The 545,138-nt window shown below is 40.4% G+C and overlaps 1 protein-coding gene across 4 annotated transcripts; it reads right to left on the bottom strand.

The window, feature by feature from the left end:
• Positions 1-67,472: 67,472 nt before the first annotated feature.
• Positions 67,473-528,655, bottom strand: cntln (centlein, centrosomal protein). Of its 4 annotated transcripts, XM_072589059.1 has the most exons (28): positions 528,547-528,655; positions 522,416-522,547; positions 522,114-522,206; positions 508,674-508,762; positions 458,177-458,261; positions 446,262-446,396; positions 445,265-445,435; positions 430,813-430,950; positions 414,942-415,100; positions 412,732-412,926; positions 393,886-394,056; positions 359,211-359,336; positions 341,124-341,245; positions 339,738-339,863; positions 316,387-316,487; positions 295,525-295,616; positions 260,462-261,003; positions 259,647-259,734; positions 246,578-246,671; positions 225,701-225,924; positions 170,374-170,577; positions 167,532-167,629; positions 143,765-143,891; positions 132,638-132,775; positions 130,264-130,449; positions 109,299-109,487; positions 104,221-104,298; positions 67,473-68,033 (listed from the first exon to the last, which is right to left on the bottom strand). In XM_072589059.1, exons 3-28 carry the CDS (start codon positions 522,192-522,194, stop codon positions 67,932-67,934), a joined length of 3,861 nt encoding a protein of 1,286 aa, XP_072445160.1. In that variant the 5' UTR covers positions 522,195-522,206; positions 522,416-522,547; positions 528,547-528,655; the 3' UTR covers positions 67,473-67,931. The 4 variants fall into 4 exon arrangements, with proteins under 4 accessions (XP_072445160.1, XP_072445161.1, XP_072445159.1 ...); XM_072589060.1 differs by lacking the exon at positions 522,416-522,547 and having other exon boundaries at positions 528,547-528,650; XM_072589058.1 differs by lacking the exons at positions 522,416-522,547; positions 528,547-528,655 and adding an exon at positions 514,317-514,462.
• Positions 528,656-545,138: the final 16,483 nt, after the last annotated feature.

The following is a 545,138-nucleotide window of genomic DNA, read 5'->3' as shown; positions in this document are numbered from 1 at the left end:
GTAAAATTCTAACAACAGCACTGACCGAACTGGCCCAATCCTGAAGGAGATAGAAGCCAGATTGGATTTAGCCAAAGTGAGAGAAACAACAAGAGGAAAACATCTACCTGTCCACACCTTCACACCTTCACCCCTCCACTTCACTTCATAGAAAATGAAAAGAACCCCAGGTAACACAACACAAGCATTGTTGTTATACATTAAACATTTACTTGCTATTTATATTGAAAATGGATCTGCCCATGATGCTATTGATCAGAGTGACACCACATGGTCATTGCAGTGACAAAGTCCCACCTTCACATTGAGGATGTGGCTGTACAGGACATTGGTTAGGCCACTTTTGGAATATTGCATGCAATTCTGGTCTCCATCCTATCAGAAAGATGTTGTGAAACTTGAAAGGGTTCAGAAAAGATCTACACGGATGTTGCCAGGGCTGGAGGATTTGAGCTATAGGGAGAGATTGGATAGGCTGGGGCTGTTTTCTCTGGAGCATCGGAGGCTGAGGGCTGACCTTATGGAGGTTTATAAAATCATGAGGGACATGGATAGAATACATAGACAAAGTCTTTCCCTGGGATTGGGGAGACTAGAACTAGAGGGCATAGCTTTAGGATGAGAGGGGAAATATATAAAACGGACCTATGGGGCAACTTTTTCATGCAGAGGATGGTATGTCTATGGAATGAGCTGCCAGAGGAAGTGGTGGAGGCTAGTACACTTGCAACATTTAAAAGGTATTTGCTTGGATATATGAATAGGAAGGGTTCGGAGGAATATGGGCCATGTGCTGGCAGGTGGGACTAGATTGGGTTGGGATATCTGGTCAACATGGACGAGTTGGACCAAAGGCTCTGTTTCTGTGCTGTACATCTCTATGACTGTATATCCCCCATTCTGTTGTGCATCTCCACCACCATGTTAAATGGAATAGATTCAGAACAGATCAACAGCACAAAACAGGGCACTGTGAACCATTGTCAACAGCAGAATTGCATCCAACCACAATCTGTACGTTCATGGCCTGGCATATCTCACTACCATTACCATCAAACCAGTGGGTCAACTTTGGTCAATGAAAAGTGTAAGAGATTTTACCAGTAGCAATGCCAGTTATATCTAAGAAAGAATTTTCAACTTGTCCAAGCTGTAATACAGGACTAGATAAATGCTAAACAGCAGAGGGAACATTCAGAGACAGATTCAAGCACCCAATATTGAAGCGATCAGATCAAAGCTCTGTACTTCTGTCACATACAGGAATGAACATGCCGAGTTATTTTCAAAGAAGAGAGGTTTGGTTCAAAATATTAACTTTGTTTCCTTCTTCACAGGTGCTGTTGGAATTGTTCAGTTTTTCCAGCAATTTGTTTATTTTTATTTCGAATTTATAACACACGCAGTACATTCCTTTTATTATAGGCATTGCCCAATTAAGTGACGAAAAAATGAAGAAGCTCCACAAAAAAACTCCATCAGTGTTAGACAGTCGAGCTTGTGAGCGTGAAAAACAAGGTTGAATTGTTCGCAACCACCTCCAGCCAGAAGTGCAAATGGAAGATGCATCTTGACCTATTCCTGAGGTTCCTATCTTGTGATATCAAAAAAAAGGGCAGGGTGCATTAAATACAGGAAAGTCAATGACATTGACAAAATTTCAGGAGTAGTACCACAGACTTGTGATGTAGAAATAGCTTTGTCCTTAACCAAGTCATTCCAGTGCTGGACAGCTAGAACACTGGCATCTATTTGGCATTATGAACAATTGCCCAGAATGTTCTGTCCACAAAAAAAAAAGCAGAGTAAATCTAACACAACCAAATACTGAACTATCAGTTTACACTCAACCATTAGCAAAGTTGAGAAAGATGTTAATGAGGTTGGATTGTGTGAAAACTGATGCTGTGATTAGATTAGATTACTTACAGTGTGGAAGCAGGCCCTTCGGCCCAACAAGTCCACACCGACCCACCGAAGCACAACCCACCCATACCCCTACATTTACCCCTTACCTAACACTACGGACAATTTAGCATAGCCAGTTCACCTAACCTGCATATCTTTGGACTGTGGGAGGAAACCGGAGCACCCGGAGGAAACCCACGCAGACAGGGGGAGAATGTGCAAACTCCACACAGTCAGTCACCTGGGGCGGGAATTGAACCTGGGTCTCTGGCGCTATGAGGCAGCAGTGCTAACCACTGTGCCACCATGTCACCCACCACTGTGCTTTCTGATGATGTTGCTAAGGGGAAGCATGCAGATAAAAATGGACAGAGCAAGGATAGATCCTTGGAGAACACTAGAAGGAATTGTGCAGAAGTAGGAAGACAAGCTGTGACTGTTGTTTCCAATAACTTGGTAATAGAAACTCAATTTGGCCCTCACAAGGGCAGCAGTCCTAAAGCCCTAGAATTCGGCTTTATTTTCTATCTTGGATCAACGCTGTAATGAGGACTGGCCCCAAAATGTCCTGGTGGAAACCAAGCTGAGCATCAGTAATTGGGTAACAAGTTATTGGTGGGTAAATGGTGTTGGATATTACTATCCTCACTTTCCATCCCACCAGTCTCTGCATTCAAATGATCATCCTCCACCATTTCTGCCACCTCCAGCAGGAAACCAGCACTAAACATATCTCCCCTTTCTCTTTACTGTCAGCAGCCCCCAGAGCTATTCCTTCTGTGACACCCAGGTCTCTTCTTCCATCCTCACAATTCCACAACAATCCAAACACACACTCAATGCCCCGTCACAGCATCTTCCCATACAAAAACATAAGGTGTAATATTTACCCATTTCCCTTCTTTTATCCTCATTGTCCATGGTCCCAAACACATGTTCCAAGTAAAACAACATTTTACTTGTACTTCTTTCAGTCTAATTTACCATATTCACTGCTCACAATGCTGTCTCTTTTATATTGGCAGGAGCAAACACAGACTGGCTAAAGTACTGTCTTCTTTTCCACCTATCCACTCCACCCTCTCCTCCCAGACCTATCACCTTCATCCCCTCCCCTACTCACCCATTGTACTCTATGCTACTTTCTCCCCACCCCCACCCTCCTCTAGCTTATCTCTCCACGCTTCAGGCTCACTGCCTTTATTCCTGATGAAGGGCTTTTGCCCAAGATGTCGATTTCGAAGCTACTTGGATGCTGCCTGAACTGCTGTGCTCTTCCAGCACCACTAATCCAGAATCTGATTTCCAGCATCTGCAGTCATTGCTTTTACCTCGTTGATTTTAACCCTACTGCGAATCCTCTTGCAAGGATGCCTGCCTTAAAGTTTCCTCCTCTCTCTACAAGAATCTCAGGGAGTCCCTCTCCCACTGCAACTCCCAGGTCATTTCCTCTGCCCTGAAGCTCTTCAACCATGTCGTGAAACAAACTCGCTACCACAGCCACATTTGACCTGCCTGTCTTCTTTTCCACCTATCCACTCCACCCTCTCCTCCTTGACCTATCACCTTCATCCCCTCCCCCATTCACCCATTTTACTTTATGCTACTTTCTCCCCACCCCCACCCTCCTCTAGCTTATCTCTCCACGCTTCAGGCTCACTGCCTTTATTCCTGATGAAGGGCTTTTGCCCGAAACGTCGATTTTGAAGCTACTTGGATGCTGCCTGTGAGAAACAAAGCCCACTCACTTCAATAATTTCAGTCCGAGACAAGCTCTGAATCAGTAGTGTCATTTATTTTACACTTGCAAGTGGGTGTGATGTCCAGTGTCTATAAGGCAGAGGATATACACACCAAATTCAATTCATGCATAACATTTATATGATTTGATTTCTATTGTTTTACACTGCTCCTCCCCTGTTTACATCCTCCACTTCCCTAAGACCGGCCCCCATTACCCCTGTTTATCTCTTGCCTTATCCGGCCTTGTCTGTGACAAAATGCTTATTTCTGGCCTCACAAGGCAGTTTGACCTCATCCTGCTGTAGGTCATTGTTGGGCATATTCTTTCTTCATCATTATCTACCCCCTTCATCTGTGCCTTTCCCGAGGCCGTTCTGATCCCTATGACCCTTTTAATTGGGGTTTGTTCCTCTGTCTCTGTGAAAGTGGGAAACAGATGTTTATACCTACTGTTTGTACAGGCGTATCTAGCTTAACTTCATCCCCTCACAACATCTTATCTATTTGCCCGTAATGTCTGCCATTGTTTTGAAGTCACATTTCATTCTGACATACAGTTTTAGCTAATACAAAAACAATTATATATTTTCTTCACATCGTTTCCATTCTTGTTGACTCAGCTCGTGGCTAAAACAATTACACACTGGTGTGAGTTCATTTTACTTTGTAAAATGGAATTGCAGAATTGCAGAAGTAACATTAATTTACCTATATCCCACACTGCCTGAACTGCTGTGCTCTTCCAGCACCACTAATCCAGTGGCTAAAGTAGACAGCCTTGCAGAATAAATCAGCTTTGCCTGGAGGAATGAACCTGACCTTCCAGTTGCTTGCCAGTTTAATAAACCACTTTGCTGCCCTGTTCACGTTTGCATCCTGGACCTGCTACAATGTTCAAACGAAGCTCAGTGTAAGCTCACCTCATTTTCCATTCAGGCAAGTTTAGGATTTTCATATGTTCAGAGTTTGACATCTGTCCTCCATTTTTCTTACATTCCCTCAAAAACCATAATTTCCAGATGTGTCTTGTAGGCTTTGTACTCAGCAGAGTAGACCCACCTTCTCACTTTCACACCTTCACAAACTAATTCTACATCTCTATCTCTCCTTTACCACCATTTGCACTGCTGTTGTGTTTTGCTCTGAGCACCCTCACAGTCTGTTTGACTCACAACAGCATGAAAACCACCATTTCCCATTTCAACTCCTTTCACTTCTGAAGAAAAGTCCATAATGGACTTGAAACATTAACTCTGTTTCTCTCACTAGAGATATTGTCAGTTTGGCTGAGTTTCTCTGGCATTTTCTATTTTCATTGGAACAGACAGAGAGCATAGACTTTCTGAATGCAGGGCTTTAAAAATAAGAATTGGATTTAGCTTTTAATTCTTAATCACTGATCAATATCCACGTACTTCAAGCCAGCTGCAGAGAAGGATTGATTGAAACATTCTAAAGGTTCTCTGCTACTGTTTCAAACTAAAATGTTTTGATCTATTTTAAAGCTTCTAACTTCTTGGTTTTAAATATTCAACTTCAAAAACCTTTAAGCTACCATCACACTTTCAGATAGAAGTGAATGCGATTAAATTAAATTATTGTGGAGCATTTCACTACAAGTCAGTTTGCCAAGTCAATCTGTGGAAGGTGTTTAAAACTATTAATAAATTCAGCAGACAATCATTAAACGATACCAAATTTTGTTTTATTAACATCTGCACATCCAAATATTTCTATAAACTTTCCTTAAACATATTCAACTTTAATAAGAGGATGGGTCACGAATATTTTAATCCAACTGAAAAGGAAAAGTCTACTACCTGTCACCGAACTTTGATTTCCATCCAGATAACAGCAGAATATCAATTTGGTTTCCCCAAAGTTGTTGAACTCACAGCTCTGTGTACTGGCCTATTCAGGAACCACCATGAAACAGTTTCCAATTTCCACAAAGACAGAGAGAAGGATCTGAGAACAATTATTGTGAATGGGTTGTCAAGTTAGCAGAAAGACAAATGTGATCAAAAAAAAAGCTTCAAAGTAATTGTGAGCTGTAATGGTTCGGATCCTAATTGTTAAATCTGTTTAATCATTTTCAGAGGGAAAAGAGAATCCCACATGCTCCACGCAACAAGAGGTGATGATGCAGATCAAGACATTTCCAACCCTGATTGAAACTTAACAGTGAAGCAGATCAGATCAAGACACCGTGGAAGTCAATAATAGCAAAGAATATCTCAAACTTACTCCATTTTTTTCTCAAATATGTTGAGAATCTTATAATAATTTGTGCCTAAATTGATCTGTGAAAATTAAAGGCACTCCTGAAAAGCACAAACTGCTTCAAACAATTCCAGGCTTCTCTAAGGAAAGATATACTGGAATTGTAGGTTGTCCAGAGAAAGTTCACTGGCTTGATCCCAGATATGGAGGGAGTTTCTTATGAAGAAAGGTTGAGTAGGTTGGGCCTGTACTCACTAGAGCTTTGAAGAAGCACAGGAGATCTTCTTGAAACAGGGTAGATGAGTAAAGGTTTTTCAGCTTGTGAGAAAACCTGGGACCAGAGGGCATAATCTCAGAGGAGTCATCCAATCAGGGCAAAGGTGAGAAGAATCTTATTCCACAGTGGGTAGGAATCTGTAGGACTCTTTACTGCTGAGGGCCATGTATTAAGTGTATTCAAAGCCAAGATGAATGGATTTCTCACAATAAAGGGAAATGAGGTTTATAGTGATAAGGCAGAAAAGCAGAGTTGAGGATTATCAGCTTACCCATGATCTCATTCAATGGCAGAACAGACTCGATGGGCCAAATAGCCTAATTCTGCTCCTATGTCTGATGGTCTGTGTTACCATTTGAGTCTGGATCTTATCTCACTTTTAGAAGTGTTATGATGCTTCATTAATACCTTTCTTCCATCATAAAGTCAGAAGTGGAATATTCACTGATGATTGCACAATGTTCAGCACCATTCGTGACTCCTCAGATACTGAAGCAGCCCATTTTCAAATGCAACAAGATCTGGACAATATCCAGGCTTGGGCTGACAAGTGGCAAGTAATATTCATGCCACAAAAATGCCAGGGAATGGCCATCTCCAATAAGAGACAATCTAATCACCACCTCTTAACATTCAATGATGTACCATCAGTGAATTCCCCCATGAACAACATCTTGAGGGTTACTATTGACCGGAAACTCAACTGGACTCAATACATTAGCACAGTGATGACAAAAGCAGGTAAGAGGTTCGGAACACTGTGGGGAACAACACAGCTCTTCACTCCCCAAAGCCTGTCCACTATCTACAAGGCACAAGTCAGGAGTGTGATGGAATACTCCCCATTTGTCTGTATGGATGCAGCTCCAACAATAGTGAAGAAGCTTGATACCATCTAGGACAAAGTATGCCACTTAATTGGCACAACATCCGTAAGCATTCATCCCCTCCACCACCAACGCTGAGTAACAGCAGTGTGTACTATCTACAAGATGTACTGTAGAAATTCACCAAAGATCCTTAGACAGCACCTTCAAATCCACAACCACTTCCATCTAGAAGGTGAGGGCAGCAGATGGGATCACTACAATTTGCAAGTTCCCCTCCAAGCCACTCACCATCCTTACATGAAAATATATCATTGTTCCTTCACTGTCACTGGATCAACATCCTGGAATTCCCTCCTTAAGGGTATTGTGGGTCAGCTTACAAAATGTGGATTACAGTGGTTCAAAAGGGCAACTCATGACTACCTTCTCAAGGGCCACTAGGGACAGGCAATAAAATGCTTGCCAGCCAGCATTGTCCACATCCCATGAGTGAATAAAGAAAAAAAATTCAGTTAGTCTTGGTCTTGTCTGCAGAAATTTAATTTTATTGCAAAGTAAGTTAGTCAATTAATGAAATAAAATTGTCTTCACAGATATGACATTTACTTTACCTTAACCTACATAAAAATAAACACTCAAATTATCAAGATTTGGTTGAAAATCTTACAGTTCTTTTGACACTAGATCATATATTTTGTTGATTATACATAACATGTTTAATAGAAAATATCAGTGACAGATGAGTTAGTTTAAGCAGGTTTTGGAGAATGGAGACAATACATTTAATTTGCACATATTTCACTGTGCACACATTTAGAGAGCAAAACATTGTGCAAACTTCTAAGCTTGTTTATTTCAACAGAGTTTGCCTGTTGATTTGGTTGATTTGGCACTGATAATGTGACTAATTGGGGAATGTGCCGTGTTTCCAATAATCACTGTATTAATAGGAACATTGCAATAATGTCCTGACATCTGAACCAGGAGACCTAAGACCAAGCCCCACCTGCTCCAGAGGGTTGTAATCATATCTCTGAATGGCTTATTTCAAAATATCAAGGAGTACCAGAACAACAACTGCTGGATTGCAGCAAACAGCCCATGACATTGGCACCAATAGTGCTATTTTACTTGTAATTCCAGAGATTATATGTCACACCAATAAAACAACTTATATGTTGAAAGTCCCCGGGCACTTCACATGAATGATATCAGGTCAAATTTGAGATTGATCTTCATCTGAAGCTATTAAGACATAAAAAATTTATCTTGGCAAAAAGTATCGATTTTAAGAATGAAAGTGGGATAGAAACATATGGGTTCAGAGGAAAAAAAATCCAGATCTTAGGACCCAAGCAATCATTAACGGCAAAGTGACTAAAATCAGGAATAAGCAAGCAGGCAGAGCTGGAGGAAGGCAGACACCCTGGTGTGAGGCTAAAGGATGCTATAGAGATAGAGAGTAGTGAGATCATGGGGCATCTGAAAGCAAATGTGAGAATTTTAAATTGAGATGTTGATAGATTGTGAGCCAGTTATGTCAGCGAGCATGCAGGTGATAGGAGACGAACTCAGTCAGAAGAATACAAAGGAATATTTGTAAACCTTGAAGTCTGGAAGAATTGTATTGGAGTGAATTAGGAGATTGCCTGATGACATCTATGTATCTACTTCATCTTTTTATTTGCATGGAGATAAAGTAACTTTTAATATTTTCAGAGTGACAGCTTTAAAGAGCACTTTAGTTACATTTCATACTGCCCTGGAAATTCTAAAATACCAGTGGGATGGTAACTTTGTATGTTTAACAGGAATGTGGGCTACATAATTCCCAGTCTTCCAAGATGGGGCGACATGTACCTACAATAATGTTAGATGTGATAGGACTGCATCTTTTCAGTTGCTTTATTTAGGACTGTGGACTTAAAAAAGAGTTACTGCTTCAAACCAAGGAAACTGCAAAACAGGTGGCTGCAGTTTTAATAAGCATGTTTACTGGAAGGAATGGCCTAGTGGCATTATCGCTGGACTGTTAATCAGAGACCCAGATCATGTTCTGCTGACCCTTGTTTGAATCTCATCATGTCAGATGGTGGAAATTGAATTCAATAAATATTTGGAATTAAAAGTCCTTGACCATGAATCCATTGTTGATTGTCGGGAAAACCCCAACTAGTTCACGAATGTCCTTTAGGGAAGGAAAACTGTCATTCTTATCTGGTCTGGCCTACATGCGATTCCAGATCCACAGGAATGTGGTTGATTCACAACTGCCCGATGGGCAATAAGTGCTGGCCTGGCCAGAGAACCGTCATCCTGTGAATTAATGAGTTAAAAAAAAACATTGTATATTTTTGCTCTCACTCTAACAGGAAAAGGCAACATTGTATACTACTCACAGAGTGGAGCTGATGGGTTCCAAACTAAGGCTTAGTTGCTTGGCAACGGTGTTCTGATTTGCTCCTGATGAGGTGACCATGTCTTGTATGGGACCAGTGCAGCAGAGTCATTGAGACTGTAATGAGAAAGCAACAAAAATCCTGATTTCTGTTTGGAGGTACCAGAAAATCTACAGTAATAGTTAGCTGGTTTCTATTCACTTCCTTAGATTCCCAACTGAAGGAGGAATAAAATGCCTTCAAAGACTGTGAAAGGATGCCTTCTCAACCAGTGAGCAAATGTAAGTATGCAAATAAACTTGTGGCAATATCAAAATTAAAGAGAAGTGAAAAAAGCCAACTAGTCGAATCCTGATGTCCCAGCCAGTGCTATTGAACTGGTTCCCCTGAAGTTTTTTCTGTTTTCCAACTAATATCTGTATATTGTCTGAATGGGGAAGGGCTAGAATTTAGAAAGAATTAGCGTTCAAATTACAGCAATTTGTAATTCATTTCTCCCATTCAGATCCATACATAGTCCATTTCCAAATGCAATAAGATCTGCACCATATTCAGGTTTGGGCTGGTAACATTCATGTCACGCAAGTGTCAAGCAATACCATCTCAAACAGGAGAGAATCTAACACTGAAATTCAGTATTACTGCATTAGTAAGTCAACAATTATAAACAATCTGGGGGCTACCATTCACCACAAACTGAAATGGACTGGCCATATAAGTAATGTGACTACAAGAGCAGGTCAGAGGCTAGGAATCCTTAGCAAATAAGCATGTCAAAAGCCTGCCCCAAAGCCTGGACACCATCTACAAGCTACAAATTAGAAGGGTATTGGAATACTCCATACTTGCTTGGATGAGTACAGTTCTGACAACTCTTAAGACATTTGACACCATCCATAACAAAGCAGTCTGCCTGATCGGCACCAATTTACAAACATTCAATCCCTCCGCCATTAACACTCAGTAGCAGAACAGCAAGATGCATTGGAGAAATTCACCAAAGATCCTTAGACAGCATTTTTCAAATCCATGACCCTACCATCCAAAAGGACAAGGACAGCAGATAAATATGAACATCACCACCTGCAAGTTCACCTCCAAACCACACAGCACCCTGACTTGGAAATATATGGTTGTTCATTCAGTGTTATTGGGTCAAAATCTTGGAACTTCCTCCCTAATGGCATTGTGGGTCGACTTATTGTAAATGAACTACAGTAGTTAAAGAAGGCAGTTCATCATTTTCTCACAGTCAACGAAGATTGGCAATAAATGCTGACTCAGGCCATTACCCACATCTCATCAATGAATTTAAAAACAGTCAATTTCTTGTTAATTATAGAAGCCCGGTGACTGCATACTTTTAGCCTGAGTTTGTTAGTCAAGTAAATTGGAGACTTTGGATAGTTTGACTAAACGTTTCATGACAATTCTGGGATTGGTGGGGCACAACACTCCTTGTGGGTCATGACAGTTGGACCAGAAAATACGATGTCATTTTCACCTTTTTTTAAATTCACTCGAGGAACATGGGATATGGGTGTCATGGCCTGGCCAACATTTCTTGCCTGTCCCTAGTCACTGTTGAAAAGGTGGTGGTGAGCTGCCTTCTTGAACCACTGCATCCACATTCTGTAGGTTGACCCACAATGCCCTTAGAGAGGGAATTGTAGGTTGTTGATCCAGCAACAGTGAAGGAAAGATGATATATTTTCAAGTCAGGATGGTGAGTGGCTTGAAGGGGAACTTGCAAGTGGTGGTATTCCCATGTATCTGCTGCCCTTGACCTTCTAGATGGAAATGGTCATGGGTTTGGAAGGTACTGTCTAAGGATCTTTGGTGAATTTCTCTTGTGAGTCTTGTAGAAAGTACACACTGATTCTTCTCAGCATTATTGGTGTAGAGAATGGATGCTTGCAGATGTGGTGCCAATCAAGTGGACTGCTTTGTCATGATTGGTGTCAAGCTTTTTCAATGTTGTTGGAGCTGCACTCATACAGGCAAGTGGGGAGTATTCCAACATACTTCTGATTTGTGCCTTGTAGATGTTGGACAGGCTTTGGGGAGTTAGGAGTGAGCCTTTTGCCACAATACTCCTATTCTCTGACCTGCTACTGTAGTCTCTCTGTTCATGTGATGATTCCAATTGAGTTTCTACTCGATAGTAGCCCTCAGGATGCTGATAGTCAGGAAATTCAATGATGGTAATACCATTAAGCATTGGGGGTGGTGATTGGACTATCTCTTATTCAAGGTGGTCATTGCCTGGCATTTGACTGGTGCAAATGTTACTTGCCACTTATCAGCCTAAGGCTGGATATTATCTTGTTGCATTTGAACATGGACTGCTTCAGCACCTGAGGAGTCAAAAATGGTGCTGAACATTGTGCATCCATCGACAAACATTCCCACTCCTGACCTTATGTTGGAGGGAAGGTCATTGATGAAGCAGCTGAAGATCCCCACCTCCTGGAAAATAGAGCAATAACAAACTCAGTACATCACAGTTTAGCCTGTCAAATCTAAGCCACTTCTCTGCAGAAGTAATTCACCTTGCCTTTTCCCTGATGCACTGCTGTTTCTTCAGAGAATGATTTAGTTGCCTTGATGATTAAATCTGCCTCCACCACACTCTTAGACATTGCATTCCAGATCCTAATGACTTGCTCTACAGAGAAAAAATAAGTTCTTTGTCATGTTGCTTGCTGTGGGTTATCTTGGCAATCCCATTAAATCAATGCCCCATTGTTCACAAATGGGAACAGTTTCCCCTTATTTATTTGTTCAGACCTCATACTGAATTGGTATCATGAGTTCTAACTTAAGATAGAGTAAGCATGTCAAGAGAACGATTGGTGGGTCAGACTCTCCCTTAAGTGTCTGTCACTCAGGGGAAAAAGGAAGCTCACTTGAGGTCATCAGCCTTGCACTATGAGGGTCAGAAGCTTTACTACCATTTGCCATTTGCCAATGTTCCAATCATTAATGCTCAACGTGATAAATAGTGTTGCCAAAATTGGCCAATCTTCAAGGTGTCATGGCATTGTTCATTCAACATGTCTATCATCATAAAGTCCTGCCTTCATACAGCCAATCCGAAAACAAGTAAATTCTTTGATATGTGATTAAATGATTCATGCCTCATTGCCTGATAATTAATGACCAGACATGTCCAAAACAAATTAGAAGGATAACGAGTTTTTGTTGCTCCTTGTATTTCTTCGCCATGGTTTTGTGGGTAACAGTGGCCTGAAGATTCATTTCTAATTCTGGGGGATGACAGGTCAATCCTGGAGATTTCTAACCCTAACTATCAAGATTCCTATACTAAATATAGTCTTTAATAAGGTTCAACAATTCTGAACACACATTTGTACATTCTATCCGTTCTCTGTTAAAATGTTCTGAATTTTCTTTACCAGCAATACTGAATCACACAAGAGAAAGGAAGACTTGCATGTATGCATTTATGTGACCAATGGTCATTACAGAGCACTTTTTGGAAAATGAAATACTTTTTAAAATGTTGTAACATGGGAAATATGGCAGCAAATTTGTGCTCAACAATCCCCCACAAACAATAATTTGATAATAAGTTGCAACAATAAGCACCACAGAATCTTTTACATTCACCAAGCTGGTAGTAAGGCCTCAGTCAAAAATACTATCTGAAAGACAGTACTTCCAACAATACAGCACTCCTTTAGTATCACAATGGAGTATAAACCTTGACATTTGTGTTCAAGTCTTGTAGTGAGATATGAACCGAGTGCTTTCAAGGGAGCTATGATTGCCACAATAATACAACTACTGACCCGCATCTAAAAAATGGAATTTATTTCATTTTTGAGATTGATAACCTGAGCAGAAATGTTTTCTAGCAATGCACCAAGATTAGTGAACAAAGCAAAACAACAGCTGTTTGTTCCCTCTCAGATCAGGAAGCTCCATCTGTAACCATGGCAATGCTAGCCTTCTATCTGCCACTAAGCTCTGTGCAGCATCAATCCTGCAGGCCAAACATGCCGCCAGCAGAGCCAAAATAAAAGTCAAGCCAAATCCGATAAAACCAACTGTCCATCTGCTTTTATTAATCTATCCCTGACAAAACTGTAATGCTCCCAACAAAATATGGTCAAATATATCGTTGGGCTTATGGTGTTCTGATTGTTTGCCAGCAAACAATCTCCTTCATCCTCACCTCATTAAATCATAATGTGAATAGGGTACAGAGCCATGAATGAGAGACATCATTGTTAAGAAAGGATTGTGTGCAAGCACACCAGTTGCCATGGTCCGTTAAGCCCCATCACAGGTCAATGGAATATACGGTAACATATTTCATTTCACTGACCTCCCCTTGCTGTGGAGGGAATCAGACTTCATGGGGAGAAGACCATCCCTTCTTGGCTTTTGTTCACCTTGAAACATTTGGCTGTCAGTGACTGAGTCAGAATACCAGAAGCAATTTCTTCAATGTTGCAGGAAGCTGAGGACAGAAAGAGGAGTAATGTGTTCAATCAAATTTCACCAATGAAAAGCAAATCGTTCTACATTTTAACAAAATTCAAAGTTCATTTGCAAAACAGGGGCATATTTTCATGACCAGCGGTCTTGAAACTATTAAACATGAATGTTTACCTCAACATCCAAGTGCATGGAAAAGGCAAGAACAGAGAGAGATGCACCTCCCGAATGCTCCACAAATCAAATGCAATCTATCACAAATTACAATGGAAGAATTTACGTCCTTGTGAAAATACTCCCAAACTGTTATAACAAATCTAAGATCAATGATTTTTTTTCTAGTATCACAATTCATCATGGAACCATGGGACCGTCGTCTCCAGACAGCATTCCCTCCCCACTACTGCTTTCTGCATTATCTATTCACACTGAATCTTGTGACTAATCAACAGTTAAAAGCTGATGTGAACCATGTCAAGACAGCAAAGCTAACTCGATTGTTACACATCAGCCTATTTACTTAATTATTCAGCAGTCTGTGTTCAGGTTGTGACATGTGCAGGTAGTATTATTTGTAATAAGAGAGAAAGAATTCAATGCACTCTCTATTTGAAAGCTAAAAGAATGTGGGGGAACTAGAGGACAAAGACTTTCACTGCATTTTCTAAAAGAGGCAGGAGGAAGGTTGAACTGTGATAGATAAATATGGAGGCTATGGGATCTCACACAACTTTGTAGATGTGTCTTGGAGGGGTTCAGCTTTCAATTCTGAGGAAAAGATGTACTTTCCACGTCGAATGGATAGGAAAATGTCAGTTGCTTAGTTTGGTGACAGGTTTCCTTAATTATCAAATATCTCGCTACCTATAACAAAAAAATCACATCTGAAGATAAACAAAACCAGAAGAAAGATTAAAAGGAGGAGGTGTAATTAGGTTTCATTTTTATTGGCCATCCAACATTAAAAAACAATTACGTATTGAGGGACAAAATGGATGCTATTGAATTTAGACTCTCAAAAGGTGTGAAATTGCAGTCAGACCTCTGTCACATTTGGCACCACGTCATGTTCAGAGCTCTGTCACCCTCTGCATTATGTTATGCTTGACATTCTTTCATACTTGTCATCATATCACACTTGGCACTGTCACACTCTGGTCTGATACACTCAACACCATGTCATTCTCAATGCACTGTCACACTTGGTACTTGGTTATACTTGTGCTCTGTCACACATCCACCATGTCACACTCAGCACTGGGTCACACTCTGTGTTTTGTAATAGTCGATGGTCTGTCACACTCAGCACTGTGTCACTCTTGGCACTGTGTCACACTCAATATTTTGACACACTGAAGGGAGAAGTAACTTCGATGACCTCAGCTTGGAAAAGGGCAGCACCTTTACAGCAGTTTTTGCCCAGTTTCAGGACCATTGCTGAACTGACAGATTTCAATTCTTCATGCTGCATACACTCCCTCAAATTGCTGATTGGAATGAATTTTCTATAAAAACATGTTGAGAATACCAAGTCTGTATCAGTATATATCTTGGAAAGTAAAATGCACAACATACAGGTAAAGATTTTGATGCTGAATTGGTCTCAACTGTAGCTACCTTTGTCTGTCTCTGTGCTAAAAAAAAAAGCTTAACAAATTATGAAACTGCAGCCTTGATTCAGCTATGTCCTGTGAGGAGTATTACCAGCTGGTGCTGTGACAGAAACATTTTTATGCTAAGATTCACATCCATGATAAACTGGGCCCAAGTGCCCAAGCACATCCCACTCACAAACAGAAGGTGCAACATCAATCTAAGTCAGATTTAAACATAACTGTAAAGCTAAACATATTGTTCTAAACTGTTAGACAGCAAAGAAGCATAGAACTGTTACAGTGTCAACATCTGACACCTTCTAGGTTGGCACATCTCTGCTTATTCCTTGTAAGAACAAGTCATTTAGTCTCACACCCCCACTCAGCTTCTCCCATTTTCCTTTAGATAATTATCTCACTTCCTTTAGAAAGGAGCCATGATTGAATCTGCCCTCAGCACGTTCCCTGACAGTAAACTCCAGATACTGACCACTCATTTGATTTTCTTCTTCACAAGCTTCTAAACCTCCCAATGTAGAGTTCAAGACCTAGTGATGTCAGTTGTGGATTGTGAGCTCCAAGACAGCAGTGGTCACTGTGGGAGCTCTGCTCCACCTCCCACTCATCTCATAGGGTCATCTCTCTCTTCCCTCTGCACTCATTCACTTTCTCACCTCCACCTTCAGCTGTCACAATTCTTGCAAGCATTTTTGACAATGTTCAAACCTTGAAATGGTGTCACAGTGGGAAAAAGTTTGGGAACACTATCTGAAGAGTTATGAGGGCTAATCTTGATGTTTGTTACATTCTGGAAATAAATGTTGAATGACCAGGTGAGTTACAGTGGACCTTTATCCGTGTTTTGCAAGGCCCCTGGAGTTCAAGTTGGGGATTGTGACATTGCTTCAATTAAAGTGGGTTCAATATTATGAACCATTGCAATTATCAATGAAGAGGTACCTCTAATGAGAAGCAGAATCTTTAGTTTATCCACGTCTGGGTTAAGTGTCTCAAACCTCAGTGGGCCAATCCTGCTCAGTATGATTTGGTTTCCTGTTATCAGGAGTTGCATATTAACTCTCGTCCTTGGAGGAAGAATATGTGACAATTTTCAATGGTCTGTCAGGCACTGAACAGTCTCTGAACTTGCCAAAGTGGAGCCTTGAGCTAAAACGCTGGTTTAACACAGAGTTGGGGAGAAGTTATGTAGTAAAGGATTTGAAGCTCAAATTAGAACAGCCACTCAGAGATTCTGTAAGGGGCTGACTGTAAACAAAAGAGCCCACTAGTGCTCACTGACAAGACTGCGTAGAAATTTGCTGGAGACCATTTGTTTTAACTGTCTCTGCCGACAGCTGATTGGATGGAAACTTATTGCTGAAGACTGAGAGCCGTTTAAAGGTAGTCACCTTTTTCTGTTCACTTCTTCCTGGAGGTTTGAGGCAGAATTTTGAAACTCTACAGAAGAATTTTCCATGTGACTTTGTCAAGAATTTGTCTGTTGTGTTAGTATTGCCTCACGGTTTGTATTGTCAGTATGCTTTTGGAAACATGCTCATGTCATCATCATGTATCCCAGCATGTGACCTGGGGTATAAAGATCTCATCTGCTCTGAAAATGTGTTGCTGGAAAAGTGCAGCAGGTCAGGCAGCATCCAAGGAGCAGGAGAATCGACATTTCGGGCTTGAGCCCTTCTTCAGGCTCATGCCCGAAACGTCGATTCTCCTGCTCCTTGGATGCTGCCTGACCTGCTGCGCTTTTCCAGCAACACATTTTCAGCTCTGATCTCTGGCATCTGCAGTCCTTACTTTCTCCTATAAAGATCTCATCATCTATCTTACCTGAAGCATGACACTCTATTGGAAGGATGTTCCTTTGTTGTACCTGGCTTAATGTTAGTCCAACATTTATGTGTCTGAGGAATATACTGTTTATACATAATAGTTGTAATAAGCATCTATTGGATTCTTCAATACCACAATATCTGCTCAGTTTACTATTTTATGAGAGGTAACGTAAGCTTTGCATCTGTGGGTAACACACACTGCTAGCAGCAAACTCACATCAGCAACTCTCTACTAACATTTACTTTGGAAATTCTCTGAGAATTTCACTGAGAAGTGTGAGTGCTGTGATGTTCCAACTTAAATGAGTCACTGGGAGAAAGGGATTGCTGAGGTTTCAGAGCTGATGAGTCTCTGATGGGGATACTAACCTCAAGATCCCACCCACTGTTCTTAATTGGATGGCGGGGGGGGGCACTGACTGATGGTCAATTAATGATGGAGTCACATGCAGGCTTTTTAGCCTGAAAGTGGAATACAGATCACATTGGAAAATTCATTTCTTTATTCTGTACCTGATTTGAAACTGAATTCATCTACTCAAAGGTACATTTACAATAGTAAGTTGACAATCCTTCAATTCCATTTGTATAGGAGATACTCTAATGAAAGATCACAGTCCTGAACGGTTAATTCTGTTTCTTCTTCATTTGGTATCCTCAAACCTGCTGAGTATAGAGTCATAGAGATGTACAGCATGGATAGAGAACCTTCAGTCCAACCCATCCGTGCCGACCAGATATCCCAACCCGATCCAGTCTCATCTGCCACCAACTGGCCCATATCCCTCCAAACCCTTCCTATTCATTATGGTTCTTATTTATTTCATGATATATCTTGTTGGTCAATTCAACATATTTGCTCAGGGCCTAGGGTTTTGTTTCGTTTCAGTTTTCTACTCTTTGTTAGTCAAGACATGTTGGTTAAAATGGCAAAACCAACTCTGAGAAACGGCCTACCAGAGGAAATTGTGAGCTTTTCCACCCAGTTTTATGGATTTTCCACTTTCCTATCACTGAGAAACATGCCTCCCCTTTAAGAAGATGCTGCCATTTTAGATTTCCTGCCCTTCCACACAGCAAGTAGATAATAAAGAGACCAATACACTCTGGGATTCAACTACTCAACACAAATGAGGCCACCTGCCAATGCATAACTGCCTATCACTTGCCCAATTTGTGCCATAAGGAAAACTCCGCTGTTTGTATTTTCAGCCTGTTTCTACAGACCATTTAAACACCTTCCATGTTAATTTATTCTACAAGTCTATTATCATGTGAAAAAGTCCAGTATCACCTCTCTTTCATTCTGAGTTTCTGCATATCAAGCTGTGACCTTGTTACTTGAAACACATTTTCTGAAAAGATAATAATTGATTCTTAATGCACTATGTGATTAATTTTCTGCAGAGTGGCTCTTGCCTATTCTCACATTTCTCATTAAGCAACAAGGAAAATGTCTGTAACCACAGGTTTCCTGGTTTCCAAGCACTAACCCCCATTGTGGTACTCTCAAATCAAATATGCATTAGCTACCGAAACCATACATTTAAAAATAATATCAATCTATCGTAATCTCATTTGTCCGCTGGAAACCAGGCAGCAGTTAAACTGCCATCTCAACTCAAATATCTAGCATGTTCCCTTGAAGTGGTATCATTTCACAATATGGAAGATGGTATCACTGTCCAAAACACCCTCTACCTGCAGACAATGGACAGACAATTAAAGCAGGTGGGAAATTCATGGCATCTATACAAATTCAGATTCTATAGTTTTTGTTAATGGATTTTCACCAAAGGGACAATAGAGAATTGATCTGACACATGGATCACCCTATGTCCCTGACTAAATTGGGAACTCCAATGTATGTCAACAATCAAAATCAGACTGAAGAGATAGTGGGAGGACAGGAAACATGGCCAGTTCAACATAATTTTCTCCCTGAAGGGAGTAATGAGTCCGACTAGACTGAATGTCTCTGTGTTGAATCTTGCATGGCCTTCCATATCTTTCCTAAGCCAACTAATTCCCTTCTCTGTGAAAGTTAATGTTATTTTATAAGCTTCAATCTATTGATCATTCATCAGTATGTTCTCATCAGGTGAACAATGTCTCACAGAAATAAAAAATCCCTTCACCACACTTTTGACAACACTCTCTTACATAGTCTGTGCTAATACAAAGCTTGGCCTAGCCTGCAATAACAAATCTCTTTAAAGAGTCCCACCAAAACTGGAATCAATTTTTCCAATGGTAGGTGAACTCCATGAGTCAGATTTCCAGACTTAGAAATAGTTTTGCTTTGTGGGAGATGGAATAACCTACCTTAATGGAAATTTCCTGCTTTTAGCAAAAATGATTGAAGAAATAATAACTACAATGAACATTATGCTGTCCTTTAGCCACAACAATTTACTGTTAAATTAACCACAGATTTCAATATGAAATTTTCAAGGAATAATGTGGAAGTTTTGTCCACAAGTTTGACTTGTACAAGATTGATTACATGGAAGTTCAATTGTATGGAAACCATATCCAATGTAAGCCTTAACCTACCGATATAATTGTGTTAAACCAAACTCAAAGTTAAGTCAGTAGAAGGACAAAGTATTTCTCAGCTGTACAGAACACACAGACTCTTGAAAATTAATAATATTTCCACTGCATGTCAAAGATCAAACTGGACACAATGATAAAGTTTACAGTCTTCACGAACTTGCAAAGTATAAAACAAGATTGTTGAAGCTTCAGTAAATAAACAGATCAAAAATCATTATGGAATTGTCATGGACTAAACAAATAACCTGGTCAAAGGGAATCAGGGAAAATTCTTCATGTGTTGGAGTCATTGCTGATACAAAGAAGGATGGTTATGGTTGTAGAAGGTCAATCATCTCAGCTCCAGGACACTTCTGCAGGCAATCCTTTGGGTAGTGTCTTAGGTTCAAACATCTTCAGCTGCTTCATTAATGACCTTTCCTCCATTCCAAGATCAGAGTGGGATATTTGCTGATGATTAGGTTTGTGATTCCTCAGAGAGTGAAGCAGACCAAATGAAATGCAGCTAACCTGGACAAGTCACATGTAATGTTTACACCACACACATGCCAGGCAATGATAACCTCCAAGAAAAGAGAATCTAATCATCATCTCGTGGCATTTAATGCCAGTAACATCACTGAAGCCCTCATTATCAATATCCTGTAGGTTACCAGTGATCAGAAACTGATCCGGGCTAGTCATATGAATGGAAGAAAGTGAGGACTGCAGATGCTGGAGATCAGAGTTGAGAGTGCAGTGTTAGAAAAGTGCAGCAGGTTAGGCAGCATCCAAGGAGCAGGAGAATCAACGATTCGGACATAAGTCCTTCATCAGGAATGAATGCAGAGGCTACAAGAGCAGGTCAGAGATTAGGAACCCTGCAGCAAGTAACTAATCCCGATTCCCCAAAACCTGCCCACCATCTACAAGACATTGGTCAGGAGTGTGATAGAATACTCTCCAATTGCCAGGATGAGTGCGGATCCAACAACATTAAGTAGCTTGACATCATTTAGGACAAAACAACCAACTAATGGGCATCACATCCACAAACATTCAAACCTTCCATCATCACTGAACTGTAGTAACAGCATGGACCATTTACAGGATGCAATGCAAAAATTCACCGCGTCTCCTTAGATGGCACCATGCAACCCCATAACCAACACCATCCAGAAGGAGATAGGCATCAGTTGGGAAAACCACCACATACAAGTTCCTCTCTAAGCTACTCATAATTCTTACTGTTCTTTCAATGTCATTGGGTCAAAATCCTAGAACATCCTAAAAGCATGAAGCTATAAATGCCCCAGGTGGCGTGGTGGCTCAGTAGTTAGCACTGCTGCCTTACAGTACCAAGGACTTGGGTGACTGTCTTTGTGGAGTTTGCAAATTCTTTCTGCGTCTGTGTGGGTTTTCTTTGGGTGCTCTGGATTCCTCCCACAATCCAAAGATGTGCAGGTTAGATGAATTGGCCATATTAAATTGCTGATAGTGTGTAGGTTAGGTGAATTAGTCAGGGATAAATGCAAAGTAATAGTGTAGGGGAATGGGTCTGGGTGGGTTACTCTTTGGAGTAAACTAAAATAATAAAATAACTAAAATAACTAAAATAACTTCAGTTGAAGGAGCTAACCGCCACCTTCCCAATGGCAACTAGAAATGGGCAATAAATGTCGGCCCAGCAAGGGACACCCACATCCCATAAATGAAAACAAACTCAGAAAATGCTGGAATTAGTTTGTAAATCAGGCATTCATTGTGGAGTGAGAAACAGAGTTAATGCTTTATGGGACTTTGGATTTTGTTGTTCAGGCCTTCGAACCTACATCAGGTCGATGACATTTCACTGGGAAAGCAACTTCAGCCACAATATGGGGCATTAAAGTCAGTTAAACCAGTAAGGAGTCAGTGCACAGGGCCTGAGGGAATAAGGGGCAATGGAAAGGAGGAAAGAGGCAGGAGGACTGACAGAGAAAGGCAAATTATTGGAATCCAATTAGCCAAGACTTGAAGGTTAGAAACTTTTTTTAAAGCAAAGACGCATAACGTTTGTCTAGCTCTACCTACACCATCTACCAGTGCCAATACAAATGTTCCGACCAACAAAATTTGGACCCAGCCAGGACAACCAGTGCCTACAACAAATCTGAAGCCTCCAGCAACAGACCTCCCTCCGGATCCTTCGCTCCACGCTTGCAGCCATGTGCCGCTACCTACATTCCCTGCAACTAGACCTACCCCAGCTCAGGACAACACTCTCACAGACCTGCAAAGGACCTCTACTGTTCTTCATCCACTGAAGAATCCATACACTAAACAAACAGTTCTTCCTAGCCATATCGGAAATTAAAGACAGTAGGTACCAAAAACTTTCATGTACGTACCCCCACACTCTGGGTTCCTCAACTGTTCCAGAATCTTCCATCAGCCTCCGAATTCAGTCTGGCACCATTAACCCCGCGGCAGCAACCGCCGCCGCGGACCATGACATCACTTCCGCCCCCACTGACCTCGCAGCCTCCGCGAACGCCGCCCAGACAACCGCCTCCACGATCGCCAGGAAGACCATCGCCGACAGATTCGCGGCCTCCACCGCTATTGAGAATAACACTGTTTCTGTCATCGCGACAGCCACTTCCGCCCCCAGTGACATCACTAATCTGCACGACCACAGCGCCGTATGTGTCTCCGCCCCCACGCCGATCTCCATCCCCACCCCCACCCCCAACCCCGCCCCCACGCCGATCTCCGTCCCCGTGTCCACGCCCAACCCTGCCCCCGCTCCCAGCTCCAGCCCCACACCAGGTTCCAGGTCCTAGCTCCCAGCCCTGCCGTGTTTTCACCATCCCTCCAGAACTACCCCTCTCTGAGGATGAAAGATCAGTCCTCAGCAAAGGCCTCGCCTTCATTCCCCTACGCTCCCGGATTAACGAGTTCAACACGCGGTGTGACATCGAACAATTATTCCGCCGCCTTCGCCTCCGCGCCTACTTCTTCAACCAAGATTCCCACCCACCCTCTGATGATCCTTTCTCCCACCTCCAACACACCCCATCCACTTGGACACCCAGTGCTGGCCTCTTACCCTCCCTCGATCTCTTCATAGCCAACTGCCGCCGCGACATTAACCGCCTCAACTTCTCCACCCCTCTCACCCACTCCAACCTCTCACCCTCGGAAAGTGCAGCCCTCACTCCCTCTGTTCCAACCCCAACCTCACTATCAAACCAGCAGACAAGGGAGGCGCGGTAGTAGTTTGGCGCACCGACCTTTACACCGCTGAGGCTAAACGCCAGCTCGCAGACACCTCCTCCTACTGCCCCCTTGACCATGACCCCACCACCAAACCATCATCTCCCAGACCATCCAGAACCTCATCACCTCAGGGGATCTCCCATCCACTGCCTCCAACCTCATAGTCCCACAACCCCGCACCGCCCGTTTCTACACTCCTGCCCAAAATCCACAAACCTGAACGCCCCGGCCGATCCATTGTCTCAGCCTGCTCCTGCCCCACCAAACTCATCTCTGCATACCTCGACACGGTCCTGTCCCCCTTAGTCCAAGAACTCCCCACGTACGTTCGGGACACCACCCTTCCCCTCCACCTCCTCCATGATTTTCGCTTCCCCGGTCTCCAACGCCTTATTTTCACCATGGACATCCAGTCCCTGTACACCTCCATCCCCCATCACAAAGGACTCAAAGCCCTCCGCTTCTTCCTTTCCTGCCGTACCAACCAGTACCCTTCCACTGACACCCTCCTTCGACTGACTGAACTGGTCCTCACCCTCAACAACTTCTCTTTCCAATCCTCCCACTTCCTCCAAACCAAAGGAGTAGCCATGGGCACCCGCATGGGCCCCAGCTATGCCTGCCTCTTCATAGGATATGTGGAACAGTCCATCTTCCGCAGCTACACTGGCACCACCCCCCCACCTTTTCCTCCGCTACATCGATGACTGTATCGGCGCTGCCTCGTGCTCCCACGAGGAGGTTAAACAGTTCATTCGCTTTACCAATACCTTCTACCCCGACCTCAAGTTCACCTGGACCGTCTCATACTCCTCCCTCCCCTTCCTAGACCTTTCCATTTCTATCTCGGGTGACCGAATCGACACGAACATTTACTATAAACCGACCGACTCCCACAGCTACCTAGACTACAACTCCTCCCACCCTGTCCCCTGTAAAAACACCATCCCATATTCCCAATTCCTTCGTCTCTGCCGTATCTGCTCCCAGGAGGACCAGTTCCAAAACCGTACCACCCAGATGGCCTCCTTCTTCAACGACCGCAATTTCCCCCCAGATGTAGTCAATGATGCCCTCCACCGCATCTCTTCCACTTCCCGTTCCTCCACCTTGAGCCCCGCCCCTCCAACTGCCACTAGGACAGAATCCCACTGGTCCTCACCTACCACCCCACCAACCTCCATGTACAGTGTACCATCCGCCGTCATTTCCGCCACCTCCAAACGGACCCCACCACCAGGGATATATTTCCCTCCCCTCCCCTTTCAGCGTTCCAAAAAGACCACTCCCTCCGTGACTCCCTCGTAAGGTCCACACCCCCCCACCAACCCAACCTCCACTCCCGGCACCTTCCCCTGCAACCGCAAGAAATGCAAAACTTGCGCCCAAACCTCCCCCCTTACTTCTCTCCAAGGCCCCAAGGGACACTTCCATATCCGCCACAAATTCACCTGCACCTCCACACACATCATCTATTGCATCCGCTGCACACGATGTGGCCTCCTCTATATTGGGGAGACAGGCCGCTTACTTGCGGAACGTTTCAGAGAACACCTCTGGGACACCCGGACCAACCAACCCAACCACCTCGTAGCCCAACACTTCAACTCCCCCTCCCACTCCACCAAGGACATGCAGGCCCTTGGACTCCTCCATTGCCAGACCATGGCAACACGATGGTTGGAGGAAGAGCGCCTCATCTTCCGCCTGGGAACCCTCCAACCACAAGGGATGAACTCAGATTTCTCCAGTTTCCTCATTTCCCCTCCCCCCACCTTGTCTCAGTCAAATCCCTTGAACTCAGCACCGCCTTCCTAACCTGCAATCTTCTTCCTGACCTCTCCGCCCCCACCCCACTCCGGCCTAGCACCCTCACCTTGACCTCCCTCCACCTATCGCATTTCCAACACCCCTCCCCCAAGTCCCTCCTCCATACCTTTTATCTTAGCCTGCTGGACACACTTTCCTCATTCCTGAAGAAGGGCTTATGCCCGAAACGTTGATTCTCCTGTTCCTTGGATGCTGCCGGACCTGCTGCGCTTTTCCAGCAACACATTTTCAGCAATACAAAGGAATGCCTAATTAATGACCACCACTGAAATAAATTAAACGCCCAATTAAAATACCATTAACAGTTGGGATGTTTTACACCCTTGGAGCTTGTGAAAACAGGATGAGTCATCTAAAACTGCACTTGTCTACTTGTTAACAGTTAGTACTTAAGCTAGAGCGACAATCTGCAGAGTTTCATGGACTGTGAGATGTCATATGGTGCAGGTGATAGAATGGAATAGAAAACACATTCAAGAATTGAGTTTAAAGAGTGGAGAAGTAGCCTTTTTTTTTAACCTTTCACACAAGTATGTGTTGAATGGTTGTTGCGGATGTTTGCTAAGTTAGCATGTAAACCTTTCAACTGTTATCACTTCACATAAATCATATTTACCATGTCTGGTAATCTTACATTTAAAGATTTTCCTAAAATAATCTTCACAATCTTTCAATTTGCTTCAGAGCAGTTGGACATTGAGCAATTTGACAGAAAACATATGCAAAACTGAAACAAAAAGCATAAAAATGTGTACTTTAATTTATTTTAGACTTAATCACTAAAGCTAGCTCTTTAACAAATATAATGTAAGGTTAAAAATAATGAAGCAGCAAGGCCAGTATTTTACTTTCACATTTATCTATCAGCAACAATTGAGCTTTTACTGTCCCCTGGTGGGGGATGTGGAAAGGACAATTCTCAGCCTTTGTTGAATGCAGCCAAGTTGGCCCTCCTCACAAAGCATACTCCACATCAATACTTGTACTGAGCAGATGATGACACAATTCAACTCACAGGGATTTCATTATGTAATAACATCCAAACAATTTCTAGGACTACTTGTAAAAGCAAATTATTAGAAAGTAATGGTGGTGATGAAATTCACAAAGAAAGGCTTATAATTCACCGTGAATTTAGACACCTTGTAAACCATAAAACCATCAAACTTAGGAGCAGAAGTGGGCTATTTGGACTATCAAGTCCCCTCCGCTATTCAATGAGAGCATGGCTGATTTCATAATCCACAACTTGCCCGCCCTATCTCCATAACCATTCATTCCCTTGATGATTAGAAATCCATCTATCTCACCATGAAGATACTTAATAAGTCAGCCTCTGCAGCCGGTTGTGTTACAGATTTCCACAGATTACTACCCTTGGAGAGGCAAAATTCCTCCTTCTGTCTCTATCTTACTCTGCGATTATGCTACCTGATCCTAGGCTTTCTTATAAAGGCAAACACCCTTTCTGAACCTACCCTGTCAAGTCCCCAAAGGATCTTATATACTTCAAAAAGGTCTCCTCCCATTCTTCTAAACTCCAATGAGTCCAAGCCCAACCGAGCAAACATCTTTCCACAAGAAAATCCCTCCATCCCTCAATCCAGTGAATCTCCTCTGAACTGCAACCAATGCCAGTGTATCATTCTGAGATAAAAGAAGCAAAACTATGTGGTCTGACTTGTGCCTTATATAGTTTCAGCAAGATGTCCCATATTTATCCTTCTTCTCATTTGAAATAGAGGCCATTTCCCTTCCCTCTTACTCACTGAAATTGTGATTTTTGTGATTCATGTACTTGGATTCCCAAGTCCCTCTGTGCTACAGATTTTTGCAGTCTTTCCCCATTTAAATGGTATTCTGCACATCTATTCTTCCTGTCAAATCACGTAAGCTTAATTTTTCCCATATTGTATTCCAACTATCAAGTTTTTGCCCACTCACTTAATCTGTCTATACCTCTCAGTAAACATCTTGTGAATTCCTCACTACTTGCCTTTCCGCTTATTTTATGTTACCTTCAAACTTAACCAAGTCATTAATACATATTATAATTGATTGTATCACAAGCACTGGTTACTACGGTAGTCTGCTAGTTACTGGGTGTTACCCTGGAAATGCAAACTTTATTCTAACTTACAGTCTTCTATTCGTTAGTCCACTGCCTGCAGTCTGTAGATGTGTTAGACAGTTATACCATCCTGCTTATCCATGCTGATATGCTATCCCCAATGCCATGGTCTCCTATCTTGTTTAGTAGCATTATGTGCGATACCTCATCAAATGGAAGTCCTAATATACTATATCTACTGGTTCACCTGTATTGATCTTGTATGTCACTTCTTGAAAGAACTGTAATAAATTTGTCAGGCATGATTTCCTCTTCATTAAGTTATGTTATCTCTGCTTGATTATACTATACTACTATATGCTTTGCTATCACATTCTTTATCATAGACTCTAACGTTTTCCCAAACACAGACATTAAGCTAAACAGCCGATAGTTACTTGTTTCTTTTCATTGAGTCATAGAGTCATACAGCATAGAAACAGACCCTTCAGTCCAACCAGTCCATGTTGACCATTATCCCAAACTAAACTAATTCCATCTGCCTGTGCTTGGCCTATATCCCTCTAAATATTTCCTATTCATCAACTTATCCAAATGTTTTTTAAATGTTGTAACTGAACCCACCACCTCCTCTGGCAGTTCATTCCACAGACAAACCACTCTCTGTCAAAAAAGGTTACACCTCAGATCCTTTTTAAATCTTTCTCCTCTCACTGTAAAAATATGGCCCCTAGTTTTGAATTCCTCCCACTCTAGGAAAAAGACTATTATCATTCATCTTATCTATGGCCCTCATGATTTTATAAAGTCCAGCCTTTCCAGTATATTTTCTTTCTTAAATACTCCATTCCTGGCAATATTCTAGTACATCTTTTCTGAACCCTCTCTAGTTTAATAATATCCTTCCTATAACAGAGCAACCAGATCTGCACACAGTGTTTCAGAAGAGATCTTTCCAATGTGCTGTACAACTTCAATATTATGCCCTATTTCTATGCTCAAAGATCTGAGCAAAGAAAGCAAATATGCTAAACACCTTCTTAACCATCCTGTCTATCTGCGATGCAAATTTTAAAAGAATTATGCACCCTGGATCGTGAACACCCTGAATCTCTCTGTTCTACAACATTATCCAGGGCCCTACCATTAAATGTATAAGTCCTGTCCTTGTTTGTATTATCATAATGCAAAAACTCAGATTTATCTAAATTAAACTCCATCTGCCACTCTTCATCCCATTGACACAATTGATCAAGAAATCTGTAATCTTAATTTTGATGTCACCTGCAAATTTACTAAATATGCCCCCTATATTCTCATCCAAATCATTTATATAAATGGCATCTCTTTCCCTTTTTGAATGTGGATGTTACGTTGTCTGTTTACCAAGATTCTGGAATCTAAAAGAACCACAACCAATTTTTTTTTTAAAGTACACAAAGCGTCATTAGATTACAGAGTCAATTTGACTTTGTATGTTTGGTTTTGATTATGTGAGCTATCACCCCATTGTAATCCCTAAAATTGCAGTCACTAAGATGGCATTAGCCTGTTTGAAATACTGTGATCTAAATCATTATTCATCTTTCTATTACTCGCAAAGTCTCAACACAAGCATGTTATTTCAAAAATACATGGAGCTAAATTTTCTGAGGAATCGCAGTCCATGTGTGAGCTAGTACCTAGGTACAATCTTGGATACAACAGAGGAATAAAAGTAGTTTCATTACTTCACAGAGTTGAAAAATAAGTTAAAAAAGGACCATCATTGACAATTACAGTAAGGTAGGAAATTTCAAATATACATTACATTATAGCAGCTTATCACAGGGTCTCTGCACATGGTCTGACCACCTGTGCTATACCCCGGTGACATGTTTAGAATCACCTGAAGCTATTTCTGCTTCACAGAGATGACTAAATAATGATCAATTACATGTTCAAGATTGCTGGTGGCTGGGATTTGTAATCAACATTGTTTGCACTACATACAGTTACAGATATCTACAATCTGGCCTCACATCATGAACAAGTGCATTCTTACACAAAAATGAACACTTACTCTGATCAATCCAAGTGTGGTCACAGCTATTTGCCATTTCACGTTGCACATGTGTGACTCAGATAAGGATGGAAGGCAACACAGTTTGTACTTTGCATTGAGTTAAAGGATCAGTTTGTTCATCAAAGAGACTTCCCACAAATAATCATGTTCCCATCCTCCTAGCAAACCCTGTCAACCATATCAGTTATAAACTGTCTTTTATTCCCACCCAACCTTTTCATTTAGGTCTACATCTCTCAATGTTATCTCCTGAGCCATAGCCCCACATTTAGCAATACTAATCACAGTGATTGTTCTATTAGAGCTCCCTCACTTTGTGCCAATGTAGGTGCTCACTGCATCCCTGCCTTGCTTTGTTTCCCCACCATAGCCCATCAGGGTAATGGTGACTATCAATGACCCTCCTCCATGGTATTCCATTTCCTCCAATGCACAGTCATCTTCCACCCCTACATGTTGAGTTGCCTGCCATTGTAATTATTGCTCTCTCTCTCTCTGCATCCCAGCATGCTGCCTCCAGTTCGCAGAATTGATTTCTCACCATAGCAGGGGTCCTAATAACCTGCCTTGACCTTCAGTGAAGTGATCCACAAGATTCAATATGGCCCAGGCCTCTGATCAACTTGGGCGAACAGCCCATACTGATGAATCCCCAGACTCTTGATGTACCTCTGTGCATGTTCCTGACTAACTAACCACTAATAACCAGTCTGCTGGCATTGGATTTTCACAACTGACTGTGCTCACTTCCCATACTATAATAATATTGAATCCTTGATGCTGACCAACAAAGCGGTTGATTGAACATGTCCAAGCCCCTGAACAGAGATCCGATGCTGGCCTTGACTTGGTGGGACTTTCTGCCTGACAACATTCCATGTTGAGTTGACCAAAGACAAGTTTTCTTTGACTTTAAGACATGGCCATTTGTGTGTGAAGCCCATTGAGTGTGTATGCTGTGTAAGTGGCTGGCATATGCTCTTGGTGTGTTTTGACGTAAAATGGTGTCCAATAGTAACATTTCCACCCTCTTGAATGCTAACTGCTGGCAAACAGCACAAGCATTGTGTCTTCACTAGATGGCAATGTACCATGAGCCTGCAAGCTCTGAATGAGGTGGCAGTGAGCAAAAAGACCGGGCAGGGATGGTGAGCATCTACATCAGCACAAAGTGAGGGAGCTCTCATAGAGCAAGCAAAGAGCCTTGAGATGCACCCTGCTTTGATGCATGAGATGGGTGCCTGTCCCTGCAAGCAAAGCAACCTGTCAGTAGTATTGCAAATTAATGTGATGCATTTTGCAAGATCCAATTCAAAAGCAAACTAAACAGTAAATGGACAAGCCCTTGGGAAAACTGATGTACAGAGAGATTTGAGTGTTCAGGTCCATTGTACCTTGAAAGTTGCAATGTAGGTAGATAGACTGCTCAAGAAGGCATATGGCATGCTTTCCTTCATCGGACGGGGTATGAAGTACAAGAGTTGGCAGGTCATGTTACAGTTGTGTAGGACTTTAGTTCGGCCACATTTGGAATACTACATACATTTCTGGTCACCACATTACCAAAAGGATGTGGATGCTTTGGAGAGGGTGTAGAGGAGATTCACCAGGATGTTGCCTGGTATGGCGGGGGCTAGCTATGAAGAGAGGGTCAGTAGATTAGGATTATTTTCATTACAAAGATGGAGGTTGAGGGGGAACCGGATTGAGGTCTACAAAATCATGAGAGGTTTAGACAGAGTGGATAGCAAGAATTGGGGACTCAATTACTCAGGGTCATGAGTTCAAGGTGAGAGTGGAAAGGTTTAAGGGAGATATGCATGGAAATTTCTATACGCAGAGGGTGGTCAGTGCCTGGAACAGGTTGCCGGTGGAGGTGGTAGAGGCGGGCATGATATCATTTAAGATGTATCTAGACAGACACACGAATGGGCAGGGAGCAGAGGGATAGGTCCTTAGAAAATAGGCAACAGGCTTACATATAGGAGTTGGATCGGTGCGGGCTTGGAGGGCTGAAGGGCCTGTTCCTTTGCTGTAATGTTCTTTGTTCTTTGTTATTGAGACCCAAAATGTAGCATTGAAGTGGTGAACTGCAAAACAAGTTTAATTGGAGATATGCCATGGTGCGTGTTTGACACCAACATGCAGGGACAGGGGTTGCAGGCAGTTACTGTCTGTGGAAAGTGCCCAGAGATGTTGGGGAATTCTAACCAAAATGGAAGTCTGGAGGCACAAGCGGCAACTGGAAGCACCAGGTACACACTCAATCTTTCAGGTTGAGAATTGTTGCCACTAGGTTTTCTTCACCTGATAGGAAAATAGAAAATTGCACATAAATGGGACAAAAAGAAGGTAATAATGATATGTTAATATATGCAAATAGGACACCCACTGCTCACTTGTGAGATTATTGTCTCACTGATCAAACCTATGTCAAAAACCTGAATTATTTTTCTTGATATTGAGAATCTAATTTTCCAACCTTGACATTTTTCCAAAATGACTGTCCATTGTCCATATTATCCACAGTCTGGAGTGATTCCATCCAATATGGCTATAATTGGCTTCATAATAGGTTTAAATTATTAATCTGGTCCCAGATCAAAGAAAGGTTTGAGATGAAAGGGAAAAAAGGGCATTTCCTAAAGTATGCATATACTTTTTAGATCAAAGAACAAGTTTCAGAATGGAAGTGAATTTATTTAAATTCTACCTGAGAAATCATAGGTATGCAAATTTTGCCTAAGGATTAGATTGTTGGGAAGCAGTTGTGATTTTATGTTTATCAATATATACCCTCACAAACATAGGGAGAGAGAAATGAGGCCATGTGGCCATAATGAGGTCATCAGGGGACAGAGTTTTCCTGGTGTAGAGTTACTAAACAGGAATTGTGCATGTTTAGAATATGGAATGAATATGAATTTGTGCATGTAATATTCAAATTCATAAGGATTTTAAAAAATTAAAATCTGCTTGGTAAACTTAGTAGAACAGATTGGCAGTTGAAACCTTGGAGACAGTGAGAGAGAGGGAGGGAGAGAGAAAGAGAGAAAGAGAGATATAATCTTTAGGTTTAAAGTAGAACAATTTATCAAAAAAGAGTGTTATATTAGTAGCCTTGTTTAATTTAACTCTCACACAATTAAAGTTTTAACTCTTGCCTTTTTATTAGTAACTGACTGTTCAAATTTATTTTTAGACATTAATTATAAAAGATAATAGTCTTCCGCAGGGTTATAATAAGATTTGTTTGCTGACTATTAGCACTGCTCATGTGCATCTTTTGTATAAAAACCGAAAGAACTGCAAATGCTGGAAATCAGAAACAGAAGTGGCTGGAAAAGCTCAGCAGGTTGAGCAGCGTCTGTGGAGGAAATTCAGAGTTAACTTTTCAGGTCCAGTGACCCTTCCTCAGAACATCTTTTGTATTTCTGGTTGAAATGTTAGATTACATTTGGAAATAATCCCTTCAACTGCTGAGATAGTTTCTGGAATGGATCTGTATTTTGTGCAATACCATTAGATATATATATAATTACCTTCACAGCTCAGTAAAAGCCCAGGTATGCCAAAATGCATTGTGCATTTCCTACTCCAACTGCTTCACCTTAACTGTCTCCTTGCCTGGTTCCTGTCAGGTCAGTATTGACCTGGCTATAGCAGGGGGATTAACACTGAGGCCAGGGTCCCTGAAACCAGTGGGATTCACTAATCCCCAGGAGAAACCCTGTTGAAACCCTAACATAACAACACAAGTGGCTTGAAAATGCCTCTTTACTCTCTTTCATTGGGGCTTTCACCAGTTCCCCCAAAGTTATCATACTAGAGAGTTGATGCATTGGAGAATTACACGAATGAAATTATCCAGGAATTCTTAGCAATGATCTAAAAGAAAGTTAGCTGTACCACAAAAATGATGCCACAAAGGAAATTTAAGACACATTAGGGATACATTATACCTGTCATCTTGTGGATTCCAGCACATTGTGATTGTAAAAATCTTAGTGCAATTTGGCATTAAGTCTGATCCTTGCTCCAAATGACCAAAACCTAATGGTTTAAGCAAAGATTGAAAAAGCAGATTATTCTAAAGAGTTGCCATTCTATAACTTGATAAACAGCCAGTGTATTAAGTATCAGTTAAAGATCTTAGACTAAATCATTCTGGCAGCAACAGCATTTCAATTCTTGTTCCATACCTAAGTGGGTCACATTCCCCTGGCTCTGTCTCATACCAATAATTCTTTGGTAAGCACTAAGAACATCACAATTCATGGGCAATTGGCCTGAATGTCAAATTCTTGACAGGGTTCCAACAATCTATTCTCACTTTTGTCAAATGTTCCAGATATTTTGGTTGTTTCATTTCTTTTTGAAAGAAGTACATCAGCAGAATCTTATTGGGGTCTGAATGATATAGGCTATGGTGAGAAATGTGGCAGAATTGTGCAAGTCCAGCGAGGTCTACCTTGACATAAATAACAATTCACTGCAGCTTTTATCTGAGTTCCGGCCATCAAGGTGAGATTCTCATTTGGCACTGACAGGTTGTCTATTAAGGGCCATTATTGCTTGTCAACAACCTTAGGAACTAAATATCTCAGCTCATTAAGATGCAGCTTTCCATCCTACCACCTGCTGCCAGCAAGCTAGACATGGAGAATTCTCAACATGGATGTCAGAGTAGGTACCGGGCAACTTCAATTCTTCACCAGCCGTGAAGAGTCTCCATGTTGATCACCAGACAATGGTACCTTATTGCATGATTCAGAAGCACCAGCCACATCCACTTCCCATTTACCAATATTGCCATTGATAATTGCTGAACCCTCCAGCTCTTCATGGTGCCTTTCTGATCCACGTGCAGGGCATTAGGAAGCTCAGACCTGCACTGCACTGAAAGACTGCAACAAGATACTTGCATGCAGGGACAAGCACTTACACATGGATTGGCTCAGTTTGAATCTCAGGGTTACTCTTCGCGCTCACTCGTTGCATGCATATCTGGATACCCTCAGCATCCCTGCCTTTCCTTGCCTTTCCTATTAGGGCAATCACATACCCAAACATCTTGCTTTGTTGGTCAGTAGTTCTCAGTCAAAAGGAACTTATATTTGGATGTACAATAGTGTATTGCATCAATCTTACACCTGCACTATGGGCCAGCAGCTTATTCAGCAAAGACACTGTAGGTGCAGCAAGGAGACAGGCTTGTCTCTAAGCCTCAGGAGAATTTAGAATTCAGAATGAGCTTTATTGTCACAGATACACACGTGAGTACAGAGAAAAGCTTACAAGTCACCACTTATGATGCTATCTTAGGAACAAAGATACCTAGATACAGACACTGACATACAAATTCTTTGGTATAAAATAGAAAAATTAAGAAATAAAAAGTCCAACTGAGGAACAAAATAGAAAAAAAATAAAGAAACAAAAAGTACACAATTTTCAGTCCACCCACCCCAGTCCATACCAGACCTTGCCTCAACCCAACGCCAGGGATTCACCTCCAGGCCATGACGGGGAATCATCTCCATCCGGCTCCGGGGCCTTGCCTCCAGTCCACAATGGGGCCTTGCCACCATTCTACAATAGGGCCTCGTCTCCAGACCACAATGGGGGACTCATCTCCAGTCCCCAACGGGGCCTCGCCTCCAGTCCACAATAGGGACCCACTTCCAATCCACAATGGGACCTTGTTTCCAGTCTTCATGGGGGACTCACCTCCAGTCCACAACAGAGGATGTGCCTCCAGTTCACAATAGGGACTCACCTCCAGTCCACAACAGAGGATGTGCCTCCAGTTCACAATAGGGACTCACTTCCAATCCACAATGGGGGACGTGCCTCCTGTCCAGAATGGGGACTCACCTTCATTCCACACTAGGGTCTCGCCCCCAGTCCGCAATGGGGGAAGACTCGCCCCCAGTCCGCAATGGGGGAAGACTCGCCCCCAGTCCGCAATGGGGGAAGACTCGCCCCCAGTCCGCAATGGGGGAAGACTCGCCCCCAGTCCGCAATGGGGGAAGACTCGCCCCCAGTCCGCAATGGGGGAAGACTCGCCCCCAGTCCGCAATGGGGGAAGACTCGCCCCCAGTCCGCAATGGGGGAAGACTCGCCCCCAGTCCGCAATGGGGGAAGACTCGCCCCCAGTCCGCAATGGGGGAAGACTCGCCCCCAGTCCGCAATGGGGGAAGACTCGCCCCCAGTCCGCAATGGGGGAAGACTCGCCCCCAGTCCGCAATGGGGGAAGACTCGCCCCCAGTCCGCAATGGGGGAAGACTCGCCCCCAGTCCGCAATGGGGGAAGACTCGCCCCCAGTCCGCAATGGGGGAAGACTCGCCCCCAGTCCGCAATGGGGGAAGACTCGCCCCCAGTCCGCAATGGGGGAAGACTCGCCCCCAGTCCGCAATGGGGGAAGACTCGCCCCCAGTCCGCAATGGGGGAAGACTCGCCCCCAGTCCGCAATGGGGGAAGACTCGCCCCCAGTCCGCAATGGGGGAAGACTCGCCCCCAGTCCGCAATGGGGGTCTCGCCTCCAGTCCACAATTCATCAGGAATTACTTTTATTGCCATAGATAATGGTGTGCCAATCGCAAGAATATTTCAGGTAATACGTAAGATTTGGTGTTTCCACCATCAAGTCCTGAAGGGCTCTTGCCTAAAACATTGATTCTCCTGCTCCTCGGATGCTGCCTGACCTGCTGTGCTTTTCCAGTGCCACACTCTCGACATCGTTCAAACATGACCCACTACACAGTTCAGATCACCTGCCCTTCATAACATAATATTTCCAAGGATCCAATAGATCTGGAAAGCTTATTGAAAGCTGACTTTCAAAATAGAAGCATAATAAAAGAACTTGTCATAACATTTTAATTAACTGCAGTCATAATATCAAATCTTAAAATAGAGTGTGTGTAGTTCTTCAAAGTAATGGTTGCTAAATTGTTGATGCCAGTCAGAATTAGAATCTGATATATAAAAGGAGTCAACATTAGCTTTGTAAAGTATCAAAACTCACTTCCAGACCTTACCATTTCCTTCTCCCTAATATCATAGCTTTCTCAGCAACATTGTGAATGTTGCGGGTAGTTCTATGCTGAAAAGCTAGGTTTGCTGACATCCTGATTAAAATGAAGGAATGTAATAATGTAGCAACATAATCGTGACTCAGCCTTGACTGCAAGTGACCTAAAAACTTGCATGTGGAATCTCTTGCCTTGCTTCAGGATTAACGAAGAACAGAGCAAAGTATTTGGCTCAGGATATGGGTGATTTTAATCTTTATCCTTGTCGTTTGGCTTGCCCATTTATAATGTACCAGTTCCAGGCAACTATTACTGGATACCTGTGCAGATCCACTCAAGAATTTCTATTGAACAGAAGCCAAACTAATCAGCCTTAATGAGGAAATGATGAAAGCTGGCTTCAGCCTACACCACCTCTGCCATTTTATCACCAGATTATTATCTCCTCCTATAAATAGGGTGTGCATGAATGAATGGCACGTTGCCGATTTCCTCTCTTTTCAACATCAACCCCCGATGTTATTTTGCTCAAGATTAATTTCCTCTTTGATGAGGAGCTCTTATGAAAGTGTCATAACTTTAGCCTCCCGTACACACTGTGCAGCTTTGTGCAGACAAAGGTTTTATTACCAAAACAATGTCAGGATTGCCATTGAAAGTACTGGCACTTTGTTGGGATCCTCTGGGAATTTAACCAATTAAAAATTGCACACATCTTGTGCATGAAACAAAACCTCTTACAAATCTAAGGGTACTTTGCAGTGCAAGACCGTAACACTGAAATGAGACTAAGTTACAATTTAATTACAGTAAGCTCTCGTAGAGAAAGAAAAACATGAAGAAATTGTAAAATCATGGGAAGCACCATCAGACATTTTAATTCTTTAAAGGTATGAAATATAAATGCAAATTATTGCTGATAAAAGGAAATGTGAAATGAAAGGAGATTTGGGGTATAAATGACATAAGGAATACCAAAAAAACTCAACAACCAGATTGTGAAGGAAGAGAATGGATGGAGAGTCATGGAGGAATAGTGGGGGGGGGGGGGGGGAACGGAAAATGCAGACACATTAATTTCTCAGAAATGCAAGTGTAGCAAAACTAAGCTCTCAAAAGCTTGATCACACATTATGTTTTCTGAAAGCATGAAAGACATAATGATAATTTTTTATTAAGCACAGATTTGACTGCAGTGAAAGGGACAGAGTGCAGTTTTGCACAGCCCATTGTATTCAGGACATTGAAACCAATGAAACAATAAAAGGGTGCAATGTAAATACAGCAGTGCAATATCAGGGATGGGAAGTTGTATGACAAAGGGATACTTCTGACATAGGTATTGACCCCAGGGCAGCACAGAAGGCTAAGAGAGATTTAGTTGAGGTTAATCAGGTGAAATTTTTCTCATTGAAGACATTGTACCAAGGGGACGTCATCATTTAAATAACTCATTAATTAATGAGAGATTCAGTACAATTCCTTAATTGAATTTGTGTGATAACTGGGAGGGTAAGCTTAGGCCTGCCTGTGGAAAATGGGTTGATCTTGCTAGTCATTGATCGGCCACAAATACTTGAAAGTAAATCAAAGATGCCAAAGGGAAAACTTTGACCAGTTTCCCAGGAAAGGAGATCTTGCACCCTTCAGGATAAATTGCTGTCTGCCAAAGTCCTATTGCATCAGGGAAAAAATTACATTGGTCAATTTGCAGTAGTTAAATATGAAGTCTCACAAATGGATTGTTATTGTGGGAAAGGGTACCTAAGCTGTTTGTATCTGTTGGAGCTATCACTCATTCTATGTTTCTGTGTCCTGTATGAAAATTCTACACATAACAACTGTGGACTACCACATACCAGCCACTAGGAGTTGAAAGCTCCCAGGTGCCATTACTCTAATTGGGTGGTGGAATCTTAAATGTGCTGCCAAGGAGGAGAGTGGAATCAGTTTCAACACCAATTTTCAAAAGATATATTTGATAAATACTGGAATATTTCTGAGGAAAGAAGGGAGAGGATTGAAATCAATTAGAAATCATTTCAAGAGTGGGCACGGAAACAATGGAGTGAATGTCTTCCTTCTACACTTTACCATGGTCCAGTTCCAATTATCTTGCATTCCAGAATAAATCTCCTCAAAAGAGGAGAGGAGAAGGAGCACTCCCTCGATGAATTGGTCACCTCGCTCTTCTCCTGTCAGGATGCCAGAGAACATCCTGATGATCCAAATCTGAATCACTGAGAGGTTGCCTCTCCTGTCTGAAAAATCTAGAGCACAGGGATAAAGTCTTAGGACCAGGACACTATCATCTGGGCCGGAGATGAGAAAGCATTTCTTCACATAAAGTGTAGTAAATATTTTAAAATTTTGTATCCTAGAGACTGATAGATGCCATATCATTTAAGGTGGGGAATAGACTGATTGTTGGACACGGGGAGTAGGTTGGAGAATGGACTTGAAGCCAATGATCAGCCATGTTTGTATTGAATGAAGGAGAAAGCTTGATGTGTCATGTGGTCTACTCATGTGGTATACATTAGAAGCAGCAATGGGCCATTTGCCCCCTTTAGCCTGCTCTGTCATTCAATAAGATCCTGGTTGATCTGATTACTTGATGTTCCTGCCAAACCATGATAACCTTTCGCCCCCTTGTTCATCAAGAATCTATGTACCTCCACCTTAATGACTTCTGTTTCCATGGGCTTTTGAGGAAGAGAATTCTACAGGTTCACTATCCTCTGTTTGAAAAACATTCTCTCCAATTCGGCCTTAAATGGGTGAACTCTTATTTTTAAATAACGACTTCTGTGTTGAGATTTTCCCAGAAGAAGCAGCATAATTTTCACCACATCAAGATCACTCTGGATCATATAAGTATTCAATAAAGTTGCATCTTACTCTTCTAAATGCCAGCGAATAGAAGCCTAACTTGCACAGCTTTCCTCAGAAGATACCATTCCTATTCCAGATATCAGAATCAAAATGTGTGGTGCTGGAAAAGCACAGCCGGTCAGGCAGCATTTGAGGAGCAGGAGAGTTGACGTTTCAAGCAAACGCTCTTCATCAGGAATCTGATGGGGGTCCAAGGGAGCTGAGAGATAAATAGGAGGGGGTTTGGGGCTGGGGGAAAGGTCACTGGGAATGCAATAAAGATGGGGGTGATGGTGATAGGTCAGAGAGGAAGGTGGAGCAGATAGGTGGGAAGGAAGATGGACAGGTAAGAGTTCAAGAGGGCTGTGCTGAGTCAGAGGGTTGGATCTGGGATAGGGTGGGGGGAGATGAGATGAGGAAACTGGTGAAATCGACATTGGTCTCGTGTGGTTGGAGGGTCCCAAGGTGGAAGATGAGGCGTTTTTCCTCCAGCCATTGGGTGGTTAAAATTTGGCAGTGAGGGCTGCCCAGGACTTGCATGTCCTTGGTGGAGTGGGAGGCGGAGTTGAACTGTTTTGCCACAGGGCAATGGGGTTGTTTAGTGCTTGTGTCCCAGAGCTGTTCTCTGAAATGTTCCACAAGCTGGCAGCCTGTCTACACAATTTAGAGGAGACCACATCAAAAGCAACAGACTCAATAGATGACATGTGCGAAAGTGCAGGGGAATCTCTGTCTCTAGCATTTGCAGTCCTCACTTTCTCCCTGTTGATTAGCTTCAGTATCTGAAATCCTCACTTTCTCCTCATGCCAGATACAAATCCTTTAAACTTCTCTGAACTGTCTCCAAATCATTTACACCCTTCCTTAACTAAGACCACCAATACAACTCACAACACTTTCAGATATCTTTCTACTAGAGCCCCGCAGAACTGAAACATAACCTCCCTCCATTTCTATTCAATTGCCTTCACAATAAACAACAATATTTTATTAGCTTTCATAATTACTTGTTATACACGCATCAAATATTTTGTTCCTCACACCTAGATCCCTCTGCATTTCAGAGCTCTGCAAGCATTTAGATCTCAACACTGGAATAATAGATTAGTTTCTAATTCTTCCTGTAAAAAACAATTCCACATTTTTGCAAATTACACAGTATTTGCCAGATCTTTCCCCACTCACTTCACCATTCCTGTAACTTTATTATGACCTCAATACAACTTAATTTTTTGATATTTGTGTCATCAGAAAGTTTACCAATCATTCTTTGATCCATTTATCCCAGTCATTTACATAAATTATCAAAAGCATGTCCCCATACTGTTTTCTGTGGCACACGACTCATTCCCATTTGCCAAACAGAAAATTACACGTTTAATCCCATTTTATCAGTTTGCCAATCTACAATCCATTCCAATATCTTGTTCCTTACATCATGAGATTTTATTTTCTGCTATGGTCTTTGATTTGGTACCTTGCCTCCAGGAAAGGTAAATATAATATATCTACCTGTTCCTCTGTGTCTATAGCACATGATACTTCCTCAAAGAACTCAAATAAATTGTTTAAACATGATTTCCCTTTCACACAACCATGACTCTCCTTAATTACCTTTTTTAAAGTGTCCTACTGTAACACCTTTAATAATAATTTCTAACAACTTCTTATGACAGGTACAAAGCTAAGTGGCTTGTAACATCCTGCTTTCTGTCTCTGTCCCTTTTGAATACAGGAGTTACCGCATTTCCTATTCTAGTGGAACATTTCCTCTGTAGAGGTCAGGCAGGTGGACCTCATAGAATATGAGTTCCCTGATTGGGGCTGTTAATCTGGTTTAATCAGGGAGCCCTGGCTGACAGATATAAACAGTAGTGTCAGACCTCCTGTTCACTCTTCGGGAGCTAGATCAGTGTTAAGAACACTCCACATATATACATATATAACGGGGAACTCGTTTGTGAGATATTAGCCTCTGGAGTTATTTCAGTGGTAACAAAAGAAAATCATGCTCCTGAAGAATTTTGCTCACAAGAGTCATCTTTGGGTTGAGGTAAGCATTTCTGACACCATATTGTTATTGGGAAGTTTGACTCACTCGATTCTGTTGTCAAGGACTGGGCACATGGAAAGAATGCCGTATTTTTTTCCAGGCAAATGACTTTGAGGAGATGAAAAGCAAAGAGTAATTCTCCTGACAGCTTGTGGACCCATAGGTTTTTCGGCTATTAGGAGCATAACATTCCCGAGGCACCAGATAGTAAAACCTGACAAAAGTTGACGAATTTAGCTAGGGAAAATTATGACATCAAGCCTCTCTTAATTTTACAACACTATCAGTTTTATTCAGCAATTCGAGGATTAGGGGATCCGTAGCAGGATTTTTGACTAGGTTAAGATGACCAGCAGAGGCATGTGACTTTGGTTTAACCCTTAATGAGAATGCCGAGAGACCATTTAGCATGTGGGATTAATGATGTACCATGCAAAAGCACCTAAAAGATGAAGCCCAACTGGACTTCAAACAAACACCAGAACTGGCTTTATCTTTGGAAAATGTGGAATGTCAAACATATGATTTGTAGGGTATTCTGATGGAAGTGGGCACCTTCACCAATCCACCGGAGTTTGAGGAGCACCACTCATCTGAATGCAATTGCATCGTCTCACTCAGGACTTATACTGAACAGAGGGACTCTAGGTCAGCCCACAGCAAGACCCCAAAACAAAACAAAGCCTCATTCAAATGGTTAAAATGTTCTTCAGGATATGGGCCAGCAAGTCATTGTAGTTGCTGCCAATATGAAGATGCAAGACAGCAAGAGAATCCCACTCGACCTAAATTGAGTAAGAGAGCTCAGAGGCTAGTATCCAAGAGAGTGCGTGCCCTGGAAGATTCACCTACAGCTGGTTTGGAACAGTTGAATTGCTTAGCAACACCTAAATCAGAACCAATCAAAATAACTGTCTTGTTAAACAGGGGATTTAGAATCTCCTCAGTTCAGGGACTGACTCTGAGATGGCTGACCACAGCCGGTGTACTGAACAGAACAAAAATCTTGTTAAATGGTCACCCAGCTCTAATGGAAGTCAATACTGGCACAGTTGTTTCACTGTTTGCAGAACCAGTCTTTAACACAATTTCCTGGACTCCAACCCTTAAGTTTGAGACGATTCATCAAACTCCTGCAGTGATTGAACAGTTTTCAAACAACTGACTTATTGCTCTTGTGTTAATATTGATGTCAGGGCAATGATGTTTCTTTTGTACAAGTAGAACCTTCTGTTCAGACATACTCAGAACAATGTACAAAAAATTTGAACTGTGCTAAAACTTTAACTCTGTTTCTCTCTCCACAAATTCTCCCAGACCTCCTGAATTTCTCCAGTTCTTGTGGTAGAGTTCGGGTTATTTCAGATTTCCAGCTTTTGCAATTTTTAAAAATTGCCTTTCATTATCAATTCCTTCATCTTATTGCTATTCATTGGAGTTTATAACGCACAATCTAGCTGCGTATATTTTTGTTGCTATGTGCTAAAATTAGTTAACTGCTCGTGAAACACATTACGACGCTTAAGGTTGTGAAAGGGCTAAAGAAAAAGGTACTCAGCACGCCTGCCTTCATTGCTCAGACCATTGGCTATAGGAGTTGGGATGTCACATTGAGATTGTACGTTGGTGAGGCCACTTTTGGAGTACTGTGTATAATTCTAGTCTTCCTGCTATAGGAAGATATTATTAAATTGGGGAGGGTGCAGAAACATTTTCCCAGGAGGTTGTCAGGGCTGGAAGGTTTGACTTATAAGGAGAGGCTGAATAGGCTGGGACTTATTCACTGGAGTGTAGGAAGTTGAAGGGCTTTTGCCTGAAACGTCGATTTCGAAATTATTTGGATGCTGCCTGAACTGCTGTGCTCTTCCAGCACCACTAATCCAGAATCTGGTTTCCAGCATCTGCAGTCATTGTTTTTACCTGTAGGAAGTTGATGTCTGTTTCATGACAACCACAAGATTGAAGGTCCAAAACCTAGCCATCCCTGAGGATTTACACTCCAAGATATGAAGTGAACAGCTCCTGCACTATGTGCACAGTATGGGACCTTTGAAGGTGATAGCTACTTTTGACAACTAAGGTTCTGTTTATACACAAGAAACATCATTGCCCTGACATCAATGTTTACACAAGAATAATAGATCAATTGTTTGAAAACTGTTTATCACTGCAGGAGTTTGATGAATCATCTCAAACTTGAAGATGATTAAATAATAAAGTGCTTAAAAAATACCAGCTTCCTAAGTGTGCATTCACTCAGAGGAAGGAAGGGAATAGGAACTTTATCAGGCAACAGTTAACAGATTACAGCACCACCTGCTGGACCACTCATTGTGTTGCACATTGAAAGAAATCTCGTACAAAAAAAAACACCACTGCTAAACCTGTTTTACTTGCTTCATTCCTGTGCATCCATGCAATTTTAAAAAGGCTACTGTGCACTTGAAAGAAGACTGGCAATCCAAAGCTGTCATTACCCAATTGGTTGGTGTTCCGCAACCCAAAGAAATAGCATCTGCGTCAGGGAAAATTTCCACAGGTCAAATTGTAGCAGTTAAATAATATAATAGGTCTAGCAAATGATTGTTGTTGTGGGAAAGAGTACCTGAGCTGTATGCATCTTTGGAATTGTTACTCATTGCAGGATCTCTGTTAACTGCATGAAAATTCTACATATGCCAACTCTGGACTGCTACATACCAGCTACTATGATTTGAAAGCTCCCAGCTCCCTTTCCTATGGGTGGTGGAATTTTACACGTGCTGCCGAGAAGGGCAGTGGAATCAGTGTCAACTTTCAAAAGATAAATTGGATAAACAGTGGAAGGATTCCATGGAAAGAAGGGAGAGGATTGGAACAAATCAAATATCCTTTTGAAAGAGTGAGCGCAGGTACACTTGACTAACTGTCTTCCTTCTGCACTCTACCCTGCTTCAATTCCCCCAAATATCTTGCATTCCAGAATAAATTCTTTCAAAAGGAGGAGGAGGAAGAAGAGTTCTCTCTCTTTACAGTGAATTGGGCGAGACCTTAGCCTCCAAGTGAGAGATGCTTTTGTTCCTCAGTCTCCTCCTCCTCCTCCGATCAGGACACCAAAGAACATCCAGTGTGAAACATGGAGAGGTTGCTTCTCCTGGTTGGAGAATCTAAGGCACAGAGATAAACATACAAAATCTGCATCAACCATATTGTGATGTCTCAAATTCTGCAAGGAGTAGTCCTCAGTCAAGTCAATAGAAGCTGCCTTCAGCCAAGGAGCCCTCGCACAGCAAGTCAAGGGCACTCTCCAATATCAAAACCCAGGGAATTGGGAATGGTCATTTGGCCAAATAGGGCAGTTAGTGTCAAGGGATCTGTATCACTACAGTCCAGAGTCTGGGCCATGTCAGCCCTGTGGGCCCAATGCAACCAGTCCAGAGAATCATAGCAAGTAATTTGTGGAGGTGTACAGTGATCAGTCAGGGGACTATTCTTTCATTAGTTGGGGCTATCTGTTCAAGTCAGTCGTGAGTAGGCTATGGTCAGTTCTAAGTTCAGTTGAATAAAAGTCAGGGGGCAGAGGTTAGCAGGGGCCACTGTTGCAGGAGGGAAGCTGGGCAATGCAATTGTGGGGATTGGAGGCAACATACAGATTGGAGGCAACGTAGAGATTGGAGGCAACATAATTGTTGTAGGGAGAGCAATTTGATATACATAAGGGGAGATGACAATAGAGCATGGAAGGGAAAAGGATAATGCAGAGTGGGAAACATCCTCATTTAGCAACACTCCAACTCGATGGCAGTGGTGAGGGGAGGGGGGCAGTGGGGAGACGTTGGTGCTGAGGATGGAGTGATTACAATATAGCATGTAATGTAATCCCGATATGAGCCAGACAATGTATGTTTGGAGGTCTAATAAGGGTAGGACGTACACAATGAATGATAAGGACCTTAGGCAGTACTCAGGAACAAGTCTCTTAATGTACAAGTCCATAGATGCCTGAAGGTGTCAGCACAAGTAGACAGGGTGATGGAGAAGTTATGCAAGATACTTGCTTTCATTAGCCAGGAGCAAGGAAATATTATTACAACTTTATAGAACAGTAGTTATGCCATAGATGGAATACTGTGTACAGTTCTGGTCGCCACACTATCAGAAGGATGTGTTTGCACTGGTGAGGGTGCAGAGGACATTCATTAGGATGATGCCCAGGATGAAAAGTCTCAGTTATTGGGAGAGACTGGATAGGCTGGGTTTGTTTTCCCTGGAGCAGACGAGGCTGAGGGGGGACCTGATTGAGGGATCGAAAATTATGAGAAGTAGGCATGAACATCTCTTCCCCATGGCAGATGTGTCTAAAACCAAAGGGCGTCGGAGGGGTGCAAATGGTTTAGAGGAGATATGAAAAAATGTTCTTCACAGAGTGTGGTAGAAATCTGCTGCCTGAGAGAATGGTGCATGCAGATATTCTTACAAGAAGCACCTGGGTCCATACTTAAAAAAACCTGGGGCATAGTCGGCTGTGGACTAAGGGCAAGTAAATGGGACAAGTGTAGTTGGATGTTTGTTGGTTAGCATAGGCATAGTGGGCTGAAATGCATGATTCAATACGAAATGACTGTGATTCTATGTTGACTCAATATGTCTGGAGCTGGCATGGGGTGAGGTGGGGAGAAGGAAGAGTTAGATAGACGTGTTGGTTGGGGATGTGAGGAAGTTCAAAGACAATTGGGTCAATGAAGAGGACTACCAGAAAAGGAACTTGGAGATTCAGGGGTTCACCAAACAGTAAGATGCTGAGCCTGAAACTCACTGAATGAAGCACAATTGCTATTTCCTTCCAGTATGATGTAAATAGCAGTGCACAACAGATGAAAATTGTTGGCACCTCATCTGGAGTGGGCAGGATACCTGTTTCACTCAGTGACAGAAGGGGAATTACCCTTGAGTGATGAGAGGCCCTTCAAAGCGTACTGGCAGGAAGCAGAGACCCACTCTGTACACGTGAAAGACACTAGCGAGCACTACATGCTGTAAGTGAATCTTAGGCATTAACCTCTTGTGATGGCTCCAAATGCTGGACTCAAATGCATGACCACATAATGCAGCATCAGAAATCAATTTCATTAATGGCTGTGTTGCACAAGCAATGTATTGCCACCCATAAAGATTTACCTTTTTATTCACCTTCCTCACACATCTGTTACATAGCATTGTATCTTTTGGAAATTCAGATACATCACATTAGCAGCATTTCCATCTTCAATACTTTCAGTTATCTTTTCAAAAACCTCCAGCAAGCTAGTTACATATGATTTTACCATAAAAAGAAAAACCATGCTGGCTCATCCAAATTAAGCTTTATCTTTAATTGTGACTAATAACCTTATCATAGATAATTATTTTGACAGGTTTCCCCATCGCCAAAGTTTAACTGACTGGTCTGTAAAGGCTGGGCTTATATTGATGACCTTTTTTGAACAGGGAATGATGCTTGTGATTCTCTAAATCCACGGTTGAGACCAAGGAAGATAGAAAGATTATTTTCCGTGACTGTAATTTCCATTTTCACTTCCACAGATGGAACATGCAACAGTGCAACTTTGCCTTCATACTATGTCAACTTGTGCTTAAGTCTCTAAATTGGAGTTTCAACCTTCTGAGTCAGAATATAGGGTGTTACCACTGAGTCACAGATGTCACAATAAGCTTCTGTCTCCTTCGCACTATCTGGGAGTCTATGGTACCCTAACAGCACGCTGCTACTTTTGCTATTCTGTGCTTGACTCATACGGTCTCATTTGACGATTCCTTTAGTGTATCTATCCTCCTTGCAGTTGTGATCGATAATTAACTAATAATGTTACATTCCCAACTGTTCTTTATTCTTCCCTCCTGCTTGGCAACTCTGTATCCAGGGATGTTGAACTGTGACATTTGCTACTCTTCAAGCCAGGTTTTTGTCGTTGCAATGATATTGTGCTGTCACTTGTCTATGTTTGCCCTTTATTCATCAGCTTTATTCACTATTCTTACTTGCATTTATACTTTTAGACATTGCTTAACTTGCTGCGCTATACACTTGCTCATCGTTGCCCTTTCTAGTTTTCAGTCATTTGTTAGTTTTCTCATTCCCTGCTCTGAATTTGTCCAATTGAAACTGCTCTCAGATTCCCATTCCCCCTTAACAAAAGGAGCAATAACCCAGTGATTAATGGAGAAAATGCCATGTTTGCATGTGGAAAATGCAAGTATAGAACCTGTGATAAATGATGTTACAGTGGATGTAGCAGCATCAAAACATTTACATTGTCCCTCTTTTATGAATGACTTTAAGGCAAAACAAAGTTAACTGAACTAATGTTCTGTGGGTATTGATTGTAGTGGGAGACAATGTTTCATACAAACCATCTCCAAGGGTGAATACTTGTTACCTGAATCTTTAATTGGTGCCCAGACTCTGGTATTAGAGATAATGTGTAGTTAGTCTGTTGCCTTGGAGCTGATATAAAATGCTGAAATAAAAGAACATAGATTGATATGAAAGACAGCTTTATTAATTAATAACTTTAATTAAAATAGATTAGATTCCCTACAGTGTGGAAATAGGCTCTTCGGACCATCTAGTCCACACCAACCCTCCGAAGAGTAACCCACCCAGACCCATTCCCCCTAACTAATGCACCCAACTCTACGAGCAATTTAGCATGACCAATTCACCTAACCTGCACATCTTTGTGGCTGTGGGAGGAAACAGGAGCACCCGGAGGAAACCTACGCAGACATGGGGAGGATGTGCAAACTCCACACAGACACAGTCGCCCAAGGCTGGAACCAAACCCAGGTCCCTGGTGCTGTGAGGCAGCAGTGCTAACCACTGAGCCACTGTACCGCCCCCTAGATATAGGAAGAAAGATTTCTTTCAAGTTCAGGAACATTTGAAGGATGAAGAACTAACCAAAACCTTGTTAACTGCTAAAACAACATGTTGCTGATAATCAATTAGAGGGGAGTGTTCTTGTTTTCCAGGACTTGTAAGGACACTGAAGCCTATGTAAGGTGATAGCTTGTTACATAAAAACAACAAGCAGGAGTCGATCATTCAGCCTCTCATAATTACTCCAACATTCAACGAGATCTTGGCTGATCTGACATTAACCCCAAATCTGCACTCCCATCCACCTTCATAACCTTTCATGCCTTTCTTAACTAGCTATCTACCACTGCCTTAAAAATATTCAAAGACTCTGCTTCCACCATTTTTTCATGAAGAGAGAGTTTCAAAGTCTCACAATCCTTGAAGGAAATAATTTAACCTAATCTCTATTTTATATAGAGAGCTTCCAACAGTACGTTGTCCCTTTATTACTGATCCTCTGAAATTGCAGCAAGGCCTTAACAATGTTCTTCTGACAAAACTCGACTCCATCAGCAATGACATTCTGACTTTCTACTTTCGTGCTGACTCTCTGACAGTATCACTCTCTTCGACTGATGCTGAGTCAGTGCTGCACTCTTGCGTTACTAAGTTTCTGACAGTGTAGTGCTCCCTCAGTTCTGACCAGCATCTCCTCCTCCACCACTGAAAATGCAACTTTCCTTCAGTTAATGATCCTTGGACAGTGCAGCAATACCTCAGTTTGGACCCTGATCTTTTGACAGTGCAGCACCCTGTCAGTATTGACCCTTTGACAGTGTGATGCTACTTCTACTCTACTGAGATTTTCAGGCTATATTAAGTGTTTGAGTACTGGAGTGGTGCTTGAATATGATTTTCTGAGTAACAGGTGAAGTGCTCGTCATTGATCCAGAGCTAACACAATCATTTAAAATCACATACAAGCAATTTGTGTAATCATTTTATATTTAGATTACAGTTGGTTTTGATATTACATGAAAGCTCTATTCTCATGCAATTTTATGTTATAAGAAAGTCAAGTTATAGCCACACCACCTAACAAATGGGGCCAGAACTGCATTATAGCCAACACAGGGAAGGAATGTTTGCATTCTACAAATAACGGTCTAAATTCTTCAATCGCATTAAAGCCAATTCGCGTTAAAGAAACACGCATTGTAGCAGAACCAACTGTATATTTAAAAAAGCTGTTTTGACTTCAAGCCCCTATCAAAATATGAGTCATTGCATTTTATAAGTTAAGAGTATGATATGTTGTTATTAACTTAATTTTTGTTTGTTACATTTTCTGAGTTAACCCTCCAGAGAATTGTCACTTATTCTACATAGTTTGATAAATCCATGAGCATTGAACCTACTGATCTGACATTAACCTCAAACCTGCACTCCCATCCACCCTGATAGATTGTTAAGAAAATGGAGAAAATTTATCTACCATTGCCTTAAAAATATCCATGGACTCTTGGTTCGGATCCTGGTAAACATGCTGGAGCTGGATTGACCATCTGGCTTGTGGACCAGTCAAGGTTTTGATAGGTCTGCCATGTTCTGACTCACACCAAAAGTCATTCATTCATCATCCATTTGTATGCTGATCTACTTTGGCTCCCAAGTTTACCAACTGCTCAATTTTAAAATTCTCATCCTGGTTTTCAAATTCCTCCATGGCCTCACCCCTCTCATCTCTGTAACCTCCAGGAGTTGTGTTCCTTGACTTCTGGCCTGTTGCAAATCTCCTGTTATAATAGCTTTACTATTGGTAACACTTTCTTCAGTTACCTGGCCCCTGAAACTCTCTGCCTTTGCACCTTTGTCTCTGATCCCCTACTTGACACTCCTTAAAAGCAACTTCTTTGAATAATCTTTCAGTTTAGCCTCATACTTCCTATATGCCTTTGATAATATCCTGTGTTCCATCTTCAGTTGTTTTACCTGAATTATACTGAACAAATGCATCTTACTGAAACAGCTAGTAAATTGCTTTTCTGTCATTTTTAGTCAAAGCTCAGAAATATATCATTTGGGAATGGATAATGTTCAAATTGAATCACATTTTGGTATAGTGAGACCTGACTTTCTGTTCCACTATACCACCAATTAATTGATCTGACGGACTCCAATTCCGCTTCTGGGTTTGTATTCATTGTGTTAGCATCATAAACTAATATCCATACTGCAGCAATAGCTTCATGGTTAGCTTAAGGCAAACCAGGTATGTCCTGATAAGATGGTAGCTTGAATTATGAAAACCTTATGAATCAAAATAACTTAAAAATGGGTCTTGAAGATTTCAAAGAATAGAGGTCTGACTATTTAACTTATCAGTTTTTGAGAAGAAAGAAGCGTGTGAATGGCTACTTTGCATTTGGTCATTGCAGGAGGGCAGTATCTGCTTATTTCGGTCAATTGCCGCTTGTCCATTTCATATTTTATCAAAATGTTCAGTCTATTCTTTTTCCCTTTTTTTGCTTTTGTGATTCTCATTCCAAATCTTTGATAAAGGTGTGTAGAATAGTACAGCATTATGGACATTTGATCACTTCAATCTTGCTTACTTACTTACTCTGAGGAAAGTGGGAGTCTGAAAGGAGACAGGGATACTGGGTAAGCTCAGTACTTTGCAGAAGAGCTTCCTATTTGTAATGGAAGTGCAGAGAGAGCATGAAGAATTTGTTAAGAAATCTTAATACAAGATACCCACTCTGGCTGAGAGACGAAGAAGTGAATTAATTAATGGAACCACAGTGCAAGCTCTCTTAATAAAACAATTTTAGCACAGAGCATTTGAGAAGTGTTTCCTTCCTATATATATATATATCCATTCATTTAGATTTTGGACTCCAGTTGATGACTGGGTTCATCAACGATTCAAAAGGGAACTTTCATAAATATAGGTTCTGATGTTAATGTGCATTTGTTGGTGTTTGAAGGATTTGGAATACTATTTTAACATTCCAAATGGTGAGAGGCTATTCATTTTGCATGATTCTGAATGTGCTAGAGCAGACAGTGATCCGTGGACAAAGTATCATTCACCATATGTTATGCAAAATCAATGATAATAGAAGCATCTTGTTGATCTTTGAGAATGAACTCGGAACAGCAACACCTCATTTCAGGGCAGTTATCACCACAAGGTATCATGGTGTCACCCATGACCTGGATACACGAGACCTGGTCATCACAAGAAGGTAGGATCTGCTCATGCTTCTCCTTATCACAACTACCACACAATAGATTGTGACAATAACCTCTTACCAGCATCAGAGTAAGGAATGTTCCCAAATGTTTCATAATTCTAAATGTTAGGGTCTACCATTTCTCAACATCCCCTGCATAAGCAATGATGCTATCGATTAGCAATCCACACTGTTAAACCTTTGGTGGGTAACAATCATTCTATTAGGAAGAACTGATACTAATTTTAATGAAGCTTGGAAGTCACTAAGCTTAGTCATCTATAAAGCAGTAGACCATCAATTGCTAAAGGTGGAACTCATAAGGACTGGTTTGAGACTAATTTATTGAAAATGACATCTGTTGTTGCTGCAAAGAATCAAAATGTACATGTTGCACAGGTATACCCAACAGCTACAACACTGTATGACCTTAAACCATCAAAGATAACCATGCAAAATACAGAGATACTGAGCAAACGAACATAGTTAAACTAATGATAATAAATCCAAATGCCTATGATGATGGAAATTGGCAAGGATCCAAGATGGCACTTGATCCTACCATGACTCAAGTTACATACAAATATGTGATTCAGGAGCCAGAGTAGGTCATTCACCTCCTTGAGTTTGATTTACTACTCAAAAGAATTATGCCTGATCTAATAGTAACCTCAAAGCCACGTTCCTGACTTTTACTTCCTTACTCAACAAGAATCAATCTACCTTTGCCATAAAAATATTCAGAGACTCTGTTTCTACCAACTTATCAGGGAGATAGTTCCATAGACTCATGACCCTCAGAGAAAAGAACTTCACCTATTCTCGGTTTTAAATAGCCAACCCCAATTTTCAATGGTGACCCCTAGTTTTCAATTCTCCCATACTCTTTATATCTACCCTGTCAAGATCCTTCTGGATTGGATATGTTTCAATCCAGCCACCTCCTACTCTTCTGAACTCCAGCAGACGGAAGCCTAGTCTGACCAACCTTTCCTCGGAAGACTACTCGCCAATTCCAGCTATTGGTCTAGTAAACCTTTTTTAGACAGCCTTCAACGCATTAAGTAAGGTGGTGGTGGTCCTCAAAAGGCAGAACTACCAAGCACTAACCAAAATGAGCAGGCTACAGAGGATCAGGCACATTTGCAGGATAAAAAACTAAGGGCCTTCTGTATGGTGAGATAGCCAGAGCCTGATGGCCAATGGAGTGCCAGGAGCTGTGCTTCAAGGGTGCTGGTAAATATGGCATGAAGATCATAAACATTCAATACTGCTGCTGGGAATCTGACTATTTAATGACCGATTTGTCAATGTCTCCTGCAGGCAGACATGCACACCACTAGAACCTGTAGCTTCAGCAGTTTGGGGCCAATGGTGAAAACAACAATTCACAATGTCACATCGCAACCACATGTGTGGCACTTGTGGAATAAACTGCTTCTCAAGGATTGGCTTTCACAGTAGAGGTGCACTCAACAAAGATTCTCAACTAAATGCTGCGTGACCATCAGCTCTTGAGAGAAGATGACAACAGTGATGTTCCAGGGACAAGGACACAAATATTTCTCAAAGTGTTTATCCTCTGTCATTATATTATTTGTCTCAGACGAGGTGGTGGTGAGTCATTGGACTCTTAATCGAGCAAACCCAGGCTAATGTTCTGGAGACAAAGATTTGACTCCTACAATGTCAGATGATAAAATGCAAATTCAATTAAAAGATGGTGTAATGCCAACCATCTAATCACTGTATCCAATGTTGTAGAGGAACGGATCTACTTGGATCACTAAATCCTTCAGGGAAGATAATCTGCCATCCATATTTGCCTGCATGTGATTGCATAACCACAATAATGTGGTTGACTTTTAATTGCCCTCTGGGCAATTAGAAATGGCCAATAAATGCTGGTCTAGTTAGTGAGGCCCACATGCCAGGAATGAATAAAAAGTATACAAAGAAATGCAGGTTTTAGTGGCATTTCAGTATCAGGAGAAAAAGAGAGGCAACAGGAAAGTGAGATTGAGTAAAATGGTGTGTAAATTCATACAGGCAGGAACAGAATGAATGGTTTTCTTCTGTGTTAACACTTCCATCTTTTCATTTCCAATTGCTGTGCTTCATTGATGCCCCTTTCCGCACTGCGAATCTTTGAATAGAATTAGAACGGTTTAATTAATAGCACTGAATCAAATTAATGATACTGAACCAGAAAAATCACTCATCTTATGCCTCAGGCTTCAGAAACCAAAGTGGACAAATTGCAAAAAATAAATTACACTGCAGAGTGCTGAATAATTATGATTCTGCTTCTCTGCAGCACAATCTTCTGGCAAAGTTTAAAATTCAAACATAGCAACAGAGAGAGTCATAGTCAGAGATATACAGCACAGAAACAGACCCTTCGGTCCAAGTCGTCCATGCTGACCAGATGTCCTAAATATACCTAGTCTCATTTGCCAGCATTTGGCCCATATCCCTCAACCGCTCATGTTCATATACCCATCCAGATGCCCTATAAACATTGCAATTGTACCAGCCTCCACCAATTCCTCTGGCAGATCATTCTATATATGTACCATCTGCTGTGAAAACATTACCCCTTAGGCACCTATTAAATCTTTCCCCCTCACTATAAATCTCTGCCCTCTAGTTTTGGATTCCCCCAGCCCAGGGAAAAGCCCTTGACTATTTACCTTATTCATGCCCCTTATGATTTTAAAAGCCTCTATAAGGTCACCCCTCAGCCTCCGATGCTCCAGGGAAAACAGCCCCAGCCTATTCAGCCTCTCCCTATAGCTCAAATCCTTCAACTCTGGCAAAATCCTTTTAAATCTTTTCTGAACCCTTTCAAGTTTCACAAAATCCTTCTTATAGCAGCAAGACCAGAATTGCACACAGTATTCCATAGATGGCCTAACCAATGTCCTGTACAGCTGCAACATGACCTCTGGACTCCTGTACTCAATACTCTGACCAATAAAGGAAAGCATACCAAACACCTTCTTTCACTATCCTATCTACCTGTAATTCCACTTTCAAGGAACTATGAGCCTGGACTCCAAGATCTCTTTGTTTAGCAACATTACCCAGGACCTTACCACTAAGTGTATAAGTCTGCCTCTGATTTGCTTTTACAAAATGCAGCACTTCACATTTACCTAAATTAAACTCCATCTGCCACTCCTTATCCCATTGATCCATCTGATCACAATCCCATTGTACTCTGAGGTAACCTTCTTCGCTGTCTACTACATCTTCAACTTTAGTGTCATCTCCAAACCTATTAACTATGCCTATTAAGCTCACATCCAAACTATTTATATAAGTGACAAAAGGCAGTAGACCTGCACCGATCGTTGTGGTACAGTTGCTGGTCACAGGCCTCCAGTCTGAAAAGCAACCCTCCACCACCACCCTCTGCATTTTACCTTTGAGGCAGTTCTGTGTCCAAATAGCTAGTTCTCTCTGTATTTCATGCAATCTAACTTTGCTAACCAGTCTATCATAAGGAACCTTGTTAAACACCTTACTGAAGTCCATATAGCTCACATCCACTGCTCTACCCTCATCAATCCTTTTTGAAACCTCTTCAAAAAAAACACAAATTAGTGAGACACAATTTCCCATGCATAAAGTTATGTTGATCATCCCTATTCAGTCCTTGCCTTTAGAAATATGTGGTCTGACTTACCCGGTTGTTGCATGATTGCCAACTTTTGTACTCAGTCCCGACCAATGAAGACAGGCACATCAAATGCTGTTTCCTTTTTCAGACAGCCATCAATTTACACTCCTCAGTATATCATTGCTCCTTCAGGTCCAGCTATTGTACTGTAGTTATTGGAACCAGGTAGACCTTATTAGCCAAGAGATGACTGATTGAGATCGTTAACCTGAGCCAATCTGGAAAGTCTTGGCTGACCAATATAATTCAGAGGGAAAAAGAATTTGGAGATTACTATTTCTTCAGTTGGGGACTGACTCTATGTTGGTGGTGGGTGTTATGGTCAGTATGTTACTGTTAGTTTCTGCTTTTTTTGGGGGAAGGGGGAAAACCTGATTCCTGAACTATTTAGTCAGTCTGTTAACTGGCATTCCTTTTTGTGAGGACTGATTGTCAAACTCCTGATGCACATAATGTGTTTCAGGTGTAACTCAGTTCTCATTAGGGGATTGTTGTTTCACTGGCTGGTTACAGCCTGTCTGTTGCTCTTTATACTTTTTTTTATCCTTTTTCTCAAAAAAAGTTAATTTTGTGGTAGGGCTTAGCCCTTGGGCTCTAGTTTTCTTTGTTTTTTGTATGTGTCTTCACTTCTTTTTATTGGTGTTTTTGGACTGAGCCCTTGTGGAACACATACATCTTACCAGAAGAGCTGTTCCTGTGGGGAGGCCTAGCCCTGGGACTGGGCCTCTGAAGATTGAACACTTGCTGTATCCTGGAGTTTGGGTGAAGACCTTTTCCTTTTGGGAGTGGATCAAACCCCTGAGCTTTAACTGCACCTGTACAATGTACTGTGTTCCTGTGAGTGGGCCTGGTTTTCCAAGCTGGGCCAGGACTCCATGGAGACTGAACACCTGTGTGCTGTGGGGTGTGCATTTGCTGCCTTCAGGAGTGGACTCTGCAGTTTGGAGTGGACTCCATTTTGGACAATGCACCTTAAAAACTGGAATGGACTCCATTCCTGGGAATGTACTCTATATTTTTGAAGACTCTATTTGGAATGTGCGACAGAAAGAACTTTTTGTTAATTAACTGTATTGTGGTGTCTGTTGGGTCTATCACTTGCACTGGATTATGTCCCTGGGTCTGGCAGGCCTTGCTGTGAGCTGGGAGGCTCATGGGTCATCCTGAAAGCTGTCTCCGAGAGCTGGAGGGTGGGTAGGCCACCCTGATGCCAGTTGCCCTGAGAGCCAGGTGGTGGGTAGGCTGTTCTGAGCACTGATCTCCCAAGAGAAGAGGTAATCGGGACGGGCTGCCCTAGAGGTGGTCGAAAGGTGTCAGAGCAGCCGAGAGCCAGAAGGCGTGTAGGGGTGGGCTGAGTTCTGGAAGGCTTGTGGGCTACCCTGTGCACTCTGTCTTCCCAAGGAAGATGATGAGCTGCCCTAGAGGTGGTTGAAAGGTGTGCCAGGATAGCCACTGGCCGGTTGGTGCATCGGGGTGGGTGAGAGCCCAATGGTACGTAGAGGCAGACAGAGCCAGAAGGTGGGTAGCTGTCCTCAGTGCTGTCACCCTGGGCAGGAACCAGGGTGGGCTGTCCCAGAGGGTGGTCAAAAGCTGTCTGGGTAGACCGAGAACTGGAAGGGGCATGGGGTGGACCAAGAGCCAGAAGCTTTGTAGGGATGGGTTACCTTAGAGTGGTTGGAAGGTGGGAGGGATAGGGGCTTGCTGGGTCTGTATTGTATGCACTGTTTTATGTAACTGGATTGTCCTTTTATGTACAAATGTCATTGTCACTGTCTTTTTATATGTGAAACTGGGATTTGAGATTTGTCCTCATCTCCCTGTAAACTGCATGAATGGTAGGGTTTGGGGCCTGGATTTGCTGCTCCTCTCCCTTGTAAAATTGCTGTTGTATACAGCTGTAAATGTAACAGTTAACAAAAAACAGTTTTGTAATTTGTTTAATAAAATGTAGTTCAGAGATTAGCCTTCTCTGTTGAAGACTGACTCAGAGTTGGCTAGTGACAGCCAATGTACTGTGGAGAAAGAAGCTCTACTGTTTTGGACTGTGGTGTCAACTTGGTCCTTTCCTGGCTGTGTAAGCCTCTATATATTTCTGCTGCCTGGGCCCCTGGTTCTGGGTGTGGTGCTGCTGCCGCCTGGGCACATTACTGCTATCGCTTGGGCCTTCCACCTCTGCTGTTGCTATCACTTAGACTCCCACCTGAATCTGCTGCCTGGGCCCTAAAGAACTGGGCTTGTTGTTGGCTGGACCCACCCACAGAAAATATCGTGGAGTATCTTGCAATACAACATAGCCAGTCCCAAAGCGGCAGGGCCTAGCTGTACTTGTGCCAGGGTAACCATGGCTTTAGGCTGGCTTGCTTGAGCCTTAGCTGCAACCCCATCTCCCTTTAGACCCTTGGGAAGGACTCTAGGGGTTAAGGATTACCCTATCTGGACATGCCCAGTGATGCCTGCAGCAAGGCAATGGATAATGTCGTCAGCCTGCTAGCCATCACTGTTGTGATCAAAATATATGGGAAGGCCATATTCTTTCTGCAGTTGGAGCAGGTGGTGCACCTGGTCGTGGAGAAAGGGCTCACTGTAGGCAGGACATATTTATCTGTCGAACTGCTGGTGGCCATGGCCCAGAGGGTCATACTTTCCAGCATTCTGCCTTTTGTCAGTGAGCTCCTCCTACCCCATCTCCAATCACTGGGGGAAATCTGGTCAGGTGTCAACCTCCTCTGGCTCAGATTAAAGGACTCTGCCCTGAACCACATCTACTCCTTTCACCATTGGGTCTTCGTTTGCTTGGCCTGCGAGGTGATGACCCAGGCTTTACTGTGCTCTACAAGGACTTGCCAAATGGCATGTGGTGCTACCTCTGCCAAGAGGTGGGACATATGAGGAATAACTACCCTAGCCTAGTGGCAGCAGGTACCACTGCTACACCCACACACCCCCATCTGCCGCCCCCCCCTCCCCCAAACAAACCCAGGAGCTCTGCGAATGGGACCTGAGCCAAAGTCACCATCACTTGGCCGCTGGCAGGGAGTGGGTATCTGGCCAGAAAGTGGGCCTGGGGGGGAAAACAAACACCGAGAGGCTGCCCCTTTGAATGCGTTTGCCCCCTCCACCCACCCAACACGGTTACCCCATCATCCCTGTGGAACCAGAACCTCAGAATCCCCACTCTATTGTGATAATGCCCCCATGACCATGCCAGCATTCTGGTGCAGGATTCCTGAACCTGTGCCAGAGATATCACCACACCCTGACTTACCGACCCTTGGGTGCTCCAAGCCTGATCCTTGTCCTGTGACACCAGACCACGGGGACTCTGAACCCGACCCATGCCCCACATTACTGGACTCCAGCTCCGACGCAACAACCCTCAGATGCTCCGCTGCTGGCCTCTGTCCCATGGTGGCCGTGACTGGGGATTCTGGGCCAGGAGCTGGGCCCCTGCCCCACCCACTATATGGGAATTATGAAGCATAGTTCTAGATTCTCCAATTAGAAGTAACATCTTTTCCACCTACACCTGGTCAAGGCCCTTCAGGATCTTATCTGCTTCAATTAAGCCAACTATGACTTTTTGAAACTCTACAGGATTTAGGCCTAGCTTGCCTAACCTTTCCTTGTAAAGCTATCCACTCATTCCAAGTATTAGTTGAGTAAACCTACACTATCATAATTAATGTTAATATGGTGACTGGTACTGTACATAGCACTCTGTATCTGGCCTTACCAATATCTTGCATAAGTATAACCTCAACACTTTTGCATTCAGTTCCTCTCACAAGAAAACATGACAGTCTATTAGCCTTCCTGATTACTTGCTATACCTCGATATTAACCTTCTGTGACTTATGCAGTAGGACACCCGAATTTCTCTCCATTCCCAAGCTCTTCAACCTAAATATTTACATAGTATGTTTACTAATTCTTTCTGCCAAAATGGATCATTTCACACTTTGCCATATTATACTCCATTTGCCAAATGCCCTCACAACTCATTTTCCTACCTATCTTTTATGTCATTAGCAAATTGATTCTTAACTGCCCTCTGGACAATTAGAGATGGGCAATAAGTGCCAAAAAAACGACCAAACAGGAGTACCGGTGCCATGGGACCTTAGGGTTCATTTTGTACAATTCTCTGAAGGTGGCCAGGCAAATTGAAACAATGCTAACTTATTACTAAGTTGATTCATTTATTTTGATAACTCTCTGTTGACCTCCTTAATTCTAGAAAGGAAAATTGTGGTTTTGGAAATTATGACCATTAAGAGCTGAGGTTTTGCACACAAGCATCCACCTCTGGAGAACAAGTGGCCCAAATGGATTTGGAGTGTTAGGAGGTGGGGACACAGTAACCGGTAAACCTATCGGTCTAGCGCAGTATGGTTTTGGGCCACAGCTTGACAGTGCACTTACTTTGGAACAGGCAGAGAGGGACATTGTCATCAGTCACCTTAGAAACTGAGCGCGATGCAGACTCTGGCTTGTCTTCCCAGGGTACTTAGCTTGGAGCAGTAGCTGCCAGGATGCTGGAATGGCTATAATAACAGGTGGACTGCAGGAAAGCGCAGGAATCTGCTGGCCCATGGTTTTAATTCGCAATGCCATTTACTAACTTCTAAATTTTATGAGCAATGGAAACTCGGGCAGGTTGAAATGGAGAGAAACAGAGCACGTCAACAACGACAGAGTGGTAAATACTTGGAAGTTTATCTGACCTATCCCACATAATTGATATCTCGACCACCGCAATATGCATTCTTCACCCCATTCAAAACTATTTGATTGTTTATCAAAGGTGATCAATCCGTTTAAAACTCAGGCCAGTCTGGTGAATCAAAATCTGCAAGTTCCTCTCCAGTTTCCCCAGGCAACTAAAAACTAGTTCAAGAAATCTCCTTGGCCCCCTGAAATCCTGAATTACTGGCTCTTCTGTGCAAGATAATGTCTGGCCCAGCTAGGAACAGGTTCACAGCTTTAAAGAAGTGAGTTCATCTGTGTCCACATGGTACCAGAGAGCCACTGCTCTTCAGAAAAAAACCCAATTCCTGACATGTAATTAACCTGGTCAGGTCTCAAACGATAAGAAGCTGTGTTCTGATGAAAGGTCATTGAAGTGGAACATGGAGCAGGATCTTTTCTTGTGGGATTTGGGACCCACTGTAAGTCTCAAAAGGGAGTCAGTAGCCTGCAGCATGTGAGTAACAGTGATTTTTCCCTGAACTGATCAATTAAATTAATAAAGGGCAGATTCGCTGTCCAATGAAGTTTTGTGACAAGGTATTCAACAAAGTACCTCGCAAAAGGTACTGTCACAAGAGCCTACAGTGTTTTAGATAGCATACTGGCATGGATAGAGAATTAGCTAATGGACAGGAAACAGTGAATGGGGTTAAGGGGTTCTTTTTCAGGTTCGCGAACTATGATCAGTAGGGTTCCAAAGTACTGGGATTGCAACAGTTTACAATATATCGTAATTTCTTGGAGGAAGGAAGTGAATGCTTTATAGTCAAATTTGAGTTGACACAAAAAAGCTAGATGGAAAGGCAAGCAGTGAGAGGGATATAAACATATTACAGAGAGATGTTGATGGATTAAGTAAGTGGACAAAAATTGACAAATGGACTATAATGTGGGAAAACGTGTGTATTATTTAAATGGAGAAAAACAACAAAAAAATGCAACGCAAAGGTATTTAGAGGTACTTGTACAGGAAAGACATGCAACAGGTAATCAGGAAAGCTAATGGAAAATTGGCCTTATTTCTAGAGAGTTGGACTGAGAGAGTAGGTGGTCTTACTGTAACTATACAAGGTGTTGATGAAACCACATCTGGAGTTCTTGTCCTGTATATAAGGAAAAATAGCATTTCACAAAAAACAGTTCAGAGAAGGATCACTACAATGATAGGAGGCTTGGAGGTATTGTCTTATGAGCAAAAGTGAACCAAGTTGGCACTCTACTCCACTGGAACAAGAATGAGATGTGATCTCATTGAAACATTTAAGATTCTTAAGGGGATTGACAGAGTAAATGCTGATATCTCCCCTCATGGGAGTGTCTCTGACCAGACAGCATAGTCTCAGAATTCAGGGGCACCAACTTAAGACTGAGATGAAGATGCATTTCTTCTTTCAGAGGATTTTGAGTCTTTGGAACTCATTGCCACAGCCTGCTGTTAGGGCAGAATCCAAATGTATATTTAAGGCTGAGATAAGGTCAGCAGACAAATCAAGAGGAATTATGGGTGAAATTGAATGTAGGATCAGCCATGATCCTATTCAATGGCAGAGCAGGCTCAAGGGGCTGAATAGCCTATTCGTATATCATATGGTGATAGGGTTCTTAAAGCTGGTAGGTTAATTTAATCAAAAAGTTGAGGTGACTGCAGTCAAGTTCTCCATTGTTTGTACATATGTGTATATGTTTTGGAGGAGGAGGTGGGGAAATGGGATTTGGAAATACCTTCACCACTTTTTTATGTCTCCCTAAAGCACTAGCCACATAATTTCGGGCTGAGCCTAGGAGATCCCTTCCAGGCAGATACCCTTTTCTGTGCCACCTCTAGGGACCAGCAGGCCAAGACAAAATTCCTAATGCTAATTGTCTTCCAACATGGGCTTTCTGTTAGTTATCTGCCTTTTATCAGTGGGCAGCTCATCATAAACCTATCCTGCATCCCACCTCTGAAAATAGCTCAGGGATAGGATGGAACCAGAGGTCTGACCTGCCAGCCCATGCCATAAAATTCCTTGCCTACCTCCCTGCATCTTCAGCTCTAATGGGTGCTAAAAAATCAGCTCATTAACTTGGTTTCCCTCTCTACAGATGGTGTCAGATCTGCTATTTCTACCACTTTTTGCATTATTTTAATATTCTGAATCTTTGGTCTTCTCCAAATTATTTTATTGGAACAAACCATTAACAGCAATGGAATCAACTCCTTATTTTATAAACCTAAATCAAACCAAAATATTTGCTCCTCCTGTGAATAATCCCAATAGCTGTAGCCTATCTTGATAACTACAACGCTTAGCCTATAGAAGTTGTCAAATGTCTTGTAGTGATTTGGTCCCCATTGAATTGGAGGTATTTGTCTGGATGATGTACTCCTATAGAGAATCTGTACAATCTTAACTTGGATATTCTCATTCTGATGGGAAAACAAGCAGTGCTATCAGCAACACTGTACAACCTGTGGTGATATTGGCACTCGGAATTGTCCCCTCAAAACACAAGTTCAAGAATTTTATTCATAGCAAACATGAGATAGTGGTGTCATTTTCTTGGTGACCATTAAGTCAGATGAGCTGTTTTTCTGGCTGAATGGAACCTACGCAGCAAACTGTTCAAATTTATCTTTACAAGAAATGTTCAGTTGATCGTCAAACAGAAGTTATGCCCTCAGAAAGAAAACCATAAAGGAAACAAAACTGTGATCCTTTTTTCCAATAAACTGGTAAAATTTCTGCCGATCTGCCATATGAAAATTGTTGAAAATATGTGGACCATGGACAGGCAACACAATCCATGAATCATTATTAGCACTTGGATTTGGAATTACCTTTATCACTTCTGTCTAAACCATGGATAGTACGTTGCCTTAGCAGTTAACACCGCTGCCTTACAGCACCAGGGAACTGGGCTTGATTTAGTTGCCCAGATTCATCCTCAGGCAACTGTCCATGGGGAGCTTGCACATTCTCCCCGTGGCTGCGTGGGTTTTCTCCGGGTGCAGCAGTGTCCTCCCACAGTCTAAAGACATGCAGGTTAGGAGGTTTGGCCATGCTAAATTGCCCATAGTGTTCAGAGATGTGCAGGCCAGGTGGATTAGCTATGGGAAATGCAATGTTGAGGGGATAGGCGAGGGGAAGAATGCTCTTCAGAGGGTCAGTGTGACTTGATGGAGTGAAAGGCCTGATTCTATGCTGTAGGGATTCGATAAGGATCTGTTTCTTTTAAACTCAAATGCAAAGGAAGAGAGGCAAGTCAATAAACTGCACCTGGAATTGCATGGCAAATGCTTCGAATGTGAAATTATTAAATAGCCACATCACACCAAAATGAGTGATTAGCCAATCAAATGACCTGTCCCCAAAAATTCATGTGTTACCCTCAAGAAAGGTGCACGAGCTACCTGCTTAATATTTGCAGAAAAGGTTGGGAGATGTTACAGGAAAATCATGCATCAAGAATTTATGTGCTCTTAGATTAGATTACTTACAGTGTGGAAACAGGCCCTTCGGCCCAACAAGTCCACACCGCCCCGCCGAAGCGCAACCCACCCATACCCCTACATCTACCCCTTACCTAACACTACAGGCAATTTAGCATGGCCAATTCACCTGATCTGCACATCTTTGGACTGTGGGAGGAAACCGGAGCACCCGGACGAAACCCGCACAGACACTAGGAGAACGTGCAAACTCCACACAGTCAGTCGCCTGAGGTGGGAATTGAACCCGGGTCTCTGGCGCTGTGAGGCAGCAGTGCTAACCACTGTGCCACGCTTGTTCAGCATTTATTGTCCTCTCCTCCCTGCTCTATGTCAAGTTCTATGAAAAGATTGTTCCTGCATTGTATTTATTAATTCAAGCAGAGTGTCAACAAAATTTATCCTTTTTTTTTCCATTTCCAGATCTTCTTTCATCATTTTGTATTTCCAGCATTTTAGGTTTTGATTTAGTGTTTTCACCACTCTCATTTTTCATTTTTATTGCCCACCAAAAGGTACATCTTTTCAGCCTTAAACATCCCAAATGGAATTTCCATTCCAGTTCCATTCCCAGAACACAACATTCTACCAGTGCAGAAGTCGGAATGCTATTCGTGGAAAATTCCATTGGTCTGTTTCTTTAAGAAAAAAAATTGAATCTGGAACTATGTGGACATCAGGTAATAATGGGATTGGACAATGTTGCTATTGCCTTTCACAGCCAAATAGCTGTCCAACAGATAACAGGTGAATAATGACCAGTAAAGTAAGCTATTACAGGGTAATTGACCCACAAATCAGTGACTGCCTTCATAATAGAAAATTGAAAGCTTAAACAGAGGCCAATTCAAGAAAAAGTTAAAAGCATTTTTGAAAACAGTTTCCAACATTTTGAGACTCTTTCTACTACCTAGGTATATAGGAATTCTGACAGAAATATCTACTTAATATAAGTAAGAGATGAAAAAAATGTCCAAGGAAACCTTATCAACATTTAGATAATGAGCTTTAGCAATTCTTCATCATCTGCTGAAAATTATTCCCATTTCACTGATAGACATCACAGTTTACAAGTCACTCAAGACTTCATTATTTCGAAGCAGTCCAATTGTCTAGGAAGTGTCTAATATCTACGGTATAATCTCCGTCATCAAACACATCAGGGATTAAATACACCCAACAAAACCAATGATCGTCTCTCATAAATTGTGCAATTATTAATTCAAATAAACAATTTGACCTAATCTGTTATTCTATATATACACATATATAGTCTGTGATGTAATTAGAATTCCAGGTAATAAATACATCAAAGGTTCCCAAACATCATTTAACATGATTAAATAATGAAGATAACCATGTGCTACTGACATTAAACTGAGAAAACCATAATATATATGCAAAGATTTACAGAATATATGCAAATATTAATCAATTTCACCTTGATTAAAAGAAAAGGGTTGACTTCTCTCAATTCCTTTCATTAATTTAAAATGCTCTATATAATTCAGCAAACTCAAGAAATCTTAGCATAAAGGAAAATAGCTTTCATTTTAAGCTATTCTCTGTGAAGTTGCAGCGCACACTTCATTACATTAGCATAATTGTCGAATGTGATATTTTCATGAATTTGTCATGAAGGTTGCATGGACATATCCTTAATTCCTGTACAGGGCATAGAATTAAATTTACTTTCAACATGGCCTCAAAGATTTGCCTCCATCAGGTGCTTGTTTGAGATCTTTTTAACCTGTTCACAGTACTTCAGTATATAGGGAACAGGTTAATTAAACCTCTGGGATCCAGAGAAAGACTTGAATGCATCTTGTCACATAAAGAGTGGTGTGTCAGCATCTTGCTAAAACCTGGAAGGCATATTGACAAGACAGTACTTTAGTGACAAAAAGTAATACTTAGTATGGATTACTGACTCCATTGCTGTTTGTCATTCATACCATCTGAAAACCAGGCAAGTTTTTAAAAAATGGTTATACACTTGCAGCCACTAGCATACTTAAAACTTTAATGTTTAGATTGGAAAGGAAGACTGAGGAATTTGTGCAGTTGCATATTTATAATAGAATGTTGATCTGGGGAAAAGATGGAAACCATGTTAATTAATGTTAATTAACCACTTGGGGGAACCTTGCTCAATCCTGGGTAAATTAGTCCCTGTGCTGTGAGGGCTTGAGATCTCAGCTAATCCTTTATTACATTAAAGGAAGGAAAAAAAATGACATTATTAACATAAAACTGTTGTAAAGCAAAACTTGTCATTTCTGTATGGTACAGGAATGTTAAAGGTGGCTTCATAAATGTGAATCTGATTAAATATAAAAATACTTCCAAAATGTGTTAAATAATTTCAAATTTTGTGAAATAATTTTATGGGACATATTTATGTACTTTTCTAAAGACTATACTAGAGGTCAGTGCTAATGAAAAGCTAACTATCTGAGAGAGAATGCCTAAACTCAAAATTTTAGTTTTGAATTCCGTGAAGAGGTCCTGAATTCTGACCTTTCAAAAGCCCAATAATTACCAGGGCATATAGATTCATATAGGTTTAACTACTCTATTTCTCATTTAAGGAAAAGGGAAAGAGATGAGAATTGTTACTGAGAGGAACCCTATTGCACTTTTGTTAGGAGTTACAGATGAAGTAGTTCCCAATAATCTTGAAAAGACAGTAGTTAAAAATAATTTGTTTTTCTTCTACTTAGGTAAATGAGAAAGATCTGAAAACAAGTTGGAAGCAACTACGTAAACTTAATCCCAAAATATAAAAAAAGGTTGACTGCATGCTTGACAGATGTGCTAAAACTGAGAAAATATTTTGAATCAATTGCTCACCTTTGCATAAGGAGGGTAGCATCAACCTAGAAAGACTGGCCTGAAAATAATTATGCAGTGCAGTAGTTACTAAACAGCAGGCAGATAGTGGTGGGATGTGAATAAAACAATATTTCCTGAACAAAGCAGACCCTATTAGAGCTGTGTCCACCTCTTCTAATTCTGTCCAGTCCAGTTACTGCTCTAGGCACAGCATCAAGGATTCTGGCCAACTTCATTAACAACACCTTCTGCACCTGAAATAAAGACACAAAATTCTGGAACTACTCACCAAGTCTGAAAGCATCGGTGCAGGAAGAGACAGAATTTGTGGACTGAGTCTTCCCAGCTGATGAAAGATGTGGATAATGATGAGTCAGTTAGAAATTAAAATGTCCTACTTTTTACCCAAGGTTTTAATGACGAGGTGAGAACCTCACTCGTGATCAGTAAAATATGTATTTGCATGTATTAACATCTCATTATTCCCTGTAGTTGCTATATTTTTATGCAGTTTGCTATTCTCCAATGCAGGGGGGAGCAACTAAACAATGACAGTTCCTGACATGAATGTCAGGGTGGATATCCAGTGACTGGCAGCTTGCCACTTGGTCCTTTGTGCCTCCGTCTTGGACAGTAGTCCTGAAAATGTCTGGCTGCAGCGAGTTTTTCACGTTCACCAACTGTGATCTCATTGAGCTGGTTGAACAGCCAATGATGTTGCAGAATTCTCACAGGCAACAAATCAGAAAGTAGCAAGGTGGCTTCAGTGTTCATATTTATAATCCTATGAAAAGCATGATATACTAGGGCATACACATGAGGCAAAGTTAGAAGTTGAAACATAAAACTGATAAATTTTTTGCCTTTCAAAAAAAAATGGATTGTTCACAATGGAATAAAGAAATTTGATATTCCACAAATATAACAATCCACTTTTCATGATCAGTGAGGTTATTCTGAAGTAGTTACAAGTTTTGGAGCCATTAAACCAACTCAGCCACACCACATTCAACAAGACATGACTTTTTCAATGGTTCTAACAGCAAGAATAATAGAGTAAAAGATTGAGGTCAACATCAAATCAGTGAGGTCTAATTGATTTTTATCTATTAGAACAGTTATGATGCTCCCTTGGAAGAGATTATGTTACTTAACATAACAACGTTAGTTAAATATCTACCTCATCACTGCTTATTAGAGAGTGATGAGGTACATGCTTCATTTTTGCTGTTTTAATGGCACATTGCAGGGAAATATCCATGTATATAGCTGCGTATGGAAGTATTGTATTCCTATCATTAACTAACACAAAGAGAACAATAAGGAAAACAATTTCATAACTAGTCAAATTAGCAACCGAAGCCAAAAATAAGTTTCAGAATTATAACATAATTTAGCTTAATAATTTAGCTTTTGCATGAAAAATGGAACAGAAAAGGCAGAACAAATTTTATTTAAAACTTTATTAAAAATTGCAAAGCATAGTAAATCTGTTTTGTAGAGAAAAATGAGTAACAGAAAATTGTAAACTTTATTCAGTACTATTATGTACATTTTATGTAATTAAATTATGGTAAAATATTTATTAACCACACCTTAATTTGATTTAAAAGTAAAGCCACACTCATAAATATTTAAGTAAAAACACATTTATTGAACAAATTAATTTTTTTGGGTCTTTACTAAATTCCAAGCAGCATGAATTAAACAACACATTTGGAAGATTGATCAAAAGAATTACTAAATGTTTTGCATATTGGATAATTGCTGAAGAAAAGCAATATTCAAGTTCTGTATGACTAAATGATTATTGTATATTTACTACCTGCGAAAAATCTGATAAATTATTTCAGTTATGATTTGGGGATGTAAATGATCGTGTTTTATTATGAAGTTTATTATGTGATGTGCTTTTTTATTAGAAGCAACACAAGGTCTAATGAAAAATGTTTCAATTTCTTTTCCGTTTATTTTGTAGAATCAAGTGTTAAAATAATGTAGAACATTACAAAGCCTCTGTGTGTTCTAATTACACGATGGGATTTGGTTTTGTTTGTAACATATCAGCCACAGATGGAATTACATAAGGCTTTCAGCTTACTTCTTTTGAGAGCAAGGCATATTCTTCTGCTAGTTTTTCTTTCTCTGCTATCTTTTCCAACATTGCTTCTATTAAACTTGAAACACAAGGAAGCTGGAAAAATAAAGAGAATGCATTGAAGCAACACATTTTGCAAATTCACTTAATTCAATTTCTACTTAATGCAATCAAATGCAACAGTCTGTCTCAGGATAATAATTAGACAACAAGTGAAGTGCAAAACGACAACACTTTAAGTTAGACCTTAAGTTATAGGAGCAGGAGATGGGTATTCTGCCAATTGAGTCTGTGCCGCTATTCAATTAGACCATTTGCTGATCTGACGATCCTCAACTCCACATTCCAGTCTTTTCACCACAATTATTGATTCGCTTACTGTTTCAGCCTTGAATATACTGCCCAGTCTTAACAGCTCTCAGTGATAACGAATTCCATAGATGCACTACCTTTTGAGAGAAAAAACATTCTTCCACATTACTGTCATACATTGGCTATCCCCTAGTCTGAAATTATGCCTCTGGTCCACAAGTCTCCCACAAGGGAAAACAGCCTTTCCACACTAGTCCTATCAAGCTCAAGAAGAACTTTACACATTTCAATGCATTTTAGAACTTTACCACCATCAACATTGCTAAGATTCTGATGCAAGACGAGGAATTGTATTTTCTGTCCTAAATTAGCTTACATTATAATTACGTAAATCTGTACAACCATATTATTTTTTACAAAGTTCCTGAAGGATTTTAGTTCCCAGGTGTTTTCAGTAAGTCAGTTATTAAAGATACTTGCTGGCCACTAAGGCATACTTCATTTCCATGGCTGGCTCTCAATACATTTTAAATGCTGCAACAATATCTCTTTGCAAGTTATCTAAATGCTTTATCTAATTACTTTTTAAAAAGTAGTCTCAATTGCATGAGCATTCCAATACTTCCAAGAATTCTAAAATTTAATCAAATGAAATAATGGAGCCACAGAAATCATCCCACATTAATTTTACCAGCACGTAAAAACTATGTGAGAACAAATCGGAATTTTGTTCCTCATAAAGTTTTACATAATGGAAGCACCATTATTCATATTCACTTACGCTATTCAACATTTTCTTAGACTTGACTATGATTCAATACAAGTCTCGAAATTGATATATTTCACAACAAAGAAACATAGAAAGCAAAAGTTATGATCAATCACTAAAACTCATCATTACAGAATGTTATAAAGTAAAAGCTATGCTTCCTACATCAGTGGCTCATCCCATTGGATTAATAATTGTCTTGGTATTTCAAACTTCTTTGCCTGGGAAAATATCTCAAAGCTTCCCCTTTAACATGATCTGGCATTCTTCATTGAGGATGCATTCTATTCTGGGGAATACCAAGATCAATTTTGCAAACTAAAGTTTTGAACTTCCAGGTCACCTGAAAAATGTTGATCCTGAAATTGAGACAGACCACTTTTCATTTATTTTTGTCTTTACTCTTTCATGGGATGTGGTGGCACTGATAAGGCTAGGCATTTGTTGCCCATTCCTAAATGTCAACCATATTGCTAATGGTCTGGAGTCAGATATAAGCCAGACAAAGTATGTGCATTCAAATGCATAAATTATGAGCAAGAGCGGGCCACTTGACTACTCTAGCCTGCTTCAACATTCAATGAAGTCATGGATGATTTGATTACTTCACAATCCCCCTGCTGCTTAATTTTTTTCACCTTCTCTTGCTCATCAAACATTGATTTGCCCCAAATTAAAAACGTTCAAATAAACGGCTTCCACCTCCTGTTGAGTTCTGAAGACTCTGAACTTCTATAAGAAAGAAAAATCTTCTCATTTCTATCTTAAATGGGTGGCTCCTATTTTGAAATAGTGGGCCCTGTTCTAAATTCCTCCTCAAGGGGAAATATCCTTCCCATATCAAAGCTGTCAAGACTTGTGTTTCAGTCACCTCTCAATCTTCTAAACTCTAGCAGATATAGACCTAGCCTGCTCAACCTTTGTTCATAAGAAAACCAATTGTTCCATGCAAGTTGTTTTTTGGGTCCATGCATGATGTGCTAGCGTAGCTCATAACATTGACTTCTGGCTCTGAAAGTCACTGACATATATGGAGCTCAGAAACCTGCACAGGAAGGTAGAGAATTAGTGAGAATGCTACCAACCAAAAATAGCAAAGAACTGAGAATGCTGGAAATCCGAAACAAAAACAGAAATTACTGAAGAAAATTAGCAGCTCTAGCAGCATTCATGGAGAAAAAGCAGAGTTAATGTTTTTTTCTCCAGTGACCCTTCTTCAGGACTCAAGTGGCCCAAAATAGGTGCAGGTATATGCCATTTGGTCCTTCAGGCCTGCACTGCCATTCAATATGATCATTTAATTCAGTACCACGTTCAAGTTTCTCCCCTTTGAACTCCTCTGGCCCTGAAACTATATCTAACTCCTTCTTGAAAACATGCAATGTTTTGGCCCCAACTGATTTCTGTGGCAGAGAACTTCACAGGCTTATCACTCTCTGGGTGAAGCTACCGCTCCTCATCTCATCTCGAAACGACCTGTATCCTCAGACTGTTCTGGAGTTGCAGGTCATCAGGGACATCCTTCCTTTATTCGCACTGTCTATGGAATCCTCCCTCATTCTTCTAAATTCCAGTGAAAAATACTAACCCATCTGGTCTCCCAAAATACATCAGGCCTTCCATACCAGGAATTGGTCTTGTAAACCTTTGTTGTGCTTCCTTCATAGCCAGATCATCCTTCTTCATATAAGGAGTCCAAACAGCATACAATATTCCTGGTGTAGTCTCACCAAGGCCCTGTACCATTGCAGCAAGACATCCCTACTTCTGTATTTGAATCCTTTCACTATGAAGGCCAACATACCATTTGTCTTCTTCAACGACTGTTGCACCTACAAGTTTACTTTCAGCAACTGGCATATAAGGACACCATAGTCTCATTGCACTTCTCCCTTTCTCAACATACTGCCACTCGGTTAATAGTCTGCCTTGTTGATTTTTCTACCAAAGTGGATAACCTCATATTTATGCACACTGAGCTGCCAGAGGAAGTGGTTCGAGGCTGGTACAATTACAACATTTAAAAGGTATCTGAATGAGTATATGAATAGGATGGGTTTAGAGGAATATGGGCCAAATGTTGGTAAATGCTAATCTGGTTGGAATAGATGAGTTGGACTGAAGGGTCTGTTTCTGAGCCATATATCTCTATGGCTCTATACTTCTTCTACCATGTATACTTATTTAACCGTTCACGCTGAAACATCTCTGTTACCCCCCCATAGTTCACCATCCCACCCAGCTTTGTGTCACCTGCAATCTTGGAGACATTACATTTAGTTCTCTCAGCCAAATCTTTAATACGTATTTAAATGGTTGGGGGTCCAAGCACTGATCCTTATGATATCCCACTAGTCACTCAGAAAAAAGACCTGTTTGTTCCTACCCTTTGTTTCCTGTCTGTTAACATGTTCTCCATCCGTGTCAGTATACAACCACCAATCCCATATGTTTTAAATTTACATGCTAGTATCTTAACAAAAGCCTTCTGAAAGTCCAAATAAATGACATCCACTAGCTCCTCCTCATGTCCACCATGCCTCTTACCCATGCAGCGCCATTCCCATGGCTCCTACACCAAATATCATCCCCTGAAGTATTCTGTCTTTCTTGCTTAGTGAAGCCTTGTGCCTGGCATTGGCATTCTTGATGCCATTTCACCACTCCCCAGGTCAGGGAAGATCAGATTTAACCTGGTGCAGACTCTTCTTTCCATTAACAACATTGCTGGAGCTATCCCTGTAGTTGCTTGAGGGGTGGTACAATAATCAAATAGGAACCAGATTAGTTTGATATCTACCGAAGCTGTAGGCTGTTTCTTTAAGCCTGCCTTCAAAGTTTGGACTGCTCTTTCTACCAGGCCATTGGATAATGGATGGCATGGAGCTGTCCCTTCCATGCCAAATACCATTCTACTTTAAGAAATACTCAAACTCCCTGGTAAACGATGGCCTGTTAGCTGTGATCAACGCTTCAGGGAACGTATATCCTACAAAAGACAAATGCAGTTTTTCTATCATTGTCCCCATGTTTGTCAAATGAACACTATGCACATCTGTCCACTTTGAGTGGACATCCACAATGACTAAGAACATTGAACCCATGAAGGGCCAGCATTGTTGATGTGTAATCCAAGCCATTTACCTGACCATTCCCAAGACTGTGTGTGAGCTGCTGGCTGTCCTTGTTTGCACTCTGGGAACTGCTCAACGAATGCAGCTATGTCCGTAATCAATCCTGGTCGCCTGACACAAGTCCTCACTAACATCTTCATTTTGGAAACACCTGGATGACCCTGCTGGAATTCAGCCAATATCTGGACAATCACTCTTGCTCCACATATTAATATTCCATCCTCTACTTTGATCTGATCTCCCTGGGTCCAAGAAGGTTTCCATACTGGTTGTGACAGCCCTTTGGTTTCCCCCATCACCACCAGCTGTTTCAGTTTTGCCAGGAACGGATCTTTCTGCATCCAAAGTCTGATATTGTCAGCTTTGACTGGAAGTGTGTCCAGAAAAGTTAAAACTATTATGGATGCTTCCAGTGGCTGTACCACTGGTGCTGTATCTCCCAAAGGCGGTTCAATGAATTGGCACTTGTATTTGGCCTCCTGGAAAATGTTCCAACTTGTATTTATACACACTTACGATTACAGCCCATTGCAGAATTCAGCCTGAACTGCGTTATCCTCTTTAAGTAGGGGGGTGTGGTCTGTTATTATTACAAATTTATATCTGTAAAAGTATTGCTGGAACTTCCTGACTCCAAATATGACCTCCAAATCTTCCTTCTCTATCTGGGTATATTTACGCTCTGAATTAGCAAAGTCCTGGATGCATACACTATTGGGCATTCCTCTTCATTGGACCTCTGAGCTAATACTACCCTGATGCCATTTGCGAAGGCATTGCATGACAGTACCAGATCTAAATGGGGATTTCAGTTTGCCAGCAGATGAGAGCTGGTTCTTCACTTCTCTGAAAGCAATTGCTTGATTTTGTGACTATTTCCAAAGCTGACCCTTCTTACGGGTTGATGCAAAGGTGCCAGGTTGGAGGCCAGGTTACGCATCAAATTTCCATAATAATTCCCCTGCCCAAGTAAAGACCTAAGCTCCGGTACAGATGTGGAAGTTGGAGTACCTTTGATCGCTCTCACTTCATCTTCCAATGTGTGAAACCTGGTCTTGTCGATTCTCTAGCCCATGTAAGTCACTTGGGATGCCTAGAACACATTTTTCCCATCTAAGACATATGGCCGCTTGGGAGAAATGTCTGAGGACTATGTCCAAGTTCTCCAAGTGCTCCTTATTTGTCTTTCCCAATATAAGCATTTCATCTAGATAAATAGCGACCTGGGATAGACATTGTAAAATGTTCTCCATTGTCCACTAAAAAATTGCGCAGCCTGATGATACCCTAAATTGCAGACTTATATATTGGTACAAACCCTTTTGAGTATTAACCGTAACATACATCTGGGGAGCTCTTCTCTAACTGCAATTGCAAGTTTGCATTGCTCATGTCTATGAAGGACAGGCCCCCTGCCAACTTTGTGCATAAATCACAAGAGATTGGGTATTTATCCAGCTGCGAGAAGCAATTTACTATTTGTTTTTAAATCTCCATTGAGGTGAACCAACCTGTCAATCTTCATAACCAGTGCTGCCAATTCCACAAACTCTTCTAGTCTGTTGATTCCTTCACTTTCCAGCCTTCTGATATCTGCCTCTACCTTTGTCCGTAAGGCAAATGGCACTGGGTGAGCCATACAGACGGAATTGCTTCCTGGTCAACATGCAAGGTGGCCTTGATTCCTTTGATAGTCCCTAGAACTTGCTGAAAATCTTCTGGATATTTAATTAGAACTGCACTCGGGCAGTCTTTTCTCATTGAAAAATGTTGAGTCAGTCTAGGTGAATCTATCCATGCCAATATGTTGCCTCTTACACCATGAATTCTTATTTCTGCAATAACCTTTATTGCACCTTATCTAATGCATTCTGGAAATCTAATTATAGTACATCCACCACTTAATCTTTATTCACAGCACATGTTACTTCCTTAAAGAGCTCCAATAAATTGGATAAAAATGATTTGCCTTTCAAAAACTAGGTTGCCTCTGTCTGATTATATTGATGTTTGATAATCTGATGTTAGAATCTTGTTAGTAGGGAACATGTTTTCTCTGACAGATGGTAAGCTGTATCCTACTCTTTTTGAATAAAGGAATTACAATTGTAATTTTCCAATCAAATGGAACCTTGAACCTGATCTAGTGTATTTTGGAATTTTTAAACAAAATCCTCCCTCACTAACCAATTCTTTTAAAACCCTATCATCAACTTGGCTAGCACCCAGGGATGTGTCAGCCCACGTGTCCAACAACTTATCCAGTACAAACCTCCTTGGTGAATGTAATTTTTCTTTAATCATACATGATAATACTTATTCAAAGGAATATGGGTGTTACAACTGCTCATCCCTAATTGCCCTGGAGAAGGTGTGGTGTGCTGCCTTCTTGAATCACTGCAGTCCTTGTGAATGTAGGAACAGGAAGTGAGCTTCAGGATTTTGACCCAGCTACAACAAAGAGGCAGTGAAATAGCTTCAAGTCAAGATGGTGTGTGGCTTGCAGTGGAACTTGCATATGCTAGTATTCCATGTATTTGCTGTCCTCATCTTTCTAGGTGGTAGAAATTGCAATTTTGAAAGATGTTACTGAAGGAACATTGGTGAGTTGTTGCAGGGCAACTTATCTTGGTCTCAACACCACTTTTCTGCCCACTCTCCTTAATCCTTCAATCCATATTTTTTTAAAAAGTCTATCTCCTTCTTAAACTAATCAATGTCCCAGCATTCCCTGCAACCTGGGGTGGTAAATCCACAGAGTCACAACTCTTTGACAGAAGTAGTTTCTCCTCATGTCTATTTTAAATCTGCTACTCCTCATCCTAAAACTATGACCACTCATTTTAAATTGCCCCATGTGAGGAAACATTTTTTTTCCACATTTACTTTGTTAATCTCCATTATGATCTTATATATTTTAATTAGATCTCCTTTCTTTATTCCAAACTCTAGAGTGTATAAGCCTAAACTGCTTAGCCTCTCTTCATTTGACAAAGCCCTCATCTCTGGAATCAATCCAGTGAACCTCCTTAGAATTTGCTCCAAGTATATTCCTCCTCAAGTAAGTAAGGGGATTTACTACAATCAAGTAGAGTGTATTTCATCATTGTCCTGATGCATGCCTTCTAGTTGGTGAGTTGGCTTTGGGGAGTCTCTGTATATTCACCAAGTGTAAAAAAAAGCCTGATGCTCTCCGAAACATTTTGAAACAAAGCTTCAAAAACTTAAAAACTTATCTGTCTGGAAGGAAGTTTATTCTACTTTCCTGAACTATTATTTTATTGCAAGTACCACATAACAAAGCCTGGTGAATGAAAGAGAAAAATAATCAGAAACTGGGATAACACATATCCAGCAAAGCAAATTTATTCCCTACTGTTACTGTCTCATTGAACACTCAAATGGGAAAAATACTGAAATGCCAAACTTTATCACTTAACAGTCTGAACTGAAGATTTATGAATTTATAGATGAGCATTCGCCTCATGATCTGCAGTACAGGAAGGATGTCATTAAACGGGAAAGGGTGTGAAAAAGATTTACAAGGATGTTACCAAGACTGGAAGGTTTGTGTTATAAGGAGAGGCTGGATAGGCTGGGATTTTTGTTCTTGCAAGACTGTGAGGTGACCTTATACAGGTTTATAATATCATTAGGGGGATAGATAAGGTGAATAGCCAATGTCTTTTTCCCAGGGTAGGGGAGACCAAAACGGCATAGGTTTAAGGTGAGAGGGAAAAGATTTAAAAGGGACTTGAGCGGCAACCTTTTCACACAGAGAGTAGCACGTATATGGAACAAGCTGCCAGAGGAAGTGTAGAGGTAGGTACAATTACAACATTTAAAAAAAAACATTTGGACAGGTACATGGAGAGGATAGGTTTAAAGACATATGGGCCAAATGCTGGCAAATGGGATCTGTTCAGTTTAGGAAAACTAGTTGGGATGGAAGAGTTGGGCCGAAGCATCAGTTTCTGTGCTGCATGACTCTACATGAACCAATGATGAGCTCACCTCCAAATGGATTTGCTGTTTTCTATAATTACGTGGAATGTGGATCAAGATTCCAGTATAGTGGCAAATAACTGGAAAGCATTAGCTTCCATCTCCAACTGATATAGTAAAAGTATGGATAAGCAGATGAAAAACACAAAACTAGAGCAAAAAGAATGTGTTTTATTTTTGACAAGTTAGCATAATAGGGTCAAGAGGAAACCATCAGCTCCTCAAAGCACAACCAGATGATGTCGCAGGAAATCTTGTCGTCCAACAAAATAATCCTGTTCCCAGAACTCTCAGACGACTGGAGGGTTGAACACTATTACTCCATTATCCTTTGTGTGAAAACATGTATCCTGATTTCATTGCCAAATGGGCTAGCTCCACTTATAAGATTATAATTGCTCTGAATTATTTGACCAAGGGTAATAGTGTCTCTGTATCTACCATACTATAACTTTTCTTAATTTTAAAAGCTCAATTAAAACACCCCTTCACCGTTCTAAACCTTTTGTTTTCTATAACTCTATCATACAAAAACAAAATTCAACTCTCGTAAACCAATAACATTTTTCCTTAAACTTGAAAATAAAATCAAAAGTCAAATGTAACATTTACAGAAATTCATTCAGATTAAACTAGAAACTAAAATATGAAGTCAAAATTCTATTTGTTAAATCACCTCCAGAGGGCAACAGTCTTAAGTAAATAACACCAGAAAGCAGCAGTTCCACATTATAGATGACAATATTACTAATTCCATATGACGTTCTGTCTTGAGGTTACACCCCATTCCTAATACCTTTCAGAACAGTCACTCTTGCTAACAACTTATAGATGGAGAAATGAATTTCATTAAGTCCCGTATTCAACATTAACATGACCACAATTGCTATATACCTGCTCACTCTCCCCATATCAATCCACAAATAACACTCATCACTTCCTAGCAGAAGGCACCAGTGCAGTAACGAATTATAACATAACCTTGACATGGTCTGTGTGACAGAGTCCAAAAAATAACAATAAAAAGTGAATGAAAGTAAGTCCACTATTGGGCTTACTGTACTTGTCTTATTGAACTATTCCTGGTTTAATCATCTTCTTAATGGCATGATTTGCAATAACACTTCATCTTTCAAGTGCTATTCATCCTTACTTGCCAAATCAATAAAGTGTGTTACTGCTGTCTCCAGGGCACATCCACATTACAGTAATTTGCTCTTTGTTCCTGAAAATAATGTGTTAACAAGACTTTTCTTCCACACAAGTTGTGCTATTTATATTTATATTCTTGACGCTGTTTGCAATTATCATTGACTGGTTAAGTAGAACAACAGCTGTGAGAAGGCTATCATATTATTCTGTTTTCTTTTAATTGATCATGAAAATTATGCAATGCTTGAAATCAAAATGCCTTGACAATAATATCTTTGATTTGCTTTTAATTCAAAAACGGTTGCCCTTGTAAAGATAGCAGTGCGTGCGTGTGTGTTATATAAACAAAAGGGGTGGCTGCACTGGGATTGAGATAGCTGACCGTAGAATGTAAAAGTGCAGCAAATTTAGAAGGAGATCTGTTGCATTATTGCAGCATCATTTGAGAAGATTTAATTGCTGTGTAGTTTGGGGGAGGGGAGATAGGGATGATGTATGGTGGGCGGTTGGTAGAGGTGCAGTCACACCCACCAAGAGGTGGGTGTATAGGTGGTGGGGAGGAGAAAAAGGTATTTTCTTCTTAGTACATCACATTGCAATATGTTTTATCTCATTTTTGATTGCTGTTGGTATCAGTTTTTGGTGATGCAGTACCTTTCATTACATTGTTCTCCAAACAAATAGACTTTGTTAAAATATTGTTAAGTCCTTGTTAAAATATTGTATAAGGAGAGAATGCTGGCCTTTGAAAATCACTGTGTAGAAGGGCGAAAGAGACAGGAATCCTTGTCACATTCAAAATATTCTTGGATATGCGCTCAAAGTGTTGTAACCTGCAGAGCTATGGATCAAGAGGTAAAAAGTAGACAAGGCTAAAGAACTGTCTTCAGTTGTCACAGATAACATTTGGCCTCCTTCTATGCTGAAAATATCTACAATTCTTCACTGGGACTAAAGGAAAGATATTTTTATCCCGAGTTCCTTCCTGAACTGGCATGGAACAAATGGCAGCATTTCAATGTCTACTAAGTATATTTATAATGTATTGATTCTGAAAAGTTTAAATTTTACTAATATTTTCTTTCACAAAGACAGAGTGATTTGGTCAACTGCACATATTGCTTTGTAGCGTTGCTATGCTGTGTGGCTTTGTGCAAGGGAATATTACACTGATGTTCCAATGCATCATAGATGCTACTTTCACTGGAATGTTTAAGAATATTTACTCACTCTCCTGTTCTTTGCCATTCTGAATATTTACTGTGTGCTTGCACTGCCCACAATAGTTAAAGAAGCTCTTTTTCTCATTTTATCTCTCTTTAGAATGTAATGCTCGAAGCTGAATTGCTCACATATCATTTCCTTAAACAGATAATGTTAATCATATTGAAAGAAGTATCACAAATAATACCAAGCAGCCATGTCAGAAGGAGCACAAGTAAAACACTCATCATGCCTTCTTTGTTGGTGACAATATTCTATTTCTAAACTCTTGGAAAGAAAAGGGAACTCGGAAATAGCTTTTTATTAAAGAATATCCTGAAAAATCAACAGAAGCTGCTTTGTAAGGCCATTTTGGCATTTTCTCATGCAAGCTTTGTAAATAGTGAAGACACATTTAGGTCACTGTTGGAAGCTGTATTTATCTAGTGACATCATTTAACCTTTTAAAAAGGACAAAACAAGATGAAAACATGATTCCATTATATCAGCAGATCTGTACCCCAGTAAATATCAGCTTCCATTTTCAGGACTGCATTTTTAAGGAGGTATTTTCTTTAGACTTGGAGGAAAGCAAACTGAAAAATAACAGAAATTGCTGGAGAAATTCACCAGTCTGGCAGCATCTGTGGAGAGAAAGCAGTACTTGCCATGTAAATTGTTACAGGTATGATGTGCTGTAGCATAGTGTCACATAGCAGCATATCCATTCCTTGACTTTTCACCATCACAAGCTGCCAGCTTTGATCTCTGCTCTAAAACAAAATGCATGTTGCAGACACTGGCTGCCTGTAACAAAATACTAAAGAACTCATGCTCGAGAAAAACAAAATGACCCACAAGTGTTTGGCAGCGTCCACTTGAGCAATAAAGTGAATGTTTATGCTGCACCAGGGAGGGAAAGGTTCTGCCTGTTCTTTTAACTGGGATAGAAAATTTTCTAGAATTTACAGAAAAGTAATCAATAAAGTACCTTTAAAAAAGAAAATCATGTCATGTGGGTAATTACAGAGAAGTCAACACTTATTGCATACTCCTAAATGACTCCAAAGCAAGCGGTAGTAAGCTGCCAACTTTAACTACTGACGTCCATGTGGTGTAGGTACATTCATAGTTGTTGACAGGTAGTGAGTTCCAGGATTTTGATCCTGTGGCTGAAAAGAAATGCAATATTCCTTTAAGTCAGGTTATCAGGAGGGAACTTAGGAAAAAAGGGGAGTAAGACATTTGGCTAATAAAACATGCTCCACCCTTCAATCAGATCTAGCTAAACTTATACGTCAACAACATTATCTATCAATCTCTATTTAATATACTCAATGCCAAGACCTACATAACCCTCTAAGATACTGAATACCAAAGATTAACCTAGAATTAAAAGAATTCTGACAGTATGCAAACAGGTCATTCAGCCCAATAAGTCCACACCAACCCTCTGAAGAGTAACTCACACAGACCCATTTCCCTACCCTATTACTCTACATTTACCCCTAAATAAGGCATCTCAACTGTACATTTTTAAACACTATGGGCACCTGGAGGAAACGCACATAGACATGGGGAGAATGTATAAATTCCAGTCACCCGAGACTGGAATCAATCCTGGGTAGTTGGCACTGTGAGGCCGCAGTGCTAACCACTGAGCCATTGTGCCACCCTGTGATGAGTAAGAACCTCTCCCTTAGTGGAGCCACAGAAAACATCCTTCTTGCATCTATCCTGTTGAGCCCTATAAGAACTCAGTATGCCTTAACTCATGCTTCTAAACTCCAAAGAATTTGGTTAAGTTTTCTCGAAAAAAATCCAACAATCCCAGTGATTAAATGGTGAACCTTTGTTGTACTTACTCTACAGCAAGTACATTTTTCTTCAGGGAATACTGAACACAATAGTCCAGATGCAGTCTCACCATTCGATACAATAAAAGCAAGACCTCTGCACTCATGCAGTCAAATTCTCTTCTACATTCACTGGGACACAGTCCAGTTGTTTTAGAAGATATTTGACCCTCAAGCCTTTATCATCCTAATTCACCTTCGAGTGTTTGTAATATCTTCCATGCCAACTCAATACCAGCTTATTCCTCTTATACATTGCTATCTTGTACCTTCTTTGCTAACTTATTCCATGTGGCCACTCATGCCCCCTCAGCCAATTGATTGTTAGCTTATGTCCCCATTACTCCCACCGTGTCAGCTCACCCAGTGTACACCATGGATAGACCTGAGTAACCATGTGAAGACAATAAAAAATAAATTTCTAAAAATCTAATATTGCTCCCACTATTCAGAGCTGATAGAAATAACACTACCACTTGCAAGTTACTTCCTAACAGCCTGATTTGAAGCCATTATGCATTCCTTCACTGTTGCTGGATCAAAATCTGGAACTCATGACTTAAGAGTCATTGAGATGAACAGCACAGAAACAGACCCTTTGGTCCAACTCATCCATGCCTACCAGATATTCCATAGCAATTTAGTCTCATCTACCAGCACCTCGCCCATGTCCCTCCAAACCCCTCCTATTCACATACCCGTCCAGATGCCTTTTAAATGTTGCAATTGTACCAGCCTCCACCACTTTCTCTGGCAGCTCATTCCATACACGTACCACCCACTGAGTGAAAATGTTGCCCCTTGGGTCTCTTTTATATCTTTCCCCTCTCACCCTAAATCTATGCCCTCTAGTTCTGGACTCCCCAAGCCCAGAGAAAAGACTTTGTCTATTTACCCTATCCATGCCCCTCAAAATTTTATAAACCTCTAGAAGGCCATCCCTCAGCCTCTGAGACTCCAGGGAAAACAGCCCTAGCCTATCCAACTTCTCCCTTTAGCTTAAATCCTCCAACCCTGGCAACATCCTTGTAAATATTTTCTGAACCCTTTCAAGTTTCACAACATCTTTCCGATAGGAAGGAGACCAGAATTGCACGCAATATTCCAACAGTAGCCTAACTAATGTTCTGTACAGCCGCAACATGACCTCCCAACTCCTGTACTCAATACTCTGACCAATAAAGAAAAGCATACCAAACGCCCTCTTCACTACCCTATCTACCTGCGACTCCACTTTCAAGGAGTTATGAACCTGCACTCCAAGGTCTCTTTGTTCAGCAACACTCCCGAGGACCTTACCATGTATAAGTCCTGCTAAGATTTGCTTTCCCAAAATGCAGCACCTCACATTTATCTAAATTAAACTCCATCTGCCACTTCCCAGTCCATTGGCCCATCTGATTGTAATCTGAGGTAACCTTCTTCACTGTTCACTACACCTGCAATTTTGGTATCATCAGCAAACTTACTAATTATACCTCTTATGCTCACATGGGCTTCAGTGGTTCGAGATCGTGGCTTAGAGTCACTCTTCAGAGTCATTTAGGGGTCTGTGATAAATATTGACTTTCCCCATCACTGCCCACATGCAACAAATACTTTTTTTTTCAAAAAGGTACTTTATTTTCTGCAAGATCTAAAAAAAAATTCTTTCCCAGTCCAGACAACAGGCAGAATATTTTCCTCATTGGTACAATATGAGCAACGGCACAAAAGGAAGGAAAATACAATGAAAGTGGAAAAAAATCATGACAGTATTAAAACTTTTACATTTCAAGTGGTTAATGTCTTAAAATAAACAAACATATGTTTGCTAATCATTTAATAATCTACTTAAACTAGCGATCTAATTGAGAATTCAAAGCATCCTGCTGAGATTATTATGGATTTTGAAACTCAGCCATCCAATCACCATGAATAGCCCTTAGGAAAATGTCAGCAAAGAACTATTGAAACTGCTCTTACAGATACTATATCTATTGGGTAATCAATCAAAACAATTCTGAAAATGTTTAAAAAATCACTTCCAGCTGCAGCGAGTTTTTCCTTTTACAATGTAAAGAGAAGGGGATTTATGAAAACTTCAGATCACAAAGGTTAAACAGACCTTATCAGCCCTTCAACACCATTTGTATCAGCTCCACAAATTTGTCACTTCCACACTGCAGGTTAAGGCCCTAGCAACAGCCAAGATGGGGTTTGTTTGAAACCAACACTAAATTGGAATAATCCTGCTGAGTTTAGGTTTACCCTCTTCTGTCAATCAATCCCTGCCCCCTTCCCCCGTCAATAAATGGAATTTGTTTCAAACATCAGTAGGACTTCTTGGACTTGCTCACCATGGTTAAAGGTTTTTGCAGTCTGCACATTTCCATGAAAATTCAGCTGCCAGGCTCTGACCTGCTAGCCCACCTAAATTTCTGGTCAATGGTAAGTCTAGGGTATTGATGGCAGAGAATTCAGTGATGAGGGTAATGCCATTGAGTATCAAGGAGAGAGGATTCGACTCTAACTTATCGTAACTGATCCATGCCTAGTGCTTGTGTGGCGCAAATGTTCCCACTTAGTCACCCAAACCTGAATGTTGTTCAGGCCTTGCACAAGGTGATTTGTTTGGCTAAATGCCTATGTCTGATAAGTTCTATATAAAGACAGTAACTAATATTTTTAAGTTCTGAATACCGCTGTACTGAAACATTTAGAAATTTGATTAGTACAGCTTTATCTATAATTCTAGTGAAATATTTAATCGCTCGAATACACGTTGAACAAAGTATAAATTAACACAATCTTCAATATGTAGTTTAACAAAAAGTTAAAATACATTTAAAGCTTCTGTTATAGCTAACAAGTTCTAATTATTTGTGCATTGCACCATAATGGCTGAAAGGATTCCCAGGGTTTACTTAATATGTTTTTAAAATAGTGCCAGTTTTTAAAAAAACAACGTAATTAATCATAATTGGGATATGCGCATGACACATAGAAAAATCTGTCCCTTTCTAAAACCTTGCAATATCTCAAGGGATTTTCACATGCTTTTCAAAAAAATGTATCAGTTTTCAAAATTCATTCCAAAATCTCTCGTGAAATTTCCTTAATCAATAAATTCTGTTTAATTTTAAAAAGCAAGAAAATGGTTTTCAAGATTTTCTATTCTGAACAAAATGTTCCTGTAAAAATGTCTGCAAGAATTTAGTGCTTTAATATTTCTGACTAATTAATCTATAAATCCCAGTTAAGTATTGGGACTACATTTGTAGAAAAACCTAATAAAGCCAGGTATATAATACTTATGCTGACCTCAATCTTTTAAAAATACAGTATTTAAAAATACAGGATTATCACTGATTTTCAAAAATAAAAATGCATGAACTTTTGTTCAACTGTTTCTGATGGAATTTCTCACCTATTGATTCTAAGCTCATACAAGTCATTTTACTCACCAAATAAAGCCATTTGTTGCTGACTGACCTCCATTTACTGAAGTTTACACTTTGCAAAAAAAAGCATAACCGAATGTCTCTTACATTAAATAACTGAATACATTTACTATTTCTGCAGTAAAAGTAATGTGTAAACAAAAATTAACTCTCATATTTTACTCTAACCATCATATAGCATTAAATATCTTTAAATACAACACAATTAGAATAATATTCAAGTAATGAAAGTAAAAGATTGAAAGGATCTTGCTGATTCAGTGAATATTGTGAAAAGTTTTACAATCTTTTGAAATGCATTCGTTGGAAGAGATCACAGGTTTCAGCATTCCAGGTACAATGTGATCAGGTTTTCTTCATTTTCAATATCCAGGATATTACTAAATCCCCTGAATAAGGCATCACGTGGTAGAGATATTTGTGTTAAAGAAATACTGGTGCATGATATTTTGTCTGTACTGATATTTGTCTTTAAGATGTATGGATCAAATTCTTGCAAAATTTCCTGATTATGAGCTTGCAAAATAAATCCTGAAAAAATACCTAGCCATGATATCAAGTGGTACAGCATTACCGCGAGGGAACCAGTAAAATTTATTTTTAATCATTGTTAATATCTGTCAACAAACAATAACAAGAGGGGCAAACAGTACAAATCCACAGATTGTTTTTTCATTTCAAATGGTTTTGACTGTCATTTAGTAAGTCAAGGTTTATGAAATTACCACAAAAATAATGAAACTGCTAGAAATACACAGTAAATCTGTCAGCATTTGAAAAAAAAGCAAAGATTGAGTAACATTTCAGGGAATACACCTCTGACAAAAGGCTAGGTTAAAATTTTGTTGGCTACATCTGATAGCAATAAGTATGAAATGTTTTAGGAAAAGTAAAATTCACCAAAAGATCTCACTTAAAAGCAGATCAATGTTGAACTTTAAAATATCAATAAGTTTTTTTTATTGGATACAATTATTTCTGTGGGAGCCAGCACATGGTAAATGCTGTAATATTCAGGGACAAACAATTTCAAGGAGTTGCCTCATTTAGTTCTGCCTGGCAAGAGGGGTGGTTTTCAATAAATCACTGAAAATATTTCAGGGGCTTTTGAAAAACAGTTGTCAGGTCATAGCCAGTTGGAGTTAGAAGGCAGACAGAGAAGAAGCAGACTCTGCATAGAAAAGAAGTATTTGACTGTATTGTTGAGAAGGCAACTGAACAACACTGGTTTTGTGTAGTTGAGCTCAGTGAGAAATCAAGAAGCTTGTGTAGTCAGAACTCTGGTAGAAGTTCTAAGAATTAGTCGGCAACTATATGTTAGACATTGAGCTCAAAAGAAGCACGCACATGATTAATATTTCAGAACAGTTAAATTTGGAGGTGAAAGCCCATAAGCAGTAAGCAGTAATTGTTTGTGCAACTGAGCCAGAGCAGAGCTCAGGAAAAGCTTGATGAAGATTACAGTTTGTGTGAAAAAGTTTTCAGAATCCAGAGTAATGTGGACCTAGGAAAGAAAGGTGAAATACACAAACTGAGCACTTCATTGAAGCAGTCGATGGAGTAGCCAATGAGGGGGTTTCAATGCAGGTTGTCAAAAGTGAATATTGGGAATCCCTTGCACAGTTATTGTCACATTTGGTGACTTACAAAGTCACTAACATCTTCAGGGAAAGGGGGAGTGCATTGCAGAGAAATCTGTGTGATCTGTCTTAATCGCATTTGCAGTTTCATGCATTCAATTAGGTGTTCAACCATATTTTGTTTGTTTCTATATTTGTCTCTTATTAATTTTGCAATGTTATAATATAATTTTATCTACCTTGGCACATTTTCATCAATAATCTTTGCAGGTTTGCCTGAATAAGTTCTGTTTGCAATAAATTTGTTATGCTTGACTAAATAAACCTAAAGATTCATTGCTCTACGATCTCAGATATAATCTGAAACCGAGACAATTGGTCATGCCATTAACCTGGTTAAAGTTAAAATTTGTTATGAGCCATGGAGAAGTAGGAATAGAAATGAATTCACACACTGGATCATCCAAGATGGAGGATGGCAAGAATTTCAGGCTGTAACAGCTGCCCCTTTTTTGAGGTATTTTATGTGCTGGAGGTGATTTCCCCAAATTCCAGAGAGAGAAAGAGACAGAAAGAAACTGACACCAGAGTGTATCTGCACAGTTACTCCTTTTGCTGTTTGAATTCACGTATCGCTTGACATCGGAGTGTGTCTGGGAAAATTAACAAACAGTGAAATTCACAACTGATCTTGGAGGAACTGTTTGGGTGAAGTTCACAGCACAGAATCAGATAAGTTAATTGTTTTAAGTGGCCTACAGAAAGTCTGCAGTAGTGAGTAGAGCGGGTTCTTTCTTGATTATATGTTTTTTAAGATATGTCTCTTGATTAAACTTAAAATATAAGCCATAACTATTAATTTAACCTGGGACAGTGTTTTGTAGAGGAATAAGACAGTGTCATTTTCTGGGTCTGTAGATTGTGACGGAGCTAAAAATGGTCTTTAGTAGACTGATATGAGCTTCTTGTCAGATGTGGGAGTTTAAAGAGAGTTTAAGGGTTACTGCGGATAATATCTGCAATAAATGCTGCAAATCTTATCAGATCAAATGGATCGGTTGGAGATCCAGTTAGAAGCAATGAGGAATTTGCAACAGCAACAGTATGTGATGGATGGCAGTTATAGGAAGGGGGGAAAGTCTCAGATACAATCACATAGATGGGTTAACTCCATTAAAGGTAAGAGAGGTAGGCACTTAGTGCAGGAGACTTCTGTGGCTATACCCATTTCAAATAAGTGTGCTGTTTTGGAAAAACAGGGGACGTAGCATGAACAGCCAAGCTTCTGGTATTGAGACTGGCTTTAATGCAATGAGGGGTATGTCAGGTTCCAAGAGATCAATTGTGTTAGGGGATTCTCTAGTCCGAGGTACAGACAGATGGTTCTATGGCCAGCAGTGAAAAATCAGAATGGTGTGTTGCTTCCCTGGTGCCAGGATCAATGATGTCTCAGAGAGGGTGCAGAATGCTCTCAAGCGGGATAGGGGCCAGCAAGAGGTCATTGTCCACATGAGAACCAACGACACAGGAAGGGAAAAGGTTGAGATTCTGAAGGGTGATTACAAAGAGTTAGGCAGGATTTAAAAAGGAGGTCCTTGAGAGTAGCAATATCTGGAATACTCTTGGTGCTACGAGCTAGTGAGGGCAGGAATAGGAGGACACAGCAGATGAATGCATGGCTGAGGAGCTGGTATATGGGAGAAGGATTCACATTTTTGGATCATTGGAATCTCTTTTAGGGTAGCAGTGACCTGTACAAGAAGGACAGATTGCACCTAAATCGGAAGGGCATTAATATACCAGCAGGGAAATTTGCTAAAGCCGATGGAGAGGATTTACTTAGATTTAGATTTACTTAGATTACCTACAGTGTGGAAACAGGCCCTTCAGCCCAACAAGTCCACACTGACCCGCCGAAGCGCAACCCACCCAGACCCATTCCCCTACATTTTTAACCCTTCTCCTAACACTACGGGCAATTTAGCATGGCCAATTCACCTAAGCTGCACATTTTTGGTCTGTGGGAGGAAACCGGAGCACCCGGAGGAAACCCAAGCAGGCACGGGGAGAATGTGCAAACTCCACACAGTCAGTCGCCTGAGGCAGGAATTGAACCTGGGTCTATGGCGCTGTGAGGCAGCAGTGCTAACCACTGTGCCACCGTGCCGCCCACATTAAAATTAGTAAGGTAGGGGGCTGGGATCGAGGGAGATAGTGAGGAAATAGATCAATCTGAGACAGGGACAGTTGAGAACAGAAGCGAGTCAAACAGTCAGGGCAGGCAGGGACAAGGTAGGACTAATAAATTAAACTGTATTTATTTCAATGCAAGGGGCCTAACAGGGAAGGCAGATGAACTCAGGGCATGGTTAGGAACATGGGACTGGGATAGCAATTACAGAAACATGGCTCAGTGATGGGCAGGGCTGGCAGCTTAATGTTCCAGGATACAAATGCTACAGGAAGGATAGAAAGGGAGGCAAGAGAGGAAGGGCAGTGGCGTTTTTGAAAAGGGATAACATTACAGCTGTGCTGAGGGAGGATATTCCTGGAAATACATCCAGAGAAGTTATTTGGGTGGAAATGAGAAATAAGAAAGGGATGATCACATTATTGGGATTGTATTCTAGACCGCCTAATAGTCAGAGGGAATTTGAGAAACAAACTTGTAAGGAGATCTCAAGTATCTGTAAGAAGAATAGTGGTTATGGTAGGGGATTTTAACTTTCTAAACATGGACTAGGCCTGCCGTAGTGTTAAGGGTTTAGATGGAGAGGAATTGTTAAGTGTGTACAAGAAAATTTTCTGATTCAATATGTGGATGTACTTACTAGAGAAGGTGCAAAACATGACCTACTCTTGGGAAATAAGGCAGGGCAGGTGGCTGAGGTGTCAGTGCCGGAGCACTTTGGGGCCAGTGACCATAATTCTATTGGATTTCAAATAGCAATGGAAAAGAATAGTGATAGACCAGAATTTAGATGGTATTAGGCAAGGACTTTCAAAAGCTGATTGGGGGCAAATGTTCAAAGGTAAAGGGATGCCTGGAAAATGGGAAGCCTTCAGGAATAAGATAACGAGAATCCAGAGGAAGTATATTCCTGTCAGGGTGAAAGGAAAGGCTGGTAGGTATAGGGAATGCTGGATGACTAAAGAAATTGAGGGTTTGGTTAAGAAAAAGAAGGAAGTATATGTAAGGTATAGACAGGATAGATCGAGTGAATCCTTAGAAGAGTATAAAGGCAGCAGTAGTATACTTAAGAGGGAAATCAGGAGGGAAAAAAGGGGCCATGAAATAGCTTTAGCAAATCAAATTAAGGAGAATCCAAAGGGTGTTTAACAAATACACTAAGGATAAAAGCTAACTAGGGACAGAATAGGGCCCATCAAAGATCAGCAAGGCGGCCTTTATGTGGAGCCGCAGAAAATGGGGGAGATACTAAATGAGTATTTTGCATCAGTATTTACCGTGGAAAAGGATACGGTAGATATAGAATGTAGGGAAATAGATGGTGACACCTTGTAAAATGTCCATATTACAGGAGGGAGTGCTGGATGTCTTGAAACGCAGAAAAGTGGATAAATCCCCAGGACCTGATCTAGAACTAGAACTCTGTGGGAAGCTAGAAAAGTGATTGCTGGGCCTCTTACTGAGATATTTGTATCATCAATAGTTACAGGTGAGATGCTGGAAGACTGGAGGTTGGCTAACGTGTGGTGCCACTGTTTAAGAAGGATGGTAAGGACAAGCCAGTGAGCCTGACCTCAGTGGTGGGCAAGTTGTTGGACGGAATCCTGACGGACAGGATGTACATGTATTTGGAAAGGCAAGGACTGATTAGGGATATTCAACATGGCTTTGTGCATGGGAAATCATGTCTCACAAACTTGATTGTGTTTTTTGAAGAAGTAACAAAGAGAATTAATGAGGGCAGAGCAGTAGATGTGATCTATATGGATTTCAGTAAGGTGTTCAACAAGGTTCCCCATGGGAGACTGATTAGCAAGGTTAGATCTCATGGAATACAAGGAGAACTAGCCATTTGGATACAGAACTGGCTCAAAGGTAGAAGACAGAGGGTGGTGGTGGAGGGTTGTTTTTCAGAATGGAGGCCTGTGACCAGTGGAGTGTCACAAGGATCGGTGCTGGGCCCTCTAGATTTTGTCATTTACATAAATGATTTGAATGTGAGCATAAGAGGTACAGTTAGTAAGTTTGCAGATGGCACCAAAATTGGAGGTGTAGTGGACAGCGAAGAAGGTTACCTCAGATTATAACAGGATCTTGACCACATGGGCCAATGGGCTGAGAAGTGGCAGATGGAGTTTAATTCAGATACATGCGAGGTGCTGTATTTTGGGAAAGTAAATCTTAGCAGGACTTCTACACTTAATGGTAAAGTCCTAGGGAGTGTTGCTGAACAAAGATACCTTGGAGTGCAGGTTCATAGATCCTTGAAAGTGGAGTCGCAGGTAGATAGGATAGTGAAGAAGGCATTTGGTATGCTTTCTTTTATTGGTCAGAGTATTGAGTAGAGGAGTTGGGAGGTCATGTTTAGGACATTGTTTAGGCCACTGTTAGAATATTGCGTGCAATTCTGGTGTTCCTCTTATCAGAAGGATGTTGTGAAACTTGAAAGGGTTCAGAAAAGATTTATAAGGATGTTGCCATGGTTGGAGGATTTGAGCTACAGGGAGAGGCTGAACAGGCTAGGGCTGTTTTCCCTGAAGCATCGGAGGTTGAGGGGTGACCTTATAGAGGTTTACAAAATCATGAGGGAATGGATAGGGTAAATAGATAAAGTCTTTTCCCTGGGGTCGAGGGAGTCCAGAACTAGAGGGCATAGGTTTAGAGTGAGAGGGGAAAGATATAAAAGAGACCTAAGGGGCAATTTTTTCATGCAGAGGGTGGTACGTGTATGGAATGAGCTGCCAAAGGAAGTGGTAGAGGCTGGTACAATTGCAACATTTAAGAGGCATTTGGATGTGTATATGAATAGGAAGAAACCCTATGGGATATGGGCCGGGTGCTGGCAGGTTAGACTAGATTAGGTTGGGATATCTGGTCGGCATGAACGGGTTGGACCGAAGGGTCTATTTCCATGCTGTCCATCTCTATGACCTCTACAGCCACTGTGGTAACATTCTTTTCCTCCTCAAGTTGTCTCAAAAATATTTCACAATCGATTCAGTTCTTTTGATGTGCAGCCACCATTGTATTGTGGGAACATGGTAGCCAATGTGCACAGAGCATGCTTCCACAAGCAACGCAATGATTCTGACTAGATCATCTGACTCAGTGATGTAGATTGAGGGATGAATATTGGTCATGCATGATCCCAATAAACCCTGTAAGCTGCTGTCATGGGATATGAAATTATATGCTTTCTCTCAATAATGGTTCTGTCACACACAACATTTAGCTCTGATGCCAGTTTCCCCAGAAGTGATTTCATGTAGCATGGTGACTCAGTGGTTAGCACTGCTGCCTCACAGCGCCAGGGACCCAGGTTCGATTCCTACCTCTGGATCACTGTGCATGTGGAGTTTGCACGTTCTCCCCGTGTCTGCGTGGGTTTCCTCCGGGTGCTCTGGTTTCCTCCCACAGTCCAAAGATGTGCAAATCAGGTGAATTGGCCAGGCTAGATTGTCCATGGTATTGGGTGCATTGGTCTGTGGGAAATGGGACCGGGAGGGTTGCTCTTCGGAGGGTCGGTGTGGACTTGTTGGGCCAAAGGGCCTATTTTCACACTTTAGAGAATCTAATCTAATCTAAAAACTCTGGACAGTTTTATTTTCTTCACCATAATCAACCATACACCTATTTTTCAAAATTCTTTTAAATATTTGATTTCTTCAAACAACAATTCCATATCCCCAGGTCCTGCTGCTGCATTCTCTGCATTCCTTCTGTGAGCTAATACTTCAAAGCCATTGTAGCACAAAATGGCTTTATGTCTATTGATCGCTTGTTTGTGATCAATTTCCAGAGGGTGAAATCACTGGTTCCGTATCTTCAGAAAGATAACAGCAATGTGAAGTAAATAGTTCTAATCTCTCCTCTGCATAAACCATTGAGATAGTATTTATTATTTAACAAAACAAGACAGATTTACAGCGAAAACACACTGGGAAATTCATTCTTCATTATTTTAGAACAGGGAACATCCTTCCCTGTGTATAAACAGTACACCTATGAATTGACCATTAGCACCTTAACATGGTTAACCATTGAGACCTCTAGTCAACCAAAAAAAAAGATTTTTAGCCAATAGCCGAGAGGTTTCAATTGATATCAGTTTTGTGTTAGATGTCGTCACAGTTGATGCGATATTTTCACCAGCGATAACAATGCTTAGTGACTACTATTTGTAATACATGGGCCTGAATTTTTCAACAGGAATAATAAAGATTATTAATACTCACCACCAATAAATTTGGCTCTAGCCACAGAGTTTGCACATGTGTAGTTAAACATGGAATAATAGGATCGTTTTGCAAACAAGGTGGCCATTCAGTCCATCAGGTCTGCACAAATTCTTTCAAACAGCAATCCATTTAGTCCCACTCCCTTGCTCTTTCGCCTGCAGTTTATTCTCTTTCAATTATTTATCCAATTTCCTTTTGGAGGCTGCTATTGAATCTGTATCACCATGCTACCAGGAGGTGCAATCCAAATCAAAACCACTTATCGCATTAAAATGTTGTCCTACGTACATCTTCTGGTTCATTTGTCAATTAGGTCAAATCTGTGTCCTGTTATCAATCCTTCAGTCACTGGACACAGCTTCTCTTTATTTATTTGAAAAAAAAAGCTGTCATGAATTTAAACACCACTATAAAATCTCCCCTTAACTTTCATTGGTCAAAGGGGAACTAGCCGAGCTTCTCCAGTTTATCTACCTAACCGCAATCCCTCATTGCTGGAATCATCCTAATAAACCACTCTTGTATCCTCTCCAAGTTATTCGCACAGAGAGTTTGAAATAGCACACTGCTATCTTGAATACACACAAGCTATCCAACCAAGAATTTTTAAATTCACCACTCCAATGCAATTTTCTTGAAAATGAGTACAGTTTTAACTTAAACGTTACTGCAGAAATGAACAGCTAACTTTACCACGGTTTTAAAATTATAAGAAAGATGCTACTACAGTTCTCAAAAGTCTAATTCCTATCTGTAATAAGGCATGGGTGGACATCTTTTTCACACTGAATTCAAAATTTTCCCCAAGTGCAATAGAGTATAAACATTTAAGATCACAACTGGTGCTGTGCTACCTTCCAACTTGCCAGTAAAGAAAGATAGATCAGTGATTAGAAAATAAGGAGGATGACTTTTTAAATGTTATTGTGTTGTCATAGTGGAATAAGGTATAAAATGATGGTTCAATATAATCCAAAGGGACATGATGCAGTACATTATGTCCAACAGCAGGATCGGCGGTTCCCAATCTTCATAAAGACTGCTCCATTAAATTTCCTCCAGTCAATAATTAGGATTCCACAAATAAACCTAGGCAATTAAATCAATACTGTTGGGCAATTACCTCAGAGATTCTGGACTCAGTGGCACAGAAAGACACTATATCTTAGACTGCATAATCAAACATACTAATGCAATTTCTATCAAGATCTTGATTTACTTAAAATAATTGGAGAGGTAAAAGGAGATTGTTTCACCTCAGAAGCGAATGCTGCTTCATGCTCAACAATGGATTGCTTTTTAGCTTTTGTCTTATGAATTCATCACACTGCCGTTGCAGTTCCAAATTTTTGAAAATAAATGTATCCTCATATGAAGATTCTTTAATTTAAAGCAGCCTTTATCAGTGTCTGTTAAAGGGCCATAGCAATCAAACTTTAATCATTATTACAGCACATGTACTGTAAGATGAAAGACCAATCTATTTAGCATCACTTTACGAATCTCAACAAGTTGCCCAAAGCCACTTAAAGATTTCAGTTGAAATTGCATAAAATAATTTTTAAATTGGTCCATGAATAAATATGCACTGATTTTTATAATACTGCAAAACCCATTTTTATTAATATCTGCTATTAGAACATCTAACCTATCACATTTTTCTTCAAGTCAATCTGTTACCTTGTCCAGATAATACAAGTTTATTAATTAATCAAGTTTTGGCAGGTTTCTATTGACAGATATAGATTTTGCCTGTGCTGCTAGAACTAACCCAACTAAGAGTTTCTGAAGTCAAACAAATTTGCATTTATTATAAATACAACAGGTTTTACTACACTTCTGAAATAATATTCCTCTTAAATATACATGAAAATACAATTTTGTATTACTATAGTTTAAATCCCACAGCTCAAATATAGAGCTATGGGTCTGTCGTCATTTCATACACTGGAACGAAAAATCTTTTTAAAAAGCTGTTAAAACATAAAAGCAAGCAACCAAGAACTTTGGATTTTATTTTATCTATTAACATAAGAATTGAGCTAATTTGGACAATGACCTAAAGCCATGTTGTTTCTCTGAATTATTGAATTTATATCATTTGCACCATCCTAATCAAATGAATCTGCTCAGACTGACCTTGTTGCCTTTGCTCACTGGATTTGAGGATCTCTTGTTTGGCTGTTGCTAACAAACTATTGTTTGTATGCTGTCTGATATAACTTGATTGTCATGTTAGTGCCAAGTATTGTAAACTAACGCCGTCATCTCATATTAAACACATCAACATTGATTTTAATAGTGACGAAGTTAGTCTCACAACTGCCAATGGCAATTTTCACTATCTAGCCTCATCAGCACACAAATTGTCCGCTGCCACCCAAGAAAAGAACAGAAGATGCTCATTCTTCGGAAACTGGCTCAGTTTTTCTTGTAGGGCCCAGAGAGGTATGTACAATTTTTCTGAGTCCACACTGTAAAATAAAAAGAAACTCTCCTCCCATGTTGATATTTGTCCATAATATCCACAATATTCATTTCATTTCAAAAGTCTGATGATAGTCATAGGGATGTTCATAGCTGAAGCAATATAAGATGTCTGAAAGTGGTTTTACATAAAATGGCTAAGAAAGACTTTTAGCTGAAATAGCAGCTTCCATAGTCTGCTGTTTAAAGTTAAATTTCAAGCTAAAGTAATTAGCCACCTTCATATAAGTACATCCAAGGTAACTAGATTAAGATAACACACAAAGGATCTTGCCAAATGTATACAATGGATCCTGTAGAACACAAGTAGATGTAATTGCTTGTGTAGAGGCAGTTAGATAAAGTACAGCCTTGTGGAACACTGATAGAAACCTCCATACTAAGCTGGTCCAAAGGCTGGTATTCATCATGGGATTGAAGGGAAGGGTCTGATCATGCGTTCACATGGTGTTAAGACTCCCAGGTAATCGGATGAGTAGTTAAATGATGTGGAGGAGCCGGTGTTGGACTGGGGTGGAAGTTAAAAATCACACAACATCAGGTAATAGTGCAAAAGGTTTATTTGGAAGCACCAGCTTTTGGCAAAGGAGCAGTGCTCTGAAAGCTAGTGCTTCCAAATAAATCTGTTGGACTATAATCTGGTGTTGTGTGATTTCTAACTGAGTAGTTAAATGACAGCCAGCTGAAATGGGCTAAGTAACTGTATTTAAACTGCTTGTTTTCTTTTGTTCGGCGGAAAGGTCCCTGGACTGCCCTGAGGCTCTCTCCCCACTGGTATAAAACAATAAACTCTTTTACGTTTGAAGTGGACTGCTCCTATTTCTTACGTGGGATAATTAAGAAAATTGAGCATAGATTTGTTAAGAGCAATCATGCCCAAATAACTTGCAGGAACCTTTTGATTAGGTACCATAGGAGCTTCATGACGGTTAAGCTGTTGATGTCTCATACACAGACTCCTAGAAGGTATTTGACAAACACCCAACAAGCATGTAAGCAAGTTACAGCTCATAGAACAGAAAGCACACAGCAACATAGATATGAAATTGGTTGAGTGAAAGGAAACAGAATAGTTGTCAATACAAGTTTTTCTGGTTGTTGAAAAGTTTCTGCTGGAATTTCTCAGGGGTTAATTTGCTTTTTCTGATAAATATTAATGATCTAGGTCTTGGTGTACAGAGCACAATTTTAAAATTTGCAGCTGATAAAAAAAAACTTGAAAGCATTGTAAACTATGGGGAAGATAGTGTAGAACTTCAAAAGAACACAGGTTGGTGTTATAAACTAATGTGGAATCTGAAAGTTAAAAGCAGATAAATGTTTTTTGGTAGGAAAAATGTTAAACAATACAAAATAAAGGTTACGATTGTAAAGGGATAGAGGAGCAGAGATACTTGGAGATAAATGGGCTTAAAGCATTGAAAGTGGCAGGACAGGTCGAGAGTTTAGCCTACAGGTGACTCCAGACCGAGAAGAATATGGTTGACTTTTAACTGCATTCTGGGCAATTAGGATAGGCAATAAATGCTGGCCTACCCAGAGATCCTCACATACCATGAATGAATGACAACCTGTTTGGGGCACCATACTTTGTGAAAGGTGCAGGGTACAGAAAAGATTCATAAGAATGGTATCAGGGGTGAGAAGATTCTGTTATGTAGATGGGTCAGTGAAGGTGGAGAAGAGAAGGTTGAGAGAAGATTGATAAAGATTCTCAAAATCATGAGGGGCCAGTACAGACTAGATAGAGAGAAACTGTTCCTATTCGTGGAATAATCACAACACAATATTAACACAATTGGCAAAAGAAAGAATTGTGACACGAGAAGTAACTTTTTCATGGAGTGAGTGATTAGCACCTGGAATTTGGGTGAGGTGGAGGCATGTTCAACCAAATTATCCAAAAACAAGCTGGATTATTACCAAGGAAGAATGTGCACAAATACAGGGAAGAGGCAGGAAAGTGACACCAGATAAATTACTTCCACAGAAAATAGGTGCAGACATGAAAAGCCTCCTTCCGTATTTAACCATTCTGTGGTTCTGAAATTTAGGTGTTGCTAAATTGGGACCTGATGAGCAGAGGAATGATGGGTTATTGGGACGTGGTGCTGGTTAAGACATAAGCGTCAGAGTTCGGATGACATTAAGTTTATGAAAGATTAAATGTAAAAGACCAAACAGATGTATACTGAAGTAGTCAAGTTGAGATAACAGAGTTGAAAAATGTGGTGCTGGAAAAACACAGCAGGCCAGGCAGCATCCGAGGAGCAGGACAATCGACATTTCGGGCATAAGCCCTTCTTCAGGAATGAAGCTGGTGTACCAAGCGGGCTGAGATAAAAGGTAGGGGGGAGGGAATTTGGGGGAGGGACACTGGGAATATGATAGGTGGAAGGATGTGAGGGTGAGGGTGATAGGCTGGAGAGGGGGTGGGGGCGGAGAGGTCAGGCAGAAGATTGCAGGTCAAGAGGGTGGTGCTGAATCAGAGGGTTGGGACTGAGATAAGGTGGGGGGAGGAGAAATGAGGAAGCTGGAGAAATCTACATTCATCCCGCGTGGCTGGAGGGTTTCTAAGCGGAAGATGAAGCGTTCTTCCTCCAGGCGTCGTGTGGCCAGGGTCTGGCGATGGAGGAGGCCAAGGACCTGCATGTCATTGGTGGAGTGGGAGGGGGAGCTAAAGTATTCAGCCACAGGGCGGTTGGGTTGGTTGGTGCGGGTGTCCCAGAGGTGTTCCCTGAAATGTTCCGCAAGTAGACGGCCTGTCTCCCCAGTGTAGAGGAGACTGTATTGGGTGCAGCGGATACAGTAAATGATGTGTGTGGAGGTGCAGGTGAATTTGCGACGGATATAGAAGGATCCATTGGGGCCTTGGAGGGAGATGAGGGGGGAGGTGTGGGCGCAAGTTTTGCACTTCTTGCGGTTGCTGGGGAAGGTGCCGGGAGTGGAGGTTGGGTTGGTGGGGGGTGTGGACCTGACGAGGGAGTCGCGGATTGAGTGGTCTCTTCTGAATGCTGATAGGGGTGGAGAGGGAAATATATCCTTGGTGGTGGGGTCTGTCTGGAGGTGGTGGAAATGACGGAGGATGATACGATGTATCCGGAGGTTGGTGGGGTGGAAGGTGAGGACCAGTGGCGTTCTGTCCTGGTGGTGATTGGAGGGGCGGGGTTCAAGGGTGGCGGTGCGGGAAGTGGAGGAGATGCGTTGGAGAGCATAGCTAGGGCCCAAGCGGGTGCCCATGGCTACTCCTTTGGTTTGGAGGAAGTGGGAGGATTGGAAGGATATATTTCTCTCTCCACCCCTATCAGAATTCAGGAGAGACCACACCCTCCGCGACTCCCTCATCAGGTCCACACACCCCACCAACCCAACCTCCACTCCCGGCACCTTCCCCTGCAACCACAAGAAGTGCAAAACTTGCGTCCACACCTCCCCCCTCACCTCCCTCCAAGGCCCCAATGGATCTTTCTATATCCGTCGCAAATTCACCTGCACCTCACACACATCATTTACTGTATCCGCTGTACCCGGATACCCTCCAACCACAATGGAGTTTCCTCATTTCCCCTCCCCCCACCTTATCTCAGTCCCAACCCCCGGATTCAGCACCGCCCTCTTGACCTGCAATCTTCTTCCTGACCTCTCTGCCCCCACCCCCTCTCCGGCCTATCACCCTTACCCCCACCTCATTCCACCTATCGTATTCCCAGCGCTCCTCCCCCAAATTCCCTCCCCCCTACCTTTTATCTCAGCCCGCTTGGCACACCAGCCTCATTCCTGAAGAAGAGCTTATGCCCGAAACGTCAATTGTCCTGCTCCTCGGATGCTGCCTGGCCTGCTGTGTTTTTCCAGCGCCACATTTTTCAACTCTGGTCTCCAGCATCTGCAGTCCTCACTTTCTCCAAGTTGAGATAACAGGCATGGACGAGGGTCTCAGCAACCACTGAGCTGAGGCAATTGTGGAGTTGGGTGATGTTACAAAGATGGAAATAGATTTCTGAACGATGGCTCAACTCTGTATTTTGAAGGTCATCACAGAATCAAACGCGATACCAAGATGGCAAACAGGCTGCTTTAGCGTCAGCCAGTTGTCAGGGAGTGGGATGGAATTGGCAGTGAAAGAACAAAGTTATGGGTACTGAAGATAATGGCTTTGATCTTTCTGATGTTTAGTTGCATAAAATTTCTGCTACACCACCTGTCGGACAGTAGAGTGATAAAGAGAGGTGGTGGAGAATTAGATCGAAGTGATGATTTGGAGATGCCGGTGTTGGAATGGGGTGTACAAAGTTAAGAATCACACAACACCAGGTTATAATGCAACAAGTTTAATTGGAAGCATCAGCTTTTGGAGCGGCGCTCCTTCATCAGGTGGTTGACAGTATGTCTGCTGCTGGGAAGGGAGTATATAAGTGTGAACTGAGAGGGATTGTATTTTTTTTTAGATTAGATTACTTACAGTGTGGAAACAGGCCCTTCAGCCCAACAAGTCCACACCGCCCCGCCGAAGCGCAACCCACCCCTACCCCTGCATCTACCTCTACCCCTTGAGAGAGACTTGAGAGAGACAAGAGGTAACAGTGTAGAGAATGATTTCACATTTCACATGACTATGACTGAATTGTTAAGAATATAACCAGCATTTAACACGGAATTTCAGGTAAAATTTGCATGGATTTGGGAGTTAACATCACATTCAAGAACAAGGGGTATGGAGCAGTTGTTCCTTATATTTATGTAGTAAACAACATGCTATTTAAAATATAATACAAAGTAACAAAAGTAGGCTATAAAACTTGAACAATATGTTTCTAAAGCTTTATGGAAATGCAGGTAGAAATTGAGGACTGCAGATGCTGGAGATCAAAGTTGAGAGTGTGGTCCTGGAAAAACACAGCAGGTCAAGCAGCATCCGAGGAGCAGGAGAGTCGACATTTTGGGCATAAGCCCTTCATCAGAAAACTGCACCATCACATTCCATAGATTATTAGAATTTGGAGCTTTGGCACTATGAGTGGAATATGCACCCCCCACAGTTGGCAAGAGAGGTGGTGAGAGGGGAAATAATTGTGTGAACTGGCCCTGATGAGATACCCACCCCTTTTGCCACGTTATCAAGTTCTGGTGAAAAGGTTCATCGGAAACGTTCTTGACAAACAACCAGTCAAAACAAAATTAGTCAATTAACAATCACCCAAGAGTCTCAAGTCACTAAGTCCCCCAATTGCTTGCATTCTAGCTGGCGAGAAAGGTAGCTAGCTTTCTGACTAGGAAACAAGGGAGGACCTGCGCCTACATTATTGGAAGGGGCCTCCACCTGCCTCAATCTGGAGACAACTGGAAGCATAGATGGGGAGCAAAGGATGAACTTTGAAAACTACCCCGTGCCCTTTTCTCTAATATTCCAGAACCCTTTTCCTTTCCTCATCGCTGGATCACCTGAGCGTGGGCCTTGGCCATCAGTCGTAAGGTCAATGGCTACAGATTTTTTGATTTGCCAACAATTTCTGGTGACTCGAGGTACCAATGTTAAGACTAGTGATTGGCCGAGAAACCCATTTGTACTCACCTGTCAGCTCTTGACAATGTGACTGGCACACAATTGGGTGAATTATCACAGCAAAAGAGGAAAATTAATCCCCTCAAATCAATGTTACAGTTAAATCCACTAATACAGCCTGAAATGAATACTGCATTAGAATAAAATATAAAGACACTGACAGAAACTAATATATACTGCGTCCTCTACTGGAGTTCACATTCAAAGATTAGATGTTATAAAAATGTGGAGTGTATGCACACATATTTCCCAATGCTACCAGTACAATGTGACTTCAATGGCTTTTTGGCATTGCAAAGATGAAATCAAATTATAAAACATTAAGGCAGCAGTATGGTGAAATTCATAAGCAAGAATTCACCTCCTTGATAATGCCCCTCCTAAACCCCAGAAAGCCAACACTTGATAAAATAAGTCATGCACAGTTTTACCTCAATTCAGCTTCAGACCTTACTCACATCAAGAGACTAATACCATGGACAAATTGGAATAACCAAATGTCAATTGATTGTCCTTAATCACTTGTGACAGACACAGTATTCCCGAAGACAGTATGTTAATAAAGAAAAAAAAACTTGGAAACTGATAAGAGAAAAGAAACACAGAGGTCACACCAGGAATCTCTGTGGATTTGCCTGTGATTCAAGACAGTCTCAGTCTTGTCATCAAGTGTGCAGCTTTCCACTCAGCACGGAAATATCAATAGGAATATGTTTGCGAGGTCTCTAGTGGACATTTTTTCATTCTTTCTGCATCGACAGGATTCCAAATCAATATTCAGTTCCCACTAACAAGCTGTGCACAGTCTCTGTAGAAAATATTGCGCAGAATACAGGAAGACATGGTAATAAACAGCTGTCCAGCTGTGAGGAAAACATGAATTGACTGCAAGCGAATCCCTTGGAAAAGGTCACAAAGCTATGAACCACTCTTCAGGTATTCTAATTTATTGCTGAATATAAACAACTAATAATACTGTGTTGCTTGAGCTACCTTGTTCCTAAACATATTTTATATTGGCACATATTTATGTTATTATTGGAGAGATAGTAATTTTATCTATACAACTATTAAGCTGAAAACAGCCTTATTCTTTCCTTTTTAACATTTATACTCAAGAATGCGCCATTGGAAAGAATGATCCTTATACGTGCCAGATAACTGCAGTGTTATTCTACAACACATATTGCACATCGCATTTATATCTTGATAACCCTGAGAAGTTCACAAGGGAAACAGAAAGAGGCTTTGCATGGAATGGGTGATATTACACAAAACGAGTCGTGCAGTTAGAGGTAGGTTTTTAAAGAAACATTCTAAAGAATCTGAGTGACGGCATAGTGGATTTTTAAGGTAATCTAACAGGATGCTGAGTATCAGCAGAATATGAAGACTGATGCAGATTCAGAGCAGTGGAGTGTGTAACTGAATAGTTACAGCTGTAAAAGTGGACCATGATATTGGGAGGAATATTAGAGCAAATTGTAGGAACATAAGAACAGAGGCATGTCATTCAGTCCTTTGAGCCTGTTCCACCAGTCAGTGATATCACGGCTGATTTGTGGTCTGACTCCATATTTACCAATGGCCTTTATCCCTCAATATCTTTGCTTAATAAAAATGTATCCTTCTCAGATTTAAAACTAACAACTGATGAAATATCCACTTCCATTTATGGAAATGAGTTCCAAACACTGCCGACTCATTAATGCTTCCTAACATCTCTCCTGAGCAGTGTGGCCCTAATTTTTAGAATATATCTCTAGCTCGAGAATCCTCAGCCAGTGAAAATAGTTTATCTTTATCTAATCTATCTTTTCCTGTTCATATCTCTAAACTGTAATGGATGAAGAAGGGATTTATGTCATAGAAATCTCAACCCAAAGCTTTCTGATTAACTGAAATTGAGAACAGAAGGAAATGGGGAGATGATGTGTATCGAGAGGTTGGGTTTGTTACAATTTTCCCTTTTATCTTGAACACAACCAAAAAACTCACACCACAGGAATACTTCACATTATCCCTGATGTAGTTATTTGATATACGCCACCAAGGCCACAGTGATTCCCAGCTGCTGGGGATTTACTTCTGTTCATTTCTCTCTCAGGTTAGACATGTCTTATTTAAAACTATCACTCATAGTGAAGGTTTCTTCTGAAGATCCTCCCTCTACTGCCGATTAGGAGATTCTCCAGGCTCATTTAAATTTGGTCAATTTAATTCAGCATGAGCTCCCACCCACATTCTGCGAGGGGAACCATGAAAACTTTTAATCTCGAGCTGCTCACTCTCTCTCTCCTGCATCCTGGCCAGTGTGGGAATTGAACCCTCGTTATTGATGTCACACTGTATCTTAAGTCAATCACTCAGCCAACTGAGCTAACCTGCATCCCACCTGTGCCTATAAATAATGAATGAAATAGTTATTAAAATTGCACATGTCCTACTGGCCGCCTTCAGGAAATCACTGGAACTCAAGATTTATACATTTTCTACAGGAAAGATATGAACAGATCAGAGACGGCGCAGAAGACGCTTACAAGAACAATTTGAGGAATAAGAAACTTCAGTTATGAGTACACATTGGAGAGGTTGAGACTGTTTTCTTTGAACAGAAGAAGGCTAAGAGGTGATCTGATTGCAGTTTTCAAAATAATGAACAGGTTAGATAGAGTAGACAGGGAGAAGCTGCTCCCACTCATAAAAACGATCAATGAGCGAGCACATATTTAAAGTGTCTTGCAAATGACGCAAATGAAAGATGAGAAAACATTTGCCACACATTGGGAGGTTTGAGTTCATGATGCACTACCTGGAAATGTGGAGGAGGCAGGTTAAATTGAGACATTCAAGAGGGCATTGGATGATTATTTAAACAGAAACACATTGTGCAAGAGGGGAAAAGGTAAGAGAATGGTATTAAGCCATGATGGTCATTTGGACAGCCAGTGCAGAAATGATGGTCAAATAATCTCTTTCTGCGCCATAACAATGCTATAATATTTCAGCATCTTCAGTACGTTCATCAGTGATTTGTTGATCATACATTTCTTCAAATCTTATGAACTTCCCCTAGAAATTATATTCTAATAGTAGACACGTTGTTTAGGATTGTTCCAGGAATATGTCCATGGGACATAATGAATTCATTGAAAATATTTGCTAATCCTTGATCACTCAAGTGCTACCAAAATACAATTGTTTGTCTGATCTCTCAAACATATTTACATTCAGAGTCTGATCACAAGCTGTTAATCACTCCTCCCCACTCCTCCACTTAGTTTCGGCAAGGGAAGAATGAGAAAGAGAGAGAGAGAGAGAGACAGAGAAAGAGAGAGAGAGATGCAAGAAGCAAAGGGATGTTCTGTTTTAATTGGTACCACAGCTGTTGTAATATTTCACATATACTTGTCTCTATCCAGTGCTATATGTGTATTTCCACAGTATTTTCATCTTAGATATGCATCTTCCCAATACCCAAAGAAAATATACAAATTGACCTCTGTAGTAGTGCACTAACATTGCTGTTCTGACGCAATTCTGCAAATATACTTCAGGATTTCATGTGATGTGGAATGGCATGAAGACAACAGCACAAATATAAGGTTTCACAACAAAATTCAGAACTTGCACTTCTGGTTGCCTTACTTTCCCCAACCTCAAGGAAGGATGTGCACAGATCGATGCATGTGGCTGGCCTTAGTGAGTTGTACTGCTCTGTAACACATGACTACCTTTGCCTCTGCATATGGTTCTATTTCTGTTACTACTGGGGATAGATCTGCTTCTACAGCTTTCTATGTGGACCAGCTCACTTGATGCAATAGAACTTTGGAACTACCAGCCTTGTATTGTTTGATTCATCCTGCTATCAAATATCTGCACTATTGCATCTTTATTCCCAAGCAGATTTGGTATTCACAGAGTAAGATGTGACAATGAAGTCAATGTTTAACTTCGTAAAATTTGGTTTAAGATAAATAAATAATTCAGATCTTCTTCACTTCCAAATTAGTTATGCCAGTGAAATGATCCACACATTAAAATAGTAAGTTTAAGTGAATGTGTTGTGAAGTTATGGCACCTAGACACAATAAAAATCGTTGCAGATTGGTAAATTTGTAAACTGGACTGTGAAACAACACTGAAGTAATTTCTGAATAAAGTTAAAGTATAAGAGTAATTTTTAAATTACATTTTGACTCAATAGTTCTGTATGTTGTATATTTAAATTTATGGAAATACTATTTTTAAAGTGATGTTTTTCATATCAGGTGAGATTTACATGTTTCTTGCTATTTTTAGACTACAGTAAGCATGAAAGAATTGTTTACACATAAGTTGCTTCAATACCTGGCCTTCCAGAGTCCTCTGTATTTCAGCCAGCCAACTCTGATCTTTCTGCAAAGCTTTTTTATTTTCTTCTGCTTCCTATAGGTAAATAAAAGGTGGCATAATGTTAAGATGTTCCTTGTATTTTATTAAAATTAGTCTTATTTGTTCAATTGTCATTACATAGCAACATTACAGAAACAGGTTATTTGACCCTGCAGCTCTGTACAACATGGGTTGGATGGCATTCCAACTAATTCATCTCAGTCTTTCAGCCTTTTCTTCCACTTACTCATCTATTTCCCTTTTAAAAGCATTTGAGCTATTTGCCTCAATCATTTCCTGTGGGAGTGATCTCCACATTTTAAGCAATCTCAATAAAGAACTTCCTCCTCAACTCTCTACAATGTTAATAGTAACTATCTGGTATTTATTCTGCACTGTAGCCTCATGCAGGAGATCGGTTAAATTTGCTGCTAGGAAAGAGGTTGGGTGGTATTAGTATATTATAGAAAGTGGAGGGGTGTCAAACATCAAGGTAGGGGCTTAGGATGTTCAAAGGTGGAGCAGAAAGTTAAAGGGGGTGGTGGTTTATTACATAGCATGTTGAAACAGCAAGAAATGATCCTGAGGTAAAAACAATAACTGCAGATGCTAGAAACCAAATACTGGATTAGTGGTGCTGGAAGAGCACAGCAATTCAGGCAGCATCCAACGTTGGATGCTGCCTGAACTGCTGTGCTCTTCCAGCACCACTAATCCAAGAAATGATCCTGATCTACTGAACAAAAGCAGAGCTGGAAAGGCACTTTGCACTGTCCTTCTCATCTCTTTTTTGTTTCTGGTTTCCTGAGGCCTGGTAAACTTGTCTGATGAAAGTAAGAATATGGCAATTGTTAGAATGGAGATATGCATATTTATAACAATATTTTAAAAATCAAATTGCTTCTAGAGCAGATTGGTGCCTGTTCCTTGTCCCATTTCCATTCTACTGGAAGATGGCAGGTTGGGTTCCTGTTTCAGATTTTTTGCACTTGAACATCTAACATGATGACAAACTCCTTACTTTTGGAAGTTAAGATTCAGCTCCTGATTTCCCTGTTGAAAGCATTCCTAATTTTTAAAATATCTATCAGATCACCTCTAAATCTTCCCTTTTCGAAAGCAAAAAGCCCCAGTGTGCTCAATCTTCCATAATGCAGTAGCTGTAATACCTCAATTTTGACATAATTTTGTCAAGCATTTTATGTAGAAACTGATGGAAGATGAATTATTCACTTCAAAACCTGAAATTATCTTACAATAAAAAACTAACAATAGGAAATGAAAATTTGCTCACATTAAAATTACTGCTGCAAGATCAAATTATTACTTCGCACATTATTGGAGTTATTTCAGAAGTGTAAAACAGGTTTATTGCGCTGTTTACAGGAGACTCATTAAAAAAGAGTTTTCTCCTTTTCTGGTCTTAGATCTCACTGTGGTACAGATGGTCAAGACTGCTTATGCATTCATAATGATCCATCTGCTCTTCGAGCAGCAGAGGGAACCCAGTGCTCTACAAGGTACACATGAAGAACACTACTTACCACAGCACAAGCATAATCAGCATTTCAATCAGACAATCAGATAAACACTCTCATGAAGGAAATCCCCATAGGTTAAGAAGGAACAAGGTGAGACATAGATTTAGATTTTTATTTAGAATTAGAGTATTATTGTCACATTTCAGCAAAAGAACCCACCACTGCTAACACTCTGAAAGGGGTCCATTCCCAAGAGCCTTAGTGATGAAAGATTAGGGATGCTTGGTTGTGATGAGGAGCCAACAGAAAACCAAGCAGAGACACGGAAGATTTACAGCCACAGTTTGTGGGTGAATATGTAAGAGTGGAAAGTGGAAGCAGTTATCCAAATACAAAACAGTCATCCAACACAGCTGAGGACTACAGTATCCCACAGCAGATTATACAGTAAGAATTCTAACAGTGTCGGCAATCATCTTTCTCATAAGTTAATGGTTTGCACCATGGTGGGCAACTGTGTTAAGCATTATATGATGTGCTTCAGGGGTTACAATCTAGTATGCAGTTTCCACCACCTTTGCTGCAAAGGCAGACAATGGGCTAAGAAGATATATAACTTGCTAACCTCTGATTTGTGTGTCCTCTTCATGCCAAATAGGGTTTCTGTTTCTGTTTGCCTCTTGCAACACGCTTCTGAATAGTCAGCCTTCAGAAGTCACATGTGCCTCAGTTGTCAGTTTTAGTATCAACCACCTTTCTGTCTCACGATCTGCAGATACCCTTGTAGTACAGATATGGATAAGAAAGTTGTGACCACGTGGTCAGTTTTCTGCCCAGAAGGTCTGTGGGTATCAAGCCACCATCCACCTGATACATGTGGCCAAACAAGTGCAGAGGTTGTTGATTGTATGCTGATGGAATTAGCTCATTCCAGGTCCTCTGAGTTGCTGACCCTGTCTGCCAAAGGTTGCTAAGATGGGAAATGTTCAGCTTTTCTCTGCTGCCTAGCAAATGTTGCCCAGGTGATTTGAGGGTTGCTAGCTCAGTTGATATTCATTATTCATCCCTAACTGACCTTGAGAAAGTTGTGGTGAGCTGCATCCTTGAATCACTGCTGTCCATAGTGCACTAAGTACACCTTAGAGTGAAGTAATGGTGAAACAGATCAAAGTAAGGATGATGTGTGGTTTCGAGGGGCACATGTGATGCTCCAATGCATCTGATGCCCTTGTCCTTCTATGTGGCAGAAATCTTAGATTTGATGTATGCTGTTGAAGGTTGTGCTGAGTTACTTCTGTGCATCTTATAGATGATACACACTTCTGTCACAACTCAGTGATGGAGGAAGTGAATGTTGAAACTGATGGATGGTATGTCAATCAAGTGGAGGGTTATGGGCGGGGAGAGGGTCAGAACAGTCAGGTAGTGATAGGTGAATACAGGTGGTGGATACGACCTGGTTGGTTAATGGAAGGAATGAATATAATTGGTAGCTAGAAGGAAGGGTTGGTAAGAGGAATGGAAGGGAGGAGGTGGAGCTGTAGAGGGAGATAGGGGTTGGGTGGGAAGGTTATTTGAAATTGGAGAACACAATGTTGAGTCATATGGGCTGCAGGCTGCCCAGGCGGAAGATAAGCTATTATTCCTCCAACCTGCAGTCTGATTCACTGTGGCAAAGGAGGAGACCGAAGATGGACATGTTGGAGAGGGAAAGGGAAGGGGAATTGAAATAGGCAGTGACTGGGAGATCAGGCTAGCCCTTACAGGCCTGGCTGAGAGGTTCAGTGAAATGTTTCCTTAGACCACATCAGGAGCACTGGATGCAGTAAACTAGGTTGGAGGAGGGGCAGGTGAACCTCTGTCTCAGGTAGAAGGACTGTGAACAGAGGTGAAGGAGGTGGTATGCCAGCAGGTTTTGCATTTTTACTGTTGCAGGGGAAGGTACCGTGGGTGTTAATGGGGAGAGTGGCTCAACTCCAGGCTGAATTGGAGCAGATCACCAACAATTGAGGGGAGCTGTGACTTTGACAATAACCGGGATGGATGGTCTCCACTTTTTCTGAGCACAAATCTTGCATCAACAGATGACATAGTTCAGTGATGATGGCCCAGGATATCCTTAATCAGCACCTGCACTGTCTATCAGACTTACAAAGAAATTACAGAGAAGCTATAGATGTAGGATCTCATCATTCTACTGTCTACTTAGTGGATCTTTACCTGTTGCTTCCTCCTCTGCAGGCTGTGCAGCACCATTGGAGGTTGATGTCTTCTTTACGCAATTGTAATTGCTGTCTCCTTCTACACAGTCTTCACAATTAAAACAAGATCACAAGGGCATTTCATATGCTTTATCTGCTGGAATATGCATTGCAGCAATATTACAGCATATGAAGATGGTACAGAAATGTTGGTTCTTTTTGTTTGTACTTTTAGTTGTTTACACACCAACACCCCCCCGCCCCCCCAACCCCCCCACAACTTCCCACAGTAATATCTTCAGTATCCCTAGGTAACTAGAATGCTGAAATGCACAGAGAGCACTTGCATTCTTACAAAGAATAATTCTTGCATAGCAATAACTAGAAATTGATGACTCTTTATCTACCTTCATGTTCAGACAACCTTTGGGAGACAATGGTATAAATGCTTTAATGAAAAAACTATGGCAGCTTTATTTTTATTATTCGTTGAAGGGACATGGGTGTTGCTGGCTAAGCCACCAGTTATTGCCCGTGCCTAATTGTCCAGACAGCATTTACCAATCAACTATGACGTGTCTACAAAAAGTATTTGAGCAAATTATTCCATTTAAGGAAAGCTAGATGATGAAGAATCATCATCTAGCTACGTCATCGAATGAGATTAAGAAAATACAGTGAGAGAAGGCTGGAGTCACATGTATACTAGACCAGGTAAGAGCAGTAGATTTTCTTTCTTAAAGGACATAGGTGAACTGGATAGACTTTTCTGATAATTGACAATGGTTTCGCAGTCTAGGTTTTTATTGAATTCGAATTCCACCATTTGTCATAGCGGGATTTGGACGCAGGTCTGCAGAATATTACTTGGATCTCTGGAATATCTGTCTAACAATAATACCAAGATTTCTGGCAATGCCGCCAGAATAAGACTTTAAACTGGACCATACAACAACTGAGGAACAAATCAAATGTGATGCAAAGAATTAATCATGTGAAGGCCGTAGTAGCAGCCACCTTAATTCAATCTGCTAACTTGTAGTTAGTCAAGTTTTCTGAGAGCTCACATGGGACATTTGTAGATATACGTGTATGTGTTGAAACTGAATAGTTGCAACTAAATAATGCAAGATTGGCAAATAGAAAATAATGTAAGCTGTAACTTCACAAAATGAAAGAACAATGCTCTCATATTCAAAATCATATATACTCATTAACTTGATGTAACTCAGTACTGAGCTTTTTATCCATATGGCTATTCTCAATCTTATGAACATTCATGTGTCTTAAAGGAAATCACAATTTCCATCCACTTGATATTCACTTGTAATAACACTTTTATTTAGAATAGGTGTGCAAAAATATTTCTTACCACTTCATCCTCAAGATTCAAAATATCTTGCAAATCACTTTGTGAAATATTCAGGATGGATGCTGCCATGGACTGGGCTTTGTTAATAGACTCTTTTGAAAGACCTTCATGGCTGATATGTTTCACCTTTGCTCTTTTCAATTGGATTCTTCTGTCTTGAATTTCTTTGCACATCTCACTGGCTAAAGTCTGTCATTAAAAATAATCAAGAAGTTATTTATACAGGAATGTACAAATCTGAGTGTTGAACTGGAAGTTCAACAACAATTTGCATTTAACCAAATATCCCAGAGACAGAAGGAAAGAAGTCGAGGTTAAGTGAAAGGAGATACTCTTAGAATAAAAAGGTGTTTTCAAATAGATAGGTCTTAAGGAAGACTTAAAAGGATTGAGAGAGAGATATGGTACGGTGAGAATAGTTGGAATGTGGAATTTGTGTCCACAGGGAGTATTTGAAGCAAATAAATCCATTTAAGGAAAACTAGACGAGGAAGAAAGGAATAAGCTATGTCAAAGAACGAGATTAAGAAAATACAGTGGGAGAAGGCTCCAGAGGAGCATAGTGACCAGCATTGAGCAATTAAACTGAACTGCTTGCCTCTGTCCTGCACATTCAGTATAATTGTAAGTAAAGCCCTACATTCCAAATTTAATGCTTAATCTTTTAGTTGCTTGTTTGCATCAGTAGGCAAAAAAGATACTTAACAAATACATTTTTGTTTTGGTCTCAGACTTTGCCTCTTAACAAATTCACCAGAAAAATAGAAATGCTTCTACATTTTTATTATATGGCTGCTCGATATTCTGGAATATTACCACATGAAGTGCCAATACCAAGTTACTTCTTTGCGAGAGCTTTGGAGATAACAGGATTAGAACACAGAAACATAATTCTGTCCTTTCTTTTAGTATCGTATTCTGTCCTTGTCATTATGTTGCTGCTATAAATTCCTGCGTTCACATACATCATGAAAATTGTCCATATAAATTTGTCACATTTTAATTACACATTCCAAGTAAGGAGGAGAGGGGAAAAAGAAAGGCAATGATAATGAAAAGGAATGGTACGCATTACAGCCAAAGGCTTGGACTGGACTAAACTGGGACAGACACACAGATAGGCATGTCAAGACATAACATTTAGGTGGTGGCTCACCACCAAATTCCATGTCAAGAATTATTTCATAGACAATGGTAGAATGATGATCCATTGTCATTCTTGCTCTGAATATAAATTGATTGAATGTAGGAAATTGACCCAACTACAATAGATATTTGTATAGGAATTAATGTGTTCCAAGGTGCTGCAAAGGAATGTTGCTAGTCATTATTTAATATTGAGCACATAAGGAGAGATATGATAGGCCACCAAAAGCTTGGTCAAAAGTGTATATTTGTACAAGTGGAAAGCAAGGTAGAGAAGTGGATGATTTTAGGCAGGAAATTCCATATCTTCAATTGTTACAAAGAAACAAAGAAAATTTGCAGCCAAGGAAGAGGCCCTTCAGCCTTTCAAGCTTGAGCTGATTCAAATCCACTGTCTAAACCTATCGCTCAATTCCTAAGCCTATCCAAATCCACTGTCTAAATCTATCACCCAATTCCTGTATCCCTCTGCTCCCACCTACTCATGCATCTGTCCCAATGCACCTTAAATGAATCTACCATGCCTGCCACTACCACCTCTGCTGGCAATGCGTTGCAGGCACCTACCACCCTCTGTGTAAAGTACTTATGTGTATATTCTCCTTAAACTTTTCACCTCTCACCTTTAACGTGTGACCTCTCGTTCTTGAATCCCTTACCATGGGGAAAAGCTTATCTCTATCTTCCCTGTCTATACCATGATTTTGTAGACCTCAATCAGGTCCCCCCATAATCTTTTTTCTAATGAAAGCAATCCTAACCTTCTCAGCCTCTCTTCATAGTTAGCACCTTCCATACCAGGCAACATCCTTGTAAACCTTCTCTGCACCCTCTCCAAAGCGTCCACATCCTTTTGGTAATGTGGCGACCAGAACTGTACACAGTACTCTAAATGCGGCTGAACCAATGTCTTGTACAATTTTAAAATGACCTGCCAGCTCTTATACTCAATACCCCGTCCAATGAAGGCAAGCATACCATATGCCTTCTTGACCACTCTATCCACCTGTGCAGCCACCTTCAGGGTACAATGGACCTGAACTCCCAGACTTCTCTGCTCATCAACTTTTCCCAAGGCTTTTCTGTTTACAGTATCGTTTGCTCCAGAATTAGACTTCCCAAAATGCATTACCTTATATTTGTTGAAGACAACAAGGATCGATTGATTAAAATCAAAGAAGCTGGAAAGACCAGAATTGGTGAAATGCAGGTAGCTCAGAGCTATAAGGTTGGAAGACATTAGAGAAATAGGAAGGGGTGAAAATAAGCATTTGGCTTTGGCTGGTCAGGGCTGCATTGGAACAACTGAAGCCAAAAGATTAAAAAATCATGGAGGGCTTTAGTGGAGATGAAACAAGATGGAGTGGATGCACAGTGGCCCAGTGGTTTGCACTGCTACCTCACAGCGCTAGGGACCCAGGTTCAATTCCTGCCTCGGGCAACTGTCAGCGTGGAGTTTGCACATTCTCCCCGTGTCTGTGTGGATTTCCTCCGGGTGCTCCGGTTTCCTCCCACAGTCCAGAGATGTGCAGGTTAGGTGAATTGGCCATACTAAATTGCCCGTAGTATTAGGTGCATTAGTCAGGGGTAAATGTAGAGGAATGGGTTTGGGTGGGTTGCTCTTCGGAAGGTCAGTGTGGACTTGTTGGGCCAAAGGACCAGTTTCCACATTGTAGGGAATCTAGTCTAATCACTCAATAAGATAGATTGATGTTTCTTGAGAACAATCGGCCAATCCTTTCATCTGAAGCACACATTTCAATTTTCCATTACTCAAGGGGCTGATAGCAATTTTCAGTCAGATAAGGTTTGGCATATAATAAACGTCAATTTTAAAACAAAAATCCACAGTAAAGCTGTACGTTGACAATTTAAATAATAAAAATAACAATCACAAAGTACCAAGTAGCAGAGCCATTCAAAAAATATGATGTTGTCTTTTTATTTAAGAAACAGAGTAAAAAGGAGACAGATTAGACCTAAAGTCCTCATCACAGGGAAAGGGGTGGGATGAGAGCTGAGCTAAAGAGTTGGGTTTAGGTAACAATAACACGTGTGTTCATCTATTGGCACACACTATGAGCTGGCCTCAACAGAACTCATATGACATTAGATGAATATGGGGATGACTGTGAAGGCAGCAGGACTGCTTTTTCATCTGTTGAGGCTCGAGCTGTTCAAGTGGGTGGATGTGTTCTGTTTCTGTAACTCTGGTCTTGCTCCACAGTTCACTCGCCTATATTAACCCCTGTCCTCCTCTAGGGGGTCATCATCTGCAGGGGAGGATGATGACAGCACAACCAAGCCAAAGGTAAAGAGAATGACAGTATGGTGGCAAAAGGTGGGGACGAAGGGGAGAGAGAAAGAGAGAGAGAGAGAGAGAGAGAGAGAGAGAGAGGGAGAGCACGCAGCCATGGACTGATGAGAACTGCAACTTTCAAAATTCATCAAACTATGAAAACAAAAGAGAAGTTCACAGCTCCTCCAGTTATACAGTTTCTCTCCCACACTTGATGCAGGTAGACTCACTGGTGACTCAATGGCCTATGATTAGAGGAGCAGCTCCTTGCTAATCTGTCGCTTCTACCTACTGGTCTGCACAACACTTTGGTAGTCATGCAGGGCTGGATTCCGAGCCCCCACGGCACATGCTGGACAAGCCAGCTGTAGATAGTATAAACTGACAAGCATACAGCTAAGATTGGAAACGCAGGTACATAAGGTATCACAGATGTGAAATTGTATCCTATGCTTATGCCCATATGCAGTGTGCTACTGTCTTCCTCTGAATTCACTTCCTTTACTTATAGCACATATGTGATGATTCAAGATAATCTCTTGTTCAATTTGAATAAATTATTCAGTAATTTGAATTAAACACATGCATTAAAATAGTATAGCTATCCTTTTATGTACGATTCCAATTATCCTTCAATTTGAATTTTTATGTATTTCAATTACATCCTCAGTTTTTTTAAAACAAAGGTTCGTCAATTTATTCTGTTCACTGCGCCCACGCTCTGCTGGTATAGTATTGTCACTGTGGATCAGTGGTGCTCCCCAGTGTTTCATTACTTATTCAACTTGCATTTACGACTAGGCAAATTGGGAACAATGATCGAACTTTAAAGTCGAAATGGCTGACAAAGAAAGTCCATGTCCCATTAGAATGCTGGTTTGGCAGGAACCTTCTTAAACAAAAATTTAGATCGCAAACTGTGGGATACTTATGTACAAGATGCATAATTGAAACTTTACTGCCCACATCAACCTCCAAAATAATTTGTTAAATTGCAAGAAGCATAGAAGAAAATTTGCATATCATTTTCAATTTTCAAAAATGCCATATCAGTTCACACAGAGATCAAAAAAGTATGGCGCTGGAAAAGTACAACATGAAAACCAGCCCTTTGGTCCAATGCATCCAAGCCAAACAGATATCCTAAATTAATCTAGTCCTATTTGCCAACATTTGGCCTATTTCCCTGTAAACCCTTCCTATTCATATACCCATCAAATGCCTTTTAAATATTGTAATTGTACCAGACTCACCACTTCCTCTGGCAGCTCATTTCACAAGTGCACCACCCTCTGCACGAAAAAGTTGCCCCTCTGGTCCCTTTTAAATCTTTCCCCTCTCACCTTAAATCTTTGCCCTCTAGTTTTGGAATCCCCTACTCTGGGGAAAAGCCTTTGACTAGTCACCCTATCCATGCCCCTCATGATTGTATAAACCTCTGTAAGATCTTCCCTCAGCTTCCAATGCTCCATGGAAAATAGCCCCAACCTATAAAGCCTCTTCCTATAACTCAAGCCCTCTAACCCAGCCAACAGTCATTTGAATCTTTCTGAACTCTTTCAAGTTTCACAACATCTTTCCAATAGGAGGGAGAACAGAATTGAACGCAGTATTTCAAAAATTGCTTAACCCATTGTCCTGAACAGCTGCAACATGATTTCCCAACTCTTACACTCAATGCACTGACCAATGAAGGCAAGCATGTTAAACACCTTCACCACCGTCTACCTGTGATTCAATTTTCAAGGAACTATGAAACTGCACATCAAGGCCTCTTTGTTTGGCAACACTCCTGGTACCTTACATTAAGTGTATAAATTCTGCCTTGGTTTACCTTACCAAAATGCAACACCTCATTTATCTAGTTTATGTAATTTAAACTTCATCTGCCACTCCTTGGCCCATTTGCCCACCTGATCAAGGTTTACATGTACAAGCGAATAAAACAGTGTCAAGCCAGTAAAGAAAAGGATTGAAGAGTTGGATTAAAAAAAATGTTATTGAAGGAGTGAGTTTGGGGAGGGAAGCTTTACTGTTAATGATGAGTTGAAGGGAGCGCAAAGAATAATCTAAAGTTAAATTCCAATTGTGATCACAGATCAAGTTCATTCATGGTTTGTTAGTTTTCAAATACTAAGGCTTATAATTACTGCACACCATAACATACATAAAAGGCACATATGTGGCATAACAGCTGGAAAAGGTGTGTCAGGACTGCTAGCAATATGTTAAAGACTGTTCTCATTAGGTGGAGTAGACATATTTTTAGACATGTGTGAACTAAGCAGAACTATAACAGTTTCAACAGCCTACAGCACATTAGCCTTGTTTCTTTGTCTTACTTTATTGATTGAAGTAATAATTTTTCTAAGAGATACTGCAATAAATATAATTAAAACTTGACCACATTGTATTCCTACATTAGTCTGTGGAGAGTTCACAGGGAGATGATATTCCCGAAGCAAATGGCTTCCTTATTCTTGTGTTGTTCACTCGGCTTAATGACAGTTGCCCCAAAGCAACTTAAACCTGGCACTTGACAGTAACTTCCACTCTTGACAACCTTGTCTAATAATTCTAATAAAATTTTGACCATAGGGCATGTTTTAAACTACTGAAGTTTAATACAGTGCTTAGGATGACAGTAGCATCAAAATGCTGGTCTGTCTTCCCAAATGAATGTGTGGTAAAGCCAACAATTAATCTTAATAATCATTTGTTATTAATGATTTAATTGTGAGCTCATACTGTTACTATGATAAAACAGTTGCATTGCAGTGCTAGGACTTTTTATATAAACAGTCTTAAGCACATTCAAAAACGCTCACTAACTGTCAAATCTTCTACAGAAGGGCCCTAAGCATCCTTTTCATCAGTTTCGTACTCCGAACATGCAACTCCAATTGCAAGCCTGTATTTGTGACAATGAATAATTTTTTTTGAGATGTGAAAACTTAAAAGATCTGCAGAGATTTGGCAGTGCTGGTGCAGGATATACCATTCATTAGTCTATCTTGATGCCACACTTATATGTCATTGGAAGGCTGTCATTAATGGTTCCAAAATGTGTATTTTTTTTATCAACAGGCATCCTTTCAATTCTGATTACGTTAATACATGTCTCATTATCAACTTCTATTTTTAAGTAATTTTAAAAATATTCAAGACCACAGAAAGTCAAGATTATTACTGTTTGATATTATGGGTGATTGGGGACAGGAATGGATGAGGAAAATATGGCATTTGTGGTGGTGACCAAGATTTCAGTCATCTCAACATCTGGAAGGAAGTGAAACTCACTTAAGATTGGATATCAAGCTACATGAATGCCAGAATTCCAGATGTCAGAAACTTTGACTGAAAGAGTAACTGGGTATCCAAAGTGTTTGTGCAGATGCTAATCCAATGTCTGAAGGTAATGCAAGGGGTAACATGGATGCGAAGAAGAGATTACCAAGGATAGATCCTTCAGGATTCCAGAGATAACCCAGGTGGGGAGAAAGAGAAACGATAGCTGGAGATAGGCTGGTACAACTAGATAAATGACAGTGGAATCATACAGGAGCAGACCCTTTGACATTTACGGGGAGAAGGTGGAATGATGTGGTCACTGTGAAACATTACAGTTAGGTTAAAGAGATTGAGCAAATTAATGCACCAAAGTCAGAATAACAGGATGTCATTTGCAACTTTGGTTAGGGCTATTTAAATCTATTTAGATGAAATCTATTTGGAGAAATCAAATACAGAATTACAGAGAAGATGGGCACTAATTCAAGTCCAGGCAAGTTAGTGAGAAATTAGGAATGAATGATTCTCTTCATCGCTGATTCACAGGAGGAGCAACAGCAGCAAGATGCAACCACCTACAAGATGTACAGGAGAAACTCACCAAGGCTCCTTATACAGCACTTTCCAAACCCACAACCGCTATCATCTAAAAAGACAACACCAAAAAATACTTGAGAACATCACCACCTTCAAGTTCCCCTCCACTTGCCATCCTGATTTGGAAATATGTTGATGCTCCTTCAGTATTGCTGGGTCAAACTCCTGGAATTCCCTCCCTAAGGCATTGCACCTACACCACAAACGCAGCGATTCAAGAGGGCAGCTCATTGCCACTTTCTCAAGCGCAACAAGGGATGGGAAATAAATGCTGGCCGAGCCAATAACACCTACATCCCATGAGTGAATAAAAAAGCCACATGTAAGAATGCACGGAAACAATACTAAGTATATTTATCCAGGCCCATTATGAGTTTGTTGAAATGCTTTCTGAGTTATTATTGTGCTGAGAGTAGCACAGTGACATTTAAAGCTCCAGTTTTCATTTAGAATTATTCCTTCATTCCCATCCTTGGATACACTAGATTAACTTGTTTGTTGAAGTCACTTATTAGCAAGACCATTATGTGCCTAGGTGTCATTGGAGAGGGAGCACACAGTGCCCAGAAGTATTTTCAAGGCCTTCCTTGGCCAAGAGATGCCGCAGGAGTGACAGTTTATTTAAATTTGAATATTTGATTTATGTCATAATGCTCCTTAAGGTGGTTTAATTTCTTATAATTGGTTTAATTTGTTCTAACTTGCTTAATGATAGCCAATAGTTTTACTCCAACTCATGGTTACTAAAGCCAACTTGATCAATTCACATTGCCTGTTCTAACATAGAACATCCTATAACAATTAGAGAAGGAAGGCAACACACAGATCATTACCAGAGAGGATACAAGGGTGGTTTAAGACTCAGATGGAGCTGAGGCAACTAAAAGTTCACATCTTTTCTATCTTTCAGTAATTCTTAGTGAATATATAATGGCTAAAGACATGTGTCTTTAGAATGTGATCAACATTGTCAAAGCTGCTTCAAGTCTCTCCTTTGACTGAAAGTCTTGTGTGAGAGCTGTACTCTATATGTAGCTACTATTACCATTCCTTTCTGAATCAGCTACAACTTCAAGAAGCATGAATTTCAGAAATTGCCATGAGTAGGACTTTGCAGTATGTATGCTCAGTCTCTCCATCCCTCACAGTCACTAGCTCAATGGAATCTATACTGGGGCAGTTCCATTAGACAGAATCAGAGAAAGGCAGATTACCTTTACTCTGCAGATGAAGCTCTCCTTATGCCTGAGGACAGATTCTGATGTCACAAAGGAAATAACAGGGATACAAGACAGACTGCAAAGAAGATCATATTTAATTCTTGAACTCGATGTAATAGCTTTTTCTCACTAAAGTGCCTCATTTAAGTATTTCAGTTCAATTATATTTGACATAAAAATACAAATAGTAATTTGAAACTTTCCACTTCAACTCTAGCAAGAATCTGGCAGAATTCACACTAAAAAGGCAGAGAATTGGTTGCAGAAGATAGCTATTGTTTCGAGGATCAAATTACACCAATTGTGAGGAGAACTTCAACACTGTTAGTGCCTCCATTCTAAGAAGGTCAACACAAAGGACATGATTGGAAGTGATGTGGCACCTAGCATTTGTGACTTTGTCTCCCTTGTACAAAGCATGCATTGCCACTGAAATTGTCAAGGAGTTCTCATCCTTACTACCTTAATGGTACTATCAAATAAAGGAAAAAGCTGACTGGTCTGCAAAATATAATTAAGAATTGGAAAGGGAGGATGGAAATATGAAGCAAAAAGCTAAATCAAATTATCCATCAGAACTTTAATAACTTTTCAGACTTCTGAGAGGCTTCCCTGTTCTGAAAAGAAATCTTCCTATCGCCAACCCGCTTTACTGAAAAGCTGGTATAACCTCATTCCTGAATATGACCTTTCTCAATGTCAAGATTCATTCTGGTTCTCAGCTAAGTTCTATTACAGACACAAAATTCAATATTGGATCTACCTCCTTCCCTGTGTCTTAGAAGAAATTATCCTCTGTGCGACTTGTCAGAACAACATATTTAAATTTTAAAGGAGTGTTAATACAAGGCATTCTGAAAGTGACAACTCTGATTTTTAAAAATATGCTAGCATTACTGCAAAGAGGAAGAAATATATATTAACACATACAATTACATACATTAGGTCCTTTGTGGATATCTGAACATCTATTGTTGAAAGGACTGCTTTCCTAATCATGCTTAAGAGCACAGCCTCGGATTACTTTCTAACTCTTTATTCTGCTCGCAAATAATTTCCAAAGTCATGATATATGAGAATAATGATCAAATTTTAGTAAAGTGTTCGTAGAATCCATTTTTTATTATCTTTAATGCATGAGATTACCTTCCTGCTCGTATAGACAGATTCTGCTTTTCCAAGCACAGAATGTGTCAGATGATACTGGCTGATTAGTTGTTTTGCACATCCAAGTCCTGAATCACTGAATTACCCATTTTCCCTTTAATGCTACAGGCATTCTTCATTGCAAATCACAAGTTGCCTGAGGTGCCTTTCCTCAGGCAATAATCTGAGCTGTTGTGCACAGTCTGTATGAGATTCTCTGGGCAGGTCCAGGAGGAGCATCCATGAAGTGTTACAAGGCCATTGAGCAGAGTCAGATGTCAGGCACCAACTGGAGCTGCAAATAAATGTTTGAGCCCAGCAATCCTTTCAAAGCTCCATTTCTTCATGTTGCAGAGCTGGAACGGATTTGCCTTCGATTAGTCCAATGTTATTACCTTCCCACAAAGGAATCACGCTTCCATTGAGGTGTTCAATCTGGCAACTCCCTTAATGGCTCAGTTATTGAAAAGAAGAAAGCTTGCAGGCGAGAGTAATAAAGCACAGTTTTGAGGTCTGGTGAGATATGGAATGATCTCTACAACAGAAGGGGCAGTTTTGAATTTTTTGGATTGTGGGAAAGGGCAGTCAATGCTGTTTAGTCATACGCATAAATGATAAGTAAGCAGAATTCAGTGAGGGAGACAATGTTTGTTGAAAATTAGAGAAAATGTAGCAATTTACCAACCCTGAATACAAATTCATAAATTAATGGGTTTTGGAATAAGGGTTATGGAAAAGCATTATAAGTCAGGGGGGTGTACAGATTTTATTTAAATTACATGTTAAAATGAAGCCTTTTTATGCTTTAGTAATTTGCTTTATACATACCCTTTGGATGCTCATCTTAAATGTGCTAATAACTTTTTTTTATACAACATTTAATGTAATAAAATACCCCAAGGTGCTTCAGAGGAAGTATTATAAGACAAAATTTAAAACTGAGCCACATATGGAGATACTAGAAGAGGTGAACAGTTGATTTTCAGGACCTGTTAATGGAAGAGAGAGAGGTAAAGAGTTGTGGAGGTTTAAGGAGGAAATTTCAAAGCTTATGGCCCAGACAGACAAAGGCATAACCATTAAGGGTGTGCAATTAAAATCTCAGATTTTCAGATTTGACTTGGAGGAGCATAAGTATCTCAGAAGGTGATAGGGCTGATGGGGATTACAGTGATACAGGCCATAGATTGTAAAGATGGATGAACATTTTGAAATCAAAATGTTGCTTAACTGGGAACCAGAGTAAATCAGAAAGCACAGAGGTGATGGGTGAATGGGACCTGAATATAAGTTAGAACATGACCTCAACTTTACAGAGGATAGAAAGTAAGACGATGGTCACAAATGCATTGGAATGGTCAAGCCGAGAGAAAATAAATGCATGGTGATAAGCTCACAGTAGTAGACAAGCAAACACCATTAGTGCAATTAGACTGTGATTGCGCAATGTGACATTACATGGAAAATAATGTGGACACAGTCATTTATAATGAGGAGAAGGTGGACACAAAAGCGACTGGAATCATGTTAAATGTAGCTCAGATGTTGTGGCAATTGTTACCCACAACCAATACGAGCGTAATCATTTCAAAGACTAATGAAATTTTTCTTAGTAACTTAGAGAGATGGAAATGTGATTAATTATGCATAGGAGTATGAAAAGGAGTATCTTAAATCAAAGAGATCATGGTAATATTGAGTTATACAATAGCTAAGAATAAGTAATATATTGAAACTTTAAATAAAATCAAATCAGAAGGGAATAAACTAGACTGATCAGTAGTAATATTTATTATTAGAGTTCATAATTTATAATCAGTTTTACTAACTATGGAATTTGAAAGTACTAGATTTGGATCTGAAATGAATTATGAAGGAACAGGAATAATTCATGATTGAAATTCACTCAATCTCCTAAAACAGCACCATCTAAACCCACAACCATTACCATTTGGAAGCACAAGGGCAGGAGATACATGATTCCTGCTTTATGTTTATTTGCTGCCTTTAATAATTGAAGCAAAAGAGTCGAGTGTGCTAAAGAAAATTTGTTTTGAGCCAGGACTAAAATATTTTGGGACAGAGGTTTGTGGCCTGCCTGCTCCATCTGACAGCTTTATTTCCTCAAATGTTTCATTTGGCCATGCACCCAAAATGCATTTCCTGTTCAATGCGCTTCGTGGTCCATGTGCTCAGATAACTATCTGGAGTGCTTTCCACCCGAAATTCCCAACCAACTATTTCTTGGATGTTCAGTAAATTTGCTCAGCCTGGGTAATGTAGCCTAAGCAACTTGGAAAAGGAAATACTGACGTGGAGGAGGATATAGTAAAGTGCAACAAGTGATAAAGAAAACCAACATATTTTTATTCTTTCACAGGATGTGGGCGTTCGTGCCTAGGCAAGTATTTGTCGCTCATTCTTACTTCCCCTTTACAAGGTGTGGGTAATCTGCCTTCTTGAATACTGCAGGTCATATGGTGCAGTGGTGGAGTGTATCATTATTTAACTTAGGACAAAGAAAATTTACAGCCCAGGAACAGGCCCTTCAGCCCTCCAAGCCTGAGCTGATCCAAATCTATTGTCTAAACCTGTCGGTCAATTCCTAAGCACTTGTATCCCTCTGCTCCCCACCGATTCATGCATCTGTCCAGACGCACCTTAAATGAATCTACCGTGCCTGCCTCTACCATCTCTGCTGGCAACGGATTCCAGATGTCCACCACCCTCTTTGTGAAGTACTTGCCGCGTGTATCCCCCTTAAACTTTTCACCTCTCACCTTGAAAGTGTGACCTCTCGTTATTGGATCCTTCACCCTGGTAAAAAGCTTGTCTCTATCCACCCTGTCTATATCCTTCATGATTTTGTAAACCTCAATCAGGTCCCCCCAAATCTCCTTTTTTTGAAAACAAACCTAACCTACTCAATCTCTCCTCATAGCTAGCACCTTCCATACCAGGCAACATCCTCGTAAACCTTCTCTGCACTCTCTCCAAAGCATCCACATTCTTTTGGTAATATGGCGACCAGAACTGTACACAATACTCTAAATGCGGCTGAACCAATGTCTTGTACAATTTTAACATGACTTGCCAGCTCTTATACTCAATACCCTGTCCAATGAAGGCAAGCATACTACATGCCTTCTTGACCATTCTATCCACCTGTGCAGCAACCTTCAGGGTACAATGGACCTGCACTCCTAGATCTCTCTGCCCATCAACCTTTCCCAAGGCTCTTCTGTTCATTGTATAACTCGCTCCAGAATTAGTCTTGCCTAAATGCATCACGTCACATTTGTCTGGATTGAAATCCATCTGCCACTTTTCCGCACAACTCTCCAGTCTATCTATATCCTCCTGTATTCTCTGACAGTCCCTTATGCTTTCTGCTACTCCACCAATCTTCGTGTCATCTGCAAACTTGCTGATCATACCAACATGCCCTCTTCTAGATCATTTATGTATATTACAAACAAGTGGCCCCAGCACTGACCCCTGTGGAACACCACTGGTCACCTTTCTCCATTTCGAGAAACTCCCTTCAACTACTACTCTCGGTTTCCTGTTGCTCAACCAGTTCTTTATCCACCTAGCTAGAACACCCTGCACACCATGTGACCTCACCTTCTCCATTAGTCTTTTATGGGGAACCTTATCAAATGCCTTACTAAAGCCCATATATTTGACATCAATAACCCTTCCTTCATCTATCAACTTGGAGGAGAAAGTGAGGACTGCAGATGCTGGAGATCAGAACTGAAAATGTGTTACTGGAAAAGCGCAGCAAGTCAAGCAGCATCCAAGGAACAGGAGAATCGACGTTTCGGGCAATTCCTGAAGAAGGGCTGATGCCCGAAACGTCGATTCTCCTGTTCCTTGGATGCTGCCTGACCTGCTGCACTTTTCCAGCAACACATTTTCAGCTTTCATCTATCAACTTGGTCACTTCCTCAAAGAATTCTATTAAGTTGGTAAGGCACAATCTCCCCTGCACAAAACCATGTTGCCAATCCCCGATAAGCTCACTCCTTTCCAAATATAAATAGATCCTATCTCTCAGTACCCTCTCCAGCAACTTTCCCACCACCGACATCAGGCTCACTGGTCTGTAGTTACCCAGAATATCCCTACTCCCCTTCTTGTACAGGGGGACAACATGAGCAACCTTCCAGTCCTCCGGCACCTCACCTGTATTTAAGGATGCCACAATGATATCTATCAGGGCCCCAGCTATTTCCTTTCTCAATTCCCTCAGCAACCTGGGATAGATCCCATCTGGTCCTGGGGATTTGTCCACCTTAATAACCTCTAGCCTACCCAACACATCTTTCCTACTTATGCCAACATGATGCGGACTAATCAAACTTCTATCTCTAATTTCAACATTCATCATGTTCCTCTCCTCAGTGAACACTGATGCAAAGTAATCATTCAGAATCTCACCCATTCTCTCAGGTTCGACACACAGCCTTCCTTCATTATCCTTTAGTGGACCAATCCTTTCTCTAGTTACCCACTTACTTCTTATATAAGAATAAAATGCTTTGGGATTTTCCTTAATTCTGCTTGCTAAAGCTATCTCATGACTCCTTTTAGCCCGCTTGATTCTCCGTTTAAGACTTGTCTTACTTTCCCGATATTACTCCAGGGCCCGTTCTGTTCTTACCTTATGTAAACCTTATGCCTAAACCTTATGTATGCTTCCCTTTTCTTCTTGACTAGTCGTACAATTTCTCCTGTCATCTACGGTTCACGAGTCTTGCCCTTCCTATCCTTTGCCTTCAATAGGACATGCCTATCCTGCACTATCTTTAACCTATCTTTGAAAGCCTCCCACATATCAAATGTGAACTTCCCTTCAAATAGCTGTGTTCCAATCCACATTTCTGAACTCCTGCCTAATTTTGATATAATTGGCCTTGGCCTAGTTTGGTACTCTTCCCTTAGGACCACTCTCATCTTTAACTACGAGTATTATAAAACTTATAGAATTGTGGGCACTGTTCCCAAAGAAATCCCCCACTGCAACTTCTCCCACCTTTCCTGGCTTGTTCCCCAGTACCAGGTCCAATATGGCCCCTTCCTTTGTCGGACTTTGACATACTGTTCTAGAAAACTCTTCTGGAAGCTTCTTACAAATTCTACCCCATCCAGACCTCTGACGCTAAGTGCATCCTAGTCAGTGTTGGAAAAATTAAAATCTCCCATCACCACTACCCTATTGCCTCTACATCTTTCCATAATCTGTTTACCTATTTGTTCTTCTACCTCACGCTCACTATTGGGAGGCCTGTAATACAGCCCCAACAATGTAACTGCACCCTTCTTATTTCTCAGCTCCACCCATAATGCCTCAACACCCAAGATCTCCAAAGTGTCCTCCTTTAGCATCATTCCTGACCAGCAATGCAACTCCACCCCCTCTTTTACTTCCCTCCCTTTGTGTCTGAAGCGTCTATATCCTGGAACATTTAGTTGCCTATCATCATGCCCTTCCTTCAACCAAGTCTCTGTGATTGCAATAACGTCATACTCCCAGGCACTAATTCAAGCCCTAAGTTCGTCTGCCTTACACACTATACCCCTTGCATTAAAGTAGATGAATTTGGTCGAAGGGGTGCTGCTCAAGCAGACAACTTGGTCCTGACTTGTATCTTGCAGATTGTGGACAGGCTTTGGGAGCCAGCAGGTGAGTTACTCACCTCAGAATTCCCAGTCTCTTATTTGCTCTTGAATCCATGGTATTTGTAGGATGGCCCAGTTCAGCTTCCATCTGAGTTAACCCCTTGAATGCTGACAGTGATAGATTCAGCAATGGCATTGTTGTGGGCTGCATGCCCTTGTCACTTATCAGCACAAGTTTGAAAATCCTCTGTTCTTCAACTTATGTCTTTCTCATCAAAACAATTTTCAGAAACACATTCTTTTTCTTCCGATGTCACTGGTTTCAACACGAGGCACAGATGACTCTTTAAAATCATTATTGTTGAGATGCCACCAGTAATGAAATATTATTGAGTTGAGGAGACAAAGGTGGATATTAGTGTGGCCAGGTGACCCATGACCTTCAGGATTGTTACAGAAATATTTACATTTTTTTCACGGATATGGATAAAAACTTGCAACATGGAAGCCAAATTAAAACATAGCCGGATTCTGCAATCTGCAAACCTGGAACAAACAATATTCATGTAGACAATCAATTTCCATGAAAACCAGACTAGTCTGGAACTGCCTGGCCAATTGCTAACAGCTACAATGTTTCAGAACAAACCATTATTGACACCTCCAGTGAATCTGCTTTGTAAGAACACTACACAGGCTTGTTGGCACCTAGTTCAGCATGATAAGGACAGCACTTGACAGCTGAAGGTTCAAAACCATGTTCTGCGACCTCCAAATATGGGAAGTAGGCACCTCATTCGATCTTCCTGCCCCTGCCTGATGTTAATATTGGACACATTACACAGAATCTTTGAGAAGGGCACAAAGAGAGGGATAAAACGGTCAATCTGGAGCCCCAGCTCACTCTACTTTTGCATCTTCTTCAATGGCAACTTCAGAGAGACCACCTCGGTAAGATGACCCAAAGGCTACAACCAGCTCTAGACAAGAGACTAAGCTCAAATCAATGACAGCCTACCCCAAAGACTGAGGAAGTCTGTCCTTGTGTTATTGAATGTGAATTACTGGTTCTTTCAGCCAACAGTTCAAGCACAGGTATTAGGGATCTGTGAATAGGGTGGAGCGAATACTTGAAAGCTTATCATCACATCAGTTGTATAACATTTTGACCTTTTACTATAAATTCTGTGTCTTATGATTCTGCCCCATAGCTACCTGACAAAGGAGCAGCACTCCAAAAACATGTATTTCCAAATAAATCTATCGGACAATAACTTGGCGTTGTGTGATTTTCGACTATGTCAAAAGTAGATAACTACTGTATATTTGAAACTGTTTACTTTGAGACTTAAGACTTTTTACTGGAGAGGTCTGTGAAGCAGTTGGTAGACTTTGATAGAGTTTAATTAAAGTACAATAGTAGTCTGATAAATATAGTTTTTCTTGTTAAATTATTCAATAAAGTTGTGTTGGACCATCTCTGACTCTTGTCCCCTTTGTCTATCTCACTGTGGAATGCGCCTGAATTAAAAAGTGCTCCTGCAGACTGTTCAAGGTTAGTCAGGGTATATTTATCCACCTTTCACTTTAGAACATTAGGTTGCTGTTTCATCATGATCTCACTGAACAGCAGGACTAAATGGCCTATTCCTTTTAGCTTCTGGATTTTTATAAATGACTTTGATGAGGAAATGGAAGGTGGGTTAGTACATTTGCCAATGACATGAAGGTTGGTGGAGTTGTGGACAGTGTGGAGGGCTGTTGGAGGTTGCAACAGGACATTGACAGGATGCAGAGCTGAGCTAAGAAGTGGCAGATGGAGTTCAACCTAGAAAAGTGTGAAGTGATTCATTTTGGAAGGTCAAATTTGAATGCAGTTTACAGGGTTAAAGGCAGGATTCTAGGCAGTGTGGATGAACAGAGGGATCTTGGAGTCCAAGTCAATAGATTCCTCAAAGTTGCAACCCAAATTGAGAGCGTTGATAAGAAGGCATGTGGTGTGTTGGCTTTCATGAGCAGGGGGATTGAGTTTAAGGGCCACGGGTTTGTACTGCAGCTCTGGAAAGCCCTGGTTAGACCACACTTGGAATATTGTGTTCAGTTCTGGCCAACTCAATAATAGGAAGCATGTGGAAACTTTAGAGAGGATGCAAGGAGATTTACCAGGATGCTGCCTGGACTGAAGGGCATGTCGTATGAAGAAAGGTTGAGGGAGCTTGGGCTTTTTGCATTGGAGCGAAGAAGGATGAGAGATGACTTGATAGAGGTGTACAAGATGATGAGAGGCATAAAGTGGATAGCCAAAGACTTTTCTCCCCAGCGGAAATGGCTCTCATGAGGGTGCATAATTTTAAGGTGATTACAGGAAGGTTTAGGGGAGATGCCAGAGGTGGGTTCTTTACACAGAGTGTGGTGGGTGTGTTGAATGCACTGCCAGTAGCGGTAGTAGAGTCAGATACATTCGGGCCATTTAAGCGACTCTTGGATAGGCACATGGATATTAGTAAAATGAAGGGTATGTAGGTTAGTTTGATCTGAGAATGGGATAAAAGGTTGGCAGAATGTCAAGGGCCAAAGGGCCTGTTTTGTGCCATACTGTTTTATGTTCTAAAAATGTCACACTTTTAGAACATAAATTGAATAGGTTCTCTTGAGTTAAGGGATTAAAAGGGTAGTGAGCTTTTTACATTGGTGATTGAACCATTGGCAGAGGCCATTTGTAGGGATCCCAATAGATCAGCTCCAAAAGTGGGGTCAAAATTACATTAGATTTTGTTGTATGCGGACGATGAACTTTTTTTGTCAAATCCAGCAGTTTCGGTGCCTTCCCTGATGTAATGCATCAGTGCGTTTAGCGCCTTTTCGGAGTACAAGATTAATCTCGCTAAATCAGAGGCTATACCTATGGGTGGTTTTCCAAAGGTGCTAGGTCTTGAGGGTGAATGTTGATTCCCATTAAACTGCTCACAAGGGGGGTGGGGTTTGTGTATTTGGGCATATTCATTATTCTAGTTCTGGATCAATTGTTCAAAGCTAATTTTATTCAATTATTTGACAAAATCAAACAAGACCATCAAAGATGGGAGGCGCTTCTGGTCTTGTGGGTTGGGTCAGATAGTGCTTATTAAGATAAATATTCTCCCCTGTTTATTACACCCCATACGGATACTCCCCCAATTTTCGATAAGCAAAAATTCAGGAGACTGAACAACTGGTTCAGCTCTTTTATTTGGCGTAGTATGCGTCCCCTCATTAAATTAGCTAAATTGCAATTGCCTCACAGATTGGGGGGAGTGGATCTCCTGGACATTAAAAGCTACCAACAAAGCTTGCTTTTATGCTACGTGAGTGCTTGGACTTGAGGGGACCCTCTTTCAATATGGTTAGATATCGAAACTTCCCAGGCAGGGTGTCTCCTTGCTAGCTTGCTGTTTTTGGACAAAATGAGGACAGTCAGGGAATATTGCCATAACCCAATTGTTAAAGCTTGAAGGGCAATTCAGCAGACGGAAGGAGTTAAATGGAGTTGTGATACACATTAGCTATGTTTTAATGAAAAGGCAAAACAGGTTTGAGGCGTTGATTTGCTTCCTACTGCTCCTATATCCTATGCAGGCCAGGGCCACAATGTGGCTTGATGAAGGGTCCCATGTAAACCATGAGCCTTTTGTACAGCACAGATTAGAATATATTGAAAGAGTTGCTCCTCCAATCAGAGGTTGGTTCTCATCTCCATATTTTCTTTTTGTTTGATCATCATTGCTCATTTAAATTATAAATTTATTGCTTTGTATTTTTGTTTTGAGTTCCATGCTTCCTGTAGTGGCAACATATATTTATAAAAAAATGTTCACTTGTCTTGAAAAGACAGAGAGTGGACAATCCTGTTCTAGCATCATTCTGATAGGTCCTACAACGACTGATGTGGAAATGGACATTTCATAAAGGCACAGCAGAGAACAACAAACAGGTAATAATTTCATTCACATTGTTCAGGGGAACACAAAATTTGCTTTATTTATTATTTAACTAGTTGAATGACAGAACATAAACATGCCTCAAGTTTATACTCTCATAATGCAAATTGTCTAACAAATTATGAAATTATGGTTTTAAATTGTGTGAAACATGAATTAAACTTTATTTCTTGATATTTCCCAACTAGACTGTCATTTGAAAATTCCTCACAAGACAACTAAAAAATAGATTGTACTATTGAAATAGTCAATAATTCTCAAGTAGAAAACAATTCTTTTCTTCATATTCATTTGCAGTCTGACCCAGTTTTATGAATTCGCTTCTTTACCAACAAAATAAGATATAACTGTAGCTCTGGGCAAAACAGTCCCAGGTTTACCTATTAACAAAGCAGACTGCCCCCAAACAGCAAGATCTAAGCCATCCAGTTCATTAACAGCCACCCAAGCCTATTATTCTGTTTACTACTTAATAGATATTCACTGCCACAATTCTGCCTGGTGTGTGCGGAGATTCAATTTGACCAAATCCCAGGTGCCAAGTAATCCTGATGGAGATTAACTGAATTTACCTCAAATTTCTCCTGAAAAGCAACATAGTGAGCTGATCTCTTGATGTTTTTCATCTCATTTTGGTAATAAGAAAGGTAGAAGTATAGAAACTAGTAATTCATTCTTTCTCATTTCTTCTAACCAACGCATACCTACCTCTGGCACAGCTGCATTCAGAAATCTTTAATCACTGGTAATACTGCTTGTTAAAAAGAGCGCATTAAGATTGAACCTGTAGTATTCAAGTTACGGGGACTGAAAGCTTGCAGCGCTGTTAAGAAATCCCAGTCATGATCAATATTTGAGAAGATTAAACACTCCTGAGTATTAAGTCTATCCATCACAGATTTAATGCATTCATATAGATCACTTGCATCCATTTATCTGAAATAAACTCAGTCGTTTTCTCTCTATGTTTTACAAATGCATCAAATTTCTGTTTATTTTCATGTGATAACTGAATTAATGAAAACAAGCTTCTAGAATTATCTCAAGTATGCCTTCAAACAAAAAAAATGAAGATGAATCTATAAACTGCTACAGTCTTTTAGTAATGAATTTGCATGTCATTGAGCTCTTTATACATCGTTGAATGTGGGGAATAATTGACTTGATTAGAAGTGTTTATGGACGGTTACATTATTTTAAGTCAACAAACCATCAACACTATGGCTCTCAACCATCACAAAGTGAAAGAACAGCTTCAATTACAAGCCTTTTTGCTAATATAATGTGTTCTTATAAAAGTATTTACTTTAACTCAAATTGTGAAATTTTGATTTCATACTTGATGTATTTTATATGAGCAACTCTGTTGAGATACTTGAATTCAGTTGTAAGAATATTAATATTAGAACGAAACATAACATTAATTGTGGTAATTCCAAAGAAACTGGAAATTGGTTTATACCTACATCTATTAAAATGAACATGCACTATGGCTTCAATCATGGAGGCAGCAAGTTACATTAATACAGAAACAAAATACTGAGGATGCTGGAAATCTAAAATTAAAACAGAAAATGCAGGAAATACTCAGTTGGTCTGGCAGCATTTGTGAAGAGAGAAACTTAATTTTGTAAGTCTGTGATATTCCATCAGAACATTACCTTTATGAATGTAATAAATTTATCCACTCTTTCATTAGCAACAGTGAGTTTCTTCTGAATGCCTGCTAGAGCCTGTTCACTTTGCATGGCCAGTCCATGCATCTGTTGTGATGCTGCTAACTCCAGTTCCGTCATTGCTGATTCAGCCTCAATCATTTTCTTTTTAAGATCATTCAGTTTCTGATTCTAGAATTCATGGAAAGAAAACAGACATGCATGTAAGATAAATATTTAAGTAACACACATGCAACAATATTGATGAATCATAAGTAGAAAGATTAAAAGTGTAATAAGACAATAAAGGTGATCCTCTTTTTGCTTTTCTGCCCGATTAATTAACTTCCAATTAAATGAAAATATAGCTTTTGATTGTGTAGTTTTCAAGAGTATGATTTGAAGAGAAAGATCAAAAACATAGCAGGGAACCACAATGTATTTGCAATAACAATCCTTTAATGCTTCTCCAGCGGTTATTGAATTATTTAATCATTACGAACATCAATAAGTTTGATACTCATGCTGTGGAGTGAGCAATTGTTAGAAAAAAGGTCTGAATGGCAGGAATTATGCTGACAATCTGTAATAATGCAAGTGATACATGCATAGATATAAAACAAATCAAGAACAATTTGTATGGAGAACAACAGACCCCTAAATGCATTAAAGATTGGAAATATAACAGAGCATCAAACTCAGGATCCATGCAGCCTTTAGCATTTGAGGCAACTGTATAGTCACACTTGACCATAACTGTGCATAATACAGAGGCTGTTTGAAAAATATCCAAAACAAATGGGCTGACAGAAAAATGTTAGCAAATTTGTGAAAATTAAGGTGAAAAAAAGGGAAGATTTGTTAAACTACATTATGCATGTCGAAAAGATTATATTATAATCAGAAAGAATCAAATTTGGGAAGAAACTCCCATATGTCAGACTTCAATAAGGCAGGATTTTCTTTTTGATGATAAAGCACATGGCTTTGATTTTATTACACCTTATACCAGAGAAAATTAGCATTCTATACTACAAACTTAATGATTTTAATGGTTATAGGCAACAGGGTGGCAGTCACAAAATGTTGTGGAATCCCACTCCTTTACAAATCTCTTTGCATAACAAGGAAGCCATTTGGCCATTGTGCCTGTGTTGGTTCTTCAAAAGAGCTATCCAATTAATTCCATTCTTCTGATCTTTCCGAATAACTGCAAATATTACAGTATTTCCTTTTGGAATTTCTTTTGTATGTTTGAATTGCTCGTTTTAGAGAAAGTGAGAATCTAAAATGTTTTTCGGGTTGTGAAAATTAAGATACGTGGAAGAACTTGTGATGAGCACTCTATTAATGGTATGTTTTATTGTTTCAACACATTTACAAACACCCAATTGGCACATTGTGATAATGTGGTCTGCAAAAGAATAAATCTGTCACATACTCAAAATCTATTATGAGCTCCAATGGAGTACCAGACTTATCCATTTCCTTTCCTCCCATTTCCAAAAGGTAGCAGCACAAATTTACATATTTTGAACGGGAAGTTAGTTAAGTGAATAAAGATAACAGGAATTGTCATTAAGGATAAATAAGGAGGTTATAGTGGTAGCATGTTAGGAGTCAGTTGAAAGATCCACTCAGGTTCCTGTGCCAAGCCCCACAAATTCATTCTAAAAGCCTATGCAGACAGACTAATTTCATTTAATTCATTCCAAATTGTGTCCTTTGGTTTTCCTATCCCACATCTGGTAGGTTCACTTCAGCCCATCTGGAGACAGATATTCCTTACCATGCTCAGTCTAACAGTCTCTTGTCAAATGCCAAGCCCCAGGTTGGGGAGAAATGGCAACTCCCTGCAAGATTTAAAGGATCGTTGAGGTCCATAAGCCCTGACAAAGCTATTAGAAAGGGCTGGGGTGAACTGTGGCTCAGTCTAGTTGGGACAATTTCCCAGTGAGTTCTACCAGAGATGTTGCAGACTTATGAGTAGATATGAGATTTTGTGGTTTCAGGTTGGCAAGTAGCCTGAAGAGATGCAAGGCAAGTTTTGTTTCAATTTAGAAAAACTTTCAATCAGACTTTGCCTTAGCATAAAGACAACAGCAATTTTTGTTTGAGTATTGAACGGTTAAAATCGAAGCTTTTTCAATTACATGATAATCAGAATGGATTCATTCAATTATGTATTTACAAATCAGACAAGGTTTTGCAGCAGAGGATTGCCCTGCATTAAGTTTATTTCAGGCTCCAAATTCATCACCGAAAGATAACTATAATCTGCCTCTGTCATAATATTATGTAGGTGATCGCTCTCAAATTTCAAATTCAACATCTTGGTACTACATCTTGATTAACTCGGCAGGAGTACAACCATCCTTACCTTTCTGTCCAATTCTCCAGTGGTTTTATGGTGCATTTCCTCATAGGCTGATTTTTCTTTTGTCACAACATTAAGTCTTTGCTTTAGTGACTCTGTAAGTGCCTTTCTGGTAGAACCTTCTTCAGTTAGTATCCTTACCTTTATAAAAATCAAACATATAACTTCTCATTTACTAAAGCATCAGAATACTTGCATTTCAATTGTTACAGAAATGACTGAGCATAAAAATATAAATGCTACATTGACAGAGCATTGGCAAAACAGGGTCACAAAAGATATTGCTTTATGGCACAATGCCTGTTACAGGAGAATGTGGCAAGAGTTGATTCATAATGGTATAACAAAGCCAAAGCCAGACATAGACACAAATGGCCAAAAATAAGAACCGAAAGCAAATGAATAAAGAAAATCATCCTTAAGGTCAGTTTGTTATTTGCTTCCAGATACAGCTATATATCAGGTTTTGCAGTCAGCTGAGAGCCTAAAACCTGCATTAACTGAAGATGTCATCTCTGGCCAAGATGAACAAAATTATTATAGTATGCTGTTATATGACATTCAGCATTGGATATGATACATGCATTTATACTAGATTTCTCACACATTTGAAATTAGGCGAGCATAATTCTAAATAATCTGAAGATTTTTCATTGGGAATGGTGCATATGTGTGTATGGATAGTCACACAAGCAGCTATACTGCAGTTATCTTTTGAGTGCCACCTAACTGAAGTTAATGTGCTTTATCTGTTGCATGTGTAGAATGCTTTGGCTTGATCACTGCGATGCCTGCCTTGGTTTTAGGCTCAGGAGACACGAACTGAGTAATATTCGGAAACAAAATGTATCTGACTAACATCGGTGAAACGTTAGACTTGTATGGAGCAGGGTTAAAAGGTAGCACTGAGTGAAACAGAATTCTGATACTACTTTGCTTAGAAATCTAGGATGTGCAGAGATCACAGTAAGATAGAATATCTATTATGCCGACATATAGTCCTCTGATTCTGAATCTAAATGGGGTAAGAGCAATATAGTCTTTCAGAGCAGTAGCTTAAGGCTCAAAATGAGAGTCTATATCTTGTGAGTTTGCATGTATTAGTAATGAATATCAATATTGAACCTGAGGTTCTTAGTGGCTTCCCTAATCCCAGTACAGATATATACATCCTTGAGGTACAACACAGCTATTTAGCTTCCGAGCTGTAATGATTGAATGATATGTAGGACGGCGACTATGTTAAAATTCCGTTTCGAACTGAAAGTATTTATACATTTGTGGTCGAGAGTCAATCTAAAACATCCTTTTCTTCATACTATACATAAACATTTTTCTAAACCCTAGTTGTGATGGTAAGCCTTCATTGTCTCCCCTTTCCATTTGTAGGTTGATGCTTTCTGTCCATAGGGCATATATCATAGTATGTACTCACATACAAAATAGAAACAGAACATGATCAGTTGAACCTTGAAGCCTATTCCACCGTTTACTAAACTCATGGTTGATCCTCTACCTCAGAATCTTCCTGTACTACCCTCACTTCCCTTGATATCTTTCATATCCAAATATCCATCAATCTCTGACTTCAATACCCTCAACAACTGAGCATCCACATCTTGCTTCACAGCTTCAGTCTTAAATGCCTAATTAATTACTCTGAGATTGACACACCAGTTGAGGAAAAACCTTTCAGTATCTATCCAGTCAAGTCCTTAAAAATTTTAAGTTTCAATAACATGACTTTTCACTCTTCTAAATTCCAGGATTACAGGAGCAGGAGTACAGATCATTCAGCCTATTGAGCCTGCTTCACTCTTTCATTTAATTAATCGTGACCATTCATCTACTCCTGTGCCTTTTTTTCTGCACTCATTCCATATTCCTTTACATTGTTAGTATTTATAAATTTGTTAACCTTGACTTTAAGCATACTCAATGACTAAGCTTCCACAGTGGTAGAGGATTGCAAAGATTCACAACACTCTGAACAAAATAAAATTCTCACCATGGTCTTAGTTGGTTTCTTGCTTATTTTGGAATTATGTCCTCTGGTTTCAAATTCACCAACTAGGGGAAACATCTTACTATCATCTAACCTATCTGTCTTGTTAAGCATTCTGTAGGTTTCAATGAGGTCACTTCTCATTCTTCAAAACTCTTGAGAATACATGGCCAGATTCCCCAATCTCTCTTCGTAGGACATGCCTACCAACTCAGGAACAAATCTTGTGAACATGTGCTGCAGCCCCTCATTGGGAATATTATTGTTCCTCAGGTACATTTGTGGGTGTGAATGATCTCAAGGCAAGCCTTCAGACTGCTTGGAGCAGTTGTGTGCGTTTGTTCCCTCTGTGCAGTAAAAATACCTGGAACCTGAAGAAAGCCAGTTTTTCTACAGTCAGTTACTGTAAGTTGTTGACCATAATCAGTAGCTACTTTGTAGTTGGTCTAATAATTATCTTGTGCCTCCTGTGAGGAAGTGAAAAGACCTGGAGAAAGAAGGTTGAAGAACAGGAAATCCTGGAAAAGAATACCTCAATGGACACTGTGAACTGATGCTATTGAACTATATTTGCCAATATTCCTTTCCTGTACCTATAAACCAATGTCTTTTGTCTGTCTATATATGTCTGTATATTTGTGCAGAAATTTTAAAAGGAACTTAGATTTTTAATTAATAGAGTGATATGTTGATTGTTCAAAGCTGCCTGCTTATGATGAGAGTTTACTTATATGTAAAAAATAGTAGGTCTTGTTAAGTTCAGGAACCTGTCAGTGTTTCTGTTAACCTGATTCCATCAGGCAGGTAGATCAGGGACTTGACATACTTTGATTAAATCGTTAACTTTTGTGGTGACCGACAAAGGTCGTGTTACGTGAGCATCGGCATACTTTTCCAAGTGCATTGGAATAATGAGGAACCCAGATCCCTTTGTACATGTACACTTGCTAATCTCTTAGCATTTAAGAAATAATCTGTACATCTGTTGCTTCCATCAAAGTAAAAAAGTAGAAAACCCTTACATTTTTCCAAATAATATTCAACCTGCCATGTTCTTGTCCATTTATCAAGTCTATCCAAATGCACTCGTCATCTCCCTCACAGCAAACATTTACTGCCCATCTCTAATTGCCCAGAAGGCAATTATGAGTCAACTGCATTGCTATGGGCCTGGAGTCACATCCAGGCGAGAGCAAGTATGCATAGCAGCTTTCTTCCTTAAAGGTCATCAGTGAAACAGATGAGTTTTTTTCTGACAGTTGACAATGGTTCCATGGTCATCATTAGTTAATTCCAGATTTTAAAAAAAATTTGAATTCCACCACCTTTGATGACAGGATTAAAATCTGAGTCCCCCAAACGTAAACTGTGTCTCTGGATTAATTGTCTACCGATAATACCATGAGGTTATCTCCTCCCCTTTAACTTCCATATTCCATTCTCCCTTTATCAGGTTCTTGGACTTCATTTGTATTCTAAAGTCCTTACAATCCTTAGGTCTGCTACTATTTTGGCAACTTCATCAGTCTTTTTCTCTTTATTTCATATAACCCTCGACTTTTTATGTTAGCTACATAACCCATAACAATAACATTTGGTGCAGGTGGACCCACAATGCTGTTTGGGAGGGACTTCAAAGATTTTGATCCAGTGGAATTAAAAGAAAAGTGATTTATTTCCAAGTCAGGATGGTGAGGGCATGGAGAGGAATCTGCAGGTGGTAGCCTTCCCATGCATCTGTTGTCCTTGTGTTGGATAGTGATGGGTTTGGAAAGTGCATTGGTGAATGTTTGCAGTGATTCTTTACATTCTTAACTCTATTGGTAGTAGAGGGAATGAAGGTTTGTGGATGTGGTGTAAATTGTCTGAGATGGTGTTATTGAAGCTGTACTCAACCAGACAAGTTGAGAATATTCCTGACTTGTGCCTTTAAATGGTGGACAGGCTTTGAGGAGGCAGGAGGTGAGTCACATACACTGCAGGTTTCTTAGACTTGATCTGCTCTTCACAGAATCATTGAAGTCTTATTGTGCAGAAGCAGGCCATTCAGCTTATCGTCCCTGTACCAGCTCTTCAAGTGAGCATCAATACTGGGTGCCAATTTCCTGCTTTTCTTCCCATTGTTTTGTAGATTTTTTTTATTTAAATAACTGTCCACACCTGTTTGAATGGCTCAATTAAATCCAACTCTTCCACACTTCTAAGCAGTGCATTCCACAATCAAACTACTCACTGAGTGAAAAAGGATTTTCCTCATATCACCTTCACTTCTTTTACGAATCACTTTAAATCGATACTCTCTTATTCTTGTTCCTTTTGTAAGTGGGGGGCAGCTTTTCCTTATTTTGAAAATTTCTATCTGATCTCATCTTAGCTTTCTCATCTCCGAGGAGAACAGTCATAATTTGTATAATCCATCTTTATAATTGCAGTTTCTTATCTCTGGAATTGATCTTGAAAATCGCTTCTTTACCAAAAAAAAATTTTTCTAATGCATTCACAACTAGAACTGTCCACAATATTTCAGCTGAGGTCTAACAAGTGTCTTGTATAAGTTCAATATTACCTTATCACATTTGTACTGTATGCCCCTATTAATAAAGGCAAAGATAGTGTATACTTTACTTACTACTCTCTCTGCCTATCCTCCCACTTCCAACGATGTATGCACATATATTCCTAGGTACCTCTGTCCTGCACTCCCTTAAGAATTGAACCCCCTTTTTTAAATTTTACTTCAATGTTGTCCTAACCAAAATGTATCATCTCACATTTCTCTTCATTGAAATTCATGTCAACTATCTGCGTACTCCACCAACTTATCTTTATTCTATTGGAGTTCTATGCTGTCTTTGTCACAGTTTGCAATTCTTCCTGGGTTTTGTATTATCTGCAAGATTTGAAATTGTCACCTGCACATCAAGATCTAGATCATTAATCCACATCAGGAAAAGCAAGGTTCCCACTGTCTAATCTGGGGAACTCAACTACAAATCTTCCTCCAGCCTGAAAATATCCATTGACCATTACTCTCTTGTTACCTACCACTCAGTGAATTTTGAATCCAAGCTGCTGCTGACTCTTTTACTCTGCGACCTCTAGCCTTGCCCACAATCTGTTGTGCGGCATTATATCATTTGCATTCTGAAAATCCATGTACACCACATCAACAGCATTACCCTCATCGACCTTTTTGATACCTCTTCAGCAAACCAAACACAATTTCCACTTTAGAAATCCAGGCTGACTCTTCCTAATCAACCCACTTGTTTTCCACATCTCAACTAATACCATCTGTAATAATTGTCTCTGGAAGCTTACCCATCAATGAGGTTTAACGGACTGGTCTGTAATAGCCACAATATATCTACATACAAAAGGTTGGGCTTAGGACACTAGCATGAGGAAGTCCTCTTGTGATGTCTGGAGCTCAGATAGCTGACTTCTAATGACAACCATCTTCCTTTGTGAAAAGTATAACTCCAACTAACGGTGAATCTCTCCTGCTCCTCTGCCAATTTTAATTGACTCTGATTTTACTGAGGGTCTTTGATGCCACAGTCAGTCAAATCCTGCTTTGATGTCAAGGCAAACACTCCATTCATCTCTGGAGTTTAGCTCTTAACAAGGTTAGGAGCAGTGACTCTGGTGGAACCAAAACTGATAGCCAGTAAGAAGGTTATTCTAAGCAATGCTCCTTGATTACTGTCAATGACTCCTTCTATCACTTCACTGGCAATTGAGAATAGTCTGATAAACTGGTAATTGGCTGGGTTCGATTTGCATTGCTTCATGCATACTGGACATATCTGGGCAATTTTCCACATAGCTCGATACATGCCAACATTGTTCCTGCACTGGAACAGCTTGACGCAGGGTAAGGCTAGACTGTAGTACTTATTGTAGACAGAATTTTGTCAGGGCCTGCACACTTCACAGAATCCTTCAGCTGTTTCTTGATATCACGTGAAGTGAATCGAATTGGCTGAGGTTTGGCACCTGTAAAGCTGTGAACCTCTGGAGGAATAGAACTTCTGGCTAAGATTGTTGCAAATGCACTCTTTTGCACTGATTTTCTGGGATCACTCATCATTAAGCATGGGAATATTTGTGGAGCCTCCTCCTCCAGTGGCTTGTTTAGTTGTCTGCCAACATTTAGGACTGGATGACTCAGGGCCACAGATGTTAAATCTGATCAGGGTTGGCTGTGAAATTATTGAGCTCCATCTATCTCTCTGCTAATGCTGTATGATGTACAAATGATTCTGTGTTATTGTTTCACCAGACTAACGCCTCAATTTCAAGTATGCTTAATGCTGTTCCTGTCATACACTCCTGCACCTTTCTTTGAACCCGAATTGGTTTGACAACAATGATAGTGTGGGGGATACGCTGGAGGTTACGGGTTGTATTGGAATAGAATTTTGCTGCTCCTGATGGCACACAGCACATTGTTGATGTCCAGTTTTGATTTGCTAGATCTGTTCAACATCCATCCTATTTAGCACAATGATAATGCCACACAATATGATGGAGGGTATCCTCAACGTGAAGACAGAACTTCATCTCCTCACAGAGTGTGTGGTGGTCACTCCTATTGACACTATCATGGATAGATAGATACACATCATCACAGGCAAATGGGTGAGGATGGGGTCAAGTTTGTTTTTACCTCACCACTTGCAGCAAACTCGCAGCTATGTGCTTTAGGACGTGACCAACTTGCTAAGTAATAGTATTGCTGTGCCTTGCATGGTGACAGAAATCAAAGACCTTACCCCAACCCAGAGTACATTGTGCACTCTTGCCACTCTCAGTGATTCCTCCAAGTGGTGTTCAACATGGAGGAGTACTGGTTCATTACTGAGGGAAGGGAATTGAGTGGTAATCCCAGATTCTTCATCTGATTTCATGAGACTTCATGTGTCTCAGACTCAATGTTAAAGACTCAAAGGACAACTCGCTCCTGACTGTATACCATTGTGCTGTGTCTGTTCTGCCAATAGGTCATGACATAATGAGTTATGTGATAGTCTTGAAGACCGACACAATTCCTCGAGTATGACTATGTCAAGTTGTTGCTTGATTCATTTGTGAAATTACCATGGTGGAATGTGGAACCAGATTCTCATAATATTACCTCAGTCTCTAGACTACACACGTAGCAACAATACCACTACACTGTTGTTTCCCCAGTCAATTTCCCAACCAACTCTCCTCTCATTGGGTATAAATGTTGTTTTCCCCTTAGAAATGTTTTGACAAAGTGTGTTTTTTTCAAGCAATACTTTTTCATATTACCAAATTATTCTTTGTTTAAAATGTCTATGATATCAGAACCAATATTTTCAACATGAACTATTACTCAATTATTTATTGTGAATGCTTCACACAAATACAGGATATGTATCTTTTTCTTCCTAGTATCACCTCATCACTAATACCCCATTGACTTTGTTAAGAATTCTGTCTCCTCCCGGCCTACTCTGCTGACAACAGCCTCAGCATTTCTCATATTACTTTTGGATTTATTACTTCCTGAATACTCTCATGCATTTATTTATTTGTTTAGTGACAGGCAGGAACCATTCTTCCCCTCCCAAAAATATTCCATCACCGCAACATTTCTTTTCACTACCCACAGGTTTCCTGTATTTTGGTGCTATTCAGCTTGTTCATCCACCCTGTAGACTTTGTCCTCACTCGCACAAGCAATGAGAACACTGTAACTGTTTGAAAAGGGCAAATGTTAAAGCTCCTCCAGAAATGGCATCTGGAGTCTCCTTATTTAGCAGACTTTCAGTTACACCTTCCATCATATGACCAATAATCAGATTTGCACTACTACCTCAACAGTATGACTACCTTCTGACTCAAAGGGTTCAGGTAACCTATCGTCTTCTTGATTCCTCACAAGATCCGCACTCAGGATTCAGGTCAACAACTCTGACCCACATTTCCTCAAGATGCACAGAGTCATAGAATCATAGAGATGTACAGCACTGAAACAGACCCTTCGGTCCATCTCGCCCATGCCTAACCTAATCTAATTCTATTTGCCAGCATTTGGCCTATATTCATCTGAACACTTCCTATTCCTTTACCCAACCAGGTGCTTTTTAAATGTTGCAATTGTACCAGCCCCCACCACTTCCTCTGACAACTCATTCCATACACATACCACCCTCTGTGTTAAAAAGTTGCCCCTTTCGGTCCCTTTTATATCTTTCCCCTGTCACCCTAAACCTATGCCCTTTATTCTGGACTCCCCCACCCCAGGGAAAAGACCTTGTCTATTTCCCCTATCCATGCCCCTCAAGATTTCATAAACCTGTATGAGGTAACCCCTCAGCCTTCAACACTCCAGGGAAAACAGCCCTAGCTTATTCAGCCTCTCCCTATAGCTCAAATCCTCCAACTCTGGCAACATCCTTGTAAATCTTTTCCGAACTCTTTCAAGTTTTACAACATCCTTCCAATAGGAAGGATACCCAGAATTGCATGCAATATTCCAAAAATAGCCTAACCAACATCCTGTACAGCCGCAACATGACCTCCTAACCCCTATACTCAATGCTCTGACCAATAAAGGAAAGCATACCAAATGCCTTCTTCACTATCCTATCTACCTGCGACTCTACTTTCAAGAAGGTATAAACCTGCACTCCAAGGTCTCTTTGTTCAGCAACACTCCCTAGGACCTTACCATTAAGTGTATAAGTTCTGCTAAGATTTGCTTCCCAAAATGCAGCACCTCGCATTTATTTAAATTAAACCCCATCTGCCACTGAATTGCTGAAGATGTTTGTCTGGGATTGTAATACTTCCCACAATTCCCTTATGTTACAACTGCAGCACACTACCTGATTTGGGATCTCTATCAAATATTGTGTGGTTAATTAATTATAAACTAAACAGAATTTCATAGCTCTGAAATGGTTTGTTCTTACAAATTATTGTAGAATGTAAACTGTAATCTATGCCCATTATATTTTCTCCCCTTGGCCTTATACTTCCTGCCAGTAGGAACTACCCCAACCAGAAGAATAGCTTTGGGAAAATTGCTTCCAATCTTTCTCATCTCTGATTATGTGATTGTCCTATATTTTAGAACATAGAAAAGTACAGCACAGAACAGGCGCTTCGTCCCACGATGTTGTGCCGAGGACTATTCCTAATCTAAAACAAAATAACTTAACCTATGCACCCCTCAATTCACTGCTGTCCATGTGCATGTCCAGCAGTTGCTTAAACGTCCCTAATAACTCTGCTTTCACCACCACCCCTCATGCCAATCAATCCTGTCCTGGGGAAAAGTCTCTGGCTATTGACTCTATCCATGCCTCTCATTAACTTGTATAACTTGATCAGGTCACCTCTCTTCCTCCTTCTCTCCAGAGAGAAAAGTCCGAGCTTAGTCAACCTCTCCTCGGAAGACAAGCCCTCCAGTCCAGGCAGCATCTTGGTAAACCTTCTTTGCACCCTCTCCAAAAGCTTCCATATCTTTCCTATAATAGGCGACCAGAATTGGACACAATATTCCAAGTGTGGTCTCACCAGGGTCGTGTAGAGCTGCAGCAAACCTCACGCTCTTAAACTCGATCCCACTGTTAATGAAAGAAAAAACACCATATGCTTTCCTAACAACCCTGTCCACTTGGGTTGCAACTTTGAGGGATCTATGCACTGGAATACCAAGTCCCTCTGTTCCTCCACACTGCTAAGAATCCTGTCTTCAATCCTATATTCAGCATTCAATTTCAACCTTTCAAAAATACATCATTTTGCATTTGTCCAGGTTGAACTCCATCTGCTATTTCTCAGCGCAGCTCTGCATCCCGTCTCTGTCATGCTGCAGCCTGCAATAGCCCTCGATACCATCAATGGCACCTCAAACCTTTGTGTCATCGGCAAATTTATTAACCCACCCCTCAACCTCCTCATCCAATTCATTTATGAAAACTACAAAGAGTAGAGGTCCAAGAACAGAGCCCTGCAGGACACCACTCACCACTGACCTCCAGGCAGAATACCTTCCATCTACACCCACTCTCTGCCTTCTGTCAGCCAACCAATTCGGAATCCAGACAGACAAATCTCCCTGACTTTATGAACGAGCTTGCCATGGGGAACCTCATCAAATGCCTTGCTGAAGTCCATATACACCATATCCACTGTATGGCCTTCGTCAACCTGTCTCGTCACCTCCTCAAAGAACTCAATAAGATTTGTGAGTCACAACCTGCCCCTCACAAAGCCATGCTATGTTTTTCCAAATAGTCATAAATCCTAGCATGCTTTGAGAAGATTTGTAGCTCAGGATGAGGTTGTGAATATAGGTTTGCTAGCTGAGCTGGAAGCTTCGTCTAGAGGCTCACTGAAGATGTTACCTAGTATGATGACGAAACGTCTGAAAATGAACCTTCCAGCTCAGTGAGCAAATCTATATCCAGAAGTCATATATCCTATCCCTCAGAATTCTTTCCAAAACCTTGCTGACCACAGACGTAAGATTGACTGGTCTGTAATTACCAGGGATTTCCCTATTCTCTTTCTTGAAAACAGCCACAACATTTGCCTCCTTCCAATCCTCTGGAACAACCCCCCTTGGAGAGTGAGGAAGCAAACATCTTTGCCAGCGGCTTAGCAACCTTCTTTCTCGCTTCCTTCAATATCCTATCTACCTGTGACTCCACTTTCTAGGAGCTATGAACCTGCACTCCAAGGTCTCTTTGTTCAGCAACACTCCCTAGGACATTACAATTAAGTGTATAAGTCCTGCTAAGATTTGCTTTCCCAAAAGGCAGCACCTGGCATTTATCTGAATTAAACTCCATCTGCCACTTCTCAGCCCATTGGCCCATCTGATCAAGATCCTGTTATAATCTGAGGTAGCCTTCTTCGCTGTCCACTACACCTCCAAATTTGATATCATCTGCAAACCTACTAACTGTACCTCTTATGCTCATATCCGGAACTAAATCACATCATTCATTATGGCAAATGATTGCAGAAAAGATTTTGTTTAAACTTACAAGGCAAGTTTTAAAATATGGTCTTGCATCTTTGAGCAAATCAAAAAAATGCCCAATTTTTTAATCAAGAAACTAAATAACAACAATTACCTTCTTTTCCATATCTTCCAACAATCCTTTATACATTTTATCATTGTCCTGATTTGTTTTCAGTTTTAACTTAAGATCTTCCACTAGCTGTCGTTTCATGCTGATATCTCTTTCCATACGTCCAATCCTGCAGAGAAATACAACAAAGTTAAAATCCAACATACTAAAGACAAGTTCAGGTAATACTTACTAATATTTTTGCAAAATTGATACAAACACAATTAATATTTATATAACAATTGGAGTGCATATGTAATTGATGTGGAAAAAAAATGCAAGTAATCAAACAATCTTTTGTCTATTACGCCTAAAACGGTAGAAATAGCAGGTCAAATAGCATCCGTTGAGAAAGATGAATAATCATCAACCTGAAATATTAACTCTTTCTCTCCTCACATGTTTTCTGACTTGCTTAGTATTTCCATCAATTTTTGTTTTCATTTAAGATTTCCAGCATCCACAGAACTTTGCTTCTGCATGTTTGAATATAATATTTTTCATTTTATAAATGTACCTATCTTCCACATAATAGCAGAACAGAATTAGCAGTGTAAATCACATATAATACTTAACTCTTCAATGTTTTTTCAACCATGATTTTCCCCAATTCTTCCCCACACATAATATCTTAAAGTGGCAATGTTCAACTTTTCAATTAGAGCAGTTATAGACGAGGCATTTGAAGAAAGTAACACAGAAACAAATTTTAAAGGTGTTAAGCAGAACAGCTATTCAGTGATAATAGTGTCTTTAGCTTAGGAAAATATCACAAAATACTTCATAGGAATTTTACCAAACAAAATTTGAGACTGATCTACATGAGAAAATATTAGGCTAGGTGAACAAAAGATGAGTCAAAGATATAGATTTTAAGAACTGAGTGGCAGAGATGTTTAGAAAGGAGGTTCTAGAGCTTAAGACTGTGTCAGATGAAGCTACCATTGTGATGCAGAAATTGAAAAGGAAGATGCAAAACATCCTGGAAATCCAAGTGCAGAGATCTCAAAACATTAAGCGGCTAGATGACTTTGGTGAGAAGAGAACAGTAAAGGCCAATGGAGAAATTTGAAAACAATAATCTGAATTTGCAGCATTGCTGGATAGGGAGCCAATGTCGATCAATAAGCCTACATTGTAGGTAATGGGCGAACTTTTTTGGAAAAAGTTAGATCAAGTAGCAGAGTTTGGATGAAATTAAGCTTATGGATAATATAAGATGGGAGGCCAGGAAAATTTTGTTACAACCAAGATATCTGATGTCTACGAAGTCCATTACAAATAGCAATGCAATTATTGTACTTTATATTTTCGCAATATATTCATAAGTACATGTATTGAAAAGGTTCTATGTAATAAATCAACTTTTATCATAAGATAGTTTATTCTAAACAGCTAATAATAAACTATGTTAGATATAACAACAAACATTTATTAACTTGAATTCGAAGGCAGAATTTGTTTGCATGCAATTAATATATGGCTTGAAAGGATGTTTTTCTCATGGGAGAGTCTAGGTCTAGGCAGCACTATCACATAACAAAGGGGCATGAATTTAAGATTGAGATGAGTAGGAATTTCTTCTCTCAGAGACCTGTGCATCTTAAAGAATATAGGAAAATGAACGCAACGATTGTCGGATCAGCCATGATCTTATATGGCAGAGCGGGCTTGAGGGACCAAATGGCCAACTCCTGTTCCTATTACTTATTATTTTGAACTGAAGTGTGACACCTCCAAAAATCCCTTTTTTGTGTGGCAACAATCTGAAATAAGCTTTGAAAAACTGTTTCCTTGCTGTCAAACAAAGATAAAAGATTTTGCAATGAAAATGAGTCACATGAAATGAACATATGAAATGTACATAGTTGATTCAAGCAGCATTTTATGGGTGAAGTTCTTTTTAAATTGATGTTATCCCTTAAGGAAAGGAAATATATTTCATTAAATTTTACATTTTTAATGTGTTCAGATATACAGTCCAATAAATCCCTTTGCCACAAGGCCTGTTAGTCAAAGAACTAGCCATAAATAGGATAAAGAGCAATCCAGTCAATGTAGAATTAGTATTATACAAATTAGGCACAAGGTAAGATATGAAGATAAAACAAAGTCCGACATTCTTGGAAGCTGCAGTAACTGTTCTGCTATATTATTGGGGATGGTGGGTGCCCATGGCTCATACATCAGTGCAGTCCAATTAAATTTCTCAAATGAATTCTTCAAAACCAAGTAAAGCATTTGAAAACTGTGTTCTGTGCATACTTCCATCAACTTATAAATTGATCATTGGCCATTCCCTTCTACAACCTGAGTGAAAAAGTAAACACTGCTCCAATAAACATGCAATTGTGACTACTGCTTGAAAGATATTTTCAAGAAACAAGCTCTGCAATCTCAAAGCAGCTTCAAGGGTCAAGAATCCACAATATAAATTAATCATTAATTTAGCATTAACTCTCAATATTAATCAGACAGACTTTAGACTGCCTTCAGGCTTTCCTCACAATGCCCACATGGGAGGTAGGTGCACTGTGCTCACAATGAAATGTGGGGTGCTTTCGAACACCCAGCTAGGTTATGCTTGATGCTGGCATTTGGTTCCAGAAATGGAACGCTGTCCTATTTTCCAGTTCAAGATTCCCTCACAATGACCATAGTGATAACACAAAGAAATGATTGAAAACCATAATAAGCTTCAGACAAATTATTTTAATATTATACCCACTTGGTAAGTTCAATGTTCTGATTATCCATTGAGATTTGAGTTGTAGAATGTAACAAGTAATTACACATTTCTAATGTATATAATATATTAATAAACATCTAAATTTGAGGAACTTAACTGAAAACAAGAGATAGCCTACCATTCAGAATGGAAATTTGAGGGAGAAGATTAAATTATTAAAATGGTGAAGAAAACCTGCAGTCAGCTTCTAAAAATTAAATATATTTCTACCAGATAAACTGCAATTCTTCATAATGAATCATGATTCATTTGAATAAAGAGTGAATTGAATGATTAATTTAATTCTTACCAATGTGAGAGAAAACCAATGACATATAATTCAACAATGACATAATGTCAAGGCATAACTCACTGGGAACTCAAAGGACATAGAATGTTGTTGTATTGGTGCAAACTATTGAACTATAAATAATGTGCCTACATATCCATCCATTTGGAGGATGGCCTGCTTAGTTATACAAGTTTTCAACCTCGTACCCTCTCCACTAACACCTGGAAGACTCTATACTTCCAGCTCTGTAATATCTGCCTCAGCTCCTTGTTGGAGAAATCTTCATTCACAACTTCTTGTTACCACACTCAACCATTCCCAATATCTGTTGGTCATCTTCTACCCATTCATAAACTTGAGCTCATCCAAAGCTCCTCTGCCCAAACTTGAAAGAGATAAAGTCCTAGTCACTCATCACTCCGATACTCAATTGCCCACAATAACTGAGAGATAAGCAACACCCTGATTTTAAAGTTCTTATCCTTTTTTTTCCTGCTATGGATTCTCCTTTCCCTGCTTCTGTAACTCTTTCAACCTTACAATCATTTAAATTATTTGAGCATTGTGCAAGAATGCTCAAATAATTTAGATTGACAACCTAATGTATTGATAGACAGCTAGGGTTTTTCTGAATATATAAAATGGAAGAGAGAAGCCAAAGTGAACATAAGCCCCTTAGAGAATGATGCTGGGAAAATAATAATGGGGAACGAGGAAATGGAAGAGAAGCTGATTGAATACTTTGCATTAGACTTCTAGGTAGAAGACACTAACAACATTCTAAAACAAACAGAGAGGAAATAAATACAATCACAATCGCTGTCACTAGAAAAAAAGTGCTAGAGAAATGAATGGGCAAAATACCATTCAAACCCCTGGACCTAATGGGTTGTAACCTCGATATTAACAAAAGTAACTCCAGAGCTAAACTGTCTCATACCTTGATGCTTCAGCCACTCTTGCAGAACCATAACATTTTTAGACAGACATTTTACAACCTTCATTCAATATCCCAGACATTGTATCATCTTTAATTATAAAATAGACATGTGATTTCAATTCTTACCACTCTCAAAATTAACTGAAAACTTAATAATCATCATGAAACAGCCAATGCAAATGACTCTGAAATGCAAAGATTTAAGTAAGTCAGGCCTGGAAAATCAGTGTTACTTTATGCGCCTGGCTATGCCAGAGGGAGAAAATTCACTCTATCATCATTGAACTAACGTTCAACTAGAGTCTGTTTCACAAAGTCAGATCAATTCAGGCAATTGTAGTTATTACCAGTCAGAACTAATTAAACGTAGGTGAAATTGAAGATTTTAGGATACAGCTGACAACAAAATGTGGTCCCGAGGGAAGAAAATGCTGACAAGCTATGAAACAGAGTTACGGGAGAGTAGAATGTCCATTTAAGAACTAACATGATATTCAACATGCCCCAGTGTGGGTCCCATGGCTTTGTCATATGGGTCATATGACTAAAAGGCTAGACCTTTACAACAGAAAAAATAGAAAACCAATGAGAAAATAACAGGATTGGGGTGTCTGAAATTTTGTGTTCTTGCCATTCACAGGCATAAAGGTTCAAAAATTCAGAATGTAATCCTTAGATTATTGTATTTGTTTTAAAGGGTATTGATTTCCTGGGAAAATATTGCTGTGGAGAGGAAAGAATCAAAGACTGCTCACAAAGATGTCACTGGAGAAGGAAGTAAATGGGCTGCAGAAAATTGTGAGAGTGTTCTCTGGAAAGGGAAAAGATCCAGGGTTAAAACTGGCTATAAGCTTATTTGGTCCAAATAAGAATATGTTTCATTGCTAGCTTGCAGGTTAGCTTACTTTATTCTTTTTTGAAAAGTGAGATAATTTCTGCAATTGATGAGAACACAACATAAAGTAGGATTATGTTGATTACTGAAGCCTTTCTGGCATACTGCTGCAAGCATTTGATAATAATTACATACAAGAATATAGCATTGTACTCATGACGGGTTTTTGAAAGAGTGAACCAATTAGCCCCATTTCACTGCTCTTTCCCCACTGCCTGTAAATTTTCTCTACTTCAAGTATTTATCCAATTTATTTTTGACTACTTTTGAATTTGGTTCCTATCAGTCAGACAGAACAGACCAGATCACAATGTGAGCTGTTATTTGAATAGAATATGTACTTTTCATTCCCTTGTACTTGTGAGGAGTTACTTAAAACACATGGATCTTTCATTTCACAGTATGTTTTCAAGATTAAAAGCAACAGCAACAGCTTTGGGACCACACAAACATTTCAGCCAGGTGAAATTAAATCTGTCAGAACCTTGTATTTGAGGTTTTTCTGAGAGTGTACAATGCAGTGCATAATCATTCAACTACATTATAGAACATAAAACAGGTCAGCACAGTACAGGCCATTCAGCCGGATGTTGTGTCAAGCATTTATCTTAATCTAAGATCAATCTAACCTATACATCCCTCAACTTACTGCTGTTCATATGCTTATCCAGCAGCCGATTAAATGTCCCTAATGCCTTTGACTCTATTACCACTGCTGGCAGTGCATTCCACGCATCCACCACGCTCTGCTGACATCTTCCTTACACCGTCCTCCAATCACCTTAAAATTATGACCCCTCGTGACAGCCATTTCTACCCTGGGGAAAAGACTCTGGGTATCTACTTTATCTATACCTCACTTTATCCTGTATACCTCTATCAAGTCACCTCTCTTCCTTCTTCTCTCCAGTGTGAAAAGCCCTAGCTCACTCAACCTCTCTTCATAAGATAAGCCCTCCATTCCAGGCAGCATCCTGGTAAATCTCCTCTGCACCCTCTCTAAAGCATCTACATCCTTCCTATTAATGAGGTGACCAAACCTAGACACAATATTCCAAGTGTGGTCAAACCAAGGCTTTTTAGAGCTGAAGCATAAACTTGCGGCTCTTTAACTCAATTCTCCATTAATGAAAGCTAAAACACCATACGCCTTCTTTTCACCTTGGGTCGCAACTTTGAAGGATCTACGTACGTGGACCCAAGATCCTGCTGTTCCTCCACACTGCCAAGAATCCTGTCTTTAAGCCTATATTCAGGATTCAAATTCGACCTTCCAAAATGAATCACTTGGCACTTATCCAGGGTGAAATCCATATTATGTGATAAATTGTATACTACTAATCTTCCAAAAGGTAATTTTTGACTGAATGCATGGCATCAGTATGCTTTGTTATAAATTGATGTGTAGTGGATGGATTTTAATTTGTTGGGGCTATATTAAATAATTTATTTTAATTAATTAACAGTATTTGAAAGCTAAAAGCTTAAATTAAAAAGGAGAAATAGGAAAACAGTATTTATACTACCAATCTCCATTAAAAATCATAAACATCGGAAAAGAAGTTTATAAATCAGAAAGCACCTGCAACATTAACCTCACTTTCCCAGTACATTGGGCTGAATTACTTCTGCCACCAGTTTCTGTTTTATATGTGTCACATTTCCAGCCTGCATGCTTTTTCCTTTTGCTTCTAAAATCTGAACATAAAATCAATGCTGTCGTGCAAACTCATACATTGCTGTTATTGGAGATCTGTAAAATAATTTGAGCTTCAAACACTTCAGCAACCAAGAGGCCTCAATGGCATACTTAATTTAAGGGAGATGCTCAAGGCTCAGAACTTGACGTCACAGTGTAAATCAAAAATGTTAATCTAACTGATCATTCACTCCTGTTAACCGAATGCTGTTCCTGTAAATAAGATTTGATACTAATTCATAAAGAATATTAATGGCTGGCCTAATATGACATACAATTATTCCATGTAACATCTAACTTCTGAAAAGTATTTGGAAGCTTTTGACATACTTTAAGTATATTACATCTTTGCTATGGCTAAAGTTGATCATAGTTTATTAGTTGCTTAATTACTGTTTGGCAGTGGAGTTCAGCCAACTGAAAAAGGCCACTGAATTCCTACATCACAGTACATGTTTCTTGAACAATTTAATGTTTTTCTTAATGAATATATTGCATATGTTTTCACAAGATGTAGACAATGCAGACAATGTAAAGAGGATACCTGTGAAATACTGAATTATATACATTAAATAAAAGAGAAAATATTAAACTTTAGCAACTTTGAAAGTAGGTAATTGCCAAGTCCAAAGGACATGTATTCCAAATTGCACTCTTTAACCACAATTTTCCAATCCTCTCCGGCTACAGATACGGTGTCAGAGAGCAGGAATACTTCAATGTTGTAGCATTGTTTAATAAGGAATGAAGGGATACACCTGGTAGAAACAGGCTAGTCATGCCAATGTCATTAACACGGATGTATGAAAATAACCTGAGGGGCAGTACAAACTAAGTCGCAGGTTATTTCAGGACAGAAATAGGGAATGTCATGGCTGACTAATTTGATTGATGTTTTGAACAGGTAACTAGGAGATTTGATGAAGATGCTTGATGTTGTCGACAAGGAGTTTAGGAAGCCTGTTGATTACGTTCTGTCATACTTGATAAGAAAAATATCAACAGTTGATAAAGTCCATGGGCAATTTGGATCTTAAACTGGATTAGAGGCAGGAAGTTATAGGAAAGAGGAATTTTGTTGTATTCATTCATGGATGTACAGAACATTGGCTGGGCCAGCATTAATTGCCCATACTAGCTAGCCTTGAGAAGGTGGTAATGAGCTGCCTTTGAACCACTGCTGCCCATTTGGTCTAGTTATACCCAAATTGCCATTGAAGAGGAATTACTGGATTTTGACTTAGGCTGTTGCTGCACCTGGATGTTCCAGCATCTGAGGAGCTGTGAATGATAATGAACATTGTGCAACCACTAGAGAACATCCCCACTTATGACATTACAATGTTGAAGAAGCAGCTAAAGATGGTTGGAGCTAGGATAATACCCTGAGCAAGTATGTCCTAGAGCTGAGATAACTTACGTCCTACAATCACAACCATCTTTTGTTGTACTTGGTATACCTCTAAAAAATGGAGAGTTTTTTCCCCGATTCATATTAATTCTAGTTTTGCTGAGGCTCCTTGATGCCATACTCAGTTGAATGAGACTTCGATGTCAAGGACAGTTAGTCTCATTTTACTCTGAAATTCATGTTGAACTAGAGCTGAAATGAAGTATGGAGTAAGATACCCTGGCAGACCCCAACTAAGCATCAATGATGCTAAATTTCAGGCACAGCAGGAAATAAGGAAGATAAGTGGAATTTTGGCATTTATTGCTAAAGGAATAGAGTATAAAAATACAACTGTACGGAGCATTAATGAGACTGCACCTGGAAAACTGCACACATTTTCGGTCCCCTTGAGGAGGTAAGTTGTTGTATTGGAGACAGTTCAGAAAAGGTTCATTAGATTAATTCCAGAGATGAGGGGTTTGTCTTAAGCTGAGAGAGCGGCTTAGGCCAGAGTTTAGAAGAATGAGAGGACCTCTGAATGAGATATAAAATGATAAAGGGGATTGACAGAGTACTTGGAGAAAGGATGTTTCCTCATGTGGGGCAATCTAGAATAAGCAGTCATAGCTATAGAATAAGAGATAGCAGACATAAAACAGAGATTAGAAGCAATTACTTCTCTTGAATTCCACCAATCTGTGGAATTCACTACCTCAAAATTCAGTGGAAACTGGGACATTGAGTGAATTTAAAAACAGAGATATATAGATTTTAATTAATAATGGTTTGAAGGGTATTGGAGAGTGGGGAGGAAGTTCAGTTGAGGCCAAGATGAGATCGGCCATGATCATATCAAATGGCACAATAGGCTCAAGAGGCTGAATTGCCTAGCCCTGCTCCTTGTTTTTACATTCTTATGAGCAGTTTATTGCTAAGCAAACGTTGCTTAATTGATGATCAAGAGTAGATTTATCGTGCAGTAACTGGCCATGTTGAACTTGTTCTGCATTTTGTGTACCCGACACAACTGGGCAATTTTCCACATTGTTGGTACATGTCAGTTTTGTACTGAAACACCTTGGCTACATGTGCAACAGGTCTTCAGTACTATTGTTGGAATGTTTCCAGAACCCATAGACTTTGAAGCATCCAGTGCCTCCAGCTATTTCTTGAAAGTACATGGAGTGAATCGAATTGGTTGAAGACTAGTATCTATCATGCTGAGGATCACTGTAAGACGTTGAGATCGATTATCTACTCGGCACTCTGACTGAAGATTATTGCAAATGTTTTAGCCTTATCTCTTACACCATTGGGCTTGGATTCCCATCATTGAGTATAGGGGTATTTGTGGAATCTCCTTCTCTCATGAATTGTTTAATTATCCACAGCCATTTACAACTGAATGTGGAAGGACTGCAAAACTTTGATCTGATCCATGAGCTGTAAAACAGCTTAACCACATCCATCATTTGCTGCTTATGCTATCTGGCATGCAAGTAGTCCTTCCTGTTTTGTAACTTCACTAGGTTGGTACCTCATTTATAGGTATACCTGGGCTGCTCCTGACAATCCCTCCTGCACTTTAATGAATCAGGGTTGATCTTCTTTCTCATCGGTAATAATAGAGTAGGGGATATGCTGGGCAGTCTTAAGTTGCCAGATCTGTTTGAAGTCTGTCCTATTGATGGCTCCACACAACACGATGGAGGCTATTTTCAGTGTGACTTTGTCTCCACAAGGATGGTGCAGAGGTCCCTCTTACTGATACTGTCATGGAGAAATGCATTTGTGGCAAATTGGTGGGGATGAAATCAAGACTACTTTTCCTCTTGTTGGTTTTGTCACTACGTGCCAAAGGCCTTGTCCATAAGCAGTGTCATTTAGGATTTGAACAGCTTGGTCAAACTCCTCTTTGTAATGGGCTTTGAAATCACCCACTCAGAATGCATCCTGTGTCTTGCCATAGAAGACAGGAGCAGGAACAGAATCATGTCATTCAGCACCAGGGTCCACAACTCAACTATATCAGAACCGGCCTTCTTTTTCAATGCTACTTTTCCAGGTTACCCCCATAAATCTTTCATATCTTTAGTACCTAGATATTTATGAATCTCTGTTTTGAACACAAATGACTGAGATTCCACAGCCCTCTGAGGTAGAGATTTCAAAGATTCACCATCTTCTAAGTGAAGAGGTGCCTCCTCATCTACAGTCCTAAATGGTCTTTCACTTATTCTAAGACTGGATCCCCTGGCTCCAGATCCCTTAGCCAGTGCACGCATCCTTCCTTCACATACCCTTTGAGCTCTTTCAGAATTTATTCACATTTCATTGAGAGCATCTCCCACTCTTGCAAATCTCTTGAGAATGCAGGTCGAGTCTCATCAATCCCTCATCAGAGTACAAACATGGTATCACAAGAACCTTAGCTGCACTCCTGCTGTGCTTAATGTATCTTTGTTTATGTAAGAAATCCAAAACTGCACAATATTCCAACTGCGGTCTCAACAAATTGCTGCAAGAAATTGTACACAATTCGTCTAGCAATAAAGTCCAACATACCATTTACATTTCTAATGACTTGATGCACCTGCATGTTTGCTTTCAATGGTTTGTGAACAAGGACGTCTAGGTTCCTTTGGAAATCAATTGTTCAAAATTTCTCACCATTCAACAAATACACTAGGTGGAATTTTCATGGCCCCTGAATGACATAGGCAACAGCAAAGCTAACAGGCAACTAAAGCGAGAAAGGAAAAATGGGAAACAAAATCCAAAATTGCTGGAGATTCTCAGTAGGTCTGGTAGCATCTGTGGAGAGAAAGCAGAGTGGATGTTTCAATCCAGTGGCCCTCCTTCTGTAAATTTCTCATTTTGTTTCTGATTTCCAGCATCTGCAGTTCTTTGTTTTTTTTGTTCAAGGAAAAATTGGATTTTTGTCATTTGGTTAAAAAAAAGTCCCATTGTTCACTTAAGGTTTCAACAACTCGATGAAAATCTTGCTAGTGAACAGTGCGACACCCATTTGCATGTATTACATCTGATTATGATCTAATCTTGTTTCCTTTACATGCAGGCTGCTATTATCCTAAATAATTGAGAGAAACCAAAAGGCATCAATTCACATTGTCAAAGTCAGAGTGATTACCTGGTGACTGCACCTCCCTGATATCTTCTCCAAGCTTTTAACTGGGCCAGCATTTCCCAACGTATTAGGGTACTGTGAGCAACGACCACCTGTATCTTTTATCCACAGATGGCATCAGTACCAAACCATCAAAGCATATCTGGCAGAGATCAACGCTTGAATATTGCATTTTGTAGCTCATTAGCACATTATAGAATCATATAGGACAGAAGAGGTCTTTTGGCCCATCAAGTCTGTACCTTATGTGGCAATGTAGCAGCCAGACTGCTTTGTGTGCAAGGAAAGACACCCATCTCATGCATTGGAACAGTGTGTGTCTTTGGCTTCTTAGCTTGCTTTTCATAGCACTCAAACCCTTTGTTCGTGGTTCACTCATTGTTTTGCTGCTGGTGTTGGAACACCAATGGCCAAAGCAATCAAGTGCAGATCTTCATGCATTTCCAGAAGCCCATAAGAGCTCTGCTGGATGCGCTCCCTCTGGCAACTGCCAAGCTTTCCAGGCAGACAGCCAGACACATGCATGGTGGAGCCAGCACAATACAGATAGCGTTGGTGGGCTCCTCTGACCTGCGATTATGTTTCCTGAGTGTCTCTGCCAAACATACTTGCTGATACTGTACACTTTATTGATGTTCTTAATGACAAACACCCTGAAGTTTTCTCCTGCCTAGAGCTGAACAAATGCCAGATCTTCAGCACTCTTTGGAGTGCCAGCGATCTGAGCATTATTTCCTCTTCAAACTGCAGTGATGTGCCAGTGGTGTGTACCCACCAGTATATGCTTCTGCATCTGATCTAGCGAACAAACCTATCATGGTGTCAGTGTAAAAGTTAGTGAAAGATGCTGGAGAAAACTTTGCCTGTGCTTCCCCTGAGGGATTGTTGCCATTTTCCTCAAAGGAGATGATGTTGACTGGAGGGACTGGACCCAATATGATGGGGGCTGTTAGGGTGCTGCTCATTTCTGCAGAAGACAAGATAGCAAATGAGCTGTGTAACAGGGTGAAAGTTTGAGCATGTTAAGAATACGTTCATTGTGAAAATAGGAAAACAGTACAGGTCTTCACCACGGGAGGTTTTGAGTGGTCATGGTCCTCTCCTGCCAATGAAGGAGGTAAGCAGATAAACGTGGGCCACTTTCCTGCCTGCCCTATTATGGCCATTTTTGCCTTCAACGATAAGTTAAGGGATTGAGTGAGATGAAAGTGGCTGGCATAACTGTTAGCACTGGTAACACTGGAGAAAAGCTGTCCCAAGGGAGAGATTAGGAATTGGTGGCCATTCCTCCCAACTGTGGACACTGCACTGACCCAGATGACAACTTTGACCAGGCTGACAGTATGTGATGTCTGATTCTACTGCAGTCTAGAAGAAAGTGGACAGTCCACCTGTCCATTATCCTATCGAACAGGAGTTCCATTTTCCCTTTCAGTAAATTGGGGTGCCAATTTTCCTTCTTCAGCCATCTCCTGTTGAATTCTTCACCTACTCAACCTGTGATAGGCAATTCCTGGCTTGCAGTATTTGAACTGTACACAGTTGGATCCTAAATATGGTGACAATGGTAGGAATACTGGAAGATCTTGGCACTGGCCAGCACTTCTGCTGCTGTTGAATGCAAGATAGTACGAAAGTATTGCCATGGAGGCTTGTAGCAGTTTTAATAAGGTGAGCACCATAAGAGTACATAGGAAAAGCTGCTGTTGGTCACAGAAAAGTCTTCCATGAAAATTCCCCAAATTGACGCTTAATTTTGGGAAGATTCAGCTCTCTCCTTTTTTTCCTACCAAAATTAATAACTTGATAATTTTCCCCATTACATTTCACCTGCCATGATTTTGCCCATTTCCATTTATGCCTAAATTCCTCACAGTCTCTTTGCATCTTTCTCATAACTCTCAGCTCACCTAGCTTTGTCATGATTGATTTTCTTGTGACTGGAAGGTGGGTTTCTCAGGATTGAGTTTTAGTTTTAATTAAGTTTTTAACTGAGTTTTAGCCACTTAGTTTTTATGGTATTTATCAATGAGTTAGACTCAAATTTATAGAATTAAGAAACTGGCAGAAGATATGAAAAATTGGTTACGTGGTTGATAGTAAGGGAAATAATTTATGCATTTCTGGAACATATCAATTGAATGGTCAGGTAAGCAGAAAAGTATCCAATGGAATTCAATCTCAGAAGTGGAAGGTTATACATTTGGGAAGGTTAAAAACTACAAAGGAATACACATTAAACGGTAAAATACTTAAGTGTATCAATAACAGAGACCTTGAAGTTGATGTTTACACGTCCCTGAAGGCAACAGAACAGGTGAATGAGGTGGTAAAAAGACGCTTGGGATGTTTTCCTGTATTAAGTGAGATCTAGGCTATAAAATCAAGGAGCTATACTAGAACTGAATGAAACACTTGTTAAGTCATACTGCAAGACTGTGTTCAGTTTGGATCACTGCATTACAGAAAGGATGTTACTATACCAAAGCAGGTGAAGAGAAGATTTTCAAGGACTGAAAAATTATAGCCATGAGCAAAGGGTGGCTCAGATGAGATTTAATTCAGATATCTGAATTATGAGGGGCCTAGCTAGAGTGGATAAGAAGGACTTAGAGCAGCAGAGTTGTTGCCACCATCCTTGCCAATACTGATCTCTCAATCAACATCACTAAAGCAGTTTATCTGATCATTATCACTCTGTTGTTTATATGAATTTGTCATGAGCAGGCTGACTGCCACATGGATTACAACAGTGATTACACCTCAAAAGAAGCCTCATTCACTGTAAAATACTTGGAGATGTCTCCTGATCCAATACAGTGCTATCATGAAACCATTCACCCTGAGAATAGTGGGGGTCTGAAACAGTACCTAACAGGTGATAGAGGCAGGAAACTGCATCACCCTCAAAATATCTTTGGAAGGTTATGTTGTAACCTAGAAGGTTAGTGCAAACAGCTGGAAATAGAATGATGTTGGATAGCTTAATCAACTGGCACATGCTTGATGGACTAATTATCTCCTCCTTTGGTGTAAATTTTGAGATATTTCTCATCCCTAAGTAAGTTGTGCCAGTACGGCTACAATACGAGGATGTGTCATTGTGGAAAACTGTCCATGTTGGTCCTGTTCACAAAAAACAGCAATAACTAATCCAGCCAAGTACTAATCTACCAGTCCATTTTTAATAACCATTCAAGTATTAGAAGGTAGGGACAATGGTATCAAATGGCACGTATTCAACAACAACTAGCTCACGGACACTCAGTTGGGTTCTGCCAGAGCCACCTCATTCTAGAGCTATTGCAGCCTGGTTTCACACGCAGAAAAAGATCTGAATCCGGAGGTGAGGAGCGTGGTTATTCCTGAAGGATCCTCCAGGAGAGTAGTCACGACATGGCAGAATTTCAAGTTCAGTTTGAATGAGAACAAATCAATTCTCAAACCAGTGTTCTCAATTTAAATAAGGGGAATTACAGAAGTATGAAGAAAGGTGGTCAAAATTGTGCTGAGAAAATAGACTAAGGGAAAGGTCAGTGAATGAGCAGTGACAGATATGAAGCATATATTCCATAATTTTCAGCAAAAGTTTATTCAAGTAAAGAAAAGGACTCAATGAAAAGGATGAATCACCCATGTTTAACAGAAATGATTAAGGAGAGTACCCAATCAAAAACTAAGGCATTCAAAGCAGCAAGAACTAGTAGTAGATAGGAGGATTAGGATTTTTAAGGAACGAGCAACAAATGACTAAAAGCTAATAAAGAGAGAGGTAATTAATTATGAAAATAAATTGGCAAGAAATATAAAAACAAGAGCTTCTATGGATATATATATATAAAAAGAAACTGCTAAAGTGAGTATGGGATCCTTGGAGTATGCAACTGCAGAACTGATATAGGGAAACAGGGAAATACGATAAACCAATATTTTGCATCAACCTTCAAGTTGGAGGACACTATAAATATCCCAAAGATACTAGATAAGTAAGGTGCTAATGGACAAACAATTTTTTTACCAGTCTCTAACATAAGGCATAAAGTGACTGACAAACTAATGGCGTTGACGGCAGACTAAGATCTGATGGCCTGCATCCAAGGGTGCCCAAGATGGCTGCAGATACGGATGGAGGTATTGGTTGAAATACGCCAAAACTCATTGGATTCCTAAAGGTTTCAGCAGATTGGTAAACTGTTAATGTGATGCCCCTGTTCAAGAAGGGAGGGAGATAGAAAGCAGGAAAATATTCGCTAGTTAGATTAGATTAGATTAGATTAGATTAGATTAGATTACTTACAGTGTGGAAACTTAACATCTGTCATTGAGAAAATAGAGTCCATTAATTAAGGAAGAATTAGCAAGGTATTTAGACAAGTTTAAAGCAATCAAACATTGTCAACATGGTTTTGTGAAAGGGAAATCAAGTCTGATAAATTTGCTAGAGTTCTTTAAGGTAGTCAGGTAGATGGCTTACCACCAGGAAAGGTAGTAGAGGGAGGCAGCAGGTAGTCCAGGGGTCTCCTGTGGATAATCCCATCTCAAACAATTATGTTGTTTGAAATTGTAGGGGGTGATGGACTCTCAAACGTAGCAAACGTAGCACAAACAGCCAAGTTTCTGGTACTGAGACTGGCTCTGATATAACAAGGGGTACATCAGGTTCCAAGTGAACAATTGTGGTAGGGGACTCTTTAGTCAGAGGCACAGACAGACATTTCTGCGGCCAATAGTGAGAAATCAGAATGGTGCGTTGCCTCTCTGGTGCCAGGATCAAAGATATCTCAGAGAGAGTGCAGAATATTCTCAAAGGGAAGTGGGATCAGCAGGAGGTCATTGTACACATTGAAACTAATGACATAGGAAGGAAAAAGGATGTGATTCTGAACGGAGAATCTAGTAAGTGAGGAAGGAATTTATAAATGAGGTCCTGAAGGATAGTAATATCTGGATTACTCTTGATGCTACAAACTACTGAGGGTAGGAATAGGAGGATAGAGTACATAAATACATATTTGAGATACTGGTGCAGGGTAAAAGGGTTCACTGGAATTTCTTCTGGGGTAGAAGTGACCTGTATAAGAAGGACTGATTGCACTAGAATTGGAAAGAGACTAATATACTGGCAGGGAGCTTTGTTAGAGTTGCTGGGGAGGATTTAAAGTAGTAAGGTGGCAGGGTTGGGGGGCAATGGGGAAAGAGATCAGTCTGAGATTGGTACAGTTGGGAAAAGGAGCCAGTCAAACAGTCGGGGCAGGCAGGAACAAAACAGAGAATGTGGTAGGACTGATAAATTAAACTGCATTTATTGCAATGCGAGAGGCCTAACAGGGAAGGCAGATGAACTCAAGAGCATGGTTAGAAACATGGGACTGGGATATCATAGCGCTTATAGAGAGGTGGCTCAGGGATGGACAGGACAGGCAGCTTAATGTTCCAGAAAACAAATGCTGTTGGAAGGATAGAAAGGTGGGTGGCGGTGGGGGGGGGGGGGGGGGAAGGAAGGAGAGGAGGGGGAGAGTCATTTTTGGTAAGAGATAACATTACGGCTGCACTTAGGGAAGATGTTCCTGGGAATATGTCAGGGAAGTTATTTGGGTGGAACTGAGAAATAAGAAAGGGATGATCACCTCATTGGGGTTGCACAATAGAGCCCCCAATAAGCAGTGGGAAATTGAGAAACAAATTTGTAAGGAGATCTCAGTTATCTCCAAGAATAATAGGGTGGTAACAGTAGGGGATATTAACTTTCCAAACATAGACTGTGACTGCCACAGTGTTAACGGTTTAGGTGAACAGAAATTTGTTAAGTGTGCATAAGAAAATTTTCTTATTCACTACGTGGATGTATATACTAGAGAATGTCCTACTCTTGGGAAGTAAGGTGGGGCAAGTGACTGAAGTATCATTGGGGGAGCACTTTGGGGTCAGCAACCATAATTCTATTCGTTTTAAAATAGCGATGGAAAATGATAGACAGGATCGAAAAGTTAAAGTTCTAAATTGAAGGAAGGCCAATCTTGATGGTATTAGTTAAGAACTTTAAAAAGTTGATGGGGAGGGTAAATGTTTGCAGGTAAAGGGACGTTAAAGGGAAAATGGGAAACATTCAAAAGTGAGATAATGAGAGTCCAGAGGCAGTATGTTCCTGTTAGGGTGAAAGGCAAGGCTGGTAGATATAGGGAATTCTGGATGACGAGAGAAACTAAGGTTTTAGTTAAGAAAAAAGAAGAAAACATATGTCAAGTACAGACAGCAGAGATCAAATGAATCATTAAAAGAGTGAAAAGGCAGTCGGAGTATATTTAAGAGGGAAATCAGGCGGGCAAAAAGGGGACATGAAATAGCTTTGGCAAGTAGGATTATGGAGAATCCAAAGGGACTTTACAAATATATTAAGGAAAAAAGGGTAACTAGGAAAAGAATAGTCCCATTAAAGATTAGCAAGGCAGCCTATGTGGAACCACAGAAGTTGGGTGAGATACTAAACGAGTATTTTGCATCAGTGTTTACTGTGGAGAAGGATATGGAAGCGATAGAATGTGGGGAAATATATGGAGACATTTTGAAAAATGTCCATATTACAGAGGAAGTGGTGCTGGATGTCTTGAAATGCATAAAAGTGGATAAATCTACAGGTGTACCATAGAACTCTGTAAGAAACTAGAGAAGTGATTGCTGGGCCCCTTGCTGAGATACTTATATCATCGATAGTCACAGGTGAGGTGCCGAAAGACTGGAGGTTGGCTAACATCGTGCCCCTATTTAAGAAAGGTGGTAGAAAAAGCCAGGGAACTATAGACCGGTGAGCCTGACATCGGTGGTGGGCAAGTTGTTGGAGGGAATCCTGAGGGACAGGATTTATACTTTTTTGGAAAGGAAGAAACTGATTAGGATAGTCAACATAGCTTTGTTGGATGCTGTCTGAACTGCTGTGCTCTTCCAGCACCACTAATCCAGTATTTGCTTTTCAGCATCTGCAGTCATTGTTTTTGCCCCTTTGTGCATGGGAAGTCAGGTCCCACTAACTTGATTGAGTTTTTTAAAGAAGTAACAAAGAGGATGATGATTGCAGAACAGTGGATGTGATCTAATTGACCTTCAGTAAAGCATTTACCAAGGTTCCTCATGGTAGACCTGGTCAGCAAGGTTAGATCACATGGAACACAGGGAGAACTCGCCTTTTGGATACAGAACTGGCTTGAAGGCAGAGGACAGATAGTGGTTGTGGAAGGTTGCTTTTCAGACTGGAGGCCTGTGACCAGTGGTGTTCCACAAGAATCCGTGCTGGGTCCACTGCTTTTTGTCATTTCTATAAATGATTTGAATGTGAACATAGGAGGTATATTTAATAAGTCTGCAGATGACACCAAAATTGGAGGTATAGTGGACAGCCAAAAAGGCTAGCTCAGAGTACAATGGGATTTTGATCAGATGGTCCAATGGGCTGAGGAGTGGCAGATAGAGTTTAATTTAGATAAAAGTGAGGTTTTGGATTTTGTAAAGGCAAATCAGAGCAGGACTTATACACTTAATGACAAGGTCCTGGAGGGTGTTACTGAACAAAGAGACCTTGGAGTGCAGGTTCATAGCTCCTTGAAAGTGGAGTCTCAGGTAAATAGGATAGTGAAGAAGGTGTTTGGTATGCTTTCCGTTATTGGTTCGAGCATTGAGTATAGGAGTTGGGAGGTCATATTGCGGTTGTATAGGACATTGGTGAGACCACTTTTGGAATATTGTGTGGAATTCTGCTCTCCCTCCCAAAGGAAGTCTTATGAAGTTGAAGGCGTGTACTGTACCTTTAAGAGACAGCAAATGCTGTTCTGAAATGAAAGCTTACAAGCACCTGTGATGACTAGCTAGCAGTCTCAGAGTGCACTGGAAAATTGAAAATATGTAACATTTAGCTGTGAATTAGATACCTGAGTTGGTTGCTGTTTTAACAACAATTCAAATTTAACCAGTTTAAATTATGCCCGAGGTTACTAAAACCCAATCGAGTTTGAATTTATTGTTTTTACCAACATCGAACCAATGAGACGAATCGATGTTGGGGGTATAAAAGAAACAGGCTTTTTGAAACTCAGCCATCGAGAGAATAACTGCGATCGAGAAAGACTGCCATTCAAAAAAAACACTCTCTATCAAAGGTACATGTTTCATATGAAACATCTTCGCAGTAAAAAAGGAAGAGGATGACCCAAGGAGATCTTCAGCTGAAAGAAGAAAAATACTGGAGACGACAGCCACTGTATGGTTTTGAAATTAAGTTGATGAAATTTTAATAACTTTTTTTTATTGGAACTGTGTATTGTTATAGAGTTGGAGGCAGATAACAAGCAGTTAAGAGAAAGGGGGCTTAGGGTTGTAAAGAGTTGTTGTTTAATGTTCACTTTTAGAGTTAAAGAATAAATTGATATTACTTTCTTCAAATAGTGGAATATGGGAGTTCTCTGTCACTCATATTTTAACTGGTTACCAGGTGAGGTGAGCTTTTCTGGGTGTTTGATTTAATTAACAGAAGGGTTCACCGCTGTGTCATAACAGAAGAATGTTATGAAACTTGAAAGGGTTCAGAAAAGACTTACAAGGATGTTGTAAAAATCAATGAGATAAAAACCATGACTGCAGATGCTGGAAACCAGATTCTGGATTAGTGGTGCTGGAAGAGCACAGCAGTTCAGGCAGCATCCAAGGAGCAGTAAAATCGACGTTTCGGGCAAAAGCCCTTCATCAGGAATAAAGGCAGTGAGCCTGAAGCGTGGAGAGATAAGCTAGAGGAGGATGGGAGTGGGGACAAAGTAGCATAGAGTACAATGGGTGAGTGGGGGAGGGGATGAAGGTGATAGGTCAGGGAGGAGAGGGTGAAGTGGATGGGTGGAAAAGAAGATAGGCAGGTACGACAAGTCCGGACAAGTCATGGGAACAGTGCTGAGCTGGAAGTTTAGAACTAGGGTGAGGTGGGGGAAGGGGAAATGAGGAAACTGTTGAAGTTCACATTGATGCCCTGGGGTTGAAGTGTTCCGAGGCGGAAGATGAGGCGTTCTTCCTCCAGGCGTCTGGTGGTGAGGGAGCGGCGGTGAAGGAGGCCCAGGACTTCCATGTCCTCGGCAGAGTGGGAGGGGGAGTTGAAATGTTGGGCCACGGGGCGGTGTGGTTGATTGGTACGGGTGTCCTGGAGATGTTCCCTAAAGCGCTCTACTAGGAGGCGCCCAGTCTCCCCAATGTAGAGGAGACCGCATCGGGAGCAACTGATACAATAAATGATATTAGTGGATGTGCAAGTAAAACTTTGATGGATGTGGAAGGCTCCTTCAGGGCCTTGAATAGAGGTGAGGGAGGAGGTGTGGGCACAGGTTTTACAGTTCCTGCGGTGGCAGGGGAAAGTGCCAGGATGGGAGGGTGGGTTGTAGGGGGGGCGTGGACCTGACCAAGTAGTCAATGCATCTCGTCTACATCCCGCACCTCCACCCTCAGACCCCACCCCTCCAAACTTAACAAGGACAGAACACCCCTGGTGCTCACCTTCCACCCTACCAACCTTCACATAAACCAAATCATCTGCCGACATTTCCGCCACCTCCAAAAAGACACCACCACCAGGGATATATTTCCCTCCCCACCCCTTTCCACCTTCCGCAAAGACCGTTCCCTCCGTGACTACCTGGTCAGGTCCACGTCCCCCTACAACCCACACTCCCATCTTGGCACTTTCCCCTGCCACCGCAGGAACTGTAAAACCTGCGCCCACACCACCTCCCTCACCTCTATCCAAGGCTCTAAAGGAGCCTTCCACATCCATCAAAGTTTTACTTGCACATCCACTATCATTTATTGTATCCGTTGCTCCCGATGCAGTCTCCTCTACATTGGGGAGACTGGGCGCCTCCTAGCAGAGCACTTTAGGGAATATCTCTGGGACACCCGCACCAATAAACCACTCCGCCCCGTGGCCCAACATTTCAACTCCCCCTCCCACTCTGCCGAGGACATGGAAGTCCTGGGCCTCCTTCACCGCCGCTCCCTCACCACCAGACACCTGGAGGAAGAATGCCTCACCTTCCGCCTCGGAACACTTCAACCCCAGGGCATCAATGTGGACTTCAACAGTTTCCTCATTTCCCCTTCCCCCAACTCACCCTAGTTCTAAACTTCCAGCTCAGCACTGTTCCCATGACTTGTCCGGACTTGTCGTACCTGCCTATCTCCTTTTCCACCTATCCACTCCACCCTCTCCTCCCTGACCTATCACCTTCATCCCCTCCCCCACTCACCCATTGTACTCTATGCTACTTTCTCCCCACCCCCACCCTCCTCTAGCTTATCTCTCCACACTTCAGGCTCACTGCCTTTATTCCTGATGAAGGGCTTTTGCCCGAAGCGTCGATTTCAAAGCTTACAAGGATGTTGTCAGGGTTGGAGGGTTTGAGCTACAGGTGCAGGCTGAATAGGCTGGGGCTGTTTTCCCTGGAGCATTGGAAGCTGCGGGGTAACTTGATAAAATCATTAAGGGCTTGGATAGGGTAAATAGACAAGATCTTTTCCCTTGGTTGGGAGAGTCCAGAACCAGAGGACTGGTGTGTATGGACTGAGCTGCCAGAGGAAGTGGTGGAGGCTGGGACAATTACAACATTTAAAAGGCATCTGGATGGGCATATGAATAGGAAGGATGCAGAGAGATATGGGCCAAGCCCTGGTAAATGGGACTAAATTAATTTAGGATGCCTGGTCAGCATGGATGATTTGGACAGAAGGGTCTGTTTCCATACTGTATATCCCCACGACTCTATATAATAAGCAGTGTTCATAAAGGAGAAACAATAGATGCTGTATTCGGATTTTCACAAGGCATTCAATTTGGTGCCACATAAAAAGGTTATTGCATGTGATTGGAGCTGACAGACTTGGGGGATGGTGGTTCATATAGTAGCATGAATTGAGGACTGGTTAACACATAAATGAGAGAGAGTTGGTAAAAATGAGTGCTTTCAGTTTGAAAGACACCACTAGTGGAGATACAAAATGATTGTTCCTGGGGCTTCAATTATTTATTATCTATGTAATGATTTGGAGGAGGGGCAGAGTGTAATGTATCCAAATTGACTGATGAGACATAAATAGGTGGGAGGAAATGCTGTGATGAGGACATCAGGAATTTTCAAGGGGATACAGACAGATTGAGTGAGCAAGCAAAAACGTGCCAGATAGAGTTGAATGCAGGAAATTGAGGTCATGAACTTTGATAGGAAGAATCAAATGCTTGATTATTATTTAAATAGAGAGAGACTCCAAACACGTTCAGCACAAAAGGATCAGCATGTTCTTGTGCATGAAATACAAAATGTTAGCATGTAGGTGCAACAATTAATTAAGGAAGCAAATACAATGTTAGCCTTTATTGCTAACGGATTAGAAGTGAAAAACAGGGAAAACATGTTGGAATTGTACAGGGTGTTCGTGAGGCATCACCTGGATTACTGTACAATTTTGGTCACCATATTTATAAAAGGATTTACTGGCACTGAAAACTGGACAACAGAGATTCACTAGTATGCTTCCTGGGATGAAATGGTTGTCTTTATCAAGAATGGCTAATCAGATTAGGTTTTTATTCATCAGAGTTTAAAATAGTGAAGACTGGCTTTATTGAAACATGCAAGATTCTGAGGGGACTTGACAATGTAAATGTTGAGAAGATGTTATCAATAGTGGAGCAATCTCAAACAATGGGACATAGTTATAGAATTTAAAACGAAGATGCAAAAGGATTTCTTCTTACAGCTGTTAGTGAATATCTGAAATCCTATGCATTAGAGACTTGTGGAGGCTTGGTCACTAAGTATTTAACGAAGAAGCAAATAATTTTTTGGAATATCATGGACTTGAGGGCTATTCTGAACTGGCACAAAAGAGGAGTTGAGGCTTGTGGCAGATCAGCCATGGTCTTGTTGAATGGCAGTGTACGCTTGAAGAGCCAAAATGCCTACCCTTGCTCCTATTTCTTCTGTTCTTAAACATTCTGTCCCTCCATCACTGACACACTATGGTTGCAGTGTGTACCATCAAACGATGTCTGCAGCAACTCAAACGGCAGAACATACATGGGAAAACCATCATGCCCGATCTTCTAACCAAATCACACACGATCTGAATTTGCATATCTGTTGGTCTTCATTCATCATCATTGTATTTAAATCATTGAACTCCTTATCTAACAGCACTGTGCCTTCACAAGAGCAGTCCCTCACAACAAGGGTCAATTGGGGATCAACAATAAATGCTGACCTTGCCAGCAACAGAAGCATTTATTTAATTTGAAGTGGCACCGAAAGTTTAACTTTTCTATTCATTACCGAGAATCGCATGTACTTAGCTGATCATGAAAGTAAATTGGTGCTGCTCATGAAATCGTTATGTTTTTTTAAAATTCACAAAAATTAATTATGTGTATCTAAGATGAAAAATAGACTAATTGTTGTTCTGCAATTAATATATTTGAAATAAAACATAACATATACGTGATTTCTAAATTTTAGTGCTAAATTGGACACTTTTATTGTAAATTAATGTAAATTAGAATACATACCGAAGATAACTATTTTATCTAAATGGAGGCGTTTCTTTGAAGAAAGGCAACCACTAGGCTGCGCCACACACAAACTGCAGAACCATTCCTACCTTTCCTGCAGTTGTTGAATCTGTTCATCCTTTTCTTGATGGTCAGCTTTTAGAGTTTTGTTCGTAGCTAAATGCTTTGAAATCTCATTTGTTGCATTCTGCATAAGAAAGATAAATAATTAGTTTGGATTAAAAAAAATGCTGGTTTAAAAAAGATCCAATTTTTAATATTTCAAATTATTCCAATGGTTATATTTTTAGATCTGAAAGTATGCCTTTTAATTTTTGACTAACATTTGTAGTTAATTCAGGTCAATTATTATCTGCTCTCTAGATGGAAATTCCTATTACATTTCAAGATCTGTAGTTTTTACTCAAATGTAGTCATGTTACATTTTGGTTTATGTTCCATGTTACCTTTTACTTTTATACTCATGTTTAGCTAGAAAAGATGACTATATAAGTTATTTACTTATTTTTCATTTGTTTAAAGTACATGGGAAGTTTTTCATTTAAGTGTGAGCTGTTTAAAACTATGGAAATGTGAGAAAATATAGAAAGAAACAATTGTTTCTAATGGTTAAAAGGGATCTGGAAAAAGAAAATATGTATAAGAGACTTAGGCACATAGTAGAAAAATCATTTTTAGACAAATGGATGAGGAATCATTACAGTTAGTGAATGAAGCACGTCAACATTTAAAAATACATTCAATAAGTGGCTGAAGACAAGGAGAAAGAGGGTTACAAGAACACAGCAGTCACATGGTTTAGGATACTGCTCATATACAGAGGTTTTGCAGAACAGTCTATTCACACAGAGGTTTTGCGGAACAGCCTATTTCTATGCTCAATTTCTACAAAGGTATTATTTACCATTCATAAAACTTGGAGGAAAATTGATGGCAATTGTAACATTTTCTGGAGGATAGTTGTACTTTAGAATCAGGCAATGCATTAAAGAGATGGACACAGGGAGCGAGTGACAGAGCTCATGAGAAAGAGATAGAGAGGGCCTCCATGTATATTTCGAGGGTTGTGACTTCCACTCAATTTCTGCAAAGCAATTTCCAAAATACTTTTTCTTTGGGAGAGATGTGTCATGAGAATAGACTGTGCTAATACAGAAATGTAATAACCAGGCTGAGTTGCTTAAAGTAGACAGAAGATATATAAGTGTATAAATAAGCAAATCATTGCTTGGTGGTTTTTAAAAACATTAATTCATGGGGTAATGGCATCACTGGCTTAGCCAGCATTTAATGCCCACACCCATTTGCCCAGAGATCACTTAAGAGTCAACCACGTTGCTGTGAGCCTGGAGTCACATGTCGGCCAGACTGGGTATGGATAGTAGATTTCCTTTCCTAAAGAATATTAATGAACCAAGTGGGTTTTTATTACAACTGACAGAGGTTGCATGGTTACTATTAGATTAGATTTTTTTTGTATTCACTTTCTAACTGGGGCATCATTTATTGCCGGTCCCTAGTTGCCCTCAAGAAGGCGGTGAACTGCTGCAATCCATTTGTGGCCGGTAGACTCATAATGCTGTTAGGTAGTGAATTCCAGATATTGACACAGCGACATCAAAAGAATGACAATATATTTCCAAGTAAGGATGGGGAGTGGCTTGAACCAGAACTTGCAGGTGGTAGCATTCCCATGTATCTGGTGACTGTCTTTCAGATGAACGTGGTTGTATGTTTGGAAGGTCTAAGGATCTTTGGTGAATTTCTACAGTCCATCTTGTATATGGCGTATACTACTGCTACTGAGCATTGGTAGTGGAGTTACTGAATGTTTGTGGATGTGATGCTAATCAAATAGCCTGCTTTGTGAGTGCTGTTCGAACTGTACTCATCAAGGCAAGTGGGGAGTATTCCATCACACTCCTGACTTATGACTTATGGATGTTGTACAGGCTTTGGGGAGTCAGGAAGTGAGTTGTTTACTGCAATATTCAAGTTCAGTCAATAGTAATCTCCAAGATTTTAATTGTGGTGAATAGAGTGATGGTAATATCACTGAATGTCAAGGGACACTTGTTAGATTGTGACTTATTGGAGATGGTCATTGCCTGGCCTCAACCGGGACCTTGGGTTCACATCATACTACAGGTGACCCCACTGCACTATTCACACACTCTCTCACAACACACGTACACACTCATGCAGACCCCCTCTCATACACATGCTCTCTTTCAAACACACACCCTGCACACTCACTCTCACAGGATTATACTCCATCACACTCATGCACACACACTACGAAGCACACACACACGCACTCTCACTCTCTCTCTCATGTACGCACATTCACATAGATGTCGATGGGGTGAATTTGCATTCTATTTTGCAAAAAGCACACAATCTGTAGACAGTCAGTACAGACAGTCAATTCATGAAACATTTTATAAATTTCTACTTTTGAAATAGAACCAGTCTCACTCAAGATTGGAATACAGACAGACTTTAACCTCACAACTTTAATGCATTGTCTGAGCTGAGATGTCACCTTTTTTTTAATAAAACCTTAAGTTATCTCAAGAATGTGACTTAAAAGAAGTTCTAAGATTTAAATATTAATGAACCAAAACCTGCAACCCATTTGAAGAGATAAAAGACCTAACAGCAATCTAGGTTTGTTCAATATATTATTTCAGTTGTGTGACACTGTAATCTTTTGCTATAAATTCTATGTCTTATGATCCTGCTCCACAGCTACCTGACGAAGAAGTCGCACTCTGTAAGCTAGTACTTCCAAATAAACCTGTTGGACCATAACCTGGTGTTGTGTGGTTTTTAAATTTCAATAAACATTTTGATTAAAATGACAAAATCAGAAAACATGCTGAAAATTGACAATGACAAAGATATATAGAGAACGACTTGACTTCTAACCTTCAATTTACTCTGCAGCTGTTTCAGTTCTGCTTCTATTGGTTTGCGAGTTGTAGCTGGAGTATTCAAAGCCTGACTGGAAGATAACGATGAATTCTCATCTGCTGACCTTGTGACAAGAGCTTGTTGTTCTACCATTTGATTCAATTTCTTGTCCAGTGCATCCTTCTGGTGCTGCAGCTCCGTGAGGTCAAATGTTAACTTCTGTTTGTTGGTGGAAAATATTTGTGATTAAAAAGGAATCTAATTTGCAATACAATTATACAAAGAGTACAAATTATATTTAGCCAGGCAGTGTCAACACTTAAGTAACAGAGTACATTGTAGTGCTATAGGCGGAGGATAGTCTTCCACAGGCAGTACTTTGCAAGTTGAATTACTAATCTCAATTAGACCATCCATTTGAGTAAGAACAAAGTAAAGACATAACTCTCCATACATAAAAACAGAAGATTGAAGAGAAGTGAATGTAAATGGTATCCTGCACTGCCTTCAGTGATTATGGGATTGCAGCTCTAATTAGAAATGGAATGACACAAGGAAACCTATAAGGCAAGAACAGGTTTGGAAAAGTAGATTATTTTTGAAATTGCAGTGTTTATTGTCTTAATGCTCTGACGAAAACAGATTTAAACTTTTCATTGTATTCATTGCTAAAATATTTTTACTCCTGATTAGCTTAAGTAAATAGCAACAATATTAAGCTAGTTTATCAAAGTGATTTGCTGGACTAATATACAGTATACTTTTTTAATTCATTTGAGGGACAGGTTAATAACTTGCTGCCATGGAGTTGGGCACTGAGACTCATGCTGATGTTGAGCTGGGTACTGGTGTCATTTGTAATGTGGAGCTAAGCACTAAGATGTGAATGCACCCAGGAATGACAGAAGTTATTGTTCTTCCTTGCTAACCCTATTGTGAGGGACATTGTGCTTATGAATTCAGAAACTCTCATATTCTACACTTTTAACTCCTTCCAAGTTAGCCTTAACCAAGTTACCAATCTCACCTTATCTGTTTCCCCAAATTAAAACCCCACTTTTCTGAAACAAAGCAATTGCAATAGAATGCACTGTGACCGAAGGGATTTTCAGGAAATTCATAGACGTTAGAAGTTGCATTTCTCATGATTATAATGTGAGAAGCAGCTTCCAAATTGTAACTTAAAACAAAGAAAACAAATGGAATGTAGGCCTTTATATGTAGAGGACTGGAGTACAAGGATGCAGAAATTATACTGCAGGTATAAAAAACCACGATTAGATCCCAATTGGAGTGCTGTGAGCAGATCTGGGCACCATACCTTCGGAAGGAGATATTGATTTTGGAGGGAGTACAACATAAGTTCACAAGAAGGGGACATCAATTTAAGGTGAAGGGTGGAAGGTATAGGGGGAATGTCAGGGACAGGTTCTTTATCCAGAGAGTGGTGGGGACATTGAATGCGTTGCCTGTGGGAGTGGCAGAGTCAGAATCATTGGTGACCTTTAAGCGGCAATTGGATAGGTACATGGATAGTTGCTTAAGCTAGGTCAAATGTTCGGCACAACATAGTGGGCCAAAGGGCCTGTTCTGTGCTGTATTGTTCTATATTCTATGTTCTAATGATACTTGGAATTGAGGGGTTAAGTTATGAGGAGAGATTATATAAATTAAGCCTGATTTTTCTAGAATTTAGAAGGTAGAGGGGTGGCCTAATCAAAGTCTTCAAGATATTAACAGGAAAGGACAGGGTATATAAAGATAAACTATTTCCTGTAATTGGGATTCTAGAACTAGGGAGGCATAGTCAGAGAACTAGGACCAGCCCATTCAGGAGAGAAGCTCGGCAGTACATCTATACACAAAGGTTGATAGAACTTTGGAACTCTCTTCCACAAATGGATGATAGATTGGTTATTAATGTTAAAGCTGAGAAAGATATAATTTTGTTAAGCAAAGATATTAAGGGTTATGAAACAAAGGCAGTTATATGGAATTAGACAACAGATCAGCCATGATATCACTGAATGATGAAACAGGATTAAGTGCTGAATGGCCTATATCTGTTCCTATTTCCGATGAAATTTCTTTGAAGCTTCTCTCGATTGTGTGCTGTACAGCATGTGGCAACTACAGTGCTAATGCCACTTAATCTGGGTTTCCTCTGAAGTCGCAAGGGGTTGTCATGAGGAAGCTCTGAAAAACATCTTGGAAATGAAACTTCATCCTGTTATGAATATGAAAATTATGCACAACCTTGCTCACTGGAATTGAAGAAATACTAGTAACAAACATCTTGCAGAGATATCTGCAGGCTACTGTTGTTACTCTCCATTTATTTCAATAAATTTATAAGCATACCACTGAAAATGGCAAAAGGATATTATATTCAATATGTACTATATATATATATTAACATATTTATAATAAAGGACATTGTGTATAGGCTCCACAGTATTTCATAATAGTAAGATTTTCCAGGAGAACATTTCTCATGTAATAACTTTTGTCAGTGAATATTGGTGAATTAAGGATACCAAACCACTCACTATGAATAATTTTATTCTCCTTACTTATAAAGCAATATAATTTAGTTGAAACAGTGCAGAGAAGGTTCAATTGACTGAATCCTGGTTATCCCATGAAAAAAATAAGCAGTTTGGATCTACACCCATTTGAGTTTATTAGAATAACAGATGACCATATTAACACATCTGAGATCCTGAGGGGACTTCACAGAGTGGATGCTGACAAGACAATTTCCCTCATGTGGGGGATTCTAGAAATTAGACATCTCCTATTTAAGACTGAGGTGATGTTTTTCTTTTCACTCAGAGGAACATTGATCTATGGAATTCTCTTTTCTAGAGAGAAGTGGAAGTGGAATCTTTGAACAAATTCAAGACTGAATTAGATGGATTTAAATCAACAAGGGACTCAAAGGTTATTGGGAATTCCCATAAAAGTGGAGCTGAGACCACAATTATATTGTAATGAGTTTATTAAATGGTGGAGCAGGCTCAAGACAATGAAGGGCGTACTCTCACTCCAACCGCATTCAGGGGAGGTGATGGCTGTCAATCAGCAGCTGGAAATTGGTGAATTTTACCTCTACTATCCCAGCAGCAGTATGTGCCATTGTAGTACTTTCTTCCTGCCTTGATTAATATCAAATATTGTGGCCCCTGGGATGCTCCTGGACCATCTGGTTCAGCCACTAAGTGGATAAAAATGTTGAGCTGACCTGAGTGTAGAGGATTGGCTTAGACTTCGTAAATTCTGTGGTTTATACAAAAAAAATGCATTTGTGTTTAAGAGGACAGACTTATGCTTACTTTTTAAAAATGTAATATTTATAATAAGATGACAAGAATGTGGCAAATAGCTCATGTTTACTTTTGGATCTAATTTTGAGTAAACCAAATGTTGCTTTTAATTGAAATTTGTTGGTGTGTTTGGCTTCAATGTGTGAAGTAACACTCTCCAATGATCTCAGCTTTGACAGAGGGCATATGGTCTCATCCAACATCAAACATCAATAATATTTATGACAAGCAGGCATTTTAGTATGATTAAACAATTGGAATTTTATGCAATGCTATATGAAGAGCAACAACACTGACTGTAAGGCATGATTCCAAAGGAGTTGAAAACCACAAATTTAAATCTTGAGCACTTCACAACTACTAAGTAAACTCATATATTAGATTACAGCCCTGAAAAGTCTCTGGTATTTGTTATTACTCATAATGGACAGTGTTTTGATTTATAAATGGCAGTTTGGTTTTGCTTTTGTCCAGTTTTTGGCATTAGGTGTACATCTAATACATAATGACAGTCATCCAAGAGGAATTAACCATTGCAGTTCTCACAATTCAACATGAAAACAATTTGTAGTTAGACAATTTATAACCCTATTTTTCTAACAATTCCTGCTAATTACTTTTTTAATGAGCTTATCAGCCAAAAGACAATTTGAATAAATACATATTAAAATTTAAGACAAAATTTAAAATCATTAGTTCATAAATCATTGATTACTGGGAAATATATTGTTGCTAAAGTTACAGGGACAAGGGCCAGGGTACATGATGCAAGTCACAGAAACATAAAAAAAAGGTGCAGGAGTAGGCCATTTGGCCCTTTAAACCTGCAACATCATTTAATATGATCAGGGCTGATCATGCAATTTAATTATCCCATTCCTACTTTCTCTACATACCTCTGCAAGGGCTGCGTCCAGCTCCCTTTTAAAAGTATTTAATATACTGCCCTGATAGTTTCTGTGATCCAGAATTCCAAAGGTTCACAACTCTCCGAGTGAAGAAATTCTTCCTCATCTGAGTCCTGAATGGCTTACCGAAAATGAGCAAACTGAGAAGAAATGGACCACGACCTCGGACATTTCATGTTTTGAAAGCAAAATAATTCTCAACCAGATGTTCATTGACATTATATATCTACATCTCATTTCTTTCCAGAATGACAGCCAGTGACTACTGGAGTTCCACAAGGGTTAATGTTGGGACAACTATTCATTCTACACATTAACAATCTGGATGAAGGAACTGAGGGCATTGTTGCCAAGTTGCAGATGTCACAAAGGTAAGTTGAGGGACAGGGAGTATTGTGGAAGTGGGGAGGCTGCAGAAAATCTTGATAGAGGTTAGGGTGAGGTTAGTGTGAGGTTATGCACATTAGTAGCAAGAATAGAGGTGTAGATGATTTTCTAAAAGGGGAAAGGTCTCAGAAATCTGAAGCGCAAACAAAATTAGGAGTTCTAGTTCAGGATTCTCTTAGGGTTAACATACAGATTCAGTTGGCACTTAGGAAGACAAATGCAACGTTGGCATTCATTTTAAAAGGGATAGAATATAAGAGCAGAGTTGTACTGCCTGAGACTTACATTAGTCTTTGGTCAGACTGCACTTGGGATATTGTGAGCACCTTTGGTCCCTCTAACTAACGAAGAATGTGCTGGCCTTGGAGGAGGTCCAGAGGAGATTTACAAGAATGATCCCAGGGATGAATGTCTTGCCATAGCAGTTGAGATCTCTGGATTTGTACTGGATGGAGTTCAGAAAGGTCAGCAACAGGGGGAATCTCATTAAAGCTTTGCGAATTCTGAGAGGCCAGGATAGAGTTGACATGGAGAAGATGTTTCCACTAGTAGTAGAGACTGGAACTCAAGGACACAGCCTCAGAGTAAATGGACAACCTTTCAGAATTTAGATGAGGATGAATTTCTTCAGCTAGAGGGTGGTAAAGCTGTGGAATTCATTGCTGTAGAGGGCTGTGGAGGCTAAGTCATTGAATGAATTTAAGACAGAGATGGATAGGGTTTGATTGGGAAGGGATTAAGGATTACAGGGAGAAGGCAGGAGAATGGGTTAAAAAACATATCAACCATGATCAAATGGTGCTACAGACATGATCGGCCAAATGGCCTAATTCTGCTCCTATATCTTATGGTCTTATCAATAAAACATGAAAGTACAACATTTTGCAAATATACAGAAATAAAGTTAATATACATACAACTGAAGGAGGGCAGTTATGAAATTACAAAGTCTTGTCACTGCAAAATATCATAAACTTGTATGATGTTATTTGACAATTTCTGTGCACCGTTAGGTAAAATAGCAGTCATACGAACTATCACTCATCTTTGAGAGGCAGTCATTCATACATTGTTAGTTATCAACAGAATTCTGAAATCACAAAGCAAACAAAAGCAGTTACATATAAACGTGTGGCTCCAACAGTAATGTGGCATTCATCAGAATGAGCTTAACCTACATTCCCCAAACTGATAAAATCTTAATTTACAAAAAATAAACAGAAAGTTCCCAAATGTTGTCTTTTTGTAAAGTAAATGAATATTTGCAAAGCTTTTTTTACGATAGTTCAAATGGCATATACAGCCATGTTATGAATATTGACTGTATGCGCGTGTGTGTATGGTGACAGAAAATTTGTAAATGGATAAGTAACTTCCTGCAGTTTTTGAAAAGGTAACAGAAAGATTAATGAGAAAAAAGCTGTTGTTGTGGTATATAAAGACTTCCAAAATGACACAAACAGACAAGTGAGTAAAGTGAAAGCATCATTGAAAGAGACAGTGGTGATGTGAATTCAAACTTGGCTGAGTGATATAAAACAGAGAGGAACAGTTATAGGTATTTTTCAGATTAAGGAAGGTTTGATTTGATGTTCTGCAAGTATCCTTGTTTCTCCTAATATATTTGAGATCTTGATGTGCAGGGATCAGTTTCAAAGTTTGCAGATAACACAAAACTTTGTTAAATCATGAGGAGGACAGTACAGAACCATAGTTTCTTTCAGAGTCTCTTGACAGTTATCCCAATCATCATCCACATTCTCTCTCCATGTGCATCTCTGACAGTTATTTCATTGCTTCTGGTGAAACTTTGGCGATGGATCTCTGATAGTCGATCTCTGATAGTTGAATAGCAAACCCCTGTTCTTGCTGTACATACATCGATCTGCCCAGCACTTCAGCTTCCAAAAGCCAGGTGGCCAGAGACAAGTTAATACTCTTAATAGGCTTTGCCCTGCTACTAATTGCCCATACGTTCTGTTTTTGTGTCTATCAAGGAATGCCCTAAACACTGGAAACATGCCTGCTTCCATCACTTCCACTGGCATTGCATTCCAGGCAGCCACTACCCTCTGTGTGAAAATGTTTCCCCTCATTTCTCTCCTAAACTTTCCCCTCTCACCTTGAACTTGTGCCCTCTTGTAGTCAATTTTTCCATCCTGGAGAAAAGCCTCCAACTATTAACCCTGTCTATGCCTTTCATAATTTTACAGACCACTATCAGGTTGCCCCTCAACTTTCCTCTGTCTATTGAAAACAATTTGAGTTTATCCAACCTCTTTTCATACATAAAATCCTCCAGACCAGGCACATCCTGGTCAACCTTCTCTGCACCATCTCCAAAGAATCCATGTCCTTGCGGTAAGTGTGGCAACCAGAACTGCATGCAATATTCCCAATGCAGCCTAACTAAAGTGTTCTACAGCTGTAATATAATTTACCAAGTTGTATTTTCGATGCCCCGGCCAATGAAGGAAAGTGTGCTGTATGCCTTCATCACTTTATCTAACTGTGTTTCCACTTTCAGGAATGTGTGGACCTGGACACCCAGATCTCTCTAAATGTCAATGCTCATAAGGGCTCTGCTATTTATTGTATAATTCACACCTGAACTTGATCTCTCAAAAAGCATTTGTCGGGACTGAACTCTATCTACTATTTTCTCTGCCCAAAGCTGCAATCTATTTATATCTTGATCCTAAGACAGTCCTCCAATCTCCAATTTTGGTCTCATCTCCAAACTTACTAATCAGACCACTTACATTTTCCTCCAGGTTATTTATGTATATTACAAGCAACAAAGGTCCTAGCACTGATCCCTGTAGAACACCACTAGCTACTGATCTCCTTTCTGAAAAGCACCCTTCCACCGTGACTTTCTGTCTTCTCTCACCAAGCCAGTTCTGTGTCCAATTCGCCAGCACACCCAGATCCCATGAGACTCCATCTTTTGTACTAGGTGACTATTAAGTACCTTATCAAATGCCTTACTAATGACCATCTACAGCCCTTCCCTCATCAATCATTCTTGTCACTTCCTTAAAAAGCTCAATCAAATTGGTGAGATATGACCTTCCCTGCACAAACCCATGCTGCCTATCACTAACATGCCCATTCACTTCCAAATGTGAATAAATCCTGTCTCTCTTATCTTTTCCGACAAATTCCCCACTACTGATGTCAGGCTAACCAGCCTGTAATTACCTGGATTATCTCTGTTTCCCTTCTTATACAAAGGAATATCACTGCTGTTAAGACCACAACCACTTCCTTCCTTGCATCCCATTGTATTCTAGGATAGATCCCATCTGGCCCTGGTGACTTGTCTGCCTTAATATATTTCAGGACACTTCCTCCTGCGTTATGTTGACCTGCCTAAGCTTAATAACATACCTTTCTTTAATCTCAGCATCCCTCATGTGGTGAATACTGATGTACAGTACTCAGTAAGGATCTCACCCATTCCCTCTGGCTCCACACATAACCTCCCTCCTTTATCCTTGAATGAGCCTACACTTTCCCTAGCTACTTTCCTACTCCTAATGTATAAAATGCACTGGGATTCTCTTTAACTTTGCTGGCCAAGGGCATTTCATGGCCCCTTTAAGCACTTCTAACTCTGTTTGAGCTCCTTCCTACTTGCTCTGTATTCTTGAAGGACTTTGTCTGTTGTTAGTTGCCTCCAGTTTTCTTCCTTTTTCTCTTGACTAAGCTGACAATTACCCCTGTCATCTAAGATTCCCGAATCTTGCCATTCCTGTCCTTCATTTTCACAGGAACAGGCCTGTCTGTACTGTGGATTTACCCTCAAACAACTGCTGCCAATCCACATTCTCCAATTCTTGCCTAATTCGGTTATAGCTAGCCTTCGCAAATTTAACATTTTCATCCAACACCCACTCTTGTCCATAAGTATTCAAAAACTTATGGAACAATGGTCACTATTCTGAAAATGCTCCCCCACTGAAACTCTGATCACCTGGCCGAGTCTATCTCCCAGTAACAGGTCAAGTATGGCCCACTTCTTTGTTGGAGTATCCATATTATGTTTCAAAAAACCCTTCTAACACACCTAACAAATTGCTCTCCATCCAAACCTTCAGCACCAAGGGAGTCGCAGTCATGTGGGGGAAGTTAAAATCACCCATCACAACAACCCTGTAATCCTATTCACATCTTTCAAGAATCTGACTACATATTCCTCCTCTATCTCCTGCTAGCAGCTGGGTGGTGTGCAGTACAATCCAGCATTTTGATTGCACCTTTCCTATTCTATCCCTATAATACCTCACTGAAAGATCCTTCCAGAGTATCCTCCCTCAACACAGCTGTGATATGCTCCCTAATCAATTATGCAATTCCCCCACCTCTTTTGCTTCCTTCTCTGTCTCAGCTAAAATATTAATTTCCCAGAACATTAAGCTGCCAATCCTACACCTCTTTCAACTACGCCTATGTGATAAAACATTTGATTTCTCCAAACATCCAGTGTTACATATTTTATGGGCTTGTGTATGAAGAAAGGACAAGTGGCCAAGTTGTGATTAACTATTTGCAGAAAAGCAGCATTCAATTTTGTAAGCGATGGTTTGAAAATAAGAACTGGCTCATGAAGTTCATTGCTTCTCCCTTGAGCAGTGTATTTTGATAAAAAATAGAGTTAATTGCAGCAACCATCAATAACAAAATAATCAAAGTTGATTTATATTCTGTCCTGCAAAGCACAAAGATGGTCCCCAGCATAAAGTGCACATTAAATAAACAATATTGCCATCTAGTACATAGTTTACAATCTGGATCTCTACACAATATTGCATCCTATTAATTGGTCTTTGTAAGTGAACTGCTAAACAGTTTTTAAAAAAATCATTATACAAGCTCTTTCCTCAGTCTAAAATAGCCAATCTATAACATCTAATTATATAGTTATAATATTCAGCAGCACTGCCATATCATTAAGCAATTCTGAACCAGAATAGAAAGCCTAACAGTTTCCAGTTACTTCATTAATTAATTGTATCCTTTAATTAATTTGTATTCAACACTGCATTCAAGCCTATGACACTAGTTACATTATTTGCACCACTTTAGAGATCAATATCTAAAACTCCAACTATCAATTCATAGGCAATGTACTGTCAATAATGCCCTTAGTTAATTTAATTTTGGAAAATAATTTGTGCCTTTTGCTCCATGTCATCAATTTTGTTTCGTTAATTCTGAACTGTTCATAATTACGAAGAAAGGTATGGATGATAGACAAAGAAGTGGAGTCAAGGCTACAATCAGATCAGCCACGTCCTGACTGAATGTCAGAGAAAGCTGAATGGGCCAAATGAAATACACTAGCTCCTTTGTAAAGTGTAGCTTCGACTCAGAATTTCGGTTCATGCCATCATTTCTCTTGTGGGCTTCAGAACACAACAATGAAGCTTAAATGGGGGTCAGAAACCCACACTGCTTGGAGATCAGTCACTCACAAGTGATTTTCCCCCAATTGACCAATGAATGGCCAGTCAGCAGGTTCACTATCCAATTAAGGATAGCCATTTAAGGATGAGTGGCCGTGCACTTTAGAACCAACCGCAGGATGTAAGTAAGGGAGTAGTCAGGTTCCCTAAGTTGGAGGTAACCTTTCTCCAACGGTTTTAAAGTAAAATTAAAAGAGACTTTTGCAGCTATGACCAGAATAGCAGAGGAATCCCTCCATAGGTGCCCAAAGCAGACTTGTTTGGAGCATAGCTGCTGACCATAAACTTTCACTCACTCTTCATGTGTCTCAAGCAGCAGGGATGGGATAAATCAGAGAGGTGGCATGCCAATGTAAAATTGCATGCCTTCATCCATTGAGGGGTGAAATTCAGATACAAGTCTTCAAATTCTGAAGTTAGCACTGTGATTTTTCAAACTTGCGTGTTTGATTACAGTAGAATAAAATATAAGTTAACCAGTAGTTAAACATTTCAAGTGTTGTCTCTTTGGTCTCTTAGTTGTGTGCACAGGTTTCCTTCTTTCACAATGATCAAAGGGATTAAAGCCAACTGGAGTGCCCAATAATTTCAGAACCACTCAAAGTAATAACAAACAAAAGGCTATGTCTACTTATATTGAATGTATTATATCATTTGGTACATTTCAGGTTAATATAAAACTTTCAAAGGAACATTCCAGTGGGGAAAAGTCTAGATTTTTAGATTGCCATCAACTAACCAAAAGAAACATCATTTCATTATATTGTCATGAGATGGGATACAAAATTCCGACTGTGACAGCATGAGGACTTCTTTCGTAGAAAATAAATTATTTTCACTGAGGTGAAATCTAACCATCTGACTGAACCAAGTTTGAATACCAATTTAAGTCACTTTAATGTTTTAGGCTGTGGTCGTAGGCGTACATTCCAACATACACTAATTAGCACCAATACACTAATACAAAACTAATACGAATACACCAATAGAAAAATATACTAATTTTGAATCTAATCCTTTAGACTATAGGCAATGCTCAGCCTGCCATCCAATAATGCAATTTTTCAGCCACATTGAAATATCGAAAATAATGGTCAGCTTGAGTGTTTAAATCAATTAAACATTAGGAGTATATTTAATCTATTAACCTAAGCTATCACAACACTAAAAATAAAATTCCAACAAAAAGCTAACTTCTTTCATGCTTTTTGTCTAATTATCTTGGTCCTAGATTTAAAGTGGAATTTAAATACTTTTGCTTACTTTTATATATATATATTTACGATATATTTACAATAGTTCAGAGCTAATTATTAAATTTAAATTATGTTAGCCATTACAAGGTAGGAAAAACAATGTGAATTTCAGTTCCTGAGGAACAGTTCTCTTTATGGAAAGTGAATCTAAAGCATAAGTGCAAGTAAAAATAGAACTTAAGAACTTTCATTCATTTTCAAGTTAATGTTTATACAAAAATATCATTTCACAATTTAGTTACTTGCTAAATACAAATTTTTGATGAATATAATTAGATTTAATAAGGAACCAATTATGGTAAACTTCATAGCTTTGCAAATGTGAATTATGTGAATGTAAACTGCATGAGGTACTAACAGAGTAAACAACACTGGTTCAGCATTGTTTGTGTCTTATTTACCAATTAACCATAATTACATTCCCAATGGATCAACAAATTACAAGACTAAGACCTACCCTTCAAAAGAACAAAAATGTCAAAATTCTTACAGGATCTCAAGACAACATCCTATTAATGTGTACAAAAGGATCATTATTTATGTTATATGTAGCAGAACATCTTGTTCAAACAACTTTGTCTGACATGGCAAACACAAACTTAGTCTCTGGAGTCATAAATCTGGTTTTATTTGCTTAAACACGTGCTACAGATAAACTTCTGAAAAAAAACAACATTGGAATGTACAGTTAATATGTCACTCCAATAAAGTACATGCCTGGAGTACACTCAAATTTCTATCTTGAATAAGTCCCTTATATCACAAAACAAATTCAACAAAACCTCACAGTAACCATAATTGTTAAAATATTGATTATTTGTACAGCTAGGTACATCTACTGTTATACCTTTTGTTCTATACGATTCTTCTATGAAGTTTATCTGATATTTTACTATGGCAATCTATGTGTGTTGTTGTTTTCTGAATTAGTATTCACTTAACCTATGAATTTAACCACTGGTACAATTGAGTTCTGTTTTAATTACACCATGTATTCCCAAATAGATGGTGCAGCCACAGCATCCCCTCTAAGTCCAATGCTCACTAATGTTTTTGTTGGTTTCGATGAGAAACACAATGGTAATGCAATGAGTCCTAATGCCTATTCCATGCATATTTTCAATCTGTAGCCACATGCAAGAATTTTCTTAAAAAACTGAAACCCTACATCCCACTCTGAATTTAGTTTTGAGTATATCCTTTCCTTGATATACTAGTTGAGAAATTGCCTCATGGGTTCTCCATGACGACCTATCACAAGTCAACTTTCATTTCTGTATATATTCTGGGGTTCCTATAGTTTCACATGCTACAGATACAGAAATCTTGTAAATAGAGACCCAGCTATTTGTTCAGCTTGTCAAATCAGTACAGAAACAAAGCTATCCTGCTGGACACTGGTTATCCTGATCAAATCATTGTTTGCTACATAAGATGCACACTTATCAACAGCTGCCAGATTCAGATCTGAAAAGTACCCAGTCTAATAAAGTAGTTCTCTAAAAAGGCAAAGTACCTAAAACATTTGAACAATAGGCCAATGGTGCCTGTTACCATATTGACTCAAGTGTTATATTCCACCGTGAATGAAATTGCCAAATGACATCTTCTTTATTTCCTCGGATATTGTGCAGATTACTGAGGGAGCCTCCACGTTGAGACACTTCACATTCTGCTTGCTGCTGGAGCAATGCTCATCTCTTCCAGTGAGGTTGCTGAGACTCCAGCACTCTAATTGGGTCTGCAGCATCAGGACTCCATCTGAAACCATTAGTAAGACAGCAAAACTGAGGATGGACAATTAGGAGTTTTGCTGAACCAGTGTTGCTGCTGGCAAATGCAGGCTTGGCATTGTCTCTGGTCACTACATTAGGATCCCAAACCCTGTGGAAAAATCCTGCTACCATGTAGTGAGATGAGCTCTACTCTCTTGTTTATGAACATTAACAGGCTTAATTAAATATAATTATAGAAGACCTTTTAAGAGATGACTTCTTCAAGAACGCTAGAGACTCAGGATCCAGATTCCATGTCACTATACCATAGCTCCTTATGTACATGTTTAGTAGCTACTCTTAAAGTAAATGTATAATTGATCCTTTACACCACACCAAGCAGGCCAGACAGTTGTTTGTACATTGTTTATTTGCAGCATTGCCAAAACCTTTTGTGAAAGCTAAGTGCTGAATAGTTGACTGCATGACTGAAATTACCCTGGTGAAAATAGTAACGTTTAAACATTTTCTTGAAATGTTCTATCGTGCAGTAACTCACCAGACTGGTTTCACACTTGGCAGTTACAACCTCCCACCTCATCTTCCCACTCACATGCACTCTCCCCCTTCCTCAGATTCACTTGTCTGGTCTTCTACCAGTGGTAGAGAGGTTAAACATCACAACATATTCCATTTATTTGATCATAAATAGGTAACACAGAAAAAGAGTCAGAGCATAATTGCTGAAAAAGTGATTCCCAATTATTGCAACAAGTAGTTCTGACATGTCAAAAGGTAACTTACTCACACGGAATGCAATGTAGGAATGCTAGCCCATAGAAACAATAGGGCACAATTTCTGACAACAACATAGCAGAGTTTTATTCCAAACAAGTATTTTGGTTCAAAGTTAATTCAGTAAATTTAGAATAAAGGACTAATAAACTACGGGGGCATGGTGAGGCTATTGAAAGGCAGGGCTGAAGTCATGGTTGTGGCTTTTGGATTGTGAAATGATCCCAATGTAATCAGGATAGATTCATCACCAACAAGCTGAAACAGGATTACAACTCTGCTGGATCTTGGTGTAATTGACCACCTAAACAAACCACTTAAGATGCAATGCTAGCAAAGAAGTGTTCACAAAAGGGCATTTTCTCCTCCAAATTATAAGGGAAACTAGTTGCATTTTCATTTGAATAAAGTGAAGAGAATACTGAATCAATAAATAAGTTGAAATAATATCAACTGCACTGTGTTTTATAGCTCCTATTGCATTTCTGAACGTTTGTGATGCAAACACAGATAATTTTGGTTAAACTGAGTATAAGTGGTATATTATTTTCACTAACTATAAATTATACAAAAAGAACCTGAAATGCAAGATATTGAGACGAAATAGCAGAGATATTAATGCAACTCCTCCATTCCATGGTCAAGCCCTTTAACTAATGAATTTTTTCAACAAAAAAGAAACGAGCACACTGGAAGAATAAATATTTGCCATCAAAAGATCTTTTCCTGCATTCACCTCCTCACATTATGTAGTTGCTAAAGGCCAAGATCTTTCAGTCCCCAAATACAATTTTTTGCCAGTTTTGTACTGCCGAGGTAAAACTTGTTTGCTGAGCCCTTTTGTTTCTATCCTCTAGTCCTATACTACTCCTATAATTGTCCTTCTGTGAGATGGAATGATGTTATTATACACAGCATAATTTGAACAGTATTTTGTCTTTCGTGAGAGTACAAACGAAATTCGTATAAATAGGTTTGGAAGCAATATACTAAGTATCCTTAAGAGGAAGTGCGCAATATATGTAAATAGTTGGGGCATAACACAAACATGTCCACAATAATGTATTGCGATGAACATAAACTAAATCTTTGTGAAGTTAATAATGCAAGTCTGAATGTGCAAAAATAGATTAAACCTCAGTATGACAGTATACTACTCTGTATTGATATTAAACATTGCTCTGATTGATGATACACTGACTGCCACTTTAAAATCAGAAGAAAAAGGCATTCCTGCTGCCAAATCACTTAGATGGACAGTGATAAGATTTAAGGATCAGATGGTCATATCTAATTCCACAAGGATTCTCCATTCCAATGCTGTTTTTTTGCTCAGTTTACCTCCACAACACAATCCAAGTGACATTTCACAAATTCCTGGATAAATGTTGCTACACTTGGCCCAGCAAAGAGACAAGCTGTGTCACACACAAATCAATATGTGCACTGTGTTGTTTCATCAACCTAAAACTCAGGCAGCAACGACAGCTCTAGAGAATCCTGCATGTATAAGCTGGATAATACTGAAGCGTTTGTCGACTGCAAACAGCTATTAAAATGTAGTATCAGGCAAGACCTGAGCTTAACTGCAACTGAATGTAAAGAACAAAATTCATAATGCTACCATTAGTTACCTTTATAAGGTGAAAAGCTGTTTCACGCATCTGAGCTTTGACTTCACATTAAAACAATGTTGGTTACAATATATTGCATATGATGGGATTTGAAGCAACTGTCAATTATTAAAGTGGTAAATAAGAGGAAAAGGAACAGAACATTTTCTTTGAGCTTCTCGCACTGCACCTTATTTCAGCTGGAATTATATTTATGAACGTTCGTGTGATTTCTACTGATGTTATGATGGAGTCCAGAACTAGAAGGCATAGGTTTAGGGTGAGAGAGGAAAGATATAAAAGAGATCTAAGGGGCAACTTTTTCACACAGACGGTGGTACAGATATGGAATGAGCTACCAGAGGAAGTGGTGGAGGTTAGTACGATTGCAACATTTAAAAGGCATGTGGATGATGGAAGGGTTTGGAGAGATATGGGCCAGGTGCTGGCAGGTGGGACTAGATTGGGTTGGGATATCTGGTCGGCATGGATGAGTTGGACCAAAAAGATCTGTTTCCATGCTGTACATCTCTACGACTCTCTATGACTCTAATATGCCTGAGTAACACGCCACCTTATAAGGAGTCATTTAATAAGCATAGGAGAGAGGGCTTTAACTGAAACATGAAGAGAGCTAAGATGTGATAAATTATCGGAAGTCAAGGTAATACAGAAAGGTAGCAAGTGAAAAATCTTCATCTGAATGTAACAGGAAGGGATAATCTTCCAGATAATGCTACAGATTGCAAAATTAACTTTATTTACTCTTTAAGAGATATGGACACCACCAGCAAGGCCAGCATTTGTTGCCCATCCCTAATTGTTCTTTGAATTGAGTGAAAGTGACCAGTTCAGAGGCAAAGAATTAGCCACATTGCTGTGGGCTTGGAGTCACATGTAAATCAGAGCAGGTAAGGATGGCAGATTTCCTTCCATAAAGGCTAATCCTGAACCAGATGTTTTTTGTGACAAATAATGGAGATTTCATAGCCACCGTTCCTGAGATTAGTTTTCACTTTCTGTAATTATTAATTGAATTTAAAGTTCATCAGCTGCCATGTCGCCAGATCTTTCACCTGGGTATCTGGATTACAAATGCAATGGCATTAGCACGACATCAGTATCTCCTCCGAAACAAAAACACACCCTATATGAATGCTTAGATTCGCAACAAGGATGGTGAATTGAGAACACAAATGGAAGTGAACAGGTATGATCCAATTGTCATTATGGAGATGTGGCTACTGTGTGACCAAGGCTGGAAATTGAATAGCCAAAAGTATTCAACATATAGGAAGGACAGCTAAATGGCAAAAGAGGTGGAATAAAGATTTAGATCAGTACATTACAAAGTCTTAGACTGGATGTTCAAGATGAGTATCATTTTGGATGGAGCTAGGATACATCAAGGGGCAGCAAACATCGATATGAGTTGTTGATCAAGCAGTTATGGTAATATAGGACATAGTATAAATCAAGATATAACAGATTCACGCAACATGGAGGATACAATAATCATGGGGTCATCAATATATGGACTGATGAAATGTAATTATCACAAACACTGCGGAAAATAAATTTTTAGAATGCATTCAAGATGGTTTTTTTTCGACCAGTATGTTCAGAAACTTATCACAGAATGGGTTATTTTGAACCTAATATTGTGCAATAATCTTGTTCTGAGACATCTAAAAAAAGACTGACCTTAATATAACATAATTTCGTATTAAGTTTAAAAATGAAATAAGGGCCATAAATCTATACAAAGAAAACTACACAGGTATGAGATGCAAATTTGTGGGGTAGATTAGGAAGCTTCATTAAAATGTATGATGGTAAACAGGCAATAACTGTAGTTATAGAATACATAGTTAACAACACATTTACATTCCTTGAGCTATTAATCCTATCAGGAAAAGCCATCCAAACAAAGTTGAGAAGAAAAGGTAAAAATTGTACTTCAGCAAAGGAAGAGGTTTGTAAAGGTGCCAAAAAAAAAGCAGCAAGCCTGAGCATTTTTAGAATTCAGCAAAGGAGGACCAAGAAACCGGTGAAGATATTGAAGATAACTCATAAAACTAATCTAGTGAGAAACATAAAATGAAATGTAAAAGCTTACATATGTATGTAAAAATGAAAAGATGAAAAATGTGGACTCAATACAAGAAACAAGAAACCTCATAAGAAAGAATAAGGAAGTGGCAAAGAAACTAAACAAATACACACCAAGTCTATCAACATGGAGAAACATAAACAAAATTCAGGAATACCAGAGAACCCAGGGATTAGTGAGAAAATGGAACTGAAAAAAGGGATTTTAGTAATCAAAAGGAATTAATGAGAATGTAACTTGATAGAACTCCGGAACTGATGATCCATATGTCAGACCATCAAAAGACATGCTTGTAGTGGATATGTTGTAGGCAGGTTCCAAAATACCAATTCTGAAGCTATTCCTAAAGATTAGAAGGTAGCAAATGTAACTCCATTGGGTAACAAAGGAGGGAGAGAGACAGGGAAGGACACACCTATTAGGAGTTGGCAGATTCAGCCAGGATGTATGAAAGAAAAATCCAGTTCGACAAATCTGTTTGGGTTTTTGAGGATGAAAATAAAAGAATATCTCATGGGGGGGGGGGGGGGAGGTGCGGATGAAACAGTGGATATAATGTAATTGGATTTTCAGATCACTTTCACGTAGGAGATTTGTCAGCAAAATTACAGATTTGAGATTTAGGGTAATGTACTATTTGATTGAGAATTGGTGAACAGACAGAATACAAACAACAGGAATAAATGAGTCATTCTCAGGTTGGCAATCTGTAACTGATGGGTCATTACAAGGAACAACTTTTCAGTCTAAACTATTCACATTCTCAATCAATAATTTAGATGTGAGGATCCACTGTATTATTTCCAAGTTTACTGTTGACACAACTGGATGGGAGTGAGAGTTAGGAGGAGGTTGCAAAAACACTTAAAGGAGATTTACATAGGCTGACTAAGTGGACAAGGACATGCCAGATGGAATATAAGATGGAAGAATGTGAAGTTATCCACTTTGTCAGAAAAAAACCAGAAAGGCAGAACATTTCTGAAATGGTAAGAAAATTGATATCCAAAGGAACCTGAATGTTATCATGCAGTTACAGCAAGCAATTACGAAGGAAAATGGTATGTTGGCATTCATTTCAAGGGGTTTTCAGTACATAAGTAAAGATGACTTGGCTGCAGTTCTACAAATGAGGCAATGCCTGAAGTATTGTTACAGTTTTGGTTTCCATATCTGAGGACAGTTATACATTCCATAAAGGGAGTTCAAATAGAAATTAATGTCTGGATGCAGGATTGTTTTATGAGGAGACATTAAAGAAACTGGATGCATATTCTGCAGAGTTTCAAACAATAAGAGATGATCTAATAGAAACATTTAAAATTACTAGAAAGGGTGGGTGTAGATTGGATACCTGCAGACTTGCTATATTTTATACGGCACGTGGAATATTGTATAGATTTGGTCAACTTACAGAAGCAAGGATGCACTTGGCATAGAGGGAGTACAAAGAAGGTACACCACCCCAATCTCTGAAATGATAAAATTACCATTTACAAAAATATATATATAAAAGAATAAAAGTGACCTAATTCAAGCGTACAAGAACCTTATTAACTTTGAATATGTGCAGGAAAGCTGTTTCCCTGGCTCAGGGAACAATATGTGAGTATAAGAGTTCGGGTATTTATGACTAAGATGAGACATGGTTTCTTCACTCAGAAGGTGGGGATTGTTTGAAATTCTTGACCCAGGTGGCTGTGAAGAGTCAGTCATCGGGTATATTCAAAACAGAGGCCAATAGATTTTGATATATTAAAGATATCAAGAAATAAGGGAATAGACTGGGAAAATGTTGTTGAGGTAAATCAGTTATGCTTTGCTTGAATGATGGAGTAGGCTCAAGGGGCCAAATGGCCTACTCTTGTTCCTATTTCCTACATTCCTGTCAACGCACATTAAAGTTATCCTTTAAAATGCCTACTTCACAAAGCTTTGTAATAGGCACTCACCAACATCAATGAGGAATCTGAGGATCCTTTGCATGCTAATTATATCACTAGAAACTTACAATTAACAAAAGAAACAAGCAAGAAGAAAATAGGTATAAGGGTGTCATATACAATAACACATTATTATTCTCAAAATTTTTATAAAACATTTTGGGTTTTATCCTCAGTTCATGTCATGTGAATTCATCAATTGTGTTACTGTTTGAGAACATAGCAGCATGCTAACCTCTCCACACACACTGAATGGTCTCCTTCTGTAGTGCTCTGAATCTGACTCCATAAGTGTGCTTTTTTGGTCTTGTATGCAAGATGCTATTGTGAACAAAAGACTCCAGGCAAACTCCAAAACCAAAAATCTCAAAGGCCTTTGCAGAGTTAAAGGAGAAGATAAAAGGGTGTTTAATATGGTGCATTTTAACAACAATCTTGAAACTGGAGGGAGGTAGGGAGGCAGAATATCAGACATTTGATAGCTGATGGCACATGCATCCATTGTGAGAAAAAAGAAGGGTGCATTTGGAATTACATAAGATTCAATAAATGAATGCACAATAGTTAAATGATTAAGCTGAGAAATGATTGATGCAACTCACATGTCTCAGCTTAATATACACATATACAGTCAGTTCTGCTAGAACACTGTAGTTCCATTCTTGTGCAATCCCGTCTTAAAAGAAAATCATGTAATAGCAGCATCACTTAAAAGACTGAGGGCAGAATCACGTTCTAACCAATACATGCTTAAAAACCTTGCACTTTAGAAACAATGCCTCCAATTCACCAAACATGTTAAAGCGAATTAATGTTAAAGAAACATGCGTAATAGCAGAATGATCAGTATGTATAAATTAAACAAGTGTAGAAAATCTTTATGCTTTTCACTGTGCGTTGATGGGCAAGAATGCACAGCTTTACAGACAGTCACTAATCCTTTTTCACTGATGCCTGGAAAATTGAGTTTTATTCACAAATAGAGGTCCTCTTTGAATAACAATAACCATAAAAGGTTTCAGCTACTTTTTCAGTGTAAATGTATCGGGATAAGTGTACAGATGTATAAATGCCACTGAAAAGTAAAACAATGAAAGTATATCTCTTTCCTCTCACTTAGTTCAACAGCTCTGCTTTTAATATAACTAACATAAAGAGAATCTCACAAATCAATAAACCCAGTACGCTTACCTAGTTTAGTATAGATTTCTTAAAATTGCTCCATTTTCTAAAATAATATTCACATGCATGTTGTTGTGCACATATCTGTGAACAAGCTTCTAAGTTTAGTAAATGGATCTGATGAGAAGGAGTAGCTCAGGAGGTCTTAGAGAATATGAAGGTAAAAGAACTGATCTAATGTATCCCAGAACATTGAGGGAAGTAATGGAGGAAATTGTGACACCCCTTGCAGAAATGTTTGCGTCATCTATAACTCTGGATAAGGTGCTTGATGACTGAATCATAAAATCCCAACAGTGTGAAAACAGGCCATTTGGCCCAACAAGTCCACACCAACCCTCTGAAGAGTAATCCACTCAGACCCATTGCCCTAACCTATTACTTACATTTATCCCTAACTAATGTACCTAACCTACACACCCCTGAATACTATGGGCAATTTAGCATGGCCAAATCACCTAACCTGCACATCTTTGGATTATGGGAGGAAACCGGAACACCCGGAGGAAATCCACACAGACACAGGGAGAATGTGCAAACTGCACACAGTCAGTCACCCAAGGCTGGAATCCACCTCCTGGTGCTGTGAGTCAGCAGTGCTAACCACTAAGCTACCATGTCGCTCAAAAGGAGGGTGGCTAATGTTGTACCTTGGTATATGAAAGGTTATAAGGAGAAACCAGGGAACTATAGACATGTGAGTATGACTTCCTTTGTGGGTACATTGTTGGAGGTGATTATATAAGATAGGGTTTATGGGCCTTCAGAGAGGCAAAAATTGATGAGGGATAGTCAGCATGGTTTTGTACAAGGAAAATCGTGTCTCACAAACTTGATTGAGTTTTTTGAGGAAGTTACCAAAAAGATTGATGAGGTCAGAGCAGCAGACATTGTTTACTTGGACTTCAGTAAAGCCTTTGACAAGGTTCCACATGTCAGGCTAATCAGTAAAGTTAGATCACATGGGATTGAGGCGAGCTTGCCGATTGGATACATAATTGGCTTAATGGTGAAGGGTTGCTTTTCAGGTTGGAGCCCTGTCACCAGCAGTGTCCCACAGGGATCAGTTCTGGGTCCTCGTTTATTTGTCATTTATATGGATGATTTGGATGAGAATATAGAAAGGCATAGAGTCATAGAGATGTACAGCATGGAAACAGACCCTTCGGTCCAACTCATCCATGCTGACCAGATACCCTAAATTAATCCAGTGCCATTTGCCAGCGTTTGGCCCATATCCATTTAAACCCTTCCTATTCACAAATCCATTCAGATGCCTTTTAAACGTTGTAATTGTACCAGCCTCCACCACTTCCTCTTACAACTTATTCCATACATGCACCACCCTCTGCGTGAAAAGTTGCCCGTTAGGTCCCTTTTAAATCTTTTGTCTCTCACCTTAAACCTATGCCCTCTAGTTTTGGACTCCTCCACCCCAGGAAAAATACCTTGTCTACTTTCCCCTATCCATGCCCTCTTGATTTTATAAACCTCTCTAAGGTCACCCCTCAGCACCGACACTCCAGGGAAAATAGGCCTAGCCTATTCAGCCTCTCCCTATAGCTCAAATCTTGACAACATCCTTGTCAATCTTTGGTGAACCTTTTCAAGTATAACAACTTTCTTCCTATAGCAGGGTGACCAGAATTGCACACAGTATTCCAAAAGTGGCTTAACTAATGTCCTGTACAGCCACAACATGACCTCCCGACCTTTATACTCTATGCTCTGACCAACAAAGGAAAGCATACCAAATGCCTTCTTCACTATTCTATCTATCTAACTGCAACCCCACTTTCAAGGAACCTGCACTCCAAGGTCTCTTTATTCAGCAACACTACCCAGAACATTACCATTAAGTTGTTAAGGGTTGATTTGCCTTTCCAAAATTCAGAACCTTACATTTATCAGAGTTAAACTCCATCTGCCACTCCTCGGCCCATTGGCCCATCTGATCAAGATCCCATTGTACTCAGAGGTAACCTTCTTCGCTGACCACTACACTTGCAATTTTGGAGTCATCTGAAAAGTGACTAACCGTACCACCTACGTTCACATCAAAATCAATTATATAAATGTCAAAAAGCAGTAGACTGAGCACTGACCCTTGTGGCACACCACTGGTCACAAGCCTCCAGTCTGAAAAGTGACCCTCCACCACCACCCTCTGTCCTCTACCTTTGAGCCAGTTCTGTATTCAAATGGCTAGTTCTCCCTATGTTCCATGTGATCTTACCTTGCTAACCAGTCTCCCACGAGGAACCTTGGTGAATGCCTGACTGATGTCCATATAGATCATGTCCACCACTCTGCCCTCATGAATCCCCTTTGTTACTTCTTCAAAAAAAATAAAGTTAGTGAGACACGATTTCCCATGCACAAAGTCACGTTGACTATCCCTAATCAGTCCTTCCTGCTCCTCGGATGCTGCCTGACCTGCTGTGCTCTTCCAATACCACTCTAACCTTGACACTAATTAGTCCTGTCTTTCCAAATACATGCAAATCCTGTCCCTCAGGATTCCCTCCAACAACTTCCCCACCACTGATGTCAGGCTCACCCATCTATAATTCCCTGGTTTTCCTTACCACCTTTCTTAAATAGTGGCAGCACATTAGCCAACCTCCAGTTTTCAGGCACCTTACCTATGGCTATAAATGACATAAATATTTCACCAAGGGGCCCAGAAATCACTTCCCTGGTTTCCCACTGAGTTTAAGGGTACACCTGATTAGGTCCCAGTGATTTAACCACCTTTATGCTTTTTAAGACATCCAGCACATCCTCCTCTGTAATATGAACATTTCTCTTCTGGGATAGAAGGACAGATTGCACCTGAATTGGAAGGGGGCTAATGTGCTGGAAGGGAGATTTGCTCTAGCTGCTCAGGAGGATTTAAGCTAGGAAGGTGGAGGGTTCAGACCCAGGGTAGTGAGGAAAGAGATCAGGAATTCCTGATGAAGAGCTTTTGCCTGAAACATCGATTTTCCTGCTCCTCGTATGCTGCCTGACCTGCTGTGCTTTTCCAGCACCACTCTAATCTTGACTCTAACCTCCAGCGTTTGCAGTCCTCACTTTCTCTGAGGAAAGAGATCAGTCTGAGACTAGTATAGTTGGGAAAGAAACAAGTCAAACAGTCAGGGCAGGTGGGAACAAAGCAGAGACTCATCAACTATATTTCTTTCAATGCATGAGGCCCAACAGGTAAGGCAGATGAACTCAGAGCATGGTTGGGAACATGGGGCTGGGATGTCATTGCAATTACAGAGACATGGCCCTGGGATGGGCAGGACTGGCAGGTTCGAGGGTATAGATGCCATAGGAAAGATAGAAAGAAGACCAAAAGAGGAGGCGGCATTTTTGATTAGGGCTAACATTATAGCTGTACTTAGGGAGGATATCCTTGGAATAAGTGCAGGGAAGTTCTTTGGGTGGAGCTCAGAAATGAGAAAGGGATGATCATGTTATTGGGATTGTATTATGGAGCCCCCAGATGTCAGCAGGAATGTGAGAAACAAATTTTGAAGGAGTTCTCAGTTATCTATGAGAAAAAATAGGATGGTTATGATCGAAGAATTTAACTTTTAACTTTCCAAACATAGACGAGGACTGCCATAGTGTTAAGGCTTGGAATTTGTTCAATGTGTACAGGAAACTTTTGAATGGTTAGTAAGTTTGCAGATGTCACCAAAATTGGTAGCATAGGAGACAGTGATGAAGATTATCTGAGACTACAAAGGGATATTGATCAAATGGGTCAATGAGCTGAAAAATGCCAGTTGGAGCTCAATCTGGATAAATGCAAGGGATTGCATTTTAGACTATAAGACATAGGATCAGAAATTAGGCCAGTCTGCTCTGCCATTTAGTCATGGCTGAAATGGTTTTTCAATCCCATTTTCCCACTTTCTTCCCATAAATTTTGATCGCCTTGGAAATCAAGAACTTACCTATCTATTTTAAATATACTCAATGACCTGGCCTCCACAGCCTTCTGTGGCAATGAATTCCACATATTCATCACTCTCTGGATAAAGAAGTTTTGCCTTATCTTTGTTCTAAAGATTCTTCCTTTTACTCTAAGGCTCTGCCCTCGGGACTTCGTCTCTCCTGCCAATGGAAACATCTTCCCAACGTCCACTCTGTCCAGGCCATTCAGTATATTGTAAGTTTCAATCAGACCCCCTCATCCTTCTGAACTCCATCGAGTATAATATTTGAGTCCTCAAAGTTCCTTGTATGTTCAGCCTTTCATTCCTGAGATCATTCTCATGAACCTCCTCTGGACCCATGCCAGGGCTAATAAATCCTTCCTGAGGTATAGGGCCCAAAATTGCTCACAATACTATAAATGTGGTCTGACCAGAGCTTTACCAAGCTTTAGAAGTATATCCCTGCTTTTATATTCTAGACCTCTCGAGATGAAGGACACCATTGTATTTGCCTTCCTAACTACCGACTCAAGCTGCAAGTGTACCTTAAGAGAAACCTGGACGAGGACTCCCAAGTTCCTTTGCACTTCAGATTTCTGAATGTCCCCCCATTTAGAAAATAGTCTACGCCTCTATTCTTCCTACCAAAATGCATAACCTCACACCTTCCCACACTGTATTTCATCTGCCACTTCATTGCCCACTCTCCTAACATATCCAAGTCCTTCTGCAGTCTCCTCACCTCCTCAATACTACCTGCCCCTCCACCTATCTTTGTACCATCTGCAAACCTAGCCAGAATGCTCTCAGTTCCACCAACCAAATTATTAAAGCATAAAGTGAAAAGTTGTGGTTCCAACACTGACTTTGTGGAACACCACTAGTCACTGGCTTCCATAATGAGAAGAACCCTTTTATCTTCACTCTCTGCCTTCTACCAGACAGCCAATCATCTATCCCTACATGCACCTTGTCTTGAATACCATGGACCCTTATCTTACTTAGTAGGCTCCTGTGCAGCACCTTATCAAAGACTTTCTGGACGTTCAGGTAGATAACATCCATTGGCTCTCCATAGTCTAACCTGCTTTTACCTCCTCAAAGAATTCTAACAGATTTATTAGGCATGACCTAATGAAATGATGCTGACTATTGGTACAACAAACAAGGATAGGGACTGTACAACTAAGGGTAGGGACTTGGGTAGTGTTATAGAACAAAGGGACTTAGGGGTTCAAGTACATAATTCTTCAAAATTTGTGTCACATATGTAGAAGAACCTCAATTATCCGAACGAAATGGGCAGGCACTATTTCGTTCGGATAATCAATTTTATCTTAAACAGGGGAAGCCATACTGATCTAACACTGTGCTCTACCAGAGAATTTGTTTAAATCTATAATTTTAATGAGTCTGCCATTTAAACAAACTAATCTTTGTAATCTGCAAATTACAAGTTAAAATGAGAAGAACTAAACCCTTACCATGAAATCCCAGCATTAAACAAGGTCCCAGACAGCTTCTACGATTGCAAGACCATTTACAATATCAGTTTTTGGGAACAGTCTCACGATAGAAAGACAGAAGTCCCACCTTGCGCATGCATTTAACTTCTTGGCCCTTTTAAAAAACGAATGGCCTGGTAAAGTGCTGGGAATACAGAGGTACTGTAAAACACTTACTTTTGCAAAGGGTTGTGTAAAAAATATCCAGTCCCTGATGCTTGAGCTGCTTGTGTTTCTTTGTTTGTGCCAGCATTTTCACATCTTCTTCAGTACAGTAAATCAAATACCTCATTGATGTAATGTTTTCGCAGGACCTTGAAATCTTCTTCGGATAATCGAGGTTCCTCTGTAAACAGGTGGTTAAAAAGGTGTTTGGCATGCTTTCCTTCATTGCTCAGTCCTTTGAGTAGAGGAGTTAGGAAGTCATGTTGAGGTTGTAGAGGACATTGGTGAGGCCTCTTCTGGAATACTGTGTCCAGTTCTGGTTGCTCCATTATAGGAAGGATATTAATAAGCTGAACAGGGTTCAAAAGGGATTTGCTGGAATGTTGCCAGGTTTGGAAGGTTTGAATTATAAAGAAAGACTGTATAGGCTGGAACTATGTTAATAATGAAGGGCATAGATAGTGTTAATGGTAGTTGTCTTTTCTAAAGGATGGGAGATTTCAAGACTGGGGGCACACTTTTAATGTGAGAGGAGAGAGATTTAAAAAAGACATGGGCAATTTTTTTACAGAAAGGATGGTTCGTGTGTAGAATGAACTTCCTGAGGAAGTGGTGGATGTGGATACAATCACAATGTTTAAAAAATATTTAGATGGAAGTATGACGAGGAAAGGTTTGGAGGGATATGAGCCAGGAGCAGTCAGGTGGGACTCGTTTCGTTTAGGATTATGTTTGGCATGGACTGGTTGGACTAAAGGGTTTGTTTCCATGCTGTGTGACTCAATGAACAATGTAAATAAGAAGACAAACTTCAAAGTTTCTAGGGTGATGATGAAACGTAGTCATAAGTAATGAAGCCCTTATGATAATTTCAAAATAAGAAAACATCATTCAATCCTTAATAAGACAAAAACAGAGACTACTGCTGAAATCAGCAGGTCTGGCAGAATCTATGGGAAGACAGCAGAATTAACACTTCAAGGCCAATAATTTCATCAGAACTCTAAGACGGTAGGGAAAAGTGGAATTAATGTAAGCTGATGAAGAGCTCTGGCCTGAAACGTCGATTCTCCTGCTCCTCGGATGCTGCCTACCTGCTATGCTTTTCCAGCACCATACTCACGACACTGAAATATGTCTGTACATGTGTATGTGTGTGAGAGAGATAGAGAGAGGCAGTGCTCAAGTGAGCAGATTGGTAGAGACAGAACATGATATGAAAGGGGTAGGTAAGCAAGTAGAGAATGAATAGCAAGCCATGACGTAGAAGAACTGAATAAGAGATAATTTTAGTTAAGAGTGAGAAAATGGGTTAGCTGAGCTGAATGCAACCCATATAATGTGATAATGGGCCATGTGGTACGTGAGAATAGGTGACTGTGCTTAAAGCAACCATGTCATTACAGGACTGGGTGTTGGTTGGGTAAACAACATGGAGGAACAGAATCAGGCTCTCAAGTTATTGAACTCAAATGTCATGTCCTAGAAGCTGCAGGTCCCCAGACTGAAAGTGAGACATTGTTCTTTGAGTTAGCACTGAGATTCGATGGAACACTGCAGCAGGCGTACAACAAAAATGTTGGGCAGAAAACATGGTGGTGTGTTGAAGTGATAGGCCACTAGAAGCCCAGAGTAATTTTTGCAGATAGAGAGTCCATGTTCTGCAAAACGGTCACCCAGTCTGCATTTTGTCTCCCAATATACAAGAGACCACATTGTGAACAACAAAAAGAGGAGACTAAATTGAATGAATCAGATGTAAATCGCAGCTTCATCTGGAAAATATGTCTGGGGCTTTGGATGGTGAAGGAGGAGAAGATAAATGGGAAGGTATTAAACCTTCTTTGATTGCATGGGAAAGTGCTGTGGGAGTGTGAGATGTTGGGAATAAAGGAGGAGTGGACCAGCGTGTCCTGGATGAAACAGTCCTTGAGGAATGCTGACAAGGGAGGAGAGGGGAATATGTGTCTGGTCGTGGTACCCCATTGGAGGTGATGAAAATGGCATCTTATAATCCTTTGGATGTGAGGCTAAGTATGTGGTAAGTGAGGACCAAATTTTTAATGAGTTTCCTCCCATAGCTAATTAGATTATTCCACTCTGTGTGCTGCAAAATTGAATTAATCAGAAAAGCTTTCAAGTTTACTCTCCAATCTTTACCCAAATGGCTGATCTTTCAATTATGTGAAGGCTGTGATTGTTAAGGCTCCTATCATTACCAATATACCGGAGTTCCTGGTTGCTGCCAAGGAACTAATTAGGATTCCTAGTCAAAATGCAAAGGCGATCTCAATTCTTCGTCCATTTCATTGCCTAGGAGCTGTCTGAAGTTCTGATCACTGTTCAATGACAAAGTTTAGAAAGTAAATGTAGCTGGACATTTGCTGAGGTCAGCATTAGGTTTGACTATGATTCACAACTGCCTTTTCCTCTATTCCCTAAAAGAGGGTGGGCTGTCTGTTGAAAGTTAGGACTATCCTTGATGGATGGACACATGGTGAAAAATTACTCATGTCCTGGAACTGTTTGTGTTACATTCTCAAGGTGATGGGGGTAGAAATAGAACAAACTTTACTTTGACAGTAAAATGCGTAGAAGTCTTTGAGTTATCAAGGAACTCACTCTTGGCATTACAGGGGATGAAAGCTCATCTCAGATTAAAAATTGGAATATTGGTTCATGAGAACTATCAACATGAATCATGAAACTCATTGGATTCAGAGTCTTCATTGGACAAATGACACAGCTATTTGTCTCACCACCATCAAATGTTAAAAAAGTTCTGCACTCCGACACTATCAGGTTCAAAGGGGTGATATAAATCAGGTAGTTAATGGAAGGAGAGCTAGCACAGATATGATAGTCAAATGGTCTCCTTCTGTGCTGTAACCATTCTGCAACTGAACATGGCCCACTTTGGGGAAGTTATGGCCTAGTGGCATTCTTGTAAGGCTATTAATCCAGAGACCTGGATAATATTCTGGGAAGGAGAAAGTGAGGACTGCAGATGCTGGAGATCAGAGCTGAAAATGTTTTGCTGGAAAAGCGCAGCAGGTCAGGCAGCATCCAAGGAGCAGGAGAATCGACGTTTCAGGCATGTGCCCTTCTTCAGGAATGAGGAAAGTGTGTCCAGCAGGCTAAGATAAAAGGTAGGGAGGAGGGACTTGGGGGAGGGGCGTTGGAAATGCGATAGGTGGAAGGAGGTCAAGGTGAGCGTGATAGGCCGGAGTGGGGGTGGGGGCGGAGAGGTCAGGAAGAAGATTGCAGGTTAGGAAGGCGGTGCTGAGTTCGAAGGATTTGACTGAGACAAGGTGGGGGGAGGGGAAATGAGGAAACTGGAGAAATCTGAGTTCATCCCTTGTGGTTGGAAGGTTCCTAGGCGGAAGATGAGGCATTCTTCCTCCAACTGTCGTGTTGCTATGGTGTGGCAATGGAGGAGTCCAAGGACCTGCATGTCCTTGGTGGAGTGGGAGGGGGAGTTGAAGTGTTGAGCTACAGGGTGGTTGGGTTGGTTGGTCCGGGTGTCCCAGAGGTGTTCTCTGAAACGTTCTGCAAGTAGGCGGCCTGTCTCCCCAATATAGAGGAGGCCACATCGAGTGCAGCGGATGCAATAAATGATGTGTGTGGAGGTGCAGGTGAATTTGTGGTGGATATGGAAGGATCCCTTGGGGCCTTGGAGGGAAATAAGGGGGGGGGAGGTGTGGGCACAAGTTTTGCATTTCTTGTGGTTGCAGGGGAAGGTGCCGGGAGTGGAGGTTGGGTTGGTGGGGGGTGTGGAGGGAGTCACGGAGGGAGTGGTCTTTTAGGAACGCTGATAGGGGAGGGGAGGGAAATGAAATATATCCCTGGTGGTGGGGTCTGTTTGGAGGTGGCGGAAATGACGGCGGATGATACGCTGTATATGGAGGTTGGTGAGGTGGTAGGTGAGGACCAGTGGGGTTCTGTCCTGGTGGCGGTTGGAGGGGCGGGGCTCAAGGGCAGTGGAGGAGATGCGGTGGAGGGAATCGTCGATCATGTCTGGGGGGAAATTGCGATCTTTGAAGAAGGAGGCCATCTGGGTTGTACGGTATTGGAACTGGTCCTCCTGGGAGCAGATGCGGCAGAGACGAAGGAATTGGGAATATGAGATGGCGTTTTTACAGGGGACAGGGTGGGAGGAGGTGTAGTCTAGGTAGCTGTGGGAGTCGGTCGGTTTATAATAAATGTCCATGTTGATTCGGTTGCCCGAGAAAGAGATGGAAAGGTCTAGTAAGGGGAGGGAGGAGTCTGAGACGGTCCAGGTGAATTTGAGGTCGGCGTGGAAGGTGTTGGTAAAGTGGATGAACTGTTCAACCTCCTCATGGGAGCACGAGGCAGCACCGATACAGTCATCGATGTAGCAGAGGAAAAGGTGGGGGGGTGGTGCCAGTGTAGCTGCGGAAGATGGACTGTTCCACATATCCTACGAAGAGGCAGGCATAGCTGGGGCCCATGCGGGTGCCCATGGCTACTCCTTTGGTTTGGAGGAAGTGGGAGGATTGGAAAGAGAAGTTGTTCAGGGTGAGCACCAGTTCAGTCAGTCGAAGGAGGGTGTCAGTGGAAGGGTACTGTTTGGTACGGCAGGAAAGGAAGAAGTGAAGGGTTTTGAGTCCTTCGTGATGGGGGATGGAGGTGTACAGGGACTGGATGTCCATGGTGAAGATAAGGCGTTGGGGACCGGGGAAGTGAAAATCATGGAGGAGGTGGAGGGGAAGGATGGTGTCCCGAACGTAGGTGGGGAGTTCTTGGACTAAGGGGGACAGGACCGTGTCGAGGTATGCAGGGATGAGTTCGGTGGGGCAGGAGCAGGCTGAGACAATGGGTTGGCCGGGGCGTTCAGGTTTCTGGATTTTGGGCAGGAAGTAGAAACGGGCGGTGCGAGGTTGTGGGACAATGAGGTTGGAGGCAGTGGATGGGAGATCCCCTGAGGTGATGAGGTTCTGGATGGTCTGGGAGATGATGGTTTGGTGGTGGGAGGTGGGGTCATGGTCAAGGAGGCAGTAGGAGGAGGTGTCCGCAAGCTGGCGTTTAGCCTCAGCGGTGTAAAGGTCGGTGCGCCAAACTACTACCGCGCCTCCCTTGTCTGCCGGTTTGATAGTGAGGTTGGGGTTGGAACGGAGGGAGTGGAGGGCTGCACGTTCTGAGGGTGAGAGGTTGGAGTGGGTGAGAGGGGTGGAGAAGTTGAGGCGGTTAATGTCGCGGCGGCAGTTGGCTATGAAGAGATCGAGGGAGGGTAAGAGGCCAGCACGGGGTGTCCAGGTGGATGGGGTGTGTTGGAGGTGGGAGAAGGGGTCATCAGAGGGTGAGCGAGAATCCTGGTTAAAGAAGTAGGCGCAGAGGCGAAGGCGGCGGAATAATTGTTCGATGTCACACCGCGTGTTGAACTTGTTAATCCGGGAGCGTAGGGGAATGAAGGCGAGGCCTTTGCTGAGGACTGATCTTTCATCCTCAGAGAGGGGTAGTTCTGGAGGGATGGTGAAAACATGGCAGGGCTGGGAGCTAGGACCTGGAACCTGGTGTGGGGCTGGAGCTGGGAGTGGGGGCAGGGTTGGGCGTGGGCACGGGGACGGAGATCGGCGTGGGGGCGGGGTTGGGGGTGGGGGTGGGGATGGAGATGGGCGTGGGGGCGGGGTTAGGCGTGGTGACGGAGATTGGCGTGGGGGCGGAGATGCATGCGGCGGGGTGGTTGTACAGGTTAGTGATGTCACTGGGGTGGAAGTGGCTGTGGCGACGACAGAAACGGTGTTATTCCCGATAGCCGTGGACCCCGCGGAGGCCGCGAATCTGTCGGCGATAGTCTTCCTGGCGATCGTGGAGGCAGTTGTCTGGGTGGCAATCGCGGAGGCTGCAAGGTCAGTGGGGAGGAAAGTGACATCATGGTTCGCGGAGGCGGTTGCTGCTGCGGGCGCTGTAGCGGCCGCGTGGTTAAAGGCGCGGAGGCCGATGGAAGATTCTGGAACAGTTGAGGAACCCAGAGTGTGGGGGTAAGTACATGAAAGTTTTTGGAATTACTGTCTTTAATTTCCGATATGGCTAGGAAGAACTGTTTGTTTAGTGTATGGATTCTTCTCTGGATGAAGAACAGCAAAGGTCCTTTACAGGTCTGTGAGAGTGTTGTTCTGAGCTGGGGTAGGTCTAGTTGCAGGGAATGTAGGTAGCGGCACATGGCTGCAAGCGTGGAGCGAATGATCCAGAGGGAGGTCTGTTGCTGGAGGCTTCGGATTTGTTGTAGGTACTGGTTGTCATGGCTGGGTCCAAATTTAGTTGGTCGGAACGTAGTCCGGAGTCCATGCGGGATCAGTCGGTTCCGTAGGCAGGTGCTGAGGAAGGAGATTTGGCTATGGTAGGGAGTCTGTTTGAGAACGTGGCTGAAGAGCTTCTGTGCAGAGGAGATGACCTGGGGTGTGCAGTGAGAGAGGGACTCACTGAAATCCTTGGACTCCTCCATTGCCAAACCATAGCAACACGACAGTTGGAGGAAAAACGCCTCATCTTCCGCCTAGGAACCACAAGGGATGAACTCAGATTTCTCCAGTTTCCTAATTTCCCCTCCCCCCACCTTGTCTCAGTCAAACCCCTCGAACTCAGCACCGCCTTCCTAACCTGCAATCTTCTTCCTGAACTCTCCGCCCCCACCCCCACTCCAGCCTATCACGCTCACCTTGACCTCCTTCCACCTATCGCATTTCCAACGCCCCATCCCCAAGTCCCACCTCCCTACCTTTTATCTTAGCCTGCTGGACACACTTTCCTCATTCCTGAAGAAGGGCTCATGCCCGAAACGTCGATTCTCCTGCTTCTTGGATGCTGCCTGACCTGCTGCGCTTTTCCAGCAACACATTTTCAGCTCTAATATTCTGGGAACCCAAGGTTAAATCCCACCCATGGCAGATGGTGGAATTTGAATTCAATAAAAGTCTGGAATTAACAGTCCTGTGATGACCATGAAACCATTGTCAAAACCTGTCTGGTTTTTCTAATGCCCTTTAGGAAAGATAACTGTTGTCTTTTCCTAGTTTGGCCTACATGTGATTCCTGATACACAGCAATGTGGTGACTCTTAACTACCCTCTGGGCAATTAGAGATAAGCAAGAAATGCAAGTAATGCCCATTAAATTTCAATCCTTGTTCAGGTTCCCAACAATAGTTGCCAAAACCTCGGCAATTCAGTTCATTCTCTGTTCTTATGTGGGGGCAGACATTTCTGACAGGCTAGCATTTGTTGCCAACTTTAATTGCCTTTTTTCTAAGTCATTTACTCTCTAGGTCATTTCAGAGGGCAGTTAACAGTCAACCATATCGCATCATTCAGTGTACATGAGCAAAGTGAAGATTATCAGTTTTGATAATATTCAGTTGTAATCTGTATTCCACATCCAACTCTCCTTTGATCTAAGTTATTCTACTGTAACTGTGATAATGGCATGTACACAAAATCTGTGCTGCTGCATCTGACTCAAAACTAGCGAGACAAATCTAACCCATACTACCTTGTCATGCTAACCTAATGACAACATTAAACCTCAAAATATCATCAAAAATCCTGTGAAGTGATAACTACTAGACAACAATCCTTATACCCTGGCTTACTTATACTCAGTAAAAAGGTAAAAGCACCACAGTCTCCCTAGACCAATGGGTTACACTCTCATGAGAGAGAGATGGGTGGGTGGGTGGGGGGCAGATAGTGCAGGAACCCATCTTGTTGGAATTACTCGGCATCACAAATCAGCCATCCAGCTAATTGAGTCAAACCAACCCGCCACATTCAGTACAAAGTCCAACTGAAATATCTGACTCCTGATCTCACCATAGTCTTGATCCATATATTAAGAGAAAATCTGGATGTCCATGGAGGGCTAGGATGTTTCTGCTAACATTAAAGCAGCATTCCATCAACTATGGCATCAAGAAGCTCAGGTAAAATAAAGCTAAATCAGAAAAGCATACCATGTTGAAAAGAAAATGGCTGCAATTGTCAGAAGCCAATCATTGGAGATTGAGAACCTCACTCCAAGAGTTAATCAGGTTAATGTCCATCCAACCATCTTCAGCTGGTTAATCAATGATCTTACTTTAGCTACAAAATCAAGACTGGGGTTTTTTCTGCTGATTTAATAGGTTTCAGTTCCAATTCACAAGCCTTCAGTGAATGAGGTAGCCCATTCTTAGACACAGAAGTTACATGTATCTTTCACTTTATCCTAATCACTGAACATCTCTAACAAAGGAAGATTGAACTAAAAGTCTTGACTTACTCAGCACTGTTGAGTTTCTAGTCATCACATCATCCAAGCTCACCACTGACCAGAAGCTGTACCAACACTGAGACTACAACAGAGAAGAAATTAAGATTTTCTTCTATGGATGTCCTCATAGTCATAGAGTCATAAAGACATACAGCATGGAAACAGACCCTTTGGTCTAACCCGTCCATGCCGAGCAGATATCCCAACCCAATCTAGTCCCACCTGCCAGCACCTGGCCCATATCACTCCGAACCCTTCCTATTCATATACCTATCCAAATGCCTCTTAAATGTTGCAATTGTACCAGCCTCCTCCACCACTTCCTCTGGCAGCTCATTCCATACACGTACCACCCTCTGCATGAAAAAGTTGCCCCTTAGGTCTCTTTTATATCTTTCCCCTCTCACCCTAAACCGATGCCCTCTAGTTCTGGACTCCACCACCCCAGGGAAAAGACTTTGCCTATTTACCCTATCCATGCCCCTCATAATTTTGTAAACCTCTATAAGGTCACCCCTCAGCCTCCCAGGGAAAACAGCCCCACCCTGTTCAGCCTCTCCCTGTAGCTCAGATCCTCCAACCCTGGCAACATCCTTGTAAATCTTTTCTGAACCCTTTCAAGTTTCACAACATCTTTCCAATAGGAAGGAGACCAGAATTGCACGCAATATTCCAACAGTGGCCTAATCAAAGTCCTGTATAGCCACAACATGACCTCCCAACTCCTGTATTCAACACTCTGACCAATAAAGGAAAGCATACCAAATGCCTTCTTCACTATCCTATCTACCTGCGTCTCCACTTTCAAGGCGCTATGAACCTGCACTCCAAGGTCTCTTTGTTCAGCAACCCTCCCTAGGAACTTACCATTAAGTGTATAAGTCCTGCTAAGATTTGCTTTCCCAAAATGTAGCACCTCGCATTTATCTGTATTAAACTCCATCTGCCACTTCTCAGCCCATTGGCCCATCTGGTCAAGATCCTGTTGTAATCTGAGGTAACCCACTTCGCTGTCCACGACACCTACAATTTGGGTGTCATCTGCAAACTTACTAACTGTATCTCTTATGCTTGCATCCAAATCATTTCTGTAAATGACAAAAGTAGAGGATCCAGCACTGATCCTTGTGGTACTCCACTGGTCACAGGCCTCCAGTCTGAAATGTCTTGACCCTCCAAACTTCTTCCAAGGTTCAAATGACAAATTTAATGGAATATTCATCACTCATTAGACTGAATGTGGCTTCAAAAACATTTAAGAAGTTTAACACCATCCAGGGCAAAGAAGTTCTTTTGATTGGTGCCCTGTCACTAATATTCACGCCCTCCACAAACATGCATCACAAGTTTATGATAAAGATGACAGTAAATCACATTTATGTTACATTGTATTTAAATTCTGAAAAAAGCATCCTGCAGTACAATTGTAGATTTTGCTCTTCCAAACTTGGGTTGTGTGAGACATAATTAAGGAGCTATTTTACACCCTTATCAACCACAGGTAATGACAAATCTATCAGTGTTGGGGGCAACTTGTGGCGATAGAGTACATGGTTTAAATATGTCCAGAAATACTGTGTTAACACTTTCTGAAGCAAATTTTATGAATGATTGATTGATCATAACGACAGGTTAGAATATTTGTCTAACCCTTCAGACACAGCTTGGTAAAAATCTGAAAAAAGGAAGACACAATAATGAAATGATGAAATTATTCCTCAAAACTGATTTACTGGTAGACTCGAGAGTTATCACTTATTTTGGGGGGATTTTTACGGCAGAAAATTATTGGAAATAAAACAAAACTGCAAATTCCCTTGCTGTTGAACAAAGAACTACCTGTAATTTAAAATTAATAAATACACATGCAATACTCCTCATTGAAGGCAATTATTCTTGCTCTGCATCATTTAAAATTTTATCAATGATTCGGATTTTCCCTGGAAAATAGTGCAGCCAAACTCCATTGTATTTCTTTGAATTATTGCTATTCTGAGAGCTTTGAAACAACTGAACATGGGTGGATAGCAGAGCAAAGGCTGCATGGCCCTGATTTTAAACTAGCTCATGGAGGCTCAAAACAATAGTTACTACAGCTGAGAGCAAACAGTAACCTTAAAAGAATGGATTTCAAAACCATCAAAATCCCTCTTTCACTGTATTCCCCTCTGAGCTGAGCCATAAAATTGAAAGAATTTTAAATCCATTTAGTCACACAAGGTGACAGCCAGACTCCAAGAATTAGTCACCATATTTATTTGTGGGCCCATAAAAGACTCAACAGCACTCTGGTTTATCTTTTGAAATGTAATTTCATGTTACTTTAACTTTTGATGATCTTTAGCTGTGAACAGATGCAGCCCAACAAGAATGCTGTTTCTCTGGAATATCTTCAGAAAGAGCAGGTTATAGATTTTTCATGAAGTGCACAGGAACAAAGCCATAGCTCCACATTAGAGGTATTTAAGCAGCTTTGAGGTATGACAAGTTACATTTGTTGCATTTCCAGTTAAAAACCCTCAAGCTAAAGTGTACCATAAATCCAAGGAGAACACCCAGAATTCAGAACAGAAGTAACTGCAGGCTTTCAACTACATGTTGAGTAGAGAATGTCATAGGCTTTTTTGTGCTGTGCAGCTATAATCATCTTCCAGCCTATCAGTCCATTACAGCAGACAAGATGTGATTTCTTTAATATTATTAAATTTGATGCTGTATCCTGATCAGTGTCTGAGTGTGATTCTGAACGTCTATTTGATAATTAATCTGTGTCAAGATAAGGTAGTCCCAAGATAGAGTAAGTAGTTGTGATATGATCTGCACAGTTAAGACTCAAAGGATTGCCGCATTTACACTATCTCCAGAACTGCTGGTAAAGGGGAGTCGGCGCCTTTGTTGTCAGACTTACAGAGAGGCCAATTACAACCCAAGCTGATCCCAATGGGAATTTACTACCAAACTGCAAAGGCCAGCTAATATTACCATGCTATTTTTCTTCATAAACAGATGCTAAGAACTAGAAAAACAAATCTCTTACAGTCTACTTAATTTGAATATTTTCCAGGAGTCTTCCTTCAGGACCTGTCACTCAAGTTTTTAAAATGGCTATGGAAGAAGTACAATTATTTTGTTTAAAGCTACCTTGGCTCTGTGTTCTAAAAAATAAACAGCTTGCTACTAAAACACCACAAAACCCTGAAAAAGATATTCCTCACACACTCCTGGAATGCATTTGGATAAGTATGCTATGGGAGTGCTTACAGCTCTCACCTTTGGTCTTTGTCCCTAAATAGACAGGAGGAGTGAAGGTCACCACTACAAATATATAAAATGTGCTCAACAGTAACAATCCTCACTGGGCAAATTCATACATGAAAAATGAGCCATACAGGGAATTTTCTTTCGAAAGGTAATGTTCTACCTGTATACTGAAAATATTGCCATGGGCCACCATGTGAAACCTATGTATGGTATTAATGTGCACAAAGAAAAGCGATGGTTAAATCTCACAAATCACTGTCATCATTGGATCATGAGTAAAAGCTTCCAGCACACAGTTCTTTTTAAATGTTACATGGGCTTGCTATATTAATGAAGTGTGATTCAAACTGGTTGTTTAGTCTGGCTACTGGATGAAGGACAACACTGGCTCAGATGATGTATTCTGGGATTTCACTAGGAGCTGGCACCAGAAGTATTTCTCACCTACTTTCACACAAATAGCTCATTACTCAGGGGTCAGTTTGTATTAAGTGTATTCCAGATTTAAGGAAAATGAACCCTTCACCCGAAATTTCATCTTGTTCCTCCTCTTACTCAAAATTCTGATCTAATGAAATTCATCTGTTTCAGAATCATTCTAACTCTTTTCAATTTTAAGTTCAATTCCATCAGTTGCAACACATCAGTGTTGCATAAAAGAAAGTCTTGGTATTTATGTGGCACACAATTACATCTCAGATTTATGATCAGGTGAATGAACGACTATGAAATACAGAGGTTTTTTAATGTAGACAAACCATAAAAATCTCTATTCTTATTGAGAGTTCAACACTAATTCTTGTTTATTTTCTCTGGTAAAATTAAACTAAAGCAAAACAATCACATACTCAAAGCTTGAAAATCAGCAACGACAGTGGTAAGAGTACTAACAAGAAAAATAATTGGTTACCAGGGTGTCCAGGCAGATGTCATTAAATCATATTCTCCAATTATTTATCAGCCACACTTGGTAACTTCTTATCCTTCAAATGTTTTAACTTTGTTCCACCCCTCTTGGCTCTCCACTGAAATCGTCACTGACTCTACAACAATCCCTTTCTCTCACCCCTCCCCAACCCAAGCCATGTATCAAGTTTCTATCAATACAGTCTACTTCTTTTCCTCCCTCACAAGCAAGTCATCAGCCACAGTGAACACAACCTTCATCTCCATTACCCATCCTATTCTGTTCTGAATGTACTGTTCCACTGTTCCTTGTCATCCATGCAAACTTGCCTAGCAATATATACAGCCATCTCTCCAACCTTGCCTGGTATCTCCACCCCTAAGCATCCACCGCAGCCAAGACTGCCTAATCACATCACAAAATCAAAAATTGTTGAAAAAAACTAAGCAAGTCTGACAACATCTGTGGAGAGAAAGCAGAGTTCATGTTTTGAGTCCAGTGATCCTTTTTCAGAGCTTCAGGTGTTCCAGCAATTTCTGATTTTGTTTCTGATTTCTAGCATCCACAGAACATTACAGCACAGTACAGGCCCTTTGACCCTTGATGTTGCGCCGACCTGTGAAACCAATCTGAAGCCAATCTAACCTACACTATTCCATTATCATTCATATGTTTATCCAATGACCATTTAAATTCCCTTAAAGTTGGAGAGTCTACTACTGTTGCAGGCAGGGCATTCCATGCCCTTACTACTCTCTGAGTAAAGAAACTACCAATGAAATCTGTCCTATATCTATCACCCCTCAATTTAAGCTACGCTCCCTTGTGCTAGCCATCACCATCCAAGGAAAAAGGCTCTCACTGTCCACCCTATCTAATCCTCTGATCATCTTGTATCTCTCAATTAAGTCACCTCTCAACCATCTTCTAACGAAAACAGCTTCATGTCTCTCAGCCTTTCCTCAGAAGACCTTTCCCTCCATACTAGACAACATCCTGGTAAATCTCCTCTGCACCCTTTCCAGTGCTTCCAAATCCTTCCAATAATGCGGTGATCAGAAGTGTATGCAATACCCTAAGTGCAGCTGCCCCAGAGTTTTGTACAGCTGTTGCTGCAGCATGATCTCATGGTTCCAAAACTCGATCCCTCTACCCATAAAAGTGAACACACTATATGCCTTCTTAACAACGCTGTCAACCTGGGTAGCAACTTTCAGGGATCTATGCACATGGACACCGAGATCTTTCTGCTCATCCACACTACCAAGAATCTTACCAATAGCGCAGTACGCTGGATTCCTTACTCCTTCCAAAGTGAATCACCTCACACTTTTCTACATTAAATTCCATTTGCCACCTCTCAGGCCAGCTCTGCAGCTTATCTATGTTCCTCTGTAACCTGCAACATCCTTTCGCACTGTCCATAGCTCCACTGACCTTCGTGTCATCCGCAAATTTACAAACCTACACCCTCATCCAGGTCATTTATAAAAATGACAAACAGCAGTGGCCCCAAAACAGATCCTTCCGGTACACCACTAATAACCGAACTCCAAGACAAACAGTTCCCATGACCACTGCCCACGTTTTCTTATAAGCGGTCAATTTCTGACCAAACTGCTAAATCACCCTCAATCATTTCTCCACATTTCAATTTTGCCAATCCCCTGCAGTTTCTTTCCCCATCCTATACATCCTAAATATGCCTCCATATTTTCTGCAATAGCGTCCCGAGAGGAAACTTATCAAATGCTTTACTGAAATCCATATACACCACATCAACTGCTTGAACCTCATCCACCTGTTTAGTCACCTTCTCAAATAACTCAATAAGGTTTGTGAAGTACAACCTACCCTTCATAAAACTGTGTTGACTATCCCTAATCAACTTATTCCTTTTGAGATTATAAATCCTATCTCTTATAAGCTTTTCCAATACTTTACCCACAACCGAAGTAAGGCTCACAGGTCTATAATTACCAGGATTGTCTCTAATCCCAGTCTTAAACAAGGGAACAACATTTGCTATCCTCCACCCTTCTGGCACTATTCCTGTAGATAATAATGACATAAAGATCAAAGCCAAAGGCTCTCCAATCTCCTCCCTAGCTTCCCAGAGAATCCTAGGATAAATTCCATCCGGCCCAGGGGACTAATCTATTTTCGTACTTTCCAGAATTGCTAACACCTCCTTCTTATGAACCTCAATCCCATCTAGTCTAATAGCCTGTATCTCAGTATTCTCCTCATCTATATTTTCTTTGTCCTGCGTGAATACTAACGAAAAATATTCATTTAGCGCCCCTCCTATCTCCTCTGATTTCATGCACAACTTTCCACGACTGTCCTTGACTGGCCCTGATCTTACCCTAATTATTCTTTTATTCCTGGCATACTTACAGAAAGCTTTAGAGTTTTCCTTGATCCTACCTGCCAAAGACTTCTCATGTCCCTCCTTGCTCTTCTTGGCTCTCTCTTTAGGTCCTTCCTGGCTAACTTGTAACTCTCAAATGCCCTAACTGAACCTTCATGTCTCATTTTTACATAAGCCTCCTTCTTCCTCTTGACAAGAGATTCAACTTCTTTAGTAAACCATGGTTCCCTGGCTTGACGACTTCCTCCCTGCCTGACAGGTGCATACTTATCAAGGACACACATTAGCTGTTCCTTGAACAAGCTCCACATTTCAATTTTGCCAATCCCCTGCAGTTTCTTTCCCCATCCTATGCACCCTAAATCTTGCCTAATCGCATCATAATTTCCTTTCCCCCAACTATAACTCTTGCCCTGCGGTATATACCTATCTCTTTCCATTGCTAAAGTAAACGTAACCGAATTGTGGTCACTGTCACTAAAGTGCTCATCTACCTCCAAATCTAAAACCTGGCTTGGTTCATTACCTAGTACTGAATCTAATGTGGCCTCGTCTCTTGTTGGCCTGTCTACATACTGTCAGGAAACCCTCCTGCACACTTTGGACAAAAAACTGACCTATCTAAAGTACCCTTGATGACCTGGTATTCAATTATACAAATTTCAGATTATCCAGACAAGATCGCAAGGTCCAGATGCTTGACTAAACTGTGTTATCCGGCATTTGATTATCTGAACATTTGATTATCCAAACAAAATACTCCCTGCCTGTGTCGTTCGGATAATCGAGGTTCCTTCTCTACTCGAACTATAGCGTTTCCAGTCAATATTTGGAAAGTTAAAGTCCCCCATAACAAATACCCTGTTACTTTTGCTGCTATCCAGAATAATCTTTGTAATCATTTTCTATAATTCTCTGGAACATTTTGGAGGGCTATAGAAAACTCTCAACAGGGTGACCTCTCTTTTCCTTTTTCTAACCTGAACCCATACAACTGATTTAAGGAGTCCTCATGAAAAATCCTTTCTGCCACCACAATGCTATCATAGAGTAATAGAGATGTACAGCACGGAAACAGACACTTTGGTCCAACCTGTCCATGCCGACTAGATATCCCAACCCAATCTAGTCCCACCTGCCAGCACCCGGCCCATATCCCTCCAAGCCCTTCCTATTCATATACCCATCGAAATGTCTCTTAAATGTTGCAATTGTACCAGCCTCCACCACCTCCTCTGGCAGCTCATTACATACACGTACCAGCCTCTGCATGAAAAAGTTGCTCCTCAAGTCTCTTTGAAATCTTTCCCCTCTCACCCTAAACCCATGCCCTCTAGCTCTGGACTCCACCACCCCAGGGAAAAGACTTTGTCTATTTACCCTATCCATTCCCCTCATAATTTTGTAAACCTCTATAAAGTCAACCCTCAGCCTCCGTGGCAACATCCTTGTAAATCTTTTCTGAACCCTTTCAAGTTTCACAACATCCTTCAGATAGGAAGACGACCAGAATTGCAAGCAATATTCCAAAAGTGGCCTAACCAATGTCCTGTACAGATGCAACATGTCCTTTCAACTCCTATACTCAATGCCATGACCAATAAAAGAAAGCATACCAAATGCCTTCTTCACTATCCTATCTACCTGCGACTCCACTTTCAAGGAGCTATGAACCTGCACTCCAAGGTCTCTTTGTTCAGCAACACTCCCTAGGACCTTACCAGGGCTTTTGCCTGAAATGTCGATTTTACTGTTCCTCGGATGCTGCCTGAACTGCTGTGCTCTTCCAGCACCACTAATCCAGAACCATACCATTAAATGTTTAAGTCCTGCTAAGATTTGCTTTCCCAAAATGCAGCACCTCGCATTTATCTGAATTAAACTCCATCTGCCACTTCTCAGCCCATTGGCCCATTTGGTCAAGATCTTGTTATAATATGAGGTAACCTTCTTCGCTGTCCACTACATCTCCAATTTTGGTGTCACCTGCAAACTTACTAGCTATTCCTCTTATGCTCACATCCAAATCATTTATATAAATGATCAAAAGTTGAAGACCCAGCACCAATCCTTGTGGCACTCCACTAGTCACAGGCCTCCAATCTGAAAGCAACCTTCCACCACCACCCTCTGTCTTCTACCTTTGAGCCAGTTCTGTAACCTGGACTAATAATGCCACATTTTCCCCCTCTTTTACCACCTTCCCTGTTCTTAATGAAACATCTAAACCCCAGAACCTGCAACAACCATTTCTGTCCCTGTTCTACCCATGTCTCCGAAATGGCCATAACATTGAAGTCCCAGGTTCCAACCCATGCTGCAAGTTCGCCCACCTTATTCCGGATGTTCCTGACACACTTTGAACCACCTTCCTGCCTGCTGTTACGCTCTTGTGACCTTGAAACCTTATTTAAGATCTCACTATTCTCAACCTCCTGTGCACTGGAGCTACAATTTAGGTTCCCATCCCCCCGCTGAATGAGTTTAAACCTCCTCGAAGAGCATTAGCAAATCTATCCCCCAGGATATTGGTACTCCTTGGGTTCAGGTGTAGACCATCCCATTTGTAGAGGTCCCACCTCCCCCAGATTTAGCTCCAATTATCCAGGTATCTGAATCCCTCCCTCCTGCACCATTCCTGTAGTTATGTGTTCAACTGAGTTTTCATCCCCAATCTTTTTTTTTTGTTTAATCTAATTATGTCCTTATTTCTCTCATAAGATACAAGACCCCAATTCTTTTCAACCACTTTTTCTTCTACACTAACACTGATCACAAAACATTCCAAGTCGGATTTCTGCATCTGCTATAGGACAAAAATGGTGTCAAAGAAAACCACAAGTGCATATCTACCAAAAGCTCACAGATTTGACAATTTAACTCTTTTTATCTTCACATATTCTGCAGGATCTACTTGGTATTTCTAGCATTCTCTAGTTTTCATCAAGCATCCTTTGTGAAAATGACCCTGTTTCTGATGATCTACAAAGATAGGGGAAAAATTCGTGAAAGGTCAAGGTTCACTGTCAGAGGAAAACCAAAGGTGAGGTTTGGCTTGATGTACAAGGGATAGAAGTATGGTCGCTTAGAGGACTAGACACAGCAGAACATTCAGACTCGCTCTTATCCTTAGCAAACAGTAGTGCATGAAAACAAGGTACTGAAAATCTGAAATAAAAGCAGAAAGTGCCAGAGTAACTCTAGATCTGGCATTATCTGTGGAGAGAGAACAGAGTTAATGTTTTGAGTCCAGTAGGACTCTTCCTGGGAACTGACAAGAGCTGTGAAATGGTGGTTTTTTTGCTTGTGATAGAGGAAGTGGAGGAAGAAGAGAAAGTGGAAGAGATTGTGAGGCTGCCCAGAGCAAAAGACAAAGGTAGTGATAATAGTGGTAAAGGAGTGATAGATATGTAAAATAGGTGTAAATGTTAAGTGTGAAAAGCAGAAAATGGGTCTGTTATGCTGAGAGCAAAGCCAACAAGATACAGCCTGGAAAAGATGGGGCATGTAAGAAAAATGAGAAGAGAGGTCATACTCTGAAGTTGTAAAACTCAGTATTGATCCAAGATGCTGCAAAATGCCCAAACCGAAAATGAGGTGTTCTGCCTCCAGCTTGTGTTGAGTTTTGTTGGGACACTATGGCAAGCCAAGAACAAAATGTTAGCTCTGTTGAACTACAAGCAACTGGAAGGTTCAGAATATACATCCAGCTAAAGTGGAGGTGTTCCACGAAGTAGTCATTCAGCCTGTTTGATTTCACCAAATATAAAAGAGATCATGTTGTGAATACTAAATACAGCAGATTAGACAGATCGACAAGTAGAACATTGCCTCACATGGAAGATGTGTTTGGAGCCTTGGACAGTGAGGGGGGAAGTAGGAATGGACAAGTGTTTGATAAGGCGACTGGACTTTTTTTTTTCTCTCTTTTAGTTTTCAGTAGGCTTGTTGAGAATTTAGAATAGTGATGATGGAGGTTAGGGCAGGTGAATGCTTCTTCCGCAGAATGTGGGAGGTAAGGCTCACCACGAGTGTGTCTGCTGACTGGATCTGTGGGAAGTGCACCCAACTTCAACTCCTCAGAAACCACGTTGGGGATCTGGAGATGGAGCTGGACGAACTTCGGATCATTCAGGAGGTGGAGGGGGTTATTGGGAGGAGTCCTAGGGAGGTGGTTACACCTCAGGTACAAGAAAAAGCTCGATGGATTTACTGTCAGGTGATGGAAAGGGAACCAGCAGGCAGTGCAGAGATCTCTTGTGGCCATCAACAACAACTGTTTTGGATACTTTGATAAGGGAGGGGGTGTGGACTTACCAAGGGTAAGCAACGAGGCACAGGTCTCTGGCACAGAGTCTATTTCTGTTGCCCAGAAGGGAAGGGGATAGAGGAGCAGAATATTAGTCATTGGGGACTCCATAGTTAGGGGGACAGAGGGGATTCTGTGGGAACGAGGGAGACTCATGGTTGGTGTGTTGCATCCCAGGTGCCAGAGTTTGTGATGTCTCTGATTGTGTTTTTGGGATCCTTGCGGGGGAGGGGGAGCAGACCCACGTCATGGTCCACAAAGGCACCAATGACATAGTTGAAAGAGAGATGGGGATTTAAGTCAGAAATTCAGGGAGCTATGCTGTAAGCTTAGAGCTAGGAAAAACAGAATTGTTATCTCTGGTTTGTTGTCTGTGCCACGTGTTAGCGAGGCTAGGAATAGGGAGAGAGAGGAGTTGAACACGTGGCTACAGGGATGGTGCAGGAGGGAGGGTTTTGGATTTCTGGATAAGTGAGGCTCTTTCTGGGGTAGGTGGGACCTCTACAAACACAATGGTCATCATCGGAACCACAGGGGTACCAATATCCTGGGGGGGGGGGGGGGGGGGGGGGAGTTTGCTAATGCTCTTTGGGTGGGTTTAAACTAATTCAGCAGGGAGATGGGAACCTAAATTGTACTTCGAGTATAGAGGAGGTTGAGAGTAGGGAGGTCTGAAATAATGTTTCAGGGTCTCAAGAGGGCACCAGCAAGCAAAACGTTGGTTTGAAGTGTGTCTATTTCAACGCCAAGAGCATATGGAATAAGGTGGGTGAACTTGCAGCTATGGGTCAGTACCTGGGATTTTGATGTTGTGGCCACATCAGAAACATGGGTAGACCAGGGTCAGGAATGGTTGTTGCATGTTCCGGGATTTAGGTGTTTCACTAAGAACAGAGAAGATGGTAAAAGACGTGGAAGTATGGCATTGTTAGTCAAGGACAGTACTGGCTGAGATTAGAAGCAGGAAAGGAGAGGTCACCCTGTTGGAGTTTTCTATCGGCCTCCAAATAATTCCAGAGATTTAGAAGAAAGGATAGCAAAGATGATTCTGGATAGAAGTGAGAGTGACAGGGTTTTGACTGGGAATACAATAGTTCAAGTATTTTAGATGGGTCAGTTTTTGTCCATTGTGTGCAGGAGGGTTTTCTTACACAGCATGTAGACAAGCCAACAAGGAGCGAGGCCACATTAGATTTGGTACTGGATAATGAACCTGATCAGGTGTTAGATTTGGAGGTAGGTGAGCACTTTGGTGATAGTGACCACAATTCAGTTATGTTTACTTTAGCGATGGAAAGGGATAGGTATACACCGGAGGGTAAGAGTTACAGCTGGGGGAAAGGCAATTACTATGCGATTAGACAAGATTTAGGATGCATAGGATGGGGAAGGAAACTACAGGGGATTGACACAATTGAAATGTGGAGCTAATTCAAGGAACAGCTACTATGTATTTTTGATAAGTATGTACCTGTAGACAGGGAGGAAGCTGTCAAGCGCAGGAGCCGTGGTTTACTAATGAAGTTGAATCAAGAGGAAGAAGGCGGCTTATGTTAGGATGAGATGTAAAGGCTCAGTTAGGGCAATTGAGAGTTACAATCGCCAGGAAACACCTAAAGAGAGAGCTAAGGTGAGTGAAGAAGGGACATGAGAAGTTGTTGGTGGATAGGATCAGGGAAAACCCTAAAGTTTTCTATCAGTATATAAGGGATAAAAGAATGACTGGAGTAAGATTAGAGCCAATCAAGCACAGTAGTGGGTAGTTCTGCATGGAGTCAGAGGAAATAAGGGAAGGGCTAAATGAATATTTTTTGTCAGTATTCACAATGGAAAAGAAAATGTTGTCGAGGAGAATACTGAGAAACAGGCTACAAGACAAGGTGGGATGATGTTCACAAGGAGGAGGTGTTAGAAATTCTGGAAATTGTGAAAACAGATAAATCCCCTGGTCCGGATGGGATTTATCCTAGGATTCTCTGGGAAGCTAGGGAGGAGATTGCCAAGACTTTGGCTTTGATCTTTATGTCGTCATTGTCTACAAGAATAATACCAGAAGACTGGAGGATAGCAAATATTGTTCCCTTGTTCATGAAGGGGAGTAGAGAAAACCCTGGTGATTATACACCAGTGAGTCTTACTTCAGTTGTGAATAAAGTGTTGGAAAAGGTAATAAGAGATAGGATTTATAATCATCTCGATGGGAATAAGTTGATTAGGGATCGTCAGCATGGTTTTGTGAAGGGTAAGTCATGCCTCACAAACCTTATTGAATTATTTGAGAAGGTGACCAAACAGATGGGTGAGGGTAAAGTCATCGATGTGGTGTATATGGATTTCAGTGAGGTATTTGATAAGATTCCCCATGGTCGGCTACTGCACAAAATACGGATGTATGGGATTGTGGGCGATTTAGCGGTTTGAATCAGAAATCAGTTAGCTGAAAGAAGACAGAGGGTGGTGATTGATGGGAAATGTTTGTCCTGGAGTTCAGTTAGTAGTGGTGTACCACAAGGACTGTTTTGGGGCAACTGATGTTTGTCATTTTTTAAACAACCTGGATGAGGTCGTAGAAGGATGGATTAGTAAATTTGCGGACGACATTAAGATCAATACAGTTGAGGGATGTTGTAGGTTACAGAGGAACACAGATAAGCTGCAGAGCTGGGCTGAGATGTGGCAAATGGAGTTAATGCAGAAAAGTGTGAGGTGATTCACTTTGGAAGGAGTAAGAGGAATTCAGAGTACTAGGCGAATGATAAAATTCTTGGTTGTGTAGATGAGCAGAGAGATCTCAGTGTCCATGTACCTCAATCCCTCAAAGTTGCCAGCCAGGTTGATAGAGCTGTTAAGAAGGCATACAGTGTGTTACATTTTATTCGTAGAGGGATAGAGTTTCGGAACCATAAGGTCATGCTGCAGCTGTACAAAACTCTGGTGCAGCTGCACTTGGAGTATTGCGTGCAGTTCTGGTCACTGCATTACAGGAAGGATGTGGAAGCTTTGGAAAGGGTTCAGAGGAGATTTACTAGGATATTGCCTTATATGGTGGGAAACGCTGCAGGTTTGAGGTTGTTTTCATTAGAGAGAAGAAGGCTGAGAGGTGACTTAATTAAGACATACAAGAGTATCAGAGAGTTAGATAGGGTGAACAGTGAGAGCCTTTTTCCTTGGATGATGATGGCGAGCACAAGGGGGCATAGCTTCATATTGAGGGGTGATCGATATAGGACAGATGTCAGAGGTAGTTTCATTACTCAGAGAGTAGTAGGGGCATGGAGCGCGCTGTCTGTAACAGGTGTAGACTTGCCAACTTTATGGGCATTTAAATGGTCATTGGATAGGCATATGGACAATAATGGAATAGGCAACATCGAGGTCCCAAGGGTCTGTACTGCGCTGTAATGTCCTAAGTTACAACTTCTACGATCACATGAGAAGTGAGGAAATGTTTGGAGTGGTGGAAGAGTGGACAAGGGCGTTGTGAATGGCATGGTCCCTGTGGAAGACTGACCTTCCTCTGAATCATATAATTATTTCAATGCATTTTCTCACGCCTACTTTCTGGAAAGACTCTATTTAATTTTCCCAGTTTCTTCATTTCCATCACATCTGCTTTGATGTTTCAATCACCTATAAATACTGATATCTCTTAATTTATCTTCAAGTAAGAAGCACCCACAACCCCACCACATCGCCAACATTGTGGTTGACAAGGCCCTTGACTGCGACAATCCCATTCCCCACAATTCTGCTCTGCCCTCTTCCCCTTCATCCAAAAACTGTTTCTGGGTTCTCCTTGTCCCAGCACACATGGATCTCTTTCCCCACTTTCACCCTCTTGCTTGATGCCACAAATACATTTCTCTTTTTTGAAGAGACTGTTTACATAGAACATAGAATAGAACATAGAAGAATACAGCGCAGTACAGGCCCTTCGGCCCTCGATGTTGCGCCGATCAAAGCCCACTTAACCTACACTAACCCACTATCCTCCATATACCTATCCAATGCCCGCTTAAATACCCATGAAGAGGGAGAGTCCACTACTGCTACTGGTAGGGCATTCCATGAACTTACGACTCGCTGAGTGAAGAACCTACCCCTAACATCAGTCCTATATCTACCCCCCCCTTAATTTAAAGCTATGCCCCCTTGTAATAGCTGACTCCATATGTGGAAAAAGGTTCTCACTGTCAACCCTATCTAACCCCCTAATCATCTTGTACACCTCTATCAAGTCACCCCTAAACCTTCTTTTCTCCAATGAAAACAACCCCAAGTCCTCAGCCTTTCCTCATAGGATCTTCCTACCATACCAGGCAACATCCTGGTAAACTTCCTCTGCACCCGTTCCAGTGCCTCCACATCCTTCCTATAGTATGGCGACCAAAACTGCACACAATATTCCAGATGCGGCCGCACCAGAGTCTTATACAACTGCAGCATGACCTCAGGACTCCGGAACTCAATTCCTCTACCAATAAAAGCCAGTACGCCATATGCCTTCTTCACTGCACTATTTACCTGGGTGGCAACTTTCAGAGATCTGTGTACATTGTCACCAAGATCCCTCTGCTCTTCCACACTACCAAGTATCCGACCATTAGCCCAGTACCCCATCTTTTTATTACTCTTACCAAAGTGAATCACCTCACACTTAGCTACATTGAACTCCATTTGCCACCTTTCTGCCCAGCTCTGCAGCTTCTCTATATCCCGCTGTAACCTGCCATATCCTTCCTCACTGTCTACAACTCCTCCGACTTTCGTATCATCCGCAAACTTGCTCACCCAACCTTCTAACCCTTCCTCCAGGTCATTTATAAAAATGACAAACAGCAATGGTCCCAAAACAGATCCTTGCGGAACACCGCTAGTGACGGCACTCCAAGATGAACCTTTGCCATCAACTACTACCCTCTGTCTTCTTCCAGAGAGCCAATTCCTAATCCAAACCTCCAACTCACCCTCAATGCCATATCTCTGTATTTTCTGCAGTAGCCTACCATGGGGGACCTTATCAAACGCCTTACTAAAATCCATATATACCACATCTACCGCTTTCCCCTCATCTACCTCCTTAGTCACCTTCTCAAAGAATTCAATAAGGTTTGTGAGGCACGACCTGCCCTTCACAAAACCATGCTGACTATCCTTGATCACATTATTCTTATCCAGATGTGCATAAATCCTATCCCTTACAATTCTCTCTAAGACTTTGCCCACAACAGAAGTGAGACTCACTGGCCTATAGTTACTAGGATTATCCCTACTCCCCTTCTTGAACAAGGGAACCACGTTTGCTAGCCTCCAGTCCTCTGGCACTACTCCTGTAGACAAAGAGGACACAAAAATCAAGGCCAATGGCTCTGCAATCTCCTCCCTTGCTTCCCAGAGAATCCTAGGATAAATGCCATCAGGCCCAGGGGACTTATCTATTTTCACCCTTGCCAGAATTTCCAAAACCTCTTCTCTACATATCTCAAAGCCATCCATTCTACTTATTCGTGCCTCAGTATTCATATCGACAACAATGTCCTGTTCCTGAGTGAATACTGACGAAAAGTATTCATTCAGTGCCTCCCCAATCTCTTCAGCCTCCACACGCAACTTCCCATTACTATCCTTGATTGGACCTATTCCTTCCCTAGTCATTCTTTTATTCCTGACATACCTATAGAAAGCCTTAGGGTTTTCCCTAATCCTACCAACTAAGGACCTTTCATGTCCCCTCCTTGCTGCTCTTAGCTCTCTCTTCAGGTCCTTCCGGGCTACCTTATAACTCTCAATCGCCCCTATTGAACCTTCACGCCTCATCTTTACAAAGGCCGCCCTCTTCCATTTAACAAGGGATTCCAACTCCTTATTAAACCACGGCTCCCTCACACGACCCTTTCCTCCCTGCCTGATAGGTACGTACTTATCAAGGACACTCAATAGTTGCTCCTTGAACAAGTTCCACATATCAATTACGCTCTTGTCTTGGAATCTACTTTTCCAATCCACACATCCTAAGTCATGCCTCAACGCATCATAATTTCCCTGCCCCCAGCTATAACTCTTGCCCTGTAGTACACACTTATCCCTCTCCATCACTAGAGTAAAAATCACCGAATTGTGGTCACTGTCCCCAAAGTGCTCACCTACCTCTAGTTCTAATACCTGGCCTGGTTCGTTACCCAGAACCAAATCCAGTATGGCCTCACCTCTTGTTGGCTTATCTACATATTGTGTCAGGAAACTCTTCTGCACACATTGCACAAACACTGACCCATCTAACGAACTTGAGCTATAGCTTTCCCAATCAATATCAGGAAAGTTAAAGTCTCCCATAACAATCACCCTATTACTGTCACTCTTCTCCTGAATCATCTTCGCAATCCTTTCTTCCACGATTCTAGGACTATTAGGAGGCCTGTAAAAGACTCCTAACAGGGTGACCTCACCTCTCCTATTCCTAACCTCAACCCAAACTACCTCAGATGGCAAATCTTCGTCCATCTTCCTTTCCACCGCTGTAATACTATCTTTGACAAGCAAAGCCACACCCCCCCCTCTTTTACCCCCACCTCTGACCCTACTAAAACATTTAAACCCTGGAACCTGCAACAGCCAATCCTGTCCCTGATCTAGCCATGTCTCCGTAATAGCCACAACATCGAAGTCCCAGGTACCAACCCACGCTGCAAGTTCACCTACCTTATTTCGTATACTTCTGGCATTAAAGTATACACACTTCAAGCCACTCTTCTGTTTACAGGCACCCTCCTTTAAGATTGATGCCATATTCCGAACCTCCCTACACTCCAGGTCCTGCACCCTAAAGCTACAGTCTGGGTTCCCATGCCCCTGCAGAGTTAGTTTAAACCCCCCCCCCCCCCAAGAGCACTAGCAAACCTCCCCCCAAGGGGGTTTCTTCCATGATACCCTGAGCTACTCCTCTATCTTGCTTAACACCCCACAGAATGTATCCAATCATGTGCATGAGATGCAACAACTGCAGCCCTTTAACCTCCTTTCTCCTCCCATCAAAACCTCCAAACTTTCTTGCACTTCATTCAATTTATTTGCTGTTTATTTCAATTTAGTCACTGTGCTCATGACTCATGGAGCAGTGTCCTCTAAACTATGGATATCAAATGTGAAATGGGAGATTGCAGATCAGTTAATCCAAAAGCATGACCGTATCATTTGTCATTTTATATCTCCATCCCACTCCCTCTCTGAAGTTTCAGTCCTTGATCCATCATACAAATCACATTGTTCCAATGATTAGGATTTTAACTTTCCAAACATAAACTGGGGCTTCCATAGTGTTAAGGGGTTAGATGGAGAGGAATTTGTTAAGTGTGTACAAGAAAGGTTTCTAATTCAGTCTGTGGATGTACCTACTAGAGAAGGTGCAAAACTTGACCTATTCTTGGGAAATAAGGTAGGGCAGATGACTGAGGTGTCAATGGGGGAGCACTCTGGGGCCAGCGACATCTATTAGAAATAAAATAGTGTCAGTAAAGAATAGACAAGATCTAAAAGTTGAAGTTCTAAATTGAAGGAAGGCCAATTTTGACAGTATTAGGCAAAAACTTTCAAAAGCTGATTGGGTGCAGATGTTCACAGTTAAAGGGGCAGCTGGAAAATGGGAAGCCTTCAAAAATGAGATAACAAGAGTCCAGAGATAATATATTTCTGTTAGGGTGAAAGGAAAAGCTGGTAGGTATAGGGAATGGATGACAAAAGACATTGAGGGTTTGGTTAAGAAAAAGAAGGAAGCGTACATTAGGTATAGACAGGATAGATAGAGTGAATCCTTAGAAGAGTATAAAAGCAGTAGGAATACATGTAAGAGAGAAATCAGGAGGGCAACGTTTGGTCATGAGATAGCTTTGGCAAATAGAGTTAAGGAGAATGCTTAGAAATACATTAAGGCCAAAAGGGTAACTAGGGAGAGAATAGGCCCCTCAAAGATCAGCAAGGCAGCCTTTGTGTGGAGCCGCAGAAAATGGGGGAGATACTAAATGAGTATTTTGCATCAGTATTTACTGTGGAAAAGGACATCGGAGGTATAGAATGTAGGGAAGTAGATGTTGACACTTTGAAAAAATATTACTGTGCTTTCATTGTTGCTGAGTCAAGATCCTGGAATTCCCTCCCGAAGGGTATTGTGGGTCTACCTACACCACATGGGCATCAGCGATTCAAGAAGGTAGCTCACCACCATCTTCTCAACGCTGACATCCCAAAAGCGAATGAATTTTTAAAAATCCAGGACAAAGTAACCCATGTGATTGTCACCACATTTACCAACATTCACCTCCACCATTGATGCTCAATAGCAGCAGAATGTACCATCCAAAAGATGCCTGCAGAAATTCACAAGGCTCCTCCAACAGCACCTTGAAAACCCACAACAACTACAATCTAGAAGGACAAAATCAGCAGATGTATGGGAACATCACCTGCAAGCTCCTCACCAAGCCACTTACTGTCCTGCCTTGGAAATATATTGCTGTTCCTTCAGTTCACATGGTCAAAATCCTAACAGCAATGCAGGTCTACCTATACAAAATGAACTACAGCTGTTCAAGAATGCAGCTCACCATCACTTTCTTAAGGGCATCAAGGGATGAGTATTACATGCTGGCGCAGTCAGCGAAGACCACATTTTATCAATATTTAAAAGAAAGAAACCTCTGCCTTAAAACAATCTCAAAATTTGAAAACAGGATAAAGTCATTGTAGGATAAATGAGCTTGCTCCACAGCCAATGCCTTAATCCATCATTGTACAGTGACATCATATGTAATAATTGCAATTGGATCTGTAACTCAAGATTTGGTTCAAGGCCATTTATGAGACGAGTCCAACATTGATGATGAACAACCGACCATCTTTGTCACCATGTATTCACCAAAATGACAGGAAAATCTATCATAATTTGAAGTCGTAGAAAGTTTTGGGTACAGTAGCTTCACATTCAAGGTGCAACATTTCTATGGAAAATGAAAAACTATTTGTCAGCATTTTGAATGCTTACCTCTACGGATCTCACTAGAATAGATCCTGCTCTGCTAACAAAACAGGAAAAGGTCTCCAATTTACTCAACTGAATATATTGGGAATTATGGCTTTGTTATGGACTGGAACTGAGTCCGAGACCATCCATTCCGAGAGCACCCAACACTCAGTGGAGATGCTTTGGGAGACACAATGCAGAAAGAAACCAAAAGATGTCTGTCTGGATTCTGCATGTTATATTCAAAGAACGTCATTATTTTCAATGAGGAATAGTCTGCGTATTAAACATTTTCCCTTTGACATATTCTCTCCTTTACAAGTTAGTGTGACAATTACATTTGTTTGCTCACTTTAACTGTGTTTGGTTTTTCTAGGGAAGACAAATCTAGGGCAAAACTATTTAGGGGACTGTTTTATTTTAGATTATTGAGTCTGTCAAGTCCCAATTGAAAGTAATGTTCCTCTTATCAAACTCTGAATTAATTTATGAAATTAAATCAAACAAAAACATTATTAGTGACTTCAGTCATTTATCCACAAAATTTACTGTATACCAAAGAATATGAACATCTTGGAACTAGATGGTGTTGCTCGCAGCAATGTCTTACAGCCATAACATTGAGATTCATAATTTTCCAGTGATTGAACAGGATCTAATTTTAGTGAAGGCTGTATCAGTTTTTCAATTTACATTACATATTATACAATATATTGCATGATTAACTGTTAATATTGATTTGGATAAGCACAGTCAATCAGTATACAGTACCATGATCTATTAGTGTTATAGCATTGAGCTTGGTGGACCTGATAGCTTGTAACACTGTAATACACAGCTCCAATCTGCTATTATCATACAGCTGTAACCACTCAATCTATACCTAACTTTAAACATACCTGAATTGTCTGTTTGTTGACTTGAAGCTTCTGGTTCACCGAAGTCAACTGGGCTGTTAATTTTTGATTGTTCTGCTTCAGTTCATTGACAGCATTTAAGGCTGCTTTTTTTCCATTCTGAGTAACAGCAATTTGTTGCTGCAGTGATATTAGACGCTGCTGTAAGGCAATGATCGAAATACTTTGCTTTGGTAGGGCAAGCATTCTAGTCTTCTGTTTCCTCACTATAGTTTAAAACAAAGAAAATGGATGTTGTTAATATGAAACACTATTCCCCTATTAGTGATTTTTCAGAAGATTTGAAGTTCAGGTTGATGATAAGTATGTTAAGTTAGCTCGCTGAGCTTAAAGGTTTGTTTTCAGACATGCATCACCATACGAGATAACATCATCAGTGAGAGTCTTTAGTGAAGCGCTGGTGGAATGTCCTGTCTCTCTATTTATAGGTCTTGATTTCTCAAGATAGGTGAGGTAATTTCTGATTTTTTTTTCAAGGTAAGGTAGATAGGGTCTAAATTAATGTGCTTAATTGATGGCGTTCTGGTTAGAATGCCATGCCTCTAAGAATTCTCATGCGTGTCTTTGTTTCACCTGTCCCAGGATGTGTGTGTTGTCCCAGTCAAAGTGGTATCCTTCTTTGTCTGTATGTATAGAAACTAGATAGTGGGTCATGTCTTTTGGTGGCCAGTTAGTGTTCATGTATCCTGGTAGCAAGTTTCCTGCGAGTTTGTCTGATGTAGTTTTTTTTTACAGTTCTTGCATGGTGTCTTGCAAATGATGCTTGTTTTGCTGGTGGTATCAAATGGATCCTTTAGGTTCATTAGTCGCTGTTTAAGTGTGTTGGTAGGTTTGTGGGCTACCATGATGCCAAGGGGTCTGAGTAGTCTGGAAATCATTTCTGATATGTCTTTGATGTAAGGTAATGTGGCTAAAGTTTTAGGTTGCATTGTGTCTGCTTGTTTGGGTTTGTTTCTGAGGAATTAGCAGATTGTGTTTATTGGGTACCCGTTTTCTTGAAAAAGTTGTATAGATATTTTTCGTCTGCTTTTTGTAATTCTTGGGTGCTGCAGTATGATGTAGCTCATTGAAATAATGTCTTGATGCAGATCCGTTCATGACTGTTAGGATGATTGCTTCTGAAGTTAAGTATTTCGGCCATGTGTGTTGTTTTTCCGTAGGTGCTGGTTTAAAGCTCTGTGTTAGTGTACGTTCAACTGCCACATCTAAGAATGGGAGTCTGTTGTCATTCTCCTCCTCTTTTGTGAATTTTATGCCTGTCAGGATATTGTTGATGGTGTTGCATACTCCTTTAATTTGTTCCGTTTTGTGATGACAAAGATGTCATCTACGTAGCAGACTCAAGTTTCAGGTGGATACTTGACGGCAGCTTGTTCAAGTCTCTGCATTACTGCTTCCACTATTAGCCCTGATATTGGTGATCCCATAGGTGTTCCATTAACTTGTTTGTCGGTTTTGTCATTGAATGTGAAACCAGTGTCTACAGAAGAACAACACACACGGACCAAATACTTAACTTCAGAAACAATCATCTCAACACCCACAAACGGAGCTGCCACCGGGATACATGAACACCGATCGGCCACCAAAAGACATGAACCATTATCACTAGTTTCTGTACATACAGACAAAGAAGGATACCACTTTGACTGGGACAACACACACATCCTCGGACAAGTGAAACAAAGACATGCACGAGAATTCTTAGAGTCATGGCATTCTAACCAGAACCCCATCAATAAACACATTCATTTAGACCCTATCTACCTTCCCTTGAAAAAAAGAACCGGAAATTACATCACCCACCTTAAGAAGCCAAGATCTATAAATAGAGAGACAGGACATACCACCAGCACTTCCAGAGACTCTCACTGATGATGTTACCTCATATAGTGATGAAACATCTGAAAACAAATCTTCAAGTTCAGCAAGCTAACTTACATACTTACTATCCCCCTGTTTTTGCAAGGAGTGACACTTAACCAAAATTTCTTGACAGAATTCCAATTACTATACAATATAACTGTACAAAATGTAATTAGTCAACAGCAGAACCAAAAGCAAAGTCTTCCATCAACTTTATAAACACAAATAATTGAAAATGAAATAATTATCTGCAATTAATACATTTCAATAAGACATCTTGTTTATTCCAAGAAAGGAATATTTAATAGTCTGAACAGAAAAAAAAGCATTATTAATACAAACTTCAATTATGACCAACATGAAACCTACAGGCTAACATTAATACTCAAAATTTCAAATCAATACCATCCTTTGTTCAAGATACAATGGCAAGTTATTTTTCTCCAACAGGGACTCAACATTCTCCACACCTGAAAAAAATCCAACATGCGTTACTGAGAGGAATAAAGAGTACAATGCAAAAGAATGAAAGTAAAGAAACACATAACTAATTCTCCAGTCAATTACTTTGAAAGCTGCAATTAAATTATTTGATTATTTAAATATTAAATCACCCATTACTTAAACATTAATTAATCTCCCCATGAAAAAAAAACGTTCTTTGGACTTGAATTTGGATAGCACTTTTAATGTCGGAAAAAGTCCACAAGTAGTTCACAGCAGCGGAACTAATGGCCAAAGGTGAAAAGATTATAAGGGATAGTGTAAATCCAAGTCAAACAGATTAGTCTTAAGGATACAGAGGGGTAGAAGGGCTTGATGTGACTGAGGTTCCAGACTGGGATCTTCACAATTAAGAGTACAGTTCTACTGGATGCATGAACGGTGAACAGGAGTTGATAGTATTGACATCAAAGGAATAAAGACATTTAAAGGGTTGAATTTAGAGTGCTCTGTAAAGTTACAGATAGGGAGAGGTGATAATTTGCATGAATTTAAACATGAATTTTAAAAATGAAATGTTGAGGAATTGGGAACAAATGCAAAGCTTTGAGGATAGGTATGATAGACAAGCATTCCTTTCTATAAACAGGATATAGGGAGATTGTTTCAAATAAGCTGAACTTTGCAGAGAATAGAGAAACAGCGAGCAGATCTTAAAGTAAAAGAAAGCAATATTACCAAAGTGAAAATAAACTGACTTGTGAGGGAGAATAAAGTGTGGCAAGCTCAGATCAATATCAAACAGGGGATCACAGATGTAAGCAGGCTGGATTATTCTGTGGCACTGGCTAGAGAGGGAGTTGAAATTGGTGGCAATGGTAGAGTTTTGAATAAACACAAAATGGCCTGATTCTTTTCAGTATAAAACTGGAAATGTTTATGATGTATCTAAGTCAGGAGAATAAATCATATAGCACACAATGGAGCTGAAGAGTAATGATAGGAAGGTAGAGCTGGGTGCTGAAGTCAAACTCATGACGTTACATGATGTTGCAGAGGGGCAGAAAGTGGAGACAGCCCAAGGATGTATTTCAATGAGTTTATGAAGAGAAAACCCTCACAATCAATCTGCAACTAAGAGTGAAATCAAAAAATAGATTAGTTGCACTGAGCTGAATAGCAGACAAAATGCTTTGAAGATGATTATGCAGTGGCTGCACTGCTAGTTTGACAGCATCAGAAGTACAGAATTCATACACATGGGTTCCACTTTCCTTTGGCACTTTCACTTTTGACAAGGGAAATGGGAACAAAATAATTCCACTAGTTTCAGTGTCAGTAACTGGAAGTTACGAATGTATTATCACTGAAAGGAAGAAGAGGGATTAGAGTTTCAGTTCAAAAAGGTATCCTTATCATATTTACTCATGCACGATCCTGTTCTTTATCTGGGCATTTGTAGCTGCCCTCTAAACTTGCACTCTCTGTAAAAGTGAGCTCATCCAGGACTCTGCTGCCTGCATCCTAACTCACACTAAGTCATATATGTTCATCATTCATGTGCTCTCTGACCCCTACTGGCTTCCAGGCCATCAACGGCTCAATTTTAAAATTCTTCAAATCATTATGCACCCTCCACGGCCTTGTCTTTTCTTACTTATGTAACTTCTCCATCACTATGACACTTTGAGTTAACTGCACTACATTAATTCTGGTCTCTTGAACATCCTTGATCTTTAACACTACATCAGCAGTGGCCATGCCTTCAGCTCAAAGCTCTGAAACCCCTTCCCCAAACCTCAATACCTCTCATTTCTTCTTTAACATTCATTTTGAAACCTATCCCTACAACCAACCTTTTCATTATCTATCTAATATCAGCTATGTAGCATAATGTGAAATTACACACACACTCTCTCTCATACACAAGCTCTCTCTCATACGCTCACACATACAAACCCTCACACGCACCCTCTCACAAACTTATACCCCTTTACACTCACACACATAGACATACACACACTCTCTCACAAACACTCATACCCCTAAACACACACGCACACGCACATATATAAGTTTGTGGGTGAATTTTCACTTGCAGAATTACACTTTACTTTGCTCAAAAAACTACATGAATCATTGTAAGATTCTCTAAGTCCATTTTTTAGAAATAGAATCAGTCTGAACATTGGGGCACAGACAGCCTTACACAGGGCACCTCACATCTTCAATGCATTATCTGGGCCGAATTGACACATACTGTTAAACACTTGAGAATGTAACTTTAAAAACAAGTTCTAGGATTTACATATGAAAGAACAGAAACCAATGTGGTCATTCTAAAAGATGAGAGACTTAACAAACAATCCAGGTCTTTTTCAATATATAATTTCAGTTGCATCACATTATAAACTTTTGCTATAAATTCTGTGTCTTACGATCTTGTGCTCCACAACCACCTGATGAAGGAGCAGTGCTCTGAAAGCTCGTGCTTCCAGATCAACTTGTGGGATTATAACCTGGTGTTGTGTGACTTTTTAACTTTGAATAACTATGCAATCCTAATTTCTGTAACTCTCACTTTTTCCCTTACAGAAACACCTTTTTACAGATATTAGATAAAGAATTCCTCCTACCAAACTATAACAAACATGATTGCAAGAACTACCAATACTGTGAATATAGCTAACTTTAGTATTGCACAGATATCAGCTTGAACATCCCTGATCAAAGAAATTCTCTTGACATTATTAACTAATCTGACTTACATATGTGGGGTACATTGCCCCTTTTGTGTCAGTCAGATTACACAGCCATGTTGCTCATGTGATGACCTTTAAGGTAATGAAGTATCATAACCTTGTGTTGGGAATTCAAATATAAACATTTGTGGAAAACTGGAATATATGAAATTGTTTGGTCACTTTTTGGATTGAAAAGAATTTTTAACCATGTGTTTTCTTGGAAGTGAAGTCAACAGTTTAAGTCAAAGGTGGCTTACCTACTTCATACAGAAATCAAATTATTTTGGGGGAGAAAACAAACAAAGCTTTTAAGGAGATTAAAAAATTATGTTTGTGGCCATTAATTGCCAGAAAACCTGGTTTTCTAAAAACTTTGGGTGCCCTCTGCTGTTGGTTACCCAGCAACCTTTTCAGGATTTAGTTTTCTGTTTTCATAAATCTAATCAGTCATAAGAAAGAAAACGCCTCGAACTGTAAGTCTTCCTGTCTCTCAAAATATTCTAAGAACTTGAAAAAGGTTTCCAGACACCAATATTTCTTACTACTTTTAAAATCATAAAATGTGAACTCTTGCCACTTTGCCTCTTAATTTCAATCTGAACTGAAGATCAGTTTACAACTGTCAGCACTTCAATTTCATCAGCAAGAAACCCAGTGGGCATCCAAAGCCAAAAATTCCATCCTTTGTAGATTTTTGGAAGAGAGGTGGTTTCTTCTTAACTTTTGGAAAAAAAACTACTCTCTGCAGAGACTGTTGTTTTTTGTGTTGTGTGAATTTGGCTGTATTTGAGGTTAAGGCACTATAGTTCTAATTCTAGATCATAAGTTAGGTATTAACCAGTGTTGCCAATTTGTTTTAAGAATAAATTTTATGTTAAATAAACAGATAAATTTGAGTTCGTTAAAGAAGCCTGATGAAAGTCTCTTTTATTTTGGATGCTCATAAGTTGGTCATTTTGGTGATCGAATCAACACATTTATATTAAAAGGCATAGAGCTTGATTAACAGTGCATTGCTCTTATAAAAATTGTAACATTAGGGATGCTAGGAGGTGCTTTTACTGTATAGATTCCCACGTTCTCCCTGACAATCTCTCAGAATCCTGGTCAGGCATGACATTTTATCAAAAGAAAACAGAAATTTCTGGAGAAACCTAGCAGGGCTGGTAGCATCTGTAGAGAGAAACCGCGTTAACATTTGAAGTCCAGAGACTCTTCTTCAGAATCAAAGAAAAGATTCATTTTTATACATTATTATGCTATAGTCTGATCTGTGCTTTAATACAAATATTCTCCATCACTGGAAAGGAATGTTTTGCTCACATAAATATTCATGATTCAAATGCTATCAATGCTTTTGATGTCCTAATGTTTAATATGATCACTATTCCATCTTAGGGAAATATTTAAGGCACATTTACCCTAAGTTTGTAATGTGCACTCGATTATGTGATATTGCATGTGTTTTCATATATTTTTAACAGTTTGGAGGTTGGATTGAAGACCAGACTGAAGACTATGAAGAGATGACACCAAATATGAAAAACTAGCACGTAATTTTCATATGCTCATTAACTAATTTCCTGCCACTTCACATTTCATAATAAATTAAATGACCAACGAACCCATTGTGGGATGAACACAGACACAACTCTGCAGTGTTGAACTAACTAGAATCAATCATTACTCCTTCAGGCTGTATGTTTTTACATCTCACTTCAGAATTACAAACAGCAAGAAAGATACAGAGCAAGAAAGAGAGAGAGTGCAAACAAGAAAGCAAATGGGACAGAGAAAGAGAGACAGAATGACTTTCAATGTCTCCCATCCTCTGCTGTGTGTTAACGATTAGCATGGTCAGAAGCAACGTTGCCAGTAAGAATGAGAAATCCTCCTAACTGGGTATAGAACCAATGATCATCTTTGAAGCTAGGTGCCCTTCTGAGTGCATTGTTGCATTTAAAGGGTGAACGGTCATTGATTGGGCTCAACAATCCTGTATAATCTGAAAATTAATGCAATATGTGCAAATGGAAAATTTTCTGTTTGTTTTATCCAAAATTCCTTTTAATGGGTCCAGCATGCTAGAATAATTTGTAATTAATTCTTTGTAAACAAAATGTGACCTTGCATCAGTGCCATAATAGAAACTAAAATAAATAGGTAAAATTTCCAACTTGTTCCATTCTTGATGGTGCTCAATAATCAGGAGTGATAGTTTTAGTCAATTTCCATGTTAATTTTACACAACCCAATACAGCTCCAGGACAATGTCATTTAACTCCAATTGGATAAACTCCATAATCTCAAAAGATAAAGAACTCAGATTTCTTAACCCTTTATGTCCACACTTTTCTTTGTACTTATGGTATGGTTTGAAGGCAATATTCATTGAGGTCTTTCTGGAAGATGTTTCCTTGCTTATATTGACATCTGCTCTATGTACCTTGGTAGGAAAGGAGCATACATTGTTGATGTGTATTGATTTTGAACTTATGATTGCTTTGCAAATTATTACCAAAAGTGTTGCCCATCTTACATTATGAGAAGATAATCCTATTTATCCATAATTAAATTAATTTGAGAACAGAACAATAATCTATCAATCCTTCATTCAATCCCATTCTCCTTTCCACAATAATCTATTCAGTTACTTCTTAAAGCTTTCATTTTGGTTCTGTTTTTACTACAAAGAATTTAAAATTTAATTTAAATCTATAAATTTTCCTAATAATTCAACCTTTCTAACATTAACTTTGACACAGGCTTATATTTTGCTTCTGCATAATGCTAAAAGATAGAGATCAGATCTCAGAGAATATTTTTAGAGTACATCACTGAATGTTCTATTCCATAGAGATGGAAAACTAATATTACTGTTATTTGTATTCCATTAGAGGCTATTTCTGAAACACCATTGAACAGCGAAATCCTATTCTTGATGTTGATATGGTAAGCTAATCGCATCCACCTTTGAAAGGCAGGTTATTTAGAATGGGTAATGAGAGTGAATTGCTGGCAAACCACAAGATCATAGAAACCCATTTCTATAACTAACAATTAACAATGTAATACATTTGGAAACCCTGCATTCAAAAATGCTGTTCAATTGACCATTAAAGTAATTATTATGCTCATTTAGTGTTGCAAAAAGTAAGTACTTACGTAACTGTTGTGAATCCCAATTAGTGAAAATTTCATAGTTCGTTGCAGGTACAAGTCAACACATTTGTGAATGCAATATTTAAAATTCTCCCATCCTCTTTCAGAATCATTCCCTCTGCATTTGGGATTTACATTGGCTCTCTTTTATGCATCATTTCCAAAATAACTAAATATTTCCTCCCAAAATTGAAAATGCTATTCTAAATATGATCTGAGCAACATAAAGCTAAGGCATAACTCATATTAACTTGGATTCCATCAACCTTAGTGTTTATATTCTAGCATACTACTTATTTTCATAAAACTGAACTGCTATCTGAGTCCATAAGGAGTCGACCACTGATTTTCTTGAGCCAAGGTACAAATGTCTGGATTAATTTGGGGAGTGCTTCGAATATCACTAAACAACATAACTCTGCACAGTAGCTACAATTTTGGCAGCCAAGAGAAGACAGGCAGCAGCAATGAGCAATAGAAGAGAATATTTACCAAACTGTCAGACGACATATTTTCCCAAAGAATCGGACAATCAACAATGGTATTCATGCAAGTTGTAATATATAATGCGTTCAGTGAGTGCATGAAACCACTATAAAGGACCTGTTACAGTAAATCAAGGTATATAAAAGTCGACCTTTGAAATCTCAGAAAATCCATCCAAAAAAAAAGTGAACTTGTAGGTCATGTAAAAAATGTGAAACTGCCAGGGCTTATTTTGCTTAGTTGGTCACCATTTTAAAGTGTATAAAAAAAGTCGATTCAAATTAAATCCAGGCAATATATTTTAATGAATGAGTTAATTCCACAAAGCTACATTTAAACACTGTGATAAGAATGTTATTTATTTGTGGGAACCTCTTGACCTTATTGGTTACATGGGATCAGAATATGTCTCATACTAATAAACTACATTCTTTGCATAGGCCATCAGGATTATACACATTATCAATCAATTCTCATCTATCCAACTGTTATCATAACCATGCACAAAAGCTCCTAACAGATTTTCAACCTGTTTATGCTTGAAAATTATCACAGCCTTTAATTTTGTTGCATTGACTATGCGAGCTAGAAGCACATAAAATTTACAATCTTGCGTCCAGCAATTTTCATCAGAACTGTTTTTGAATCTGTTCAGCATATAATTGTTTGTGGTGAATTGCCAATGAGACAATGGATATTGATGATTTTGGTACTGTTTGATGAATTACTAGAAACTGGTAAATTTTGGTATATTGAGGTTGTTTGGTAGCCTCTGAGTCATCTTGGTCTTCTGTTCTAACACTGGATAATTTTGATCTATAAAGTAAGTGCACCAATTAGCTATTGTATTAAGATTTTACAGGACTTATGAAGGGTTTACTTGGTTTGATTTGGTACATACATTATATTTCTGTGGCAAGGAAACTAATTTGGCAATTTTATAAAATCCATTTTGATAAATGCTGGTACCAGTGGCTGGTCCCTGTACACATGGTGCATCTGGTCTTGGCATCGCTTCAAAGAGGATTCCTTCTTCTTGCATTCTCAAATCATTTCTCACTAACTCTGAATTCCTTCGCTGCAGCATAATTATTTCAACGTTAGCAAATGTCATAATGCTTACCTTGAATCCAGTTTTATGCTTCACACCAAAAGATCCATTTTGATTTGTCATTTGCCACCAAAAGTTTTGATGTGTGTGGACATTATCATGGCAACACAGTCCATACCACTTGCTTAAATCAATGCACAGACATATGAGATGAGAAATTGAGGCCGAATACAAGTATAATATTTCTGAGCAAAATCAATCGTGAGGGGGAAGCTATATGCAAAATAGAAGCCTAAGTATGAATTGTGAAACTAAGAAAATGGGCTGATTTTTTTTTACTCTGGGTCAACTTTTACACCACGAACTACTGGTATCTGTACTCAATATGTTGAGTGATTTGTTCATCGCTGTCCTATCACACAGCTCATATTAGCACTCAAACACATTTATTCCCACCTAGTTTAATCTGTGTTATTGAAAAATACCTCTTAGGGCAGGTTGAGTATCAGTGTCAATAAAATGTGGGCTTACTAAGTTTGTGCCTACCACGTGTTCCCTGTGACAGAACAGAATACGGCAAACGCTCATACTTGAATAATGACTATTTGGAGGAAGTACAGGGGTCTGTGAAACCAATGACCTGGAGATAAAAATAAAACAAACAAATCTGAAAAATCTATTTCCTGAAACCTTAATGATTAAAAACACACACAGGGACATTCAATAATAGGAATGAAAGTTTGACAAAATGCAGGCATAATATTCAAATTATTGCTTATTAATTTAAATATCTGTAGTATTGACCCTTCTTTTCTAGCTTAAATTGAAATCATCTTTTGGGTTTATCTACCTTTGCCTCCTTCTATTCTAGTTAACATATTCCTTTCAAAAATGCTGTTCATTTCTCTGCACAATTTCCAAAGTTGGTCATACACTGTAAAAACCAGATATGTATAAATATGAACTGACAGGCGCGTTACAGAATCCTGTGTAACCCTTGGCAGCATTACCATTCAAAAAGTAAATAACAACATTCCTTTTATTTTATCAACTGCATTTCTGCATTTTCCAGAGACTAATAATCTATTACTCAAAAGTATCTTTCTAATTCTGTCTACACCTACTGCATATTAAAGTGCACTTCTTTATATTAATGTCTGCAAAACATCATATTTTTCAAGGTAGAATTTCACCTGTTATATATTGGCTCAACTGCACTGACTGTATATACTGTTTACATTTGAAGTGTGTTATGTTGTGCTTGTACATCTTGTATACTCAACCAAATCCTTCAGCTTTGTTTATACACACATTGGTGATAAATTCTAATTGACTAATTGGACACATCATCTTCTCAAAACAATATTTGATTAATATAAAAATGCATCATTACATGATTCAACCCAAACTAGTGTTTCTGTTGTTTATAAATATGTAGACCATACATCATAGAAAGGTTAGATACCTGGGAGGTTTGTCTCCCAGCAGCCCCCCACTCCCCAAATGTAAATGCTCCACATACTGCTGGAGGAGTCAAGAGTTTTTTTTTAATGGGTAAAAACACAAAATCTTCTTTGATGTCTTGTGGCAGTGTATCAGAGGTATCTCCGTGTGACCCAGCTTGGGTCAATGCAGTATAGATGTATGAGCTCTATCTTGGTGCATCATTTTATTTTTGCCTTAAGCCATTTACTGAGACATCAATTATTTATACTGAGTACAAGGCCAGAAGGATTGGCCAGATGGGAGTTTGGTGTATGGAGAATGCTGCTTAAAGAAAGGTAGGCAGTATTTTTATTCTGCAGATCGATCTTCTGCACACCACTGAGATAATCACACAGTACTCATCAGGAGGAGGAAAGAGTTTGTTTGGGAAAAAGACTCTAGGAGCCAAAGCAGATGAAGTGCTTTTTATTGCTACTGTTAAAATAGTAAGTACAGAAGGTGTGGAAAGAACTTACTTTGAGAATGCGATCAAAATAAACCCAATTCATGGATCACTAGCAAAAGGCAATGGGAAGGCCCTTCACTGATTGATTCTTTGGTGTGTTTGCCAATAAGATGGTAGCAATATGTAATACAATTAGCAAGTCACCTGACCAACATAATTTTACCTAACCAACAAACTGCCTTCAAATCTATAATTCTAACCAAACTAATCTCCAAACTCTGAGTAAGAGGTCTCTGCTCCTCCCTCAGCACCTCCTCCTTGACAATCCTCGACACAGACAACCAGCAAGGATGTGTACTCAGCATCCTATTATACTCCCTGTACACTCATGACTGTGGACATATTTCATCTGAATTCCATCTACAATATCACTGACAACATCACCATTGTAGGCTGGATATCAAACAATGATGAGACAAAACACAAGAAAGAAATACAGTGCTTGGTGATGTGGTGGAAAGATAACAATCTTTCTCTCAATGTCAGAAAAACTACAGAGCTAATCATCAACTTCAGGAAGCAAGGAGGAGGTCACACCCCTATCTACATCAATGGAGCTGAGGTGGAGATGGTCAAAAAGGTCAAGTTCCTAAGAGAGATGATCATCAACAATCTGTCCTGGACCCAAGTTGATACGACAGTCAAAACGGCACAACAATTCCTCTTCTTCCTCAGGAGGCGAAGACAATTTGGCATGTCCATAAGGACTCTCATCAACTTTTATAGATGCAATGTAGAAAGCATTCCATCTGGATGCATTGCGGCTTTGTATGGCAACTGCTCTTCCCTAGACCATAAGAAACTACAGAAAGTTGTGAACATAATCCAGACAATCGTGCAAGCCAACCTTCCATCCCCTGACTCCCTCTACACTTCTCAAAGCCTCAAAAAGGCAGCCATCACGATCAAAGACCCCTCCTATCCTGAATATAATCTCTTCTAATCTCTGTCAGGTAGAAGATACAAAAGCTTAAATAAATGCACCAACAGGTTCATGAACAGATTCGTCCCCACTGTTATCAGACTTCTGAATGGACTTCTCAAATTTTAAATCTATTGTTGACCTTGCTTTTTGTGCACCTTCTTTGCAGCCATAACTTTGTATTCCTCACTCTGTTAAATCACTCCATTACCTTAATTTTTTACAATCTGCCTATACTGCACACAAAGCAAAATGTTTCACTGTACTTAGGTACAGGTGACAATAATAAATCAAAACATGTCCAAACAACAACTGCTGAGGTTAGTGGAAGGATATGATAATTTTCACACAAAAAAATTAGATCCTTGGTGGAGGCCAGTGAACACATTCTTCTTATTTTGATTAATGAAAGGAAAGGGATTAAAAAATTAGGACCATTGTTTTGTGGTAAGTAAATGCAGGAAATTGATTTGTATCCAAAAGATTGCATTATCAGGTTGCCAAAATTAGCAAGATAGATTTAACAGAGTCTCAATACCACAATAAAAAGTGTATTGTTCTCTAAAAAAACAATTAGATCAGCAGTCCTAAGTGGTTTGAAATCAGGATAATAATTTTAACCTGCCTTGGTACTTCATTTTGCTTGTGCCTTCAGTCATTTTCTGAAAGGGACATATCCATTATTTATTGGGATTGAAACTTCAAAGTCAGCCATTCTTTTTAAAAATGTTGATTGCATACTTTGTTTTCCTGCATTTCTAATTTAATTCTTTTCATTTTACTGAACCTGATTTAGAACCCGAGATGGTCTGATGGGATTTATTTTCCACACTGAGTTTAAACCTCCATAACGGATTCTAACTTGAAAGTAGTTGATTTTAAGAGGCATCCCAAAGGAAAAAAAGGAAGAGGCTCTGACAGCACACTCTAGAGCTCTAACCTGAGACAGCTAATGGAACAACTACCAAAGATGGGTGAGACAAGTGGGGAAACTAGACAACACAGTGAGAAGAAGGCATTGTTGTAGGGGCTCCACAGCTCCAACTGGCTCCAGAGATAAGGGAATTGAGAGCACTGAGTGATCTTAACAGAGGATTGGGACATTGGAGAACCTGGAGTCAGCGTAGGTCAATGAAAACATTGCTGACAGGTTATTGGGACTTAGAGCAGGTTAGTGTGTTGGTAAAATAATTTTAAGCCAGCTAAAGTTTATGGAGAGTGGAAGCTAGAGAGAAGCCAGGAGAATCTTGGAACAGAGTGGCTTAAATTTACAAAGTAGATTTTTATAAAAAGAGAAAAATATTATACTGAAAATTTCAGAGATATTACCACTGAAGCTGGCAATATACCCTCACTAAGAAAAAGAACAACCTGCATAGTGTAGAGTACTTAATCATATTTTAAAAAAACTTCAGTAGAGATTGTCATTATATGCTAGACAGTAATGGCAGCATTAGAAGCCCATCATTAACACATCACAAAAAAATGAATTGTATCCACATCGTGCTTTTCATGACCACAGCACTTTAGAATCAATGAAATACTTTTGAAGATGTTGGACAATTGCAAAGGTTGAGATTCCTGTGCTCATATCCTCTGGTCTATTTATCCGCCTCACTCATAGTCACACTCTCCTGTCCCCAAACACTGACCAAATCAGACAAGACAAGCTCAAGAGGTGTGTATTTCTTATGGTACAGAGAAGTCGGGTAACTGTCTGCCTCCCTGATGCATGGCAGTGTCTGTAGTTCAGCCTCCAACTTACAAACTCTGAGCTGAAGCTGATCAAACTTTTCAAAAACTTGCTTTAATGTATTGGCTCTGGACCAAATCTGCATTTGTAAACTCCCATATGACATAGCACCTGTCCTGACATTCTTAATGCTTGAAGAACTAATATCATTATTTTCTTCAATTATGTATTTCACTAATTTTTACATATTTTCTTAACCTTATTACCAGTTGTTACACCATGTTGAACTTTAGGAATTCAACAGCATTAGCAGATACTAAGTCTTTCTCTCCTGTAGCAGAATAAGATTTGATTCCTGAGGTGCACTAAGTTCAGGAAAAGTAAAAGCAACAGAATATTTCTTTTCCTTCCTCTGCTAACTTCATGAATCACTTAACTCTAGCATTCTACTGTTAGTCACACTCAAGTGCTAACTTGTACTAAACCGGTTACTGTAATTTTAGGTTTTTTTTGCTTTTCTTCTATCCAAAAGTGCGATTATGGACACCAAAGTTTCTCCATTTATCAAATCATCCATGGTATTTTTCATCTATTAACTACCATCACTAAATCATACATATTCTAATTGATTAATGTGCATGCAAGCCTGTTAAGGACAAAGCAATAACACCAAATGTTAGGGATAGAGGGAAAAGACTAAATTAAAATGGTGTTGGAGGGGGAATTGGCTACTTTAATGGTCCTAAGACAAAAGGACAAGCTGACTAACAATGACGATCCAGTTTCAGCTGCTTCTTAATTAAGCTGCTCTTTTGCTTGAAGTCTTGATAAAACCCAGCTTCAGATTGGCAACTACAGACAATCAACTGTAGATTTCAGTTTAATGTCAATTACAAACTAGATTAGCTTTGTGCAAAAGAGAAGAAAACAGACTTCCTGGCCTAATTATTGTAAGAACTCAGCCCTCAGATAAACTGAGTTTGCTAGTTAATATTATAACTTTTAGAACAAAAGGGCAAGCTGATTTTGTTTTATTTAACCTATTTCTCTAATCAACCGATTCAGAGGTGTTATTACAGACCCCTGGAGCAGTAAGGACACCCTCACTGCACTACAAAACAGCCCTGAAGAAACCACTGGGATTTGAACCTTAGATTGCATGTTTACTAGGTAGGTGCTTTAATCAATTAAGCCATGGCGCCACGAAGGACTGGCCAATTCACAAAATGAGGAAACAGTTTCAGCTGCTTTCTAAACAAACTTACATTAGAATCCAATGCCAGGTACTCACCATCTCCAATAATAGACCATCTCCAATAATAATCTCCAACAACCCTTAACATTCAGTGGTGAACTGAATCCCTACTATCAACATCCTTGGGGTTACAATTGTCCAGAAACTCAACAGGACTCACCACATAAACACAGTGGCTAAAAGAGAGTTCAAAAGCAAAGATATTGCAGTGAATAGCTCGCCTCCTGACTCCCCAAAATTGCCTGTCCAACATCTACAAGGCACAAATCAGGAGTGTGACAGAATACTCCACACTTGCCTGGATGGGTGCAACCCGAACAACATTTATGAAGCTTGACATCATCCAGGACAAAGCAGCCCATTTGATTAGCACACATCCACAAACATCCACTCCCGGAACCCCAACGCTTATTAGTAGCAGTGTGTACTATCAACAAGATGCACTGCAGAAGTTCTCCAAAGATCCTTAGACAGCACCTTCCAAACACACAACCACTTCCCTTTAGAAGAACAAGGACAGCAGATACATGGGAACGTCATCACCGACAAATTCCTCTTCAAGCCACTCACATCTGACTTGGAAATATATCACTGTCTCTTCATTGTCGCAGGGTTAAAAATCCTGGAATTCCCTCCTTAATATCATTGTGGACTGCAACAGTTCAAGAAGGCAGCTCATGACCACCTTCTCAAAGTCATCTAGGGATGGTAACATATGCTGTGCAGCCAGCAACACCCATGTCCCATGAATGAATAAAAACAGACTGACCTTAAGCTGTTACATTCAAGGCCTTGATAAGACACTGCTGAGGCTGACACCTATAGAAATTGAACTGCAGATTTCAATTTAATGTCAACTAACAGTTAAAAGTTAAATTAGATTCGTCCAAAATAATAAATAGTACTAACTTACTCAACAATTTCAAGCACACAATCCTAAAGTACTAGGTAGTAAGTGAGCATGGCTGAAAAACTGCTGTGGGAAAAGTAGGTTCTGGTTTATGGAGCACAGGCACCAGCACTAGGGTAAGGGGAATCTGTAATGATGGGAAGTCGACACCTATATTGTGCTGGGTGTTGCACATACATAGGGGATGAGATAATATTTTAAACTGAATACTGGAGGCAAGGGATCAAATTTGTAAACCTTTTGTTGAATAAAAGTCAAGTAAAGGCCAAGAGAGCGGTGTTGACATGGGAAATTCTAAACAGACCATGAGAGAAAGGGACAGAAAGAACAAAGGTCAACTGTAAGATAGAATGAAACATTACAAGTTAGAGAGCAGAATGATGGAACCAAAGGTTCTGTATCTGACGTCAGCTTTGATGAAGAGTCACCTAGACTCAAAATGTGAGCTTGTTGTCTCTCCATTGATGCTGCCTGATCTGCTGTGATCTCCAGCATTTGTTATTTTCAGTACAGATTCCAGCAGCTGCAGTAATTCACTCTGAGGCTCTGTATCTATGTGCATTGAGTATTCAGAACAAAATAGATAAATTGACACATGATAGCAGAATAACACTGATTTGGACATGAATCTTGAATCATCAGGAACATTTAGGAAGGACAGGGACTTAAGGAAAGGTGGAGGACTGGCTCTGTTAGCTAATAATGACAAGAGAAGGATGACTTAATTTCAGGAAACGAAGATGTGGAAACAGTTTGGGTAGAAATGAGAAATACAGGCAAAAATTCACTTGTGGGAGTGGTGAACAGCACCCCAACAGTAACACACGGTAGGGTGGAGCACAACTGAAAAGATAGTGAGAGCTTGTCAGAGAGGCACAGCAATAAACATGCAAAATTTATATTTACATATCAATTGGAAAAGATAGATGGGCAAAGGTCGTCTAGATGAGGAGTTCATAATACTTTCCCGGGAGAGTTTCTGAGAAATGCATGTTCTGCAGCCAACCAGAGTACAAGCTATACTAGACTTGGTATCATGCAACAAGACAGGATTAATTATCACTTCATAGTAAAGGCAGACTTAGGTTGCAGCAACCTTAAAATGATTGAGTATTACATTTAGTATGAGGTACAAAGATATAGGCTTAAGGTTATTTTTTTTTAATTAAATAATGTGAATTATAAGTGCATGGAAGCAAAGCTAATTGAAGTGAATTGACAAATTAGGTAAAAGAATAGGTCAACAGAAATACAGTAGCAGACATTACAGGGATATTTCAGCATACTCAGAATAGATATTCAAATATTTAAAATATTTCCAGGGGAAGGGCCCATTATCCTTAGTTAACTAGAAATGTGGATAGTATTAAAGCATAAAAAAAATTGTACAAAGATAGATAACTGATCAGAAGATTGAACAGAGGGTAAGAAACATCAAATAATTCCAGAAATATAAAAACATAAGATTATTTTCTATACATGTTGAAAGAAGAGAATGAATTAACAAATTGTGCACGGTCCCATAGAAAGTGAGAATGGAGAAAAATTACTGGAAAACAAGAAAAGATAAAGTCTATTAAACTGGTACTATGCATCAGTATTCACTATAAAACACTTAAATAACATCCAAGAAGCAGCAATAAATCAGGAATTGTAAGAGAACTCAGGAAAATCACAATCAGCACAGAATTAACATGGAGTAAATTGTTGGAGTTGTAGACTGACAAGAGTCTAAATCCTAATGGACTTCATTCTAAAGTCCTGGTTTATTAGACAGTTGATGCATTGATTTTAATTTTTTTAAACCTCCCTTGATTCGAGAAAGGTTGCATTACATTGGAAGATAACAAATGTAGCTCCTATATTTAAAAAGGCAGGGAGACAGAAAGCAAGAAACAACAGGCAAGCCATCTTAACACTTGTTACAGGGAAAATGTTAGAAGCTATTATTTAAAAAGTTGGAGCAGGGCATTTGGATAAATTCAAAGAAGGGAAAATCATGCGTGACCACCTAACTGGAATTCTCTGAGGACTAACATGTACTTTGCATAAAGGTGATGATGGGTTGATTGCACTTAGATTTCTAGAAGGTATTTGATAAGGTGCCACGTCAAAGGTTATTGCAGAATATAAAAGCTCATGGTATAAGGGAAACGTTAGCATGGATGGAAGATTGGCTGGCTAAGGATGTAGAGAGTAGGCATAAATGATTCTTTTTAAGGTTGGCAAGATGTAACAAATGCTGGGACATCAACTGTTTACAATTTATATGACTGACAGATGAAGTGATGGGAGATATGGTTGTCAAATTTGCTGATGACACAAAGCTAAGTAGGGATATAAGTTGTAAAGAGATACATAGAGGTTACAAAAGATATTGATAGGTTAATTGAGAGAGAAACGATGTGACAAATGGAGTAAAATGTCAGAAAATGGAAAATGTCCATATTGGCAGTAAGAATAAAAAAAATTCATATTATCCAAATGCTGAGAGCTTGCAATGTATCAAAATTCGCTGATCATACAAAAATAGATGGGAGGGCTTATTGTGACGAGGACATAAGGAATTCGCAGAGAGAATATCAATAGTTTGAGTAAGTGGAGAAAAATTTGACAAATGGAGCTTAATGATGGAAATGTGAGGTCATCTTTTTTCTTGGAATGTGGGTGTCACTGGCTGGTCCCACATTAATTAGCCATCCTAATTGTTCACAGGGCAGTTAAGAGACAATTATGTTGTGCGGGTCTAGAGTCATATCCAGGGTGACCAGTTAAGATGACAGGTTTTTCTCTAAAGGATAGTAGAAACTGGATGGGTTTTAACAATAGATCACACAGTAGTCTTTTGGCTATCTTATAATTCCAGATTTTTATTAATTCAAATTTCACCTGTTGCTATGCCGGGATTCAAACCTGGGATCGCAGATTATTAGCCTAGTGTTCTAGATTACTAGCCCAGTGACATTAACACTGCATTCCCCAAACACAATTTGACAGGAAAAATCAAAAGGCAGTTTATAATTTAAAGCAAGTGTGACTCCAATAAAGGAAAGCACAACTGATCTGGGTGTTATTGTGCATGAAACACAAAATGCAACTGTGCAAATCCAGAAAGTGATTAAAAAGGCAAGTGAAATTTTGGCCTTTATTATTGGAGGTTGGAATTTAAAAGTAGGAAAATCTTGTTACAACTGTACAGGGTGTTGGGACTGATGAGATCACACTTGGAATACTGTGTACAATTTTGATCTCTATATTGAAGAAAGCACATACTGGCATTGGAAGCAATTGAAAGAAATTTGGTAGGCTGATTTCTGGGATGAAAGAGTTTGCATCAAGAACAGTTAAACACGTCATGCCATTAATCATTAGCGTTTAGGAGAATGAAGGGTGAGCTCAATGAAATATACAATATTCTGAGGGGGCTTGGCAGGTGCATCCTGTAATGGGGGAATCTCAACATAGTTACAGAATAAGGGGTCCCTCATTTAAAACCAAGATGCCAAGGAAGTACATCTCATAGAGTCATAGGGATGTACAGCATGGAAACAGACCCTTGGGTCCAACCCGTCCATGCCGACCAGATATCCCAATACAATCGAGTCCCACCTGCCAGCACCTGGCCCATATCCCTCCAAACCCTTCCTATTCATATACCCATCCAAATGCCTTTTAAAAGTTGCAATTGTACCAGCCTCCACCACTTCCTTCGGCAGCTCATTCCACACGTACCACCCTCTGTGTGAAAACATTGCCCCGTAGGTCTCTTTTATATCTTTCCCACCTCACCCTAAACCTATGCCCTCTAGTTTTGGACTCCCTGACTCCAGGAAAAAGCCCCTCATGATTTTGCAAACCTCTCTAAGGTCACACCTCAACCTCCAACGCTCCATGGAAAACAGCCCTAGCCTGTTCAGCCTCTCCCTGTAGCTCAAATCCTCCAACACTGGCAACATCCTTGTAAATCTTTTCTGAACCCTTTCAAGTTTCTCAACATCTTTCCAATAGGAAGGAGACCAGAATTGCACGCAATATTCTAACAGTGGCCTAACCAATGTCCTGTATAGCTGCAACATGACCTCCTGACAGTGCTGTGCTTTCTCAGTACAGTGATTGAGAGTCTGCCTTTATTACTGTGTTCAAGTCTTGAATGGACTTGAAATTAGAACCTTGATCAATAACTGAGGAGCGAGAGTAGTACCAACTGACAGCCATACTTTTATGTAATTATTTCCAGTTAACATTGCCTGGCATTCTTTGGAGAAACATATTTTACAAACACATGCATTTTGATAAAAATGTAATCAATTTTTTAAGTTTTTGGATATTTCTAATTTGCAACAACCACCAAATCACAATAGTATAAATCAAATACCTTTTGAATGAAATTGTGGTACAGCAATTTTTGTTTCAGTTTTCATTGTTCTTAGCCATTGATTTCTTTGCTTTTTCTTTTCTTGAGAACATGCCTAAATAAATACAAGCAACAAGGAACATAAGAACTCTGAACAATATGCAAATGAAATAGACAAAGTGAGCTCCATAATTGCGGTTTTTGAGAAGATTTGTAGCTCAGATTGAGGTTCAGGTTGTAAGTTGGCTCGCTGAGCTGGAAGGAATGTTTTCAGATATTTCATCACCATATGAGGTAACATCATCAGTGAGTCTCCAGGGAAATGCTGGCGTAATGTCCTGCTTTCTATTTATGTGTCTGGTCTCTTAAGGTGGGTGATATCATTTCCGGTTCCTTTTCTCAGAGGATGGTAGATGGGGTCCAAATTGATGTGTTTATTGATGGAGTTCCGTTTACAATGCCAGGCAATGAATGAATGGGACAACATATCCATCCTAGGACAAGCTAAACAGAGACAAGCATGGGAATTCCTAGAGACTTGACATTCTAAGTGGAACTCGATCAATAAACACATTGATTTGGACCTCATCTACCATCCTCTGAGAAAAAGAATTGGAAATGATATCACCCACCTTAAGTGACCAAGACACGTAAATAGCAAGCAGGACATAACACCAGCCCTTCACCGGAGGCTCACGGAAGATATTACCTAGTATGATGATGAAACATCTGAAAACAAACTTACAATTTGAAATCCATAATTTTTAACTAAATTCCTATGTAAGTGGAAACTTATTTGGCAGTTGTTTTTGTTTTAAAGGCAGGCTTGAAAGTCTTTGATTTTGATATTGGGGACTTCACAAGCACTTACCTGGAATTTTGCGATTAAATTAATCTCGGTCAGGAGGCTGAAGCGTTATCAAACCAACAATACATTAATTAAATTCCTGTGCCATCACATGTGAAAAGTTGAGATCAAGTATAAATTTTAGGTGAAGCAGGGGTAGTGGGTGAGTAATAACTAGGTAAGGATATGTGTACAGGATACACCACAGTCATCTACAATACGGAAAAAGGCATTTTGGTTCATCTAGTCTGCACCAGTCAAAGTCAGCCACTGAACTATTCTAATCCCATTTTCAGACACTAGACACATCGCCTTATATGCCTTAGTATCACAAATATACATGTAAAAACTTCTTAAATATTATGAGTGTTGTTGCCTCTGACAGTTACTGAGTACCAGATTCTCACTTTCCTCTGAGAGGAAACATTTTCCACACATCCCCTCTAAACCTCCTGCCCCTTACCTAAATCAATGCCACCTGGTTATTGATCCCTCCACAGAGGGAATAACTGCCTTTCCGTCTACCTTATCTATACCCCTCATTATTTTATACATCTCAATCATGACCCCCTAAGCCTCCTCAGCTCCAAGAAAAACAATCCATGTCTGTCCAATCTCTCTTTATAACTGAAGCTCTCTAGACCAGGCAACATCCTGGTGAATCTCCTCTGTATCCTGCCCACTGCAATCACATTTGTTCCATAATGTGGATTTCAGAACTGCACACAAACTCTGTGCCTCAGCTAATAAAGGCAAGTATCCAATATGCCTTCTTGACCCCTTTATCTAGCTGTCCTTCTACCTTAAGGGACTGGTAGACACCACGCTAATGTCCCTCTCATCCTCCGAGGGTCCTACAATTTGAAATCCATAATTTTTAACTAAATTCCTATGTAAGTGGAAACTTATTTGGCAGTTGTTTTTCATCATGTATTCCCTTACATTGTCTGTCCTGTCAAGTGCATTATCTTCATTGAATTCCAGTTCCCACTGAGCAGCTCATCAGACCAGCTAGCCTCTATTCTTCTGTAATCTAAGGCTATTGTCCTCACCATTTACCACCCCACCAATCTTTGTAACATTCACTTACTGATCAGCCTTCTTATATTCTATTATAAATCATTTATATTATATGACAGCAAATGCCCAAAACTGATCCCTGTCGAAGCCCACTGGACACAGGTTTCTAGTCACACAAACATCTCTCCACCATCACCCTCTGGCTCCTGCCATTCAGCTGATTTGGTGCCTAATTATTCATATTTCCTTGAATCCTAAGGACTCTAATCATTGCTCTCAGTCTCTCGTGGAACCTCATCAAAAATCTTACTGAAATCCAAGTAGACTATGTCAAATGCATTACCCTTATCCACACACTTGGTAACCTCTTTGAAAAATTCAATCAAATTGATCGACATGATTTCCCCTTAACAAAACCATGCTGACTGTTCTTGATTAATCCCTGTCTCTCCAAATGCAGATTAATTCTGTACCTCCAAATTACTTTGAATGGTTCCCCCACCACCAAGGTTCAAATAACTGGCCTATAGTTTCCTGGTTTATCCCTTGCACACTTCTTAAATAACAGTATCACATTGGCTGTCTTCAAGTCCTCTGACATTCTCTAATGGCCAGAGAGAAATTAAAAATTATTGTCAGTGCCCCTGCTATTTTCTCCCTTGCCTCATTTAACAGCCTGCGATACAGTTTACGTAGCCGTGAAGCATGATCTACTTTTAAGCCTGCCAAACCACTAAGAATCTCCTGTCTGTGCTAATTTCTTCAAGTAAATCACAATCCTTCTCTTTCAGTTCTGTCCTCACATTGTCTCTCTTACTGGTGATCACCAACAAAAAAAAGCAATAAAAAGCCCTCCTGGATGCACTTTAAGAATTCTACTTCCTCTAAATCTCTCACACTTTGATGACCTAGTTGGAGAAGTAGAAGTCTCTGACTATCACTACTCAATAACATTTGCACATCTCTGAAATTTGCTTGCATATCTACTCTTTTATTTCTCTCAAACTGTTAAAGGGCCTTAACTCCTAGCAATGTGATTGTTCCTCTTAGCTTTTTAAATTCGACCCATGCTTCATTTGGGAAGTCTTCTAAGATGTCATTCCTCCTTAGTGCTGTAATTGATTCCCTGATCAATACTATGACATCCCTTCCTTGTCTATCTCCATCCTTGTCTCACCTGAAGCCTCTATGTCCTGGAATATTGAGCTGCCAGTCCTGTTCCTCTCACAGCCATGTTTCACTGACAGCAATGAGATCATATCCCAATGCTTTTAACTTCTGCTGTCAACTCATCTGTCTTGTTCATTAGACTCCTTGCATTAAAATAAATGCCATTCAATGATGTCAAACTCCCTTGTACCTCCCTTGTGGCATATAATCTCAATGCTTTCATGACTCACTTTTGTGTCTTCTAATTTTGTTTGTACATTTCCACAGATGAACATTCTCCCTGGATCAACCTCCACCCCACCAATTTAGTTTAAACACTCCCCAACAGCACTGGTAAACCACTCTGCAAAGATGCTGGTTCTATTCAGATTGAAGTGCAACTGTCCACCTTGTACAGATCCTCTACCTTCAAATATGATACAAATGTTCCAGAAATCTTAAGTCCTCCCTCCTGCATCATTTTTCCACCGCGTATTCATCTGGATAACCTCCTATTTCTATACTTGCTTGCACATAGCACCATAAGTATTCCAGACATTACGACCTTTTGGGTCATGTTCATTAATTTACTTCCTAGCTCTCTAAATTCTGCTTGCAGGACCTCATCCCTTTATCTACCTATGTCATCAATACCAAAATGAACCATGGTTTCTGTCTGTCTGTTTGCCCTCCCCCAACAAAATGCCCTGCAGCTGTTCAGTGACATCCTGACCCTGGCACCCGGAAGGCAACATCCCATCTTGGAGTCTCTTTTGTGGTAGCAGAAATACCAGCTTTCCCCTTACAACTGAATCCGCTATCTCTCTAGCCCTGCTTTTCTTCTTCCTCCTCTGTGTTCTTCAGAAATTGTAGGAATTTCTGAATACAATCCATGGAATAAAGGCCAACATGCCATTTTCTTTCATAAATACTTGTTGTTCTGTGTGTTAACTTGCCTTGTCACTGTGTGTACGTACCCAATATCATCTGAACATCAACATTTATAAGTTTTCATGCCTTGTTAAAAAAAAAATTGCTAACCAAAATGAATGAACTCACACTTCCAACATTATACTCCATTTTTTGCTGCCGGGGAGTTGGCTCCTACTACTTTCCTTCTCATAGTCATCTCCCTAGCAGTATCCCAATGTCATATCTGTTAGAAAGGAGGATGGCCACTGGGGACTCCTGCACCACCTGCCTTCCTCTACTCTGCCTCGTGGTCACCAATGCCCTTTCTGCTTCTTCAGTCTTCACCTGCGGTATGACCATCTCACTGAACATGTTCTCCATGATATGCTCAGCATCACAGATGCTCCACAGTGAATTCACCCGCAGTGTCCAGCTCCAAAATGCTGTTCGCCAGTAGCTGCAGTGGGATGCATTTCCTGCACATGTAGCCAAGGACACCTAAACCTTCCTCTATTTGCCACATAGCACAGGAGCAGCATTTCAAAACATGAAGCTGCTATGATTTGCTATGACTGCTAATGCCTCTTCTTCATTCTCTTTATTTTAAAATAATTATGCTTACATAAGAAAACTATTATTGACCTTATTCTAATTGTGTGCTTCCTTTACCCTAATCTGCTTACTAATATTGTTTTATTATATTAGCCTTGAATTTCACTTACTCATGTTGCTTTGCAGGTAATCCCTTCTGCCAAAAATAAAACACTTTTTAAAATTCCTGAGGTTTGCTTAGGTCAGTTGGTTGGACAGATGATTTCCAATGCAGAGTAAACCAAAATTGTGGGTTCAACTTGCAAAGGTTGAGGTTACCATGTAGGATTCTCCTTCTCAACTTCTCCCCTCACCTGAGGCATCGTGACTCTCTGGTTAAGCTATCATCAGTCGGCTTTCTCTAATGAGAGAACAGCTCTATGCCCGGGAGGTCTATGGTGACTTTACGTTTATACTTTTTAAAATCCCAAACCAATCAACACACTATTTTCCTGTGATTTGTTTAATGCTGTTGGCAACTCCACTCTCTCTGCTGGGCTTCAATCCTGACTTCAATTTACCTTGTTGCTGACTCCCCTCCCTCTGCTGGTCCCTGATCCTGGGCCTCAATATATCCCATTTTTAATTATGGGAAGCCGCTCGGCAACAGGGATATATCAATAGGTTGAGTGAGTGGCAAAAAGCAAAAAATGGAGTATAATGTTGGAAGTGTGAGTTCATTCATTTTGGTTAAGCAATTTTTTTTTAACAAGGCATGAAAACTCATAAATGTTGATGTTCAGATGATATTGGGTACGTACACACAGTGACAAGGCAAGTTAACAGACAGAACAACAAGCATTTATGAAAGAAAATGGCATGTTGGCCTTTATTCCATGGATTGTATTCAGAAATTCCTACAATTTCTGAAGAACACAGAGGTATTAGTACAATTGCACAACATATGGTGAGACACATCTGAATTACTCTGAATAGCTTTGGTCTCTGTAATGAAGGAAAAACATAATTATTTTGACAAGACAACAATGGTTCACTAGGTTGGTTCCTAGGAATGAAAGTGTTGTCTGATGATGACAGGCTAAAATATTGGGTCTATACTCAAAGATGTTAATAAGAATGATAGATGATCTGTTTGCAATATTCATGATCTTGAAGGGGCTTGGTAGAATAGGCATAGAAGTTGCTTCCCTGGCTGCAGAATGTAGAACATGTTTTAGGATAAGGGATTGATTGCTTTGGCTTGCAGTGAGAAAGTTTTTGAATTCTGGAATTCTCTCCATGAGGGAATTGTGCATGCTTCATTGTTGATACTGAATTATTTTCATACTGAAAATAAAAGTGGGGGAAGTTATGCTTCAATTATACATGGTATTCACACTTCCAACATTATATCCATTTTTTTGTTTTTTGTCACTCACCCTACGTATCTATATATCCCTGCAGTCTACAGGCTTCCCACAGAATTTTAATTAAAAATGGGAATTGCATCTGAGTCTTCAGCTTTATCTGAGCAGAGAGAGGGAGTCAACAACAGGATAAAATGAGGTTCAGGATCAGGACTCCAAAACTTTAACTTTAACTGAGCAGAGATATTGGAGCATCAACAGGATATATTGATGCTCAGGATAGGGCCTCAGCAGAGGGAGTGGGGCTGGCAACAGGATAAATTGAAACCAAAGAGTGGGGCCACATTTGGAGTATTAGATTACTTACAGTGTGGAAACAGACCCTCCGGTTCAACAAGTCCACATTGACCCACCGAAGCGCAACCCACCCAAACCCATTCCCCCACACTCTGCCCCTTCACCTGACACTATGGGCAATTTAGCATGGCCAATCCACCTAACCTGCACATTTTTGGACTGTGGGAGGAAACCCACGTAGATATGGGGAGAATGTGCAAACTCCACATAGTCAGTCACCAGAGGCGGGAATTCAACCCGGGTCTCTGGCGCTGTGAGGCAACAATGCTAACCACTGTGCCACCCAGTATGATGGACAAGTAATGGTCACTTTATTTAAGGAAAGATGCACCATTGGAGGCAGTTCAGGAAAGGTTTACCAGACTTATACATAGTCAGGGAGGGCTGTTTTATGCAGACAAGCTAGAGCAGTATCTGCTCAAGTTCAGAAAAAGTAGGAGATTACTTGATTACAGTTCTTGAGAGGTTTTGCAAGAATAGATGAAGAGAGAATATTTCCTCTTATTGGGAAATCCATAAATAGGGGTCATGGTTTTAAAATCATAGAACAGACATTTAAAACCGAGATGAGATAAAATTTTTATTCTCAGTTCATGAGGTTTTTGGACCGTCTTCATAGTGGAAACAGAGTCGTTACATATATTTAAGACACATGATAGATTCGTATGAATCAAAAGGTGAAACATTAGGGAGGGTGGGAATGCAGATTTCAGGTTATAATCAGATCAACCACAATCTGACTGAAGAGCATGCTTGAGGAGCTGAATGGCCTATTCCTGCTCTGAATTCCTATGTTTGTTTAAGACTGACATGTTTGGTGTTTCAGTGAATCCAGGGATATAAGGAAACAACAGGAAAGTGTTTTTGAAGCCAAAGATTACCACAAGAATATTGAATGGTGGCAAAGGCTTGTTCTTCACTTACTTCAACTGTTAATGCTCTTATGAAACAAACTAGGGATAGGAATGTAGTTTTTAAATGCCCAGATGCACACTTCTGAAAATAGTTACTTTCAATAAATGTATTGGTTACATTTACAAGCAATTCAAGCACACACCAGCTTTTGATATCATTGTCTCTTGGCTATTTAGAAGTAGTTACCTTTGATAATAATGTACAGCTCTTGAGCACTCAGCTTGAATAATAGCAGCAGAGAAAGTAACATGGTTTTGCTTTTATTTTAGAATTGTGATTAAGGCTGTAAGGTCAAGAATGGGTTAGAATTCCCTGATGTTTCAAAGGAGCTTAAAACAGCAGTAATGTCAGTGATCAGAGAGATGTACAGCATGGAAACAGACCCTTTGGTCTCACCCACCCATGCCGACCAGATATCCCAACCCAATCCAGCCCCAACTGCCAGAAACTGGCAGCACCTGGCCCATATCCCTCCAAACCCTTCCTGTTCATATACTCATCCAGATGCCTTTTAAATGTTGCAATTGTATTACCCTACACCACCTCCTCTGGCACCTCATTCCATGCATGTACCACCCTCTGCGTGAAAACGTTGCCCCTTAGGTCTCTTTTATATCTTTCCCCTCTCACCCTAAACCTATACCCTCTAGTTCTGGACACCCCCACCTCAAGGAAAAGACTTTGTCTGTTTACCTATCCATGCCACTCATGATTTTATAAACGTTTTATAAACAGCCTCCAATGCTCCAGGAAAAACAGCTCTAGCATTTTCAGCCTCTCCCTAAAGTTCAAATCCTCCAACCCTGGCAACATCTTTGTAAATCTTTTCTGAACCCTTTCAAGTTTCACAACATCTTTCCAATAGGAAGAAGACCAGAATTGCATGCAATATTCCAAAAGTGGCTTAACCAATGTCCTGTACAGCCACAACATGACCTCCCAACTCCTGTACTCAATACTCTGACCAATAAAGGAAAGCATACCAAATGCCTTCTTTGCTATTCTATCTAACTGTGACTCTACTTTTAAGGAGCTATGAACCTGCACTCCAAGTCTCTTTGTTCAGCAACACTCCCGAGGACATTACCATGAAGTGTAAGTCCTGCTAAGATTTGCTTTCCCAAAACGCAACAATTCGCATTTACCTAAATTAAACTCCATCTGTCACTCCTCAACCCATTGGCCCATCTGATCAAGATTCTGTTGTAATCTGAGGAAACCTTCTTTGATGTCCACTACACCTCCAATTTTGGTGTCATCTGCAAACTTATTAACTGTACGTCTTATGCTCACATCCAAATAATTTATGTAAATGACAAAAAGTAATGGATCCAGCACCGATCCTTGTGGCTCTCCACTGGTCACAGGCCTCCAGTCTGAAAAACAACTCCCCACCACCACCCTCTGTCTTCTACTTTTGAGCCAGTTCTGTATCCAAATGGCTAGTTCTCCCTGTATTCCGTAAATCTAACCTTGCTCACGAGTCTCCCATGGGGAACCTTGTCAAACGCCTTACTGAAGTCCATATCGATCATGTCTACCGTTCTGCCCTCATCAATCCTCTTTGTTACTTCTTCAAACAACTCAATCAAGTTTGTGAGACATGATTTCCCATCCACAAAGCTATGATGACTATCCCTAATCAGTCTTTGCCTTTCCAAATACATGTACATCCTGTCCCTCAGGATTCCCTCCAACAACTTGCCCACCACCAACGTCAGGCTCACTGGTCTATACTTTCCTGGCTTGTTCTTACTACCTTTCTTAAATAGTGGCACCACATTAGCCAACCTCAAGTTTTCCGACACCTCATTGTGACTATCGATGATACAAATATCTCAGCAAAACCCAGCAATCACTTCCCTAGCTTCCCACAGGGTTCTTGGGTACATCTGATCAGGTCTTGGGGATTTATCTACATTTATGCATTTCAAGGCATCCAGCATTTCCTCCTCTATAATATGTACATTTTTTAAGATGTCACCATCTGTTTCCCTACATTATAGAGCTGCACACATCTAGGCAAGTGGGAAGTATTCCTTCATGCTCCTGACTTATGTTTTGTGGAATATGGACAGGCATTGGGATGGCAGAGGTAAGTTACTCACTGCAGTATTCTTAGCCCCTGACCTGCTGTTGTAGCCACAATATTTAAATGGACAGCCCAGTTCAGTTTCTGGTCAATGGCAACACTGGATTCAGTGACGGGAATGTCATTGAATAACCAGGGCTAATGGTTAGATTCATTTTTTGGAGAAGATCATTGCCTGGCACGTGTGCAGCATGAATATTACTTGTCACTTGTCAGCCAAACCTAGATATTGTCCAAGTATTGCTACATTTGAAAGTGGACAGCTTTAGTATCTGAGGAGGCATGAATGATGCTGAATACTGGACAATCATCAACATTCATCCCCATTTCTGACATTATAATGGAGGGAAGGTCATTGATGAAGCAGCTGAAGATGCCTGGGCTAGATCATTCTGAGGAATAACTACAGTGATGTCCTCGAGCTGAGATGTCTAACCTGCAAAAACCACAAGCATCTTCCTTTGTGCCAGATATGGCTCCAATTGAGGGAGAGTTTTCTACCACCACCCCTCTCCTGATTCCTATCCACACTGGAATTGACTTTCCAAACGTCTATACCACAGTGGAGTCCCCTAATAATACCTGTGACTTTTGTCACTGTATTTGTTACATAATCTGTTGGCACATGTAGAAGATGTGACATTAATATATCAAGCACCATACAGCTATATGGCAACATGTCCATCCTCTTGACTGTTCACTGCTGACAACCATGACAAACCACTTGGCTTTATGTCTATGCTTAAAGACAAGACAAGAAAAAGTACCATAAATTCTGAACAGCATGGGAAAGCACAAAAAGGCAAGGTATGGCAAGTCAAAGCAGAAATGCTATGAACATCTAAACAGGTGCAAAATGAGTAAGCGCTAAGAAAGCAAGTCAACAGCCCTGAAATGTGCCCTACTTCAATACATGAGATGGCGTTTGACCCTGTTTGCAAAATGGTCTTGCTACACCATGACAATGAAAGGTATTGGTGAGCATTTCAATGAATAACTGTGAGTTGGAGAGCTGCCGTGATGCTGTGGTGAGGCTGGTGCTGGTCCTCCATGGACAGTGGATGCAGTTGGTCTCTGCCCATGGAGTATGCCCTGCTAAGTTGGCACTGCTGACCAAGGTAGAGGTCCAGAGAAGCAAGTGGCGAGTTCCAGCCACCAGGTACCCCCTCTGACTCTCATGTCAGGAACTGTTGCTATCCAGCTTTTTTCTGCCATATAGCAGAATAGCAAACTGCATATAAATGATGCAAAAATGGTGAAGATGAGATGGAAATGTATGCTAATAGGCCTCCCACCACTCACTGGTTAGGTTATCTTCTTAGTATTCATACAGAAAATCAAAATTATTTTCTTGACGTTAAGAATCTAGGTTTTCCCATCTCGCTATATTTTCCCAACTGACTCACTAATGCCCATGGTATTCAGGAGCTGAGAAAATTCACCTTGTGATTTCAAAGCTAGCACTTTATTGTACTATTTGTATGATAAATCTGGGAACAGAGTTTGAAGGAACAGCATCAGACCTGGCAACTCTGCAAGAGCAAGACAATGTGAAAGATTGAATTTCAACCCCCTGAAACTATTATTTGTGAATAAGTCAACCCCAACCCTGTTACCCTTCCTTTTGGCTAAATAGTTCATCTTAGAAACTCAACTTCTACATGAATATGGATGATCATTATTAAAAATCTTGAAAAGACTGTGCTTTCTCAGGCAACAAGTCATTTTGCTTGATTTAAACACACTTTTAACCATCCTCTTGCATTGTGGCAAATCTGTCAAAAGCTTATTTTAGCTTTCTGTCCAAGTCTAAGTGAATGTCAACCCTTATTTCTCTGCATTCAGCACCAAGTATGGAGTGTTTATGACATACAAGCTGTTGAGCAACAGGGGTTAGAAACTTTCCAAAACATTCTAATGGATGTGATACCTTTACAGATAAAATACAAAGTTCACTTCTTTATCTTTAAGGAGACAACACCAGCACTGAGCTCATTATTTTGGCATCATCCAACTTTAAGTTCATCTGTTAAATTATAAGAATACATTTTATTATAACAAATGATTTTTACATTCAAACAACTAATTTTATAATTATTTTCTGTGGCAAGATGTAAAAAATTCACAAAATATGGCATGGCCTCTCTCGATCGTTGGATGCATGTGTCCCGGATGGAACAACTCCCCCTGTGTGACTTTGATTACTATGACTCGGTTACTCCAAAGTACGAAAGATGTTTTTAAGTAAAAGTAGTTATTACTCAAGTACAATACACCTTGAGCCATGGAAAATAATGCCTGGTTTAAATGATATGTATATGTTTGACTCATTGAGTTCAAGTCTGTGTCCTTTTAATTCTGCTCGGCATGTACAATGTGGTTCAATGACACACCGTGTTGGATACAAACATATATTTTACGTAAGCTGCCTCACAGGTATACATATAATGCAGACAAATGTACTTCACATTTACTCAAACATCTTTCATCATTAAGAACCAAAGCAGTAAAGTACTTGTAACAGCTAAAAATCACTAGGATGCTTTGTTTCTCATCTTAACACTTTACAACCAAATATATAACTAAGTTAAACTTCACTCTGCAAATAAAAATATCGGTTACAAATGTTTCCAATTTAATTTATCTAGTGCCATTTGTATCCCTTAAAAATGTTTTCTCAACCAGGTCTCTGTCTTATTTATTCCTTCTCAATGGTTAGCCGAAGCCTTATTATGCTATGATCACTGTTGCCTAGACTCTTGCAATTCTTCTTAAGTCTGTTCTGGTTCATTATTCAAGATCCAAAAGAAGTTTCTCTAATATAGGACTTTTCACATACTCTGAAAGAAAGGAGTCCTGATTACCTGATTACACCGTAAGACCTACATTCCTTCTATCCCTCTTACTACATCTTCTTGCCAGGTTATTTCAGGGCAAATAAAATTCCTCTTGTTTTTCTTTGTTCTTTTTTACAAATATCTTCCTCCACCTCCATTTTGTTATTATGTCACTTTACCTTATTAGGATCTTGCATTAAAACATTCATTAGGAAAAGACTTATTCTAGAACAAATTTTTTTGAAAAGTTCTCATAGCCAGAAGATAAAGAATTAAGGAAGAATTAAGAAAACAGCCATTAAAAAGTGCAAAGAAGTTAAGACTGTTGTGCTACAGGTAGTAAATCTCCTATCTTATCCTCAACATTCGTTGCAAATACTGTATGACGAGCAAATAATTTCATAACTAAAAATTAATAACCCAAGTTATTTGATTATTAGACTCTTGGAAGCAGCAAATAACATATATCACATTGTTCTGAGCATTCAGCAGTTATTTGTGCCAAAACTAATCATACTATTCATTGCCAAGTGCAAAACTACTGTTTCATTCGAATAATTACCATACCATTATAATGGTAGTCGTCCATCATTTATTGCAAACAAATTACAGAAATTCCACCATAAAAAGTATATTTGCTATATTGTAATGTTAAATGAACTATCTGGTGAGAAAGTTTCAGAATATTAAACATTATATATGTTAATGGATAATAAACAAATGCTTCAACTTGCATTAATAGACATATGTTTGCAGATTATTTAAAATGATTTTAAGTTTTAAATAAACTCCATATATCATTAATATTCTGATTTCCAAACAGACACCTCTGAGCTACAAAAATGGCAATCTATAACATTTTAAGGTATTGTTAATATATTTACATAATGCTCACACATAATTTCCTGTTAATTTCTCAAAAGTGTACATTGCAAATTCTACCACTGTATGTATACTTACTACAAATTGGTGAGTTTGTCTCTTTAGGGGCTTTAGTCCAATTTTAACATGAATCACTGACTAAATTCAGCTTTTTGTCTCCATTGAAATATTTCCTGCTTACCGGATTTCTTGCTGCTGGTGGAGTCCTTTCCTGAGTCGTCTTTGCTATCATTTCTCCCAGACTCTCAGCAGCAGTCTCCTCGGTGTCACTTGCATAAAAATATAGTGGAAAAATATTTTTTATTGAAGGAACGAAGCTTTAGAGCAATAAGGAATTTCATTCTTAATGCAAAAAAAATCTGTAAATACCCCCTGAATGAAAATTAATAACAAAACACCTCATTTTCAGCCATCATTCAATTAACATTAGTTCAATGACTGTGCATAAAACATACACGAAATAATTAGTGTGGATAGCTCTTAATTTAAAGGATGTTAAACAGCTTGTAAGCATCTGGTAGCAAGCTGAAATAGGTCATTCAAAATTTATCTAACTAAATTAAGAGGAAAAAAATTGGTTTCTCCTCCTGGATCGACATGTCACAAGATAACTAAACTGACTTAGCAGGGTTGCCTGGGAATCCTTAGCTGTCAGTGGTGAATATGCAAAGGGCCAGCAAATTAAATCAACCTGCCAAACTGTCAATTTCAAGCCTCATGACTGCATGAAAATGGCATCACTGAAAGAAATCATGCATTGCCTTATTCTGGATTTCCTGGCATTAATTCAAAACTTCATACAGTTGGAGCTAATTTCACATGCAAATTTCAGTCAATAAGCTTGAAGCAAGACATCCCATGACTATTCAAAAATCTGACAGGATTATTTTTTCCTTGAATATGAAATCGACAGTATATGAAATCCAATCTCCATTTGCTTACAGTTTTCATATCCACACTGTCCCATCTGCAGAGTCAGGTTAATGAGAACTATACCTGGCTCCAGTTACATCTTCCCATCCATCCTTATTGAAGTGCTCAAAGACTCTGCTCATCTCCTTGATGGATCGGTTGAGAAAACGCTGGTACTGTTTGAGGGAAATGTTTTTCCTTCTTTTAGTTCTGGGGTTATAGCCCACTGTTTTGCACGCACAGCTGCCACTGCCTGCTCTCTCTGCAGTTCTGGTTTCGGTGGGAACAGTCCTAGACTCAAGTGCTTGCTGTAGCTCCTGTATTTTCCATAATAAATCCTTATTTTCATTTTTTAGTTTTGTTCTGTCCGCTACTTGCCTCTTAAGAGAGGAAGTTTCTGTTTTCAATTCTTCTATCATTGTAGCCAGCTCATTTTTCTCTCGCATAATTTGTTGATTTGCCTTCATCAGTTCTCTTATTTCAATAACTTGGTTGTCAGATTCAGTCTGAAGTTTGCTGTAGGCGGTTTGCAATAAAACTTTGGCCTGAATCAATTCTTCGTTCGTTTCTGTCAGGTCTTTGGCATCCCTCTGAATGGTTTTCAGCTTCTTTTCCAAATGGTTAATCTGAAACAGGAAACAAATCACTTTTAGATTAGTTTGAAATATAAGGATGCTTATTCTCCATCATTTTAAGTAGAACCTCACTGAATTGTAAGACCCACAAAGTGCAAGGCCCTATTTCCTGTGCTGTATTAGCCGATTTCATTAATGGAGGCTATAAAGGGGTACAGAAATTGATTGTAGTGTCTTTCGACCAGCAAAATGAGAAAAAAAAATCTTGCGGCAATTCACAGAACTCCCTCACTCTGGTTTCTAGCATCTATTGGGAAAGTTATGCACTGATTGACTGTGTTTAAAAGGCCATTGGTGACATGCTTAAAACAGAATACATCACAAATTTGGAGATACCTATAAAATATCTTGCATGACAACCTGAATCAAACCTAAAGGCCAGAAAGGATTAGGGCAGTGGTAAAGCCATCTTTCTTGCTGCTGAAGGCTGCATTAATGTGCAACAGAATGCTTGGTGAAGCCCATTCTTCGAACACACTGCTCCGCTGAGATTGAGGTAAGTAATTCTTGATCTACAGATGCTGTGATCAGGATAAGGTCTTTTGCATACAAACTTCCTCACTCATTATGTTATACAGATACTTTAAAACTTACAAAATACAAGAAAAAGACAATTCATTCCCTTGAGCCTACTCCACCACTAATCATAATAGATGATTTGTTTATATTTGAGTTCTATATTTCCATCTACCCCATAGCCTTTGATTACCCTACCTAACAAGAATCTCTCCCACCTCTGTTTAAAAAATATTCAATGATCTCACCTGCACTGCCTTCTGACTCAGAGACTTCTAAAATCACACGGTCTTCTGTGAGAAAAAAGTTCTTATTGCTGTCCTGAAGAAGCAATGCTCAATTAAAAACAGTGCCCTGCTCATCAGAGAAGACATCCTTTCTTGTCCAGCTTTTCAAGATCGTTCAGTACCAGGGTGGCACAGTGGTTGGCATAGTTGCTTCTCAGCACCAGGAACCCAGGTTCAAATCCAGCCTTGGCCAAGTCTTTGTGCAGAGTCTGCACATTCTTGTCGTGTCTGGGTGGATTTCCTCTGGAATCTCCTTATGTCATCTTCACAATATATTTTACCACAAACTTTGGTGTCATCCACAAATTTAGCTGCCATGCCTTTGCTCGTATCATCAAAGTAATTGAGGTAAATTTCCAAAAAGTTGAAACCCCAGCATAGACCCTGGAGGGTCTGGCTGCCAATCAGACAAAAACCATTTATTCATACTCTCTGATTTCTGCTAACCAGCCAGCCACACACTAATCTTTGATATGGCATGTTACCAAATGTCTTCTGGAAATCCAAGAATAGTATGCCTACAGGTTCCATTTATTCCATAGTATGTATTACTTCTTCAAAAGAGTTCAACAAATTGGTTAAATATGACTTCCCTTCGACAAAGATGGCTTTTACTGATTACCTTGAGTTTTTCTAAGTGTGCAGCTATAATCTTTAAAATGATCAATTCTAACACATTCCCCATGATAAACATCAAACTAACTGGCATACACTTGCCTGTTTTCTGCCTTTCTACTTCTTGAACACAGGGGCTATATATTGACCACTTTCACACTTAATGGAACCTCTCCAGAATTTGGAAATTTTGAAAAATTCATACTTATGCATTTACTACTTCAGTAGCTATCTCTTTACAGACCTGAGGATGAAGTTAAACTGGATCCAGAGTTGACAGCCCTCAGTTCCATAAGGTTGCAATCAATGGATCAGATCGAAGCTCTGTGGTTCTGCCACATCTCGTCCTGCATGGTGGTGGACAACTAAACAATTCATTGAAGAAGGTGACTCCACAAACATCATGATCGTTAGTCATGGAGATGCCCAGCACATCAATGCAAAAGGTAAAACTGAAACATCTGCAACTGCATGGCTGACCAAGGGCTGAGTGGATGATCCATCTCGGCCTCCTCCAAACATTCCCAGCATCACAGGTATTGGTTGTCAAGCAATTCGATTCTCTCCATGCAGTATTGAGAAATGGCTGGACTCACTGGTTATTGAAAAGGCGATGAGCCCTGACAACATTCGAGCAATAGTGTTGGAATAATAGAGTTACAGAGTCCTACAGCATGGAGACAGAACCTTTAGCCCAAACTGGTCTATGCTGACCAAAATGTCCATCCATATTAATGCCATTTCCCTGCACTTGGCCCAGATCCTTCTAAACATTTTCTATCCATGTACAGTATTTGTCAAAATGCCTTTTAAATATTGTTAATCTATTGTTAATCTCAACCAGCTCATTCTATATGTGTACAATCCTCTGTGTAAAAAAGTTGTTCCTCAGGTTCCATATTATTCTTTCCCTGTAACCTTAAACTGATGCACTCTTGCCCTTAATTCCCCAACTCTGGGAAAAAGATTGAGTGCATTCACCCTATCCATGCCTCTCATGACCTTATGCACTTCTTTAAGACCCCTTTCAGTCTCCTACACTCTAAAGAAAAAAGTCCTACCTTGTCCAATTTCTCCCGACAACTCAAACTGTTGAGTCCTGGCAACACCCGTGTAAATTTCTTCTGCACTCTTTCCAGTTTAATAGCATCCTTCCTGTAGCAAGGTGACCAAAACTGAACACAATATTCCAATTGCAGCCTCACCGACATCCTGTACAACGGCAACATAACTTCGAAACCTCTATACACAATGACCTGACCAGTGTGTTAAAAGCCTTCTTCACTACCCTGTCTCCCAGTGACTCCACTTTCAAAGAACTGTGCATCTGAACTCCCAGGTCCCTCTTACACTACACTTTTTTAGGCCCTACCATTCACCATGAAACTTCTACCTTGAATTGACTTTCCAAAATGCTAGACGTCACACTTTTCTATATTAAATTCCATTTGTCATTTCTCAGCCCACTTCCCCAGCTAATCAAGTTCCTGTTGCAATTTCTGATAACCTTCCTTACTGTCCACGATATCGCCTATTTTAGTGTCATCTGCAAACTTGCTAATCATGCCTTGTACATTCTCATCTAATTCAGTGATATAGATAACAAACAGCAATGGGCCCAGCAATGACTCCTGAGGCACTCCACTAGTTACAGGCCTCCAGTCTAACAAGCATCTTTCCACTATTACCCTCTTTTTCCTACCATCAAGCCAACTGTGTATCCAATTTGCCAGCTTCCTCTGGATTCCACGTGATCTAACCTTCCAGAGAGGCCTACCATGTTGAACCTTACCAGAGGCCTTACTAAAATCCACACAGACTATGTCTACTACTCTTCCCTCATGAACCTTCTTGGTCACTTGATCCAAGAACTGTAAAATACTTGTGAGGCATGACTTCCCACGCACAAAGCCATGTTGACTACTCATAATTAAACCCTGTCTTCCCAAATGTATGTATACCTTATCTCTCAGAATCTTCTGAAGTAACTTACCCACCACAGATATTAGGCTTAATGGTCTGTAGTTCCAGGTTTTCTTTGCAGCCCTCCTTGAATAAAGGCACAATGTTTGCTATCTTCCAGTCTTCTGGGACCTCACCCATGGCTATTAAAGATGCAAAAGTATTAGCTAGAGACTCTGCAATTTCTGCTCTTGCCTCTTGCAGTGTTCTCGGATACATCTGGTCAGGACCAGGAGATTTATCAACCTTCATAAATTCTAATACATCCAAAACCTCCTCTACTGTGATATGCATTGTCCCCAAGATATGACCACTAACTTCCCAAATCTTCATATCTTTCTCCACAGTAAACACAGAGAAAAAATATTCATTGAGAACCTTGCCCATCTCCTGCGGTTCTACACACATATATCCACTTTGGTTCTTCAGGGGTCCTATTCTCTCTGCAGTTCTTCATTTTTCTTTAATATACTTAAAGAACCTCTTTGGATTCACCCTAATCTTTTCAGCTAAGGCTATCTCGTTATCTCTTTTCGCCTTCCTGATTTTCTTCTTCAGTAAATTCCTCTATCCCCTATATACCTTCCAGGGTATCCTTTGATCCCAGCTGATTGTACCTGAGACATACCTTCTTTTTTCCTGTAAACCTTGCCTTTCTTGTTGTCCAGAACCTGAATGTTTCTAGCCAAGCTGTTCCAGTATAGGTATAACACTGCCATCTAAATGGCAATGTTGGAAATTGCCCAGGTATGTCCTGTACACACAAAACAGGATAAATAAATCCACCAATTAATGCCTATCAGTCTAGTCTCGATCAGCAGGAAAGTGATAGGAGTTGTCATTTACAGAGCTAAAAGCAGTATTTGCTTAACAGTAATCTGTTCTTTGACACGATATTTGGGTTCCACCAGTGCCACTCAGCTCCTGACCCCATCATAGCCTCAGTTTACACATGAGCAAAATAACTCAATTCCAGAGGTGAGGCAAGAGTGACTGCCTTGACATCAAAATTGCATTTGACTGAGTGCGGCATCAAGGAACCCTTGCAAAGCTGGAGTAATGCAAATTGGGGGGAAGCTCTCCACATACCTAGCACATAGGAAGTTGACTGCGGTTGTTGGAGGTCAAGACATCACTGCAGTAGTTCCTCAGGATTGTATCCAAGGGTTAACTATCTTCAGCTCTTTCATCAATGACTTTTCTTCTATCATAAGATCGGCAGTAGGGATTTAGGTTAAGATTGCACAGTGTTCAACCCAATTCACAAATCCACTGAGATACTGAAGCAGTTCATGCCCAAATGCAACATGGCTTGAGTAATAGCCAGCTTTGGCCTGACAAGAGGCAAATAACATTTACGCCACACAAATGCCAAGCAAGGCCAAACTGTACTGGATTAGCCATACAAGTACTGCAGCGACAAGAGCAAGTCAGACGCTAGGAAAGCTGAAGCAAGTAACTTAAACCCTGATTCCCCAAAGCCTATCCACAATCTATAAGGCATAAGTCAGGAATGTTATGGAATTCTAATGAATGAATGAATGAATTCTGCCTGGATGAGTGCAGTCCAACACACTCAAGAAATTCAATGTCATCCAGGTCAAAGCAGCCTGCTTGATTGGCACCACATTCACTTCCTCCATCACTGACACTCAATGGGACACCAGTATGAACCATCTGCAGAAATTCACCAAGAATCCTTAGACAGCACATTCAAAACCCACAACCACTACCAACTGAAAGGACAAGGGCAGGTAATATGTAAGAACACCATCAACTTCAAGCCAGCATAAGTTGGAAATATATCGCCATTCTTTCAGTGTCACTAGATCAAAATCTTAGAACACCATCCCCAACAATATTGTCGGTTTACATATAGCAAATAAATTGGAAGAATCCACTTTTCATCTCAGGAGCAACTAGTAATAGGCAATAAATGTTGGCTAAGTCAGCTATGCTCACATCCCACAAATAACATTAAACCACTCCCATGTCCTAGTGAACCAGCACTTAAATTACTTAACTCTTTCCTTTCTAAATGCCTGTAGAAACTCTTCCTCATTGTTTTATATGCCAAGCTAGCTTCCTCTCACACTGTACTATCCGCCTGCTGGTTAATAAGACCATAAGACATAGGAGTGGAAGTAAGGCCATTCGGCCCATCGAGTCCACTCCGCCATTCAATCATGGCTGATGGGCATTTCAACTCCACTGACCCACATTCTCCCCGTAGCCCTTAATTCCTTGTGACATCAAGAATTTATCAATCTCTGCCCTGAAGACATTTAGCGTCCCGGCCTCCACTGCACTCTGCGGCAATGAATTCCACAGGCCCACCACTCTTTGGCTGAAAAAATATCTCCGCATTTCTGTTCTGAATTTACCCCCTCTAATTCTAAGGCTGTGTCCACGGGTCCTAGTCTCCTCGCCTAACAGAAACAATTTCCTAGCATCCACCTTTTCCAAGCCATGTATTATCTTGTAAGTTTCTATTAGATCGCCCCTTAATCTTCTAAACTCCAATGAATACAATCCCAGGATCCTCAGCCGTTCCTCGTATGTTAGGCCTACCATTCCAGGGATCATCTGTGTGAGTCTCCGCTGGACACGCTCCAGCGCCAGTATGTCCTTCCTGAGGTGTGGGGACCAAAACTGGACACAGTACTCCAAATGGGGCCTAACCAGAGCTTTATAAAGTCTCAGTAGCACAACGGTGCTTTTATATTCCAACCCTCTTGAGATAAATGACAACATTGCATTCGCTTTCTTAATCACGACTCAACCTGCATGTTTACCTTTAGAGAATCCTCGACTAGCACTCCCAGATCCCTTTGTACTTTGGCTTTATGAATTTTCTCACTGTTTAGAAAGTAGTCCATGTTTGTATTCTTTTTTCCAAAGTGCAAGACCTCACATTTGCTCACATTGAATTCCATCAGCTATTTCCTGGACCACTCTCCCAAACTGTCTAGATCCTTCTGCAGCCTACCCACTTCCTCAGTACTACCTGCCTGTTCACCTAACTTCGTATCATCGGCAAACTTCGCTAGAATGGCCCCAGTCCCTTCATCCAGATCATTAATATACAACGTGAACAGCTGCGGCCACAACACTGAATCCTGCGGGACACCGCTTGTCACCGGCTGCCATTCCGAAAAAGAACCTTTTATCCCAACTCTCTGCCTTCTGTCAGACAGCCAATCCTCAATCCATACCAGTAGCTCACCTTAAACACCATGGGCCCTCACCTTGCACAGCAGCCTCCCATGTGGCACCTTATCAAAGGCCTTTTGGAAGTCTAGATAGACCACATCCACTGGGTTTCCCTGGTCTAACCTACTTGTCACCTCTTCAAAGAATTCCAACAGGTTTGTCAGGCATGACCTCCCCTTACTAAATCCATGTTGACTTGTTCTAATCCAACCCTGCTCTTCCAAGAATTTAGAAACCTCATCCTTAATGATGGATTCTAGAATTTTACCAACAACCGAGGTTAGGCTAATTGGCCTATAATTTTCCATCTTTTGTCTTGATCCTTTCTTGAACAAGGGGGTTACAACAGTGATCTTCCAATCATCTGGGACTTTCCCTGACTCCAGTGACTTTTGAAAGGTCTCAACCAACGCCTCCGCTATTTCTTCAGCCACCTCCCTCAGAACTCTAGGATGTAGCCCATCGGGGCCAGGAGATTTATCAATTTTAAGACCTTTTACCTTTTCTAGCACTTTCTCTTTTGTAATGGCAACCATACTCAACTCAGCCCCCTGACTCCCTTTAATTGTTGGGATATCACTCATGTCTTCCACTGTGAAGATTGATGCAAAGTACTTAATAGGTTCTCCAGCTATTTCCTCATCTCCCATTACTAGGTTTCCAGCATCGGTTTGAAGTGGCTCAATGTCTACTTTTGCCTGTCGTTTGTTTCTTATGTATTGAAAGAAACTTTTACTATCATTTCTAATATTACTGGCTAGCCTACCTTCATATTTGATCCTCTCCTTCCTTATTTCTCTCTTTGTTATCCTCTGTTTGTTTTTGTAGCCTTTCCAATCTTCTGATTTCCCAGTGCTCTTGGCCACTTTATAGGATCTCTTTTTCTTTAATAGATTTCCTGACTTCCTTTGTCAGCCATGGCTGTCTAATCCCTCCCCGGATAATCTTTCTTTTCTTGGGGATGAACCTCTTTACAGTGTCCTCAATTATACCCACAAACTCCTGCCATTTTTGCTCTACTGTCTTCCCCGCTATGCTCTGCTTCCAGTCTATTTTCGTCAGTTCCTCTCTCATGCCCTCATAATTACCTTTATTTAACTGTAACACCATTACATCCGATTTTGCCTTCTCTCTTTCAAACTCCAGACTGAACTCTACCATATTATGATCGCTGCTTCTTAAGCGTTCCCTTACTTTAAGATTTTTTATAAAGTCTGGTTCATTACATAGCACTAGGTCCAGAATAGCCTGCTCCCTTGTGGGCTCCACGACAAGCTGTTCCAAAAGGCCATCCTGTAAGCATTCCATGAATTCCCTTTCTTTGGATCCACTGGCAACATTATTTACCCAGTCCACCTGCATATTGAAGTCTCCCATGATCACCATGACCTTGCCTTTCTGACAATGCCTTCTCTATTTCCCGGTACATGTTGCGCCCCTGGTCCTGACCACTGTTAGGAGGTCTGTACATAACTCCCATTATGGTATTTTTTTGCCTTTGTGGTTCCTCAATTCCACCCACACAGACTCCACATCATCTGATGCTATATCATTCAGTGCCATAGATTTAATTTTGTTCTTAACTAACAAGGCAACCCCGCCCCCTCTGCCCACCTCCGTCTTTTCGATAAGTTGAAAATCCTTGGATGTTTAACTGCCAGTCCTGACCCCCCCTGCAACCACATCTCTGTGATGCCTACCACATCATAATCATTTACGATGATCTGTGCCATTAGTTCATCTGCTTTGTTACGAATGCTACGAGCATTCAGGTAAAGTGCCTTAATGCTAATTTTATCATTAGAGATATTGGAAATCATAAGATGTCCTAAGTTATCCTTCCTTTTTGCTGCATTCCCAGTCTGCCTCAAGTTTAAATCCACCTGCACACATGCTATCTGCTACTTATCTTTACACTTAACTCCATACTCCCTGTCGCTTTCACTTTCCCTTCCCCCCAACTCAGAAGTCTTTTAATCATTCTCTGCTTTTACTACATTTGGAACAATCATCTGACCTGTCACTCATTTTTGTTTGTTCCTTAAGTTTGATACTTTCTTTAATTGACCACAGATGATGCTTCCTCCCTTTTGAATTTTCCCACCTTGTTCTGATTTTGATGCAGCTGCTCCTTCACCTGTTTGTCTATCCTGACTAAAAACGTAATGACGCCGTACCCATAAACTGAAAATCAGGGAGTAAGGCAAACAAGTTAAAATGTGAAATGCAATCATCATAAAAGCACATAGATTCTTTTAATCCAAATGATTGCAGTTGAGACCCTCTCTAAATTCTGCTCCAGACAGTTTTTAAAGCCAATCCTGCAAGGGATTATTGGGTAGATTGGATACTGCTCAGCAACTGCATTTTGCTTAGTTAACATCAAGGTTTCAATTCCATCATGGGTCTCTGATTTTAATATATTCATTGCTCTATAAAAACAGGTATCCAGAACTGGGAGATGCTTAATTAACACTAAAAGAGATGGACAAATTGAAGGTAACTGTTGAGGATATACCACAGCCACGCAATGCTGAAATAACTAAAAGCTGGTGCTAATGGAGCCCTGCATGCTCAATAAGAGATGTGTAGATTGTAGAAGGGGAGGACAGCCATGTACAACAAACCTTCAAATGACACATCAATGATGTGTTTAATTAGTCTTCAATGGGACTGTCTATTTTTATGAAAATGTTAACATTTTTTCATTAACTATAACACTTCTCAATTTAATAAGGAGATTGCAATGTAAAAATAAGAATTCCCTCTCCAACAAATTTAATATAAAATGGACTAAAAGAGCTGTGCACTCTTAGATGGTTTTATATCACAAATAATTTTTATCAGCTTCAAATGAAATAAATTCATATCATTTCTTATTGTGGAACAACTTAACAGTTAATCAGAAAAACTTTTATTCCTAAATTGAATGTCCTAAAAGACAATACTGTAAAATTTTGCAAGTATATAATGGGTTCAGGAATTTTTCACTATAGGGCTCATGCAGAATTACATTTAAGTACTTAAAAATGAAGACTATATTCTGACTGATCTCTCATCTTAAACGACTTGTACAAGAGAGGCTACAGTCTCTAATGCTACTCACTGCTGCTGTCAACTTTTAACAGCCTATTACACTAAAGAATACAAAGAAAAAGATGCTAATACATTTCAAGCTTCAGTCTATTCAAAATTTCCATGTGTCAGGAAGCTCAGCAATATAATACATTCAACATTAACACCTGAGCACTGTCAGTTTTGCACAACTGTACATTTTATCATATTATTGTCTTTTTGAATACAAGTTAGAAATACATACAAAATGCCTTCAAGGTCTGACCCAAGGCAATATTTTTCTGTGTTTTTCAGTTTTTCCTGACCTCTGGAAATAAAACATGTACACTTTCTAAAAATTACAGTGCTTCTTCAATATTGCAAATGATGAAATAAAATAATTCCTTTGACATTCCTGGACATGTAGTGCACAAATTATTTCAATTACATTTTCCTCCTAAACATAAATGAATATGAGCATTTCCTGTGCTGTACATTATTATATTTAACATTATATTCGTCATTGTGAGATAATGCAGTGACAGCTTTCATTACCTGACCATATGGCACTCGTTACAATAGCACACAACTGTATTATCTCCTCTAAATTACTCCCTACAAGTTAATGCACAATTTACAAAATACAATCAACAGCTTCCAGCTACAGAGATATCAGCGGCATATTTAGTCTATTTTGGAATTTGTGCTGTTAATTCAGGAAGAAAAAAGAGCAAATTAAATATAACCTTTCTCAGACATGAAAACATGCTCTGCATAAAGAAACACTTTGGATGACCCCTGTACTCACATAGCTAGCCACAAGGGATGTATAATACATATGAAACTGAACTTAAAACTGTTCTGCGTATGTAACATGTACACCCAATTTCAAAATTATATAAATAGTTTGCTGGCAGAAAACCACACTATATGTGGATCTTAACTTTTCAATTCAAGACAGTAAATATATTAGTGTGAAATTAGAAATCATCTTGTGTCACAGGTTCCTGGCTCCATGATTCAGAATATGCAAGAGGATCTCAAAATCTACGAAACTTAATAAAAATGTACTTTTAAAATACTAAATGTGAATTGAACACAATAAAGGTGGAACATATTTTCAACTTGCTGGCCCAATGCAAACTAACTCAGCTAATCAGACAGAAACAACTAAATTTTCAATTCCATCAAACTCATGCATGTCTCAAAAATAAAATGCCTGATACAAACAATTTGTGAAAACTGAATTATTCAAATTAGTTTTTGCAAGTGATTCTATTTGATAAATCTAACATTTTATATTTCTTACTTCAACATGATTGAATGCTTTTCACAGATCATATTTCCCTAACTTACTACAAACTAATAAGCACACACTATAAAGCAACACCACTCAATATGTTCAATTAGCTACATTTAAGTCACCACTCTTAACTATTACTGACAAACACAGGCCAAGCTTTCAAATGAAAACCAGCGATTTCAGTGCAGTTCCAGATTTCTGATGTAAGCTCAGCAGGAAATCAGCATACCCACCAGAGAAGCAACATAAACTGCTGAAAATGGCCAATGTCACTTCATTGTGAACAACACCAATTTACTCATCTGAAACTGGAGCACTATTTCAGCCCAAACATTTAATTATTTGCAAATTGTTTTCATAGTCCCTACCATGGAATCAATAAAAACAATTGTTTCAGCTTCTCAAAAACGAGGTTCACTTCCCAAATCACCAAAATATATGCTAAATCTCTTCAGATGTACAATAACTTTCTGGTCCAATTGCAACTTAATTTAAAAATTCTCATTCATGTTTTCTTATTCTTCCAACATTTCACTAGGCCCTATCTCTCTTAGCACCTTAGCCATAAAACTCTCCAGGATCACAAATTCTGGTCTCTTGAACATCCCAAATTTTAATCACTCTACCATGAGTGGGCCAAGCCTTTAATTGTCTCTGCCTCAAGTTCTAGAGTTTTCCCTGTAAACTCCTTCAGATTTCTTGTTTAAGTTGCTCCTCAAAATGCACTGTTTTAACAACATTTTATCAACATCCATAACATCTCATCATGTGGCTGGGTATCAAAGACTGTTTGATCATATTCCTGTGAAGACTTACTGTCTTACTGGTGCTTTATAAATACAGTATTGGTTACTGTAAGTCATTGTAGAAATATTTAAGAAACTCTGCAAATTTCCACTTGCCCATTTACACTGGCTGTCAGGAGGCAAGCAGTTGAATTTGTTTATAAATAGTAACCTTTTTTGCAGTGTCAGGCCAAAATGATGAAATTTATGCACCAGGTCTGCAAATGGACTGTTGCACTCCAACATGTAGTCTGCTTCAAGTTATTGCAAAGAGGTTCAGATCTCCCAATGATAGGTCAACTCCAGCTCCATTTATTTCTAACAGCTACATTAGAACTTAAAACCTCAACACTTCCTTTAGAAGTTTACTTTATATATTTAAGCAAACAAATTGCAAATATAACTTATTAATGACAATTGTAAACCATTCCATATAGGGTTTAAAAAAAAGTGACAGATATATACAGTGGAAAACCCAAAGAGCAGAGAGATTGGATCTTCAAAATTAATATGCTATGGAGAAACAATTAAAATATAAGAGAATATTGGAGTGTAGAATTATAAGAAAGGTTATAAGGAGTCATTTACAAAGTAAAGCTTGCTATTTCAGAATTCTACAAGGGTTGCTGAGTTCAGCACATTCTCAATATCTACTTTCAGCAAACAGGGCTCAGGCCTGAGAAAACACCTTTGGGGCATCACATACAAACTGGACAGTGCACATCAAAAACAGTATACTGCACCAGATAAGGTCCAAATGAGGGCAAACACAATTGGCCCCAAGTGTAAATTGGATGAACTATGAGATACAGTAATATTGTACTCTATGATCTAAACAGCAGGACACCTCAGTGTTAAATTTCCAAAGTACTGAATGGTACAGAATCCAGAAAATTAATTAAAAGAAACCCAGCTAGGTAATGACAAGCATACATAAATTTAGACTCAAATTTAAAGTAAATTTTCAAAGAACTACTGTTTACTTGGAGATTTTAGAATAATCGATCATTAATATACTGGAGTGAAATACAACATCAAAGAGAATATATCAGAGTTGTTAGCTGTGGCTCAGTGGGTAGCATTCTTTTTTTAAAGTCAGAAGGTCATGGGGCAGACATAAAATCCAGGCTGAAGCAGCAGTGCAGTCCAAAGAAAGCTTCATGTTGTCAAAGGGCAACACTGAGGGACTGCTACATTGTTCAGAGGGTTTGCAATGAGACAGCATTCCATTGTCAAAGGTGCAGTAGTGAGGGAGCACCATACTGTCAGAAAAGCAATGCAAAGAGCTGCAATGTTGAAAAGGAAGTCCTAGGGGGTATGGCTCTGTTGGAGGGGCATTTCTGAAGGAGTGCTGTCCTGCTGAAGGGGTGGAACTAAGGGTGTGCTACACTGTCAGGGGGCAGTATAAGGGAGAGCTTCAGTCAGAGATCAGTACTGAAGTCCTGCAATATCAGAAATGCTGAGGTAGCACTGCATTGTTGGACGGTAGTTACTTTTTAAAAAACTGATTCATGGCATGAAGGCATCATTGTCTAGGCCAGCATTTATTACCCTATCCAGAGGGCAGTTAAGAATCAACAACTTTGCTGTGGGTCTGCAGTCACAGTAGGTAAGGGTGGCAGCTTCCTTCCCTAAGGTACATGATTGAACTAGATGGGTTTACCCGACAGCTATTTCATGGTCATCCCTAAACTCTGAACTCCAGATACTTACTGAATTCAAATTCCACCATCTGCCATGGCAGGATTCAAACCTGAGTCCCCAGACATTACCTGGTTCTCTGGATTAACAGTGCAGCCAAGGTACCACTAGGCTTTTGCCTCCCCATTGCTGATTGAGTGTTGCTTTGTCAGAGATGCAGTAGTGAAGGAGTCAAAGGTAATGGCAATGTTGGAGCTACTACCTATTGGTTGAGGCATTGCATTGATGCTGGCTCAATTGTTAGCGGTCAGATGGCATTATTTCAATTTAGAGTAGTGAGTTTTCCTTGTGTTCTTTTTTCTTTAGTCAATTTCATTAAAGCAGATTATTTGGAAACTATCAGATTGGTGTTGTTTTGGAGCTTGTTGGATACAAACTGGCTGCCTTGCTTCCTCGTGACTACTAACAGTGACTGCATTTCAAAAGTACTTAATTGGCTATAAAGTGGTTTGGGTGGCCGAGGTCATGAAAGAAGCTATAGAAATCCAAACCTTTATTTTTATGATGGGTATTCAAGAGTAAAAGCATTGGTGGGTTAACTGATCTCTTGTGGATCACAGGATCTCATTTTCCAATGCTATGCACATAATAGGGCAATCCTAATCCTGTCAGAGCACATAGTTATACTATGAGGCCACAGAAAAGCAGATCGGTGTTCATCTCTTGCCTTTCAGATGAGGCTTGTTCATCATCCTCTATTTCCTCTCCTTTATGGTGAGTTCAACGTCATCTTCTAAATTTCTACAACTCGGAAGTGGGAATGATTTTCACATCTTGTATCAAAGATACATTCAGTAAAACTCCAGAGAATTCTAATTTACATGTTACTTAGGTTTGTCTTAGCCACCTCAACATTAGCCATGGTCATTATGATCCAATGGGTACATTTTAGAGAAATTACTTACTTGGTCAGGTTATAACTTTGGTAATATTTTCACTATGATTAATGTGACTCCTACTCAGGTATATTCTGCCTTTGATACTTAATAAAATAAAAAGCTGAATAAGTTTTTTAAAAACCGATAAATGCTGTACGTATTGCACTGAAATAATCATTCTAAGAATGAAACATTTTGAACATTTTTATTCAGTGTAACCTTATTCATATTCAAGAAAAGAAATGCAATCATAATAAAGCTCCAATGTATCATTACTGCCTAAAAGCGTTTCTCTACTGAAGGATGATACAGTGATTTGAAGCTTATTTGAATATGTGCTACTCATCTGTAGCAGAAAACACATACAGTAAAAGTTTATTTTGGGTGACACTGAAGAACATATATAAACATATTTTATATATCACAGCTTGGCTCGAGGATGCTGTAATGGATTTTCATTTGTACACCAAATTTTTTTACACCTTGAATCTGTCATTTTGTTGCCATTTTCCTATAATACACTGGAAAATTTATTACAAATCCACATACAACCCAAAGAAAAAAAATCATAACATGTCCTTGTGTTATAAGGAATGTTGTGTCTATGAGAAATCACAGTCAGCAACACAAACAAAACCATCACTAGTCTGTGGTTCTGGGTTCAAATACCAGTTAGTAAGGGTGACTTCTCCAAGTAATGTGCTTCGGATAATGACAAATTTGCCACATGCAAGATTTTATTAGATGGCTATTGCCTTTTGATTCAACATGAAATTGACATATGGCTTCTGACTGGTTCTGCTTGATGGTAAGCCTATTGCTATCTGCTTGATAGTGAGCTAGTTGCTATCAGATCAAGGTCAAGTCCGATTGTGAATTAATTGACAGCTTTCATACAAGGACACAAAGAAAAAAATAGCTGATTTGCTGGATGCAGACTTATTATCCCAGAGAGGAAGCTGCTCTTATTATCCTACAGTAGTTGTTCATTACTAGCTGTCAGGCAAATGTTGGTGGGACCCCATTCTGTGGTCAGAAAGGTGAGACTTGTTGAGTTTTCAGAACACTGGCATAGCACGGCTGGTGGAAGGAGTCACTGGAATGAGATGAAGCTCATTCTGCTGTAAATTGCAATTTATTAGTTTGGGATTTGCAGTAGACTGCAGGAAACAACAGACACTGGACATTATGATTCAGTGAAACAGGCCAACTGGAAGATGGGAATATCTTTGAACTTGTTTCTGTAATGGCTACCTTGTGTAAGGTGCAGCATAATATACAAATGTTCTGCAGAGTTTTCACTTGTTTTAGGAAAATAAGGGCCAATAATTTTTCTGTAGTTCAATGTATCATTTGTTCACTAAGTAGTGATTTGTAAATATCAATTTTATTTTAATTCAATAGAGTAAAAGTATTAACATGTCAAATCTTATTGCATGATCCATTGAATTTGTCAGTGGGAATTTAAATCCCTTTTTGGAAGTAATCAGTGTTTGTGGGGATTGCAAAGTGATTCCTAGGACTTCCATGGATTAAAATAGTTTCAAAAACATTACTGATCTAAAATGATCACAATAATCACCTGGCCACAGGATAATAAAGGCATAAAAACCAACTTGAGATAAACAAAGACAGTGAGAACCCTTGTTCCCCATTTTAATTTACACATCGCAAATTTGCACATATTGGACACAGAATCTTGCCTACTATTAGAAAACCTAAAGAAACACAATGGCTGCAGACAGAATACACGAAAGAGCTTGTATTTCAAGAAATTGTTTTTAATAGAGCAGAGAGATGGATTGATGACTGCCTAACCAGAGAAAGTTCTACCTCGCTGCCTTTCAAGAAGGAAAAGTGACCACTGACAGAACTGATTAAAAAGAAACATCAAAACATAGAGCTCAATGCACAACAAAAATACTCACTACTGTTGAAGATGCAAGAAATGAAGCCTCATTTCTTTAAAACTTTAGTTAGTTAACACGGTTTTTAGACACTGAGATATATTCACATGAAGTAGCAGATTTTCTTTAACAACACAGATATTTATTGCACAAAAAAAATATTGTTTTTTAAAAAGCAAGCTTTTACAACTCAAATGATCTTACAACACACAGTAAACAAAGTTTCAACCTGTTTTCTTACACAATCAATTGCAGAGATTCAAATCCAGGGAAATGGCACCCTTCTCTCAACTCTTTCGGATTTAATTTAACTGGATTTTGATAGGTTTCTTACTGTGAACTGTGAATGCAGTTTCATGAGTCATTTCCAATCTGTTGATGTGAACTTGTTTCAAATCTGAAAGAGTAATCTTTTGCAGTTCTAATTACCTGCAGATTTCTAAACAAATTTTCCTGACTTGGTAGTTTCACAAACTAAGCTCTTAGGATGAAGTAACTTGTTCCATGAACTATTTCTAGGAAAGAAACTAAACAGTTCAGCTCAACACTCATATCTTTTGAATTGAAGTTTTTAAAATAAATTTTGATCCTAAATTATCTGAAATTAAAACACTTGAAGGTCACCTGTTCTCTGACAAAATATTAGATTTAATCACTGCTCCAGAAGGACTTCCTGACATTTTTTTTAAAAGAAAGAATCAAACCTCACCTGCATTTATTCTGAAATCCAAATCCCATAAATGTCTTATATATATAAATAATTCTTTGTGGGACTTTATATATATATATATATATATATATATATAAAATACCCCTTCTATCACACAGCTTTATAGTTCTATTAGTGACACTAGAATTTTATTTCTAGACTTTGACTTTACGTGGAATTCAAATTTTCCAACTACCAAAATGGGTTTTAAAGTATGCACTTATTGAATAACTTCATTTAGGTCTCTGGATTACGAGATCAGTAACACAACCACTACACTACTATATTGCATGGACTGAGAATTTAATTGATGTCTGAAGAGTGGAAAAATGAAAGAAAATTTGCAAAGTATTGAGGAATCAATCCAAAAGGATATTAAGCAGGATTCTGAAGTTCAACACTTTTTGGTTCAGTTTGGGATGAAAAGATTGATTGGATTCATAGCTAGCTAGCAGTCTGGAGCCACTAAGTACAGATCAACATTATTTCACTTAATGCAAAGTTGGATTGAGGGGTGAATAGCCTTTATAGGGTCTTGTTCCTATTTATTCTGAGTACCATGAACCCAAAGGAAATTTCAACTGATCCACCACTTGCCATACCATTGGCTAACCGGTCTATCACCAGTGCTAATGGTAGAAAGAATAAGTTAAACTTAGCCAGCATGAGAAAGTTAAGCAAGAAATGAGAGATGACTTGAGTATGAAGTTTTTTGTACCAGGAAGAAGGTAGATGTAAAAAGAAATTCAAAAGTGCAGTGTTTGCATTCAGATTAGAACCAGAAGACTGGGGATAAGTTCAAAGCCCTCAGAACGTATTTCCAATTTGAATTGCACAGCTGTGTAATGAGACAATGTTCAGAGTTATCTGACACTGGCAACTTCTGAAAAGGTCATGAGCAAAACATGATTTACCTCTAATTTAACTATATATTACACATCATCAAGAAATGCCTGAGATTTTTCGAAAAAAAATCTATATGGTCCCCTGTGCGTTTTATCTGTGCAAGACACTAGGTGAAAAAATACAAAACAATGCTTTTCCTGCTCAAGGCAGAATTTATAGACACAAAAAAATGTTGAGAGATTATGCAAGCATTGTAATTGACAAGCCAAATGTGTATATAACCAAAGAAATGAGGTGGTGGGGGAGGCGGGGGGGGGGGGGGGGGGGGGGGGGGGGGGGGGGGGGGGGGTTCATGATCCCTTTTCCTGGTCAGGTAGTCAGCGTTCACTGACATCTGATCATTTTCCTTTTGGCTTCAATGAAAGTCATTCTGAACAGTCAAGAAGCCAACAAAGGTCAAACATCAATAAGTTCTGGCTTCTGGTATTGCTTATTGCAGAAAAAAAAATAGTGTTTTAATCAGCTGATATCAAAAATTCTATGATTTGTACCATTGTTGAGTAATAAATTTATACTGGAATAGAATTTATCTTTTAAGAGGTAGGGATTAATTAACCCCTGGCCGACATCCAAAGTTGACATAAACCAGACATACCCAAGGCTGAATGAAGCCTGAAGATTTGGGAGAGAATAGACAAGTTTAAAATGGCCATCTATTTCTCAATCCACAAAAGACGATAATGGTATTCAGTTTTTTTTGTGGTATATTAGCCAAAATTAATCATGTTGCAAAGAGTGAAGTCGCTCTGGATGATAATTTACCTGTGGTTCTTCATAGAGAAACACTGTTTTCTGATTATTGATCATTTCCAAAACAATAATCTATAATTACTTTCAATATTGACAAGTTTATGGGCATCAAAGGCAAAGCCAGGACTTAAACATTCCGAACTGCCCTTAAGAAGATAGTGAGCTGCCTTCTTGACAACTTGGTGGATTACTCGGCATGTTGGATGAACGTTAATGACACTGGTGTGGATCTCGAATCACACATAGTTCAGAATAGATAAAGATTGTCTAAAGAAAAATGGTGAACCATTTGGCATTTTTCTTGTGTACTGGGATTATTCTTGATAGGGTGATAAAGATATGGAGATGATCAAAGACACAAGGACCTGAAAAAACTAATATTGAAGCTGACTTGACTGCTGCTTTAGGAACAGCAATATGATATCAGTGCTCCACACTCAACTTAAATTTTGATCTTATTTTGTGAGGCACACAGAAGAGTGTTCAATCAAAGTTGTGGCAGAGATGCACCTTTTTAGGCAATGAGTCATCCAGCATCTAATTTACCTAAAAAGCTGCTTGTCAGAATCTGGACACTGACTGGATAAGTTTGCTGAGAGTGCTTGAATTTATAAAGAAACCAACTCTAATCAACAGAAATTGGCAGACACATTTCAAGAGAAAAGCAATGATTTATTCCAAAGTGGAAGTTGAATGCTGATGACTCCAGAATACAGACATACAAATTAGGAGTACAAGCAGGAGGCTGGAAGAACACAGCAAGCCAGGCATTGTCAGGAGGTGGAGAAGTCAACGTTTCGGGTGTAACCGTTCTTCAGGACTGGTGGTGTGTTTAAGGGTAGCTACAGATAAAGATCGTCGGGGTCACGGTGGTGAGATAGGGATAGATTAACACAGCTAAAGGGTACGACTTGGTTGGGCGATGGGAGGAATGAATCTGGTTGGAGACTAGAAGGAAGGACTGGTCAGGGGAATGGAAGGAAGGGGAAGGAGCTGGAAGGGAATCAGGTGATGGGAAGGGAAGTTATTTGAAATTGGCGAACTCAATGTTGAGTCTTTCAGGCTTAGACTGCCCAAGCGGAAGATGAGGTGTTGTTCCTCTAATTTACAGTGTGATTCATTATGGCAACGGAGGAGGCCAAGGATGGTCATGTCAGAAAGGGATGGGAAGAGGAATTAAAATGGGTGGCGACTGGGAAGGCAGGTCATCCTCTGTGGGCCCACTGAGATGCTCAGCTAAACATTCCCTTAGTTTATGTTTGGTCTCCCTGATGTAGAGAAGACCACATTAGGAGCACTGGATACAGTAAACTAGGTTGGAGAAGATGCAGGTGAACGTCTGTCTCACCTGGAAGGACTGTTTGGGGCCCTGGATGGAGCTGAAGAGGGTGGTGTGACGGCAGGTTTTGCTTCTTTTCCAGTTGCAGGGGAGGGTATCTGAGGTTTCGGGGAGTTTGATGGGAAGAGTGGCACGAAACAAGGATTGGCGCAGGGAACAGTCCTTGCGGAAGGCAGAGAGGAGTGGGATGGGGAAGGTGTTCTTGGTGGTGGGTCCAGTTGGAGTTGGCGAAAGTGTTTAAGGATAATGGGTTGGATGTGGAGACTGGTAGCGTGGTTGGTGAGAACAACAGGGACCCTGTCTTTATCGCGTTTGGAAAGAGGTAAGATTATAGCAGTGGAGCGGGGAATGGAGGCAGTGCAGTGGAGGGTTGTCTGGATGGCAGAGGGGGTAAAGCACGTTGTTCGAAATAGGTGATGCTTGGGAGTGGAATGGCTCCACGTCCAAGCAGGTCCGGCAGAGGTGGAGGAATTTGGAGAATAGGATCGAGGCCTTGCAGGATGCTGGTTTGGAAGAGGTGTAGTCCAGATAGTTGTGAGAGTCTGTGGGTTTATAGTAAACATCCTTCTGGAGATTATCACCAGAGATGGAAATCGAGGGATCAAGAAAGAGGAGGGAGGTTTCCGAGATGGACCAACAGAATTTGAAAGTGGGGTGCAAGTTGTGGGTGAAGTTAATTAACTGTTCCAGTCCAGCCTGGGTGCAGGATGCTGCACCAATGCAGTCATCGATATAATGGCGGAAGAGTTGGGGCACAGTACCTGTGTAGGTACTGAAGAGGGACTGTTCAACATAGCCGACAAAGAGGCAGGTGCAGCTGGGGCCCATCTAAGTGCCCATGGCCATCGCCTGGATTTGAAAGAAATGGGAATGTTATTAAGGATGAAGACTAGTTCAGCAAAGCAGAGGAGGGTATTGGTAGAGGGGTACTGGATGGGTCTGTTAGAGAGGAAGAAGCTGTGTGCCTGAAGACCAGCATTGTGGGTTAGAGAACAAGGGGTCAATGGGAAGATGAAGCGCTGGGAGCCAGGGAACTGGAAGTTACTGAAGTAATGGAGGGCATGGTTTGTGTCACAGATATAACTGGGAAGTGCCTGAACCAAGGGGAAGAAGATGGAGCCGAGAAAGGACGAGATGGGTTCGGCAGTCAGCAATGAAGAGGTCTCGGGCATTGCTGACTGCCATCGTGACATCGGCCACCTCAATTTCTCCACTCCCCCCCGCTCACCCACTCCAACTTCACCCCCTCCAAACAAGCAGCACTCCACTCTCTCCACACCAACATCTGGTTCACCATCAAACCCGCTGACAAAGGTAGGGTGGTGGTCGTCTGGAGAACAGACCTCTACGTCACAGAGGCCAAATGCCAACTCTCCGACAACACGCCCTACCTCCCCCTTGGCCATGACCCCACCATGACCATCAGGCCAAAATCATTCGGACTGGCTGTGCCCTCACTGCTTTCAGTGATCTCCCTTCCACTAGCTCCAAATTCATAGCTCCCCAGCCCCGCATTGCCTCGTTCTACCTGCTCCCCAAGATCCATCCTTGTCCCTTTGGTTCAGGCACCTCCCACCTACATCCGCACACCAATGGTTCCCTTTGCCAAACCTTGGTTCACACCACTGTCCCCTTCAAACCCCCCCCCCCCCCCACTCTCCGAATCCCCAGGTACCTTCCCCTGCAACTGGAAAATTTGTAAAACCTTCTGGCACACCTCCATTCAGGGCCCCAAACAGTCTTTTCAGGTGAGACAGAGGTTCACCTGCATCCCCTCCAACCAGGTTTACTGTATCTGGTGCTCCCAATGTGGTCTTCTCTATATCGGGGAGACCAAACATAAACTAAGGGAACGTTTAGCTGAGCACCTCAGTCCAGACCGCAGGGACCAACCTGACCTCCTAGTCACCACCCAGTTTAATTCCTCTTCCCACTTCCTTTCCGACATGACCATACTTGGCCTGCTCCACTGCCACAATGAATCAAACTGCAAATTGGAGGAACAACACCTCACCTTCCGTTTGGGCAGCCTACAGCCTGGAAGACTCAACATTGAGTTCGCCAATTTCAAGTATCCCCCATTCCCATCTTATGATTCCATTCCCAGGCCCTCCCCTGACCCTTCCATTCCTCTGACTGACCCTTCCTTCTAACTACTAACTGGATCCATTCTTCCCATTGATCAACCAGGTCACACCCTGTGTTCAGCTATCCCCACCTCACCACCCTGTCCTCCCACTGTCTTTACGTGCAGCTCCCCTCACATACACCACCAGTCCTGAAGAAGGGTTACAGCCGAAATGTTGACTTCTCCACCTTCTGATGCTGCCTGACTTGCTGTGTTCTTCTAGTCTCTTATCTAGCATCTGGAGTTTATTTGTCTCTATATAAATTAGGAGTAGCAGTAAACCCTAAAATGTCTCTGATCTGCTCTTCCATTCAGTAAGGTCATGGCAGATATGATTGCAACTTCAAGAACACATCTCACCTTTCCCTGACAACCTTTTAACTACTCACTTAATAAGAATCCTTCTATATCTGCCTTAAACATATTCAAAGACTGATTCCACGATTTTTTCAGAAAAAAATTCCAAAGATTCATGACACTCTTGAAAAAAAAGTTTAATCTCTGCTTTAGCTGGATGACCTTAGAATTTTAAAGTATAATCCCTAGTTCTAAATTATCCTAGTGGAGGAAAGATCTCGTTCCCCTGAGATGACCTCTTACGATTTTGTATTCTTCAAGTTGCCTCTTACTTCTAAATTCCAACAGATAACAAGTCTAGCTTACATAACCTCTCAGATAAGACAACCTACACATTCCAGGTATTAGTCTGCTTAACTTTCTCTGAACTGTTTCCAACACATTATAATATAAACTGTGTGAATTATGTATATGTTTAGACTTATTTTAAGTTTGAGTTAGTTAAATATAGGTTTTCTAGGTGCCTAAAGTTAATTAACTTACTAGTATTTCTGTAGCCATGCTGATTTATTTTAAAACAGCTTGTGAGAGCTACTTTGGCAACATTTTTGGGTTTTTGTTTACCCAGGATATTTACGATTTAGCAAGGTCAACCTTTCTGCTTTAGGGTCTGACAGAAATTACTAGACTTAGGGACTTGTTTTAAGCTACGGGAAACACCCATAGCTGAGAGTAGAGGCCTTTTTTAAGCTTTACTTTGTTTTGAGCAGTTCTGTGAAGTCCTTGTATGAAGATGATCGTACAACACAGTGATCCTAAGAAGAAGAGAATATTGTAAAATTAGATTACCCTCGATTATAAAATCAGTGATAGTCCCAAAGCAGAAGTTTTAGATTAGAAATATGAAGATTTAAGCTCAGGTGTATGATAGCTCAAGAAAGAAGTTACATCTATGAGTTAAAGTCACAATTACCTTAAGCCTACTGAGGTGTGAGGAAAATATTTTTTTTTCTGTAAGTATTAGATTAGATTACTCACAGCTTGGAAACAGGCCCTTCGGCCCAACAAGTCCATACCGACCCTCCGAAGAGCACCCAACCCAGACCCATTCCCCTACATTTACCCCTTCACCGAAATCTACAGGCAATTTAGCACAGCCAATTCACCTAATCTGCACATTTTTGGACTGTGGGAGGAAACCGGAGCACCCGGAGTAAACCCACGTAGACACGGGGAGAATGTGCAAACTCCACACAGTTGTACCAGGGCTCCTTCTGCCCAATTTACAAGCTTTGTTTTTGTTTGGAATTTGTAAAGTAGTCTTTGAGGATTCATGGGAGAATACTTTTACATGTATTTCAAATTTTTGAATTTGCGCTATAAGTAAACATTATGGATTATTCCATTATATTTTCTTTCTTTGATGAACAAACTGTTGTTTTATCTTTAAAACAAAATCTGCAACACTGCATGTTTATGTTTCAGCAAGAGAACACCTTGTCAAAACTAAAAATAATCCATGATTTATCAAGTTAGATTTCTGTCTGGAAAGTGACTTGTCCAGTAATAACATCAGATGGGATCATGACAGCATGTACATCTTTCTTTCAATAAGGTGACCAACACTACACACTGCAGTCTCACTAGTGCCCTGTATAAATGAAGCATAACTTCCCTAGTATTCAACTCCCTTGTGTTAAACAATAACATTCTATTAACATTCCACAGTATTTGCTTTACCTACCTACAGACCTACTGTGTTTTAACCCAAGGGCAGTTAGGTCCCTCTGCATCTTAAAGCTTTGCAAATTCCCATAATTATGAAACATGCTTCTTTGTTATTCTTCCTGCCAAAATGGACAATTTCATATTCTCCCACATTTTACTCCATTTGCCAAATATTGCCCACTCAACATTTTTTTAATCTTTCTGAATCCCCTTCGCAACTTACTTTCCTACTTATTTTGTGTCATCTACAAGTTTGGCAGCTATATCTACTATCCATTCAATCTCTTCAGCATGTTCTGCCATTCAATGAGATCATGTCTGATCTGTGGCCTAATTCCATACATCTACCTTTACCCCCTTTATGTTCCTAATACCTTTCCTTAATTAAAATTTATCCATATCACAGATGTAAAATCAATCTGACCCAAAATCCACTGCCATTTGTGGAAGAGTGTTCTAAATATCTATCACCCTTTGTAAGAAGAAGTGCTTTCTAACATCTCTCCTGAATGTTCTGGTCAAATTCTAAGAAAATGCCCCCAAGTTCTAGAACCCCCAACCAGTGTAAATAGTTTATTTAAGTAATCTACTCAGGTCGTTTACATCAAATGTGAACAGTTGAGATCTGAGCACTGATCTGTGTGGCACACCACTCATTAATTTTTTCAACCTGAAAAATACTTATTTACATTCCCTGCTTCCTGTTATCCAGCCAAACTTCTATCCATGCCAATATATTCCCCCCCCCACACCATGAGCTCTTATTTTCTACAATAACCTTTGATACAGCACCTTAGCAAAAGCCTTTGGACATCTCAGTGTTGTACATCCACAAGTTCTCAAAAAATCTATTGGCGAGGTTGATGACACCACCTTCCTCCAATGTCTGGACTACACTGGCTTGGCTTCATTCTTATCAGACTAATCAGAACCAGAGAACGCCTGCAATGGCTGTTTTTCCAGTTCCTGCTCTGAAATTCTGGTGTCCTCCAAGGACCTTTCTTTAAAATGCTCCTATTTCTCATCTACATGTTTCCGCTTGGTGACATAATCTGAAAATATAGGGTGGAATCTTGCATTTTGTTTTCGACTAGGTGTGGAGGTGAGTCTAAAAATGGAAGCACTTCATTTGAAGAAGGTTGGATTTTCCACACAATCACTTTCTTTCATATTACATATGCACACAGGTAAAACACCAAATCCTATGGACAGGAAGTTTTGCCTTCACCCACCTGCTGTGGGCTTCCAAGTTTCAAATTCCAGCTGCTATATTTAAAAGACAATCAGAAAGCATTCCACTTTCTGCAATCCAGGAGCCTCCCTCAACCTCTGTTCATCACTTCCACCCACCACTGAAGATGTCAAGCTACATAAGTAGTACCACATTTCAGATACCTCTTCTTAGATAATTTTCTGAAGACTGTTCAGGAAGAAGCAAAAGTTCCTTTTCCTAAAGATAGCAACGACAGGCCATCCTAACTAATGAAGGAAGCCTGGACAGAAGTGTCTGCAAAGGCGAATGTTGAAAGATGGCTCAAAAGAACCTGGCACCAGCGCTGCAAGAGGATGAAAGATTTGCTGCTCTTTGCCAGGTACACTATCTACTCAATGCTTCATGCTTCTATGAGTGTGAATTAGCATTGCATGGTTGTCACTACAGAAGACTGTCAGGCACAAGATAAGGTGCCAGGCATTTCTGTCAATATCTCATGGGCAATCAATATCTGTCACTTTATTGCAGCAATCAATGTAGCACTAGGTGCATCATAGCGGTAGTGTCTTCTCACACGTCTAATAAGGTTCACATTTAAAACATAAGAGGAGCTTACAACACTCAGCAACTCAGGCATCATCAGCTCAATGACTTTTCTTCAACCTCATCCAATAGCTTTTCACTAAAGGCTTGCAAGGGCAAAAATATAAATTTGGCTTTGGGATGAACACCTTACAGATATCTCAGGGACCAATATCATCATATAATGCTTTACTGTTTTCCATTGAGCGTAGATCTCTGACGCCTCTGAATCATGTGCATTCAGAACCCTTTAGCTCCTAACATTCCTCATACCACGTTCTTGTCACTCCATGCACATGGTCATTCACAGATTTGCAGACTGACACCTCTATCTGGATCAATCGTGCTCACATACCCATGAATGATAGTCTCCTGTGGGAAAAAAAACATGCAAAAAAAAGCACAAGCATGCCTTGGGATGGAATGGGGAGGTGTGCTATCTGACATAAAACTTTTGCCCCCCCTTGAGGGACAAGGCAGGACAACAAAGGGAATGTACTTGCGTTGGAGGGGAGATTAGATTTCTACAGCCATTGAATGAGAAAACTTCCAATCTATTGCTTGCTGTTCCACATCATGTACCAGAGTCCCAAATAAACATTTGGTAAGGTTTATGGTTCTCAGTACTAACAAATCTTCATGTTTTTCTATGCAATCTCCAAGCTCCTTTCCAGATCAGAATATAAAAAGGAGACCAAGCCTCCAGGCCTACCTCTACCAGCTCCACTGAGTACATCACTGAGGAGGAATTGTCAAGGCCTTAGTCCCTTGTTCTTTCCCTCCACCAGCACAGAGACCATCACAGTGGGTTACATTGTTTAGCACAGCACTGACATGAACCCACAGCTAGAGGAGAAAGAAACGGCTGAGATCTGTTATGTGAGAGAACTGTTGCAGAAAATGGCCACTGCCCGCAGCATAGATGATAAGGCTCTGCATGGGGCCACTAATAAGCTGACAGAGATGAATAGGCAAACAGGGGATTGTCTGGTAGAGGTGGCAGAGATTGTGTGCAAAGTGCAGCTAAAGGCAGAGGATTCTGTTCAAGTTCTGGCTGAGGACATAGCTCCTGAATGCAAATCCACGGAAAGGATGGCGTACACTGTTGAGAGGCAGGTCTTGCCGAACAATCTGTATCTGTCAAATTTGTACAGGGACCTGCACTCTCTTGTTTGAATCATGGAATAATTCATTTATACTAGCTAGGTGATAGAATTAGAATTATGTTTTATTGTCGCGTGTACTCAAGTACAGAGATACAGGAATACAGTGAAGAGTGTATAAAATTGCCACTCACCGGTACCATTTTCGGTGCAAAACCCGAATTCAGGTAGACAGGATAGTGAAGAAGGAGTTTGATATGCTTGCCTTTATTGGTCAGTGCACTGAATTTAAGAGTTAAGAGGTCATGTTGGAGCTGTACGGGACATTGGTTAAGCCACTTTTGGAATACTGCATTCAATTTTGGTCTCCCTGCTGTAGAAAGGATGTTGTGAAACTTGAAAGAGTTCAGAAAGGATTTACAAGGATGTTGCCAGGTTTGGAGGGTTTGAGCTATAGGGAGAAGTTGAATAGGCTGGGGCTGTTTTCTCTGGAGCGTCAGAAGTGGGCGGTGATGTTATAGAGGTTTACAAAATCATGAGGGGCATGGATAGGGTGAACAGACAAGATCTTTTCCCTGGGGTGCAGAATCCAAAACTAAATGGCATAGGTTTAAGGTGAAAGGGGAAAGATTTAAAAGGGACGTAAGGGGCAACATTTTCACGGAGAGAGTGGTACATGTATGGAATGAGCTGCCAGAAATGGCGGAGGCTAGTACAATTCCAACATTTAAAAGGCATCTGGATGGGTATATGAATAGGAAGGGTTTGGAGGGATATGGGCCAAATACTAGCAAATGGGATGAGATTAATTTAGGATATCTGGTCGGTATGGACCAGTTGGACAAAAGGGTCTGCTTCCAGCTGTACAGCTCTATGATTATATCTAGATACAAATAAAATCTAAGATACAAAAACCAAAAGTCAAGAAATAGCAGAAAAGCGAAAACAAATAGAGCCATTAAGGAAAGGGGAAACATCCAGATCAAAAAGTCTTTTCTACATGAGGTAACCTTATATCTGTAAATTAAGTGGTCCTCCCTCTCCAAAGCCTTGAGTCTCAGTGCCCCCGCAGGCCCTTCGAAGTTGCTCCCACTACTACTACAGGCCCTCATAAGTCACTCCTGCCAACGGGGCCAAAGAACTTTACTTTTGCGCCTGGGATGAGGAAGGTGCCTTTAGCTCCATTCTGAGCACAATCGCTGGCACCTCTACCAGGCATTCCCCTGCTTGCCTATTCACCTCTGTCAGCTCATTCTGACTATTTATGCTTTTCTTGTAGACTACCTTGAGGGGCCATGATCATTATTCATGCTCAAATGCACAGCATATGGAGCAGTGAAAAGAGCACTGAGGCTGTCAATCTCTGCAGCCCTCTGGGAGGTACAAAACCTCTGCAGAGTGGAAACCTAAGCTACACGTTTGGATTCCAGGAGTCAATCAGCATAGTTTAGCCCCTGTAGTATATGAATGTCCTTGCAAGTTGAGGTGAGTGTCATTTAGGTGCAGCCCCAATCAGATAATCAAAACTCCGCCCTGATGCACTGACCAGGAAACTAAAGGAGAGGTTATTTGTGTAAAGATAACAAATTAACTTACAATTCAAGATAAAGTATCTTAACATTTTTAAGCTATAAAGGAAACATGCCTTTGAGGGCAGAGTGTCCACATATGTTAATGCAAAGTCATTCGCCCTCAAATCCAGCCATTGTCTGGTTTTCTCAGGCCTGCCTGTCTTGTCTGAGTATTGCACTGTCTTCTTCAAAATCATCATCACCATCAGCACTGAGTCGCTCAGCACCAAATTCTCTTTCTTCCTTGACTGAAGAGACTGGTGGCATATTCGACTTTCTCTAAGATCCTCGTTCTGTCATTAAGTTAGTTTGAGGCCAGCAATCACTTTTCTAGAGACAAAAAAAAACAAAACCCAGGAAGACTGGACCCGACACATTAACTCTGCTTTCTTTCCACAGGTGCTGCCAAACATGCTGAATTTTTCCAGCAATTTCTGCTTTCATTGCTATTTTTCTAGAGATCCTGTACAATGAGTACTAGAAGGTTCCTCCTGGGCAGTCCTGGTAATTGAAGCGCATCTTTTGAAGGCAAATTGCTTCTTCAATGATAGCTGCTGAAAATGTGTTGCTGGAAAAGCGCAGCAGGTCAGGCAGTATCCAAGGAGCAGGAGAATCAACGTTTTGAGCATGAGCCCTTCTTCAGGAATGAGGGGAGGGAGGAAGAGAGCTTCTTCAAGGAAGGTATCCTTGCAAGAGGATTCGCAGTAGGTTAAAATCTTCGAGGAGAAAGTGAGGACTGCAGATGCTGGAGATCAGAGCTGAAAATGTGTTGCTGGAAAAGCGCAGCAGGTCAGGCAGCATCCAAGGAGCAGGAGAATCGACGTTTCGGGCATGAGCCCTTCTTCAGGAACGAGGGTATTTCCGGAAGAAGGGCTCATGCCCGAAACGTCGATTCTCCTGCTCCTTGGATGCTGCCTGACCTGCTGCACTTTTCCAGCAACACATTTTCAGCTCTGATCTCCAGCATCTACAGTCCTCTTCAATGATAGCTCCAGTTGATACGGAGCTCTGGCACTGTTCAGCAGCATCTGGGAATGGTACACCAGGGTCATTGGCCAAGCTTTCCGGGGCTAGTCCTGGTCACTCACAAGACAGCCCTGGAGATCATGCATATCAGTGTACAGTTGAGGAACCTGGAAGTTGTTCAGAATATAAGCATTGAGGCAGCTCACTAATTGGTGACAGCACATCTGCAAGAATTGCTGTCTGTGGTTACAAACAGATTGGACCACGATGGAGTGAAATCCCTCCTGTTTAGGAATTTGCATGGATAATGCCATCGTGCTCTGATTGCTGTACATGTGCAGTCAATAGCCCTTTGTATATGTGGGAACCCAGCAATAGCTATCCAAAACCTAGGCACCTTTGCTCTTTGAGTCAATGAATTGGACAAACTGTGTTGCTTTCCTGTAAAGAGCATCAGTAAACTCCCAAACATAATTCTCAGCTACCAATTGGAAGATGCCACACATGTCCCCAGTTCAGGTTTGTCAGGACCTAGTGACTGGAAAGTTCAATGCTGTTGTGATCTTCAGCACGACAGGCACACTGATGCCTCTCAAGTCGTCTGATTGCAGATTTGTTGACAGGAGCTGGCAGATGTAGGCAATGGCATCCATAGTCATTGCTTTTCCTTCACTCACCATTTAGCTCAATCTGACTTCTGGTGGTTTTCTTTATTCCCTGCAAAAAAAAGATCTGCACTCTTGGAATATACAGCATACATGGCTTTCCTGACTAAATCCTTGACTTTCAGGTACATGGGCCTATAAATGTTAGTGTATGACTGCAAGTGGAACAACACATCCTCACCACCACAACTGCTGCTGAACCTTAGGTGCCCTTTTCAGACTTAATCATTAAATGAATTGTTTTTTCATTCATTCTCAGGATTCTAACAATCAACAATGGATTCACGGTCATCGGGGAACTCTTAATTCCAGATTTTTATTGAATTCGCATTACACCATCTGCCACAGCAGGATTCAAATCCAGGATCCAGAAACATTAGGTGGTCACTGGATTAACAGTTCAGCGATAATACCACTGGGCCTTTGCCTCCCTTAAATCACATAACATCGTTGGAAAGTTGGTGCTGGGAGATAATAGAGCTTATTTGCCTTTATTCTTCAGGGAGTGCTTCCGTTCAGTGCCAAGGTTTCAAATGAACGCTCATGCAATAATATTTTTCAGTTTCTGTTTCAATTCCTTCAGCTGGGTGTGTTTGTACTGTGCAGGAACAGATGCCAGGCCCTCCCATTTTACTATGCATTCTCTGCATTTGAAAGCTGATTGAGGAGTGAGGTGGTCATTGTTAATATGCATTTGATTCATTCACTCACTACCCCTTTCTCTACACCACACTTTCCCTCCTACCACCACTACAGATGGCCTTCTCTCCAGTATGCTTTCTCTGTCCTTCTTCAATGTCCTCCTGAGACTACCAGCCCTTTCAGTACCTCTTCCTGATCCCACTCCCATCCAGATCCCCATTTCCAGCATTGTCCTTAAATTGCACCTTATTCAATTCAACTGCTCATTCTCTCCTCCAGCACATCTAATTACCCCAATATGTTCCCCACCCACAGTATGCAGCTTCCATAATTTCTTGTCACCCTTATCTCTATCAGTGATTTTCCCCTCTGCAAATCACTTTCCTTCCTTTATTTCCTCTGAGTCTTCCAGTGTTCTTGACAATCATGCCCTTTAAGTTTTAGTCCCTACCATTCTCTTCTATCCAACCAACCTTATCAGAACCTTTCAAGTTGACCTCTGAGTACAGCCCTACTTTGGGTTAAACTCCACTTCCTGCCCAGGTCAGGGTTGCTCTCATCAGTCAGAGTGACTGCCTCATTTGGGCAGGTTGATTAACCCAGTGAGGTTTCACCCTTTAATTCTACGCAAGCAACACTGTATATGACTGAGACTGTTCAATACCTGGTAGATCTGGTCAGGCTTCTCTTAAACTGTAAGCATTTGAGTGACTGGTTTATAGAAGAGCCGAGATATTAAAGAAGCTTTTACTCATCAGACCTTCAACAAAGAATCTACCCCTGCCAGGTATTGCAACACATATGTATATAGTCAGTTTTGTGGATTAACCTATTTTTGCCTATCAAGATTGTGCCCTGAACATAATCCGAACAGGCTGGAGTGTTAATGAGTATTTATGACCCACTAAAGCCGATTCAACTGAAAGGTTCTGAGAACTTAATACCAAACTTTAACGCCACCAGGAAACTTAATTTTAGCCTCCCACCAAATAGCGGTTCACCATCTGTACTTCCAAAAACTCCAGGCAGTTGTAGACAATTCCACCTGTGTCAGTTTTACATTTACCCAATGACAAGCATTGCTGTCTCACCACCCCTCATTCCTGATGAAGGACTTTTGCCTGAAACATCGATTTTCTGCTCCTTGGATGCTGTCTGACCTGCTTTTCCAACACCACACCCTCGAATGTAATCTCCAGCATCTGCAGTATTCACTTTCACCTTAAATAAATACAACCCCTACCCACCTACCCCAGCACTAACCCTGGAAACTGTTTGAGGCAAATCTGATAGTTTTCAACATTGATTTCAAATTTAACCCCAAGAAGATCTTCCAACTGCATATTTGCGCCCAGAAAATCTAATTCAACCTTTATAACATCACCCAAATCTTCCCGTACTTCAGCTCATCTGCTGTCAAAACCCTCTTCCATAAGTCAAGGCTTCACCATGTAATGTACAACTGACTGATCTCCCACTTTTACCCTCTGTAAACCTGACGACATTTAAAGCACTACTGCTGCATGTTAACTTGCGTCATATCCCATTCACCCATCATTTCTGTTCTTGAGAACCTTTACAGGCTGAAATCATAATCTAATCAAGCAGAGTCAGCATGTCTTCATGAAAGCGAAGTCATGTCTGACTAATTTGTTAGAGATTTTCAAGGAAGGCTCAACCAGCGAAGTTAGAGGGGAACCAGTGGATTTGCTGTATTTGTAGTTCCAGAAGGCACTCGACAAGGTACATCATAAAAGGTTAAGTCATAAGATAAGAGCCCTGGTGTTGGAGGTACCATATTGGCATGGAAACAGAATTGGCTAACAGGCAGGAAACAGCATTTCGGAATAAAAGATACTTTTTCAGGTTTGCAACCTATAATCAGTGATCCACAGGGAACAGTGCTGGGACCACAACTGTTTACAATATGCATTAATGACCTGGAGGGAGGAAGCAAACACATTATTGCCAAACTTGCAGACAACACAAAAATAGATGGAAAGGCAAATTGCTTGAGGAAGAAAGTTTACAGAGAGATATTGAGAGGTTAGGTAAATGGGCAAAAATATTGGCAAATGAAGTATAATGTTGGAAGATATGAAGTTGCTCATTTTGGAAGAGAGAACAAAAAGAACAGAGTATTATTTAAGTGGATATAAACTGCAGAAACTTAGGGAAAGGCATGAAACACAGAAAGCCAGCACACAGGTGCAGCAGGTAATCAGGAAAGTAAATGGAATCATAAAACAGAAATTGCTGGAAAAGCACAGCAGGTTTGGCAGCATCTATGGACAGAAATTAGAGTTAACATTTCAGGCCCAGTAATCCTTCCTCAGACCTGGATCTGAAGCGTTAACGTTGATTTCTCTCCATTGATGCTGCTAGACCTGCTGAGCTTTTCCAGCAATTTTGGTTTTTGCTTCTGATTTCCAACATCTGCAGTTCTTTCAAATTTTTATTTAAGATAAATGCAATGTTGGCCTTTATTTCAAGGGAGTTAGAACATAAGTACAGGGAAGTCTTGCTGCAGCTGTCCAAGGTATTGGTGAGACCACATCTGAAGTAATGCAAAGAGTTTGGTCCTCTTATTTAAGGAAAGATATCATTTCATTGGAGGCAGTTCAGACAAGATTCACTAGGATGTTCCCTGGTATGGAGGGATTGTTTTATGAGTGATAGCTAAACAGGTTGGGTCTCTACTCACTGGAGTTTAGGTGATCTCATTGAAATATGTAGGATTCTTAAGGTGCTTGACAGTGTAAATGCTAAGAGGATGTTTCCCTTCATGAGAAAGTCTAGGATCATAGGGCATAGTCTCAGGATAAAGGGTGCCAATTTAAGATTGAAGAGAGAAGAATTTTTTTTCTAAAAGGGTTCAGAGTCTTTGGACTTCTTTGCCAAAGAGAGCTATGGAGACAGAGAGCTTGTGTACATTAAAGGCTGATACAGGCAGCTTCTTGATCAGTTGGGAATTGGAACAGGCTGACAGCTGCAGGCTGTTCTTATTTCTTACAGTTTTTTGTCTTAAGCAACACCCCCAATTTTAAAATTCTTACCCTTGATTTCAAAACCCTCCAGTCTTACCTTTCTCTATCTCACAGCCTCTGATCTCTGTACACTAACGTCTAATTCTAGTCTCTTGAGCATCCCAGTTTGTACCTGCTCCATTTTTGGTAGCTATCCCTTTAGTTTCACAGGTTCAAAGTTCTGCAGATTTTTTTGGGAACTTTTCTACCTCATTTTCTGCTGCAAAGACATTCTTTAAGATCTCTCTCTTTAATCGACATTCTGGCTATCCACCCTAATACCTCATGTGACTGATTGCATATTTTTTAGTGGGCCTGCAATGAGACCTAGGACACTTTAGTAAGGTAGAAATATTATGTTAACCCCCTGGGTACAATACGATTACAAAAATGAAGAGGTAGCTTTCTAAACAAAGCATAAACCTCAGAAATATTTTCAACATGGTTATAAATTTAGTAAAAGCATACAGAAATTTCAGTGGTTCATAGCTGTATTTGCATTCACAAAACCGAAATCTGTGTATTGTAAGATGCATTGGTAAAAGGTGAAGTGTAATATATTCACCACCTGTGGTGCTGTGCTCTGGAATATTATCTTCAATAAGCTAGCTTTAACATTTGTGCAACAATATTATCTCCAAGGAATGTTATAATTGTTTCCTGCACCTTTTTTAATGACTGCTCCAACTTCCCTTTGGTCCTGGTTTTGGGTGTGCTGCATTTCACTCCTTCATCTCCATCAAGTCTGATAAGGAGCTCTATGAATGGAATGAATAATAACATTTCATTAAGCCCCTATGACACAGAACAGTCATTTTCATGGAAAAACAATGATTTTTTTTTCCTTAAATTATTAGCGTCATTTTCTCATTGGCTCTTTCCAGGTACTTTTATAAACCAAAAGAGGCAATGAGTAAGAAAAACACAAGTTAAAATTCTACTTTGCCCACAAGGAAGGGAAATATATACAGGATAAAATGCTCATAAGTTTATGAAATGTTTCAGTAAAATGCACCAATACACAGAAATCAATGTAGAGAGGCACAGGTTTTGCTACAAGTGTCAAAAAGTTTTTCAGGTCACAAAAGTAGTTCTATGTTGCACAATAGCTGTATCTGAACTAGCATACTGTAACCATTTTCATGATAAGAACATCACAAAATGAAAAAAAAACATAATGAATCAGGAAAAAGAAAGAACTAGAGGCAATATGAGGAAGAACTTTATTTTAAGCAATGCATGATTAAGATTTGGAATACATTCCCTGATTGTATGGAAAAGGAAAATTGGATAAATATTTTAAAGAGAAAATAATTGCTGGGCTACAAAGAGTGGAAATAATAACCGTTCTTCAAAAAACCCAGTGCAGGCTCAATGGGCTGAAAGGACTTCTTCTGTGCTGTAATATTCTATGATTCTACAAATTTCTTTTAATAATTGAAATAATTTTGTCATTCACTACTACAGGACGTTACATAATTGTTTAATTTCCTTCTGTCACTTTGCATTTCGTGACTGCATTCCGTATTGTGGATTGAATTAGTTATTGGCCAGAGAGCAGACAACAGTCAGAGGCTATCCTGCCTGCTTTGGTAGGCACTCTCAAGGACATTATGGGCAGGGAATAGGTCAGGACCATAGTCTCTGAAAAGGCTAGAGGAAAATATTCTGTGAGTTTTTGGCCAGGCCACCGATTTCTATTGAATTATCACCTCATCTTCTCTTTCACACTGAAATCTGACCTGTGGCTTCTCATTCTCAATAAAATCTCACCCCGATTTCTTCATAGCAACAAAAGTTGTTCTAATACTGAAAGTTATCAGGATTACCCTTATTTGGTGCAGGTAAAAATTAACTAAAAAAAATGGCGAGCATTTTCTTTATTAGACTTGCTCAGGTTCTAAAATTCACTCCACACTTTGATTCTAACAACCAAAATACCACATTTCTAACATCAAAAGAACAAATGAATAACACTTCAAAGGTTCCTACAACTTTGAATTTTTGCTCCAAAACATCCTGTCAATTATATATGCATACAGAAACATGAAAAAATTTAATTACATTAATACTTCCAAACTATTCACTTTAATTTGTTTCAAAGGCCACCATACCTGAAATGAAGACAGCCCAAGGTTAGCAGGCCAGCATCAATGATAAAAGGATTCAAATTATGTTCACAGAGAAACCTCAAGTACAAGCAAGGTAATTTCTGTAGGTTAATTAAAGGAATTATAGCAATTTGGAACTCAACCCACTCAATTTTATTTTAAATTTATTCACAGGTTGTGGGTATCACTGGCAAGATCAGCATTCATAGTTCATTTCTAATTGCCATTGAGAAGATTCTGGATTAGTGGTGCTGGAAGAGCACAGCAGTTCAGGCAGCATCCGAGGAACAGTAAAATCGACATTTCGGGCAAAAGCCCTTCATCAGCCCTTCATTTGAGAAGATGGTGATGAGCCAACTTCTTGAATTATTGCAGTCCAAGTGTCAAGGCTCACATTTAGGGAGACCAGGAAGGACATCAGTCCAACTCCTGTTCCCACAAAACATCATTTGCAAATCTCTTTCTTCACATACTCTGTATGACCGAATGTCATCCCGATAATACTCATTCAAAAATGAGGCTCCTTCCCATCAATTTCTCACTGAGATGTAGGCAACTGATTTCAAGGCTCCAGCAAACAGTACAGACACTATGATATGTGGGATCAGACTGGTCAATACTAAACTTCAAGTTGAATCATTATACTATCAGTTTTTGAGATGAGAAAAGACCTATTTGTGTACATTTGAAGTCTAGGATGAGCAAAGACGGCCTTGTTACAAAATGCTACTATGAAGTCCAAAGTATAGTATATTTTGTTGTTGAAGTTTTATCTGTAATGCTGATGTGACAAGAAGTTCCTGTGCTTCTACACCAACATTATACATGTACAATTAAAATAATACAAAGACTGTAAAAGTTTGGCAACATAACTCATTGTAATAAATCTCAGATACTGTACAATTAACCCAAAAGAACTGTTTGCTCAAGTAAGATGTTTTAATTTTTGTACTGTTCCAATTTTGCCTCATCTGTCTGCTATGATTTACATTAGACATGTATACCAGGAAGGTTTCAGACCTCTTGGTATTTTACACATCAACTGCTCGTGTGCCATTTCTATTCAGTTTATTTCAGCTCACAAAGACTATATCAGTACACTCACCAATCAAAATAAAAACTGGAATACTTCATTTCTGCTGAATGTAATTGGCATCTGTAAATGTGATCTCCAATGCCCTCTGCCAGATTGTGCGACAAGAACATGCTCATGTTGTGACAGACTGATATGGGACCTGTTTAGCTGGAAACATTTGTCGGTCCTACATCCTGTACTCCTGTTGAATCCTGAGTCTCATTTAATGCAAGGAAAAACTGGACTTTGCCTGAACTGTTCCCCAAACACGCAATACCTTAAAAGGAGGGCAGGTGAGCCAGATTTCCCTCAATTTTATTCTTCATTATCATTGCTCCTCTGTTTCTGTGCTGGTTTTGGAGAAAGGAACTTACTCAGCATAATATAAAGTCACCCACCCTCCCAGTTTTCTGTGCTTATATCTCCCAAGAAACGGTCATCTTGTGTTGTTTAGACAGGAGTAATAGGGATGGCTATCTCTATGCATTTACTGGTTTTAGAAGAGAATAATAACAGGATGAATGCCAGACATGTACAGTTAGACCCTAGGAGATCAATTAGGACCTATCCTTACATTGCCAGCCATGTTTACAGGGTCAGACAATCATATATGTGTGTTAGAAGAAACCTGCATGCACAGACTGTTGTTCCCCAAAGAGATCATGACTCAACCTTGTACAGTTCTGCAGTCAGGTCTGTAAGTGTCTTCCACGATGGGGACAGTTCGAGCAGTGATGATGACTGTCAATGTGCCTGCCATTTTAAAATCTGTTGCAAATCATTTTCTGCAGTTTTACGTTGTCTGGGAAATAAGATAATGTCAAAATAAGTCAGTCCAAGAAATGGAGAGGGACATTGCAAATGGTTCTGCTCTCCCCCTTTTTCAAAGCATTTTACTTTCCTCAAACAGTCACTTTGACCTCTCTGGTATTGCAACTACACTATCATTGCCAATCTATTTTCTTCTCCAAAGACCTCAAATGTGCTGCTTCTCCTAAATCAGTGCTCATTCATATTGAAATTCTGTATTTGTATCTCTCTGATCAGGTTTCTGTTCCTGTTCAATACACTAAAATTCACAACTATTATTCTCTGTTCCTGCAACCCAAAGGCATTAAATCACTAACTATACTGTAGCTTTTGATATCGCTAATCAGAGCATTCTCTTCCAATGTCTCTCCTCCATTGCTCACTTTCTGATACCTCTCTCTCAGCTTTCAATTTTAGAAATCCAACTGGGGCTTAGCTGTTTCTGATTTAGCCCACCTATCTCCCATCTTCCGCAAACCTCCTCCCATCACAGTATTTATCTTATTCTGTCTTCACCATTTCGTGACCAGCTGCCTTCTTCAACAACTATATCCCTCACCCCAATATTCTTGATTGGTTCACGGATGTTCTGGGATTCCCTTCCTTAATTCACATGGCCACTTCGCTCTTTGACCAAGCTTCAGATCACCCTATTCTAATACTTCCTTCTCCTACTTAGCATCCTATTTTTGATTCTTCCTCTGAGAAACACTGTAGACTGCTGTTCTTTGTTACAGGTATGACGTAAATACAAGTGATTATTGTTATTTAGAAGTTGCTTCTTCATTTTTGAGGAGAATAATGAAATTGAGTGAAGCAACTGGGGCTTGCTGCAATTGTTTCTCTGTATTCACTTGCTGTCTGTAAATTGCACAGCTTATCAATTCACATTGGAACCTTGTCTGACTGAAATATTTCTCAATCCACCTACTGAACAATTAGAAAAGCATAAATGAGGCATATGTGAAAGACACAAGATTCAGGTCAGATCACATGGGAGTCCTAATGAAAGTTCTGTGGAGGTTAAAAGAGAAGTTAGAAAGGCTAAAAGAAAATATTAAAATAAAGATATATAAAAATAATAACAAGGGCTTTATACACATATAAAAAAATAAATTATTCAATATTGTTAAACATATCTGTAGAAAAGGAATTGGCTTTGGAAAAAGAACAAATAGAACTCAAAGTTAAGAAATTCTTAGGTTGTTTTGACATGCATACTGTGAAGGAAGTCAAAGAAGAAATAGCAAAGACTCTAGCCATAGCTTTTTGTTCTTCCTACATTCACAAACTAAACCAGAAGACCAGAAGGTAGCTAATTGTACAACTATTCAGAGGAACAGACTAATTTATTATTAACTAGTTAATGGAGTATCATTTGGCAAAATCTTTCAACACAAAAAATTTGTGCTTAAATTAGTGAAAAGTTAGTGATGAATCTGATTAACAAGAGCCATCAGTATCAAGTTTTAATAACAGGTCATGTTTGACAACAGTGATACATGATGGGATTTTCCTATATTTTGTGCAGCATGAGCAATGGTGAGAAATTTGGGAAAGTACAATGAGAATGAAAAAAATCACATTTCAAATGTTGAGAAAAAGATTTCCAATTTTCACCTAGAGTTTAAACAGCAAATTCTGAATCTCACTAATAAACAGTGACGACCTTATCCGCATTTGAATCTCATTCACAACTAACCTCATGTAACTTTTTTATAGTTTCGATTCTCCTCTCCATCCCCAAGAAACAAGATGGCGCCAATTCCTGACATGGAAGTCACAGCGATTAGCTGGTAGCACAGCTCATTGCTTCCTTTCCTGGGCCTTCATCCTACTCCACAGTAACCACCATTTCTCTGCACAGATACAGTGTTTTTGCATACTTTGTCTACGCAAGTGAGAATCACAAAACCATTAGCCTTGTCACACCATTGTGGCCAACTCTGACTTTTCAGGATATATTACTTTGGAGGTCAGGGAGACTTAGGACTTGCCTGCTTCTACCAGGTCACTTTGCACGAATAGACACACAAATGCATCTTATGCATCTACACAAGAAGCATGATAGAGGACAGCTTACTTCATTAGCATTTTCTCTCACTTTGCACTGACTTTAAGGCTGTCAGCCTCTGTTATTTGCATTGCGATTTAGCACAGAGGGAGAAGTAGGGAATTCAACACTGTTCAGAGCATTGAACAGTCAAAGAGGTTGTTGTGTCATTGGGCTATGTCAATGTCACATCCACAAAATATGCCAGCAGCTTATGTAACAAACATAATGCATTGAGCTTTCACTAAATGCCCTGGCTGAAAGTCACCAGTCTTCAATGGAGCGAAGGATAGAAATAATTAGTCAGGACAACACTCAGTCAAAGAGTTAATCTGATCTCAGTCCAGGATTTGATAATGATCAGTCAATTCTCATATGAATAGAGTCCGAGATAATTGTTGTTAGGATCTGGACCACGGGAAATCCTATAGGTCTGGCACAACGAGGATCATAAGTATATCAGTGGAAATGCTGCTGAGATATTCATCTGGAGGATGGACCATGCTTATTCGGGGCTGCCCTCCCAACACATTGAGGGGGTGGACAGTCATTCCTGGGGGTTTAGCTATTAATGGTCTTAATAGCTATCAATATTATTTAATAGAAAGCAACTCCCTAGTGGTATTATCACTGGACTTAATCCAGAGAGCTAGGGAATGTTCTGGAAACCCAGGTTACATTCTCGCCATAGCAGATGGTGGAATTTGAATTTAATAAAAACCTGAAAATAAGATTTTTATTGAATTGTATTAGCAGCAATTGTATTAATCATCTCTCCACGGATACTGTAATGTCATCTGAGAGCAAATTTGATTAGAAATTGAAAGGTTATTCTTTTGGCAACCATGATAATGACAGATTATGAGCTCACGTCATCAAGTACGCTACATATTTTGTATTAGTTGGCCCCCTGTCATGCCAGATACTCAAGGCTATGCAGACACTGCTTGAAAATCTCACTTGACTTTGCCATTTCTGAATCAGTTTTCACACCTGACACTTCAGAGCTGCCTCATGCACAAATCTGTGCAATGTTAAGCTCCTTATTCTGGCATGAAGTCATCAGGTCACAATGTGTGAGGCTATAACTTGAGGCTTCATTGTGATTTTGTTTTTATTCGTCTGGGTATGGGCACTGCTGGCTAAGCCCGCATTTATTGCCCACCTCTCATCAGATTAGAGTCATCCACATTTCTGTGAATCTGGTGTCAAATGTCGGCCAGATCAGGTAGGGATGGCAGATTTCCCTCCCCCAAAGGACATTTATTAGTGAACTAGACAGGATTTACAAATAATTGGTATTGGTTACATGGTTTCCAGTAGACTAGCTTTTCTCATTCCAGATTTGTATTTGTTGAATTCAAATTTCACCATCTGCCATGGTGGAATTTAAACCCATATCCCCGGGACATTAGCCTGCGGTTCTAGATTACTAGTCTTGTGATATTACCACTACTATGAGAAATCAGGGCTAATTTGAGTGGTCTAATGCCTATTTCTCACATTTCTCCACAGGTTATCTGACAGTCTTATGCAATGGAATCAGCACACTGTAGTCCTGCATAAATCAAATGGCAGCATTGACAAAGATATGTATTAAAACATCATCACCTAGCTCAGCTCCATAAAGGAGGTGCAGGAGAATAATCAAACCTCGCAACTGTACAGGTCATTGTTACTATCCCCAGCTGTCAAGCATCAGTGCAGACAGAGACTAAAGATCATCGAAATGTGTCATCTGGTGAAATGCACTCAGAAGGAATGAATGACCACATGCACAGCAAGACCACAGCTGCCTCGAATTTTTATCAGGTTAATAAAACCAGTCTGGCTCCAGGATGAGACAGAAACAGACTTGAAATATGGCCTCACACTTAAAATGCATTGTCTCACCTAAGGTGTCACCTTTATTCTGACAAAACCTGAAGTTATCATGGGGCAGGGATTTATATATTAATCAATCAAAACCTGCACTTCCATTCTAACTGATTAAAGACTTAATAGCCATCTAGCTTTGTTCAATACATTTGCGTAACTTGTAAGACCCTTTGATCTTTTACTGTAAATTCTGTGTTCAATGTATTCTGTCTCATTAGCTGCCTGAGGAAGGAGTGGGGGTTTCGAAAGTTTGCAGTTTCAAATAAATCTTTGGACTATAAACCGGTGTTGTAGGATTCTTGACATTGTCCACCCCAGTCCAACCCCGGCACCTCTACATCTTGAATTTTTAGGCCAGTGGCAACTAGGTACCTGTGCATTATCTCCCAATCCTTGATCACAAATGCATCCAGCAAGTCAGGACTAAGGATGACATGGTGGCTCAAAGGTTAGCACTGCTGCCAGGGAACCAGATTTGATTCCAGCTTCGGGTGATTGTTGTGTGAAGTTTGCACATTCTCCCCGTGTCTGCATGGGTTTCCCCCAGGTGCTCCGGTTTCCTCCCACAATCCAAAGATGTGCAGGTTAGGTGAATTGGCTGGGCTAAATTGTCCATCGTATTCAGGAATGTGTAGGTTAGGTGCATTAGTCAGGGGTAAATGTAGCATAATAAGGGAGGGGAATGGGTCTGGGTCAGTTACTCTTCGGAGGGTTGGTGTGGACTGGCTGGGCCGAATGGCCTGTTTCCACACTGTATGGATTCTATTCTATAAGTTGTCATTTATTCCCAGTTATGGTAGATTATAATCTTTCCTCACAACAAGATGATTAAATAGTTGGATTCGCCAACACCACCGGCTTTTCCCAGGTGCAGAGGGGAAGAGATTGCACCTACATTATTTTGGAAGTGCTTGAGCCTAACCTGTGGATTTAATCAACCAAACAGGATTGCATTCCATCAACATTCAACTCATCTGTGAATCTAGATGCCAGATTCTGAAAGTGTACACCAGGTATCTGGGAGCTAGAATGATATCTGCATATTGGCGAATGCACCTTACAATGTCTTCAGGATCAGAATGGCTGATCGGAGACAAAGACTATGCCTTCCATGCATGACAGACAACCCCTTTATAAAACCCTCAGACCTATGCAGAACGGAGATAAAGTGCAATTTATACTTCAACCGGGGTCATAAATGAGATTTCAGCGCCTGGACCACACGAGTACCATTTTATAGTATAGCCTAGAAGAAGTGTCCTGCATCAATGTAATATGCTGGGCTCTTCACAATTGGAGCTGAGAAAGGAGGGGTGCCATGGATACAGACAAAAATGGGGGAATGAGGAATTCCCTCTGAGGATGAGGACATTGCACTGGAGAAACATCCAAGAGACCATGACAGTACTATGCACTTTCAAGTGTCAAATCCACTTCTAAGAAGAAAGAGCTGGGTTTGTGCTTCCTTTCATTGTGTTACTTTCTGTTGGTCACATGGCAAGTAGCCTCTGATCAGTCCGCAGTACATATGGACTTGTTATTTGTGCACTTCTTGAACTTCTCTACTGATGAATAAATATTTTCTACCCCATATGTTTGTATGTATTGTACCTTCTGCTGATCCTATCTTAAAATATCTACTATTCTTAACAGTTCCTCCTTACCATTCAGGAGCATGCAGCAGTCAGTGAGATAGGGCAATCACATGGCATAACACTGAGATGAGCTAGATTATAAGACTTCAGTCAGTATAAGGAATTTGAATGTAATGCATACCATCCATCTTGATAGGCAGGCAGGGTGGGGCCATCATCAGTTAATCTTCAATGTTTCAGAATTCATGTAGATTGGTAAATTGCCCTGAAATATTTGCTAATCTTTCAGGATGGTATTTAACCTATGTGAGAGACAGTGCTTTATGCACTTTCTCTCAACAGGGTACTGAGCTATGAGGGAAAGTACAGATGTAAATTCCCAATTATTTACCACCCAGCTTTGAACAGCAGTGTGCCTCCTTGTAAAGCTGAAAGATGGAATGCACCATGCTTGCAGAGATGTGGTGCATCATCACTGATGCAAACCTCACACTCATAAGATTATGTGAGGTGGAAAATGTGTATTGGCCAGGTCCTAGTACAATCCTTGCACAATAATTTTGGCCTTTGTGTTGTTCACATTAATGTGTAATGCCTTGGTTGCAGTCATCAACATGACAGTTCAAAGATCCCTGTCATCTGAGGCTATCTGCAAGCAAGGAGTTAGTTGATTGTGAGAGATGAGCTTTGCTTGTCCAGTACAACTTCCTTCATCCCTGGGATGTCTGAACAGGCTGCTCATATGTCAAACAGGTGTCTCTCAGATCTGACAGCTACAAAGAGATCTGACAGTGGACATTTCAAGAGTGTCGATGAACAAAAATTTATAAAAATGCAGGATTATTTACAATGAAGTGTCACCTGTGATACCTATGTGTCTACAATAAGTTTTTATTTTATTTTTTCTTCCACTATATCTAAGCTGCAACATTTGCAGCTGAGGTGGAGGGTGCCTGCACTGTAGTCGACCAGGAAGTCCTGGTGGGTCATCATTAGGGGTATTTGGATTGAGAAGGCCCAGGCCTGCTCAGAGTTTGCTGCCCAGAAGCTGGCTCGCCATCCTTTGCTTGGACAGTTGCAGGCTTCAGCATCACTGTCAAGCAGGAGCTGGATGGGCCAGACATCTCGTTGTTCTGAAAAGAAATTTCTGGGTTGCTACATGTCTCGTCCTCCATCAGATACCTATTAACACCAACCAGTCTTCCTGAGGGGGAGAGGGCACCTGCAGTGAGGTCAAGAGATCTTTGTCTTACTTTTGAGGCTGAGCACCAATGACTATGGAGCACATTCTATGTGCATATATGGTCGTAAGTAACTGTAAGGGACTTGCATCTCTACAGTGGTAATTCACCTGTCCTTGCGAGTAGCTGGGCACTGACATGCTGAAACCATGGGGAAACTGATAACAACAGTGGATTCTCCATCCTTTGCTCCTGTTTCTGACCAAGTCTGACAAACCTGCTTGCTGTTGGTAGGCATCTCTGTGAATTTTGACATTCAATTAAGGCCCAGACCCAGAATCACTGTATGTCTGGAATTGATCAGGTGCCTGATCTCCAGCAATCCTTTGAGCGTCAGCAAACTGGTGTTTCTTCCTCAACCAGCTGCAGTGACATGCCAATAATTAGTTCATCAGGCTTTGATCTCGAGTCTAATCCAAAGCAAGAAACCACTGAGGTGTTGTTCTCTGAGCTGTTGGAGAGTGTAGGTCTTGCCAGTGTAATCTCTAAAGATTAAGTGACTTCATACTTAGAGGGGAATGTACAGCTGAATATGGGCAGTACTGACATCTTTCTGGTCAAACTAGTACTTGCATAAAAGAAAAGAGGAAAGTAGTTGAGAAGGGGTAAAAGTATTTTTGGGACCAGAATGAGTTACCACAGCAAAGCACAGTAAGACTTACTTGGTGTTTGCTCATGGAGGTCTGGGCATCGCCACAAGCCTTATCCTCATTGCTGGCCAAATGCAGCACTTCCATGTTAACAGTCTAAACCTGGATATTGTCCAGATCTTACTGAAGCAGTTAGTGTCCAAATGCAGCAGGACCTGGATAATATCCAGGATTAGGCTGACAAGTGATAAGGAACATTTGCGCAATACAAGGACCAGACAATGACATCTTCAACAAGATTGAATCTAATCATATTCCCTTGACAGTCAATGGCATTACCATCACTGAATCCTCCACTATCAACATCCTGAAAGCTCGTGTTGACCAAAAACTGAACTGGACTTGTTATATAAGTACAGTGACTACAAGAACAGGTCAGAGGCCAGAAATCCTACAGAAAGTAACTCACCTACTGATTCCTCTAAGCCTATCCGAAAGGCACATTTCAGGAGTCTAAAAGAATATTCCCCACTTCCCTGGATGAGCGCAGCTCCAACACTCAAGAAGTTTGACACCATCCAGGACAAAGCATCCCACTTTATTGGCACATCCACAAACTTTCAATTATTCCACTTCAGATGTTAGTAGTAACACTGTCTATTATCTACAAGTTGCACTTCAGAAATTCACCAAGGATTCTTAGACATCACTTTCCAACCTCACAATCACTTCCATCTAGAAAGATGGAAGGCTGCAGAAACTTGGGAGATCTTCTGTGTTGCTCGAACAAAATCCTGAAACTCCTGCCGTAGGAGCATTACTTACAGCAAATGGACATCAACAGTTCAAGAAGGCAGCTCATCATCACCATCTCAAGGACAACTAGGAATTGAGATTACGGTGACTTGAATCTACCTGTTCTAACATGTTAATACACCTCTGAAGCAGCTGAAACTTGAACAAAGACCACCTGGTTCAGAGGTAGGATGACTATCAATGCAACATAAGACCCTGTGAGATTGGAAGTATATGGTGACTCAGCCAGAGACATCCCATGAATTAGCATTTTAAAATGGCCACTCAATGGCTTTCACCCATCTCATCCTCCCAAACTATTAACCCCTCATGCACTCTGTGCTTCCTACACATCCAATCTCCTGCTTCTGCATCACTATTGAAGCTTCTTGGTCCATTTCCACAATATTCAAACTCTTTCTTTATCTTGATGCAGGAAAAATCACTCACAATCAGTCTGAAAGAGCTAAAAGTGCAATGAATTGGCAGATATTTGGCTCCTTACCTCTTATAAGAAGAACACACTGCAAGGGAAAACGACACACTCCTGCACTGTCAAAACCTCCATGAGCTAACATCAAGCAAACTTTGCTGTGTTATGCTGTTCTGCTATCACACGAATACTGCAAGCAGCATTGAGAGTTCTTGAGCTTTGATGAGAGGTATGTGCAGTGATTGAGTCAGGTTGAGGAGTGGTGGTCCTCTGAATGTGATAAAGCAGAGAGAAGATGGTTGCACTTACCCATGTGGAGTTAAAAAGGCCAATAATCTTTTTCTTTCTGCTTGGTGTTTCTTTAAACTCGGGACATGGCACTGACCCTGATCACACCTCGACCAGGTTGGTTGCATCTGGTGGCATGGCTTCCACAAGGTGATAGTGGTATGAAAGAAACAGCATTGCCCTTCCCTCAACCAACAAGTCCTCTAGGTTCTCCAGGTCACTGTCAGATTGAAGGATTCCTGGCTAGCAACATCTGAAGTATTATGGAGCTGGATTCTAAATATGGTACCCAAGATATGAACAACACAAATGGCAATGGAGCATTTCTCCATTCTTCCACACAATTATAATGAGCAGGGCACTGATGAGGCTCTTGCACAATGAATGAACTGAACAGCAGACACTTGTATGGGAAAAGTCAACATGGACTATGGTGCTCATCCTTTTAACAGAATGTTGGAAATATTGAGCATGTCCAATAACAACTATGTAGAGACAAACAATTAACAACTTAGATCTGTAAGTCTTCACAATCTGACAAAAGGTCATCTGAAAACATTTGTTTCCTTTCTCCAGACGTTGCCTGAGCATTTCCTGAATTTTCTGCTTTTATTTCAAATTTTCAATATTTGCAATTGCAATATTTTGCTTTAGAGATAATATTTCATTCAGTACAGAAAATTTCTCAAAATATAAAGCCCGATGTACTCACTTTGTATAATCCAGATAGTATAGTCTCCTTGTTTTGAATGAATTTGTCGTTTATACATACAACTAGTCATGTCTCTGCAATGGTCTGACAAAACTATTGTAACTTTACCTTTTACCCATTCCTAGTCTAGGATGGTATATTTGTCATATTCATTGCACTGGCAGCACTTGTTCTTTCCATTCCCTACAGAATTGGTTAAATCTCAATTCAATCCTCAAGACTGGATAGGTACGTGCATGGGAAAGGATACTAGGCTGAAGAAGAACTAGCATAAGCTATGGAGGAATTTGTAATGAGAATAGTGATTTTAATTTCCACATTAAATCTTTTAACCTTGTTGTTTATTTATTTGGTACATCTCTGATCTTCAAGTTGTAATGCCAGGCCCCAGACCAGGACATTTCAGGCGGACCTGAGAAAGATTAACACTGTCAGTGGTGATGTTTGGATGAAACACCATACCAAGGCTAAAAAAGCCTTTCATCGTGATTTGAGTTTACACTAAAGGTCACATAATTCTAATTAAGGAAAGTGAGAGGGTTTTTTCAGGTTCCAGCTCATAATTAGTCTTGAGGTTCATTGCTCAAAGAGCGCTCATGGATATCTAGTGAGGACAGCCTCAGATCTGATATAGTACCATACCTCTATTCCCTTATTACATAAATGTGTGAAAAATGGCTAGTGAAACAACCTACTGAAGGGCAAACAGCAACACCAATGCAATCTTAATCCAACAAAAGTTAATGTTCCAAAGAAGAGGAGAGGAAGAATAAATTGCTGAGAACAAAACATTGGCTTTTTGACAAAAATGAACAACTTAAAAACTAAGTTGCAAGAATATGTAGGTTAAAAAGCAGCATAAAGCCAAGGAGAACTTGTGAAACTTGAAAGGGTTCAGAAAAGATTTACAAGGATATTGCCAGGGTTGGAGGATTTGAGCTATAGGGAGAGGTTGAATAGGCTGGGGCTGTTTTCCCGAGAGTGTTAGAGGCTGAGGGGTGACCTTATAGAAGTTTATAAAATCATGAGGGGCATGGATAGGATAAATAGACAAAGTCTCTTCCCTGGGGTGTGGGAGTCCAGAACTAGAGGGCATAGGTTTAGGATGAGAGGGGAAAGATATAAAAGAGATCTAAAGGGCAACTTTTTCATGCAGAGGGTAGTATGTATATGGAATAAGCTGCCAGAGGAAATGGTGGACATTAGTATGATTGCAACATTTAAAAGGCATCTGGATGGGTATATAAATAGGAAGGGTTTGGAGGGATATGGGCCGGGTGCTGGCAGGTGGAACTAGATTGGGTTGGGATATCTGGTCGGCATGAACGAGTTGGGCTGAAGGGTCTGTGTCCATGCTGTACATCTCTAAGACTCGATAACAACGTTTACAAAACAACTGCAATTTCGGTGATAAATGATCCTGCTTAACACTAATGCTAATTTTAAGAATTGTTACTCTGGACTTAGGTACAAACCGATGATTCATTCATTCAGGAAGTCCCCCTTCACTTTAATTTGGAGTCAGTTAAAGCCCTGACCCAAGATTTACAATGTACCTTTCATACTAATGCACTAATGTTAAAGTTGTAGCATTAAAGTGGCTTGATGTTGCTGGATAGATTCAGCAACATTGACTTCAGTTGCCATTTTTGACAATTTATAATTGGATTCTTTGACAATAAAATCTTGTCTTTACAAACATATCAGGAAAGCAATATCACATCAAGAACATGAGATCTCAGCTCCAATATAGATCAAAATGGTTTGTTAACAAGACACTGTAAAAGTTCACTGTATTAGTGAACTTGTGCAGAGAGAATTCACAATTCTAGTTTGGAACAATTAGTAAACAATAGCAAGAAACTTTATCAAAACACCTATAATTGACTTGCCAATAATAAGAATGCTTCTCAGTTTGACATTGCATTGTTTCAATGCCCATTTTTTCTCCATAATTTGTAATAGCTCAATGCAACTCACTGGAGTAATAATTGTAAATGGATTTTTATGTAGAAGTATTCAGTGACACAATAATTTAATAAGTAGAGACAACTTTCATTCTCTGGTTATAGGTACTCACTAAGATAAAACTAACAACAGTTTCCCTCTGAAGATCCCATTGATGCTGACAACTGGTTAACTTGGCAAATGAGCTATTCATTACTGTCCTAAAGCATTAAGTTCACAACAGCTGCACAAGCACAATACCTGCTGCAAATTAGGCTACTGAAAACTTTCAATTTTGTCTAAAAATAAAACAAAAGCAAATCAGGAATCTGCAATTTAAGAGGTTCTCTATGGAGTAGCTGTGACAGTAGATCACCCTGTCATCCCAAAGATCAAAGCAGCTATCTGTCAACCAAACAGCATCTTAGTCCTTATATTTGTGACCTCAACTTGTTATACCAAGCTATAGCTCACATTCACTCACTGGCTTCAAACCTGGAACATTCTAAAACATCTTCAAAGATATAATAGCAATAGCAAGTAAAAGACTACTTTTAAATTCCTCAGCAGTTAGAAGATTGAGAAACAATTTTGATAGGTAGGGGATGAAATCAGTTTCTCGACAAAAACACTGAACCATTCTCCATTTCATTCTCCTTAAAGTTATAACCGACCAAAGTGATGAAAAGTAGGACTCTGGGAAGCACCCAGGATCAGAGGAACCTTGGTCTGTATGTCTATCAGTTCCTTAAGGTAGCAGGACAGGTAGATAAAGTGGTTAAGATGACACATGGGATTCCAGCCTTTCTTAACTTATGTATAGAGTTTAAGACCATAAAGTATATAGACCATTCAGCCCATTGAACTTCTCTGCCATTTGATCAAGACTAATTTGTTTCTCAGCCCCATTCTCCTGCCTTCTCCCTCTAACTCTTGATCCCCTACTAATCAAGAACCTATCTAGCCTGTCTTAGATGCACGCAATGACTTGACCTCCACGGCCTTTTGCGGCAGAGTCCCAAAACTTAACCCCCCTCTGGCTGAAGAAATTCCTCCTCATCTTAGTTCCAAGGAATTGTTCCTTCACTCTGTGCCTGCGGATCCTCGAGTCTCCTACTCGGAGAAACATCTTCGCCACATCCACACTATCCAGGCGTTTCATTATTCTGTGAATTTCAATCAAATCACCCCACAGCGAATACAGATGCAGAGTTTTCAACCGCTTCTTAAATGACAAGCCCTTGATCTCTGGGGTCATTCTTGTGAATCTCATCTTTCCTTAGATTCAGGGCCTAAACTGCTCACAACATTCTGAATACAGTCTGACCAGATTCTATAGAGCCTCAGCAGTACATTTCTGTTTTTGTATTGTAGCCCTCTTGAAATAAATGCAAACATTGCATTTCCTTTCCTAACTATGAAATAAACCTGCCTGTTAACCCGAAGAGAATCCTGAACATAGGACTCACAAATCCCCTCTGTGTCTCAGATTTCCAAAACCGTTCCTTATTTAGAAAATAGTCCACACCTCTACTCTTCCTGACAAAGTACATAACCTCACAGTTTCCCATATTGTATTCCATCTGCCACTTCTTTGCCCAATCTCCTAACCTATTCAAGCCCTTCCGCAGCCTCACTGCCTTCTCAATACTACCTGTCCCTCCACCTATATCTGTGTCATCTTCAAACTTAGAATAATGGCCTCAGTTCCTTTGTCCAGATCGTCAACAAACAATGTGAAATAACAAAAATGATCCCTGTGGAACTCCACTCGTGCCATCCTGGAAAATACTCCTTCATCCACACTCTCTGCCTTCTACCAATCAGCCAATGTTCTATCTATGTCAGTTCTCTGTCCCTCACATCATGGGCTCTTATCTTATTTTGCAGCCTTCTGTGCAGCACCTTGTCATAGGCCTTCTGGAAATTCTAATATATCACATCCACTGGTTCTGCCTTGTCTAACTTACTTGCTACTTCCTCAAATAATTCTAACTGATTTATCATGCATGACCTCCCTTTGAAAAAGCCATGCCAATACAACTCTGTTTGGCCATTGTTGTCCAGTCTCCTGTTAAAACAATTTAGACAACTCCGACCAAAATGTTATGAATGAACTTGCCCAGCTGTCTCATAATCCCGAAGCAGTCAAATCAATATGAACACAAGCCAGTACTAACATAGAACATAGAACAAAACAGCACAGTACATGCCCTTTGGTCCTTGATGTTGTGCCAACCTTTTATCCCAAAATGAGATCAAACTAACCCACATGCCCTTCATTTTACTAACATCCAATAGCCGCTGAAATACCTCCAATGTATCTGACTCTATTACCACCTCTGGCAGCGCATCCCATGCACCTACCACTCTCTGTGTAAAGAACCAATCTCGGATTTCTCCCCTAAACCTTCCTCCAATTACCTTAAAATTATGCCCCCTTGTGACAGCCATTTCTGCCCAGGGAAAAGTCTCTGACTATTTGCTCTATCTATGCCTCTCATCATCTTGTACACCTCTATCAAGTTGCCTCTCACCCTTCTTCGCTCAATGAGAAAAGCCTTAGCTCCCTCAACGTTTCTTCATAGGACATGCCCTCCAATCCAGGCAGCATCCCTGGTAAATCTCCTCTGCACCCTCTCGAAAGCTTCCACATCCATCCCATAATGAGGTGACCAGAACTGAAACAAGATGCCAAGTGTGATCTAACCAGGGCTCTATAGAGCTGCAGCACAACCTCGCAGCTCTGAAACTCAATTCTGCTAATGAAAGCCAACTCATCATAAACCTTCTTAACAACCCCATTAACTTGTGTGGCAACTTTGAAGGATCCATTTTCATGGACCCCGAGATCCTTCTGTTCCTCCACACTGCCAAGGATCCTGCTTTTAACTCTGTACTCTGCATTCAAATCAGACCTTCCAAAATCAATCACTTCACGCTTTTCCAGGTCAAAGTCCATCTGCCGCTTATCAGCCCAATTCTTCCATTCTGTCAATGTCCCTTTGCAACCTACAACAGCCCTCCACACTGTCCACCGCTCCACCAACCTTTTGTGTCATCGAATACAAAACACCAGTATAAAACACTCCCAACTTTATTAGGAACAAAGTTACAATAATCTTTAATACTAAACTAATCTTTAATACTATCTGGTCCCTTAAGATTACAATACTTCCCAAGTCTCTTGTAGACTGACACTGTTGCTCTCTCTCTCTGGCTCTGCAAAGGTGCTTTCTTCATCTTTTTCTGGATGGTCAGCTGGCCTTGGCAGAAGGCCTCAGACAATTCCAAGAGTAGTTTCAAGAGAGAAGTGTGCAAGTGAATCCTGCTTTTATACCTTGTAGATGGTTTTCCGGTGCCTTTCTGTCTGGGCTCTCCTTTGTTTAGTGGGTAATTTGTTATCCGTCCAGAAAAACTGTTGCCATTTATACTAATGTCATTAGCAACTGGCTGCTGTGTTTGCACTATGTCTGATGTATATGTTTTGTGATTTCAGTGTTTTACTTAGCCAGTGTATTCAGCATTCCTTTCTGTGTGGCCAAGTTAGCAACCTTTCTGTGTTTTAGCAGCCAGGAGACTGTACTTCCAAGCACTCTACAATCTCATCCTTAATAATGGACTCTAAGATCTTAGCAATGACCAAGGTCAGGCTAACTGGCCTATAGTTTCCTATCTGTTGCCTCCTGTTGCACCAAGGTGGTGCTGGACCCACGTAAAACAGTTAGACCACATTTACACCATTATGTGCAGTTGTGGAATCCACATTATAGGAGGGATATAATTGCATTGGTGAGAGTGCAAAGAAGATTGTCTGTACTGGAGAGTTTTAGTTATGAAGAGATATTGGATATACTGTGGTTGTTTTCTTGGAGTCAGAGACAAAGGGGGACATGATAGAGATGTATAAAATTGTGACGGGCACCAACAGTGTAGATGAGTAGGAACCTTCCCCCTGGTGGAGGCATCAATAATCAGGGGCTATAGATTTAAGGTAACAGGAGGTTCAGAGGGGAATGTAACAATTATTTTTTTCACCCAGAGGATGATGGGAATCTGGAACTCATTGCCTGGGTTAAAATACTGAAACTCTCATAACATTTAAGAAGAATGTAGATGCATACTTGCGATGCCACGACATAGAAGGATGTAGGCCAAGTGCCAGAAAATGGGATTAGAGTAGTTAGATGGGTTTCTTTTGACCAGTGCAGACTTAATAGTCCAAAGGTTAATGTGTGACCTCTGTGACTTTATGACTCAATAAAAGTTGTGATTCGAAGAAGCCCATCATCTTAGCTCTCAGGGCATCACTGCAGCAGACCGACAGCACAGTATGCAAGGCAGGATTACCTTCAAACTTCTTCAATAACCTTCCATCTATCACAAGGTCAGATATGCTGATGATCACGCAACATTCAGTTGCATTCCCAAATCCTCTGATACTAGCACAGTCATGCCCACATGCAGCAAGTAAAAGCAAAATACTGCAGATATTGGGAATCTGAAATTAAAGCAGAAAGAGCTGGAGAGATTCACCAGCTTTGGCGCCATCTGTGAAGAGAGATACAGTTAGTTAGCATTTTCATCCAATGTAATTATTCTTCGGACCTGATGCAAGACCTGGACAGCAATCAGGTTTAAGCTGATAGGTGGTAAGTAGTATTTCTACCACAAAAGTACCAGGACATGACCAACTCCAACAAGAGAAATCTAACTACCACTTCTTGATATTAAACATCACCAGCAAAAAAAAACCTGGACCAGTATAGGAACTGTGTTAGATACTGCAAATTTGTTTCCCTGAGTTGGGAAACCAGAAAAAGAAGGAACAGCCTCAGGAAAAATGGTAGGTCATTTAGGTTTGAAATGAGGAGAAATCTCTTCACTCAAACTGTTGCAAAATTTGGGAATCATCACTCTCTAAGGTTTGTAGATGTTCCATCACTGTGCATACTTAAGACTGAGGCACAGAAAAATTCTGCAGCGTTCTAAACAAGACTCAGATCAGACTTGAAATGTTCATTCTGCTTCTCCCTCCACAGATGCTATTAAATCTGCTGAGTTTCTCCAACAATTTCTGCATATATTTCAGACAAACTTGTGGTACCGTAGGGAATCAAAGGACATGGGGAGCAGGTGGAAAAATGGAGTTAAAGCTAACAGTCAGCCATGATCATACTGAAAGGCAGGACAAGCTTAATGTGCCAAGTGGTCTTTGCCGGCTCCTACTTCTTATGTGACTATAAAAGCAAGTCAGAAACTGAGTATTCTGCTGCAAGTGACTCAACACCACCTTCCAAAACTTCTCTCCTGTATGCAAGGTATAGGTCAGAAGGAGTACAATACACTTACCTGGATGGATATCGCTCCAAAGTGCTCAAGAAGATCAACATAATCGAAATTAAAACAGCCAGCAAGGTGGCCACACAAACCACCACCATAATTGCTTACTCCCTTCATAAAGCCAGTGCATCCACTGCACTGTATATCACTTACAAGATGCATTACAAAGACTTACCAAAGCCCAGTCAAATATAGTTTGTCTATTTCACTTAGAAAACCCATGCCAAAGCCTGGAGATGCATGGGAATGCCACTATTTCCAAGGTCCTCTGAAAATCACACATCAATCTGACTTGGAAAATGTCACTGTTTATCATCACTGGGTTAAAATACTGAAACTCGCTCCGTAACATCACAATGGGAGTATCGTCAACACATGGACTGCAGTAGTTCAAGAAGGCAGCCGACCACCACCTTCTAGCCTAAGCAACAAATACCGACTCAGCCAGCAACATCAATAAATGTTTAAAATGCAATTAGTTGACTAAACAGCAGTGTTACACAAGTCAGCCACCCTATTAGATCCCATTATTTCAAATACCTACTACAAAGGTTTAGACACCAAGAGGTTGTAAACAATATATGATGATGCAATGGTGTAATTTAAATACATGAATATCAAATAATTCAAATTCTTGAACTCTATTCTGATCCCCACCTTCTCGCTCTCGCTGCAGGCATATGGATAGTTCTTGAATGGTAACTTTGTCCGTAGCAGACTGCACCCTCAACTGGTCCAGCTCTTCACCAAGGTTCATACTGCAAGATGACAAAGAGATCTGTTTCTTAGCAGTCGTAAAAACAGCTCCCAAATACTAAAGCATAAAACTAAGGTCTACCTGTGACTTGAAACAAAATCAAACGAATAAGAACATGCACAATAGGAAAATAACTGAATAGCTGATCATTGATTGTGAATACAAAGAGCTAAAACTGAAAAGTTTCTCAATATTAAAAAGAACAGCTGATTTACAAAGAAATAACATTTGACCATTTTCATACCAATCACATCTAGAAATGTTTCATAAATGGAAACCGTTATGCTTGCAAGTATAATTCCCATTATTTAGCAGAATTATGGGGTAATGTATTTGAGGACAAACAATACAAGGAAATACATAATAATGGAAAGATTCTGAGAAGTGTACAGGAAATGAAACATACTGGAATGCTTTCCAAAGATCACTAAAGATAACTAGACAGGTACAGAGGCAAGTCAAATTAGGCACACGGATATTCTTTATTGGCTGTAGCATAACAGTATAAAAGCAGGGAGGTTATGCTCGAACCATATGAAACCCATTAGACCACAGATGGAATACTATGTACAGTTAAGACTACTATGATACAAAAAGGATGTGATTACATAGGATAGGGTTTACAAGTGATTTATGAGAATTCTTTTGGAAATTAAGAATGTTAGCTATGAGCAAAGCTTGATTAGACAGGGGGTGTATTCTATGAAGGGCTCCTGCCCGAAATGTCGATATTCCTGCTCCTCGGATGCTGCCAGTCCTGCTGTGCTTTTCCAGCACCACTCTAATCTTGATTCTGATCTCCAGCATCCGCAGTCCTCACTTTTTCCTAGTGTATTCTGTGAAACTGAGGGGGTTAAAGGAAGATGTAAAATTCAGGTGTATAAAAATATGAGGTCCTAGAGTGAGGTTAGACAGGTCAATAATCAGAGGATTTAAAGTAATTGGTAAATGATTAAAGGGAACATTGAAGAGGTTTTTTTCACTGTCTGAAAGGTTTGTGGAGGTAGAAACCCTCATCACACATATAAATTATTTGGATATGCACCTGACATGTGGTAACCAACAGGGCATTTTACTAACCTAAATAGTAGCATTAAACTGGATAACATTTCTCTGCCAATAAGGTTCAATAGCTGGCCTCCACCTGAATCATAAACATTTCTATTCCAAACATCTTATCAGAATGGCATTTGCATACTCAAAAATTAAAAATATCACTTTGAGGCCAATCTGACATATTTCCTCCATTAAACATAGCTGAGAAGACATGAAATTGAAACTTTTAAAATGTTAACTGCTCCATCTGCATCTTCAAGCAAGTCAAATGTCCAACCAATCAGTGCACTCTTATTATTCTGTATAATTCCATATGTGTTCTTTCCTTCCTAAGCTTGGTTTTCTTGCATTTCAATTCTGATGAGTGGAAGTCAAAATGTCTCTTTCTAACAATGTTCTAAGTTCTGCACTACCAAAATCTTATTTCGTTAAACTTACTTAGTCACCATATTTTTCACTGGCAGGGTATTTTTCAAAGGGAGCATGAACAAAACTTTATGCATGCACAATTAGAATGTTTTGGCAGTGTCAGCTGACACAGCCTATTGTCAGTCATCAGCAATCACTTATTAACAGGTCCACTCAGGAAATTCTATGTCAGTGATCATGGGTTCTGTGGGTCCTTGCACCCAATCTGAGAGCTGCATCTCTCACTATTGGTGTTGCTAGGCATTTCCATAAGTGTGATCTGTCTTTGGACTTGAAATCACTGGCATTCCTTTCTGAGGCTCCTTTTTGGTTCCTTCTATCTCCAAGAGATATTCTCAAAAATTGTGTCCCTCCACACAGGAGGTTTCTCCATGCTAGTTTATTCTGAGTGAGGGCCTGCCTTGCATTAAATGTCAATGTTGAACTTTTTGAGCTAAGTCTTTAGGGAATCTTTAAAATGCTTTCTTATCCCTTCTCTTGTTTGAGTGTCTTCCATGGTCTGGACACAGAAAATTTGTGTTGGCACAGATCTCAGGTATCCTAGACATGTACCCAGCCCAGCAAACTTGGTTTTGAATTATCATGGCCCTGATGTTGATGCCACTGGTGCCTTCAATGATGCTAATGTCAGTATTCCTGTCCTCCCAGCTGATGCTGAGAATCCATCTCAAACATCATTAATAGTATTTTTTGAGGGCTTTGAGGTGGTGTCTATACATAGTCCAAGTTTCTGAGACATATCAAACAGCTGGAAGGATGACTGCGTTATACATAAGGTTCTCAGCGTCACCATGAATGTGGTTGTCATTGAAGACTCTCATCCTTCAGCGCAAAAAGATGACATTCATGGATAGCATGTTGGACCTCCACTTCAATATCAGCCTTAGCTGAGATGTGGCTCCCAGGTAAGGTAAATATTCCACATTTGGGAGAATTTTTCCATTGATTTCAATGGAAGGAAAGACTGGAATTTTGACTGGGAATGGGGTGGTAAAGGACTTGAGTGCTTTGAAGTTGAGGCTTAGACCAATTCTTTCGGATGCTTCTGTGAAGGCTTTAAGTGAGGCTTGAAAATTTTCTTCCAAAAGAATACAGACAGCATTGTCATCTGCATACCAAAGTTGCATGAGAGATGTCAGTGTCGTTTTCTTCTTGGATTTCAAATGGTTGCGGCAAGATACAAGCAAGGTACTGTTCATACCCTTCCAATCTGTCCTTATAAAACTCAAACCAAAAGTGATTCCGTAATTGGACAATGTTTGCTAAATAATCCCGACTGTGTGAACAAATATGCTGAAAACCAATTTAAGATTCACTAAATCGACGAGAAGATACATATATTAAGACACAATACCCTATCATTGCAGACAGCCTATTTTTGTATTATCTACTAAATACTAGACAATTTATGATATCGACATTTGCATTCTGAGGTACGTATTGACAAACTGACCTTGTGTATTTCAGTGGATAGAAAATCACAGGTGATCACATGCCCAAATTCCAATATGTGTGGGAGACTCTGGGCTTCCAACACACACTTGTATCTTGACCCCTAATAAGACTGCATGGGCAGAAATTAAACTGCTAAATTGATAAAGAATTTATATAAATGATTTGGATGTGAATATAGGAGGTATGGTTAGGAAGTTTGCAGATGACACCAAAATAGATGGAGTAGTGTTCAGTGAAAAAGGTTATCTCAGTGAACAAAGGGACCTTGATCAGATAAACCAATGGGTTGAGGAATGACAGATGGAGATTAACTTAGATAAATATGAGTTGTTGCATTTTGTGAAGGCAGGACTTATACACTTAATGATAGGGCCCTGAGGAGTGTTGCTGAACAAAGACACCTAGTGGAGCAGGTGCATTGTTCCTCAAAGGCAGAGTCGCAGGTAGACAGGGTGGTGAAGAATACATTAGGCATGCTCGCCATTATTGGTTAGTGCATTGAGTATAGGAGTTGTGAGGTCATACTGTGGGTGTACAGGACACTTTTAGAATACTGCTTTTAATTCTGGCTCCCTCCTATAGGATAAATGTTGTTAAACTCAAAAGGGTTGCCAGGATTAGATGGTTTGACCTAAAGGGAGAGGCTGAATAGGCGGGGACTTTTTTCCTGGTGTAGCCGAGGCTGAGGGGTGACATTATAGAGGTTTATAAAATCATGAGGGGCATGGATAATGTGAATAGTCCAGATCTTTTTTTCTGAGGATAGGGGAGTCCAAAACCAGAGGGCACAGGTTTAAAGTGAGAGAGAAAAGATTTAAAAGGGACCTGAGGGGCAACCCTTTCACGCAGAGGGTGATGCATTTATGGAACTAGCTGCCAGAGCAGGTGGTGGAGGCAGGTACAATTACATTTAAAAGGCATCTGAATGAGTATATGAATAGGAATGGGTTAGAGGAATATGGGCCAAATGCTGGCATATAGGACTAGATCAGTTTACAGTATCTGGTCAGCGCAGATGAGTTGGACCAAAGGGTCTGTTTCCATGCTGTAAATCTCTGCGATTCTATGACACTATAATCACCAATAAATTCATGTCATTGCTAATTTTGAACAATGGTTGTTATGTTTCTTCACCATGTTGTCCAAGACATCATAGCCAGGAGGACTGAGAAACCTGGTGCTAGAATAAAATTATTCTCAAGCAGTGAGTGAAATGGAAGCTGGCTCTGTTTTAAATCTCAACAATTGTTCAGATAACCTCAGTTCAAGGAACCTTAAGTTCTTATCCAAATTGTGCTGGAATAGCATAGTATACAAAATAAAAATATATATGGCATGGCTGATATTTTTGGTACATGCTCCCATTCTGATAATTTTTAAAATGATGGTAATCAATGCGGAAAATATTTTACAAGGTTTTAAAGATCTTTTAGACTCTATGCTTGCAAATAGACTTCATATTCTCAATATCATAGTTATTTCCCATACACAGGCCACATTATTCAGATGCTGCTCAATTTCATGACCACAAGTGACAGACCAAACGTTGTGTGTGAAACCATACGAATTCCTGCACATTTATTGACCAGTGAAGATAAGCTTGCCGTAGACAGAAGTATTTTCAAATATCCTTTCATGCCTTAATGGGCTCCATTCTACATTAAACCTTACCTTTGAAATGAAGCAGGCAAATGAGCTCCCCTTGCTTGATGTCCTAGTTGAGAAATCGGCTGGAATTACATCTATTACAAGTCAATCCTCACTGGTCAATGTACACATTAGGTTTCCTCTGGGTCTACAAGCTCAACATTTGGCCTGAGCAGAAACCTTGTAAATAAAGCACAAGCCATTTTTTCACTGCTTGATACTGAAATAGGGCACATCAAAGCTTTCCTGCAGGAGAATAGCTCCTCTGATCAGATAATCTCCCACTGTATTTCATACAAAGTTACGAACAGACTTAAGGCCATCACATTTGGTCCTGAAAAGTGCCTGGTCTCCCTCACATTAATGTGTAGAGGAAAGTATCCCAAACATTTGAACAACAGATGAAACTGTTTCACATTGCTACTATACTCCAGCAATACAGATTATATTCACCACTAACAAGATGCTGCTGTCAAGCCAAAAGGCCATTCTACCTCTCACACAGACATGTAATATGTGATATGAATTTCACTGCTGATTGATGTGAGGAATTTAGGCTGTCCATCCCATGTTTGATACAGTATATTCCTTCAGCAGTTGTAATAAGTAAGATACAGATAAAACCTGATCAGTCTATCCTTATAAAACTCAAAATCCATGTGATTCTTTGATTGGATAAAACTTATTAAATAATCCAGAACGTATGAAGAATTATACTGACAATCAAGTTAAAATTAATGAAATAAACTCAAAGCTACATATATTAGGACACAGTACCTTGTTCTTTGTAGACAAACAGCAAACTGAACAAAACAGGTGACAGACATTCTCTGGTTCATTTCTCAGGATAAAAGCTAGACCAGTTGAGTCAACCTGTCTTGCTTAACTATCAATGAAAGCTTGGCCACAAAACGTCAATCATCATCCAACTGGTGCATTCTCTACGGCAACATCTCTACAATCAAAGTCCATGTGGTATCCAATCAGAATTCTTTTTTATACTGTATTAAAAAGGTTGCTTTCCCTTTGTATTAATAGCATGTTAAAGTCGACACAATAAGTATAAATCGAAAAGCTTTTGTCTTTTTTCAACAATTCATAAGGAAGTTTTTCTTTTGAATATTATTCACATTCATGACTCTCACCAGAATGTATCACATTGAGCATATATCGTTAAGGAGACAGACATGTTGCCTCATACTGCTCAGGTCAAATGCAAGAACTCAAATTTCAAATGATCACCACAATTGTATCATAGGAGAAAGAAATATTGATTGGTTCACTCATCTATTCTGATTATCAAGGTATGGCCGTGGAGAAACCAATAAGGAACTATAAGCTTGGATATCCTCGGACATCCCATTGTTTTCACCCAAGCAATGGTCAATCAGATTCGACTTGTCAACCCTAATCCATCTGCATCCCTTCTGTCCTGTAAACTGTACAGTTTACTTGACATTTGGCATTCTCTCATCTGTCTTGATGAGTGCAAGACAATAAACTTTGCCAACATGTCTTTCTTTTCGGCAAGATAAAGCATGTATCTGCGCACCCTACTGTCTAGTTGGAGGATACGAGCATCCAAAACCACACAATACTATACTTAGGCAGCAGTAATAACCCTACAAAACCATGCTTTTATTTCAATCTTGGTTACTTGATCAAATGTAAACAGAGATTGCAATAAATTTCAGTTCCAATATAAAATGTATTGTAAGTAGAATATTAGTATACTTAAATAATTGGCATTCTATACTTTTTAATCAATGAACAATGCACATGTTACCAGAAATATACAAATTATTGAAATATCATGGTGAAAGGTGGTTCTGACCTTTACTAAAGGTCTGCAAAAAAAAAGTACTGTGGATTCCCTTTTAAGTTGTAACTTCAGTAAAGTACAATACACTTGTACATGGAACCATCACCAAGTAATGTTACACATTTTACAAAAGTCATGCTCATAGAAGTTAGCTGTTTCACTAGACATGTTTTTCTTTAAAAAATTCTTACTTTGGACAAGGAAAATAGACAATCTCAAGAGATGCAAGCTTACCCTGGTCCCCTATGAACTGCGCATAATACTATTATAATCATGGAGCAGAAAACAGATGAGCTGATAAGATCACCAGACAGCACTTATTTCACACATACTTCAACAAAAATGTTTGGAGGGCTGGTGGGAATTCACAGTTGTAGCTCCTTGACTCAAAATCTCGGTAAGCGAAGTGTTCCAGATGCAAGGTGATCAAATTTCATTGGTGCAAGTAATGTGCTTTATTTTTAATTTTACTTACAGGCTGAATCATTTTGTCACAAATTCACACAAAGGAATGTGCAAAAAAACCCCATTTCTGTTGCTTTTCCTAAATGCTTTGAACATTTATCAGTTCTTGTGGATTAATATGTTTCCTTTTCAATGCAAACGTCTGGACAGCAGTAAAACAGGACATTTTGGCAAACATTCATTGATGTCATCAGTGGTGTGCTGCAAAAACATTTGCTCAGCCATTAAATAAGAGATGAACTTTTGTTTGAAGTATATATAGAAAAAACAATTCTATAATACTAAAATTCACAAGATTGTGCATAGGTTTTCCAATAGCATTGTGTTTTATTTTGCAACATAAAGAGTGATGAAAGAACAACTGTTAAAGTTTGTCAGCTGAAAAGAGTCAACAATGAACTCAAAACTTTAGCTCGGTTTTTCTCTGTACAGATACTGTCAGATCTGCTGCAATTCTCCATTATTTGATTTGTAAGCAATTTTTCAGCCTTGCTCAAAATTCCTAGGTAACTTTGCAATGAATGGAAGATCATTCATTATCGAAATACAGTGGATTCCTACTTCACAGGATTTCGTTCTGGGATGAAGGCACACATCAGGGCTCCTTTTGAAATATTTTAAGGACTATTTATTAATTTTTCAGGGCCATGGTTTTCACTATCACTAATTTCATTAATTGATGCAATCGCATAGTAATAATGCCTTTGCATTGTGTCGACATATGGGGATTTTGATACACTCAGAAGCAGAAGTTGAACAACTCACAAATATCTTCGACAATTATCACTGCTCCATTAAACCTAAGGCTACAACACACAAGAAAAGTATTAATTTCCTAATCATCATAGCATTTAAATTGGCACAAGAAAAATGACATAAGATAGCAACATGTGTTTTTATTTGAAAACTGACCCACACTTTAATTCAAAAAAAGCCATCACCTTAAACATTTTCTCCACTACCTGGCGAGATCGCAGCGAAATGGTTGCATTTTTGTTTCTAACACAGTCACTGCATCTCAAGTAATTTACAGAAATGTAAGACACTTGGTGAGAAGAGATAACACATAAATGCAAATCATGATGAAATGAAACTGTTCAATACTAAATTAAAATAGTGATTATAATAGCATCGACATCTTTCATTCATTTAACAGTTTAATGGGGGGGGGCTGAGAGATAAATTGGAAGGGGTGTGGCTGGGGTGGGAAGGTAGCTGGGAATGTGAAAGGCAGATGAAGGTGGGGGAGAAGATGATAGGTCGGAGAGGAGGGTGGAGCAGATAGATGGGAAAGACGATGGACAGGTCAAGAGGGCAGTGCCGAATTGGAGGCTTGGGACAGCGTTAAGGTGGGGGAGGGAAAATTAGGAAATTGGTGAAATTCACATTAATCTCGTGTGGTTGCAGGGTCCCAAGGTGGAATATGAGGCCTTCTTCCTCCAGGCGTCGGGTAGTTAGGGTTTGGCAATGGAGGAGGCCCAGGACCTGCATGTCCTTGGAGGAGTGGGAGGGGTAGTAATCATGTTCAGCCATGAGGGGTGGGGTTGGTTGGTGCAGGTGTCCCAGAGATGTCCTGAAATGACCTGGAAGTTGGCGTTGTGTCTCCTCGATGTACAGGAGACCACATCGGATGCAACAGATACAGTAGGTGACCTTTGGGGAGGTACAAGTAAATCCCAGTTGGATGTGAAAGGATCCTTTGGGGCCTTGCTCAGAGGTGAGGGGAGAGGTGTAGGCACAGTTTTGCACTTTCTGCAGTGGCAGAGGAAGGTGCGGGGAGTGGGGAGAGGATTGGTATAAGACGTGGATCTGACAAGGGAGTCGCAGAGGGTCGTTTCAGAACAATGATGGGGGGGGAGGAGATGGCGTCTCTTTGTAGGTGGCAGAAGTGGCAGAGGGTGATGTGATGTATATGAAGGTGGAGTGGAAGGTGAGGACCAGGGAGATCTGTCCTTGTTGTGTTGAGGGGGTGGGGTTCAAGGGCAGAGATGCAGGAAGTGGAGGAGACATGCTGGAGGGCATCATCAACCATGCTGAAGGGGGAAATTGCTGTCTTTGAAGAAGGAAGCCATCTGGGATTTTCTATAGTGATATTGGTCATCCTGGGAACAGAGACAGCGAAGGTGGAGGAATTGGGAATGAGGGATGGCATTTTTACAGGAGCAAGGGTGTCGTCCTGGTCAGAGGAGGCAGAGCATCAACTCGGGTGCTGTTTGGAATCAGCTGATTGGGACATGTTTAAACAGTCCGCAGGTAACTTGGACGAGAAGGCCACCACCATCACAGACTTTATCAGCAAGTCTGTGGAGGACTGCATACCGAGGAAGTCAATCTGTGTGTTCCCCAACAGGAAACCCTGGATGAATCAGGACATACAGAGCCTGCTAAAAACCAGGTGTGAGGCCTTCAGGTCAGGAAACCCACTCAAATATAAGGAATCCAAGTATGACCTTTGCAGAGCCATTAAGACAGCCAAGGACCAATACCAATCCAAACCAGAGACCCAGACCGACACCCAGCCACTATGGCAAGGACTGAATATCACAGGTTCTAAAATGAGACAGTGCAAGATAGCAGAGAATGACACATCCCTCCCAGATCGTCTCAATACCTTCTATGCTCGCTTTGAGCAGAATTTCGGCGGAGAGGTAACACCTATTCCAACAATTATTAACGAACCTATCCCAACAGTCACTGCATCAGAGGTCAGATCAGTTTTCCTTCGTGTAAATGCAAGGAAAGCGATGGTACCAGACGGAGTACCAGGTCATGCACTCAGAGTGTGCGCAGATCAACTGGCAGAGGTCAGCTCAGACATGTTCAACCTCTCCCTGCAGCAGGCCGCTGTCCCTGCCTCTTTCAGGAGGGCCAACATTATCCCTGTGCCAAAGAAGGCTCATGCAGCATGTCTCAATGACTACCACCCAGTGGCCCTAACTTTGGTGGTCATGAAGTGCTTTGAATGATATTAATCAACTCCAGCCTCCCCACTACTCTTGACCGGCTCCAATTTGCTTATCGAACCAATAAATCCATGTCAGATACCATATCACTTGCCTTTCACTCCTCCCTAGATCATCTTGATACCAAGAACAGCCACGTAAAAATCCTAATTATCGACTACAGTTCAGCCTTCAACACTATTATCCCCTTGAGACTGATTACTAAACTTAGTGATCTCGGACTAAGCCCCACTCTCTGCAGCTGGATCCTCAATTTCCTGACCCACAGGCCACAATCAGTGAAGACTGGGGACAATATTTCATTGTCACTAACACTCAACACTGGAGTCTCCCAGGGGTGTGTACTCAGCCCTCTACTGTACTCGCTGTATATTCATGACTGCATCACCAAATACCAGACTAATGCCACTTACAGGTTCGCTGATGGCACCACCATAGTCAGTCGAATCTCAGATGGCAATGAAACAGACTGTAGATGGGAGGTGGAAGACCTGTGAAAATGATGCACTGAGAACAACCTCACTCTCAATGCCAGCAAAACCAAGGAACTCATTATTGACGATCGCCCCCCCACCCCCGCACATCAACAGCACAGAGGTGGAACAAATGGAGAGTGTCAAGCTCCTGGGAGTGGTCATCAACAACAAGCTATCTTGGACTCTTCATGTGGACAACGTCTCTTCTTCCTCAGGCAGCTGAGAAAATTTGACATGACGGCGAATACTCTTGCCAACTTTAATAGGTGCGCCATCGGGAGCATTCTGTCTGGATGTATCACTATCTGGTATGGCAAATGTACCATTCAAGATCGGAGACAGTTACAGAGAGTGTGAACTCGGCCCAGACAATCACAAAGGCCAATATCCCATCTATAGAATCCATCTACCAGGTCTGCTGTCAAGGAAAGGCGGCCAGCATTCTCAAAGATCCATCCCACTCTGGCAATGCTTTTCTTACAACCTCTAACATCGGGGAGGAGGTACAGAAGCCTGAACACATGCACTAGGCCGTTTCAAAACAGTTTCTACCTACTGTTGTTAGAATATTGAATGGACTCACAAACTCTTAGCACTTACCTGTTCCTATGTTTTTGTTTTGCTGCTGTTTAACTATTATTTACTTATCTATGCTATTTAGCGATGTGATCTGCAAGACAAAGCTTTTCACTGTACCTCGATACTTGTGACAATAAATTTAATTCAATTCAATTCCTCGAATGCTGCCATACCTTCCAAGCTCACGTCCATCTTTCCTAAAAGTCAATATTGAATTCCTCCAATCAGATTCCCACCTCTGCTGTAGTATTGAAACAACTCTTACCAAAGTAACAAACAACATACTTTGTGATGGTAGGAAAGGTAAACTTTCCCTCCTCCATTTCTCAAGCTGTCTGCAGATTCTGATGTGATTGACCATATCATCCTTCTCCAATCTCTCTCCACTGTCACACAGCTATGAAAGACGACTCTCAGCAAGTTCCATTCTTACCAATGTAACCATAACCAAATAATCTCTAACGGTGACTTCATTTCCTGATTTATACCCCCCAAGGATCTACCCTTGGCTCACTCCTTTGTTTCATCTAGATCTTGACTCTTGACAACACATGAGAAAACACATCACGTACACGAATGACATCCAGATCTGCATTATCAGCAATGCTCTTGTCTCTTCCAGTGTTGCATGGAAATCCAAACTCCAGACAATGATCATCTCCATCAAGACAGAATCTTCATAAATTCATAAGATATCAGAGCAGAATTAGGCCATTCATCCCATTGAGTCTGTTCTGCCATTCAATCAAGGCTGATATGCTCCTCACCCCATTTTCCTGCTCTCTCTCCATATTCCTTCAATCCATTAGCAATTAAAAATCTCTCTAACTCGTTCTTAAATTTAGCCACTGTCCCAGCATCGACTGCACTTTATGGTAGCGAATCTAACCATCTCCCCTGGATGTACAATACTATTTCTATCACTGAACCCTCACTATTAATATTATGGGAGTTATTATGGGCCAGAAACTAAACCAGACCAATGATATAAGTGCTGCATTTACAAGAGCAGGTCAGAGGGTAGGAATTTTGCAATAGGTAATTTGCTTCATGTCTCATACAGCCTATCCACCATATACTAGGCACAATTTACATATGATAGAATGAGTGCACCTCCAACAACACTCGAGAAGCTCAACACCATCTGAGACAAAGCAACCTGCTTGATGGTAGCCCATCCACCACCTTCAACATTCACTCTCTTCACTAACAGAGCTATATGGGAGCAATGTACAACATTTACAAGATGTGGTACACTAACTCACCTAGGATCCTTAGGCAGCACTTTCCAAAACAATAAACTCTGCCACATTTTTAAAATCATTTTTGGAATGTGGGTGTCGCTGACTGGCCAACATTTATTGCTCAGCCCTAGTTGCCATTGAGAAGGTGGTGGTGAGCTGTCTTCTTGAACCTGCTGTGGGTTGGCTCACAGTGCCATTAAGAAGGGAATTCCATACCAAGTCACATATCACCTGACTTGGAACTATACCACTGGTCCCTTCACTGACATGGGATATAAGTGCTGGAACTCCCTTCCTAACAGCACTGTTCATTTACCTCCAAGCAGAACACAGCAGCAGTTCAAGAAGGCAGCTCTTCACCAGCTTCTCCAAGGCAATTAGGGACTAACAATAAATGCTAGCTTAGTCAGTGATACCCAACATCCCATGAACAAATAAAAAATGATCACACGACTCATGCAACCTCTATCACTAATGAACGGAAACCTTGCTCAATTAAATACTGTGAAGACTGAAACGATTCCCTTCTTCCTCACTATAGCAACATTCTGTGATTAAGCCCTGGAGTCATATTCAATCCCAAGTTGAGTCTCCACCACATATCCATGTCATCACTCAAGTCAACTCTGTCCAACTTCATAACTATTGATAGCCAAGCTCTTAAATTTCACTCCTACACTTTGCTGCCTATCTGTGTCACTTTCTTGCTTTAAACAAATATTTTGGTCAACCTTTTAGTCATATGACTGAACACCTCTGTATTTGACCCAATGCTATATTTTCCTGTGAAGTGTCTTGGGACATTTTATTAAATTTAAGATGTTCTATGAATACAAGTTGCTATTATTGTTTTATCATTACACACAAATTATGTCAAAGTGATACACAGAGCAGACAAACAAAACTCAGTTTTAGGAATTGCCTCTTCAGCCCATTTAGCCTTGATCCACCATTTAATTTGATTATGGCTGATTTGCCATTCAAAACTATTTAACCCACATCCCTTGGCACCCTTACCCAAAAGAAAAACTGCAAATCTCAGTCGTGAAGACTACAAGCATTCACAATCAGTCCCAAGTTTCAATTACATCTTTTTTTTGAGTAAATTTTCCTCATTTTACTCTTATATGGCTTAACTCAAATGTTCGGATTCTGCCCTCCTGTTCTTGTTCCACCAAAGGAAACAGCTTCTCTGCATCTAATGTAATTAATCCATATTCACTTTTCTAAAATCAAAAGAAATTAGCCTAGGTTTATGCAACCTGTCGTCATATTTTAATCCTTCTTGTCCAGTGATCACAGCTTTGAATCTCTGCTGTACAACTTCTTATGTTAATATACCATGCTGAGGTACAGTGCCCAAAATGGAATGATATACAGAGACTAACTCTGTATAGTTGAAACACAGCTTAAAATGAAGTAGAGTATACTTAAGAGGGAAAAACAGGGACATGAGATAGCTTTGGCAAATAGAATTAAGGAGAATCCAAACGGTTTTTACAAATATATTAAGGACAAAAAGGTAACTAGGGAGAGAATAGGGCCCCTCCAAGATCAGCAAGGCGGCCTTTGTGTGGAGCCACAGAAAATGGGGGAAATACTAAGTGAATATTTTGCATCAGTATTTACTGTGGAAAAGGATATGGAAGATATAGACTGTAGGGAAAGAGATGGTGACATCTTGCAAAATGTCCAGATTGCAGAGATGGAAGTGCTGGATGTCTTGAAATGGTTAAAGGTGGATAAATCCCCAGGACCTGATCAGGTGTACCTTAGAACTCTGTGGGAAGCTAGAGAGGTGATTGCTGGGCCTCTTGCTGAGATATGTGTATTATTGATAGTCACAGGTGAGGTGCCAGAAGACTGGAGGTTGGCAAACGTAGTGCCACTGTTTAAGAAGGGCGGTAAAGACAAGCCAGGGAAGTATAGACCGGTGAGCCGGACCTCAGTGGTGGGCAAGGTATTGGAGGGAATCCCGAGGGACAGGATGTACATGTATTTGGAAAGGCAAGAACTGATTTGGGATAGTCAACATGGCTTTGTGCGTGGGAAATCATGTCTCACAAACTTGATTGAGTGTTTTGAAGAAGTAACAAAGAAGATTGATGAGGGCAGAGCAGTAGATGTGATCTATATGGACTTCAGTAAGGCGTTCGACAAGGTTCCCCAGGGAAGATTGATTAGCAAGGTTAGCTCTCATGGAATACAGGGGGAACTAGCCATTAGGATACAGAACCAGCTCAAAGGTAGAAGACAGAGGGTGGTGGTGGAGGGTTGTTTTTCAGAATGGAGGCCTGTGACCAGTGGAGTGCCACAAGGATCGGTGCTGGGCCCTCTACTTTTTGTTATTTACATAAATGATTTGGATGCGAGCATAAGAGATACAGTTAGTAAGTTTGCAGATGACACCAGAATTGGAGGTGTAGTGGACAGCGAAGAAGGTTACCTCAGATTACAACAGTATCTGGACCAGATGGGCCAATGGGCTGAGAAGTGGCAGATGGAGTTTAATTCAGATAAATGCAAGTTGCTGCATTTTGGGAAAGCAAATCTTAGCAGGACTTATACACTTAATGGTAAAGTCCTAGGGATTGTTGCTGAACAAAGAGACCTTGGAGTACAGGTTCATAGCTCCTTGAAAATGGAGTCGCAAGTAGATGGGATAGTGAAGAAGGCGTTTAGTATGCTTTCCTTTATTGGTCAGAGTATTGAGTACAGGAGTTGGGAGGTCATGTTGCGGCTGTACAGGACATTGGTTAGGCCACTGTTGGAATATTGCATGCAATTCTGGTCTCCTTCCTATCGGAAAGATGTTGTGAAACTTGAAAGGGTTCAGAAAAGATTTACAAGGATGTTGCCAGGGCTGGAGGATCTGAGCTACAGGGAGAGGCTGAACAGGCTGGGGCTGTTTTCCCTGGAGCCTCAAAGGCTGAGGGGTGACCTTATAGAGGTTTACAAAATTATGAGGGGCATGGATAGGATAAAGAGACAAAGTCTTTTCCCTGGGGTCGGAGAGTCCAGAGCTGGAGGGCATAGGTTTAGGGTGAGAGGGGAAAGATATAAAAGAGACCTAAGGAGCAACTTTTTCACACAGAGGGTGGTACGTGTATGGAATGAGCTGCCAGAGGATGTGGTGGAGGCTGGTACAATTGCAACATTTAAGAGGCATTAGGATGGGTATATGAATAGGAAGGGTTTGGAGGAATATGGGCCAGGTGCTGGCAGATTGGACGATGTTGGGTTGGGATATCTGGTCAGCATAGACAGGTTGGACCGTAGGGTCTGTTTCCATGCTGTACATCTCTATGACACTATGATTCTAACAAAATGCTGTGGATTCTGAAAATCTGAAATAAAATTTACTATAAATGCTCAGGAGGTCAGGCAGCTGCTGTGACAGAGGAATTGAAACCAGGGATCCTCACAAGGCCAGGATGAGGGGAATGCAGGCATATACAATGTGTTGTGGCTGGGGATTGCTGAGCTTTTGGAAGCATTTGAAAACAAAGGTAAGAATTTTATAATTGAGACCTATTTAACTGGGAACCAATGTATGATCATTCAGACGTGAAAGCTACAAATAGTGCTTTTATTTAAAGCACAGGATGAGGTAAAGGATGAAAAGAAACCGCAGATGAAAACAATATTGATACAGCTGAAGAGAGAGAAGTCAAGCAGGTGTATGTGAGGTTGCATAGCATTGAACATGGATCTTATGATGCAGGGGAACAAAGGAATGCAGAAAAGCCGAGGAGGTATGTATTTATTAGCAAATGCAAAACACAAAGGATGGAATTTCAGTCATCATTCACGTGGAGGAACTTGGAACAGGAGGCAACTATCGAGGAAGGAGATGTGACTATTCTAATTAATACTTCATCAAACAACATTACCAAAACAGCAAGTGAACCCAGTGGAAGAAACAAAGTGAAAGTTTACTGGACAGAACATCAGAATTTGTTCAAGGTGATATAATTCAAAGAGAATTGACAGAGCAATAAATGCTTACACAGAAATACAATGCCATGGACATTGCAAATCGGAAATAAAAATATGTCGGAAATACGCAACAGGTCTGGCAACATTTGTCACGGGGAGAGTTGAAGCTCCAGGTCCAGTTCTCATAAAAGGTCATGGACCTGAAACATTTACTCTGATTTTCTCTCCAAAAGTCAACTAAATCTGCTAAGTATTTCTAGTATTTTTTTGTTTTAATCCCAGACTTCCAGTATCTGCAGTATTTTGATTTTGATTCTTTCCAGATTACTTCAGTAGAAATGTGCATTGTATTCCTCCTTCTGCTTTCAGCAGTCTAACTCTGATTCACTATGAATAATGTAACAGGGAACCTTCAGCACTTTTTTTTCTGCAATTACACCAAGTAAATAATTGTAGAAATTTACATGTTATCTATCTTTATAGTTCAAAACTGCTCAACATAGCCAAGGTATCTTCATAAATTACATATTCGTTTCAGATAGCCTCTTGCAATGATCTGCTTCTTTTTTGCTCTCCAAAGGCAAAGGACACTCATTAGTCTCAACACCCACAAGCAATCTAGATAAAAAGAAATTAACTAAGCAATCCCTTTAATTAGATTAAATTTCATTAAACTCGAAATGTAATACCGTTAGGTTACAACAAAATTCAACCAGGACATGACTGCAAAGCTCTAAAACTGAGTTTGGCTGACAATTTTAAATGAAGCCCTAAGTTAGTTTTAGGTATCTTCTTCTTTCTGCTTATCGTTCAAGAGCTTTACATCCCACAGTCTTTCTTTGTTTTTTTTTCATTTTTTGGCTTTGCTGATCTAAAAATCTTGGATCTCAAAAAAAGACAGAATTCATCACAATTGCTCCAAGAGTCTAGATACTATCATGATAAAAATGGAAAATGCTGGAAATATTCACCAGATCAGACAGTAAGAATGGAGATGGAGAATGAAACAGAGTTAATATTCAGGTCAAGGATTTGTCAGAAAAACTGGAACAAAAAAGTGTGTAACAGATTTTAAAAACAGTGAGAGGTAGGTAGGAAGGGAATAAAAGAACAATGGGAAGGCAGTTGACATTCAATGACATTGACAGTGCAAAGCAAAATGCTTGGTAATGCAACAAGAAAAATTTGTCTGTTGAGAAAGTTTAAGTGAGAATAACAGAATCATCTATCATTATCACTCAAACTGTGGGGGCAGAGGTTATGATCTGAAATTGTAAAACTCAAATGATGAGATTGGAATGCGAGTGATGCCTGATCAAAACAGCAGGTGATGTGACTCAAGGTTAGTGTGAACAACGTTGGACCAATCTAAGAGGCTGACGTAAGAGTGAGAGTGGGTAGAGAAGTCATGTGAGAATAATGTTATATTGAAATTAAGTTATTGATGTTTGATGCTTATTCTGCAACACAGATGTTGAGACTTCACAGCTCAGTGCTTCCACAATGACAAATTCCCATTCCTTCCATTACTTCAGGTGGTTAAACGGATAAATTTTCCAGTATGAATTCCTTAAACAAGAAAATGCCCACAAATACCAGTCAATCCATAAATATTAGCTTTATAAAAAAGGTAATATAGAGATTATAATCTTTTTGTTCTGAAAATTGCCTTTTCACATTTAAACTTCAGGACGGTGGATGACTTGCTTCCATTCTGATACAAAACCTCTGAAATGGCTTAAAAATCCAATTAGCAATTTGCAGACATGGTGCTTGAAGGATGGGGTAGATGAGATGGTTGGAGGTCTGTGCACTCCCTACACTGTCTCAACTTCACCTCTGTACACCCTTGATGAAGTTTCTCAATGTGTTTGGCACCATCCCAAATGAATCTTCTCTATTTTGGTTGGTCACAAAATAAAGTCTTCCATGAATTGACAGGATATTTGATCTACAGGTTTTCTTTGAGAACATTCCTAAGGCATTTCTGCTATCTGCCAGGAAGCCATCTGCTACAACAGATTTCCAAAAAATCAGTTACTTTGGAAGTCTGGTGACAGATATATGAATGAAATGTCACACCCAGTCACAGAAATGGAGGCAAAGTTGGGAGACAGGAGGAAGAGAGTAGAAATAATGCAAAATGTGACGAATGGTGGCCTGCAGAGATCTGTACTTGGCCTTTAATTTTTATTATATTTTAAAATGGTTTTGGTGATGAAAGAGTGTAATATGGCCAGGTTTGCTGACAGTATCCAATCAAGAGGCAGATTAAATAATACAAATTGGAGTAGAAGGTTGAGAAGTTACATTGATAAATCAATGGATAAAACTGTGACAGATGGGGATCTGTCTTGTTTAACTGAAAGAGGAAAAAGGCATTACAATAGCCTGTGTCTAAAAAGGTAACAAAATACTCTCCATTTGCCTTTGGTATCATGCGATGAGCTATTCCGATAGTTAGGTTATAGTACACAGAAACTAAGAACATAAGTGGGTCAATTGTTCAGTTGAGCCTGCTCCGTAATTCAACATGAAAATGGTTGATTCTCTAACTCAATACTATATTCCAGCTTCCTCTCCATACGCCTTAGTGCCTTTATTACAGAAAAATGTATCAACCTCTTTCTTGAACATACTTGGTCACTTGCCTCCACAGTGGTCTATGATAAAAAAAATTCCATAGCTTGACCACCCTCTGAGTGAAGAAATGTTACTTATCTCTCAGCATTCTGAAACTGTGACCCCTAACTCTTGACTCCCCAGCCAGGTGAAACATTCTCACTGCATTTAGTCTATTGAGCTTTGTTAGAATTTTATATGTTTCAATCATGGCCTCGCTCATTCTTCTCGTGAATACGGGCCCAATCAAATCAAGCTCTCCTCATTCAACAGACCTGTCAAGCCAAAACAATGTAAAATTAAGCTTATCATCTGGTTACCATCACATTGCTGTTTGTGCAAGCGTGATGTGTGCAAATTGGCTGTCACAATGCTTGCACCAAGTTTAGCATTAATCACAATTCCTCAGATACAAAAACAGTCCATGCAGCCAGGCATGGACTGATAAATGGCAAAAATGAGGACTGCAGATGCTGGAGATCAGAGTCAAGAGTGTGGTGCTGGAAAAGCACAGCAAATCTTCCTGATGAAGGGCTTCTGCCCGAAACGTCGATTCTCTTGCTCCTTGGATGCTGCCAGACCTGCTGCGCTTTTCCGGCACTACACTCTCGTCATGGACTGATAAGTGGCAAGTTACATTCTCGCCACACAAATACCAGGCAATGATTATCCCCAACAAGACAGAACCTAACCAATCTTTCCTTGCAACTCAATAGTTGAATAACCACACTGTCACATCCATTGACAAAACCCTGCACTTGATCTGCCATGGAAACACTGTGCCTCCAGGAGGAATTCTGCCTGACAAGAATACACTCTACTTGTCTGAATGAGTGCAGCTCCAGCAACAGTCAAGATAAGCAACACCATCCAGGAAACGTATTCCACTTGACTGGCACCTCTTGCAGTACATTCACCATTCTGTCCCTCCATCACTGTTGAACAGTGGCAGTAATTACATCACCTACAAGACTGACTGTAGAAATTCGCAGAGCCTCCTTCAACAGCACCTTCCAAACCCACAACCTGTTTCACTTAGAAGGACAAGGACAGCAAATACCTGCATACACCACTAAGATCCCCTCCAAGTCACAGGTTATTCTGGCTCAGATTATATTGCTGTTCATTCATTATTTTAGGGTAAAATTTGTGGAATTTTCCTCCAAGTATAATTAGGGATAGACAACAAATGCTGGTCGAGACAGCAATACCCACAACTCACAAATTATTATTTTTAAGCCGTGACTACACTTCCAAAGTAGCGCATTGGCCAAAAAGTCCTTTGGGATATCCTGAGATTATGAAGGTCACTCTTTGTTCTGATATCTGAATATGCAAGAAATCCTGGAGCTTTGTAAGGAGAAAGAATTTTTCATCTTGAAAGTTTAGCAAACCACAGCACAGTGATTATGGTGCTTAAGTAATAATCCAGAGACCAGGCTTAATAACGCAGGGATAAGTTCACAATCCACCACAACAGATTATTAATTAAATTCAATTGATTAAATAAGTCTGGAACATAAAGCTAGCCTCAGCAATGGTGACTTGGAAACTATTGGATTGTCATAAGACCCTTTATCAATTACTCAAGATTCAAAGCAATGGAATTAACTCTCAACAACTTCTGAGTGAAATTGTCAAGTATGCAATTTATTAATATCAAATTATCGCAATAAAATCTAAAGTGTGATTATCCATAATGCAGTAGGGTCACTGCATAGATGACAGAGTGGGCTTTCATCAGAGCATGAGTGCCATATCCTGCACACCATGCAGGGTGGAGGGGAGCTGCACCAGGAGGTGGCTATCACTGCCCACACCCAATTGTCTTGATTGTTTAAGGGTAAACTTCTAACTCTGTACACCCTTCTGTTCCCCTTTGTCAACCCTAGGCTTCACGAGTCCTGGATCACATCCAGCTGGAACATTGGGCTGTGCCATCTTGGAATCTGCCTATGCCTCTTTCTTCACTTCAAATTGCAAAGTCATCTTCTTCACATGTGCACACTGTTGGCGTAACCTATAGGTGGCATTGAACGCATTTGCCACCTAACATCTAATCCTAACAGTACTGTGGGTCTAAATGTCTATTCAAACTATCTATTTTGAGCATCAACTTGTCACCACCTTCTCCAGGTTAGTTGGGGATAGTCCTATAATTCAACAAAAATAAAATATTTGGAAAAAGAAACTATTTACACTGCATCTGTCTTGAGCATTAGATATCCTGAAACATTTTTGAAGGAATGAAGTACTTAATACACGTAGTCACTGAACACACACCAGCTTACAAATCCTAGTTGCCAGAGAAATATGCCGATATGTCTTAAACTTAGAAAAACGTTGCTTTTTGTTTGGCTGCAAATGGTTAAAATGCTACTTCTCGATGAAATAAAGAGGAAGTGTGCAGACATGGTGACATGAGCAGCACATGCACAGACACATCCTGAAGGCCATTGTTACCAGTTGACATCACCAGTCCATTTTGCACACGTACTGACTATTTAACAGTCACTTTGGTGTCCAGGGTAATTATTCTTTTTTTTGATTAATTGTTTCATTTGTATTGCAATGATAGGTAGTGGCAGTACTGAAGTATAGGACAGCTTTGAGAAGTATTGGTTAGCAGACCTAGTAGAGTAAAAACCATTGTGTACAGAAGAGGAAAGATGAGATGAAACGCAAAAAAAACTGTAGCCTTGATCAAATAAGATCAGCTGTTTTCTTGTTATTATTGAACCAAACAGTTAGAATAAACTACTTGAACTACAAAAACTGTTAGAGATGCAGTGGATCCATCTGTTTTGCTAAGGTAAAATTCAACTATAATCTCATATCCATGAGATATCCATTAGGCTGCCCCTTGTGTATAAAAATGCAAAAGCTTAACATAGCTTAACATACATTGTGGAAGCTGACACTGTACCGATAATGTGATTCTGTTACTGCCTTCTAAAGTATATTTTATTTGTTGACTGACATTGTCACTTATGTGTTCTCTGTGGAATTTTCATACGGGGTAATACATAATGCTGAATAAAAAGATTATCGTAATGCTTTCAGCAGTAATGTGAGTGGTGTAAAGTAACTGACATTATGCTTTTGTGAATATTTGATATATGGCATATTAACGTCAGACTGCTACCATAGGAAATGATTATCATTTTTTAAAAATTTTATCATACAAGCACATCATCTTCTATGCTTGTTTTGGGAGTTCAAAGAGAAAATGTTCCACTACCTTGGTTACAACTTCCAATGTACTATGTTATTAAAAATTTACTTCTAGTCTGTTTAGAAGTAGCAAATTGCATTTTTTATTTACAAGTATTACGAAAATACAACTAACTTGTCAGAAGTGATTACAGCTGCTGCTCAGTGCATAAAAAGGCTTTATTTCTGAAAAGTTAAAAGGCAACGTTTAAGACAAAAATAAGGCAATGAACAAGTATCCTCCCAGTTATCTTAGAAATGCATGAGTTAATAGGTGTAATATTACAACAAATATACCATCAAATTGTACTTCACTAGTGGAGATTTACCCTATCTTGCATCAAATTTGAGATTGTGGATCAGATGACTTTCAGGCCAGAAATTAAAGAATGTAAAAAAAACTGCCAGACAACAATGTTCCTTTAACCTACAGAAAGCTGCAAATGCTTTTCAGACCAGTTACAAATAATATCTAAGTTCATAGTTCCTTTAGAATTATTAAAGTCATGGATTATATTTCTTGCATACTACTTATTGATTGTTGCCTTTATTAATTTAGGTTATTTTGTCTTAACAAAATACATTACATGGAAAAAATGTACCTGTACTGGAATTTCTTTTCAGGGACCAAAAACCACAATATCAAAGTAATATTCTGTGTATTTAGTTCAGAAAACACACGTTTTCTTTAATGCTTTATTTAGTACTCACTACTACTTGAAAGCTCTATGAAGGGATCAATGCGAACCCCTGAGGACAGCCTATGCACAGCAAGAAAGAAAGTGACTCCCCTGTGCTCTCTCCAGGTCAGTACCAAGGACCGTGTTAGTAGATATGCACCAGACCCTTAGCAGCTAGCTCTGCTGCTACCAGTAATTAGCTTGGACAGCTCTGGCTCCAAGAGAGGCAGCAAGGCTACATCATAATGAGCTCAGCTGGGATTAGCAGGACAGAGCAGGGAACAGAGAGAGATGAGGCCTTCTATATCACGTATGTAGTGAGGAGATCAAACGAACACGGCTGGCTAGGTTATCCCCTCACCACCTTATTCAACAAATGAAGCACGGCAGTGTGCAAAATACAGGCTAATGAAGAGTGACACCTCCAACAGATGAGAGCCACATTAATTAACACAATCCCCCTATCACATTATACAGATACTGTTACCACTACTAAACTTGTCACTACAGCTGATAGGAAGAGACTGGCTTATTTGATAAAAGAAGTTTGCCTGTTTTATCCTTGCAAGGAATTCCTCTGTGTGGCATTTAAGCACCAGAAGATCAGACGGAAGTGATATGGCTCTGCATGTGTAAATTTGCAAAAAAAGAAGAAACTCACTTTTCAGTCAATAGCTTTCTGTGTTCCCGTTTGAAGTATGCTAGTTCATTCCATACACCATCACAGTCTTCTTGCCTCAACTGCCAGGGCTCAGCACGCTGTATTTTGCTTTTGCCGCTTTTATTTCTGGAACATGATATAAACCACAAATATGGGGTTATTGAGAGGTTCTTTCCTTTTCCCAACATTAAGATTTCAGGGTTAGAAAAATATTTCTAATCTCTATAGTTCCTAAGAATTACACCAGAATTCAGTATATAAATATAAATAGCCCTACAAATATTATACAAACAATTCTGAAACCAAACAACCATTTTAACATTTTACAAATTTCTTAACTAAAATCTAATGCCAAGATCCTATTCAAATGTTTGACAGGAACATTTAAAATACAACTTTGTCATTGCATATCTGAAAGTAAAATAAATTCCTTGCATTGTTTATCCAAAATGTGGAAAAGGAAAATTCTATTTGACATATTTTAATATATAAATATTGTATTTTATATGAGAATAAATAGTTTCATAATTGGGGATGTTTTCTTTCATGCAGCCAAACATGGCTGGGTCCCATATATTATAAGTTAAATGCAGGATAGTTTTACCCCAGTAAATGTTAAAATTAAACCAAATCTCAGAGATATGTGCCACCTATCTGCACCAGCTATCCTATTGTCCAATTATTGTTGAATTATGTGCATATTATGCACTGTAGACTTGTTTCCACTGGGAACTTAGAATCCTTAACAGTAATCAAACAAAAAGGAGACTTTTGAGCCATCTGTTTGTGCTAGATCCTATCTCTGGTCCCTGAAGGGTTCAAACCAGTATATCACCTATTTTCGAACACATGACTGGTTTAGCTTCATCCAGTACCAAGTAGAGTTTAGAAAAAAGTATTGGCTCCGTAATTACATAATTTAAATGATTTGAAGAATATTTACATTTTTATTTTATTACACACAAAGAAGAATGTTTTACTGGCATTTTTAACATTTCCGCTTCCTACTTTGTTGACAGGTACACTGAAACAGCTAATTTGTAAGTAAGCCTTGTTGATGAACGTTGAGAGTAATATGGCAAAATAAAGACAGCATAATGAAAACATAAGTAAAAAGGGGTACATGACAATCAGCATCTCAAATAAATCTTTTTGCATGTTTTGCATAGCCTGTATGTAGCCTGTGTTCATTCATTATATTTCCAGCATTTTCATTTTTTTATTCTAAATTTTCTGCATTTGCATTTTTCTTTTATGTTCAATAATCTAAATTGAATCAAAGGTTTCTCTTTCAGGCAAGATTCATTGCCAGAGCAAAATAAATCAAAGATCAGAATACAAACATCAAGTCATTTTCAATTGAACCAAAAGTTTGCATGTTCCTACTTGATTTGTTCCCCTTCCAGGTTCTTTAGTTGGCCCTTAAGCATTCTATAGCTGCTCTGTAAAGCTCGTAGACGCTCCAGTCGCTGGTCATGAGCTCTTTTCAATTCCTCATTCTCTTTGTCCTAAGCAGGAAATTAAAGGCAACAGCACAATTATTTAAATCAGTGAAACAGTGTTCTCATTGACCTAATACATTATAAACTGGACCAAGTCTGTCTAGTTTCATTATGATAAGTAAACAACAAGTTTTAATTCGAAATTAATGACACCTATGTGAACAACTGCAAGTTGATTTGTTATCATTAATTTTCCCAAGCACAATTAAACACAATTAAAGACAACCTAATAATCAATGGCACTGTATGATTTCAAAATAAATTATTCTGCAGGTGGTCTCAATGAGAGACAAAACAGTCTGTTGATTTAGTAAAATAGAACAAGTTATCAAATTCATAAAGATCTATATTAATAGTATTGATATCTGTTGTCTGTCTTACTAATCATAGATTGAAAGATGAATACTGTAAATTTGTTATTGTCTTGTAATGCCCTAGTTTTCACTTAATCTGGCAAGGCAAGAGTTTAGTGCTATCAGATTGGCAACAATGCACATTCTTTATATCAGAATTTGAAGATGGATAAATGACAGTCACTTACAGCTCTGAACACAATTCATAAATTTATGAACACTAAAAGCAAAGAAATATCTCTTCATTGTCAGTTATTTTTTTAAAGTATTGCAATGGCCATATTAAATGCTGAAGTAATGAAAGATTAAAAAAAGGATAATAAAGGGAACACAGAAATACCATATATGAAACTTGAAAACAGTGCCACTAATTGACATATACATATGTACTTTTAAATAGGTTGACAGAAAGTGAATTCAGTATGAGACATCAAGATAAAGCTAGATTCTTGAAAAAAGTTTATGTTATGTAATGGCAGTTTTTAATTTCAGCAGTTGTTGGAGCAATGCAATCATGATGTCATGCAAAAAAATTATTTAAGCACGAGGTTCTGGCCAAGGTTCCCCATAAATATTTGTTGTGCATAGTTCATTCATTTAAGTATTCAGCCCTTTTCAATTTTTTTGCATGACTACACATGGTAACTTAAATGAGTCAACTTGCTCTCGACCTGAGCAACAAACTCTGGGTTGCTACCAAGATGGACTATTAGAGGTAACGTTTCAATTGAGCATTGGCAAGGGGTATGGTTGCATCCACTAAAAGATAATGCTAAATTAAGCATCGTATCACACAATGTATAATAAAGTCAAGTTCATGCTAGATCAGAAGACTGGACACCTTTTTTAAGAACCGGCAAAGAATGACTAAGAAAATAATAGAGGGCGAAAGCAGAGCCAGAGAGAAAACCAGCCAGTATTATTAAAAAAAAGTTTCTACAAGTTTTAAATCAGGGAACAGTTGCAAAAGCGAATGCTGATTCTTCTTGAGAGAGAGTTTGAGTAAATTGATAATAGAAACCTGTGCAATGATGGAGGCTTCTTCACGTGTAGAAGATTATTTTAAAATCCCCAAAGAAAGCAAACAGCTGAAAGGGAGGGAGAAATTTAGCAAAAGGAGCTGGGGAAATGATTAGACCTGAAGTTTGACAATGCCCAGATTCAGATGGGAAGAGTTCTTGGGTCTTAAATGAAGTAACTGCAGAGATTGTAGAGACATTGATTATAATCTTCCAAAATTCATTAGATTCTGGAAGTATTGCAGCAGATTATAATAGCTAATATAGCACTGTCATTCAAGAAAGGAGAAAGACAAAAAGTAGTTAATTATCGGACAGCATTACAGTTATAGCGATCACAATTCAGTGACCTTTACTACAATCATGGAGAGGGACAGAAGCAGAGAATATGGGAAAGTACTCAACTGGGGAACAAGGAATTACAATGCAATTAGGCAGGAACTGTGGAGCATGAATTAGGAGCAGATATTCTCAGGGAAATGCAAGACAGAAATGTGGAGGTTGTCTAGGGTACACTTACTGCAAGTTTGTCCCACTGAGGCAAGGAAGGGATGGTAGGGTGAAGGAACCTTGGATGATAACAGATGTGGAACATCTAGTCAAGAGGAAGAAGGAAGCTTACTTAAGGTTGAGGAAGCAAGGATCAGACAGTGCTCCAGAGGGATACATGGTAGCCAGAAAGGAAATGAAGAATGGATTTAGGAGAGTTGGAAGGGGGCATGAAAATGGCTCGGCAGGTAGGATTAAGGAAAACTGATGTTTTGGGCAAGAGCCCTTCCTGATGAAGGCTCTTGCCTGAGTCATCGATCTCCTGCTCCTCGGATGCTGCCTGACCTGCTGTGCTTTTCCAGCACCACACTCTCGACTCTGATCTCCAGCATCTGCAGTCCTCAGTTTCTCTTGGGATTAAGGAAAACCCTAAGGCATTCTACATTTATGTGAGGAACAAGAGGATGGTCAGAGGGAGGTTAGGGCTGATCAGGGATAGTGGAGGGAACTTGTATCTGGAGTCGGAGGAGATAGGGGTCCTTAATGAATACTTTGCTTCAGTATTCACGAGAGGGACCTTGTTGTTTGTGAGGACAACGTGAAACAGGCTGATATGCTTGAACAGGTTGATTTAAGATGGAGGATGTGCTGTAAAGTATTCAGCCTGGAGCTCAGTGACCAGTGGTGTTTCACAGGGATCTGTTATGGGATCTCTGCTCTTCATGATTTTTATAAGTGACTTGGATGAGGAAGTGGAAGGGGTAGTCCAGTAAGTTTACCGATGACATGAAGGTTGGTGGAGTTGGAGATCATGTGGAAGGTTGTTGTAGGTTGCAACAGGACATTAACAAGATACAGAGTTGGGATGAGAAGTGGCAGATGGAGTTCAACCTGGACAAGTGTGAAGTGATTCATTTTGGAAGGTCAAATTTGAATGCAGACTACAGAGTTAAACGCAGGATTCTTGGCAGTGTGGAGGAACAGAGGGATCTTGGGGTCCACGTCCATTGATCCCTCAAAGTTGCCACCCGAGTTGATAGGGTTGTTAAGAAGGTGTATGGTGTGTTGGCTTTCATTAGCAGTGGGATTGACTTTAAGAGCCATGAGGTTAAAATGCAGCTCTAGAAAGCCCAGGTTAGCCCACATTTGGAATATTGTGTTCAGTTCTGATCACCTCATTATAGGAAGGATGTGGAAGCTTTAGAGAGGGCGCAGAAGAGATTTACCAGGATGCTGCCTGGATTGGTGGGCATGTCTTATGAAGAAAAGTTGAAGGAACTAGAGCTTTTCTCATAGAAGCAAAGCAGGATGATAAGTGACTTAATAAAGGTGTACAAAATGATGAGAGGCAAAGATACAGTGGATTTCCAGAGACTTTTTCCCAGAGCAGAAATGGCTATCACGAGGGGACATAATTTTAAGGCATTTGGAGGAAGGCTTAGGGGAGATGTCAGAGGTAGGTTCTTTACACAGAGAGTGGTGGGTGCGTGGAATGCACTGCCAGCAGTGGTAATCGAGTCAGATACATTCAGGCCATTTAAGCGACTCTTAGGCACATGGATGATCGTAAAATGAAGGGTCTGTCAGTTAGTTTGATCTTCGAGTGGGATAAAAGGTTGGTACAACATTGAGAGCATTAAAAATTTTAAATTTAAATTAAATTAAAATTAAAATTAATTTAATTAAATAGACCAGTTATCCTGGCTTCTTCCCTTAGAAAATTATAAGAATCCATTCTTAAGGAGGCTATACCAAATACTTAGAAAATCACAACATGATCAGCAAGAGCCAATATGATTTCAGGAAAAGAAAATTGCATTGAAGTATATGATTAGTAAAAATCAAAGTAACAAATAAAGTGGACAAAGAGGAACCTGCAGATTTGGTTACCTTGATTTACACAAGGCATCTGATAAAATGCCACATCAAAGGCTACTACTGAAAATAAAACCCGATGGTGTAAGAAGTAACATATTAGCATGGATAAAAGATTGGTTAGTTAACTGGAAGCAGACGAGGGTTCAATTGATTATTTTTGGTTTGGAAAACTGTACTTAGTGGATTGCCACATGGATTAGTACGGGGGAAATTGCAATCTACACCAATCACTTGGAAATGGGGACTGGAAATATGGGAGATACATTTGCCATTGAATCAATGATTAGAAATTAAATCATCAAGAGGAGTGAGTGAGTCTGCAAAGGAGCAGTAAATGGAGAATGAGAAGATGTAGACATCCCCATTTTGGCAAGGATGATTGGAAAACAGGTTACTACTTTTAAATGGAGGGGGATTCTGTAACTCAGAGGTACAAAGGGATCTGGATTTCTTAGTATATGAATCACAAAAGGTTGTTATGCAGGTTCAGGAAGTGATTGTGAAGTTAATAATTTGTTTTATTACAAAGGGAATTTAGGAGTAGAAAAAGTTTACTGCAGATCTTAGGGTCTTGCTGAGGTCACATCTCAATATTGTGTACAATTTTGGTCTACTTTCCAGAAAAAGGACATAATTGCTTTTGAGCAGTTCAGAGAAGGTCCACAACTTATCCTTGGAAGTCTTTTCTTATGAAGAAAGCTTCAAACATTAGGCTTCTAGCTATTGTCGTTTACAAAAATGAGAGCTGATATGACTGAAACGTATGGGATCCTGAGGGAAACTGACAGGGTAGATTGTGAGAGAATGTTTCCTCTGGTGGAGGAAACAAAGAATTAAGGGACAGAGTTTAAGAATAAAAGTTCTCTCTTTTAAAATGGAGATGTTTTGCTCTCAGACTGTTGTTAGTCTATTAAATTCCATTCCCCAGTGAACAGCAAAAACTACATCATTGGATTTATTTAAGGCTGAGTTACAAAGACATTTGATAGACAAGACTGTCAAGGGTTTTGGAGGTGGGTGGAGACAAGAAAGTGACATTAATACTGCAATCATGTAAGCCATGATCTTATTGAATGGCAGAGTAGGCATGAAGAACTGAATGGCCTAGATCTGCTCCAACATCAATATTCTTATGTTCCTATCAGGACCCAAATTAGCACAGCCAAACTTACAAGCTATTAATGATTGATAGAAAATATAAGATTTTTACTTAAATAAAACCATTTAAGCATTGAAAAATGCATTTCAAAATTATGTTGGTTTCTTCCAAGCTCACTGATGTTCTTTGCCAGAGGACTTTGATCAATCCTGAACAGAATTACAGTAAAAACTGCTCAATCTGTACATTGTGCTTAACAAGTGGACGAATGGACGGGATGCAGATTTTAACAATGTTATAGACTTTTGCCCAATTGGCAGATTAGGTTTTGAAACTTTTAAGATTTACTTCTGTGAATTCATTCTGATCCAAAAATTGATGCGAGGATCACTATACATGATGAGAGCACAATGTGTGTGTCCAATTCAGGCAGTATGTTCAAGTCACACTGCATTGAACACTGTGATCAAGAAGTGTAGAGGAACAAATATGCAATTTATCTCAAGGAAACCAAAAAACCTTCCAAATTCTCAGAGTGTAGTGGAACAAAGTAGTTGTGGCAATCAATCCAAGGTCTTCAGCCCAAGGGACTTGGGTGTGATGCAACGAGATGTTCAGTGAGTTCACACACCAAGCAAAGTGAGTGAATTCAACTGTATACGACATATCTTATCAACTGCACAGTCTTAGTTCCTGCACAATGCATCACACCCCTATTACTCACTCTACTTTAATCCTTATAAATCAGAACTCGTATTGCACATTCATGGCTTTACCTCACCATTATGTATTTACAAGCCTCCAACCCACATCCCGCAGCTTGCACACACAAAATTGGCTACTCAGCAGAGACAACTGTATCAAGCATACCCTAAAATAACTATTGCTATATGTTCCTCTTTCAGGAAGAACTGGATGTCAAACAACTGCAAGCAGCAGCAGCTAACTAGAGAGTTGAGCATGGCTGCACATCCTCAAATCCAGATGGAGGTGGTGAACACAAAAAAGTGGAGTGACCCTGATTGGTGCTGTGAGCAGGAGTGAAGTTAAAGCATTGAAGATGATGATATTTTCACACTATGTCCTCCTTCTCAAATGTGGGCTCGCCCTCATTCCAAAATCGCTTCTGATTTACAAGTAGCAGATGTTGTTGCCATCTCTCTCTTGTTTTCTTTATGCACAGGAATGCAAGACACAATTGGAATCAATGGAGAACATTTATAAACTAATAACAGGAGTAGACCACTCAGCAACTCAAGCCTGCTCCACCATTCCATTAGATCATGGCTAATCTGCTCCACTTTCCCACCTATTGTAATAGCCATTTATCTCCTTACTAATGAAGGAGCTATTTAGATTAGATAGATTAGATTACCTACAGTACGGAAACAGGCCCTTCGGTCTAACAAGTCCATACCGACCCTCCAAAGAGTAACCAACCCAGACCCATTCCCCATATTTACCCCTGACTAATGTACCTAACACTATGGGCAATTTAGCATGGCCAGTTCACCTGACCTGCACATCTTTGGATTGTGGGAGGAAACCGGAGCACCCAGAGGAAACCCACCTAGACACGGGGAGAATGTGCAAACTCCACACAGACAGTCACCCGAAGCGGGAATTGAACCTGGGTCCCTGGTGCTGTGAGGCAGCAGCGCTAACCACTGAGCCACTGTGCCACCCGTCTGCATTAAATTTATTTATGGACACTTTTCCTCAGAAGGTGCTGGAAACAGAGTTCTAAAGACTTATGGCCCTTTATCAGAAAAAAATTCTTCTCACCTATGTCTCAATGGTCTCAGAAGAATCAGACAGCAAACACTTCACAGACTGGAGTCATACCTAGCAAAAAACATAGTTGCATTTGTTGGTCCTGAATCCCAGAAAATCACCACTGGAGTCCCTCAGGGACAGTGTCCTAGGCCCCATCATCTTCAGCTGGCCTTTCCTCCATCATAAAGTCACAAGTAGGAGTGTTCACTGATGACTGCACAATGTCCAGCACCATTCACATCCTCTCAGACACTGAAGTAATTGGTGTCCACATGCAGCAAGAAACAATGTTCATGCTGTGAGAAGTAAATTCCTGCCACACAAGAGCCTGACATTGACCATCTCAAGCAAGAAAAAATCTAACCATTGCCCCATGACTTTTAGTGGCATTACCATCATTGAATCTCCCACTATCAACATTCCGTGTTTTCCATTGGACAGAAATTGAACTTGAAAGGCCTCGTAAATATAGTAGCTACAAAGCAAGTCTGAGTTTAGAAAATTTGTTGCGACTAACTCACATCCTGCCTCCTTAAAGTGCAATGTGTAATACACAAGTCAGGAATGTGACAGAACATATTCTAATTGCTCAAATAAGTGCAGCTTCAACAACAGTCAAAATGCTCACCACCATCCAGGACAAAGCAGCCATTTAATTAGCATCCCATCCACCACTGACACATAGTGGCAGCAGTTTATGCAATTTGCAAGATTCCCTGCAGTAACTCATCAACTGTCCAACAGTATTCTCCATACTTGCAACCACGATCAATTAGAAAAATCAGCAGATACTCATTAGCACCACCATACAAGGTTTCCTCCAAGCCACACACAGCATCCTGACTTTGAATAATATTTCCATTCCTTTTCTACCACTGGATCAAAGTCTTGGAGTTGTGGATGTCCGTACACCACATGGACTGTAGCAATTCAGATGGTAATTCATCACCAGCTTTTCAAGGGGAATCAACAACAAAAACTGGCTTAACAGGTGATGTCACATTCCAAAATAATTTTAAAATAAAATTCTTTCTAGATAATCCCAACTTTGTTCTCCATTGTTAGATATCCAAAAACAGCAACAGAGGTGGTGAAGGAAAGCAGTTAGAAAAAATCCCACCGGATACTGATATTGAATATAATTTAGAAGATTGAAGCAGAATCTACACTGAGTGAGACAGAAGAAATGGGTGACCTGCAGACAGGGCAGGAATCATGATAACACAGGAAACATTTAATCAGAGAGCAAGGTTACATACAGTTTTGCTACTGAGGACTTCAGTAAGGATTTCAAATGCATAGCGTACAGAAGGAGGATGGTGAGTTGACATCCTGAAACGTCTGGCCTGTCTTGGAAGTGTAGTTATAATATTAAGGGTGGTTGGTTAGCTCGGTTGGCTGGACAGCCGGTTTATGTTGCAGAGTTTCGCCAAAAGTATAGGTTCATTTCCTGCACCAGCTGAGGTTACTATGAAGGATTCTCCTTCTCTACCTTTCCCCTCACCTGAGGCATAGTAACGTTCAGGTTAAAACACCAACAGTCAGCTCCCACTAATGAAAGAGTAGTCCTCTCGTCTGGTAAGGCCATGGCAATATTTAGTACTAGTTTACTATATATTTTGGAAAGAAAGCTAATCTTCTTTAAAATGGACATAAGGAGTCTTACAAAGTAGCTATTAGAAACCAAAAGGTTCATTGTGGACTGAGCAGCAGCCAAAAGTAGACAATCAGTCTGTGTTCTCTTAAGAGGCAACCACAAATGCTCATCAAATAATTCAAAGATTTTAGGATGGTCCAAAGAACCCTCAAAAGGTGTGAAGATTATAGTGCTTCTGTAATGTCAACCAGGCATCAGGAAGGACATCATAAAGGAATTCCAACATATCTGCTGTGAAATACAAACTCATCAAAATTAATATGAGCATTCATTTTGTTTGACTGCGATAAAACTGTCTGAAAACAGCAATTTTTGGAGAACTATCCAGTCATAGAGACGTACAGCACGAAAGCTGACCCTTCGGTTCAAGTTATCCATGCCAACCAGATATCCCAACCTAATCTCGACTCACTTGTCAGCACCTGGCCCATATCCCTCCAAACCCTTACTATTCATACATCCATCCCGATGCCTTTTAAATGTTGCAATTGTACTAGCCTCCACCACCTCCTCTGGAAACTCATTCCGTGCACATACCACCCGCTGCATGAAAAGGTCGCCCCTTAGGTCTCTCTTATCTTTCCCCTCTCACCCTAAGCCTATGCGCTCTAGTTCTGGACTCACCCACCTGACTTTGTCTACTTATCCTATCAATGCCCCTCATGATTTTATAAACCTCTATAAGGTCACCCCTCAGCCTCCAACGCTCCAGGGAAAACAGTCCCAGAGTATTCAACATCTCCCTATTGCTCAAACCCTCCCGACCCTGGCAACATCCTTGTAAATCTTTTCTGAACGCTTTCAAGTTTCACAACATCCTTCTAATAGGAAGGGCACCAGAATTGCACGCAATATTCCAAAAGGGGCCAAACCAACGTCCTGTACAGCCACCACATGACCTCCCAACTCCTATACTCAATGCTCTGACCAATAAAAGAAAGCATACCAAACGCCTTCTTCACTATCCTATCTACCTGCGACTCTATATCCAAGAAGCTATGAACCTGCACTCCAAGGTTTCTTTGTTCAGCAACACTCTTTAGGACCTTACCATTAAGTGCATAAATCCTGCTAAGATTTGCTTTCCCAAAATGCAGCACCTCGCATTTATCTAAATCAAACTCCATCTACCGTTCCTCAGCCCTCTGGCCCATCTGATCAAGATCCTGTTGTAATCTTCACTGTCCACTACACCTCCAATTTTGGTGTCATCTGCAAACTTACTAATTATACCTGCTATGTTCACATCCAAATAATTTACATAAATGAGGGAAAGTAGTGGACCCAGCACCGATCCTTGTGGTACTCCACTGGTCACAGGCCTCCAGTCTGAAAAACACAGGCCTCCACCACCACCCTCTGTCTTCTATCTTCGAGCCAGTTCTGTATCCAAATGGCTCGTTCTCCCTGTATTCCAAGAGATCTAACCTTGCTAATCAGTCTCCCATGGGGAACCTTGTCAAATGCCTTACTCTGCCCTCATCAATCCTCTTTGTTACTTCTTCAAAAAACTCAATCAAGTTGAATTAAATTGAATTGAATTTATTGCCATGTGTAACAAGTTACAGAGAAAAGCATTTGTCTTACAAGCAATACAGGCAGCTTACAGAGTTAAGGAGCATAGATAAGTAAATAACAGATAAACAGTGGCAAAAATTTAAAAACAAGGTATCGGTGAATGTTAAGAGTTTGTGAATCCATTCAGCATTCTAACAACAGTAGAGTAGAAACTGTTTCAAAACCAGCTGGTGTGTGTGTTCAGGCTCGTGCATCTTCTCACCGACAGTAGGGGTTGTAGAAAAACATTGCCAGGGTGGGATGGATCTTTGAGAATGCTGGCGGCCTTTCCTTGACAGTGGGCCTGATAGATGGATTCTGTAGATGAGAGACTGGCCTTTGTGATTGCCTGGGCTGAGTTCACCACTCTCTGTAACCGTCTCCGATCTTGAATGGTACAGTTGCCATACCAGGTAGTGATACATCCAGACAGAATGCTCCCGATGGCATACCTATAAAAGTTGGCAAGGGTATTCATGTCAAATATCTTCAGCTGCCTGAGGAAGAAAAGACGTTGTTGGGCCTTTGTAACCAGTGCATCCACATGAAGAGTCCAAGAAAGCTTGTTGTGGATGAACATTCCCAGGAGCTTGACACTCTCCACTCATTCCACCTCTATGCTGTCAATGTGTGTGGGGGGGTGGGCATGAGTAACATTCTGCCAAAAGTCAATAATGAGTTCCTTGGTTTTGCCGGCAATGAGTTCTTCTCATTGCACCATTTTTCCAGGTCTGTCTGTAGTCTGTTTCGTCACCACCTGAGATTTGACCAACTGTGATGGTGTAATCAACGAACTTGTAAATGGCATTAGTCTGGTACTTGGCAATGCAGTCAGGGGCATACAGTGAGAACAGTAGGGGCTGAGTACGCACCCCTGGGGGGGCTCCAGTGTTGAGTGTTAGTGAGGATGAACCATTGTCCCCAATCTTCACTGATTGTGGCCTGTGAGACATGATTTCCCAAGCACAAAGCCATGTTGACTATCCTGAATCAGTTCTTGCCTTTCCAAACACATGTACATCCTGTCCCTCAGGATTCCCTCCAACAGCTTGCCCACTGCCGACGTCAGGCTCACTGGTCTATAGTTCCCTGGCTTGTCCTTACCACCTTTCTTAAATAGTGGCACCATGTTAGCCAATCTCCAGTCTTCTGGCACCTCACCTGTGACTATCGATGATACAAATATCTCAGCAAAGGGGCCAGCAATCACTTCCCTAGCTTCCCACAGAGTTCTAGGGTACATCTTTGGATTTATCCACTTTTATGCGTTTCAAGACATCCAGCACTTCCTCCTCTGTAATATGGACATTCTTCAAGATGTCACCATCTATTTCCCTACATTCTATATCTTCCATGTCCTTCTCCACAGTAAACACTGATGCAAAGTACTCGTCTAGTATCTGCCCCATCTCCTGCGACTCCACACAAAGGCCGCCTTTCTGATCCCTGAGGGGCCCTATTCTCTCCCCAGTTACCCTTCTGTCCTTAATATATTTGTAAATTCCCTTTGGATTCTCCTTAACTCTATTTGCCAAAGCTATCTCATGTCCTCATTTTGCCCTCCTGATTTCCCTCTTAAGTATACTCCTGCTACCTTTATACTCTTCTAAGAATTCACTCTATCTATCCTGTCTATACCTGACATATGCTTCCTTCTTTATCTTAACCAAACTCTCAATTTCTCTCGTCATCCAGCATTCTCTGCACCTACCAGCCTTTCCTTTCACCCTAACATGAATATACTGTCTCTGCACTCTCGTTATCTCATTTCTGAAGGCTTCCCATTTTCCAGCTGTCCCTTTACCTGCGAACATCTGCCCCCAATCATCCTTTGAAATTTTTGCCTAATACCGTCAAAATTAGCCTTCCTCCAATTTAGAACTTCACCTTTTAGATCTGGTCAATCCTTTTCCATCATTATTTTAAAACGAATAGAACTTTGGTCGCTGGCCCCATACTGCTCCCCCACTGACACCTCAGTCACCTGCCCTGCCTTATTTCCCAAGAGTAGGTCATGTCTTGCACCTTCTCTAGTAGGTTCATCCACATACTGAATCAGAACATTTTCTTGTACCCACTTAACAAATTCTTCTCCATCTAAACCCTTAACACTATGGCAGTTTGGAAAGTTAAAATCCCTGACCATAACCACCCTATTATTCTTACAGATGACTGCGATCTCCTAACAAATTTGTTTCTGAATTTCCTGCTGACTAGGGGGTCTATAATACAACCCCAATAAGGTGATCATCTCTTTCTTATGTCTCAGTTCCACCCAAATAACTTTCCTGGATTTATTTCCAGGAATATCCTCCCTCAGTACAGCTTTCCCTTCTCTCTTGCCTCCCTTTCGGTCCATCCTGTAGCATTTGTTTCCTGGAACATTTAGCTGCCAGTCACGTCAATGGCTGAGCCACCTTTCTGTAATTGCTATGACATCACAGTCTCACGTTCCTAACCATGCATTCACTGTTGGGCCTCTTGCGTTGAAATAAAAGCAGTTTAATTTATCAATCCTACCTTGTTCTCTGCTTTGTCCCTGACTGCCCTCACTGCTTGACTTGCTCCTTTTCTCAACTGTAGCAGTCTCAGATTGATCACTTTCCTCACTATCTCCCTGGGTCCCACCATCCACCTTCCGAGTTTAAATTATCCCGAGCAGCGCTAGCAAATCTCCATGCCAGTATATTAGTCCCCTTCCAATTCAGGTGCAATCCATTCTCCTTGTACAGGTCACTCTTTGCCCAGAAGAGATTCCAATGATCAAAAAATGTGAATCTTTCTCCTATGCACCAGCTCCACAGCCAGCATTCATCTGCTCTATCGTTCTATTTCTATCCTCACTAGTTTGCAGCACCTGGAATAAGCCAGATGTTACTACTATTGAGGACCTCCTTTTTAAATTCCTGTCTAACTCTCTATATTCTTCCTTCAGAATTTCATCCTTTTCCCTACCCATGTCATTGGTTCCAATGTGGACAATGACCTCTTGCTGGGCCCTCTCCCCTTTGAGAACACTCTGCACCCTCTCTGACACATCCTTGGTCCTGGCACCAGGGTGGCAACACACCATTCTGATTTTTTTGCTGCACGCCTCAGAAACGTGTCTGTCCCTCAGACTACAGAGATCCCTAACACAATCGATCTCTTGGAATCCGATGTACTCTTCACTGCATTAGAGCCAGTGTCAGTACCAGAAACTTGGCTGTTTGTGCTACATTCCCCTGAGAATCCATCACTTCCTACATTTTCCAAAACAGCATACTTGTTTGAAATGAGGATTGCCACAGAAGACTCCTGCACTACCTGCCTACCTCTCTTACCTTTTCTGGAATTAACCCACCTACGTGACTGTATCTGCAATTTTTCTGCCTTCCTATAACTGCCATCCATCACACCCCTTTGCTGTTGTAAATTCCTCATTGCCTCTCACTTTTGCTTCAACTGATCCATTCGATCTGATAGGATTCGCAACCAATGGCTTTTATTGCAAATATATTCCACTGTAACACAAACTCTCCCTAAACTCCCATATCCCACAAGAGGAGCATATCACTCTACTGAGGGCCATTTTGCTTCTTCCAATCAACAGACCCAGAAAATAGCACCGTTTTATTCCTCTACAAAACACTGCTCCAGGCTAGCTTAATATTTATAGTTTATATTTTTAAATTTAATCAAGAGACATATCTCAAATAAACATATAATCAAGAAAGAACCCACTCTACTCACTATTGTAGATTTACAGCAAGGCTATATTTAAAACTATTCACGTATCTGTTTCTGTGCTGTAACCTCTGCCAAACTGGTTCCCCCAAGATCAGTTGTGAACTTCACTGTTTGTTTATTTTCCTGGATGCACTCCAATGTCCAGCAATACATGAATTCAACAGCAAAGGCAGTAACTGCACAGGTTCACTGCTGTGTCAGTTAACAGTGTGGGTTTCTTTATCTCTCCTGCACTGACCTGACCATGTGCTGCCTTTGTTTGTTCCTCTCTCTTTTAAAAGTGCCATTGTTTTGGCTTTTTTCCCCTCCAAACTTCCAAAACAATGCAACAGCATATGAAACAGTAATTGCTGCTCCTGGAATTTGAGGAAATAATCTCCAACACCTAAAATACCTCAAAAAAGGAATAGCCTGTTACAGCCAGAAATTTCTCCCGTCCTCCATCTGGATTACCCAGAATACATGTAGAGAGACACCTTGAAACAGCAACTGCTTCTCAACAGAAAGACAAGACTGTTGTCTTAAAGAAAGTTACCAAGAACCACAACCTGCAGTGTCATAGCAGTGATACAAAGCACTTTTCATTCATTCCCAGAACCTGTTTTGCTCAGTCCACCTTTGGGAGCAACCTACAATTGTCTGAATACAGAGGCAATGCTAAATCTGACTTAAAGTTTGTTGTCCTCCTCTTCTGATAAAAAAACGGAAATTTTTAGTTTCTGGTGGCCATTTTGTAAAACATGTTCGGTCTATTTTAAAACAGATTAGCTTTCTTCACAAAAGAAAATTAAGCAAGCCAGGCGGAGTAAATACAGATCTCATTTTTATCTTCTGTATTTTAGCTCATAACTATATCACCTTTTTCTACCATTGCCATTAGCAAAAACTGAGTCATAAACTAACCTTTTATTTCCATTAAAACATACAGTTGTGTTGGTTATTTTTAAATTGAAACACAGATATAAATTCTTAGTTCAGACTACTCTGAAGCCATGCCTCTTATGTGGTTGTGACAGGTGCACTGCCAGTCATGCCAGACAGCCTGCTGTCAATATCAAGGAGCATGGAGAAGGGTAGTGCCATTTTGGCACTGGGCTTTGTACAGAGATTCCCTGCATGAAAGTGATGGTGGATTCCATGAGAGCACTTGCAGACCTGGACCAGGATGCAGGATCTGATAGATGCTGTCTCTGCTTCCACTGCAGCACCAGCAAAAGCATTTGGGAACTCACGTTGAGATGATGCAAGCTCAAACTGCTGCCAGTATAACTGCAGATACCAAAGGGGCTTGCAGACTGTAACAACACTCTAGTTATCTGTGCTCCAACACATCAGTTGGTTTGCCAGGGTGAGGGGAGGGCTCAATTGGGTCTGCTCGGGAGAGGAGGAATGGTCAAGGGTCAGGAATGATGGAGGAGGGAGACAGAAGTCTGTTTGGGTCTGTGTCCAATAGCAGGGGCCTGCGTCCAATAGCAGGGGCCTGCGTCCAATAGCAGGGGCCTGCAGGGGTTTGGTGGCTGGATGGGTCACGTTGTGGTATGGTGAGAACTGATATTGGATTCTGCAGGGTGATGAGGAGTTGGGTCTGGGTGGAGCTAGAGAGTGCCAGATCAGGGTTTGTTCGCAGGGAGGGGGATGGTGGTGGAGAATAGCAGGAGTGTAAGTGGTCTGGGGGAGAAGTAGTTGCTATGTGTGAGATAAGCGTGGAGCCTGCTTAATAATCATTCAAGAGTTATACTATGTATTCTATAGACTAACATTTCCTTAGCACTATTTTATTTCATCAGACTTCTCCAAAGTCTCTGATTAAGAGAGAGATTTTTACAGGGATCCTAGTGTAAAGGCTGCCCAGCAGAAACCTTAGCTTCCTGAACAATTCCTTCAGAACATGCTAAATGGGGGTTCTGGAGGGCTCCTATGTGCAACTCCCATCCATATTTCAATAGCAACCGTCTGGCCAACAAAAATTCTGCCCAAGATGTATCACTGTAGACTTCAGCAAGTTAAACAACCAGAATAGCAGTGAAGAGGAACTTGGGGTTGTGCTCATTAGCACTAAGTCGATTACATCGAGATAGATGATGTGTTGGTTGGGAATTGAGCATTATGACGTCAGGTGGTGTTAAAGCCACAATTGAATTGGCCCTGATCTTATTGAAAGATGCAGAACGTTCAAGGGGTTGAATGTCTTATCCCTGCTCAAATTTCTTATGATTCTAGATGGTGAGGACTATGCCCTTTCAATAGCAAGACTGTGCAGCACACAGCAATCCATAATAAATAGTACACACCCTATGAAGAAATATAAGGATCTTCCACAGCAGTCAGATTGCAAAAGCATTGTAATCACTACATTACACACAACAGCAAGGCATACTGTTTATACATACTACCTACAAATGAAAGTTTCACAACGAAATATTGAATCATTTAGTCAGCGATTAGCCCTTGTTGCTCAGGAACCAACTCTCAGTTGTCATGATGGCTCAAATGTGCATCAACTGTTGCAGATTGAAGGCATCATGACAATTGCCAGGATACGAGGCAGTGACTTACATAACACCTAATGTATGACTGCACATTACCTGCACTTTCAGTGAGTGGAATCCTCTCCAGTGTAGTACATTTTAGGGTACCATACAGCATAACTCTCAGCATACAGTAAATGGCCTGTCAATAAATTGGTCAACTCAAACTCTTCCAAATTCACATGTGCATTTGTATTCAGCTGTCATGAAATATCGAGCCTTTGTGGCCTCTATTATGGAACAAGTCAATGATGGCAAGTCAAGAGATCTGGCAATGTTTCCAGGTCTAGTCTGGAAGCAGCCAGACAAATAAAAGTTCTTTGTCATAGTTATCTTCACAACCACTGGTAATGCCATATTTGTCCTGTTCTGACACTGCAGTTGTGGCTACATCAGGCAACAGATTGCAGGGAGACCTTGGTTGATAAACCAAAGCCATTTGGGATTCCACTCCTCAATTAGGTTCAAATGAAAGCAATATGTACAGAACATTGTTGGCAGATATAGCTTCCTGCTAAGATCCTTATTTCATCTCCTCTTCCAGCAATATATCCTACTCTGTGTTACCTCTGCTTATTCTCTCCTTCGTGTTAGAGAACAAGAGAAATACAAATTACCATTTATATCTGAGAGCAAATAATTTGTGCTATATCACTAAAAACAGGACAAAGTCCTTCAACAAATGCTACACCATTACTTGTAGACTTCAGCAAGTTAAACAACCAGAATGGCAACAGAAAGCAGAAGAAATCAATCAGTAGCTAAACAGAAAACAGTTGATGATCCCTTTGAATACTGCTGTTGGGGACCTTCTCTCTGAATATCAATGTACATTCAACTGTGAATTTGTTAGCATCAGCTCAAGTGTTCAGATCAAAGATGACAGCATCGACATCAACTGCCTGTTCTGCATAATTCCAACAGACGGTCCCAGCTCTCACTTCCACCAAAAGATCATTTGGCAGAGTCAGCATGTGAAGCACAGCACAACCTGCTTTGCCTGTCTGAAAGTAAAATGGCACCAACAGTGCTGAAAACATAAGTCCAAAATATTCAAAACTTTGCCAAATGTCGTCACAAAGGCACATTGTCCAATGAATTGATTTCCAAATCAGACTTACAATCAACTAATGTTAGTGCAACACAACAAAAATAATGACAGGTGTGAGAAGAACACTATTTGGTGGGATAAGAACTGAAGTATATACCTTTCTTAACCATTCTCCATTGACATGGAATGCATTCCACAGGAGAATGTAGGTACTCGGTCAGGAAACAGAATCAGCGAATGGGGATCTTGCAAATTACAAATAGGGGATCAGGAAATTTGTGTTAAGGAGGTCCAATCATCCTGCTGCTTCCTAGCCCAACAAGAAAAATAAATAATACTTCAAAACCCAGCCTCTTCCAGCATCAGGTTTCTCTCCCTTTCAAACGTATACTCTCCAGGTGAGTAAGTCCCTCACAGCTTGCAAACAGAAATTGCAGACAAATCTCACTGATAATATTAGTACCCAATATATACAAGGTTACCAAGCTTCAGGACAGTGTCAGTGGCCCCTGCTCAGCTTTGGAGGCTAAAACCAGCAACTGTCAGCTCCTTTGTCCTCCCATCCATCTGGTCAGATAAAATAATTTGGACTGTTTTTAAGCAGTGGTTTAGTCCAGGTTTATTTTATAGGGTTCAGTTGAACATGATGAAAATAGAAAACACAACACCATATGATTGTTTAAAAGGAAGCCTGATATTGAGGAATTCTGATTTCATGCAATGCTCCAACGAACAGGAACTAATTAACGGGATAGCTACTTCGAGCTTAACTGACTCAGTGTGGCATGTATTAAAATAGTCAATAATCAAGTGTTTACTATATACTGTACAATACCTTCATTTTTAAAAGTTTCTCAAGGCTCTCAATCTTTTGTTCTGTTTTGTTTAATTTTATCCATTCCTCTGTTTCTCCAGTACAGCTCCTTGGAGATAGAGATCTGGAACGTTTCACAGACAGATCCTACAGTAAAGAGCAAATGACATGGTTACTGCCAGACCAGTGGAATCATATAGAATTAATGAATGGCACAGCACAGACAGCGGCCATTCAACACTGTGCACCTGTGCCACCTCTTGAACAGCTGTCAAATGAATCCCATTCTCCTGTCCTTTCTGTACAACCCTGCAAATTATTCCCTTCAGCTATATATCCAATTCTCTTTGGAAAGATACAATTACACCTGCTTTCACCACCTTGTTGAACAGTCAGTTTTGATCCTAACAACTGCTGTGGGCTTCTGGTGATTTATCAATTCATCTTAAATCTTATGTTATTGTCCATTCTGTGCCTGGAAGTTGCTCCTTGTTTCTTTGGTCAAATCTGCATAATTTTGAACATTCCTCTTAAATTTCCTCTTAACTTTTTCCTCACTAAGAAATATAAACCAGCTTCTTCAAACAATGGAAACCCCTTGATCCTTTCTGCCTCACAAACTTCCTCAGTACCCTCTCCAAGGCCTTGACATAAAGTATTTAATGTCCAGGACTGAACACTCCAACCGAGGACTAACCAGCATTTTATAAAGATTTAACATAGCTTCCTTACTTTTGACTCTACTCCTTCTGATAAAACTAAGGATCTGAGAAGCGGTTTTCAAACAGCCTGCTCAACTTGCCTGCTACTTTCAAAGATTTGTGTATATACACTCCCATGGTCTCTGTTCCTGCGCCCTCTTTAAATAGACATATTTAAATAGGCATAACATTTTAGCTCCAGTACAAGCACTGTAGAATACTAATAATGATTATAAAATTTCTATATAGAATACCAAAGGAATAACAAACTGAATTATAACCATGTTACCACTAAAGACTTCTCTGCAACTCACTAATGAGTATATTCATTTACATTTACATTGTTTCTTCCAGAATAATGATCTCCCATCAGGGAAGGCTCATGGGTTATAGACACAGAAATGCAGAAAGGCTCATTACAAATAGGAGATACAGGCTGTTCTAATTGGTCTATGAGGGTCCAAATTTGGATATGATAGGATAATAGTGAACAAGTGGGAAACTGGATTCCCTCCGTCCTTTGAAATGTTTTCACCTGAAAGGTTTGGCGGGGGAGGGGGGCATCTGGTGCCCTAGAGAATAGGACTAAATAAATCTGAATACAACAACATAACAAAATTGATGCAATGATGTCCACAAAACTACAGACCAGTGTATTTCCTACCAGGACTGCAAAATATCAGAAATCTCACATCGACATGTCATATTTAAAATGTTTCCTTCTTCCTGGCGGAAATAATAATCTAGAAACTTCAGTTCACAAAGATGCTATACGACTTTAGATACTTAATCTGGTCATAAATAGGTGGCTGTATATTTTGTTTTAGTTTTCCCAATAAAACAACAGGCTGATCAGCTGCAGGTATGTCTACAGCAACAGTATTTTAGTCACAAGTACACATTTCACCATAAAATACCTTTCACACAACACAGATCATTGGACTGCATGTGCACATATTTACTGAAAAAAATGTCTTTAACCATTCAATGTGAAACATGACACTGTTTACATTTGCTGAAGAATTCCTTTTTGCTATTTTTGCTCCAGTGTACTCTTCTCTGATTTCCATCAACATAACCTTCTGTTCTCTTCTCCTTCATGTGTTAATGTAGTGTCTGTACTACTCACCTCAACCATTTCCTGTGGAATTAAGTTAACATCCTCAAAAAAGTTCAAGATAGCACCGACACCGTGCAACTCCTTGCAAGCTCCCTCCAATAGATCAATCAATCACCGCTGTTTGGGTGAAGAAATGTCTTTTAAATTCCCAATCGGATTGTTTTATATTATGGCCTCCAGTTTTCCATTTGTCCACAAGTGAAAACACTCTGTGTCAACCATATCAATTTTCTTCAAAAGTTAAAGAACTTCCAATAGATCATTCCTCAATCTTCTCTTTTCTAGAAATATTCATTTTATTCAACTATCAACCTATTCATTCTTTCCTGATTATTCTTGCAGTTTGGGTGTCAGCCTTTTAAATGTTTATTTTTCTTCAAGTGTATTCATTGAGCCTTTAGCTTTTGCAACACACATACACACACTCAGTCACTCACACTGTGTGTGCCTCCCATTCCACATCTGTGATCTTCCGTTCTCCTTTCAGAATGTGCTTGGATGCTGCTCACATGTTGTTATAGTGGCTCTTTTACAGCTGCTCATTAGTGGGTGGGCTTTCAGTCTCCTGCAGATCTGGAGTGGTTTTTCTGATTGATCAAGCTGAACATAATCACAACTCACCCGGTCGTTTGTGCACGCTGGTGATGTTGATGTTCAGTGTTATACATATTTTTTTTAAAAAATCCGAGCAACCAAAGAAGCAACACCATCATAGAGATTTTAAAAAAAACTTATGCTAGTTGTTTTTCAGTTTACCTTTTTAGAAGCAGGAGTATTGTTTAGATACACTTTGCGTAAATGTGCATTAAGATGACCGATAAGGAATTTCATCACAGTGTTTTACTTATAAGAAATAAAAATGCAATTAACAACAACTGGATTTGCAATTAGCCACATGTATTGGACAGTGCTGCTTTACTTCACAATTAAAGTATTAACAGCTAAATGTCTTTCATATTGACAGAAAATTGCCCTCACTAATCTTGTACAGGAGTGATGTTGTGCACTGGATAATTCAAGCTTACTCTGTATTTCATTAAATACACAGTTATGACAGAGTTCAATCATTTTAAGATTACTACCAGATTCTACATTTCATACAAGACCTTTTGTACAATGCATATATAGTGAATATTATGCATGTGTGTTCAAACAGCACACAAGTAAAAGACACCAAGCAAATCCCTCATTATTCCTTTGAGAACTGCATTGTCTGAACCAAATAAACCACAAAAGTGAGCAATAAGATCCAATATGATCGACAGAGATCTTGATTGTAAATTGTTGTGGGGAGCTTGAAAAATCATTCAAGAGACATAATAGTCAGAAAATAGAAACCTTGTTTCTTTCACATAACAAGTCACAATTATTTTTCATGAGTAAACATGGTACGAATATTTTTAATATTCAGTTATGGTTATGTCTCCACTAAGTAACCAAACTATACACCAAACAGTAGATTCACCTAGGCATGTGTCAACAACAGATATCCAAGAGAAAAAGAGTCTCAGCGTTTGAACCCATTTCTGGTCGGATTCCTTTGCCTCGCAATTCTCCGACTGGCTGCATTGTTGGTTTGGAACTACGCTGGAAAATTTCTGCCTCAAGAGGAATACAGAATTTCTTCTAAAATACATGTTTAATGTCCAAAGATGTGCAGGTTAGGTGGATTTGCCATGCTAAATTGCCCATAGTGTTCAATGATGTGCAGGGCTAGGTCAATTAGCCATAGGAAATGCAGAGTTACAGAAATCAGGTAGGACATTGGGTCCAGGTGGGATGCTTTTCAGAAGGTCAGTGTGGACACGATGGGTCAAATGGCTTGCTTCCACACCACAGGGATTCCATGATTCTATGAATATCAGTGCTGAGCTCAATTTCATGAAAATGCTGCTATTTGTCTTGTAAAGCCTATTTTGAGCCAGTTTACAGTAAACTCCTTATGCAATGGTGCTCTTAAAAGGGGAACATCCTTTCAAAGTTTCTTCCTCCTATTACTAATACAATGCTTTGATTTTTGTTTGACCAACTGTTAAAAATTATTTTTCAACCAGTTTTCAGAGCTGCATTTGCAGCTTGCTGACAGTCTCTACATCTTAGTTTGCCGGCACCAATGGCAGAGGACAATTGATCCCATAGGCTTCAATCCCTTCTATCCTAAAACCAAAAAGCAATACAAAATTGACATAGCACGTTTTAGTTAGATTACGACCACTTTTTAACTTTCCTGATGTTGGCACATAACAAGGCTATAGTGTGAAATCAGCTCAAACTCCACAGTCTGTGTTGAGAGCCTGCAGCCATCTAAAAAATATTTGTGAAGCTTTTCAGTCTTTCACATTTCTTCCAATTTAAAACAAGAAAACAATTTGCAATGGTCCCTTGAAGGGCCAGAGGTTCTGCATTCAGCAACTTTTGCACACTCAGTTCATTGGTACTTCAAGTAAAAACAATGACTGCAGATGCTGGAAACCAGATTCTGGATTAGTGGTGCTGGAAGAGCACAGCAGTTCAGGCAGCATCCGAGGAGCAGTACTGTTCCTCGGATGCTGCCTGAACTGCTGTGCTCTTCCAGCACCACTAATCCAGAATCTGGTTTCCAGCATCTGCAGTCATTGTTTTTACTTGAAGTACCAATGAACTGAGTGTGCAAAAGTTGCTGAATGCAGAACCTCTGGCCCTTCAAGGGACCATTGCAAATTGTTTTCTTGTTTTAAATTTGGTACTTCAACCAATAGATATTTGTAATTTGAAATGAAACTCAAAAAACGTCCATATAGAAATTGAAGGCAGTCACTACAAAATGTTTAATTTCACATTTTCTTCAAAAACGATCAAATAGAAACTTTATAGAAATATTGCACACAACACAAACACAAAAGTTATGGGTGTTTTAAGATTAGCTGTAATCAGTTCCAAACCAAAATCCAGTCATTTTAAGTGCATGAGATGAATTCAGTATTTACTATTGTTTTTAAGTAAAAGAGGCCTCAAATAACTTTCAGCTGTATTCATGTAGTGTACTGGAAATTCTGATCTATATCAGTACACGTCAGAAAATCAAAACCTTTTAATTTTTTTTTGTCCACTAGCCAACCACAGTGGCACAAAACTGAATCATCAGAGTGCTGCAACTGATTGTCCCTGGCTGTTGCACAAACTTTTCAAAGCAGAGTACTGCTAACTACAATAAATTCCACATTTCAAAACCTTCTTTAGAATGTAAAGAAAGTAAAGTAAGGGCTGGAAGGAAGGGCGAGATAGCCACACTAGTAAATTAAGAAAATAAAAAGACAATGTGCAAATCTTTGTGCAATCATCATTATACTTCAATCATCTATATGATGTTGACAGGTGATTGCTGAAGAGTAAGGTTATCTGTTCAGCTGGCTTTCCTCTTCCAACTGCCATTCCTTGGTCATTTAGTACACTCTGGTTTCTCTTTTCTTTTCAATTCTCCTTTCACCTGAGCCTAATACTTGCCAACAAAGTGTGAAACTGAAGGAATATTACCTCCTCCTCTGTTTTTCCAATGTACTTATGCCAGGTCAATGACACTTTCAAAACAAAAAAAATCAGAGATGGGCTTTCTTAGGTTGTGAGACATTGGGTAGTGCAAAATGCAGATCAACTGAACAGTTTCCAGGCATCATTTTCCTTTGTGCAATTGAATTGAGTTTGTTTGCCCCAGCACCATTACTTTCCCAGAGAAAGTCTTAACATCCAACAAGCTTGTAAGGAAAAGAGAACCACCAAAGGAGAATGTCAGACAGGTCTAAGTGTAGAAAAGACATTTTCTTCCCATCCACAAGTGCGCACACTCTTGCATGTACAGAAGACAGTGAGCATAACATGCTTTAGCAGCCGGTTAACAGCCTGGGACAGCAGATCCAAAGTGACAGATATATGTGAAGACCTAACTGTAGTTCCCCAGAAACATTCAACCACAGCTTGTCAATCTTTGTGTTACTAGACAAGGTAGGCATGTAAGGTAGGTTAGCAAACCACAGCTCATTGGGTGCATCCACCATTGTTGCACCCAACAAGATTAGGCTTGGCTAACTGTCCACAAATGACATGTATTTTGAATGTAATGTTTGGTTGTGCCATCTACCATGAGGACTTTCATTCCTAACATGCACCACATGACTGGCAAGGACAATGAGTATAGCTGTAACCCGAAATCTGCTTCTGCCATATGCTCGGAACACAACAGTAGAGACTTATGATATAGACTGACATACAGACTGACTTTGATTCAACAATCATGGCAGTCACTTCAGTGCATCTCTGACAGAGCATCAGTGTTTGTTTGCTCTTTTGATACCAGCAGGTGCATCCTTTCCCTTTAATTCTGTCCATCTTATCTCAACTCACTCCGCTAGTAACCATGGCAAAGGCCATGAAAAGACTGACATGTCTCAGAGCCTTTCAAAAGGCTTTCAGAATTTGTGTCACTTCAGCTTAACTGTACCCATCCTGTAAATTCCCCACAATTATACACTGCACCAGGATCTGAATGAGCATGCCAAACTTCTAAGCCAGAAAGCCCTTATATTTAAATAATTTAACATTCTAGCAAAATTAATATCAGATTTTAACCATTTGTACCAAACAAAATATCAGTGAATCAGTGTGAAATCCAGTTCAGCTTTATGGGATACATCATAGAATTATAGTTACCCAACATGGCAGAAGGAGGCCATACAGCCCATTAAGTACGCACAGAGTGTCTGCACAGCATCCCACCCAGACCCAGTCCCTACCCGGATCCTGTAATTCCACATTTACCTTGGCTAACCTACCTAGCCTCCACATCCCTGAACAGGGAGAACAACTTTACCATTGCCAATTCACCCAATCTGCACATCTTTGGACTCTGGGACGAAACCGATGCACCCAGAAGAAACCCATGCAGACATGGGAGAACGTGCAAATTCTGCACAGTCATCCAAGGCTAGAATCGAACCTGGGTCTCCAGTGCTGCGAGGCAGCAAAGAGCAACCGTGTCAGTATTTGCCATCCACACCAACTCATCGCACAGCCACAGATGAGAATGCAGGAAATGGTAAAGTGTAAACATTGTTTTCAGACTATGAGAGATATACTTACATGTTGAGTGCCAAGCACCACTGCATGAGAAAGTTCTTACTCACTACAAAATAAATTCTGACTTAAATGCAAAATATCTGGAAATGCATAGGAATGTACCATTTTCACAGAATTACTTCACTGGAAATGACACAAATCCAGTCATGTTATACTTCTCCAACAAGTAGATCAGTCAAAACTAAATAATTCACAAAAGCAAAGATCAACATGAAATTTCAAGCACTGGAAGATTTAGTAAAGATATTTCAAAGCTTTTGGAATACAATCTCAATAGATTGTGGCAATAACCTGGCTATTTCAATACAAGGGCGTGTATTCAAAACATGCATGCCCAAACCAAGCAACTGCCTGGCAAAAAAGCAGAATGAATAAAAGCACTACAGGTCAAGTGTAAATCGTATCCCTCAAGAAAATGAGTCAAAATTAAGAAGGTACTTTTCACAATTAAATAAAACTCATTCATCAGTAGAATTTGAAAAAGAGATTGCTTGCTGCCATAGGCTCTCGCCTCCTGAAGCATTAGCAACCTCACAAATAATTGACTTTGTCTTCAACTTTGGGAAAAAATTAGCTATTCTAACATCTGAATGAACATAAAACAGTACAGCACAGTATAGGCCCTTCAGGCCTCAATGTTGTGCTGACCCTTTATCCTACTCTAAGGTCAAACTAACCTACATGTGCCTATCCAAGAGTCACTTAAATGGCCCTAATATATCTGACTCGACTATAACTGCTGGCAGTGCATTCCACACACCCACCACTCTCTGTGTAAAGAACCTACCTCTGACATCTCCCCTAAACCTTCCTCCAATCACTTTAAAATTATGCCCCCTCATGATAGTCATTTCGCCATGGGAAAAAGTATCTGGCTATTCACTCTATCTATGACTTTCATCATCTTGGGGTACACCTCTATCAAGTTACCTCTCATCCTTCTTTGCTCCAATAAGAAAAGCCTGAGCTTCCTCATAAGACGTGCCCTCTGGTCCAAGCAGCATCCTGGTAAATCTCCTCTGCACTTTCTCTAAAGCTTCCACATTCTTCCTATCATGAGGCGACCAGAACTGAACACAATATTCCACGTTTGGTCTAACCAGGGCTATCTAGAGCTGCAGTATAACCTCATGGCTCTTCAACTCAATCCTACTGCTAATGAAAGCCAACTCACCATATGCCTTCATAACAACCCTATCAACTTGGATGGCAACTTTGAGGGATCTATGAGCGTGGATCCCAAGATCCCTCTGTTCCTTCACACTGCCAAGAATCCTGCCTTTAATCCTGCATTCAAATTTGACCTTCCAAAATGAATCACTTCACATTTTTCCAGGTTGAACTCCATCTGCCACTTCTTAGCCCAGCTCTGCATCTTGTCAATGCCCTGTAGCAAACTACAACAGCCCTCCACAATATCCACAACTCCACCAACTTTGTGTCATCATCAAACTTACTAACCCATCCTTCCACTTCCTCATCCGAGCTGTTTATAAAAATCACAAAGAGCAGAGGTCCCAGAACAGATCCCTGTGGAACATCACTGGTCACCAAGCTCTGGGCTGAATACTTTCCCATCTACTACCACCCTCTGTCTTCTACAGGCCAGCCAATTCTATATCCAGACAGCCAAATTTCCCTGTATCCCATGCCTCCTTACTTTCTGAATGAGCTGACATGGGGAATTTTATTAAATGCCTTGCTAAAATCCACTTACACCACATCCACCGCTCTACCTTCACATCCTCAAAAAATTCAATAAGACTTGCCCTCACAAAGCCATGCTAACTATCTCTAATCAAACTATGCTTTTCCAAATAATCATAAATACTCTTTCTCAGAATCCTCTCAATAATTTGTCCACCACCAACATCAGACTGTCATTTTCTTGAACAAGGGAATAACATTCACCACCCTCCAATCATCAGGTACTACTCCAGGAGACAGTGAGGACGCAAAGATCATTGCCAAAGAAGCAGCAATCTCCTCCCTGACTTCTTATAGTAACCTTGGGTATATCCTATCTGGCCCACGGGACTTATCTATCCTCATGCTTTTCAAACTTCCCAGCACATTTTCCTTCTTAACATTAACTTGCTCGAGCGTAACAGCCTGTTTCACGCTGTCCTCACAAATGACAAGGTCCCTCTCACTAGTGAATACTGAAGCAAAGTATTCATTAAGGACCTGCCCTATCTCCTCCGACTCCAGTCAGAAGTTCCCTCCACTATCCCTGATCGGCCCTATCCTCACTCTGGCCATCCCCTTGTTCCTAACATAAGTTTCAGAACACTTTGGGGTTTTCCTTAATCCTGCCTCTAAATGAATGGATCAGTCATTCCTCCACTGAACAAGAGCTGGTGGACTTTACAGATCCTCTCTAATAAAATTACTCAAGAAGGAAGTAAATTCACAATAGCATTACCCTGTATTTACCGAGATATTAGCTATGGATGCTTGAACTATGCAATCAATTAGTTGGGTGATGCACAGTCAGCAGACTGCAAATTAAATTGACAGAGAAAATTCATAGATATCAGAGTCTTCTTATGAAATTAAATATGACATCTTTCTATCAGAGTAATATCGGTCTAGTTAGTGTTCTCTTTTGAGGATACACCAGACATACAACGTTGGAGCAGAAAGGGACAGCTTTATTCTATATCTCACTAAACTATCGCTGGTATGGATCTGCTTACTGCTAACACTAGGTTTCTGAAAAAGAGAGATTGATTCTTTTACATGTGTATCCCACATATTGAGCACAAAATTCGAATATTTTAAAAAAGCATTCCTCTTGGTTACTGAATTTTGAAATGTGGTATTTAGAAGAAGTCCCAGTTGGCAGTGAGTTAATTTTAAAACCCCAATGGTCTAGAACTTGTGCTGCAACAATGTTGTTCAGTCAGAATATCAACCAGCTGTTTCTGAATTTCATAATTTTGCCCTTTTGGCAAGAGTATTCACATACGAGCACTATCTGCAGTGTGAATCTTATAAAGGCAAGATACTGGAAAGATTCCAAGTGGCACTTCTCCAAGCTGACAAGTAACTATACAGCTACCATAGTTGAGGTTCTGCTTGAGCTCAGCAGGATCTTCCACTTTACCCCAAAAAGTTTTTTTTTTCACTGATCAGGGTGTGATTTGATTTTGAAACATCCCAAGATTCCCATTTCAAACATTTATCACTTATACATAGAATAGTTTAATACAAACTGCCCATTCAACGTACTTTTTCAAACGTTCATCCTGTGCCCACTCCTTAAGACCATGGTAAAAAGTCAAGGTCAGATTATAAAATGTAAGGCTACACTTGCCTATTCCTTTAATTCTAGAATACTTCAATAACAGTTTTGGTGGGTCTTCCAGAGTGTAAACAAGATTACATTTTCCATGAGCCCAGAAGGCTAATGACAAATATCAGTCATATGACCACATCTTGTCTAATTCTACAATATTCTTCCTATAATATTGCAATGAGAAATCTACAACACATTGCAGGTAAAGATGGCCAATATCCTTGTCACATCAGAATTACACTCAGTTATAGTTAGGTCACATGGGATTGAGGGTGACCTTGCCAATTGGATATATAATTGGCTTAATGGCAAGAGGCAGAGAGTAATGGTGGAGGTTGCTTTTCAGACTGGAGGCCTGTGGCCAACGGTGTTCCACAGGGATCAGTTCTAGGTCCTCTTTTATTTGTCATTTATATAAATGATTTGGATGAGAATATAGAAGACATAGCTAGAAAGTTTTCAGATGACACCAAAGTTGGTGGCATAGTAGAGCGAAGATAGTTTTCTGAAATTACAAAAGGATCTTGATCAAATGGGTCAATGGGCTGAAAAATAGCAAATGGACTTTGATCTGGATAAATGTGATGTATTGCATTTCAGTACAACAAACAAGGGTAGGGCTTATACAATTGACCATAGGGCCTTGGGTAGTATTGTAGAACAGAGTGACATAGGAGTGCAAGTACATAATTCTTTAAAGTTCACTTCACATATAGACAGGATGATTAAAAAGGCGTTTGGCACACTTGTCTTCATTGCTTTGTACAGGGAACTGGTGAGGCTACTTCTGGAATACTGTGTTCAGTTCTGGTCGCCCCACTACAGGAAGGATATTATCAAGCTGGAGAGAGTTGAGAACAGATTTACCAGGAAGTTACCAGGTATGGAAGGTTTGCGTTATAAAGAAAGGCTGGATAGGCAGGGACATTTTTCATTGAAGCATAGGAGGTTGAGAGGTGACCTTATGCAAGTTTATAAAATAATGAGAGGGATAGATAGAGTTAATGGTAGTTGCCGTTTCCCCAAGATGGAGAATTTCAAGACCGGGGGAAGAGCAGGGAGATTTTAAAAAATCTTAAGAGGCAAATGTTTTACACAGAGGGCGATTTGCATGTGGAATGAATTTCCTGAGGATGTCTTGCATGGGGGTATAATTACAATGTTTAAAAGACATTTGAATGGATACATGAATAGGAAAGGTTCAGATGGATTTGGGCCAGGAGAAGGCAGGTGGGACTAGCTTAGTTTGGGATTATGTTCGGCAATAGACTGGTTGGACTGAAGGGTCTGTTTCATACTGTATGACTCTATGAAGGAAACTTTAGGGAAATCCTTGAAGTCCATGCAGTTTATACTGTAGACTTCTGAAGAGTTGTTCTGAAGTTTTTATTTAAAAATGTTCTTCCCAGAGCAAAAAAGTTACTTTGGGGTCTGTATTTTCTCATTGAGTACTTACATTCTAGCACTTCCTGAAAAACCCACATAGGTGGAGTTCTTCAAGAGCACACTGAAGCCGGCAGTAAGTGGCATAATCAGCCTAGGCTCTCAAGACTGGCTCAATTTCTAAATCGAGATCCCTTGGTGAATCTGGCAGGTATTCAAGCACAACATCATTCGCATGCCCAAAATGTTAATCTGATATTTTCGGTATCTTAATTTGTTATTAACTAACACTCGATCTGTACAGTACAAATTAACATTGAAAAAACATACGAGATTAATCGACACAATCTATTCTGCAACTGCCTCATCCTAATTTATATGTTTTCATTCTAGACTAGTAAGGACCTGACTTGAATGCCTCTTTATTCAAAAATGTGAGATTTTTCAGCTATGTTGATTCTATGACTCCTTCCAAATAATCACTGTGGGCATTAAAATGTAAAAAACTTATTCAATGTAACAGCTCCAAGACGTTGGTCAAAATATACTGACAGTGTAAATGGGGCCAGAGATGGAATCACAAGATTTTCTATTTTTCTGTGGTTTTGTGACATTTATTTCACTGGGTAAGAAGACTTAAGGTTGGCATGTATAGATGTGAAATATTGACCACTGCATCTCTTCCTAACATTAGAAATAACCATCAAGTCTAATGATCTACTCAGCATATTGCATTGCCTTTTATTCCTTTGCCTTTCCTTTAACAACTCTTGCTGTATTCATACATGCAAGGTAGCATACAAAGAACCAGAAGACCATCTAATAGTTGATGCATTCTTTTAAAGTGATTATTATACTTTATTTTATTGTCAAAAACAGGCACATTCATTCGCATTCTAAACATTCACGATCTGCACAGATTTATACCACATCACAAGGGTGGCACAGTGGCACAGTGGTTAGCACGGCTGCCTCACAGCGCCAGAGACCCGGGTTCAATTCTCGCCTCAGGTGACTGATTGTGTGGAGTTTGCACATTCTCCCCGTGTCTGTGTGGGTTTCCTCCCACAGTCCAATGTGCAGATTAGGTGAATTGCCCGTAGTGTTAGGTGGAGGGGAATGGGTCTGGGTGGGCTGCGTTTCGGTGGGTCAGTGTGGACTTGTTGGGCTGAAGGGCCTGTTTCCACACTGTAAGTAATCTAATCTAATCAAACATATCTGTCCACTGACAGGCATCTGAACTGCTGAGGTAAAGCATTGGACTTCTTCCTAGGACAAATAAATTTCTAAAAATTACTGTACCTACGGGTTGAAAATTGATGCAGTGCTCAAAAAAAGTCACTTGCTTATTGATATGACCAGGTGAAGAGAGGAAAATCAGGTCATGTCTTTTCAACTCTATCGTGGTTATTCAAAACAATTTTTGTTTTAATTTTCCTGAAAACACACAGCTTCCATGCTTCAATTAAGATGTCATTAACTAGACCAAATTTCAAGGTACCTTTGAATACAAGAAAGAGGAAGTTTATTACCTACTAACTCCAAAAAAATAATAAAAATGCAACAGCAAACACAAACACACTGTTACAATGCACTAGGTGCCATGCCATAAACCTGAGCCCCACTATTCCTGGTGTCACTCCCAATGGTGATTTTTTTTAAAGGTACACACAGTATTCCAATTTATCTGCCCTCTAGACTAATGCTGATAGAAATCAAGAACTAGGTTTTTGTACTAAACAAAAATTATTACAAGTCATAAAACCACAAGTACATATAAACAAATATAAACCATTATCATAGAACACAACTAACTAAAATTCTAATCTCCACATAAATTACCCCTTTCAATACACAGACACAGCCAAACACTGAGGGAAAATAGATTATTGCCAGTGGTACAAAAAAATTAGAAAGTCAGTTCAGTGCTCTTTGATTCCCAATTACAATGATGAAAAGGTCCTACATCGGCTCGCAAGACTCTCTTCTTCCTTATCTTCCTCTGTAAGCAATACTGAGTGAATGATTCGTTTGGAAAAGTCTTTATCAGGTCAAAAGTCACAGTTCCCAGAAACTACTGCAGGAAAGGTAATTGGTTTTGAACTAGTAACAGTTTTAAAATAAAGTTTTTTCTACAGACAACAGGATGCTTCTCCCTGGAGAGAACAGCACACCCTTCTAGGTCTTTCTTTTTCTGTGGGTATCTTGTCTCTGTAATTTGTTTCTAGTTTCAACCTATTCAGTTAACTGGGAACCAATCAGATTAACTTAGAAAGAAGTCCTTGGTTCCTGACTACCTGCCCTTTGCAGGAACACTTTGCAACACAAAAAAATTAGAGTCCACAACAGGTATCAAATTCCTTGCTGAGTTATGCAGCCATCCTGATAAATCCCAGTTTTTAAAAAGTTTCCTCCTTGTAGTCTAGAAGTTTTAAAAACACAAGCATAAAAATATCTGGCTCTTGCAAAATGTATAGATAGTAAGTTCAAGAAGGAGAAAGTATTTGATATGAACAGGAAGAAAAGGTTACACCGTTTTAAAAAAAGTCACGAGTCTTGGAGGTGTTGGATTTTAAATCTGAGGCTAATTGTTTACATGGTAAGTCACATTCTACAGCAGTGGCAAAGTTGATGGATCTTGAGTTGTTAGAGAATGATTGTTGCCCCAAGTTGTTTCTTTCACTGGGCACTTATATCAAGGTTGTAGGAGACAAGGAAAGAAAGGCTAACAGTGATTGTTATCAATTTATATTTGCATGGTGCTGAAAATGAGGTTTTGTTTGAAATATTTCATCTTGCACTTATCTTAACAGTGATTATAACAAATACCACTATAAAGAGAAAATAACACTTATACTCTCTCAGAAGAAAATGCCAATTGGTTGGCAAGTGGGTTCTGATTGTAAAGATGTAGGAGAATGCACCAGCGTATTACAACTAACAGTTAATATAAAGCTGTGTTTAAATACAAGACTTTTGCCTATCCTTTGTTCTGTCTCTCTAGGTTTTGTCTCCATTTATCCACTCACTCATTTTATCCCCCGTCCCCAGCAGTATACGAAACACCTTTTCCTAACTGTTTCTAGCATTGAAGGAGGGTTGCTGCACCTGAAATATTAATTCTGATTTTTTCTTCACATATTCTGTCACATCTCCTGAGTTTGTCCAGCAATTTCTGGTTGGTTTGGTTCATATACCACATTATTCATTTGTACAATAAGCAGAATTTCTTCAGGCATGATGATTTGGAGATGTTGGTGTTCGACTGGGGTGTACAAAGTTAAAAATTACATAAACCAGGTTATAGTCCAACAGGTTTATATGGAAGCACTAGCTTTCGAAGTGCTGCTCCTTCATCAAGTGGCTGTGGGTGAAGGAGCAGTGCTCCGAAAGCTAGTACTTCCAAATAAACCTCTTGGACCATAACCTGATATAGTGTGATTTTTAACTTTCGGCTTGATGACACCATGCCTTTAGTAGCAAACATCATTCCTGATGTTACTGCATAGTAGCAGCACAAAATAGTGAACTTCACCTGTTCCTCAAACTTCTGAGATAATCTGAAAGAGACTGGGCACTTTTCAGGACCAACAGTGATAGCCTTAAGGTAATTCATGAGTTTGGACAATATAGAGTGAGACATTACCCAATATCCTATAGGTTGGCTCAGGCTTTATCTACAAGGATGGAACATTTGCAGGTACTGGAAGCTGCATATATGAATACAGATGTTTCTGTCCCTTACAGACAGAAAAAATACAGACACACACAGTTTGTGTCAAATCAACAGAATAGCTGATAGACATTGTCTGGTTCATTGTTTAAGACAACACTTTGACCAATCTGAGTCAATCTGCTTGGTGCAAAACATAAAATACAATGTGACAGTTAACTGTCAATCTTCATTAACTGGTGCATTATTCATAACTACACCTATACAAACCTGATCCTATTCTCCAAGAATCAGCATTCTCCTCTCATGTACCATAAATTTTGTTCTCCTTTTATACTTGTAAGTAGTCTTCAATACATTTAAGAAGTTTTTAATTTTGCACTTGCAATGCCAAGACAGACAAATCTATTGATTACAAGTATTAGAAAATTTGATTAGAATAGTTAGGTAATTTTGACTGGTACAGATTGGATAGGCCAAGGGGTTTTCTCTGATGTAGATCTCTCTGAGCGGAAAACAAATATCTTCAACAAAATATGTCATTTTTTCACCAATACTCAAGTTCTGTAAAACCAAATGACAATTTATATCTCTTTTCCATATTTTATTCGAATTACATGTTTTTTTCTCTCAAGATGGATGATCTGCAGGCAGCTTTCATCTTAATATGTAACTTCCAGAAATGTGTGGAAGAACCAGGAAATACAAATCTAAGTTTCACCGTTTTTTTATAACAATGTTATTTTAGACTCATATTGATTCTTCTTCACTAATGGCTTCATTGGCTTCGCTCAAACTTATCAGGTGATCACAGCAGCCATTTTACGTGAGTACTTGCCCTCTTTTAAAATGGTACTTCACTCAATGAAAACCTCAGAAATGAAAATCAGATGATGGATACTGGAAATCAATGGCCTATGTTTACTATTATCATAATACTTGCAACAAACAAAACTCAAGTCATAGATATCATTGCTGGCAGAAAATGTGAAGTGCAGGAAATTTCAGAAAACTAGTGAAAAAGACAGGATGCTGTCCCTAAAGCATCCTCAATGATCTAACTTATGCAAAGAAAACAATGTTTATTGGTTTAAATTGCATGTTCAATAAAAACAGCCCCTGAGAAAACACTTCAAAGGACCATGAACACACTCAACATACTTGATTATCTTCCAAAGAATTCCCATTCACATAAAGTGAACTGAGCATATTTTAAAAAATGGAATAAACATCATGAACCAATTTTCCATCCACCCCCCCCCCCCAACTCCTAAATTAATGAATGCCTGGTAATTATCATAAATCACAGCAGATGGGTTGACCCAACATATAAGACAGACGATTATTTTCAGTCCCATAATTCATGATTTTGCATTAACTTGACATATAAGTTGACACCTTTTTATAGCCATGTTAAGCTATAACATATTAGTAGTCGGTCTCAATTTCTCAACTCATAAATGCATATGTATCTTATAACTTAGGGTATCATAACTGGACAGAAAGGATCCAAACAGGTAATAAAGGCTATGTTGCAAGGACACACAGGAGTTTAAGACAAGCCACACAAAATACAACTTACATAATAATTGAGAAAGATGGCAACCACACAAATATACAATTCACTTTTATACTCAGCACATGGGTCAAACTCAACTATTGTGATTGATTTGGAGACATTTCAAACGTCACCTTATCCACCAACATCCACTGCACCTTAATTTGACATTTAGTTGAATTCAACATATGTTGTTATTCCATCTGGCTCAGTCAAGACCCCCATACTCTCCAACTTGCCAGGATGAAGTGTCAGGGAAATAGAATCAAGAACAGAACATGGAGACAACCAGAAAATTAAAATAAAGATGAGGACCCAAAAAATTTGAGAGCAAGACAATTTGTAAAGTGCAAAAACAAAACAGAAATTATGGAGAAACTCAGCAGGTCTAGCAGCATCTGTTTAAAGGAAGCAGAGTTAACATTTGAAGTCCATTGACTCTTCAACAGAGCTATGAGCAGCTCGGAAAAAGTGCTATTTATGCTGAAACTGAAGTTTGGGATGGTTGGGAGGTGGATTAGTGAGTGGATAGGAGGAGGTGGAGCCCAGACAGACAGAAAGAGAGAAAGTGAGAGAGAGAGACATGAAAGGGGTAGACAAACAAGGTGATTATGAATGGAAGGTCAGCACAATAGAAAAAAATAATAAAAATGAATAAATGATAATAAGAGCTAAGGGTTGGAGAAAATGGACAAGCTTTGCTGAATGCCACCCATTTAATGTGATAATGTGATAATGAGAATCAATGACTGTGCTAAAAGCAACACATATCATAACAGGACCGGGTTAGTGAAAAGCAGAGAAGGATGGAATTAGGCTCTAAAGTTATTGAACTCGATGTTGAGTCCTGGAGGGAGTTGTTGAGCTTGTACTGAGGCTTGATGGAACAATGCAGCATGCCTACAACAGAAATGTTAGCCAGGGAGCATGGTGGTATGTTAAAGTGGTAGGCAATAGAAAGCTCTGCATTATTTTTGTGGACAAAATGTAGGCTTTCTGCAAAGTGGTCACTCAATCTGCATTTCATCACCCCAGTGCAGAATAGACCACATTGTGAACAGCAAATAAACTAAACTAGATTGAATGAAGTACAGGCAAATCACTGCTTTATTTGGAAGGTATGTCTGGGGCCTTGAATGGTGAGGAGAAAGGAAGTAAACAGGCAGGTCCTATACTTTCCATGATTGCATGGCAAAGTGTCATGACAAGATGTTGGAATTGGAGCAGGAGTGCAGCAGAGTGCCCTGCAGGGAATGGTTTCTGCAGAAGGCTGTCAAGGGAGGGGAGGGGAATGTGTCTGGTCATAATCCTCTTGGAGTTTACAGAAATGGCAGAGGCTGGTGGAGCGCTAAAATGAAGAGCCAAGGGATCCTCTCCTTGTTGTGAGAGGGAAGTGGAGTGAGGCCGGAATTGCATGAGATGAGTCAAACATGGCTATGATAGTGGGCAATCTTTATGTGAGGAAAAAGGTGGACATTTCGAAAGTCCATCCTGCAGAAGGTGACATCAACAGAATAGATGCAATAGAGACGGAGGAACTGGCAGAATGGAATCGAGTCTTGACAAGAAACAGGGTGTGACAATGTAAATTCCAGATGCTGTGGGAATTGGTGGGTTTGTACAGGCAATTGGTGGCTAGCCTATTCCCAGAAATGGAAACAGAGACATCTTGGAAAGGAAGGGAGGAGTAGGAGATGGGCAAGGTGAAGGCAGGGTAGAAATTGGAATAGAAGTTAATAAATATTTCCATTTCAGAATGAAAGGGAAGCAGCACCATGGATGTCATCAACATACTGGAGAAAGAAGTATGAGGATGGACCTGAATCGGATTGGAGCAAGGAAAGTTCCATGTACCCCATAATTGCAGGCATAATTGCAACCCATGAGGGGTCTATTCTGATGATGCTACCTTCCACAGGGGGGCCTCAGAAATGCCTAACCTTTTCCCTCAACTATGTTACCATGGTCCTAAGTCATTTTCAACCCATCACCCACACTTTTGCTCTCACTCCTTCTCTCCCCTTCACTCCCACAATGATACGATCGCCCTGGTCCTCACTTCCCACACAACCAGCCTCTGCATCCAAAGGATTGTAAGCTGACATATAAGTCACCTCGAATAGGATGACACAACAAAATACATATTCACTTTTCCTCCTTTGTCAGTATTCTGCAAGGATCATTCCCTCAGGGACATTCTGGTCCACTCCTCCTCTATTTCCAACTTCTCCTCACACCCCTCAACACCTTTACGTGCACGTTTTGAGAAAATTTGTAGCTCAGGTTGAGGTTTTGCATGTAGGTTTGCTCACTGGGCTTGAAGGTTCATTTCCAGGCGTTTTGTTACCTTACTAGGTAACATCTTCAGTGGGCCTCAGAGAAGCACTGCTGAAACTTCCTGCTTTCTATTTATATGCTTGGGTTTCTTTGGGTTGGTGATGTCATTTCTTGTGGTGATGTTATTTCCTGTGGTGATGTCACTTTCAATTCCTTTTCTTGGGGGTGGTAGATGGGGTCTCGCTATCTCAAAGCACAACATCTCATTTTCCATTTGGGGACCTTGCAGTCTCTGGGACTCAACATCAAGCTCAATAACTTTACAGCCAGATTCTGTCTTCCCATGGTTTTACCCACCTATGGAAGTGAAAAATAACTTTCACTTAGAGTTATGAGTAGATAGGATAAACAATATTTTGCATTCATAATGGCCAATGTTAAAAGATTCTAAAGGCTAAAATGTATGTTTGTCTATGAAGTAATCTGCCATTATGAATCTCCACGGAACTGTCTTCACTATCAAACAAAATTTAACCATGAAAAACATGTGGCTCACAATAAATAGCTTGGCTTCAGTGATTAGAGCAGTAACAAAATAAAATAAGGCAAAATTTTCCCAGCATCTGAATGATATGGACAATGTCAAGAATACAACAAAAATGAAAAAATAAAACTCTCGACATTAAAAAACAAATGTCTGATTTTCCACTTAAGGTTTCAATGGCGAGATGGCAAAGATCCTATTTGCATGTATTAGTATCTCATTGTGACCTAACTTGTTTCATGTCTATACAGATTGCTCTACACCCAGGCACCAATAACAAACTCGTCAGTGCCAATTCCTAGCTGGAAAGTCAGAGCAATTACCTCGTAGCTGCAGCTCACCAGGCCTCTTCTCTGGGTCTCCATGTTGACAGTATTCTCCAGTGTCTCAGAGTGCACTTCACTGGTAGCTGTCGCCTGCACCCTCTATCCACAGAAGTCAGATTTGGCAAATCACATCATCATGGCACAACAGACTTACTGATTATATAGTTCAGCACTTCAGTACTGTAGTCTGGAGTTCAGCGACATCTTCTATTTCAAAGCTGCTATCAAGCCACTTGTGAAGAAGGACTTTGAACAATGCTACTTATGTAGCTTCTGTAATTTCATTCATGTGGCTGCAGCTGAAATGACAGTCAATGATTTCAAGTGCCAATATATTTACAAAGGTGATATTCTATTTACAATTAAGTGTCACCCGTGCCACCTATCTGCTCTCAGAGTGTTTCCTTTATCCTTGTCCTTTCATTACATCTAGTTGTAATTCCCGAGATCCACAGCTAGAATGGAGGGAGCCTGCCCTCAAGTGGGGCCTGTTGGCCTTGAAGATTTGGGCAGCAGTGCTGATGAAAGACATAGATATTCTGAGAAGGTCTTGCCCTGGTGTTGGCTCACCCTCCTCAACACCAACTTCAACAAGGCAGGAGGTTGCAGACAAAGCGGAGGTGGAATAATTAGGCAACTCTGAAGCGTCCTGAAACAAAATTTCCAGGGAACTTGTCGGTGGCTCCTCCTCCATGTGGATGCCTGATGGCACCACCCTATCTCCTTAAAAGAGATATCTGGAGAGAGGTCAAGATTCCTCATTCCACTTTTACAAAAGCAATGCAGTGCAGGTCTGCATGCAACTCCAACATCCACTGAGCATTCCGCTAGCCCAGCAAAAAGCTGCTAACTTGACCGTGGAACTAGACAGATGCCTACAAGCCAGAGCCAGCAAGGTAATGATAATGCTGGTGGATTCTTCCAACCTTATATGCAGTTTACAGCATGTCTCTAACAAACCTGCCTGCCACTCCTGTATTTTTGTGCATTCTCACGAGAATATTAATAGGTGACACCATGCAGATCCTCTTTTGGCTTGGGCTGAGTAGATGCCAGTCTCAGTAACGTACAGCCTTTCTTATTTGGCCTGCTGCAAAAATAAGGCAGTGACATGCTCACTAAAATGTGCTCTCAACTCTCATCTAGGTAAAGTTCACTCCAAAGTGAAAGTTTCTCAGCTGGTGGAGGGGGCAGAAGACAGTCTTGGCAGTTCATCCTCAAAGACATCTGTGTCCCCTTCCTCAAAGATGGAACAGGAACTGATATCTGGAAGGGCTGGTCTTTTGTGGCTGGATGCTGTGTGGATGCCACTGAGCAAGAAAGGGATCAAATTGTGCAAGGGGGTGAAAGTTTGAGTTTCTTAAAAGTACATTCTCAGTGATCATAATGGGAAAGCAGCACAACACAACACAATGAATCTTATTGTTGGCCAGGATATGGAGGTCTCAGCATCTCCAAGCTGTCACAATCTTTTCCCACAAGCTCAAGGATTTTCTCCTTATATCGAGTGAGGAAACAAACATTGGTCACCCCGCCAAGCACACAGGCCCTTTCAACCTTCTTGTTGGCTATATTCGCCTGCAATAAAACAATGTGTGTCGCTGGCACAGCTGTGAGTAGTGGTGGAGTGAAATCCCAAGCAAATGAATGGAAATGCTGAGGGCAAGAAACGAAGGAAGTTACTGCCTGCAACAAATAAAGTGGTAGACCATGAGCCTTGGTGGGAGTGTGTGAGAATCAGCAGAGAGTAGATACTTAGCCTACTTGTAGCATTAGAACATAAAACATGATAGCGCAGTTTAGGCCCTTCAGCCCTCAAAGTTGCACCAGCCTGTGGAACCAATCTGAAGCCTATCTATCCTACACTATTCCATTTTCATCTATACATTTATTCAATGACCATTTAAATGCCCATAAAGTTGGCAAGTCTACTACAGTTGCAGGCATGGTGTTCCACACTCTTACTACTCTCTGAGTAAAGAACCTACCTTTGACATCTGTCCTATATCTGTTATCTCTCAATTTAAAGCTATGTCCTCTTGTGCTAGCCATTACAATCTGAGGAAAAAGGCTCTCACTGTCCACCCTTTCTCACCCTCTGACTATCTTATATGTCTCAATTAAGTCACCTCTCAGTCTTCTTCTCTCTAACAAAAACAGTCTCAAGTCCCTCAGCCTTCCCTCCATTTCAGGCAATATCATAGTAAATCGCCTCTGAACCCTTTCCAAAGCTTCCACATCCTTCCTCTAATGCGGTTACCAGAACCGTACGCAACATTCCAAGTGCGGCCGCACTAGCGCTTTGTACAACAGCGACATGACCTTGTGGCTCTGAAAACTCAATCCCTCTACCAATAAAAGCTAACACACTGTATGCCTTATTAACAACCTATCAACCTGGATGGCAACATTCAGGGATCAATGTACATGGACACCGAGATCTCTCTGCTCATTTCCACTACCAAGAATCTTACCATTAGCCCAGTACTCTATTATTGTCGCTCCTTCCAAAGTGAATCACCTCACACTTTTCCACATTAAACTCCATTTGCCACCTCTCAGCCCAGCTCTGCAGCTTATCTATGTCCCTCTAAAACCTACAACATCCTTCCGCACTGTCCACAACTCCACCAACCTTAGTGTCATCTGCAAATTTACTAACCCATCCTTCTACGACCTCATCCAGGTCATTTACAAAAATTACAAACAGCAGTGGACCCAAAACAGATACTTGTGGTAAACCACTAGTAACTGAACACCAGGATGACCATTTCTCATCAACCACCACCCTCTGTTTTCTTTTAGCGAGCAAATTTCTGATCCAAATCACTAAATTACCCTCAATCCCATGCCTTCGTATTTTCTACAATAGCCTCCCATAGGGAACCTTATCAAATGCCTTACTGAAATCCATATACATACCATCAATGGCTTCACCGTCATGACCTCGTTTGGTCACCTTCTCAAAGAACTCAATAAGGTTTGTGAGGCATGACCCACCCTTCACAAAACCATGTTGACTGTCCCTAATCTACTTATTCCTTTCTCGATGATTATAAATTCTGTCTCTTATAACCTTTTCCAACACTTTGCCCACAAACAAAGTAAAGCACACTAGCCTATAATTACCAGGGTTTTCTCTACTCACCTTCTTGAACAAGAGGACAACATTTGCTATCTTCCAGTCTTCTGGCACCATTCCTGTAGACAATGATGACATAAAGATCAAAGCCAAAGGCTCTGCAATCACCTCCCTGGCTTCTCGGAGAATCCTAGGATAAATCCCATCCAGCACAGGGGACTTACATATTTTTACACTTTCCAGAATTGCTAACACATCCTCCTTGTGAACCTCAATCCCATCTAGTCTAGTAGCCTGTATTTCAGTATTCTCCTTGACAAAATTGGCATTTTCCAATGTGAACACAGACAAAAAATATTCATTTAGCACTTTTCCTATCTCCTCAGACTCCACACACAATTTCCCGCTACTGTCCTTAACTGACCCTGATCTTACTCTAGTCATTCTTTTATTCCTGATATATCTATAGAAAACTTTAGGATTTTCCTTGATCCTATCTGCTAACGACTTCTCATGTCCTTTCCTGGCTCTTAATTTACTCTTTAGGTCTTTCCTGGCTAGCTTGTAACTCTTAATCGCCCTAACTGAGCCTTCATGTCTCATCCTAACATAAGCCTTCTTCTTCCTCTTGACAAGAGATTCAGTTTCATTAGTAAACCATGGCACTCTCACTCGACCACTTCTTCTCTCTCTGAGAGGTACATACTTATCATGGACACACAGTAGCTGTTCCTTGAACATGCTCCACATTTCAATTGTGTCCATCCCCTGCAGTTTCCTTCCCCATCATTTGCATCCTAAATCTTGTTTAATTGCATCATAATTGCCTTTCCCCCAGTTATAACTCTTGCCCTGCGGTATATACCTATCCCTTTCCATTGCTAAAGTGGGGGGGGGCATGGTGGTTCAGGAGTTAGCACTGCTGCCTCACAGCACCAGGGATCTGGGTTTGATTCCCACTTTGGGTGACTGTCTGTGTGGAGTTTGCACATTCTCTCCATGTCTGCGTGGGTTTCCTCCGGGTGCTCCAGTTTCCTCCCACAATCCAAAGATGTACAGGTTAGGTGAATTGGCCATGCTAAATTGCCCATCGTGTTAGATACATTAGTCAGGGGCAAATGGGTCTGGGTGCATTGCTCTTCGGAGGGTTGGTGTGGACTTGTTGGGCCAAAGGGCCTGTTTCCACACTGTAGGGAATCTAATGTAATCACTAAAGTGCTCGCCTACCTCCAAATCTAACATCTGGCCAGGTTCATTACCCAGTAGAAAATCTAATGTGGTCTCGCCCCTTGCTGGTCTGTCTACATACAGTGTCAGGAAACCCTCCTGCACACACTGGACAAAAACTGACCCATCTAAAGTACTCAAACTATAGTATTTCCAGTCAATATTTGGAAAGTTAAAGACCCCATCATAACTACCCTGTTACTCTTGCTCCTATCCAGAATAATCTTTGCAATCCTCTACATCACTGGAAATATTCGGAGGCCTATAGAAAACTCCCAACAGGGTGACCTCTCCTTTCCTGTTTCTAACCTCAGCCCATACTACCTTCAATGGATGAGTCCTCAAACGTCTGTCCTTGTGGATGTATGTATAAATAGAAAGCAGGAATTATCAACTGTGCTTCGCCCAGAGGCCCATTGAAGATGTTACCTAGTAGGGTGAGAAAACGTCTGGAAATGAACCTTCCTGCTCAGCGAGCAAGCCTAAATCCAGAACCTCAACCTGAGCTACAAATCTTCTCAAAACTCGCTAATACAGTCCTTGACAAACAATACCACACCTCCCCCTCTTTTACCATCTTCTCCATTCTTACTGCATTGCTGAACATTCTATTGCACAATGGACTTTGCAGTGATCCGAGTGGTAATCTCACTGGGATGGTATTCTGGAAATCAAGTCACACTTTTCCCAGAATCATCACAAAAATGCAAGATTTTATCATAGTACACAAAATGTCTCGAATTTACCTGTCTGCATATCACCCAGATATGCAGAAATCACAGACCAGGTTTGTCTACTTAACAAGGTTTGCTATTTATTACAAATAAACAAATCCTAGCTAGAGGAAACAACTGACTGAACAAAGCAGCAGCGTAAATGCTACTTAAAATGAATTATAGTAGCTTGCTTTTAAAATGCACAGAAATCTCTTCCAAAGACCTTGGTTTTAAGATAGTCCATTTCCCCAGTTCAGTCTAGGGAGAATAAAATTTCCAGTGTTTACAATGCTGCTTCAGACTAGGTTAGCCATGTCTGGTGTGATGATCTCCTCTGGCACAGTACTGAGAAAGTGGATGAACATCTTCTCCAACACCTCATCCACTAGGAAGTCTAGGTCCCTGCTGGGGAAGCAGGATACCAGTTTGCCTTTCTCAGCCATGTGATTTCAAATCGCATACAAAAACGGTAAGGCCTCGAGTTTGAAATGTTTCCTGGCTGGCGTCCAAATTTGGTGCCCATTGCATGAACAATAGAAGATCCAAGCACCAGTGAGCACTTCTGCCTCTGCAAAGCGCAATATCATGCGAAAATGATGCTATGGAGGCAAGGTGCATAATTAGTACGATGAGCAACAGAGAGCTGTGTGAAGAATGTTGCCAGGGTTGAAACGCTACCAAATTGACACTTAGCCAAAATATGGGAAGAATCATCCTGAGATAAACATATTTGAGACAAGCAATTTGATCCTAAACATGAGACAGCTGTCCCATAGCATGCACTTTCTGCAATAACATTCCAAGTGTCTGATATACCATGACTAAAAGTTATAAGTCTCCAGCCTTGAACAAGCTGTTAAGAAAGATGCAAACAGAAGCTATGCTTTGTTGCTATCTGAAATGGAAAACTATTGGTTAACCAACATTGGACTTCTTTCACACATTTTACAATCATTTGAACACAGGCATTAGCTAGGAGCAAGCTGCTCTCTCCACAAACATGAGATTGTTCACTGTATGGGAAGACACAAAAAGCAATGAGTGGGGACTGGAAGTGAGAGTGAGGGTATTCACTCAATCAGAATAACTGTCAAGTACTAGGTTGAAATTGTTATTTCTACTTCAGAAGAGTCTGTGCTACCTTATCAAAATATTAAATTACGGTCAGATGTTAGTGAATTAATTTGAGTCTTGGTATCTTCTAAATCTATAGCATGCAGAAGAATGAATTGTCTGAAATCAACTGTTTCAGATAAAGAAAGCGTGATGAACACCCAACAACACAAATGCCAGACTTTTGAACATGAGAATACAACGATGCTGTAAGTAGATCCCTCCAAACAAAAGTCACTTAAATAATAATCTCTATTTGTTAGAATATACAAGGTGATAAATGGGCCCTTTGCAGATTCAATGAAGAGTTTTAATGCCAAGATATCTAATCAAAGCACAGAAGCTATTCATTGTGAAAACAGTTTCGACAAAATGTAGGTGGCAGCTGTACTATATTTTAATTAGGACTGGTAAAGTATTTGAAAATGTTAACATGCATCACTTGTTTTCTTGCATCATAGTATCTAAGATAACACATGACTGTTCTCTCGGAAATGTAAAATGAGGTTCTGTAGTGAGCAGTAAAGCTAACTATCAAAAGAGAAACTTAGTTGACAATCCAATTGTTATGTCGTTCTGTCATTGCAGACTGATTTGGAAAAGGTTTGGCTTACACCAACTAGCTGTATAGCTGCTCATATGTATCAAACAGTAAAACTGGTCTTTTTAATAATGAGTTGCAAAGAAGGGAAAACCACCTTGAACACATCCTTCACAATTGCTCTCATTTCTTAACAATAGAATAACTAAATACAGCAAAGAGGATGTCACCTAACCATCAAAGGTCAACCTCATATTAAAAGATCAAGCACAATGAAGTGTAGCCATGACCAACTGAATTAACAGAAATTATATTTTCCTACAAATGTCTGACATCAAATTACACATCAAATATTTCCTAGCCACTTCTAATAATTTTGAGGATTTTGTTGTGCTTAGTTCCATTGCTAATAACCAATCCTTAATAACAAAACTGTCTTAATGTCTTCTTTTATCAGATTTGTTCACTTTAAGATGCTTAGTAGAATGGAACATACAATCTCCTCACTGTGACCAATTCCACGGTATAACTTAGAGAAGCCTGGAAGCAAATTGTCATCCCTCTAAGTTGAGGATGATGATTAGCACAGAGACCGAACAAAATATTAAGTGAAGAAAACAATTAAAATTACTTAATAAAAGAACTCCTGTAATCACTGAAGCAATGCTTCTGTTTTAAAATTCCCACCATTTTTAAATCTTTTCATAGCCTCCACCCTCCTTGTCTCCATAATCTTTTCCTGTTCTACAAGTCCTCCTAACCTGGCCTCGTGAACATCCTCAATTTTCATTCCACTACAACTGCAACCATGTCTTCAGCTGCCTGGGCTCCAAACTCTGGAATTCCTCCCCAGACCTCTCTCACATTTTCTTCCTTTACTATTTACATAAAAACAAGTTTTTTTGCCAAGCTTCCAGTCCCTCAGCCTGGAAATCGTGTATAATTCAGTGTCCTTTTTTTAAACATACTGCTCTTCTGAACTGCTGTGACCTTACTTCATTAAAGATGCTGTGTAAATGCAATTTTTTTGGATAATCATATAAAACTTACAGCACTGACAGAAACCATATGGCCCAATTGGTCTGTGCTGTTGCTTATACTCAAGCATCCTTCATGTCATCTCACATAATTGGCGCATTATTATTTTTCTTCCTTCTCATCTCTTTCCTCTTGTACTCCCATTAAATGTATGCCAGGGACCTCATCACTTCATGTGGTATTAAGTTCCATGGTCCCACTGCTCTTTGGGTGAAGATGTTTCTCCTGAATTCCTTGTTGAATTTATAAGTATTTGTCTTACATTTATAGCCTCTAAATTTTGATTCACAAGAGATGAAATGACTCTTGTATATCTCACTCACGCACCTCTTCAACAATGTTTCTGATAGCTATAACCTCTCAGTTCTGGCATCACTTTTAAAATCTTTTTTCTCACCTATCTTGTACCTTCACATCCTTTTTATAATATGGAAACCAGATTTGTGCACAGTATTGTAAGTGATCCAACCCAGAAGTTCTCAACCAGAAATCTGTGGCCCACAAGCAGATTTTTCAGAGGCCTCTCCCAAAACTCCTTGTGTCTGTAATTTTAAAAAAAGTATATGGATCACCAATGATTACAGTATCCAGGTAAAGTCTTTTATTGCTGAGCCCTTAGTGAACAATCTACGCTAGCATCACTTCATTTTAGTGCTCAGCTCCACACTGATAAGAAGAACCAGAAACTATCATTTAGCACCAGAGTGTCATGGCTAACATTAAGGAATTGTATTGTCAAGGAGGTGTCATCAAGTCTCAGCAGGCTCATTTCACTCCAGTCATAATAACCGACAACTGGAGAAATGAGGTCTGGTGTGGTTGTCAATATCATCAGTCCAATCAACACACTGTCATATCCAGTGATGGTCTACCAATCCTAACCCAATTTGAAGCAGGATGAAAATTCAGCATGGATTTCACTTGCAGATGTTGCACATATGTCCACCTCCTTTCAGGAACTTTGTTTATTGAAGGCAACCAGTTTCACATTATGAAAAATAAATAAACTTAATTGCTAGTGAATTTCTAATATAGTCAAAAACACTATGTTGCTATGTTAGAGAGGGCCCATGAAATATACATAATTCTAGTGTGCAGGGGGCTTTAAAACAAAAAAAGTCCCTGGTCTAAACAGGCTTGCAATCAAGTTTAGCATACCTTTTCTGTTTCTCAGTTCTTATCTCAGTATCTCTCTCTCTCCTATGTTTATTAAGTTTCCTTCATGGAAGTATATCTGAAAAGAGGTGATTTACACATTTGACAACACTATAGGCATCATAGCTGTAACTGTTCTTCAAGAATTAGGACCTTCTTGTAAGATTTATATAATGCAATGTTGAGACTTGGTAGAACATAATGGTCATTATCAGTCAAATAAAAAGTTTTCCTGTGTTTCAGATCAGTTTTGAATCCAAATCAAATTTCACTGGTGAAGTATTATGAAGGCAGAAATTAAAATTTATGCAGAAATAATTCTCTCTGGTTTCCTTGATGAATTAGCAACATAGTACAGTGCAATAAAAAGCAGGAACAGCCCTGGTTTAGATCCTGCTGTATTACAGGAAAAAGATGAAAAACTAACCTCAGCATTTTTACTGGTAAGAGAACAAGAAAAAACTGGCAGGATTTATGCTCCTAATTGCAATCCAGTGATCCCTGCTTGTGCATGTAGACAATGGATAGACCAGAATCAAGCCATTTATGATGCTCCAATAGTCAGTTAGGTAATCACCATACACCACCTAGCATTGTCCTTTAAATTTTACTCTGTTAACGCACTAATCCCCACCCCAAAAAAAAGCACACATTATACTTCTAAGACTACTCTATTTGACCATTCATAATCACAGCAGCCCATTCCCACCTATTGCAAATCCCGGGACAATGAATCAAGTAGTTTTATGAGGTCTGCTGTATCTCAAGTAAAAGAAAGCACGGAAACAAACGCAGTTGGAAACAATTCTGGTTTGTTTCCTAATTTTGTAAAATTTACAGGTCATCCATAATACAATGAATTATTTTTCTAACAAATGTATCATTGCACCAAGCCAAATGCTTTCTCTATTTTGTCTTAAATGCATGATACATCAAGTTTTAAAAAAAACACCCAGACAAGCACAATTAATCTGAGGTGCAGAACAATACATAAGGATTTTGTCATATATAAATAAATAAGCACCATAAAATGTAGTCCAGATTTTGCTGGGGTGAGGCATCTACATTGTAGCTTTCATTAGACTTACCCTGCCGCAATCAGGTTTTTAATTTATTTTAAGTTAACTTTTCAAAACATTGAGCTACCAGCATTGCAACGTATGAAAAAAAGTATTTGGCTCATCAGTAAATAGAGCAAGCACCAGAGTGCCAAAGTAACCAGTCAGAATGAAGCAAGGTAAAATAAACAATATAAGTTTAAATTAGACGGGGTGAATTCAATAACAAAAACAGAAATTGCCAGAAAAGCTCAGCAGGTCTGGTTGTATTTGTGGAGAGAAATCAAAGTTAACATTCTGGGTCCAATGATCCTTCTGAGGTATTTCAGCAATTTCTATTTTTGTTTCTGATTTACAGTATCCACAGATATTTCGGATTTTATTAGGATGCATTCAATATTCAGTATTCAACAAAATAAAATGAAGAAAAGAATGAGGAAGAGAAAATAAATTAAGTAAATATAAAAATGCATATATATGCAAATATATAAATTTAAACATTAACATTCGCATTATTAAAAACTCCATTAATTAAAACCTGAAGGAATAAGAACTTCTTGCTTGCAATAGTTAACTTACAATACCAGAGAGGATGACCAGTAATTCTTAATGCCCATCTTATCATTAAAAGGGCAATGAAGAACAAACAAGACTTAACTTTCTGTGGCCAGTTTAGTTCACATCTACTGCGTGTGATGAGAGGGGTGATATGTCATTGCATTAGTAAGCCAGAAGCACTCACTCATACTCTGGGGATACGTGTTCAAATTCCACCTCGACAGCTGATGGAATTTGAATTCAATTAAGAGATCTGGAACATAAAGCTAGTTTCAATAATAATAACCATGAAACTTATTGCTATAAAAACCTATCTGGTTCACTTATATCCTTCAATGGAATGAATTTGCCATCCTTAACTGGTCTGGCCTACATGAGACTCCTAACTGCCCTCTGAAATGGCCCAGTCATTAGGGTAATTAACAAGTGGAAACAAATCCTGCCAGTGACACCAACAGCCAATGAAAGATTGAAGGAAAGAAAATATATATAGAAACCTTGCACCATTCAATGTGATTTAATGGTAAGATTGATAGTGAGATGCCATTTTTGCACAGCAGTACATCTTGGATGGCAAAACGTTTGATTTCTGCTTTTAGTCACGTAACTGTCCCATGCACTAAAACTGCTGTATCACTTGCACACAAAAGATGGTGAACACAATTAGTTTCATCATTAGTTAATCTGCTCCTGGAGGCAATGAGAGAAAGATTTCAAATCACAATTCACCATGCATAAGGTTCAACAGATATACAGCTGCATGTTAATTGCAAACATTTGCCTAGACTTTTTGGGCAGAAGGCTGTGTGATTACAATTTGCTGGCGTGGGAATAGAATCTTTACAGTGTGGAAGCAGGCCATTCAGCCCATTGAGTCTACACCAAACCATACAGGCCTATTCTCCGACTCTATTCCTGTGACTCTGTATTTCCCATGGCTAACCCACCTAGCCTGTACATTCCCAGATACTGTGGGCAATTTAGCATGGCCAATCCACTTAACCTGTACATCTTTGCTCTGTGGAAGGAAACTGGAGCACCCAGAGGAAGACCACACAGACACAGTGAGAATGTGCAAACTCCACACAGACAAGTCTGGAATCAAATCTGGGTCTTGGCGCCGTGAGGCAGCAATGCTAACCACTGAGCCACTGTGCTGCTGTTTTGGAATTTTACTCTCTCAATTTCTTTCTTATGATGAATCATCTATATGGTTCTACAGGTATACAGTTACATGTTAAGGAATTTATGTTTATGAATTTGCATTTCCTTTGTAGGAATTTGTGGAAAAATATAAAGTGAAAGACTATTCAGAGTAATTAATTTATGAGACAGATTTCATGTTGATTTACTCAGGCTCAATTGAGATTTTCCTGAAATTTGATTGGAAAGTTTTTTGCTTTGCTGAACAAATTCAGTGAAACCTTGCTTAATTTTTTTCTTCACTGTACCACCACCATGCTTGTCCACTATCAGTATCCAGGGTGATAAGAGACAAAGAAAACACCATTTATCTAATATAGACACAAGATCTCAACAATAATTAATATTTTCTGGAGATGAATTGGGTTAAAAGCAGATTTTGTGAACAAAGTGTTTATTTATTTGATTTCCAAGGGTATTCATGAATCATTAAGTTTGTGCATTCACATTTTGAGGTTTTTTTTAATATGTTTAGTTCATTTATCAGAACCATAGTGCCAGAAACACCATTTGGCCATCAGATCAGATCAGAGCTGGCTCTCCAAATGAGCATTGTAAGTTAGCACTACTCTCCTTTTTTTCCCCATACCATGTACCTATTCAAATAACAAACCAATACCCTCCTGAATGCCTCAGCTGATCATGACCCACCACATTCTTTTTCTCACATCACCTCTGCAACATTCACAAATTATTTTAAATGTGTGTCCTCTAGTTCTTGATCATTTTACAAGTCGGAACAAGTTCTCCTTATCTACTCTATCTAGACCACTCCTGATTTTGAAAATTCCATTCATCTCATCGCAGAGACTGGTCCCAAAGTCGCCAATCTTCCACATAACTGAAGTTTCTTATCCCTGTAACCACTCTTGTAAACATCTTCTGTACTCTTTCCTGTGCGTTCATTGTTGTCTTATAGTGTGGTTCCCAGAACTGCACACATGACACCATTTTATTTCCAGTAAAAGCGTGAAACTCAGCAATGTGTTTCTTTCGGTTCCTTTGAGTTTTTCCAAACTATACACAAGCTCATAGCTAATGTGCAGGCTTAAGTCATTGAGGGCACATCTGGCATTGTTCACGTATTGACTTCATCAAAATTACAAAGCTTAAAATCATATATGGTAAGCAATTAAAGTAAAATCCTAAGAACTTCATTTAGTACATGGTGTCAATCAGTTCCAACCAGCAATAATAGCCAAGCTAACAATAATCAGCGACATCCATTTCCAGCCAATACTAGCCAACCACAGCACTATGAACACGGTATGTCCCCAACTAGGGAGAAGTCAACCAATGACAATCAAGATCAACTATTACCAATTGGTCTCAGCCATGGTTGGCAACCATTTAAACTAGATACATTGTATTGTTCCTTCCTTCTGCCGTGTAACCATTTGTTTTCATATGTCTTGGAGTTATTGTTACTGAATGCTCAGCTTCTGGGGCTGCATCAATTTTCTTTAAAACAGCTATTCAGCTTTTACCTTTCTTTAAGTTAAAAATCACACAACATCAGGTTATAGTCCAACAGGTTTATTTGGAAGCACTAGCTTTCGGAGTGCTGCTCCTTCATCAGGTGGTTGCCCTACAGAAGGAGCAGTGCTCTGAAAGCTAATCCCTCCAAATAAACCCAATGGACCATAACCTGTTGTTGTGTGATGTTTAAATTTGTACACCCCAGTCCCACACTGGCGCCTCCAAATCCTGGCTATTTTTCTCGCTTGGCATATGCAATTCAGCTTGATTTACGAGTAGGGTTTGGGTAATTACAAAATTTAGCATTGAATTATAGAAGAACCCCAAGCTTTTCTCTCTTGCATTTATATCTAAGCAAACTGTTTAATATTTGTACTTGCTGACCGAATTTTTTTGTTTACATGGGTATCTGGCAATACAATTTCTATAAAGAAAACTACACTGGTGTCAATCATGCTTTGGAGTCAGAAGGTTGTGGATTCAAATTCACAACTAGAAACTAACACTCCCTGTCAGAGATGCAGGTTTCTTTCATAACAGATGTTAAATTGAGACCACACACATTATCTAATGTGCACATAAAAGAGCAAGGTACTGTCATGGCGAAGATTTATCCGTTTCTTGCTTGTGACAGCTTACATGCGCAGAAATTGGATCCTGTGTTTTCTAGATTTTTATAACACTTTGAAAATACATCACAAGATGCAAAGCACTCTGAGACATCCAGCAACCTTGTAAGGCACTATATAAATGCAAGTGTTGAAGTGAACTCTTAATTAGGATTCCCCAGTTCCCTCTTGCATGTATACAGAGGTGTTCAAGAGTTTAGCCGGATTTCTCCCAGTGTTTATATAATTATTCTTACTTTAATAAGGTTGTACTACAAGTAGTCATAATACTGAATGAATAAATTGAGACGTCATGCAAAATTACAGGACACTTATTCAGCTATGTCTTATTCTTTCCCAGCTATTAACAATTGCCAATGTCTTCCAATACTATTATGTACAATATTACATAAAATGTTTATTACAGTAACAGCAGGAAGAAATCTTTTTCATTGCACTAAGTAACCATCAAAACACCGAGGGCAAATCCGTTGAGTAAAATAAGTTAATTATTCCCAGAAAGCATGACTGTCCCCCAATGGATAATATAATAGATAAAGTCAAATTATAATTAGTCTCGGTCCTTCAACGGTAGATAAAATAGTAGCTTTTCCTAACATAAAATTCATGCATATTGTTGCAATATACAGACCGCACCAAACAAGTAAAATGATGTCTTAATTTATGTGGAAAAAATAGAACCTTTGCAATCTTTCCTTACATAATGATGCACACAGGCTTATTGTTTTTTGTGACAAGCAATGGAAATAGACACAAAGGACATTATTGCAGTAAAGAAATCTGCATTTGTAACATACACGCACTGCTAGTCACAAACAGTAATTTCCTTAATCCGAGATCTACAAACTATACTTTGGAATACTGTTTCAGTAGATCACTGCCGAATGCAGTGACATAAAGGATACCTTCTGCCTTTTCCGTTCTCTAGTACCAAACGTCAGCTCCAGCAGTTTGTCATCAGCAACACATTCCATTAATTTTCCACTTGTTTCTTTCAGGTTCTCCTTCAATAACTTTATCTCGGACCTCTGAGTCGTAACTAGGTACTCTAAATCACTGGAGGAATTATGGTGCATCTGATGGTTGAACAAAATAAAAGGATTTCACTGACCAGGCCATGCAAATCAGTTTGGATACATACCAGGAGACAGAGAGACAGAAACAGGACATGAGATATTATACAATTTACTGCCAAAATTAGATTATACAAATCAATTCAAACTGCAGAGTGAAGCAAGAAAATTCAAAAGCTATTTCACCATGTACTTTCAAAGGTTTCCTTTGAAAATCAACTTGGTTGCAGTTTTTTTTAAATAGCAAAGCCCAAGATATTTTTAAGAATTGGTTTAAAATATATTATACTCTTAATGAAGATTTATGGTCTTCGCAAACTGCTGCCCAATTGATACATTCACAAAAATGTTTTCATGTTTGAGGAATACAGAAGAAAAAAAAACAGATATATCCAAAACTGAATCTGCAGTACATAGCTTGATTCATGTATTTATTTGGTGAGCCAAGTTAGTACAGGAAAACCCAAAACCCTTAAACCATTATTAAACATAAAACACTGCAGGCAGCGTATTTATGAGGACTTTTTTTCATATTTATGTCTAAATGTACCCAATTTAGTTCTAAAAGTTCTAATGGGAAACCTCAAGTTGATCATGAGGAATATTAGTAAATGAAGGCTATTCAGTCCCTCTATTCTGTTCTGCTGTTCAATTGGATCATGATTAGTTTAGATATTCATTGCATAAATCCAAATACCCTAACCCAAAAATATCCATTAATTACTTTTTATGTGGACCAAACCCCTGCAAATCAGTTTGGATACATACCAGGAGACAGAGAGATAGAAACAAAATACCAAAAGAACTGCAGATGCTGCAAATCAGAAACAAAAACAGAAGTTGCTGGAAAAACTCAGCAGGTCTGACAGCAGCTGTGGAGAGAAAACAGAGATAATGTTTCATGCCCAGTTCTGAAGAAGGGTCAGTGGACCTGAAACAATAACTCTGTTATCTTTCCTTAGATGCTGCCAGTCCTACTGAATTTTTTCAGCCATTTATGTTTTTGGTTGTTCACCATTTGATAATTTGAACTGCTAATCATCAAGGAATAGCATCTGGAATTTCTTATGTAATATCTTCACACATTTGGAGGTGCATGATTTCCAGTCGCAAAATAAAATAGTGAATAACCAAACCAACCTTTGAAGTTCTGAGGTTACCACAGTGAAGACTAGCAGATTCAGTAACCTGTGGTCAAAAAATGTTCAATACTAGCTTTCTTTTCCTTGGCTATTTATCTTCATGTTGAGTTTTTAAAAATATTTATTTGTATTTAATTGTATTTTAATACCTAGTGTATAAACCGAGATTTCTTAATGATATTTTCAGCATCATGAAGATCATCTTCACTCTCAATCAATATTATCAATGTTGCCATGGAGGCAATGATATTATAGTTGTATTCAACACATTCCAAACCAACAAATGCCATAATTCTATTTGTAAATAAATCTTTTGCTGAAAAGTAATCAAACCAACTTTTTCAATTTTCCCTTACTTGTTTCCTTTTCTCTACTTAAAAGCCTCCTAGTTCATGATGAGCCAACTAAATCTGTTCTGATATAAATCCTGATAAATGCCCAGTGAAGCTGTGAAGAACAATCCAGCTTATCAACTTAAATTTTCAAAGTGTTATTTTCAACTCCACAAATTTGTCAGTTTGTATGTACAGTTCTGAATTTATTTGACAAGTCTCAAAGCTGTGTTAATTTTCAGCGGGGTATTTATATGTTGCAGGCATTGACTGTAAATGCAGTTGCAACACCCACAACTAGTCCCTGATGAAATTAACACAGGTTGAAGAACCAAGCCAAATATTTTTAAGTACAGTATATTGGTGTTTGCTCTATAAAAAGAAAGGATCTATTTTGCTACTCCAGATGGACTTGTTTTAGAGTTCAAACAATTAAAGTTTCAGTCTCCTTCCACTCACTGCACAAGTCACAATTTGCTTATGGTGCAGGCAAAGCAGCCAGTATGGTCAAAGAAGGGGAACCAAACCCCTAAGGACTATTCAGATATTTAACTGCAGCCAGCAATCCTTTTATTTGTTTCAAAGACTATAGCAAACATGCACTAGATATAACTAGTATCTCAAGGTAAACCAAATAAAAGGATCCTGGTGAAGAAAGAATTAGCTGTTCTACTGTTGCAAAATTCCAATCTCCAATATACAATAGTTGTGTTTAGCAAGCTGTGCTGACATATGTTCCTCAAAGTTCACTCACACTACTTCAAGCAATGACCTTTTTTTTACTTAAATGCATCACGGATGCATTAACTTTTGGAATGTCAAATCAAAGGAAATCAACCAAAACTAAAGTCCTACACTGTCTCAAAACTGTATATCATTCCAATGCAGAATACAATATTGCACAAGTTTTGTTGTCACATGGGATATGCTCCCTGATAAGTTAGCACCTCAGTCATATAAAAAAAACGCTAATGTGCACTCTTCAATGTGCTAACTATGCATTCCGTAATAGTCTATAATTATTAAGAACTGACGAGTAAGGCTGAGCCACCTGTGCTTATCTGACGCCAGGTAATGAAAAAACAACAAAGCTTTCATCACCCCTCAATTGCTGATTGTATTATCAAAACTGTAGCAGAGGTTGGCATCTGGGTGTGACCTTGTTAACTGCTAGGGTAATTAAGTTTGTCCAATAGGGAAACAGGATGATAAATTATTAGTAAGAAGATTTTGTTCACATTTTATTAAATTGGCCTGTCAAAGGGTCGGCTATATTATCAAGGGTCTCATTTATTGGAGGCCAGCCATATTGCCACATCTGTTACAATTATTTATAATTTCAGCAGTTGAAACCAACAGAGTTAGGCATCCGCCATGTAAAGTAATTTACAAATTATCTGATGAGGGAGTGTTTTAGCTTTTCCTCATTTCTATCCTGCAGAAAGTGGTGCTGTAATTACAGAACACGATTTGGTTCTTTTGGGAACTTATCTTGCATTCGTAGTTGTAGTAAGATGCAGCAAGAACATATGGAGGAGCTGGTGCTTCTACTCCCTGAAGCTCGTGACCCGTCTGCCACGGAGCCCTTGAGCTGAATTTGAATGAGTGTGCGCCATGGTTAATGTTCTACACATGCACCGTTTATGCCACAAAACAAATCTGATCACTGTTAATTATGAAGCAACTATAATCAGGGCTTCACATCTGTGTAATGTGAAGCTCAGTAGGCTATATTCCAATAATGTATGACTACCTTTGGGTCATAAATTGCAAGCCATATTGTCTAGATAGTAGTTACTGAATTTAAAGTAACTCCTTTGACAGAGGCCTATCACAAGGACATCTTCTTTTCTCCTGGCTTTATTATACTGCATTTTTTTTATCAGCTATTGACCAGAACATTTAAAGCATATGGCATGCATTCATTAAAGACTGTAGCAGAGTGCTCGAGTCTAATGAAACCACTTGAGCCATAAAAAGCAGATTTAGTTAATTCAGATTTTATTCATCTATTTGAAATGCTGGACTGCAACATATTGTCTTGGGTTCTGCTGATGAGCAGTGTAGTGGAACACAGAATCAGTCACTCCCCAGCAAAGATATTTCCTAGCAATGTACTGCAGTTAAAAGCATGAAAAAAAATCTAAAATAAAAACCTTGTGCCAATCCAATGACAGTGACTCTGATTTACAAACAAAACACAATGTGCTTTTAAAAACCACTTTGAACAAATAATAAAGATACAATTATCTTAAATTCTGTTCAGCTAGTAATGTAGCTATATCTTATTCAGATGAATCATATTAGTAATTGTGTTTCATTTAAAATCACAGACATTTAAAATACGTGTCAATGGCAGTGACAAAGATAATTCTTGCAACCATTAACAGCTTATTAAAATTACCTTCTTTTTCAATCTGTTGCACATGAGGTGGGCAAAGCCGAGGACAGCACATCAACTCTCGCAACAATTGAGGCCCTTAAGTAGTTAAATACAGATGGCTTGAAGGCTGATTCCTGTGTTGGTCTCAATTTCAAGGCTGGCAGAATTAGCTCAGGGGCTGTGGGGTAGCCTGACAGACCATTCTTTTTGGATTTCAAGCAAGAAGTGGGGAGGGTGCATGGCCCTTAAGCACACTTTTTCCACATTGGGTGCAAATCGAACCTGAGGACTACTTGCCCAAAGGTGCTCCATACCCCCATCCAGGCTTTTGTGAAGTTCCTGTCCTCCACTTCCTACAAACCACACTCTGACTCGTGGCTGAGCCACAAAGCATCCCTTACTTCTCTGTGAACACCTTGCAGTTAGTCGGCCATGACTGTGGATCTGGGGAGCACCAATATTGCCAGTGTTACTCACTGCTGCCATTGGCACATCTGGGACTACAGAGTTGCCAGCCATCAGAATGGTCAATATCGATCTGATGCAGTCCTCCACCCAAGTGAGGGGAGGAAATCCAGTCTCCAGCCAATTAACATTCCTCAGAATGTTAAATGGCTGTCAAGCTGCCCAGTATGCACAGGGTTGCATTTCATGCTGATTCTTCAGATGGCAGCCACTCGAAAAATCCTGCCCATAATTTCCAATGATAATGGTTCAGCTTTCTATAAGTCATTGCACACATGTTACAGGCGAAAGAGAACCAGCAATGACCAGCAATGTGCAAGTTCACACAGTTACATTTCAACACAAAATTCTGTAAAATTTACTTTAGTGTACTAAAACAAGTATCCTATGTACATACTTTTTTTTTAGAAAGCCGTTAAAAGCCAGCTCTCCTACCAACAGAAGCCAAGGCCAAAATTTTACTCTCCTCCAAGCAGTTTGGGGAATGGCGAGAAAGTTGGAAAAATACAGCAAAAATGGAAAACTCAGATTCTTAACATTGAGAAAAAGATCATTGATCTTTGCCTTCAGTTTAAAGGTGCAAGTTATGAATCTCACTAATGAACAACAACTATACAAATGTTTCTGTGCACTCACAAACCCATTACAAATTAATCTCACTTCGTTTCTATGCCACCGCCCATTCTCCACTCCTTCCCAGAAAAACTGGATGGAACCAACACTCAACATGAAAGTCAGAGCAGTTACCTGGAGCAGCAGCTCACCACTTGCTTCTCCAAGCTTTCATCCAACTGCGTCTTCATCACAATTTCCCTGCATGTTCCATGGACACCATCCTCTTCCACCAGAAAATTGGGCAATGCAACATCATTAGCATTACCACATTATTATGGCCGCTTTCAGACGAGCCTCACTTTAGCCCTTCCAGAATTCACTTTGGCAAGCACATGCAATTGCGACTTGCATGCTTCTGCCAAGTTGTTTTACCTACCGCGATACACACACATCCCAGGCAACGAGCACAGAATGCATCTTATGGCTCATAGCTTATATTTTTGCATACTTGGAGGCTGCCAGTCTCTGTGACAAGCATTGATTATTAAGTGCAGTGGAAGAGATAGGCAGCTTTCACAGTTCACTGAATAGTCAAGAAGGTAGAGAAATTGCTATGATAATATCACACCTACATCATGTACCAGCAGCATACAAGGAAAACACTTTGCATATGCATCAACCAATTGGCAACTGGATTAGTATTCACTGGGGTCAAGGACAACTACAATCAGTAAGACTGTAACTCCAATCAGTCAAGGGTAATGTTTGATTCAGGTCTAGGCATGTGCCAATTTTTTCTGCAATGAGTAAGGGGATAATTTAGTATGATGTAGATAGAACAGTAATTAGTGGGAGTAGATAAGCAGGATAGAAGATTGAGTTAGAAGCACAGAGATTAGGAAGAGTTGGTCATTTTGGGAAATTGAGAAGCATTGTGTGGTCATGGTGCATTAATTACTGAGAGTTGTAGTCCATCAGCCTTGTTGAGTTGAGCGTGTAATGACAGAATTAGAGTGAGAAGCAGGCCTGAGAGTGTGAGATAGTATAGAAAAGATGGTGGCAATTTCCACTGCAGAGTGCAAAAAAATCATTAATCTTCCTTCTCCACTGCTGTATGTGACTCTCCTTCGATATTACCATGACCCAGGCCTCTATCACCATCCATTCTGGTTGCTGAAGCAGGGAAAAGTACTGCCCTCCTTTCCACAGCCCCATCCACCAACAATCCCAAATACCTGTGGGAAAACGAAGGAACTAACATGCCTTTCTGTGCTATTGGCTTTGGAATAACAGTGTAGGACCACAGTGTGAATGGCAGTTCCTAGCTTGCAATGGTTGAAGGGCTGTGAAACTGGGATTTTAATATGACACGCTGCATGAACGTTGCAAAGTCCTGATCTGGATGAGCACTTCTGCCTTTCCTGCTGCACAATTCTATGAGATCGCCACCAGAGAGGCCAGCTGCATAATTAATGAGCTGAAGAGAGAATGATGGCATGAAAAAAGTCGACATAGACCAAGGTGGAACACTCACATGTCACCTAGAAAACACTTTGCCCAAAAATACTCAGCCTATTAGAGTAAGATGAAAGAAGAAACAGATAAGAAAGAAATTATTTAGAATGTTTAAATAAAAGTGTAAAAAGAGAAACAGAATAGGAGAATTAATAAGCATTGTTTGTTAAAAGCAACACATGACATTTTATTCAACTCATGTCAAAGAGGCTCACTGAACCAACAAGTCTATAAACTTTTCTACCAGTTACTGAAATGATATTCTCTCTGCCCATTCCTGGACCTCTTGAATCTTTCCCTACTCAAACACTTACAATTCATTCTCAAATGATTTTATAGTCTCTATTTTAATAGTTACTTTTAGCAAGGTTTTTTTTTCTAATGATTTCCCTGTGATATTCGTTTTAACTTAGTTTCTTGCATATTGGCCTTCAATCTATGGTCATTGTGATCAATTCACCAACTAGAATAATGCAAACAATTGTTCACTATACATTTTTTCAAAACTTCCTATAATTTCAAGGCCTCTGTTCTTGCTGAAGCTCAGTTTAGAAGCCTTTCTTCATAGAGTCTTACAGGACAGGAGGTGGTCAATGAGCCCATCAGCCTTTGTTAGTTGTTTGAGTTATTTAATTCAAACCACTTCCCCACTCTTTGCCTACAGCAACACAATTTTCTTTCCCATTCAAGTATATCTTAATTCATGACCAGAGCCTCTTATTCCTGGTAAGTCTAATGAAGTTTGCTGTACAGTTTCCATAATTCCAAAATCCTTACTGTATTGGACTGCCCAGAAAAGCACACAAAAGCCCAACTATAGCTTAACCAATGCCCTGTATAAATTTAGCATAAATTATTTGTCTTAAAAACAAGAATTCATTTGCCTTGCGGCCAATCCAACATGCAAATTCACCTTCAACGATGATTATACCTGCGAAGAATAAAATGACTTGCATTTTCTAACAAAAACGGAAATCACTAGAACAGTTTGGCAAGTTAACGTTTCACGCCAAGTGAACCTTCCTCAGAACACTCCCTCAGACTGAGATCCAGTCATGGTAGTAAATGTACTCCACTAACTCTCTACACCATTCACCATTCTCCTATCTGAGGTACAACATGCACATCACTGTATCTATTTCAAATAAGAAAATAGTGCAGCAATGTTGAATTTATGACTTTGATGGCCATTGCCTGTTCTACATAGTGATGAGTTGGGGAAGGTGGCATGCTGAATAGGTCATCATTACTGATTGCTTGCAGATGTGAATGACTCTATCACACTAAGGGTGAGTCCATAGGTGGCTGTATAAATCGATGTTGCTTCTGCAGGCTCTGCTACACTTGGGGCAGAAGGTGGTCATGGAAAAATGTGGGAGAGACGTTGGGTGCGGCAGCGTGCTCCTTATCCTGTTTTTGCCTGGCTTCTGCTTTTTCCCAATGGCAAGTCTCAAAGGTTCCTCCTCCACTTTGGTCAGTGATTCCCAGGCGTCTGTTGAAAAGTCACACTTCATCAGTGAAGCCTTGAGGGTATCACTGAAGTACTTCCGCTGTCAACCAGGAGCTCACCTGCTGTTTCAGAGCTGGGAGTAGAGCACCTGCTTGGGGAGTTTTGTGTCAGTCATGTGGATGACATGCCCAGCCCATCTCAGCTGATCAAGGATTGTCATTGCCTCAGTGTTTGGGATGTTAAATGTGTTAATGCTATTTTGATGGCTAGAACAGTCAAAATAACTGACTCCTTCACATTAAGTGTAGAGGCTTTCAAAGCAATTTCTCTTTGAATCCACACAGATGACTTTACTTTCACTGACTGCAGTTTTGTTTATTAACTCATGGGTCATGGGCATTTCTGGCTGGCCAGCATTTACAGCTCATCCCTAGTTGCCCTTGAGAAGGTGGTGGTGAGCTGCCTCCTTCAACTTCTGCAAATCATGTGCTGTAGGTAGACCCACAATGCTCTTCAGGAGGGAATTCCAGAATTTTGACCTAGTTGCACTGGAGGAACAGCGATTTCCAGTCAAGATGGTGAATGGCTTAGAGAGGAGTTTGCAGCTGGTGGTGCTCCCATCTGTGTGCTGCCCTCGTCCTTCTAGATGGTGTGGTCATGCGCTTGGAAGGCACTGTCTAAGGATCTTTGGCAAAGTTCTGGACTGCACCTTGTAGAAGATACATACAACTGAGCTTTAATGGTGGAGGTAGTGAATGCTTGTGGATGTGGTGCCAATCACGTAGGCTGTTTTGTCCTTGATGCTTTGTCAAGCTTCTTCAGTGTTGGAGCTATACTCATCTAGGCAAGCGGGAAGTATTCCAACACACTTGTGCCTTGCAGATGGTGGACAGGCTTTAGGGAGTCAGGAAGTGAGTAACTCGTTGCCGTATTCCTAGCATCTCATCTGCTCTTGTAACCACCGTATTTATAACTTAATGACATTCACTGAGGTTATGTTGTAGTCCTGTTCTATTTAACATCTTTGCTTGTGTTTAACTCAAAGCATTGTAAAGGAACAAAGCAAAGACTGCCACTTGGATCTTGACCACATTCACTGAATGAATTTGCTCTGCTCAATATCACTGTTCACACCAATTGCATATTCAGCAGGTGAATTAGCAATGGTTGGCAGATTTCTATCAATAAAATGGATGGCGAGCATTATAGTAGGTCATTGCTACAGATGAATTCAGATTGACTGATAATTCATTGGTGGTGTTGAGAATAAAATATTTTTCTATGAAATCATACATTCTACACACTCAGCATGTAAATTAGCAATCTGAAATGGCTTACAAAAAAAAAGTCTTATGCATTTAAAATTACAGGTACCTGCTGTAGTGCCAGGCAATTAAATGGCAATGCAGTCTGCATCTTATTTATTGTTAATAAGTTTGGGCAGCATGGTGATTCAGTGGTTAGTACTGCTGCCTCGTACCACCATGGAGCAGGCACAATTCCAGCTTTGGGTGACCATCTGTGTTGAGTTTTCAGGTTCTGCCATGTCTGTTTGGGTTTCCGCCAGGTGCTCTGGTTTCCTCGCACAGTCCAAAGATGTGCAGGTTAGGTGGATTGGCCAAGTTAAATTGCCCTTTATTGTCCAGGGATGTGCAGGTTAGGATATGGATTAGCTATGGGAAATGCAGAGGTACAATAGCATCGAGGGCTGGGTCTGGGTGAAATGTTCTTCCGACTCGATGGGCTGAATGACATCTTTCTGTAATATCGACACTCTTTGATTCTATTACATCTGCTGGAGCCCTTTTGCACTGCTGTTCATTTCATATAATTAAAATAATAACACTTCATGACAGTTTTTTTTTCATATTGGCTATCACTGTTTCATACTTAATTTTGACCTTTTTTCACATGCAAGATGTAACTGTCCTATTAATATTAGAGTCCAAGAGACACTAGACTAATAATCCAACTGCCCAAGGTAAAAGTTTGGGGACTGTCAAATCTCATCATTGTATTTCATGATATTTGAATTCAGTAAAATGCGGAATTAAAAGCTAATCTAATTGTGACCATGCAAAATCTGGTTCACTGATGTCCTTTGTGGAAGAAAATCTGCCATCCTTATCTCGTCTGACCTGCATGTTACTCCAAGCCCACAGCAATGTGGTTGACTTTTAACTGTCACTGAAATCAATTCAATGATAATTAAAGTTGAGCAACAAATATCAACCTTGCCAGTGATGCCTATGTCCCATGCAAGAATTTTCCAATTTTTAAAATTGGGACTTGCGGCAATTTTCAACACCAATATCTTTGTGTATAGTAGTCACAAATTTAACAACTATCAAGGTAAATTACACGCACAATACAAGTAGATGGACAGAAATATCTCTAAACTGCTTTAATCACAGAAAAATTGTGACATTTTAATGACTAAATCTGCAAAATATGGAACATCAATAGATTGAGCATCACCTTCCAAGAAAACTGTTCATTCTATACAACACCCATGAACAATTCACATATAGTTGGCTATAATTTTTTAAATTAAATCCCAAGAGTCCCAATACCTTATTTTGTATTTTTTTTGTCAACAACTATTTTGCAGCAACAACACCAACATTCAGGGCCCTGAATCTCGAACCATGCAGAAACAAAACCACAATGATGGAGATTTGCAAAGTCATCACGCACAACTTAAATACAGAGAAGTAATGCATGCCTGAACCAGCTGGCTGACATGCCTCCCCTCACTGAGCAAGGCAGTCTGAAGATCACCAAGCTTGATTCATTGATCTCACTATAACACTTCAGGTGGGTGTGAGGTGATTGATCAGAAAAGCAATGACTTTCTGGTGTACTACAGAACGTGGGTGAGGGATACATTTCTGCTCCCCTTATCTCCAGTTGCCTAATTTTCTGGTGGGGACCACTTACTCGGCTGTTATCACGTGAACAGTTGCTGACTGGAAGAGGTCCATTGTTTGCTCGTCAAGCAAGACCAAATTTCAACTGCCTGACACTTGCTTTAAGAAGCTTCCCAAATATATGGAGAAATGTCTGAACTGATCTTTTTTTAGAGCACTCTTTCTCAATTAGCTGAAGCACCCTAACATGAGTCAAATTCGTACAGTCAAATCTAGCAAAAAGCTCCTCAATGCAATGTGAACAACATAATGAAACAAACAATGGTGGCAAACAATAAAGTGATCTGGAGAACTATGGCTAACATTGTACTGCTCTACATTAATTATGTCCGTATTTTGCTCCCATTTGTGACTTCTTAAATTTTTTAATCTTTTATCCTTTTACTTTAACCCGGTGCTCTTTAAATGCATCCCTTCAGCTTACAGAATGAATAATAGGCTGTAGACTCAGTGCTGAGTGACTCCACAGGTCAGCTAGCAGGAACTGCATTTCCCATCCGTAGCATTTCTCGTGCAACCTCGTTTCCCGGTTGAAAACTGATTATATTTCTCACGTGAATAGTTGGCAGGTGAGAATGTCGACCTCTACTGAGACTTAACCACGAAAAACAGTTCTAACAACCAAAATATTTAAAATTATTAGTGTACCGTCAAGTTGAAAATGAATTTTAAATCAGATCAGAATATATTTGCTCTGTCAGATGCTATGAATTAGTAATTGGAAGTGCATTGTGCAATGGTATGGTTGAAAAATATACTACATATTGATAGTGCCTTTGATGTAAGCAGGTTAAAGAATAACAATAGAGCAAGCATAACCAACCATTCAAACACCCACTGAACAGCTTCTGTAAACACCATGAAATATTTATCAAATATGATGCCCTTTCTATGTCCTCTCTCCCACCCACACAAACATAAAGGATTTCAATAGGAATCATGCATGTGTACAGTATGGAAATATCAGCTGATCCATTAAGACACTGATTCATTAAATCTACATCACAATTACTGAAACTCTCAAAAGGTTTTCATCACAGAAGGCCAGGTTTGTTTTCTTTCTTTTTCTCAGGGATCTTATGGCTACACTCTATAAATTTATCAAGGATACCTTAATGATTCAAACAAGTATCTGGCCAGTAAGGTAATCAGTGTCTAATTTATAAACCTCTCACCTTAGGATGAGATGAACTTAGGTGTAAGCCACACCTTAACATGCAAGAATATCAACAAATGAAAAAGCAGATGAATAGGCCATTCAGCTCCGTGAGTCTAGTCCATCATGGGTAATCTGATTGTAACCTCAAATCCACATTCACACCTACCCTACTGGCCAAGAGGGAAATGTAGTCGTCTGCATAAAGCATCAAATCAAAGTCCCAATTGACTACCTCAATGTGTCAGTTGAAGGTTAGAGATCCAAAGCCCTGCTCCTGAAAGAGTAAAATTCACACAATGTCCAAGCAAACATTATCCTCTCACTCATTTAATTCCTTGCTGCTTGTGGATTCCTGTTATTTGGCTGCCACATGGAACTATATCACAATGGGGGCAATATCAAAATAATTCTCAATACTGGCGAGGTTCAGTAGTGTGAACAAATCCAACAACTAACTGTGGAAGAAGCTATATTTTATTTTTAAAGAGTAAGTTTACATATTTCTTCCAAGATTCTGATGGTACCGCTGGTACTACCCACTTTGGGATGCAAGCTGTATGGTCAACCGACTTGTTCTGAAATGAACTTAAACACAATTCAAGACAAAAGTGAGGACTGCAGATGCTGGAAATCAGAGTCGACATTAGAGTGGTGCTGGAAAAGCACAGCCGGTCAGGCAGCATCCGAGGAGCAGGAAAATTGACGTTTCGAGCAAAAGCCCTTCATCAGGAATGAAGGCAGGGAGCATCCAGGGTGGAGAGATAAATGGGAGGGGGGTGGGGCTGGGGAGAAGGTAGCAAAGAGTACAATAGATGGATGGGGGGATGGGGGGGGGGAAGAGGATGAAGATGATAGGTCAGAGAGGAGGGTGGAGTGGATAGGTGGGAAGGAAGATTGGCAGGTAGGATAGGTCATGAGGATGGTGCTGAGCTGGAAGGCTGGAACTGAGGTATGGTGGGGGGAGGGGAGATGAGAAAACTGGTGAAGGCCACACTGATGCCCTGGGGTTGAAGTGTTCCGAGGCGGAAGATGAGGTGTTCTTCCTCCAGACATCAGGTGGTGAGGGAGTGGTGGTGGAGGATGCCCAGGACCTCCATATCCTTGGCAGCGTAGGAGGAGAGTTGAAATTTTGGGCCACGGGGCGGTGGGGTTGATTGGTGTGGGTGTCCCAGAGATGTTCCCTAAAGCGCTCAATGAAAAGGCATCCAGTCTCCCCAAAGTAGAGGAGACCGCATCAGGAGCAACGGATACAATAAATGACATTGCTGGATGTGCAGGTGTAACTTTGATGGATGTGGAAGGCTTCTTTGTGGCCTTGGATAGAGTTGAGGGAGGAGGTGTGGGCGCAGGTTTTGCAATTCCTGCGGTGGCAGGGGAAGGTGCCAGGAGGGGAGGGGAGGTTGTTGGGGGTGCGTGGACCTGACCAGGTAGTCACAGAGGGAACGGTCTTTGTGGAAAACAGAAAGGGGTGGTGGGGGGAAAACTTCCCTGGTGGTGGGTCCGTTTGGAGGTGGCGGAAATGTCGGCAGATGATGCGGTTAATGCGAAGGTTGGTAGGGTGGAAGGTGAGGACCAGGGAGATTCTGTCCTTGTTACGGTTGGAGGGGTGGGGTTTGAGGGCAGAGGTGCGGGATGTGGATGAGGTGCATTGGAGGGCATCTTCAACCAAGTGGGAAGGGAAATTGCGGTCTTCAAAGGAGGCGGCCAACTGGTGTGTTCTGTGGTGGAACTGGTCCTCCTGCGAGCAGATATGGCGGAGGTGGAGGAATTGGGAATACGGGAAAGCATTTTTGCAGGAGGTAGGGTAGGAAGAGGTGTAATCCAGGGAGCTGTGGGAGTCGGTGGGTTTGTAAAAAATGTCAGTGTCAAGTCAGTCGTCATTGATGGAGATGGAGAGGTCCAGGAAGGGGATGGAGGTGTCAGAGATGGTCCAAGTGAATTTAAGGTCAAGGTGGAATGTGTTGGTGAAGTTGATGAACTGCTCAGCTTCCTCGCAGGAGCACAAGGTGGCACCAATGCAGCCATCAATGTAGCGGAGGAAGAGGTGAGGAGTGGTGCCGGTATAACTACGCAAGCTGACAAAGAGACAGGCATAGCTGGGGCCCATATGGGTGCCCATGGCTATCCCTTAGGGCTGGAGGAAGTGGGAGGATTCGAAGGAGAAATTGTTATGGGTGAGGACCAGTTCAGCCAAACAAAGGAGAGTGTCAGTGGAAGGGTACTGTTGGGGACGTCAGGAGAGGAAGAAACAGAGGGCTTGAAGGCCCTGGTCATGGCAGATGGAGGTGTAGATGGATTGGATGTCCATGGTGATCCCAGATATGCCAGGAAAGGATGTCCAGCCTGGCCATCAAGGAACATTTAGGCCTGAAGGTCAAAAACAATGCAAAAGTGGCGGAGGAAACTATAACTCTTATCTTAGGAGCTCAGTGAGAGTGAGATCAAGTCAGAAAGGGTGTTATAAGGCAGAGGAAGAACAATGGTAAATGAGAGGAATTAGAAAAATACCAGGAGGATGGCAGTCAGATCCAGGAAAGGATCAGCAAACATCAAGAAAATGTCACCTTTCTGATTTCCATGATTCATTTCCTTCCAGGCAGTGTTTTAATGACCTCACCAGAACACTCAATGTAACCAATTGATTCCCCACCATGATTATTTTCTTTCAATATTGTTAATTGCATCCTTCATTCGTTCTCCTAATAGTACCAGACGTTACGTTCTGATCTCGCATCAGGAATCACATGCTCCACAGAAGACAGCCCTACTTCTACACTCTACAGGATTGTCTATTATGCAAGGGTCAATGCTGAGATGTTGTTGTTCCCCTTTGACACTGTCTTATCCTATATACATCCTCTATTTATCCGCTACTCCCATTCTTCATTACTGGACCCATGTGGAAGTGGCCATTGTGAACACCATGATAAGGATTACTTCATTCATCTACTTTTCTATGAGCTTAAGTCAAGCATCATTCATGCATAAAGAATGTAATTTCTGAGCTGGATGAAAAATATTCCAGACTGTTGAGTGACTCAAGGGAGGAAATAATAGGGACACTGGTAATAACGTTCTATTCCTATCAGGTCACAGGGGAGGTGATACAGGATTGGAGGACAGTCAGTGTGGCATATTATTCAAAAAGAGAGAGGAAGGGATCAACCAGGTAACTACAGGCTTGTTGGTCAAACCTCAGTGATGGGGAAAATACTGGATGCAAACCTGAGGAACAGAATTAATCCACACCTGGAGAAGCATGGATTAATTAAGAACAGTCAGCATAGGATGGTTAAGGAGAAGTTATGTCTGAGCAACTTGATGGAATATCTCTAAGAGGTGACCAGGACTGAGATATAGGCCATGCATTCTATGGAGTCTATTTGGACATCAGTAAGGCTTTTAGATAAGGTCACACATGGGAGACTAACAGCGAAGGTGACAGCCCATGGAATCCAAGGAAATTTGGCTAATTGGATCCAGAATTGGCTAAGTGCCAGGAAGCAGTGGGTGATGGCTGAGGGTTGTTTTTTGTGACTGGAAGCCTGTATCCAATGGGGTTCTGCAGGAAATGTTGGGGAATGAAGAAGGGTTGGTCCGTAAGTTTGTGGATGATTCAGGAGGCGATGACACCGTGGTACTCTCATTAGACTCACACATCACTCATCAGCGATTCCTAGCAGACAAGGATCTTCCACTGTCAGGACAAGTCCATGTGTGGCAGTACAGTCCAATGTGGCCTCTGTTAGACTATTATTCCAGAGATCCGAGTCGGTTCTGTGGACCTGGATGCAAGTTGTTGTGGAATTTGAAAGTAAATCTGGAATTAAGAGTTCAATGCTGACCATGAAACCATTGTTGATTGTCAGGAACGAGCATCTGGTTCACTCATGGCCTTTAGGGAAGGAAACTGGTGTTGTTATCTCATCTGGCCATTTTATGATTCTAGAACCACAGCAAAGAGATTGACTCTTCACTGCCCTCTAGGCAATTAGGGATGGGCAATAAATTATAGCCTAGCTCGTCACACCCGAATTTCAAATTGAATACAAGAAAGATATGAAAATTGGTGGTGCTCTAATTAGTAAAAAGGATAGCTTAGAATGCAGGAGAATGTAGATGGGCTGATCAGAGGCCAATGGAATTCAATCTGAATAAGTAAAAAGTGATTCGCTTGAGCAGGAAAAACAAGGCAAGGGAACAGATGATGAAAAGGGGATCAGATGCAAATTGGTGTGAATGTCCTTTGGTCCTTTAAGATAGCAAGATAGGTCCATAAGATCACAAGATAGAGAAGCAAAATCAGGCCATTCACCATAGTGAGTCTGCTCCACCATTCGATCATGTTTCTTAACCTATTCTCCTGCTTTCTTCCAGAATCCCTTTATCTCCTTACTAACCAAGAACCTATCTATCTCTATCTTAAATCCAAGCAATAACTTAGTCCCACAGCCTTTTCTAACAATGTGTTCCATAGATTCACCAGCCTCTGGTTGAAGAAATTCCTCCTCCTCACCTCAGTTCTAAAGGGTCGTCCCTTCATTCTGAGGCTGTGCACTCGGGTTGTCTCCTACTAGTGGAAACATCATCTCCATGTCTACTCTTCCCAGGCCTCTCAATATTCTGTCAGTTACAGTGAGATCACCTCTCATCCTTCTCAGGTCCATGAATTACAGACTCAGAATCCTCAGCCACTCCTCATATGACAAGTCCTTCATCCCTGGGATCATTCTAGGAAACCTCTTCTGGACCCCTCCAACACTAGCATATCCTTCCTCAGATACGGGGCCAAAACCTGCTCATAATATTCCAAATGCGGCTGGACCAGAGCCGTGTACATCCTCAGCAGTACATCTTTGCTCTCGCATTCTAGCCCTCTTGAAATGAATACAAACATTGCATTTGCTTTCCTACTGCCAACTAAACCTGTATGTTGACCTTAAGAGAATGCTGAACAAGGACTCCTACATCCCTTTGTGCTTCATATTTCTGAAGCCTTTCCTCATTTGGAAAATAGTCTATGCCTCTATTCTTCCTATCAAAGGGCATAACTTCACATTTTGCCACATTGTAGCCCGTCTGACACTTCTTTCTCCACTCAGCAAGCATGTCCATGTCCTTCTGCAGCCTATCTGCTTTCTAAACACTACCTGTCCTTCCAGCTTTTTTGTGTCATCTGCAAACTTAGTAACAATCCTTATCCAGATTGTTAATGTACAACGTGAATAGTTCTTCCAGCACTTACCCCTGCAGAACTCCAGTAGTCACCAGCTGCAATTTTGAAAAAGACTTCTTTATTCCCACTCTCTGCTTTTTGCCAGTCAGCCAATCCTCTATCCATGCCAGTAAAGTACCTTGCCCCGAACTCCATAGTCTCTTATCTTATTTACCAGCCTCCTGTGCAGCGCCTTGTCATGATTGAGATGAGAAATTATGAGGGGCATGGACGGGATATACAGGAAGAATTAGAGGGATCGATGACCAGTTGGCATAGATTTAAAGTAAGAGGCAGAAGGTTTAGAGGAGATGTGAGGGAGCAATTTTTCACCCAGTAGATAGTGGGAATCTGGAACACATTGCCTATATGGGTGTCAGAAGCCATCACAAAATCTGAAAAGTATTTAGATGTGCACTTTGTATGTATGGGCCAACTGCTGGATTAGGAAATGGGATTAGAATAGTGAGGTGTGTGTTTTTGACCAGTGCAGATTCAATGGGCTGAAGGGCCTCTTTTCTGTGCTCTAGACCTCTATGATTCTCTGCATTTACCTTTATTGCCCTGTCGCATGTAAACAAGCTCCATTTTCAGCTTGGTATACCTTCTATCAGAAATGAATTATAGAGTCATAGAGATGTACAGCATGGAAACAGACCCTTCGGTCCAACCCGTCCATGCCGGCCAGATATCCCAACCCAATCTAATTCCACCTGCCAGCATCCAGCCTATGTCCCTCCGAACCCTTCCTATTCATATACCCATCCAAATGCCTCTTAAATGTTGCAATTGTACCAGCCTCCACCACTTCCTCTGGCAGCTCATTCCATACACATACCACCCTCTGTGTGAAAATATTGCCCTTTTCTATCTTTCCCCTCTCACCCTAAACCTATGCCCTCTAGTTCTGGACTCCCCGACCCCAGGGAAAAGACTTTGCCTATTTACCCTATCCATGCCTCTTATAATTTTGCAAACGTCTATAAGGTCACCCCTCAGCCTCCGACACTCCAGGGAAAACAGCCCCAGCCTGTTCATCCTCTCCCTATAGCTCAAATCCTCCAACCCTGGCAACATCCTTGTAAATCTTTTTCTAAACTTAAGTGTACTTCTGGCTTTTCAGTGTCATTTCAGAATTAAATCACTTTTGCACCATGAAATATAATCTAAATTTAAGGTTTAAAAAAGAACCAAAATAGAAAATCTCACCTGCTTTTAAGTAACTCAAAAATTAATCAGAACAGAGATGTACATGTAAGATCATTCAAATATCTTGATCTCTTCAACTTTACTTTGTTCATGAAGTTTGTTACTCCTGTACATATATGGTAGAGTTTTGTTGAACAGTTCCCAGAGTAGGGTCTCAAGAGCAGCAAATACCGAAGTAAAGGCAGGCCTGAAACATGCTAGCTCTGATTTTCCAACTGCAACTTGCCATTCACTCCTATTCGTTTCACAATGGAATTTTCTACCCTGTTAATATTTTAGATTGGTCAGATACAACAAACTACTATTAGCATCCAGTACCTTACCTGCTCCAAACAATCAGCAGTAGTCCTATATGTCACAGTTTGTTTAGAATCTAAAGCCTGCTGTAGCTTTCCAAGAAGCTGGTTTATCTGGTGCTCCTTTTGATATAGTTGAGCTGTCAAGGAGAGGTGTCTTTGATGATGCTGTGCCTCACTGGATTTCAATGCTTCATATCGCGCGTTCAGCTCACTGTAGTGCTAACATAAAAATGTATATCATCAGTACAGAATATTCAGGTAGACACAAGAGAATCATACGCAAAATAATTCCTGCAAGGGAAAAAAGTCAGCACTTGATAAAGTCTTTTTCTTTCTTAAAATACCGCAAGGATAGATCAAGACAAAAGCACAGGTGCACAGCTGGAGATCAAGACGACAGAAACCTTTTACAGAATAAATAATCAATGGGAGAATGTGTAAAAGAAAAAAAACGAGAACAACTACCACTTATGTAGAATCTTTCATGACCACCAGGCATCTAACCCTATAACACGCAGGTGAGATTTTCCATTTTGGTTCTTTTTTAAACCTTAAATTTAGATTATATTTGATGGTGCAATAGAGATTTAATTCTAGAAACTGGCAAGATCATGTGTAACACGGTTTTTATATCCTATCCAACTTTAGTCTCCATTAAAGTCACTGTGACAATGAAGTCTAATGAAAGCAAAGAAAATGGAATAGAACATATATTTCTACTTGGGAGAAAAGAATAGTTTGACAATTGAAGCCTGTACAATATCTGTACACTTTAGTGAGAGGTGCCTCAAAAGGCTTCTCTAAAAACATTATCCCAATTTGGCATATTCCAAACTGCATGGAGAACAGAAACATAGTCATATAGCATGGAAACAGACCCTTCTGTCCAATTCGTCTGCACCAACTGGTTTGAATTTGAAAACCATTTGAAATCTGGTTTTTGTACCTAAGATGGCATTGGTGAATGGTGGCGTTGTACACTTTTCACTGTACTCCTGTACTTTTGTTCTTGAGTAGACATGACAATAAAACCTAATTCTATTCTTAACCAAATGTCATTCAAATGTTATAACTGTACTTGCATCCACCACTACTTCTGGCATTTCATTCCTCATACGAACCACTCTCTATGTAAAACGTTGCCCCTCATGTCCTTTTTAAATCTTTCTCCACTCACCTTAAAAATATGGCCCGAGGTTTTGAACTCCCCCGCACTAGGGAAATGACCTTATCTATGCCCCTCATGATTTTATAAACCTCTATAAGGTCATCCCTCAACCTCCTACGCTCCAATGAAAAAAGTCCCAGCCTATCTTTCTAACTCAAAACTTCCATTCCTGCCAACATTCTAGTAAATCTTCTCTGAACCCACTCCAATTTAATAATATCCTTCCTATAACAGGGTGACCAGAACTGTATACAGTACTCCAGAACAGGCCTCATGTAGGTCCTGTACAACCTCAACATGACATTCTAACTCCTATATTCAAAGGTTTGAGCAATACGCACAAGCCTCTAAACTACCTTGTCTACATGTGATGCAAATTTCAAAGTCTTATGTACCTGAACCCCTCAGTCTCTCTGTTCTACAACATTACCCAGCACCCTACCATTAACTACGTATGCCCTTATTTATTTTACCGAAATGCAATACCTCACATTTATGCAAATTAAATTCCATCTGCCACTCCTCAGCCCATTGACCCGATTGAATATTATACCACCTGGCTTGTATTTGCATAATGTTAATCCTTTGGTTCAGAAAATTTGGACAATTTTAGAAATGTTAGAAAGAAAGCTATTACATAGTTGCCTCCAACTATAGCTCTTTCTCTCTAATAAAACCACTACACGTTTGAACAATACAATTCAAAGGTATGCAAAAACATGCTGCTTTAACTTTCAAGAACAAATTTCAGTTCGTCAGACTGATCTCAAAATAAATGTTGGTGTAAGTTAGAATTACATAAGTGCTTATTTTAAAAATAGATACTGTTTTTACAAAAATACCAATTCAGGAGTTCAATTATTTTATCTTCTAAACAGATTGGAGATCAAGTTCCAATGAACTGAAAGGAGTAAAAATTAGATGTGGCCTACAACAAAACAAGTGATCTGTCCATCACATTAACCCCATATCATGAGATTGAAAATCCATCATGTGATTTGCCAAACATCTTATAACTCTTAAACATTTGCAAATTTGTTTTATTTACACAAATTGTACCACATACCTTTTGATAAGACCTAGACTCCAAGGCATGAGCATCTTCCTGATTCCTCAGGACTTTCTGCGTATCCAGGTTGAGAGCTTGTAGCTGCTGGATGACCTCAGCTTGCTGGGCTGCATGTTCAATGCTTTCCTTGTATAAACATTGTAAATCCTGTAACTCCTTCCTGTTATTTGCAAAGAAAAGATAAAAAGACAACTGACAGTTGCAAAATAGGAAAGGACAATCCGAAATTCAACAATCCAAGTATGTGGCATCAGCCTTGTTATCCGGATGACCAAAACATTTTCTGCTACCATCTCAGTTTAAACATTGTTGAAATATAAGAAATGTTGCTGAAGTTTTTTTGTCATATATATCAGGACAAACACAAAAATTTTAAATTTCAAATAACCACATTAACACTATAGGAGAACAAGTGCTGACTTATTGGTCAGCCAATTCAGATTGAGCAAGCATTGCTATGGAGGAAGCAAGCGGGACTTTCAGGCTCCACAAATTGCGAGATGATTTTTTAAAAAAGTCATGTATTTTCTGTTTGCAGAAAACATGCCCCTACATATGGATGAATATCACTTCTTGCTTCTTCTTAGGCTGTTCCTCAAGACTGAGGATGGATTTTTTTCTCACTCCATAGTTGTGGCTCCTCAGTTGACGACATAGTCCAAAGCCGCATTAGAAAATTGTTGAGGCAAATGGTAGTAAATGAGGAGGGTGGGTAGAAAGCTCAGGTTTTCCCATGTTTCTTCCACTGTTCACATTTGGCCTCCACCAGGCTGTGTTGGGGATGGTTGAAATGGTTGACCGTCACATACTTCTTCTCCAATTTGGGAAATTTTGGGCAAGAGTTGGAAGTCTTTCAAGATGTCCTTGAGGCATTTTTTTCTGGCCTCCTCCGAAGCTCGGAGTGGAGAGATTGTTTGGAAGTCTTGTGTCATGCATATGAACAACGTGGTTCACTCAATGCAACTGATTGACCATAACTGGTGTCATTGCCTCACTGCTGGAGATGCTAGCAGCAAAGAGAACACTGATACTGGAGTGTTCATCCTGACATTCAACTAGCAACATTTTGTAAAGACATTGCAAGTGATAGCTCTCCATGTGTCGGCTGTACATTGTCAATATCTTCAAAGCATAGAGAAATGTAGTTACATTGTCACTCTGTCTAATATAATCAGTTCCAGATATAAGGTCTTTATCATCAAACAATCTGTTCCCCAGGTAGCCAAAGACTGAAGTGGCATGAAGTTGAATTTGAAACGATAAGAGTTCATCCACATTGTCCAGTAGATCCACCATGGAACTTAATAAATAACGGGCACATTTGTGTGGGAGGGGCATGCTGGTAGGGATCAAAGAGGCCATGTACAGAGTTTGTAAATGCTCACAGCATTTTGTTATGATGATTATGTCCATTGAGGCTATTGATAGGGGAATCCACATTGTGACTCTGGTAGAAACTAACCACCAGAAGGATGCTACTGAGGACCATTTTTGCAATAATCTTCCCTGTGGTGGACAGTCATTACTACAATCTGTAATTACTGCCATCAATCTTATCTCCTTTCTTGAAAATAGTCACAATTACAAACAGCTCAAGAACCGTTTTTCAGATTCGAGTGCCAGGAATGCCTACCTCTCATATTGCAGCAGGGATTCTGGTCGCACTAACAACCTTGTTGAATAGCTTTTTCAACCTCATGACAGGATGGGGTTCTCTAAAATGGTGGCAGGTAGAATGCTGTGGAAAACAGTCAAGACCACTCAGGTTCAGGATCAAGTTCTTGTTGAGCAGATATTCAAAGTGTTTATTCTAACAAATGCTGACTGCCTGTGTCCTTAATGAGTGCCACTGCATTCTCAGCTCTCAGTGGAATAGGCTCTTGGGTGCTATAGCCATTGTGGTCTTGACTGTACTGAAGAATTCATGCACATCATGGCTGTCAGTGAGTTGCTGAATTTTGTATGCCTCCTTCCACCCACCACCTTTTCTTCAGATTCTTGTTGTACATTTGTTTGTAGACCTTCTTTTCTTTGGGTTTTGGTGAATCTTGAAGTTCATGAATGTCATGTGCCTGCACTTTAGTCCCTCCTGGATCTCCTGGTCATTCTCTTCATGTAGCATTTTAGGACTGGATTTTCCAAAGAATGACAATCACAATCTCTGGCAGATTGTTACTCAGATTCTTCATTTTATGGAAGAAAGGAACTCTGCATTTCTGAGAGGAAATTCTGCTTAGGGCTACCTCAAAAATCTAAAGCCAATTTCCATTCTGACAGTTCTTTTGTAAAGCAGAACTGTCAAACAAGATAAACCACAAACGTTTTCACAGCTGTTGCAGTATTCAGAAATTTTAAGTTGACAGCTGCTGTCAAGCTTTATATCGGTAACATAAATGTGATGTTAGGGTGCTGGGAGGGTATGGTGCCAGATAAATAGGGTTTTAGGGTGCCAGGTAAGTAAGGTGCCAACTGAGAAGGGTGCAGGGTAACAGGATGCCATATAAGGAAGAGCCAAGGTGACAGCTGTAGAAGGGGTAGGTTACCAGGACTGTAGATGCTAAATGGATAGCAGGTAGAGTGCCTTGTGGGTCAGTTGCCAGGATGTAAGTAGTAAGCCAAGTGATGCATTATTTCAATCAGAATGGATGGGAGAATTGCATCCAGTTTGAGGGTGTGGATGCAGGTTTTCAGATCTGTAAAGTTTGGAGATCAGGTCTGCTGGCAGGGGGAGAGTGGTATCAGATGAGGTCCAGCGACAGCAGCGGAGGATGCATCAGGTCAGGCAGTGGATGAGGGTATGATCGTGTCCAGAAAAAGTGTCAGGTCATATCCTGTGGGGCGTGTCAGGTGGGGGTTGTGCAAGGGCCTGGGAGAGATGTGGTTGGGGGTGTGTGCAATGTATGGCCTATATTGTGTCATGACTCTGGAGTCAGACTACATATTTTTCCAAAATAGCTACTTCACTTAGTTTCATCGGAACTCTCCAATTTAAATGGGGACTTTCAGAGGGTTCCAAAGAGGGACTGCTCAGCGGAAAATTCAGTTTCCCAGATAAATCCTTTGGAATGTGCTATGATGGGAATTCTGCAGGGTCACCATGTGCAACTCACATCTATGCGAAAATAACAATTGGCCAGTGGCAAATTCAGGTGAAAATTTCTTTGTCGAGAAACCACAAGTCTCCTACAAATAGTAAATGTGATGGATTCATGGGAGGACCGTGTGCTCTGGGCATTCTGTCATTTCAAACAAGTATAAATAAGCCACATTTGAGCTCAACTGATCGTCTTATCAGTTATTATAAAAACTGTTATCTCACTTAGAATGGTTCCTCAACTGCTGCCTAATTGTGGAACAGCACTAACAGCGATTGTTTGATTTTAGGTTTACCATGTAAGGCATGGTTGAGTATCGTGTGCCTATTTAGAACAACTAAAGGAACATGCTGTTTGATTCAATCATTGGGATATATGGCCTGCGTACCTGTCATCACACTGGCATGGATATTCATGCATGACATTGCTTAATTGTGTGGGAGAAAGAACATCTATTTACATTGACCACACCATCCTATAAGTGGAAAATGACACTCGTAGCCACTGCACAATGCAACCATGAAACATCTTGCTTAAGCTTTTATTCAAACTTTTAAGCTATTTAGACCTGGTACATTTCAAGTCCAGAGGTCCAGAAGATTTTGAGATGCCAAAGATGGGGTAAACAATGACATGGGGCAGAACATGTTGTCAATGAACTTGGGGCATCTTGGTCCTCACTACTTTCTCCATAGCAAAACCATTTGGAGTCGATTGGCTTACCTCCTGTAATAGAAATCGTTCTGACCATTTTAAACTTGGTATTGCTCCATTTGTTCTGATGCATGTGAGACACAAAACTCAGTTATATGCATACTGCTGAAAAGAGAGACACACTTTTGCACTATCAAGTGAAAGTCAATTAATTTCCTTTCATAAATATAAACATTGTATGCATCAAATTGATTTTATTCCTTCAATATTCAAAAATCATACATTTTAGATAGCTATTGAAAGAATCTATTATTGCTTAAGACCATAAGACATAGGAGCGGAAGTAAGGCCATTTGGCCCATCGAGTCCACTCCACCATTCAATTATGGCTGATGGGCATTTCAACTCCACTTACCCGCATTTTCCCCATAGCCCTTAATTCCTTGTGACATCAAGAATTTATCAATTTCTGCCTTGAAGACATTTAGCATCCCAGCCTCCACTGCACTCTGCGGCAATGAATTCCACAGGCCCACCACTCTCTGGCTGAAGAAATGTCTCCGCATTTCTGTTCTGAATTCACCCCCTCTAATTCTAAGGCTGTGTCCATGGGACCTAGTCTCCTCGCCTAATGGAAACAATTTCCTAGCATCCACCCTCTCCAAGCTTGTTGTGGATGTAGATGTAGGAACACAACAATTCCACCGAACAAAGTATGTTTTGAAAATTGTTGCTGGATAGGAAAACTTTTGATGCGTCTATTTAAAAAAAAATGACTCTAATTGACATCTCTTTCTGGCTCTAACAGTTATTTAAATACTAAGCAAAGGGCGCTACAAAATAACATTACACATTCCAATACATTTCACAGTCTCTAAACACCAATTAAAAACATTTCTAATTGATCACCATTGTACTTCATCACCTCTCAAAAGATTCTCATTCTGAAAAAAGGAATCAAAACTGTATTCATGACTTTCTTTTCTAAAATCTTTCGGAACAACCATGTTATTTCCAAGATCCAAGATTGCACGTGCATTGGTATGTCCTGGGCTCTCTACAATATACTTAAGTTTATCTTAACGTAGTTAGCATAATGACTGTATTTCAAAGTCTTGTTTATACAGTTTCAATGCTGATCTAAATGTGTTTCAATTTCATGTGATGATGTAAAGTTGTGGCTAATATATATACCTATTGAGCATAATTTATTGAACAGTAAAAAATAAAATTGCTTTCACAGAAAACAAAAGCAATCATGCACAGACGCATCGAGTCAGCACCAAAAAAACTACTCAATCTACACTTGCCCCAGTTTCCAGCACTTAGCCCGTTCTCTTGAACGTTATAAAATTTCAAGTGCTTGTCCATGTTTTAAAAGGTAGAGTCCTGGGTAGTGCTGTCAAACAGAGACCTGGGGGTTCAAATGCATCGTTCATGGAAAGTTGCATCACAGGTAGGCAAAGCAGTAAACAAGTCATTGGAACAATTGCCTTAATTTCTCAGACCACTGAGTTTATGAGTTGGGAAGTCATGTTGCGGTTATACGTGAAGTTCGTGAGGCCTGTGGAGTACTGTGTACTGTTCTGCTTGCCCTGCTTTAGGAAGGATATTATTAAATTGAAGAGGGGGCAGAAAAGACTTACCAGAATGTTGCCAGGACTGGAGGATTTGAGTTATGAGGCTGGATAAGCTGGGACTTTTTTCACTGAAGCATAAGAGGTTGAGGGGTGAGCATTTAGAGGTTTATAAAATCATGCTGACTATAGATAAGGTGAATAGCAAAGATCTTTTTCCTGGGGTTGGGGATGCTGCCTTCTTACTGACTCTTTAATTATCCACCCTGTCCAGATCCCTCATAATCTTATGCACCTCAATCAGGTCACCTCTCAGCCTTTTTTGTCGTAAAGAAAACAAACCGAGGTTATTCAGCCTCTCTTTAAACCTAAGCTGTTCATCCTCTGCACTCCTCCAATGCAATCAGATTCCTCCATTGGTATATAGAATTGTAAACAGTACTCCAAATGTGGTCTAATCAAAATTTTGTATAGTTCCAGCATAACACTCTGTGCTTACGACTGATGCCACCACTGATAAAGGCAAGTATAAATGCTAAATAGAAAAATATTTTGTAAGAAATTATACTTAAATATTTGGCACTTTGGGAAATAATACTGATCAATCACTGGTATGACAGCATAACAGACATATGACAGAACAAGTAATCTAGACATCAGCGATAACAGCCCAGAGACATGCCTCCTGGGGAAATTAAATTTAATTAACTAAATAAATCTAAGAAAAATATAAGTACTATATCAGTAATGGTGATGAAGAAACTTCCTACATTGGAGATGAGATTCGTCTTTGCAAAATTTTCCCTTAGTAAATTTATCACCCTCATCCTGTCTGGCCTATATGTGATTCCAAATCCACAGTAAAGTGGATGATCAAAAAAACTTCTGAAATGGCTTAAACAAGTTACTCAATTGTGTTTAATAAAGTACCTTACTAACACACTCACAGGGTAATCAAGCATACAAGCTAAGTTTTAGCCTTGTCAGCGATGCACACATCCTGGGAAAGAATAAATAGAAAATGGGTTGAATCCATTTACTCTGTAAAAATAAGTTTGTTGGCAAACTTATCTTAAAATTCATTCAGTGGATGTGGATGTCACTTGCTAGGCTAGAATTTGTTGCCCATTCTAAATTGGCCGGAATAAAGAGGAGTGAGCATGTTCTTAAGCTATTGCTCTCTTTGGAGCTTAGAGACAGCCACATTGCTATGAGAAAATTGCTATTCCAGAATTTGACCAAGTAACAGTGAAAAAATAGCGATACGGTTCCATGTCAGAAAAGGCAGGTAGTTTGGAAGGGAACTTACAGGTGATATTGTTCCCATGCATCTGCTGATCTTTTCCTTCTCAATGACAGACGGTCATGGAATTGGAAGGTGCTGTCTGTAGGAGTTTGGTGAGCACATCTTGTAGATGGTGCAAACCTTTGTAACGGAGCATCAGTGGTGGAGGGAGTCAGTAATGGAGATGGCAGATAGAGTGCCAATTAAGCATGTTGCTTTGCCCTAATGATGTCAAGCTTGTTGTTGGAGTTGTTGCAGTTGCACTAGCCAGATATGTAAAGTATTCCATCACACTCCTTACTTGTGCCTAATGGATGGTAGACAGGTTTTGGGGAGTGAGGAGGTGTATTACTCACCACATAATTCCTAGCCTTTGCCTTGCTCGTGTCACAGTGGGTCCAATTCAGTTTCAGCTCAATGATCGCCCCCAGCATGTTTTTAGTGGGAAATTCAGCATGATAACTCCACTGAGCATCATGGAAAGACAGCTGGATTCTCTCATGTTGGACATAGTCATTACCTATTACTTGTATGAAGCAACCGTGACTTACCATGTTAACAGTTCGAGCCTGAATGTTGTCCAGTATCTGAGTCTTCAAGAATGGCTCTGAACATTATGAAATCAACAGTGAACATCCCTACTTCTGACCTTGTATTGAAGGAAAGATCACTAATTATATAACTGAGTATGATTGGCCCCGAATCCCCTAATTCTCATGGAGTCAAGTTAAACTTGTGTTCCTCGATGCTATACTTGGTCAAATGTGGCCGTGATGTCAAGGACAGTCACTCTCACCTAACCTCTTGCATCAACTCTTTAGTCCAAGTTTGGACCAAGGCTAGAATATGGTCAGGAGCTGAGCAACTATGGTGAAACCCAAACTGAACATCAGTAAGCAGATTGCTCCTTTTCAAATGTCATTTGATAACACTGTCGACGGCCCCTTCCAGCGCCTTGCTGATGATTGAGAGTAGAATAACAGAGCTGGAATTGTATTTTACTTATTTGCTAATAATCTAAAATAAGGGAACAAGTGCCGCTACTGGCAGCTCAAAAAATAAAATTTCAATCAGTACCTCCCTATATAATAATTAGTTGTGTCACTAAACTCAAAGAACCAAGAAAGCAGTAGAATAATAAATCAAACAGAAAATCTACCAGTGCTTGAAACCTGGGTGCTTTTTGGAAAATCAATGTACATGTTAGAAGCTGACCAATATACATTAAAAGATAATTTTGTTGTGCAGATGTTTATTCTCATTGCTGCTAGGCACACTAAATGATACAATCGTTCTGAGCACATCCTTTTCTTGTGACTATGCCGACACTTAATCACCACATTGACCTCGACTGGATAAATTCCAATATGGCAGCTGGCCATGCTGCTCTTGTCCTCAGTAACTTTGAAAATGTTTCAGTCAACCACCCAATCTCATTCAGACATCCTTTCATCTTAATCTCACATCTTTTCAAAACTGAAAATGATGGGATAGAGTCCAAGATAACAACTAGCACACTTACATTTTATATGAATTTGTCCTGGTAATCATCAAATGTTTGAAACCACCAAATCAAATTTTATGAGCATTTACACCTCATTCTCAAACTGGGGCTGATCGGTAAAATCAAAGACATCTGCTAGTAGCACATTAATGTTCTTACTGCAATGCGTAATATCATAAGAAAGAGTAGGTCATTTGGTCCTTCAAGTCTGCTCCCCAACTGATAAAATCATGGGTGATCTGAATGTGGCCTTATTTCACTTTCATGGCTGCTTGCCATAACCCTTAACTTCCCAGACAATACTACATACATCATTAAAGTGATCATCAGCAAGCTCAGTCCATGGCTTTCTACCATAAAGACATGACTTCTGATGTAAATAGAATATGAATAACCCAATAAAATGCAGCCACTTGGTTCAGTTCATTAATGTGATGACATGCAACATACCAAAGTGCTTAAGAAGAACTATTAAAATGCAGGGGGCTCAGGGAGGTTACTCCCAGGTGAATTCCTCATGTCAGTCAGAAACAAAATAAAGGCACAGTACCTTCCTGAGCTAAGAAGAATACAGTAACACAACAAGGCAGAATCCATTCAAAGCCAAGAGACATAATAGAGTAGATGTGCAAGCACTTGGAGAACAATGGCTGGTCTATAAAGCATTCACGTTACTTTGATCAAGATGAAAAAAATTGTCACAGATAATGAAGAAGGTTCTCAGATAGCAATTTTATCATATTACAGTAGTATGTATTAACTAGTGCAGGAATACTAGATTTCATTAATAAATGTATTGTCAAAAATATATGAATAGAGGAAAGATTTTTAAATTACCAACTGCAATGAACTGCAGCTAGGAACAGGCTGATCAAAAACAGAAGGACCAGACAGCTGAGGCTGAGGAAAGAACTGATAGATGTCATATAATCTGGGTCAATGCCATTTCAGGGGACTTGGAAAACAGAATCAGATTTCATATAATCAATTTACTCCATGTTTTATGAAGCAACAGCTGAAGGCAGCGAATATTGCAAACACAATGAGCCTTGACAACGTTCCAGCAATAGTCTTGAAGATTTGTGCTCCAGAACTAGCCATGACCCTAGTCAAGCTGTTCCAGTACAACTTAAACACCTACATCTACTTTACAATGTGAAACATTGTGCAGAAATATCCTGTCCACGAAAAGCAGGACAAGTCCAAAACAAATTCCAATCAAGATTGTTGAAGAGTGTTGTAGATAGCTATCAAGCAGCACTTACTGAAAAATAATTGATACACTGACCATCACTTTTGTTCCACCATGGCCACTCAGTCCTGAACTCATTCACACCTTGATAAAAACACAGAGAAATGAATTGATATCCAGAAGGAGACTTTAGAGTTTAGAGTGTCTGCCCTTGACATCAAGGCACCATTTGACAAAACATGGCATCAAATGCACTCTACTACACATAGAGTCAACAGGAATCGGGGAGAAATCTCTCCATTGTGTGGAGACATATCCAGAACCAGCGGAATATTGTTGCTATTGTTGAAGGTCAGTGACCTCCGCTCCAGCATACCTCTGCTGGAATTCCTCAGGGTTGTGCCCCAAGTCTAACTGTTATCAGCTGCAACAACAATGACTTTCTCTCTTATCACAAGGTCAGAAGTGGGGATTTTCGCTGATGGCAGGGCAATGTTTGACACCATTCATAACAGCTCATAAACTAAAGCACTACATATTCGCAAACAGCAAGCTCTGGACAACATCCAAGCTTGCACTGATGAATGGCAATTTAGATTCACTTCACACAAATACCAGGTAATGATCATCTTCAACAAGAGAGAATATAATCATTTCTTCTTGATATTCAAAGTCATTATCTTTGCTGAATTACCAATTATCAACATTCTGGGTGACACCATTGACCAAAAGCTGAACTGGACCAACTGCATGCCACAATAGCAGGGCGAAGACTGGAAATTCTGCACCAACTAATTAACCTTCTTATGCTCCAAATGCTTTCCGCTGTTGACAAAGCACAGGTCAGGGATGTCAGAATTCTCTCCATTTGTCTCGTTGATTATAGGTCGAACAACACTCGAGAAGCATGACACTGTCCTGGAAAAGCAGCCCGCTTGATTCGCAACCCATCCACCAATTTCAATATTTACTTCCTTCACCATTGACACACAGAGGCAGCACTGTGCACCACCTCCATTATACACTGAAGAAATTGCAGGAAGCACTGTGACGTTTTCCCATACCACACTGACTTTATTTGTTCAGGAATGCAGGTCAATACCACATTCTCCAAGTCAATTTGGCATGTACAGCAAATGCTGGCTTATCCAACAATGCCCACATCATGTGAATAATAAAAAAAAATCTATGTCTGGTTAGCATGCAGATCCCTCTTACAAAAAGGTCAGCACTGCCAGAAGTTGAGGACTAGTGTGGTCTCCTGGGCTAGTTCTGATTACTAAAGAGGATCAGAAGCATGTTTTGCAGATTTCTTTCCCCTACACCATCTTGGGATTTTAATTTGTAGTTTTGCCCCTCCCCAGAATAGAGAATTTTAGGTGGGGTGACAGTTCTATATAATGATGCACAATGTATAGCTGCAGTAGTATGGGTGAAGGTTGGATGAAGATCTTTACCTGTCCATCAATGTTCATGAAGTTTTGCTGTAGAAGATATATTTGTACTATATTTTGGAAAGGAATCATGAAGCTATCCATTTTTCATTAACTTTTGACACATTTATTACACGAGAATTCTATTTCTTTGGTGAAATTGATATATTTCTACAAACCAACATCTTGACTACAAAAGCACTTCAGTAACCATCAGAAACAACATTGTCCCAAACTAAGAGAAATGTCACAACAGATACTACAAATTTTAAAAATAAAAATTGCTCAATTTTTTATTCTTTACTTCTAATCATGTGCTCAATAAACAAGGATATTCCAGGATATTCCAAACTATGATAAATGTTTTTATGGAATATAGGAACATAGCCAAGAATATTTTTTGACAGGTATCATTTTTTACTCGTCATGTCTCGCATCACAATATTAAAAAATTACAAAATCAACTGCATCTTGCCGTAGAAGATAGCATCCATTTCTTTGCATGCTTCTAAATTAAACAATTTTCATCTCCTTTCTTACAAAATCCAAATAAACAAACTCGTATCAAAACTATTGTCATAATAAAACAAAGAACGGCAAATGCTGGAGATCTGAAACTCAAATTGCTGGAGAAACTCAGCACATCTGGCAGCATATCTGTGGAGAGAAAACATTCTTCACAATCTAAACTTCTCTCCACAGATGTTGCCAGACCTGCTGAGTTTCTCCCGCAAATTTTGTTTGTGTGTGTTGCATATGAAAATTGTTGTACTCTGCAAAGAATGTAAACAATATAACTGCTATTTAACACAGACAATCGAAGATGACTTAATATTTGACAAATCACTTTTTTTTGCTTTCCTAAGTATCAAATTGTTGAAAATAAATTAATTAAAGTTACTAAAATGATGATCACTTAAAACCGAAATACAACAAAATAATATGAAACCAAATCCAATTAAAGCTAAATGGTGCACCATTTTCAACATTTCACACCCTCTATTATACTGTGCACAGTGACCAAACCTTGTAAAATTCTAACATTCACAGGTGACTTCATTCACAAACTAGAGATTATATCACTTCTGTAGATGGCAGCAAAATTAAAGTTTTAAATTCAGTTGAGCTATATGCATCCTCTCACATGAAGATCACATGCAATGCAAAAGTTTTTGTACATATGTTCATGTATTTTTATAAGTATTCTTCAGTGGACGTATTTTGTCAACAAATGCACTAGAAAGTGATTCTTTGGTTGGTCTTAGGAGTTTTTATTCAATTGTCATCTTTAGAAGTAAAAAGGAAGAACCTGCATTTGTATTGCACTTTTCACAACATTAGGACATTCTAAAAGTGTTGAACAGCTAATTAAATATAGTCACTATTGGAATGTGGCAAACATGGCAACAAATTTTATGCACAGCAAGCTCCACACAAAAAAAAATCTGCTTCCAGTGATGGTGGTTGAGGCATAAACATTGGCTGGAATACCAGGTTACAAAGTGAGTTCACGTGTTCTATGTGAAAGAAATAGTGCCGCATTTTCTTAGAATTGATGCTTGATGACAAATGATGACATGGTTAATAAGGGCACTTCTTTATATGGGGAAAATGTTTCAATTAAATCTGTTTATATTCATTTTGTTTACATGGAACAATTGATAAATGAGACAACTGTGTTTCAACCAGACCATCACAATTAATAGTCTTCAACTATGACACAGTTTTACTTGAAGGAAACATACTTGCAGAATTCTATCCCAATTACACAGGATTCCCTGGATCAGGTCCAGCAAAACATTGTCATGGTCAAGTGAAAACAGATGTTGGATAGGTAGACTGCCAACTCACTAGATGACTATCTATCCATAAAGAACTTTTTATTCGCATATTTACAGGGTGTTACAAAGTTCATTCTACAATATTAGCAATTTCTCATTGAGCAATAGATTGCTATAAATTCTTTTTGAAGCCTGATTCTAACATTAAAATTAATTTGAAAATGCAACACAATTATAGAACAGGAAACTTCATGCTTAGTCCAATTTATTGCATCTACCTAGAGAACATTAAAAGACAGAAACATACAGATATTAATCACGACTGGCCCAAATAGATACCAGCTACAAAACCTAATAGGCTGCAGTCCTTTTACATCACCTCCCATTCATTCCAGTACCTGCTGAGGTTACAATGAAGATCCTGCTTTCTCAACATCACCTGTCACCTGAGGCATGGTGACTCCCAGGTTAAGCTCTCCACTAGTGATCTCTCTCTATGGAGAGAGCAACCTTGTGGTCTTCTGGGACTATGGTACCTTTACCCTTTACATTGTCTAATTCACAGCTTCCTCTATGGATGGCCTTGAGCAATCTGATTTACAAGAACTGATGCAATGAAAAATATGTTTATTAGCATGATCCGATTTTATATATTGAAAGGCAGAAGTTCAGTAGTACCAAAATAAGAATGCTACTATGTTTGAAAGCTGTCAGTGCCAAATTTAAATATGCAATTCAAAAAATGAAAAACTCTCATAAGATAATAAAGAGAAAAATAGACCAAATGGCCTCATCAGCATGCGCTACTATTTCAGGTGAAACTTCTCTTTCCCACCAATTCCCATACTCTTTTATTCCCAGATAGATGAACACTCTACATTGTTGTACACCTATGTTCTAAAATTCCCAAGCTAGAGAAAAAAACTCTCAGATTACACCCTGCAGGTTTTCTGCTTTATGAAGACACTTTATACTTAATCATTTTTATGGACATGAGTTTGATAGATTGTGAAAATGCCAACAATTTTTTTTAATGTCAATGAAAAGACATATCTTTTTTTATTAAAATAAGGCATTTCTTGAAGGCTACACAGTTCCAGATAATTGCTTTTCTTGGTTGTTTGAGCTCAATTCAGAGAAAATTTGATCAGAGACTATTTTATGATCAAGTGTTTCAGATGTTACATCTGAACAGTGTTTCAGGTTTGAAATTTGCATTTTGGACTTTTAGTTGAAGAAAGTCTGCAATAGAACAAGCTGTTCAACTTGTGTCTTCTGTTTCTGAAACACCACACTATGGGATCAAGCTGAAACCTAATTGTTCTTCTTGATGAGTAACTGGAAACTCTTTTTCATATGACATTTGCTGAGCAAGTTGTGTCTGCCAAGACCCCAGAGATAATCAGGCATGATTAGTGACTTGACCATATGTACACTGCAGAACGTTTGTGTCTCAGTCTTTTGGCCTTTAAGAATAACCATCATTAGCCAAAAAGTGTTTTTCGTCTTTATTGAAATTCTTAATTTTTGAAAGGAATCCATTTTGCCCTTTACCCAAAATGTGTGTGCATATGTGTGTTGGGTTATTTACAGGGATAAACACTGCTTTTTTTAATGTTATGAATATAATATTCATGAACTATATATATTCATTGACAGGCTTTATTTTATAATAAATTGATAGTTTGACATTGAAACCTAGTTGAGGTATCTCTTCATTCTCAATCTAATATACAGAAAACATAAGATTGGCCATATCGGGTTGTAGGGAAAATATTTTTACTTTATGTTGCAACTGTGGAGTGGTGAGGGCTATAGCAATAGCGCACTCATACCAACTCAATTGTTAAACTCTTACCAAAAGAGTGAATAACCCCAGACATCATGCTAATTTGAAAATGCCCATTTATCTTTACGCTTACTCTCTACTTCCCATCTATTAAATAATTCTTGATCCATGTTAATATACTGCCCCAACTACATATTAATCTTGTTCTTATCTAATACTTTCTGTAAAGCCAGCATACAAAAGTTTCTAGTTCTTCTTGATCTATCCAACCAGTTGTGTCTTTAAAAAAAACCATAATAAAGTTGTCAATCCCAATATCCCTTTCAAAAAACTATATTGTCTTTGGAGAATTGAATTCAATGCTTAATTAGAAGCACCATTGACACTAAACTATGAACATGCCTCAATGGCTTATCATACATCAGTCTGGAAATTTGCAAACACACTTAATTTCCAAAGTTAGCATTATTAGACATTTTGTGGAGGTGAGGTGTTAGAAAGATAACTTTAAACACTTATAATATGAATCAGTGAGTTTCATGTGCTTTTCAACATCTAGAATGGCTTCAACGTTAAAAGATTGGTAACAGCAATTTCCATATAAATCTCTAATGAGTGGAATGATGCTCTATGCCATTTCTGAAGAGAATTATAATTGTCCATATGCTTCAGCTACAAACAGATGCATGTTCTCATTTGTGTAGTCATCATTCTTGTTACATGCTGTAACATTCAGTCAGTACCTTCTTAAAGGAATAAATATAATAAAAATATGGTTTGGCTGTAGGGTATTAGCAGTATAAAATATCTGCAATGAAAATCGAAAGTTAAATTTGATCAAAGATAGTCACATCACATCTGACTGCAGGTTTAACTCATTTACATAATGCTACTTCTCAGCGAGTGCTAGCTTTTTTATACAAATTAATGCACTGGATCTGAACAAATTGTAATGAATGAAACAGCCAAGTTATTACTGCTTTTTCTTTTGAGTTTTCCATCTTTCAGTAGCCTTTCAAACATGCAACACTAATCCTATGGCTTTAATACAGGCAAGATGTAGATGCTGTCACATAAAGCTCAATTAGGAGCACGTTGAACCTTTAACCAAGGTCTTTGTGTGTTCCCATTGCCCTGCAAAACTTAATAATAATTAAAATGTTTTGCCAATCTGAAAATGTTTGATTCCAGACACTGAATGACTGAAAATTATCAATGCCTCTTATTGTCAAAGTGCTTGAATACAACCAACAATAAAAACACATCTTCTGATGTCGTGCAGCTTCTTCCCAAAATGTGAGAAGTTAAACACAACATTACAACTATTAGAATGGATGAAAATTCTAACAGATATGCACAAAATGCCTTGTAGTTGCCAAGTCAACACTAAAAAAATGTAATGGTAAATGGTTCTAATGAAAACACTGAAATGTTAATTCTGTTTCTCTCTCCACACATGTTACATGGCCTGTGAAGTATTTCTAACATTTTCAGTTTACACTACAATATTCGGCTTCTCAACACTGAATGAATTTGATTGAGTAGTCTTACGAACTACTTGCCTGAATTTAATCACTTCACCATCCTTTACAGTCAGTTCCCTTTGCTGATGTTCAAGGTGAGATGACAACTCATTACATTTGTTGTGCATGTTTTTCACTTGATTCCTGGTTCCTTGTAGCTCATCTTCCAATAACTGGTATCAAAATAACCAAAACAAAAACAGAATAAATATAAACATTATTTGCAATAAAGGTATCACACAGCAGAGTCGGAACTTTTTCACAAAGGAGACTAATCAGCTCCAAAAGACAAGGCCTGCTGTTCTTGTGTAGCAACAGTTTATTTGTGAAGATTATTTCTGAAAGTGTCATTTGTTATGGCCTTAGATACAACATAATATATTTGATAAGCAAAATAAAAGCAACCTTTTAAAACAGCTTGTTTAATCAACACTGTATACCAATTATCCAAATGCCTCGGGCTGGGAGTATTTTGTTTGGATAATCAAATGTTCGGATAGTCGAATGCCGGTTAACACAGTTTAGTCAAACATCGGGACCTTGCAATCTTGCCTGGATAATCCGAAATTCGGATAATCGAGATTCCTCCGTACATTTAATTAAATATGTTGTAACACTTTGCAACACTGCAACTGTGTGAAATACAAGTTCAATCGTACAGTCCCAACTGCCTTTGTGAGAAGGTACTGAATAGAGACCAGACATCATCCCACAAAGGAGGGCTGTGAAAAAAGTCAAGAGACTACTGACATAAACCTCAAAGCTAACACTATGTGATCATTATTTCTTCATAAAATCAAAAAACAGATATTCCTGGCAACAACTTTTTCTAATTATGTCAGAATTCTTCATGTTATTATTTCTCTATTCCATTGGTTGTGGATGCAATATTAAAATGCCTGTTCAATGCCGGAAAAACAATTCCTTCTGCATGCAAATATTGTGTGCAAGATTTTCTCTGTCCTGACCAGACTTCAGCTACATGTCGATCAGGGATCACTTTCAACAAACCTGAATGATCATTTATAATATAAATATGCTGCTCAGGTTTAAATAAATACCCCAAAAGTGATGACTTATAACAGCCTTTTGACAAATCTCCAACAATGTTTAATAATTAAACTGATCACTGAAAATTCAGAATAAAATAAAAAAACACAAGAAACCAGTTAAAGGACTGAAAATAACATGCATTCATAAGAGAAGCAACAGCAGAATGGGTTAGGATATATCAGGACTTGGAAGTTGAATCAGTGCATTTTTTTTTTAATTTACCATCACTAGCCATTGTACAGAAACTCAATACAAGTGGCTAAAGTTGCAGATAGTACCAGAAAGCAAAAAAGGCTGAATTAGAAGGAGAACCTTGGAAATTAAAGAATTAGCTTGTTGAGTTCTGTAGTTGAATAATGTGAGCAGTAATTTAGCACAGATAATTATGAAGTATTACATGTGGAAGAAATAATAGTGACAAGCACAATATATGAAGTAACAAAGGATAAATTTAGAAAAGGCCTTAGTCGATTTGACTGTCAGCATGTCCAATCAATGAAAAGCTTGATTAAGGTATGCTGTATTTACTTGAGAGTCACTGAATTTTCTAGGCATAACTAATTTGGAGCAGCATCCAGATTCATACGCTGATCAACACGATTGCAATTTGATACTGCTCATAATGCATCAATTAAGTGCAAAGTCCAAAACAGTGGGTTTTAAACATGGAAAGCGAAACAAATATTAAATGCCTTTGTTTCCAGGCAATTATTAACTGATTTTAAAACACTTCGCTTGGATAGGGAAACGGTTTACACCAAAATGATTTCCTCCCCCTGCTATCACTATTAATCATGTTACCTAAACTGCACTTATGCAAAAGCTTCCACAACCAAATGAAGCCCCAAATGCCATCAAAGTGCTTCTGAAAGTTGCTCTTCATTTCTTATACGGTTTTAATTTTCTCTCATCATCACCACAGAATCCAGTAGGCATGATGCAGCCTATTTAGCTGAATGGGCAGAACTGTAGGGTAATGCTCACTTGCTGCACAATTGCCTAATAGAAATCATTGATGTGTAGAGTAATAAATAAGCTTAAATCAGATCTACTACTACTAGCAGACTGACTTGATTCATCTCCACAATCAGAACTGATGTTTCATTCTCTTCATTTTAAACTGAAGAATCTCAGTCTAGTCTATTTTTATATTTTATCCCCAAGCTGCCTTGTAAAATTTGCAGATCATCAAATAGAACATGACAATATTTTGTGGAAGTGTGCATGAAGAGACCTACCTTCTGACTGAACACTCCTACATTATTTGCAACGTAGAGCAACAAGCTCAGAGAACCCTGCATGTCTAAGAATATTCCAGATTGCATAAGAAAGAAAAGAGAGGTTTTAACAGATACAAAGGAAGTAAGTTAACAGAGACCCTGTGGAGTAATTAGGACAGCAAAGTGGATACATGAAAAAACATACATGGATAAAATTAGGGAGAATTTCAAGATATTCTATAAGTACATCAAGATGGAAGGGAATAACCAGAGGAAGAGTAAAGCACACTAGGAACCAAGGGGGCAATCTGTGTGTGGAGCAGAAGGGCACTGGTAAAGTGTTAAATGAGTACTTCACATCAGACTTCACTTTGGACAAGGAGTACCTAGATATAGAATTCAGGAAGAGGAACTGGGAAATTGTTGAGCATTTTGGCTTAGTGATGAGGAGGTATTGGAGGTTTTGGTGGGCTTATAAGTAAACAAATCCCCAGGTCCAGCAGAGTTGTATCCCAGGCCACTGGGCGACAAGGGAAGAATTTACAGGGATTCTAACCCAACTTTTAAATTCCTTTCTGGCCAGAGGGGATTCACTAGAGAACTGAAGGACATCTAATGTGGTTTCACTTTTCAAGCAAGCGGCAGATATAAAGCAGGGAATTAAATACCATTCAGTCTCACATCAGTAGTAGCGAAACAGATGGAGTAAATTCGGAAGGAATGAATTAATCTCCACTTGTAGAGGCAAGGTTTGATCAAGGATAGTCAATATGATTTTGTCAGGGGGAGAACATTCCCACCGAATTTGATTGAATTTTTCAAGGTGGTCGTGAAATTGACATAGTTTATACAAGTTTAATCAAAGCTTTTGGCAAGATCTCACATGGGAGACGGATACAAAAAAAGTAAACCACATGGGATCCAGGGTAGCATGGCAAGTTGGATCCAAAACTGGCTGAGTGATAGGAGTAAGAGAGTGATGGTAGACGGCTGTTTGTGTGACTAGAGGTCAGTGTCCAGTGACGTACCATAGGATCAATGCTCAGTCTCTTATTTTTTTGTGATATATGATGTACAAGAAAATGTGGCGCAGATGATAAGTAAGTTTGCAAATGACACAAAGACTGTCCAGAGATTGACAGTGAGGAAAAAGGTCTCATGTTACAGGGGGATCTAGATAGATTGGTCAGATGAGCAACTTAGTGTCAGATGAAATTTAAACATAAAGATAAGGTGTGGCAGTTTGGAAGTCACAAGACAAGAGAGTATTCAAAGAATGGCAGGACACAAGAAAGCGCAGAGAAACACAGGAATCTTGGGGTGGTTTTCCACAGATTCCAGTAGGTGGCAGGAGAATTTAACAGACTAGTTAGGAAGGTATAGGAGACATGTGCCTTTATCAGTCATAGCATAGATTATAAGACCAGGGAGGTTCTGTTGAAGTTGTACAAAACTTTGAGTAAACTACAACTGGAGTACTAAGTTCAGTTCTGGTAACATGATTGAAAGGGTGCAAATGCAGTGGAAGGGGTGCAGAGGATATTTGGAATATTGCCTGGGATGGAGCAGCTTAGTTATGAAGAAAGGCTGGATAAGCTTAGGTTGTTCTCTTTAGAGCAGAGAAGGTTGAGATGAAACCTGACAGAGGTGTTCAAGATTATGAGGGTCATGAATAGGGTGAACAGAAAACAGCTGTCCTTAGTTAAAGGGTCAATATCAAGGGGGCATAATTTTAAGGTGAAAGGCTGGAGATTTAGAGGGGATTTCAGGAAACATTTGATGGGAATCTGGAATGAAGTGCCTGAGAGGAAAGTGGAGATGGAAAACCTCAATAATCTTTAATAAGTATTTTGAAGACTTGAAATGTCATAACATTCATATGTCATAGTATATGGGCAAAGTGCTGGAAAGCTGGAATAGTATAGATTTGGAGTAGTTTAGTCGGTACAGATTTGATGAGCCTCTTCTGTAATGGGTGATTCTCTACTTCTATGCAACAGATTAAAATGAAGGTGGTCTACAAGTGTCTGACTCATTAGGAGATTCACCTGATTCAACATTCAGGGCGGCACAGTGGCACAGTGGTTAGCACTGCTGCCTCACAGCACCAGAGACCTGGGTTCAATTCCCGCCTCAGGCGACTGACTGTGTGGAGTTTGCACGTTCTCTCCGTGTCTGCGTGGCTTTCCTCCGGGTGCTCCGATTTCCTCCCACAGTCCAAAGATGTGCAGGTCAGGTGAATTGGCCATGCTAAATTGCCCGTAGTGTTAGGTAAGGAGTAAATGTAGGGCCATTGGTGGGTTGTGCTTCGGCGGGGCGGTGTGGACTTGTTGGGCCGAAGGGCCTGTTTCCACACTGTAAGTAATCTAATTCTGCTCATCATATCTGTCTGTTTCTTTTGGACAAACTGCCCCCTCTCCTGTGATATCCCCTTAACTTGAACATTCAAAATGGTGTTCAAAAAATCCATACATAACAGCATATCTGCAACACATGGTATAGAATAATGGGCGGAAGTCTATGCAAGTATCACAAATGTACAGACAAGTGAAAATTTTGTTGAATTAAAGAAAACACTTATCTGGTTTGTAACTTTTTAGTTCAATCGTTTTAACTGGGACTCTTTAAGTACTTAATAAGAGAGGGAGACAGAAGACAAGAAACCGTAAGCCTGACCTCACTCGTTGGTAAGATTTTAGAGTCCATAGTGATGGATGGCATTGCTGAGTACTTGATACTGCATGCTAAAATAGGGCAGGTCAGCATGGCCTCATCAAGGGCAAGTCATGTTTGACTAATTTGTTAGAACTCTTTGAAGACACCACAAGCAAGTTAGACAAGGGACAGCCAGTGGACATGATATATTTAGATTTCCAAAAGGCCTTTGACAAGGTGCTGCACAAGAGACTGCTAAATAAGACCTCGTGGTTTTAGGGGCAAGGTGATGGCCTAGACAGAGAATTAGGTAACTGACAGAGGCAGGGAGTAGTGATAATGGGTTCTTTTTCAGGATGGCAGCAGTGACTAGTGGAGTTATGCTGAGGTTAGTATGACCAAAACTATTCACAATATATATTAATGATCTGGACAAAGGAGTTAAGGGTATTGTTGCTAAGTTTGAAGATGACACAAAGATAATGGAGGGTCAGGTAGTGCTCAGAATGTGAGGAGCCTGCAGAAGAATTGGACATGCTAGGTGAGTGGGCAAAGAAATGGCAGATGGAATACAATGTGGCAAAGTGTAAGGTTACATACTTTGGTCAAAATTAAGATGTAGACTATTTTATAAATGGGGAAAGGCTTCGGAAGTCTCTTGCACAAAGAGACTTGAGTGTCCTAATCTAGAGTTCCCTTAAGATAATTTACCAGTTCAATCTGCAGTAAGGAAAGCCAATACAATGTTGGTATTCATTTGCAGAGGGCTAGAAAACAACAGGGAGAAAGTGAGGACTGCTGGAGATCAGAGTCGAGAGTGTTTTTCTGGGATAGCACAGCAGGTCAGGCAGCATTCGAGGAGCAGGAGGATCAATGTTTCGGACATAAGCTCTTCTTCAGGAATGAGGCTTGTGGGACGGGGCTGAGAGATACATGGGGGGGGGGGGGAGGGTGGTGGGGGGGGTAGCTGAGAAAGCACTAGTTGGGAGAAGATGATAGGTCAGGAGGAAGTGATAGACAGGTCCAGAGGGCAGAGTCAATTTGGAGGCTTGGGATTGGGATAATGTGGGGGAAGGGGAAATGAGGAAGCTGTTGAAATCCACATTTATCCCATGTGGTTGCAAAGTCCCAAGGCAGAATATGATGCATTCTTCCTCCAGGCGTCGGTTGGTAACGGTTTGGTGGTGGAGGAGGCCCAGGACCTGCATGTCCTTGACGGAGTGGGAGGCGGAGTTGAAGTGTTCAGCCATAGGGTGGTGGTGTTGGTGGGCGCAGGTGTCCCAGGGATATTCTCTGAAACGATCCGCAAGAAGGCATCCTATTTCCTCCATGTAGAGGAGACCACATCGGGTGCAACGGATGCAGTAGATGACATCGGTAAAAGTACAGGTAAATTTCTGACAGATATGGGGCCTTGGACAGAGGTGAGGGGAGTGGTGTGAGAGCAAGTTTTGCACTTGCTGTGCTCGCAGGGAAAGGTGCCAGGAGTGGGGTATGGGCTGGTGGGGGGCATGGACCTGACGAGGGAGTCGCAGAGGAAATAATCTCTCCAGAACGCTGCTACGGGTAGGGAAGCAGATATAGAAAACAAAAGCAGGTATGTGCTGCTGAGGATGTATAAAACACATTTGGAATAGTGTGAATAGTTTTGCGATGAGGGGGAGATCTCATTGAAGCTTACAGGATACTGAGAAGCCTGAAGAGAGTGGACATGAAAAAGATGTTCCATAAATACGAAAGACTAGTACCCAGGAGCACAGTCTCAGAGTGAAGGGATGACCCTTGAGAACTGAGATGAGGAGGAATTTCTTCAGCCAGAGGGTGGTGACTCTGTGGAATTCATTGCCACAGACACCTCTGAAGGCCAAATCATTGAGTCCATTTAAGACAGAGATAGATTCTTTATTAGTGAGGGGATAAAGGGTTATGGGGAGAAGGCAGGAGAATGGGTTGAGAAATAAATCAGACATGATCGATAGGCAGAGCAGACTCAAAGGGCTGAATGGGCTAATTCTTCTTCAATATCTCATGTAAGATGGTGCATAATTATTATAAAATTTTTGAGATGTTCCTACTACCAAATGTCCACAGCAATTCTCTCGTGATCCCAAAAGGTAAAGGAAGATAATAGATTCAAGGAAATAATAAAGGCAAGTAAACATAAGAAAAATCTAAACACCAGCTAGAGCAAAATATGTGAGAACCAAAGACTATAGTCTACCTTAGTTCAAACAGGAACAGGATTTGCTCCGCAAAGCATACAAGTATCATTATCAAAGTATTAACTTGAACTAACTCCACAAAGGCTGGTATCCTGTTACCAAGTCACTATTTATTTCCATGTACAGAGTACAAGACACTGACCCAGCTAGCTTAGAGCCAGCTCCTAGATTGAATACAACTCCTGACACTCCTGTTTACATCTGTCAGCCAAGACTGTCTAATTGGACTAGGTTAACAGCTCCAATCAGGGAACTCATATTCTGTAAGGTACACCTGACTGACCTTGTTCCAATCACTACATACTTAAATTCAACATGCAGCTGCAAAATTGTGAGGGGCATGAAAACATAAATACACTCCCTTTTATAGGCTGTCTGACACCTCATTTTTAGATTTTCCTGGCACTTCTCCAAGCATGCTCTCCTGCATTCTTCATTGAACCAGAAATGGTCCCCTCGTTCGATTGCAATGTTACAAAGGAGGACATGCCAAGCCATAAGATAACAGATTGTGGTTAAATATAATTTTGCTGGTGCTGATGGCCCACAATGCCCCATTTTGCGTTGCTAGATCTGTTCAAAATCATTTAAAACAGTGGTCACACCACAAAACATCAAATTATAGGATTTTGCAGTACAACGGAAGGTAATTTAAATCATTATGTTTGTGCTAAGTCCCAAATGAGGTCCCCAACCAATCCCAATCTCCAACTCAATCTTCACAGCACTCAAATTTCATCACTTTAAAATATATGTCCAACTCTCTTTTGAAACCTTATATGGAATCTGCCTCCATCACACTCCCAGGCAATGCATTCCAAATCCAAACAACACTGAGTAAAGAAGTTGCTCCTTATTTCATTCCTAGCTCTCTTCCTGACAATCTTGAGCGTGACCTCTAGTTACTGATATTCCAACGAGTATAAACAGAATATTCTTCTTTACCCTGTCAAAACTGTCCGTAAGGTCACCTAATCCTCTACGTTCCAGCGAGAACAAGCCCAATCTTTTTAACCTTTCCATATATCTAAAATCCTTCATTCCTGGTTATCATTCTGGCAAATTTCCTTTGAACTCTCTCCATGGTTTCAACATTCTTCCTTAAATAAGTGACCTAGAATGGAACACAATGCTCCAAACATAGTCTGATCTATGATTTGTAGAGGGCTAGCATTACTTCCTTGCTTTTATACTCTATGCCTCAATTTGTTAGCACAAGGATCCTGTAAACCTTCTTAACAAATGTTTCAACTTGCCTGGCCATCTTCAGAGAATCATGCACATAAATCTGCCTGTATTGTCTCTCCATGTTTCTTCTACCAGAATGCATTACCTCATTGAAATACATCTGCCAGGTGTCTGCCCATTTGGCCTGAAGTCACTCAGCATTATCCTCACAATTCAATATTTTCCATAGTTTAGAATCATATGCAAACTTAGAGATTTTACCCCCCACATCCATCTCCAAATCATTTATAAACATCAGAAAAATCATAGCTCCTAACACGATCCCTGTGGAATACCACTTTCAACTTGTCTCCAACCTGAGAAATGCCCATCTATACCAACTTTCTGCTTCCTATCTTTTACCAACTTCTAATCCAAGGACCCATCAATCCTAAATATTTCTAATTTGATAACCAACCTGCCATGAGGTACCATTTCAAATGCTTTCTGATAATCCAAATATGCAATATTCACAGCATGACTCTTTTCCATTGCTCATGTCAAAAAACCTCATCAAAGAACTCAATTAAACTTGTCATAGAGTCATAGAGATGTACAGCATGGAAACAGACCCTTCAAACCAACTTGTCCATGCCTACCAGATATTCCAACCCAAACTAACCCCACCTGCCAGCACCCGGCCCAGATTCATCACAACTCTTCCTTTTCATATACCCATCCAGATGCCTTTTAAATGTTACAATCGCACTAACCTCCGCCACTTCCTCTGGCAGCTCATTCCATACACGTACCACCCTCTGCATGAAAAAGCTTCCCCTTAGGTCTCTTTTATATCTTTCCCCTCTCACCCGAAATGCCCTCTAGTTCTGGACTCACCTACCCCAGAGAAGAGACATTGTCTATTTATCCTATCCATGCTCCTCATGATTTTATAGACCTCTAAAAGGTCACCCCTCAGCCTCCGATGCTGCAGGGAAAACAGCTCTAACCTATTCAACCTCTCCCTATAGCTCGAATCCTCCAACCCTGGCAACATCCTTGTAAATCTTTTCTGAACTCTTTCAAGTTTCACGAAGTTCTTGCCTGATTCCGTCAAAATTAGCCTTCCTCCAATTTAGAGCTTCAACTTTTAGATCTGGTCTATCCTTTTCTATCACTATTTTAAAACTAATAGAATTATTGTCAAACATGACCTGCCCTTGACAAAGCCACGTTCACTCTCTAGTATTAACTTATTATTTTCTAAGTGTATATTTATCTTATCACATTTTATGACCTCTATCAATTTTCCCAATGTTATTGATAGGTCTGTATTTTCCTGGGTTATCCTTTGTCCCTTTAGATTTAGATTAGATTAGATTACCTACAGTGTGGAAACAGGCCCTTCAGCTCAACAAGTTCACACCGACCCTCCGAAGAGAAACCCACCCCCTTATATTTACTCCTGACGCATCCACCTAACTCTACAGGCAATTTACCATGGCCAATTCGCCTAACCTGCACATCTTTGGACTGTGGGAGGAAACCAGAGCACCAGGAGGAAACCCACGCAGATATGGGGAGAAGGTGCAAACTCCACACAGTCAGTTGCCCGAGGTGGGAATTGGACCCGGGTCCCTGGAACTGTGAGGCAACAGTGCTAACCACAATGTTCAGGATTTGGAGATGCTGATGTTGGATTGGGGTGTACAAAGTCAAAAATTAGACAACACACCAGGTTATAGTCTGTGCTATAAATTCCATGACTTATGATCTTAAAATATTGCTATAAATTCTGTGTCTTGCGATGTTATACGCCACAATCACCTGAAAAAGGAGCTGTGTTCTAAAAGATAGTGCTTCCAAATAAACCTGTTGAACTATGGCCTGGCGTTGTGTGATTTTAAACAATGGTGTCACATTTGCAATCATCCAATCCAGGACTAATCCTGCCTTCAGAAAGGCCTGAAAATGTTCTGTCAATGGCTCAACTATTTGCTCTCTAACTTTCCCAGCAAGCTAGGATGCATTCCATCTGGGCCTGTCGAAGTCTCGACCTAGTGGGCTGCCAGCCTTTTTCACACCTTTTCTTTATCTAACATGATATAATTCAGTTGCTCAACAGCCATGTTCTCAATTAGGCCATTATCATCATCTTCTAATGTGGTAAAAGACAACAGCCAAATATTCATTTAGTACCTCTACCATATCCTTTGCTTCAGTGAATAGCTTACCCTGCTTGTTATTTGTGGGCCCTACTCTATCCTTCACTAATCTTTGGCCTGCCTCATTTCCAAGGACCAGATCCAGCACAGACCACTCCCTGATCGGACTGGGAATGTACTGTTCCAGAAAGTTTTCCAGCACACATTACAGGAATTTCTCCCTTCCCTTGCCCTACATTCTACATTTTTCCCAATCCACCTTAGGGTAGTTAAAAATCACTAACTATCACAACCCTATTTGACTAGATTTCCATAATATCCCTACTTCTCTCTTCTCCCCATTATTTGGCGGTCTACAATAAGGTCACTGTTCCCATTCTGTTCTCACCTCCAACCACAGAGATTCTAATTTGGGAACTGGATCTTATTCAAATGCATTGATACTACATTTGACCATGACTGCTTCATCTCCTCTTTGCTGAGCACCTTTGGTCTGTACGCAATCAGGTCCCGGACCTTCCCGTGGCTTGCCACTTCAACACACAATCCTGCTCCCATGCCCACAATTCTGTCCTTGCCCTGCTGCAATGTTCCAGTGAAGCTCAATGCAAACTGGAGGAACAGCAGCTCATCTTCTGACTAGGCGTGTTACAGCCTGCCGGTCTCAACAGTGAATTCAACAACTTCAGATGATGATTATCCCATCTCGACCCCTCTGTTTTCATTCTGCTCCGTAATTTTATTTTTATTTATTTTATTTATCCTTTTTTTATACTTTTTTCACTGTTCTGTACCTCCTATTTCTTGATTGTCTCTCTTTCTCTCGCTCCCCACTCTCTCATCACCTTTTTCCTCTCCTCTTCCCCCTTTTCTACCCTTCTCCCCTGTTTTCCATTTTGCCTCTGCTTCACCCATCCCCCACATATTTTGTCACATAGCACCGGCTTCATTCACAGCTCCTAATCTCCCTATAATCTCTCTATACACTGTCATTATCACCTCTTTATTGCTACCTTAGCTTCTGGAGTCATGACTCACTTTCTCTCAGCCTAGTATAAATATTCCCTATTTCTCCCCTTTTTTTTAGCTTTGACAAAGGGTCACTTAGACTCGAAATGTCAGCTCTTTTCTCTCCTTACAGATGCTGTCAGACCTGCTGAGATTTTCCAGCATTTTCTCTTTTGGTTGCAGCTTGGGGTATGTTCTTCTCCTCTCTTATCCAGAGATGGTGTCCCTGCAGACATGGTCCATCTTAGACCTCCAGATGAAGTGGAAGAGGGATCAAGTAACTGCAACAGCACAGGTCCTGGGGATGGGCCAGAGATGCATCATATACAACAGAGAGTGTGCCTCACACCTGATGACTGTGTTTTTACCAGCAATGGATGGGGAGCAGCGCTCTCAAAGACCCAGTTTCTGCCTCAGCTTGGCGAAATGCTGCTCCCACATTTTTAAGCACGTCCAAACCCCTCCGAATAGCAAGGTCTTAGGGAATATTGCTGAACAAAGCAACCTTGGAGTACAGATTCATAATTCCTTGAAAGTGGAGTCACAGGTAGACAGGATAATGAAGAAGGCATTTGGTGTGCTTTCCTTTATTGAGCAGAGCATTGAGTATAGGAGTTAGGAGGTCACGTTACAGCTGTACAGGACATTGGTTAGGCCACTTTTGGATTGTTGTGTGCAATTCTGGTCTCCTTCCCATCGGAAGGACATTATGAAACTTGAAAGGGTTCAGAAAAGATTTATAAGGATGTTGCCAGGGTTGGAGGATTTGAGCTATAGAGAGAGGCTAAATAGGCTGGGGATGTTTTCCCTGCAGCGTCGGAGGCTGAGAGGTGACCTTATAGAGGTTTATGAAATCATGAGGGACGTGGGCAGGATAAATAGACAAAGTCTTTTCCCTGGGGTGGGATGTCCAGAGCTAGAGGGCATTGATTTAGGATGAGAGGGGAAAGATATAAAAGAGACCTAAAGGACAACCTTTTCACGCAGAGGGTGGTGCATGTTTGGAATGAGCTGCCAGAGGAAGTGGTGGAAACTGGTACAATTGCAACATTTAAAATCCATCTAGATGGGTATATGAATAGGAAGGGTTTAGAGGGATATGGGCCAAGTGGTAGCAAATGGGACCAGATTAATTTAGGATATCTGGTCGACATGGATGGTTGGACTGAAGTGTCTGTTATTGTGCAGTACTTCTCTCTGTCTTTATGACTCTCTAACCTTCAAGTGATATGTCCTTGATGGTGAAGGGGATAAAAGATCGGTTAGCCCAGTTCTCAAAGAACATCGCCTTGCTCTTGCCTCAAATTATCTTAGCTCCCGAAGAGAGTTTCAAATTCAGATGCTCATGAATCTGCACACTGAGCAGAAAACGACAATATCATCCATGTACAGGGAGGCCTTGACCTGAGAGCCTCTGCTGCCTGGAACAGTCACCCTCTCAGATCTGCATCCTTCCTGATGGACTCAGCAAACACTGTCCAACTATGTTATATACCACTAAAAAAAATTCTGCTTCCAGTTCCACAATTTTGCTCATTATTACAGTTCTTTGGCCAGACCTTCCTTAGTCATGGTGACCAAGTTGACCTCTCCCAGAATTCTCCTCAGTCACTTCTCACTGGTGCCCACTGTTGATGTAAAGTACCCTCAATGTGAAGATGGAATTTAAACTCCACACAAACCAATATTGTTATGGACTGAATACATCTGCAACAGGCAGATTAATGAGGACGAGGTCAAATAGGTTATTCCTTCACCAATTGCTGCAGACCCAGTTTAGTAACTATGTCCTTGAGGATTCAACCAGCTTTGTCAGTAGCAGTGCTACCAAATTACTCTTGGTGATGGATATTTAAAAGTTCCCCACCCAAAGGTCATTCCATGTTATCCATTATCTTAAATTATAATCTCTTTCTTCTTTCCTCTTTCTCCGCAGAACAGGCAGTCAGATAAGCAAGTAAGCAACATACTCCTCTAGGAAACGTACATTAGGTAACCTAACACTGACTTTTCTGTCTTGATGCTTGGCCAGCACTTGCTATCCAACAACCTATAACTTGAAAAGTTAACGTCTTTCTCACTGTAGTTTTAACATAAATTAGCAATGTGTTTGAACTACTGCACACAAGTTTAACCAAAGAAAAAAGAGAAAGGATGGAACACTAAAAGTGTCAGAAATACAGGAAAACAAATTGGGATTATTGAAGATGTCAGATAATTAAAAATTTGGTTTTTTTGCATGTTCCAGAATATTTATATCCAATGCAGCATGATGGTGAAGGAAAACAGCAACAGGGGAGTTCACTGAGCCCCTCAATGCCTTTCCATCATCCAATTACATCATGACAGATCTGCATTTCACCTTCATTTTTTTGCCTCCGTTCCTTACCTATGTAAATTCGTTTAGCTGCACTATAATTTCCAAAATATCATTGTGTATGGCCCTCAGTCATCCTGCCTAAAATGTAATTCAATTTGAGGAAGCATTGCAACATCAAATTTTGCTCCTTTACAACACTGCAGTATAGGTATTATTTATTGTGCTTTTCAAAGGAGCATGTCTGTGAGTAAACCACAGAGGGTTCTATCTTTTAAACATAAGCTCTAGTACTCCTTTAAGACTAAGTTTTGTGCATGTGAATGTGGAGTTCAATCATCTGGTAAGTCAAGAGGAAAAGTTACTATGATACACATTTCAGTAGCTCAGAAGGTCTCTATTGCTTTGAAAGTAATAATATTGTGTAAAGATGAAATGATAATGGGACCATGTTATATTAACAATGAGACATATGTGATTTCTAATATAATATTTTCAGTTGGTTTTCCACTTTGCAGTATTAATTTTTTAAAAGCTATGGGTTTTAAGTGAATGAATTTAAATGAACATGAGGCCCATGGGGTACATTCGACAATGTGACTGTTATTAAAGAAAATTCCATGAAGTCAATACAGATGAAAGCTTCTTGTGAAATCTTACCCAAGAGTCCCTTCTCGTACCTTTACTTTGGAGTCAATGTCAGACTTCTCTTCCTTCCACTGGGCTGCCTGCTTCGCCAGGTCATTTAGCAGGTCAGAGCAGCGTACGCTTAATCCCTGCTTTTCTTCGTCCATATTTTTCAGAAGCAGACTAGTTTTCTCCTCAACCTTCATTGCACGTTCTTTAGCATCCTGTGTGCAAGTGCACCAAATAGGTCAAATAACAAATGCGTGAATTAACAAGTGAACATTTTTTTTTTGGTTTGTACACACAGCACCCCTAGGTAGTTGGCATGTGAAGTCAACCTGTTGGCTTTTTTTGGTCTCCATTCAAGCAGGTAGAAGGGGCATATTTTACTTGAATGACAGCTTTAATGACAGTACATTTACAGGAGCCCATTAATTGATTAAACTGCCTTTGATGCTGTCCCCAGCCATTCTTGAGACCCACAAAAATACAATCTTTCAGGCACTGTCCTTATCAATTAATAATGCAAGTCCCATCAGAATCTAATTAGGAGAAGCCACATCTTCACACTCCTACTTCTTTGCTCCATATCCATCATTAACTATTTATCTAGAAAGTTATAATGCTAAGATTCTGAGCTTTTAACATGCTTTCTCAGAGTTTTGCTCACAGCATAAAACCACAAAGCTTTAAAGTGCTTCTAGACCTAAGGCACTTTTCCTTGTAAGAATGTCATTTGGAATGTCACAAAGCATCCAGAGCTTTAGTGGCTGGAACAGAGGATATGAATATCTGCTCAAAAACTACTAATATTTTGCCAAACCTATAATAAAATTTGTTCACAAGTACTTTTGAATACAAACGGAAACAAAATAAAAATTGAAAATCCTTGACCAAAATCATTGTAATGTAATTTGGACAATAATGTTAAAACAGACAGCAAGGTGACATGGAATATATGATTTTATAAAACAACTTTAATTCTGAGAGCTAAAGTGAAACTACCAAAACTTGAAATTGGTGAGGGTCTTGATGTACAAGTCTTTATACCTTACAATCCTGGCTTTTCTTCTTGAGCTTTTCCTTCAAGTCAGTCACTTCCTTCTGCACTAATGCAATGTTGTCATCGACAGCAATTTTCCGTTGAATTAGGTTGTTTATTTCCTTCTGTTGGCATCTAACCTGCTGTTGAGGACATCAAAAAGAACATAGGAGCATTTCAAAATGAGATCAGACTTCACTAATGATAGTCATAATATTACTCAAACATTAATAATTAAAGAACAAGCTTTTTTCAAATCAGATTTGCCCTTGGTAATAGTTAACAGTTCTGTGGCACTGTGTGCTACTGCAGCTGACACCTTGAAATGAAAATTGATGCAACAGGGAACTGAAGTTTAAACAGTTTGCATGAAAAATGTTCAGAAGTTAAACTCTCATGTACAGAAGGGAATTATCCTGCCATTGAAAAGCTAGAGGTGACTGTTTTGATGAAATCTGGACAACAAAGGAATTAAATGGCACATTATTGTATCATAAGTAAACATTTAAACATATGTACAATAATTTGTACGGAAGAACTGAATTATATGTTTTATCAATGAGCCATTAATTGCATCATTTTTTTTTTCTGAATGGTATGCATCAATGGATTTGACTTACAAATGATAAATAGGCATTTTAGAATATCTCATGGCAAGAAAAAACACATTATACCTCCATAAGGGATTCTGCTCTGTTGATGTGCCAATGAGGCCTGAATTCAGTTTGTAAAACATGGAATTTATTTTCAATTAAATCCATCTAAATATTTAGGATCTTGCTAAAAGGTAAATACCATTTTTTGGTGTTATGTTGCTCAGTTTGCTCAGTAAAAACCAACTGAACAAGGTAAGAAGAAACAAATTGCTGCTCATCATGAGTATATCATGGCTCTTGGACATGACTGAAAACACTTCACCTTCTATAAACTACTTTGAAATTCAGTGACCCTCCACAAAGATAAATTTAGACCAGAAGAGATTTTCCACATGGAATAATAATCATAGTAATAGAGTTACACAACATGGAAATAGGCCCTTCAGTCCATCACGTTTGTCAGATTAATCACTTATCTTCTCGAATCCTACTTCCCAAACTTGCCGTGTAGCCTGATATGCCACAGCATTTCAAGTATTCATCTAAATACTGCTTAAATATTGTAGCGGTTCTCGCTTCTGCCAGCCTTTCATGCAATGAATTCCAGACACCCAGCACCCTCTGGGTGAAAATATTTCTCCTAAAATTCACTTGAAACCTCCTGCCCTTTCCTGATAGGACCCCTCGACTAACAGGAAAAGTTTCTTTCTCGCAATTCAATTTATGCCCCTTATAACTTAATGAGCCGCATCCCCCCCCCCCCCCCCCCCCCCCAAAAAGCCTTTTCTGCTCCAATAAAAATAACCCTAACTTATGTAGCCTTTCTTCACAATTGTAACATTCCAGCCTGAGCAACATCCCTGTGTATCTCCTCTGCACTCTCTCCAGTGCCATCATATATTTTCCATGCCACAATGACCAGAAAGGCACACAGCACTCCAGCTGTAGTCTAGCCTATGCCTCCGTACAGCATAAAGGCCTTTTTATTGTAGATTAAAATGGGAAAAGGACTGTTTTAAAATCTAAGGATTGGACAAGTATTATTTTCAAAAGCACATCACGTGGTAATCATTGTAAGTGTAAAAATAACTGCTTATTTAAACAGCAATGAAAGACTAGTAGGGTGAGAGGGGAAAGATGTAAAAAAGACCTAAGGGGCAACTTTTTCACGCAGAACATGTATGGAATGAGCTGCCGGAGGAAGTGGTGGAGGCTAGAACAATTGCAACATTTAAAAGGCATTTGGATGGGTATATGAATAGGAAGCATTTGGAGGGGTATGACCTGGGTGCTGGCAGATTGGGTTGGGATATCTGGTTGGCATGGACGGGTTGGACCGAAGGGTCTGTTTCCATGCTGAACATCTCTATGACTCTATGACTAGCCTCAGCTAAGCAGCTGTGCACAAATGGAGCTTCGACCAGTAATAAGTGACTGTTTGTCACGAGTGGACTAGTGACTATTTATCAATGACAGAGATCTCCTGTCTGCAAAGATGTATTCTGGTGAATAAGAAGGATTCTAGAAAGGAGCGAAGTCAAGCATTAGATTGAAAGAAAAACCATATAATGTGGCAAAGATTAGTAGGGCATCAGAGGATTAGGAAAGTTTTAAAAAGGCAACAAAAGAAGACCAGAAAATAATAAAGAGGGAGACAACAAACTTTGATTGGAAAACTGCATCTAATATCAAGTCAAAAAGCAGGAGCTTCTTTAAATGTATCAAAAGGAAAAGAGAAGCCAAAGTGAACATAAAAGACATAGAGATTGAGGCTGGGAAAATGATAATGGGGAACCACAAAATGGCAAAGGAGTGAATAGATTACTTTGCATCAGTCTTCACAGTAGAAGATATTAACAGCATTCCAAAATTACTGAATTACTCATGAGGCAAAAGGAGCAAAGGAAACAAATGGCTATCACTCGAGAAAAAGTGTCAGGGAAACTAATAAGGCAAAATACCAACAAGCTCTGTGGACCTGATGGGATTCATTCTCAGACAGCGGAAGAAGTAGCTGCAGAGATAGTGAAGGTACTGGTAATAATCTTCCAGGGATCCTTCAATTCTTAAGGAAACTTCTTTTCACACAGAGGGTGGTGTGAATCTGGAATGCAGATCCTAGGAGGGTAATGGAGGCAGGAAACCTCACAGCCTTGAAAATGAACATTAAGGAGCACTTGAAATTCCAGAACAATCAAAGCCAAGAGCTGAATGCTGGAAAGTGGGATTAGTGTAGATAGGTTGGTGCAGATGTGATAGGCCGAAGGGCCTCTTTTGTGTTGCATGACACTTAACTCAATGACTTTATTAAGACGATCCTTTGAGGGCTTGACAGAATCAATGCAGAAAAGTTGCTTCCCCTTGTGGAAAAGTCTAATCTCAGTATAAGAAATTACATATTCATAACAAACATGAGAAGGAATTTCTTCAAAGGTTGTGAATTTGTTTTACCACGGAGGGCTGTTGAGGTTCGGTCATAAAGTATATTTAAGGCTGAGATGAATAATTTTTCAATCAGTAAGGGAATCAAAGATTATGAGGAAAAGACAGGAAAGTGGAGTTAAGGATTATAAAATTAGCCATGAACTCATTGAATGGCAGTGTGGATTCTTTGCTCCCACATTTTACAGTCTAATGATATACTGGCTGTAACAGCCCCAACCAGGGGAACCATCTAAACTTCAAGCCTGTCTATGCATTTAACCAGTTTTGTAAATTTCAATGAGATCACAACTCATTTTTTTAACCACTGAAGGAGACAAGTCCCATATCCTAAAATCTCTTCATCGGATTGTCACACCATTCCAGTCTGGTAAACCTCTATGGCAATAATGTCTTTGCTCAGGTAAAGGGACCAAAACTGCACACAGTATTTTAGATTTTTAATTAGTAACAGAATCAAGGGTGATGGGGTAAAGGGACGAAAAGTGGAGGGAACGATTACCAGATCAGCCATGATCTCACTGAATGGTGGAACAGACTTAGTAGGCCAAAAAGTCTACTTCAGCTCCTCTATACGATGATCTTATTAACAACTATATGATTGACTCCCAGGTAAATGAAACCCTCAGGTGTGAATGTGAGGGAAAAGCCATCTCCCAAGTACAGCAGTTATCTCTTTCCTCTGCAGTATAAAACTGAGAAAGTCAATTCATTTTTTCCCTCAGCAGTTGCTCTAAGCTGTGGCTCTTACCCAGTAAGACAGACATTTTATATACCTGAACCAGCCACCTGCATTTTCTGCAAGCAAATGCAAGTTTGGAAAAGAAGAATCAAGGGGCAGCCATCCTGACAAGAGAAAAGGACAATCAGAACAAAAAGAAGCGACCATTAAACTGCCCTCTCACTGTTATTCTGTGTCCATCAGGCAGGTGGTTTTTTTTCCTGTCAATGCGGGTCTCTTATGTGTGCAGGGAGAGATCTGTAAGGGGTTCAAGTTTTAACTTGTGAAGTTATATATTGATGTTCATAATTGTTTTATCGATTGCTAGTGTCACAATCTTGGTCTTTTTACAAGGCACTATGCTCTCGAGTTTTTTCCCCTGGAGCGGGGTAATTGGCCAGGCTCCAACTAGGCTGGGTTTGAAATGTTTATTGGGGTCCTTTTTGTTTACCATTAAGAGATAATGCCTCCAGGCAAAGGCTTTCATGTCTTAAAAAAACAGTATAATCAAAGGGGAGCGGTCAGTTAGCTGTGTAGTGAACCTTCAGTTAGTTTAGAGTTTTTGATTCAGTTCAGCAGCAGTGTGTGTGAAGAAAGGCTGCTGGGGCAACTCCAGCCAGGTACTTTCTTTCTCTAACTTCAATCCTATAAGCCTGGTTTGTTTCATGTTTACTCTTTGTGCTAAGAGATGTGTTTATTAGGACTGTTGGAAGTATTTTTGGAACAGCATCATTAAGTCCGGACAGTCTAGCGAGTTTATGGATTGGACAAGTTACCCAGCTATGCCTGTCTCTTTGTTGGCTATGTAGAACAGTTGATCTTCCGTAATTATGCCGGCACCACTCCCCACCTCTTCCTCCGCTACATTGATGACTGCATTGGCGCCACCTCGTGCTCCCGCGAGGAGGTTGAGCAATTCATCAACTTCACCAACACATTCCACCCTGACCTTAAATTTACCTGGACCATCTCTGACACCTCCCTCCCCTTCCTGGACCTCTCCATCTCCATTAGTGACGACCGACTTGACACTGACATTTTTTACAAACCCACTGACTCCCAAAGCTACCTGGATTACACCTCTTCCCATCCTATCTCTTGCAAAAATGCCATCCCCTATTCCCAATTTCTCCGCCTCCGCCGTATCTGCTCCCAGGAGGACCAGTTCCACCATAGGACACACCAGATGGCCTCCTTCTTTAGAGACCGCAATTTCCCTTCCCACGTGGTTAAAGATGCCCTCCAACGCATCTCGTCCACATCCCGCACATCCGCCCTCAGACCCCACCCCTCCAACCGTAACAAGGACAGAACGCCCCTGGTGCTGACCTTCCACCCTACAAACCTTCGCATCAACCAAATCATCCACCGACATTTCCGCCACCTCCAAAAAGACCCCACCACCAGGGATATATTTCCCTCCCCACCCCTTTCCGCCTTCCGCAAAGACCGTTCCCTCCGTGACTACCTGGTCAGGTCCACACCCCCCTACGACCCACCCTCCCATTCTGGCACTTTCCCCTGCCACCGCAGGAACTGTAAAACCTGTGCCCACACCTCCTCCCTCACCTCTATCCAAGGCCCTAAAGGAGCCTTCCACATCCATCAAAGTTTCACCTGCACATCCACCAATATCATTTATTATATCCGTTGGTCCCGATGTGGTCTCCTCCACATTGGGGAGACTGGGCGCCTCCTAGCAGAGCGCTTTAGGGAACATCTCCGAGACACCCGCACCAATCAACCAAACCGCCCCGTGGCCCAACATTTCAACTCCCCCTCCCACTCTGCCGAGGACATGGAGGTCCTGGGCCTCCTTCATCGCCGCTCCCTCACCACCAGACGCCTGGAGGAAGAACGCCTCATTTTCCGCCTCGGAACACTTCAACCCCAGGGCATCAATGTGGACTTCAACAGCTTCCTCATTTCCCCTTCCCCCACCTCATCCTAGTTTCAAACTTCCAGCTGAGTTACTGTCTCCTTGACTTGTCTGACCTGCCTATCTTCTTTTCCACCTATCCACTCCACCCTCTCCTCCTTGACCTATCACCTTCATCTCCTCCCCCACTCACCCATTGTACTCTATGCTACTCTCTCCCCACCCCCACCCTCCTCTAGCTTATCTCTCCATGCTTCAGGCTCACTGCCTTTATTCCTGATGAAGGGCTTTTGCCTGAAACATTGATTTCGCTGCTCGTTGGATGCTGCCTGAACTGCTGTGCTCTTCCAGCACCACTAATCCAGTAAGTTATCCAGTATTCTACTTTCTGCTTTTGTGCTTCATTCCGTAATTTTGTAAATAAATTCTGTTTGTTTACAACTTGGCAGTTAAATCAGCTAATTCACTCCAGGAATATCCACCATACACTTACTTAAACAAATAGCAAAGTTACGGGTCTGGGCTACCTGCTAAAAAATGTTTTGAGAGATCGGGCTTGGTCCATAACACTAGAATCTTTTTATTTGCAATAAATAGTTACTCTTGTTAAATACAGAAACCTGTTCTTTTTTTTTGTCAAACTAGATCTAAGAGACAAGTAAACTGGGAAATTTTGCATACTTGTACATTTTTTTTAACTGTTGCAATGACACTGGGAAGAGTGGGGCTCTATTGCCAGTGTTCTATGCAACAGTTCTAGCATAACATTCCAGCTCTTATATTCAATGAATTGACAAATAGAGGTAAGTATCCCATATGTGTTCTTAACCTCCCTATCCACCTGTCCTTTTGTCTTCATGTATCTGATCCTCAGGAACACCCAGGCTCCCAAAATTCATTATGTAAGCTATTGCCTGTAAATCTTCCCAAAATGCATCTATTCAAACTTTTCGGGATTGAACTCCATCTTCCACTGCTCTGCCCATTTGACCAGATATACCTTCCTTAGTATAAAGCTTTCTCCTCACTATATCTACACAACAATTTTTGTGTCATCCATGGAATTATTAATAAAATCTCACTTATTCATGATTAAGCATTAGGGTACACAGTCATCAGCAAGGGACCTCACACTGAATCAGGCAGTACATGAAATAACTCCACAGATGCCGGTATCCTGTCACCAAGTCGTCCATTGTTTACACAAAAAAAGTCCTTGATACTGATCCAGCTTCCTCAGGCTGTGCCCTCAGGTCCTAGTCTCAGACAGAGTGTAACGCAAAGTAGTTCACCTCTTAAGCTTACAGCATCTTGGAAAAAGTTCACTCCCCTCTTCTGTCAGCAAAGATGTCGATGAGGCAAAATCCACCAATTCCATCTTAGCTTCTAAATTATCTCCAATGCCTGACGGAGAGGGGGAGCCCACTCGGTGTGGAACAGACAGTAAAGCAGTCAGGGAGACAGATATATTTTGCTTCTGCACCGTTTGCAAGTTTGCAGCTTTCATCTGGTCCACAAGCTTGATCAGGACTGTTGTACCTACCCAGTTTTGTACCTCACTTGGACCTGACCTCACACTAAATATGCCTCTTGTCCATGCAGAGCCATTCCTGTGGTTTCTACTTCGTCCCCTGAAGTAAACTATCACTCACACTTCATTAAGTATTCTCTGGCATTGGCATCCCTGATGCCATTTCACCCCCAACTCCAGGTATGGGAAGATCAGATTTAATCTGGCACAGAGTCTTCTCCAATGAGCAGTAATGCTGGAGCTATATTTGTATTTACATGAGGGATGGTCCTATAATCAAATAGGAACCAGGACAGTTTGGTGTCTAATGAAGGTATAAGCTGTTTCTTTAAGTCTGGACTGTTTGGACTATTCCTTCTGCCAGGCCATCGGATGATGGATGGTATGGAGCTGTCCTTATATGACGATTACCATTTGACTTTAGGAAATATTCAAATTCCCTGCTGATAAACAATGGCCCATTATCTGTGATATCCTTATACGACGATTACTCTTCAACTTTAGAAAATATTCAAATTCCCTGTTGATAAACAATGGCCCGTTATCGGAGTCTGTGTTTTGCAAAAGATGCACACAGAACTTCTATTGCTATCCCCAAATTTGATGAATGAGCTTGATCTACATCCAGTCATTTTGATTGGGCATCCACAATGACTAAGAACAATGAGTTTCTGAAAGGCCCTGCATGGTCAATGTGTAAACAAGATCAGGCTTTACCCAGCCATTCCCATGAATGTGGAGGAGCTGCTTGCGACAATTTTTGCCCTTGTACGCACTCTGGGTACTGCCCACCAACACAGCTATGTCTGTAATCAAATAGGGCACCAACCTAACTTCTCGTCAATATCTCTTGTGATTGTCCAGAGCAATGATCACCACTAGATACTGGCTGAACTCCACCAGGATTATCCACGGGTCTCTAAAATGAAGATGTTTGCAAGGAGTTATAGCTGGTGGCACCTCTTCCAATACACGGACTCCCAGATGTGTTGGTCACAGATAATGGGCCATTGTTTACCAGCAGGGAGTTTGAATATTTTGTGAAATCAAATGGGATTTGACACATAAGAATAGCTCCACACTACCCATCAACCAGTGGCCTGGCAGAAACAGCAGTTTGACAGCAGGCTTAAAGAAACAGCCTACTGCTTCCTATTTGATTGTAGGACAATCCCTCATGCAACTACAGGGAAAGCTCCAGCAGGGTTGCTAACGGGGAGGAGATCCCACAACGAGGCCAGGGATAGGGAGAGGAGGTGAGACAAAATTTGGTCCATGTAAATGGCCCTGCATGGACATGAGCATTGGTCCACACAAGGTCAGTGACCTAAAACATTTGGGTAGGAGCAATGATCCTGAACAAGTACATGGACTATATGAAAGCCATAAACAGACAAACAGTGCGGGAGCAAAATGTGCTCTGGCCTTAGAATAGTTGGAAAAGCTGTCAGAACCCATGGGTTCTCCCTCGCCATAAAGCATTAAAGAGACTGAATCTGAGATGGACACAGCAGATGTTGCTGCATCAACACCATTGCAACTCAGAGAAGTGAGCGAATTTTTCCCAAGCCACTCAGATGCAAGAGGCAAGCTTCTCTGTGCCAAAAACCACCCGTATCTGATGCAGAGTCAAAGGAACTTGACTCGGTGCTAAAATGCCGCAGGAGGCGCTACAAGAAAAAGGACCAGCCTATATCCTCAGACTCAGAATGGGAGAGATGTCATGATTTTAATGAGGTCAGTCATGTGGACATCATAGACAATGAGTTCCCTGATTAGGGCCATTAAACCCCAGTCAAGGGGCCCTGGATGACAGATACAAAAAGGAGTGTCAGACATCCTGACACTCTGAAAGCATGCTCTGAGGGAACTGGACCAATGTCAAGGACTTTCCACATGTAACTAAAGAGTGACTTGGTGCTCAGACACCAGCTGTTGTGGAGTTATGTCAACTGTGACAAAGAATATTTAAGGAACACATTTAAATATATTTTCTATTAAATTTTATTGAGAAAATTATATAGGTACTTCTTCCATAACACAATGGACGTGTTCTTGTGCAACTCTGCATTACAGAAAAATTGCACTTTAGAAACATCGCTTCAAGTGTTGACGACATAATCGTGTTACAGCCAAAGCACGTTCAAACTATAGAAACAGTGTCCCAAATTTGTCAATCACGTTTACAGCGAATTCGCAATAATGAAACAAACATAACAGAACGACATGTAAATGGGAAAGACAGTTTCACAACTCTATAAAACATTTTTTTTATTCTCTATAACTGTGGTTGACCCCATACTGCTATATGACTTTTTAAAAATTCTATTTTCAACCTTCAAAAACAGTGCCTAACATTTGCCATAAAGGTAGCTTAAAAGACATCAAATATTGTGAACATAATTTAACTCCATAAGCAGTATCAAAATCATGACGACATTTATACAGCATAACAAATAGTGTGCACAATTGTTCCAGTTACTTTCCTCAACTGGACAAATAAAACATTTCCCACAGTTTTCCCAATCTTAAAATCAACAGAACTCAGAGTTTCTGGACTCAGATTTTAAATATTATATGCAAATTTAGATGTTACCAATACACATTGATAAAAAGCAAAATTTACTTCCATTCTAAAATCTATTCTGGTCTATCAAATGCAGCAAAGGCAAAGGTAGTCAACATACTTATTTAAAAGAAGTTTTTGTTTTGTCCCATAAGAGCAAATGTCCTTCATTTATCTTTGCTTCACCTTGAACCTCACACCATCACCAACCATAAGCTTATTCTGAAAACTTGCTATTAGGCTTCTGACACCGCTGCAGTACAGCCAGACACTAACAGCTATCGAAAAGCAGTCTTAAGGATTCTACCTATAATTTTCTATTCAAAGCTGGATTTTAAATCACCATTCTCAGCTTTGCAACATGAGGGATCAAGAACAGAAATCCATGCGCTACCATTCCATGAGGAGTTTGGGCACTGCATCACCGCACCATCTTAACATTCATTTTAAATGTTTCAATCTCCAATGAATCAAAAAGGTGTAGTCAAAACTGGCCATGTGATAATTATAAAACTATAACATCAAAATGAAATCACACAAGTTGTAAGGATTAAGACCAGTTAGAAAGTAGCTACTACCCACGTAAGTGATTAGAATTGCCATAAACTATCAAAGAATGGAACACACATTGTAGCCTTTCTACAACATACCCAAAATCAAACAAGTGGGTTATTATGAAATTGCATTCACATGACAAAAATTAAATGTTGAAGATTAGAAAAGTCAGATTCATGCCACAGTTTAAAAACATTAATTATATTACCAGGCAACATGATTTGGAATGACCTAGTTCTTCACCAAATTAGTTTCTTTGTTTCTTTTTTCTTTACACAGAAGTTTTGTTATTTATTTTTTCAACTAATAGGCAATAAAATATTGTGTATAGATTACCCTTTTTAACAGATCCTTACAACCTCAGTGACGCAATTATAAATTTTACTAGTCATTAAAGCCAATTCTCATTGTAATCAATACACAATTCAAATTTCAGCACTGTAATATTTTATATATTTTGATGTAATTTATTCCCATCTTCCTTTTACTTGAAGAATGGAATAAATTACATTAAACTATATATAATTCAATTCAGACGGGGTTAAAGGTACAACATGCATTTCAAACAATGATTTTCATTTTACTTTGATCTGTTGAGCAACTTGAAAAACACAACTGTATTCTTGAGATTTTGAAAACACCTGTAAAAGATTTAAAGGTACTGCTTAGAGATGTAATTAATTGCCTTGGGGGAGAATTACTTAAAAGGGTTTTGAAAATGCTGGTTTTATCCCTATTTGGATCAAGTTTTATTCAGTAATCTAGTGGGAGTTTAATATCACTCGACAATGTGAGTCAAAGATTTTGAAATGCAGATAATGAGATAGACAAGAAATATTTCATAAACCCAGTGGGGTTTCCTTGGTTGATGAGGATTAAAAAGTTAAGAGGTGCAGGAATAAAAGCTTAGTGTTTGGAATTTAGTGTGCACATCAATACAAAGCTAATTAAAAATTCTTAGATGAAATAACAGAAGTCATGTCAAAATGAAAAGTGGCATCCTGCAATTTGTAACCTGGGGAAGGCAAAGCAGGAAGGCAAGAGAAAAAGGTATTATTAAAAGCAAGGGAACTTAAGTTAAAATACATGGTTATTCATGTGTGAAGTATTGGAAACATTCTGAAAAACTGGAATCAACTGACCAAAATATAAAATACCAATATAATTTCAGTATCTGAAATGTGGTTCCTGTTCATTCAGCATTAGATACAAAAACCTCCAAAAGGAATAGAAAAGGTAACTGATTGATGAAGCTGTATTGATTAAAAACACAGTCTCAAAATTTAGTCAGACAGCACTAGTTTCTAGGTGTTTCCCCATCTTTAACACACTTTTGTTATTTTTCTTGGCATAAAACTCTATTTTTGTAAATTCAAGAAATATGAAAGTGCCCAACTAAACCTGAAATGTGTTACTTGTCATCCACCTGTTCAGATCTAAATCATCCTATAGGCATCAAGGTCAGTAACCCAAAGGTTAATAACTCTCACAATATCACTTCATACCAATTGCCCAAAACAGAAAATGTTCAATATTTTATAATGGACAATCAACACATTCCTTTTAAGTACAAATATCTAACTAGTGGTCATTCCAGTACCCAAGACAAGTAACTGCTTCGTCAGTTTCTAACCTGCTCAAGTTCTTGTATCTTGTCATCTTTAGCTTGGAGGATCTCTAAAACTCTTCTGTCCTTGGCCTCAGCTTTCAATTTTTCCCTTTCAGTACAAGAAAAAAATAGCCATTAGTTACAATGCAGCACTATGAGATGAAAGTATTTTTAGCCATTAAAACCGGAATATGCATTAGGAAATTAATACAAAATAATTACTCTACCTGAAGAGTTAACTTGTACTATTCTAGAATGGTGTAAAAGCCCACACAAATAAATATCAGATCCTAAACATATGTTACATTGTTTCAAATAATTTCAGTAAATTAACCATAATATATCCAGTGATGTACATGGATCCAGCCCGATCATAACCAACTGTGATAAATAGAAGGGCAAAGTTCTGATTGAATTGTTGTTAATCAGAACATGAGGCACTCATTAATGGCAATAGGTTTCTGCTCAGTACCATACTGAAAACGTAGCGTCAAAAGTAATCATTTGAATTTAACTATTTCAGTTATCAACAAACTTGCAAGAAAAATGGCCCAACTTTGACAGGTGAAATATACCACTGAACTATTATTAAATCAAGAATTTGAAACTAGAAAAAGAAATCTAGCGAGTCACACAATTTCCTGCAGTTCACCTCATTCTGTATGCTCAAACTCCTATGGTGCACCATTCACACGACTGTGTATTCAGTGACAGCAGAAATACGCACCATTGTTGGGTCCTCATAGAATTCCTTCCACTTGCAACACACTTACAGCAATATAACAAGTCAAATACTGCCAGCTGATAACTGTCTTTCATAGTGCATGTCATGGGAAGAGAATGAAAAAGAAAAGCTTCTGAAAGCACAGGGTGAACTTTATTACAATTGAAAAACTCACATACATATAGGTTTTGCTAGCTTATTTCATCACCTGTTGGTCTACTGTCAGTAGAACTGCAGCTAGAAGAGGACAGAACCCCCCCGGTCCTCACCTTCCACCTTACCAACCTTCACATAAACCGCATCATCCGACGACATTTCCGCCATCTCCAAGCGGACTCCACCACCAGGGATATATTTCCCTCCCCACCCAATTCCGCTTTCTGCAAAGACCGCTCCCTCCGTAACTACCTGGTCAAGTCCACGCACCCCTATGAAGGTAGCAAAGAGTACAATTGGTAGATGGGGATGGGGATGGGAATGAAGGTGATAGGTCAGAGAGGAGGGTGGGGGGAAGGTAGCAAAGAGAACAATGGTTGGTTGGAGGTGGGGATGAAGGTGATAAGTCAGAGAGGAGGATGGGAGAAGGTAGCAAAGAGTACAAATGGGTGAATGGGGGTGGGGATGAAGGTGATGGTCAGAGAGGAGGGTGGAGTGGATAGGTGGAAAGGAAGATAGGCAGTTAGGACAGGTCATGTGGACAGTGCTGAGCTGGAAGGTTGGAACTGGGATGAGGTGGGGGAAGGGGAAATGAGGAAATTGGTGAAGTCCACATTGATGCCCTGGAGTTGAAGTGTTCCGAGGCGGAAGATGAGGCGTTCTTCCTCCAGGCATCAGGTGGTGAGGGAGCGACGGTGGAGGAGGCCCAGGACCTATATGTCCTTGGCAGAGTGGGAAGGGGAGTTGAAATGTTGGGCCACAGGGCAGTAGGGTTGATTGGTGTGGGTGTCCCAGAGATGTTCCCGAAAGCGCTCTGCTATGAGGCGTCCAGTCTCCCCAATGTAGAGGAGACCGCGTCGGGAGCAACGAACACAATAAATGATATGGGTGGATGTGCAGGTAAAACTTTGATGTATGTGGAAGGCTTCTTTGGCGTCTTGAATAGAGGTGAGGGGGGAGGTGTGGGCACAGGTTTTGCAACTCCTGCGGTGGTAAGGGAGGGTGCCATGAAGGGAGGGTGGGTTGTTGGGGGGCATGGACCTGATCAGGTAGTCATGGAGGGAACAGTCTTTGCAGAAAGCGGAAATGGGTGGGGAGAGAAATATATCCCTGGTGGTGGGGTCCATTTGGAGGTGGCGGAAAAGTCATCGGATTTATGCGAAGGTTGGTAGGGTGGAAGGTGAGCCAACAGTCCGTATGCAAGCCCCTGGACTGAGATTGGAAGTTCCCTTTGACTGACTGCGACAGGACCCCTGTGACTAAAGCTGCCATTGAAGAATCCAAGAACCTTTCCCCTCAGGCTTAAGACATGGTAATTTTGCTGAAGCACATGCAGTATGCTTGTCATGTAAGTTATTGCGACTTACTGTAAGTGTGATATTGACATGACGTTGTACAGTAACATGTCCAACACCTTGACAAGTTTCCTAACACAAAATAGCAAGGCAACACCTCAGTACTATCAGCCCAAGTTCTAAATCAGGCAGCAAGAAAGGTAAGGAAAGGTATAGCATAGATGCTATAAACACCCAAGTAAGCAGAAACTGAATGAGCACGAAAAGAATAAACAAGATGCCCTGAGGGACACCCTGCTCCAATCCATGTGATGTTTGGGTCAGCATGCCAAGTGGTCTGGTAGCACCATTACAAAAAAATGCACCCATGTACTCCAAAGTGCAACACTGAAGTTGGAAACTGATTCTAAGTGTCACAGAGTCATAGAGATGTACAACACAGAAACAGACCCTTCACTCCAACTTGTCCACACCGACCAGATATTCCAACCCAATCTAGTCCCATTTGTCAGCACTTGGCCCATATCACTTTGAACACTTCCTAATCATATACCCATACAGATGGCTTTTAAATGCTGCAATTGTACCAGCCTCCACCACTTACTCTAGCAGCTGATTCCATATCCCCAGCACCCTCTGTGTGAAAAGGTTGATCCTTAGGTCCCTTTTATATCTTTCCCCTCTCACCCTAAACCTATGCCCTCTCAGTCTGGACTCCCACACCCCAGGGAAAAGACCTTGTCTATTTATCCTATCTATGCCCCTCATGATTTTATAAACCTCTATAAGGTCACCCCTCAGCCTCCGACGCTACTGGGAAAACAGCCCTAGCCTATTCATCATCTCTCTATAGCCCAAATCCTACAACCCTGGCAACATCCTTGTAAATCTTTTCTGAACCCTTTCAAGGTTCACAACATCCTTCCGATAGGAAGAAGAGAATTGCATGCAATATTCCAAATGTGGCCTAACCAATGCCCTGTACAGCTGCAGCATGACTTCCCAACTCCAATACTCAATGCTCTCACCAATAAAGGAAACCATACCAAACACCTTCTTCACTATCTTGTCTAACTGCAACTCTATTTTCAAGGAATTATGAACCTGTACTCCAAGGTCTCTTTGTTCAGTAAAACTCCTCAGGACCTTACTATTAAGTCCTGCTATGAATTGCCTTTCCAAAATGCAGCACCTCGCATTTATCTAAATTAAACTCCATCTGTCACTCCTCAGCCCATTAGCCCACCTGATCAAGATCTCGTTGCACACTGAGGTAACCTTCTTTGCTGTCCACTACACCTCCAATTTTGGTGTCATCTGGAAAATTACTAACTATACCTCCTAATTTAACATTCAAATTATTGACATAAATGATGAAAAGTAGTAGGCCGAGCACCGGTCACACGCCTCCAGCCTGAAAAGCAATTCTCCACCACCACCACCCTCTGTCTTCGACCTTCAAGCCAGTTTTGTATCCAAATGGCTAGATCTCCCTGTATTCCTGAGATCTAACCTTGTTAATCAATCTCCCATGAGGAACCTTGTCAACTGCCTTACTGAAGTCCATATAGATTATGTGTAATGCTCTGCCCTCATCAATCCTCTTTGTTACTTCATCAAATAACTCAATCAAGTTTGTGAGACATGATTTCCCACGTACAAAGCCATGTTGACTATCTCTAATCAGACCTTGCCTTTCCAAATATATGTAAATCCTGCCCTTCAGGATTCCCTCCAACAACTTGCCCACTACCCATGTCAGGCTCAACTTGTCTACAGTTCCCTGGCTTTTCCTTATCATCTTTCTTAAATAGTGGCGCCACATTAGCCAACCTCCAGCCTTCCAGCACCACACCTGTGACTATCGCTGATACAAATATCTCAGCAAGGGACCCAACAATCACTTCCCTAGCTTCCCACTTGATCAGGTCCTAGGGATTCATCCATTTTTATGCATTCCAAGTAGGTCAGAGATATTCCATGAGAGTGTGATGAGACTGATGTGTGCTGAATGCCGTGGGCAGGGGTGTCTGGTCCCGTAAGATACCGCTTTAACTTTCATTTCAGGAATTGATGCTGTTTCGTTTCTCTCTAGCTCCTGGGACTATAGGAAACTGCATGGAAATGAGGCAAGATTAAATACTAATGATATGCAAGCAAATAGGCCTCTTGCCACTCGCTAGTCACATTTTCATCTCACCGTTAAGGAAGCCAACCACAGAAAGAAACTTTTATTTTTTGACATCAAGAATCTTATTTTTCTGATCTCATATTTTCCCAACTGGCTTGCTGTTGCCTATATCGAGCAGAGGTGGGAGAATCCTACATTGCTTTTAAATTTTCAAAGCTCACTCCATTCGGGGAAGGTTTCATTAGATTGAAATGTAGAATAAGAATCATGGAATCCCTTCAGTGTGGAAACAGGCCCTTCAGCTCAACACGTCCACACCGACCCTCTGAAGAGTAACCCACCCAGACCTATTCCCCTACCTTATTACTCTACATTCCCCCTGACCTAACCTACACATCCCTGAACACTATGGGCAATTTATCATGGCCAATCCACCTAACCCGCACATCTTTGGATTGTGGGAGGAAATCAGAGCACCCAGAGGAAACCCACGCAGACATGGGGAGAATTAGCAAACTCCACACAGACAGTCACCTGAGGATGGAATCGAACCTGGGTCTGCAGTGCTGTGAGGCAGCAGTGTTAACCACTAATATAACTCCTTTATTCAAGAGAGGGAGACAGAAAGCCGGAAACTACAGGCCAGTTATCTTAACATCTGTCATGGAAAATTGATAGAAGTTATTATTATTGGTATCATGTTAGCAGTTAAATAAACTCAAGGTAATTACGCAGAAGTCACCATGGTTTTGTGAAAGGAAAATCATCCTTAACCTATTTACTGGAACTCTTTGAAAAAATAATATACTGTGGATAAAGGAGAACCAGTAGATATTATGTACTTAAATTTTTCGAACACATTTGATAAGCTGCTACATGAAAGGTTGTTGCAGCAAATAAATCTCATGATGTCGGAGGTAACATATTGTATCCACTGCAGTTTAGAATAGTATGAAAATCCTGAGACAGAAAGAATGCTTCCTCTGGTCAGAGAACCTAGAACCAGAGATCACAGTTCAAAAATAAGGGGCCATGCCAGGTCAAAACAGCGTAGTCTTAACAGACCATAGGGCTGCTCTCTCATTAAAGAAAGATGACTGGTGGTGTTTTAACCTGAGGGCCACCATACCTTTGGAGACAGTAGAGGTTGAGAAGGAGAGTCCTCATGATAACTTCAGCTGGTGATGGGAATTGAACCCAAGCTGTTAGCATCACACTGCTTCACAAACCAATCATCCAACCAACAGGTCACCGACTTAAGATAAATCAGGTGAATTTTGTTTTCTTTCAGGTGAGTTGAATGTCTTTAGAACTTCCTTCCTCAAAAGTCAGTGGAAACAAAACCTTTGAATATTTTTTTTACAGCAGGGGTAAATAGATTCTTAATAAACATAGGAGTTAAAGGTTATTGTGGATAAGCAGGGATGTGGAGCTGAGGTTAAAATAAGATCAGCCATTATTTTGTTGAATGGCAGAACAGGCTTGAAAGGTCAAGTGGCCTGCTCTCACAGCTAATTTGTAAGTTCATGCACTGCATAAAATAAATTCCCTTCAAAGTGAACTGTCTTGAGAAATGAAAACTTCCTACTTCTTCTGCCTCACTAGCATTGGAAAACTATAAATGTCATTGGTTACATAAATGGACATAAAATTACAAGAAAAATGTAAAGGAAAGGAAGGTGATTATTTAAGACTGCAGAAACAGGCACTAATATCACAGGCAGTAAACTTGGTGGCAACTAAAATATTCAAACCCATTGAGTAACAGTCTACAGAATAATTAGTGATAGTTTTATTCCCTTTTTGCCAGTTGAAAAAGTGCATCAAGACTGAATAACTGATTCAAATGTTGTCACATTTAACCACAGATTCAACTAAGTGCCATTTGAGCTCATAATATTTATCATTAAAATTCAAACCAGAGCACCCAATCCATCAACTTCTTGCAATACACCAAAACTGTATAATCATGTTCCCTTAATAATAAAATAAAATGTCAGTGGGAAGGGGGTGGAGAGTGAAAGCATATGTGAGAGTGTGAGGGAAGTAGGGAGTTTGGGACAGAGGAAAAGGAGCAGGTGAGCTCGTTAATGAGTAAGTTGGTGAGTTGTTAGGTGGCGAAAGGAGATGGGGGATGAATGACACTCAGCGTCTGGAAGCAGGAGCCACCGAAATGTCAGGAAAGGAATTGTGGCCGGACTAATTTCTGAATCGGACCTTGAAATGAAGTGGTAGAGGAGCTGCTGGAGAATATACTGAGGGATAGCATCTATTTCCATTTGGAAGAAAATGGGCTTATCAGTGTTCGGCACTTAATAGAATTCTTTTTCCAGAGTGGGGGACTCAATTACTAGGGGTCACGAGTTCAAAGTGAAAGGGGAAAGCTTAAGGGAAATATGCATGAAAAATACTTTATACAGAGGAAGTGACAAAGTTGATTGATAAGGGAAGGGCTACAGATGTCATATACATAGACATCAGTAAGTCATTTGATAAGGTTGCCCATGGTAAGCTAATGGAGAAAGTGAAGTTTCATGGGACCCAGAGTTTATTGGATAAAGAACTGGCTGGACAACAGAAGACAGAGAGTAGTAGTGGAAGGGAGTTTCTCAAAATGGAGAACCGTGACCAGTGGTGTTCCACGGGGATCAGTGCTAGGACCACTTTTGTTTATGATATACATAAATGATCTGATGCAAGTTATAGGTGGTCTGATTAGCAAGTTTGCAGATGATACTAAGATTGGTGGTGAAGGGGACTGTCAGAGAATACAACAGAATAAAGATAAGTTGGAAAGTTGGGCAGAGAAATGGCAGATGGACTTGAATCCGGGCAAATGCGAGGTGATGCATTTTGGAAGATCAAATTCAAGTGCAAACTATACAGTGCTTGGAAAAGTCCTGGGGAAAATTGATGTACAGAGAGATCTGGGTATTCAAGTCCATTGTACCCTGAAGTGGCATTGCAGGTCAACAGAGTTGTCAAGAAGGCATACAGCATGTTTTCCTTCATCAGACAGGGTATTGAGTACAAGAGTTGGCAGGTCATGTTACAATTGTATAAGTCTTTGGTTCAACCACATTTGGAACAGTGCGTACAGTTCTGGTCGCTACATTACCAAAGGGATGTGGATGCTTTGGAGAGGGTTCAGAGGAGGTTCACCAGGATGTTGCCTGGTATGGCGGGTGCTAGCTATGAACAGAGGATTTGTAGATTAGAATTATTTTCATTAGAAAGACGGAGGTTCAGGGGGGACCTGTTTGGGGTCCACAAAATCATGAGAGGTATAGGCAGGTTGGATAGCAAGAAGTTTTTTCCAGAGTGGGAGACTCAATTACTCGGGGTTAATTACTTTATACAGAGGATGGTGGGTGCCTGGAACGCATTGCCGGTGGAGGTGGTAGAATTGGGCACAATAGCATCAAGATGTATCGAGACAAATACATTCAGAATCCCTAAAGTATGGAAATAGACCCTTTGGCCCAACAAGTCCAAACCGACCCTCCAAAGAGTAACCCACCCAAACCCATTCCCCTACCCTATATTAACCCCTGACTAACGCACCTAACCTACACCATTGGCAATGTAGCATGGTCAATTCACCTAACTTGCACATCTTTGAAATGTGGGAGGAAACCAGGGCACCTGGAGGAAACCCACGCAGACACAGGGAGAATGTACAAGTTCCACATAGAGAGTCGCGTGAGACTGTAATCAAACCCAGGCCCCTGGCACTGTGAGGCAGCGGTGCTAACTACTGGGCCTCTGTGCCACCCCATGAATGGGCAGGGAACAGAGGGATACAGATCCTTAGAAAATAGGCAACAGGTTTAGATAGAGGATCTGGATCAGTGCAGGCTTGGAGAGCCGAAGGGCCTGTTCCTATGCTGTAATTTGTTTTGTTCTTTGTTGGGATTTGCTGATTTCCACCTTGGGGTTTGATCTGCGTAGATTACTACAGTGATTGCATTCTTAGAGTGGGAGGCAGTTTCCAAACCTTTCTTTCTTAGTCTAACTTTCAACAAGAAGTTTCATTTATATCGCAACATTAATGTATTAAAATGCTCCAAAGTGATTCACAGGAATCGAATGAGAAAGGAATTTGACACTGAGCCAAAGGAGACACTCAGGCAGATGACCAAATGCATGGTTAAAGAGTTAATTTTTAAGGACTGCCTTTAAGGGACAAGTGTGAGATGGAGTGATTTAAGGAAGGAATTTAGCTTTGAGGCCAAGAGACAAGAGGTATGACCATCAAAAAGACAATTGGGGATGTGCAAGATGCCAGAATTGTCAAAAGCACTGAAAGGAGGAGCTTGAGAAGCTTGTGGAGTTTGAGGAGGAAGAACTAAAAAAAATTGAGAATTTTAGAATGAGACATTATTTGACCAGTGTCCAACATGTGCTTTTACGTTCAGGATTAAAAGGTGAAAAGGTACCTCGGCAGCAGAGCACCCCACTTCATGGAAGTGAAAATTTAAAGATGAAAGAAACTTGGAATATTTGGGACAAGGGGCAATGAATATACACATTCCAGACAAATGGTGAAAAAATAACTAACAAATAGTTGTGTACACCATTTTTCTTGGACCTCACTCCTTTGAGATACTAAGCTGTTCTGCCAAATGGCATAATCTGGACAGAAGTTACTGCATCAAAAACAGAAGTTGCCGGAAAAGCTCAGCAGATTTGGCAACATCTGCGAATAGAAATTTCGGATCCATTGACCCTTCCTCAGAACCGATTTCACTTCACAGATGCTGCCAGACCTGCTGCGCTTTTCCAGTAACTTCTATTTTTGTTTCTGATTTACAGCATTGCAGTTCTTTCTGTTTTATTTCGTACTTACAGCATGCCTCAGACCAATACACAACATTCCCCAAGTTTTACATCATAATTAAAATTTTGCTTCTGTGCAGAAAATTACATTTGCTAGTATTTATCACCTTCACATATCCCAAATATCTAGATGTACAAATTACGGTGATCTGTAAGTTTCATAACTTCACAATCATGGTCTTTTTGGACATGAAAGACTACTAATATGGAATGGAAGACTGCTGACTTTGATTACCAGCCTGACAGTCTGTAGGTCCCTTGTGTTATGAAGTTTCCAGTGACGAGTGTCCCAGACGACCACTAGTGGATGATAAGGCAGAAATGAGGATCAAATTCCTGTGATGCCTTCATACTTCCCTGTCAACAGTATAAACAATGCAGGGTCTCTGCTGATCTGCAGTTCTTTGGATTACCAAATCCGTTGTTTTCAGATCTCTGATCCATTTCTTTGTTTTAAATGTGATAACTGTGTTGCATGGTAGCATCTCCTGGGAGTTGATTTGTACAATACAAAATGAGGAGCAGTGCTATGTTTTAATAGTCTGAAAGCATAAATTTCTTGGATAGGATGGAAAGTGGAATCTTTAGCTACCTGCCCTTCAGCAACTCTGTTGGTGTTAGACCACATTGGAGCAGGTTAAGTCTATAATTTAGCAGTACCCAATAGAAGCTCATAGTCATTATCAGGACTGATTAAACTGTCCTGAATCCAGAATTAGCTGCTCTATTTGACTGTGGGCACCACAGCAATTTTGTAGTATATTCAGATCCAGAGCTGATTGCATATTGGTCGAAGTACTCATCAGTAAAGTGCAGCCAAAAGACAAATAAGTCATGGATATTAAGGTTGGAGAAAAAAAAAGGAAAATTGGGGGACACAGTTTGCTCACATCAGCCTAGATGGCAAGAGTTGCTGACTTGTTTCTTTCCATTGATCCAAATCCTTTCAGTTATTTCTATTGGCATGAGGCTGTTTCCAGACCGAAGTTCAGTCTCTCACTAATTGAGAATTTGTCCTTTCATGGTCTCTGAAGGCAGTTTACTCCTCCTATACAAGGAATTTGCAGATAAAGATGAATTGAAGACAGCTAGCTAATACCGGTTACTTTCTAATACCTCCACACAACCAAGACAGAGAAAGAGACAGAGATTTTTAATGCTTTCACTTTGCATGCTCGATGTTGCAGCTGTACTGACGCTACAGAAGACATAGTCAGGGGGCAATCAAACCTTGTTATCAAAAATTGTCCCCTAGCTCAGAACCCATTATCTCTGCTCTGTCTTTTGTTGTCTCTGTTCCAAGAAAAGGCAATAGTGTAAAAAGCTCACAATGTCCCCCAGTAAACATGCGATTAAAAATTGCAGTCAGCTCTTTGTATTGTTTCATTCTTTATTTGTCCACAGGCCATTTAAAGGAAATTTAAAAAGTGGTCTTCACATTAAGCAATTTTGATATAAAATTAGAAAGTGAAGAACTCAACAGATCTGGCAGTATCTGTGAAATGAGAAACAGAGCCAAAGCTTCAAGTCCAATATTATTTTTCTTCGAAACTAATTTATGTAATCCTGACTGCTCAGTCAATGGCACATGCCAGAATTCGTTATTTGTATTGGATTTCAGGAAAGCCCTACTTTTGGATAATTTAACCAAACTCTCATCAATTTTAGACGTATGATGGACATTTCTCACCATAGCCTTGGTCATATACTGTACATTCAAAATGTACCATTAAGTTTAGGTACAGTTACAATGCCCAAGCACCACTCAATTGTTTTTTTATGACAATAGAAATTATGCCTATTCTGGTCATTTCTGCAAAATGCTTCTTAACCTGCTTCATTAAAGGATACCGAATCTCCTGTGTGCATAGAAACATAAGTGTCTAGCATCTTTGTTCAACGTAACAGTGAATTCCCTGATGCATTAAATAATTTAAGGTGTTATTCTCAAGGAGCTACTTAGCCTCTGTTGTTTAACCGCTTCTATCTTTTGAATAAGACATGTTTCCTACTCAAGGGTGAGAATTATTGATTGTGAAATATGCACTGGTTTTCAACTATTTGGTGTCCCCGATTTTGAAGAGTTGCTTGTCTTAAGAGGAAATATCATAATCTTAAATTAAGTAATATGCTTCATGGTCATATCGTTACATTGTTGTTGGTTATAAACTGTTTTCTTAACTAAGGCTCATATAGTCACACACATCCTGGTGTCTAACTTGAACATCATGGTTTGACAATCAATGTAAATATCAGCTTGCCAAATCCTAATATTTCTCCTAATAATATTATAAATCCTAACCTATTTCTCTTTGGTTTTTCTTCTGTTGTACACTGTTTTCTTTTATTTATTCCTTTCTTAACACTGCATCCCATTTCTGCACATTTTCCGAAAGTGTCTCGGTGTGTGTCAAACAAAGCATTCATTTTTAATAGATGTTTTAAAATTCACTTGTAGAAAGTGGGCATCACTGCCTGTTGGGCAGCACACCCATTCTGCCATGGCTCATGATGAATTTCTCATACAATCTTCTGCTGTCATTAAATGTTTTTATATTCATTCGTTGGTCATAGACCTCAGTCACTAGGTCAGCATTTATTGCTCTTCCCTAGATTCCCTTGGTAAGGTGATAGTGAGGTATCTTCTTGAACCACTACAGTCCATGTGCTGTAGGTACTCCCACAATGCCATAGGGAAGGAATTCCATGATTTTGACCTTGTGACACTCAAGGAATAGTGATATATTTTCAAGTCAGGATTGGAAGCGTTTTAGAGGGCAACTTGCAGGTGGCAATGTTTGCACCACCTCAGTCTGTGCCTGTGAAGTGTCTTTGCTCTACAGCATTCACAATGGCTTTTAGTGCTTGATGTCTATCCTATATAATACACTAGTTTCTCATGAAATCACCAGAGTCCTATTTCTTGACTAATCTGTAACAATCATTAATGAGACTATCTATAAATTTCCCTAGATGCTGAACTCGCATATTAAATCTTGCCATATCAGGAATTTTATTCGTTTTGACGTTGAAATAACAATCAAAATAAAGATCAGTACCATTTCAAAAGTACCTTTTGCTTCATTCATCCCTTGGTAAGCTACAACATCAGCATTTATTGTTCAACTTCTGATTTAATATGTAATTTTCAAGCTATTCCACATCTCAGAAATTCTTTCCTTCAAGATGTCCAACTTTATGTTCTATTTTGTGTTTTAGTTCACCCATCACCAAAATTAAATTTCTTGATAATATTATTTCTGATGTTATATCTTCCTGATGTGATTATTGCTTAAAATATTTACATTTCACTGTAACATTGGTTCTATTTCTCTCCGCTGCTATACTGGACACTTTTCCCATGTTTTGCAGCTAAATTAGAGGATTGCCTTTATGGTTAAAATCAAGGATTACTCCCTCTTAACAGTTAAAATGGAGGATTTTTCCAAATTTCACAGAAATATTGTGTGGATCAATTATTCCCTATTCAATCATGATGGAAGGGAAAGTAAGGACTGCATATGCTGGAGATCAGAGTCGAGAGTGTGGTGCTGGAAAAGCACAGCAGGTCAGGCAGTTCGAGAGGCAGGAAAATCAACTTTTCTGGCATAAGTCCTTCATCAGGAATCAGGAATTCCCACTTTCTGTCATTCAAGTTCATGACTCCTGACTTTTTTCAGGCCTGAATCCAGTCTCCTAATCTTTCTGTTCTTATTTAACCAAGCTAAGATTCAAAATTATCATAGTAAAATCTGCCTTATGATGTCCCCTGGTCTGCAAACTGAAATTAACATTTCTTTTACGGGTCTTTATTTCAAATTTTGTAGCCAAATGGTTCAAGAAGGAAAACTCAATCTGAGCTGTAACTAATTTGTTTTACCGTCTTGCTTTTCCAGCTCAGATTACAAAACAATATTAAAGCTTTTTCATGGCACATCAAGAAATTTAGGCTTTAATCACTGCGCCTTCAATGTCTGTTGCAATGTTATTACTGAACTCCAACTTGGGACTACACCCACAAACCACCACTCATAATGTTTTAAGTTCCTAATTTTCCTTCTTCAGGGATTTGCTAACTCTCCTGTTGCACTGCATTTCTTACCAGATCTGAAGCATTCTAACCATTCACTGAGTATTTTTCCTTGAAGGTACAAGAAATCTTCAGCTTTTTCCTGCTGATGACTGTGCTATATGAGTACATGCAGTCAACTCAAATCTGCACGATTCCTGAGCATGTTGTATGGCCATGTACGTTTATTGCATCCAATGCACTGCTGATGAAGGTTGCTGCCACATCCTCTAAGCATAGAGAACTATATGACCTGCTAGGTCTGGTGTGCTGAAGAAAAGACTTCCAGGATGAACTAGAAAAGTCTCTTTTAGCTAACAGGATACAATTTATTGTAGGTTAGGAAATAGTTACATTGATAGAATAGACATTGTTACAGAGACTGTGAGGAATACCAGATACTATGTTTTACTCCTTCAAGACCCTAAGATGTTGACCATAATTCCATATGACATCATAATGATGGGTAGTGGTTATGGCACTTTTCAGACCCAGATACGCTCATGAGGAGATGTAGAATTCAGGAAAGGAATTTCAAAATTTAAGGACTTAGCAACAGAAGGGACATCTACAATAGTGGAAGGATGGAAATTAGGGATGTACAAGAGTCCAGAAATAGAGAAGCATGGCAATTTTGGAGGACTGGAGGATTGTAGGAAGTAACAGAGATAGAAAGATAAGAACATATGACAAATGAGCATAATTAAGCTTTTAGACCCTCCAGCCTATTCAGTAAGATCATGGCTTATCTGTTTGTATTCAACATTCCACATTCTGATCTATCCTTGAAAACCTTTGATTCCCTTGCTTTAACAATAATCAATCTACCTCTGTCTTCAAAAACAATCAGTGAATCATTGGAGGCAGAATTCTAAACTCTTGCAACCTTCTGAGAGAAAAAAAACCTTCTCGCTGTGCTAAAGGCACAGCCCCTAACTTTAAAACAGTGCCCCCTAGTCCTGCAGTCACCCCAACAAGATGATACACCTACCTTATCAAAATCATTGAAGATCCTACACATTTCAATCAAGTCAAACATCACTCTTCTGAATTCCAATAGAAGCAAGCCCGACCTGTCTAACATTCCATCACAAGTCGTTCAAATCTAGTAAACCTCCTCTGAATTGCCTCAAATGCATTATAATAATTCCTTACATCAGTAGATCCAAACTGCCCACAGTATTCGAAAGAGCTAGGAATTACATTATTGTAGATTTGTTAATCAAAAAAAGGTGTATGAATCTATGACTTTAAATCTCATCAGGAATGGATCACCCTGAGGGTGGGGAGAAAGGTGGTATGATGTTTTAGAGAAGAAACTTTTAACCTTTAGAACATGAATTGAAATCCATTTTTAAAAATCATGAAAATTATTACATAACTGGCCATACCAATGCAACAAAATGAATTTGGATATCTTCAGCCACTGCCTCGTGCATAGTAGTTCAAAGAACAAAAGCAACTGAAAAACAAATTCATTGCAACAGGACCTGGAATGACGACACACTAGTGCTATAGAAAAGTGTTCTTCTAGAGCTGACATTAAAGCACATTGTTGTGCTTTAGTAAAGGAAGCATTCAATTGTGTTACAGTTGTCCCAACAACATCTGGGTACCAGAGGTAGCACAAAATAGAGAACTATAAATACATTTACATTACATAGCTAGGATCTCCCAAAAATGTTTCTGATTAATTGTGGTCCCTATAAATAAATGTGAACTTCATGGCAACCTTTTTGGTCATGTGTGAGAAGACCGTCCAAGTCTGAATTTTTTAAATACTTCAAATTCACTCAATCTCTGGTGAATCTTCTGATAAAAAGGTTCAACATACTAAATATATTTCAATCCAAAATTATATACATTAAGATCTAATTTTCAGACCTTTTTTTTGGATTTTACAGTTGAGAAATATTTGAGTGCAACAAAGTGCTGAAGCAATAAAGTTATGCCTGGATGTAGGTTTGCTTGCGGAGCTGGAAGGTTTGTTTTCAGATGTTCCGACACCATACTAGGTAACATCTTCAGTGAGTCTCCAAATGAAACACTGATGGTGTACCCACTTTCTATTTATGTGCTTGAGTTTCCTTGGGTTGGCGATGTCATTTCCTATGGTGATTTCATTTTCTGTTCTTTTTCTGAGGGGGTGGTAAATGGGATCCAAGTCAATGTGTTTGTTGACAGCGTTCCGGTTAGAATGCCATGCTTCTAGGAATTCTTGTGCTTGTCTCTGTTTGGCTTGTCCTAGGATGGATGTGTTGTCCCAGTCAAAGTGATGTCCTTCCTTATCCATATGTAAGGATACTAATGAGAGTGGGTCATGTCGCTTTGTGGCCAGTTGAAGTTCATGCATCTTGGTGGCTAGTTTTTTTGCCTATTTGTCTAATGTAGTGCTTGTTACAGTTTCTGGATTAGTGGTGCTGGAAGAGCACAGCAGTTCAGGCAGCAACCAAGGAGCAGCGAAATCGACTTTTCGGGCAAAAGCCCTTCATCAGGAATCAGTTACACTTTGTTACAGTTGTTGCAAGGTATTTTGTAGATGACTTTAGTTTTGCTTTTGCCTGTATAGGGTCTTTTAGATTCATCAGCTGCTATTTAAGTGTCTTGGTGGGTTTGTGGGCTACCATGGTGCCAAGGGGTCTGAGTAGTCTGGCAGTCATTTCCTTTGATGGAGGGGAGAGTGGCTAGGGTTTCTGGACGTGTTTTGTCTGCTTGTCTGGGTTTGTTGCTCATAAGTCGGCAGACTGCGTACATTGGGTACCTGTTCTTTTTGAATACACTGTATAGGTGATTCTCCTCTGGTCTGCATAGTTCCTCTGTGCTGCAGCATGTGGTGGCTCATTGAAGTAATGTTCTAATGCAGCTTCATTTGTGGATGTTGGGATGATTGCTATTGTAGTTCTATAGCAGAATGCTTAGAGAAATAATTAATGATGCCCACAACAGACTCCATAAATACAACCAGGAAATTTTTGCACCAAAAAGTCTTTACTCATAATGCAACATATCATGAATGGATAGACACAGTACAGCAAACCGTAGATATTAGACAGCGACAAACACAGAAAATGAAAAAAACTGGAACTGCAGAAAAAAACTACAAAATAACAACACTGACAACACAGAAGCATGGATTAAAAACTTAACAGACACTGAAAAAGCCATCTTAGTAAGACAACAAATTACAACTTCCAGGATGCGGACAAGAAAGATTTCTTAGCAGCATTAGAAACAAGACTGAAAGACAACTAACTCACAGAAGAAACCCAGCAAACCATCAGACAGGCAGTCACACGAACATTAAGCAGGAAAAAGGAAGGAAACACACACAATACACAAGAAAGGAAAGCACAAAAAGAATTTAAAAAAGATAAAAACATTGTTATCTTACCTGCAGACAAAGGACGCTTGACAGTCATCTTAAATCAAAGAGACTACATTGAGAAAGCAAATGCACTATTTGCAGATACCAACACTTACCAACAAGTGGCGATAGATCCGACCTCACAACTAGAGAACCAAATCACAGCCCTATTCAAAAGACTTCAGAAATCTGGAGAAATAAATAAGACCGACTTGCAAAAAATGAAACCAGACAGATCCAACACACCACACTTCTACGGACTACCCAAAATTCACAAACCAGAAGCCCCCCTCAGACCCATAGTCTCACTACCTTATAGACTGGCCAAGGAGCTGCACCAAAGACTAAAACACATAGAAGACTCACGCCACTCCATCCACCCCACCCAAGAATTCCTGAAGGTCATCAAAGACACTAGATAGAAGAGGATGAAATAATGGTCTCCTGTCATGTTACAGCTCTGTTCACATCCATCAATATCAACCTGGCCAAGGAAACACTGACTGCACTATTAGAAGAACCAAAGACACATACACCAAGCACTACCAACTTCATCAACAAGAACAGTATCGTCAAGCTAGTGGACCTATGCCTTACCACCCACTTCACCTTTAACAACTAAATGTACAGACAAACCAACGGAACACCCATGAGATCTCCAATGTCAAGGTTCTTAGCAGAGGCAGTAATGCAGAGACTCAAACAAACAGCTGTGCCAACCATCCAACTGGGTCCGCTACGTGGATGACACCTTTGTCATCACTAAATGAAACAAATTAGAGGAAACCTTCAAGACCATCAATAATACCCTTGCTGGCATAAAGTTCACTAAAGAGGAGGAAAACAACAACAAACTGCCATTCCTAGATGTCACAGTGGAAAGTACACCCAAGGGGAACTTCAAATCAACGTCTACAGGAAAACAACACATACGAACAAAATATTGAACATCCACAATCAAAGCTGCATTAGAACATTATTTCAACAAGCCACCACACACTGCAGTACAGAGGAACTACACAGAGCAGAGGAAAATCACCTATATAGTATATTCAAAAAGACCAGATAGCCAATGAACACAGTCCACCGATTTCTGAGCAACAAATCCAAACAAGCAGACAAAACACATCTAGAAACCCCAATCACTCTCCCCTCCATCAAAGAACATCTTGGAAATGACTGCCAGAATAGTCAGACCTCTTGGCATCATGGTAGCCCACAAATCCACCAACACAGTAAAACAGCAGCTAATGAACTTAAAAGACCCTATACAGACAACAAGCAAAACTAATGTCATCTATAAAATACCTTGCAACAACTGTAACAAACACTACATTTCACCAACAGGCAGAAAACTAGCCGCCTGGATACATGAACATCTACTGACCACAAAACAACATGACCCACTCTCACTAGTATCCTTACATATGGATGAGGAAGGACATCACTTTGACTGGGACAACACATCCATCCTAGGACAAGCCAAACAGAGACAAGCACAAGAATTCCTAGAAGCATGGCATTCTAACTGCAACTCTATCAACAAGCACACTGACTTGGATCCCATTTACCACCCCGGAGAAAAAAGAACAGAAAATGACATCACCATAGGAAATGACATTGCCATCCCAAGGAAACTCAAACATAAAAATAGAAAGCGGGCTACACCACCAGTGCATCATTCGGAGACTCACTGAAGGCGTTACCTACTATGGTGTCAAAACGTCTGAAAATAAACCTTCCAGCTCAGCAACCGAACTTACATCCAGAACCTCAACCTGGGCTACAAATTAGATTAGATTAGATTAGATTAGATTAGATTAGATTAGATTACTTACAGTGTGGAAACAGGCCCTTCGGCCCACAAGTCCACACCGCCCCGCCGAAGCGTAACCCACCCATACCCATACATCTACATCTACATCTACCCCTTACCTAACACTACGGGCAATTTAGCATGGCCAATTCACCTAACCTGCACATCTTTGGAGTGTGGGAGGAAACCGGAGCACCCGGAGGAAACCCACGCAGACACGGGGAGAACGTGCAAACTCCACACAGTCAGTCGCCTGAGGCGGGAATTGAACCCGGGTCTCTGGCGCTGTGAGGCAGCAGTGCTAACCACTGTGCCGCCAACAATGGCCTTTCCATTTTTGCATCATTCCATGATTTCATCACTGAATTATAGAATGGTTACAGCACAGAAGAAGGCTATTCAGCCATCATGGCCATGCAGTCTCTCACTGCAACAACAATTCACCAAGGTCTGCTTCCTTGCCTTTGCTTGTAGACCTGTCGTTTTTTATTTACCCATTTCAGATAATGGTCTAATTCATTTTGATAGCTGTAATCGATACTGCTTCCATTACAGCTCATTCCACATATGAACCACTCACTGTGTAGCAAGTATTTTCCTCATGTCTCCACTGCTTCTTTTGCTAAACACCTGAAATCTGTGCCCTCAATTCCTTCAAAAGTGGGAACAGATTTCCCCTGTCCCTTATCATTTTGAGCACTGTTATCAAATGTCCTCTGAAACCTCACTTCACTTCAAGGGAATAAAGTTTCTCCAAACTTTCTAGATAACTTAAATTCTTCACCTCTGGAATTATCTTACTTAATCTCTACTGCATTCTCTCTAATGTCTTTATATCCTTCCTAAAGGGTGGGGCTCTAAACTGATAGCCACCAGCATTTTGTCTGGAACCTTCCTTGCTTTGTATTTAATGCACTTACTTAAAAATCCCATATTTATTAACATTTGAAATCAGCTCAGTCACCTCCATTTGTTTGTGCACATTTACCTCAGATCCCTCTTTAGAACTGCACCTTTGTTTTATAATACCTATCATCATTCTTCCTATCAAACTGAATCAGCTCAGACCTTTCCACTTCTTGTCTGTTATTCCACAGCCCATTTACATCTATCAGAATCCTCATCAAGATTACATAATACTTTCAAGCATGGCAACATCAACTAAATCTGAAATTGTGCCCCATCCACCCAAGTCCAGGTCAATAATAATATATTTAAAAAGTGGTCCTATTTGTTGCATTTTGATAAGGCAAATCAGGGCAGGGGTTATACACTTAATGGTAAGGTCCAGGGGAGTGTTGCCAAACAAAGAGACCTTGGGGTGCAGGTTTATACTTCCTGAAGAGTGGAGTCAAAGGTTGACAGGATAATGAAGATGATGTTTGGTAAACTTACCTTTATTGGTCAGTGCATGGAGTATAGGAGTTGTGATGTCATGTTCTAGGTTAGATTAGATTCCCTACAGTATGGAAACACGTCCTTCGGCCCAAGAAGTCCACACTGATGCTCCGGAGAGCAAACCACCTTGACCCATTCCCCTATCCTATATTTATGTACCAAACACTATGGGCAATTTGGCATGGTCAATTCACCTGATCAGCACATCTTTGGATTATGGGAAGGAACCACAGCACCCAGAGGAAACCCACGCAGACACAGGCGGGAATCAAACCCAGGTCCCTGGGCCTGTGAGACAGCAGTGCTAAGCACTGAGCCAATGTGCCTCCCCTAAGAAATTAGAGTTCTTATGGGATTTGAACCCAGGAGCTCTCGCATGTCTGCATATGCTAGAAGACACAAAGCGTGAATCACACACCTAGACAACAAACCACATGCCATAAAAGCAAAGACAAACACATACCTTGCAAGTGTGAACCTGCCATTGCGAACCCCAACGCTACAGCCAGTCAGTTTGGGGCTATTTTCCCTGGAGCATCAGAGGCTGAAGGTTGACCTGATAGAGATTTATACAATCATGAGGGGCATAGATAGGATAAATAGACAATGTCTATTCCCCTGGGTAGGGGAGTCCAAAGCTAGAGGAAACAGATCTAAGGTGAAAAGGGAAAGACATAAAACAGACTTAAGAACACCTTTTTCACACAGAAGTGGTGCATGTATGGAATGAGCTGCCAGAGGAAGTGGTGGAGGTTTGTACAATTATATTTAAAAGGCAACTGAGGGGTACATGAATAGGAAGGGTTTAGAGGGGTATGGACCAAATGATATGGAAATTGGGACTAGTTTAGAATATCTGTTTGGCATAGATGAGTTGGACCAAATGATCTGTTTCCATGCTGTATGAATTCAGAAGTTATGCTGCAGTTCTACAAAACCTTAGTTTGACCCCACTTGGAGTATTGCAAACAGATCTGGCTACTACACCTCGGCAAGGATATATTGGCCTTGGAGGGAGCACAACATAGGTTTACAAGAATGATACCTGGACTTCAGGGGTTAAGTATCAGGAGATATAATACAAAAGTACACCTGTCCTGTCTAGAATTTAGAAAGTTAAGGGCTATTCTAATCGAATTCTACAAGATATAAACAGCAAAAGACAGAGTAGATAAACTATTCCCACTGTTTGGGGATGCTAGAACTAAAGGAAATATTCTGACATTTAGGGCCGGTCCATTTAGGGAAGATGTTAGGAAACACTTCTTTACACAAAGGGTGGTAGATGTTTGGAATTGTCTTCCACAAACAGCAGTGAATGCTAAATCAGTTGTGAAGTTTAAACCAGATATAGTTACATTTTTGTCAAGCAAAGATAGTAAGAGTTACAGGCCAAAGTCAGATGCTAGAGTTAGACCACAGATTAGCCATGATCTCACTGAATTGTGCAATAGGGTCAAGGGGATGAATAGCCTACTTCTGTTCCTATGTTCCTATGAATTTATCTGCATTTCACATAAAGTCATAATTTTGGAGATAAAAAAAAGAGCTTTCAAAGACATGACAGATGAGATTTGCAATTCTTACTTATTGGGAAAAAGGTTTTGAAAAGGTTATTGGGCCTGGATGATTATGGTTGCCAAGCAACCCCTTCTGGATATGATTTTCTGTTGAATTCACCAAAGTGGTCAGTAAGGAAGAAAATCTGAGAAGCTGCATGTCTCACTCTCTCAATTAAAATTTCCTGCAAACCTGATAAAGTTTGCAAATATCACTGTTTGTGACTATCTTAGAAGCCCTAAAAAACTGAACTGTAGCCACTTTCTAAAGACGCATGTCCACCTGGATTTCAATCCGAACTGAAGATCCTCCTTCACTAACTCCAGGGACCAGTCTACTATCACCAAGTAACCCTTTATTTACATGTGGAGAGTACTTGACAGTGATCTAGTTCCCTCAGAGCCAAGTCTCAATGTAAACAGGATGTCTGATACTCCTGGTTCTTATCTGTCAGCCAGAACTCCTTGATTGAACAAAGTTAACAGGCACAATCAGGGAGCTCATATTCTATCAGGTCTATCTGACTGATCTCATTACAATCACTACATTCTCCCCTCTCTGAGTCTGAGGACATATGGTGGTCCTTTGTTTTGTAGCTCCTCCTGAGGCGTTTTAACATCAGGTCATGTTCCTCCAACTCTGCCTCTGATACTGGCGGCACTGATGCAAAATAGCTCAGCTTTTATGCCCAGAGCATCTCAAAGAAAATTCATACTCTTCTTCTGGCGGCAAAGGCATCGAGGCAGCGACATCTGCCTGTGCCCATCTCACATTCCAAGGTATCTTCAAAGCTTGGTGCAGAATGAGAACTCATGGGTTCTGAAACAGTCAGTAAGGCTCTCAAGCAGCTGGGCACATTTTGGTTCCGCATCGTTTGCGAATTTGCAATTTTCATACGGTCCAGGACCGTCACACCGACCCAAACTTTATCTGTCAGTCGACCTGACCTTGCATCAACCATGCCTCTTACCCATGTCGGGCCATTCCCTTGGTTCCTACAGCAAACGTTGTCCCCTGAAGTAAAATGTCTCTTTTGCTTAGTGGAGTCTTGTGTCCAGTATTGGCATCCCTGATGCCGTTGCAGTCTGCTCCCCCACGTCCAGTAAGATCAGAATTAACCTGATGTGGAGTCTTTTCCCCATTAGCAACTCTGCTGGAGCTATCCCTGCAGTTGCATAAGAGCTGGACTAATAATCAATTAGGAACCAGGGCAGTTTAGTATCTAGTGAAGGTGTCAGCTCTTCCTTCAAGTCTGTCATCAAAGTTTGGACTGCTGTTTCTGCCAGACCACTGGATGATGGATGGCATGGAACTGGCCTTATATGACAAATTCCAGTTTAGTTTAGGAAATACTCAAATTCCCTGTTGGTAAACGATGACCCATTATCTGTGACCAGTTAAGTTGTCCCTGTGTTTGACGAATGAACTCTATGCTGTGACGATGCTGTTCCTTTAACAAGGTTATGCTGTCCTTGGCTTTCTTTTCAGAGAGGTCATAAAAGCAGTGATTCCAAAAGTCTGGGTTTGAAGGGTTTTAGGGCCAGTTTGATTATAGCTAACAGATACAGCTTCAGGCAAAAGGCTTTCAAGTTTAAAAACAAAACACTTGTACAATGAAAGTGGAGTGGCCACTTCTCCCAGCTCAGCTTGACTCTGGTTTGGTTTGGTTTTTAGCTGTCTGGCTCACTGAAAGCAGTCAGTCAGTTTTCAGGCTGTTGGTCACAGAAACATCTACATGGAAGAAGATGTTCCATGCTGAATCTCTGCCATTTCTCTATCTTTCCTGTCAGACCCTGTGCTTGATTTTGTGCCAAGGTGTGGTTATGGGGATTATTGTAAGTATTTGGAATAGCATCCATAAGTTAGAATAGTCTGTTGGGTTTTCGGATAGGTTAATTTATTGATATTATTTTCTCTTTTGTTTGTGTTTCATTTGGTAATCTTGTAACTAAATTTAGTTTTGTTTAAAACTAAGCGGTTTGACCATTGCCCTATCTCTTGGAATATCCGCTTTACATCTGCTTAAAACAACGAGCAAATTAAGGTCTGGCTACTTCCTTGAAATGTTTTGAGGGGTCTGGCCTGGTCCAAAACAATGCACATCCAGCCAGTTTGACTGGACGCCCACAATGACTGAGAAGACTGAGCCCATGAAAGGACCTGTATAGTCAATGCGCAACAGAGCCCTGGGTTTTCCCAGCCATTCCCATGAATTGTGGGGGAGGTGCTTACAGTAATTTTTGTTTTTGTTGGTATTCTGGGAACCGCCCTGCTAATGTGGCTACGTCTGCACCTAATCCTGGCCACCAGACAGAACCTCTCATCAAAATCTTCACTTTGGAAACACCTGGATGGCCTGGTGGAGCTCAGCCAGTGTCTGGCAGTGAACTTTTCTCGAGACAATCAGTCTTGCTCCCCATTAAAATATGCCGTCCTCTACTATGATCTGGTCTCTGAGTCCAAAAAGATTTCAGTTCTGGTTGTGATAGCCCTTTGGTTTCCACCATCACCACTAACTGTTTCAGTTTAGCCAGGACTAGGTTTTCCTGCATCCAAAGTACAGCTGTGACTGGAATTGCAGCCAGAAAATTTAAAACCATTACGGACTGTTCCAGTGGCAGTACTACTAGTGGTGTATCTGCCAGCAGGAAGCGGCTGAATGCATCTGCATTTGCTACTTGGGCTTCCGGACATGTTCCAACTAATAGTTATATGCACTTAGTATGACAGTCCACCCCTGAATTCGGCCTGAAGTTGTGAGCAGCACTGCATTATTCTCTTTCAGTAGACCTAGCAGGGATTTGTTGTCCATTATTGTTACAAATTAACACTTGCAAAGGAATTTCATGACTCCAAATATGACCGTCAAACCTTCCTTTCCTATCTGCACATTTTTATGCACCGCATTATCCAAAGTGCTGGAAACATGCGTTATTAAGCGTCCCTCTGTATTGGATTACCTATGAGCTAATCTACCTCAATGATGTACGGGAGGCATCACATGTTAATACCAGATCTTGCTTGGGATCATAGTATGCCAACACTTTAGAGGATGATAGCTGTTTTTTCATTTAACTGAAAGCTATGGATGGCTACATAACCATTTCTAAGGGTTTTTTTTTAAAGAGTTGATGCAGAGATGCCAGGATGGACAACATATTATGTATGAACTTTCCACAACAATTCACCAGCCCAAGGAAAGATCTAAGCTCCAGTACAGATGTGGGAGCCAGGGAACCTTTGAACACCCTCACTTTATCTTCCAACAGGTGTAACCTGATCTCGTCAACTCTGTTGCTCAAGTAGGTCACTTGGGTGCCTGGAACACAGATTCTTCTCGTCGAAGGCATACAACTGCCTGGAAGAAATATCTAAGGATTACTTCCAAGCTCTGTAAATGCTCCTTATTGGTCTTCCCAATTATTATCATCTAGATAAATGGTGACCTGGGGTAACCCTTGTAAAATGTTCTCCTTAGTCTGCTGAAAAATAGCACAGACAGTCTCATATGTTGGTACAAACCCTTATGGATATTAATTATAGCATTCTTTTTGGGAATCCTCATCTAACCACAATTGCAAGTACACATGGCTCATGTCTAGCTTCATGAAGGACAGCACCACTGGCAGTTTTATGTATAAGTGCTCTATGTGAAGGACTGAGTATTCATCCAGCTGCGAAAAGCAGTTTACCATTTGTTTAAAATCCCCACAAAGGCAAACCAATTGATATGACTGATCCAGTCCATTCTACAAACTGGACTGGTTTGACGATTCCTTCATTTCTAACCTTCTAATTTCTGCCTTTTCTTTTGCCAGTAAGGCAAATAGAATTGAGCAGGCTTTGCAGAATCATGGAATTGTTTCCTTGTCAACATGCAAGGTGGCCTTGGCTCCTTTGATTACCCAAAACCCTTCCGAAAAGCCACCAGGTATTTAATTACGACTTTACTCAGGCAGCCATTTTCTAAAAGAAAAATATTGAGCCAATCAAGGTGAATCTTTTGTAGGCTCAGCAGACATAAAACATGTACTACGATACTTTTCATAGTTCACAGAATTTGAGAAAATGTGAATTAAATTATGAAGGGACTGGTAAATGTAACAGCTCCTCACCCCCCCCAACTACCCCCTAAAGAGATTTTGCAAACACACAATGGATATATTATTTTTCACACATTGTTTTCCTTCCACTCCTTCAATTTTCTCCTGTTTCTATTCTGAAGATATTGATAGGGCAACAATTACATAAACACTAGCATTCTCACAACTCTGAATGTAGACCATGAACACTTCAAATGATCCTACTGACTGGATACCACAGCAATAAAGATATTCATTCACATGCTCTTTGTGAGAGCAGTCCATCATAGCAATGAGACGTAGCCATTAATATTTTTTCGTCCTCTTTATTCTTGGAATGCAGACCCTAACTGTAGGACCTCTGTATTGCTCCAAATGAGATTTACTATTTCAGTAAAGATCAGGAATCAAGTTTAGCAATCCTTGGTCTGTAGCCTTTTAGTCTGTGCACTAAATATTTGTTGTTTACATAAGTAATCTGGATGACAATATAGGAGGCATGGTCAGCAAGTTTGCAGATGACACCAAAATTGGTGGTTTAGTGATCAGTGAAGAAAGTTATCTAAGATTACAAAGAGATCTTAATCAATTGGGTCAATGGGCTGAGAATTGGCAGATGGAGTTTAATTTAGATAAATGTGAGTTATTGCATTTTGGTAAAACAAACACGTATAGGAGATGGGGCGTCCTGTTGAGGTTGGACGGCACATTGATGTGGCCTCTTCTGGAGTACCGCGTGTAGTTCTGGTCAACCTGTTATCGGAAGGATATTAAACTGGAGAGGGTTCAGAAAAGATTTACCAGGATGCTGCAGGAATCGAGCGCTCGAGTTATAAAAATAGGCTGGATAGATGCAACCTTTTTTAACAGGTTGGAGGTTGAGAGGTGATCTTATACAGGTTATACAATCATGAGGGGCATAGATAATATGAAGAGCAAATGCCTTCTCCATAAGAAGTACAGGGCATATTTTTAAGGAGAGATTGGAAGACATGATGGGCAATTTTTAATATAGAGAGTGGATAGTATGTTGAATGAACGGCCAGAGGAAATGGTGGCTGAAGGTACAGTTAAAACTTTAAAAAGACATTTGGTTAAGTACATGAATATGAAAGATTTGGAGAATAAGGGCCAAAAGCAGACAGGTCGGACTAGTTTAGTTTGGGAACATGGTCAGCGTGACACTGGACTGAAGTGTCTATTTCCATGCTGTATGAGTCGATGGATTTATGAATTTTAATAACAGGTCAATAGCACACATCAACCATGCTTTCTTTTTCATTTATTTGTTTATGGAATGTGGAGTGACATTGGCTGGAATGTTTGTGTTTGCCCAAACCTAACTGCCTTTGAGAGATTGATGGTGAGCTGCTTTGTTGAACCACTCCAGCCCTTGGGATTCAGGTACACTCACAATATTGTTAGGGAGGGCACTCCAGGGTTTTGAGACAGCAACAGTGATGGAGTGGTAAATAATTTCAAGCGAGGATGGTATGTGGCTGTGAGCTTGCTGGTTGTGGTTACTGTATTCCCATTAATTTGTTGCTCTTGTCCTTCTCAATGGTGCAGGTTGTGGGTTCAGAAGATGCTGCTATGGGAGCCTTGGTGAGCTCCTGCAGTGCATCTTGTAGAAGGTACAAACTGCTGCCATTGTCTGAGATAGATGGAGGAAATGAATGTCAGATTGTTTCCCATCACATTACTGATTTGTGCCTTGCTGATGGTGGACACACCTTATGAGTCAGGAGATGAATATTTTGCTGCAAGATTCCCTGCCTCTGACCTGTCCTCGTAGCCACAAAATGTATACAGCTCTTCCAATTCACCAGGATATTGGTAGTAGGGAGTTCAGTGATTATCACTGTCCAGGTCTTGCTGCAAACAAACATTGCTTCAGTGTCTCAGGAGTTTTGAATCACGTTGAGCATTGTTGAATCATCAGTGCACATCCCCACTTCTCACTTCATGAAAGCCAGAACATAGTTGATGAAGCGATTGAAAAAGATTGGGCCGAGGACACTACTTTGAGTAACTGTACGCCCAGATTCATGTGCCACCTGCTCTAGGGATATACTATAATATTTCTGAACAGGTTGGTTTGAAAATATCTATCAAGAAATTTACTAAGTGATATTGAAATAATTTTCCCACAACTATTTTCCTTTACGCCAAATATAACTCCAACCAAAGCAGTATTTTTTTTATTCATTCATGGGATGTGGGCATTGCTGCATAGGCCAACATTTATTGCCCATCCCTAACAGCCTGCAGGGCAGTTTAAGAGTTAACCACATTACTGTGGCTCTGGAGTCACACGCAGGCCAGACCAGGTAAGGATAGCAGCTTCCTTCCCAAAAGGACATTAGTGAACCAGGTGGGCTTTTCCAACAATCAGCAATGGATTCATGGTCATCGTTAGACACCTAATTTCAGATTTTTAATTAATTCAAATTTTACCATCTGCCATAGCAGGATTCAAACCCAGGTCCACAGAACATGACCTAGATCTCTGGATTAAAAGTCCAGCATTAATATCACTACCACTGACTTTGGTTTCATCAGGCCTATTAATGCCATACTCAAAATTATTCGTGATGCCACTAATGAAGTAAATCCTAAGAACTTGGATTAAAATCAACCTAAGAAAGGGTACTAGGCTACTGAACTGACATGAAATTCTGAAATATATTTAAGGATCTTCTTTGGATCCTTAGTTTTGAAAGAACAATGACCAACAAGCTGAAGTGTGTATTATTTATGTTCCATTTATAACTGCTCTTTCTTTACGTTCCTAGTCTGAGGCCATTCCATGCCTCCTAGCTACTAGAACGTGTCCATGAGCTCTAAAAGTTGAAAGTCCAAAACTTGCAAAATGGGTTTCCTTTACATCCAACTGATTGGTTAGCTGAGATCAAGGACTGCTAGCTGATAATTAAGAATCAGTGCTTATTACATCCTCAGCAAATGCCTATTTCTACAATCTTTGAAAACAACTAGATGTGTCATTAATAAGAAATCCATCCTCATACCCTGCATTCTACAAAGAATACTCAGACATGTCCAACCCATTCCCTGTACTTCTGCCCTTGTCCTCCTTCCCAGTACAAGGATAGGGCTCCCCTTGTTCTCAGTATCCAACCCTCGTGTCCTCACATTCAAAGAATCATCCTCTTATCATTTCCACACCTGTAGCAGAATACAATCACCAAACACATCTATCCCTCATCTCCAATGTCAACATTCCATGGGAACCATTCCCTCAGCGGCAGCTGTGGTCCAGTCCACTCTTTCACCCTAGCATAGCACCTTCCCAAGCAATCGCAAAATCTTGCTGCAAGAGGACGTCATACCTGACAAATATGTTAGAATTATTTGAGGAGGCAATGAGAAAATTAGACAAAGGAGAGCCAGTAGCTGTGTTCTAATTGGATTTCCAAAAGGCCTGTGACAAGATACCATACATGAGAATGTTAAATAAGATAAAACCCCATGGTGTTAGGGCCAAAGTAATGGCATGGATAGAGGATTGGCTGACTGGCAATAGGCAAAGAGTGAGGATAAAGGGGCCTTTTTCAGGATGGAAGCCAGTGACCAATGGAGTTCCATTGTGTAAGTGTTGGGACCACAACTATTCATATTACAGTCGGTTCTGCAATAACGAGGTTTCTTCAATGTGAATTCGCTTTAACACAATTGAAGAATTTAGACCATTATTTGTAGAATGCAAACTTTCCTTACCTGTATTGGCTACAACATGATTAAATGGCGCAGCTATTGCGCGATTTTCTTATAACGTAAGATTGCACGAGAACGGAACGATCGCATAATATCAGAACTAGCTGTGTATATTAGTGATCTGGACAAAGGAACTAAAGGTATTGTTGCTAAGTTTTCAGTTGATACAAAGATAAGTGGAGGGGGAGGTAGTATTGAGGAAGTGAGCAGGCTCTAGAAGGACAGTAGCTAAAGAAATGGCAGATGGAATACAATGTGTAAGTGTGAGGTTATGGACTTTGATAGGAAGAAATGAGGCATGTTCCATTTTCTAAGTGGGGAATGGCTTCAGAAATCTGAAGCACAAGGAGACTTAGGAATCTTAGTTCAGAATTCCACAGGTTCAGCTGGCAGTAAGGAAGGCAAGTGCAATGTTAGCATTCATTTCAAGAGGGCTAAAACACATGAGCTGGGATGTACTGCCAAGGCTGTAAAAGGTCAGACCACTTAGAACATTGTGAGCAGTTTTGGACTGTGTCTGAGGAAGAATTAGATTAGATTAGATTCCCTACAGTGTGGAAACAAGCCCTTCAGCCCAACCAGTCCATACAGACCCTCCGAAGAGTAACCCACCCAGACCCATTTCCCTCCGACTAATGCAACTAACACTCTGGGCAATTTAGTATGGCCAATTCACCTGACCCGCACGTCTTTGGACTGTTGGAGGAAACCGGAGCACCCGGAGGAAAACCACGCAGACACAGGGAGAACACGCAAAGCTCCACACAGTCACCCAAGGCTGGAATTGAACCTGGGACCCTGGTGCTGTGAGGCAGCAGTGCTAACCACTGAGCCACCGTGCCGCCCCATTGCACTGGCATTGGAGGGGGTTCTGAGGAGGTTCACAAGAATGATCCCACGAATGAAGGGCTTGTCATGAAGAATGGTCGAGGACTTTGGGTCTGGACTTGATGGAACTTAGAAGAATGATGTGGGATCTAACTGAAACATACAGAATACTAGGAAACCTGGAAACAGTAGATGTAGAGATGATATTTCTACTATTGGGAGAGACTACGACCTGAGGGCACTGTCCCACAGTGAAGGGACAACCCTTTAGAACTAAGATGAGAAATTTCTTCAACCAGAGGGTGGTGAATCTGTGGAATTCATTGCTGTAGAAAACTATGGAAGCCTAGTCATTGAGTGTCTTTAAGACAGTGATACATAGGTTCCTGATTAGCTAGGGGATCAAGGGTTACGGGTAGAAGACAGGAGAATGGAACCAAATGGCAAAGCAGATTCAGTGGGCCAAGTGGATTATTCCTGCTCCTATATCTTATGGTCTTATTGAAGAAACTCTCTTATAGTCTACACCCCCTCAAAGGACTAATCAATTTAATGTTAATATGGAACAGACCAAAATTGCCTAAACACATGATCTCATAGCCTGCATACATCCCATGAAACTTGAATTCAAGTTTTAAGTGAAAATAAGCATCTTATGTGTAACACTCAATTCTCTCACTATGCACTACTGTGATTTGCTTCATCTTCTTTCTGACACATATTAATATAAAATAAGGCCAAACTTATTCTCTAATTAACGCGAACAACCTAAAACACTTGCATATTACACTTTTAAATTTACATCTAGGTAACTGTGTGGTCAAAGTTTCAGTAAAACTGCATGATGTTCTACAAGCTCAAACAAAAACTGAAGGGTGTTTAGCATCTTTTGATAAGTAACTCAAAGCCATTTACTCCCTTGGTGCTTTTATGTTAGCTGTTTATCGCTAACTAAATCAAGGTAGCTGTTCTGACAAACGGTGATCAATATGAAACATAACAGTTCTCTCTTGTCAAATGCTGCCTGATTTCTTAACCATTTTCAGATTTTCAGCATCAGCAATAATTTGATCTTCCAAATGGCTTATACCCTTATCCCAGTAATGCTAATGTCATGGCCAGAGACTGAGGCAGTTAGAAACATATTTAGAAACATGGCCACAGTGGGTAAACACTCCTGACTGCTTTGTTTACACAAAGAAAGCATGGACCTAACAGTTTCCTTTGGTGACCCTAAAACCACCATGCACCTCAACTGTGGTTGTTTTAAGCTGCCTGCAAGGTAAATGCTACAGTTTCTAATGTAGAGAAGCAGTTGTCAGTACAAAACACTGCTGCAGGAAGTGGTTCTCCAGTATAAATACAGAATTACAATACAACTGTTATATGGAGGGTATTCAAGTATGTGGAGTGTGTAGTCTTGGAAAACATCCAATACAGTTCCGAAATTTTTAGACCACTGAAAATGCCGGTGCGCAAGGAAGTCTACAAAGCAGTCCAAAAGAATAGCTTATGTTAATTCAAAATTTGAAGATTCCCTTGCTAACTCATGGGAAGCTCTTTCCTTCCATTTCTGTACTTTTCAAGATGACTAACTTCAGATTGTAACTTATTCCACTTGGGATCGAAGATAAAGCACAATTTCTTTATATTTAAAAACGTACTCATGAGGAAATTCACACCATAGTGACTACAGATCTATGTTCAATTTCAGATATCAGAAAATAATGTATTCCCCTTCTTAAAAAAAATTGAAATTAAGTACTCTGCATTGATCAGAATGAACAGTTTTGCTCTCAAGGACCCACAGGTGGTGCCAGGAATGTACTGGTATAGTGCACATGCTATTTGTCAAATAACAGATGTTTCCTAACTGCAGTCATTACTTTCTACACCACACACGTCCTTGCAATGAAACATGGCGGCAGTTCCACTCAAAATGGCCAAAAACAGCCATTACACAATTTCCTCAAGCATTACAGCCAGGCTGCCAACAGTTGCATAAGGTTTCTAATTTCTATGATTAATTCTACAGCTTTACAACATAGCACAGAAATTCATAGGATTTACACATTTTTCTTACCTCTTACTCTTTTAATCCATGTTGGCTTTTAGGTGATTTAATAGCTGCTGTCAGTGAGGCAGGCTTTCACTTAGAAAGCATTCGCAGTGTTTAATAAATCACAGTACAAAATTATAAATTTGGGAAGGGTTAATATTCGAGTGGTTGGAAACATATGTATTCAACTTCTGTGAATACAACCAAAATCCAGATAAGATAAATATTTGTGACAATAGGTTCCAAAATTAAACTAACAAACTGTCAAATAAGTATTCTAATTATCAGAAATATATTCTGCTTTCCAAAATGACTGTGTCCATAATAAATACCAATTATCAAAACTACCCTGAAATAATAACTTCATTTCCAAGTGACTACAGGGAAAACTTCTTACCATCACATCATGCTTCTTTCAAAAATGGATAATGATTCAAAATATGTGACATAACTGCTCAAAAGCAGCAATATTGTAAATCATGACGAATTGTCATATCATTTGTATTTGATCACTCAAAGGTACTTTGCTACTGTGAAAAGGAAAACAGCATAGCAAATCAAGTTCAGATAGTGAGGGGGAATCTGATAGACTTATAAAATTCTAACAGGGCTGGACAGGGTAGATTCAAGGAGGATGTTCCCAATAGTGGGTGCATCCAGAACCAGGGGTCACAGTCCAAGGATTCAGGGTGGACTATTTAGGATGGAGATAAGGAGACACTTCTTCACCAAAGAGTGGTGAGCCTGAGGAATTCATTACCACAGGAAGGAGTTGATGCCAAAACATTGAAAGGATTCAAGAGACCACTAGATATAGCACTTGGGACAGATGGGATCAAAGATCATGGGGCAGAAAGCAAGATTAGGTTATTGAGTTGGATGATCAGCCATGATTGTGATGAATGGCGTAGTGGGCTTGAAGAGCTGAATAGCCTCCTTCTGCTCCTATCTCCTGTGTTTCTATGTGCTATTAATACCAAAATATGCACTGTATGCTTGTCACGGGATGAAGTTACCCTTCAATGATGGTGCATCAAATGGGATGCCCAGCAGTCTCTTTCAGCCACTTAAATAAGCTGCAAACACAACAATGACAGAAAACTTAAGCTATAAATAAAAGCCAAATTTATTCACAAGCAAGGCATTTAAATTGTCATTTTCATGTGCAAGCTTTCAAGAAAGCAGGCTCAAATTTATAAAACAATGTTGGCGCATGGGTGACATGATTCTTAAATTAACCCATGGCATCCAATAGTCAGATCTAGAAAGAAGAACCTGAGTTCATAAAGAGAGCAGGCTTAACTGCTCTTGCAAAGCGCTGATACTGAATGGACAAGCTGAATGGTACTGTAACCATTCTGATTCCATGAATACAATTCATATCCATCTGATATACAATTAACAAACCAGAAGTCAATGCTGGTCAACTGTCAGAGTCTCTCGAGCCCAGCACTGCATTAGCATATCATTTCAGGGTGCAGCAAACCTTTGACAGCACTCACACAAGCTGTAAAACCGTGCAAATGTCAGCTTACAGTATCTGAGCTGTCAGAGCAAACAACTGTATAGCTTGACTCAACCTCTGCCAAAACCATACTTTGTACTATGTACAAGTGCTAAGAAGGGAAAGAATGAAGAAACGTAGTTACATCAGTGCGTGCTCAAGAGTGTGTTACACCTTGTCAGACTATTAAGTTTCTGTCTGATGTTCAGCCAAATGAATATTATTCTGCACTACTTGTACTAATTTTCCACACTTCTTTGTGGGCAACTGAACTGTTCCATTATTTGATGTGAATAGGGAAACTTGAGCTGACATCAAGAAATGGGGTAACTGTGAAAATAATGTTTTGTTGCTTTGTATTAGTGACATTGCCAGGGATAGGGTGGAGAAGTGACGTTTGCCTGTGCTCATTAAGTAGGTCCTCAACGAATCTCACAAAATGAAGGCATCCCCTGAAGTAACATGCACCTCTGATAGTGCACTGCCCACATCATTCTTCAACACCTTCTACCCCTTCAAGGAAATTCTGTATGCTGTTTCTGCAAATCTCAGACTGCCCATCATTGGTCCAGATGCACTGTACACATTCTGGAAAGCCTGGCCAGTGCACCCCAAAAGATTCCTCCAAATCTGTCAGGCACATGAAGTTAATGTCATCATGCCAATGGCTTGTTCTACAAGACATTTGGTGGGTCATATACTGGTGGCATGGAGATTGGGAGTGATGGCCTTGTGGCATTATTGCTTGACTATTAATGCTGAGACACAGGTAATGTTCTGGGGACCTAGATTCAATTCCTATCATGGAAGACAGCTTAATTTCACTTTCAGGTGGTGAATTTGATAAAAATCTGGAATTAAATGGCTAATAATGATGTAAAACCATTGCTGGATGTCAGAAAATCCAATCTGGTTCACTAATGTTCTTTACGGAAGGAAACTGCCATCTATACCTGGACTGGTCTTCATGGGAGTCCAGGGCTACAGCAATGCAGTGTACTCTTAACCAACCTCTGGGCAATTAGGGATGGTCAACAAATGTTGGCCTAATCATCCCATAAATTAATTTTTAAAATCACCATATTGCTTATGAGTCTCATTCCCAGTTTCAAAAAGGAGGTTTCAGCCATGTTCCTAGCCGACAGACAGAAATGCTTCCAGGAGTGAAAAGACCAAGCAGTGTGGACTGCTTTTTGACAGCTGCTCAGGAATCTTGTACGTATAACTTTTTATGGTTTCACCTCAGCTGCATATTGAAGGAGTAGGCTTGCAATAATTGACTGTCGCTGAGTGATCTGTGGGCACTGTGTTTTATTTATTCATTTGTGGGATGTGGGCACCGCTGGCTGGCCAGCATTTATTGCCCATCCCTAGTTGCCCTTAGAAGGTGTGGTGAGCTGCCTTCTTGAACTGAATTTTATTGTATTTGGACACAGATTGCTACAGTATCTGAGGAACCGTGAATGGTACTCAACATTGTGCAATCATCGACGAACATTCTCACTTCTGACTGTATGATGGAGGGAAGGTCATTCATGAAGCAGCTGAAGATGTTTAGGCCTAGGACACAACCCTGAGAACTCCTGCATAGATGTCCTGGAGTTGAGGTAACTGACCCCCAACAACCATGATCATTTTCCTATGTGCCAGAAAAAAACTCTAACCACTGGAGTGTTTGCCTCCGGACTCCAATTGGTTCCAGTTTTGCTCTAGCTCCTTGATACCACACTCACTTGAATGCAGCCTTGACATTAAGGACCGTCACTCTCACTTCACCTCTGGAATTCAGCTCTTTTGTCCATATTTGAAACAAAGCTGTAATGAGGTCAGGAGCTGTGTGGTCCTGGCAAAACCCAAACTGGGCTTCAACGAGCAGGTTATTTTTGAGCAGTGCTGCTTGAAAGCACTGTTGAAAGACATCTTTCAACACTTTACAAATAATAGAAAGTAGACTGATGGGGTGGTAATTGGCTGGGTTGGATTTGTCCTACTTTTTATGTACAAGACATACTTAGGGAATTTTCCACACTGTCGGGTAGATGCCAGTGTTGTAACTGTACTGAACAGCTTGGCGAGGGAGTGGCAAATTCTGGAGCTTAATTCTTCAGCACTATTGTACACAGTAGTACACAGTGGGCAACACGGTGGTTAGCACTGCTGCCTCACAGCACCAGAGACCCGGGTTCAATTCCCGCCTCAGGCGACTGACTGTGTGGAGTTTGCACATTCTCCCCGTGTCTGCGTGGGTTTCCTCCGGGTGCTCCGGTTTCCTCCCACACTCCAAAGATGTGCAGGTCAGGTGAATTGGCTATGCTAAATTGCCCGTAGTGCTAGGTAAGGGGTAAATGTAGGGGTATGGGTGGGTTGCACTTCGGCGGGTCGGTGTGGACTTGTTGGGCCGAAGGGCCTGCTTCCACACTGTAATGTGATCTAATCTAATCTATTTCCGGAATGTTGTCAGGGCTCATAGCCTTTGCAGTATCCAGTGTCTCCAGCCATTTTTTTTTATGTCATACAGACTGAATCGTATTGTATTATCTTATATTAGCACTTGAAGGCATAACTGCCTGCAACTGTGGGAATCTCCCAGAACAGCAAACACAGTATCCCTTCACTTTAAAAGCAAAGCTAACATAATCTACTGCACTGGTGAACAGACTGCATTCTGCATTTGTGGGTGGCCAACTCTGAAATCTCACAGAGACCTCCAAACAACCCTAGAAGGATCTAGTAACAATAACATTGATAACAGTGGTGACATTTGAAAGCAGAGGCATCATGTTCACTTTGCAACAGTTTGTTCGAGTAATGTTTGCCACCACCTGACACTGATATTCCAACATGTAAAGAAGGCTATTATCTTTTGCCTTTAGATTGTTTACACCAGGTCTGTTCGCCAGTGAGCTGCATCTCTCCACCGATCTTCTCTCTGCCAAACAACACCATTCTGAACATCAGATTGTTGCTCTTGTTGATTGTCTTGGTCCTCCTCGGAGGTCTCATGACACCTGTTTTCAAATGGCAGAATAGGCCACAGGAGCAGTTGTCTACCTTAGCTCCTAATTCATATGTTCATAAATATGTCGAAAGAAATACAGCCTAAGCAACACCCAAGCTAGTCTGACAGATCACAGCTCCAAAATACAAATTTGATCTCTGAAATTCTAGGCATTGAGAGCACCTCCAAAATGTGTAAAATAACCTCAGCACAAGTACTATGAAAAAACATTTGCACACATTCAGATCGTAAGTCTTCATCCTCCCTCAAGTGTCACTTGGTCTCTTTGCTTTCACTGGTGAATGCTTGGAAAACTGTGAAACCCACAAGGCAAAGTTAAAATACTGTAATTGAGCAATTATTACGATACAGTACAGTAAACTGGGTCTGAAAGTCAAATAAATTAGGGAATTCTCTTTTTAAAAAAATCTTTAACTTTTGTGATGGGTCTGGGAATAGCGTGGCCTGAGTTCTAGTGTGCTACCCGAGTGCAGATGTAAAAGTTGTTCATTAGTTCCTCAAAAATAATCTCCAATTTTTTTTCTATTTGTTCACAAGATGTGTGTCAAGCATACGCACCCTTGAGACACCTTTTTAAACCTCTGCAGTTCACATAGTAGGAAGGAGTTTCAGGATTTTAACCCAGCAACAGTGAATGAACCAAGACATAGTTCCTGGTAAAGGGAGTGCGTGGCTTGAGGGGATCTTGCAGGTTGTAATGTCCCTATTATCTCTACCACTATCCTCAGTAGTACAATTTGAGAGTTTGGAAGGTGTAGTGAATTACTGTAGTGCATCTTGGACATGGTACATACTGGTAACGGCATGCACGAATGTTGAAGGTTGTGGATGGTGTTCAGTTTCTTCACTGTTATTGGAACTGCACTCATCCCAAGTAGGAAGTGTGCTATCACAATCTTGATTCGCACTTGGTATCAAACTGTGTTTTTCTGAATTTCTTGTTCTCTTACATTATTCATGTCTTTCCTATCTTTCTATCTGTTCATATGTGGATAGCAATTTTAAAAAAGTGTAGAGTTACGTTTTAAATTTATAATTTAGCAATTCATGTTTCTTTATTAAAGACAATTTGTTTGCAATAGTAATTTTCCTGCTAATAGAAAAAGTGTGCATATTATTTTAATCTGAACTAGATAATTAGGTAGAATTGGGCAATTCAGTGGTCTAATCACATTTTCACTTCTGTGGTGACTCCTAGATTAGTGGGGCTTGATTCCTGGCACTACCCACATGGAGTTGTGGCACAAGGCTTTCACGTCACACTCAGTCAAATACTGCCTTCATGTCAAGGGCAACAAAACAAATTGTGTTGGCCCGATTTGATGCTACTCTGAATGACATATGAAAGAACTTCAAGGCTAGAGATTTAGGACGAGGGCAAGGACCTGAGAAGCTGCATCGCCTTGGCGAATAAGGGAAAGTAGAGACAAACATGGGTGGCTTGACAAAACAGACTTTCGTTTGTGACAATAAGACCACATACTAGCACTTGTTCAAAGTGATGCTTGAAGGGGCAGAGCACAGATGTTTAACTAGATGGATGTTAGTGGAAAAATAAATCCATAAGATCCAGAGCAGTGAACAGACTTGGCAGAGTAGATTGAAGTTCAGTAGAACTTAATGTAGATCAGATAAATTTGGTGACAAATGGCCAAGACACTTGTGCCAATTTGCTTTAATCTGTGTCTGAAAGAGCTGGAGTCCCTCAAAGTTGAAGATGATGTCAGAGGGGCAAGGGAATAACTGAGGTATAATTTCATAATGAGAAACAAGTTACTAATGTGGCATTTGATGGCAAGTGTTGTTAGGTGGGGTCTGTCCTACTCTAGCACCTTACCCTGCTTTGCATATATTTTCATTGCTTGAGCTGTATATAAAATGTCATTCAAATGACAGATGTGCTGGCAAAGAAAAATGCTGCATTGCCTAATTTTTTTTTCAATTGAAGGGACTAATATGTTTACAATTAAAATAGAAGTCATGCAAAGGATAATTGCAGTCCAATGTTATTCATTTATAGAGAAAAGACATAACTAATGGTCCTGTAATCTATTGCATGGAAAATAATAATTTGATCACTGTTCATAATGACAGTGTACAGATTGAGTGAATGTTATATTGTCCATTCATATTATTTTTGAGTTGCTCAATTTAAATATCTAGCTAATATGATTTGAACTGATTAAGTTGTAATAACAGACCTGCATATGTAGCATTCAGGAGTTGAGGCTAATCCATGCACTCATTCAGTCTTGTTCTTTGGAACTACTTACTTATCTTTATTCCCTTGTTACAGCGCACATTGGCATTGATTATTTTCCTGACATTAGAAAACTCATACTATACATAAAGGCACCCCTGCGAGAAACACAATATTAAAAATCAAGATTCCATGTTTCTTTAAACTATATTTTTTATTTAACCTGTTCAGAAATGTTAATAACAAGCCTGCAGCGCAAATTAGACCTGACTCCAGACGTTCCGATCTGCGATGGGGACACGAGCACTGCACCTCGTATACTTCCTGCTTTAGACAACAAAGGAGAATCATACGTTGGGTGAATGCATAAGTTTGGATGTAAATGAAGATGACATATCAGAAGAATGCCAATTCATTGGATTTGTTTTTATTTCAGTGTAGCCTGCTAAGCTATATGCAAGCAATGCTCTCTGTAGAGGGTGATGTCCAGGCATCGAAACCTCTTGTGAAGACAACCCACGGTCTTTCCCACTCTGGCAGAAGCTTAAGCAGTGTCGCACTTTCATTCAGTGTCAGTCTGACGAGACTGTAAAGGTGTCATCAACCACATGTGGATTCAACAGCCATCACTTCCCAACAGACTTGCCCAGAACGTCAGCATCAAGGCATCTCCCAGAACTGGTCACAAATAAGTTGAATGTGGATGGAATGAAAGACCATGCTGAGGCTACAGGGAGACATTGACTTGTGAAAACCACTCCCCTCCGATACAATGAAATTACAGCTTTTAATCTTGAATCTCTTCTCTTTACTGTGTTAATTCCTTCCATGACCCAGTCCAATAACTGCAACCCCAGACTGGAGTTTCCCATTCTCCCCAGGAATCAACACACTGCCCCGATAAGCTCCTTGGCCATTATTGCCCAAACCTCCATGACCAATAGTGGACTACCCCCATAGATTGACTTGGCATGTCAACCGTGACTGAGAACAGCACAGCTCCAGGATCAATGGTTCCACAGTAGCCCAACTGCTTGCTCTTAACCTGCAAGACTGACTATCCACAACACTTTGGACTGTTATCATACAACCCCCTCGCAGCATTGTTGCAGTATCTCCTGACAGACCACTAAAGCTTGTTCCTTTAAACTTTCAGTCATTGCCATTTGGTTGAAGTACATGCAATGTTTTTTGCCATGTAAAGTGTTGACACTTGTGATAAGTGAAACATCAGTGGACCACACAGCTGTTTAGCACCATGTTCACCCCCTTGACTGCTCAATGCTTTGAATTGTAATATGTAACCTGCCTCTCCCTCAGTGTTAAAATGTGATGTATGACACTAAGGCATTGATGAGCCTATGCTCTGAAAAACAACGTAAGCCACAAAGGCTGACAGCTTACTTTCTCAGTTGGAGTCAAAGAGCCATAAGATGTTTCCAGTGCAGATACATGAAATGTGCATCTGCCCCTACTCGTAAAAATGACCTGGCAGCAGCATACATGGCATAAATGCTCCTGGCATCCAAAGCAAAGCCCTGAAGGGCAGGTGCTATGTCATTTGACGCTAGCAGGCAATAGCGAAGTGGTGAGACTGGTGGCTCACAGAATCACAGAATTATTACAGCACAGAAGGAGGCAATTTTGATCATTGTGCCTGCACCAGCTCTTCAAACAAGTATCATTACCTAATGCCAATATCCTTTTTCCCCCATACACTGTACACTATTTCCATCCAAAAACTCATCCAATTCCATCTTGAATGATTCAAATGAATCTACTTCCACCACATTTCCAGGCAGCACATTTCATATCTTAACTATTTGCTGAATAGTTCTTTTTTTCCTTCACATCATCCTTGCTTGTTTTGTACATCATTTAAGTCTATATCTTGTTCTTGTTCCTTTTACAAGTGGGAACAACTTCTCCCTAGCTACTATATCCAGCCCGCTCTGACTTTTAAAACCTCAATCAAATCTCCTTTCAGCTTTCTTTTCTCAAAGAAGAACTGATCCAACTTCTTCAATTTATTCCTGTCACTGAAATTTCTTATTCCTGGAACTATTCATGTTCTACTCTCTCTCTACACTCTCTCTCACTTCTACACTCTCTCTAATGCATTCACACATTTCCTTTTATGGGGCGCCCAAAATAATACACAATACTCCATCTGAGGTTTAACAGGTTGACATGTGTGGATGAAGTGTGGAAGAAGGTGATGTCCATATAGCATGCAGGAATGTTTTCGTGAAGAAAGGTTAAATGAAAGCATGGAGAAGGAAGCAAACCACTGCCATCAGGTAAACGTTCTGACTTTTAATCAGGAATTTGCATCATATAGTTTCTGCATCGGTAAGATGCGCTCATAGCATCAGGTCAAGTCGCCATAGTCTTATCAGATCATATGGCTGCTCTCCATCATTAGAGATGGATGGTGGTGAGTTACCCAAGGGCCACCATACCTCAGGCGAGGGGAGAGAGGTTGATAAGTAGAGTTCTTCACGGTATCAACCCATGAATTAAATCCACGCTGTCGGCATCACAGTGCTTCGGAAACCGGCCATCCTGCCAATTGAGTTAAAATAACCCCTGAGGATACTAATGTGATCTAAATATACAGAAATAAGGTAGTCACTCGTGAAATTCTGACCTCACCATTTAAACTTTAAATGGAAAATCAAACATGCTTTCCTTGAAGTCAAGTTTCTAATTTTTTCATTCTTTCACTATTTACTCAACTTTCTCACCACTGCCAACACCACTCAAGACAGCAGAAAATTCATTGTGCTTATTTAAATTGGAATGGAATATAAAAGTAGAGAAGTTTTTTTTGCCACTTTACAAGTCTTGGTGAGACCATATCGGCAGTACTGCGTTCAGTTTTGTTCTTTTTATCTGATAAAAGATATACAGGTCACATCTCCCTCGTTTGGCACACTCTGGTTATCCATACCATACAGTTTTCGTTCCAATTTCCAAAAAAAAACAGAAGAGTTCTGTGCTCTTCTCCTCAAAAGGCTTTTTCTGCAATGCTGGTGTAAACTTTCGATAAGTTTGTTCAGGTTACTTTCCAAGTAATCTTCATTTTCTACTAGCAGCAGCATAATTGGTCTTTGTAAAGGATAAGGGATGAGCCTTATTAAATTACCCATTGTGTTCAGGGATGTGGAAGTTAGGTTTGTTAGCCATGAGAAATGCAGGGATAGGTTGGGGAGGTGTCTGGATGAAGTGCTCTTCAGAGGGTTGGTGTGGCCTTCCTGGGCTGAATGGCTTATTTCCACACTGTGGGGAACTCTAGTAAAAATAGGGATTCTATCTGAACTTGCCTCATACATAAAATTTACCTTAACAACATGAATTCTTTTTTCTAACAAACCAATAACATCCCTTCTTGATCCCTCACACTGACATTATAAATAGCATCGTTTCCTCCGGTTCTATTACTTCCTTTCAAAACCACCATGAGACATCATCAGAAAAACCACCATGCTCAAAAGAACCCACCTCAATCCCGGTCCCTCCAAACCACCTATACTTCTCCAAAGTCCTTGAATGTGTTGTTGCGTCTCAGATCCATTCATACCTCATTCCTTTAAACACCCACCTTGACCTCTTCTGTCATTTTTCTATTACTTCCAACACCAAAACAGTGACTCCATAACTAAGACCATGATCGGTCATCTACCTTGATCTCTCTGCAATCTTGACTGCCAAATATCCTCAGTTCCATTTTCCAGCTAGATTGGGCTGCCCTTGATTTCTCCCACTCATCACAGCCAAGAGATCTACAACACCGAATTTTCTTCTTAATCTTACACAATCTACTAAGAACATCCAATGATCCATCCTTGACTCCAATCATTTCCTCAAATACACCCCACTTCTTGGGGATATCAGCTCAACTTCCATGATACCGGTGGCATGAACGGAAACATCAACTGGTTGGTGAGTTTATTACGCAGCTGACTGAATCTTGTCCTTTTTACATCATTGCCACTATTTACAACCACATTGGCTAAGACATTTCTAAAGTAATGCAAACTTCTCCCTCCAAGCATAAACATCGATTGATCCAGGACAACATCCTATGTAGCAGATAGCTCAATCTATAAAGAGAAAAGGGTGCCAATGAATAGAGTGCCAAATTAGGGCAAAAAGACAGCAGAGGACATGTTTGAGATATGAAATTAGTCTGTTCTCATCAAGCAAGAGAATGTTGCCATTGCCACTGGAAGAGGAGAAGCAAGAATAGGATCAACTAGCGTTCAAAGTAATCAAGTCACTCAGTTTGGTTGCTGAAGGATGCAGGGATAGATATAGATTAGAAATAAAAACAGAAATTGATGGAAAAGCTCAGGAGGTCTGGCAGCATCTGTGGAGAAAAATCAGAGTTAACTTTCAGGTCGAGTGATCCTTTCTCAGATTTTTCTGTTTTTACTTAAATATAGATTGGGTTCCACCAAGCTATAAGTCCTTCTTAGATGTGGGAGCAGTGCCAGAGAAAAATGGGGATGCAAATGCTCCTTTAAATTCAATTATGAAATGTGAATGCCCGCTAGCTGGGCCAGCATTTATTACCCATCTCTAGATAGCCCTGTGAAGATTGTGGTGAGCTACCTTCTTGAATGACTGCAGTCCACTTGATTTAGGTAAATACATGTCATTAGCGAAGTGGATCCAGAATTTTGATTCAGTGACACAGAGGAATGACGATATATTTCCAAGTCTAGATGATGAGTGGGTTTGAGAGTAACTTGCAGGCAGTGGTGTTCCTATGTATCTATTGCCCTTGTCCTTCTGGATGGAAGTGGTTGGGGATTTGGAATGGGATAAGGATTGTTGGTGAATTGCCACAGTTCAACTGATGGTAAACACTGCTGCTTCCGCTCATCAGTGGTAGAGGGGTTAATGTTTATGGTTATAGTACAAATCAAGCAGGGTGCTTTGCCTTGGATCATATCAAGCTTCTTCAGTGTTGTTGGAACTGCAGGCAAGTGGAGAGTATTCCATCACACTCCTGACATATACCATGTAAACAGTGGACAGGCTTTGGGACATCAGGAGGTGAGTTACTCACCAATTATTCTTCCAACCTACTTTTGTAGGCACAATATTTGTATAGTTAGTCTAGCTTCTGTACAATGATAACCCTGAGGATTTAATAGTGGGGAATTCAGTGATGATAATACCATTGAATGTTAAGGGATGACGGTTAGATTCTCTCGTTGGAAATAGTAATTGCTGGGGACATGTGTGGTGTGAATGTTACTTGCCACTTGCCAGCCAAAAACCTAGTTAGTGACAAGGACTTCATACAATCAGGCAAGGACTGCTTTAATATCTGTCAAGTCACACATGGTGCTGAAAACTGTGCAATTATGGCGAACATTCCCACTTCTGATCTTACAATGGAGGGAAAGTCAGTAATGAAGCAGCTGAAGGTGGTCAGGCCAAGGACACTACCTTCAGGAATTCTGCAGAGGTATCCTGGAGGTGATATGACTGATCTCCACCTGTTTTCTTTTGGGCTGTCTATGATTCCAACGAGCAGAGTTTAACACTGCTTCCCACTGTGTCCACTTTTGCTTGGGATGCCAGACATGGTCAAATGCAACTTTGATGCCACTCTCACCTCTCCTCTGAAATACACATTTTTTTGTCCATGTTTGAACTAAAGTCAGCAGCTGAGTGGTCCTGGCATAACCCAAATCCTGGCATCTACCCGACCATGTGGAAAATTACCCAGATGTGTCCTGTAATCCAACAAATCCAACTTTGGCAATTATCACCTCACCAGACCCTTCTTGATCATTAGTAAAGTGATAGATGATGCCACCAACAATGACTTCAAGCAGCACTTGTTTACCGATAACCTGCTCACCTAGAGGCGACTGTGGAATTTTTCTGTAATATTACACATCTGATAGAAGCATGGCATTATATAAAGATGTTGCACAAGCAAATTTAGGTTCACTTAGTTATGAAATGCAAAAATACTTTTTCATTATTTCTTGTATTTGGTTACTACTTAGCAAACTAATCAACATGGATGAAATATTAGTTAAGTTCAAAATAAGACTTAAAGCATGAATTCTTATCTTTCAGTTTTCTTCATTTGTCCCTGGAAAAAAATCACCATTTTTAAAAATCAATTAGGTTTTACATGGCAAATAAAAGAGTCACAATGGACTATCTTTGCTTATATCCGCCTGTAATCAGAATTGCCCATGCATAAATATCACATAGACATGTTTTGGTTGCAATGCTTTCTTCAGGCAAATACTCATTATCATCCACGAAAGTCTGGAAAGGTATGCTAGCGACCAAGTGGGACACAGGAACTGGTGGTGTTTATTTAATAATTGAAGAATAATTGAGGGAGAACTTGTCTGGGTATATTTTGAGAGAGACAGAGAGAGAGAGAGAGAGAGAGAGACAGAGAGAGAGAGAGAGACAGAGAGAGAGAGAGAGACAGAGAGACAGACAGACAGAGAGAGAGAGAGCGAGCATACAATCAGGCATGTTGGAGAGTTATGATATGCAAGTTGAAATAGAACTGCAACTAGAAAAATATATAACTGGACTCCGCCTGACAAAAACCTAAACCCTGGTGGTTGATAACAGCCAACATTCAATACTAGGGTTCAGAAATTAATAATAGCTGCTCAAGGCTGGCCTGTACCTGCCAAAACACAAATCTGTCATTTCTCTTCAGAATGAGTAATCAAAAAAATGATAATTGAAGAACAAAATAGTTCGTGCTTTTCACACAAAATTTAGTTTATAAAAATGGTTGTACAAACAAGCCTTTATCATCGTAAAATGTTCCAAGCTGCTTCACAAGAACACTGCAAAACAAAATAAGGCATTAAGACACAAGTTTGTTAAATGAGGGTAGTATTTAAAGAATGTCTTAAAAGTATGGAAATAAGCGAGGGGCAGAGAGGTTTAATGAAGGAATTCTAGATTTGAGGGCCAATGTAGCTGAAGGCACAGCTACTATTGACTAAAAATCAAGGATACTAATGAGGCCAAAATTAAAGACCTTCAATATCTGAGGATTGTGGGGAAGGAAAAAATAGATGGGTATAGGTGAGATTATAAAACGATTCAAAACAAGAATGAAGGTTTTTAAATCACAGCATTGTTTAATCAAAAGCCAGGATAGGTTAGAAAGCATAGGAGCGATAGATGAATTGGGGACTGTTTGAGATTTAGGGTATAGGCAGTAGTTTTAGATAATCCCAGAGTTATGGAGGTAGAACAGGAGAGATTGGTCAGGAGTGCATTGGATTAATTCAGTTTTGAGGTAACAAAGACAAGGATGACAATCTTGACTGTAGATGAGCTCATGAGAGGTAGAAGTGAGTGACATTACGAAGATGAAAGTAAACTGCCTTGTTGATGATACAGCTATGTGATTTAAAGCTCATTTTGGAGAAAAATGGCACTGCAAGATTACAAGTAGCCCATGTAGAGAGAAACAGGATTAACATCAGGAGTCAGAGATGTTAATGGGTCTCTTGTTTAGAACTCTGAAGGATCATTTTTGACTTAAAACATATCTCTGTTCCTCTCCACAATGGTGCCAGAGTTGCTAAGTATTTCCAAACTTCCTGAGTTCATTTCAGATTTCCAATGTCTGCTGTATTTTGTTTTCACTACAATAGTTGTCTGGGAGATGAAGTTGGGTATCTAGGGTGCATAATTTGTGGCATGAAACAAAAACAGTGGTTTCTGCCACTACACAGCAACACAGAAATGAATGTAGGTCAGCTTGTTGAGCATAATCCACCATTTAAAACAATCATGGCCGATCAAACACTTCAAAGCCTTTTACTAACATTATCACCATAACCATTTACACCATCAATAGACAAAAAAATGTATCAACCCCTACTTTAAATATAAGACTGAGCTTCCACAACCCACCGGAATAGAGAATTCCAAAGAGTCACCGTTCCTGGTTAAAATAAAATTCTCCTCATCTTCATTCTAAATGGCACCCCTTTATTCTTAAATGAGTTCAACACGCGGCTCGATATCGAGCATTTCTTCCGCCGCCTTCACCTCCGCGCCTACTTCTTCAACAAGGACTCTCGCCCACCCTCTGACGACCCTTTCTCCCGCCTCCAACACACCCCATCAACCTGGACACCCCGTGCTGGCCTCTTATCCGCCCTCGATCTCTTCATACCTAACTGCCACCGCGACATTGACCGCTTCAACCTGTCCACCCCTCTCACCCTCACAACACGCAGCCCTCCACTCCTTCCGCTCCAACCCCAACCTCACCATCAAACCAGCAGACAAGGGAGGCGCAGTGGTAGTTTGCCGTACCGATCTTTACATCGCTAAAGCTAGACGCCAACTCGCGGACACATCCTCCTACTGCCCCCTTGACCATGACCCCACCTCACACCACCAAACCATCATCCCCCAGACCACATCACCTCAGGAGATCTCCCATCCACAGCCTCCAACCTCATTGTCCCACAACCCCGCACTGCCCGTTTCTACCTCCTGCCCAAAATCCACAAACCCGACAGCCTCGGCCGACCCATTGTCTCAGCCTGCTCCTGCCCCACCGAACTCATCTCTGCATAACTCGACACTGTCCTGTCCCCCTTAGTCCAAGAACTCCCCACCTACGTTCGGGACACCACCCACACCCTCCACCTCCTCCATGATTTTCGCTTCCCCGGCCCTCAACGCCTTATCTTCACCATGGACATCCAGTCCCTATACACTTCCATCCCCCATCATGAAGGCCTCCAAGCCCTCCGCTTCTTCCTCTCCCGCTGACCCAACCAGTATCCTTCCACTGACACCCTCCTTCGACTGACTGAACTGGTCCTCACTCTGAACAACTTCTCCCTCCAATCCTCCCACTTCCTCCAAACCAAAGGAGTAGCCATGGGCACCCGTATGGGCCCCAGCTATGCCTGCCTCGTCATCGGATATGTGGAACAGTCCATCTTCCGCACCTACACTGGCACCACTCCCCACCTTTTTCTCCGCTACATCAATGATTGTATTGGCGTTACCTCGTGCTCCCACGAGGAGGTTGAACAGTTCATCCACTTTACTAACACCTTCCACCCCCACCTTAAATTTACCTGGACCGTCTCAGACTCCTCCCTCCCCTTCCTAGACCTCTCCATTTTTATCTTGGGTGATCGACTCAACACAGACATTTACTACAACCGACTCCCACAGCTACCTAGATTACACCTCCCACCCTGCCCCCTGTAAAAACACCATCCCATATTCCCAATTCCTCCACCTCCACCTCCACCACATGTGCTCCCAGGAGGACCAATTCCACTACCAAACAACTCAAATGGCCTCCTTCTTCAAAGACCGCAATTTCCCCACCAACGTGGTCGACGACGCTCTCCACCACACCTCCTCCACTTCCCGCACCTCCGCCCTTGAACCCCGCTCTTCCAATCGCCATCAGGACAGAACCCCACTGGTCCTCACCTTCCACCCCACCAACCTCCGGATACATCGCATCATCCTCCGTCATTTCCGCCACCTCCAGACAGACCCACCACCAGGGTGATATTTCCCTCTCCACCCCTATCAGCATTCAGGAGAGACCACGCCCTCCGCGACTCCATCGTCAGGTCCACACCCCCCACCAACCCAAGTGCAAAGCTTGCACCGACACCTTCCCCCCTCACCTCCCTCCAAGGCTCCAATGTATCCTTCTATGTCCGTCGCAAATTCACCTGCACCTCCACACACACCATTTACTGTATCCATTGCACCCGATGTGGTCTCCTTTACATTGGGGAGGCAGGCCGCCTACTTACGAAACATTTCAGGGAACACCTCGGGGCCACCCGCACCAACTAACCCAACTGCCCCGTGGCTGAACACTTTAGCTCCCCCTCCCATTCCGCCAATGACATGCAGGTCCTTGGCCTCCTCCATCGCCAGACCCTAGCCACATGACTCCTGGAGGAAGAGCGCCTCATCTTCCGCCTATAAACCCTCCAACCACACGGGATGAATGTAGATTTCTCCAGCTTCCTCATTTCCCCTCCCACCCACCTTCTCACAGTCCCAACCCTCGGACTCAGCTCCGCGCTCTTGACCTGCAATCTTCTTCCCGCCCTCTCCAGCCTATCACCCTCACCTCCTTCCACCTCTCGTATTCCCAGCGCCCCTCCCCCAAATTCCCTCCCCCCTACCTTTTATCTCAGCCCACTTGGCACACCAGCCTCATTCCTGAAGAAGGGCTTATGCCTGAAATGTCGATTCTCCTGCTCCTCGGATGCTGTCTGGCCTGCTGAGTTTTTCCAGCATCACATTTTTCGACTCTGGCACTCCAGCATCTGCAGTCCTCACTTTCTCCTTCTTAAATTGTGCCCCTGGTTCTAGATTCCCCAACCAGGGAAGTACCTTACCTCTATCTACCTTGGAAGTCGCTCTAAGTATTTTGTACATTTTCAATGAGATCACCTAATAGTAAGGAAAAAGAATTTCTGAAACTCCAATACTGGAGATCAGATATGCAATCTGATGATCTGGAGTCAATCGAAAAGGTCAACGGAGGTGGTGTTGTGTTGTATACGTACATTGTGTTTTAGTATGAACCCAATTGATAGTAATATTGGACAAGACAGGTCTCAAAATGAAATCTGGCTTGTCACATTGTAAGCTGTTTTTTTATTATTTGGTTACTGTGGTGTCAGTTACAGAACATATTCACAAGGAGTTGTCAATATTACTTTAGCAAAAGAACATGTTTATTATACAGATTAAATAAAACTGTATTTATAAAATACAGAAATACAAAAATACAAGTAGATGATCCATCACACAGTCTTTCAATGGTCACCACTATCACAGACATCAGTCTTCAGCAAATTTGATTCACTCCACATGATATCAAGAAACAGGCTTTGGATAGTACAAAGATTATGGACGCTGACAACATTCCAGCAAAACAAACTGACAAGTTGAGCTCCAGAACTTGCCACTCCCCTAGCCAAGCTTTTCCAGTACAGCTATAACACTAGCATCTACCCAACAATGTGGAAAATTGCCCAAGTATGTCCTGTACACAAAAAGCAGGACAATCCAACCGAGCCAATTACCACCCCCATTAGTCCACACTATCATCAGTAGTGTAATGGAAGGTGTCATCAACAGTGCTATCAAGCAGCATCTGCTCAGCAATAAACTGTTCATTGACACCAGTTTACATTTCACCAGGGCCACTTAGATCCTGACCTCAAACATGGGCAAATGAGCTGATTTCCAGAGGCGAGGCGAAAATGACAACCCTTGACACCAAGGTTGCATTTGACTGAGTGTGGCATTAAGTATCCCTAGAAAAATTGAAATCAATGGGTATTGGGGGCAAACTATCCATTGGTTGGATTCATATCTGGTACATAGGGAGATGGCCATGTTTGTTGGAGGTCAGTCATCTCAGCTCCAGGCCATCTCTGCAGTGCTACGATTTTATTTTGATTTGTAAGCCTGCATTTCCCTCCTCCTGAACCGGTCCCCACCATACTCCCACCCCCAATTCTATTTTGTTTAAAGCCCTGTCGGCAAAGGGAAGATGAAGAGAATCTTAAAACAGATGCAAATTCAGGGCTAGTGCAACAAGTAGCACTCTAGTAAGTTTAGGTTGGTAAGCTAAATCCTTGGCCCCGTGAATTTGCTGTTGAGAGTAACAATATATATGCATCTTAAACTTTGACAGAAAACTTCACTCACCTGTCTAGAACCAAGCTGATGGCCTGTGTGAGATCAGGATTTGCCACCTGCAAACGCTTCCACAATGACCACACAAATTCTTTATCAGCCTGCACAGAAAACATAAGAATTAGTACTGTCCAAAGTAATTATAACACATTTCATTTTTAAAAAATTTTTAAGAATTGCAAAACAATTCCAAGAACGGTCCAATCATGTTATGTGTCACATGCTGTCCTGATCTTATCTGTTCTTTGACCAACATGAATTGAGATCAAAGAACTGGACAAAAGTGAAAATTAAGGGACCATTCAATAACAATGCTTATCTAAAGAGATGACATGAGCAGCTTTAACAGGTGGCATTTACATTGTTTCTACTTGCTGGTAAAAGCGAATCAAACTTCAGCAATTGTAAACAGAAATTTACCCAAAATCAAATATAAAAAATAGAACAAGCCAGGAATACGCAAAACACTCAGGATATGTGAAGAAAATAAAAGGATTTATTTGCCTTAAAGGAAGTGCAGATTGATTCCTGCGATGACAGGTCTACACTATGAAGACAGACTGGATGGAATGGGCCCCTAGTCTTGGAGTTTTGAAAAATAGAAGGTGATTCTACTGAAACACTCAAATTTCTGGACGATTTGACAAGGTTAGTGTTCAGAGGCTATTTCCTCTTGCTGGGGAAATCCAGAACTCAACATCATAGTCTTGGGACAAATTGTCAAACAAAAAGGTAGTGGATTTGAAAATATTTAGGTTGAGATCAGTGCATTTTGGTCAAAGGGAATCAAGAACCTCTCAGGAACACAGAATTGGTGTCGAAGTTCAGTCATGATCAGATAGCAGCAGTCAAATTAAATATACATACGATCTTCAACAATTACTAGATAGATGCCAGTTACAACACGCATATCTACCCAACATATGTGAAAAACTGCCCATGTACAACCTGCCCACAAGATGCACAACAAAACAAACTAGCCAATTGCCACAAAGCGAAGGAAGGTGTTACTGACAGAACTACGCAGAGGCACATACTCAACAATACCCTGTGCCGCGACGATCTGTTTGAGTTACACCAGGCCCACTCAATTCCTGACCTCATTAAAGCTTGGTGCAAACATTGGCAAAGGAGGTAAATTCAAGAGGGGAAATTTAGATGATTGCCCTTGACATCAAGGCAACATTTGATTAAGTATTGCAACAAGAAAACCTAATTGTAGTCAATGGGAATTAGGGGTAAATCTCTAATCTGGTTAAAGTCATACTTCAGAGAAAATACGAAGATGATTGTGGTTGTTGGAAATCAAACCCTTAGCTACAGGACATTACTGCAGGAGTTCCTCAATGTAATATGCTCAGCCTAACCATCTTTAACTGCTTAATCAATGACATTCTCTCCATCATAAGCTCATCAGTGATGATGAACTGTGATGTGCACTGAAGACTGCACAATGCTCAGCAGCAACTCCTCAGATATTGAAGCAGCACACATCCAAATGCAACAAAGCACAGACAATGTTTAGGCTTAGACTAATAAGTGGTAAGTAACAGTTATGCCACACAAATGCCAGGGAACAAGGATCTGAAACAACAGTGAATGTAACCATTGCCTCTTGATATTCAATGACACTACCATCACTGAACTCCCACAATCTACATTTGCAGGTTACCATTGACCAGAAACTGACCTGTACCACACATACAAATACTGCAGCTGCAAGAACAGGTCAGAAGTCAAGCATTCTGAAGCAGGCAACTCACATCAATCCACCTTAACATTTGTCCATCATCTACAAGACAAGTCAGGAATGTCGGTGAATGCTGTTCACTTGCTTAGATGGGTGAAACTTGACACCAGAACAAAGCAACTGGTTTGACTAACATCCTATCTAATGTCTTGAACATTCACTCCTCCCACCAATGACACCACTTCTTTAACAGAACCTTCCAAACCTGTGACCTTTACTACCTAGAAGGATAAGGGTAGCAGATGCACTGGAACACCACAATCAACACCACAAAGTTCCTCTTCAAGCATCAGACATCCTGACTTGGAGCCGTATAATCATCCTTCACTGCGTGCTGAATCAAAATCCTGAAATTCCCTTCCTAAAAGCACTGAGAGAGTAACTATATCACATGTACTGCAGCCGTTCAAAAAGACTGCCATTACCATCATCTCGATCACAATTAGGCATGGGCAATAAATGTTGACCTAGCCAGCAAAGCCCAAATCTCATGAATGAAAAAAAGTCTGAAAGAATACTTGTTGAATGGCAACCAATAATTTATACTACCTTTTAAAAAAAAACACGTTTTGTCACAAATCCTAGACAAATAAAATCCATTTAAGAATAGAGGTTTATAGAAAAGAGATTTTAGGAATGAGGTCTTTCAAATCATGCCAAGATAAAAATACAAGTTATTTTTCAAATTCTATGAATGACTTGAAATATACTTTATTTCAATACTCTAAGCGTCATTACAAATCAGTCACAATTAATATATTTTTCACCACTGCATAGAGATTGCAGGGTCAAAGTTACTAAAGAATAGAGGTTGTACTGTGGATAATGCAGCTTGCGAATTCCAAGATAAAACAAGTGTGTGTGTTTAGAATGTGCAAATCTGCATTGAATAAGCATCGTGGCATCATGGAAGAAAGACTGCTGCATGGGGAACAATTGAACATTAAATTTATAAGACATCTATGAGAATGACCTTCCAAGTCAGAAGAAATTACACACAAATGAATGCACAGGTCATTTCCCTGAGCATAATTATGCGATAACAAGCTCTAGAACATGGAGACTTCCATTCAGTGATTGAAATGAAGAAAAATAATTTAAATAGATTTAGGTTCAGATTACTTACAGTGTGGAAACAGGCCCTTCGGCCCAACAAGTCCACACTGACCCTCCTAAGAGCAACCCACCCAGACCCATTCCCCTACACCTAACACCAAGGGCAATTTAGCATGGCCAATTCACCTAACCTGCACATTTTTGGACTGTGGGGGGAAACCAGAGCACCCGGAGGAAACCCACGCAGACACAGAGAGAATGTGCAAACTCCACACAGACAGTTGCCTGAGGCAGGAATTGAACCCAGGTCTCTGGCGCTGTGAGGTAGCAGTGCTAAATGGTGCCACTGTGCCACCCCACTTAGCTTGTTCAAGTCATGTAATCTGCATATTTTTGCCAAAAATAAAAATATCACATTTTTTTAAAAAAGTATAGATGGAAAGCAATGGGTTGAATGCATAGCATTCAATCTGCATCCTGTCTGTTGATAAGAGGATCAAACTTCACCAAACAGCAGGACAATCATCATTTAAACAAATATTGAAATAGATGCTGCAAATACTCAAGTTCCACACTTGGCTCTTCTCTTCAGATTTAAATGAATGACAGTAGCATCCATTACACTGAAATCTTACTTTTTAGAACTTTTAGATTTCCTTCTTACGTACCAAATGTTTGGTAAGCACTGACATTGCAACTTGTCCAAATGAGGACTTAACACTTTCAATCTGATGTTTAGATGCTTATTTTAGGGTTGTTACAAGAATGGAGATAAATATACAAATCATTACAGTACTGCAATAATGTCTGTTTACTTTGCTACTGCAGAACAAAATGAAAACCATTGCTACTGAAGAGACAGATTCTCTGACTTAGAAAATTAATAATTGTTTCGTCACTACAAAGAAAAGTTTTTTTTTAAAAGAAGTGCGAAAATGGGCTGAAGTAATTGATCAATTTAATACCTCCTACTGTAAAACAAAGTTATTAGGTTAAATGCAACAACTCTAAACAACACCAATATCAATAAAGAATCACCTGCATTTGTATTTCAATAATTACAAGTGATAAGTCATTCCATTGTATATATTCCACAAGTAATCTTTAATGCAGTACTGCGAACTTCAGAAAGTTAAAATCAACAGTAACAGTCTGTGCTACATGTTAACTCTGGATATTATTTGATTTCAAATGAGTCTGCTTTAATCCAAGAAAAACATTGTTATTTCACTTGAACAATCAGCAGTAACATCAAAAAATAGTGAAACTGACAAATTGACCTAAACATAAAGCCAGGCTTTATTAACAATTTCGAATTTCTTAAAATAGTTGCTTAACTGCTGTGCAATTGGTATGGAACCCTTTTTAAAAACAAAGTTGGCATTACAGATAGCAGAAGAAAACAAACCAGTTATAAACACTGATTAAATGAGATGCATTGTTGTTGTCGTCAGGATATTCCACCATGCCACATCGTAAACAAAGTCTATGGCAAGAAGGAACACTAGTGGGAGATATTTCAAACAATAATATTTATTGCTCATGTCTAATTGTGATTGAGATGATGGTAATGGCTGTCATTTTGAACAGCTTGCAGTACATATGACATAGTTACTCTCACAGTGCTGTTCGGAAGGGAATTTCAGAAATTAGATTCAGCACGCAGTGAAGGATGATCACGCTATTCCAAAATCCTTCAGGGGACATGGACGTCACTGGCTGGATGAGCATTTACTGCCCTTCCCAGATCCCCTCAAGGTGGCGATAAGCATCCTTCTTGAACTGCTACAGTCCATTTGTTATAGGTAGACCTTAATGCCATTGGGAAGGGTGTTCCAGTGTTTTTATATGGCTAGTCCAGTTCAGTTTTCGATCAATTATAACCCCCCCAAGATGTTGTCAGTAGGGGACTCTATGATGGCAATGCCATTGAATGTCAAAAGTTGATAGTTTCTCTTCAGCTGAAGATGGTGTTGCCGGGCATTTGTGTAGTCCAAATGTTCCTTGCTGCTTGTCACCTCAAAATGGATATCGTCCATGTCAGTGTTTGAGGAGGAGCAAATAGTGCTTCAGTATGTGAAGAAAAGCAAATGGTGATGACACTTGGCATTCATCAAAGAACATCTCCACTTCTAACCCAATGGAGGAAAGATCATTGAAGAAGCAGTTGAAGATGGTGTGGCTTAGGACACATCCCTGAGGAACTCCCATTGAGGTGTCCTGGAGCTGAGATGACTGACCTCCAAAAACTGAAGCCTCCTCCTCCATTGGACTGTTTAATTGTTCACCAACATTTATGACTGGATGTGGCAGAGCTGTAGAGTTTAGATCTGTTCCTTTGGTTGTGGAATGACCGAGCTCGATCTACCACTTGCTGAGTATGCTATTTGGCACTCGTCGGATTTTAGAGAGTCAGGAGGTTGACACCTCATTTTCATGAATGCCTGGAGCGGTTTCTCCAATGTCTCTTTCACTCTTTATTGAATGAGAGTTGATCCACTGATGACAGTCCACTCAAGTCAATCAGTATGCAGACACATTGACTTCCTTTTCTAGAATTCACGACCATGCACCATCCGCTGAGATTCATACTGCGACAAAAAAAACTACACCGAACATATTTCAGTCCTGTTTGGTAGCTTCACCATGTTGATACTTTATTTATAGATATCCTTCGTGTTACCCCTGGCTTGTTATCCTGCAATCTTCATTGAAACAGAGTTCATCCTTTAGCTTAATGCTTTTAGTAAAATGGGGAGCATGCAGGTCTTGAGGCTGCAGATTGCATTCCAGTACAATTCAGCTGCTGATGATCCATAACTATTCCATGGATGCCAAGTTTGACTTACCGGATCTGTATGAAATCCACTCCAATTAGCATGGTGATGGTGCCATATAATACAAAAGAATCTTCCCTCCATGTGAAACTGGAACTTCATTCCCACAAGGTCTGTACAGTATTCATTCTCACCAAAATTGTCCTGGACAGATGCATCTACGACAGGCAGATGAATGAGAATAAGGTCAAGTATGTTTTTCCATCTTGTTGATTCTCTTCCCACCTGTCACAAACCCAGCCCAGCAGCTATGTTCTTTATGACTCGACCAGGCTGGTCATTACTGCTGCTCCCAAACCATTCTTGTTGATGGATATTAAAGATCCTACCACAGTACATTCTGCACCAGTGCCATCCTCAGAACTTCCTTCAAATGCTGTTTAACATTGATAAATACTGAATCATCAGCCAAAGACAGGCAGCAATAAATAGTAATCAGCAGGTTTCTTTACCTATATTAGACCGGAGGCTATGAGACTTCATGGGATCCAAAGTTAACATTGAAGACTCTCAGGACATGATAAGTGTTCAGTTCTGATTCCAATCTACAACTATCAGAATTCAGCTTCATCAAAAGGAAATTCAGCAGACATAAGAAGTTATCACATTTTATCCTTTGTTTTTGCAGGCCCATTGAATATTATTTTCTGTTTTGCCTTTTCATTTTTAAAACCCATCACCTCTGCAGAGACTGGTCTTTCATGTTGTGGGTGGGTGTCTGTGCACGTGTGGGATTAAGGGGATATAGTTCTAATTCCAGTTCATAACTTACATCTTAATCAGGAGTTGCCACTTCTATTATGAACAAAACTCAATCTTAAATAACAGATTAAATCAAGTGTCAGCAGTCTTGCAAACATTGTAGGCTAAAAATCTCTCTTTTGCAGGTAAGTAAGCAAAGACTGTCCCAAACTTACTTATCGTTGGAGAAATAGAGTTATGTTTTTATATGGTATTTATCTGCCGAACAGCAGACGCACTGCTCACTGCCCCAATTTTCACAGTCTTGTGCTTTCACCCTTAGTTACATGTTGGAGCCTCCCAGTGGCAACTGCAAGTTGCCTCATATAATCTTCTTCCCCTTTCTTGCTCTGCATTCCTATTCTTTCAACAAGCAGCTTCTACATCAATTTCTCATGCATTAGAATACGGCCAATGCAACCTTGTTTTGATTATATATTCATTAATGATCTTTCCCCTTCCACCAATCTGAGAACTTCATCATTGCTTGTATTCTCTCCAATTGATCCACTCCATCCTTAGAACACTCCATTTGATCCAACAAGTCCACACCAACTCTCCAAAGAGCATCCCACCCAGACTCATTCCCCTACTCTATCCCTTTAACCCTGCATTACCCATAGCTAATCCAGCTAACCTACACATCCCCAGACGCTATGGGCAATTTAGCATGGCTAATCCACCTAACCTACACATCTTTGGACTGTGGGAGGAAACCCATGCAGACATGGGCAGAATGTGCAAACTTCACACAGACAGTTGGCTGAGGCTGGAATTGAACCTGAGTCCCTGATGCTGTAAGGCAGCAGTGCTAAACACTAAGCCACCATGCCACCCTAAATTCTCCAGGACATTTCACAATGTTCTATTCTTTGGATGCTCACTTTAATCACAGTCCATATTTCTATCCATAACAACTAGATAACCCAAATTAGTCTTGCTAATTCTTTCGAACTTCAAGTCATTCTTATAGTGAGCAATTATTTACAGTTGCAGAATGCATGCTTTCCAATTGTGTAACAACAATGAATTAAAAGCCGTATGTGTTTTGTATTGCAAGACAAACCTGGCTAATGGAACTTCTAAGGTAAAAACAATGACTGCAGATGCTGGAAACCAGATTCTGGATTAGTGGGGCTGGAAGAGCACAGCAGTTCAGGCAGCATCCAACGAGCAGCGAAATCAATGTTTCGGGCAAAAGCCCTTCATCAGGAATAAAGGCAGTGAGCCTGAAGCGTGGAGAGATAAGCTAGAGGAGGGTGGGGGTGGAGGTGGGGAGAAAGTAGCAGAGAGTACAATGGGTGAGTGGGGGAGGGGATGAAGGTGATAGGTCAGGGAGGAGAGGGTGGAGTGGACAGGTGGAAAAGGAGATAGGCAGGTCGGACAAGTCCGGACAAGTCATGGGGACAGTGCTGAGCTGGAAGTTTGGAACGAGGGTGAGGTGGGGGAAGGGGAAATGAGGAAACTGTTGAAGTGTTCCAAGGCGGAAGATGAGGCGTTCTTCCTCCAGGCGTCTGGTGGTGAGGGAGCGGCGGTGAAGGAGGCCCAGGACCTCCATGTCCTCGGCAGAGTGGGAGGGGGAGTTGAAATGTTGGGCCACGGGGCGGAGTGATTGATTGGTGTGGGTGTCCCGGAGATGTTCCCTAAAGCGCTCTGCTAGGAGGCGCCCAGTCTCCCCAATGTAGAGGAGACCGCATCGGGAGCAACGGATAAAATAAATGATATTAGTTGATGTGCAGGTAAAACTTTGATGGATGTGGAAGGCTCCTTTAGGGCCTTCCACTCCACCCTCTCCTCCTTGACCTATCACCTTCATCCCCTCCCCCACTCACCCATTGTACTCTATGCTACTTTCTCCCCACCCCCACCCTCCTCTAGCTTATCTCTCCACGCTTCAGGCTCACTGTATTTATTCCTGATGAAGGGCTTTTGCCCGAAACGTCGATTTCGCTGCTCCTTGGATGCTGCCTGAACTGCTGTGCTCTTCCAGCACCACTAATCCAGAATAATGGAACTTCTAAGCATGGACATCACTGACAAATGAAAGATTCTCAATGTAAACCTCTAGAATGTTGCAAATTGTCAAGTGCCACGGAAACTTCATAGAGAGAGCACTAAAACGGCAGATGTGAAAGCAATCAAATTACATCTTAGTAGTAGAAAAACATTGCCGGTGGGTTATATTCTAGACTGTGGACACGAACTGAAAGGCATACTTAAATATTAGTCATCCAGGAATATACAAGATTTAAAAACCAATGGCAACCCGTCCATGTGAAGTAAAGCTCTGTGAAGGTCACAACTGAAGGACAGTCATTAAACACCACTGTAGCACAAATTCCGATGTTAATTCAAGAAAGCTTAGTTAAATTGGCTCCTTTCAAACCTTGAATTTGTTTAATCTGGGTGAGAGGTATCCACAAGGGAACGAATGCTTTTTAAATTAATCTTGTTGCAACCAACTGAGGGAGCAGGTAAATAAAGGGGGCCAATTAATTCCTCCTCACCCAACTGCTTGGCTATTTGGAGTATTCCATCTGAAACCATAATAAATTGGGGAAGCTCACCCAGGGACTGGTTGTAACAATTGCTATACAGTCTGTTCTGCTATAATGCGGTAATTGCATTCATGCGACATCCTGTTACAAAAAAATCGCGTAATAGAAATAACGGAGCCTCCGGGAAAACACAGTTTGGGGCTGACCACAAAAAAAAAAATCAGTAAAAGTTGAAACAAAAATAATAGCCTAACATAAACGATAGTACGATCAAGTAAATGTTAAAATTATACATTTTAATGAAATAATGCAATAAATTTAACGTTCAGCAGTTTCTGAGTTTGCTCAGTTACAGTACTGTATTAGGACAGGGGCAGAGGGTCATCAATAGCACCATCATTACTTTCAGGTGCAATTCTGGGTGCAGCATTACAACAAAAGAAAATACTTAGTCCAGAAGTGGGTGGCTGTTGTTCATTGCCCTCAGACTGTTTCTTGGTGGTTGGCTTAAAAAAGGCATCTAGTTTTTGCTGCTTTGCCATTTTTCTTCTTTCATGAAGAAACTGTACACAGGTTGCCAGATAAGACTTTGTCACAAACTGCTATCCTGCTGCAATCTGCATTGTAATCATTGTCTTTAAGAGCTGCAACTGCTTCTCAAGATCCTTCAAAATTGAAGACAAAAGAGAACTGGAAAGCTCTCGAGATGCTTCAGCCTGGACTTCACGGTCTTCATCTCGAGCGTCAATTTCCCTCACAGCAACAAGTTGTTGTAGATCAGCTGTGGAGAGGTCTTCACAATGGGACTCAAGCAGCTTTACGGTGAGAAAGGTGGTCCCAGATTGCTTTCTCAATTGATCTTCTATCCAAACACTTAAAAGTCACTCCATCTTGTGTTCCTTTGTTCATGATCTCAGAGACTTGTTAACACTCAGACGTATTCCAGCAATGCAGCTGGCTTTAATTCATTCTGCACTGTCTCCAATGATGCATGGCATAGACTCCTTTATCACAATATCACATGCTCTTTCATTATGCCCGAAACGCTTTATTAAATTTAGCTTCTGTTCAAGTGTTATAGCCTTTCTTTTAGTCACCACCTGTGATTTTTTCACCTGGATGCTTCCTGTCAACATTCTTGCAACTTTGCCCTTCCATATTCATGTAAAATTCTGAGATTTGCAAAAAGCCAGACTGAAAATTACTGAGTATAGCACCGTAACCTCCATGAATCACTTCATCACAAAGCACGCAAGCCAACTGACCATGTGATATCGATGCAGAGTCCAGTCCTCCGTGCACCACAACACCTAGTGCCAGGGATGGAATTGCATAATAGCCAAGGGGAGCTCACATTTTTAAAAGAAGTTCCCTAAGTCACCAATTGCATTCCAGCTAAATCATGTTGATGAAACACACGTTATAGAAAATTGACCTGTACTAACTCTAATTTCTTTGTGGTTGTAACCACTTCTGACAATTCATTTCCCCAGGTACTTAAACTAAGATATCTGTTCCAGTTGTTGACCATTTGTCTTGAACTCTGCTCACCCACCATTGTTTCTTTCGATTTTTGTAACTTTCATGTTTAATTTTAATTCTGCAAATTTGCACCACCTTAATCATTCTTATAATTTTTGTAGATCTGCTGTGTTACCTACTAGGGCTTGGTCAGTTGCTAATCTTATTACTTTCATCAACCTTACTACTTTGCCACCTTTCTGTATTTCATCAAGTATTTGTGACAAAACTTTTGCATAATATTCAAGAGGAATGGTCCATATGGAATTAAGCAATATTACTTATTTGACACAAAATGAAAACTGACTTGTCACAAAAATGTTCATTTGATATTCAGGGTTGACCAGATATATTAAAAAATTCACAAGATAACTAGAGTCATAGAGTCATACAGATGTACAGCACAGAAACAGACCCTTCAGTCCAACTCGTCCAGGCTGACCAGATATCCCAACCCAACCTAGTTCCACCTGCCAGCACCCTGCTCATATTCCTCCAAATCCTTCTTATTCATATACCTATGCAGATGCCTTTTAAATGTTGTAATTGTACTAGCCTCCACCACTTTCTCTGGTAGCTCATTCCATACATGTACTACCCTCTGAATGGAAAAGTTGCCCCTTAGGTCTCTTTTATATCTTTCCCCTCTCACCCTAAACCCATGCCCTTTAGTTCTGGACTCCCCCACCCAGGGATAACATTTTGTCCATTTATTCTATCCATGCCCCTCATGATTTTATAAATCCCTTTAAGGTCACCCCTCAGCCTCCGACGGTCCAAGGAAAACAGCCCTAGCCTATTCAACCTCTCCTTATAGCTCACATCCTCCAACCCTGGCAACATCCTTCCAAATCTTTTCTGAACCCTTTCAAGTTTCACAACATCTTTTCTATAGGAAGGAGACTAGAATTGCACACAATATTTCAACAGTGGTCAACCAATGTCCCATAAAGCCGCAATATGATCCCCCAATTCCTTTACTCAATACTCTGACCAATAAAGGAAAGCATGCCAAACGCCTTCTTCACTATCCTAACTATCTGCGACTCTACTTTCAAGGAGCTATGAACCTGCACTCCAAGGTCCCCTTGTTCAGCAACACTCCCTAGGACCTTACCATTAAGTGTATAAGTCCTGCTAAGATTTGCTTTCCCAAAGTGCAGCACCTCACACTTATCTAAATTAAACTCCATCTGCCACTTCTCAGCTCATTGGCCCAAATGATCAAGGTCCCATTTTAATCTGAAAAGTAGTTTATCAGGAAAGCAAATTACATATTGGAATACATATTAAGTAAAACAGGCAACATATAGGCTAATTTAAATGAAACAAAGTCATTTTTGTGGGACCAAAGGAATATGACTACTCAAGGTATCAACTTCAGAAAGAGATTGATTTGACGAGAAAGTTGACTATTCGTTGCCCTACCCTGAGAGCTACCAGTTACAGACATTTTGTGGTTTCCACTTACAGAATTATACAAAAGAGGGTTTAAAAGAAAGCTGCCTTAGTAGTCTGTGTGTTAATATTACTTTGTTAGGGAATTTGAGAGTGTCTGGTATGCTGTGTTAATCACAATCTGAAAAGTACACTCGCATCGCAGGTAAAGAAAGAAAAATTCTCTCAAACAAAAGCTGCCAACCAGTTAAAAATGGAATCTGGACAAAGGAACTTCAGTGAGCCTAAAATCCAAACATCTCAAAAAATGTTTGTTCAATTCCCAACGTCAACGCAACCAGTGCAAACCAGTAACAGCCACAATCTTGTTTTATCTAATTTTACCTGGATAACAGGGGTTTAGATATGAGGAGAGATTATGCAAATTACACATGTTTGCTTTAGAATTTAGAAGATTAATGTCTACAAGATATTAACAGGAAAAGACAGGGTAGATAAAGATAAATTAAAAGGGGCCTAAGGGGTAACTTTCTCACACAGAGGATAGTGTGCGTACGGAATGAGGTGCCAGACGAAGTGGTGGAGGCTGGGTCAATTACAACATTTAAAAGACGAATAGGAAGAGTTTAGAGGTATACGGGCCAAGTGCAGGCAAATGGGACTACATTCATTGAGAATATTTGGCCGGCATGGACAAGTTGGATCAAAGGGTCTGTTTCCGTACTGAACATCTCTATGACTCTATTTCCACTTGCTGGGATTTTAGAACTAGGGGACATAGTCTGAAAATTAGGGGCAGATTCTTCAGGAGAGATGTTTGGAAGGACTTCACTACACAATGGGTAGTAAACATTTGGAACTCTCTTCAACAAACAGTAATGAATGTTAGATCAATTGCTAATTTTAAATATGAGGCAAATACATTTTTGATAAGCTATTACGATATAAAGATATTAAGAGATACTGGCCAGAGGCAGATATACAGAGTGAAGCCACAGATCAGTCATGATCTCAATGCATGGTGGAGCAGGCTTGAAGGACTGAGTGACCTACGTCTGTTCCTACACTCCTGTGTTTATAAGCAATTTAGAGACTGATCTGTACAATCTTTTTTTTAAATCTTGCCTTTTGGACTCGCCTCTTCTTTCGAAAACTGTGCATATATGTATTGCTTCTGACATGTAATACTTAATAAAAGCAGTCTTTTTTTGTAAATTCTGGAAAGCTGGTTAATTAACTTGCCCCCTTTTAAACATAAGGGGATTCCTGAAGAAGGGCTCATGCCCGAAGCGTCAATTCTCCTGCTCCTTGGATGCTGCCTGACCTGCTGCGCTTTTCCAGCAACACATTTTCAGCCCTTTTAAACATAAGTTTACTTGAATCCGGTGGAAAGCATCCACAGGGAAGGGATCTTTTCTAAATTGTTGCAACCAACCAAGGGTAAATAAAGAAGCAGAACTAGTTCATCTGTCCTTCCCTGGAACTCAACAACCTGGGATATTTTGTCTGAAACCAGCACAAATTGGGGATTCTCACTTGGTCATAACAATGAGCTAAAAGGCAATAGACCCAAAAATTTCAATCTCTAGTGGACCATAATTGATCAAATGTAAAAGTGGGGACAACAACCACACTAAGCCAACAAACTCACCTGACACTGAGCAAGGTCTTCTGAGAGTTGCCTCACTTGTTCTTCCAGCAGCAGCTGAGGGTCACACTGCATTGAAGCCATTTAGTGATACACCTTTTCAAAATGCACAGAAATAAAAGCATGAAAATTAAATATTGATAATTACAGCAAATCTTGTTAGAACACATCCAGAATACTAAATACAGTTTACAGTACTGTATATCTCAGGAAGGATATATTGAATTGGAAGGGAAAGTACAACATCGGTTCATCAGATTGATACACAAATAAAAGGGTTAAATTACGAGGTGAAGTACACTCACTTGAAAGCAGAAGAATGAGTGCTCTGAGATGTTTGAAACGTTTAAAGATTTCAATCGGGTAGAGAGAATTAGAGATTTCACTGGTGTGGGAGCCAGGACTGTCATAACTCTGAAATTACCATTAGGCTGTTACTGGAGAAGAAGAGAGGAAAACATCTTCACACAAAAGGGCAGTTGGAATCTGGGAAAATATTAAAACTGTGATGGATGATATTTTGTTAGGCAAAAGCATTAAGGGTTACTGAAGCTGTATAGATCAAACACGGTGGCACAGTGGTTAGTGCTGCTGCCTCACAGCACCAGAGACCCGGGTTCAATTCCCGCCTCAGGCGACTCTGTGTGGAGTTTGCACATTCTCCCCGTGTCTGCGTGGGTTTCCTCCCACTGTCCAAAATGTGCAGAATATGTGAATTGGCCATGCTAAACTGCCCGTAGTATTAGGTGAAGGGGTAAACGTAGGGGAATGGGTCTGGGTAGGTTGCTCTTCGGAGGGTCGGAGTGGACTTGTTGGGCCGAATGGCCTGTTTCCACACTATAAGTAATCTAATCTAATTTTAAAAAAAAGGTGAAATTGATTTAGAAGGATGATAACAGAAACAGATAGAAAATGAAAGTATTGACAGGGTAAGTCTCTTCGCTCAAAAATGTTGAAAGATGACCTGAAATCTTTAAATCTTTGACAGAGTGGAAACAGAGACGATGTTTCTTCTTGTGAGGAAATCAAAACTTGAGGTTACCAATTTAAGATAAGTGCAAAAGGAAATGCATAAGAAACTACTTCACCCAAAGAGTGGCGATCATGTAGAACTCACTACCACAGGGAATGTTAAAGTGATTAATAGTAATTAAGGGGAAACTATTCTGGCACACAAAGAAAGCTATGATTTCAAGTTTAATTGGGGAAACAGAAGTGAAGACTTAAGAGCAGGATAATAGCTGGCATTCAAAAACAAATGTTATTGGACAAACTCAGCAGGTCTGGCAGAATCTGTGCAGAGAAAACAGAGTTAATGTTTCCAATCCAGTGACCCTTCTTCAGAACTCAGAACAGCAACATCTCAACTTCTGCTTAAGGACATTAAAGTCTTCAGGACTCAATATCAAGTTAATAATCTAAGAGCATGAACACCTCCTTCCATGTTTATTACACAGTTCCACACACCAGTTTCTGTAAAGACATGGGTTGCTTTCGAATAGCCAAACAATTTTCAGCCATTCACAGTCCTTGTCAATGCCTAAATTATTGTCTAGCTTCTCTTCTTCCCTGGCTTACTATCTGCCTACTTTTCTTATTTCTTTCTCCGTGTCACCGGGCTCCCACTCCACCTATCTGCTCCTTGCTTTCTCACCCACTGCCCCTGTTGGGTTCTTTTCCTGAGGTTTCATACACAAGATGAAATTCGCACACACCAACTTCTTCAAACAATTATAGTTTATTAAAGCTTGTATAAGCTAGATCACTCCCATTGACCCTCTTCGCAGGCATGTATAGTCGGGTCAAAGTAAGGCCCTGAACAAAGAAAATACCTCTCCTTTAAACAGGTCAGTTGACAATGCTTACAGGTGCTCTGGTCACTCCTCCACAGTCACATGCCACTCAAGATAACACCCACTCACTCACAGTCACATGTTACCCCAGGTACAATAGCAGGATGAGATCATCCTCAGAGATAATGCAAATGCTAAAGCTCCAATCCTGGGGAATCGTTATGCAGACGATTTTTTGACTCAGTAATTCCCCAAGACAATGCAGATGCGACATACCAAGTTTCAGGGGATGACCAGTAAGCACTTCTGGATGGAAGATTGAATGATAGTTTAATTTGATATTAGCAGGAGAGTGGTAACAAATGACTGTCTAATTGTTGTGGGAGTCATTCGCATTCCTGCCTGACTGTGGTCCCCACCCACAATAAGAATGTTCACTCAGTGCAGTTTAACCCTTTAATATTAAAATAATATCCAGAGAGATATTCTCAGTTAATCTTTTAACATTACACCTCCATCATCAGCATGAATACTACACTTTCCTCGCTGCTTCTAGCTCTGCAGAAGGTGACTAGACTCCCGAAATGCTAACTCTACTTTCTTTGCACAATTGCTGCCAGACCTGCTGAATCTCTCCAGCAATTACTGTTTTTGTGTGTTTCAGATCTCCAAAATCTGTAATTCTTTGTTTTATTATAAACATAGACCCAATAGGCTAGGGCTATTTTCTCTGGAGCGTCAGAGGTTGAGGAGTGACCTTATAGAGGTTTGTAAAATTATGAGGGGCATAGATAAGGTGAATAGCCAAGGTCTTTATTCCAGGGTAGGGGGTGTCCAAAACTAAAGGGCACAGGTCTAAGGTGAGAGGGGAAAAATTCAAAATGTACCAAAGGGGCGACTTTTTCACAGAGAGTGGCATATGCATGGAATGAGATGCCAGAGGAAGTGGTGAAGGTTGGTGTAATTACAACATTTAAAAGACATCTGTATGGGTACATGAATGGGAAGGATTTGGAGGGTTATGGGCCAAATGGGACTGGATTAATTTAGGATGTCTGGTCAACATGAATAAGTTAGACTGAAGGGTCTGTTTCTGTGTTGCACAATTCTATGCAACACAGTTCTATGCTAGGCCAAAAGGTTTGCTTCTGTGCCGTATGTTTAGATAAATACCCGTACTTTGTATTCTGTAGTAGTTCTATTTAAACAAAGGATTGGGCAATAGCTATTTTACACAAGACATGGAACAACTGAGTGTCTAGCTGGGATGGAAGGAGTTTTGATAGCGGCAAGAGAACTAACAATTGTAAAAGATAGCAAAGAACAATCAACATTAACTAGATGCAGAACACTTATTGCTGGTGAGTCACTGGAGCTTTAAATATTTCAGTACCAGCTCTTCCAAAGACCTGAGTGAGTGTGAGAACTGGAAATTCTTCGATTTGGAATGGCTGAATTATGGGATTGCCATGGACTTGAACAAGACGACCAAAATAAGAGCAGTAACTCTTTTATCAGTGCTGGGCAAAGTGTGCTACAAATCATGTTGCACTCTAAACTTCACTGAGAGGCAGGAATATCTACACTGACATATCTAGCTGAATCTTGGGCAAATGAAGAACGACATGAGATGGGATTGGCTGAGGAAGAGGGGATCCATCCATGAGAACATACCTGAGAAAATAGAAACTTATTCAAAAAAAATGTTGTTGACATTGTGTAGAAGCTCTGAGGTTTAGTTATAAGCTGAAAGATATTTTTGAAAGAAATGACAAAGCTTGAGAGGCAACCCAAGCTTACCAAGTACAGGTCAATGATGAACAGAAAGGGCAAGTTCAGCAGAAAAATCAAAACCTTGTTATGCATTTGAATACTCGAGAGGAAACCATTTAAAAGGCAAGGTAGGACGTCCAGCATGAAATTAAGCAGTGCACTAACTGAAAGAAGCTGAACCACTTTGAAGGCAAGTATTTTGCTTGAAAATAAAAACAACTTATAGAGATAGTTTCTGGAAATGCTGGACAATGTTGCTGAAGAACCACTCTCCACTCTAGAGCAGACTGATACTGTCAAGTCTCAAGGTAAAAAATTGGCATGGAGCAATAACTCCAGAAGGAAAACATCAAGTGAATGATTTAATTTATTTAATATTGTCACTTGTACCGAGGTACAGAAAAAGTGTGTAATGTCACTATTCTCATATGGTACACATAATATCATGAGTTTTGCAAACCCATGTGAGGTTGCTCAATGCGAAGAACCAAAAATCAAGCCAAAGGTAAGGTCGAGACTCTATTATGGAATGAAGCTCACCTCAAGTGCAGAAACTAAACCCAGAGTCCAATACAATGGGAAGAAAGAAAATGAATACTTCTAGTTGGTTGGCAGTATTCAAACTGCCATCATCTCAGTTGAAATAAGTCAAAAGCTTGCACTGGTAACCCTTCAACTATAATAGACTTGCAATATTGCACACTTCTAGTCACTGACTGCTACACAGCTCCTGATGGATAAGCATTTTAGCTCAGATCAAACAAATTACATAATGTGGAACCTACAAGTGCTACAGAAAGTTGCAATGACCTGATAATCTGATAAGTGATTGTGCAAGTTATTGGCATCTTGTACAAATGAACTAAAGTCATTATCCGAAAAGAGATTAATAAAAGAGATGGACAACTTCCATGCAAGGGCTCAATTTCAGAATGAAAAGTCAAGAAAAATCACCACCTGAGCAGTGAGATTAAGAATTACAACAGCCAGTAATAACAACTTGTAATAAACAAGCTAATCAAATTAAAGAACTGCTTATGGCATCCCAGACTGACGGTGGATGAAGCTTGGATTAGACATCTTAACTCTCACAAAAATTAATTATTTCATCACCATCCAACACTCTTCAGACTACTAGAAATTTAACCACAGAATGCCTGAAGTTGTCATAACATTCTCAACATTCTGATGAATGACAATGGCCCTTAGTTCTAAACTAAAAATTCAGCCATTTCATGAATAATTAGGAAATGTAGCACTACACATCAAATCTAAGGATTAAGGCAGTAGTGAAAATTTCCAAAGGGACCATTCAAAAGTTGATTAGATCCAGCTCAGGTCAATCAGAAAGTGGAGAGTCACATTTACCAAAGGCAGAAAAAGTAGTTCAGTCCAGCAATTAATGTCACACCAGGTAGACTATACTTTAAAAAGCTGAATATTTACTGAAGCCAGAAGTCTTGAAAGGAGTATGGGACAAAACGAAGGAGATGAAGTTGAGGGAGAAATTTTAGCCATGATCTTAGTGAATTTCAGGACAAGCTAAAAAGGCCAAATGGCTACTATTTTATTTGGTTTCACATGTGAATTTGCTTCTTTATTCAATTTGCAAAACCTTGAAAAGGTCCGACAACTGCACAGCATAATAAAAATATAAAATCATGTACTGAAATTTGTCATATCTTGCAAAGTCCAAACAAAACAAGGGCAATTTAAGAGCAGGGTACAGATGAAATCATCGCATTGTTTATGCCTTTTGCATTAAGTATTTTAAATTTATTGGAAATAAGATGTTACATGTTGGAAAAGTAAACGGAAGGTGTGACACCGATTTAAGATCTAAGGAGGAACAAATTACTGCAATTGCTAGAATACGTACTGAAAACAAGAAATGCTGGTGATCACAACGGGTCAGACAGCATCCAAAGCTCTGATGAAGGGTCATCTAGACTCGAAACGTTAACTTGCTCTCTCCATCTGACCCGCTGTGATCTCCAGCATTGGTTGGTTAAAAGATCTAACAACTAGTTTACATTCACTATTAACCAACGTAAACAAAAATACGATTTACCCAGATAGAAGCTGAACGCTTGTCAATATTAACCAGAACAATCTTTCATCGTTGAATTTCAATTAAAACTACGCACGTGTGAACAACATCGTCAATTGCAGATGTGAAATTGAAGCCAACTCCTAATCTAAACCTAGTTTAAAACAACACGGTTAGTTGGAGGGGGCGTTATTTACATGGTGATTGGGCACCTGAGGATTGTACTGGGGTGGATTCAAGGTGCGTTAATATAAGAGGGATTTATTCAACGGCTGGTTGGGGGGAATAATGGTGTGCAGTAAAGGAATGTATTTGTATATTTAATTATTTAATATGGTGGAGTTAATGGGGAAGTCGTGGCGGGGTGATTGCTATGGGGTTTAATCAGTGCGGGGAGGGTTTATTGCGAAGGAGATACATCGTGGGAGTGTTTATTGCAGGGATGGTTTTTTGTTGTGGGGTTCATTAGGTAGAAGGTTAGGTGGGGGGTATTGGTGGTAGGGGGTTCGCCACTGAACGTTTTATTGCAGGATTTCGTTCGCGATGGAGTTCAATTGCGGGAGATTTATTGTAAGAGTTACACAAGTTAGGAGTGATGGAGGTTTATTGCAGGGAGGGCTCATTTCGGGTGTCTTTTGATTGGGGGTTTGTTCAAGTTTCTTTCGGGTTAGGCTGCAGAATGACCGTTATTGACCCAGGCGGTTACCCGGGCAACGGACCCCGCGCGGTCACACCGAACCGGCTCAATGCCGAGTGATACTGCACAGTCTACAGCCGGAACGGGAAACACAAATCCACGGGCTGATTTATCAACACTCACTACCAGCACCCGAGCCCGGGGCTCAGCTCTACAATCACGACCACGATCCCGAGCCCACCGCCGTTCCGTCAACCTCTCCGCTGGTTCAAACTGCCCGCCTCCCGTAAAGCAGAATCACACTCACGCGCGACGCTTTGCGGCAACGAGGCCACGCCCCACTCTCTTCCCCTCCTCCACCCCCCCAGCCCAAGGATTCAAATTCCTCACGTGGATCCCTCCAGGCCACGCCCCACTGATTGATGCATATGAAGTTCTGAGGGGAAAGACAGGGTATATGTCAAGAATAATTTCCCCAAGGGTCAACAACCAAAGGCCGATTTCATTGGAGGATCAGGAACGTCAGAGGGATTGGAGGCAATTTCTTTTCAGGCACAGGGTTGTGGATATCAGGAACGCATTGCCTAAAAGTCTGATGGGGTGGGAACAAGCCCTAAACCTTACTAATGCGGATTTTCAAAACTCTGTTCATTCGGTTGTGAAAATTGTAATTGGGTGTATATTGTATCCAAGGGATTCAGTTAAGCATTGATGGGCATAGTCTTCAACTATAATAACACTGGGAAGTGATCCTGCACAATCACCAAACTCAGGGTGCAATTTGAGATCAGAGATTGATTCTTGAACAGAACTCACGTTTGAGAGAAATAATTAGTTCAGCCAATGTAGGGTATGATGTGGACAGATGATCTATGGTGTAATCAGAAACTTTTGTACATTTACAAAATGCCTTGCAAGAACTGTAACAAACAGTACATTGGATAAACAGGCAGAAAACTAGCCGCCAGGATACACTAACATCAACTAGCCACAAAACAACACAACACACTCTCACCAGTATCCTTACATACGGATGAGGAAGGACACAACTTCGACTGGAGCAACACATCCATCCTAGGACAAGCCAAACAGAGACACACATGAGAATTCCTAGAAGCATGGCATCCTAAACAGAACACTATCAACAAGCACATTGACTTAGATCCCATTTAGCACCCCTTGAGAAAAACAACAGGAAATGATATCACCATAGGATATAATGTCACTACCGGAAATGACATTACCAACCCTAGAAAACTCTAACATATAAATAGACAGCGGGCTACATCACTAGTGCTTCATTCGGAGGCTCACTGAAGATTTTACCTAGTATGGTGATGAAGCATCTCAAAACAAACCTTCCAGCTCAGCGAGCAAACCTACATCCAGAAACTCAACCTGAGCTAAAATGTGGACCATAGAGCACAGGCACCTGCATCACGGAGCTGCTCAGGACGTACCTTGACAAGACCACTGCATCTCTCTCCAGACTCCCATTGCAAAGGCACATTCCAGCAGGAGATGTGTGACAGTCGCTATCGCCCCCACCCCTCACCCCGCAGCCACTTCAAGGGCAATATGCACTGTGCAGAGATGCCGGGCATATGTGAATGATCTCACAGGTGGTGCCCTTCTTACCACTAGCCAAGCAAAGTCATTGTACATGTTCAAAAGTTCTGGTGATGAGGCAGTCTGTGAAATGACTTTGACAGTCTGCTCTTTTCCCGCAGAGTTTCAAGATGTCACGTGTTGACCATTTCCTGATGGACTTGTGGTCAAAGGTGTTTCTCTTTGCAAATTTCTCCATGAAGGGCAGTTGGCAAAATGTCAATATTACAAAGAAGGAAATGCTGGATGTCTTAAAACGCATAAAAGTGGATAAATCCCCAAGACCTGATCAGGTGTACCATAGAACTCTGTGGGAAGCTACAGAATTGATTGCTGGGCCTCTTGCTGAGATATTTGTATCATCGAGAGTCACAGGTGAGGTGCTGGAAGACTGGAGGTTGGCTAATGTGCCACTCTTTAAGAAGGGTGGTAAGGCCAAGCCAGGGAACTATAGACCAGTGAGCCTGACGTCGGTGGTGGGCAAGTTGTTGGAGGGAATCCTGAGGGACAAGATGTACGTGAATTTGGAAAGGCAAGGAGTGATTAGGAATAGTCAACACGGCTTTGTGCATGGGAAATCATATCTCACAAACTTGATTGAGTTTTTTGAAGAAGTAACAAAGAGGATTGAGGAGGGCAGAGCAGTAGATGTGATCTACATGGGCTTCGGTAAAGCGTTCGACAAGGCTCCCCCCGGGAGACTACTTAGCAAAGTTGGATCACACTGAATATAGGGAGAACTAGCCATTTGGATACAGAACTGGCTCAAAGGTAGAAGACAGAGGGTGGTGGTGGTGGTGGTGGTGGTGGTGGAGGGTTGTTTTTCAGACTGGAGGCCTGTGACCAGTGGAGTGCCACAAGGATCGGTGCTGGGTCCTCTACATTTTATCATTTACATAAATGATTTGGATGCGAGCACAAGAGGTACAATTAATAAGTCTGCAGATGACATCAAAATTGGAGGTGTAGTGGACAGCAAAGAAGTTTACCTCAGATTACAACAGATCTTGATCAGATGGGCCAATGGGGTGAGAAGTGGCAGATGGAGTTTAATTCAGGTAAATGTGAGGTGCTGCATTTTGGGAAAGCAAATCTTAGAAGGACTTACCATTAAGTGTATAAGGTCCTAGGGAGCGTTGCTGAACAGAGAGACCTTGGAGTGCAGGTCATAGCTCCTTGAAAGTGGAGTCGCAGGTAGATAGGATAGTGAAGAAGGCGTTTGGTATACTTTCTTTTATTGGTCAGAGTATTGAGTACAGGAGTTGGGAGGTCATGTTGCAGCAATACAGGACATTGGTTAGACCACTGTTGGAATATTGCGTGCAATTCTGGCCTCCTTCCTATCGGAAAGATGTTGTGAAACTTGAAAGATTCAGAAAAGATTTACAAGGATGTTGCCAGGATTGGAGGATTTGAGCTATAGGGAGAGGCTGAACAAGCTAGGAGTGTTTTCCCTGGAGTGTTGGAGGCTGAGGGGGGGTGACCTTATAGTGGTTTACAAAATTATAAGGGGCATGGTTAGCATAAATAGACAGTCTTTTCCCTGGGGTAGGGGAGTCCAGAACTAGAGGGCAGAGGTTTAGGGTGGGAGGGGAAAGATATAAAAGGGACCTAAGGGGCAACCTTTTCATGCAGAGGGTGGTACATGTATGGAACGAGCTGCCAGAGGCATTTGGATGGGTACATGAATAGGAAGGGTTTGATTAGATTAGATTCCCTACAGTGTGGAAACAGGGCCTTCTGCCCAACAAGTCCACATTGACCATCCGAAGAGTAACCCACCCAGACCCATCTCCCCCTGACTAATGCACCTAACACTACAGGCGATTTAGCATGGCCAATTCACCTAACCTGCACATCTTTGGACTGTGGGAGGAAACCAGAGCACCTGGAGGAAACCCATGCAGATACGTGGAGAATGTGCAAACTCCACACAGACAGACACCCAAGGCTGGAATTGAACCTGGGTCCCTGGTGCTGTGAGGCTGCATTGCTAACCACTGAACCACCATGCCACCCAGGGATATGGGCCTGCTGCTGGCCGGTGGGACTAGATCGGGTTGGGATATCTGGTCGGCATGGATGGGTTGGACCAAAGGGTCTGTTTCCATGCTGTCCATCTCTATGACTCTATGATACAGAATGGTTCAACTACTTGGAGCGTTTTGTGGCAATAAGACCATGTCCATCCTTCACAACAGGTAGAACCTCAGTATGTAGTGACACTTGGTGTTTGTGTACCAAGGATCTATGCGTGGTTTGATGCAGTCACATAGGGTAGTGGCCATAAGAATATGTTTGGTACAGGCTACGTTCTTCCTCCCTTATCCAAAGCTTTGCACGTGGTGTCCCTGCAGACATGGTCCATCTTCGACTTCCAGATGAAGTGGAAGAAGGCTCCAGTGCTTCCAAAAGCCCAGTTTCTGCTTCAACTTGGTAATGTAAATTGTTGGGAGGAGCACATATGCCCTGGCCCTTCCAAACCATATCTTCAGCACCTTCAGGGAATTGGTCCCGAGAGTGAAGGGGGATAAAGGATCGATCGGCCCAGTTCCCAAGAATATGGCCTCGCTCTTGTCTCAATCCAGGCAAGTAGAAGATGGTTGTGGTTGTAGAGGGTCAGTCAGCTCAACTCCAAGACACCTCTGCAGGTGTCCCTCAGGATAGTGTCCTCAGCCCAACAATCTTCAGCTATTTCATCAACGACGTTCCCTCTGTCATAAGGTCAAAAGTAGGAATGTTCACTGATGATTGCACAGTGTTCAGCACTATTTGCGACTCCTCAGATACTGAAGCAGTCTGTGCTCAAATGCAACAAGATCTGAACAATATCCAGGCTTGGGCCAACAAGTAGCAAGTAACATTCGCACTACACAAATGCCAGACAATGACCATTACCAATAACAGACACTCTAACCACTGCCCCTTGACATTCAATGGTATTAACATCACTGAATCCCCCACTGTTAACATCCTTGGGGTTACCATTGTCCAGAAACTCAACTGGACTCACCACGTAAACACAGTGGCTACAAAAGTAGATAAGAGACTAAGGATACTGCAGCAAAGAACTCACCTCCTGACATCTCAAAATCTAACCACCATCTACAAGGCACAAGTCAGGAGTGTGATGGAATACTCCCACTTGCCTGAATGGGTGCATCTCCAACAACATTCAAGAAGCTTGACACCACTCAGGACAAAGCAACCCGCTTGATTGAGATTACATCTGCAAACATTCAATCCCTCTACCACCGGCACTCAGTAGCAGCAGTGTGTACTATCTACAAGATGCACTGCAAAATCTCACCAAATTCCTTAGATAGTATCTTCCAAACCCATGACCACTTCCATATAGAAGGAACAAGAGCAGCAGGTACTTTGGAACACCACCACCTGCAAGTTCCCCTCCAAGCCACTCACCACCCTGACCTGGAAGTATATTTCCATTCCTTCACAGTTGTTGAGTCAAAATCCTGAAATTCTCTCCCTACCGGCATTGTGGGTCAACCCACAGCAAGTGGACTGCAGCGATTCAAGAAGGCAGCTCACCACCACCTTCTCAAGGGCAAATAGTGATGAGTTATCAACGCTGGTCAGCCAGCGACACCCAAGTTCCATAAATGAATAAAATAAAATAACCTTTGCTCCCGAGGCCAGTTCAAACTGGTTGCAGATACTCATGAGTATGCACACCGTCAGCAGATTTGAGTCAAAAACAGTAATGTTATCCATGGACAGGGAGGCGATGACCTGCAAGCCTCCACTGTCGGGAATACTCACCCCTCTCAGACTTACATCATTCCTGATGGACTCAACAAAAGGCACTGTACAACAGACTAACAAGTGGGCAGCTCTGCTCGACTCCGGATCTGATCTGGAAGCTTTCTGATTCCCAACCATTGATTGAGACAGTACTAATGGTGTTAGTGTCAAGCAGTTGGGTCCAGTTGTGAATTCCCTCCCCAAAGCCAAATTTTGGACAGCACGCCCCACATTTGCAAGTGTGATACCATATCAAATGCCTTTTCCCTGTCCAGGCTTATGAGGCAGGCATCCACCTGCCCACTCCAACTTCTTTCAGGAGTGTGAAGCTCTCAGAGATCATCCTGCCTGGTACAGCACAGGTTTAGACATTGTGAATCACCAATCCCAGAGCAGACCCGACCTGGTTGACAATGACCTCAGACAGGATTTTGTAGTCTGCATTCAACTGTGAAATTCGTTGCCAGTTTCTAAATTCCTCCCTTTCTGCTTGTTGATGAGGGTGATGATACCTTTCCTCATGGATTTGCACATGCTCCAAATCAGAAGCATGCTGTTGTGCACCTCCAGCAGGTCAAAGCCAATCAAGTCCCATAGAGCTGAATAGAATTCAGTCAGTAAGCCATCACTTCTGGGAAGTTTATTCTCTTCTAAAGACTCAAGGGCCTTGGTCAGCTCATCCAGAGATAACAGCTGGTCCAGGCTCTCCAAGTGTTGTTGTCTAAGATCTCGGTGATAGAGGACAAGATTAACTGGAGGCATGCTTTCTGTGGGCTTAGTGTTATACAGTCTGGCATAAAAGGATTTGTTGATCTTCAGGATGTCAGACTGAAATAATGTTACGAAGCCATCTTCTTCCTTTAGGCTACTGAACATAGAGCTTTCCCTGTACACCTTCTGGAAGAAGAAACACAAGCACAGCTCATCATGTTCTGGATGTGGACCCTCGACCAGAAGATTATCTTGAAGGCCTCCAAGGCAAACAGCAAGACATGTCGGCTCTTCACCTCCTGGAGATCCTCTGTGACATTGACCCCCATCATCTGCAACAGGAGTAAGTTCAACAGGCTTTTCTGGAGTTTGATCAGTTTTCCCCACCTCACTCACCTTCTGAACACCTTTGAGCATAAAGAACCTTTTGATGCTCCCCTTGACTGTTTCCCACCAGCTTCATGGTTCTCCAACCTGTGTATTCCCTTTTGTGCTCCTCAATGTTTTCTGGAATCAACAGTTTCACATTCAGTTTCCATGTTCTCTTGCTGGCTCACTGGTCATCCAGTAGGTGATAGTCAGCCAGCCGGAGGCCACAGGCTTCAATTCAGTGGATGTGATTGATAACATGTAGGACGCAAACAGGATAGACCCAACTGGCCCTGAGCCAGTGTATCTATGTTGTGCTCCATTGGCAGGGGTGCTGAAAACATTGTGCAACTCGGCAAGTTTAACCATTTCTATCAGGAACCTGGATGCAGCATCCAGTTTGCTGTCAGCCCCTCTGGAGCATTCATCTGTGTTGATGGCGCAATTGAAGTCCCCAGTCAGAATGACCATCCTGCTATTGCCAGCACAAATGGGAGCTGCTGCAGGATGGCCAGCTGCTCACTCTTTACCACTGGGATGCACACATTAATTAGTCTCAGTACAATATTTCTGCACATAACATCTGCTCCGAGGAGGAGCCCGCCCCCTGCCACCTTATCTTCGGAGATGGTGAAGTTGCCTCCTCACAGCAGAAGGCCGAGGCTGGAGGAACGGCAATCGCTTTCCCCCAGCCAAATCAAGGCCACATGGGTCCATATGCTTGGCCATTTCCTGTAGCTCTGAGGTGCAGTATCCTGTACTCCTGCAGAATCAGGAGGTCTGCTTTGACATTAGCCAGGTAAGCCAACATGGAAACACTTCACATAGTAAATTTAATGCTCTATATGTTAATATAGGCAATCTTAAAATGTAACTTGAGAATTTATGAAGTTACCCACAGACCCAACTTCTGTTCACCTGTAGTCTTATCACTGGAAGAGTCTCTGCATCCCCATAGTGTGGGTGAACTGTTGGACACTGTCCACACTAAGGTAACCATCTTGATCCTCCCTTGGGGGATTTCCCTGATCCAGTGTTGTCGGGGTGAGAACAAAGCCAGAAAAATCCAGTTCTGAGTTCAGCAGAGGAACTGTATTGCTCTCATCCTGACTTGGAGCATTGCTGCTCTGGTTGTCTGGAGCTGTGGTGCAATGAGTACCCCTGGGTTACTGATAGTTGGAGAGCGGGTTTCACTGGGCCCCTTGTAATGTCCAGTATTTCCAGGTTGGGGTGTGCTCCTCACCCTCTCCCCCATGGAGCTGTGCCTCTTTTTTGTTAGTGGCCATCTCTCCACTTCTTCATTATCAGAGCAGCTGCAGTTGTGTCCATCATTCAGCTGCCTCTTTCCATTTTGCTGTGGAACCGGGCAGTACTGATGTGTTTTCCTTTTGTGGTGTTTCTCACCAGTAGTGACTCCCCGCCTCCTTCATTTCCTCTTTCTCCAATAACCTTGTCTGTTCAGGTGAAGGTTAGGTCAGTTCTGTGCCTCTGCACTGACTAACTTTTCCTCCTTCCCTGTCTTTCTCTCCTTCTGGTGCACCTTGTTTCAGTTTTCTGGCTGGAGGGAGGCACCTTACTGTCCTTTGGATGCACTGTCCTATGGTTTGTGTTGCCACTTCTGGCCATCTGAGTATATATGCCAGCCCCCACCCCCTTGAGCAGGCCTTGAACAGGTGGCCTGTTTCCCCACACAGGTTGTAGGTCTTGGACTCCTTGTAGTCCTTAGTCAGGTGGACCTCCGGTTTGCAGATCCTGCAGAGAGTCACTTTGCAGTCCGCTGCCATGTGTCCTGACCTCCCACAGATTCGGCACTTTCTAGGCTGCCCCACATATGTCAGGTAGCCTTGGCTCCCTCCAATCACGAAGTTGGAGGGTGGGTGGAGGATGTTCTCACTAACACCCACCATCAGGTGATTTTGACCTGCTGCTTCTTGGTCCAGATTCTGAAGGTGTTGCATCCTTCAAGCTGTACATACTTTCCATGGAAGGTCAAGACATCTGCTGCTGGGAGTTGGGGCTTCTACATATGAATTGTACCAACCTGACTCCTCTGAGCAGGGAGGATGGACTATGGTGATGCAGAAAGGACAGAGGGGACCCTCACCTCCTTTCTCCTCAATTACCTTCAGGAGACGCTCACATTACCTCATTCTCCAGAAGGTCATGTCAAAGTAGCCCCCGCTGGGGAGATCCTGCAGACAAATAATATCTGTTGCTTGAACACTGCAGCAATCCAGGAGGACTTTCTTCATGAAGATGGTCTGTTGGACTGGAGGTCCTTTCTCCACCTTCTTCACTGTCACCCAGACTGCATTGTGAACCCTGTGGCCGAGGGCAAAGGCACAAGCAGAGGCCATAGCTTTGATTGTCTAGTCACTGAATTGGTTTTAGGTCAAAGCCATCAAAAAGATCAACCTATGTCAGCTCAGCTCAATTGTCGATCTTCCAAGTTCTGCTCCCAATCACAGTCCAACGAGAACCTCAAGGTCTTCTAATAATGAAGGTTCTCAGTTCAGCCTCGTCATCAGAGAACCACCTTATGGATCATGATATCTCCCCTGCCAGAGGGTAAGTATTCCAAAGCAACCATTAACATCATTTCCATTACGGAATGATACTTGTTCCCCCACCCCACCTCACATGTTCTGGAATCAAAACATTTAGTCAATCAAGCTCTGAGCTAAGCTTTCTCAGATCCCTTCTCCTGTGTTTTGCCCTGCATGACCTATATTTTGTGCATAAACTTTAGCAGCCAAATTCCATCTGTACTCAGCCTTGTTCACCTATCACTAATGACTCACTGGCCTCTCGTGGCTAGACGAAAGTGAGAACTGCAGATGATGGAGGTTAGAGTCGAGCGGGTGGTGCTGGAAAAGCACAGCAGGTCAGGCAACATCCAAGGAGCAGGAGAATCGACGTCCCAGGCAAAACCCTTCAGCAGGATTGAGGGCTCATTCCTGATGAAGGGCTTTTGTCTGAATTGTCGATTCGCTTGCTACTCGGATGCTGCCTGACCTGCTGTGCTTTTCTAGGACCACACTCTGGCCTCTACTAGTTCCTTATTCTTCAGATTAATTTCTACTCTGGGTCCTTTTTGAAAAACCATGTTCTCACAACATTCTAGCTTGTAACCACACCCATTATTAATTTTCAATTTTCACACTGTATTCTTTCAGTTCAGAAATGTGGTGTATACCATCTCTTTACTCACCATCATCAAGTGAAAGAACATTATACCTCATACTCAGGAACACTCTTCCCTACTTCTCAGTCCAATACAACTCTCAGCCTGTTCAAAAACCTCATGAAACTCTGTTCAGCTGTAACTTCTATCATTACAAATATTTTCCTCCTCTTGTTACAGCTCTCTTATCTGATTGTTTTTTTTCATTTGCTTTCTCTCCTGTCCTCCCACTCCTTTGTTTCTCATCTACTTATCTTTCAAATTGGTCATTTTGATTATTTTCTCATTACTTGCTGATAGTTTAAGAAGATGGCAGTTGCTTCCCAAAGGTAATCTGAAGAAAAATTAACTGCCTTCATAATGTTCTCCAAAACCATCCATAGGAGCTAAAGAAATATTAATAAACTATTCTTCAGTCTAGATTGCATTTCGGGAGTTCCGTTTGAATTTGCTGTGGATAAATGTAGTAAATTATCCTGTTGCAAAATTGGGGAATGATTCTAGAGTTTTCACTGAGCACTCCATTCCAGCATAATTACACTGCAGGAGGGAATACATCAACCCCTTTGATGGTTTAATATACTTTGTGAAATTTGTAGCAAATATAATTGTGTGATTTGTCATTTTCTTTGTCTTTCAAACATATATACATACCATGTAACATACCTGCTTTTAAAAATAATCTCATATACCGACTACTTGACTAAAACTTCTGGAGATTCACCTTTTTGATCTTCTTCAAGTATTTGTGAAGAAGACTCAAGTAACAGGTCTAAACATTAGAGTAAAGTTTTCAATTCGACTATGTATCTGTGAAAATTGGATTCACACCACAATTAATAGCACAGGCTTGAAGGGGCTAAATGGTTAACTTTTCCCATGTATCTAATGGAGCCAGCAAACAAAATCAGAGCTTTTCACAAAAATATCCAGTGGCTTTTTAAGAGCAACAGACATCTGTAGTAAAACCTGTACAATACAACTCAATGCATTAGTTAAGTTGAATCAACTGCATTGTGAAAAAAATCTTTTAGTTGTGGTTACATAACTTTAGACATTAGAAATTTTAGTTACTGAGGAAAAGAATAGCATAAACATTTCATAAAGCATTTGATATGATATTAGGAATGCAGTGTCCAGCTGTTACCATCAAAATGAGAAGTTTCCATATGTTCCTCATTATAAATCTGTATATTGGATGTTATAATGGAAAAGAACACAACAATGTGATGTCAAGAAATAAAGATGTAGGAAGATTTCTATTATTTGCTATGCATATTCTAGATTTGTACATGTATAATCAAATAAGACCTGATTTAATGAATGACAGTTACATTTTTTTAAATACCTGTGGTGAATTCACTTTTCAAATCAACTTCTTTATTTATTAGCCCAACAAAGATCTCAAATTGTAACCAATTCATGGAAAATGCACTCCAGGCATCTGTAATGTCGGTGCCATGTGGCCTCAGTGCTCAAATGCATCTAAAATACACAAACAACTTTCCTGCAGAGTGTGCAAAACATCATTTTGGTATTCATCTGCATTTTGCTAATTGTGTGCTATTCTTCAATGTCTTCTCTGAATATGTTGTATTGGTGTGCATGTACATTGATATGACCAACACTACTCTCAACAATTTCACTGTTTCAAGAAGTACAGGATTTGCAGAAATTTCTTCTGGTTAACTATTAGAAAGGATGAATCCATTGTTTTTAATCCCAGGTACATGATATGTTTCCTAGCCACAGACTCCATCCCTTTCTGTAGCAAAGGTCTGTAGCTGGCCACTCAAAATTATGGTGCCATATCCAACTCTGCCCTGACTTTAACTCCTATGCTTCATCTGTATTTGTTACTCCAAATTAAAGGGAATCAAGGATTATGAGGAAAAGGCAAAAAAGTGGATTTCAGGATTGCTAGATCAGCCTTAATCTCGTTGAATGACAGAGCAGACTGGGCTAAATAGCCTACTTTTGCTCCCATACCTATGATCATATGGAGCTGAATGGTTCTATTTAAGAGAGATTGCTACTTTTATGGACTGCAGTAAGACATGATAACTGTCAATATTCCCTCACAGTATGAACTTGCAAGGAGAGACAAGGATTAAAAAAAATACAATACCATTCACTGTTTCAAGACATCCTGCACATTTTACAGTTCCTGTAATTGTTATCAGGATAATATTTCATGCAATAATCCATATCTTTTTATACCTATTTTGCAGGAGGTCAGTGACATGAATATCTGGGACTCCAATGTGCTGCAGACAACAACCAGTAATTAATCAACATATTGAAAACTTATTTTCCTCAATCATAACACTTCTTCTGTGATCACAAAGTATGATAATCAAAATGTTTCACATATGGACATAAACATTGTGAGAGGGTGTGGTACCAATATGTGCTTATGTAATGTACATTTCCAGACAGTTATGCATTGCAACAAAGAAGGCAGAGATTTACAACATTAGGAACACATCATATCCCTTGTTGGTGACATCTTCAAAAAGAATGGAATTGAGTGTGGTTTTCAACCACACAGAGGACTTTCTGTAGAGGTTGCTTTATTGTGAGGGCATTGTTGCATCATTATAAGCAACTGGTGGCAAAACAGAATAAGAATATAAGACATGGGAGCAGAATTAGGCTATTTGGCCCATCAAGTCTACTCCACCATTCGATTATGGCTGATATTTTTCTCAATCCAGTTCTCCAGCCTTGTTTCTGCAACTCTTGATTCCCTTACCAACCAAGAAACTATCTATCTCGGTCTTAATACCCTCTATGACTTGGCCTTCACAGCTTTCTGCAGCACTGCATTCCACAGATTAACCACCCTCTGGCTCAAAAAAGTCCTCCTTATTTATGTTCCAAAGGGTCATCGCTTCACTCTGAGACTATGCCCTCAGGTCCTAGTCCTAGTGGAAACATCAGCCACTTTATCCAGGCCTCTCAATATTTTGAAAGTTTCAGTCTGATTCCCCCTCATCCTCTTAAACTCCATCAAGTACAGACCCAGAGTCCTCAACTACACCACATATTACAAGCCCTTCATTCCTGGGATCATTCTTGTAAACCTCCTCTGGACCCCTCCAACATTAACACATCCTTCCTTAGGATCCAAAACTAATCTCTTTGTGCTTCAGATTTCCGAAGACTTCTGCCATTTAAAAGATAGTCTAGTCCTCTATTCTTCCCACCAAAGTGCATAACCTCACACTTTAACACATTGTATTTCAACTGCCACTTACTTCTTTGCTTACTCTCCTAGTCTGTTCAAGTCTTTCTCCGAAACTTCCCAACACTCCGTGCCCCTCCACCTACCTTTGCGTCATCTGTAAATGTAACAACAATCTCCTCCATTCCTTTGTCCAGAATGTGCCAAAAAACCCATTATCAGCCATCAAAACTCACCAGTGAAAGAGATTGACAATGAAATGAACAATAATAATTAAGATACCGCACCAGCTGTAAAATGAAACAATTTATGCCATCGATACATTGCCTACTTCAGAGTAGCCTGTTGAATTCATTTAAACGCAGGAGATCAACTGGGAGCTGGAGGGTTAATCTAGGCAACATCTGGTAACTGGTTGCAAACAGTTCACAGCATTGATATCACTTCGCTGGCTATTTTAAAAAGACACTTCTTTGTAAATGGTGAAGTGAATTATCAGACGTCATCAAAGGGTGCTAGTCGATATAAATAGTTCATCTGATGTTTCTCTTTTGCATCCAATTTTCAATGGTGTCAAAGAACTGTGAAGGAATTGGCGAATCGATTACTTTTTTTTGGGAATTCTTACCCATCTTTGAGTGTTGTTTGATTGCTCTTAAATATTTCGACTGTTTCCAAGTAGTTGTGAATTTACATTTCGGGAGGGGATCTCCAGCATCTGCAGTCCTCACTTTCTCCTAACCTTATATGAACTCAAGAATAAAAAAAAACTCGCTTGTGCAGGCAGTATTCTCATTCTCTCGCTCTCTCTTCTCCCGTGCGGAGCACAATAAGTAAACTAATCGAGGTGTTTATAATTTAACCTCTCATTACAATCGACAGGCGTATCAATACAATTATTACTGCTTTTGTGGATTTTGATGGGTAGCTTCCTGTTTGGTTTTGAAAAAGAAGTTTATTGCCCAGAAAATAGTTTTGGGGGAATTTTCCCCTTTCAAGTACAATATTCTAATTGGTGACTGGACGTTTTTAGTCAGTTAAATGTCCTTTATGCTGTATTGAATTTTGTCCACTTGTTACTGTTCTCACTGAGTATCATTGGTTACACTTTATACTTTTACAAAGAAAATCTCCTGATCAAATTGTATTAATTTTCCATTTTTGGTGTTTTCATGGAGTTTGACTTCTCACACTTCATTACAACTGTGTGTTCTACACCTTTCTGAAGGACCAGTTACCTGCTCCTTTCCTCAGAGCGGTCTCCGTCACTTTTTAGTTGCATTTTCTGTTGTGTCTTTCGTTCTCTTTGTTCCTTCGTAGATCTTTGAATAATAGCGTCAGCTGTGGCATCGAAGGCCGCTCTCCTAAATCATAACTAAAAAAATGCAAATATGAAAGTAACTTTTGAACTTGTTGGTCTTCAAATTTCCGTTGAAATGCCTATTAATAATTTCTTCACAGTTTTACATTTGTCACTTTCCCACTTCGTTTAAATCTACAGATAACATTGTTTCATTTTAGTCTTGTAAATCTTAAGATTTCAAATTTTTACATTTTTCCCGCTTTCATTCCTCTAACTTTTTAACTTCTTTACATAAACATTATATTTATGTATATTTATTTCTAATTCCAGCTCTATTTCCCCTTTCTTTCTCTTCTTGAGCGAAAACTTCTATTGATGTTAAAAGTTCCTCAGCCTGTGAATTTATGTCTCTGTACATGAGCGGAGCAGGTGGAGAGAAAATCACACGGAGACGGTTACAAACACAATGGTAATCACCTGATGTTTTGACCAGCTTAAGTGGGAGAAGAGAATGGTCAAGATTTAGCTTAGGTCGACGATCCAACACCTGATCCGGGGATGGATCTAACGAATCTTTGCCAATAACAAAAGTAGAAAAAAAACTTTTGGAAATTCTTTTTATTTTTGTTTTTTTTTAAGATGACCTCATTGCCTATAGTTGGCAATAAATCAATTTTTCTGCATTTCCTTTCACCTCCAGTTCAATTCTTCCGCTTTTTTTTGCAGTGTCTTCACAACACTATCTTGTTACCTTCTCTTGATTTATTTATTGTATATTTCATTTTTGGGATGGTTATTGCTCCCTCTTATGGGCGCTAACTTGTGTTGTACTTTGTCCGTACTGACAGGCTCCTGGTGTAATGTGGATACAGTATTCCATCTTTCACTGTGTCAGTTATGTGTGTGGCTGATATGAAATAGAGGTATGTGTGAGTGTTTCCAGCAATATGAAAGTTTATCCCATTGAAGCAAATAAGCTGAATAACACAATAAGAACATGCTAAGTAAATATTCAAATAGTATGTTTGTGTTTGCATGTTTTAATAAAAAGATTTGAGTGTGGTATTTGTATTTGGTTAATTCTGTTTGAACAAGCACAATCAATGTCATCACTATTAGGGATTTTGCTATTGCATGCATGTGCAAAGGATGTTGGAGTTTCAGTACATACTTTATTTTCAAAATAAATATGGCAGATAGTGCAATCTTTCGTGCTCAAGTATTTTATGTTAAAATCTGAGAAGAGTCAGAAAAGGCAGTCACTTGTCCTGTTGTGTACATGCCAGCTTTATACAAGAGCAAATTAATTAGTATTCTGTATGTGGACATAATGTAGTTTGAAATGGCATTTGTTAAGAATGTTATTAATTATAATACATCTCTAGTGATCTAATAATGTAGAGATGGAGTTTTTTGACTGGTTCACAAATGTTCATTCTGGATGAAGAGCAGCCATCCTTGTTTAACACTGGTTTGGATGTGGCCCAGTCTGTTTGATTGACCTTTAAAGTCAGAGAGCAAGACATTGGTAAGACAAAGGGTGGCACAGTGGCTCAGTGGTTAGCACTACTGCCTCACAGCACCAGGGTCCCAGGTTCAATTCCAGCCTTGGGCAACTGTGTGTGTCGAGTTTGCACATTCTCCCTGGGTCTGCGTGGATTTCCTCCGGGTGCTCCGGTTTCCTTCCACAGTCCAAAGATGTGCAGGTCAGTTGAATTGGCCATGCTAAATTGCCCATAATGTTTGGTGCATTAGTCAGAGGGACTTGTGTCTGGGTGGGTTACTCCTCATAGGGTCGGTGTGGACTTGTTGGGCCAAAGTGCCTGTTTCACAGTGTGGGGAATCTAGTCTAGTTGCACTGCAAAAGGCCCATCATCTAAGTGCAACTAGGTATGGCCAATAAATGATAGCTTTACCAAGAATGTCCATATATTGTGAATGAATAAATGACATTAAGTATAGAGGGACTAATTTCATCCCAGAACATTCCCCAATCAATAAAGTGCTTTTCCACTGTGTCACTTTTATTACACAGCCAAATGCAACTAATTGCCCTGAATAAGATCAGCTGGGTGCCATAAGGGAAAATATATAATTGAGGTTCAAATAAACTCCATTGCTGCTGGTAGAATATTAAGTCAAAATTTTGCAAAATTCTAAGTATTTGGACAAAATGATTGACATACAATATGATGCAGGGCTAGAAACTGATTTGGTATCTTCCTTTCTTTAGGAACATAGGGCTGCTGAGCAGAGATTTCAAAGTGATCAGCCTCGACCTGAATCTGAAGAGTTTCTTGTTTCTCCTTGATCATCTTCTCCAGGGTAAATTGATCCTCTGTTCTGATAGTTTGCTGTTAAATCTCACCTCACTATTTTGGGAAGACTTGTAGAACAAAGTGATTTACTTGTGTTGAGTGTATCTGTTTGGCACAGCCATAACGTACATTTTGCCAGATATTTCCAACTTTGCAGTTTCATCGTCTACATCTAAAATAGTCGAAGAGCTAAAATGAGGATCAAAGACTGAACTTTGGTATCAAAAATATTATCTTTTATATTTTTGATTTCTGAAGAAACGTCCTCAATTCTGTTGACCAATCTGAGTGACCCATGTTAAGAGTTCAGCCCTTCTGCTGTCAATTATC

The sequence above is a fragment of the Chiloscyllium punctatum genome, chromosome 2 (genome assembly GCF_047496795.1).
Source record: "Chiloscyllium punctatum isolate Juve2018m chromosome 2, sChiPun1.3, whole genome shotgun sequence".
NCBI classification, from domain to species: Eukaryota; Metazoa; Chordata; class Chondrichthyes; order Orectolobiformes; family Hemiscylliidae; genus Chiloscyllium; species Chiloscyllium punctatum.
The sequence above is the reverse complement of the archived record's forward strand: the minus strand, read 5'-3'. Positions and strand labels throughout refer to the sequence as shown.

Coding starts and splice junctions, on each gene's coding strand:
- cntln (XM_072589058.1), bottom strand. CDS start 514,406: ATGAAGTTCCAGTTTCACATGGAGGGAAGATTCTTTTGTATTATATGG. Junction 445,436..446,261: donor AGAAAAGCCAGGATTGTAAG/GTATAAAGACTT, acceptor ACTTGCACACAG/GATGCTAAAGAACGTGCAAT. Junction 68,034..104,220: donor AGAGGACTCTGGAAGGCCAG/GTATTGAAGCAA, acceptor TTATTTTTCCAG/CTTCCTTGTGTTTCAAGTTT.